Source organism: Netta rufina, assembly GCF_964035555.1.
Source record: "Netta rufina genome assembly, chromosome: 2".
Lineage (NCBI taxonomy): Eukaryota > Metazoa > Chordata > Aves > Anseriformes > Anatidae > Netta > Netta rufina.
The window spans coordinates 106,079,356-106,656,071 of record NC_140124.1 but is presented as its reverse complement, the minus strand read 5'-3'; the positions used below and the strand labels follow the sequence as shown (position 1 = coordinate 106,656,071).

Genomic DNA, 576,716 nt, shown 5'->3' with positions numbered 1-576,716 from the left:
GTTCATTAGGACACCACTACCAAGGGTGAGCAGCAGTGCATGATTCAAGAAAATGGTCTCCCGACAGGGGATTAAAAGGCAAATTTGACAGAATCAAATGCATCTGGAAAAGCAGTTATAATATGAAGTGCAATAGCAATAATTTAAAATTAAATTATTCAATTGAATAATAATAACCTTTTACTCAAGCTAATAAACCTTTGCAAGCATACGAAACACATAAAAGTCTCTGCCTTTTTAAACAGAATAACAAAATTCATTGAATAAATGGTACTTTAATGTATAATTCAGATTTTAGCACTAAAAAGATAATTTCTACTGAACTGCTTAATCTTTCTTTCATTTCTGAATTAAGGCCCTTATAAATAGGTTTCTTAGAGATAGAGAAAATGATCTCACATGAGTAAAGGTGCAGTTCTGAATTCTTACTGTAAATAGAAAAGACTGTATATCACTGTTAATGTATAGAAATATGCATAGGAGGCAAATAAACGTGTTTGCATCTGAGAGGGTGCAAGAGGCACAGGAGGGAGGCGGAAAGCCTGATGTCATACACTGGCTCTGGTTGTGAGTAGGGCATTAGCAAAGAGTTAGTGGATCTCAGCCTTCCCATCTGACACCAGTTGTACAGAGCGTGAGGAAAAAAAGGTGCTGAAATGCTGCAGGGGCTACAGTCATATCTCATATTATATGAAACCTATCATTTCTATGTGTATATTAAATGATATGATTTTGACTTAAAATCTGTCAGAGAACTGTGCGCTGAACAGTGCACTTGTTTCCAGCACTTACTGAAGTTTCCTCACCATAGGTCTGACAGCAGTATAACTTTTGATGCATTTATTTTTCTCGTTGTTATTGGCAGTGTTGGTTTTCAAAGGAATGGAAAAAGCAGGATCCACTCATGGAAAAGGATGCTCTCATGGCAGCCTGACTTTTCGACAGCTGCTGCTCAGAGAAGCTCTCAAAGAGCTAAAGGTTAGAAAAATCCTTGGTATGGATGAAATGAAGGGCAAAGCACAAGAACCGAGTAGAAAGAGCATAATCAGGAACCAAATATTTGTAAAAAGTATAATATGCAATGGGGCTATATAGTTTGGTCCCCAGCTATCATCAAATATATTGATGGTTCATTTGGTGAGGTGAACAGCTTCTGTTTTTATTTTATTTTAAATTATTATTTTATCATTTTATTTTTAATATTTTATTTTATTTTAAGTATGTTTTTATTTAAAATAAATTTAAAAAAAAAAAAAAGCTGCATTCTGTGAAAAGTTTAAGCCTAGTAAACATGCAAGATCTTTGAAAACTGGAAGGTTTCAGAATCTTGGTCTAACACAAAAGTTTTGGCTTCAAAATTTGACTGAAATGAAAGAGAATTAATTTGAAATGTTGCTATAGTATCCCTCTGCAAGTTAAAGCCGAAATGTGTTGTACCTACTGCTCTACAGTTACTGGCCAAACCTGCCACATGGACAAACTCGTTCATGCTGCTTGTGTCTAGTGACCTCCCAAAACACATTGCAAGGTCTCAGCAGCCCCATGAGGCACCACCAGGCATGTAAACTAGCCAGCAACACCAGCCTGTTATGCCAGCAAAGCAACAAGAGCCTACGGAGACCGATTTCCAAGATGCACTGGAGTGGCATTTCAAAACAGAATCTTTCAGATTCCAGCTGAAAGCTCAAGAAATTCAGTTTAAAGATTCTGTGACTATTGTTTTGGATGAAAAATAAGTATTTTTTTTCTGAATATATTTTTATTTGTTTTTATCAAAATTCCTCATTTCTTGTAAAACAAAAACAAAAACAAAAACAACAAAAAAAACACTAGAGCTGTTTCTCAGCATTTTTATTATAAGAACATATGTTTTGGAGTTTAGACATTTTAGGATACGAATGAATTGCTTTCTTGTTATTGCACTGTAACTTCACTAAACCATATTTTTTAGTTATTTTTGGTTAATATTTTAAAAACTTTGCAATCATTGTTTTACTGGATAAGGATGCATCTAAAAATATTACATTGATCCTGGAGAGTTGAACACATTCTTTACTTTGCTAGTCCAGCACATAACTTGAAAAAACATATCAACATAATAATTTTCACAAGTAGAAAAATCATTCACAGTCCAGCTTATTCCCTTAACCAAATAAAAACGAAAAGGAGCCTCATAGGTCATCAGGCTTTCCAGTATAACCACATGAAAGAGAAACAAAGAAATCAAAGGAAATAAACTGATCATCTAATCAGTACAAATTCACTGAATTCCAAGGGTAAATTTCCTGCAGAGCCTTCAGACAGCAGATCTTCAGTAATTCAGGGAGATTTTCACACCACCTTGCAGGATTACATTAAATATAGTTAACATAAATAAAAATAAATATAGGAAATTATATTTATACAATAATATGTAAAATATTAAGGAAATATGCACATTATTATGTAATGTATGCCTCTGCAATCGATATGTGTGAGAGCTGAAGTCCTGAAACAGTTACAGCCAAAGGAAAACTTGCATTGACTGTAAAAGTGCCTGCACTTATATAAGAATACATACATTTACCATTCTATATGCAGCAGAAACAAGATTTGAAAACTCAATAGATGTTTAAATGCCTATGCGGCTTTAGATATATTGGGACAGGGATACACTTTAATACTCACACGTGGAGTAAGCCTGAAAATCCTTTTATAAAATTGCATAATCCTTCCTCTGTACAAGTAAAAGGCAGAATAATAATTATAAAAGATGAAAAAAAGAGACACTGAAACGTCTCTGCTTTAGAAATGTATTAGGTTATCTGAACACCCTGAATATCCCAAGAGGAAATCAAATTCATATAAAGATTTTTTTAAAGTGGAAATTATATAAGAAATGTTTTTTCTCCCTCGCAGCTATCCAGAGGAAAGTAGAGTACTGACGTTATTAGTTTTAAATTCTTCTTTTATTTTCCCCCCACCACTGATTTCATACATTTATCTCTCTTGCAGCCAACCAGCCTTCAAAAGCCATCCCTTAACACCATCTCCTGCAGCACTCAGCCCAGCAGTACCAGCAGGGTCCCACACTGCTAAGGCCACTGACCACACCAGATGACTGCAGGGTCTGGTGACAAAGCCTGAAATTTATACTCCAATGTATGTGGAGTCATGTCATGCATGGCTAAAAAGGTAGTTTCCAGTGAAGCAGGAAGTGTAGCAACAGATTTAGAAAAGGTCACTGCAAATTATACTGCTGCATAAGGGGAGCTTACCCAGGCAGACTGAAAAGAAGACCAAAGGGCAGAGCTCTACATTCTCCTATGGCTCAGAGGAGTTTCAGATACCATAAATTTATTGATGAATACCCTGTTTTTAATTTTGTCTACCCAGGCTTAAAAAAGAAAAATAAAATTATTTTTGCCATTTTGATACAACTCTTCAAAGGAAATATATGTTGCTCCTGTTTCTTTCTTACCTCCAACCTTTGCATCCTGGGTGCGTTCACAGAAGTAGCAAATTTCTTCTCGCCCCCTACAAAGTCAGTCCTGCTGGGTGTGGGTGGGTGTGAAAATGTATCCAGGGCCTGATCTGTTACCCTCCATGCAAGGAGGAGAGCATGGGGGAGGCATGCAGGCACCACAATCAGTGGTCATGAGACACGTAACTTATCCAAAATAAGCATCCTGATCAACACAACGTCTTTATGCACCTCCTTAGCAGTTTAGGACAGTGGTTAGTCCCTGGGCACGGTTTCCATGGTCAAGAGAGAGAGATTAAGTTTCTCTTGGGACAGCACTAAGAAAGGAACCTGTCTTAAGAGCCCCATGTTGTCCCAGGGTCTTTCCCTGCTGGCTGCAGAGAGCCCCAGGATATCTGCAGCCTAATTTAGCCATCTGAAGTAAGATCAGTGACATTGTACAGTACAACTTGCCCTCCCCTTGCCTCTGTAGCAAGTGCACACAAGACCAGAAGTGGCATCCTTCAACATAACATTCAGACTTGCTGAGAAGGGGTGGAAGATAGGGCAGAGAAACACCAACAAGCCAAAAATGCCCTATGCCAAGTGCTTTGAATGACAGAAAATCTTTTATCTCCCTCGCTGTTAAAATGCTCTGCCTTGAAATGAGTTTTAAAAAGACACATGCAAAAGAAGCCTCTGTACTTTTTAGAAATGGCATTGCAAAATCTGCTGAAAGAAATGACCAAGTGCACCATGGCAAACTGTCAGAGAAATAATCCCTTCCACCTAGGAAACAAACCTATTTTCTCTATACTTTCTTCACTTATATTTTGTCCTTTTTGTTTTTAGAAATATAATGGAAGAAGTGTGTGTGTATAAATTTTTGTTTTGGCAAGTCTGTGCATGCATACATATTTCCCCTACAGGGACAGCAGAGGTCCTAAATTGTTTGCTTGTGTGAGCAGGAAAGCCTCTCTGGCACAGACCAATGTGATGCCCTGTGAACAGCACCAGCCCTGGTGGGAGAGCTGAAGAATCCAGAACAATACCCACACTTTCGAGAATTCATTCAGTCAGCTGTGATTTGCTTAAGATAACACCTTTCCATAAGCATTTCTGTGCCCAGTGGTCCCCTGTATCTTTCAGTACACCAAACTTCTCTTTCCAATTGGGGAATAACACTGTAAAAAATGGATTGCAATGTGGTGTTTGTGTGTTCTGTCCACACACAAAAGAAGTTACAAAGATACTAAGGAACCTTGAAATTAATTCAGTAAAAACATCCCTCTGAGCCTGTGGGTGTGCGTGTTTGTGCGTGTTTGGAAGTATTTGGGAGGTTTTTACAATGCTTTGTGATGCAGTATCTGAGGAATAAGTGTGAGCTGACTGAAAAATTGCATATTCCACTGCAAATAATATGCTGGTGATTTAGTATCAAAGCAGGACTTTAAATAAATGTTGGTAAACTATGTTGGTTTTGAATTTGTTTTGCATTAATTTTTCTGGGTGTTTTTTAGTGTCAGATATCACAATGTTCATGGGGACTTTTTATTAATCAATGTCGAGATTTAAAATACAGAAGAATTCCAGTTTGGTTGTGCTATTTGTTTTTTTTTTTAATTGATGAATGATCAGGGAAGAAGATACAATCATTTTCTGCTCCTTAGTCAGTAAATGTTTAGTAGCTCTTGCTGTGAACTATTTGTAATGCATTTTTTAGCACATCAAAAAGAGTTTCAATTCTACACAGCCTAATCTTTCTTAGAAAATTTATAGAATTGATTCTAAGCTGAATACATTAAAGTTCAATTTAGCCTGGATGATTGTAGAAGGCTCAAATGGAAAAGTTTAGAGAATTTGTACATCTAATTGTCTAGGCTGCTCCTGGAGGCAAGGGTTGAAATGTAGTTGGTTCAAAATTTGGTTCAAGTTCAGAAGAACATAGATGGTTGTTGATCAAAAGCTGAAGATTTTACCTCTCCCATTCAATCTCCATAGTTTATTTGGAAAAAAAAAAAAAAAAAAAAAAAAAGAAAAAAAGAAAAAAAGAAAAAAAGTCATACAAAGTCATACTAAAAAAAGTCATACTAAACACATAACAGTGTTTAGTATGAGCTTTTTAGCAGCCTCTTCTTACACTGGAAGAATATATTAGTCAGCGTTTCAGACTTCTAGTCCAGCTTAGAAGGCAAACCTAAAGATGTTTATTTAGGTTGCTCTTCTCTAGATGGTTTCCTGGGGCTGGTAGGACTGAAAGCAAATGAATGTTTGTAGTAAGACATCTTTGGTTTTACAAACCCCATATAAGGAATAGTTTTGATTTATTTCTCGTTTTGCTCAAAATTATGAGTAGTTAAGATGTCTTACCTTCCTTGGACTGGCATGCAGATGTTAGAGTGTATAGGTGAGAAAATTTATTCAGCGTGTCCAAATCCTCCTGAGGACTACTAGCCTTAGGGGAAGATGTGGAAATTCACTAGGGACTCAGGGCTTCCTCTGGTGTTTCAGGTGTCCATTAGAGAGGCTGCTTAATGTCCTTTAGATAGGCTAATATGTTGCAAAGCACTGACATTTCAAGACTTAGCCCTGAAGCTAATAGCTCTTCTGGGTAAGTCATTTTCACATTTACATCAATTTAGTGTAGTCTAGATTTGGATAAAGATAAGCATGGCTTTTCACTTGCCAGTGTTGCCAGGGTGATGAGCCACCAAACTGGGCTTTCTGCAACAATTCTCCTCTCTCTTCTACCCTCCAAACTAGTGGTTGGCTGTTCTGAGTATGACCTTGTGTGTACATTCAACAACAAATACACAGCAGAAATGCCCTACATTTGCCTTGCCACAGTTCGTACTAACAGTAGTTTATTTTAAAATGTAAGATAAATGATGAATATAAGGGGAGGAGTGAAGAATTGCCAGTTTAGAGGTTAGTGCTATATGTGGAGTCACGTTCATGGAAAGCCAGGACAGTTTACATATAGTTTATTTCATACTAGCTATCTGTATTTTCACATTATTTCTACTGCCTTTTTCTTTTCATTTGTCCTTCCTCTTTGTTTTATTATGCTGTCTTTTTTCCATTGCTACCCACTCTTCTTCCGTTTTTGTTTTGCCTTTTGTTTTGCCTTTTTGTTTCTTGTTAACAAGTTTCAACATTTTTAATTAATGTTGTCTGCTTAACTAATGCCAGTTCAACCCTCCTTCTCTGAAATTGTCCTGCAAAACAAGTTAATCATTAGCAGAGGCCTGTCTTGATCAACTGCTTGGAGGTTCACTGAGCATAACAAAAACAAAAACAAAAACAAAAACAAAACAAAACAAACAAACAAACAAACAAAAAAAAAAACAACAACAAAAAAAATACAAGTAGACTAAGTGAAAAATGGTTAACAAGCCTCAGGAAATAATAAAGAGCCTGAAGACTGGAATATACTTTCCACTTGGTGGCATTTTTCTGTGCCCCTGTAACTCATAAAGCCCCAGTCTCCAGTATGAATCTAGATGGACATTTATTTTAGCCAAATACTGAAGTGCTATTGCAAATACAAAAAATGTGGTAAAGTGTCTAGACACCACCATGGGTGATCAAGAATTCCTGCCCTCACCTGGCTTATTCTCCAGAGGTCCCCTCCTGTTTCCAGTGAAGCTCTACATTAATTCACTACCTCTGTTACCTGTGTTTTGGACATGAGGGATTTCAGTCCCCCAGTGTCCTGTTGCTACAGAATGATTTAGAAACATATAAAAGCAGGAATAGATTCTCTTGGCCAGCCCCAGATTTTGCCATGTGCTGTAGACACTGAGATTTATGTCTAGTTCTCTATTTCTGCTCTAAAAATATTCCCGCCTCCCTCCCTTTCACCTGTGTATAATACACTTCTAATCTCTGGTGTCAGTCCTTTACAAAGCAGGCTGCAGTCCTGAGGCTGGAGCAACGATGCGTAGACACAATTACACAGGGCAGGGACAATTACGCTGCTCACAGAGAGATACTCACTTTAACTTCAGGACAGAAAGAAGAAAGGTAGGAAAAAGAAAGGGAAGGCAACAGGATCCAGCACAGAAGCACTGAATCTCTTGCCTGATTGGGACTGAGCTAGTTGATGTGAAGCTCAGCACTGCCCTGCTGTGACTGTCAGGAGATTTGGGGGCTCTGCTCTTGTGGGATGCTAGCCCCAGTGAAGCAGGGCTGAGGGAACTGCTCCTCCAAGCTTCACCTCCCCCTGAGTTCAGTGGGAACTGCAGGCATACAGACGTGAAAGAGGGCTGAATTTGATGTACACAGGGCATTATGGTACAAGATAAGATAACAGCATAACAGTGTAATTTATCCACTAGTTCTGGGATGAATCACGGTTGACCATAAGGTTGTTGCTTACTGCTGGGTGTCTGAAGGTACAGCCTGTTCCACGGCAGGCAGTGCTGCATCAGTTTTGCACTTAAGGGGAATATACGAAAACTCTTCTGCCTCCAAGGAAAACCTCCTGGTTCAGGATCCATAAAAACTCAGAGACAGATCTGAACTGACTGCTCACAATCCATTTTAAAGTCCCTTCTCAGTCCATCACTGTAAAACATAAATCAAACCACTGTACAATATGACTGAACAAATGTAGTTGGAGTCTTATTACATAAAAGCAAGCAAACAGGATGACTAGAAGGGTATTTTAATACATTATAGTGGTTAGTTGGTAGTTTGATGTCAGATATATGAAATATTAAGCAAGATATAATAATCCCTCTAGTAATGTTAAAATGTTCACATTTTTAATCTAGAGATCTCACTGATGAGGCATGATTGTTCAACATCCTAGAAGGCAGCTTTCTAAATTATGCTATTCCCCATGGCAAGTGAAGGACAGATCACAGACTTAATGGAAGGAGCATTTTCGTTTTCCCTGGTGCACAGTAGGATTTACATTTCAGCCCTCCAGCAAACTGAGTTACTCATGATACCTTCTAAATTAGTGCCACCTCATGAGTTTCACCCAGGATACTTCCTAAATGAACAAGTAATACATTTAGGAATCCCTGAAAGGCTTATTATCTCCTGTCTAATATATCATTTGCACTGTATATAATTTCTGACACACTGTGCCCACCCTTTCTTCTAGTGAAAGATTCCCATAGGTTAAATATGGCACCATCAATGCCCAATTCCGGCTTCCTATTATACTTCTGTACCATCAGAGGAATTAAGGCTAACTGCAAAAGAATCGTTCCCCTGGCCTTTCAGTTTATGTGCTTTCATAGCTGCAGAATCACAGCAGAATTGCTGGTCCATTATGTTATCATTTCTATTTGATGGTATAAAAGTAAATGCTGCATTCATAACCCCATCTGCAGATGAAAGAGAGCTGTCATTCCGAGGTTAGGGTATTTGGTTCTGCATCCCAAGCCCTCCTGGCTGTTTCAGAAACCTACAGGGCTACAGTCATCTCTGAGCTGCTTGTCCACCTCTGTCACCACTTGGGACTGCAGCAGGAAGCAGCAGAGGGATCAGAAATGCTGATGTAACCGTTCCTGTTGGGAAGTAGCTGCTCATTAATATGCTCTCAGGCTGTCATACTCTGAGATGATGGGCAAAGGTGTTTGCAAAGCTGGAAATCAAGAAATGCCCACCTCTTCAGCTTTGTCTGCGGTAGGTATTTAACTCGTCACTGACAAAACACATTAGCAGCTGGAACAGCTGGAACAGTGCTCACACAGGTCTAGCCAAAGCATAGAGATATTGCTGGCATCTTACTTCATCCCCCCCAATCCATCTGAGCTACCCCACCGTCTGCTTCTGTTGCAGAGCATGCCTATGGCACTGGGGTCCAATTACCTGGAAACTCTCCGTTCATTTAACATGAGAGTCAGATGCCTTCACCCCAAGTAGAGGGCTTCTGGCAGCAGAAAGCTGTTTCTAGGCAGACTGGATCCCCACAGGCATTTGCTGTGACAAGGGTGCCTGAGACTGAGCATGGTCACCATTGGAAGGGGATGCAGTGGTTCCTCACTCCCCTTAGGCAGGTCCCACAGCTGCACCTCTAGCAGAGACCTCACCGAAATTCATCTGCTTTTCCTCAGCAGGTATAAAGCAGAAAAAATGTTGAACCCTGTGGCTTCAGAAGAAATGTCCATAACTTTATTTATTTATTTATTCTTATTATTTTTTAAATTTATTGCACTAGTTAGAACAACTTGCATCTATGAGCTCTTAATATTTTCAGCTATAGCTAATAACCATGGCACAAAGGTTCTGATCAGCTTCTTGGAAATGGGCAGCCATGCGTCTACAAAATAGGATGTGGTTTTTTTGTTGTTACTGTTATTGTTTTTTGTTTGCTTACTTGTTTGTTCATACACACAAGAATAAATATAATTCTTTCTGGAGACACCTTTCAGCTGCTGAGTGAGGTGACAAACAAACAAATCCATCTACAGACTCTCTGTTACTTCCTTTGTGAATAGCTACCATTTGCATTGTAAACATTTTAACAAAGACACATTTAGCTAAATTTAACCCTATGACTTTGATGAGTTTAGTCCATTGACTTTGTGGAGGAAAATACAGAACTGAGTCTTGTTTTTGATTAAGCTCATGAGTACAAAGAACTCTCTCAAAAATTCCCACTGTGGGACCTCAGCCAGCAGAGGCCCATAGCCAAACAATGGAAACTTGTTATCACTCTTTGATTATAAGTATCTGTTGTCTAAATATGCACAAAATGCATATCTCTTATTTTTAACAGTTAATCTCGTATCTATTTTTAAAGAACAAAGACTCCACTCTCCATTTTTGAAGGTCTCACTAACTAATTTAAATGCTTTAGATCAAATTACAGAATGACTAAATTTGATTTGCAATGAGAATCAGATCAACAAAATTATCCCAAAGGAATCTGGGAGGGTTCCTCTAAAAAGGTGATGCAGATGATAGCCCAGACGAAGTTTCTCTGCTCAATGTATGCAACATGGGGAAACAAGCACAGTGCAATTAGAAAACTATGACCCAATTATCATCAAGGAAATGTGTTTTGATGAATCACACAACTGGAACACTGCAATTGAGGGCTACAGGCTTTTCAGGAGAGAGAGACAGGGGAGCAGAGTCAGGGATATTTCTTTCTGTGTTAAGAAATGGATAGACAGTGAAGAGCTGCCTGTGAGAAACAGCCATAAGCAGGTTGAGAGCTTGTGGATAAAAATTAAGGAGCAGACCAATAAAGGACACATTGTGGCTGGGGTTTGTTACAGGCCACCTGATCAAGGGGAACCTGCTGACAAGGCCTTCCTGCTTCAGCTGCAAGAAGCATCACACTCACAGGCTCTCATCCCAATGGGGGACTTGAACCACCCAAATGTCTGCTGGGGCAGACATGCTACACAGCAGGCTGTAAGCAACCCAGGAGACTCCTGGAGTACATCAAGGAAAACTTCGTGATCCAGGTATTGGACAAACCAATGAGAGGAGAAGCGTTAATGGCCTGGTGCTCACCAAAGTGGATGAGTTCATTAAAGAGGTTAAGATTGGAGACAGTCTGGGCTGCAGTGACCATGCCTTGGTTGAGGCTGTGATCTTGAGGAATATAGGCCTGGCAAAGAGCAAAGTCAGGACCCTGAACTTTAGGAGAGCAAGATTCCAGCTGCTTAAAGAACTAGTGGATGAGATCTCCCAGGAAACTGTCCTTCGGGACAGAGGAACTGATCAGATCTAGCAACACTTTTCTTAGAGAACAAGAGCTCTCCATCCCCATATGTAAGAAATCAAGCAGGAAAAGCAGGAAACTGAGGCAGATGAGCAAGGATCTGCTGGTCACACTGAGGTGTAAGAAGGAAATGCACAGGCAGTGAAAGTAGGGACATGTGGCCTGGGAATTGTTCAGGGATGCTGTCTGGATATGCAGGGATAGGGTCAGGAAATCCAAGGCATGGATGGAACTGAGCTTGGCAAGGGATGCAAAGAGTACCAAGAAGGGATGCTATAGGTACATTGCTCAGAAAAGAAAGGCCAGGGAGAGTGTACTCCCTCTGATACAGGAGAAGGGTGAACTGGTAACGACAGACATGGAAAAGTCTAAGATACTCAACAACTTCTTTGCCTCAGTCTTCACTGTCAGCCAGGTTTCCCAAGTCTTTCCTTTCCCTGAAACCCTAGATAGAGGCTGGAGGAGCAAAGTCCCTCCCACTGTAAGTGAAGAGCAGGTTTGAGACCACCTGATGAAACTAAACAGCTACAAGTCTGTGAGGCCCAATGACATGCATCGCAGGATTCTGAGGGAACTGCCTGATGGAGTTGCCAAATCCCTCTCTATCATATTTGAAAAGTCCTAGCAGTCAGATGAAGTCCTTCGTGACTGGAAGAAGGGAAACATCACTCCCATTTTTATAAAGAGTAGAAAAGAGGACCTGGGGAACTACAGAACGGTGAGCCTCACCTCTGTGCCTGGGAAGATCATGGAACAGATCCTCCTGGAAGCAATGTCAAGGCACATGCAGAACAAAGAGGTGATCTGAGACACCCAGCATGGCTTCACCAAGGGCAAACTCTTCCTGTCCAATCTGGTGGTCTTCTATAAAGGAGTTGACAAGGGAAAGCAGACCAATTCCATTTACCTGGACTTCTGTAAGGTCTTCGACACGGTCCCACATGACATCCTTATCTCTAAATTAGAGAGATTTGGATTTGAAGGGTGAACCATCTGGTGGATAAGGAATTGGTTTGATGGACACAGCCAGAGAGTTGTGGTCAATGGTTCTATGTTCAGACGGAGGACAGTGACAAGTGGTGTCACTTGTCACTCAGGGGTCTACCTTGGGACCGGTGCCATTTAATGTCTCTATCAATGACACAGAGAGTGGGCTCAAGTGCACCCTCAGCAAGTTTGCAGATGACACCAAGCTGAGTGGTGCAGTCAGTAATACAGTAGGAAGGGATGCCATCCAAAGGGACCTGGACAGGCTTCAGAAATGGGCCCACATAAACCTAATGAGGTTCAACAAGGCCAAGAGCAAGGTGCTGCACCTGGGCTGGGGCAATAATAGGCATGAGCACAGACTTTTAATGAGAGGAGCTCATTAAAAATAGTTCTACAGAGAAGGGTTTGAGGATTTTGGTGGACAAAAGCTCAACAAGAGCCAGCAGTGTGTGCTTGCAGCCCAGAAGGCCAACTGCGTCCTGGGCTGCATCACCAGAGGAGCAGCCAGAAGGGCAAGGGAGGTAACTGTGCCCTTCTGCTCTGTTCTTGTGAGGTCCCACTTGGAGTCCTGCATCCAGGTCTGGGGCCCCCAGCATAAGAAGGATGTGGGGCTGTTAGAGCAGGTCCAGAGGAGGACCACAAAGATGCTCAGAGGGCTGGAGCACCTCTCCTATGAAGATATGCTGGCTAAGAGAGCTAGGGATGTTCATTCTGCAGAAGAGAAGGTTCTGGGGAGACCTCTTATAAAAAAAGATGGAGAAAAATTTTCACATGGGCAGATAGGACAAGGGAGAACAATTCTAAACTAAAATAAGAGAGATTTAGAGTAGAGGTTAGGAAGAAATTCTTCACTCAGAGGGTGGTGAGGCGCTGGCACAGGTTGCCCAGAGAAGCTGTGGATGCCCCACCCCTGGAGGTGCTCAGGGCCAGGCTGGATGGGGCTTTGAGCAACCTGGTCTACTGGGAGATGTCCCTGCCCATGACAGGGACATCTGTCATTAAATTTACTGTTCCTTTCCAACCCAAGCCATTCTGTGATTCTACAATTCTATGATTCTGTAGTGCTTATCTCCAAGCACATGTCTCTCTTCTATGTAAATTTGGAGTCTCGTTCAACTCTGAGTTGACTCTCACAAACTCCCACAGACCAATATCTTGAGCAGTAGATGGAATATTTTATTTTGATATATAATATATCTCAAATCTCCTAAGGTAGCTGCTACCAACAGTATCTCCTTTGTCAGAGCTGTATATCTTAAAATATAGGAGTTAGATACTGAAATTAATTATTAACATGAAGCCTCCAGATCTTATAGCTATTCCAATCTAAAATCATAATATAAAGTTCAAAGAAGCCAAAAGAAAGAAGACAGAGAAATTACTATTCAAAAGAAAGTCACAGGAAATACATTGTTGATACAGCCTATAGGGCCCTGTGTGCTAAGGCACCTGTGATTCAGGTATTTTAGTGACGGCGTGTGAATTCATTCATTACCTAGAGAGAGCAGGATTCAGGTTGTGAACCCATGCATGAACTGAGTTCAGTTTTTGGAGTTTAGCTCTATACATCACTAAAACTTCACCAGAAGTTTTATCCCTTTCTGAAATTCAAATTTAGACCCTTGATTGCAAAGATCAGGTCTACAGCATGAAGCATCTCTGAGTTATCTCGGAGCATCTGTTGCCTCAGAATCCCACACTGCCTAGTTCCAAAAGCCTCGCCTCCATGTGTCGTTAATGAGTCTGGGAACAGTAGCCAGGGACATACAGGACAGCTTGGAAGTCTGTAAATTAAGAGAAAACTGAAGTTTGACACCCACAGCAGACAAATCCTAGGGATTCTGCAGCACATGTGCAAAAAGAATAGGTGCCTGAGTAATGGCCTAATGAGGAAAATGAGTCAGTGCTGGACTGTGTCAGGAATAGCACTTCCCCATTTTCAAAGACCTTTGTCCTGGTATAGGGATTTTTATTATTATTATTTTTATTTTTAATGGGACCTATTTAATATAACACTGCCTGAACTGATTATGTTAGACTACCCATCCTGCAAATTGTTCTTAAGGACTAATTTGAACATCTGGAGGGAGGTCATAGGACAGGGAGTCACCTTATCAAAACTCTATTCCTGTTCTGTCTTGGATATGTTCCGGGGAACTCTTTAAAGAAGTGAGGCTGTTCAGTGTAGAGGCTAAAAGTAGTAGAAGTATAAACTTGGATTTATGAATGACAGACTTAAACGACAAGAGTTTTGCATAGACTGGTGGCACCTGTATTTCATGGGTTTTGTCAGGTTCAATCCTGACAAAAATAAATGAGTTTTTAGAGCTAATGATTAAAGTAATTATAAAAATTCATAATATTGATTAGACTTTTCTTTTGTAATTGCTTTAGATAATATAATGTATAAAAGCATTCAGGGATGTAATGAACATTGTGAGAAGGATTGAGCAAAAAAGTATGGATTGAAACCAACACCAGACTTGCACAAGAAACAGAGAGCCCTTTTACAAGGTGACAGGAATCCAGCACAAAAAAAAAAAAAGAGATTGGGTGGCAGCTGTTTTCCTGTTTACACATTCATTCTGTATGTCTTGCTGACAGACTGCTTTACAGCAGACTGATCCTTCGCCGAGTGTCTGAGCATGGGGTCCTGTTATACCATGAGAAAGAAAACCTTTATTTCAACAGGCAACAACTTAGTAAGGAAACTCCAGGAATGTTTTTTCGATTTTATTTATTTATTTATTTATTTTCCCTAGCAGACCTATAAACACATTTGGGTAGAAGGGCTGGGCCACAGCAAAGGCTGGGTTCCTGCCCTCCTCATCTCAGCTGTCCATGGGGACTTGTCAGATTTGTTGCCATCGCTGCAGCAGGGCAGGAGGCAGCTAAAATCAGCTTCCTGCCATAAGGGAATATGCGGCAGATGGCACTGTTTCTTTAGCAGTCTGCACCAGCCTCCCTTTCCCTTTGTGGGAAGTTCCAGGTACATTTTTCCTCCCTAGCTTCCCTCCTTCCAAGGGATTTTATCCCATTTTCTGTGATGGGATTCATCCCCAGCCGGCCGTATTGCTGTGGTGCTGGGGTGCCTGCCCCCCCCTCCGCCCCGTGCTCCTTGCTTAACACCACGCTGACTCCCAGCAGCAGCTTTCTGTAGTGAAAACCTTGTATTTGCATAATAATTTATTCCCATTGGTTCCCTCGTATGCTCAATTTAATTAGTTTGTAACATTTCAGTAGTGTTTTGCTCAGATGTTAATAGCATGTTGGGGAGGCTGAGCACGTTTTTGCCATGTTTTTTCACTTTCAGGGCACACAGACTTCTATCTCTTTCCATAACTTTGTCTTAGCATATTGTTTTATTGTTTTATTTTCTTTTTAATGCTAGATGCTTTGATGCTTATCTCCTTCCATCTTGTAGTTCTTATGCCAAAGAATTTTGAAAAACGCTAATATTTCTGGGTTTCCCTCACCCCTTTATAATCAGTCATTTAGATGTTAAATTAGTTTAGACTTCTCTAGATGTGCTTTAATTAGAGAGACACTTGTTTATTTACTACTAGCTGCATATGCATGAGCTGGCTTTCTAAATGCAGTCCTAACCTGAGAGCTGCTGAAAACTTCCTCTAAAATCAACCACTATCAGAAACTTATTGTAGATTTAGTCATTAAAAAATAAGTGAGGAATTTTATTTATCTTTACAAATGCTTACCCAAACAGGATGATTTTCTTAAAGAACATATGTGGTTTGATCTCGAGGTACCTGGCCACCTGCCTGGAAACCAAAGCTCACCATTTGGCACCATTTGTGCAAAAAGAGAGTTCAGTGCTTCAGATGGGGAAGGTGAGTGTCCTGCAAGGGGAGTGGGGGCTGCCTCACTCCATTGATAGTAAGCTCCAGGTAAAGGCAAACCTGGATATCACCCACAATGCAGGTCCAGATGCCTGAACCAAGGTTGCAGGCAAGATCCTGGATCCAACAGGTAGGACTCTTGTCTGAGTAAAGCAAGCCACATATCTTCTGTGCTTGATCAGGACATGAAGCACTGCTTTCCCTCTGGAACATGGGAAAAACATGAGGTGTGGGTGCTGGAACCCACAGAGTATTTGTCCATGAAGTAGGAAACCTTCGCCTGAGGCTGAGACTGCTGACACTGATTTTTACCTCTTCCTGTGGAAATGGTGAAATAGTACAGAAAGAAAAGTGGCTTTCATGGAGGATGCAATATCAAAGCAAGCCTGACATGAGACCCTAGAAGTTAGGTCCTCATAGGTGATTGAGGCATTGCTCTCCTTTGTACCACATCTTCCTAGCTCTTTGGGTCAGAAAGTAGTTAATTGGTTAAAGTGCCACTAGGATTAGGTGACTGTGGAGTGCTGAGTTTACAGTCACAGTTTTGAAGTATTAAATCCTGTTTTGGAAACTAAAGATAGATCTTTGCTATGGAAGTCAGGATTTCTTCACAACTGTTGTAGAAGAAATCCATGGTCATGTACTGCTGCCATTTTGAGACAAACCTTGCTGTCCATCATCCTGTCACAGAGCCATTTTGCATCTTGATTTTAAAGCAGGCTGATGAAATTCAACACATCCTACTGTGGATCTGGAGAGGACCAGGATTACTGAAAGTGCTACCTTCCTCATCACTATGGTTTGTAGCTTTGAGCTAGAAGAACATCTGGTTCCCAGCAATATAACACTGAGCTTTTTTTGTGTTCTTCTGAAATCCTCCCATCTTTCAGAGTTGTAAATATAAATGAGCCTTAATGCAACAATGAGAAAATGTAATCCTTGGAGATGCAAATGGGGGCAGTGGACTGGTTGAATTAGTAACACCCATGACTGTGAGTACAGGGGCTTCCAGGCTACTTGGACAATGGAAATAATAGAAACTATTAATTTGGCATGAAATCTCAAAAGTCTGTGGTGCCCTTTTGTCACCCTGAAAATATTCAGTCTTTTTGTTAGTTAGAAGAGTTAATTGACATTAAAGGATTTGGAATGAAAGACCTATCATTAGATCCTCCTTTCGATTCTCCTAGAAGTACAGGAGTGTTCCTGATAGCATAGACATGTTAACTGACCTTAGACAAGAAGTGTTGTCCTTTTTGTTTGTTTCTGATTACAGTTAACAACAAAATGAAAGAAAATTTCTCAAAAAAAAAATCAAGAAAAAAAAAGTGTATGTATTTGTGTTCCGGGAGAATGAATACAAAATGAGAAAAATCTTGCAAGACAAAGAAAAATAAACACACACGCACAAAAAAAAGTGTAGATTAAATTATGTAATCCACATGAACAATATTATTAACAGGAACTATTCAGATGAGTAGAAGTTCAAAAATAAGCCAGTATCTCATAGGTTTGTTTTTGTTTTAAGACAGCTGGAAAACAATGTATTCTTTAATGATATATGCATGTTAATATAAATTGTGTACTCCACTAATCTAATACTCATGAAATGAGCACATCCATCAGGGAAATTATGCAATAACTTCTTACTTGAACAAATCCTGCAATGAATATGTTATAAAAATAATTAAGAGATAATGTCAATTGGCTAGAACTTTATCAGAAGAGAATGGTCTCCATTTGTAAAATTAAAAAAGCCCAAGAAAAACTGTGGAGAGTTGTAAAATAAAGTCACAGTTTTTTCAAACTATGAGACTTATTCTCTGACAACATTTTATTCTATTGACATTGTTTCTATTAAACTAATTGATTGATGGATGCTTTAGACAGCTGACTGACAATTGTTCTTAATATAATTTTGGAAAAACTGGGACCTGATTAGCTTCAATAATGTTTTATTTCCTCCTAGCCAATAAAAAGTCAGCTCTATCAATAAAATAATAATTTCTTATTAATGTGCTATATATTTTTGAAGAAGAGGGCTATTTGATTTCTTTATATAGTCAATTAGACATGACAAGATATGCTTTGAATACATCACCACCCACTCATTTCTTCAGCAATGTCCATAAGAAAGAAATAAAAGAGGTATTTTCAAGCATCAAAAAAACCCTTGCTAATGTTTGGTTTCAGAGACAGGAAAAGGTTGGTTTGGTTCTTATTTAATCTCAAGCTTTTCCTTGGGGCAGAAAACATTGATATTTTCATTCCTCCTAGGTATACTGAATTTTGCCAGATTTTCTTTATATTGGCTGAATAGACTGCCTCATCTCCTGCACTGCAAAGACAGGCAATGTTCTGCAAAAATACAAAATGCCTAACAGCCTCTGGGAATCTGCACAGAGCTGGAAGTCAGCATTTAACTCCCAGTTCTGCCAAGTCTTGTTTATGTTTCCTGATAGTTCTCAGCCTTTGTTTTAGACCTACAGCTACCACTCGATGAAGCTAACAGGTTTTAGTCCCTGGTTACAAATAATTTAAGAGAGAAGTTGCATGGGTTTACTTCACATAGAGATGAAGCCAGAAATCCATATTCAAATTGTCAAAAGCCCTGATGTGATCAGAAAGTATAACACTGTACAGAAGTCAGAGTGCTAGCTAGGAGAAACACAAGTTCATTTCTCTGCCATAGCCTGTGAAAATCAAACTCCAATTTTTCATCTCTCAGAAAATCCCACTACATGCTCAATTTAAGCTGATTGCATGGAATAACTATGGCAAAACAGAGCTGGAAATCCTTAACAAATGTTGGTGAAGCCATTTAATCTTGAACACAAGAGTTTCATGCACCTGTGAGATCCATTAGCTCTCATTTAAGACACTTAGCTTGCTTCATGTCACTTCTAGGTGACCTATGAAGGTGCTTCTGCAAATATTTGTGGGATTCTTTGTGTTCACTTTGCATCTTCTCTCTCTCTCTCTCTTTTTTTTTTTTTTTTTTTTTGTGGTGGTGTGTGTGTGTGTGATGGTATTGCTTCAACAGCAAGGGGAAAGGGATCTTCCACCCTGGATTACTTTATGTGTTGAGCCAGTCACTACAAATTTTAATTTCTAAGTTGAGACCTTTCAGCCCAAGATGTTCTACAAATGGAAAGGATGCAGTGTAATTTCTTCTGAATGAGAACTATTGAGTGATCTAGTTTATGTAGAAAGGCAGCTCTAGATAATGCCAGCTGGTATTTTCAGAGCCCATCCACCACATCAAGGTCATTGCACATGGGGAGCTCATAGACGGTCCCCAGCACCTAGGCAGAGTTCTGGTGTCTCTGAGATCTGATGGAATCCCTGCTAATCAGTATGTGGTCTTAAATCCAAGTTGAAATTTAAATCCAATCTGAAGCAATTATTACCTGGTCCAGATGTTCTGAATATTCTGACTGATTGTATAAATGCCTTTAATTTTAATGCTTTTTTGTTTTGTTTTCTTTTAAATACCAGTGTTAATTGTACACAATGAATGATTTGATACATTTTATTTATTTTTGACATTGTCTTTAACTGTAGCTATAAAAATGCATTTTACCTTTTTCAGAATACAGGCCTAATCTTGCTTTCATTTAAGTTAATGGCTAAATTGCTATTGACTGTGGTAGGAACAGCTCTATGCCCATATATATTTAACTGCTGTAATGTAATTACTTTCACAGTATGGATCAGTGTTTGTAATATAGGATTTAAGTTAATAATCCTTTTTATATTGCTATATATGTGAAAGGCAAACTCATAATATAGAAATAATATGCTCAGTGCTGGCAATATAAAAGATTAAATCATACAACTTACATTTTTCCATAATAAACTTGCAGATTCTAATTAGAACTAAAGTGAGCTCTGTCTATGGATTTATCTTAACTCACAAGGATTATCTTCTGCTTTATAATGTGAGTGCAGCTTTTATAAATTGAAAAAGAAATAATGAACTTCCAGGTTGATTGAAGCTGCCACAGTAACAGGGACAAGAAAGAGCTTGAAGCCCATTGGCAAAGTGTGTTTTAAAAATATATATCTTTGCTTATCTTAATTCACATTCTGTCTCATTTGATAGGCTCAGGATTTCACCTCTGTGAAGGAAAAGATGTGGTACATCATGTTTTGAAGAACATAAGCAGATTTGACAGAAGTCTGGAACTAAGGATGTGCTTTCATGGAAATGGAAATTTAAGGCTGCATGGATTTCACTCCCATCTCTTAAGCAACCATCTTGGACCATCTTCTTTTGGAAGAGACACCCACCATATGTACATTCATTGTCAACAGTTTGGATTCTGAGTTTTCTTGGATTAATAAATACTCCTGATTTTCTAGCAAGCATGCAGAATATTTGGTAACATTGCAGAGAGCCATTGCAAAGGGACAAATCAGTTTACACAGAATTATTTGTGTAGTCAAAGGAAGTGTATATTTGACATCACAAGCCTGAAATAATTTATTATTGAGGTCCCAGGGCATTAGCAGATGAAATGTCCTGTAACAGAGACAATATTTCTCTGTACGGTTTGCTACACAAGTAAATATGCTGTCCAGTAGATAAAGTGGAATCAGAATACAGTTTAGTCAACACACACAAAAAAAATAATAATAATAAAAATACACTGGAGCTAGTTATCTAGAGACTTCCACAGCTAAACCTCCCATTTCAAGAGACAGAGGTAACTCTGGTGTATGCTGCCACTGCGAACAAAGAGGACAACCACACAACACTGAACTGCTGAGTAACAAAGGCAGTGGCTTACCAGCACAAAAACACTCAAGCACTTATTTAGTAAGGAGTATCAGGAGCTATTATTCCCAACCTATTTTCTGTAGCACAGTCACTGCTGATATGGTCAATCAGAGATGCAGCTGCCCTCATGCCTTGCACGGGGAATCCACCTGATGAAGCGTTCCTAAAGAAAAAGTTTGGCAGTACCTGTGAAATGAAGGATCTCCTCTTGCCCCATGTGAAAGTACAGAAGGCGAGGGTGCATTGGATCTTAGCACACATAGACATAGAGACTTTATTTTATAAAGATTTCTGTTTATTACAGGTGTCCAGCAATCACCACCATCATACTGTGATCAATAAGGTGAATATACGTATGTAGATAAGAAGCTATACTGCCAGGGAGCAAGTATATATTTATGTAGTAAATATTGAGGGAATAGAACTAATTAATAGTAGCAGCAATTAAAGATAGTAGGAAAGCTATTAGATATAGTAAAAATCAGTAATATAGCAGCAATAATAGATTAGCGTTACAGATTCAACAAATTTATCAATAGTATAGCAGTGAATATACTTGTTATGGATTACAAATTTATCAATACTATAAGAATGACTATACTTATGATAGTTTAAACTTTTCAAGACTATACTTAGGACATGCTATGTACATATTAAAATTATATATGTTTCATAAAATTACTGATACAAGGTTCACGAAATCAGAACTGGGGGCCAAACAACCAAAAAAAGGTCTAAATTAAGAAAACTAGCCTCAGAAATGGGTTAATAACAAAAAATGGTCTCAGAAGAGATGAACCCCCAGAAGTGGGCCCAGTAAAATAGCAAACACAATCTCACTTGGAAGTTCATCCACATCACAGAGCTCAGAGTCAGCCAGGCATCCTCAGTGAAGATTCAGTTTGTTTAGGAGATGCTGAAGGAAAGAAAACTTGATGCATGAAAAGTTCTCAGAGAGAGAGAGAGAGAGAAAGAGAGAGAGACACAGAGAGAGAGAGGCAACCAACAGATGATGATATTTCTTATTCTCCTGGACAAAATTTTACTTTTACAGACTACATTTTTTCTTTCAGGAGATAATTTGCTGCTACGATTCCTTGTTTTTGCCCTCAGTGTTGGCATCTTCAGAATGTCTCTGGTTCTTAGGTACTCAGCTGCACTTCAAAAAAGCCTGCTGTGCCTTTCAAGGATGTTCCTGGTTCCCAGGCCTAGTTCCCAGGCTGGAAGGCATTTTCCTCTATCAGTGTTTTAATAGACATTTTCTGTCAACATTTTTCTCATTATAGCCAGGTCACTTTTATTGCTGCTCCCATCACTTCACTCTCTGGCGTGTGTGTGTGTGTATTTGCATTAGTAATTACCCAGTCAGAAACTGGTGAGAACCACAGAGCCAGACTTTACTAGAAGCGTGATATGTCTGTTTGCAGAGCATAAGCCTTTTAAGACCAAACCAAAATTTCCTCCCTCTCTCTTTCCCTCCGTCTTTCCCTTCCTCTCTCCTTCCCTCCATCCATTCTTCTCCCTTTCAAAACAAACAAACCAAACCAAAACAAACAAACAGAAACAAAACAAAACAAAACAAAAAAACACAAACAAACAAACAAAAAAACAACACTTTGTTTTCTCAGCAGTAGAAGAGCTTTCAGAGCAGAGTTGGGAATTTTTCCTTTTCCCTCCCCCAAAAGATGTAGGCTGGCTGTCAGAGCATGTCCTAAGACATGAGATGCTATTCAGACTTTGGGGTGGGAGAGAGTGTGCTGCTTTTGAGGCAGCATATTCTACTTCCACAAAGATCTGTCTAACCTCTATGCTAGTGAATCAAGAAACAACAAGATAAGGATCCTCCGCCTTGCCTAAACATTTCTGAAAGAAAGGCTGTCCTTGTTCACTTTCAGGTGGTGGCAGGCTGCAGACCCTGGGAAAAGAGAAGGGTACGAGTGCTCTCTATCCACTTCTCTGCTCTCAAGGACTGCAGACTTAAGGCACAGCTCTGCTCACAAGTGGCTGCATCTTCTGCCAAAGGTGCCTCTCTTCTCAGAGCTCAGATCCCCACACTGCAGCCCACAGAGCCTACAGGCAGCTCCTCTCTGTATTTCAAAGACTAGGTGGGAATTGGGGCTCAAATTTTCCATGCTCCAAGACGAACCACCAGGATGCAAACCTGCATTTGCAGATTGCATTTAATCAATTTCCAGAGACTGGCAGGGAAGAGAAGGTAGATATATTCTGCCTTCCAGTATCTTCTCTTAGCCACACTCCATGCCATTGCATTAAACTTCCTTTCTGGACCTTGATCTTTTTTTACCAGTCCTTTGGAGTGCTTACCTTAGCAGAATTAGCTATAGGGATGTAAATCAGGAGTTTGGAGTGGTGGTATAGAAACTGTTTTCTAATTAGTTCTGCTCAGTTTTATAGGATTTTGTAAACTTTGGCTTTTCTTTCATCCCAGACAGTTAAATTTCCCATGTGAATAAATCATTTCAAAGAAGCATAGTAACATAGAAAGGTTATATCAGATGGGACTTTTGGAGGTCAACTAGTCCATCCTTGTGCTATAAAGCAGAAGTGATTTCAAAGTCAGATCAGGGTTGCTCAGGGCACTTACCTGTCAAGCTTTTAAAATCTCCAATGATGGAGTTTCCACAAGCTTTCTTGGTATGTGCTGCAAGACTTCAGAACTTTTGCTGTAAAGAAAAATGTTTTTATATCCAGCCCAAATTTCTCTGGATGTAAGTTGTTTCCGTCTTTTCACTCCTGGCCTCTGAGGAGGGTTTGGTTTCCTTTCTCTATAACCCCTGTTTCAGCAGTGGAGGGCAGTTAGACCTCCCCTTGGCTTTCTCTGAGAACAAAGCAACTTCTGCTCCCTTTCTTCATGTGCTGTTTGCTCTAGCTGCCAGACACCTCGATGGCCCTCCACTGAACTCAGTCCAGCTCATCTTCGTCTCTCTTGGACGGGGTGGCCTTAAACTGAGCACAATACTCCAGGTGCAGCCTCTCTAGTGCTGTGTAGAGGGGAATAATCACATTCCTCAGCCTGCTGGCTACACTTGTGCTAAAGCCACCCTACATGAGATCAGCTTCCATTGCTGAAGGCATACACTGCTGGTTTGTGAGCTGTTTGCTATTAACCAAAGCCTCAAGGCCTTTTATGCAGAGCTGTCTCTCTGCCTGGCCCTAACCTGTGCTACATCATTGGACTACCCAATCTCTGGAGGAGGACTTTGGATTTGCTTTTGAGCTTTGTTTATCAGCTCAGTTCTCCTGCTAGTGGAGCTTCATGTGAGTGGCAACCATACCTTTCAGCACTCTGAAGCCTTACCTTAACTTGACTGTAGGAATGAGCTTGCTGATATTGCCCATCATTTGGGACAGCGATGGACATCGTTCAGGACACGTTAAATGGTATCCACCTCAGTACTGCCAGTTTACTTCAATTCGACTTTAATACATGCCAACACAGTGCAGCAAAATCTGAATTTCTGTGGGCTCTTCTTCCTTAAGTTCTTATTTTTGTTTTTGCCTTGTTGTTGTTGTTTCACCTCTACAGCCATAGCAAGAAAATCATGAAATTGTTTCTGCCATCTTTATGATTTTAAAAAAGCACACTTAGATCTGCATCACGTTTGACCAAAACATGTTTAACAGAAACATGGTAGTTACGGTAGTAGTGGTAATGCTACTGAATGAGATAGTAATTATTTCTTCAAGTTCTAAGTCTTAAATAAACAGTGCGTGCCTAAGTACATTTCAGTGCTTTCCAAGAAAATAAGCAAAAAAATTCCGTCTCACTGAAATGGAAAATGAGGTATTTGTGGATGGAAAGGCATTCAGTAAGACAGCTGAAATGTTTCCAGAGGAAATATTTTCACATAACATCTCAAAACTCCTGTCCAGCTACCTTATCTATCAAGATGACAGCAGCAGGGTCAACTGGGTATTGCATTTTTTATATATTTCTAATCCATTCTGCAAACATACACACACGTGTACATACATGTACATGTACGTGTGCTTACACTTGCACACTCTCCTTCGTTGTCTTTCCCCATATTTTTTGCTTCTTGCAATTGCTGTCATACACAGAAATGTAAAATGATTCACTTTTCTGCTTAGTGTAAACCTGCTTTCCACTTAGTCTTACTAATGAATTCAAATCTTCAGATTTTGGTTGCAGAAGGGCTCTAAGTTTTGTTGTTGTTGTTGTTGTTGTTGTTGTTGCTTTTTTTTTCTTTTTTTCCAGGTTATTCTTATTCTATAGGGGAAAAAGGCTTCTTGCAAGCTATTATTTTCAGCTCTTAACTACATAATAATAATAAGGTTTACTTTTTTTAAATCAAAAGCCTAAAGCTTTCTTCTGATTTTGTGTAACATAAACTTTCTCTCTGCCTTCTTCTCCCCCACAAAGCATAAGAATTGTAAAACTTCAGAAGTATCTGCATCTGATACTGTTTTTGTTCTCAGTTTCCTTTATTCAAAACCATTTACATCTGCAGACTTCAGCATCTTTATCACCTGCATTTCAAAAACTCTTGCTGCTGTCTCTAGAGGTTGTCCCTAGATTCACCATGGGAGAGTTAAAAGGTATGAGAAATCACATACCATTAGATACAATGAAAACTCTTGTTTGCTGAACATTTAAGAGGGAGATTGCTGAGGAAGAGAATGCTCTCAGCCATTCAGGTACCCAGAAGAACAATAGAATTGCTCAGTGCAGGCTGCATGCTTTGTGCTGTGATCATACTGAGTGTGCTAGGACAGTATACAAGGCTTTATTTTCCCTCTTTTTTCTCTCTTCCCACCTCCCCCCAGAAGTTGGTGAGCATAAATAATTTAAATTTTTGTGTTGTTTTGTTTTCAGGAGCAGGTTTGAGATTCTTGCTGATTTGGTAAAGTCAACAAGATATCTTGGTTGGAGGTAACGACTTCCAGTAATGTCTCTTGAGTGCTGGTTGCAGACTTAGCACCCTCAGCAGCTGCCTCATCCTAGCAGACATCTCTGGAGCAGGATCATCCTGTAGCCATGGCTTTTCGCAACATAAAATAGAGAAAACTTCCGTCTCCTGTCCTCCCCTCATTTATGGGGATTTTGCAATGTGATATTTCAAAGCTGAGGGATGCTTACTTAACCCTAGCAAAGTGTGTTTTTTGAAGGTTTTAGTCTTCCAGATGGCTTTCACAGTGGAAAAAGATGGATACTATTTTAGACCAAGTGACGAGATTTTCCACTGTACCTTTCAACTGAGTGTGGGTAGTGCAGCCAGAGGGCCTGGGGCATCAGGAATGCTAGCAATAAAAAGCTGGCATGCAGCAACAAGTTTTTATGACCTCCTGAATCCTACTGTCTTTTTTTTGACTTGCCCTCAGTTTACAAAGAACCCTGCCTGCCATGAGGCACAGGGAAACGGTATTGTTCTTCCAGTAAATGCAGATCTGTTGGACTGCAAGAGCAGCATATCATCAGGTCAAAATATGCCCTATTAAAAATGAAGTCAATGATGCTACTATCCTGAAGTCATAACAAAAGTAGCACATTTAAAACAGAAACCAAAAAAAACAATAGCAAAACAAAACAAGAAAAAAAAAAAAAAAAAAACACAACACACCACACTACCAGCAACGATGACAAAACCCAACCCAGCAGCATCCCAGCAAGTTTACTGTTACAGCTGCTGCAGATACATGTGTTACTGCTCTCTTTGATTTACATCTGGGACTGTGGCAAATTGAAAGGAAAATCGCATCAGGTTATGCCAAGTCAACCAGAGAAATGTATTGTGCCTCCGTAAATGCATCCTTTTCCCGGTTTCAGCTGAATAGTACCGCAGCAGTTCCGAGGCTATTGGCAGCCCCGTGTATGTGTTATGCATTGACTTCTGTGAAGCAAGTTACCTTATAGGAGCTGCCCTTAGAAATGCTGATCTGCTGCTGAACACTGAGCCCCTCCAGGGTACTTCTAAGTGCTTGCCCTGGAGGTGGGAGACCAAAATGCAATAAATCCTTCTGGAAATTCAGGGCACTGTCAAACAAGAGAGATTCAGCCAATTTAAAAGTATTAACCTGCTTGCCATATGTTTTGTGAGCGTATAAAGTAGTATCATTAGCACTAATAAAACTGCCATGGTTACAACATTTGTGATTATCTACTATATGTGGTATTCATTTATGTACATTATGGAGAGGTGTGGGAGTGTTTACAAAGGATTAACTTATTACCAGCAGTGACATCTACACTGAAAATCGTCTATTATCAGATCCAGGTTTTCAGTAGCTTTTAACTTTTCAATCTTTTCATGTTTTTTTATGCCTGAAGCTTGATTTTGGGGACAGGAGTGAGCAAATGCTTCCATTACCAAGCTCAGCCATTGACAAAGAGATTGAAGGGAAAACATATCTCTTTGCCCTAGTTTTTTTTTTTTTTTTTTTTTTTCCAAACAATTTAATCTATTTAGAAAGTAGTAGCTCTGTGTAGTATTCAAGGTTCAGATGAGCCAACACATAGGACTGTCTGCTGAAGGGTTGGATGCACCAAATATAAATCTACCAGATGAGCACCTTCCTATAAATGCCTTGACTAAGGAAGCAACCTAAGGAAAATTTTTTCTGATGCATATCCAAAGTGTGTTGCAATACATATGTAGAAAGACGGGAGAAAAGTAAGACTAGAAAGGCAACACAAGGACATCTCTATTTCTTAGGCAGCTCTGGTTAGCAATTTTCTAACAAAAAGTTTATTGACTCAGAGCACCTTGTAGAGACCCTTCTGAAAAGTCAAGCTTTGTCAAAGCTGTCATAAAAAAAGTCATCTCAAGTTGAGGCTAATTTTTTCCATTACTAACCATCTGGAGTTGAAAAGCTCCAGGAATGTATTTGCTAATAACCCACGGTAAGAAAACAAGAGTTTTGCTAAGCAGTGATTTGGTCAGAGGCAATCAGGTAAAGGGCCAGGGTGAGCTTTGTCTCCAGTATACCATCGATGTGCAGTAAACAACCATCGACATCACTACAATAATGAATGAGAGGCAGAATCTGGATCTGAGTGGTTAGGACAAAGCAAAATCCTCCAGTGCTTCAGGTACATGCTGAGCAGGTTGCTGGGTCCCTGAAATACCAGTCTATGACAAGCCAAACACTTATTTCTTTCTTATACTCTCCAGCTCCAAGAGGGGGAAATTGAAAAAATGTGTATTCTCTAAAATATGAGGTCCTTTGTTATCAGTTTCTTGAGTTTCTCAGTGCTTTCTCTTATTACCTTCCTTTCAGTCTTCTGCTTGTCTAATAGTGTTGCAGACTTCAGAACTCTGCTGAAGTATGACCAGCTTAATGCCAGTGTTTTCTATATTAACCTCAATGCCGTGTGTCCTTCTGTTGTCTTCTGACTGCAAGAGGTTAAGTTGTAACCAAACAACTGTGCCTTGGTAGCACCTCCAGCAGGCTCCTTTTGTTTCCTCTGAGCCTACACTGCAGTCAGGAACATCTTCAGAAATCTTTTCTTAGCCCCATTAACTGGCGAGTGATAAAGAGCTATGCTCTGAAATATAATTTGTTACTTTATGAATGCCGAGCTTTTTCAGAAACAGATGGAGGTTAGCTCTCTGGGAAAAAAAAAAAAAAAAAACACAGCTATTTTGTGATGCTCAATATAATAATTCTTGGAAGAAGCCTCCTTTCATATTTAAAACCTTTTGCTATTTAAACAGTCTGGTACATTTAGAACCACCCAGCCAATGACAAACCACTTCTCTGGAGGTACTGACTGCTTCTCAGGCTACCTGATCCATAAGTACTTGTAGCAGAGTCCTTGGCAAAATTTGTTAATATAATTTTACCTCTTTGCCAGAAAAAAATGCTAATCTAGTCCTAGGAGTTCTACTTAACTTTTGCTTCAGCTATAATATTGTCAATTTAAACGGTGGTGTATTTTGGATCTCCTAAGAAATCACCTTGGATGTAGCATGAAATCTGGAAATCCAAAGACTTAAAAGATATCAGTAATATAAAATTCGCTTTTTACTCTGTTAGATGTTAGCCTTCTGAGCAGCTGACATGAGCAAAAATGCAGCCCAATAATGTTGTGAAAGGTAAAACTGAGTTCAAGTGGTAAGGCTGCATTTTCTACAGTTGGTACCCACTATTGTCTCCATAATACATACAAGTTTGCAATGTTTTCTGATTTTATTTGCCACAGCGTAAACTCCAGAGCAGATCTGTTACAAATATGATTATTTTGGATTTGTCCCAATGTCACTGAACAAAGGATTTATCTTGCTGTCTGTTTTGTCCCTCTAACAACAACAAGGATTATTCTAACGAAATGATGGAATGCAATGTTTCTGATTATGCTAATAATAAAACCAAAAGAAATCCTTCAATCTCGCATGTACATAAGCAGCAGAACAAATTTTCTTGCATGCACGTCAAACAGCAGTTTATTCCCTTTCTCTTCCAGTCAGGTTTAGAAGGTAAGCTGATACAACAAAATGACAGCTGAATCTGTAATGGCTCTGTCTGTTATCCATATCTGCCATGGTGCTCTACTACTGGGGCGATAGGTATATTGTTATGTCCTTTATATTGTTGTTTTTCACCATTTATTCCATATCAAAAACATGCTTAATACTCTCACACAAACAAACCAGGATGTGATTCCACCCAAAATACAAATAATTTGTAACTACATGCTCCAGCTGAGCAAAATGCCTCTTTTGTGTTCACTTTCACCGGTGTTCAAACAGAGCAGCTGCTCTTGCACGAGCAGCAATGAATGGGCTTTAAGCATGCCTGCTCAAATACATTACCTAGCAATAGTTTAGTTTATCCTGGATTGTAACACAGTTTACCACTGCTGGGACATCACACTCCCCATCACACTCACCCATCTCTGCATAAGCAATTACAAACATGTTAGACACGGCTCTGATCACACCTTTTGCTGGAAGGACTAGTTCTTCATATACATTTCCTGTGTACAAATGTGATAAAACAAAATTAGATTCAACCCTGCAGTTAAATCTTAATGCATCTTGGTTTTTTGTTTGTTTGGGTTTTGTTTTTGTTTTATTTTATTTTTTTCCCTAGGAATGATGCCTCCAGCAAGTGTGTTTCAATAAGTGAAAGGATTAGCGTTTTCTAAAAATTCCAGCCTTTTTATCTACTACCTTTTCCTAAATTGCTAATGCTTCTTCAACTATTAAAGCTGCAATGGCTTCTGTAAATCCACTTTCTGATTATATGAGTTAAGCTATGCATTTGGGACCAAAAAAAAAAAAAAAAAAAAAGCTGAGTGAGTTATGTCAAAAATTACCTTTAGTGCTTCAATTGTAGACTATCAAATATACGAGCACATTGTTCAGGATTCTTACAACGTTAAAAAACAGAATTATGAGGCCTTTACAAAGGTAAATGAATTACAATCTTTTCACAGGCAAGATAAGGTTTGTATGTGGGAGTAGCACGTTTTATTAGACCAACCAGTATAGCTGGAAAGAGTAGACAGGAAGGTCTTGTGTGCCAGGAAGATTATCTCCTTTTCCCTACTATATTAGTTTTTCCAGTAAAGACCTGCAAATTTTAGCTTGCCTACATCCTTTGACCAACACCATTATAACCATAGTAACACAAGGCTTTTAAAAAGCATGCTGCAAACTAAAAATAAATAAAATGAAGAAAAAAAAAATAAAAAGAACAACAAGCGATCTTCAGCCTGCAATATTTTTGAGCTTTCTCAGCTTCAGACTCCACTGAGGCTATGGTAGGACTATTTGGAATGATTCTTTGTAAGTGCAGGCCTGTGTGCTGTGATGTTGAGAACAAAGAAGCCACATTTTTTTGAGGTCTTCTGGTTATACTAGAGGATATGACAGGAGACAACCGGCCTCTGCAGAACATGATCTCATGATGCTGCCTCTATAACCTTGCCCTGGCTGGCTGGATTTTTCAGGAAAGGATACACTGGCAGACGTTTCTATACCCTTCATGTTTCTGCACAGGATTTAGCAAACACTAACTGTTTGTACGTGTTATTATGCCCAGTATTTGACAATAATCTTTTTTTCTTTACATGGTGGGAAGATGCATGGTGTCGTTCATTTCTTCTACATCTTCTTCCTTTCACTACATTTCTTCTCTTTTTTCCAGTCTCCATTTCCTTGTTGTAGTCATTTAGAATGCTTTCCCATGCTAGTATATTGGTTAATACGTCTTTAAAAAAATGTCAGGGTTTTTTTCTTTTCAGGACCGTCTTCTCATTTATCCTGAATATATTTTGCTTCTTGTCCCAGAAGCACAGAAAGTAAAACAAAATTCAAGTGAGGTGGCATAATTAGGCCACAATTTTATTAATAAAAAAACACCTGGGAACAGCTGTTAATAACTTGCAAAGGAGAGGGCACGGTTTCTTCCTTAATTGCTTCCACCTGCAGGAAGGCTGATTCCTCCTTCCCTGTCACTGCCTCCCTCCCCTACATGGATCTCCTCCCTTGCTCCTTTCCACAGCTTCTCCCCAGCATAATCCCAGGGCTCTCCTACTAACCGAGGACTAAAGACCCAGGACAAGGAGAGATCTAAGGCCCGTGTCCTTACAGGGACACAGTCGAGGCTCGGCTTCTCACTGCACTCTCAGCTGATTTGGCTTTATCAAGCAGGGTGTCAGATTCCTCATCAGATAAGTGTCTGAAGTGGCTTTTTGTCACCTGCTGAAATGGGCCGGCCTGAACTTACCCTTTCTAGTGACCCTTTCTGGGAAAGGCAGAAGAAATCATCCCGCTTCAATCAATCCAGTGATGGAGGAAAATTACTCAAGTCCTCAAAATGTGGTAATGACTGCAGCAGGATAAAAAATTATCTGGATACACATCCCAGTGTAATCTAGGCATGAGGGAGCCTTTGCATCTCTGCTGTTTTCTTACCTCCCTTGCAGTCCTTCCACCAAATCCATGTCTGAATACATCTGAGCCACATCCATAGCCTTTTTTGAAGCCAGGGGAAGTACCTGCCCTCTTGGTGTGGGACAGGAGGGGCACCAGCTATTTCCAGCTGCCTGTGCTGGGGCTGTGAGCATCCCTTCCACAGGCACCTTGCTGTGCTCACAGTTAGTGACGGGAAGGAGAGAGTGGGCTCAAAACCCAGAAAATTACTTTCTCCTGAAACAAAAAGGTACAGTTTCAGCAGCTGATGTGCTGGATCCTCATCCCTAAAAAAGGAAAAAACAAAACAAGCCCTGTGAAACCCCATGACAACATGAGACTGCTGAAGTTAATGAGAGAGAGAAAGACTGCCTGATTTTGTAAATGTGCCCATTCCTAGGTGGAATTGCACTGTGCCACTGCCTGTGAAAACAAAACTGGAAAGCTTGCAAATGAAGCCGAGAGAGCAGGGGAAGGAAAATGTGTGAGAGGAAGCAGTTTGGCCAAGGTCATGCAGGCAGCCAGTAGCAAAGCAAGAACTAATACCCTCAGCCTCCTAATTCCCAGTCCTTTCCTCCTGTCATCTGAAAACGCTTTATTTCAGACACTTGCTATTTGCTGGTCTCTGTGGGTCAAATTGGACCAGAACATTTCAATGAAAAACAATCATTTTTATGTCCCAAGAATCACACGGAACAATCCTGCAGCTGAGGTTTCTTAGGTAATACACAGCTGTTAGATGGAATGAAAGTTTGCTGTAAGTGCTTGCTGCTGAAATGTAAGAGTGAAGGATGACTTTGGAGAGCCTCAGGAGTAGCTCAGGCAATGTGTGTCCTCCCACAGATAGAACAAGGAAATTACATAGTCAGGGACAAGGCAAAAATCATAACTGTTTTTTATTAGGCTCTGTCCTCAATTTGTTAGGATTATTGCCTTCACTCTCCTCAAACCATAAATCTGGTTTTCGCCTTTACTCTATAATTACAATCTTGTTTGGGGGAAGTAACATAACGGGGGTGAAATAATACCCCCAAGTACTGCCAGTACCCCTGGTTTAAAGGGAAGAGATGCCTTCTTTAAATAACCTTAATAATATATTTTGCTCCTAATAGTATAGTAGAGCAGAGCAATCTAAAACGCATGGTGGTAGTCTTTCAGGAATGAAAACAAGAGATTTAATTGAACATCTATCCTGGAGCATTCATTCATTCCCTGATATCACATTACACATAAAAATGTCAGGATGCTATTTCAACAACAAGATGTTTCACTCAGGCTGTGGGCTTTTCCCCTCACACTGTGTATTCCAAGGTCTGCAAAAGCTGGCATAATCATAAAACTATCACAATGATGAATGGAGGGTGTTAATTGGTATTAGAGAATATTTATGCTGGACTGACTAAGTTAAAAACTTTAATTGGCGAGACACTTGGGCGATGACATCCATGGAGTCCTATTAGCACTGAATTGATGTAGGAGCTTATCCTTGCAGTTGATGGCAATACCTCACAGTGAAGAAAGTTGCAATGTAGACATACTGAGAGTGAAATTCTCACCTTAGATTTGTGCTACCAAGAGGTGCAAACCGCGCTACATTCTGCATGGTTTGAATTGCAGATCTCTATTTAGCTGGACAACACAGACCTGCTGTTACAATTATGTCTACAATTACAACGCTCCAGAGTGTGCATTGCATTGTAATGCAGCTATTTACTTTGCTTTATGCTGTACCTTTTTGCTTAAGGCAATAATAGATCAGCACACATATGAGAGTCTGAGGAAGTTGCTGTGCCTCATTACTTGAGAGCTCTGTTCTGAAGAGAAATGCAAGAGAAACTCAGAGAAATTTAATTTTCTTCCTACTGTCATTCAGTGGTAACTTTTGTGCTAATCTTCAGTGGGTTGGAGGATTTGTTTGTTTGTTGTTTTTGTTTTGTTTTGTTTTTCCCCAGCAGAACTTGTTATTCCTGCAGTAAATATATTATAAATATATATTATAAATAAATATATAGTGTCCCTTCTGTTCATTATCTCCAGAATCTTCATCCAAATTTTGGAGCAGGTAACTCCAATCCACACTTGGGACACTGCTGGTAGGCTTGCAATCTGGGTTTCTGCAGATGTGGTCTATAAATAAAACCTCACCTATCCTGAAACACCACACGGTCCATTAAGAGCCTGTCTTTTGCCTCTGTCTTTCCCTCAAATCTGCCCAGCAGCAATAAGCATTTGTGGCCATGGAAGAGCCAAGAGTGACAAAATTTCCAATGCATTTCTGCAGCCTTTCCAGGGGAGACTTTTTAAAAGCAGAGACTATACCCTACATTTACTGAAAATACATAGATAAAAGGCCTCCAAATCCTCTGGTTACCTTAGAAAATTTCACATAAAAGTCCACTTACCCTTCTGCAGCACTGAAGAGCTTTCTTTATAGATGACCTCTGGAGCTGCAAGCCAGCAGACCCTGAAAAGTACAGGACTCTGAGGACAGACACTCAGTCACCATTTCCTACACTGTTTCTCCTAACACCTCAGCACTTGAAAGCCACAAGTCTGATGTGGACATTGGCTAGAGTTATTTGTCCACCTGTGGCTGCACTGAGTGGTCTTTCACTGACTACTCGTGTTGGGAGGGAGGCCAGGCTTCCTGGGAATGCTGCACCAACATCCAGCATTGACAGTGATGGCAAAGTCTGCAAAGATCACCAGGCTGCACCAACCGAGGCCGGATGGAAATCTGCTTGGCATGAGCTAGCCCCATTAGTGACACCTTGAATGGGGAAGCAACACATACATTATCCTGCCTTGTCAAATTCCTTCGTAGCATCACGCCAGCTCTGTCACTACAGGAAAAACGTTTAGCAATATTTTGCTTAAATATAATAAGGAAGTTTTGTTTTAAAGTCTTTTTGTTCACTGTTAATGTCTCATTAACTCTGATCAAAAGCAGTCATATACTTGTTTCCTTAATATTACTTATATTTGACAGAAAGCAGCTGCAGGATACCTCCTCAAGTCTACTGATGCTTATCATCACTGTTAGGACTATTAATTCACTGCAGTATACTTTAATGTACTATAACATTTAGAAATGGCATTTGGATGTGCAGTAATATTATTTTGCACAATTAACCTCTGGTTGCCTTCCATATAAGCCTGTTCTAAAGAAATATCAGTTATGCTGTGTTATTTTCAAATTACATTGGGTTTTGTGCCTTTTTCCTAATAGGTTGCCCTTTCCTTAGAGAGAAGTAACACACATTGAATTGTAATAACACTTTATTGTCCTTGCAACAGAACACTATAAATCACAGAGATAAAAGGAGATGAACCCATTCCCCAGCCTGAGATCAGACAGCTCCTGACCATAGTTCTAGATCCATATGCTAGTTTTCAAAACAACTGAGGTAAAATAAAGGAAACCTTTTTCCTCGAAGATGAAAATAAATAAATAAAAGTAAACAATTCCACCTTAAAATCTGTATCAAAGATGAAATTGTTCAGGTCAGGGCCATCTTGAACTAGAACTACATGATTTGTTTTATTCTTTTATTCATCATGAAAATGAGAACAAGAGGGCTCTGTCACAGTGTAGTTCAGAGGAAAATTGTGCAAGATGGCTTGATTGATAAATTTCATCTTGAAGTCTTCTACTCTTTTTCTGAAACTGGTGTTTTTCCAGAGACGTAGAGAATTACAATAGTATGGGATGGTTCTAGAATCATAGAGAAATATTTTCTTGTTGATTTCATGAGAATAGAAATGTGTCACTAGAAGGGCAAGTTCCATAGCAGAGTTGGGGAGGACAGAACTGAAATTTTAAAACATTTCAGATGAGGAATATACCATTTTAACTTATTCATATGATAGCCAATAAATAAATAAATAAATATAATTTATTAATCTCACTAGTGAAATGTAACACCGCTGTTTGCGGTAATACTAGATTACACTAGTGTAATCTCACTAGTGAAATGTAATACTGATGTTTCACATCAATATAGCTGATCTCACAGGCTTATCCTTCTGAAGGAGTGAATGGGAAAAAATTGCATGTGAGATCTGTAGTGACTTACTGCTTTGCTGCACTAGTCTGTTAAAATGCATGGAATTCTTATGTAGGTAGGAATTCAGTTTTTTAACATCAGTTTTAGTATTTTCTTTGAAGAACCAGTACTTCCTCAAGAGGGAAACTCTCTAAGGCTTAACAACAAACAGCTATAATTCTGCTTGGTTTTGCTACAGTCTTTTTAAATGACTAACTTAGCTGACTGTGTTATTATCTCAATTATTATAATGCATCTGAGATCAAAATTTAGGCCAATTTATTTTTTCTGGTGTTTTATGTTAATAAAAGGAATGGATTTGGCTCTGCCAATTATGATTTCTGTTGTTTTATGTGTAACTTCAGCTGAAGACTGTCAGAGCTGTATCTGTGCATCTTTCTGCAGACTTTTGGCCCAAGGGTTTAGAGCTCCTAATATTTACAAAACAGATTACGTACAATTTGCTGACACAAATATACAGCTTTAATACTGCAAGGTTTAAAAATTTTATATTCGTGCCTAGATAGAGGATAACAGTGGAAGTGAAATGAGTAAAATTTTCCTTTCATACTGCCGGTTTTGTGATAGGGTGATACAATTCAGCATACTTACTCTCACCTGGGTACCTCATTGCATTGAATTTCATCCAGAGTTATGAAGGTTTTCACCAGAGTGTGCTCTTAATCCCCCTGCTTCTTGCTGGATTTTCTAATCTTGGACTATTATGTTCAATCATATGTGAACACATTTCTATGGCATTTGAGCTGCACAAAATCTTTTGTGTGTGGTTTCAAACAAGCTTTAATGTGCCGCCAAGTTTGTTCAGTTTATTCAGTATTTCCAAATGGGGAAAAATAAGTTCACAAGGCAGAGAGGAATTGTTCCAAGGCCAGAGTTTATATAAAAGGAAGAGGTTCAAAACATCATCAGCCTAATTCTCCCCTCAGCTATACCTGGGAGAACATTTGGATTTACCTCGCATAACCAAGAGAAGAATCTGGGCTAATGAATTCAACCACGATTAAGAAAGCTATCTAAGGATTAGATTTTATACATCACAGATGTGAAATGCTGTACAAAGGCAAGGTTAAAAGAGATGAGTAGGATGGGCAATGCAGGAGGACACAATCCAGCAGGCGGAGATGGCTGCTGGATGGCTGCCAAGGCTCTTGCGCTTAGCCGGAAAACTCAGGGAAGATCAAATACCTTGACCAGTGGGCTGGGACTCATATGGCATGATAAATGCCCATTCCTTGCCCATTCATATGTTTTCAACCCTCAGCATTTGTGAATAACAGCAACCACAAAAGATTTGAGTCTCCATGTGGGACTTTGCATGGCAGCTCGCTCTGGTCCTGCACACCAGCCACTTGCATGGGGACATGATGGCTTGGTGCACAACAGGGCTCTGGGAGAAGAGGGTTGTTTTTGAGGTTCAGACATGCAGGTGGGGTTCTGGAAATTGGGGAAGTCTGTACCATGGACATGATGGATGGCCTGGGACGAGATACTGAGGGCATTGGCTTCCGATGCTTTGTGCAGGCACCTACTCCAGCACAAAGCAGATGTTACCTGCTGATGAATTCCACAGGCAGTTTTTCACACTGATGCACATGAAGAGTGAGATGCTATGCAAGATGGCAACAAGGGGAAACCCCAATTCCTTTGGGGCTTCAATGCCTGCTCTAGAAAAAGCATCATAAACCACACAGACAGGGGCATAAGGAGGAAAAACCTCCTAACAACTGGATAATGTGAAGTCCATGGATGTGAATACCATCCATGCAACATACTTACATTGTTTTACATTGTTCTTTTTTTGTTTGTTTGTTTGTTTGTTTTGTTTTGTTTTGTTTTGTTTTGTTTCTGGGCTCACCAACAGGAAAAAAACAAACAAACAAACAAAAAAAAACAAACAACAACAACAAAAAACTGTCATCTTTCTTATTTCCTAAAACTCTCTTTGTGTGAGTTTTTTTTTCAAGGTTCATTAGAGCTACTTTTCTCTCCTATTTCCCTCTCCCCTGCTATCCCTTTTATCACCCACTTTACCCACCTATCTCTCGCTTTTCACATTGCTCTTCCATTTTCATGCTTCTCCTCTTCCCATGGCTTTGGCTATCACTTCTGAAGAGCCTGGAGTGTGTCCCATGGGGTCGGCATCTGAAGAGTGAGTTCCAGTGCTTCAGAAAGGTGACTGATCAGTAGTTTTAGGCTCAACTGAAAAATCAGTAAATAACATAAACGTAGTGAGATTTGTGCTTTGCACCCCTACATGCACGGCTTGGGATTCAAATCCTTAGTGGTAATGCAGCACAGAGGTCTGTGCTTGTGCAGGGGGAAAGAGAGAAATTATTTTCAGATGCATTGAGCTACCCTGAAAGAATAAACACAGCATTTTTGCAGTGTTTGTTGGAAGGAAAAATAAAAACAAATAAACAAACAAAAAAACACAGCACCAAAACCAAAAGAGATGTGTTAGGTATAGAGAATAAAATCTGTGGACAGCAACCATAGAGCTGAGCTCTGTGGGCTTGTTGGAAAGAGAGGAGGAGGAAAAACAGGACTTGTTCTGATGTAGAAGAGTCTCTCATGCTGCTAATCAATTCCGTGGCCAAATTTTCTATTGTGATCTGATGGTTTAGCTCTGCCAACTCCTGTAATTATCTCTATTCCCATTCTCCATTAGTGGCCTTTTCAAAGAATATGAGTTTTCAGTGTCAGATTATGCCATGCCGTGAATACCACACCATCAGTGTGTTACAAACATAATACAGCATAAATGCTTTACAAATATAGCCTCTCGTGGCAGTCGGAATAACACAATGCTTATGTGTTTCCAGGCCTCAGGGTTACAGCTTCCTAACGGGTGACCTTTCCTCCCCTCACATCCCTTTCCTCACAGATTATGGTGTGGCAGTTCTCTGCTAGCTCGTTAGCTGGGGGGAAATTAGAGCATATGAAACGATAAGAAGGCATTCAGATATCTGCAGCTGACAGGTAGCACAAAAGTGCTGGAATAGCCAGCGGACATTGGCCAGTCATTCACTCTGCTTATCTTTCCCCCAACCACCATTTCACAAGGCGCCGTTTCAAAGAATGGTTCAACACCAGCCCAGCCTTCAGCACTGGTCTTGGAAACACTGCCACGAAGGAGCAATATTTTGAGATGTAAACAAAACTCACAGAAGCCGCATGACACAGCTACTGAAAGACCTGCTGTAGCTGAGAGTGAGCAGGTGGTATTATGATTGAAAGCACAATGAAATATCTGCTTTAACCAAAGGGATATGTTCTTGTTTCCCAGGAACTAAAATATGCCTCAGGGACCTTTTAAGTGCATGCACACACGCCAAGCACTGTATTTAAGAAACACAACATCACAAACAATATTTAGGAAATGAAACATAACATTTCAGAAAATGAGAAACACCACACTAAAAATTCAAAGCAACTTTTTTTTTGTTAAAAAAAAAAAGGCAGCACTGAACGACCAGATGATTCCCAAGAGAATCTGATGATTAACTGGCTAAATCAGGACATCTGCAGGATGTAAGAATAATAGAAGGAAGCGGGAGTTTTGGCTACCACTTTTATAATTAGCAATTGTAATGATCTTAGCGGTGTCCTCCTGAAAGAACTTGAATATTCATGTTGAGGCACAGCATTATGTTTCAGCGCTTTTGGTAACTGTAGCCACTTGCGCAGAGTCAAGCACACACTCAAATCAGGAAGTCAAAATGAGTGTTCCAAATACTTTCTGCTGGAAACTGTAAGGAAAGCTGTTATTTGCATGCAGTAAGAGGGGGAAGAGAAGCATGGTGTCCAAGAGTTGCATTTTGAGTTTCCTGAATAGTTGTCTTGCTTCCACATCTTTATTTGATTGCAGATGAAATTCAGACTTGACCCAAACAAATGCAAAATACAACTGAATCTGTGAAGCTGGACTTCATAATTTCAGCCTAGACTAAAGCCAAAGGCACCCAAAGTAGTAGTTGCTATCTATAACGAGCCAAGCTTCCATCCTTTCTTCTTGACTGTATGCTAAGGTTTCCTAACTCAACTCAGGCTGAGCCTCTAGGTCATACAGTGTTATATGAAGTCATATATAATTAGTAGTTTACTGGATAATCTGTCTGTTTCTCAATTTTACCACCTTTATGAACAAGTAGGATACATGTCTGGCCAATGTTCTTTCTCTGTGTTTGTGCCAGAAAGGAAAAAAGATGGATGAGTTGTGTTGCCTCTGCTGAGAAACGTTTAGACAACCATTCCTCTGAGAAGCAGCAGAAAGAGTGGCCCCTGCCTGCCAGCTGATAGATCTGGCATCCTCAGCAGCTTGCATATGGCCAGGCAAGTAGAGGTGATGTGAGGAGAAATTATTTCCTTTGCTCTCTTTGATTGCTGGAAGAGAGCTCAAATGGACCTCTATCAACTTGAGGCTGCATGCATGGGATTTGACTGCAGACACTAGGCAAAATGTACAACGGCCTGGTTAACTAAAAGACATCACTACACCTGTGATCTGCTTTGGGGCAACTAAACTATTCAATTCTGTTGAAGGCAAGATGGAAGTCATCAGCTTAGCACCAAAACCAGGGATCTGTCTATATCCCCTGCCCAGAGGGGCAGGCTGACAGCTGCAGTGTGGCACCCACAGAGGAACCAGCTTGGTAGGGTTACGCCTGGAGAGTGTTAGAGGCATCCAACAGGCCAGACAAGGTCAGATCCACACTTCTTATGGATCAGGGATTGGACTGATTTCCTTCTATTGCTCAAGCAATGAAGGGGCTACCCACAGAAGGACTGTTATTATAATCAAAACCCTACTTGGTCAATAAGAATTTGCTCTTATTACTGCCTTCTGTTCCCCTGCTTAATACAAAACCAAGTAGGTGTACAGCTCCTTCTGGGACTGCATTTAACAGCTTATCTGTGCAGTTCCTCACACACTAACTTCTGTGTGCTTCAGACAGCACTGTGCCCTGTGAAGTGCATTTTGGGTCAGTTTTGAAACACAAAATGTATTTCCAGGGATGCATGTTTCTTCCCCAAGCATCTATCTGCAAGAGTGGAAGTGGCACTGATGGCGTTTTTCCCTCCAGAGGCTGGTGTTCTCTTCACTAGCAATCTGAGTAGTGATGGCAGTGACTCCAGCAATGCTCTGTTCTTTGGGTAGCTGTTGCATTAGCTCAACTGTTCCTCTCCACTTCAGTTTTTGGCCTAGCGTTCATTTCCATCACTGTCAATATGCAACTCAAGCTCCATCAGTGTGAAGTTCAAGTGCCTAGAGGTCCCACTCTTACCCTGGGCTGGCCTCCAAATCTGCCAGGTGGTGAGATATTTTTAATGCTAACACACAACATCTCTTTTCAAAATTTCTCTATCCAGCTCGAGGGAGTGCTTCAATAGCACAAACAAGTATCACTGACGGCCTTTCTCTGTCATTTGTACACCAGCATATTACACTGGGTTCACTCAGAAGAGCATTTAAAATCATCCTGAGATAAGCCAAAAACACTTGAAGCAAGGAATGCTTACCATATGTAAAAAAGGTAATATAACTCTGAGAGACTATATTACCCAACAAGTCCAAAAAAATAATGCTTCATTGAAGGACTTCACGTCACAAGTTTTTGCAGAGCATTCTGCACGTCAGTATCATAAGTATCTTTTTGGGCACTGGTGTGTATCCTCCCTGTATGCACAAAGGCTGGCACGTAGTAAGGGCCCTTGCCAGTAAGGTGGAAGTCTCTGAGCTTCAGTTGCATAATCTTCTGCATCAACGTTGTTGAATTTTGGCCACAACATTTATAGACAGTGGCTTAAGTGAGCAACAGTCAATACTGCAACTTTTGAGACCTAGCTTCCAAAATCTACTTTTGTAAGTCCAGACGCATCCATGCAGAGGGAATATATGTGAAAGCAGGGCAATGTCAGAGAAAAAGTAGGAAGATCATTTTTCCCAGCATATTTAAATCAGAAGTTTATATTTGCTCAAATTTGTAGAATCATATTTTTCACTCTTTGTTTGTTCAAGACTTACCTCTAATTCTACAGTAAACAGAGTTTAATATTTAGGTCCAACTTGTACGTTTTGGACTGCATTCATCTACACAGATTTGCAAACAGCAGCCGTTGGACTCCTGAATACTGATGTGCTGATACTGGAAGAGCTAGCTCAGGGACTGCTTTGCCAGTTCCTGTATTAAATGAAAGTCAATGAGTAAACAAATTAGCAAGAAGGAGGTTTGTTTTTCTTTCTTTCTTTTTTTTTTTTTCCTTTTTGTTGTTGTTGTTTTTAACCTTATATTTTTTTTTTTAGCTGCAATACAATTTGTATGGAGTAGAAAATAACCCAGTATTTGCATGGGTGAAAAAAAGCCTATGAAATATCCTACTTGCCCTTAGATGGACTACTCAGGGCCTGTAAAGCCCAGCTGAGCTGCAATCACAATATTCAGGGAGGTCACTCATCCTCAGACAGCTGCTGGATTGGAGGTCACTGGGAAGGAAAAGGAGGAGCATCCTGTCTGCACATATTTCCCCAGAAGAAAAGCTTTTCTGGCAAAGCCAGGAAAGATGCTTTTCAGTGATAGCTCCAGTGTTTATTGTTTTGTACAATATGGCCAGGGTTTTGGAAGGCAGTATCTGCGTAGAAAGATATTGTCTTATAGAAAAGTGTAATGAATGGATCTGCACTGATAAATGGCTTTGCCATTGTGTAGGAAGATGAAATAATTCCCAGAATACACTGCCCAATAACATTTTTCTGCATTGCATACTTGCAAGCAGATTGTGTTAAAAAGCCGCAGTGAACTGCAACCAGTCTCTTGGATCACTTCATTAGGGAATAACGGGGGTGTTCACAATTCTGTGCATGCAAAGGCACGGCAAGCAAAGACTGTTGTTTGAAAGGTCTCTCTCCAAATAATAGGGTACTACATGTTTTCAGTGTAGGATTTTGTTGCTGGTTTGGTTTTTATTGTGATTTGTCTGCTCTCCTCCTAGCTCAGATATTAGAAAACAGAGGAAGCAAGAGAAGTGACATAAAAGCAGGAGAAGTGACATCAAAGCCAGATTTTTGTTAAGTATGCTGACACTGATTCATGAAGGATTCTGGTATCATACAGCTCATGAGTAGACACAAAGGCAAGGCAGACAAGCACTGGGTCTGAATTTAAATAGAAAGCTACTACTACATTTAAGGTGCGGATAAGATAACTAAAGCTAATGAAAATAATGGAATTCCTGCACTTATGCACCACATATAGCTCTTAAAAGGACATAGGGTGAGCCAAAGGATAGCAAAATTCCCTAATCCATTTAGGGCTCATGTTGAGAAAAAAAAAACATAGGAAAGCTAATCCAGCAGACCCAGGTTTTACCCTCTTTTGATGCTCAAGGCCTATGGGACCTTATCTCCTACAGCAGGATGGATCCTGGCTTGTGCTTGTGCTGCATCTGGCTATACCAGGTGATGGACCACAATCCTCCAATTATTCCTTTCCTACAACATGCAATTTTGTGTTGTTTAGCCTTTTTTCCCCTTCTTAAAATGTGATTAAAACAGGTCTCTAAACCCCTTGCTGTCAGATGGATGCATTTCCCCTTGCTCTGAACGGTTCCTTGCACACAAAGTATCCTTCACTGTGAGTCATCTTATCTCTTCCCATGCCTGCTGGCATTTTGACCTCCTTCAGCTTCAGCTTTCCTGCTGCCCTCACTATGCTTCCTGTCCTCTCCCCCCGTTTTGGCAGCGCTGCTGACCAGGTGAAGCACATGGCCTGCCAGATCGGTTGGAGCAGCCTGGCATCCCTTCCCTTATCTTGCTAGCAGGATGCATCGCCGCTCCCATTGCCTCCTTTTCTCCAGGAGGACTTTTTGGCTTCTGCCTGCCCCGAGGTGACCGAGCACAAGCTCGTATTGCTTTGATAAAGGGTATCATAGCCCTGGGAAGGCTCATTTACTGTAGTGGAAATAGTATTAAAGCATCACCTTGGGTAATGGTTGTGGTAATATAGGTCAGTGGGTGAGGCAAGAATACTTGTGGATAATTTAACTCCCTATATGGGCACACTTTGGCCAGGGAGTGAAAGAATACATTACATAAGGAGAGCCCATTGACTCCAAGGTAGTCTTCTGCACGTATAAGCAGAAGATTGACATGTCAGGGTCAAAGCACAATCTTTTGCTCCTTGAATTGGCATGATTTAAGTGAGAGAGAATGCAAAGGGAGAGCACCACTCTGGATTGCCTGACAGTAACTTATCTCACAGCTCAGCTCAGAGAGTATTTCAGGGTAAATACTTTTTAAAATGCATTTGCTTCATTTTCCATTTGAAAATTGTTTATAAACATGTTTTTTTGCAAGTCTTTTTGTCATTCAGAATGATTTACAGTTAGTGAAACTCAAGTTTAGGCCCATTCACAGGCAGCTTATTGCAGGTTTTCAAAAAAGAAATTCAGTCTGATCCAATTTTACACAGATATCACATGGCTTGCTTTCTTTCCTCAATTGGATAATTCTTTGATTCAGGTTTTTGATGTGAATATCAATTATTCACTTGAATTTTAACATTCTAGTACTACTTGATGATATTATAGTAGTATATGCTGCTTTGGCAAATATTTCTGTACAGATATTACTTGTCAGAAAATTTATAGCGTGAAAATTAGAAATGCAGAATTCCTTTCAAAACACAGATGAATATTCATGAAAGCATTACAGTGTTTGCCTCTCTCTGATGTTCAGCGTTACTCATTCATCTACTGTGGGAAGGATATAAGCTGAGACATGATACTTCAAGAGACCAGTTAAATGAGAAACAGGGGAAATTAAGTTGTAAGTTATAAGATGACTGTAAAACTCCTGGACATTTTGGGGCTGCAAAGCCTTTATCTAAAATAAAAGAAAATTCTACTGGGTTGAATGTAGGCATTATGTAGACAACTAGCTCAGAAAAACAAACCAACAAAATCAAAAAAACAAACAAACAAAACATGATATTGAAATCTAAATTACTGTGAGAGCACTGGTCCACCGATACCTTGCAAATGTGAGTATATGTAGAATGCAGAGATTTGCCTGGGTCTCTGCAGGAACTGAAGCCATCATAGCCACGTTTCCCAATCTGGTCAAAATTTACCCAACAGGTAATTAACTTGTTGGGTAAATTTTGGGTAACATGTTGGGTAAATAAGAGATTGCAACACTAAAACAAATTAAAGCGAGCTGAATTTTTCATCAACTTTGAGGAAAGTTCTGAGTTGATGACATGGAGAAGTCTACATTAGAGTTTGATACAACAATAGATAGGCCAAATGATTTATAGGAAAAAAATCAGGGAAGAAATGGTGTGTCCAAATCTCTCAGTAGGTTGCTTTAATAAGAAGAGACCAAGTTGACCAACCAGGAGCATACCACTAACAACAAAGCTGCTAAAAAAAATATTGACTTTGTCTTGAATTATTATTTGTTTGTTTGTTTTGTTTTCTTCTAAGGTAAGTTGCATGGGAGAGTCTCCTGAATACTATGGGATCAAGTACATCCTGAAGAAATCTCACAGGTTTGCCAAGTCGAGAGTAAATAAGGCTTTACCAGTGGTTGCACTATGGGATTGTTGGCATTTTGAACCCCGAGTGGTAAAGGTGAAATAGCTGTGCAATTCTATACTTGGTTCAATCTCTTTGAAACCAGTATCTGGGGGAGTGTGTGATCACAGTTCCCCACTTCAATACAGCTGGAGAGAAAAAAAAAAAAAAAAAGAAAAAAAAATAATAAAAAAAAGTAATTAGCTGTGATTTCTTTCACATGTGGGGGAGTTGATATGATAGCAACTTCACCTCCACATCCTAAAGAGGGAGCTCGGGCACACAGGTGCAGAACTGTCTCACCCCTTCTAGTTCTGCTGGACATTTCCTGTATCTGCAGGAGAAACAATGGCAAGGACAGAGACACTGGAAAAAAAAAATAATAAAAAATAATAATAAAGGAAGTGAACAAAAAAACCTACAAAGAAAAAAACATCAGGTAGAGAAGGTCGGGTAGAACAGCTTCAGAGAAAAAGCCTGGAGAGCTTTTGGGCTGGCTGCTAGTTCAAAGAGATTCTTTGCTCATGGCTCTGTTCAATTTTTATTTTTTTTAGTTGCTGCTGTTTGATTCCTGATGTAATCAGTGAGAGTAAATCAGAATGCATGACAGATACCTAGTTTCAGTATGAATTTCGTTTCCTCCTGGACGGCACTTCAGCTAACTCTTCAGATCAGCATATGAGTTAACTTCTTTGGAAACTGAAGGAAATGCAACTACTGTCCTGTACAGAAGAGAGCAATAAGAAGCCATTAATCTCTCTCATGTAACCAAGCAGGTGATATGGAAATTTCCAGATGGTGTGTTTGGAACTCATACTGCCCTAAATCTAGGATGTCATTTAGGAAAGTCCCCAGGCCTCTGCTTCACTCAGTGTTTCATCAGCTGGCAGTTTGAAAGCTGCTTTTTCACTGCTCTGAGTTAAATTTGCAGTACACTGGTTGTTCTTCAGGATATTGAACACTTTAAAAATAAAAATAAAGGTCTCTGGGATCCAAAGATGTAATCATTAATTTGAGCCTATAGATTTGGACCCGTGTCTCTTTTCTATCCTTTTTCTAAAAGATTAAAGGATTTGAATCTTAGGTTCTAGCTTGGGCTCATCTCTATTTAAGACAGGGGTGCAGGGAAGGCTGCCCCTTCATCTTGTCTCTTTACACAATAAACACTGGATGAAGTTCATACTGCAAGCGCTGGCAGTAGAATCTCTCTCTCACCAGCAAAAAGAGATTAAAAGTGTCTCCTGGCACATCCCATCAGGGGACTTCTTTTATCCCTTGAATCAACAGAAGCTTTGGATCAACAAAAAGAACTGAAGCAGGTGTCTCTTTTACCTCATGCCAATCTAGCCTTCTCTCCATCTTCAGAAAATTGTTCTTTAGCTCTCTCAAGGATACTCAGCACTTGGATAGCCATTTGTTTCTGCTTTATCTTGACAGTACAAACCAGAATAGCAATAGCCCCAGAATGCAAAAGGACTCAAAATCATCTACACTTTTATTATTATTATCATCATCGACATGATATACTGTATTAAAAAATCCACATGCTGTGTCATGTTGTCAGATAGCGGTTGTACTCCTCTTCAAGGTTATGTTTAGTGTCTCTTAAATGCAGCTTTTAATCAGAAACTTCTGGCTGTCCAGAAAGAAGTACCTGTTTGGCTGAGATTCTTTTCTCTTTACAAAAGACCTTTCTTGAATCATAGTTTCAGATGCACTCTAAAACTTTGAAAGACTCTTTTAGCCTTCTGTTCCTTCCTCATTTACACTTGTTACACTTTCAAGCCTATGTTGGCTTGGCTATTTAGGGGCTTTGCACTGGACTAGGTAGGAGAACTAGGGAGCACATGACAAGAAACTGCTTTTTCCAGTGGCAGTGCTAACTTCTCAGTGTACTTGGAATCATGGCTAGAGGTCATGTTTGTCAAGTCTGATATAAAGACAAAATTATAGCTTGCTCCTGCCACCATGCTCCAGTTTTATCTGGTAAGAATAAATGCTGCTGCAAAGCCATACTGTGCTTCTGCATTAACAGAATAACCCTATTGAAAGAGAGGCTTTGGGATCTGTCCTGCTACAGAGCAAGAGTATTCTTAAGTTCTTTTTTGTTTGTTTGTGTTTTGTTCTGTTTTTTAATTTTCTGGAGTAGAACAGTGATTTCCTGCCTACTCTCCCAACGGAGATGCTTCAGGAGAAGCAAAGAGCAGGTCATTCTCTCCGTTTTTTGCTCTCCCCCTTTTTATATTTGCCTTTTTCCTATGTATTTTTCTTCCCATTCCCTAGCCTACCATAACCTACTTCCACACTTCTGCAATCGCTTAAGAAAAAGTGTTCTCCCTCCCACTCTTTTCCCATGACTATCTCACCAACTTGTTGCTAGAGTCTCAAAACCTCAAGCACTAAAAGAGGCTTCTTTTCTCAGCTAAATTAACACCAATCTGCTCTTGTTAGCTTGCCATTCTCCTGAGAGCAGCCTTACAACCTCTTCATTTCATTTCCCTGTCTCTTGCTGCTTAAGAAGTAGCACATCCTCACACCAGAGACACTTGAGTGAATCAATTTGCAGTGACCAGCTTAAATCTCTCCTGGGCCACTCTGGTTCCTTTCATTTGGAGCCTTTCAGTGAAGAAATAGCTGCCCTGTGATGGCTGTAAAGGAAACCTGACAAGGGACAGAGGTGAAGTGCTCATGTTGGCATAACATGCTTGCTCCTCAAGTCAGCTCCCACAGCCTCGGTGGGAGCATCACCAGGCCTGCTAAGCACGTCTAAAAGATTAGCCTTTTTTATGATCCTTCCAGTTTTCTACGTACACATTGAACATTTGGGCATTTGTGTAGAAAAGCAGTCTGATTTCTTCCCTCAGGATCAGTTTCATGCCAGTAATCCCTGCCAAACTTGACACAGGCAAGGACTGAAAACCTGGCCCAGTTGAAGTCAATAACAAAGCTTCCACAAGAGCCAGAGCCTAGATGATAGCTTTTTTTTTTTTTTTTCTGTAGGAACCAGCTTTCTCATTCAGGCTTGTTGAGGAGCTTTCTGTCAAAAGAGATATTCCTTTCCCATGGAGGAAAAAAGGCCAGAAGGCAAGCAAAACAAGCCTGGTGAGGGTCTTAAATATGATGTTAGGGCTCTTAAAGATGGTCTTTCTTTCTCTTTGAAAGGTGGGGTCTGCTACTTCTAAATGCAGCTGCCAGGTGTAAAGTTCCCCCAAGGTATCTTCATCACCCCTAGAATGAGATGTTGAGAAAAAACCCTGTAAGAAGCATTACATATTTTTTCTCCCTCTGTCTTTTCTCTAGTGAGTATTTCTCTGAGAGGAAATAACCTTAAAGAAACTTGGAAACGTGTGTTGTGAAAATCATGCCTGGAGGGGAGGAGCTATCTTACCTCCTGGGGAATTATTCTTAAAAAAAAAATAAATGTTTTTTTTTTTTTTACTGTAGCCTGCTTGGATAAAACAGCTCCTGACTGACCTCACAGTCAAGCTGCTGCACCAGCAGCTATCCAATTACTCACTAAATGAGTGCGAATCATTTGGTGTGCTAGAGATGATTTGCAGTAGGTTGTGGACTCCAAGTTTGTACATCTTGCTTGAGAAATTAAAGTCCTTGTTGCCATAGTCTTGCTGCTTCTTTTTCATCATTGTGTTTTGTCATTTCCCTATACCCCAAAGATGCAAGTAAAATAAAAAACAACATCCTCCAAGATCATAGTATCATCCTGGCTCTAAAATTTCTTGAGGGCAGGGGGAGGAGTCTTTCAATATAATCTCAGTAGCATTTGCACTAGAGAACCAATGGAGGTTTTAAAAACAACAAAAAAAGGTCAATGCCATTAATAACACTGATCTCCTTTAGACACAGTTTTAGGTGAACTGAAGACACCATTTGTCTTATGGCTGGAAAATCCTCTAAATTCCCAGGGAAGTTAATTGGAAGCATGAGATTTTCATGCCCAATCCTCACTCTCTGGTAAGAATAGCAGTAGCTATTTCCTTGCCCTTTGTCTAGGCTATGCAATCACATACAAATAGCTTCCACATCCCATATTTGCAGTAATTGAAACTTTAGGGGATGCTGGTTCTGTCTGAAGCCGCATATTCCCACCAACTGTAGTCAGAAATATACCTGCTATCAAAGGCAGAATATTCCCATCCCTGTCCAGTAGATTGGTTTACTGCAGGAAAACTACATACACAAGCAAATCTCCCAGACATGTCAGACTTCAAACAGAGCTATGAATCCTCCTAACAGTCAGAGATACAACATTAATAACCACAACCATAAAACAAATCTAAAAACTGCAGAATAATAATAAAAAAGATATTTATAGAGGCAACGCATGAGATGTAATAGTAAAAGAGCCTCCCTTTGGATCATCAATTCATGAGTTCTGTGATCCTGAATAACGGGCAGGCTTCCAAACTATAAAATAAAACACATCATCTATTCAAAATCACTAACTTTCCTCTTGCGTTCCTTAAAGGTGAATCGCAGCAAATGTATAAATTTTAGTGTGTTGTAACTTGTGTGTCTTTTACTACCATAGGAAGTGAATTTCACAGTATTTATTGGAAATCATTATCTTCCTGCGCTTTTAAAAATTTAATTTAAAATTTGTCACAGCAGCAAAGCTGCTGTAGTCTAATATGGGTGATAGACTGATATTCTCTGAAAGAACTGCATAGGAAGATGTGCCATGATTTGCCAATGACAGCATCTGTAATGATATTTGCTTATCAAAAGCCAGTAGAGGTTCCAAAATAAAATCACATGTTGGTGTCTTAAAAGGACTCATGGACAAGCATTGCAACCAATAGCAGAAGAACATTAAATGATCTAAGCAGCAGCGTCAAAAAAAACAAGCCTCCATGGAAGAGAAATACTCTGCCCTATCTCCAGTCTTCACTGGTTCTTTCATTCTTTACTCTTTTTTAATAATTTCATTTGGGACTTTGAGCAGATGTAACCACTTGATCAATTACAGGGTGTTTCACACCTGCTCTACCCAGGCTGAATAGGCAAGTTGGTGAAAATTGGAAATTTTCAAGTTGGTGAAAACTGGGAAAATCCTGCCTATTCTAATCAAGGTATTTTTTCAGAAGAACTTTTTTTTTTTTTTTTTTTTTTTTTTTATGTTAATAAATACTTCTACATGCAAAACTTACTTGAAGTTTGCCACCTTATTCAGTGACACATATGTTGCTTAACATGGGGACATCCACTCTTTATAGTACAAACTGTGTTGAACACCTAAGGGTTATAATTCTAAAGTATTTGTAAGCTCAGAATGTGATTGATAAATGAAAACCAGCAAGCAAAGGGGGATGTAGTCAAATGCACATGAAATAGGCTAGTCTGCATTTGTGGGTACACACACATATTTATCAGTTTTGTTTTAAGTGGACAAGCAAGTGTCAAGTGCTTCTACCTGATCATCATCGACCAACGGATTTTTCATAGGTGTGGTGGTAGAGATGATTATTATAGGTTGAAAATTGCTTTCATTCCAGTCTGAGGAGTGGTGAGTTTTTTCTTTTAACATCTTTCATGTGATTCCATTCTAATTCAAGTAGATGGAGGTTCACTATGAGCTTCATGAAGTTCCTAATAGTTTTTCATGGGCCTTCTGACAAGTGGTGTTCTATGATTTTCTTCTTTTGGTGACATCAATTTGTTGTTCTGTAAAATGCTTCTGTTTGGGGGTTAAGTTCAACCTGTAATTTATTATTACCTCATACAGGCTTAACGAAAAATGTTGGAACCAAATACCATTGTATTTTGCAATGCCTTCACAACGTGGTTTAGGACCCCAGACCTCTTACCTAAGTAAATAATGTTTAGGGAAAAAAAAAAAAAAAAAGTGATACTATTAAACACATGGAAACTTCGGAAACTTCAAAAACAGTAACATATTGTACATATGTAACTGCTAAGTACCCACCAAGAAATCCTTGGGCTATCTACATAAATCCTTAATCCAGAGATACCCCCATAAGCAAGCCCCTAAATAACCTTTTAATAACAACCACACACTAAAGAACAGGCTCCATCATCTCTAATCCATCTGAAGGCTTCTTCAGTGTTTGCTTCTGAACCAACAGGAGCGACAAGCAGCAGTATCAAAATGCAAGTGCTACTGTTTAGTTTCCTAAAATCTTTAAACATTAATGACATCACAACTAAAAAATTCTTGCATTCTTTCTCAGATCCAAGCAGGCAAGATTTAACGTGATCGACATGTAAAGGTCCCAGTCTATGGTCTTCTTTAAGAATGTACAAAAGACAAGTTAGATCTACCAAGATTTTGTAGTTTTAGTTTTATGGAGGTAGACAAGGATTAGGCAGCTAGCAGAGGAAATCAAAGATTATTTGTCATTTGACATTTTATAAAGTATTCTCTAACAAACTGTAAAAATGTCAAATACAGAAAAACATTTGACACTTCCTTGCTGTTCTCCTTTGAGAAATCCACCGCAGCAGGGTTTAGACCTGACACCTTCAGATCCCCCCAGTATCAGTTCCTTCTACTCTGATAAAAAAGGAGCTTGGCCAGCTAATGGGGCTAGAAAGCATTGTCATTTTTCAAGCATCAGGCCACAAGGAGGAACAGATCATAACAACCTCCCCCAGCTCTTAACAAGAAGAGCAATGGCGTGAAGCCCGGTGTGCTTCATGCAGTTTATTTCTACAGGGCTCCATCAGGTATTTCCTTCATTTGGTTTATGTTAACATTACAACTTTTTGAGCAAGTGCTCAGGTGTAAAGATAAAAGGGTAGCACAGGCCCTTGTTTTTGACACTGAAAACAGTAAGAAACCTCAATAAGAGCTGCAGACTTGTATACAAGTGCCACATGTATTTCACTACGGTAAGATATTGGCTTTCCTTTAATTGTGAGTGATGGTACAGCCCTCTTATAACTGTCCTAAGACTTTCAGTAAACACCTCAAGTGCCTAAAGCTCCAAAAAAGGTGTAGGGTTTTTGTTCATTGAGGTTATAAAGGAAGCACACAAAGGCTGTTCGGAGGTGAATCCAATGTAGCAAATTGATTTAATGGCTTGAATATTTCTTTCTGTGTATGTATCTTAATTGTACCTCAGCTTTTAAAAACAATAACAAAAACAAAACAGGCAAAAACTGGAACTTCTGCAAGAAGAATAAAAGATAAAGCAATAAATTTCTAAAAATTACTCTCGATTTCAGAAATTACATAGTCTAAATCTGTCTGTCTGCTGTTTAGTGTGCGGGCACCTGTCCCATCCTCTAAGGATAGGATGTAAACTGGCTTCCAGTCAGACTTTTACAGAGAGGCATCCAGGGAGAGCACGGAGACATTTTCAGAAGCAAGGCTGATCGCAGGATTTTCAGCCTGCTAAATCAGGTAGGAAAAGATGTTTGCACCATGGCTGCCAGCTTTGCCTCATTCCTCTCCTGACAGCAAACCCTGAAAGTGATGTGACGGATGTCTATGGCTTGTGAAAACGCGGGTGCTTTCGGTATGCGTCACCTGAATCGATGGCCCGAGCGCTCCCAGCTGCTCGGCAGCTCAGCATGCCATTAGGCAGCTTATTACCCCAGCAGGCCCACCTGGAGAGCCTGCCCGAAGGCATTTCTGCAGGCAGTCTGCAGGCTGCTCCTGGCATCCCCTGCTGGATGGGGCAGGATGGGGACACATCACTCTCCCGGCCTCTCTGGAGACCCCCCTTCTGAGGGGGTGCCCTCAGCCAATAATTTATATTCAGGGAAATGGAGTGGATGCAGGATGCTAGCAAAAATGTTCATTGTTTTGCTTTAATGTGAGAAATTTGAAAAATCTGAAAATATGTCAGTTGTAGCCTAAAAGCACCGCTGTCTACTTTTCTGCCTCTGTTGGCTAACTGAACACCATGCTCCAAATGGCAAATTAGAGATGACAAACCAGTTCTCTACCTAGGGTTACCTCAAAAATACCTAGGGTTACCTCAAAAATCTACAAGAGCATGGCTGTGGCTCTTAGTGCCTGTTTGCATTATGTTTATTTCAAAGAAAGGGGCTTAGTTTGTTGTCTGGGTCTAGGGATCTGCCAGTTGCTGAACAAGAGAATCAGACTCCTGAAATAAGTGCTGGGAAAAAAAAAAAAATAAAATAAAAAGAAAGGCAGGTACTTACTAGAAAGGAAAAAAAAAAAAAAAAAAAAAAAAAGGAATAGAGTAAACCAAACAAGAAAACAAAACACACACACACAAAACCAAGCAGCCAAACGTTATTGTATTTTGTCCCACCCCCCAAAAAAAATGAAGAATCAATTTGAAAGGTCATCTGCCATGGCAATTAGACAGTAGTCCCAAGGGTTGGTTTAGGAGGTTACTGGGACTATGGGGATCATTAATTATCTACATTTGAAGCTTTTCAGGGTAAGACTGCACTGCCATAAGCGTGACACACACAGCAGCTAACATTTTTTAGCGCTCGGATCTTGAGTCATTTTCTCCTTGCTTTCCAGCATTTTGCTTCCATATTGGCTTTAGTCTTAGTCACTGTGATGTATCCATAAATAGGGCTACGAAGATGGTGAAAGGCCTTGAGGGGAAGACGTACGAGGAACGGCTGAGGTCACTGGGCCTGTTCAGCCTGGAGAAGAGGAGGCTGAGGGGAGACCTCATCACAGTCTACAACTTCCTCGTAAGGGGGTGTCGAGAGGCAGGAGACCTTTTCTCCATTAACACTAGTGACAGGACCCGCGGGAACGGGGTTAAGCTGAGGCAGGGGAAATTTAGGCTGGACGTCAGGAGGGGGTTCTTCACAGAGAGGGTGGTTGCACACTGGAACAGGCTCCCCAGGGAAGTGGTCACTGCACCGAGCCTGGCTGAATTTAAGAAGAGATTGGACTGTGCACTTAGGCACATGGTCTGAACTTTTGGGTAGACCTGTGCGGTGTCAAGAGTTGGACTTGATGATCCTTAAGGGTCCCTTCCAACTCAGGATATTCTATGATTCTATGATTCTATAAATATTGCAGCTAAGCTGTGACTCTAAGGAGTTTCACTGAATTATGCAATATTTTTAACCAAATTATCAAATTCCTTCCCAAAAGTTTATGTGCTTAACCCCGTCTTTGGAGGGTTATTCTGTAGAAAGTTTGCTCAGAGTTTTAAAATAAATTTCTAGTACAACATGGACTACAGTGGTGTCTATACTTTTTGTAGCTATACATTAATACCTTTTTAATGTGAAAAACCCTGCAATGGTTTTAGTCTAGATTAGAATTACCAGGAGAAATACAATGATACAATGAAACAGGATAACATGGAAGTTGTTTACTTAAGAGCTGTTTCATAAATAAGCAAAAAATAAGTAATACAACTATATTAAAGCAATGCCATGAATTAGCTTTTATGGCAGTCAGTTGTAAATACCATAATAGATTTTTTTTTTTTTTGTGAGCTTAGCAGTCTAAATATCCTAGAAATAAAAGCAGAAGGAATTGCATTTTTTTTCCACATAATTATGTTTAACTCATTTGTAGTCTTGTATCTCATTAAATAACCCCAAACAGGTATCCCAATAAATAACATTCTTCCTTGCTCTGCTGGAAAAGGACCAACAAATATATTTATATCTATAAAGAGATAGATATGGAGGACTGATTTGTTTAGAAACTCTTTTATTATATAGACCGCAACAGAACCTGAGTAGCCCTATATAAAATGAGGAATGTGATGATACTTACTTGTCCTTCAGAGCATTGGATAAACGTATTAAACTGGACTTCAGCATCCCCCTTAATAGTATTCCTGTTGCTAGGAAACAGTTATCAGAACCCCATAAGCCCTGTCTTTGGGACTGCTTTCATACTCTACCCAGATCCCCTGCTCTGACATCCTTGAAATTGTGTTTCCATTTTTCAATGTCTTTTCTGCTGTTTTTCTCCATTTCTTTTTGCTTACAAAATCCAATTTTGCAAATGAGTAGATACATATCATGTAACTAACCAGCTGTGTAAAATGGAGCTCTCTTTCAAAATATATCCTCTTGGTATAGAACAAAGGTATTTCTGGAATAGCTTTTCCTCCTCACCATTAGTCCTGGGATAAGTGTTATTGTGGATGGGACTACCCATGGAAGGTTGCCACATTCTAAGTGTTTACAGAAATATCTGTATTTCTATGTAAAACAAAATGGTTTCTTTCCTGGCACTGGTCAGGTATTTATTTCACCCCACTTACTGCAATATTATGTTTGATTGGAAGCCTCGTTGTTTTATTTGATGCTCTTTTAGATGATTCACTCTGCATATGAGACTTCCCAGGGATTTACTAGAAGGAAAGGGCACTAGGTTCTCCTGCTTATCAAGCTTATAAATAGATTGCACGGTTTATCTTTCAAAAATCCTACCAAAGCCAAAATGATAATTATAGCTATATAATTATTAAAATGTGTTTCTAGCTGAGCTTGTTATCACCTCTCAAGAATCAATGAAGGAATAGATGCAGTGGATTTGATGACAGGGTTGTTTTAGTGCTTCTTGTTTTACAAAGCACAAGAAAGGAGGTGGTAAAAAGGTCACAGAAAGTGGCAAAAAGGGTGAATTCAGCATTCTGCTGCAGAAGGTGCTCTTTAGTATCCTCCAAGGATGTTTCTAAAAAGCAAGTTTGAGATACAAAACAGCCCAAAGCTTCTAGACTTACCCTATTTAACCTTTTACACATCCCTGATTCAACACAATCTACAGATACACATTGCCAGGACACTTTTCCCTCAGTGTATCAAACTTCTGACCTTGCAGTTGTTGTAAGTCAATCACAATGACACATCCTGCTGTACCATGTTATAAATAAAGGTAACTTGCTCATCAAATGCCAAAGAGCTTCCAGGACTATACAGTCTGATCCTGCAGTTCTCACACAGGCAAGACTGCCACTGAGCTAAGACTTTATTTATACTACTGATGGTCTCAGCTCCCTTTTATTCATAGTGGTATAAATCAGGATTCACTTAAATTAAATCATGGGTTTAGACAGAAAATCGAGCGTGAATGGAGAGCCAAAGGACAAATTCCTGTATGCAGTAATCTTTCTGACTTCAGTGCAATCCCTGAAAACTTCCTCAGTGGAGACTTTGTCCCCCAGCTACCCAAAACTCCTGGGAACCTTGTGTCTGTGGGAAGTAGAACTTCAGTGCCACTGAAACTATTTTCTGCATAATTTTTGGTCCTCATTTCTTACACTGCTCTCCCGTGTAGTAGTGTTGCTGCAGCCAGGCTGTACGATCTTCCTTCTGCTTCTTGCAGTTCTGCAGGGTATCACAGAGGCTCTCACTTAGGTCTGCTACTTTGCCAACAAAGTTGGAGGCAGAGACAGCTTGCTAAGAGCAGTTGCTACAGACTCGTCCTTGTCCTGAAAGGAAGATCCTGATTTTCTCATTCCTGGTTATGGGCCTCTGATCAACCGTTACTCAGGAGCTGAAATACTTGATTTATATCACTAATAAGTGATACAAAATTTGTTTTGCTACCAAAGCAAGCCGCACAGAATGCACAATGTGAACCAATATGCATGTACTGTACATCACAACATGCCCAGAAAAGAGACAATGTTGTAAAACAAATCTATCCTACATAGCACAGTCTTGCCAAGCAAATCCCAGTACTGGGGAAAACTACCCCCCAGTGAATTCCGAAATTGCCCAATGAATCTCTAGCATCAAGAAACAGGTATTTCCTTGGATTTTACATCCAAATCAAACTACCTACTGAAAGCCCTGATTTCAGGAAAACAAATTGTTCCAGTATTTTGGCTGCCTCTGGGTGAGGTCATTAATACAACACATATATATAAGCCAAATCAAATACAGATTTAGTCCAATTCCTGTTTTACTGTGGCAGAGCTGATCACAACTTCATCACTTGAATTTGTTTGGCTGTCATTCATTAAAATATGAGTACCAGCTATTTCACTTTGGGCCCAGTGACAAGGCTAAATAGTGCCACAGTAAAGAAGTATATGAGATATGCTCCAGCTGTCCCCTACAGCTCCTCCATCCTAAATATATCTCTTTGGTGGCTTGGCTGACTTAGTTTCCAGGAAGAACTAGCAAAGGTTTAGTTTTACATATGGTTAGCAAACTGTATGGGCAATAAATACAACAGGGTTTCTGGGGAAAGGTTTGTTCTCACAACACAGAATATAGGACTTAAGAAATGGCTTTGCTGTGCCTGTGTGCTGTGTTAAAAAGATATTTTGGGGAAAAAAAAAACAACAACACCACACTTCATAATCCAGAATACGGCTCTTTTCTTGTTTGTATTATCCTCTTTCAAAACCTCATTAAAACTCTCTTTTTTCAACATACCTTCAAAAACTTGGCAACAGCCAGGCTTTTGCTATGCTAAGAACGCTGTCTATCAGGCTGGCAAGGGCTGTTTTACTGCCTCCTTGCACTCCCGTTTCCATCTGTTGCCTAACACGTAACATTTAAAGTTTGTGTGGCAGGGAGAGGTCTCACTGTTGTGGGCTTTCGCAATAGGCAGTAGTCCAAGGATAAAGCTCTTCATTCTAAGTTCTATAAATAATCATAGTTTTCAAGGTTTCTCATCTGTGTCAGCAAAGTGGTATTTCTGGCAGTGACAGACACCTTCATCACCTTCATACAAAGGGTCACAGCACAACTCCCCTGGCTGGCTCTTGCCTTTCTCTTTGCTCGTGATTGCTCTGTGCCAGTGCCTGACCCCACTGGCAGCAAGGAGGGGAGAGGGGGGAAAAGAAAGGGAAGGGAAGCGCAGGCAGCCTCAGACCCCAATCCATTGCCTGGGGTTGCTGGGCACCTCCCAAGCATCAGGAGGACAGGGGATATGGCAGAGCCAGGCTTACCACTATGGTCTTGCCTGTCTTCTGCCTTGAAGAAGCACCCTGAACAAGAGCCAGAGATTCAGGGAGATCTCTTTCTCGTGAATTCATGAGAAACTTCATGAATTTTGCTGCCCTTCAGTGTATCTCCCTTGTATCTCTAATAAATATTTTTATCTGTATCCCAGACTGGCAGTTTCAGTGGAAGCTGTGGTTAAACAAGAAAGGCAGGAAATAATATCTGAAAGTCAAAACTGTACCTTTTTCTGCTCTAGAAGAATGGGAGTATGCCACTGAGAGAGAAAGCAAGCTGGACAAAGGATGCTAGTCTCTGGACTACATATCTATTCTTCCCTGGCCACATGAGAGATCTGGAGTTGGTTTGATTCTCTGGGGTGTACCATCTCTTTCACAGCAACTCCTCCACATTAAAACCCTTCGCAGAGCAAAGACACTTGAGCTGTAGTGCTGGTGAGGGTACTTACACTGGATGGGAAGTTTGAGACAGCTTTGGGATCCCATCACCGTGAAGGTGATGGGAGACTTAGGGCTAATGCCCTGAGACCTCAGGCTTTATGCAGCCTTCTAGACAGGAAAATTCAGAGAACACATGTCACAGGAGACATTCCTAGGCCATTTTCCTAGTCTTTGTGGACTAAAATGACTGTTTTCACAGTGCTTGTGGGGATCTTGGCCTGACTCACCTGGATTGCAGCCCCACCTCTCGCTAAGATTTGCTGTTTTAAAGTTCCCCGCCCCTGCATTTTCTTCTCACTTTCCCAAGTGCCTAGAGAAGAGCTGATGCTGTTCCTTGGCCAAGCCCAAAGGCATTTTTGTCACTACAAGGATGCCAGGGCCAAGGAAGTCCTGCCTTTGGATTTGCACACACAGCTTCCATCACTTTTGCATGCTGTTATCTTGGATCCACTGTCCCGAGTAGCACAGCGGCTGCCGGCACTTGGCCACAAATCCTCTCTCAAGAAAATACAGGTGGAAAGCAGCAACTAATTCTGCTCAGCAGAGCACTCATTTAGGCAGCATGGCTTCTGGGATGATCACTGGAAACCAGGGTGCTTTTTTATGTTGTCCCTCAAGGCCAGAAAAGCCCCAAGTGATCTGTGACAGTGCTGAAGAAAGTATGTTGGAATAGTTAGCTGGGAAAGATGTTTTTTTCTTTCTGATGCCTTTCCCCTAAAGACCGTTCAGGTTAACAAGGAGAAATTCATCCAATTGTAGAAGCAGAGGTGGCCTCTGGACTCCTGTGAGCTTCTTCTGCTCAAATGAACTTGTTTAGTGAGGCAGCTTCCCAAGCCTGAAACTCATTTCTTTGAACTTTCACACTTTGTGGGCTTCTAATTAAAGATATTAAGGGAAGAGGTTGAAGGAGGGCACAACTGCTCCGTTTTGCTTGCTTGTTTGTTTCTTTGGAGTTCAGCCATCGGAAGCATGATGCCTCTGATGTTTAAAAGAAAGCAGACGATAAAATATCCTATTGCTTTTGTGTCTTGGCTTTCTCAGTTGCAGAGCATATTACTCAGCAGGAGAAAAGGAAGCCATGGCTTTCATCTTGGCATCTTACTACTGGCACTTATGCTTATGTAATCAGCTCTTCACAGAGACTATTGCATTTTAACCATTTTGCCGATTGCTCAATTATCAATCTGTCATTTCATCCAAATTTCAAGGGGGCCTGACCAGTCCTGTTTTCACAGCAGATTCAAAGCCAATGACCTCTTCGGGATCCTTGTAAACTTCATCTCTGAACCCACTGTTTTCCTACTGCAGGATGGTCTTGTTTTGTTTCTTGGAGGCCCTTTGTCTGTGGTTATTGCTTTGGCTGTCTTAATAAGTAAGAACCATCTGGAGGCATGGTTGACCGAGTTTGCACCTGCGTCTACATCTGCACTGTCTGGCCACGTCAGGTGGATGTTCACTTAAAAGATCCGTCTCAGTGTGAGAAAAACGAAAAGAAAAGGGAGGGAGGGTGTAAGACTGTTAATTCCTGCCTCACTGCAACAGCAGGTGCACCAGATGGCTCACAAAGTAATTAGGGTGAAGAAACAGTGTCAAGACTTCGTGTGGTGTGGTCTGTAAATGATCATCAAATCAAATTCTTTATCAAAGAAAGAGTTTTTTCTCTCTCCCCACTGGCAAATCGATACACATTTTAAACAGCGCATGTGATCTGCCTCCTTACGTGCAGGCACCTGGAATGCAGACAGAGAAACCTGGTCAAGAGACTGTTCTTGTTAAGCAGCCATCTGTCCTAACTGGCTGTCCCAAAGCATTCCCAGCCTGTTGAGCAGTTCTGCTTCACTTTATTTGAAGACCATCTTTCCTAAAAAATATTTTTCCAGCTCCTGAAGTGGTCACGTAGAAGAAATTTTGCTGTGCAGTACGCAAGGTAAACAGCACAGAGCTTCCTGGCAGAGACACACTTTGGCAACAGAACAGGACCTTTGGCTGATTTCATCTGCAGACCTGATTATTTCTAAAGCTTCTCTTAGTTTTCCCCCTTTTCGTAGCTCCCTTTGACACGGGGAGACGCTGTCTCCTGCTCGAATCTGCTGGATAGATCTACTAGGACAGGATTAGCATGTTGGATATCTATTAGCATGCAGCGTCCACGTCCTAGCCCCGTGCCTCAGCCCAGGGCGCCTCAGTGGGGCAGCATGGCAGCCCTGCGCTGCCATCCTCCATTTTGGAAAGGGCTGCAGCTGCACCCTGCCTGCTGTCCTCCTCTTTCCCTAACACTCCTCTGAAATGACGACCGCCGTCTTCTCCCCCATGTTTTGCAGCTTCGTCCCCCACTTCAAATCCTGCATGGTGCCCACAGAGCTCTGTGCCATTCTGGTGTGACACCCACAGAGATCACAGCCACCGGTGAGCAGTTTAATGATGGGATTGAGGCTTTAAACACTTTTATAAGGGTTATCTCTGTTTATGTTCTGAAACCTGTCTCTGTCACACAGTATTTCATCAAACTATAGTAAAGTAATGCTGCATGAAAAAGGAGAAGCCTAAGACCAAGCTTTCAGCTGGCTTCTCAGCTAATCACATTGGGGGAGGCAGCTGTACAAGGCTTTGGTACTCCAGGATAAACTCTATAGAAAAACGTACATGCAAAATGGAGTTTTAACACTGTGTATAACAATAGCCTAGGACTTGAATCTTAGAAAGACAGTCTGTTGTCCTGCTGGTATTTACTACAAAACTGAATCATTTTTGATTTGATTGTCAGCATGATTTTTTTTTTTCTTCAAATGATATCCTGCTACAGTGAATTTACAGCTTAAAATTGATATATTTACCTTTCCAAGTCTGTGGGGTTTCGATTTGTTTTGTTTTGTTTTGTTTTGTTTTTTGTTTGGAAAGCCAGTCCGTAGCTGATTGTTCTTTGCTAAAGGAAGTTATGGCCAAGTTAGAGTGATATAAAGTCCCCATGGCACACAATGTGCAGCGCAGGGGAGAAGAAACCTCACATGGGTTGCAGCAGAAGGGACTGTGCTGGGCTGCTGTAGTGTAGGATCTTGTAGTCTGAAGGTATGACATAGGGCCTGTGAACCCAAGAACCACCACCAGAACCTACAGTTGCATTTGTAGAGCTTTGATATATAAATCTGAAATACTTTTTTTTTTTTTTCTTTTTTTTTTCTTTTTTAATTATATTTTTATAAAGTCACTCTGAAGCTAGCCAGCAGTATCTAAACCTGCTGGTCTTCTTCAGTCAGAAAGTTTGTCCCAGCTCTTACTCATTTTCTACTGAGATCCAAAAGGTAATCAAAGAATCAGGGGACAGTCTAACCCTCTGAGAGACCAGTAGGTCTCTCGGATTGGACTGGTGACTGGTGCTTTCCTTCTTCCCTCCCTGGCTTTCTTCCCTCTGAGCCCAATTCTTGAGAGTACGCTACTGCAAAAGGTGCAGTACAAAAGGTGGGAACACCTCCTTCTCAGGAAGACAACCCAGTTTCTCACCTGAGGTACCAGGTTCTCAAGCCTCACCCCATGGAGGGGTCTATGTCCCTTTGAATGGTTTCGAACACAGGCTGAAGTTTAGTCTTCCTTGCTAGCTAGCTGAAAGCAAGGGGCATGCTTGGGGTTTTCTAGACCAGCTGGATTTAGTTTGTGCTTGGTGAACTAGATATTTTCTGTATTTGGGCAGCACAGTGCCTAATTTGTGGACATGTATGTCCTTTATTGACTATAGCCCCCAGTTCAATATAGAGTCGGCAGTTCAACTTTTAATTTCTGCACTCTTTTCAAGCCTAGGTAATTATATATTCTTGTAATTACAGTGATGAGCAGTGTGAGTACCTTACAAGTACATTCCTGGTTACTCAGCAATATCTTTCTCCTCCACTCTAGTAAAAATGAGCCAAATTTCACTGTTGGTATTACTAAAATGAACTTTGGAAATATAACCTAAACAAATGAATGGCCTTGTATAACTCCTCTGATCTTAACTATTTCCAAAGTAGATAATGTATTCTGGATCACTTTGTCATATATCTAATGGTATAATATATCTTTGTCATATATCTGGTGGTATCATATACGAAGTATGTCTTTACTGAAACGTTAAAAAATAATCTAACTGTTCCTAAAATATTTAAACCTTCATTTTCCTGTAAGGGGCAGTCTAGGAGCTTTCCTCAGATGCAGCAAGCCTTTTTTCCTTTGTTTTTGTAATATCTTCATAGGTACCTGAAAATACAGTTTATTTCCCTACTGCTTTTGATTACTCCTGGTTGGCAAACAATGAAGATTAATTGTTTTCTGAAGTAGCAGAAGCAAACGTGATTCTTATTCACAAATAACCTTGGCAGTGTCAGGAGGGGAACTCACAGCCCTGGGAACAATGTTCTTAGCCAGTTGCACTTAGAGAGCTCCCATTGTCGCTACTTGTTAGGTAGATAAAACAATAGCAAAGAACTAAGATACAGTCCAAGTTTTATATTCAAATTAATAGGTAATTAAATTGAAATGCATCTTTGAACTTATTTTCCTGTTTTTATAAAGCTCTGAATTTTTAATGGAGCTTTTGAGGATCTTCTTGTTTTCCCATTCTGGCTCTTGCAGGCTTATATAACTCTAGCTTCTATATCTTATTGGAAGACCTGTGGCAAGAACATACAAACAGTAATGGGACAGTACTTGGGGTAGGTCTGCATAGAAGAGAACAGGAAGCAACCCAGCCCCCTTCACAGCCCAGGTCCCTGTCCAGTAGCTGAGACAGGTGAGCCTTTTCTGGTGCAGGTGCAGTGCTGTGTTTCAGGATTTCTGGTGCTTCCATTTTAAGTTAGTATCAGGGCTCTCTACAGTAATGTGTAGCCATATGACCTGCGATGAAACCCACCTCAGGCACCATGCTGTGTCCCTTTTGTAGTGGGTTTACGTGGCAAGGTTTTGGTAGCAGGGAGCCATAGGGGTGGCTTCTGTGAGAAAGATCTAGAAGCTGCCCCATGTTTGGGAAGGGCCCATTGTTTTCCAGATCCGAGCCAATAAGCGATGTTGTTTTGCGCCTCTGTGAGAGCATATTTAAGACAGGGAAAAAACGCTGCACCACGCAGCAGCCGGGAGAGTCAAGGGAGTGAGCAATAGCACCAAGGTCAGTGTAGAGGGAGGGGGAGAGGTGCTCCAGGCGCCGGAGCAGAAGTCCCCTGCGGCCTGTGGTGAGGACCATGGTGAAGCAGGATGTCCCCCTGCAGCCCATGGAGTACCACGGTGGAGCAGGGTTCCACGCTGCAGCCCGTGGAGGAGACCACGGTGGAGCAGGTGGCCCTGCACCGACGGAGGCTGCCGCCTGTGGAAGACCCCTGCCGGAGCAGATTCCGGGCCGGACCTGTAGCCCGTGGAGAGGAGCCCACGCAGGAGCAGGTGATCTGGCAGGAGCTGCTGCCCGTAGGGGAGCCAGGTTGGAGCAGTTTTCTCCTGAGGGATGGACCCCGTGGTACGGACCCATATCTGGAGCAGTTCTGGAAGAGCTGCTGCCTGTGGGAAGCCCACGCCGGATCAGTTCATCAAGGACTGCATCCCGTGGGTGGGACCCCACAGCACAGGGGACTAGAGTGACCGAGAAGGAGCGGCAGAGAAGAAGTGCTGTAGACTGACCATAACCCCCATTCCCCCGTTCCCCTGCGCCGCTCAGGGGGAGGAGGTGGAAGAGGGTGGATGGGGGGAAGGTGCTTTTGGTTTTTTTCTTTTTTCCTTTGTTTTCTCACTTCTCTCGCTTGGTAGTTGTAGGCAATAAATCTTACTATCTCCTTATGCCGAGTCTGTTTTGCCCGTTACAATAATTATTGCGTGATTTTCTCGTCCTTATCTCAATCCTTGAGCCCTTTTCACATATTTTCTCCCCATTCCTCTTTGAGGAGGGGGAGTGAGAGAGCGGCTGTGGTGGAGCTCGGCTGCCCACTCGAGCGGAACCACGACACCTTTGCACAACACAAATGTGCACTTGGTTTTGAATGGAAGAGGGCACATGTAAATCTTTTTTTTCATGTAAGTATATAGGGAGGCAGAATAATTTAACTGCTCATAAAATGAAGTAAATGGATATATTTGCACTGGTAGATGCTAGAAAACAACAAAAATGTTATTTGTTTACAAATGTTATCTGTTATATGTTAGCAAACAGCAGAAGAAAATAAATAGGGAAATTATACCATTAATCTCTTCACTTTGCTCAGTGGTAATGTTTCTTCAAATCAAATTATTCTATAATGACCTAAAGTGTTTTGCATTATCTTTGAAATAGATTGACTATTATTTTAGAACTTCTCTGACCCCTAAAAATATGTCCCAACTCTTGAAATGCTGATGTAGAAAAGTATCATTTATTTGTATTTCACAAATAGGAAACTGAGATACTGTGATCCTGGTCAAGTGGTCCCAATGAATTTCTGTGCATAATTTTTACAATGGCAAAGGCTAACATAGGGCCAAGATCAAACAAAACTTAGAACAGGACAATGACTGAAGCTAGAACACTTCACACTGAGCTTGGACTATCCTTCCCCGCTTGTAGCAGGAGTTTTGCCTCAGTAAGAACTACAAAATTAGGTCTTTATGCATGTTAACATTTTTTATATAATCCTTTAATCATATCTCATAGAAGTCGTATGTGCAGTATTTAATAATGGAGTACTTATTCTCGGTCTGCTTGGGTTCAAATGCCTGTTCAGTAAACTAGCTCTGCATTGTGGGGATGTCGTGCCAAAATATTGAGCTGGTTTTGAGCAAAAAAACCCAACTGTGCTCAGTATAACTCAGTGCTGAAATTATTGTAGGACTAAGCCCTATGTGCCAGATACACTATTTGAATTAAGAGACTCAGTAGAATATTTTTGCAGCTTTTCTAATTAAAATAATAATTATGTAGTGTCTATTAGCATGGAATTCCAAATGTAAGCCTCAGGGTCAAATGGCTTAGAAAAATGAAATTCTCTGCTCCCTTTGTAGGAAAAATAGGAGACGAGCCAGTTCTGGGCAGCTTCATTTGCATAAGCTACAAATATTGCTTACCAATAATTCCATCTACTGAATTCTCTTTAGTTGGAGTCTTTCTGCATAAAGGACAAGAAATTACTGCTCATGCACCCCAGCAACATGCAGCCCAGAGCTGGTCAATCCCTCTCAACAGGTAATGACTTTGTGCCCAATAGTAAAATATTTTTATATTTTACATATTTATATTTTATATTAGGTCAGTTAGAAGGTGCTTAACCTTTTTATGAACATGGATAGTGTTCATAGGTCTGGTGTTCTGAGGTACTGTGGGTAAAGCTCATATAACCTGGTTAGCTTTGGGACTGAAGAGACTCAGAGATAGGAGGCCTGTTTGGGAAGACCATGCCAAACCAGCAGAGGTAGATTAGAAACCACAGAATTGAGCCCAATTAGCTGCACGTCGGGGCAGATGCTGTTGAAGTGATTTTCTTTGAACTGGAGCTGTATGGTGGAGGATCAATCAATCAATTTATAAGCACCTCGAGGGTAATAATAGTCTAGTGAATGAGAATTTGTCAAGGACAAATTGTATCAAACCAATCTAATTTCTTTCTTTGACAGGATAAGTGAATAAGAGGAAAGCAGTAGATATGATATATCTTGACTTCAGTAAGGCTCTTGAGTCTCCTACACAGCATTCTCATAAGCAAATTAAGGCATATGATTAAATCACTGCAGAGAAGGCTCACAGCTGGTTGAGAAAACAAAATCAAACAGAAACTATCAACAGTTTGTTGTCAAACTGGGAGGGCATTTAAAATCGGACATTTCTGATCCCAGGTCTATTCAGTCTTCTGCTGATCAATGATCTGTATGATGAAACGATGAGGATACTTTTAAATTTGGAAGGAGTTCCAGAAACTGGAAAGATGCTCCAAAAACAACCAGTGGAAATTTGATAAGAGCAAATGCAACTGCTACAGAAGTACTTTGCACATGTGAAGTGGGGAAAAAATAGTTTAAAAGCAGTATAAAGCAGGAAAGGAGTTATAAGTTAGGCAAAAGCGTGACACTCATACACACACACACACACAAAAAAATTTTTACACTGGGATGTATATATTTTCATTTGTAAAGGCTAAGAGGCTCTAGGTGGCTCCCAGTAGTCCTGTGTGAGCAGAAGGGTTGGATACCTAATCACCAGTGATAGGACACACTGGAACAGTGTCAAGCTGAGGCAGGGCAAGTTTAGTCTGGGCATCAGGAAGAGGTTCTTCACTGAGAGGGTGGTCGCACACCGGAACAGGCTCCCCAGGGAAGTAGTCGCTGCACCAAGCCTGTCTGAATTTAAAAAGCAATTGGACTGTGCACTTAGTCACATGGTCTAAACTTTTGGGCAGACCTGTGTGGTGCCAGAAGTTGGACTTGATGATCCTTATGGGTCCCTTCCAACTTGTGACGATTCTGATTCCATGATTCTATCAGATGATCTCCAGAGGTCCCTTCCAACCTCAGCCATTCTGTGATTCTGTATAAAACTGGGTATTCTTGAGGCCAGTGATAACTCAGTTAGAATGCTATTTCCAATTTCAGGCTTCAGACTCTGGGAAAGATGTAAACAAATAATAGAAGGGCAAAAGGAAGATATGATAACAGGCTTTAAAAAATTGACATCAGAAGTAAGATGAAAGTGGTGCAGTCCATCTCTGTATCATTTGTTGCTCTTGGCCGAAAATGCCCTACAACTTCTTAATGCCATTAAAGCAAATAACTAACATTTGAAGACTTGGAGTTCAACAGATTTCTGATGCATGTTTGATTTTGAGTCATTTTGTTGTGTATTTAGAAGCATAGCTGTTCTTTATTTCTTTTTCTCCAACTGAAGCTCCTCATGTTTATCCAGTTTTCTTGTCTGCCTTTTTGGTGGTTTGGTTTTTGCATTTGGAAATATCCCTAGACAGCTGAAACTGCCCTGGATGCTGGCAACTTAGGTTTTTTACTTGTTTGTTTGTTTTTAAATCAGCTCAGTCTCTATTTAGGGCTTTGAAATGTTTATAATATTATACAACTTTCTTTTGCATCTCAGTTCTATTGATTAGAGTAACACAGGTGAACTAAATGAGTAATGTTAGTCAAGAAAACACTGTAGCTTTATAGAGTAACTAGTCATGAAGAAAAAGCCTTGAAACATTTCCAGAACTGGAGGCAGAGAATTTATTGTTCCTGCTGGAACCCGGAATAACTACTGCTTTGTGTCATCATTTTATAATCCTTGTCTGTCAATAAACATAACTGTAGCTAGCAATAAAAATGATACAGGCTCAGTCAGGCAACGCTGCCCTGGTAAAACAAATTTATGAGCCAGTTAATATTTTTAATCCTGTTACAGAGATGACCTCAAAACCCAGACCATTTATCTAATCCTCCATCCCCTAAAGCAACACATGTGGGTGTTAGATAAGTGAAACCTGCTTTTGAATCATGTTGATCTTGGGCTAAGGTTGGGTAACAAGAGGGAGAAAGGGTGGAACTTTAGACATCTGTCTGCAAAAACAAACCAGCCCCATTAGCGTCTGTCTCCTACCTAGTACAGAGTTGGTCAGTCTTGCAGACTCAGATGAGGCCAGTCATCTGATAACACAAAATTCAGTGTGTTGTATTTTTCCCTTCTCCGCATCGGTTACATGCCAGTGATTATTCCAGTTCCACCATTGATCCAAGATGACTTATCTCAACAGGGAGTCGTTCTGTTTACACTACTTCAGAAATTTCTGAGATGTTATTTGATCTACAGCATCCATTAGACACACAGAATACATTTCCTTCTCTACTGTTTCATCTTATTAGCAAGATATGGCAATGACACTGTCTGCTAATTGCTATCCAACTAGTGCTTTGTGTCTTGTTAATTTTGACTAAGACATTTTTCCTGCATAACACAGTGTAGATATTATTAATAGGGGAAAGAAAGGTAGTTAATTGGTGTCATGAGTGTTACACAAATATAAATTTGACTGATAATCAGGGTTTTTTTGATGGAAGGGTTGGCTCTTGTTACTGGCTTCTACTGTCCTTTCCTTCTACACTGTAATGCATTATGTCTCATCCTTGTAAAAGGTGCTGAGATTCATAATTCAGCTACAAGAAGAATACATGCCACTGCCTGTAACTTATAACAAATTAATACAAAGGGATGCACACTTTTTAAACCTCAGTCAGGTATTCTTATGGAAGTGAAAACTAGGGGTGTCCTACATCAGAGTGCATTCTTGCACTGATTGAGTCTCCTGGAAAGTCTGCAAGATACCAGGGCAAGACACATTGTCTTCACAACCCAGTTACAGGATCCACCAAATATAAAGGGACAGATACATATTGTTCTTATTTGTGGAAGTCAAGGAAGAGATTAGTGGAGAGATAAGGAAGTCTGTCAACAGAGGTTCTGCTTCTAGTCCTACTCTGTCATATAAGGGAGGAAATTTTGATGGTTCCAGAAAGTGATCCTTTGAGTCCTGAAAGAAAATAATTTAAACTGCAAGGAACAGACTTTTTTTTTTTTTTCCACCCAAACTACTTAAAAATTCCATTTGTTCTTGGACTTAGACCCAAACCCAAACCTCCTACACTACCTCATCAAAAATACAGGTTGATGTTTCAGTTCTTATGTCTTATGTATGCCAATGTCCTCTGCTGCACACAGAGAGATGCATCTGAGGTCAAACAAACAATGCCTTTTGCAGAGCATCACATAATTGTTGAGATAGATGCATAGGAATGGCATTCAAATACCCTAAAATAGGAGATAATGGAACCTTTCTGGCCTTGAGGAAATGCATTTATATACTTGGTCATGTAGAAGAGATGGACTGAATGTAAGTTTTCTGTAGATATCTTTGGAATGTTGTAGTTTCATGGGGCATTAGGGTTCTGCAGTCCCCACTAAAGCCAGAAGTGTTAGTATGCATCATCTCTGAAGTAAGGACAAGGCTCTAGTTACTTTATCTGTGTGCATCAAAGGAAAATTTGGTAAATGTGTGGAACACTACACATTGTATTCAATCTCTGTCTTGCAAATGTTTACTTTCTAAAAAACGTTCTGGTTTTGACGTTCACTTTACTAAAGTTTTTGTATCTGAAGAACTACCCTCAGACAAATAATCAGTTAAGTGCAGCAGCAGAAAACCAACCCTAACAAAACCATAGTATTAATTAATTTCTTAGACATTGGGATATCTCTGGATAACAATCAGAAGAAGCTATACAAGAAAACTGAAGAGATAAAATGAATGCAACAAGTCCCACTAGGTTCAGTACAGTCTAGTGACAGACTCTGGATCTCTCTTCCTTCAGAGCTACAAGAAGGCTGTCTGTGATCTTAATCATGTGTGATATGGGTGAGCACAGCTCACAGCAGTATTTCAAAGCATGCACTTTTCATTCTGCCTAATGTGCTAGTGCTCCAGCTCACAGAAGCTGATGAGTTCCAACTTCTCAACCACTGTCTGAACTTACAGACATTATCAATTTAAAAATCACACCTCTGTCTGAAAATATTTTAACTATTTTGTTATAATAACACCTACAATTAAAGAGGAGGAAAAGAAATCTAACAATTATTCTCTCTCTCTCTCTTTTTTTTTTTTTTTTTCTCCAGTTTTTTGTTTCTGTTGTTGTTTTGGTGCATTTGAACGCAATCTGTATATTGTCTGTTTCAGTGTTTGCTCAGTCTGGTCACTCTGTTATACTGGGGGGAGTGGAATAAGGAAGGGACTGGGGAAGGAGACAGAGAAAAACATCACATAGCAGCAAAGGAAACAGGGTGATATGATTTTAATACCTGGGAAAAAATAGCATTTTTTTTTTTTTTGTTTGTTTGTTTTTTTGGATACATCTAGAAAAGGAAACGGAAAGTATTTTAATTGACTGGATATTGAGCTAACAGTTCCTCTTGGAGAGAGGGAGAGTTGTGTCAATTTTCTCCCTGCAGGGAAGGCAGAACAAGCAGGGGAGAACAGGTGAGAGCCTTCCTTCCTCCTGTTGCTGCCAGTCTGCGCCTGTGTTGAGATGGGCATGTGTTACACACAGCCTGGGCAAGATAACTGATGTACTTTTCTTGCAAGTCTGTGAAGGAGCGAGCACTCTCTCAATCAGATCACTTCCCCTCTGTGTCTCAGTGCAGTTGTCAGGTTTAAAAATCGCAGGTGTTGCACAAGTTCAAGGAATTTCTAACTCACCCTTCTGATTTCCTCCTTCCCTTCTTTTCAGCAGGTGGTCCATCTTCATTTTCCTCATGCAACATCGCTCCTTGTTTTCTCCCTTCAAATGTAACAGTGACGCAGGAAGAAAAAAAATGGATGTCAATAGTATAAAGAATACCTCATTAGTTTTGATTTATTATTTTTTCCCCTTTCCTCTCCCTTAAAGAGAAAACCATAGATTCAATTTGTGAAGGACCCAACTGGTAAACTGCTACTGAGCAGGAATTCAGCTGCAGCAAAATACAATGCAACAAGAGCAGTCCTGATAAGCTTCCTCAAATCCCTTATCCATGAGCTCTCCCCTCTCCTACACAATGCATGACACAATGGTTCTTGTAATACTGACTACCCTAAAAAGCCACCTTGAAGTTCACTTCACAAAATACTATTTCCAAAACATGTTTTCCAAACTTTATTTATGATTAGAGAGAGAAGCTGAAAAGTTAACCTCTGATCTAGGCTGAATAACTTTTTGCTGGTTCATCCTGAGCCGTCATTTCCACTGAATTGATTGAAAGAGACAGAAAATGTGAGAGGGAAAAACCTGTTTTCTGCAAATCCTGTGATTTTTCCAGTGTCTCACAGACAAGTTGGAACTAGACTATACCAAGCTGCTTTTTAAAATAGCATTCATATTATTGCAATATTTCTTCTTTTAAAACATAAATTTTAATGATGGATTTGTAAGTGATGAAGGCTGCCATTTCCCTAACCCCCTTGAGAAAGTGTGCAACAGTCTTTACCTGAAGAGGCTGTTGCAAGACCCTGAAAGAGCTGGTTCCAGAAAGGTGTTTGGTCCTTGATATGGCTGAAGTGGTTTTGTACTCACCAGAGGTGACCAACCCCACAGGATGCTACTAATCCCCATTCCTTTTGCAAAACTGCCTGTGTTTGGGGAAGTACTTTCACGACTCAGATGCTGAGGGGAATTGTAGTGCCCTCAAGCTCTTGGTGCTGGATGGGTATTCTGGTTCTCCAAGAGCCCAGAGGGGCAATGCAGCCCATGGAAATGGGTCCTGGAGGGAAGGGGGGAGAGGGAGGAGGTTCAGATTTGTTTTTCCTCTCTCAAGTTGACACTGAAATATCAGCTTTGTAGGACTGAGGCCTGGCTTGCCCTACATCTCTGTAAAGTGCTTAGCACATTTTGGACCCCGCGAGCTGTTGCATTAATAATGCCCTTGGCTCTCAAATGGTAAGCAGCTTTAAGCTCAGCTCAGTCAATATTTAACCTGGGTTGGGAGGGAAATAAGGTGAAGCTCCAAGCCCTGTCCATTTGAGCTCCCACACTACAAGGAAAAGCTCTCAGCCTTGGGCAGATGTTCACATTATGCTCCTGACCACTGCCTTTTTCATTAGCACTGAAATAGTTAACAGAGATAATTATTTACAGTGCTGTCTTTGGTCTCCTGATCTTTTCTTCAGCACTCTCTGTGGACATTCTGTTATCTGTCCCCAGGTTTTTCCTTGCAACAGCTGAGACTAGCAGAGATAGTTTAGGAAAACATACTTGAATCTAAGCGTGGCAAAAAATCCAAACGCTGTACCTCTGTACCAGGGCAACCCAAGCTGGGCTGGGCTGTATCTGTAAAGACTATTTGCTATTTAATAATCAGTCGTTCATCCGACATGTCTTTCATGTAGTGGAAATAATTATTGAGGAAGCAAAAAGAAGAAAATGAAGTCCAAAATAGTAAGCTATACTCTCAGCTTTTACAGTGATAATGAGACAAAAGTGATAGGAACAGGATATGATGATACACAGAATTTATGAGGCACTGGAAACAACATGAGATGGTGCAATAACGCTAGCAATAACAATTTGTGTCTTCAAAGTGCTCAGTGCAAGAAGATGATAGAAAAAGAATGCAATATGGTTTAACAATCAATGATCTTCAGAATGTAATATTCCTGATTTTTTTTCTTTTCTTCCTGGGACTATTGTGCCCATGATGGTGGAGAATCAGGGAGAGAGAAATTCTGTGTACTAGTTTTAGCTTTGTAAAGCAACCTCCATGCGAGAAAAATGCTACTGAAAGAAAGAAAGATGAATAGTTTTTTTAACATTTTGTAACTCTTAAATACAGATGCATTAGAATAATATAAATTATTTTGTTTCTAATTATAAAATGTGCGAGTGGTATAAATATGTCAAGCTAAACACACTGCAGTCAATATTTGTTTTTGTACTTCCAAAAATTTTAGCCAATGATTACATATTTGTGAATGTGTATTTCATAATTTTCTAATTTATTTCTGCTAGCAAACATTGTTTCTACAAATAAAGACTATTTAGTTCTTCTTTATGGAGATGAGATAAATGGAGCCATGTAACGTGGGGGGAGCATCTGTTGTGAGTGAGTGTGTGTGTAGGGGTGTGTGGCAGATGCAAGCACCAGTTGAAAGTAAAACGCCTCTACAGAGACGTCAATTATGTATTTTCTCTTTGTGGGGAAATTTTCTAATGAAGGAAATGTCCTTTAAATTCAATGCTAAGTGCTGCTAGACTGAAGTGTGCGTTATAACTTCGATCTTAAAACTAACAGATGCTTTAGAAGAAAAGAAAAAGCCTTTTTTTTTTTTTTTTTTTTTTTTTAAGGCTATCAGTGTTAGTGGGTGCTTGTTTACAGCCGGTATCCTCAGTATCCTTAAGGAAAACAAACTTTAACCTTGACACAATGATGGAAACTGAAAAAAGAAAAGTGACTGGCTGAACTACTCCATTTCCTTTCAAGGGCCTGGTGCAACAGCACAAGACGTCTTCCTGTGTGACATGCAAAAAGTTTAACAATAGCACATGTGGAAAACTGTTTAAATTATTATTATTTTTTTTAGTTAGTGATGAATTTCTGAAACAATGAATGTTCAGCTCTGACTTCCTTCAACCCCCCTGTTCTTTGTCCCCCTGGTGAGTTTATATAAGATGTTTATATCATAGCAGGAGACTCAGCATTTATGAAATAAATCATGTGTATGATGCATTGGGTGTCAATAGGAACATGAAGGACTGGGGGGAGGTTAGACACTTTTTTATTTTAAAGCATTTTACTTAATGGTAGGGGCTAGTTGATGAAGTTAAATCTCCAATGTGTACCTCTTGTTGATACCTAAGTTCTGCAAATCAAAGAGAAGTGAAACACCTGGAGGACCAGGTCCTCATGTATAGTCAGTGGAGGAAGGTATTTCTACCTCAGTGACTACATGAGAAGTCCACATGAGTTGTTTACAACATTTCAGACTTCATTTTGTATGTGGTTATAGTTAGGTGATACAAAGTCCTCTTTTTTAAAAAACAAACAAACAAAAACCTCAGAGTAGTTTTTAGGTACTGCAGTTAAAGCTGAACGTAGAGGTGATTTTCCTGGGTCATGTCCATCGCATGGTGTTTTTGAGGAGCACAAAAGTGATGGTGGGGCTCAGATCTGCTTTTCATGGTCATACAAATTGCCATGGAAAACAGTACTAAGCAAGGAAAGCAAAACTGTGCCCTAGAGCATGAAGAGGATATCCTACTTCCACTGACTACACACGGATAACAAAGCAAACAGGATTTGACTGAAATGGCACAGCCAGTAAAATCAGTAATAGAGATATTTACAGCAATACAGTTAACAAACAATGCCATGTTTAGGTACAAATACGAGTGAAGGATTCTCCAGGCAGGACCATCAGCTAATCCACTTGAGAACCAGTGCAATGTTCGACATGTCTCATGATCACTTGTGTTTTTAGTTGTAAAAGAAAAGTAAAACATTTCTTGTAATTATTTTTTACTCACTTAGACCATTCTAATCAAGCTGCTCAGAAGTGTTTTTCTGCATAATTTCAAAGCACAAAAACTGTAGTTTGGGTTTTGTGTCTTTCCAGATACTCTTCCAGCATTTCATTGTTCCTTGCAAATGTTTCCTGTACTGGTTGGCTGCACCTCTTAAAGATTTTGCAGTGAAAATAAAATGTTCCTTTGCGATTTGTGACCTCCACGACTTTCCTAAACATGAGCATGGGGAGCTTCAGAACTCAAGTTTGGACTTGCTGTATGTTAACTGAGTTATAAGCTTCCAGGAAAACCATGACCTCCACTGGCATCTTCTCTAACAGGGCCCTCCTCAAATTCTTCCTCTTTGATGGGTTACTTCATCCAGTATATGACAATCTGCTCCTCCCTCAAATGCTTCTTTAATTCCCACTTTGTGCTGAACAAAGACTGGATTTCTATACAACTCTTTAGTTACATGTCTGTTCTTGTCTAGTTTTCCAGGTCTTGTTTGTTCTGAGCCATCACTTGCTTCCTGCACCTCTGTGACTTCTATTCATTATAGAAATATCACTGGAGTGACAGTAGTTAATGTGAACACTTCACAGAATTTCTTGACACCAGAATTATGAAAATCTCCTCTTGCTGGTATTTTTCCATTATTCACTATACAAAGTGCTGAAGCAATACCTCAAGGAATTTTTTTTTCTTTCTTTTCTTTTTCTTTTTCCTTGCATCATCCGCAATTTCAGCTGATCATTGATTTCTTCTGAGCCAGGATTCAAATATGTTGGACTCTGTTCCTTCTGGCTCCTGCAGATCTTTTGACTGCCATCTGACCAGGGCCCCCATAGCTTTCATCTGTTTTCACTCCAAATCCCTCTTCTAAAATGTAAAATGATGGCCTCTAGCCAGCATGTTGCCTTTTACTTATGCTGTGGCCCAGACCTCAGTTAAAGATTTAACAAAAGAAAAAAAAAAAAAAAAAGACAAAAAAAAAAAAAAAGATGGTTTCAAGCCAAATAAAGGAATAAAATCTAAAAGTTTTTCCAGATGAGAATGTTGGACCTGTCACAGACAGCTCATATACTCTTCATCAATTGAAATCTAGCACAAGCTTTGCTCACATAATAGGAAAGAGCTTTTTTAATATAAACTATTTCTGTAGCTTCCAATTGCTGCATTTTTTCCTTCAGTTTGTCTTATTCTATAAAATCTACATGAAAGATGAAAGCAAACGAGACTTTGCACCAGTGGAGGCAGACTTCCTGAGCTGCCATCTCTAGTTCTCTGCCTGAAGTGCAGGACAGTGTCAGCTGCTTGTACTTCATTGGAAACCACTCCACATCCCTTCCACTTGTGAGCAGGTAATCAGTCCCCACGTGGGACTCAGGGCTGTCCTGAGTTTTCCCCTAGCTGTGCAAGACCCCTTCTTTCCAAGGACTGCCATGCCCAGTGGAATATCTGCACCTTATAAACCACGTCCGTACCTGCACAGCAGTGTTTGCTTTTGAGCATCACAAAAGCAGAGCCCACATTTTAACAAACCACTCTGATCAAACTGCGTGATGCTCTGGGGAATCTCCTGTTTAAAATCTGGTGGAGGGTGGGGGCACTGAGAGCTGACTATTATACTGTGAGCTTTTGTTTGCTATTGACATGAATTTACAAGGAGAAACTCAAATGAGAGGATAAACTCTTTCCTTCCCACTTAGCAAATGACAGGCCTGCTGCAACATAGTTATATACCATATTCATGCTGAGCTTTTTCACAGTACAAACTATTACTCAAACACAATGAGTGATTATTACAATTTCCTCTCTCTGGCTCGCAGATACTGTATCTGTAAGCATCTCTTAATTTGCTGTTTGTGATGCTCCGTGCTGGACAGGATTTTCTGCTGAGGTTTCTGTTGCAGGCAGAATTTCCCCTGGCTGTACAGTTGTCATCAGTCAGCTGGGGCAACGCAAACCCAGGCTGGGCTGCTCTCAGCCTGCCGGGGCGTGGAAGGCAGTCCTGGATCCACTGCTGGGAGAGATGATTCAGGAGGACTCAAGACATGAAAGCACTTCTCTCCAAATACATGACACACGTTTGGAATGTGTGACACTTAGAACTGATCCAGCTGGAGAGTTGTTTTGAAGAGAAAATGGTGGATCTTTTATTTCTCGGATGCCTCCGAGAGAGAATGGATTTGCCTCTCCTCCCAAACCACAGACTTCTTTCCTTCCTCCTTAATTCTCAGAACATCTTACTTGGCAGAGAGGTTTGTGAGCCACTGGTGCAAAACTAAGTTTAGCTCAAGAAAACAGAATCACAGCAATTACTTGTTCTTTAAAATTTATTTTCAAATAGCAAAAAATATACATTTAGTTATTTTTTTCCTGTTCCACATGCTTTATCTTAAGCTTGTTATATCTAATGAAAAGCAATATTTTTTTTTTTTCTGGAGAGGAAAGGGGGATGTTTTCTACTGATTCTGGCAGACAGTTTGTAAGTCTTAACACGAGCAGAATTAATGCACCGAATCGTTTCAAAAAATCCTCTCAGTGTTCCAAGCACAGCTAGTGTCCCGGGGTCCCAAATACAGATATTTCCTGTGAAGTTCAAGGGTGACCTTTAATTAAGCTGAGGAACAAGCCGCCTGATGTTGCTTGAAGACTAATATTGTGATAGCAGGTGGGGAAGAAAGTGAATGTGCAGATAGCTATTGAAAGTGTTGGTGTGACAGAAGAGGAAACAGGTAAGGGAGGTAGGGATTTGTTGAAGGGGGATGACAGGCAGGAATGTAGAGGTATCAACGAAGAATGAAAGAGAGGTGGATTAAGAGGCTCTAGGAAGTCAGTAAAATTTGAAAATGCCCTGTGAAAGGAGATCTCTTCTTATGAAGGAAGAGTAGAAGGTGGGGCATGCATCAGTTAGCCAACAACTGCGTGGATCTTGTTGCTGTCTGTAACTTCATTGTAAGTTGATGTACCAGGGTGAGAAGAGAATTTCTTAAACTGTAGCACTGAACTTGCCTAAGAGCAAGAAATCTAACCCTGGATAAAATCAGAGTGTAAACTGGATTTCTAATTCTAAGGAAGTTTTCTAACAACTAGGTTCTGTGGGAACTCAGGTAAAACCTCTACCTCATTTTAAGATGGTGCTTGATCACTCTGAAAGCAATTATACGACATGAATCTTCCCAAGTCTGTATTTCTACACCATATCAAATTTACGTGCACATACTTATAGAGCTAGATGAAACATGAAATGGGTAATATGAAAGTTTACATGACCTTCTTGGGTGTTATGGAACTGTGATAATACTGCCACAGCAGTAAATGCTCATTTCATTTGTATTTGGGGAAATTGTTTCTTGAAGACATTTATTGTCATGGAGTATTTCATGAGACATTCTCAATAAGAAACTAAATGTTCTATAAGCAGAATGGCTTTAATATAGCATTGCTTTCTGAAACTGAAATACCTTAGGAAAGATTGTTTCTATAGTAATGGTTTGCACAGGAAAAAATGCCCTGAGAATGCTGGGGGAGGAGGAAATGGGAGATGCTGTTGGGTTTCCTAGTTAAATTCAATGAATTACTGAGTGATGTTGACAAGGAAATTAATGGAGTGAATTTTGTTTTTTAGAAGATGCATTCGTAAATATGAGAAATTCACTTCAAGTGGAAGCCTCCAGTCTTTGTGTGTGCCAGTGACTGGCTCTTTTATGTTTCAGTGCACAAATTAGAGATGATTATCAGGGTCTTGGAGACAACTCCAGATTTTTGGCAAATTTATCATTAGAACAGTACAGCATGTAGGGACAAACAAAAATTAATTCATAACATTAAGATCTCATTTGTACTGTGGTCTCTTCGCCTTCCTGCTCCTTGTTTTTGTTCTCCTGATTCTCTGATTCATTCTTCTGACATTACTTCTTTCTTTCATAAGCCATTAATTTTCATTGTCTTGGAGACTAGCATATGTTGGCTCACTTTCCACTCTAGCTTTGTCTTCTTATTCTTGTACAGCTTACATAAATTTGCCTGCACTAAATAGGAGTCCTTAACTTATTAAATACAAAAGGGGAAGAAGCAAATAAAAAGGCCTAAACAACAACTGTGATAAGTCTTGCACTGATTCCACAAGCATTACTAACCTTTCACTAACCGGGAAAAGACATATGAAAAGTGTGTGACAAGCAAAATAATAATAACAAATAATACAAAGGAACAGCAGATTTAAAAAAGAGGACTGCTTAGGATAGTAATGCAGTTTTAAAAGCAGGTGCATTTTCTACTCATCAAGAGAGATGGTAAAATAAATACTCTTCAAAGTGTTTCAAATAGTTTATTACAGCTAGTCTTCCCTGGGCTTTAAAGCTGCTCTCTCGCTTCCATAGTTAAGTAGAAAAGTATCTCTAATGCCTTTTCTTTGTGAACGAAAAAATAATACGTCTCAGATATCTAGACCTTTAAAATACCATGAATAAGCACTTGAAAACGTCTTACTAGCTGAAAAGAAGGAAAAGTTACCGAGATCATAAATAGTTCATTTTCAGACGTTGTAGTGATTAACACCATATTTAAATCTTAAGAAAAATAGCCATTAGACAGTTTCTGCCACCTTTAGGCAAGCTTAATAATAGCTTATTCTGAAAAAGAAATCCCATCTGGAAATTAGTGAAAGCAGATACTTTGCAGACTGTTTAAGTGTGTCAAAGCCTGAGCCAATATCAGCAGAACTTTTGAGATGCTATTTTTGGCTATCTTAAATATTCGTTCAGTTTGGAAGAGAACAGTTTAATAAGCATGAGTCATCGTGGTTTTGTGAAAGGTAAATCGTCTCAGACAAATCATAGTACTTAATGAAATAACTGTTGGTATAGATAGAAAAGGGAGCCAGAAGATTTAACATATTTGGATTTTCACAAACCGGTAGGCAAATTTAGACATGATAGATTATTGTGTCATGATCTTTTCAAATATAGGAGAGAAAATAAAATAAAATAAAATAAAATAAAATAAAATAAAATAAAATAAAATAAAATAAAATAAAATAAAATAAAATAAAATAAAATAAAATAAAATAAAATAAAATAAAATAAAATAAAATAAAATAAAAAAAGGAACATTGAGGATGCGAAAGGTAAATGGTTGAGATTTCAAAGGCCTTGGAATTTTCTAAGGAGCAAGATCCAAGAAAGTTCTCTACTGGGATCAACGTCTTTTAATACCAGCTTACATAATCTTTAAAGAGTGATGTTCTCTTACATATATTCATTAGAATTTTGCCATTAACTTTAGGTTGATATCTGATTTAATCATTACGTTATAGATTATCTGGTTTTGGATGATCTTGCAAGTATGGCCAAACCAGAAACACAACAGAAAAAGATAAAATGTGTCTTAATATTAGGTATTTTGATAGAAATTAAGCATTTGAAGTAGTCTTCACGTCATTCAAATGACTTTTGATTTCCTTATATGATTGAGATGAAGGTTTCATGTTTGATAACACAGCAAGAATTTTTGATCTCACATGAGCCAAGGGGATTGGCTTTAACCATTCATACATCTGCTGCTGCTTTTCAGTGTTGCTACCTGTACTTGTATGTAAAGGCAATTCTTTTCTGAACTGTGAACTGGTGATGGAAAAGGCCCTTTGGAAAAAAACTAATTTACAGCTTAAGACTGAATATTTTTAAGACCTCCAGCAAGAGATTCATGCTGTGTATTTTTAGCTGCAGATGACCTGAATCACTGTCTGGCAATATGTCTAATATACACAGGCTTGACTGCTCTCCTCAATGTGCTCTGTACTGGTGTGAATGCCTCTTTAGACCATTTAACACTTATTAGTAGGAAAATTAAGATTCCTACAGTGATATGAAAAGTATAACATATATCGAATAAACAAAATTAAAATCCATAATTTTAGAGGTTTTTGGACAGATATAATATAGAAATGGACAGTTTTTGTAAATTCAGAATAAAAAAAAAAAACGTACAAAATGTCTCTGTGAGTTATGTTATCTTACCATTGGTGAGGTAACAAAATAAGGAATTTTTAGCATTTTACAAAAGGCATCATGTGATTATTAAATGTGTAAAAGTATTAGCTTATAATGGCAAAAGGTCTTGCTTCCCACAGAGACAAAGAGAGGTAGTTATCTTATTAAACTACTTCTTTATATAAATATGCAGTTGAGGGTTAGCAGCACTCGTAGTCTTCTAAATTGAATACAAATCATTAAAAAAATAACATTTTGCTTATGTTTATCTAATGTTCCCATTCAAAATTAAATTGTAAAAAAAAAAAACACAACACAACAATTTAAAGATATACTGAAAATAAATGTTGCATAATATATCTCATGCAACATAAACATTTGTATTGATTTACATACCATTGGTACCAACTTACCACCATATCAGCTTACATACCATTTTCATTACAAAATTTTTTATAAAGATTAAATACTGTTCCACATGTTCCACACAAGTCCCGTGGACTTCAGAGAGAGCACAACATGTCCCACTGAAGGTTTTGCTATAACAATAAGTGAGTAGAGAACAACTCGGCTCTTAGCACCCCGTCTGCACAGGTGGTTGAATACCAGTTAACGTGGCAGGACTTTGACAGAACATTGGGCCCATAACTCCAAATCCAAATGCATGTAATTAATACACATGACTCTGCTTAGTAGGATAGGATAACAAATATCATACTGTGTTTTTAAGTGTGAGATTTTGTTTTAATTCAAGATCTATAAAAATGTGTCTGTCAAACCTTGTTTGTGTGGTATTTCACAGAAAATGTCAATAAGCGTCAGCTCTAAGAAATTTTCCTCAAAATTTGCCTCCAGCAAAATTTTGGCACAGCCACTATAGGGTGAAAGTCAAAATAAGTGGACAAGTTCTGTGTATGCCTGAAGGTCAGCAAACTAGATCTTGGATCAATTAACAACGGGGTCATCGACCATAAATGCTCCCTCCTTTGCTGCAGATGCTGATTACTGACTCCACCATCAGAAGGAGCTATCTGAACTGCAGTCCTGGTATGCTGGGAGAGAGGGCACCCTTGAAGTAATGGTTGTATTTTACCTACAGCTTTACTTTGGGCACCAAAGTTCAACAGAGCAATGTGCAATTCAAGCTGTCCAATAAATAGTCAAGGTTGCTAGACACCGGCTCCTTGTACAGTCAATGGACAACAGCTGCAATGCCAATGTTAGGCACCTGTATGGTATAAATACCTTTATTTTGCAGACAGGAGACAAAAAAGCTCTGTCCGTAGTCCAAGAAGTTGCAAGTTTCAAGTAGTGCTCCAAAAAACATTCTACGTGACTGTTGTAGCCTGATACAATGCTCAGACTACACGACTGCCTACAATGCCTCTTGGATTTTCAGAGTCTCTGAAGAATGAATAATGGGAAAGAAAAAACCGGAATCTATAAATGCTAGAAGGGTATAAATTCTTCTACTTAAGGAAGTAGAGGAAGTAGCTATAAAAATAAGCAGTAAACAAAGGTGGGCAATGTTGAGTACCAATTCTCTGCTAATTTCTGTCAGTTTTTGAAAATCAGACAGTAAGTCATTCAAGAAATCTGAGACAACCTCCTACCACCACACTACATCCTTCTGCATTCTGTGTTTATTTTTTCATACTCACATTTGGAAAGAGCTAATCATAATTTTTCACAGTTTTTTCTCTCTAAGGAAAACTTTCACTGTTCATAGCAGTTAGCATTGAATTCTACCAGTCCTCCAGAGGTTTACTTTCATTTTCCCAGTAAAACCTTATGATGTCGACATTGCCCCCTGGTTCTATAGAAAAATGTGCATAGAATGTTCCTATTTGTTTATAGTGGAGATTTGATTATCTTGTAATTTCCTAACATAGTCTTCTGCTAGGAATAAATCTAGGTTATATTGGCTCTATTTCTTCTATTTCTTATGATTTTGTGGATAATGTCTTCCCTACAGTCTAAGAAAACAAAACAAATCAAAACACAATTCATACTTTTCTTGCAGTTTTGTTTTTTATTTTAATAAACTTTTTAACAAGTTTTTAATCTTTTATTTGGGAACATAGTGATTTATTTTCTGAAATTAATGTCTGCAGTATGTGAATTCTGATAACGAAAAGACAGATACTGGACTTACTTCAATTCTTTGTGAGCACAGCCAGTAAATGTATTTAATCATTATAGTTGCAGAAACCTATAGTTGTTATAGGATTTGTTGGTGAGAACAGATGAGGAAATATGGAGAACAGATGAGGAAATATGGAATAACTGCTTCTGATACATCCTCAAGCTACTTAAGGAAAGGTAGAGCAAGAGAAACAAATGAAAATTAATTCATACATCCGTAGGTACTAAAACATGCTACTGCTTCAATTCTAATATATTCCTTTGCACTGCCTTTTTCTATATTTGTATGAAAAACAAACAAACAAAACAAACAAACAAAAAAGTATTGTCAAAACAGTTTTGCTTAAAAAGTAACAAAACTACTGGTTTATTTTTCTGGAGAAGCAATCCATTAGCCTAACTTCAGTGCTCATTGAAATGCAGCACTACTCTTCCTGCTTTGAACATAAAGCATGTTCATTATGGCGTAGCTAGTTTTCAAATCGCTTCCTCTTATAATATACTTTGAGTGAAATACACTAGTCTTGATTTACAAAAACATTTCATTATCTGATTATAGATCTTGCTGCTTCAGAGGAAAATCCAAGAGGTGTGTTCCTCCTCTAAAACTCTATGATAGAGACCAGGCAACATTTCAAACCTCCCAATTCCTGGTGCAAGCCACTGAGAACATGGGCTACGTTGCCATCTCTACATGAAAGAGAAGCCTTCTGCCTAGTCCTTTTAAAAAATGAATGTAGTGGGATCTTGGAAGTTGAGTCCTTGCACTTACAAAAATGTGAACCTACATATGGACTGCAAAATAGGTGAAAAACACCCGCACAGGTATACTGCTCGGGGAATTGTGGAGCCCAGATCTGTATCAAGTAGCACATGGGTAATCAATAGTCCTTTTGTGATCGTAAACAGAACAAACTTGCAATTACACAAGCTAGACTGCACGTTTAGATCACTGAACCAGCTGTAGCAGAACAGAAGCCCCAGGAGACTTCGAAGCTTAGAGGTGTCTCTTGATGCTGCAGTTCTTGTTCTGCATTTGTGTACTTGTGGGCAGTAGCTGAGGTCAATCACTGTCTCTCTGAACACCGTGCTGTCTCACTTACATCAAGTCAAGATACAAAAAGCCTAGGGAAAAGCAGAATGGTCTTTCCTATTACTTCTCAGCTGGATGAGCTGGCAGTCAGAGTCTTCCCAGATCCTATATATAGCTCTGACCCTGGGTCCTGTATCAAACTTCAGCCATGTATATTGCTCAGATCATTATAAAGTCCAGCTCTCAGCATCTTAGCCGTTAACACTAGCTAAACCCATCAGTGCAATGAAAATACTCAGAACCATGCTTGTTCATTTTATATTCCCTGACTCTAAAAGGGTGTTTGACTTTAAGAGAGTAAACCTCAAGTAAAGGAGAAAATCTCATAGTTCGTGTAATCAAAGCTGATTTAAAATAAATTTCCAAACTATCAGCTCTATTTAAAACTTCCTTCCTAATAAACAGCAAAAGCTGGAAGGCACTCACTGATGCAAGTCCACTCTATCAGATGAGTTGCATCTGTTTGATCAGAACAAAATTCAGTAACCTTAGTGAAATAAACTAGATTCCCATTAACACGGTGACAATGCATTGTTCTTTTCCTCCCCCTTTTTTAGAGCCAAATCATTTGAAAAGTGGAATGAATTCTTGGTAACTTGTTTCTTACAGTCAGTCATGCCCTAGTAAATTGTTATGACCTTGAAAAAAAAGTTCAATGAAACCACAAAGAGACAGACTATTCATTCTAACTGTTTCAGTTCCCGGAAAAATAGCATCCAGATCTTGCTGCATTAAATAAATTAAAGAAATAAACAAGATCGTGCAGTAAATATTGAACAGCAGGCAAAACCCAAACTACACAGAAGTTAAGCATAGAGCTTACCCTATGCAAACAACTTCCAACTATTGTTTATTGAACCTGAATCAAACAAGGACTTCTTTTACATGATTCATGCCAAGAATTAAATAGGATTCTCTCTGCTACAGGGTCCCATAGGCAAAGTCCCACAGAAATGCTTTTCTTCACACAAAAAAAGGAACAGCCTGGTTCAAACTCTGAATACATGATGAAAAGAAGCTCTTGAAAAAATACCTATACAAAGAATAGGCATTAGGTTTAACTTCTGTTAAACAAGCAGCAGAATGAAATGCTAGTAATTAAGGATGGAGACCAGTGGTTACATATGATAAATTATTTGTCAGTGTTTATTTGCTTTAAAGCATATCCCCTTAAGGAGGTATTTATTATTCTTGAAAGTTTATCTGGGAAGGAGAGACTTGGGTAGGAGACTGGATGCAGTAAATGAAAGAACTTGCTAAATGATTTACCATATAAAAGTTGTGTACAATTTTAAATGTGTCTAGTTACATCAATTTTACAAAGCAATTGCTCCATGTAATTATTTATTGTTCTTTTCCAGTTATAACCAAAAAACTTCTATCTAAATTCATTGCTTCCACTCTTCAAGCAGATTGTCAGTATATAGACAGGAGGATTTTTTTTCTAAATATGAAAAGAATGGAAAAGTCAGATAAATTATTTGGCTGCCTGTTACTGAAATTTGGCATGCTCCAGAACTGAGTCAGCAAAGAAATATGAAGCAGTTGAGTTAAAGTCACGTCCAGGAGCCAAAAAGGTCTACCAATTGAGCAGATAACTGGCATTCATAACTCACCAGAAGCATTTCTTTCTCTCTACTTACAAATAATACCCCATTAAAAAGTATATGAGAAGTTTCCTTTTTTTATTGATATTGCAAACAGAATTTGCAGAACTTGGGAATTCAAAACATCCTTCTCATGTTCAGAGTAGTTTCTGAATGGACATAGTTCTACATTTTTTCTCACCCCTCACCTTAATCCCTCCTCATCATTTCTGAGAAAAATGGGTCACAGTGAGGGCTGAATCAGTCTTAATAATTTGAAGGGCAATAACTTCCTAGTTATTACTTAACACACAGAAGCTGAGGCTAACCTTTGTGCATGCCTTCTTGACTGATAGCAGCCTTGCTTGCACTCCATGCATGATGGCTGGTGTAGAAGCCAACTAAGCAAGTGATCCTAAGCAGTTAGGAGGAGAACAAGGAATGAAACATCTCCATCTCCTATACTAAATGTAACTTATTTAAAAAAATAAATTTCTATGATGTTTTATTCCATTGAAGACCCAAGCATCATTTTAAAAGTAACAGAGTAAAACCCAAACAGCTTTTTAATTATTTAATATATCTGGGAATGGCAGATATTATCTTAATTCTTCTCCGAAACACATGAGTGAGATCAACTTCCAGGCAAGCTTTTGTAGGCTCTGAATAGCCCTTGATTTCTTCTTCTGTGTTTGCTTACCACAGAATGGTAACACAGATCACTGCTTGTCTCAGTATATGCCTTTGCAATCAGAGTAAGCATTAGCTGTAGCTGTAGATTTGGGGCAATAAGGCACCCTACATTTTATTTCTACAGTAGTGATTTCTTTCTTCCCCATATAACACTTTTACCATTTTCTCTCACCATACAATATGATTCAGTGACAGGTCTTTACTCCTTTGTCACATTGAGATTCTGCGTGTCTATTAGGGCTTGCTTTCAAATTCCTATAAAACAAATACAAAAACCCAGAAATCTGAATTTGAAATGTGTGAATCACTTTGAACATTATTTTAATGACTGAAGTAGAAAGAACAATTTTCTCCTTTCCTGCCTGAAGAAGAACAATATGTATTTATGATCTTAAAAATACAATATTGTAGCCATGCCAATTTTACAAGTATGAAAGCTGTTGGAAGGAACTGAACACCAAAACAGTTTTTAGTTAAACATAGTCTGTTTATGAAGCAGATTGTTTTCTTAGGAAAATTAATGAATTGTTGAAATGTCTGCTTTCAACATTTTCTAGAATAAAAGCAAACTCCCTAAATCTCTGGTAGCTTTTTTTTTTATCATTCTGCCTGGAATACTGAAATGTTATTTAGGAGAGAGAGGAAGGGGAAAAGGAAGGGGAAGGGAGGAAAGGAGGAAGGAAGGAGAGGAGAGGAGAGGAGAGGAGAGGAGAGGAGAGGAGAGGACACATTTTGTCCTTTTTTTTTTTTTTTTTTTTTTTTTTCATGTTATTTTAAAATAAAGTGAAAGTTATTTGGCCAGTACACAGAACCAATTGGTGGATACCCTGTGATCATTGTTCCACTGCTAGTTTTGTTCTTGACTGTGAGAAAAGAAGACCAAATTCAGATGCTAATTATTTTTGCAATAGCTGGAGGAACTCAAACGATCTCTTTGGTGGTTAAAATGGATTTTTTTCCTCATTTATTTGTCCAAAATATACATCAAAAGAGGTGAGGTACATGCCAAATCTTATATATACCTATGCAGGGGAATATTAATGAAGCAAAAACTTGGGTAAATTAAAATACTACCTCAAATGTACAGAAAAATAAAATATTATATATCTCTTGATGTTCACAACAATAGGCAAGTTCCTTATTTGTGGTTCCTTATTTTTTCTCTTAGTCCTAAAACATAAGCAACTCACTGTCTAACGGGTAGTAATGTACAAATTGTGAACTAACAGAATGTGAATATCCCATTAAGGTCACCCCTTAAACTCTAACCTTGCAAGTGTGTTGAACAGAGGTTCAGAGGAGATGAATCTGAAATTGTGTTAAAAATGTCAGCAGTGGGCTGATGGCACTTGAGTTCTATGCCAAATGAAGTTGAGCTCATTTAGAAAATATTAGGAAGTTTTCAGAAACCTTTTCTTAGAGGACACAGAATAACAGCTACAAGAAATGAAGAAAAGAGAGAGAAAAGAGAGAGAAAAATGAGATGAAAGGGCAAAGGGGAAAGAAAGCTAATGAAAAAGCAGAGTTAATATAGCTATGGCTTTACAGCCTTGAATAAAGTTAATATAGCCTTATGTAAGGTGGCATTTTGGAGAAAAAGATGGAGATCAGTCTTACTGTTATGACTAAATTTCTGGTGTCATGAGCACGTGCATCCTCTTGGATTGTCCTGTGAGTCCTGGCCATTGTCATCCACCCGCATCTTCTGTGTGCTTTTCCTTTCAAAATAAAGCAAGTTTGGGTAGGCAGAAATGGTATTACATTGCACCTTCTTTTGAGGCAGAAGGGTCCAGGGGCTAGGGTGTGCCATGACTTCACTATTTAGCAGATGGCTTAGTCTTGTTATAATTTATACATACCTGGAAAAACGAAATGCTTTGCACATTTCTGTGCATGTTATTTACACGGTAACACTAGACACCAAGATCCCTCACAAAATATCAAAAAAATAATGGTCTGTAACAGTACCAAAGATATTGAGAAAAACAGGTACAAAGACTGTTGATGCTGATTGAACTGGAAAACAGGCCTCAAAATGTAAAATCTTATTATCCCTATCATGAAGAGTAGTTCAACGCTGTGAGTCATCTTGACTCTAGAGTACTCCTTTCAACATTTCTGACAATGGTGTTTTGTCTCTGAGAGAGCAGAACAGGAGAAAATAAAATATTTTTAGTCTCTGACCTGAGAATATTTAGGACAAAAAGAAGGTGCATCTCATGGAGGCTCTTTTGAGGTTTGCTCCCAGAAAGGGCCTCAGATGGAGAGGTCAGTCCTCTCTTAACATGGCAGTGGTTGCCTCCCTGATCAGTTATTCCTTCAGGAGTGCATGGAGCTCCTTTTAAGTGCCAGCATACCACTCCAACAGGAGAAAGGCAGATCTCTTCATCTAAGAACGTGTGATGTTCAGGGCTTATCAAATTCAGCATGCAAGGTTTTAAAAACAGAACTGTTAAAAAGTCTTCATACTTGGGTTAAGTAACAGCCAGACCCTAATCCTAAAAATTCCAAACAGCAAAGGCCTCATTCCTAACTCTCGCCCCACTCCTCTGATTATGTAAATATGCTGCACAGTCATAACAAAGTCCTAAAGAAAACAGACTGGTTCTGACTGGAGAATGTTTCCTCGGTTCCCCTCTTCATGCCTCCTGTAGAGAGAGGGGGAGGAATGATGCTGCCACAAGCACAGCAGATAGCAAAGGATGCTGCTGGAGGCAGAGGCATAGTAGGAAGGGCTGCAGCTGTAGTTTGGCAAAGCACTGCCATCAGACATATACCCCGAGCTTCACCAAATATTCAAGTCCTCCGACCACCTTGGTCCTATGAGGCTGCAGATCATGTGCTGAACCCCTGACAAGGGGGCCATTGATGAGCAAAATAGCCAAGGGTATGGCTCCACTCCCTGGGGAGGGGAAAGAAGCCCTCTGCTCCTTCTGCAGCCTGGTCCCCAACATCAATCCTGCCCAGTCCATCTCTGAAAACCATGGATGCTTTTCAGTATACCACAGTTGCTAAATATTTCAGCTGTGACACGCAACTTGCTTGTTCTACCAATCGAACTGAAACAGGCGCTTGGCACATGGGGCTCGAGGCTAGATGGCCATTTAAAGAAAAGTATGCATAATTAAATTCAGTCTCATTTTATGCTTTATCCTCCCTCTCCTCTTTTATCTCCAGCTACCATTAACAGGCTCCTTTTCATTCTCCCCCTTCTTATCCTTTTTCCTTCTTTCGCTTTCATCCTTGTTGTGTCTTTTTCATTTTCCCTTCCTTTAATTTTTTTCCAAGTCCTTTTGATCATCTGTCTCCTCACCCCCAGTTCTTTACCCAGCTGTGTTCATGGGCTTTTCCATTTTATATCAGCTGCTCCCTCTCTTCTTTCCTACTTCGTCAGATGAATTAAACCTTATTCCAACAATTCCAGGACCCTGTTCTTCAGCATTGTCTATAGCAAATGTTAGCCACTGTTTCTTAATAAGTATATCTGGAATGAAACAAAGTATGTGGCTAGAAGGAATAGTGTGGAAAATGGGGTGATAAAATCAGTGGTAGGAAAATGAATTTAATTACATTATTCTTATCATTGTATCATCCACATGCTCGTTTGCTTTGACAACAATTTTCCTTCAATACGTGTGACATTTTAGCCACGTACTTCATGTATAGCATTGTCTCACATACAGATAATCTGTCATTTGTTATTAAAAAGCAGTGAAAAGTTTGTCGAATTGAAATCAGAGCTGCATTCTACTAGCAGGAACACGATCCTAGGAGCAGGTAATCTTGCCAAGAATGTCTGTATGGGTCACATACACATGGATCTGTTTTAATTATTCCCGTACAAATGTGCTTGCTCTCTGGAGCTGCACACCAGCACATATACAACAGGAAGGTACACAGGAATATGGTGTAAGTTACAAATTAACCTCATTATCCATTAAGCATGTGCAAATTGCCATTTGCTCACTTCCACATGCTTCCAGGCAAATTGCCTTTGCTTTGAGTCCTTTTATAATTTCTACAATTTCTAGTTCTGAAACTAACACACTTCAACTTCTTACCTAGATGCTTAGCATCCTTAACTAACTAACTAACTAACTAACTAAAAGAATTAGTCTCCCAGCCTCCCTTACTGCAGCATCTGCATGTTCCCAAGCCCTCCAGCTACACACTGTGACAGAGTGGTGTGCAGATCTGTTTATACTCTTCTATATGCCTGAAACACATGGAATTCAGGTTCAGCAAAGAAATGCCTTTGAGTTTAATTTGCAGGACTCAATATCCACAGGTGCTTTTCCACACTTTCTCCTAATCTAAACTGATTTCTTCTCTAAATCTCTCTCTCTCTCTCTTTTTTTTTTTTTTTTTTTTTTTTTTTTTGTCAGCAAGAGAGGCTGATCAGCCTCTTCTTCCATCCCTGAGCTTTCTTTACGCAACAATGATGTCCTACTCTTGCCTGCACAGCAGACCTTAGTTCAATAATGATGAAAACATCACCACTCACACTAATCCATCATTCTCCTGCTTAAATCTGACCAGGAAAATCGCTGGTCCTTGGGGGTAAACCAGGAGTCCTGTAGAAATAATGTCACTAGTTGGAATTGGTGGCCCTGAGTTCTGCCATCCATCTATTTATTTATTTATTTATCTATTTTTCCCCAGAAAAGTATTAAATGTCTTTTACAAGCAAGCCAGCTCCCGAGGATGACGCAGTTTCTAGACACAATGTGAACTCAGAAGACCTTCTCAGTGTATAGTACAAAGCAGACCTCCTAATTTGATAAAGCTACAATTCACTTCATTGCAACATCCGAAAGAAGCACTCTTTTCCCACATCTTGCAGCATTCAAAACCCATTTATGCATGAAAACTTCTCTTTTAATATTGGATCAGTCTTCTGCAAACTCTTTTATTGGTGTATGAGTAATACCCATAACATTCATTTCTTAGTCTTTAAAATAGTTTGCATTTTATAGACTGTAACTCATCATAAAACCAATACTAAGCATATATTACACATGAAAATTCATCTTTATGATGACACTGACATTTCGTTTCACTCTGAGCAGAGCCAAGAGAATGCCACAGATGTTTTCTGATTTCTCTCACCTAAAGAACTCAGCAAATTCATAAAGATAAATGTCATAATTTATCATTTTACATGATCAATGTAATTTATTAACATTACATAAGCAATCATGTAACATATATATGTATAATCAGAATGTTCTCGGTATTTCATTTAGCGCTCTCATCAGGTTATTTTTTTCTTCCAAATGGGCTGGACAGAAAGGACAACGAAACACAAGCAGATCACTGCTGTTTCAAATATTCATGTTAGCCACTGATAAGTTCCACTTTTATGTGTCAGTCACGATTGTTTCTTCATTTTTTTGGTCCCTTTATTCCAAGTTTCTCATTCCTCTCCCCCCTCATACCTTCCCATTCTGTCAGTGGTTCTGTTTTGGTTTCTAACTGTGCCTTTCCTTGCTTTGTTTCTTTGCTATCCTTCCCCTACTTTTTTTTTTTTTTCTTTTTTTTCCCCTGACTTTTGTATTTTTCCCAGTGTCTCTTCCTAGAAACTGTATCACAGAGAAGAATTAAGAAAGATGAGAAAAATTGTTCTCAAGGGCATCAGGAGCAGCCCAGAAATGTTCGCTTCACAGTAAAACCTAAAATGTTCAGTGAATGTGAGGGACATTTTCTCTTATATTTATCTAAGATGGATAGACCTAATACAGCTGGAGTTCTGCTATTAGGTGATGGAAGTCTTGTGGCCATGTGATTAAAGAAGCTGCAGCACATCTATGGCAAAGTGGTATTTATAAAGGTCAGAACACAACTTTGGGTGACTGAAGATTTAAGCATTTAAGCATTGGTTTTGGACAAGGTAACCTTAAGTGGGCAAAAATACTGTCAAGTTATGACAGGAGGCATTATATGTAATTTTTTTTTTTTCTTTTCTTTTTTTTTTTTTTACAATGTGAAGATTGACAGCTTTGCAATTTAAACATACATGAAGCATAATGATCATTACAAAACTGTAACATTTTTTACATTATCTTCTTGTGCAACCAATATTCTTAATATTGATGAACCAAAATATTGACTTAAATCTATGGAAGTTTGATTTAAGAAGCCACTCGTTTTACAATTTCAGTCCTTCTCAACTCCTTTTAGATTTCATTTTAGACATATTAAATCAAAAATATTCTTTTATCAGTGCACTTAGTGACTGTTAACAGAACCAAACACACAAAGTTCAAAACTGGACCTAGAAAAAGAACAAATGCAGCTATTTCCTTTTTGTATCTTCAACAGCTAACACTGTGCTATCTTGCAAGAGCACCCTCAAGTGATAGCCTTAAGGCCAAACGCGCTGCGTAGGTCACTCGTGCTGAATAGCTTCACAACCATTTTCAGACTATTATTCTCACAGTTAGTGAGAGAGCAATGCAAAAAGCATCGAGATCATCCCCACTAACAGAAAGCATAATCCATGGTTCCACAAATCCACTCTGCTGTAGCTGCAGGAAAGCTATTCCACTCGGCATTGACCCAAGGCTCACCAGAGCTCCCCCTTAGCACAAGGCTCACACAAACTGTCCTTGTATCATTACCCAGAGCCACCAGCAGCCTCAGTCCTGCCAGGCAGAGGACCTTCTCTTTGACAGCCTAGCTAGGGACAAGCCTTCAGCTCTACCTTCTATTCCCTCAGATACAAGTGAGAAGTGTTTTGGTGAACCTCTTCTTCAAAGCCTCATGGATGTTGCTGAGAGATGGAAAACCAGACCCCATGAATTTCTTTCCTGGACTCCTAAATCCAAAACAGACAAAATAGACAAGAGTGTGGTATCATCAGAGGTTCAGCTGCACACCTCTGAGGTGGGAGCAAAACAAGGGGAGGCAGAGATAAGATGGCAGGGGGGCTGCTGACAAGTGAATCCAACAGTTAGTTCTGACTTGCACCATCAAGCTAGATAGCATTCACACACCTTCACTTTGGCCTAGACTGTTGCTGGAAATCATTTTTTACAGATATGCTTTCTGCTCAAAGTAACATAGAATAATGGAGCCTGGGGTCAGCAGGCAGTTGTGACCTCTTGCATGTAGGCCCAGGATGCTCCCAGCCAGCCTTTTCAGCAGGCCAGTAGTGCAAGGCAGTCTCCACTGCTGCCCTCCTGCCTAGCCCTTCTTCTCAATTCTCATTCTACCAAGGGAGAGACTAGTGCAAGCCCTGGTGTCATTTCCTAACATTTTCAAGTCCATTTTCAAAAATACAATGGTAAGCCTGAATAAAAACGCCTCGTGTTCTCCTTTCTGGATACAAAGCCTTTCTGTCAGACAGGAGCACTGTTGACTACCTTTTCTCAATCTCCCTCCCACCACGCTGGGTAACCTCAAGGAGACCTTCCAGGCATGTTGCAGCATCTGCCATAGCCCAGGCATTTCTAGATTCATGCCCAGTGTTTGCTTTCTTTCTGCAGTTTTCATTGTCACTCTGCACAAGATCAGCTTCTTGTTGATAGAAAGTCTGAGTTTCCAGATGTTCCGGGCAGGCTGGCTGAGACAGAGTGTCAATACTTGCTCCATGCTAATGATGTTTTCCTGCTCCATATCAGCAGTGATCTACTGCACACCAAAGACTGTCCGGACAGACCAGAGGCTCTCAATGAGACTTTCAGTAGTTGCATATTAATTACACAGATGTTCACTCAGGATATTGTGAACGTAATTACCCAGCACCCACTTGATATCCCGGTCCTCAGATTGTACTTTTCCTTGTGATCTGCACAATTCCCCTTGGCTTGGTGAAGTTTATGAGCAAGGAAACCATCTGTCACTGCAGCTCCTCATCAAATCATTGACAGGTTTAGGTTGGAAGAGACCTCTGAAGGTTATCTAGTCCAACCTCTTGCTGAAAAGTAGTGCAACATCAAAGTCAGATTGAATTACTCAGGGCCTCGTCCAGCTGAGCTTTGAAAATATCCAAAGACAGAGGTTCCATGTTCTCTCTGGTCTGTTCCAGTCTGATTTTAGGGGAAAAACTGAAGCAGAGGCCTTGACTGTGGAAGTCTTTCTGTCCATGACCTATTCTTGCACGCTACACAGACACTCCTTTCTGTTACTATTATTATGGACAATGTATGCAACCTTGTATGTTGCTTTTACATCCTTCAATGTTCCATTCAGAGCATTACTAGACAAGACTTCATTAAATGTACAATCAGAAGATCGCTTATTTACAGTTTTCAGCCTGAGTCCCAAGTATCCACAGCACAGGGAACCCTCGTACTCCTGTCTGAGTCCACTTAGCAAGGCTCTATTCCTCATTAAGAGAACATTTTATGTTAAGACAGTAGAGATTTTGTGGCTTTCTCTGCAACTTCAAAATATCTTTCAATGCAGTGGGTCATGAGAAAGGTTCAAGTGTCACTTGTTTGAATCTTGTTCCTGTGTGTTGTGGACTTCTGCTCTCTCCACAGAAGCCGCTGTTCCAGAGAAACAAGGACTAGCTGACCTCTTTGTTCCTAGCACAGGACATGACAGAAGCATTAAAATAAAAAACACAAGACGATGTAACCAAAACCCAAGATAGCCAGTGGGACCAAGTCTGTGGACAGCATTGTCTGAGCTTGCATTCAGTGAAACTGTGGAGAAGTTGCCCATTTTCCTGTTACAGACATTTGTCACATCTGTAGCAAGTTCAGAGTGAGCACCACTGGGAAGAATTTGTGTGAGGTGGAGTTGTAGGGAGAGGACTGGTGTCATTCATGCTATCAGACACTGTCCTCAGGACATTTACCTTACTATACGTTCAAGAGGGATCAAAGGAGAAGCAGCTATTCTAAAAGAAGTCTTCCTGTAAATAAAAGGCACACATGAAAAGCCACATGCTGTGACTTTCTCCAAGGTGACATGCTAGAAAGTGTTTTTTTTTCTGTGGATGAGAGAAAACAGGTACTAGTCAGTAGGGATGGTTCCTCCCCTCTGTTCAGGTCTGGAATAAGAATCCAGGACTAGTAAATGTTTATCAAAATGGGAAATAGGAGAACAACTTTTCAGGAGACTAATCAGGGACCTACAGTGTTAACTAACATATTTCCTAGAACTGTGGCAACAGAGGCTTGGTCTACTGCTTTTGTGGTATAGGGAGGACAACCTAATGTAGAAGGAATCAAAAAGAAAAAAGGTGATGTAAGGAAGGCATCTCCAAAAATCATGGCCTTCTGACAGTGAACTACAACACAAAGATGCTTTAAATTAATATTGCCACCGTCACACACTGGTCCGTGGATGCCTATGGTTTGGGGAATGGATTAGGACAGAACCATGTCTTTCCATGTACACAACTGGGCAGCCTATTGCTCCTTATTTTCGTCTTGACATCATTCATCCAGACTGTGCTGGTCATCTGCTTCAATTAGCTTCTGAGTCACCAAAATGTGGTAGCTCCCATAAGTCACGATGGTGAACTCATGGCGTTCAGGAGCCCTGTGTGCTTTCCTCTTCATGAAGAGACCAAGCACACCTCAGCCTGGCCTTCTACTTCTTGCCTCATGTCTGCATAGCTGCTTAGTGAAATCAGTACGGACAACGAGGAGCTGCCACAAGGTTAGGATGGTGCTTAATATCCTGAAATGCAGCGCAAGTGCTGAGGGAGCTGAACTGTTGTTACTATTGATTTCACTGGGAACAGGATTTGATCATACAGGAACAGTGTTACTGGGGAAAGAGTTAAGGCAGACAAATCATGCACAGGCTTGTTCTTCTTCTAGCATGATCATTAAAAAGCAAAAATATTCTTATTTCTCCCTTCGAGTTTTTCCACAGCTACTCTATTACAAAAATTGTGTATCCTTTTGTTTCTTTTTTTTTTTTTTCCTTCCAAGCATTTCAGATTTTATAGACAAGAGGTAGACAGAAGCAGTTACTTCCAAATATGAATATAGGTTATAACAAAGCATCGGTGCTCAGAAGGGAGCAATTCTAATCTAAGAAACTCTTAACTCATATCTGCAATGCTTGTGGCCACAAAGGTTACTTCAGTACTGTTCCTTCAGTCATATATTTGAAGAGCTCTGTCAATTCATTGTTTGCACCTGAACCTTTGAATTTGGCAGAGGCAAATCTCTGCAGTTATATAAGTGCTTTAGTCTAGGTGTTTTATAGCTTACTGGCGTTTGAGTTTTAGTAGTATTATTTTAATATATTTTTTTTGTACTGTAATAAAATAAGGGTTTGTGATGAAAACTTATTGCCCCCTTTGTTTAGCATCTATCTCTTTCTGGAACAATATACCCTTAGTTTATAGCTTCAGACAACGAATGGTCAGTTCCTCACAATGAGAAAATTCTTTTCAGCAACCCTTGCACCTGATCCATGCATAAGAGAAGGGAGAAAACAGCACTGTCTCGTTTGCCAGAGATTCATCTTTCTGAGAACCGTAACTAATACTGCTATGTAGCCCTTTCAATTTGGCTACTCAAGACTTTTTATTATTATTATTATTATTATTATTATTATTATTATTATTATTATTATTATTATTGGTTTTGCTCCAAAACACATCTGTAATTTTCATTAGTACTGGTGTAAGGGGAAAAAAACAACCCACACATGTCTAATACACTGCAGCCTTCCTGTGCCTAGAATTCCCGTTAACTTTAATCAAAATTCTGCACAATAAGCAACAGCAGGATCAGCACTCGTTCTGAAAAGCAAAGTAATATATAATGATTCACCACATCTGCAAAGCCTTCCTGCCTTTTATTTATCATGCTTTTTATTTTGGTAATCATTCTTGTCTCATCAGAATGGTTATTTAAACTTGCGAGAGAAATCTATCTCAGCATTAAATTTTATCACATACATTTGTATTCATCATAATTCTTAATTTAGACTTAATAAAATAATTTAACAGTTAGTATAAAATCAATTATTAAATAATTGATTTTTTTTTTAGCACTAATGTGCACAGAACAGGAGAATCAATAGCATTCATGGTCACAACAAATTTCAAGTTATCTTTCCCGATGCCTTTGATAAATCAATGGCTAGTTGGATTCCTACTATTTTTTTTTTATCTGTACCTTGCTAAAAAATTAAACTGCATGCAAATACAGTCGTTCTTTGATTGAGTACATTTCTGCTCTTATTCACTCCTGTGCTTGCTCACCCTTTTGTCTCCTCAGGGCCACACTATTTAAATAAGCTCCCATTATTTTCAGTGGAATGACTTGCTAAAGGGAAATATTTGTGTCCCTTCGCTGGACATCTGCTGTTGGTATGAAAGCAATCAAGAGGAAAAAATGATGGTATGAAGCACATTTAACTTTCACGCCTCTTCATCATTCTGCACAAACGAACACCAACAAGAATTCAATCATAAATTTATCAAAATACATTCCTCCCCACTTTGAAAAAGCAGAAAAATAATAAAAAAAAAGATAGAACAAAGAATCAGAAAAAGTATCGAATAAGTAGATTTTACATGTGACCCCTTCAACTTGATTGTGGCTCCCCTGAGCCAGTATTACTATTTATTTCCAAAAGATCTCCAAACACTTCCAAATATAAAATACATTCTACAAATGATTGCCACTAACTGAGCAATTTAGAGTTGTCATCATTATGCCATAAATTTTGTATCCGCAGCTTTATAACGTATTAAGATAAAAACCTGATGTCAGCACGGGCGGTGGTGTGAGAGATTGTACTTACACCCCTGCTCATATGCAGCCTCTTTGATGCATTCTGCATCACTGGCTACTGCGTCTGCCTGCTCAGAACTGCCTCAGATGAGATGGTATCACAGCGTTCTGCAACAGCATAAATTGTTGTTAAAGTAGACTTCACAGTGGAAAAAAATATATATCTTTTTGTTGTTGTTGTTGTTGTTGTTGTTGAAAGACAAGTACAAGATGAAAAGTGCACTTCCTTCTATTCAACTACAGCTGTAGGAAAAAAAAATAATCTTATCTTGAAGTTCCAATAGGATCCAGTTTAATAACATCTCATGCATCTCATATGACGATCACATCAAACTAATAGTAGAGAGTTGTCTTGAGGTGCTGTTGACAACATGAATGCTACATTGCTAAATTAGAATTAGTAATGAAGAGGCAGAAGGAACTCTAATCCCATCTATCAATGACTGTTTTTAAGACCCAAGAAGAGAAACAAAGAGGCTGTGTACTTCGCTTCTGTTTCACAAACTCCTAATCAGCTGTGAATGAGCTTTTGGAAAAACTCGATCTTATGCTAAGGCACAGATACTATTATCTGATGCTAATTCAAAGCTATTGATGAAAAAATGTATGGGACTGAATGAACTCAAGGTAAGTCCACACGCAGAAAGAAAACTAATCTTACATATGGCCTTGAATATGGCTTTTCAGTTGGCTTTTGCACCTGTGAATATCTGGTGGAATGAACCTAAGATGTCAGGAATATTTTCTCTGAATTGAACACACCATCTGAAGGGTTCTTACAGATGTGATCAGTCAATGTTAGCACTGACGGCATCAGACATTACTATACCAGTTGTCTGCTTCACCCCTCTGCCTCATACATGAAGACATTTGGAAAACAAACTTCTGTCTAGTACTTCTAGGGATTACTGCTAAAGGGAATGCACCATCTGATGGGAGCCTGCAAAGAAATCCACTCTGGAAATGGGTCCATTTACACAGAAAGATGGATTAGGATATTTTTAGCAGAAAAAATATGCTATAGCTCTGCCAGTGTAACTCAGCGTGTGCTTTTTCTATTATGTACCAAGTGTTAATTTATTTTGGAACAATTGCTCTGTCTTGGAAGACTGAGAAATTAGCTTATTTCACAGTGCTTATCTCCTAAATTTTGATTCTTTTGGTCTTATTCCTTGACGCAGTTGATTATAGAAGCACAGAACTGAAAGAACAGCAACTTGAAGCTCAAATAAGTAGGGAGAGGTAGATCAGTACAGAACTTTGAAGACAATGAAATTAAGCCTAAATTTGTAATAGAAGAGGATGTTAACCCAGATGAATGACAAGATCAAAGCAGCGAGTGACAAAGATGATATTACAGTCTGTATTTGTACAGACTTTGAAGACTGAATATATGAATATTTGCAAGTATTTGCATTTGATCAATGCCGTGTTTCTGTCTCTTTCTGCTCCTGACCAATCCTATCCAGTCATACAAAAACCTGAAGGTTATAAACTCTCAGTTGGCATAAGCAGGTGTTTGTTTAACAGTATTAGGCATTTGAACTATGTTGCTCTCTTGTCTCCTGTACGTACCACCTGATACTGTTGACAGAGACGTAGCTAAGGACACACATGTTTTGGGAGAAGCTATGAACCGTAGTGCAAGAACAGTCAAGGTACTTTTCTTTACAGCAAGTGGGAAGCTGGAAGAGAATAAAAGCCATGAAATGTATTTTGCTTTCAAACCCTTTGCTTTCAAGCAGAAGGGACAGCACTGCATGTACTATTACTATTTTTTTTAAGCCTTACGTGCTTCTACCTGCCTAGGTTACACTCTGTCTTATCCATCTCATTATAGCAAAATGTGAGATTATGAAATTGATATTATTCCACAAACCAATGATGTGTTTTAGGGTTTGAAATAGCAGTAACCATCTCTGTACAGTGCTGTCTGTTGCTCTTAGCTCCCCTCCTGACATTCATATCTTGAAAGTCTCCCCCGTTTTCCTTGGATACTTGAGATCTTTTCCTCAGTTCTATTTCAACATTTTATAATTAAAAAAATGTTTCCCTCCAGTCTTTTAAATATTTTTTTTTCAAAGATCTGGATGTGTTTTCTGTTTCAGTTCCCACCTATGGTTTAACATCAAGGCCATGAGTGACCAGTAGAATTTCCTCAGCTATCATAAATTACTTTTTATCAACTGGAAGCAAAGAGGATTTTATTTATTTATTTACCTATTATCTAGTAATCTATATATCTATTTATCTATTCATCTATTTATTTATTTATTTATTTATGTTGCCACTGAACTCCACAGTGATCAAGTGAATTAGGCAAGGTGTCCTTGGTACAAAACCAATCATTATCAATGCTTGCGTGAATCATTAGCAGTACCAAAAAATAAAAATAAAAAAATGATAAAAAAAAAAATGCAGTCATATTACAGATTACAGTATCTAGTAAGGAAGCAGCCATGGTTGTGATTAGTATATCACAGTGCCAAATGAATGACCAGGGATCAATTCCAGTGCCAGCAAGCCCCAGCAGTAAGCAAGAAATATGATGAGCCTCTGCTGAAGATGAAACATTTTGTAGCAACTTTTGCAGCTGGTTTAGATTGACCTTAGATTCCAAGGAGTTTTCTGATGCTCCTCTGAGGCAGGGAAAGACAGGGTGCAGGGTGGACGTGGTCTTTTAAGGACACTACTATGTCCTCACTCTACCCCTCTAATAAAGAGGCAGATATGACTTTTTGAATGAACACTCGAATATTTATTCAGAACACTACATTTATCACTGAAATAACTTATTAATATAAATTAAACCTTCACAGCATCTATGGATATAGATGTCCTTAACACTATGAAATATGAGTATAATGCAATCAGTAGGTCCTGTCACACAGATACACACACTTTCTTTTTGAAGTTTTTGATACAAAAATCAACAGTGAAAAGGGGAAGAGTCAAAAGGTGAAGTCAAAATCTGGGTGAGAAGATAAAGCTACCTAAGGATAAGTGAACATTGGTTAAGATGACTAAATCGTTCTGTATTTAAGAAGAAAGTGTAACAAATGGTAAAACCTTTGAAATTTGGCATGTTCTTCCTTGACTTAGAGAGATGGTATGATATTTCTTGAACAGTCTTCTTGGATTTACCAAGGATTGGCTTTGTAATTTGACTGCAGCTGCTAAGTAGGTTTAGTGAAAACAGAATTGTTTGAATCATTGTCTTCTTTCTAGCAAAGCACATCTTATTTTCACAAATGATCTGGGACTGATGTACTTACTTAAGAAAATGTGCCCCGGTCCCTTGGCGAAAATTACTTATTCCAACAGTAGGGTCATTGAAAGACTCATGAACTTTTATGTATGTGAGCTTTAGAACGAGATCAAGTGGGCTAGCAAAAAATCATTCCTGCCTGACCAGTGCAAAAAATAGCTTTGAGCTGTGAGAGTGATATTATCTGCTGCTTATCCAGAAGATCAGGTTACAGCCTTGTAGCCCACATTCTTGGCCACTTAATCAGCATTGTCATGGGTCAAAAAAGGAAGGATGTTTGGGCTTTCCTCCAACACTTGAAAGTAAGTCTTCACCTTTCTATTTGTGCTGTAACATGAGCAAGAGAGTGTCCCTGCTTCATATCATTATAGAAAGGGTGACTTCATTCTATGGATTATGCAGGATGGCTATGTTGTCTTATGGAATTTGAGACATGTTTATTTGTTCTTGTGCCAGTAATATAGAACGAACAGCACTGTGAATATCATTAATGCCTTAAAGGAAAGTTAACAGCTAAACAGACAAATGCGGTATGTATAACTGTTAAGGCTATACATATGCCTCCCATAAAAACTTTTCCTTGACATTGGTGAAGCTTTTGTTTCCCTGTCCACATAACGATAAGCTTCTGGATCTTGGACCTCTCACCAACAACACTTACAGTTCTCTATCAGTTTAGAAATTTCAAAAATCATTTGTCAAAAGTAGCTCAGAGATTTGGAATACTGGAAATGGATCTGCAAGATAGTGATTAGGCATGCTGGGCAACTGAACCATTCCAGTTTCTGTAATAAACAGTGCAATTATTCATCATTTATCATCAACTTGTTTAATCTCCCCCCAGTGAATACAAAAGAATCCGTATTTAAAAATAAAGCAAAAAACTTGCAATAAAGGTTTTGTGCATTTCCTACATCAAAATCTAGAAAACAGACTGTTATGCCAACTTCCATATTCATTTTTCTTCTTATCCTATGTCTTACTACTCAACTGCCTCATTCTTTGACCCCTTTCAGCAGGAATAATCAATGATCTTCTACATTCTTGAGCTGAAATGTGTGTATGTGGGGAACTGTCATCAGGTATTTGAGATGATCCAGCTCAAGAACAGATGCAAATTATCTGTTTGCCAATAAGAAACAATCAGTAAAATTATTTTATTTTATTTTCTGCAGATGCTTCCAATCCTCTTCCAAGTCACAGCTTAGCTCTTAATGAATTCTCCTGAAGGTTTTCCTGGAGCCAAACCACTAGCGAGTATGTTTTATGCCTAAAGTTTTCTTGATGTTCTAATTCTTTTTTTTGGTACTGATTCTGGACTGTTTTCATACACACTCTGGTATCAAAACTCAGTGAAACACAGCTAATGATTGCTGATCAGCCATGTGTGACCAGTGTTTTATGTTGTTGTCTTAGCTATTCCCCAGAGCTTAACTGTTTCGTTGATTTATTTTATTTAAAACAGAATGATTATGTCTTTGAAGGTCAATGACTTCATTCCTACTGCTTCTATAACTGTGACCATTCTTACCTACTCTTTCACAGAACTTGCTGACTTTCTGTATCATCCTCTGTAAACATTAGAGAGCAGTGAATGTTGGCATGAAGTTTTCATTTCCCTGTCAAAAAGACAGATCAGAGTTAAGGCTGTACGTCTGAACGTGATACTTTATCACTCTGTGTTAAGACTGACGTTAGCTGATTAGAGCTAGATTTTTTTTGTGTTTCTGGTCATTACAACTAGAGAGAAGTCATCACTAGCATAAGAAATAGTTTAACCGTAGATTTTTTAGTGTCAAATCTATTAGTAGATACGTTTGAAAATTAAGTTTAGTGTAAGTTAAATTACTTAGGAGACTTATTAAGTTTTTAAAAACAGTTCTGTAGCTGCACAAGGAACATTTCCAAGACTAGCTACAGGTTCTAATGTAGAGATGCTGTAACTGCAGCTTTTAGAGAGCATACAATTTGCATAAATTATGCACGGGAGAAAAAAAAAAAAAAGTAGAATTATTATTTAAAAAAAAAAAAAAGAAAGAAAAAAGAAAATAGCATAGGTTATCAAGGTCTGGGGGAATTAAGAACTTTTCTGGGAGGAGGTGGGAGGCGCAGACAACTAGGAAATTCCAGGCAATTAATAGACGAAGAAAATGCTCACAGTTCAAGGGAAAAGTCTGACGTCAGGAAAGACAACAATTAATGCTATTCTGCCCCCTTGTGTTAACTCAGGAGGTAGCTGCTGCCTTTACACCCCACACATCTGAAAAAGTTCACGTCCCTTCGTGGAGATGGCATCAGGTTAACACGGGCATTGCTAAAACAGTGCCCTGACAGCAGAGAGGCTGGGGGGCTCGCAGGAGGGGACGGAGCTGAAGGGCCTAACTTTGAAGAGGATGTATTCTGTGTAAATATAATACAGGATATGGATACATCTTTGATATGCGCTGTGAGTTGCAGAACTGCATGGGGGATGGGTTAAGGCTTCAGTGGCAACGGGATTGAAGCTAAGCACACATGAGGGTATCGTAAAAAAAACAAAGGACCCGCTCTGGAGAAAACAGGCAACGCAGAACCCGAGCTTTTGTGGTTTTTATTTGCCAGCTCCAACCCTTAATTGCGGCACTACTTTGATTCTTGTTTCCACCGTTTTGTTTGTGACCCCCGGGAATAAACAGGAGTTAAGTTTGGCCAGCCACCTGCACCTGAAATAAAACAAGCAAAGAAACAAATAAATAAATAAGCTTTAGCTGAAAGTGATGATAGCCAACGAAAATACTTCCACCCCTGGATGCCAAGTTCAGAAAGAAGAGGCTTAAAACCAATAAACACATTATTGAGGTGTCTGAAGGTTAGGGACTCCAGGAGCCGCATCCCCCAAACGGAGAGGGCTGCGGAGCAAAAACCCGGGACCCTCAGCATGCAAGGGACGAAAGGCAGCTCCGTTTTTAAAGGATTTTCCTCTCAGTTTGAAGTGTGGCCCCTCCGAGACCATTTCCCACCCCCGGCAGGGCAGTGGGGCGGGCGGGCTGCCAGGGGCGCCCTCCGCAGCCGGGGCGAGGCGCTCAACTTTCAGGGCACGCGTTTGGGGGCTCGGTCCCCCGCCACCATCCCAATGCCGGCATTCATCGACGACGACGACGGGGGGGGGGTGGTCGCGGCCACAGGAACCAAACCCAAAAGCAACGCTGACGGGAAAACCCCGCGTTGAATAGTGACCCGTCCCTGCCCCGCTGCCACAGAGCAGGGGGCAAGGGGAGAGCGCGGTCGCTGTCCCCATCCGGGACAGGGGCTGCGGGGCGGGGGGGGGACGCCGCGACCCCCGGAGCCGCCCGCGGCGCCCGGCCCGCACCGCCTCGCCCTCTAGCGGGGCCGAGCGGCGCCGCCGCCGGCTGGGCGTGACTTTCCCCGCTCCCTTCAGCCCGCCCGCCTGCCGGGGGGGACCGCGAGTCAGTCAGGGAGCCGAGCTCAACCGGGACCGGCGGCGGCGCCGGGCGGGGAGACGCCGGCATTACGGCTGCCCCCCCCCTCCAACACACCCGCCCCGGCCACCGGGCTCCGGGCAGCGGGAGCCGGCGGGGAGGCAGCCCCCGGGGTGAGGGCAGCGGCCGGAGGAAGGCACCGCGGGGTCCCCGAGCCCCTCTCCGGGCACCCCGAGGAGCCGAAGGGGACGAGGAGCGCACAGAGCGGCTGCGGGGAGCCCCGAGGGGGAGTCCCGGCCGCCCCCTCCCCGCCTGCCCCAGCGGCTGGAGGGGGGCGAAAGGGGGAGCCTCCGACTTTTTGGCAGACACTTTGGCACTTTGCTGGATCCGCGGCAGGAAGGGGTGGAAATATGGGGAAAGTTGGGACTTGCCTGCTTACTTTGGCCGGACTTTTGCTGGCAGCGGGAGCGCAGACGTTCACAGGTAAGGGTCGGGGTGGGGGGTGGGGGGACACATACCCTGGCGGGGCTGACACTTCGTACACTTCGTAGCCGCTTTGTAAACGGGGGAAAAACAAAAAAAACACAACAACAACAACACAAAAAAGTGTCTGAAGGAGGAGGAGAGGAGGCGGCGGGCGGGATGCCGCTGGCGTGCGCCTGGACGGGAAGGGCGCCGAGGGGAGGGCAGGGCGAGCGGCCGGCGGGGTCGGGCCGGGCCGTGCCCCGCTCGGGCTGCGGCTCTTCCCCGCATCCCCCCTGCCAAAAGTTTCCCCCTGACCCCTGCCGGGGAGGCTGAGGGGCGAGGGGAGCCCCCCACGGGCAGCCCCCGCCGTCGGGCGGCCGCGACACGGCGGGGCGCAGCTTTGGGGGACCCCCCCCGTGTGTGGGGCTGTCGGGGCTGGCAGCCGGCGGAGCGGCGAGCCCCTCTTCCCTCGGGTCCTCGGGTGGGTTTTCGCAGCCCCCCGCTGCTCCCCCGTCCTTTTTCCGTGCCGAAGAAACCCGTAATTTCAGACGGGAATCCGGGTTGTGAAATCCCCTTCGCAGCGGAGCGCGCCGAGCTCGCTTCGGGGAGGGGGGGGGGGGGGGAGAGAGGGAGGGATGTGTGTGTCGTGGGCTGTTTCCAGCACGAAGTTGCTGCAAAGTACGGTGAAGAAATTGGAGACATCTGGTCCTCAGCTCATGAGAAGTCAGCTTCGGTGGGGAGCGAGGCTTTGAGGCTTCGCTGGGTGCGCAGGCTGCTTGCTGGGTGTTTTGGACGCACGCCTTGCTCCCGTGCGGCTCCGTGGCTAGAGCAAGTTTTATGGGGTGGGGGGGGGGGGGAGAGTTCGTGGTCTGCTTTTAAACTCGTTTAAAACTAGAAAAATCTGGGTTTATGTCAGGTCCCAGCGACCTTTTGTGTATGCAGCTGCATTTCCCTTAAATTCTCCTCCGCGTTTTTTACTGCGGGTGAGACAGAGGGCTCCTGAGCAGAGAGATGTTTAGCACCGAGATGAGATATACGAATGATGAAATCTTTTTCCAAACAGTCGTGGTAGGACGAAGCTGAGCTCTGTAGTGAATTATGGAACTGAACTCATGTATATTAGCCCTATAACTCATTAATATGGGAAGTCTAGTGTCCGGGCTTCAGTGAGAGCTCTTCCTTTATGAAGACAAATCCGTAACTCACTGCTGACCTGCACAAACTCCTGTACTCCTTGTTCAAAGTTGAGCTAGGGCAGCTCTTCTTCTGGATATGTAAGTGACTTGTGTGTGTGATACGCCGATGCTATGCTGGAGTCAGCATTTAAGCACCATTCATGTTGTCTTCGTTTCCATTGCCACACGCGGCCGTAGGAAACACAAACCATTCAGTGATGCCCGTAGGTGGATCCAGTTATTGCACAAGGCGATTCCAGCACCTCCAGAGCTCTGAGGGAGAGACACCACGATCTACAGGCTGAAACGGGATTGCAGAGGATGCCACGGGGTGCAGCATCTGGCCTGCTCTCTCCCCGTGCGTGCATATGTGCATGGATATTAAATATTGAATGGAAAGCTTATCCGTGAAGTGGTGTGTGCGTCGTGTTTTTTTTTCAGTATCAATTCTTGGTACTCAGACCAAAATTGATGAAATTTCCATTTTTGTACTTTACCATTTGAAGTGCATGCCTGGGAGTCATTTTTGCCTAGGGGAAAAAATTGCTGTTGCTTTTGCTAAGTGTGATACATCAGTGTCATAGAAATTAAATTACACAAAAATCCGTCCTTGAGCTGGGCAGTTAGCTTTTGTACTAGCCGTCCCTTGTTGCTGATGGGGGTTGTATGAATAACCTGCCAAAAGTTTAAAAAAGGAATTAAAAAAAAAAGAAAAGAAAGAAAACCAACTCCACACATATTTGAAGCAAAGAATAGCAGTGGGTGAGTTAAGTCATCTTTGGCATTTCTAGTTCCATTTTTATTTTTACCCTTTCCAAAAATGATTGATTTATTTGACAGAGATTAGTTCTAACATTACCTTCAGCTATTGTTTTATTTGAGTTTCTTATTTAGAGAATAATCACACTGAAAGATCAGATCTTGGCTTTTTAAGGCCTGGGAGCTTTCAAGTAATCTTTTGAAAGCAGCTTAACAGTTAATAACAATGAGATTTTCTCTGAGTCCTTAACTAAAGAATTTAAAATTCTGGACTCACTGGTTCAAGAAGCAAATGTTTTCAAGAATTTGAATTGAAGAGATGTTGCTGAAAACATTGTCTTATATGGGCAGTGCTTCTTATTTTAAAAAAGTTTTTAGAAGTAGCTGGGGTCTTTCTGCGAGAACAGATTGTTTGTTCCTGAGAAACTCTAGCAGACCTAAGTTTTTTTTTTTTTTTTTTTTTTTTAATGATTTTAGTATGAATGTTATTAAGTGGTGCCATGTGAAGACCAAAGGCTAACGTTACAAAGTGCCTGAGCTGTGGTGGTGCCATCCTCTGAAACGCCACCCGAGCCTGCCGTATTCCTCCTGCCTTCTCCCCGGGAGCTTGTGCAGGCAAGGGGAGGCGACGCACTCCTGCAAGGGATCTAGGTCAAACACGGAGATGGAAAGTTAGAAGGGACACTGTAAGCCTAAATATTAGGTCTTCTGTGAAATGAGAGGTCTGGATGTAATGAGTTCTGTCAAATACCAGCACGGGTAACTGAAATTGAAGGCAAGGAGATGTGTAATAGAATGCAGAAACTGTGTTTTTATAGAGGCGTTGCGCTCAGATTGATTTAAATTTGCACACAGCCTGAATCCCGAAATTGGTGCTTCTTGCTTATAACCTGAGTCTGACCTAGAGAGGCCTATTATTAGAGCGCTCTGTTCTCCTTTGCTATAGAAAGCAGTAAGGCTGTGTATTAACACATTCTTCTTGTGGTGCTGGTTTTAAAAGTTTTACTTCTTCTGCCGAGGGCTGGCCTGCAAGTGCTTGGAGGAGTGATTTTGTGTCAGGACTAGCAGTGGTTGTGAGGAGGAGAACAGGAAGGCTAGTGCTGTACAAAAACTGAAAACCATTTTTCTTAGGGACCAGCAAAGGTTTTCCGTGGAGAATAGTAGTCCTCAGGCTATTTCATGGCCTTAAAATATAAACCTTGCATTCTAAATAGATGCTGTGCCTCATCTTCCCCTGTTTTGGTTTTGGGTGTAGGCACTCTGGAGGCAAGAATCACACTTTCCAAAAACAAATGTAAGGAGGAAACGTGACATGCTAAAGTTGGAACTTACCATGATGGTGCTGATGTTTGGTGGCAGCAAAGAGGGAGGATGAAAAGAAAGAGGATGGGTTACGTCTTCATAGGTCCAGTCCCAGCTGAAGGGAAGCCTCTGGCAATCGGAGAAAGGTGTAGAAAGTAAAAACTTTCTGGTGTAATTTACTCATTTTACAGCAGTTTGTCATTCAGGGTCTGTATTTAGAAGCCTTTGATAGCTATTCTGATCATTTTGCCAGCAAAGAGCCGTGGGTTTATTTTATATCTTATTTTAACAAATCCTGCTTTTTCCTGCACTGCTTACTCCACCTGCGAGCCCGTATCCCAGCACTCGCCGTGCATTTAAGTGATTGCATTTAAAACAGTCCAGCAAGTTAGTGGAAGGAAGTTGAAGGATCAGCTTCGAGTAGGTCTGTATTTCTAAGCACTTCTGGCAGCTTGGAACATGAAATAAAGTTTGTGTTTCCCTGTAAACTAGGACATACTCAAGGATGCATCAGATTAAATGATAGTCCTGGCTTTGGAAGCGTCAGGGTTTGTCAAAAAAGACGCCGTGCGGTGGGGTTTTCTTTTCATACCGTTGAGCTGTTCTGGTGTCAAAAGTTAGTAATGAAACCACACCAGAAATTAAAAATAAACCTTTCAGAAGATTACAAGGATGTAATAACGCTGGAAAATTCCTGTGGTGTTTTTTCGGTCTCTCGGTTTAGTGGTCATCAGAATTCGTGAGCAAAATAGATTACAGTGTCCTGAAACAATATAGCAGTATATAATTTATGGAAAATAATCTGTTTAGTGCTCGCAGAAGGTGCTAGATTGACAGCTAGAGGGACAAATTCCTCAAGCACATCACAACACAGGTTAGGACAGAGAGGAAGCTTCTGGTCTCCATCTCACTGACCAGTGGGGTGAGCACAATAGGTGTAGGATTGATGGGACAAAGTCTGGTGGCATGGTAGGGTCACACTGATCCTGTACTTCACACGTTGAACTTTCATCCTGAAGGAAAGATCACTTCAGAGGGCTGCCACTTGCGCTTGAAGCTTATTAGTAACATTGTCAAATGCTTATTTGAGGTATCATCATTAGGTTTTAAAGGTGTTTCCACAGAAAATGACGTGCTTTTATGAGCCTTTCAGCTCCCAAGTGTATAGATAAGGGGTTTTGAAAGTTTTCCCAGGGATAAATTGTTCATTAATGTGAGTGCACCTGAATTGCCTTAATTCTCCTCAGTTTCTGCAGGAAAATTTGAGAGTCCTCTTTCTTTCATCTGAGTTTGCTGATAATTTCCAAGTGTGTATTTCTGATTTATTATGTAAAGCTCTCAATGTATCGAAAAACATTTGAGGAAAACAAAACCAATTTGGAGTGTACAGCAATATGCTTAAAAAAAAAAAAAAGAAGTTTAGTAATAAATTATACTCTGTCGCTTTCCTCACCCCCCTCTGTTCACTTCTTTCTGCTTTTGTAGTGCACGAACACTTGCGCCTTCATGAGTTTGCCTGCTGTGCTCTGCTGCTGATCACTAGGTGTAGCTGCATCTCTAAATCCACTTTTCTAAGTGGAAAGCGAGGAAGGGCTGGAAGCTGGGCTTTTACTTGCATGTCAGGATGTTTGGAACTTGGGAGGTGTGAAAATATTTGATGAATTTTGGTGACCTAGAGAATTTGAAGCCACTGGTGGCTTGTTTGCACCAGTTTGCTTATAACACAAATGAACTTTTCATTATGCATAAAAAGGCTGATTTCAGTATCAGCGTTACTGCAGCACTCATTCAGCCTTCTCTTGAATACTGCAATAAAATGCATGAAATTACAGAGAAATTGTTAGTGCTTTCCCAGTGGCTTAAATGCAAGGGTAGTAGCTACAGAGGTGTGATAAAGCTGTACCTTAACCATCTCAATTTATCTGTAGGTATGTGTTAAAGGAAAGGCTCAGTGTTGTGTGAGTATACACCTTCTTAATGCGTCGTGGGGAGACCTCTGCTCCGTTTGAAGGAATTATTTTCGGAAAGGATGTTGCTGTCAGGGGAATCCTGTACTGATTTTCGGAAGAGCCTTGTGTCCTGGCGATTAAAGGGCATGTCACTGCCTCTAATATTGCGAGGAGTTACAGAGAGTAAGCCCTCACCCATGGTTTAAAAATGAAGAAGAAAAGACATTTTTATGCCCAAGTTTCTGAGAGCAGTAACGGTACAAATGAAGGTGTATTTATGCCTGTAACACATACTCATGTCCAGAAGCTGCAGGGAATAGGGGAGCAGTGGCTCAGCCATTTCACTCAGCGTGCCCCTTTGCCACATGAGGAGCAATGGCAGCAAAGAAAGCAATAACCGCGTTTGTTCAGACAAAAGCAGGGCAGCATTAGCAGGAAGGAGCTCTGAAAGCAGGTGAGCATTACGGTGTTTGGCGAGAAGGGTGGGAAGGAAGGCACGACACTGTGTGAAAGAGTGTAAGAAATGAACCTTACTGGAAGGGAAAGTACCCTAGGAAAAAACTGAACTTGTAAAGGCAGTTAAACAGCATCTGGAAAACATAAATGGATTTATATTTACTCACATTTTTTTATTTTTGTCAGCTTTGTTTTGAACACGCTTGTCTCGTTAATTTATTCAAGGCTCGAACATGTCTTCTGACAGCTTTACACAGCAATATTTGGTTATCTTTGCACATATGATTAAGTGTAATGATGTTAATGAAACTTTATTTATTTATTTATTTTCCTTATGGAATGGTGTGAAACCAACATTTCTTGTATGAGCAAGGTGGATTTTCCTTTTTTTTTTTTTTTTTCTTCTTTTTTACTCCCTTCTACCTCTGCATGTGTGTAATCTCCCCTGATTTCAAGAGCAGCAAGTTTTGGTAGTAGTAGGGGTTTTGGGAGGGTTACGGTAGGGGTTTTGGGAGGGGAGCTTGACATTTTGAACCCTATCACCACTTTATCCCCAATTCTAAAATCCAGTACTGTTTGACTCCTTATTCTCTTCAGTTCTTTCTTTATTCTGTTACTGTCAAAAATATTTTGGCTCTTTGTTGTAATTCTGTACTGCCTAACGGTAGGCTGATTAGATGAAAATAGTGGTTTTTAGTTTTGCTGATGAGATTGTTCTGTAAGACTGAGCATCACAGGAGTTTCTATGCACTTCCAGCTAGGTGGACAGTGGGCTGTCAATGCCCCTAAGGTTTTTGTCATGGAGTTCTTACAGGTAAATGAATAGCTTTTCACATCTGTGCTTCTGGTGAGTATAGACTGGTCTGTGATCACTGAAGGGGTCACCTGCATGCACACCTTACAGCTCCAGTTAGGACGTCTGTGCATTTTCTGAGGGTACACAGAGAAAACAGCTGCAAACAAACAGCAAAGTCAGTTTCTATCTCCGTGAGCTGCGTTAGGCCCCAAATCAGACACAACTGTTCTTGCTGTAGCTGTTTGCTATGCTCATTCTCGCTTCTTATGGGATTAGTGAATTTGTTTTGTTTGAACAGACAGATTTCATTATTGTCTGTTCCCTCTTACATCCTTCTACTTCTGGTAAATAAAATCGCAACAAGAAGCCCAGTGTTTCCTAACAACTCCACAGTCTGTTGAGCGTGTGCTCACGCACTTGGTAGGAACTTGCTCGAGTGAGGAAATGCATTTGTTTCAAGGTTCAGCCCTGCTTGCCAACTGCACAGGGCTACACATAACTTACAGCAATTCCCATGATATTTCTATCACAGGGTGTAATTCAGTATCAACACTGCTCTGATCACAGTTTTTTTGCAGGCTGTTTGTATTTTGATAGTGTAAATCTCGTTTTCCTTCTCTGCTTTAAGACGTGCCGTTATGATCTTAACCAGGAAATGTTTTCCCCACTCTGCGGGACTTTCTGAGCCTGGAAGTTTTTTCTGGCTCCAGGTTGGGATGACATAGTGGAACACGAAGTGTGCTGCCGGAGCACAGCATGCAAAAGACAGGCGTGTATTGTAATTCCTGTTGCTTGGTGATCAGAGCTCCTGCGTAGGTGTGGGAGACCTGGATTTAAGTGCACGCTGTGGCGTTTGGCTGTGGCATGGGTGAGCATCATTGTAGGCTGTCTTTTCTGTTCTTTTTTGGTGGGTTTAGTTTTGACCATGGTTGAATTTTTATTTTTATTTTTAACTGACAGTTGAGAACCCCTGAATGTATTTAGAGAACACTTACAGCAGCCATCGGCTGTCACCTATAACTTCAGTCTTGCCCAGAAACTCAACAGTGTACTTAAATACTGTCACATATTTAGGAGATGAAGACAGTTGTGGACATTTGCAGGAGGTGTAGTACTCAGTGGGGTAGTTTTTATGCTAATGACTGAGAACTGCTCTAGCCTTTTTTTCCTCTAATGTTCCATTTTCTGAATTCTGCAGAGTAGATGAAGATTATTTTACAAAGCACCGCATACAACACTTTAATATAAGCACTTTACATAACACATCACTTCAGCTGTTTTTCTTTTTAACTTCTGCAGAGACAGCTATTACCAAAGTCATTTCTCAGCTAGGTAAGACAAATTGTTGTCCCAGTGATAATTTGGAGGTGCCATGCAGCTGAGGCCCTCTTCCCTGAGTCTGAGGGATGTCATCTTCAATTCGGTCCTGGCTCAGGAGGAAGCCTCCAAAAGCACTTCTCCAGCACCGTCCTCAGCTGCAAGCACCTTTCTGAACATGAAAGCAAAGCAACCTTCTTGGGCTAGGTCTGCGGGTGTCGTAGGGAACCAGCGAAACCAAAACACAATTAAAGTTAATATTTATTCACAAACCTCAAAGGCTGGCACTGAGAACTGGAAGCCGGTGCGTTGCCCAACGTTACTATGCTCTGTTTACAGTGACAGCAGAGCACGTGGATTGAGACCACACATAAAGTTCATGAGGTGTGTTTTATTTATTTTTACCTGAAGAGTTGTTAGAATTGCCTACATAAGTCTGGGCTAGTAAGGGATTTATGTGAATTACCCTGGCATTTTCATTTGGGCATTTGGAAACTACCAGGGTTTCAGTATTTACTTTTAGTGTTTGAGGAAAGCACGCGCCCTTTTGAACAAATACGCAGTGAAATTGCATAGGGCCCAGAAGCGCAAGACAAGTTGAAATACACTCCTCACAAATTAAAAACTGCCTTCCACAGCAACAGTGCGGCAACAGGAGAAATGGATTGGGTTTTTTTTTTTGAAGTCTTACAGGAACTCCAGAGCCAGATCTTTTCCACATGCTTAAGAGAAAGGCAATTTGTCCGGTGCTTCTTTGCATTTCAACTGCAAAGAGTTAGAGAGTTCAGTGTTAGCCACATTAGACACCCCACACAGGTGTGAAAAAGGTGTGAGCATTGAAAGACTCAAAATGTTCCTCAGGCTCAGCCTGGTGTCTAGATAACACATGCAGGGAAATGAAAGGAAGCTGTGGGGAGCTGGGGGTCGGCCTCTTCTCACAGGTAACTAGTGGTAGGACTAGAGGGAATAGCCTCAAGTGCCAGGGGAGGTTCAGGCTGGAAATGAGGAGACATTTCTCCTCAGAAAGAGCAGTCAGGCACTGGGACGGGTTGCCCAGGGAGGTGGTGGAGTCACCGTCCCTGGGGGTGTTCAAGGAGAGGTTGGACGTGGTGCTCAAGGACATGGTTCGGTGGGTGACATTGGCGGTAGGGGGATGGTTGGACCAGATAGTCTGGGAGGTCTTTTCCAACCATAATGAATTCTGTGATTCTGTGAATATTCCTTAGCTACTTCTGTTGTAGTTTCAGCTGCAGATAGACATGCGACTGCATGGCCTGAAGCAGCAGGTCTGCCCACGAGGAGCGCACCCGCCAGCCTCAGCCCCATGTCCCACCGTCCGTCCCCTCACAGCCTTGGGGTCTCTACTGCAGACAGGACTGGGGTGGGTGGAGGGCTGTAAGCCGTAGTTACTGTGTATAAGGATTGTCTGGGCTCTGTCTTGTTGTGTCACCTCGGTCACTTCGAGGGGAATTAGGCTACGTGAGCTGCATGCATTTGCTGCTCTTGAAATTCCTTCGCTGATTTCTTGCAGAGAAACATGCAGCCCTTAGAAATGTACATCCTCAGTTTGGAAGGTACCTGTTATGACTCGGTGGGGCACGGGAACTGAAAGCAGCAGCCTGCTTGTTCTGGTGTCAGGCAGGAGCCGCTGGGTGCTGGGTTTAGATTGGAAGCTGGTGTTTTTGGAAGTTACTGCTTTCCCTGCCAGTCCTGTTGTGGGTGTTGCAAACCCTCAGTCGGTTTCTGATGCACAGCCCAAACTTGCAGACTCTGCCATGAAAACTGTCCACCCTTGCGAAGATCTTAGTTTTAAGAATGAATACAGTAAATCTGCCTCAGTGAAGTGGTGTCTGGCAGACTTGTTTGCTCGCGGTGGGTGGATCAGAGGAGCTTCAGGAGCCACTCACCTCCTCTAAGTGAGGAATCTCACATTTCCAGAACTGGCTCTGGAAGTCTTCACAGCCTGCAGAGCGCCGGGCTAGATTTACAGCCTTTAAACATGAATTCCGGCTTGTATGGCAGAAGATGTGTGCTTCCAGGCTTTCTGAAGGGGAACTGCAGAAAAGTCAGGTCCATGTGCTAGCAGCTGCCGTTGAACAAATAACGTGATATTCACCAGTAGCCCCATTCACATGATTTCGGTGCTGTGACTCTGCGCAGTGGTCTAGCAATAAAAGAAAGAATTGCCCAATTACAGTAATCTGCCAGAGCTGTGTACTCTAGAATTTTGTGCAGAGCAAGAGGGAGGGCTCTTACCTGCTTGCAGTTCTGCCTCAAATTGCACTTTAACACCATCCATTCCCCAGCAAATAACATACATATTTAACAAAGCTGTTAACCACCAGGCCACCTTTAAGAGTATATTGCTTAGCTGCCCCCTCCTGCGCTCTCTCCACCTCCTTTTCCATGCTCAGGCCTGCCTCCATCCCCATTCTCCACCATCAGGAGTCCCCTGTGGCCTCCTCTGCCGCCTCTTCCCAGGGCAGCTGTGACCCCAAGGCTGGAGGACAATGCCTGGATGCTTTGGGGATCAATGTGCGCATCTGGTAAGGGCACACAGCCTCTGGGGGGCTGCGACAAAAGCTTGGGGACAGACATCCTGGCTGCCTGCTTATTATTCATACCAAGAAGGCTTATTAGTGTCATTATTTTTTTATTTTCTGAGGTAAATTAGATCTAAATGGTCCTGTGCATGTGTTACGACACATGCCAGCAGAGCGTGTGGTTATGAGTAAGTGGTGTAAGTGAGCAGGGTTTAAGTTTTGCTTTGCTTTGCATGGGGAGCAGTCACAGTGAACAGTTCATAGCGACAGCAGGCACTGCTAGTGGAGAATGCGATACCGTGGCCAGATTTAGATTTCAGACCAGATGGACGTTATTCATAATATTATTTGGGTGTTAATGCTTTTTACTAGAGTGCGAAATAAACTGCTTAATTTTTTTTTTTTCCCTATTTGTTCTTCAAGCTAAAAAGAACTAGCTTGGCACTATTAATACTGGCACTATTTATATAAACATGAGCTCAAAAATTAAAGATGAATATGGTTGGGTTGGAGCATGCGATATAATTAATTGCCAAGAGCTTCTGATGGCATAATAATTGCAGGCAATCAGGTGTTGCACAAGTCAGCATGAACATCCCAATACTAGCATTTTCGAGAAATGGGGCTTCTGAAAAACTCGTCTGGCATCCTTTTCTTCGTGGACATTGTGCCATCAGGTAGTATGCTACAGGTATCAGCTCTTGGCTGGATCTTTTCAGTAGTGTTTAGGCTGAGAGGGTGATGCCGAATGGGCTAAAGTTGCACCAGGGGAGGTTTAGGTTGGATATTAGGAAGAGCTTCTTTACAGAAAGGGTTATGAGGCATTGGAACAGGCTGCCCAGGGAAGTGGTGGAGTCACCATCCCTGGAAGTCTTCAAAAGACGTTTAGATGTAGAGCTCAGTGATATGGTTTGGTGGAGGACTTGTTAGTGTTAGGTCAGAGGTTGGACTTGGTGATCTTGGAGGTCTCTTCCAACCTGGATGATTCTGTATGATTCGCTATAAATCTGGTTCATTTCTTAATAAACACAGGAAAAGCATTCTATGCAAACCTTTAGGAAGAAGTGTTGCCTCTTTATTCGAGTCCTGGAATTAAATACTGTATTTAAGCCAAGGTAGTGATGTATGTGTGTGTTCTCCATGTTGATGGGTTAGTTTTGGTAATAATTTTTACGTGTGGTTAAAACGCATATAAATACATCTGCAGTAAAGGCATATGCTGTGTATTCTATGCTGTTTTGAGGGACAATTCTGCAAGTTCGTATTTCTACCAGCTTGAATTGGTCATTGGGATGAGCTCGAGAGTTCCCAGCCAGTCCAGACGATGTGCAGATGATCAGGATGCTGCCCGCAGTGCCCCGTGTGTTGTCCCACGCAGAGGCTGAAGGGCCCAGTTGGAAAAGCCAAGGTCTCGCCCCATACTGAGAGCATAAGGTTTTAATCCTCATACAGCTGATGTCTCTGCTGGAGTGTTAATAGATAGTCTAATTTGTGAGCTAAATTACTAATTGTATTATGAGTCTAAACCTTATTAAGCCTTTTGTGTAGAATTAGATCACAGAGCTTTGGGAAGCCGAATCCTGCTTGGGTTCAGTCTCCTCCCTTTGAAGAGGGGAGGAAGCCTTCCTGGCGTCTGCAGAGCTGCTCAGCCCTGAACTCGTTTGCTGCCGTCTGCATCGGTGACAGGATCCTAAGTCTGAAAAGCAGGGTGGCTTTGAGAATAGGCCCTCAAGTGGGGTCTCAGTTGCATTGCTGCAACGTGCTGCATTTAGCTGAGCTGAGGCCACGGCTGGCATGTAAAGGAGTTGGCTCTGAGCTCGTGTACGCGTGCTGCGTGGAGGTTCAGCTGTACGGGAAGTTCAGCCGGGTCAGCTGAGGCTGTTTTCAGAGGCGGTTCGTGCTCTCCTCTCTGCTTTTGCACGGGAGTGAGTGTGCTAATGCAGCCCAGCTGGAGACAGAGCGGATTGCCTCCAGCGGTGGATCAGTAATAAATAAACAAAGGGGGACTTGATGGATTTTTGACACCCCTTGCAATACATTTTTATGTTCATCTGGGAATGGGAAAGATGGCTGGGAACTGTTGTGCCTTTGATGCAGGAATGTTGCACCCGTGGCAGTTCATGGTCTTTAAGAAACGTTCCCATTTACTCTCCATATTTTCCTGTATGTACACAAAATGCATTTCCAGTGGTATCAAGTTTTACTCTGTAATTCCTCACAACAAGCTGCTGTGAGGAACTGTTCTTCTTTTACACCTGAAGTTATCAGAGACTTGTATGTACTTAATGTTTCTGCCTTTTACATTTTTTGGCGTTTGAAATGCATAGACAATGTATGAAAGTAATAGGATATGGAGGTTGTCATGCCATCTTTATATTTTAAGATATTTATATTTTTTAGCATATATCATAAACTTCAGCATCTGTCCCAAGAGAGCGAGTTGTCAGAGAGTTCCCTGCTCGTTTTCTCTGTATGCACTTGTTCTCTACACCTACACCCTGTGTATTTATTGTCTTCGTGATGAGAGCAGCCGAAAGCCAAGGCTGATCATCTTCAGGTGTGTCTGTAACAGCCAGCTTGTGTTTGTTAGGGAGGTTGTGTGTACCTCCCAATTTGTATCTCACACTTGTTGAAGTATTCAGAGAGGTGACTTTTTTGAGAGAGTTTTTGTATGCTTTACAAGAATTTTCTGGCATTTCCTTATTCAGATGCAGCGTACCTTGGTACCAAAGCAGAAGCTGTTTCACAATGACTTAGGTGAGTACGAGCAGGACAGAAAGGAAAAGAAAATCCACAGCTCTGCTCACTTGGCCATCTTTTTCTCTCTTGACTCTGTGTCTTAAAAATAAAGTGTTATGAAGCATGTCTGTGTACTGTGACTTTTGTCTTGGTCATCTTAGTCTGGTCTTGGTTGCCTTTATGTGTTTTTTTGTTTGTTTTGTGTTTTCTTCCCCTCAGGCTGCTGAGGGTAACTGCACATCACAGCATTCCTATGGTTGTTTTCTTTGTGTTGGCTTTGTGCAAGAGGCCAGGTTTTCAAAGCAAACAGCAAAGGGGAAGAACAAATTAGAAGGGTGAGCATTTTTTCATGTCATGAATAAGTACAAGTGTCTGTTACTGGAGGTATTACAGGAGAAAATGGAGCACTGAGTCGTGCTTGTACCTGGTGGCAGTGGTGGCACTGTGTCACAGCTTCCTTTTCAGCTGCAGCTACTGATTGAAACAACTAATTGACCTGTTAATTAATTTTGGAGAGTTTGTATGCTTGAATGTATTACTGCACCATTCCTGGATGTGGAGGATAGACTTTGGGTTTTGTGCCTTTGGATGGTAGCATTTTGAATTTTTCTCTTCTCCTGGGTGCTCTTTGGAGCACTTCCCATATGGTGCCTTTTCTGCAAGGCACATCTTTGTCTTGTGGAGACGTAGGTTTTGAGATCTCTACATGGGAAAAGTTGCTTCATCCACAAGCTGCTGTCTTCAGAGAGAGCATCTGCTCCAGCAAAGCTTATTTCTTCCTACCACCCCACTGTAGCCAGAGCTCCCTTTACGCTCCTTCTCTCCCTCATTCAGCAGCAGCCCCCTTACTGGTTCAACTCTGGAAGGAACAGTTTGGGCTTTGAGGTTTTTTTCTCTTTTTTTTCCCCCCTGTAAATAAAGTCATCATGAGGGAGAGAATGGGAGGACAGTTATGACATAACTCCCCATGTTACAGTGCTAATTATGGTATATATTAATAGGGAACTTGTTGTTGCCACGGGCAGAATCTCCCAGAGGGAGGTGCAGAAAAAACCTGGTTCAGAGTAGAAAGCGACGGGAAAAACTTGGTTCTGATCTTGTACATGGCAGCATGAGAGTTGGTATGGCTGCTTGAAAGCCTTGTTACAAGCCTCGAAGTGTTTTGGGTGGCCCTGTGTGGTGCCAGGAGCTGGACTTGGTGACCCTCGTGGGTCCCTTCCAGCTCCCAAGGACCGGGGCTGGCTGTGCTGGCTCGGAGCAGAGCTGGAGCAGGGAATTTGCCGTAGAAGTTTTTCAGGGATTACAACTGCTGTGGCTGTGCGAATTGCAGGCACAGTTCGTGCGTGGACACGAGGCATTATGAAAGTGTGGCGAGCTAAGAGCGTTTCAAGGTATATTTAGTCACAGTGCTTTTCTGCTTAGGCTGGCGCATGGTCTCTCTACTGCATTCGTGCTGGTGGAGTTTGAGAGTTGTGGCCTTGGTGTTTATTCCTAAAGGAGGCAACACTTGTATGCTTAGGAGAAGAAGAAGAAAAAAAAAAAAAAGGAAAGGAAAAAGCATGACTGCGTGGTTGTTATGTTAAATGAATTTTAAAGTTGGTGAGAAGAGGCATTCGGCGATGAGAATGCTTGGGGGGAGGAATGAAAGCGCACTGGAGCTGTTTCCCCTGGAGGGCTTTAGGCAGGATTGAGGAGAAGTGGTGCATACTGAAGCCTTGTTTATAGCCTTTCACTTACTGTTAATAAAACAGGGATGTTCTAAAAGGTTTCCATAATTAAAATGCAGTCCTTGAGTATGGTGCCTTTTCAGGATGGTCTGAAGGCCTGCTGCCTCTCCGGCTGCTTAAATCATTATTTATAAAAAAACGCTGCAGTGGACTCGGTGTTCTGAAGTTGTTTTCAATCGGAATGATGTTAGAAATAAATGTTGGGTATTGAATAAATGAAAACAGAACTTATAGGGAAGCTGATAAGTGTACAAATTGACTGGTTACTAACTAATTACCAGTACAGAGATTGTTTTTTGCTTTCTTTCTCGCTATTTTTTTTTTTTTAAATTGCCTGAATATTAATAAATCTGGCTTATTTCTGGGAAACAGCAAGTTTTAATGGTCTCGCAGAAATTCATAATAAAGCTAAGGAATTAGCATAATAAATAATTATTGCTTCCAGGGTTTTTATTGTTAAGATAATAAAATGTTAAAAAGCAAGCCACTTGAGTAGAAAGTAATTGCACTGACAAGCACCACACAGCTAGCATTCACAATAAAGTAAACCTTCCCTCAATGTCAACCTGATTTGCTATCCACATAAATGCTTCCTCACATTATGGAAATGTGCTTTTTCTATCAACAGAGAAGAATAAAACTCCAGGCATCTAATTAATCTTGTCTGACGTTTGATTTCATACTCAGGTTAAAACATGAGGCAGGTGGGTCTATTTTTTCCCCCCTCTATGTGCATGACCACAGGCAAATCTCTCCATTAATGTCAAGCTGCATCTGCGTGTCTGCGTCTCTGCCACATGTCAGTCATTAATGCATTAGCGTTGCTTGTGTTTGATTCATATGCACCAGTTTTCCTGTCTGGAGGGCTTGGTAAATGGGAAACTGCAAGGCTTCAGCTGTGCATCGCAGGCGTTTCACCTTGACCCTCCCTGCAGAGGAAGAGGGACTCTGTAGGAAAAGGATTAGGCGCGGTAATTTGTAGCACAGGGAATCTGGAAGTTAGTGTGACCCAGCGAGGGAAGGAAACAAAACCAGGTTTTGACACTTGAATTGATAAGGAATGCTCTTGTTAAGGAACTTTTCATAATACCTAGCCCTGTTACCTGCAGTGTTGTAGGCTTGCTGGCGGTGGGACTGTTTTTATAAAAAGCACGGAAACTCCTACAAAACAAGTTGGCTGCGTTATGGTTATTTTATCTAAGGAAATTCGAGTTAATGGCTTCTGCCAGAGGCAGCGTGCAACACTAGAAAACGTGGTGGCTTGACCTTGAATGCTAAAAACCTGTGCAACTCTGTTGTGTTTTTACATACTTAGGTAGTGCAAACATTTAAAAGGGCACTGGTAAGAACCCAAGTCCAAAAAACAAGCCCTGCATGTTCTTGAAAATGAAAGTGATAACCTTAAAAGATTGCATAATTAAAAGGAAGCCAGCAAACTGAAAAATATGTTCATGAATGTAGTGTAGGTATTAAGATATTTTTTCTGCAAAATTTCCTGCATGCAAAATCCTGTGGCACTGGGAAATAAATACCTGCTTATGAAGTCCAAAAGTAAGAGGAAGAATGGGTTCTGTTTTGCTGACCGAATGCAAAGTAGAAGCAGAAGCATCATGGGTGAAGGAGAACTATTTGTATTTTTCTCTTTTTTTCCCATAAACTTTTATTTCCAGTGTTAGTCTCCTACTTCATAGTAAGTGTGTGAGTGAAATTATTTTCCTCTGTATTCCAAATATAGGGGCTGCATCCTCTTTGGAACATATATTTGTAAAACACCATTGCATAGCAGCCCCATCTGTAAATAAGTTGTTAATGATGCTAAAGATCCTTAGAAAGGCATACTACATCAACCAAAAAATGCTTATGTATAGCTTTCATGTTTATTCCAGATGGGTTATATACAAATTGTAAGTCACCAGAATTAGGCAAAAGCTGTAACTTTGGTTTGAGTAGATGGCAACTTCCCACATCACCAGCTTTTGGACAGCAGCAGGTTGGAGCCGATGCCAGGTGAGTTAGCACTTAGACCTAAAAAGAAAGATTTATTTGTGGTTGACCTCTTGGTGGCTGTGGCTTTCTCCCGTCACCGTGGTGCTGCGTGGTTGGTGCGTGGTCTTTGGTTGTTTTGGCTGTCTTAAAAGGTGGCTGATCTTAAAAGTTGGCCTCACCAGAAGGAGGTAGGAGATGGAGCCAGGAAATCCAGCGGTGTCCTCGCTGCGAGGTTCTTGCTGTCAGCTTTTCCCTGGATGTTTCTTGACAGATTTTGCCTTCCAGACGCAGAACTCAGTCTCAAGAAGTGCAGTAACACAGCTTTAGTCCACATCTGCTAACGTTTTCTACCTCAAAAGAAGGGCTATTACTGCTCTTGCAGCTTTTAAGGGCATCTGAAATGTGGATGTGGAGTTGGAGAATGCCTTTCTGTTCGATAACCCGGGCAGGTAAAAGCCACAGATTTTGTTAAGAGATCAGTTGTAACGCTCAGCATTTCTGTGCTGTAGTTTCTTTTTGGCTGCTGGTAGAAGGGATGAGAGTCACAGAGCAACTCGTGCAGGTAGGAGCTTCAGCAGATCAGCTTGTCCAGCCCCTTGCTCAAAGCAGAGGTAACTTCAATGCTAGATCATGCTGCTCAGTGCCTCGTTCACCTGAGCTCTCAGCATCTTTAAGGATGGAGACTCCACAACCTCTTTGGGTTATGTTAACTTCTAAAATAGGAGCTTTAAAAATGTTCAGTGTGTTAGCTTAATACTTTTGTAGAAGAGAAAAAATTATCAAGAAAAGATAGTCCACAGTATATTAAAACTATGGGTGAAAGCTAAAAGATTTTTTTTTTTATTTATTTTTATTTTTTACATCTGAATGCATTTTGTTTGAATTATGTCTGTACCTTCTAATTCGGTTTTCAAATACTTTTAAGGCTGCTGATAATGTAAACTTTTGTTTCTTTCTGTCTAGCTTTGTTCAGAACGAATGTGGCCATACAAGGGGCTACATCAGATTTTGTTATTAGAAGAATAACACAATGGTGACCTATATCAATTAAGAGATGATTGTTCCAGAAAACATTTAAACTTCATTTGAAAAGTCCCATGGTTTAAAGGCACACACTTAACTACTTGCGTAGCAGAAGTTTTCATTGCATGGTGCCGGCATTCTTGTCTTAATACCAGAGAATACTGTAGCTCTCTCTAGAGATGATGCTTTTTGTAATTAAAAACTTCAGCAAAGAGAAAATATACACTGATACTAAAAAGAAAACAAATTGCAGAACCTCTGAAAGGAGAAAAAATTATAAAATAAATAAATAAATCACCACAGAGGGAAATTAGTTGAGGGATAAGAGATTTTTAACAGAGTTCTGTCCCAGATAACACTGGCATGAAGAGAAGTGATGTTACTCTTCACTTTGAGACTCCATTGGGAGTTTTAAAACACAGGAAGGAAGGAGAAGTGGTGCCACTGGAGAGGTCTGTGGGAAGGAACAATGGGCACAAACATGTTTTTCTGTTGCAGGGGAATGAGAGGTTGTTATGCTGTGTCCAAACAATTTTTCTGTATTTTTTTTTTTTTTTTGTCCCAGTTTAACTATTGGTGGCTTTCACCCCAGGTCCTGTTCTTTCCAAGTCCTGTAGAAATCTAAACTTTCCTGTTCTCTGTGTGTGTGTGTGTGTGACCAAATTAATACAAAGTCTCATTGAATTGGGGCCTGACTAGACATGCTTTGGATCCTGGGCATGCTGGTATTCACGGAGGTGTTGATTCATCTGAGACTTAGGCAACTTAAGTCCCCATTGCTGTCCTGTTTCCTTATTTATCTTTTTAACAATAAATTTTGTTCTTGCCAGCAATGTGCTAAGTAATGAGACGGCACATGCTGGTCATTTCCAGGGATTAAAGTTCATGTTTTGAGAGAATTCTAGAGTTTACAGTCACAATAAAAACATCTTTCTGGTAATCACTGAACAGTGAAAAGGTTATGGGTTATTCCATGTTTAAATTAATTACCGTGTCAGGCTTCTAATTAGGAGCTGGTGTATTATAGCTGGGATTTCATGAATGCCCAAAATAGATTTGTTATCTTCTTTCTTTCTGTGTTCTGGAAATCTCAGCATGCTCTGTAGAATCAACACCTTAAAATCTATGTTCCAGTTGCAATTTTTACGCTCTTCAAAATGCATGCTTTTTCTTTTTTTCTTTTTTTCTTTTTTTCTTTTTTTCTTTTTTTTTCTTTTTTTCTTTTTTCTTTTTTTCTTTTTTTCTTTTTTTCTTTTTTGCTTTTTTTCTTTTTTTCTTTTTTTTTTTTCTTTTTTTCTTTTTCTTTTTCTTTTTCCCTACTCCTTTCAGAGTTCTTTAAAACATTGCAGGGAAGATCTTTGTTCTTTTTATTAAGCTACTGCTGTTTTAGCTAATAATTTACCAATTTTGTCTTTTGGGGATGAAATGCAGAGTAACACACTTCTTCATTTAGTCACATAGCTGCTATTATCATTTGAAGCTGTGTGTACACGCGTATGGGCACTTAAGTGCCAATTTTAAGAACCGTCTGTTCAAAACAAGACAAAAAGAAGTAGTTAAAAAAAGCACTTTACACTTGCAGATCAATAGAACTCGAATAATGGAGGTGATGTACATAAAATGCATCTGGGAACATTTCCACAGAGCTAGTGGATTTGACTCAATCCAGCAATGAAATAAAAAGAGAAACCTCCTAAATATAAGTCCTTTTTTTTATTCGCAAGCTTATTATTTGACACTATCAGAACTCAACATACTCTCAACATACTGCATTTAGCCGTTTTTTTTGTTTTTTTTTTTTTTTTTTTTCCCCAGCATTAACCAATATGCTCTTTATCATCCTGCTCTCAAGGAGCAATTGTGGCTCTTCTGTGGAGTTTTGTTTCCTGGTGGGAGGAGGGAGATCTAAACAGTGGCTAATGCTGCTACAACTCCAAGCTTCAAATGCTGGCAGATTTTACAGTGGGTTTGTGCCACAGCCTATTAGTTGCTGTAAAAGGAAATTCATCCCTGCATGGGAGAAACAGAGCAGGCAATGTATGACAATTTGCATTTCCATTTTACAATTCCTGCAGCTTCGTGGCACTGGTTGCCAAGCTGAACATCTTCACTGAAGAAGTGCTTGGTCATTTGAGACTTCTGGGACACAAGTCTCCACGGCTGCCCTTTTTCCTTACTTATCTGTTTAGCAGTAAGTTTTGCTTGGGTGTTGTGTGAACGTTACCGGGTTGTTGGTGCTGGGGAGAGGAAAGAGCTTTGGGCTGGGGAAAACACATCTGTTGATGAAGGCTGTATTGGCAGAGATGCATGAATTTCTGAGCACTGCCAACAGCAGTTCCACACATTTTGGCTATAATTGCCTTATCCTAGAATATTTTAACTGCATTTGTCTGATATAATGTTGTGTTACATCAGGGGCACCATATTTGAAAATGATAAACTACTGAAAGTAAAGTGCTGTTAAGGGAGAAACAAGACTGCAGCCCTGGTCTTGATGCTGTCAGATGCCCAATCAAGACTTGACAAGGAAGATGTGTCTCCACGCTTGCAGCAGACATCTCTCCCAAGTGCTGGAGAGTTGTAGGAACAATGCAGTGAAGGCAAGGCCTTTTTTTTGTGTGTTTCTTGTCCCTGAATTCCAGTAATTTCCTATTGCCTTTCCATTTGTGGTTAGAACCTACAAATTTGTTTCCCAGCACATCGTTATCTAGGTCCCGTGTGCTGTATTTGTTTTTCCTCTTAGCTTTAGTTCTTAAAACTTGTCCTACTTGTGAAAAGACAAATGGAAGGGAGAGGCTGCACGGATAACTGAGGATATGAACAGGCCTGGGAAAAGAAAGGGAATAGGAAGCACAGAAAACCTTGCAAAGCAGAGGAGCAAGAAATTGTTGAGAACAAAGCCAGAGACAAGAGAGAGCAAACAAAACGCACGGCAGATGTGAAACATAGGGATGTATTTCTCATTTACTTTATGTAGGAAAGGGAAAAACGAAATGAAAGAGAACAAACAATAGACTCCATGTTCTCCGTTAATTTAGTAAAAAGTATTTACAATATATTGCAACTGAACAACTTGCATGATGTGTGAAGAGCTTTTCTATTTTGGGAGCAGCTGATGTTGCATGCATTTTTGCCTCCAACAGGTAGATTTGCTTATCTAACAAACATCAAGTTAATTTTCTCAAGTTCTTGTATGCATACCAGTCATAAGCAGGTTTTTGCATTTTTTTCTTTGCAGTGGGGATATATAATAATTTACACAGATTGTTTGCCCTTAAATTCTTTAAAATTAGGAAACATCTTTTTGTTTCCTCTACCCTTCTCGCAGTCTAGCCCACCCACTGTGTTTTTAATTGAGCATGAAATGAACATAGATTTGTTTCCTGCCTTAGTTGGTGTTATCCAGGCTGTCGATACTGACAAAAGCACATTGGGGCAGAGTTTGGGGCTAATCTGTTACTCTTCTTTCCTTAAATTATAATAGAGATTATAACTTAAACAAACAAACAAAAATCTAAAACCAAACACACATACAAAAAATACAGTGAGCTTAAAAAAAAACAACAACACAAAACCGAACACATAATTATTGATGCTTGATCCACTTCTCAAGCAGTCTGTAGAAAGCAAATATTTGATATTTCAGAATAGGCTGGTAGATATGCAGATAAGATTTTTTTTTGTGTTGTTACTGTCATTATAGAAGGCTGAGATATAACTTAAGCTAATACATTCCTGTAATTGTACCTATTTTAAGAAATATAACAGGTATTTACAGTATTAAACTGAATTGCCACAGCTATGAAAGATCTATATATTTACTGTAGGTGTTCGAATTCTTTAGGCAAAGTGGGGAAATGCTTTAACCTTGTGGACTGTAATTTCAATGGTGAAAAATACTTGTTTATATGTGTGTAGTGATTGAAACACAATTTTGGATGTTATCCGGGTGAACATACAATGTATATTTACAATATATCCAATATATATATGGTATAACTTGTTTAATTGATCTTTAGTTTCTTTGCAGTTCTGCAGATGTGTGGTTGAGCTGGTGCTTTTAATATGAGTAGGTGCTGCTTATAGCCTTTTATGGGTACATTCATATGGGATGAATTATTTAAAATAGAATTCCGCCTTTTGCAGAAAATGCTCTATATATTATGACTAAATTACCTTTTGACTTTAAATATTTATTAAGTGCAAGCGGAATTCCAGTGGCTCATCAGTTTTGCTGCAAATGCATAACGTGATGCAGTTTAAGGCGAGAAGAAGCCCTTAGATCATGATCTGCTCTGATCTATGGGGCATAGGCAAGAAATACTGCTGCACAGAGAGGGAGGAGCACCGCACCTCTCAGCATCAGGAAGTCAGCGTGTGAATTCAGGTGGCACTAATTCCCTTTCAGTGCACTCTGATAATGTTGATAACTGTTTTAAAAACACAGTAAACTACCTTGCTTTTAGGATTTGCTTACAAATAGATTTACAGCAGGTGGTGTTACAGTAGGGGTTTCCTTAGGAATGGCAATTGTGTGCTGGCTGCCAAGAGGAGGTTCTCAAAGGGCTTTTGTAGTCATGCAGGTGGGTCACTCTGCTCGCACAGCAAAGCAACCTGCACCACTCAAAGGTGTTCGAACTGCACTGTGAAAAGTGTCTACACGGTATTTGTGGTGCTTCGTACTACTAGTTCCTTTGCCTGGGATTTCTTGGCGTATCTTGTGATTTTCTTAAACGGGTTCAAAGTTCTGATTTCATTTGACCACGTGTTCAGTATTCTTTATTTCACTCTTATTTTATTCTGCAGTAGGTGAAGGGAATCTTCTGAGCTGTTAGATGGTGTTATAGATCTAGCCCCTCTTCCCTGCATCTGCTACTGGCAGGCTTCCAGTGGCTGTTCCTGATGATGGCATCATACTGACCTGAAGTAGCAATAACCAAAAAAACAACAGATAGTTTGAAAGATGTATACGCAAAAACAAGAGTTCGATGCTGTTGGTGTGAATTTCATTGCCACAGCTGTTCAAAGTTAGGTGGGCATGCATAACTATTGGAGTTATTGCAACTGTTTATTTTTTTCATGTTTAACATTAAATGATTTTTTTCGCCCTCTTTGAGATATTATGCAGTCCGGTTCTCATCTCTTGAATTCAAGTGCTGTAGCTTAGGACTTGAATAAGCACTCTTACCCTGCATTATTCTTACACTTGTGCCAATACATTTCTGAAGAGCGAATTAATGCGTAAAACAGAAGCTCGGCAATGTCCTTCATTTACTTCTTCAGACGATCTTCAGTCAGGAATATTAACTATGCCACATCATCTACCTCCCTTTGAATTTTGTGCCTAAAGTGTAAATAGAAGCCAGACTTTCTGTCCCTTAGTACTAGCCTAGTAAAAATCCTTATGGTTTTCATTGTGTGTATATATATATACATATATACATATATATATATTTAATAGACTATTTTTAATTAGCTTTCTCTCGTGTAACTGCTGCTTTATGGGCATGCGTAGTGCTTGTTGTAGGATTCATTGCTGGTAAAGGAAGCATACTTTATTTGGATAGTTGAAATGTCTCTTTGTTCTGTTCCTTTTAAAGTTTTTCTGGATGCAGAGGGAAAGCCAGGTTCTCTACCAGGATGATGATGTGAGTGAAGCAGAGTCCCTTTAGGGGTCCCTGCAAATACCAGTTTCCAGCGTCTACAGAAACAGCTTTTTATTATCTTGGCTGAGCTAATATTAGCGACTGAACTTCCGTATTCTGAATATTTCGTAAATATTGACGATAATCAAAGAAAAGAACGGTGATGTCTTGGTGCTTTCCAGTTTTCAGATGTTTCAGTCATACTGTTCTAGTTAAGACAGAGTTCTTCCTTAATGCATGGGCAAAGCGTTTACAGCTGCTTTAAGAGTGGGATAGCCTTGGAATAAGCAAAAAATTCTGTTGCTGTTTGTGTCAGTGTGTTCACTGTGAGCTCTTAATTCACTCTAATGAGAAGGTTATGAGGGTTAGTTTTTAAATACTTTGTTTTTTAAATAAATGTATTACGTGAAAATGTTCCTATTGTAAAAGTGTATGTTTCTTTAAATATTGTTAGAAAGGTACATAAATTGATACATTTAAGACAAGAAAAACAAACCTATTGCATGAATTTAAGATTAAAAAATATTAAACAGGCCAAGCTAAACAGATCTTGGACAACAAGTCAACTAATTTCCCTTGCTTATTTATTCCCTCTGCTCCCATCATTTCTGTGGCCTCTTTCATCAGTAGATCTCAAAGCACTTTACCAAGGAAGATGTTGCCTTATTTTATGGAGGGATCTTGATCTTCTTATAGATTAATGGAGTGTTTTTTCCTTTCCTTTTTCCCCTGAATTTCCTCCTCAATCTGTCAAAAATGATGAATGTCTCCTGAGCTTTTGAAGGCTGCCATTAATGGTAAAGCCAGGTTTTCTTGTCTTCTGCAAGCCTTCTGGTACAATGCCTGTTTGCATGATCAGATACGGCTTTTCTGTAGGGTTTCCCTTCTCCTTGCCCCATGTAGAGATTTAGTGGACAAAAGGAAAGATTCGAGTCTTTGTGACCATGGTGTTTCCAAAAGTTCAGGTCCTTGACGTGAAGAAATCTCTGTGGACATTATACTCAGTTTCTAATGTAGCATCTCCCTATACAGATAGGAAGACAACCTAAAAGACTTATTTCAGCTTTCTTACAGGTATCTGCCATAGCGTAATAACACTGTGCTGGAGGAACTGTTTGAGGATGTGTATCCTGCAGCTCTATGAAGTCAGTGTCGACCTAACAGACTGGTTTTAACACTCAAAATTCTAGGTCAGACATATTTTAATTCTTTTGCTAGGTGTAGCTGATGTCCCCAGATTCTCTTTCAGATTGGTTTTGTGTACATTTTCTTTTTTTTCTTCTGTCTTCATTTTTGGTTTAACCCCTTGGCTGTGATCGTAGGTTGGGCATTGGGTTCTGTAGGGTCGTGAGAGTGCTCCTGGGAGGCCACACAATCCCATGCAGTGAGGGCTGATAGTGTAGGACTAACATCTCTAGTATTGCTGCTGTGGTGTGAGTGATAGGCACTGGTAATCCAGAACTGTTGCTAGTTTGGGTCATAGTTGGTAGTAAGTAAAGGACCGATTGCGAGCACAGGGCACAGGCTGTTATTAATGGTGGTGCATCTGTGGAGCTCTGCTTCAACTGGGGAGGGGTAGGTGAGGTTGGAAGCAGGTTGTGGTACCCTTATGGCACCCTTGGTAGTCATAGGGTGGGACGTGAAGGGCAGTTTGTGGATGTGATGAGATGGGGAGCTGGGGGTCGGCCTCATCTCACAGGTAACCAGTGATAGGACCAGAGGGAATGGACTCAAGTTGCACCAGGGGAGGTTCAGGTTGGAAATGAGGCGACATTTCTCCTCAGAAAGAGCAGTCAGGCACTGGGACGGGTTGCCCAGGGAGGTGGTGGAGTCACCGTCCCTGGGGGTGTTCAAGGCAAGGTTGGACTTGGTGCTTGGGGACATGGTTTGGTGGGCAACAGTGGTAGTAGGGTGGTGGTTGGACCAGATGATCTTGAAGGTCTCTTCCAACCTTACTGATTCTGTGAATTAAGAGTTAATGGCAAGGCATTTTAAAAACATTTCATGTAGCCTTATCTCCACTTCACCACCAGTATACACTTCTCTTAGCTTCTGTATTACTTTCTATATTCAAATATTCCAGCTTCATGTATTCCACAGCAAAACAGGTTGAGGTTTGCAGGCAACTACCATGCTGTAAAAGAGAACTGGGCTTCTGGTCTTCCCTGTGTTAAAGGAATTTGAAAGGAAATTATAGCCCTGCCATGTAATTCTGTGGGATGTTTGGCAGTGAGAATAACTTATTTCCTTTGGTGGGAACTGTGGAATACTTTGCTTTACTTCTGATGCTGAGTGTGTGGCCTTCTGGTTGATAGCCCTGTAATGTTCTGTTGGTCTTTATGGAGTCCATGTGCCCAGTCAGTTCCATCTGACTTCTTGGAAATGGCTAGGAAACAAGCCAAATAAGAATGAGAACAAATCAGTGTGTGTCTGTGTGCGTGTGTAGTTAGGCTTATATCTCTAAAATGAAAGGAAGGCATTTATAAATGGGTCTATCTTCCACCTTTTACCTCATTCAGCAGGCATCTTCTGTGTAGCGGAAGGTGACGTGATGTAATCTTTCTCAAAGCAAATTTAATTTTTAAACTTTTTCAAATCCTCTCAACAAGTGCTACACAACATAGATTAGAAGGCTTATCTGATGCGTCTGGAGTGGAGCGATCTGGGGAAAAAGCAGAAAAAATTAACTTAAATTTTGTTTTAATTAAACAAGCTTTATATCAGCTATGAGGCTCTTTTTGCAAATAATCTTCTGTTTAAGTGTGTTTTACCAGTCTCAATTAAACTATCACGCTAAATATCACTGCCTTGTAATGCAGCTAGTGTGAGCTCCTAATTTGCCATTAATTCTTTATTAACATAATGACAGGAACTTCTAATAAAATCAGTCAGGCTGATATTAATAATTTGCTATGGCTTTGGTACTCTGTGTTGGTGTCTATAAAATTAGTTGTGCTCGCTTTCTGATACGCAGCTTGTTGAGAGGATATTTTCCATTTTCCAAAAATTGTAAACCGACAAAACCAGCCACCTCGTTGGAAGGAAGTTCTGGAGAAGTATAGGTAAGCCACTCAAGGTTTGTCTTATTTTTAAGGGGATTATACAGAGGGACGCGTACGCTAGAACAGCAATGTGTTTAGGAAGTTTTTCTCCCTGAACTGCTTCAGAATAAAATTTTTGTTTTTGCTCTTTGCCTCAAGTTTTTTAAGCTAGGAAAAAAGCAATAAGTAAACCCTTAGCTCTGCTGCATGTTTCTGTTCTTGCAGAAAAGTAAAAAAAAAAAAAAAAAAAAAAAAAAAAAGCTTTTGTGAGTACTTGTATTGACTTAAAAAGGGACAGTAACAGGAATTTATTGAAATTGCCCAACGATGGGAATGCCTGCAGTGCTAAATAAAGTGTTATGGCTAGCAGGGAAACTGGTTATGAAACAGTTTCAGCACAACTGGTAGTTTTTTTTTTTTCTCCTTTTTTTTTTTTTTTTTTTTTTTTTCTCCCTTGAAATAGTTGGTGTGTCTGGGCACATGGCCTGCAAGTTGTTGCTGCACTTTCCAAGAACATTTGTCATAAATGTTCTTAGCGCTGGAAAATATTTGCTGTCTCAGCTGTATGAACCTTTACATTTTATTTTATGTGAAGTTTTCCTAAAAAATAAAGAATTTTAGTTGTGACAGCCTTAATGGAGAAACGACTTAATTATTGATAATTTACATGGGTGGTACACTGGCTGTATTTCACCCATGTAAATCTGCTGCTGCCGTAGCAACAGCTACAGTATATCATTTAGTGCTTAGGCTGTTTGTGGACTATACAACATCATAATTATAGAAAGAAATGTACAGATGTAGGGGCTTGAATATAAATGAGTTGTGCCTCATGTGGTCGTGAAGTTTTTAGGAGGGATATATGTAATGTGTAGGCATCTAGCCCTCAAGTTTCTCGTCCCCCAGTGCTGTGTGTGATGTAACAGAGCAGTGGATTACTGATCACTGTAGTGATGCTACACTTAAACACTAGGAAGAAGGGCCATGGAGGCATATATAAAGCAAGCTATCTGTTATCATCCATCACGAGAAGCAGGACAGTGCTTCACAGCCAAACAGGTGCTGTGGCTGCCTTGTGCAGATCGAGGAGCGGATGCTTCTGGCCTGGGAGAAGCTGGATGAGCTGAAGGTAAGGGGTGAGGTTAAAATGGCAGGATACAAAACACTGATCACAGCAGCTTTGTTAGAACAACTTCTGAAAAATCACACATAGGAGGTTCTGGTTACCTGTATCTCGAGTTTGTAACAGCAGAAATCTAGATTTAGCAGTACCCTTCACCAAATTTCAAGCGTATTAAGAAAAATACAGCTAAGTAACTGGTTTTTATATATGTTTACAAATTTATTTATTTATTTATTTATTTGTTCTGTACTTGGCTACCGGGGGGTGGGAAAATATTTTTATCATACATTGCAATGATTTTAGCTGCTGTTAATACAGATACTACAGTATGGGATTTTGAATATTTAAAAATATCCTGCAAAACCTTGCAAATGCATCTAACGACGAATGTTCACTCTCCATCGGTACCTTCCCCTTCCATCTCCTTTCCATGGAGGACTTTGCTGTACACATTTATTTGATTTATTGTTCATGTCAACTCAAGTTTACAGCTCTTTTCTGTAAAACTGCTAACGAGCAAGCTCCTCAGCAGAGCAACATTTCACAGGAAGAATGAAACATGAAAAACTTGGAAGTAAAGGAAATATATGGAAGAATTCTCAAAATACTTACCTAAGCACCTGTTCACACAAGTCTTCGTTTGGGCTTTTCTGTGTATATGAACGGAATGACAGATTATTAGCTGTATTTTTGTTCTCTTCAAAAGGGGGCTATTTTTTTGCACCGCTCTACTGTGTGTCATATTAAGTGCCGTTGTGGAAGAAGCATAGGTTAAAACAGATTATATGAATTAGGAAGGAAAATGAATGAGCTTCTTAATGCCAGATTGTTTTTAGAACATCCTGGAGAGTGGATGTAAGAGAAGAGTAGCGACTGTTAGGGTACTAGCTTTTAATCTGCTGTTCCAGTCATAATGTATTCAGCATTAGCACTGAGTACTTGCTTTAGTCCTGCTTTAAGCACAACCAAGACGTCTGTAGAGGCTTGACAAGGCAAAAAAACTTTAGAAGTAATATAAAGCCTGGACTGTGCCCATTTCTGTAAGCAGTACAGAACAGAAAAAGGAATTTATTATTTAAATGTTTATGAAAAGAACAAGAATTTTTAATGAGTGAATGTGTAAGGAAAAAGCACAGAGAGCCTAACTGAATGGTGGAGAAAGCTTCAGCTTTCAAAGTTAGTGGTGGCTTTTACCTGCTTCTTACATTAAATTATGAAGGCAGCTTTCTTTTCCATTAAATAACACAATTAGCCCCACAATAACTGTCTAAGCGTCTTCACATCTCACGTTTGTTTTCATAATCCACTTGTTTACACGTGTGAAGTATCAGTAAAGTGACTGACAGGCTTTGGTTCCTAAGGGGAAGGCGGGAACACCTGAGAAGATGGGTACTATAAATGACAGACAGTATGATAAATCGTATGGGAATTATGTTCCTAAATGCCATCACAGGCATTGGTTTTCAAGGTTCTGATTTTTGGATTTAACTTTCCCAGTGATTACGTGTCCCACATCAGTTAGATAATCCACAGCATGTTTCTTCTCTTTCTCTTCTCTGTAAAACAGGTAATTTCCAAACAAGTCCTCTGATATGATATGAATGTCACTAGCTGTATGGGTTGTTCTAGATGTACTCCTTGTGCTGTATACCCATAATGTTTTTGCTGTACTGTTTATTGAGTCCAAATCCATGAAATTTAATGAGTGACCGGGATTTAGCCCCTCATTTCTAGTGCTTAGTGAGTTGCTCACAACATTTGGGAATTTGTTTTGTTGGCTTAAGTAACCCCGTAAAACTAATATTAGCCCTGTTTTTTCTCTAGCACTGCACAGGACTATGACAGCTTTTGCTATGAATTGCTGCTTAGTGATGTCCCAGCTCCTTTTGTCGGGTAGCGACGGCTGCTGCAGAACAGAACTTCGTGTTTATTTTAATTCCATCGTTATTCTGTGTTTGTATTGGTTCACATCCTTTCATAAAGAGAAGGATGAGGCAGTGGATGCTCAGGCTACGTGGGTGAGAGTATTTCAGGTCAGTAAGAGAGTCCAAAGTGCCAGGCTCCTTGAAAAACTCTGAAGTTCTTCCACTTTTGAATTAACCTGAGGGAAGGCGTGAGATTTTCATTTCAATACATTCTAGAGTGTACCTAGGAAGCTTTCCTCAATATTACAGTGTTTGATTAACATACATATTGCTAACCCAAAAGAAAGCTTATGTAAATCTACATATGTCATAAAAGCAGAGTTTCAGTATTCTGTAATAGATCAATTGTGTTTCCCATAATTAAAAAGAAAAAATACTTGCCGGCAGAATGAATGCATTAATGACTATTTTGGTTTACCATAAAATCTCAATTGGGGGAAAAAAAAATAACCCCCCCCCAAATCCTTGCCTTATTAAAGTTACCACTGCAAAATCTCTAGTGTGGGTTATAGAAAATAGAGTTGTTTGCTAACCAACTCTATAGCCCTTATTAAGTTTTTTCCATTCTGTAAAGGCAATAGCTCTGAAATACAGAAGTGATTGCATTAAATCCTTGGCTGGCAATTTTGTGTGGGATTGAGTATTGAAATGCAGCAAAGCAAATAATGAAGGCATATGTTTACCTATAATTCTTTTTACCTTGGGAGAAGGATTAAATAGGAACAGTTTGGTTGTTGTCAAATTCTTAACAGTTGCTTTCAAGCATGAAACAGTCCCCGGGCTCTCCGAGGATTTACTTAGTAGTTTGAATAGAGAGGTCTTTACTGCTAATGGAACTGAGATGGCAGGCTTAAGCAATGGGGTGCTTTATAGCCTCTTTAGCCACTTGAGAAGATGTAACATCAAATAGCTGAAATCGTCTGGGTCTCCACTGGTGTTTGGGAAGTTGCACAAAGATGGGTGAATAAATAATTCAGAGTTGCAAGAATGTCTTGATGCCAGAGTGTTGCAAGGAGCTATCTAAAAGCTCGGCTCACACAAGGTTTAGTGCCGGGAGACATTCTGTAGTTTTTATGTGAGCCTTGCCCCAGGGAACGGTTACTGATGAGTCCAAAAAACAAAAAAATAAAAAAAATCTGTCGGGATTGACCGGGGTTTGTACGGAAGTATTTCAGATTCAAAAATGTTCTTCATAAAAATGAATATTTTATTTTTGTGCAGATGGCCTGCAATTATTATATTGTTCCATAGCTTTTAATATGGAAAAGTTGTGATTTCTTAGCATCTGAGACACATTTGCTTTTAAATTCCTTTACTGTGTGATGATTTTGATAAATAGTATTTAATAAGGTCTTTACTAAAACATGCAGAAAACCTGTAGACAGTCTGTGATTGTGGATTCATCCCCAGTCCTGCCTATAGATTAGACTTTCAGTTCTGCTTTCGCTGAGGGATTTTTTTTTTTTTCATTCAAGATTTACTTAGTAAATGGAGTGGATCCTTTTCTTTTAAAGGAGGAGGCAGCAGAAAGGCAAATAGCACTGGAAGAATATTAGGTTTACATATTTTAGGATTTCTTTTATTTTCCACCAAGTGGAACAATGTTATTTACAATTTGACAAAACACTTCTACCCCAATACTTCTCTTCCCTCCTCCTTAAACTTCCCATTGAAACTGCTAATGGGATATTTGATATTTAGAAGCTTTACTACAGCAATTGTAGTGTAAAATGAGAGGTTGTTCTGGTTCAGTAGCCACAAATCTATAAATGAATCTGCTCGGTTGACCACAAACGGTTTTCCATTATATTTTGCCCTTTTTGGACCTGTATCTGGAAAGGTACTGATACAGAGAGCCCATTTGATGGCTAATAAACCAGACCCTGAGGTAAGTTGTTTCAGCAGCACTTAGAGAATTTAAATGAATGCCTATTCCTAGTCTGAATTTGTCGAAGCTTCAAGGTTTGGCCCTGTTGTACCTCGTACTGCATTTTTTGATTGTTTAATTATTGGTTCATTTTCATTTAAATTCTTCAGACTGTGAGCAAGCAGCTCTTAAAAGTTTTCTGCAATAAATAATTATTTGGACTTCACTGGTATTTTGTCAAAGATGGATTTTCCAGACCTTCACTAATGCTTGCAATTCTTCTAGTGATTCTTTGTTTTCTTCTGCCAAAAGCGTCTGTTCTACACCAAAATCCACTAACTTATCTGACCAAAATAAGTTACACTGGAATCTTATTGGCGAACATTTTAGTTGTAATAACAACAGCTTTTTTATTTTTTATTTTTTTACCTTCTTGTTTTTAACCCTATGGACTGTTATTTTCCTCGGGTTATTTTCCTTTGTTTCTGAGAGAAAGCCATACTAATGAGGCTGAAGAAAAGGCAAAAAGTTTTCCTTGAAAGACTTTCAGGTAATGACTCAAACATCTGGCTGTATATGCACTCTCTGCTGTAAGAGTTCTGTCAAAATGGTAGATGAATTCACACTTTCCATGAGAGAATGGGAAAATCAAGTCCGTCTCCCACAGTCTTTGAAAAGCTTATGACCCGTTGCTAGCTTTTAGTCACTCTCCTGCTTTTTTTTTTTTTCCTTTGGCCCAGAGCTTCCTTCGATTAACAACCCATTTAGTGGCCTCTTGCTGAGGAAGTAGGGCACTTTTGTTCAGGTTGGCAGACCTGGTCCTGAGCTACTGCTTCATTTAGTTGCTTTTTAAAACCAAGTATCTCTTCAGGGACTTTCTTAACTAAACTTTGAAATGCTCTTTGGAACCGAGAGCCTGGTCACCTCCTGTTATCCAAAAAATGGCATACTCACAATTCTGTTCGTGTTTTCAGGCACGGCTAACTTCTCTTTAAAAGCAGGGCCATTTTCCAGGTCAAGCATTCTTTTTCCAAAGCTGCGAAGCGAGGCACAAGACTTCGTAAAATTGAGAATATGAAATGGGGCAGGTTTGTTCTGTTTAAATCTTTTGGGAACCAGAGCAGGAAGGCATCTTGTAACTGTTTGCCAGTATCGCTGCCAAGTGTTTGGGATGAATTACTTGTGGATCAGAGGTTTGGTGAGACTTGGAGTCAGCGGGAAGGCAGAGTGCTTCCTCGGGTGGCTTTTCTTCACCTGTAGGCTCACAGGCAAGGTATGATTTTAGGGATTATCACACAAGTTTGCAGTGGGTTAAAAGATCAAATTGTCACTGATGAAGTAACCAGACTAACATTAAGAAGACAAAAAGCAGCAAAAAGAAAATGTTCCACCTGCCGTGAAAGTATATGTACAATAGGGAATTTATTTATTTAAAGAAATTTGGACTTCTGAAATCTTAATCTTACAAGAACAACAGTCTATGTCCTCATATTAGGTTGGGCAAATAGTGGTCTGATTGTTGCAGGACTCTAACACTTAGAACCTATCAATCCGCAGCATACTTGTAAAAGAAGAGAGCGGGAGGGGGGATCTGAAATCCTTTGGCGAGACTCCAGCCAGCTCTTGCTCTCACTGTAGTGGATGTTGAAGTCTGTCACAAAAATAAATCAGGGTAACTAATGCTGCTGAAAGGAACTCAGTTAATTCAAATAAAACTGTTGTTTAGAGAAGTCAGTACGTGGATGTTCCACAGCATTATCAAATTTACAAAAGGATGAGTATTAAATGAATTAAAACAAGTGAATTGTTTGTTACTTTGGAAATGTGAATTGCCAGTATTTGCAGGTTAGTATACACACTCTTGCTAATACTGGACTCAGTGACTCCCTGTTTCTCAGTAGTAGAAGCTAGAAGATGCAATAGAGCTTCTCTGTCTGCCAGTAACTAGCAGTGGATTTGAGAAATAAAAGTTTGTCTTCCATAAAACCAGCTTTCCTTGCATTACTCTATTTAAGTTAACTTATGTGCACAGTATGTGCAGAATATTATTATAAGCGTAAGAAAGGACTGCTTCAGGTATGTGTAGAAACTTCAGATAGAAGACATCAGTGTTGTCTGGCTCATTTGTTTTCTGGCATTTTAATGCTAGTGGAATAAGGTTGATAGCTAAAGCTAGGACTTTTTTCCGTCTATGCTCCAACATTTCTGAAAGGTCCATGGTGGGACTGCTGAAGGCTCATTACAGCTATAACCAGTTCTCAAAATACTCAGGAGCTTGTGTTGCCATCTCACTCCTGTCCTCTAACAGCCATTATTCCTTCACTACCTCCAGACCAAATGGTGATTCCTGTATCTGTTTGTCTCTGAAACTTCTGGTGATTAGACAGATTTTACATATAACTCTTTTTGGTAAAGCAGAAACTTGTGCATGTATAATAATGCGTACTTAGTGCTTAGTTTGCATACATCACGGTGGCATATCTCTTGTTGGAAGCTGCTAGAGCTCATGAAAAAATCCAGCAGATACCAATTATATTTCTGCCTGTTGAATATGTATGACCTGCAGGGTTGCCCTCTTTTATAGCTTTTCATTTTTTCTGTATTTCCTTGCTTTAATGGTATCCACACATTTGACCCCTGCATCCTGTGTCATGGCTTTACCAAAATTCTTCTGTATTCTTTGCTATGATGAAAACCTGTAGAGATATTTTTTAAAAAAATATTATTTAGAAAACCAGCATAATTTGCTGTTGTCAAAAGTTGGTTTTACTGGACAAGGGCCTTAATTCTGTTTGGAGTTTAACAGTAAGATGAAACTGAAAAGTATATACCTGAACAAGCAAAATTGAAGGCTAAGAGATTATAAATGCCTGCTGAAGGCCCATTTCCTCCTTTTGTTTCTCTTTCCTTTCAAAGGAAGCTGGTCTGGTTTCTGGGTTATGGAAATTTTTATGCAGATTTGTAGATGATATTACCAGAAGGGCTTTGTGTAGTGGGGATGGGGTGGGGGGGTTGATCTGATCATGTAGGCCCTCTCACCCGTAGCGGTTTCCACAGCTCGGGTCTACCTGAGCCCCAGCCCTGAATGCCCCCATAATTAACTCGCAGCTTCTTTGTGTGTGTGTTTCTTCCACCCTGCTGTCCTACAAAGAACCCCCATTTGAGCTGACTGCCTGATGTTGGGGTTTTATTTTCTTTTTAATTTTGTTTCTGTAGGTCCTTCCTTCCTTCTTGTTACAGTGGCCCTGATTTTCCACGCTCATCTTTTGCTCCTAAATGCTAGGTTTTGTACGTCTTCTTTAAAGCGATCATTTACTAGCCTCTGACTTACTGATTTTTACCAAAGCTGCTGTGTGACACTTCATTATTTAAATGTCTCTTTCTCAGTTGTTCTTCAGAATCAATCTGGGGATGATGCAAGCTGCTGACACTGTCCTGTGCAGCATTTAGGTTGAGAGCATCCACTACAAGCATACCTAGGTGGTGCTTTTCTTTGAAATTACAATTTCAGATGTCTCACTGGATAGATCATAGTTGATTTAACACAGGCCGTGTAGATTTCTTTGTTTATCGCCCTGATTTTCTTGATGCAATATTTGAAAGCCCTCATGAAATGAATGCATTGCATCAGAACTGTTACATTCTGATTGCATTTATGTTTAAAATTACACTCCATTTTTTTCAAGGTATTCTCTATAAACTGGTGCTGGTTTATGGTAGCTTGATTCAATCAAACTTTGAAGCAGCTGTTCCCTCCCTGGGTATTATTGCAGGACCCAGGAATAGATTGAGAGGTTTGTTGTCTGCCTTTTTGAGTATCATTGTGGCTTTATCTTCTGCAATTCACTGGTATTCTGAGGCTTCAATTCTTGCATAGTCATACAGGAAATAACTTGACAGACTCAGAAATCATTTGAGTCATCTCTGTTGGAAACTGAACTGTATGATCTTAGGAGAGCTGTTGGATATTAGTCATCGCTTAACATTATCCTTCATTGAAAACATATTTTTGTATTGTATGAGCAGAATCCCTCTTCTACCTATGACATAGGTAACCTGTCTTCAGGCTCAGCTGCTTTTCCTAGCACTAATTATTTATAGACACTAAAACAAGTCTGTAAAACTGAACCTTAGTTACATCTTCATTTAATGAACTGGGTAGCTTGACATCATTTTCTGGTTTTGAGTTCCTCAGTGCTAGTAAGTGTTCAAAAGCAGTCAGTAGCTTCTTCAGGTTTGTCAGGTACCGCTTGTAGTTTAGTAATACAGTTGAGTAATTTTAGCCAAGTTCCTCTGGAATTTGACCAGGGAAATGCAGAGGAAGCAAATAAAGGTGCGTGGGACTTGTACCTGTGTGATTGAAACTGATATAATTGTAATGAAAGCTGCTGTGAAATCTTGCACTCCACTGTCACAAAGTGTGTTATTTGAACACAAAGGTCGGGAAATCTCAGTCATAATTAAGGGTGGATTATCTTGGCTGCACATCCTTTTTCTATAAATTTTGAGTCAGAAACAGAAGATCTGGCTTTGCCAGATGCCATGCATCTTCCCCTTATTGTCCCAAGTGATGAGGGCTGAGTGCTCTGCATGTTCCTCTCTGTCCCTCATAGCAGCTCTTGGAACTCACTTCTCTGTACTCAGCAGTTGAAAAAACCTCAAAGGTAGCCAGGTTCCTATTAGTTGCATGAAAATTTGTGACTGAGTAAAGGAGGGAGATTCAAGTTAGTCTGTGTGTCTGGGGAAGCGGCTGCTGAAGAAGCTCAGCCTTTGCCTGCTTGCACGCCAGGGTCCAATCACTGCCTGATCCCCTTGCTCGGCTGACAGGAGAGAGGAGACAGCATCGGGGTGATGAGCTCAAAGTTGCAGCTCCAGGGAAGTTGTGATGGGCTGTAAAAATTCAGGGCAGGAAATCCAAGAGTGTTGCACCCGGATTCCTTGAATTTGCACATGTTCCATTGTGGAAGAAACCAAAGTGCCAATTTTCTTCCTTTAACTTTAATCAAAGTTAAACTCAGATACACAAAACAATATCTGTTTTAAAGTAGCATGTAGCAGAGGACATAGTATAGAAAGGTATGTTCTTCGTTGTTCTGTTTTCTTTCACAGCTGTTTTTTAGTGTGTTTAACATTTTGTGAGGCCTGAGGACAGTTCTTAAGCTTTCTGTGTGTTAACATTATTGGATTAATTATTATTTTTGTTTGGACTTAAGCACTGCAAAACATAATAATCATTAAGTTCATTCACCCAAGGTTGTACATTGACAAATACGATTAGCTGGTCAGCCTGTCACTGCCTTTTCAGCCTTGGTCTAAAAAAAATACTAAATTGGAGGGCAGAGTACTAAACCATGGATTCCATATTTTATATTTGTGGTGGTTTGAAATATAAATACAAAATACAGAGATGGTTTGCATTCCTATCAAATTCAATTCATTTTTGAGGAAGTGATGCTGCTTTCCTCCCCATCCTGCCTATTGAGAAAACTGCTCAGGGGTCTTTTTATGAGCAAAACTGATTTTGCATTAGTCAGGAGAAGTAAAGGTCAGCTAGAGATGCAGTCAGAACACAGTTTTTTTGTCTGAAGCTAGCTAATTTGGACAAAAGTTGAAGTGAAGTTTTCATTCAAGACTCAATATGATACCTGTGCAACTGAAACACAGTAAAATGATAAAAATCCAAAGCATTGCTCAAACTCCAGTGAAGAAAATTTACTCTATTTCAGCCAAAACTAGGACCCAAGGCTTCATATAAAAGTAAGCTTCATGTGGTTAAATGTAAATATTAGCTGATTGATCTGGCTACGAGGTTGCAGATGGAACAGTGTTCGCTTCCTGTTGTGAGTGACTTAATATGGAGAAGGTGAATTCAGTCATGAGGGGGAAGATAATGCCTAAGCCCCTTGCCTCAGTGGAGCTTGCTGCCAAGATGCTGCCTCCTTGCTTTGCCTTGCAGACTGCATGGCAGCTAAGGGGGGGGTCTTTATGGAAGCTGAATTATGGTGTAGGAATTTCTGGCTTACTTCAGTTAGATCATCCCTGAACTGAAAAATTGCTAGCAAATACAGACATCTGAAGCCCATTTTTTACAAAAGAAGAAAGGCAACTTAAAATACTTGGAAAAAAATGTTATCCTAAAACGTTTATCTGTCCATTAGTTGAAATGTACTATTAATGGTATGCAAGAAATAAAAAAATACATATATACAAAACAGCTGTCATCAGGAAAGAATGAAAGCTACAGGCCCTTCTGATCTGCTTGTTCACTGTTCTCTCCTTGAAAAGTCCTGAGAGAACCGGAATGTTTTGCATCTTTTCATGAAGGTCAGTGTTGTGCAGTTTTGCAGAATCAACCAATTTCCGAGTTAGGCATCCCCTGCTGAAAAGCCCCGCCAGTGTATAATACAAAAAGGAAAATGTTTTCCTAAGAAGCTGACTTCAAAAATTAATTTCAGTGCTACCAATCCCCACGCCTCTACTCCTCTGCACCCCCAACAAATAACTCAGTGAAGCCTTGGAAATCAGCTGCCGTATAGCAAAGATCAGAGACTGTATGAGCAAATGGGTGAGTCCTTTTGTGGCCAGTACAGCACCACGACTTTTACAAGAGCTGCATTAGAATGTGGAGAAGAGACATGAAAATAAAATACGTAAATGAGGTTTTGGCCATGAGAGCATCAGCCACAAGGATGGCAAAGAGCAAGGGAACAAAGAACAATATTCAATGTAATGACCTTGGTAAGAGTGCCCGTTGTGAAAGTGTGGCTTAATGTTTACTGCTGTTATGAATATACTTTTGTTCTTGTTACACAAGCAAATGCGGGATCTTCAAGGAAAGCAGAACAAGAATCTGAAAAAAAAAAAAAAAAAAAAAGAGAAAACAACAATAGAAGGCTGCCTACAAACAACAAAAGGAAGAGAAATCCATCGAGGAACTAATAATTAAAGGCACTAATTGGGGGCAGCAAGCCCATCCATTAATAAGCCTACATCAACAAAGTAATCAGCAGATTAAAGTCCAAATACTGAAAACATTAAGACTGCAATACTAGTTTAAAGATTTAAATGAAGCAGAGGAGACGCTATGTTTGTCTCTGAAGATTCATCCTATGTATGTGTCCTCAAAAGTCAAATTGAATTTTTAAATAATTAAATAGCTTTTACTTGCCTAAACGAAAAAAAGGTTCATCTACATATTTTATGGTTAAGTTTTGCTGAATAATAGTAGGTTGGTGATATTCCGCCCACAAAGCTTTAACATCAAAGCATAACCATTCTAGTCAGGAGGAGATATAATACCACAAGTAATTACTCTAAATATTAGTAGGTGATGTGGTTGCTCTGCCAGAACGGTAGTAAAATAAGAAGGAATAATATCTTTTTGGTGGTTCACAGTCAGATTTTCACTAATAAGTGTTTCCCAGTAGAAAAGGTATTTCCATCATAGTGTGCTCTGAAAAAGCCTGAAAGAGAATTACGGCAAATAATGAATATTATTAGTCTTTAAAAGAACTTGAAAATCTGATCTTTGTGAAAAGACAGATTTGCCATATTTGGTTGCTAATTTCAGTTAAAATTACTGCTTTATTACATGGAAACTAGGAGAAATGCAATGGCACATTTATGGGTGTTCTACTAATTTATCTGTTGATTTAAAAAATATATATATATTTTTTTTGAAGCAGCAAAACAGGTTGTCTTTCTCAAGTATTAAAAATTACAAATTTTCTGATTTAAGGTATTTTTTTTCTAGTTTAACTGATAGTGCAGTGTCAGTTTTCTGCCTTTTTTTTAATCTTTTTCTTTGTCCTGAACATTTTTATTTGACCATAAATTTTCTTTCCATTTACCAACTTGTACCAGCTTAGTCATTTACTGTTCTAATTGCTTATGCCACTATTCCCACAGCAACAGGCTTAGAAAATAATTACTACAAAAATCAACTCCAAATGTAGTCTGGGAAAGAAGTCCCAGTTCATTTTAAGTATTAAGTCATAATATTTGGATATAGGCTAGAATGTGAATTAGAAAATTGCTAAAATATCTGTGTTTTTTTAAAGGCTAGATGCATGAGGTCATCTATTGCTCTCTCTTTAAAAAATAAATAATATGTTTAAAATATCTCGGGGAGCTTTCTGTTCCTAGCTTTTCGGTTATTGAAGTTGCACATCTATCAAAGGTTCAGTATGGTACAAAGATGAAGATCCTGTGATTTCAGGATCCTAACAGTCACAGATCTGGTAAAGAAGGAAGCAACATGATGAAACCACTCCCATAGCTTGTACAGCTCCCGATTTCCAACCTTTCAGCATTCTGGGGAGTGTAGAAAGTGTCCAGTGTGAACCTGGGGATGCTTGTGGTCCCTTTTACCTGTGCTACTGGAGTCCCATCCCACAGTAGTGAGGATGCTTCTGAGCCACTCAGTGACTTCTCCCCTCGGCTGCCTTCCTCCAGCTCTATGCTGTGACAGCATGCTCCATGTGGTGACAGCCAGCCCCAGTCGGATGCTCCAGCGCTTGCTGGGCCTCACACCTACAGTACAGCAGCTCAACAGAGCAGTCATTAAAGCAAAGGCTTGTTGTCAAATTGCCATAGCCAAAGGGTAATTGGCAACCAAAAAGACTGGTACGTATTTATAAGGAGTACCCGAGTTAGCTTAAGCTTTGAAAGCACACTTCGCTTGTACTTAACAAAATATGTTATCTCCCCGATTTCTGCTCCTAGCCAAATGAGCTGCTGTAGTGCAGCAAGTCCTGTGACACAATTTAAGTCAGAGCTGCAGCATATCCTCAGCTCTGCTGGCTGTTTTCTTGGTACTGTGTTAGTACCAGAACACCAGGGGAATAATTTCAGGTGAGTTAAAAAATAAGTAAAATCACTGGAGTTCAAATCATTTTTCTCAAGAAGTTCAATGTTTGATGTCATCCAATGATCTTATTTTCAGTAATCTTCTGTTTTCCAAAATTCCTTTTTCACATCATAACCTGCTTGTGTTTGGAAGTGACATCCAGAAGTTATGGGACATTATACACCTCTGGCAAAAGACTGCATGCTGTAATACTGATGGGAATCTCGTACACAGAGGTTGCCTCTACTGCATCATTTTTAAGTGTTAAAATTTTCATGACTATGTAGTTTTAAAAAAGCAGTATAATATATTCAATTATTTGAAGTTCAGCTGTCATTATAAACATACTAATGTAAATTCAGGCCTTTGGAAACTTTTTTTCAGCCTATTATAGAGTGTTTTCAAAAATGTTGTGGTACAGCAAGTATTTGTACTTCAGTCTTTTTTTTTTTTTTTTCCAAAGCAAAGCATCTTAATCCTTTTTTAATCTTGAGATAGTGTTTGATTTTGCAATAGTTGATTTCAGTTACAATTAATTGATTTCTAAGATGATATTTCATCATTGAAGCATCAAAAAATAGAGAAAAATACATGTGTAAGGACATTTGAATGGTATTTTAGTAGAAAGGTGTGCGAAGAAATAACTTAGAATTTTAACATCTGTGTTTGCATTATTCACTTTCTTGGTTTTGATCTGTGGACCAATTACGTTGGCAAATATTTCTTCCACCCATTCCATTCTAGTTCTTCAAAACACTGACAAGACATCTAACCTTTACTGTGTAAAATCATTACAAATTAGCAGATTTTTTAATACTTTTTCTAGAGCTTTGACACTTGTACTTTTGTTTAATTCCATTAATTGTTCTTTGAGATGAAGCAGAAGTGCTGTTTCAGATCTGTTGCTAAATTCAAGTTCTTAAGTTCACAGGAGAGAGTTTTCCTGGGCAGTAATCTATTGGCGATGGAGTCTAATTTCAACCACTTCTGGTCATGAAGTGCCTCTAGAGTTTCTACAGCAGACCACAGTAAAGGCACTGATAAAGGCTGAGAGATACACAGGTTTTAAATGCTGTAGCTTTTGTGGCTACTTCACTTTGCTGAATATGTGGACCTGGTTTTGCAGTGACCTAAAAAACCTGGCCAGTTTGAAACCCTTGCAGATGGAGACAGAGGTGCTGCAGTGCAACTTGCAGGCACAGGCTCCTTTCTATTTCTTCCCTTCTTCAGAAGCATTGCCTTGCGCTGCTTCAGCATCTCTTGACTGGCAGACATTGGCAGTTTGACAGATCTCTGAAATCTGGAAATCCTGAACTACCCGTGGTGCTGGAAAAGCACTGTTATGTCAGCTTTTCATCAGTTGAGAGTTAGGAGTGGATGTTTGCATGTTAAGGTCATAGCAGAAAGATGTGAGGAATTCCACATACATGTTGATTTTTTTTCTCTTCAGAATAAATGCTTTTAGGTCTCTTTATATTCAGTGTATGTATTACTCTGTTTTTAAGCCTATTTTCTCCTAATTACTGAATAGCCATTAGATGAGTGGTTGACCGGGTCCTAGAGTGGTACTCCATCCTTTCTATTCACCTGTGTGGTTTCTGGTTGTTGTTTGTTTATTTGTTTTTTGCTTTTATTGGTTGTGATATCCCAAGCGAACACACTTACCAGTGTTTGTTGCATCACAGAAAATTAATGGTATATGGTATTTCTTTTCTTTAAGTATGAGGAAAATCTCTTGTGTACATCTCTGTAATGTGCATAATTCCATCAAGTATGTAATTTCTCTTTTTTTTTTTTTTTTTTTTTTTTTGGGGGGGGGGGGAGGAGCATTTTTTAAGGGGCTTCAGTGCAAGTTTGATCCAAATGTACAGCACTTATTAAACTTGCAGGTTGGTAAATCAGTGAGAACATGGAAGTGCTTACTACTCTGATTATCAGCCACTGAGGTGTCTGTAGTTAAGAGACTTTTTCTGGGCATTGACTCAAAACAAAACAAAGCATCTCTACATCCTTCACAGGTCTTGACAATGAATCAGTGCTTTTTGACAATGTAAGCTGTGATTTCTACTGAGTGAAATTGTCTGTCTCCCTGCCTTTTTGTCTGTTACCCAACTCAGCTTTTTATGTCAGCAAAAGTAAGGCTGGTTGGTGCATCCATGCAGTTTCTCCTGCCCTTTTCCCTCGGGATCATGCCCCAGTGTTTCATGTGGTTTAAGAGTTATTAGCCTCTTCCTGTGTTTATGCACAATTCTGTAGGAAGTAAATATGAAAGCTTTTCTTCATTCATCTTCTGCTTTGTTTCAGTGTTTAGCTTCTTGAGTTGCTAGTAACACAGCTGTTTAAACCAAAGAACACTTAATATGGAAAAGACCCACTTTGTTTGGGACTAAGTGATAAAGCATATGTTTGGTCTTTCACAACAGGACATAGCATTCCTGATTAATGTAGTGTAGAAGGAAGCTAGGAAGTGCGCGCTCTCTCTCTCCCTGCTAGTTTTATATTCCTGTGATTGCCTCAGTGCCCTAAATACTCCTGTGTCAGCAATTAGCAGTAGCAGCGTTTCATTAATCCGTCCGATTTCTGATGCGGCACATTTTAAGAGCAAGAGATAATAGAGACTCATTGGTTTAAACCTTGGGATTAGCCTCCGATGCATCGGGCTGCGGTGTGTCGTTAGCAGGAGTGGCGGTGCAGTTGTCAGCTAAAGCAGCTACATGGCACGTGGCTGATGCTCTACAGTTGAAGGATGATTTTGCTGTCCCCTACCTTAAGCAACAACACCTATACAGGTAAATAGGTGTGGCAGTTTGCATAAATTCTAGCAATAGCTGTGTATTTTTGATGGTATTTAAATTTCTGTGGTTTGTGAACCACTTGATTACCTGTATTCCCTCTTCCACCAAGTTAACATAAACCCAACTCCACACAGTAGCTTTACAAAACGTCCATGTATACCAACAGACTGAACTTACACAGAGCTTGCCAGCACTCACATTTGAAGTCCCTATAGGACTTATTTCTGCACAGCTTTATATACATACAAAATCAAGAAATGTCATAAGTGGTTATATTAAATGCAACCATAACACATTTGATACTAAAATTTATACTGAAATCAGCTTAATTTTATTTTTCATGGTTATGAATGCATTGTGAATGCAATAGATTATTGTTAATGCAAAATGCTTTTTAAATGCCTGGTCCTTATAAAACACAGCAGCAACACTAAAACAGACCAGATTTTATGTTCCTTGCAAGCTTTTGGAAGGATCTGTTTCATTTCTGTGTAGAAGTACTAGCTTGTAAGAATGAGAGCTCTTCAAAATTCTAGCAGTTGATTTAATTTGTAACTTATACAGTATATTAAACTGAAAGATTATCGTGCCCTTATACAGATGAATGAGGATTTATAGGTGCATTCTCCTTTTGATTGACTGACATTTGCCAAAGAGCAGTGGAAGTGCAGTAGAAATGAAGGTGATCAGCCCTTCTCTCCCATCTGGCTCACATGTGGGGATAGGAAAGGTAGAGGTAGATCACGTAGGACTAAAGGGCAGACAGCAACAGTGGAACTACAAGCTGGCATAAATTAGCTCCAGCTGATGTCAATTGGGAGCATTAGGCCCCCTCTGAAGAAACCTGAGCCCCAGGTCAGGGCTGTATTGCAGGGAGTTTAGGAGAGGTTGCTTGCTGAGGTCAGAGATGTGGGGCAGCCAATTTTGCAATTTTGTCATGAAAATGTTTCAGGTCTTCTGTGCTCCTGGTCTTGCAGTATGCCCAGAAAATACCTTGTGAAGTGTTTATCCGCTCTGTACCTGCAGCTTTGGCTGCAGCAGCATATTTACTGCACTTGCAGTAGCATGACGTAAATCTTCCTAGAGGAAAGGAGAGCTTTCAGGTAAGTAAATGCCAGTTTGCTTTGGGATTATGGAAGTGCTGTTGGTCACCAGTGTAGGTAGAAAAGGGCTGGTGTGAGATGCACCTGTTGGCACGGGGGTGCAGAGCTCTGCACAGAGTTCAGTCATTTCTCACTGTGGGCTGCATTTCAGCATCACCTGCCTAATACTGGGAGAGAGAGGACAGGATATTTGTTTCAGTGTTCACATTTGGAAGAAAAATGAATACAGTGTCTTGAACATATGAACCGCAAAGCTGTAGTTTTTAGGTCCCCTTTATAGCATTGGTCTGAAATGTTTCATGACGTTTCACAACTTCATTTTGTTTTTTCTTTGTCCTCTCTGAGTAGAAGTGCATAGGAAGAAATACAGTCAGTGTAAGGCTGTGTGCAAATGTGCAAGTTGTGATGCACAGCTTTATGGGTTCCCTGTTTTTGAGTACTCTGTTACTGCTGTTATGTATAAAGATGTATGTATGGTAGTTTGTTTTTTCTCATTCTGCAGAAATACTGATTTAAAACTTTAAATCTTTAAACTTGCCGACGCTACCTTCTGATTCTTTTTTCCTGTTGTAATTTGCTTCTGTAATACTGACTCTTAACAGGCTAATTGCATTGTTTAGCAGCGACCTCCTGTCAACAGGTAGACAGCAGGAGAGGCAGATTAAGAAAGAATAAAGGAGTCAGACCTTCTGGGCAAGGAAAGCTAGCTTACTCTTGTCTCTACTGAATTGGCCTTGGGGAATAACAATAATGTGAAAAATAGATAAAATTTAGACTTTTTTAAAGAAAAAATAATAGAATGGAAAGCAGAATAAAAAATAGATTAAATTTTTAAAAAGGTAAAAATTCCTTATTTTGCCATTTATCTACTTAATGCATAGTTTTCTCTTCTTTCAAGATAATTGATCTTAGATAATAAAAGTGCTTAGTACAGCTGAAGTTGATAATGATGGCAACCTTAATTTGAGTGGCTACAATCTCATTCTAACCCTTGACTGGTTGATGAAGAATATCTGTGCATTTCTTAAATAGCCAAATGGCATCCTGAAAGTGAGGTCTTGCAGGAGCTTAGGGAAATGGTTTAGTGGGGACTGTTAGCGTTAGGTCAGAGGTTGGACTCGATGATCTTGAGGTCTCTTCCAACCTAGAAAATTCTGTGATTCTGTGAGCTAGGTAAGTCTGAGTTTAAAACCATGCCTTATAATGTGAAGTTATCAGTGAATAATGAAAGAATGCTTGCTGAAATACAGACTATCAAATGAACAAAACCTTAAAGCTCGGGATTTTATGATATAACTCGTTCCTTCTGCCATCTAAATTATTTTTTGGCAGAAATTGCCAAATGAACTGGGCAGGCTGTTTTAAGAAAAACTTTTGCTTTGCTTTTTGCTTTTAAAAGTTTTTCTTTCCTTTAATTGTATGCCATTTCTCCTGGTTCATGTTTAATCTGATTTTTAAGTGCTAGAAATTGGAACTCTTTTCTGTTGCATGTTTCCCTCACCTTCTGATTTGAATATGTTTAGATGTAGAGCTTAGGGATATGGTTTAGTGGGGACTGTTAGCGTTAGGTCAGAGGTTAGACTCGATGATCTTGAGGTCTCTCCCAACCTAGAAATTCTGTGATTGTGTGAATAGCCATAAAGTACGAAGTAAATTAAAGAAATTAAAAAAATAGGTTTGAAGGTAATTATTTTGATTGGGTCATGAATTCTTAAAGAAGAAATAGGGAAGCAAACTTGTATAAACAAGTACTGTGCTTATGTTATACTCAGGTTATAGTTTAAATGAAAGCTGTACTTTCAAGAAGTAAATAATTTTAAATGTTTTGTGGAGTCAGTGGGACCTTGATATGGCAAGAAGTCCTTGATGTGCAGTGTTTTCATACAGCATTAAGGTTGTTTTAATCAGTGAGGCTTTTCCATCTGGAAATGACTAGTGAACTGTACTCAGCTGCTTGTCTTCTAAGTGACTCGATTCTGGTGGAATTGTGTGTGTGCTTTCAGGTATTAGAGGCAGATTTTTTGGAGCTCATTTTAGAGGCTGTTTTTACTTGCACTTTAGTAGCATTAATACCTATATCACTACTTGAGAATATTAGAAACCTTCATCAAATACAATTATTTATGCATTAGAATATGTTTTGATTACAGTTTACAGTTGCAACATGTGATATTTGGTTTGCTTTTGCAATATTTCCATATGACAAGAGATGTTTTAAACAATTAACTCTGCGGTTTTAGTTGTGTGTAAATAACACAGAAAAGTAATTACTTTCAGGAAGCAGAAAATGCAAAATACACTAGATCTTAAAATATTTACATGTCCATCTGTTTTCATGAACTTGGTCATTACTTCCAACTGATAAAAGAACCAAAAACAAAGCGATGTTTAAAGTCTTCTATCTACTGCCAATGCAAGAAATGAAAAAAACTATCTTCAATTATTTACTTCCCTATCTGATAATTGTCCATAACTTTTGTTCACCCCTTGTGTTCCTCTCTACTCCAGGCTATCCTTTACTTATTTTTTTTCCCAATGTAGTTTATTCTTTGTATTATATCTGCTTCTTCTCCTCAAGTACTTCTTACATTTATTATGTGCTTTAAAAAATCTTTCTTAGCTAAATGATCTTTATTATTGCGTTCAAAGCATCTGTAATGTGGTGGTTGCTGTTTTCTTTTGAATTTTGTCCTTTAGATCTCTAAATTAGCTCTTTGCTGGGTAAAAAACTGTCTGGACGGCTGGGTCCAGAGAATGGTGGTGAATAGAGTGAAATCAGTTTAGTGACCGGTCACCAGTGGTGTTCCCCAGGGGTTGGTGTTGGGGCCCATCCTCTTTAATATCTTTATTGATGATTTGGATGAGGGAATTGACTGCACCCTCAGTAAGTCTGCAGATGACACCACATTGTGGGGAACTGCCCATTTGCCAGAGGGTAAGAAGGCCCTGCAGAGGGACCTGGACAGTGGACAGAGGGATGGGTCAGTGGGCAGAGGCCAGTAGGATGAGGTTCAACATGGTTAAGTGCCGGGTCCTGCACTCTGGTCACAACAACCCCATGCAGCACTGCAGGCTTTGGGCAGAGTGCCTGGAAAGCTGTACCAAGTAAAAGGATCTGGGGGTGCTGATTGATGCTTGCCTGGACATGAGCTAGCCGTGTGCCCAGATGGCCAAGAAGGCCAATGGCATCCTGGCTTGTGTCAGGAACAGTGTGGCCAGCAGGAGCAGGGACGTGATCGCCCCCCTATACTCTGCTCTGGTGAGGCTGCACCTCGAGTGCTGTGTTCAGCTTTGGGCCCCTCACTGCAAGAAGGACATCGAGGCCCTGGAGCGTGTCCAGAGAAGGGCTACGAAGCTGGTGAGCGATCTGGAGCACAAATTCCTGTGAGGAGCAGCTGAGGGAACTGGGGTTGTTTAGTCTGGAGAAGAAGAGGCTCAGGGGAGACTTCATTGCTCCCTACAGCTACCTGAAAGGAAGGTGTGGGGAGCTGGGGGTCAGCCTCTTCTCTCAGGTAACTACTGATAGGACTAGAGGGAATGGCCCCAAGTTTTACCGGGGAGGTTCAGGTTGGACATGAGGAGACATTCTCATAAAGAGCAGTCAGGCACTGGGACAGGTTGCCCAGGAAGGTGGTGGAGTCACCATCCCTGGGGGTGTTCAAGGAAAGGTTGGGCGTGGTGCCTGGGGACATGGTTTAGTGGGTGACATTGGTGGTAGGGGATTGGTTGGACCAGGTGATCTTGTAGGGCTTCTCCAACCTTTATGATTCTGTGATTCAGTGTAATCTGTGTGCTTCAGTACTGCGGTTACAATTGCTGCAACACCTTGGTTTGGATGATGAGGTTTAATGGGTTGCCAATTTGAACCTGAAAGATCCCATCTTGCTAATAATGACTTTTTTTCTTTTTAAATTATTTTTCTTGGAAAAGTAAGTATGGAAGCACCTGATCTGGTAAAACAGCTAACGATGAGACACTATACCAGCAGGTAGAAGTCTGTGGGAAGCTGGTGGTCACCTTGCAGCCCCTCAGGGGACACTGTCCTCTCTTGGGGAGCAGCAAGGTGTGTGTGCTCACAAGTGGGCTCCAGTCGGGCTCCTACCCACAGCCCCAAAGCTGTTCTCATCCCTTTCGGAGTCTGGCATTTACAGAGCTCTTGGAGATGGCCCCGGGGGTTTCTGTGACATTAAAAAATAAAGGAAAAAGTCGCTACCGAGTGACCTTTTCATTAGCTAGGACTGTAAGCAACTTATGCGAGCTGCTGGGTAAAAGCAACACCATAGCTTATTGAAATTGAAAATTGGTATGGTTGGATTTCCAGTTCTGTACCTATTAAGGCGTTGCTTTGTGCACTAGCTGGCTATAATTCTCCTGGCTTAACTCGGAGCTGAAGCTTGGGAGAGGGTATCCAGTCTTGGAGGACAGGTGACTAGTTAGAATGCCAAAAATAAATGAATAAAAAATTACAAAACACTCAATAAAAAGGCTGCAGAATATTTTTATGATCACAGTCTGCGTACGGTGGAACAGCTATCAGGATTGTTTTCCACCAGGCCAAATAAAAAAGCTGTATTTCCTGATTTTCGCTTATTTGTGAACCTTTCTCAGCTTCACTTAAGGCAGCTGGGGAGGGGTCTGCGGGGTCTGCTTCTCACTTATCACTCTCTTGCTGCCTGGGAAATGAGCCCTTCTTTATGCCGCTGTTGCATTTAGGAGGAACAACTGAGCAATTTGCTGTTTACTTGTATCTTCTGGGGCTTTCTTTTTCTTCCAGATTAAATTATATTAGTATCGTAAGATCCTTGCAAATTCATCTTACCTGAGCTGAGCTGGTCAGTGATGATCGTATTATGAAGATAGATATATAGTTATGATGGGATGAGGGTGAAGCTGAATTACTTTCAAATTTGGGATGCTATTTCTCCACCTAGGAATAATCCGCTAAATAAGAAACAATTTTATTACATGTGTTCAGTAGAACTCTATCTACAAAGCTATCAGGCTTAAAAAGAAACAAAAAACAACCTCTCTGATGGATGGTGAATCAATAATCTCCTGCTGTATATGAAGTGTTCCATAAAGAAGCTCCACCGTATTAGAGAAAATGGAGATCAGTCCTGCTGCAAGAGATACATTGTGTCATAAGTCATCCAGTCTGCTTATTTCCTTTTTTTTTTTTTTTCCCCTGTGTTTGCTCCCCCTCTCCCCTCCTCAATTTTCCTCCCTTCTTCCCCATGTTTTGCTGGCAGAGGGCTAAAGACAAACCTAGCCGTGTTACTGCGTTCAGTCTTTCTGTGGAAATAATTAATAAGAGAGCGTTGGGGAATTCCTGAAAAGTCATCTGCTCTGTGGAAAACACACCCCTCCCCAAGGATGTTATCAGTGGGGCTTATCCAGCTCATGTTGCCCCAGCTGCTCGTGCAAAAACAGAGTGCTCGGATGAGCTAGAAAGAGGTGGTGAGGGGCAGAGGAACAGCTGAGAGGTAAAAACAAACAAAACAAAAACACCCTGTGATGGGTCAGCAGAGAGAGAAGGCAGGAGCTGGGTCTTTGTAAACTTCCCTTTTCTATAGTAAAACCAACTCTCAGAGGCATGAGTTGGTTTGCCTGGATTTTTTGGGGATAGCTCCACTCCCCAGGGCAGTGATTGAAAATGCACCTTATGAAATTGCTTCAGGAGCAAGGCATTTTATAATGTGAATGAAGATGTTAAAATTGAGTGCAGAGCTGTGCTAGATGCACATCAGATGATCCAGCAAACTTTTATTTCCACTTTTTTTAGCAAATATTTTTTTTATCACAAAACCCCATTTTGGTTAATCAGAAGATCCTTCTGAATTTAGGTGTAAACTGTAAAACCAGTGTGTAAATAGCTCCTTCTTTGAATTACCCTCCATTTGAGCATTTTGCATGTATCTAATACCTGTAAATAGGTTACAAATTCTTTAGTAATGCATATGTTGACAAATTAAACTGTACAGTCTTTCCATGTTTGTACCAAACAGCAGCAGCAGGGGAATCCAGAACAGATCCTCATGCTGTGTGATGGTCTTTCACCAACAGTTTTATCTCCTCTTTATATGCAGGCACTACATTGGAAGCAGTGCTCACCAGGTAGGGGAGGAGGTGAAAACATGGCCTGCCTTGGGGCAAAAACTCATAAGAAAGACAAAGTTAGCTTCCAATGACTGTATCAGATTCAAAGCATGTGTCTTTGCCAAGGTATAACCTATGCCAGCAACCATTTAAGATTCTGGAGGTCATTCAAAAAATCCTTTTGATTCTGATGCACCTGCCCTATTGACTGCAACTGCTCTGGGTGCAACTAGCCTGGATTCCTGCTTAAAGCACCTGCTTAATCGGAGGTGCTTTAATATGAATCCACAGAGCTAGGGTGTTCATGTCTGTGTTTTCAGCATCTCTTTCACCGATTCTTTCTGTTCTGTTCTTGTGTTTTTGTGTGTGGTTTGCCTGGGCTTTGGCGACTTGTGACACAATGGGGAAACCTCTCGTTTTGCACAAGTAGCAGTAGGCTGTGCTGCAGCATCATCTCCAGTCCTAACGGTGTTGCATGCAAACCCCAAAAGATTCCTGTGAAGGCCAGAGCTCATCCTTGTCACGTAGATGTACAGTTCAGGTCTCAGATGCTTTAAACAGTGGTCTACCAGTGGTGCCACTGGGCTTGATGGTTGTGTTACTGTGGAGTTCAGTAAAAGCAAAGGTAGGTTCTGAACTGCATCGAAGTCAGTTTAAAACCTCCAAAACAGAACTACTATTTCCCTTTCCCCTATTCTTGTTTCCCTCCCACTCTCAAAATTGTCCATCCCCCTATCTTTCCAAGTTTTATTTTCTGGTCTGTTTCTAAAACCAAGCTTTGCAGGTCTGAGTCTGATCAATTATGCATTTTAAGTGGATTGAAACCAGGAGGGGAAAAAAAGAAAGAAAAGAAGCCAAATGGCAAAATGCAGTTGTTTCAGCTGGTTACATGCTAAATTAATAACTCTCTCTATTGAATATATTCAGTGCACGACCCCAGTGTGGTCCATACTTCTGTAAAGGGTTGTGAATTTTAGGGTTTCTGGGTAAAGCACACTCAGAGCTAAACTTTGGCTTTGTGTCTGCAGATGGCTGAGAGATGACTTCTTCCCTGATTTGTGCTGCTGTTGTAAACATCCCAGGATATTTAATATGAATAATGTGCTGTCATTTAATAAAAAAATCTTAGCAAATGTAAACATAACTCTTTAAAATCCCCATGTATAAGAAAGATTTAATGAAATAAAGTCTAAATCGCTGTTTTCTGATGGAATAGGATATAATCCTCTCAGCGAGTTTTCATGCTGTAAAAAGCAGAGTGGCCATTCTGAACTGAACACTTGTGCAGACCCCTTCTGTTTTACCTTTACCTCAGACAGCCAGCATCACATATAAAAGTAAAAATACATTTTTTTTTTTTTTTTTTAAAAAAAGCAGAACTAAGGTAAATCCCAGTTTATTCAACATGTTCACGTTGGCATCATCTGTAGAAGTAAATGTCCTGTGGGCTTTTAATCAGCATTGTTCTCTTGCTCATCCCAGAGAGCAATGGCAAGCATACAGCTGGCTAGTTTGCCTCCTGCTTACCATCTCTTTCCCTGTTATGAACCACCACGGAGGAGCTGCAGCACATTTCTGTCTCTCTCTATTCTCATTTTTTAACTATTTTGATTGACTTCTTTCTGTTATTCAAGTTCTTTCTTAGTGACAGTAATGACAGTGCTGCTTCTCTCCATTTTACTTTTCCATTAGGACTTCCTTTCATGTTCTAGCCCATATTTCTACTTCATGGTCATTTGGGCCAACTGCTCCCAGTCATTCTCTTATCTCTCATCACTGCTTTGAGTGAAAAATGGGGGCAGACCCATACACGGAAATGTATGTCCCTGCCCATGCTGTGATCCCCCCTGAAAATGCCTATAATCATTGTTCCATCATTTGAAAGAAAAACATGCATGGTCTTTCTTTTTGAAGGCTGCAAGTCACATTGGATTTCAATTCCTGAATTTTACTTTGACAGGAGGCAGATTGCAGTGAAGACCATAAACTGACAGTTTAGGGCAAGCATGCTATTGCCTGAGGCAGTCAAGGATGCAGACCACTCCATCCTTCTGACTTAGGACATTCATCCCTCCTGAGGTTTCTTGTCCTTTGTGGTGATAGATTGAGAAAGACAAGCAGCACATGGGTAGACAAACACCTCACCCAGGCACTTGGTGCCATTTAACAGTTTCTTCCCACATTTGACATTTTCATTTCTTTTCTTCACCTCACTCATCACTAACTGTTTGGATCTTGTTTTCTGTACACAACACTAATACAGAACGACAGAATACAAATACAAGCTCCATTACTCATTTTATATGTTGTATATTCCAGCAGAATTATATAGGAAGCCTCACTAGCTGAACCACGAAAGGGACACTTAAAATTTAATTGACATTGACCTTATGCAAGTATCACTCAGCATTAAGGGTTTTTTTGTTGGTTTGATTTTTTTCACGAAATGTAGATATCCAAGAAAGTGCAGGTATTCAGTTTATTGCTTGGTAATTCTTTCCTGCTTTTACTACAGTAAAAAAAAAAAAAAAAGCATGAGGAGGAGCGTCTCAGGTGTAGAAGACAGAAAGTTGGCCAGCTCTCACATTAAGTGGACAAGAGGAGAAGTTTTCCTTCAAACAGGAAATACCAAACTCATCAGAAACCCGCAGCCAAGTGCTCTACCCTTTGCTGTGAGAGGGGGTGTGGAGCTTTGAGTCTTCCTCTGGAAAGGGGAGGTAGCTTTTTGGAATAGGAAGTAGTCTCTCTCTGCTCAAACCCACTGGACATAAAATACAAATGGCACTGATAAAGGTGAATTAAAAGAAAAGGAGTCTTCAAGTGGTAATGCACTTTTTCTATGCAGTTCAGACAAATTCAAATCGAGTTCCCCTGGATCCTTTAGGCAGAGGCTGCCCACCTGCAGGCTGCGGATGAGATGTAGCCGGCTGGGTATTAGTGTGTGTTGTAGGGTTTTTTGTATTGCTTTACCATGTTGAAAATAAGGGGCCTGCCCCAGTTGAAAGCTCATCAGCTGTGGATTTTGGTTGTTGAAGGACTTAGCTATACATGTTCATTTACTCAGGGATTGGGAAGAGCTATGATGGCCTTGCTCTTCAGCAGCAGGACAGAGATGTATCTGTTGCCTTCTGTCATAACCTCCTGGCTGTAACATGGGCATGTCTTGAGAAAATGGGATACTAAGTTCAGCTCATTAAAGGTGCTAAAGGTGTTTTACTTACTGGAAAAGATGATTCTTCATCCTTTGTATACAACACAAAGTCAGTTTTTTTGGGGGGCAGGGGGAGTTGTTATATGACTGACTACAGCACTGTCTCCAAATCTTAATTTTTCAGGGGTCTGTATTTATGCCATTCAATCCTCTTGTGCACTGAGCTGCTATGAGAGAGAGATCAGGAAGGCAGAGAAAAGTTCAGGCATTGTATAGATATTGCAAGTGTGTGCATCTTTCATTTATCTCTAATCCACCATTCTTGAAAATATGAAATTTCTCATATTGTCTGTTATTGCATTGAGAAATTCATTATACTGGGTTATGAAGCTCTGCTGATCAGTGTAATTGCTTTGGTTCTCCAACTTTACTTTATGGATATAAGCTTTGTGAAACATTGCATGTTCCCAGAAAGAATACTGCTATCGCATGTTTAGTATTAATACAGAAAAACTGTTCAGTGAAAAATATAAAAGGAGGACTACCATCATGAGCATTTGCAGATAACTTTACCGTGAGTTTAAAAAAGGATAGGATGTTGGATTTTTTCAAGGGGGGGGGGAAAAGGTTATTTCTTATACTGATCTATAATGTTACTAATAATTTTTCCGATTTCTCTGCTACTTAACTTCAATACATTATTTAGAACATAAAAGATATTAATTTCAGGGACTGATCTCTCGAGATAAGCCAGCTTTCCTTTTTAATAAGCCATTTAAAATACAGGGTACATAGCAAGAGTTTTTTGCAGATAATATTTCTGATTGCATTAAGATAATTACTTAGTTCAGGTTGTATTTTTCCAGACAGTTGTACTCTGAGGAGGTGTACATGACAGAGTATAGATTTCATATCTGATGATATAGGACCAGATTCCCATACTGAAAATCCAGATTTCTTCTGGTAAATTATAAGGTTTAGTTTCTAGTATTTATGCAGTAAAATGCTGCATGCCAGAAATGTATGAGACCTTCTCTGTGTTCTCTCCTTTATTTTTGGTTAATGTACCCTCCCCAAGCTTTTCTTCTTCATTTCATTACAAACATCAGTTAAAAATAGACATTTTTTTTTGTCTTCTAGGTGGCTTTGCTCTGCTTTGCAGCACATTTCCTTTTAAATGCATGTGAGAACGGTGGCAATATATTTGCTTCATCATAGGTGCTCCAATCAGACATGCATACTTCTCAGTATGTGATGCACATATGCCTTACTTTTGGCTTAACTTTCAGAGTTCAGCAATCTACAAAAGTTACTGCTTTAGATGATTAATATCTGGGTAAGAAAGCAAAACTAGTCTGCATACAAAGAACAAAGAGTGAGGAAGCACGGGCTGGCGTAAGCAAAGGAGACCAGTCTTGCCTGGGAAGAGGAAGGAGTTACCTGTTTGCTGGTTCTGTGGCCCTGACTGCCACAATGCTTTTTTATAGAAACAGCACAGCAACTGTGGATGGTCAGCAAGTGGCAGCCCAGCCGCCTCCCAGGTCTGCCACTTCTTCACTGTGGTATTTTTAAAGTCTTTTTCATCCTGTGCCAGATCATAAGGCTGCTCTGCTAGAGTACACTTGCTAACTGATTTTTAACCAACATGAGATTGCTTTAAATTTCTTGAATGGCTACTTAATCACTAGTGATAAAATCGGTATTTCTGTAAAAAGTTAAGTTTGCTGCCATGTCTTTTGTAACACAGAACATGTTAGGCATCATGTGCTGTATTTCCCATTTAAATTGCAATTGCAAAGTGGTACCAGAGAAACAAAGCTTTTTTTTTTCTTTTGTTTTTTAAGAGAACTGTCATTCACAAAAAATTAAGCCAAACTCCTCTGAATTGTCTTTGTATTTAGTGCTCTTTTTGTACTGGCATTTGCTAGGATATGGCAGAAGCTGGTGGGTTTTGGTCCTGCCATCTCTCCTCATGACACCCATGCCTGTTCTGCTTGAGGGTTAGGAAGTCGGTATATCATCAAGGGAATCGTTACTCAGAACAGCATCTCTCTTTCTTATGCATTGAAGATAATACACAGGGATACCCTGCCCGTATTTTTTCCCCCAGTTATTATATGTGTATTATTAATTTTGAGGTTTTATTGTGGTGTGCCACAGGCAATAGATACCTGGGGAGGATGGGTTAATGAAGATGCTTGTGCTGCCAATTCAGAATTCAAGTAGCATCTCTCTTGTTGCTTCTCCACCTGTCCAAAATTAAGTCATTAAGAATTTTTCCTACTTTCTATCACAGGTGGTATGTAGTATCTGTGTTGTTTCTCCCCTTCCCTTCCCTGAATAGGTCTCTAAATTAAGAATCCTAAATATTTGTTTCATTCATAACGAAGAGGATGCTACAGCTTTGGTCATGAAATCAACCAGTGTACTTTAACATTGTAAACAACTTAAGCATATGCTTGGGTATGATGTAACATATGTTTGTGGAAGGAGATTTTTGTATGAGTAATCAGTCTCGGAGCAAAATGGCAAACAGTAAAGGCAAGAAAGGACATCTGGAGTCGTGTCCTCTGGCCAGTGACCTTTACTTTTTTGTAAGGGAAGTGGATGTACTTCTCAGATGCATCAACAGCTTCCAAGTTGGGTAGGTATTGCTCACCGCCTCTTCCTGGCAGGAGTAACGCTTACTAAGTTCTGTCATAGGTCCAGAGCTAACTTTGTTTATAAACATCAATATTTTTAGTACATGCTCAGTAATTTAAAGCAGTACTAGGATGGGAGCGGGTCTGGATGACGGTAGGCAAGATGCTCAGCGTTACTGGAAGATCCTGAAAGGGAGGTTAATACAGCTCTCTCCAGTGCGTCAGAGTAGTCCAACCTCTAAAGGCCTCTTTTATTTATTTATTTATTTTAAAGGATTAAAAATGAATGGTAGCAGGAGATGGAGGATGTTAGGGCAAAGGAGGTTATTTTAAGGGGAGAACTTTGATTTTTTTTTTTTTTTTTTGGTATTTTAACTAGAGACATCATGTTTTTTCCTCCTTGCAGTGTTCACCATCATGTCAAATTTTGTGTCCCTTTTTCTGTGCAGGAAGAATACACATCATTGTTCTAGGCATGCCAGGGCTTCAGTGCGGGTTTGAAGCACATGTAATCTTTACATCTAATTGAGCTGAGTTTTGGTAATTGCAGGCTCTGGATTCTCCTCTCTCCAGGGGTTCCCTTGCTTACTTGTCTCGCTCTTTCTCCTAGCATACTGACGGCGTCATCTGCTGCCTTCTCCCTCTTCAGAGAGCTGAGCTATTGAGATATAATTAGCAAAATGTGGTGGGTGGAAGATAGAGCTATGTCAGTGCTTTGGAGGGTTGTCAGGAACCCTTCCTTGCTTTTTAATTTTTTTAAATTTATTTTTAATTTTCCTCTTTTTCCTTAATTTCTGAAGAACACTGTAGTGTACTGTGAAGATATCAATTGAAATATGAGGAAAAAGGTAAAATCCAGACTGGAATTGAAGTGCAGAGGAAAGCAGCAGACATATTTTTGAGATTATAGTTTAAGCAGAAAAGGATTCGTGCATAAATTTACAGATTTTGAATATATAATTTTTGGTGGTAGTTATTTCTGTTGCATCTGGAGTAAAAACAAAGAAGTACTACGAAGACAGTAAACATGCTAGAAACAAACCAAACCAAAGAGCTTTTACTTTAAAGCCCAACGTTTATTAAAAGATGGCAGTGTTGTGAATGAATAATTTATGCGTAAAGACCAAAATGTGTTTTGCAGAAAATATTTTGTTCTTGTTTATCTCTTTATACAGTACTTCTCTGGTCATGAAGTGTGGTTTTCTTTGCTGTGAGACAAAGCGCTGCATGTTTACAAATGTGCCCAATGATCTTGAGAGGAAAGATCGTTTAGTCCTATTGTGACCCTCCTAGTGGCTTTTTTGTTCTAGATAGACTAAAGTTCATTGTAGGCCAAAAAAGAAAAACCAGGGGTCTTTTTTCTTCCCTTTTTCTTTTTTTTTTTTTATTTTTAGTATGTGAACCGAAGACTATTTCTTGGCAAACAGGGCTTTCAATAGAGAAATGGTATGTAATTGTTTCCCATATTTTGGTCAGAAAATGAAACATTGGAGTTATGAGTCAAGTTTTTGTTTCTGAAACAATGTTGTATTTTTAAAACTAGTGTGGTACACACACAGTGCTTTGGGTTTGGGCTGCATGGGGTAATTTCCATGCTGCTGGGGAAAAAGAAGATACTGCCTTGACCAGAATGTAGTCTTGAGTGCCTTAAAAATTTAACTGCTGTTAAGATCAATATATAAAGTAGTTAGTCAATATTTCGCAAAGCTTAAAGGAAGTTGGGAGTTACAAGACTTTAATGAATTATTGAATGTTACTTGAGGGAGAGAGATTTAAATAAACCAAAATTTCTTCTTTTTATTGGGGGGGTGGGGGGGGAAGAGTGCCGTGCTCTGTTAATAGAAACTTAAAGTATCCTAAGGCTGAAAGGCTGTTTGTGCAGAAGTGACTTACCAGGCATGGTTTGCCCCAGAATTATTTGGAATGATCATATTATAAATGCGTAGGCTTTCAGGGCTACATGGAAACTGCATGCTATCTCATGAATTATTCATCATAGCCCCCAGGTATAATTATTCAGAGAAGTGAAAATGAAGAAAATTATTTCCTATTAATGTTTGCTTACTCAGATAATTATTTTACTTTATTTTTATTCCGTTTTTGATCCTAAGTTATCTGAGTCTGGCTTGCACAACGTGTGCGTACTTTGCATGCGTTTCCTTTGTGACCTAAAAGCCATGAAATGCACGAATCTTTTGTGTTAAAAATTCTTCACCAAAATAAATACAGATATATTATTTCAGTCTTCTGTGTTGTGGTTTCAAACAGCAACTTCTTAAGTGGAGGGTACAGACTTGGCATATTCTGATGTGAATGATAATGCATTGGAGGATTTCAAAGAGGTGCCAAGGTTGAAGAAAGTGAGGCTCTCCAAGCTGCCATGTCTATATAAAATGAGTGTAGTACGTGGAAAATAAAAGCCCTCTGAATGCAATGGAATGTCAAGTAGAACAAAATGGCATTGAGTCTCATTCTGCAAACAGCCTTCATAGATGATTTTTATTTTTTTTTTTTACTAATGTGAGTAGTCCCATCGAATAAAATTAATTGCATTTGGTGTTTAAGACAAGGACTCAGCCCTCCAACCTCTCCAGAACAAGAGTGAAATTAATGAGAGCTCTTCTTGTGCTCTGCAATGGCCAGTGCAGGCGATGTCCTGGAGTCAAGACACTTAGGACAAGGGGTAATGGCTTTAAACTAAAAAGGGGTAAGTTTAGGTTAGATAATAAGAAATTCTTCACTCAGAGGGCAGTGAGGCACTGGAACAGGCTGCCCAGAGAAGCTGTGGATGCCCCATCCTTGGAAGTACTCAAGGCCAGGCTGGATGGGCCTTGGGCAACCTGGGTCTGGTGGGAGGTGTCCCTGCCCATGGCAGGGGGGTTGGAAAGAGGTGCTCTTTAGTCTCCTTTCCAACCCAAACCAATCTGTGATTCTGTGAAACCCAGAATGGCTGAGGCTGGCAGGACACCCTGGAGGCCACCTGCTCCAAGCCCCTGCTTCAGCAGGGCCACCCAGAGCAGGGTGCCCAGCACCATGGCTGTGTTGCTTCTCTGCTCTTGTAAAATTGCTTCAGAGAAACAAGTTTATCTTTTAATAGATTTCGGCCACTCTATTCCTATTCCATGATTTTTATAGCATTTCTGTGAATGGCAAGAGCCTTGAGTTGTCAGTATATTTTTTTTTTCCAGTATGAGAAAGAGCTAGAACTGATTTTTTAAGTCAATTTTAGAGTCTGGTTTTTGCTTCTTTTGAACCTGTTTCTTCTGTTTGTAGTCAGAGCTGATGAAAAGTTCTCTGGTGCTGCAGTTAATAGAAAAAAACAAGCCCTGCTGTTCAGCCTTGTGAATAGGGGGCTGATTCATTCCTTCTGACTTCACGTGTCTTAAGGTCAGACATCTTGTGTAGCCCAGGTATTTAGGCTTATCCAGTTGTCGGTGGCAAGAGACTCCTTGCAAGACATCTTTCACTTCATCTCACTTGCCTTGGCTCTGATAGCATGGGATGAATTACCTTGAGGAGTGGCCGTCCCCTTTTTGTTTTAGAGGGAGTGCAAACTTACTATGAATGCTGACTTTCAGAGAGCTGAAGATCAGTGAGTAGTCGCATTGGTATTTTGGCAGTGTATAAATACATTAGTATTTATCGGGCCCCTGGAATCCCTCTTCAGATATAGCACTGCAGGTGCCCAGTGTCCCTGTCAGTGCCATCGTTGGTTTCATTCATGTGTTGGGTGCCTGTAAAGCAGAAAAAAAATGGTCACTCTTCCCCCTTCTTGGTCTATCCCTGACCCTGCTGGCACTGGAATTGGAAGGAAATTGTCTTTTAGGAACTTGGGAAGGCACAAAAATAAATCAGGAGGGCTGCCACTGCAAGTTGTGTCACCTGAACTGGCAGCTCCCTGTGCTGCCCTGATGATAACATCAGTGGGGATCTACGACTGCGTCTGGCTCTTACATCTTCATCTCATCAATTATCAGCTGCTGTGCTGGCTTTCAGGGGCCTCGGCAGCCCCTTACGGTGCATCTCGCCCTGTCCTGTCAGCTCTCATTCACGTGGGCAGGTTGGTGCCAGCTTCCATTCTCTGACGAGTCAAACGGCGTTGTGTCAGGTTGCCTGACAGTTTATCCATCTCCGTTCACTCCACAAACCTAATTGTCAGTAGATGACTGTCATCATATTGGTCTATAAAAATGTAAAGTAATAGAAGACGAGCAGAATTTCTTGTTGGTGGTGAGATTCAGAGACTTCCTGTAGAGCCTTCAAAATGTTGGATCCCGTGTTGGACCCCCTGCATCCTGAGACGCTCAGGGGGCAGATGGGCTGCTCCAGTCCCGAGTACCCTGGAAAACTTTCCATGGCATCTTGAAATGCCACTTATGTGAAACCACAAGCTTCTCTTCTTATTTCACAACCTTTAGCTGTTTTTACATCCTTTCATGGCTCCACACCCTGCCCTGTCTCCTCCTTCCACTCACTGCTTTATCATTTTCCATACATTTAGATTTTTGGGAAAGGCTTGATTTTAGTTGAGTTTTGCTAACGGTGACCCTGCTCGAACTCCTTGAAGTTGCAGCATGTGCAAGAAGGCAGCTCCTCGGTTCACTTCTCTCCTGTCAGTGTAGATGGAAGTGGGCAACCTGGCATATGTAGTCAGGTACTTTATATAGTATATCAATATAGTATTATTTTATATATATATATTATAATATTTGTTGTCAAACATTAAGGTTTTTGCAGACAACATGGTTTGTCACATTGTCTCTTTTCGTATGTTTTTTGAAGAATTCTCAGTATTAAACAGGCTTGGTCTGCTGTTGAGGATAGTGTTCTGTGAGCAGTGACTTCATGACTTGCCCTATTCTTTCGCTTAAGCTCTGAAGGACATCAGTAAATCCATTACTCTTAAAAGAATGGTATCTATTTTCCTAGTACTGTTTTCTAAAGTTCATTTTAATCAAAGGTTTTGTGTCCGTTGTTGAGTTGGTCAGGTTTCCCAGCAGAATTTTATAAGGAGAAAAAATTTCTCTGTAAGACTTCAGAAGCTGAAGATACACAAGTGTGTTAGGGGAGGAAAAAAAAAAAAAAGAACTTAAATGTGCAGCTTTAAAAAAAAAAACAACTTTGGAACGTACACACAGATTTTGGAAAAGAAAGAAAATAATTCAGAAAAATTTTCTTTCTTTTCCAAATTATTTTCTTCCTAAAAGTTTTTTCTTTTTTTTAGGGAAAAACAAGAGTTATTTTAAAAATGCAAGGTATGAGAAGTGATTTTTAAATTGTTTCTAAACTTTAATGAAATGTGAAGGTTCCTCCTTAGGCATTAAAATCTTATTGTGCCTTGGTCTGGTATCTCTCATTTGTCTACTTCTTTTGCTTTCCTCTTCACTTTAACGAGTGATCACATGTGCACCAGCTAAATGTCTGATAAATCTCCAGGCGAAGCTGGGCTGACTTGTGTGGAACTGACTTTAAAAATATTTGATGGAACATTGCTTCAGTCTCTGAATACTTGTCAACTTAGATTTATTACAGCTGCTCCCATTACAGAGATGTGCACTTTGGTCCTTAGGGATCTTCCTCTCTCTTCAGCTGCACGGTCCAAGCTAACGCAGTGTCACAGCTGATCAATTATTCACTTCGACACTTTTAGTCCAGCCCAGTGTTGTTAGAGTAACTTACCACCCACCATAACTTCCTGATTACTTCTCTTTTGCACGTAGGAATACATAGGAATATGTTCTTGAGTGAAAACACTTTTTAATTTTTTTTTTTAGGTGGATGAGTGCATATTTACATTTTTTTTGATTTGGAGAAAAAATCCTCCAGTGTCTCTTGAAGAATCACCTGCTGTGTTCCTGTGAAATAAATGTCTCAGATGTCAATAATTCTCCTTAATATACGTTATGTTTACATTTGATTGTATTTTTTGTAGTCCGACCCTAAGTTTCTGTTCATAGGTTGATAACTATACATAGGCTTTGTGTAAATAGGAATGATGGGAGATTATTTTGTATGTTTTGTAATAAATATGTCAACTTCATGAACTTATTTTCTTAGGGATGACCGGTCCTTTATTTTCATAACTTCTACAGGAAGTTTAGAACTTCTGTGAAATTGTAGCTGGCACTCCTTACTGCTATAACTCATTTGTTAAAGAAAACAATATTTGAATATATATATATATGAATAAAATATATATATTTATAGTATAAGTATATAAATACATCCTTTATCCTTAGCTTTCTAACGTTCTGAAGCTAGTATAATCTCAGTGGACTCAGATCAGTAGGAGACATTCATTTTTCACAAACAGGAGTGGGTCCTTACAAGGGTATAAGCATAAATGATGACCTAGTTGTGCATCTTCTGTGATGATAATGGTGTGAATGAATTGCTGCAAAAAGAGGAAAAAAAAAAAGTTCTTAAAAAGTGCTGATGACTTCTGGAGTGGAGTCAATAGGAACTGACAAAAAATTAACAACAACTTTAATTAAATTGAAAAACTCTGAGCAGTCGTATACCAGGAAAAAATATAGCTAATCTATTTCCATACGTGTTCCTCACATGGTTTGAGGAAAACTTCTGGACAGTAGTCAAGCTTAAATACGCAATAACTATGTTTATTGCTTGCAGTAACATGAAAAAGTGGATTTCCTAATGTCTTGACTGAAAGTCTCATTTCAATCCACAACTCTTCTTTGCCATCAGGACAAAATTCCCCACACACCCCTGCCTTTTCATGGATCTTTACAGTAACAGCGTAGGTCAAAACAGCAAAAGCTTTTAGTGTTACTGGTCAGCTGTGCTATTTAGAGTTTTTTTTTTTTTTTTTTTTTTTTTACAGTAGAGCTCCATAGAACAGGTCATTTATCACTTTAAAGTGGACTGAGTTAGTATAAGGTCAGTTAAATGCTCTTTCAATAATTTTCTTCTGTTCTCAGCCTTGGGGTAAAAGAGTAATAGCTGACTTCTTACCAGCCCTTGTCAGAGAAACTGTGGTTGACAAACTTGAAACCAGTTATGATCCTGACATATAGTGCTAAGCCATCCTTTGCTTCATGAGCAGCTGAGATTCAGATTGACCCACTTTGCCTTTATCTAACAAATTCATGATTTACTTCTGTCCAAACTGAGCTAATTGAAAATTCAGTTTCAGTAGGAAACTTTTTTTCCTGGAACCGAATTTGATTGATTGCAAATGTATTCTCACATTATTTTTCTAAAGGTGTTTATTCAGTGCTCTGGGCTTCTTCTATCCTGTGAATGAGGAAATACATAATAGTTTCTTTGTTTGTGTTTAGTTTTAATGAAAGAAAGTTGTCTGCAAATACGATACATTTAAGGATTTCAGCCTATAGACTGAAGCTGAGGTGAGATGGAGCAGGAATTTGGGATTGGACCTTATGTAAGATCTGAGAGGCTGTAAGAAGAAACTCTAATACTAGGAATGGAAATGGAGGGGGGAAAGTACCAATATTAATAGGCTTTTACAGTAAATTTTCTCGTGAATTCTCTCCTGTCTAAGGGTAGGGTAATTGCCCCTAGAATGCATCTGTTATCTGAGAGGATCCTGGACTGAGGAGAACATGTGATCTCTCAGGTAACTAGACCATCTGAGGATTTTTTTTTTTTTTTTTTTTTTTTTTTTTTTTACAAAATAATATTACTAATTTGAATTTCAGCTGCAAATGTAGTGCTTATCTGACATTCTGAATTTTATGGTGTGGAAATCCTCTTGTTGAGCAACGGCAGCGTCCTGTTCAAGCTTCAGTTTCCGTGTTGTCTCAGAGTGAGGAGCGTGAAGTGGACCAGTCAATGTGGCACGAGCCACTTCTGTACCCCTTGCAAGGTGGGCCAGTTACTGCTTGCGTGCTCTTGGCAATGAGCATTTATGGAGCAGCCACGGCATCTTCTCCTGCTTCCTTCAACCCACAGTTACTATTTTAGATGGGCATTGAATGAAACCTGATGCGTTCAGTGTGAAACCACTTCAGGTTCAGTCAGTGCCCGGTCTTCATTGCTGACATTTTTCTGCGCTGTGTAAGCTGGTTCATTGTCCTTTACAGGTACCTTTGCCTTTCTGTTGTATGAAAGGCACTTCTATTGCGTATTTCATACCAGGGCTAAGAGCAGGTTTATCTGGCCTGCTATATCATGTTTGTTTTCCTGCTGCCTTATTTTTCCACGAAGACTTCAACTGGAACATCTATACTCACAAGATTATTTTGATCTATTTAATTTTAGTAGATGTCCAATATTGATAACATAAAGCTGTGTTGTGAAGTGGATTTGTCTCATTCTCTCAGATGACTTCAGTTTGCTACTTAGTGAAATTCTTTCAGCCACTGGATAGGATCTGCAGAGGGTGGGATTTTTCCTTTTGGGAGAATGTGCTTCCTATGGTCACGGTATTGGACTGCAAGTTCAGAGTTAATTCTTTCCTCTGTTTTTAAAGGCTTCCACTATCCTGCACTGTTTTCCCTCATCTTGGCTGTTTGTTGTTGTTTTTTCCATTATGCTTAAGCCACCTTTGAGAGAGAAACGTCAAGCTTTCCATTGTTTTTCTCCTAATTAGGAGAACAGAATATTCATGTACAAAAAGGTGATTCCTGATGACAAACACTTTCTAAGATTTGAAGAGTACAACCTGGACTTGATGGTGTCCAAAAATTTACAGGGTGAGGTGATGCGAGTTTGCAGTTACTTAGAACGCATTTATTTTCTTTAGGATGTGGAACTAATGCATTATTTTTAAACTACTATTTCAAGCCATTGAGGGCTTTTACCTGTCTCTATAGTGCCATTAACTGTTCTGGCTTATTTCAGTCTTGCAGGTGTAGTTAGTTGTCAACTGGTAGGAATTGTGACAGAAATATTTTAGACAGCCACAAGATGCAACAGCAGCTAGTCAATGTTATGAAGGCAGATTTTGGTATACACTCAATTTAAATTATTTGTAATTTTTTCATCTCTTTATTGTGAGGAGCAGATGCTTAGAGCTTCTTTTGACATGCTTACAAGGCAAACTTAATTAGATAATCATTCACCTGCTACTTGTGTGAAACTCCATAGATTATACTGCAGACTCCCATGCTTTTGACGCTTTCTGTAAAGGGTTTGCTTACTCTCCAATTCTATACCTGTATTGTAAGTTTCAATTGCTTCATACTGAGCTTAAAATCATAGTTAAGTAAATCAATTTTGGATTTTGCATACAAGCTGAGCCAATGTTTGGATATTGCTCAAAGAGCCCAGTGCTGTCCGAATACGGCATGGTTAATGGAAGTGACCAGGGATGTGTCATTAGATTTGGCGTTGAACCTTGTGTCCAATCTGCCCATTTCTCTTCTGTTAGTGCCCTCCTCCCCCAGTAAATAACCATGTACATCTCTTACTCAATTCTGTGCTGTGGTCAATGCTGCCAACCTTATTCTATCCTTTTAGCTATTTGACATCCTGTGACCTGCCAGGATGTTCAAATCTTACAGCTTAGCTAAATTCTTAAACTTGGTGTAATTCAGAGATGAAAATGCATGCTGTGAGACTGGACCAGTCCCCTTCAGATGGAAGCTGCGGGGCACTCTGCAGGGTAGAAAAGAAACTGATAAGAAGTGCTTGTCCTAAGAGAAATGAGATGTGAAGCAGTGTTGTATCTGATGTTTCAAGGGATTGAAAGGTGCAATGTTGTGCGTAGCTTTATGTTTCTGATGAGAATGAATCTGGCTGTGGTGCATTTCTCCATCTTTACAAGACTTTTTGTGTTTGTTCTGTCATTAATCACTTCGTATCCTTGGCTTCTTGTAAGTTCATTCAGGGAACAGCAGGATTTACAGTAAATGGGGCTGAAATCCCAAGGGTTCTAGAAAGGATGGCTGAGTTGCTCAGAGATGGATACCTGACCACGTTCCTCCCATGGTGGTGTGGGTTAATCCTGGTAATAGCTAAACACCAGACAGCTGCTTGCCCTCATAGAAAGCAAGAACACTTGTGAGTCAAGATAAAAATAGTTTATTAACTGAAAGGGAGGTGGAGGAAGAGAGAAACAAAACAAGTGATGAAAAGGCAATCACTCATCACTTTCCCCGATGCCCAGCCAGCTCCTGAGCAAAAGATGGCTAACTTCCCTAAACCCTTTTTCCCTTTTTGCTGCTGAGCACAATGTCACACAGCTGGAAATACCTTTGGTCAGTTTGGATTATCTCTCTGCTTGTGTCCCCTCGCAGCCTCCTGTGTACCCCCCAGCCTGCTCACTGAGGGGACGAAGTGAGAAGCAGAGAAGGCCTCCACACTGTGCAAACCTAAAACATCGGTGTGTTATCAGCATAATTTCAGTCACAAAGCTAAAACACTCACAGCACCACAGGAGCTGCTATGAAGAAAATTAACTTAATCCCAGCCAGACCCCAGTGCACGCATTAAGTTTGAAGTTAAGAACCATATATTGCAGAAACACCCACGTTTGCTGTGTATCAAGGTGTCTCAAGGCCAGGTGCCATATAACTTTCAAGCATACTGCTGCATGATTACTGCTTCTGGTAGGATGACCTTTCAGATAGGAGCTTGAAATTCTGTTTGTTAGGGGCTTACTTGTACCACTTTTTATTACATGATGTTCACTGATGATATATTTCCATACTATCAGTGAAGAAGTTGCTAGTGCATAAAATGAAACCTTGAGAATACCACAGCTCTGTCTCAGTGGTAACATTAATTCCTCCAGACCAATAAGGGAATTGTAGGTTTCTAAGAGATATATGAAAATTAAACTCTTCATGCTTAAGTTCATTTTATGCTTGGTCCATCTTGGCAAGGTGTTAACTATGGAAGCATTTTAAAGAAAGCTTTCAGAAATTTAATAGCAGCCAGAAAGAGGTAGGTGGTAGAGCTGGAATGCAGGCCCCTTCGTAATCCTTCTGACACCTGTTACCTCAAAATACTTGGGACTTTTCTCAGCTTGGAAGAGCTGTGCTTAAAATATGTGTTCCTCCCTTCTAGGAGATGGTTAGGAAAAACACGGGGGAGGAGAATTTCCATAGGGTGCGTAGAAGAGTTCAGTTTTGAGAGCTTCTTTGAGAGAGGCAAGGGAAGGTGCAAGATCTAATAGGTTACAGATTAATGTCAGCCTTCAATCACTAGCAAAATTAACCTCTAAAGTTGAACTTAGGGAACTGGGGTGGTTCTGAAGAGCTTTGAATGCTTGCTTTTAGGTCTGACTGTGCAGGAAACTTCATCTGTTCTCAAACCGCAACAAAATGCTTTGCCTTACCAGGTGTTGCATCTACCTGAAATGGTTCTGTTTAGTTTTAGAACTGAAATTCTGGAAATATGGGCACAGTGTTAAGAAGGAGGCATTCCATGTTGACGAGTTAGGATATGTTAATCAAGGCAAGTGTATGTAAAATTAGTGCCAAACTTAATAGACCATAGTATTCCATAAAACACCCTCCTTTCCTTCCATGTCTGCTTCACCCAGTCGTACCAAAGACCCAAACTCTCAATGTCCAGAAGTGTTTTGTTGGCCTCTCTTCAACCTTACACTAAGTCACGACTATCTTTTATTCATCTATCAGTTCAAAGCTAAACTTAATAAAGCAAAAGTTATTCATTTCCCCAAAGATTCCTTCTATGAACAAGTTGAAAGACCTCACATAGCTAGCACCTCGTTAGTTATTACTACACTGATTAGTAAACTGGTTAGTTTGTTACACTGATACAGCGGTGTCTAGTGCCTGAGTGGCAGCTATATCTGTGGTGAGTCCCACTGATTGTATGCTGTCACAGTCTCTTGCATATGTGATACAGGGACTGTTCTCGTGTTGAACCAGTCTGCAGGAAGAAGTTTTATGGAACTTGCATGTTAAAAAGACACGTTTAGAAGTAATTGCCTGAAGTCTTTAGGGAAAAGGAGGAATGTAAAAGTAATGGACCTCTTACCATCTTCCCCTTGGCCCTGTACATACTGAGTAGGTGAAAAATGCTTTCAGCCAATAAATTCTCTTGTGGTTGAGTGTATCATTAATTTTGTGGTGTTATAGTCAGCATATTTAGAAATGGAAGGTGAGCATGAGCTATTTGGAAAGTTCTTGTCATTGTCAGTGATTAGGGGAAAGGGAGTTTTTGTATTGAACAGGAAGGGGTTGATACTTCATGTCTTGCCAGAAGGCCACCGACTGTTCATTCTGTCTGATCTTGGGATCTTTCACAGCTCTTAATGTACCAGTTCTCCTGAGCACTTTCTGGAGAGCTCCTTGTACTGTTGTTTTTTTCAGATCTGAAGCCACTGACTAAAGGACTAAACTCAAAGTTCCCAAGGATACTGGTGTCATCTAGAAAAGTGAGATATGGGTATTCACCTGTTTTAAAGTGTGACTACCTGATACTGCATACACATTGTATAGTCTGTGCATTATTTTTCACTGCCCAAGTGCTAAAATCCAGTGTATGTACACTGGAACTAAAATGCTTTTGCGAACAGTTTATTTCCCTTGCTGAATGAGTGTGAGTCATCAGGGCTGGCAGAGCTATACCAGCAAAGTTTTCATCTCTGGTTTTCCCTGGGGACATGGAGGAAGCATCGTGCAATGGGCTGTACAGAGCAGCTGGTTCCCGAGTCCCCAGTCAGCACATGCTCTTGTGTGCGCGTTCTCCATGCTGTCTGGAAAATCAGGAATAAGTGAGAAATTATGTTGATTGCACTGAAATAAAAATGTGCTTTATCCCTGCCAATAAGTTGCAGAAGCTTGCTTATGTGTTTAGTCAACTAAGGAGTCCCTGTATGCTTAAGATCTTGTATGTCTTTCACTTCTCTCTGAGACCCGACTTTAAATCCAGCACTCAAGGATATCATGCGGATTTGTACACTTGCTGGTGGATTGCAGTTCCATAAAACAATGAAAAGATTATGCTTATCCGTGCTTATTCCATCTGTTACAGCTGTAATATTAATAATATTTTTTAACTTAAGTCACCCAGCTATAATCCAGTGCAAATTAACTGAAGTTAGAAATATTCTCCGTGTTAGCGGTTCAGTGCATGTCAGGCAAGAGAATGATTGGAAGGAGCATCAGTTGTGGAAGGTACTGAGATAGGTACATTGCTTTTTGCATAGATTTTGCCTGATTTTCAGTGAAATGAAATCACATTGCAATGTGTTCTTTCTACTGAGACAGGCTTTCTGGCACATTGACCAAGCTGTGCCTTTTGCAGTTTTCTTATTTTTTGCGTGGTGCAGAATCTGGGGCTTTAAACACATAAAATCCAGGAGTGATAGGATGTTGTTCAGGCTCACACATAAAATCCAGGAGTGATAGGATGTTGTTCAGGCTCTCGCTTAATGCTATAGAAAATTCCCTCAACCGTGCAGACTTTTTCTGTAGCTGAATTGTTAGCATAGTTGTCTCTTGCAGCCTCCTACACCATTCTCCACTCAAAGGGATAAAAAGCTCATTGGGAAAGGAAGTAAAAGTGATACTGCTGTTATTTCTTGCAGGCCGATGACATGGTCAAGGTTAAGTCTGGCTAGTATCCCACATGTACTTTAAATTTCATATGTGTTTCCACTTGTTTGTAATTGAAAAGCCTGAGATACTCTACTGTTTGCTTAGATAGATCAGCAGGGCCATCTGAATTTGCTCTTTTTTTTTTTTTTTAAAATAAAATTATTAATATGTATTTTTACCACTAAGGAATTAGCTGTGAGTTTCTGTTATGAAAGACATCTGGTCCACAAACACACAGCATTTCTCCTCTGTTATTGCACCTGTTGGTCAGCCAGATCTTAGACATCAGTGCAGGCATTTTATATTATCGTTAGCATAAACCATTTAATTACTGTCCTAAATTTCTAAATTGGTCTATAGATGAATGCCTTACTTCATCAGCAGCTGAAGCAAGATAAAATGAAAGGCTAGTACACTAGCTACATAGATTGCTAACTCTAACACTTTTGTTGCTTTATCATTCTCTAAAGAGGATTTACTTCAGAAGTAAAAATTCAGGTGGTATTTGGGATATATTTTAGAAGAATAGTTTTAAATTATATATAAATAACAAACAGCATTTCCCAATGTACATCTGTGTGCTGTGCTGGGAATATGGCTATGTTACTGTCCGCTTCTTGTAACAGGATTGCATATATATTTACTGAATGCTTTACAATAATCTTTTTTTTATTATTTTGCAATATGATATTTCTTTGTAAATGAACAACATGTGTGTCTAACATGGATTTCTCAAAAGTCAACAATTTCCATGAAAGCTATCATGGTGTAATAGCATTGTATGAAAAGCTGCTTTTCTTCATAAACCCTTATATTTAATCCCTCAAAGCAGCAAGCAACATGCTGGCCAGGGAATTAACTTCAGATTGAAGATAAAGAGGAGGCCAAAGTTAATGACAGCTACAGAAAGCTGAAAGATACAATATAATTCAAGCAGGAGTGTAACAGCTTGCAAAACAGGTTGCAATATTTACTTTAGGAAGAATAACTAGTGCAAAAATTAAGTGCATTTTTTTACCAGAAAATATAGTTTTCTGTAGAACACATTGTTAAATTAGTACTCTTGTGAACAAACAGGAAATAAGTTGGGCTGATTATGCTTGGGATGACCCAGGCCAGCTATTAGATGTTAGAATATAAAAGATAATGCTGTGTAGCATAAAATTAATTACAGTGGTCAGACTTAAAGTTTCTATTCCACATTAGGAGATATTCAAATAGAAAGGAAACCTGTTTACTGGGAAAAATAAATAGATCTTACTTGCAGTTGAAACTTCTAATAAGAGGTACCATATTATTAAAAGACAAAAATACTGTGATTTCCTTGACTTTTCCCACGTTGCCACAGAAGTATACAATAAATATGCTGTAAGGTCATCAGATCGTACTCATCAGTTGTTTGCAGTCTTGTTTCATCAGGTGCTTCATTTATGCATGAATCTCTGTTAGGTCCTAAAATTGATGTGATGCCTCAAAACATGCCAGAAGTTAAAGATGATAAATGACACAGGAATTCACAGTAGTCTTGACTGCTTCAGAAAATGTTCGAAAAGTTGAATTTCTTCCTACAGTAGCTGAATTTCATCTGACCGGGGTAATATACAATACTACATGCATTTCTTAGCAGTCAGGGTAGAACAACTGATCAGGTCTACAATGGGTTATCCAGAGCAGGGTGCCCAGCACCACGGCCAGGTGGCTTCTGAAGGTCTCCATGAGGAGACCCCACAGCCTCTCTGGGCAGCCTGTGCCAGTGCTCGGCCCCCTGCACAGCACACAAGGGTGGCCTGGGGCTCAGAGCCTGTGCCTGCTGCCTCCTGTCCTGGAGTGGTGAGACCTCTTCTCTGCCCCAGCTCGATGCTTTTCTTTGGTTGTAGGCTTCCAGCCTGAGACTGGGGGCAATTGAAGAGCTTTCTTTGGTTGTTCATGGCTGGATATTTGTATCTGACTCTCGCTTGCAGTCAGTGCTGCAGGAGACTGCGTTGTTACAGGATATGAGCACCTTTGTCCGTAGGTGTAGGTGTGGTCTCAGTGGGGTGCTGATGCCATGTGCCCATTCCTCTTCAGGTCTGCGAGGGTTGGTATTGATCACGTTCTGCATGCTGACTGGCAGGGGAAATAACGTGAGGCTCCCTGCAGTAAACCAGAGTTGTTCCTTAAAACGCAGTGCAAGTACATTGTAGCAGGGTTGATTTTCCATGGGCACAGCGTTGTCAGGGTAAAAATAAGATCAAAGTCTCCTTTGGAAAATGTGCACAAAACCACATGATGATGCGAGCACAGAACCATGTTCAAGCAGTGACTCTGTCAAGATATTTTCACAGGCCGAAATAAAGACACTTTCATCAATTCTCCTAATAATTCTTTATATCACACATCACCAAGAGTAAGTACAGGACCTTTATCCAAAGTACTGTTTTTTCTACTTAGAATTTAAACAGAGTTTTCATTGTTTACAGAGGGTATCTGTGTACCACAGTTTGCTAGAAAGTGCATCATAAATTAATGCTGCATTTTAAAATGTGTTAAAACTTAATCTAGAAATTGTACAATTTAATCAGCATCATCTGAATCTCTTGGACAATGAAGCCAATACAGTCTTGGAAGTTAAATAGGGGTGCTTATGAAAACAAATGGAAGTTATCTATTCCAATCTTCCCCAGTCTTAGCCAGCATGCTACAGCAGGAATAAGCACCACATAAGGGAACACTTTAATGACAGAATCCTCTTATGTCAGAAACCAAGTAATAAAAATAGTTATTATTGTCTGGAGGCAGCTAGCTTAGCCTTGGCATTAAGTACCACAAATAGGAATCTGCCTTGTTAAAGAATGTCTGACTTGTGCTCTATAGGCTGGGAGGGAGAAAGCTGCAGCTTTGTTTTGTGCATAACTTCCTACACAGTTCAAAAGGTAAAAGGCCAGTAATGAGTTTTTTGAAGAATTCATGAATATTTCTTTCATAAACTTTTAATACCAGCTTACTCAAGGCTCTTACCAAACTAGTTACTATTGTTATACCTGGCAATAGAAGATTGGTATGGCTTATATCTTAGAAAATTCAAAATATTTTTACCAAAGAGCAGGTGGAAGCATAGTCTTACTGAATATTGTATGAGAACAAACAAAACTCGTCTGTCTCTGAGTTCGTAATGTTCTGCCTCGCTCCTGTGAAAAATCTGTTTTCTGAAATGTTTCCATGTATGGCTTCAGCTACCTGTTTCATTCTGATGGATTTCGGGATGATGAGTATTGGCTTCTCTCTGGAGAGATGTTTAAGCTCTAGTGTTAAGCAATTTGAAAGGAATTGCAGATTAAAAGTTTTTTAATAAAAACTTCTGGCCATAGAAATTGGTGACTCACCCCATTCAATTTATTTTCAGGGAATATGGTGTGTTTTTTTTCCCTCTCTCATTACTTCAGCCTTTAGATCCCAATTAAGCAAAGTACTCTAGCACAAGCATATTGCTATGTGGGCAACCCTGTTAAAGTAATGAGGCTCTTCAGATCCTAAGTAAGCATGTTTTGAACTTGGGCCTGTGTTAGTAATGTGGAGGGCTCTACCTGAAGGACAGACAGGCCTAGTTCTTCAACTGGAAGTGGTTCTCTCAGTGAAGACAAAAAAAAAAAAAAAAAAAAAAAAAACACAACTGTGGAGCTATTTAAAATGGCCTTATCCACCCTACATTATAAAATTTACATAACATATTCTATTTTTTTCCACAGAATGTAGTCTTTACCCATCTCTCTTCCTCTGGCTCTTTTCTATTACTTCCTGAGCAGGTGAAGGGAAGAGGAAGGTGCCAGTCTCTTCTCCCTGGTCACCAATGGTAGGACACATGAGAACAGCATAAAGCTGCACTGGACATAAAGAAAAATTTCTTTACTGTGATGGTAGTGAAACACTGAAACTGGCTTCCTAGTGAAGTGGTTGATCACATAGGTGATCTTTAGGGTCATTTCCAACCCATTCTATTTCCAACTAGGTGCCACCCACTACCAGGTTGCTCAGGGCCTCATCCAGCCTGGTTTTGAACACCTCCAGGGATGGGGCGTCCACAAGATTTGTGCCCCATGCCCGTCAGTGTTTAAGAAGCACTTGGACACTGCCCTCAGTGAAGTGCTTTAACTTTTGGTTAGCGCTGAAGAGGTCAGGAAGTTGGACTGGATGATCTTTGAAGATGGGTTTTGAGGATTAGCACTGACAAAAGGAAAAAGGTTGACTTCAAATTTCATTTACCAACATGTCAGCTTTGATTCAGGTGTTGGAATCATTCATCTGAGACTTTGAAATGCCTTACCAGTGCTGGACTTCAGTTTTTGCCTTGTGTGTACAGGGCTGACTCCCTTTGTACATTCAGACAGGCTGTAGTCCCCTGTGTCAGGCTGGTTCTAGGCTTCAGCCACACTTACCTATAAGAAAACAAAGGAAACTTAATGAATCTGTGCAATTAAAATTCTGACTTAAATATGCAGCATTATTTTGTATCTCTGAGCTTGACAACTCTGTTTAGAGTCAGATATAGCAATGGTAATTTAAAATCTACACTGCCTACAGTTGTGTAACACCTACCTACTTTATCTTGCTGAATCATCAGAAGCATTTGATACATGTCTTTTAACTTCTCCCCTTCCAAATGCACTTCATATTTTGTTGAAACGATTCTCTTCCAAGTTTCTTGATCTTTTCTTGATCCTTTTCTTTTACATCCTTTCATCTTAGGAGGAAGAAAAATAACCTGCCAAGTTATTAGCACAATCTAGGTTAAATAAAAATCACCTTATCTTCAGGACATTTCACATACCTTGTTATGAATTACAGCATTGGCACTGAATCGCTTCTTTCACTTAAGTGCTGTGGCTCTTGTTAACGGAAGCCATGTGATTAGCAAACCGAGATGTTCAGAATTACAGATAATCATCCTCCAACTTTTCTTCGCCTTTCTCTTATTTGGTGCCCTTGTTCATTCTTCTGAGATATTACAGCTATTTTTGTATTAAGTGAATCCCTTTTTAAATTTACACATCCTTATTTCTTAGAAAGCATTACTATAGCTTCATTAGTAAACTATAGTCTTAAAATTTTGCCATGGGTTGCCAGTTAGCACTGATTTTCTTATTTGATCATTAACTGAGTTTTGTAGATAGACAAACTTTTGCTGACTTAGATACCTTCAGCTACTGAGAGAAGTTGAAAGCCATTAACTGTTTTGGATGACCTTGAGTTCACAAAAGCATATCCCATGCTTCACAAGATTCTCTGGTTTATTTTTTTTGCCATGGGGATGGGCAGCTGTGTGTGTCCAAATACTTCAGTTCAAAGCATTTGCTCATGTTTACATAGATAAAATATTCAGAGGTGGAATATCTTTTTCTATCAATCATTGTTGAAAATGCATGTTTTTTTATAAATGATTCTTATTTACAGCATTAAGTTGCAGAGTAAGTCTTTTGTGAGCAGCCATAACACTATCTTGGAAACTGCCTATTTCACATACTTTAAGTAGCCTGTGGGGAGGTTCTCTCATTTTTGCATGTGCTGAAGCATTTGTTTTGTGCTGAAAATGGAGTAGCATATTACACTAAATAGGAGGGGCTTCCTGGCTTTCAGTTAAAAAGATTTGCAGTCACTCAAGTTCCTGCTGGTCTAAGTGACTCTGGTTTCATTGTAGTCCCTCAGAAGTAAGTAGTTAAAATGACTTACACTTTTTTTTCCAAGTGGATTGTGCTGATGGGTAGCTTCTGAAAGTTACTTCTTAGTGATGGGCGTTAATGTTGTTAGGTAGTCACAATTAATCTAACTAATATTTTTGTGTAATTAATGGGAAAGCTATTATCACTAAGAAATCAACTTTATTTGGAGAACTTATCTGAAGTAAATAAATGTTGACAGGAATAATCACACCTGTCAATGCTTAAAACTATAAGAAATGTGATACAAAGTCATCTGCTGCTTGAATTCCTTTCTATGTGTCCCATATATCATTGACAGAACTACTAACATCTGAATTTTCATCTGGCAGGAGTAGCTGTGTACTGATTTAATTATTTGTATGGTTAGTGTTGACATTTATTGTGATAATTGAAATATCCCAAGAGAGCAGTATGATACGATCATTTCTTTGTTGTACTTATTGCAAGGTGCTGCACCTGGGCTGGGGCAATCCCAGGCATGAGCACAGACTGGGAGACCTCACTGGGAGCAGCCCTGCAGGGACGGATTTGAGGATTTTGGCGGGCAAAAAGCTCGACGTGAGCCAGCAGTGTGTGCTTGCAGCCCCAAAGGCCAACTGCGTCCTGGGCTGCATCACCAGAAGGGTGGCCAGCAGGGGAGGGAGGGGATTGTGCCCCTCTGCTCTGCCCTTGTGAGGCCCCACCTGGAGTGCTGTGTCCAGGGCTGGGACCCCCAGCAAAAGAGGGATGTGGGGCTGTAAGAGCGGGTCCAGAGGAGGGCCACAAGGATGATCAAGGGGCTGGAGCATCTCTCCTATGAAGCAAGGCTGAGAGACCTGGGGATTTTCAGACTGAAGAGAGAAGGTTCTGGGGAGACCTCATTGTGGCCTTCCCTTACTTAAAGGGGACTTACAAAAACGACGGAGACTAACTTTTTGCTTGGGCAGGAAATCATACGACAAGGGGGGATGTTCTTAAAGTAAAAGAAGTGAAATTTAGATTAGAGGTTAGGAGGAAATTCTTCACCCAGTGGGTGGTGAGGCACTGGAACAGGTTGCCCAGAGAAGCTGTGGATGCCCCATCCCTGGAGGTGCTCGAGGCCAGGCTGGGTGGGGCTTTGGGAAGGCTGGTGTGGTGGGAGGTGTCCCTGCCCATGACAGGAGTGTTGGAACCAGGTGATCTTTAAAATCCTTGCCAACCAGAGTTGTATGATTCTTGAATAGGCTTATACATGTATATCAGTGTAAAAACACTTCCCAGAATTTGCATCCTCAAAGATCACTTCTGCAAAATGCAAAGTTTCTGGATGCAAATTATTTAACCACAGTTTTTGCCTAAACACTTTGAATATGCTGGTTAGATGACATGATGATATAATGGATAAAGTAAGTATTGAATCCTGACTTCTCAGTTTAGAAATTGGAGGGTGCATCTTTCTTTTCCTACCTTGTTGTTAAGTCCCACTGTGTTAACTACAGTTTTGATTCTTTGAAACAAGAAAGAGGTTATATCCTGTACAGTATTCCATGATATTGATAACACTAGTAATTTTGTCTTTCATGTAGTTGTACATATGTATACAGTATTGAAAGTGCATCTTTGTTAAATGGAAGAGTGAAATATACTGTATAACAGTTTTCTCATAGAACATTGTATTTCTAAATTTATCCTGTTTATGCTAATCATACTACTGCTGTATATTCATTTTAGCAGATTTTCATTCCATGCCTGTTGACGTGGCTGTTTCAACTTGGTAGGTTTTATGTCTGAAGAAGATGATCCATAGAAACACAAACAAGGAATTGTAGCAGCAGTATTTCATTACCAAAGCTGAGGGATGTCAGACATAATTACCGAGACTAACATCTGGAATGGTATATTGAGGGGAAACCTGCCAGGATTGTTAGCATATACAAAGCAGCATTATCCATATGTATGAGGCTTTATAACTAGAGCAAGTTGGGTGAATAGTGCAAGTAAGAGGTATGAAACGCAACAAAGGTAATTTATGAGTGTGCCTGCTGCAATGATGTGTTGGATTAAACTAGTCCAAGAAGCTGCATCTCAGAACTTCCCGAAGGACTGAGTACTGTCCATCTAAAGAAGACACTGGAAAAGTCTTCAGGATACAGATTAAATTTGCATCAAATAGCAGCTTTTCAGGCTTTTAAGGTACAGGTTTCAAGCTTTCCCATTGGACTCTCTTTGTATATTCACATAGTGGGGGGAAAAAATAATCATACGGTCTAGGGGTAAATGAAATTTGGAACTCTTCAGCACAGAAAAGGTCCAAGGGAGCATGTGCTTGTAGAATGGGCAGTTGGATTTTGCAGACTTTTGTCAGGCCACTCATAGGACCCATTAATGTTTACTGTAGTTCTTGTGTGTGTGTGTATATATATGTGTATATATATATTTATTTCCAGTTTTTGTAAGCTCCAGCCATTGTCTTTTCACATGTGCTTTTTCATAGTCTCTCCGTACCAGCTGAATGGGGGCTAATGACCTACAAGTATTTGGTAATTTTAATTGGCATAAAACCTGTAATTTATTTTTGACAATTGATGCATAGGAAATACCAAAGAGGAAACTGAGAAGTTCTGTTCCATGAACTTGGAAGTTTCCTATCACCTTTTTAATGTTTTCTGTATGAGGGTTTCAGTAATGGATGGGACTCCGTGCAACTTCTGTTCAATACAAGGCTTTTGTAGCAGACTCATGTGTATGCTTTTGCTTGCATTTGTAATACATGTATTGCACCTCAGTGTGGAGTTTTGTGTATTTTCTTCTGGTGATGATTTATACAAGTAGCAGCCATTAATATTCATTGGAAGATAACCATGAATCCCCTCTACCCCATGTGTATACTAAGAGGTGTAGAAGAAATATTTTACGGTAAAATGTTTGCTCATGGGAACTTGCAAAATAATCTGCTTTAGAAAAGGGATCAAAACTATCTGAATTTATCTTTCAATGAGCTGCATAACATATTCATATCATAATTTGGTATACGTAAAATGAAATTCATTTACTGAGCTCAGACCAAATGCTCAGACATAAATGCATGTGTTGCTGTGAAGTTTCTAGCAGTTGCTGTTTGCAGAAAAGGCAGTACCTTGTTTTCTAGGTAACTACAGTAAATATGTGCTTGCAGATCAGCCCTTACCAAGAGTTTCATTCATATTCAATTATTAAGAGCAATTAAGTCCCAAGGAGATGTCATGTATTTTGTTATATGTGAAAAGAAATAGAGCAGTATTCTAATTACTTTACTCATTGATTCCTGTATAAGGAACATCAGTATTTTGTTGAGAAACTTCATCAAGGAGTCTAAAAATGTTTGATTTTCCCCCCCCCCCATTTTTGGCAGTTTTAAGAAATCAGATAATTCTCAAGGAAGTTTTAGTTGTAAAATACCCAGGTGCATTAGAAGAAAGTAATAACCATTAATCTAATGTCTGAGGTTAGTATTTTATATTTAATAAAGTCAGTTTAACTATAGTGCCAGTCAGTAATACGATAGTGGGTATGGTACAACCAGTGTTTGTAAATAATCATAGTAAAGCCAAATAATACTGAGGATTTCACCCTTGGGATGGCAGTTGTAGATTCTTAATTTCGGAGTTGAATGTGCTGAAACCTGATTATTTGCAATGCATGAGAAAATCCCATTTCTTTAAAGGGAGTTTGCTTAAACAAAGACACGTATTTGTTTCCAACAATAAGTGAAGGTAAGAGGCCACAGTGGATTTAATCTTGGTCAATGCTAAACTTTGAAACTTACTCATAATGTATATGGGTGACGTGTATATAATAGCCACTTATTTATTTTATAAGCAATAAATAGCATTATTCATTATACTGTTATGTCTTTTTTATAGGAAGAAATACGGGAAATACGGTGCTTGACAGTCTTATGGATAAAAAACGCAATATATAATGTGCCAGTTTGGAACTGAAATGTCTATTTAATGAAGCTATGCCAGTGCAACAGATTTATGTTGCAAACAAATCTTCCGTGTGCATTTGAAGATGAAGTTAAGCACTTGTTTTATTTCCTTGTACATTACTGGTTTATTTTTGCTCAAAATAAAGTAAGTAGAGCATTTATTACAGAAGCTAGAACACAATCTAAATACAAACTTATCAGTAACATTTCCAAACAGAATGATGATGATCATCATTATTTAAAAGTGTGTTTCCCCCCCACTACCCAAGCCCCTTTAATAACCTTCATGTAATCCCTTAATCCTGTAAGCTTTTATCTGGGACTTTGTATATATTGCCAGACCAACTTCCTTTCATTACATCATCATCAAAGAGTTGGTATCTGATGTGCTGTAACGTACAGGGAGCATTAAGGGCATTAAGTGTGTTTTTTCTTTTTTTTTTAAACAGTTTCTTTCTGTCACTGCTTTGACTTCTGTACATAGCAAGTTATTTTCCTCTGGCTTTTCATAATGTATTTGAAAGGCTAAGTGTTAACAGTTTGGAGGTGTACTTATAAAACTCTTGCAACTTAATATTTCACCAAAACTTTCATGGTGAGGGATAACTTCACAGTTGATCAGGAATGTCACGTAACTCACTTCATTAATTTATGGTCTAAATTCTTTCCTTAGTGTATAATGAGCTGACCTTTTTGCAAGTTGCCGAGACGGAACGAGTAAATGATGTTGCTACAATAAAAAAAGATGTGCAAAGCGAGTGTGGTGGTTTCAGTTTTGAAGGCTGAATGTCTGGTCATGTTATTTCCAAGCTTTCTTGGTGTTTGATAGAAAAATAATTTTCTAATGATTGATAAATTTCTTAATTTCCTAAATAACTTGATTGTTAGTTTGACAAAAAACTCCGTTGTAAAAATGTACTGTTTATGTAAGTACTTTGATCTTTATTCAAGACAAATCCTTAAGCTGTTCAGGCAGTTATTTGAAATAAAATGTGTGGATTATATTTTTATTAATGAGATTGAAGTTAGCAGTAATGCCCTGCTGTTGCAAATTCTTGTGTTTGTTTTATGCTTTATGAACAGAAAGAGCGTATGCCTTGTATGAGATTCCTCAGGAGAGTCTTAGGATAGGTAAAATCCAGCATTTTAATCAATAAATGTTAGATGGTAGATGCCTCTTACAGGGGGACAGGTATGTTTTGCAGCTGTCTCCAGTGAAAAGAGTTACTGGGAGGGGTGGGAATGTAGGAAGACCTAGATGTCAGTGCTTCTTTCTCGATTGCTCTTGGGGTCCTCCACTGATGCCAGGCATAAGCATGGATGAGCAGTGGAGCATCTCCAGTTCTCACCTTGTGGATATTAGCCCTCTGAAGGACCGATTCTGACTCTTTCACTGCCTCCTCTGTGAACAGGTATACAAGTTCCACACCTATCACATATCAGTAATTTCTCCATGACCTTTTAAGAAGAAAAAATAAATAAGTTATCCTAGTAGCTGAACTTACAGGAAGCATAGATTTCCAGGCTAAATTTGGTACTTATTTTATGACCGTGACTTATGTGCAACAAAACTGGCAGTAAGTAAAGTGTTTGAAACAAATTGGCTGCAACTTCTTTATGTTAAATTAACCTGTTCTGAAGGTCTGCCAATTATAATCAAGCTACTTTTGAACAATTTACTGGAGATTACATTTTCAAGAGAACAGCTTATTTGATGATAATGTTTTTATGTTATTGATTTATAGTGCTCCTTCCATCATTATACTGAAAAACTCTGGCCTACTGTTTGTCACTGCAACTGTTTAACCTATAAATTACTGCAGTGCAATGTAATAAGAGTTGAAATGGGCCTAGACTATTCACAATGAGATTAAATTTTTACCTCTCTCCCTTTTGGGAGGAAGGAAAAATGTCATGTGGAAAGCACCTAGAAAGGAGGAAAAAATTTTATTAAACCTTAATAAGATTCCCGTAATACGCTTTATTATTGGTGGTATGTTAATTTTAGTTTTAGTTCAAGTTTCAAGGAACTGAATGCAGAGTTGGTATTGGTGCATTTCAGTGATTAGTCACTGCAGATGGAAAAGGTACTTGCTGCTTTTATTCCACCCATACCCTGAAGTAAGCCAATCTGCAGCTGTATGATTGAAAGTGGGAAAGAAACAAAATTATTTAATATAAATCTTTTTATTCATTCCAACATTAATTATGCTTTAACACTTTGATCCAAGTGGTAGGTTTTTTATAAATTACTGTATTTTACAGTTTCTGAGAAACTGTTTCAACTATTGTTTTAACAATTGCTGAATAATCGGTTTGCATACTTGCCTCTTTTGATCTCCCCTTGCATTCTTAAGTTTCTTGCTAAGAAAGGAAAGATCTGAGGACTTTACTTGTATTTTTAAAGCCTATATTGGTTTTTCAGTATGGATGTCTGAGCTCTGGCAAGAGTTCTGTTACCTGGCAGTCTTGAAATGAATTTGCTTACCAAGATCACTGCATCTCCCTTCCTGCATTTCCAGCTATGAAAGGATTTCACTTTATTTATTATTAAAAGAGGCCTTCCTGTTTCTCTCACTCCTGTTCAGAAGAGAGAGGCTAATTCCTTGAAATTTGGGGATCTCGGTTATAGGAATTAAGTCTGTTATGGTTAGAGACGAGGAAGAAATACTGTCAATTCCAGGTGAGGAGAAGAAAATCACTGAAATAAAAACACTAAATTCATTTGGAAAGTTCAGCATATTCACTGTAATATGCAGTCCAAGGACTGATCTCAGTAGCTAAGTCTGGTCTACATAGTCAAGGACTGGGATATGTTATATGAGAACCTGCTGCAGATGGTTTTCCTGTCCCTCTGCTCTTCAGTCAACCTAGACAACTAAAAGGGTGGTCTTAGTAGAGAAATATGGACCTCATATCCTGGGAAGAGTTTTAATATGCCTAAGTGGATGTTATTTGCTTATTGACTGGTAATAACTGAAGGTGGCTGTTATATGAAAAAAGCTATCCTTCATGTAGAAACTGACAATTTCCTGCACCGGGAAATTTTGTAAATTAATAAATATCTGAGAAAGCCCAGAAGAAGGTTACAGAGCTGTGAGAAGTTGCTGAATAATAAGATGCGATGAAAAGGTCAGGAGAAAGAAAAGGAGAAAACTGTGCTCTGTATTCCTCTACTGTAGGCTACTGCAAAAAGGGGAAGATATAAAGGCTGCTCATTCTTTTTCTTGACTGCTACCACAAATCGACTGGAGCCTGACAGAACAAGCAGTGAATACGACTTACGGACAGGCTGTGGTCTTCCTGGTTTTCAGGGCCTGGCATGAGAAGCGTGTTGGATTGAAATCCAGCAAAAATAATTAAAAGATGTTAGGTGTCACCCAGCTGAGCTTTCTGGGTATTGCAGTGAAATGCTGGACTCTTACTGGGTGTGCAGGGCTTTCATAATACATGTGAGGCATGCTGCATGGGATGTGGAGAAAGCCAGGTGTTTGGGGAGGGCAGGCAGCTTCCCTAGCTCACCTTGCCAGACCTGCTTAGATCTAACCAGCAGGGAAATGCTAAAGATAAATGAATATCCCAAAACTTTCAGCCGGTCTTTTGGCACATGCTTCTCCTTGACAGTCTAGAACTTGCTCTTCAATGCAATTGTCTGCTTCTTTTTCTGGCTGTTTTTTCCCCTTTTTTTCCTCTCTTCCTTCTCTCTTACTATATAAGAGCTTAATGGTTTTCATCTTTAAAGATAAGCTCTTTCATCATGAGGCTGTAGTATTGTCAGCAATCCTTACATCACCTGTTCTTTGAATCAGTGAGTGTTGCATCCTTTTCTGCAGTACATTTTCTGCACAGTGGTATATTTTAACAAGATCATCAGAGAGCGTCTTCCCTCAAGAGAATTTAGGGCTTGCATTGGCCAGTAAACTGCAATCTAATCTGTCAGCTTAAAAACAGGGAAGTGGCAAGCCTCTGCTGCTCCTTCTTGAAAGGTGTCTACTGCCAGGTTGTGGGTGTTACACTCCCCCGTGGTCTGTGCCAGGCATGGTCTGTCTTACAGACAGAGCCTCAGAAATCTGCAGTTAAAAAAAATCTCACTTTGGGATCTTGGTAGGACTGATAGCATCTGGCACAGGTTAGACTTGGAGAGGAAGAGTGGCAGGGCTGAGCTTGTACCTGAAAGAAATAGTCAGAAATAGACTGGTGCGAGGAGCCAAATGCAAACATTTCATGTTCATACATCACTCATCAAGTTTAGGCAGTCTGGGACTGGGGGGCAGCTAAGTAGGGACAGCCAGTAACAATTGTTCTTTATGGATGCAATTCTCCAAATTTTCTCTAAACCTGATTCAGTTTTTCCTGCGAGTTGACAATGTCCCCACTGCTATCAGAGCGTGCTTTCAACTGCACGCCTGGCTTTTGCCATCAAAGTGGGACATAGTGGGACAAGAAGATATCATTTTGTTTACTTCTCCATCTGTAAGGTTTCCTTCCATGAATTCTTGTGTTTGCTCATTGGATATTAACCGCTGTAAGGAGCAGGAATTGGTTTAGTCAGGAAAAATTAGAATGGTGATGGAGGCACATGTCCAAAAAGAAAAAAGTGTGCTTCTGCCTGCTCCATATGCCCTAATGGGAGGATGCTGAGAAATTCACAAGAAACTGGAAATGGGGCTTTAAAATCTATAGGAATAGCTCTTCCTACGTTAAGTATAGCATCACTACGGCTGCACTCTGTAATTACGATGTCACTTGAGAATTGCTTAACAATTTTGATGCTTTAAACCGTGACAGACGTAATTCTGAGCCACGTTATTTGAGTTCTGTGGCACTGACAGTGGTGCACGGTGGCTTGAGATTCCTGAATGTGCATGGCTTTCTTAGCAATCAGAGGCAAAGAGGAGCCACTGAAATGAACTGTCAAGCTTCCGCTAAGGCAGATGATTCAGATCTAACCTTCCACAGGAGGTGGTATCACTAGGGATGAATGAAGAATTCAGCACGACGTATTGCCAATTTCACAAGCCGGAAAACACATTATATTTAAGATAAAAATGCTCTTTGAAAGCTCCTGGCAGACTCAAAGTGACAATGTAGATTCTAGGCTTTAGGGTCTGCATCAAGATAGAAGACATCAGAATAAGAATCTGGGACAATATATTTCAGGGGAAACAAGATAAAATGAAAGGTAATACAGAATGAATTCGTCCCGGAGAGGTTTTTTTGCTCAGAGATCTTGTAAATGTCACATTTCAGGTTTTTGCAAACTTTGCTTAAAAAAAAAAAGATTCCTTGTGCTGCAGTGCGTGTAACTGTCAGGATGCATTTGTGAAGCTGTACACCTGTCAGTCAGACCGGCTCTCTGAGATTTGACAGAGCTACTGCCTCATGTCTGCACTCACATAAACTTTTCATAAATCTCTTTTTCAGAGATGGAGAAACTTGCTAGTGAAGGTAATAGTCTTGTTTTTTCCTTTTTTCTTTTTTTTTTTTTTTTTTTTCTCCTTATTCTCTAAACTATCCATTCTAGGCTAAGTCGTCCTTCCAACGATGTTTGATGAAAACCTGCTGTGGAAGATACCTCAGGTTGGCTGAATTGTGTACATAATGCTGTTCTTCAGCTGTGTTAAATTATACCTCGCCAACAGTTAAAGTAAATACCCTGTAATTTTTGAAATGCATGGCACTTAGTCAAATCAAATCACTTTTCTTTCTTGGTTTTGTTTTCTTTTACATAAGCCTGAAGGGTACATTTAAAGCCTGACAAGATTTTTTTTTTTTTTTTCTTTTGACTTGTCGTTCACTGCTGTACCTCCATGGGTTTTATAGACTTTCTCCTGGCATCTGAAGTGCATCTGAAGTCAGAAGCTGATTCTGTTAATCTTCCAGTACATCACTGTCAGACATTTTAGGAGGAAATGGCTTCAAGTTGCACCAGGGGACTTTTAGGTTGGATGTTAGGAAAAACTTCTTCACTGAAAGGGTTGTGAGGCACTGGAACAGGCTGCCTTGGGAAGTAGTTGAGTCACCATCCCTGGAGGTATTCAAAAGATGTGGTGCTTAGGGATGTGGTCTAGTGGTAGGTTTGGCAGAGCTAGTTTAAAGGTTGAACTTTATGTTCTTGGAGGTCTTTTTCAACTTCAAGCGTTCTGTGATTCCATGATTTTGAGTTGCAGTAGTTTACTAATACGCACGAAGGCATAGACTGTCTTTTTCTAAAGAAAAATCTCTGTATTGGCCACTTTCACTTCATAAATTCTTCCAAATTAAGGAGTTTAAGGCACATCAGTGATTAAATTAAAAGTGCAGTCCGGTTGAAGAACATCACTCAAGGTATGCAGACACTTCCAAAATGCCACCCTGGGAGAGCAAGAATACTGAAGGGGCTAGAAATCAGATACATTCACATGCAACAATTATTGCAAGATAAAAATCCTTTGAAAAAGTAGATAGTATGGATTTTCTTTTTTTGCAGTTTAGTGTTCTGAGATTTTGTGTTATGCATTAAAATGACAAATTGTACATCCTAGGAGGCTCAGTGCAGGTGTTGCCAAAGAGCAGATAATTACCGAATGGCTGCTCAAGTGAAGTTTTCTTAGAAACTATTACAGTATACTTAGAAATATTTTTTCTTGTTTTTCTTATATTAAAAAAAGTTCTTTCATAAAATAATTTTTAAAATGTGACTTTGATGCCAAGGTAGGTAATAGCTCGAAAAAAAAAAAAACAGTTCTTTCTCCCCCAACCTATGACTTTTCCAGTTTTGAATCATTATAGTTTTCCTTCCCCCAGAGTTGTTCTCATATAGTGCTAATAACAAAGAAACTTTTTTTTTTAAAAAACAGAGGCTCAGTTAGTTTATTTAAAACAGAGATAGTAGCAAATATGTTAGTAGCTACATTACCGCCATACATTTGTTGTTGCTGTGAGTGCCAGGGGACTTCAAAACATTTTTGGCCTTCATCATCTTTACCATAATTGTAGACTGTAGTATTGTTCTGATGGAGATACATTTAAACTATTTGTTCTTCGGATGTTTTTCATGCAACATGAGTGGTGAACAGAAAGCATGCATTGAAATTCAGTAATGTGCATAATTCATCTATCATCATTTAACAAATGGAAAAGACTAAGACACACTGCCATCTATCACAATTATTTAACTACACTCTAGGGTGTGTTAAATTGTATTAAACAATTTTTGGCTTTAAAAGATTTGGAGAATTGTATTGAGCAAGTTGCATCTTTTCCATCAACGTACTGCTACTGTACAGTGATTTACAGTTTTGACATTTGTTACAAAACATTTAATTTGAACTAGGGATTTTTCAAAGCTGTTTAAAAAATGAACTTGCACAGATAAAGCATTATGAGAATCTAGCACATAAACAGCAGCAACCAAATCTGAATTGGAAGCAACAGTATTGTATGTCTAAATCATCCTTCTGAGGTACCTGCGTGTTCCCTGGATTAGGTAGTGGTGAAGGGCTGTAAGGGGATGAAGTTTCCAATTTAGTCAGTTGTGTCCAAAGTCCAGGAGAGGTCAGTCCTCTTGCAGTCTTGAGAATATTCAACTCCTAGGTTCTGCGTGTGCCTCAGTTTCTTTCTTGCCTTGTTGAGATGAGTAAACTATTGCATGTTGCTGGTATGGTAGTATAGCCAAACTAGATTTTTCTCCTTCTAATAAGAAACAAGTTAAATCAAGATGAAAATCCAGTTAACCAAGTGCTTGCTAAGTAGTCTTCTAAATACTTATCAATTAGCCACGTAATGAGATATTTCATTCATTTGGTGAAAAACGGGTAATGTGTTTTTCTGAGTTCTGATACTGCACAAGAAACTGTCACAGGAAAGAAATGAGCACTGAAATCCAGGCCATGGCATGCAGCATTTTAGAGCCAGTATCTGCTTCTGGACCACGTCCCTAATTGTGAAAGTGGCTAGCAAAAATCAGTACCCAGTATTGAGAGGGATACAGGAACAGCAGTGCTGATGGCTGACTCCACCAGGCAGGCTGCACCAGCTGTTGGATGCAGCCCAAATCTTCAGCTTATGGATTGACGTGTTGCAGCAGCGTTGCCAACTGCAGAGTTAAATCTTCGTCCTCAGCCCATCTTAACAGGATGTGAAATATGACAGCTCTCAGGATCTCTGCTTTCAACTGTTGGAATGTGGCTGCCGTCGCACCCAGGGTGTCAGCCTGGAGATCCTCCTGCCTGTTGTGTCCTTGGCTGCCAGTCGGTGTAACTGTGCTGGCGTGATTCAGCAGTGCTGCTCTGCGCAGTCTGGCTTGACTTGGACAAGGTCAGGACCTGCCCCTAGACGTGCTGGAGGGAGCAAACTGCTAGGCAAAATGCTCCCCTGGGGATTCTGCTGGGAAGCCGTGCTCAACACAAATCGTGTTTCTGAAATGCTGCTGTTATGTTTTCAGATGAGCTCCTAATTTTGAGTGTAGGGCTGAGGTTCATCTTGCACTTCAGCACAATATAGGAGTATCTCTACAGGGAATTTTATTTTTAAAAGGTGCAGAACTACAACTTGTGGTTATTGAACTCAGAGTTGTCTTTGATATATTAACTCCATAAACTCAAATTAAGATGTTTTTTTTCATTTTAATTGTAAAATGTCATCCCCATAGATTTACTTTAGTGTTGGTTTAGGGTTTTGCTGTACTTATTCTGTTGTTAACTACCTACTGAATTAGCAACACCATAAATGTCTGTGAAACGCTCTTGTGCATTTTGCAGGAGACATTTATAAAGTTCTGTACTGCTTTCAAAATAGCCGTATAAATTCTTAAGCCACTTCCACATGGTGCAATTCTTAAGTCACTAGAAATATTTTAGAAAACTGTATTGTATTTCTTCAATCCTTGTAATAACATGATATAAAGCTAGTAGTTTTAAAGCATTGGTTTTACTTTTTTATTTATAAAGAAAAACAACAATTTTAAAATCTAATTGTTCATTTCCTTATTTCCTGTTGCGAAGCCTGCTCTTTGCAGAAGATTCCAAAGAGGCTTCCATTCCTAACCCGGTCCTTTACTTCTGTCCTGTATTATCTTCTCTACTTTATAACACACCATCATTATGCATTATGCTGAGGAAGCACCATTGATGCTGTCTGAGATAGGAGGGTCAGTTACCTGCTCTTAATTGTTGTTTTCTCCACAGCTCTATGCTATTGCCCATTTTCCTTGATTCTTTAATCTTGTTATTATTTTTTTTGGTAATTCTTTAGTGCTTTCTAATACATGCACACCATCTCTAAATATTTGTGTGTTTCTTTTTAACATTCCTTTTTTTTTTTTTTCTGTGATCTTTTCTTGCTTTTGCAGTAGACCCTTTTGAATGCCATCCTCACCACCTGTATTAGTTATGGTAACACCTGCTGATGTTCCTTGGTCTAGCCCACTTGGAATCCAAAGTCACATTGCCTGTTATCGCACAGCAATACGTGTTCTTCATACTGCAGCCTTTCCCGTGACTTGTCTTCTTCACTAAAAGCTTCCTGATGTCAGCTTTTGCAGATTATCACATTTTTGTAAGTTTGCTGTTGGCTGTGACTGCATCTTTCTTCCCCCATTCATTTTTCCCCCTTCTGCAATACCAGTTAACTTTACCTACCCACTACTCCAGGTCTTGTAGCTGACTGCAGGCTATCTTCCATGCCTCCTAGGCAAGAGACTTCTTCCTCATGCTTATCTTCAGTCAAAAAAAAAAACAACCACCAAACAGCCAACATCATCTAACCTGACACTGAGATTATGTGCAAGTAATTAGTCAACTGATTAGGATGAGGGGCAGTGAAAGGCAGCCTAAGATGATACTAATTAGGGGCTTTTGGCAATGTAGTGAAGGATGAACAAAGATGATTAAGGAGAGATGGGCCTTAAAGGCAAGGAATTAGAGTGTGTAGTAAAGGATTTGTAGTACAGAAGCTGTGGTTGATTTGCAGTCTGTGAGAACTGCTACAACAGTGTTAATTTGAAATGTTATCTTGGGCCTCTTTTCATATATGAGTAGGTGTGATAGTGGTGGGCCAGGCAGGGGGGTCAGCCCCCTGAGTTGACCAGGGGAATGCAGTCAATGTAATCTTTCTGGATTCCAGCAAAGCTTTCAATGCTGTTTCTCACAGTATCTTTCAGGACAACATACAGCTAGACACAAACATAACGTGGTGGGTGAACAGCTGGTTGACAGCTCCAGCTCGAAGGGTTACAGTAAATGGGGTTACATCAGGCTGGCTGCCAGTCTCCAGTTTGTAAGAAGAGTCTGAACTCTCAGACACAGGGTCTGGTTTTTGTGTGGTCCTGTGTGGAGCCAGGAGCTGGACTCAATGGTCCTTGCGGGTCTCTTCTAGCACAGGGTATTTGATGGTTCTATGACTTAAATACAGACCTACAGCTAAAAATCATCAGGGGAAGAAAATTATTTTAGTGTTAAGTACTTGCTTTCCCTTAAGCAAGTGTCCAATATGCATGATTTTGAAACTGAACTAAAATACATTCCTGCAAAATTGGAAGGTTACTACACAGACCAACAATAACAGAAATAAGGAATATGAACTTAGTATCATGTGCATGTTTTTGATTACTTTGTGGTTGTTTTCAGGCTTAGTTGAAGGTTCTGGGGGGATTTAAAAAAAAAAAAAAAAAAAAAAAAAAAACCTACCTAAGAAAACTCTAGAAAATATATCTGAATGTAAATTCTGTGCAAAATGTGGGTTGGTTGCCATGTAAATGAGACAATTTTCAGCAGAAAGGAAATTGCAGAGCTGATAAAAGTGGGCCTGGCCCTGTCAAGTTACACAAATCCCACAAAGGTCTGTGATACTCCCTTACTTTTATCTTCTCGGAAGTATTCTCAGGACCAGGGGAGTCTGAGCTCATGTAAGAGCTAAGGAGAGCAAAGTGAAAAGGAAACGCTTTTCCAAAGTGAGGGTGATGGAGCACAGAGAGTTTATGGAGTTTTAATTCTCAAGAGACCTTCAAAAGCTACCTGGACGTGCTCCTGGGCACCCTGCTCTGGGTGGCTCTGCTGGAGGAGGGTTGGACCAGGTGACCTCCAAAGGGCCCAGCCAGCCTTAAGCAGTCTGTGATGATGCTTTTTGTAGTACTGTTAACAACTGTGGAAAAGCAGAGGTGCATTTTGTTGACTATGGTTTATATTTTTCATCTATAAAGCAACCTTCTAATTAAAGCAAAACAAAACCATAAAATGCACAGTGTAAATGGCCGTTCATTTTGTTATTATTCATCTCAATTTTAAAGACCAAAAACCTATTATCAAATTTTCTCCAGAATGTTCCTATTGACGTTTCCTGTCTGTTTGTTTAATCAGTTACTTATGTCTTTTGAGCTCTGTTTTTGCAGCCTCATTGTTTGTAAGTCCATGCCTTTCTAAACGAAACACTATATTTTTTTAGAACACAGCTAATCATTTCATTTATCGATACAGAATCAACAACACACATCAAGTGTGTGTAAAAAACCTGGCTAATAGGTCTCAATAACATAATTGTAGTCAGTAATCAGTGTGGATTATGTGACGGTCCTCTGAGGATTAATTTTAGATCTGACAGTGTTTAACCTTTTTTATTAGTGATGAGGGAGAAATGTAGAATCATTAATGATAAAAGGATGCAGATGACAACAGGACTAGTGCCGTGGTAAGCAGTGATCAGAGAAGAGCTAAGTGATCTTGAAAGCTGGAGTGCAAGAAAGCACTGTACGTACTGACACAGAAACAAAGACATGCATCCAGCCTAAAGAAACACTATTAAGGAAACAGTGATTGAAAAAGACTTGGATGCCATGCTTTTTGATGTTAGATTAGAAGTATCAGAAACGGGAGGCATAACTGGCATTATTACAATGTCATTGGAATACCTTACTCAGCTCATGTAGCATCACACAATGTCCTCATGAAGGACAACAGACTTGAGGGATTTCAGAAGAGGAACTGTGTTGAACCATTAACTGTTTGGAAAGACACCTTTAAAGCTCCTTGTATCTGCCACGAGAAACTAATAGATCAAATTTACAGGTCTGGGCCTGAAAGCATGTTACTGCTTATTACAGAGAGCAGCTGTTTAATAATTGAGGGGATCCACTGAATAGCAGACTGCTAGAAAACCAAGCTTGAATGACTAAGCAAATTTAGGTTGAGAATTAGGTAGAGCCAAATTAGGTACAGACACCCCGCTCCTCCAGAAAGAAGTGATGCATTTTGGTTTTGGGAAAACCTTAAGGGTTGAAATTGGATGTTCTTTTGATACAGATGGTCTTGATGTGCTACGGGAGCTGATGTCATTGTGAGGCCATTCTTAATATCCAGTGAGTGATTTGAGTGACTGGGAGAGATGCTTGAGTAATAGAAAGCAAATTTATTCCTGTCTTAGAGAAGGGCAAGAAAGAAGACCCTTGGAGCTAGAGGCCAGTCAGCCTCACCTTGGTACGTAGAAAGGCGATACAACTGAATCCTGGAAACCATTACCAGACACATGAAGGATAAAAGCATCATCTGGAGCAGTCAGCATGAATTCACCAAGGGAAGTTATGCTTGATCAACTTTATGTTCTGTTCAACGTTTTCATCAATGATCTGGGTGATGGGGCAGGATGCACACTTAGCGAGTTTGCAGATGACACAGAACTGAGAGGGGTGGCTGATACACCGAGTGTGAAACTGAGTGGGTTGTGCTGCCATCCACGGGGACCTTGTAAGGGTGAAGAATGGTCTGACAGGGACCTCTTGCAGTTCAGCAAGGAGAAGTGCAATGTTCTGCACCTGGGGAGGAACGATCCCAGGTGCCAGTACATGCTAGGAGCCTACTGGCTAGGAGGCAGCTTTGTAGAAGAGGAGCTGGGGGTCCTGGCGGGCCTCAAGTTGAACTTGAGCTAGCAATGTGCCCTTGCCACAAAGAAGGCTAGTAGTACCTCAGACCATTACCAGCAGTTGGAGGGAGGTGATCTAATGCACACTGGTGAGACCATACCTGGAGTATTGAGTCCATTTCTGGTCATTCCAGTGCAGGAGAGACATAGACATGTCTCTCCTGAGAGGCTGTGAAGTCTGCTCCTTGGACCTTCTCAGGAGCCATCTGGTCATGGTCCTGAGGAGCCTGCACTGGGTCAGTGGTCTCCAAAGTCTTTTGATTACACGTTGTAGCAGTAAAACGTTTTTAGGCATGCAACTCTAATATGTTTATATTTAGTTATGATTTGTATACATACGCTACTGTGTTTGAAGGTCTGGTTCTAAGTGGAGCTTATTTTGATACGGGTAATTTCAAAATAGTTTGTCCATGTTCTTGTCAGATGGGATTAGGTTATCATTGTTTTTGCCTGGTAACGTGGCTGACAAAGAGCTTGTACTAAGATGTCAGCTGTGCCATTTTCTTGTTGTTTGGTTGTGAGTGCTTTATTGTTACTATCTTCAGGCTTCAGTTTCTTTATAGAAATGTTTTGAAGTCACTTGCCCATTTTGTGAAGATTAGTTAATTTAAAACTAGATAATAAAATCCATAAATGCACTTAGCCAGTGCATTGCAACGTGTTGAAAGTGAATGAGCAAATGCAGGTGACACGGTTGCCCCCTCTACATGTGGAGCACTCTCTCTTCCTTCAGGACACCTTGATGCAGATAGGTGACCATCTGACCTATGGACCAAGTGAGGGTGCCAGTGTCAATCTGTATGTTAAATAGTAGTAAACCTTCATTTCTTTCTTATTTTTGAGATAAAACACAAATATTTGAAGAAGTTCCATTATTTTCTTTCCATACCCTGATGGTGCATCACCCCCTGGGGTGCACCCCACTTTGCAGACCACTGCTGTAGGTGATGCTGTTTGGGGTGAGGGACACAAGATGACCTCCAGAAGTCCCTTCCAATTTTATCCCTTCTGCATTTCTGTGATTCCAGAGTCTAAAAGTGCTGAGAAGTATTTTACAGATACCTTTCAGTCAGTACCCGGTTTGGGATGATGATGTGGTAACAATTGGACTATGCTATCTAAAATTAAAAAAATAATAATAAAATAAATGCCAGAAATGGTAAACAGATAAACATTATAAGGAAAAATCCACACATGACTTACTTTGTTGAACTCTTTTTTTCTGGTTAGTCTTACCAAGACTTACTTCACTTTTCCAAGCTGTTTTGGTTGTAGGCTATCATTCTTGGCTCCAAACAGAGCAGAGGAGCTGCAGGGTATGCATAGGTTAGGCTGGCTGAGAACAGGATAGGGGATGGATGGCTGCAGTCCATGATATGATGTGAAGGTAGGAGAAATACCAAATTCTACCCATGAACTAAATTGGGAGCTAAAACCTGAAACGATTCTCGAGTAGATTATGAAAGAGGAGACTGCAGTTAGCTCACTAACTCTGACATCTCTATGATTTAAAACATCTAAAATCTGTGATTGCATATGTTGCTGAAAGATGTACTCTGGTTCAGGTAGGAATTAATTATTTTAAGTCCTGAGGTCTGTGCTGTACGTTGGGTTAGACAGGGTGATGACAGATTCATGTATGAGTGTCTCGCATCCAGCTGAATTATCCTCGTACTTGGACGGCGTTGGCACTTGACACAGTTCTTAGCATACTTCAGACCTATCAGCTAGCTCAAAAAATAAAGGCCAAACAACTTTCGTTAAGATTCTTGAACACTTACATAATATACAGTTAAATAAGGAGAAAATTGTTCTAAAAGCTCAGCTGTTCATTGTTTTCTCTGCAATTAATTAGAAGCTAAACTAAAAAGGATTCCTGGGAAATGCTTATAAAACTATATGTGTACACACTGTATGTTACAGGTTACCTAATATTACCAAGATACTGTAATAGTAAGTGGGCACTCTCAACCAATTAAGCAGAAAACTCTGAGCTAATATAACCTGTCACAAATCAGAGATACTGTCCTAATATGTACTGTTTGGAGACACAAGCATAACAACCTTTGGCTTTATCAGATTATCCTATCCTGAAGTGGACTTTGGCAACCTTCCCAACTGACTAATGTACTGAGGTCCCATGAATATCAGATCTTTTTCCCAAAGGAGCAGAGATGCTTATCCCAGCGTTAAGACCTGGGCAAAACATCCTTTTCATCAGGCCTGGAGCAGGAATTAGTAGAAAGCAAAATAATTTGAATCAATGTGACTACCTTTGGATTTGCTGTTTGCTGCAGTCACTTGTGCAGAACACAACAAAATAGTCTGGTTTGAAGGGACCTTCAAAGATCATCCAGTCCAACTCCATCCTCATCACTTCAGGGCTAACCAAAGGTTAAAGCATGTTAATGAGTGCATTGTCCAAACATATCTTGAACACCGAGAGGTGTGGGGCATCAACCACCTCACTAGGAAGCCTGTTCCAGTGCTTGTCCACCCTTGTGGTAAAGAAACTTTTCCTAATGTCCAGTCTGACCCTTCCCAGACACAGTTTTTCCGTATGTCCTATCACTGGCAACCAGGGAGAAGAGACCAGCACCTCCCTCTCCATTTCCTGTCCTTGGGAAGTTGCGGACAGCAGTGAGGTTGCCTCTTAGACTCCTTTTCTTCAGCCTAGACAACCCAAGTGTCCTCTGCCTCTCCTTCTAGGATCTGCCTTTCAACCGAGGTGCAGAACCCAGCTTTTTCCTTTGCTGATTTGCTTGCCATTGCTGTTTGTCTAATGCTCCAGCCTCTCTCGATCCCTCCTGGAGGCCTCTCATCTCTGCAGAGAGTTAGCAGCACCTCCCAGTTTAGTGTCATCAAACTTGCTGAGGATGCATTCCACTCCTGCATCCTGACCACAGATAAAACATGAAGATCGTTGCAGATGTGAAATGGTTTCCACAAGGTTAGAAAGCATCGAGCTTTGTGTGGCCTTGATTCGTCTTTTTGTTGCGGTACAATGTTTAAGTGAATTTAGTACCGACGTAATCCACTTATGAGCAAGAATTGGAAGTAATTATTTCATCCAGACAGCGTAGTGGTAGTGCTCTGTAGTGTGTGGGAGATTCAAGAGTTCATTCCTTGGGTCACGTAAGCTTGGGCAGGTCAGTGTTACAGCAGTAGTGCTGCTTTAATACTCTCAAATGTGGGCCTCTTTTATAGTTGATCAGGCCTTGTGAAAATGTCAGAGGTTTCTAAAATTAATTATTTCATCTTCTTCTGGCAGGAGGTTATAGACGTGATGAATGAAATAAAGTATAATTTATTGCAAGAGATAATGACTAAAAATGAGAGGGAAAAAGCAGTAGCTAACTAACTACATTTAAAAATAGAAGGTTATTTATACTTGTAGCACAGGGAAAGCCTGTTGTGCTGCCTGAATTTAACAAGCAGACCTGGGATTCAGCCTTGGCGCTGCTAACGACTGGAGGCGTTATTGATGTAGTGAACTAATTACCCGTGTGATGAAGTTGCCTGCTGGAGGTTTTTGACTGCTTCATCACTGTGGCACCTCCTACAGGTTAATTCATTGAGCAGCACAGGTAAAGCCTCCAGATGGAGGTCCTGCTCTCTTTTCATCCAGACACAAAGAGGTGTACTGACAGCAGTAACTAAACAGAGATGAATATTTTCCTGAATTATTGATCAAGTAGCTAGAGATATATCATAGAACTAAATGGTTTGGGATGCAGCTGAAGCCATTCATAGGCACTGCAAGGTAAAAAAGCAAACACAGTGGCTTTGAAAAGAAAAACAAAATGAGCAATAGCCTTTCTCACCTGAAGGGAAGCCCCCAGATAAAATGAGGAAAAGCACAGCAGAAAACCTTTAGATGAAAAAATCAGAGAAAAAGAAGAGGGCAATGCTTTGATTGGCAGGCAGGGCAGGGGCTGTGTGGGCTTCATGGTTTTAGTTCTTTCTATGTATAAAACTATTCTGTGGCATTTGTTCTCAAATGTCTCAGTACACACATTAAAAATGAGAACACAAACAGCTCATTTAATTAGGTGATAAACTATTTCACTATATTTTTTAAGGAAAAGTACCATTTGTAATATAATAACAAATGGAATGCATACCAAGGTATCCTGTTTGCATCTGACCTGTCTATTTATGAGGTAGAATATAAACTTCAGTATATTCTGTATATATATCTCAAGCAGAGGAAATATAAAATATGCATTATTAGTTTTATGAAAGTATTTTAAGGTTGTAGAACCCCTCATGCAGAAATGTGTCATGTTTGGGGTCTTTTTGACTGCATTATAAATCAGGAGCCTCAGAGACCAGCAGGGCTAATGCTGCCTTTGTTCTTTACTTAAAACTGGAAGTGTGTTGTAAATAGTCTGGATTTCTCATCCAAGCTTAATACGCTGTTATCTAACAGGATGCATTAAGTGTTCTGTTACAACTGCAGAACTCATCAAGCAAATGGAAAGATTACCCGTGAAATCAAGCTTCAAACTTTTATTTTCTCACAATCAATGGGAAAGTAATGCACGTTGGATTTATAATGATATTGAGATTGACTGCTTAAATCCTTTTTAAAGTTCAAAGCTTGAAACAGATTGTGTGTACAAGCAATCCACAGTAGAGTTTTTAAGCAGGGGCTTGTGATAAAGAAGCGAAATTGGGTTTGACTGAAATGGCCCATCAGTCCCATATGGGTTTAGTGGGAAGATTTCAGGCTCAAAAAGACAGTGCTTTGGAGAAGCATCAAGCATTGGTTTCACATCACCTGAGATTGCTCTGTGGAGGCTGTCTTCTGGGAGACATAAAGACAAGAGGCTCATTAAAAATGAGCAGCACCAGGGAGGGTGATTGAGCTTCAAGTACACTTGTGGTTTTTTAGCTTGAAGAGTTTAAAGGTGAAGATACATTTTAAAAGCTCAACTGGCAGATGAGGAGAATGCTGTCTGTCAGCTTTCTCAATGAAATGCCTTTATATAGAGATAAATACCATAGTATAGTGTGTCTTTTTGACAACAGGAAAAAAAATACAACCAAAAAACTTGCTCAGCTCAGAATGTCCTGATGGTTGGATGAAATGATAGTTAATCTCTCAGCTATCAAAACTGAATTTGATAAAACAGATTGTCTTCAGCCCTACTGGCTGGTAACCTCAGAGCCAATATTAACCTTCTGAAAAGTTGGGGAAGCTGAAGAAGAAATCTTGGGGCTCACTTCAAGGATAATCTGTGGTGCGCGAGCAATCTGGCTGTGGTACCTTAAAGTTTGCTTTAGACCCCTCAATTTAGAGCTGAAGTTTTACTTATTCCAAGACACTGAACCACTTTGCACATCTGTATTGATCTTAGAAAAACATAATATAATACTGAGCTTTAAAATGAGAGTTTAGCGTACTTGCTGGTTGCACTGATGTGAGCTGGCACACTGTGCTGTTAATGGGTACAGTTACAGTAGTTAGCAACTTTCTTTTTTCTTGTAGTTTCATGGCATGAAAATTAGCTGAAAGCTGGTTTGTGTGTGAAAACAACCATGCCTTTTGACAAATCGACAGACAAAAGAACAGGGGCTGCTTACCATGTTGCTTGTTCTTGCCTTCCTCTAAGCACATCCAGTACAACGTATCACTTGGTGGCTGGGGAAAAACTTTTTGGGGAATAACTAAATTGGAGGCTGTAGCGAAGTGGGGGTTGGTCTGTTCTCCCACGTGCCTGGTGACAGGACGAGGGGGAATGGGCTTAAGTTGCACCAGGGGAGTTTTAGGTTGGATCTTAGGAAGAACTTCTTTACCAAAAGGGTTGTGAGGCATTGGAACAGGCTGCCCAGGGAAGTGGTGGAGTCACCATCCCTGGAAGTCTTTAAAAGACGTTTAGATGTAGAGCTTAGGGATATGGTTTAGTGAGGACTGTTAGCGTTAGGTCAGAGGTTGGACTCGATGATCCTGAGGTCTCTTCCAACCTAGAAATTCTGTGATTCTGTGATTCTGTATATTAATGTCTTATTAAGAACCAAGATGTTGGATTTTAGTAATTCCATTTAGTAATTCCATTAATTCCACAGCCACATGGCTGTGTGTGTGGAATGGCTGACGGTGGTGGTGCTGGCCTTGTCCGGGCTCATTGCCCACAGCTCTCGGGTGGAAGAGGCCTGGAAAGACCTGTCTGCTTCACAGGCTGAAAATTCAGCACAGCGTTTCCTGAACGGATATTAGGGAATGGTCTGGTGTGGTCTCATAATCAGTCTTGGTGATTGTACATTACTTAGGTTATGCCGTCTTTCCATTAAGGCGAAGCATAGGGGTGAGGAGACCCTTAATGATGATGGGTTTTGGATGTGAGGCCTGCATTTCAATGCCTTCCTCCCAGCTCCCAGCTGGGAACAAGAAAAGAAAAAAAAAAAAACATAAACCAGAAAGACTGAATATCCCCACCCTGTTCCTTCCTTCCTTTAAAGTTGCATTTTATTTCATCTCAGATTTTCCAGTATGCATGTTCCTTTCTTGATTCTCACCTGTGCAGTTTTGTCTCGTTTCCTGCTTGTACAGTTCGGTTTTGTTTCCCAAGTGCCTTCCCCCTCCCTTCCTCTTCCCCTCTCGTGGGGAAAGCTTTCATGGGCAGCTCTACCGAGCTGCACTGTAATGGTGTACGAAGCCGTGCCCAGGTGAGGTAAGCAGTTCTTCAGATACGCACTTACCAAAGCACAATCACTGTGGAGCTACTGCAAGCTGAAAACTTTATTTCCTGTTGTTGAAGTTTGCCCATCTTCAACAGATCGGTACAACAGCTTATGTTGCGTCATGTGTTTTACTGTAGTTTTTCAAAACAGAGATGTAATTTCCCATCCATTAAGAGGTGCAGCATGTTAACGTGTCAGAAGACAGTGTTACCTTCTGCATACATTACTGCAGTTTGTACGTCTGTTCCCCACCTTCCCAGTATGGCCTTGCTCTTCTCCATTCTGAGTAAATGGGGAAAAAATAGCACTGCCAGACCTCTCTCCTGCAGAGCATCTCCTTGCTTTGACAACCCAGATGACTGAGTGCTTTCACACATTTCATAAATGTGAGGCCTTGTGCAATCCTAGGAGGTAGCGGTAAAATAAATCAAATGAATACGATGGTATAAACTATTTGGAAGTTCAGTTGCATTTTTGTTTTTCTCAGGAAGCTTATTCCAGCACCACAGTACCTTTTGAATTTTTAATTCTATTTTAAGTATGGGAAAAGGTTTCTTTTTTTCCCACTTATTTGTAAGTCAAAGGTTTAAGCTGAAACATTTCAGGCAGATATACAAGTGAATTCTATGTTTGAAGCATAATTTAGTCATGTATTTGTAATAAACAGCATGCAAAACATACGAGGAGTCTGTCTTTTATTTACTCTAGTTGGTAGTGGTTTTGACCACAGGCCGGAATTTCTGCAGGTTTCCAAAGCACATGTACATGACCCATCTCCCTCTTGAAACCAGTATGCCCAGTTTGCTCATTTTAATAAGCTACATGTGTTTGTGGCTTAAGTATATATGTTACAAATTGAACTTCTAATTGTTCTTGAAAAGCTATTTCAAAGTACTTATTTAATATTCTGTGGAATCTTTTTTTTATGAGGTATCTTTCTTAGAATTTGTCATAGTGATATTTCTTACATGTATAAAGTGAATTTTCTGATCAGGAGCTTGATTTAAACATTAGATTAATAATCAAAAAGCTATAAAATGGTCTATATAAAAGGGAATTAAAACATAAAAATTAAAATTAGTAAATGATTTATCCACAGCTGCCGCTGTTCCTTTGTACAAGGAATATCTCTTTTAGTATTAACATGGCTTGGACTAGAAGATCAGCTGGTAGTTCTAATGCTCAGAATAACATCCGTCCCTACCAATAAAGCATAAAATCCAAATGACTTTTGCAAACATACTTGTTTTAATAATACCTTTTGAACAAAGGTTTTCTAAATATATTTCTAAACAATACTATTCTTTCTTTATCAGATTGATTGTTTGATAATTTATTTTGGTAGACATTTTCTAATTCTTGACAGCTGCAGCAGGGATATAGTTCATGTATGGGAGCATACACGTGCACTTTTACCAACATAAGCCGTAGCATACATTAAGAAAAACTATCGATAATATTGGAAAATTAAGTATCCTGATATTAAAAAAAAAAATGCTAGAAATAAGTTTGTTCACTAAATGCTAATTTGCACCCATTTTCCCATGGGCCTCATAAATATTCATTGACATTAAAACAGCACAATCATATCGATATTCCTTGCTTGCACGAGATAGGTGGTAATTATTTTAGGAGCATTATATTCAATATTTTGTCTTTTATCCTTAGTGAGTGGTGTCTGTTCCTATGTCATGGTACGTAAAATGAGCTTAAATGTGCGTTTTGAGAGGAAATTGTTCCAAATTTCAGGGCTTTTCCATAAAGGAGCCCATGTTTTGAATTATTCTCAGTATCTATTAGGCAAGTGTACTTATGTAGAAAATGTTTAATTTGGCTAAACTTGGGCAGGTTTCCAGGGGAAGTTGGAACTGACGGATGTCTTCCTTAAAATGCAACTTTGCTGCAGTTCCCCGTGTCACCAAAACTGAAATGTTTTTGGAGACATTTGTGTTGATTCAATTGCTGTCAGGTAAGTGGAGGGAGACGAGAGAACAATTGTAAATGTTTTATGAAGATGCGTCAAGTTCTTGAAGTCTCATAAATAGCAACTTTAAGTGTTTATCTGAAACTTTTTTCTTTTTCTTTTCTTTTTTTTTTTCTTTTTTTTTTCTGTATCCTGTCATTACCTGCAATACTGTGGAAATTGGGTCCATGAATTCAGGAGTCTCAAAAATTCTTCATCTGCCTTTTGCACGTATCTTAGCACAATTTAGAATCATTTTCCATCTGTTATTCTCCCTTATGCCCAGAGTTAATATCTGGTCTTTCTTAGTTGCAAAATACATCCTTTTACCTCATCATCTTTGCTTTAGCTCATGAGATTTTTTTTCCTCTGCCTTTTCCAAAACCCTTTCTGAGTGCAGCCACAATTAGAAAAGCTCTTTAATTGTAAAATCTGCTTCTTCTGGTTCTCCACACTCAGCCCTGCACATACGCAGACTTGACAAAACGAACGTAGACGCTATTTTAAATCAGTCCAACTTTATGCAACACATTTTTTCCAACTTCCTGGCCAGTATTTAGATGACAGCATTGTTTTACAGCTCCAAACGCTTGCCTCTAGTATCAGGCCAGAGCTTGGTGTGCTTCGAGAGGGCGTAAATGTTCCGTTTTATAAGGGGTTGTTTCCACAGTGGAAAGATGCCTGGCCAGGATGCTCCAGTGGCTGTGCAACACTGTGGATATGTGGCAGCCCTGTGTGCATGCTAGGGCCATGCAGAGACCGGTTGGTGCTGCTAGATATCTCTGAGCTAGCCTGTCTGGAAAGTCCTTTTAATGTGTAATGCTATAACTATTGAGAGGACAGGTAGAGCCTTTTTTATTATTATTATTTTTTTTTTTTTTTTGGAAGGATCTGCCCACAAAGCAGATCACGGACAGGTCATTTTATCCAGTTTTTTTAATAAGTTCTTAAAACCTTCTGTTTGCATAGCCATAGTTATTTCATTTGGAGCTTCACGGGCTCAAGCATTTATTGATTTCACAAAGGTGAACAGTTTTGTGTTGGACAATTTTTTGTCTTCACCCTATCTTTAGCAAAACTAATACATCAGATGAGGCCTGTTGTGCAGGTTTATAGATAGCACTTTCAGTTTCTTATGTGAAAAATTGTCCCGATTCCTACCCTTGTTTTCTGTGTTAGCCAGTCTATAATTTAGACTGGCTCTTTATTTTCCACTTCAGGATTTCTTGTCCACCTCCAAAGGAGCTGTTGTTTTCCCTCTGGTTTGATGGTTCGACATTTAGGGGCTCAGGTCCTTCTGCTCCTACTCATGCACTTCTCCCAGCAGCTTTGACTGTTAGGATGCGATAACATGTGTGGATGCTGTGGTTGCCCCAAAATCTGCAGCTCCAAAAATGCAAAAAGAAACATGAGGCAGCATCACCATCATTTTCTTGTGCAGCGTTCGCTAGGCGTCCCTGCTTGGCAGGGGCGTTGGACCAGATGATCTCCAGAGGTCCCTTCCAACCTCAACCATCCTGTAATTCTGGGATTCCTAAGCGGGGAGTCCCAAACCAGATCTCTTGGAGCTGAAAGCTGTCTCATCCACAGTTTAGTCATGCTTATCAGCTGTGTTTTGTCACGTTTTTCAGTTCCTTGGCTGTTGGTCTGCCTTGGTGTGCTACCCAGGTAGTTCTTGGTCCCTTGCTGTTGGGTGCGTGGGTGTGTACCAGGACAGGAGGCTGAAGGACAGCATATTCACCGGTGTGGCACCGACTCTGTTCGTCATGCACAGGAAGAGAAGATCCATTGCCGTGTAGGAGATTAATCGCCTAACAGGAGATTAATCTTTCACTTCTCAGTCAAAGCCCCTGGATACTGCATGTGTTTGAGACACCCAGCTCTCTAATCAGATTTCAAAACCTTTAATTCAGCTTCAGAGAATAGCGGTGTTGTACTTGGAGTATATCGACCTAAACACATTGCCAGTATTAAAACACAGAAGCAACAGAATTTGTAATGCTTATAAAATGAGATAAAGTAGAATGCAAGTAAAATGATTCAGTAAACTCAACTTCTGAGGTCACCTGTTACGCAACAGAATTCATGGTACTCCGGCAGACCAGAAGCCATAATTTTCTTGCCCTCTTTTTTTATGGCAATCTAAAAACCATCGTATCTGGTTTAATAGACATATGCTAGTAGCACTTTTAATAAGCATTACAAATTTCAGCACTTCTACATTTGGCAGCAAATTTTTGATAGAAACTTCAAATTGATCTGACATCTTTGCAGTATGTAAGATCAACAGAAATAAAGAGGTGTCCAGCATAACTTGAACTTTTTTTCTATATTAGTTTTTGTCACTTAGTCCAAATTCTTTAAGAATGCTTCATAACACATATCTTAGTTATACTTTGTAATACACAGAGTACTTTGAATTAAACTTGATTCACATTAGGAAAAATATTGTATGTTCTTTATAGCATTTAATTAGCGGTTTTCATCTTAAATTATTTTCCCGGTTGAAACTCATCAAGTTTTCAAGATAGAGAGTAATTTAACCCTGTAAAAATAAAAACATACAAAAATGACTACATTTGGATTTTGGTGCAGTTATACTGAACTGGATTCAGAGGTAGTTAAAGGATGATTGCATTTGAAAGAACAGTAGGTTGTAATAGGCTGTGTTGCATCATGTACATTCATGAGTTCAGTTTCTCCTAGGAATCAAAAACTATCTATAAAACTCTGAATAAGCCAGAAGGATCTTCACAGGCTACATATCTCCTGGGTTAGTTGTAAATATTTCAGTCAGTCTAAAAATCATCCTTTAAAATGCAGTTTTGTTATCCAAAGTGTAATAACAGCCTAACATGCAGGGAAATTGCTTAGCTTGATTAAACTATATAGCAGACAATATGTATTTTGATTGGTAAAATAATTCTAATAATTAGGAAAAAAATTAGAAGAATTTCTGAATTATTCTAACTGATTAACAACCACCACCTCTTTTGGCAGTAGCTTGTGTTTCACAGCAGTGCAAACCATGGGGGACATTAAAAACCTTTGATAATTTTTCAGATTTTACTGTCCCTATGTGGTTAATGTTTTATGAAGTTGAAGCCTTGTGCAGTAAGAGCATGGTGACTAGCAAATAGGCAAAGCACTACAGAAGAAAGCAGGAGGGCACAAGCAGATGCAAATGTATGGTTGTGCAAATGCTGTGGCCAATTTGGAAACAAATTGGTTTCATTTGTAAGGGAGTAAAAACGAGTGTCAGCACCTTCAGGAGGAGACATCAGCTGTTTGGACTTAGTGATTACTCTGTTGTTACCTGGCTAAACTGGCTAAGCTTTTTTCATGTTGTTCAAGGTAGGTTTTCTGTGTTGCTTTTAGTTTAGTCTATAAACATATCTATAGGTACTTCCAACACATACATAACCATGTGTACTAACTTAATCTACAGAACACTTCCCAAAAAGTCACAACTGTGCAAAGCCTTCATTTGTATTCATCTTCTCCTTGGCTTGGCACCTGTGCCATTGCAGATTGTATATACGTTGGTCAATCCAGTTCTTGTTTGGTTGGTAGCCGTGGGTGGAAGTGGCCTAGGAACAGAAGGAGGAGTTCAAAAGTTCCTCCAAAACTCTTCCTGGAGCAGATGTGAAGATTAGATAACTGTTTTGAGGGAGCTATAAGGTGGTAAATTCACAAATGTTTGAAGGATGTAAATGGCAAAGACAAAAAAAAATAAAAATAAAAATCCTGACAGAGTGATTGAGCTATAAACTTGCAGGAGAAAGGAAGAAAAACAAGCGGTGAGAAACACTTCGTATTGACAGACAAATATCCAGACAAGTAGCACTTTCCCATCATCCATCGTTCTATTTGTCTGTGGTTTTGACGTCTTCCTAACTAGCAAGGGGAGAGAAGCCTTTAATAACTGTGTGGGATCACAAACCCTTCCCTTTATTCCACTACGGGATATTTTGCAGCACTTGGCTCAGATTTCGGGTTTGACCAAGAAAATATATTACACTTTTTTATGGCTTCCTAGTGTGATGTAATGAAATAAGGGAGCTTTTATGCAAATTCACCAGCCCTGTGTATGAACTGTTAACCCAAATCTATGCTTGATTAAATTAAGGTATATGTTTTATTGCAAAGCTTGACTATGTTGTGCTCTGTATAACTCGGTATTTATTTATGGCATAGTATCATTTGCAAAACCTTTGCAAGGAACTACCTTTTTCTTCACCCGTGGTTTGTTTTTGTTTTATGAAAAACACAAGTCTGTCTGTGAAAACTTTTATTTTGCCTTTGTGTCTGAAACTTACCCTGTGGCACATTTTAACTGTATCAAGTACAATTTATGCAGGCATGAGAACAACGGTGCGAATGGCTGCCCCAAAGTCTAGCCCTTCCCCCTGGAAATGTTCCAGATGTCACTCGATGTACTATTAACATACCAATTTTATTTCTGAATTGGTTTCATATCAGGAGAGAGACAATTTCTGTCTGTTCCTACCACGGAGGTGAAGTGTCAGAGTGTGGAGCTGCAAGTTCCTTCCCGGGTTTTCCATTCCCAGTGGGCTCACTAATTGAAACCCATGCACCTGCACAAGTACGGAAAGGCAGTAGCCAGAGGTGCTAATTTCCCTGACATACCTCGAGCTAATGAAGACTTGCTATAGAAAGGCATTTTAGAACAGAGCACGGTATAGGATGACCTGTATCCAGGCTGACAGGGCAAATGGGATGTGTTTATAAAATTAATTTCCATTAAAGATTATATGCCTGCCGAGCGCTTGTCATAAATGTCAAATGTAGTCGAGGAGTGCCTGTTGGGAAGGCTGGGCTTCAGTTAGGTGAAGCTTGTCAGGTAAAATGGTATTTTGTTTTACATTATTGTGCTTTCCTGATAAGTATTGTCCAACGCCGTTTATGTTCTAGGAAACTTTTGGTTTGCAAAGTCTTTTTTTAAAGTTAGATTTTCTCTGTTTTCTATTTTAATAAAGCTTGGCAAGACTAAGCCCTGATGTTTGTATGGACAGATAGCAAGATGATGAATAACCCTGAAGTTTAGTTTTGTTTGAACAGCTGCAGTATTTACTTTAATATGGGCTGAAAGATCCATGACTAGGGTTATATTTGTTTTCCTGGATAGGAAAGATGTCATTCTTCACTGGAGTGAAACATCAAAGAAAATACAGAAAGCAGGGTATTGTAACCCTGTGTTAGTCTGCAGCTAGGGGAGAAAAATTTGGGAAGGCTGGGCAAGTTTCCATGTGTACCAAAGGAAAAAAAGCAAAGTTTCTCTGTGTTCTGATGGGTAACGTTAGATTCCAGTGCTCTAAATTCTTGAGATTAGATTCATCCTTGCCCTAGTCTGGGATACTGTGAGCTCTTACAATGTGTTATTCTTTTCTAAATTACTTAGAAGAGAATGGGGAAATGAGAGGAAATAATGCTGTTTTGTTTCAGCATTTGAGGCTGTGCATAGATTGTTTTTCTGAGATGGATGTGCTGTGTTGTCCCCAAGGTGCTGCTAATCCCACAAGAGCCCAGAGTGGCTCCTGTTTGCAACACAACGCGATACACCTGGGAGCCTTCCCTTCCTTGAAAACCAACATAAAGGAATGGGAGCTGATGTCTCTCTACTTGGGTTTTTCTTCTAAAATGTAGATTTTGAGATGTGTGATAGTTTGTTTTTCCTGAAGAATGCTAATCATTCCGTCTTTTGATGTTTTGAGTTTGATTGCTTTCTATTTTGTTGGTTTGGTTTTGATACCTGATGTTTGTATCTTGGGGGAAAAAATTTCTTTGCAGTTCTAAGTTTGGTCTTTCACCCTTGAGATTTTTTTTCATGGGAAAAGGTTTTATACCTTCTCAGAAAGTAAGGGTTAATAAATATATGATTGTTCTTATTAAAGGATATTAAAAAAAAATTACACAACCTGTGTTGAATTGTGTTAAATTTGTTAGGATGAGATTCATAATCCATTGCCTGCATGCCTTGTTAAATTTTTATCTATGTGTTTGTTTCACAGGCTGCTGTACTTTTGATGAGCCGTTTAGTTCCTGTGGCTATAGTCAGTCGGATGATGATGATCTTAACTGGGATCAGGTGAACACGCTGATAAAGCCTTCCTCAGATCAATGGATGCCATCTGGTTGGTCTTTTATTTTACTTTTTCTTTTTCTCTTTGATATTAGCTTATGCATTTACTCAGCATTTCTTGACAGTATTATTATTAGAATGTTACTTTGCCAAAATCTGTTTAATTGCAATACCTAGGTCTTCTGAGTGAATTTTATGAGGGATATTCTGCAATGCAAAGGTTTTCTTTTGGTGTGCGGTTTCTAGCATAAAGGTTAGAAAGTAGAAAGAGAAACCTGGCGTCATCAGGGAAGGCAGAAAGAATACAAAATGATGCAGTGAAAATGAAGATGAAGCAGTGCTACAACCAGGCAGACAGGACTATATAACAAGAAGACTCGAAGTGAGAGAGAAGACAAAGGTGATCTAAGGCATTTTTATTGGAAGAGATACTCAGCAAACTCTGCTCTGAAAAGAAATGGAGAGTAAAAAAGGAGTGGGAGAAAAAAGAGAGGACAGAGATCCCAAAACGAAGTGTCTCGGAATGTTGTACATGTTGTATTTTAAAGATAGTAGTGATGCTATTACTTGATGCACTTTGTGTACTGCATATAGGTGAACCTAATTCCATGGCAACAGCCCTTGCATGCTGCTGAACTATAAACTTCTGGTAATGCTCTTCTGGTATTCTGGTAATAACACTTTCCTCTATCACCTCAATCACATAAATACACAAAAATCTGAACACTGCTTTAAAAATATTTAGCCTAAAATTTATCAATTACTTCTTCTTCTCAGATTTTAGCTGGATATGTTAAGAGCTCCCCCTGTGTACTGGGGCTGATCTCCAGGATATGTCCTGGGCGCTGATTGCATCTAGCCCAGCTCAGTATCTTCCTTTGCTTTCAAAGACTGATCCTTCAGTGACTACTGTCACCCCCAAAATGGCCAAAACAAAAAGATCAATTCATAAAATCTGATCATAGCATTACGGGACTTCTCCATTAACCTTATATTTTTGTATAAATATACCCAGAATGCTTAAAAACCTTGTAAATGGGTGTGATATATGTGCTAGTGTTTCAGTAATATGTTTCAATTAGTTCTTTAAAGCACCTGTAATGTAGTTTGGGGTTTACATAAAATCTGTTTAATAGATGTATTTCCCAAGAAAATGTTCCTCCCATAATTTTGTGGAAGTGAATTAGGAGAAAAACAATGAAAAATGTAAGGAGTGACTGTATAAATAAAACCTGAACACGTGCACTTGTCCCTAGTATACTAATGTATACACTAATCTATGATACACGCTAATGAGCCTTAGATAGAATTCACTTCTAAAAATCCTCTTAGCAGTCTTCATTGTAGATTTTTCACCATTGCCCTGTGTTGTGGACAGCATCATGTCCAAGTTCCCTCAAGCAAAGGTGAGACTCCGCTTAAAGAGAAACGTTTGGTTTGCCTGCACTCAGTCATCATTGTAGACTGAGTTCATCATCACAGATAAAGAAGGATTTTGCAGATTTCTTCTGAAGTGGGCTCTTGTCCAGTTGGCTTGGCGCAGAATGCTAAATTTTTTCTGGACTATTTCAGTGCTTATTACTGTCTCTCAAGCTGGAGTTCATACACATGGCTTATCAGTCATCTTGGCCTGCAGTACAAGCTATACATTCTTTTTCTCAATCACACCACTGGAAATTCTCTTTCTGTTCCAATTTTCATTCACTCGTTACTTTCCCCACTTGAATTTTGCGGAAGAGGTTGTCAGTATATGTTGCTTAGTCTTCTTGGCAGATGGAAGAGCTTCAACTCTATGTTTTTTCCTGAGATGATCAAAGACTTTAAGATTTTCTTTTTTTCCTCCAGGGCAAGAGTCCAGATGTAGTAGGGACTGGTATTTTCATGGAAGGAAAATGGTATCTATGTAATTTTATTTATCAGATGTCACATGGCTTGTTTCTTGTTTGTCTTCCTCCCTTTTTATCAGAAAACTAAAATAATGTTCTGCTGATCAAGTAGAAAGATATTAAATTTGGAAGTAAACTATATTTAGAGTTTAGGGAGTTTTATTTCTGCCCATAAAGGAACTGAAATATGCTTTGGGAGTCTTGGGTCAGAAGATGAACATGTTAGTCTGTGGATGGTTGTTGATACTGGTGCCTTAAAAGGTCAAAAATGTCTTAGAGAAGGAGAGAAATGTTCTTTTTTTTTTTTTTTTTTTTTTTTCAAACGAGTGGGTCTAAGGGCACAATTCAGCCAAGTGGTATCTAATTTTTCTCTTCATTTCATTCAGGGAGTTTTTTCCTGTTCTTGTTCAAATCATCGTCTTAATGATTTTAATTAGTTTTCAGTTAACCTTAGCCAGAGAGTTACGTGATACACTTAAAAAATGATTTCAAGTAGCTAGTCAGCATTTTATGAGCTACATATTTTAGAAAAAATAACTTCAGATAATAATGAATAGAACATGTTAGATTACTGTTTTCTGGAGAATTCTTGGCTTGAAAACAAAATACTTTATGCAACAGTGTTGTAATACTAGACTGAAACAAGTACTCTCAGTTCAGCAGTCCCTTGTCAGTTGAAAAAATTAATGCACATAACATTCCTAATTTCAGGGAATATGCATCAGTGAGTTGATATCAATATAAAATATTTTGTATAATTTGGTGGCAGTGAGGGGGGAAGTACGCTAGTTATGACATTAGATTTATTTTAATCCACATGAGACTGTTCAGAGAGTAGCTGTAGTTCAGTTGGGTAAATATTTTGGCTTTATTTGTTATTTCAGTGGGACAAAAGTGTCATACAGTATACGTGCACCTATGTGCACTTATTAATGGACACATATATTTATATTTTATTGAACGTTAATAGTTATTAACTATTTTTCAATAGTTATTTGTTTTAGATGAAAATTGGTGAGTTATATAAAAAATAATGTATCATTAAATAGAAGTGTTCAGTACATTGAGCTTTAATCCTTGCTAGACTGTTACTATAGTAGAAAAATACGAGGTTATTCTTACTAGAGTAAGTAGGGCACTAGCACTCTAATTTTCTTGATAAATATAAGCGTGACCTTTAGTGAGCAGTACTAATCTGAAAATGCGTTAAACAGAGTCAAAAAAGGAATGACATACATATATATTTGTATGGATTGAATGAGACTGGTTAATCCGCTGCTACTCAGTTTAAAGGGTCTTGTGAGTCAGCTGGAGTAACTACTGTAGCAATTGTGGCTGTTGACTTTTCTCCACCTCTTTCTCCTTTTCTGTCTGTTCCAAGAATATGTGTTCATAATATTGTTCAAAAATACAATACAGAAACACTTATTATTAATGCCATCTCACCTTGTCCTGTTGAGCAGTTAAAGCAGGTACTTTGATGTTAATGCATGTATGTAACGCACATTTACAATTATGCATATAAACCCTCTGGCTGTACCACAGTAAAGGTATCTTCAGAAAAATTATGCCAAACCAGTAGTTCACTGTGTCTACATGGCGAGGTTTTGGTAGCAGGGGATGTCTTCAGGGATAGCCTCTGTGAGAAGAAACCAGGGACAGCCACAAGTGGGGTGCCTCTGGGAAAATATATCAAAGAAAGGGTGAAAAATACTGCACAGCAGCTGTGAGAAACAGATGTGAGAGGAGCAACTCTGCAGGTACCAAAGTCACAGGAGAAGAAGGCAGGGTGTGAGGTGCTCCAGGTGACAGAGAAGCAGTTCCTCTGTGGCCTGTGGAGAGGCCCCTGGTGGAGCAGGCTGTCCCCCTGCAGCCCATGGGTCCCACATGGAGCAGATCTCCATGCTACAGCCCCTCCGTGGAGGAGCCCTCGGTGGAGCAGGTGGATGTGGCCTGGAGGAGGCTGTGGCCCATGGAGAGGAGCCCATCCTGGAGCAGGTTGTCTGGCAAGAACTCTGGCCTGTGGGGGACCCGTGCTGGTTCAGTCTGTTCCTGAAGGACTGTACCCCATGGAGATGACCCATGCTTGAGCAGTTACTGAAGAGCTGCAGCCTGTGGGAAATACCCGTGTTGGATCAGCTCACAAAGGAGTGTATCCTGTGGGAGGGATCCATGCCGGAGTAGGGGAAATGTGTGATGAGGAAGGAGCAACAGAGTGGAGCTGTGATGGACTGACCTCAATCCCCACTCCCCATCATCCCTGCGCTGCTTGGTGTTGGGTAAGGAGGGAGGTAGAAGAGTTGGGAATGAAGGAGTGAGAGCAGCTGCATGTGTGCCTATCGGCCAGCCAAGGTCAACCCACCGCTGTTACTTAGGAACTGTTACGAGGGTGTGACTTCTTACTAAAGATACTCCCTATCCAGTTTATCTCTTGGGTGAGATTTTCTTCCATGATATTCTTGATCACTGTGGATGTGCTTACATCACAGCAGTGGCAAATTCAGATTTGGCGTTTACAATGCGATAAATCTAGAACATAATGATCTATGCCAGATTCTTGCAGATTCATGCCCAGAGAGATCTACAAACCACATCTTTGCATTTGGAATGTAGTTGTGAAGATTCTTTTTCCAAACCAGATGCTTTTACTTTTTTTTTTATTTCTACTTGGGTTTCTCTTTCTCCGTTGCATCAAATACAAGCTGCTTATCTCAGTTCTCTCTGCCACCTCCTTGCTTGCCTCATGTTGATGTAGCTATCAATACACCAGTTTTACTTTCTGCTACACCATGTTGTCAGTCTTCATCATATTGCTGTTTGCTAAGTTGCTAAGTTTTCAGGGAGAGATCTTTATGCTCTTCTTCATGTTGCCTCACTGTTGGGAAGATGCTCCCTCTTGAGCAGACGTGACTGTCTCACTGTTCTTAATGCTTTATTTTGCCACTGTGTTTATTTAAGAAAAAAAAAAAAAAGTGCCTAAATCCCTTCCTGTTGTTCTAATCAGTGCTGTTGCATTACTTCATTCTATTACTCCATCTTTTATTTTCTTTTTATAGAGCAGTTCTTGTTTAGTGCTCTGAGAGCCTGTGATGCAAAAAAATGAAAAAAAAAAAAAAAAAAGTGTCTTTAGGACCTTTTCTTCCTGTATTTCTATTATGATTTTTGGTTGATTTTTCCAGATCTTAACTCATTTCTCTCAACGTATGCTGGCTCTGCTCTCACTCTGCAACTGCAATCCCATTTATACTCAAATCTGGTCAAATTCATTATGGCCTATCAGCATTTTGGAGTTCTGGTGTTCCCATGGAGTGCTCTGGTGCTTTACCTGATAACTCAAACTCCTGCTTATCCTGAGTTGTTTTTAGTAAGGAATGCATGCTGAGTAGGGGAGACTGCAGTAGTGAAGCCTTTTCTCTGATACCTGGCAGTCAGTCAGAAGAGTACGGGTACATAATTTGTGCCCTAGAAGGCAAGAACAGAAGAATCAAGTGCAACAGAGTTGTTGGTTGGATAAAGAACAGAGGGGGGGAAAAAGAGGATGTAAGCTTTGGAATGAATGTGGATGTACAAATACATGTACACATACACACATATATACGTATGCCAGATTGCTGATTGCACTCTGTGTGGCAGTTGCTCTCACTGAAGAGGAGAGAATGAGAATATGGGATCAGAGCTGTGAAACAGGTACTTGAGAATGAATCAGGTCAGATCTGAAGTCTTCTGAGGAATGATTATGGTAAGAGCTGAGAAAGGTCAAATGAGTTAAAAAACAGACAAACAAACAAAACCCAACCAACCAAATATCTCCCCCTACCCAAACCAAAACACAGCAACAAGAAAAAAAATACACAGAGAAGAAGGCAAACTTAAAAATGAAAATTTATTTTTTGAGGTGAATGTGTTGGTTGCTTATATACTGCTACAGCAAGCCTTGTCACTGACAGTGATGCAATTAGAATTTTGCAGATTACTGTAAGAAATGCAAATATTGTCAAGAGTCTGCTCTGTTCACCATGTACTGGTTATACTTTCTGTTGTCCGCATATTTTGTTACAAAGCACTGTGTTCAGTTGTGTAAAATCCTTCTGCGGTGTCTCACAGTTCCAGTTAATTTCCAAGGAACAGTAGCGTCATTTTTCTTCTGTCAGCAGTTGGTTTGATACCACTGAAGGGATGTCACTGCATTTACAGTGAGTCACTGGCATCAGCCTTTCATTAGTTTAGAATTGTTCAAAATCAGTTATAAATCAAATCTTTACAGACTGCCACCATTCACTGGATTGAAAGGATGCTTGGAGCAATGAAGACTTTTATGTTTGATATAGTGCTGGTCAAAGCCAGGATGAAGATTCTGTTTGTGCTTTATGAGGTGATAATATATAATTGTAATGACTATATGTACATTTTGAATGGCCTAGTATGGTTATATGCATCCTGAATATGTAGGGCTGGTAAATGTTTAACAGTCTGTGTAGTGCCTGTAGAAGATGCATATAATGTTTACAGAAATGATTGTTTGAAATAGCCTTTTGATGTATAGTTAGCAGATATGCATAGCTAGTGATGTTTGCTATTATAGAACGTGATACAGTTGTGAGAAAAATGTATGATATTGTTTAATTGTGTGTGGAAAGGCTGAGATCCCTTACAAAAAAATAAATCTTACAGCAATCAGTTGGGTAGTCTATATTAACCCAGCTGCAGTGTCTTACCATGTAAAGTTTTTGTGCTTTGACTTTCCAGCGTGATGTGTTTTTTATCATTAAATACATTTTAGTACTGTATCATTTTCTTCTCTTATCAGGGATGCTTTTGTTCTGTTTGCTTTTGTGTAATAGAGAGTTCAATATGTTTCTTATTGAACGCTGTTCCTCCCAGATTACTTTATATAGCTGCTTTTTCTTAAATTCATTTGAACGCTCTCCAGCTATAAATTACTATCAAGTCGTGGGAGGTGCACCTTGTTCACTGTGTTCAGGTTATGTTTTTTACAGAATTTTCTAGGCCTGAAGCACTGGCATGTTTGGCATTTTATTGCATGCTGAGGTAATAGTTACAGGCATTGAGAATGTGCACACCTCTTCCGTAAGCAGCTCCAGCTCGTGTTGACGCATCCAAGCCAGTTTCCAATTAGCTGTGTAAGCTAATACCAGTTGCTGCTAATGTGGAGCAACATGGAGGTCAGCCCAAGCAAACCACATGAGTACAGACCCAGCTAGCTCTGTGCTGCCATGGCTACAGTGCAAGCACCAAATGAGTCAGCTACTTTAAAAACATACGTAAAAACTTAGTAGTGCACTTAATAGGTTTGTTCAATGACCAGGGCAATGCCACCAGCTATGGTGAACGCATTGCTTGTCGTGATGTCTTACAGGAACCTTATAGTCATTTTTAACCTCTGACCTGACTTACAGATTTCAGCACCTGACCCAAAGCCTGGAGTTATCATAAATACCGTGCATACAGTAAAGGAAAATTCTTTCTCAGGAGAAGTTCCATTTTCTTGCAAAGGGAAATAAAAGATGAATAAGCATCAGAATTGCTGGTTCTGAATCATTGAAGAGAATGTTCATATCTTCCTTAGTAGGCAACTAGACAAGTTACTTGAATGTATTTTGCCTACATGCTTAGTAGATTTTTTTTTGGTAAACTGGTGGAGTTAATATGCTAAAGATTTATTTAATCTTTTGTAGTAAATATTCTCTGCGTGTGACTTCCATTTTACACTTTTTTCTTCTTTTGCGGAATTAAGTATTTTGAATATAAGCAGCATGACTCCTGAGGTAATGCCTAAGGCAGAAGACTTTCTGGTTTTCATTTCAAGCAACGAGCCTGCTGTAGTATTTTGGTAACTGTACCATACCAGGAGGAATACAACACTTGCCCTGTTTTCTCATGTATCACAGCAGCCGTCTGATATTTATGTAGAGAATCAGAGAATGTGCTGCAACTGGTGGAAGTGAGTGGGAGATGCAATGGTAGGATCCACCAATAGTTGTTTAAGACTTTGTAACAATGTTCGGTAAAAGATGATACGGTAAGTTATGATTTATTTTTGTTAACCTTTTAGAAACTCTCCTCTTCCACAGGAGTTGGAGAGTCTGTATGACAGGTCTGTGGAATTCACTTCTCATTAAGCCAGAGTCTTCTGGCTTAGGTATTTCTACTGAGGGTATTTCTGTGTAAGACCGCGCGGTGCCACACACTGCTAAGCAAACCCACCAGCCTAACTCATTTACCTTGATATGATTACGGTTTTCCTGCTGGGGTTATATATAACACCTGCAATAATATATGCTGAGCAGCAGCTAACATAATAAGCCAGGCACCAGAGCTGGGTTTGAAATGGATTTCCTGACAACGAAAATGTTTAGGATTGCAGAGTTTTAATGTTGTGCATTGGACACCCAGATTAGTCTTCCTCCCGTCTTCCACCCGTATTTCCAGCCGCTATCCTGCTGGTTAAGTGCGTCAGAGTCTTGTTCCTGAATCCCTTGCTAAATTAGAAGTACCCTGGCTAACCGAGCTTTTTTTTGTGTGATTGTTTCCCCTCTGCGGAGTGTTTATGAGGTGTTCCTTCAGACGAGGTAAGAGAATCATGACGGGAGAGAGGGAAAGTGCTCCTTGTCGAAATAACCAGGAATAATGATGGAGATATTTTATCTGGGACTCAGGACAGTTGCCTTCCTGTTACCGTCTGATAAACTGACATTTTCCAGCTCGAGTTGCCTGGAAAAGAAAAATTCAGTCAGTTCTGGTGGGGGCTCTTGGTTCAGAGGCCACACAGAATGTAAATCTTCTTTCCCGGGGCTATGCCTGAGACATGCAAATGTACCTCAGGTAGCTTTAGTCTAGGTAGTTTGGGACCTCATAGCAATAGAAATGAAGTAGCACAGGCTTTAGTGTAGGGGTCCCTAGGCACTCACTCAGTGCTGAAGGCTGTTACCGTACCTTCAGTGCCAGGGGTACCTTGCTGAAACTAGTGCAGTTTGTGCTCCACTTTCAGCAGAGCTGCATTAAGGAGCGATACAATTTTTTTTGTGCTTGTTTCCCTGGCTGTTTTCCCCTATTAGAGAGTGAAAATACTTAGCCAGTTTGAGAAAAGCTGTGACCAATAAAAAGCCTATGAGGACCATGGATAAACAGTGAGTCAGAAAATGCTCCTCTAGGAGCTGCACTCACTGCGTTGCAGGAACAGGAGGAAGGGGAATAATCAGAGTATCCCTAAGTAAGCTTTTTCTTGTTTAGTAATTAATCTACTGGAAAAAAAAGCCTCTTAATTTCTTGCAGTCTTCAGGGCTTTTCTTTCAGTCTCATGCTTATCCCATTAGATTTCTTTTCATCCATCCTGCCCTTTAGAAACTAATAAAGAGTGGATCAAAACCTTTTCCTTGCATCTACAGGCTTTAAAGTGTGTAACGTGACTGCCTCCATTTGAAGGCCTAAGCCAGTTATATCCTAAGTTAGTAGTTTATCTTCTAAGACAGTTCTTCTCTGTGATGAGAACGTAGTCATAGCCACAGTTAAAATGACAGTGAGCTGGAAATGGACTCCATCACTCTTCTTCAGGAGTGCAAACGTGATTCTTCAGGGAATTATTTTCTTGGCACATTATTTTAAGGCTTTTTGCTGAAATTAAAGAGAGAATTGTTGTTTCAATTATATTTATGGGAGATTTTTTTTCATCCCCTATTACAGCACTTAATTTGTTGGCAGGCATTGATGACTGATAGCATTTTGTTAGCAGCTTGAGCAGTGACTGTAGTACAAGTGGCCAAAAAGTCATTGATTTGAGTGATTTGAGGCAGAGGTCATTAAATGCTGCATTGGAAAGCTATTTGGCAAACTTGTCATTCATGGAGTACTTGTTCTTTGGGTTGAATTTGAAACGACTCTGAAGTACAAGACAGTGATAAAGAAAGCTCCTTCCTCATTGCTGTCAAAACCAGGCCTCTCTTCCAACCGAAAAAAAAAAAAGTCACAGTTTAAGAACAATTTGTTTTTAGCATCTGCCATTGTGCTCCTCCATTGTGTGGTTTAAATTGCTTCATTAACCTTCATCAAACCTCATAGGAAATACTCTATGTAATTTAAAAAAATCTGAAATACGGTAGAAGTGCACTGAAAAATGTCAAAAAATGGCACAAAGTGAAGTTTCTTCACTTACTGTGTAGGCATAAAAATTATTTTTCAGTGGAAGTAATTGATACAGCCAAAAGCATTTAGGGGGATTACATATTGCCACCGAGAATTTCTGCCTGCAGCTTGTCTTCAGGTGTCTCTGGATGTCTGTACCTGTTGGACTTCTGCTTCCCTGCTGAGGACAGTCATGTGGCAGTACATCAAGTGGAAAATGTGCCTGTGGAGCAAGGCTAACACACAGGCAAAATGGATGGATTCTTTTTCTGTGTGTTGAATTTAAGTCCTCTTGTATTAGATGCAATCAGATTTTCCAAAATACCAGACACAGTCTTAATTCCCTTGTATATGTTTGCAGAATTTGGAGTCACAGAAGAAGCAATTAAAAGGCTTTCATGAATTCCATGATCTGAATTAAAGAGCTCGGTACTTTTGTTCTCAGTGTTAAAGCAATATAGTTATTTCCCTCACCAGCTGAAATGCATTCTTCATCTAGAAGTCACAACATTTCTAATCAACTGCATTTCAGTAACACAAAGGAAAAAAAAAATACTGTCTGGACCTCATTGAAAATTTAATGATGTACACAACCATTTAATTATGAGAAAACAGGTGCAGGTAATTATCCAAGTCATAATGTTTCAGCAGCTAATAACATCAAATATTTGTGATAATTGCAAGCACCGATTGATCACACTTCTTTGCTTCTCACATTTAAAAGCACGTTTCAATACATACATATTCATATTGGAACATGGATGCTACAGATGCACTTTTATTAGCAGTAACCGTGTATATTGGGATTTTGCATAAAGTTCAAATATGATTACACTGTTGCTTAAAACTCCAGTGTTTTACCTCAGTGAGGAGGAACCACCCTTCTGCCAGTTTTGAGTTCCTGATTTCCCCCATACTTGTGTGTTCTTGACCTCTCCTCGATTTCTCAGTAAACTCCTGGGTCTGGTCCTGGTTCTGCTGTGGTGTGGCTCAGAAGGCTGTCCTTCACAGTTCATTAGTGTTCAGCTCTTCCCAGCATCACAAACTCTTTCAGATCAGCAAAGGATGAGAAGAAGACCTAGTGCTAAGAAACCCACAGTGGTATAAGAGTGAGGTTAGGTGCACAAGTTCAAAACAATGACTGTGGAAAATCCTTGACAGAATTACGCACTTGCAGCATCGTCACCCGTCCCTGGAAGCACCCAAACGTCATGTAAGTGGCTTGGTAAAGAAGGGGATTTCTCCAAGTGCCTAGTACATATGCAGCTGAGCTGTATCACTCCAGCCTGAGCTCAGGAATTAGATGTTCTTTCCCAGAACGTGCTTCTCATGCAGTTGCACAAGGAATGTATCAAACACATAGTGACAACGGGATGATCCTTAATGTATTCTCTTGGCTTGTCCTGTTGAGGGATACAAAAGAAAGAAAGAAAAACAAGGAATTTGAGAAAGAGGCTCTTTTATGCAAGACCTTTGTCATTAGAGCGCTGCTGATAGGAGTTACTTCCTCAGCTTTTCCTTATTAGGCTGCCATCAGATGAAATACTGCCTTATATCACATGAAATACAGCCTTTGAAAGCCCTCACTTGGGCTGATGGAGGTCCTGTTAAAATGTTAAAATTAAGCCAGTCTGTGAGCCTAAATTTTTGCAGTGGAATAAACTGTTGTTGCGTGTGTAAAGAGATGAGTTATCTTTCAGCAATGCAATTTAACGTCTTACGTATGCTGTGGTGTTTTGCTTGCCATGTTTAATTTTAGCATGAAGCATGTTTGTGGAAGCAGGAAATTGTTTGCAGAAATTACTTTTTGTGGAAAAACATCAATTCAGGCATTTAACTCACATGGCTTGCAAAATATAAGCAGCTTTACTGCGTGCGGGGCACTTTTTCCCCCCTGTGTCTTAGTGTAGCAGTAACAACAATTCTATAATTAGTAAGAAGTTTATTATTATTTTAGTTACAGCAAGGGTAAACTGTATTTTGCAAGGGCATATTACAGGGCCTATTGAATTTAAATTACCTATGCTAATTGTTTTAGTTTGTCTATATCTAGCTGTACTTTTACCTTAACGCGAAATATTAGAGACCATTTTTACCTTCTGTGAAAATCTTTAAAGAAGAAGAAAAAAAAAGAGCCAGTGGAAGTGGATACAGTATTTATTCACCGGTGCAGTCAATCATAAGGACTTCTCAATGTATAAATTAGATTTATATTAGGTGTAGTCTTCACAGGTGCACAGCACCAGCAGGATGGCTATTTCTGTTGTGGTATACGTCCGTGTCCAGTAACCTTGTACAGCAGGATTTACTCAGCTTTCTATATAGTCTTAAGATTCAGATTAGATACATCTTTTTCTATCAAGTTACTCATCCTGACACCTGGTAGAGATAATTTTTACTAAACAGAAGTGATGTTCTGACTCAGCAGCAAATGGCCATAAAAGAAAATCTTCTCTGAGTGGATTACTTTTGAAATCTGAAATCTATCATTATTATAGTCTCCTGAAAGGTATCCAGCAATGCATGTGTGGAATTACCCAGGCACAAATAAAAAGTTTTGTGTTTTCCTTTCCCATTAATGAATTTGCAGTTAAAGTTCTGGGAAGGAGCTCCCCTGAGATCTCTATTTACCACTGTCATTCAAGTGAAAATACTCTTTTGGAAAAGCTAGTTCTCCACCAGCAGTATGGAAATAAAAACTGATACCTCAATGATGCTTCAGCCGCTAGAGCGATGCTATTTATCTTTTGTGTTTGGCAAATAGAGCCCCTCCTGTGTAAGGGAATATAGAAAATCCTCCTGTATAATCTTAGGTTATTTAGTTTCTTTCACTAGTGAGTTTTGTTCACATTGAGAAGAAAAGTGTTTGAACTTAGGTAATTTTAGGTCACTATTTTGCATGCAAATGTATAGTCTTCAAATGACCTCTTTTATCATGAAGTTGTACATTTCCTTTTTTTTGGCAGTTTGACAGTCTTTCCATACTATTGCAAGAGTAAAGCCCAACAGAAGTCCCATTTTTTTTTGTATTACAAATGTTACATAAAAGATATTTGTAAGGAAAGCAAGTTAATTGCCAAAAGACTTGTTCATTTTTGTTACTTTGAGATTCTGGGGTTTTGTTACTTCAACAGTCTGTTCTCATTCCTATTCCGTACAGTTCATGTGCCATCGTGCTTCTTGGGAGAATATATTTATTTGCAAGACTGTCATTCTCTTTTCTTCTGCTTTAAGCTCAGTATGCGCATGAGATTTCTGCGGTCAGTAAGTCTTCTTAGTGATTCTGTAAATTCTGCTGAATACACTAGCCATGAACTAGTCTTTGCCTCAGCTGTCATGTTTGTTACTGTATGCCAGATTTCTCTTTGCTACCTCCAACTCTAGATGCTTTTTCTGAGCATTATTACTATTCACGGATTTATTTCCTAACGAAGGCTTTGTTGGTGTGCTGCATTTTAGCATATCAATGATTCAGAGTCTAGGGAAGCACAGACTGTCAAATTCCCTGAAGAATTCTGGGATATCCTTTTTTACTTAATAGTTGCCTGAGCTTTGCTTTGCCTATTAAAATGTGTTCCTTTATGTTTTTCCTCATTTACAGAAAATTTGATGGAACATTTGAAGATAGGTCTAAAAAAGCACACGCATTAATATTTATGGCTGCATGTATTCCAGCTCCAGAAGGCCTGACTAACAATTGGATATAACCACATTGATTATTTTCAATACATCTGCTGAGCCACAGGATATTCTGAGCAAGGTAGTTGCCTCAGCTTTGAAATGAACACATGAAGAGATGCCGTTTCACTTGGCTTCCAAACACACAGATGCGTTACTTATATTCAGGATAAATGATGTTAGCCTGTGTTTTTTTTTTTTCAAGGCGTTCTTCAATACTTGATAGAAAGCTTCACAACACATGCTTCTTCCCATGTCAAGGTTAAATTGTGAAAAAGCATGTTTTTAGAAACTGGTGGAATCTTTCTGCAATTTTTTGTTGCTAATTAAGTGCAAACAGCAGCAGATGACACCAAGTTTTGCCCTCATCCGGTATTCTTTGTCTACAATTCTGAAGTTTGTTATACAAGATATGTTAATTATAGCACAATAATTAAAAGTATAATTACTGTTTTTCTTTATTCAGTACATTCTTTGTTATGGTATCAAAAAGCATTATGCCTCAAACATTCTCGTGGTCTTTTAAAAGAGCCAAATCCCATTGTTAGAAATGATGTTTCTAAGGAAATTATAAAGTGTCTTTTGGAAGAGAAATGCTGTATTGAAATAAAACAAAACTTCCTGATGGAAGCTATTAGGACAGCATACTTAGGAGTTCAGTGACACGTGTTGATTATAGTAATGCATTGTATCCGACGAGGGGCTGAAGTTAAATTACACTTGGCCTGTCCATCACTGCCATTGACTTCATCTTCACCTCATTTTCTTATGCTAGGCTAGATCCATGCAAATTCTCACAACTAAAGTTGTGAAGGACTGCATTGTGTATGCATTGCTTGTAATTCAGAGAAATGCTATGCTTTTAGGAAGGAGATAGGGTAAAATGAATTTTATGTATCATTCTTTCCTCTTCTGCTTTACTACTCCCCCCTCTGTAAATCAAATGATTTACAACATTTACTCATTGAATGGTATACATCTTTTTTTTTTTTTTTTTTTTTTTTTAATAACAAAGAAAGAGTAGACTATTCTGTTGCAATTATTTTACGTTAGTTTGAGGGATTGCATTTATACCTCTGTCTTACACCATGGAAATGTAAGTGTAGCTTTACTTTGCAGTTGCAAAGGTTTATAGAGATCTCTGAAATGTTTTTACTTTGCGACTTGAGCAGGAATGTAGTTCTTAATTTTATTAAAATTTCTTTGGGAGAAGAGAAGGGTTTGTGTGTGTGTTTCTTTACAGGGAATACACTATGTTTTAATAATCTGTGCACTCAGACAATGGCACTTTCCCAGTATATAGAAAAAGTATGTGCTCGTGGTCTCATTGTACGTACCAGATTGGGTTTGTTGTTGTCAGGCTTTTTCATGGGACCTTTTTCATGGGAATCTGCCTTGAAGTCTAGTTCAAGACACCTTCCAGTTAATAAATGTTGTCCCTTTTTATCCTGTGATAGGAGCCAGAAGAATCTGTGCTAGATAAGCAGGTGAGGATCGCAGTTTGGTCTGAGGGGGGCAAGTCAGTAAACTATGCTTTGTGGTCAGTAGGATTGATAGCTGTTGGAAGAAAATTTGTAGGGCAATAGACATTTCAGAAATAATCAAAATATCTACTAAAATGTTGGGAGACTGTGCTAACATTCATTCAAGTCCAATGCATATTAAAATTTCCAAAACAGTTCTTTCTGGTATTTTCCAGTAGTGTCATTTTTTACTAAAGCAATTTAAAGTTGCAGTGAGGCCTTCCTGGGTTCTGTCAAATGAATCCACCTTGCTAATCCTGAAACACCTTTCTTTCGCCTTTGGAAGCGAAGTGAAATAGCTCCTGCTTTTAGAAGCCTTTCAAGATCAGGTTATGTTTTCAGCTACTATTTTCCTGTACTGTCACATCATCCTTTGTAAGAAATGTAATGGGCCACACAACTATTCTTTTCTGTTTTGGAGGTAGACCACATCAGATGATCACAATCGATTTTCTTGATCTATCGGTAGCATGAGATCTAGGAGGGCCATAAAGGTTTTGCTTACAATAGATGAAGGATCAGCAGTTACTGAGGCAGGGATAGACACCTTGTGTCAGCTCTGTGAGCTTAAATTCATGAAGAAGTGGCTCTGTTTCAATGGCAACATTCAAAATGTGATGCAAGTATTTGATTTTGCTATACATGCTTTTGCAGAAGATCTGAAACACTAGCTCTTTGTTTCACTATGTGCTATCTCTCATAACAAATGTAATATTTTAAACATCAGTGTTGCTTAGGATTTCACTTCTTACTGAGACTGAATAACGTACATTATTATTTCCTGTGGATGAACTGAGATGATGCCTGCTTTTTGGGCAGTAGTTTCACACATGCTTACATGAACTTGACCAACACCTTTCCTACTCCACTAGGGAGCAGCGAGAAATGCGTGGACCATTTTCCGTCGCAGTACTGGTCTACAGTGGCTTAAAGAGTAATTTAAACTGTGGTCTGATTTGCCTGATTCTTCATCAGTACACTCATTTGAATCAATTTGAATCAAATTTGAATCATTGTTCTAATGAGGAAACCTGCAAAATAATTAATTCAAATACTTCCAAGCCTAGTGTCTGCATATCTACCTGATAGGTTGCCTAACAGATTGTTTATCAGTAATAGTTGAAAAAATTCATGATCTGTTTCAAAAAACAATAGCATTTGTAACAAAACTTCATTGCACACCAGTAGGAACTAAAGGTTATTAAAGGTTACACATTAAAGAACGCATTTCCTGAGAAAAGACCTTTTGGTCCTTCTGTCAGCACGATCTCTTTTCTGTTTGTTAAACACTGGAAAATTAAAACCTGGAAAATAAACATAAACACTAGGTTTATTCCTATTTTGATTCAAATAAGGAGAAAAATGAAAAACCTGGAAAAAAAATGTTACTAATAAGTTGTATTCTATGAGTCAACAAATAAAAGTGCATTCCCTCAGCACAAGTTGGTTACCTTGATATCTCTTATGCCCACTAATGCTAGATACTGCTTTTGCATGTGTAGTAAACAGTCTTTCCACTTTTGGCTTCAAGTAATAATAATAAATTGTCCAGTGTAGCATATGAACAGCTTCACCGAGCTTGTTTTTAACATTACCTGCCAAATAAATGAAAGCATGCTGTAAACTGTAAGATGAAGAGGCCTCTCCTACATAAACTGGCTAAAGTGGCATAGAAGTTTTTGGTGTCTCTCCAAGATTTCTAATTAATTTATATTTTAACTCAGCTCTTGTTTCGTAGCTACACCTATCTCAGGGTCAATTACACAGATGTCTTTTTTTAGGGATGTTCTAGCTACTACTTCTGTTGTTCCCATCATCATCAAAGTTTTTCTTTCCAACATGCAAAACAGTATTACAAATCCCTCAGGAAGAAACATTAGGGAGATAGATACCCTTTGTGTTCTGGGTGAGGAAGGGAGAGCTGAGCCAAGAAGGTGCATTAGGAAGGTGGCATTTTGAGTCATGTAAGTGGAAAGCATTGCATGAACAGTAAGTAGGAGGTGGGAGAGTGTAGGATATTTACCTCCAAGTGGCTGAATTACTCTTGGCTTGGGAGATTATATTTTGGAAAATGTTAATTGAATAGCTAGTTTATTTCTTAATATTTTCAGCAATATTTAAACATATTTGATGATTTCAGATCCACAGAATTCCAATCAATATTATTGAAACAAAGTTAAGAGGGAAAAGTTGACAAGTGAAACTAGTTGCAGCTCTTCTGTGTCCTTCCTGAAACTGAAGTTACATCCTTGTCTTGTAAGGATGAGTGTTGGTCCTGCTTGGTACATATTTTTTCAAGATAACATTGGAAATTATGACTAATAGCTGTCCATCACCCAGTGCTTGTTGAATGATTTATGGTGACAGGGACTTCAGGAGGTCATCTGACCCAACATCCAAAAGCAAAGTCAGCTTCACTGTTGGATGCTATCTGCAGCGTTTTGATTTCCTTCAAGAAGGTCAAGACAGTGGCTCCAAGCAGTGACATCTGTCACCAGAGCAGCATCTTTTAACTCCAGTCATTGATTCAGCAATGCCAGCTGTTGCTATGCCAATCCTCCACAGAGTCATTGTGGACTGATCACACTTGTCTTCACCATGCCATCTCATCCAGCTTCTGTGCACTGTAGAAGAAACACAAAAGCTTGTGTAGGACATGAGTTTCTGTGGATGTTTATGTTACAAAGAAAAACTGACTAAGAAATACGAGTTTTCTTTAATCTCTGTGTTCTTAACAAGTAAATAGTCAGAATAACTGGAGTAGACTAATCTTGACCTCTAGTACAGAAGCTATTTCCAAATGGCACAGGGTTCATCATACATGCTTAATATTTGCCATGGAGAACTTTTCTATTAATGCATTTGAATTTAATTTAACAACAACCTTATTCTAATCAAAGTCATGAGCACCTGTGAGTTGATGCATCAAATAATATCCATATTCCATTTCAGGAAAATATTTGATGCCCCAAAGCAGTTTTGACAATGCTCTGAAGCAGACTGCATCCCCCCCCCCCAATTCTCCCTACCCCCCCTCCCCAGCTAAAATTGGACACTCAGGAGGAGAAATGTTAGTTGTTATCATCATCAAAATTGTAAGGGTACATAGTCATCTTGATGTGTCATGATTAAAGCTTCAGCTTTACTAGAAGATTCACAAGTAGGTTACTAATGAAATACAATCCCTTGTGTATATTTATTTTTGCTAGAGCTATGCATATTCAGTAGAAGCATAGCAAGCAAGTATAATGATCCTGTGAACACGTTTGTTACCCAACAAGTGTGAGAAGTACCACTGAACCCAGTGGTTATTAATACCAACAAATTTTAAAATTTTAAAACATTACCTTCTTTTGTTCCCTTCTGTTGATCAGTATATATTTTCTTCTCCCACTCTGTTTAATATCCCTGTTTTGAGCAGTCATCCAAAGTCACGTTCCTTTGATAAATACTCATGTAAGCTTTAATCTTTTTAATATTTTAGTACGGATAGTGTTGCATTTCAAGACTTAAACATAAAGAGCACATATTTTGATCTAGTTCCATCTATGCAATTGACAAAATAGCTTATAGTGTAGTGCTTCCTTTTAAATATATAAATAAGGGAATTTCAGAAAATAACACTTGAAAGTGTTTTACACATTATTCTAGTTTATGTTGAACTATGTCTAGCTGGAACAGTCAGTATAGTCTGTTTCCTATTTCAGACTGTTTTAAAGATCCTCCCTTTCTTTCTTTCTTTCTTTCTTTCTTTCTTAGCATTTGGACTCAGTGTTAGGGAGTATGGTTCTCCTTTGTAGGAAACAAAAAATGTAATAGAGAACAGTGATAACGTATAAAATGTTACTTTTTTGTTGTTGTTGTTTTTTTAGCTTTCCAGAACAGGATGTGCATTGTATCTCATTTTTGTAGATCCCATGTTTTTGTTTCAGTTCTTCTGTGTGAATTGACAATTACTGTCCTTGTTTCATGCCTCTTTGCAGAACTACTAAAAGCTTGTAAATATGATAAACATCAAAAGGATTGTGAAAAGCATCTTTCACCGCTGAGGACTATTTGGGAGAATCATTTGTCATGCAAAATAACCACAAATGGCACATGGTATGCAGATTGCCCTCCTATAAACTAATCTCTCATTAGCTGATAGTAATACGATTTACACTCATAGTTTTCCAAGAATGTCAAATGTTCTTACAGAATTGAACAATGCCTTGTAACTACCATGAGACTGTGGTATCCTGCATAATTTACAGACAATCTAATTGACCTGGATAGGTTAAGTGACTCACTTGAGATAATGAGTCAGTGGCAGAGTGTGTGATAAAGCTGAGAGGTGCTCACACTGGTTGCTGATTCCTAGCAGTGTCCACTGCGCTAAAATGCTAGGGCTGACCACTAATCCACCTTTAACTCAAACTTGCATTGAAATAAAAAATGACCTGAATGAAAGAGCTATTGGTAAAATCCAAACATTTGGTAATAGACATTTGCACTCATCACTGGGCAGTTACACTAAAAAAATGTACTAGGAGCAATTCAGATAAGATGGTAACTGTTGATTTTTCTTCTGATGTTAGATGTCTTTCTCACTGGATCTATCGGTTGATTCAGGCAAAGCAAAGCTTCTCTTTATGTTAATGCAGGGTCAGCAAAAGTCCTAATTCTGTTTCAAAAGGCCTGAGTACACCTCTTCAGCCTTTAGCAAGAGATCGAGCATGGTATCAAGTGCTCCATGTTTGAGGGTTTCTCTCGATTCATTTTACTTTGCGGTTATGCATGAAAGTTAGTAATCTTACATTACTTGCCTATAGCACCTTTTTACAAATTTCTATTATCGGGTCAACTTGTAAGCATTTACATTTTTCTACGTGAATAATTGGAGTAGCAAGAATGCCTTGCTTCTCTTTGTTATGCAGATTACTTTTGAAGGGCTAGGGATTTGCTTTGGCAATTGAAATCTCTGAATCTCCATTTCTAAGTCTTCAGTTTTAGAGACTGAATCACCGTGCAGGTGTATATGGGTATTAGTTTTAAGTTTCAGCAGCTTTGGTGGTGATACGCAAGCCGTGGGAATCTCTTCTTACCTAGGATCAATTTGACTATTTTGAGGCTAAAAGCTGCAAATTTTTTGCATGAAGATCTGTGGCAAGACAAAGCAGGAGGATCAGGAAAAAATTGCAGAGCTTTTAGTAGACTGTTCGGTAGAATTATTTCCTCTGGATTTTCTATTAAAATACCAAGTAATTTTTAAAAATAGTGAATATTTGCTTTACCCTATTATCATATTTTCTGAACTTTCATGACACATCCAAACCTAAAATACTACTTACCTGTGCTATTTAAGTATCGGAGCCATTACCTAGTAATTACAGTGCTAAGTATCTATTCTTCCTTATTCTCAGACATAATAAAAAAAAGTGGGGGGAGTGGGATTTGCAGGTTTCTGTCTACATTTCAGTAACTTTACTAACAGAAGTTGAGTAGTGTAAAAGGGAAAATAGGACACCTCTACATCCTTTCATATCTGAGACAGATGGAAAGTAATAAATAATAGCAGAATGACTAAATGTTTTGTGGTAGACATTTGTAAGGAAAGATAAGATACAGGAAAATACGGGTTTTGATCTCCCTGCAGATATAAGCTAAGTATTAGAAAATGTTAGTTATTTCTATATCATCTCTCTTAAAGTGCAAACAATGTTTTCTGTCTGTTTAATAATGTACCATATCGTTGAAGGGAATAAAACACTGTCTGCTTTCTTCCTTATGCTTGATTAAAAAGTAATTTCCTGCTAGTGATGATTTTCTTGGGCTTTTGAGAACCCTTAGGCAACATTTTCACTAGCATCTCAGAAAATCCTCAGTGTTTTGAGAGTTTTTTATTTCTTTTTTTTTTTAATTATTATTATTTTTTTAATTGGGCTGAACTAATGTATTACTTTTTGAAAGGAAAAGAAAAGAAAAATCTTTTTAGTTTAAACTAAAATAATGAAGTAAAAACAACAGTACAGAGAATAACTGAAGTGCTGTAATTTTGGCTCAACATTTTTTTTTTTAGTTAGAAAAAAAAATAATATTTTAAAGGTATGAAATATTGTTGTTGTTGTTTAATCCAAGATTAAAATTAGTTCATCTAAAGGATACTTTTCACATGTAGTTTAGTACATGTAATTGGTAGGTAGATAACTGATGGATGTAAGGACGCTTTCCATAGCAGTCAAGCTTTAAGATCCTGATAACGTGTCTAGGTCAGGCATATGATGTTACTATTTGTTTAAATTATTTTACATCCCCCATTAAGTTCAAAGGCTCCATGTATCTCGTAGTAATATGCCTAGTACCCACAAGATCAGGACAAACCAGACGGTAAGACCCAGGTACAGTTTTAGCAAGTCTGATAGCCAGGGCTGTGATTACTTGAAATTAAGGAACTGGGAGTCAAGGTGGAGGAAACAACAAAATTCAACAATTTACTTAGCCTGATAATATATTGACCGTCTTCTCAAACTGATATAACTGGGTAAAGAAAGGGGTGGATTGTTGCATGTTGTATCAAAGTGAAAGCAGGCAAGGAGATGCAGAGGAGGAAACTGAAGAAATTGATGAGGTTGCATCCTTGGTGGACGATCAGGCAGAGTGTGGCAGGACAAAGAACTCCAGAAATTTGAAGAAAGAATTAGGCATGCAAATTCAGAGAACTTAGATGTTGTAGGTCAGAAATAAATACTAGTACACATTAGTAATAATAACACGCTGAACTTGACTGTACTCAAAAAGCAAGCTTCCTCATGAGTCCAAGTTGTTCATGGAATTATATACTTCTTACATATTCGAGTTTTTAAAGGAATTAGGTTTTATAGGATTTGATTTTTTTTCCTAGGCCTTTGTTTATCCCTTTGCTTTTTGTTCTGAAGGATTGGAAAACAGTAATTATGGACAAAAGATGAAATGTTTACTCAGGGTGTTTCCAGACAGCAATTTTTCTAATCAAGTTTAAAGATTTTTAAATCAGTGAAACTAGGCTTATAAATTGTAATCATTTTAAGTTAATTTTTGGTGCTGATCTTGTTTTGTTTTAAAATGCATGACTGAGAAAAAAGAAAAAAGAGACAATTATAAAGAGAGTTCGATTATTCCTTGAGCTAGAGCTAGGGCTTGAGCTAGAGTTACAAAGCCGTAGGTGGATCCTGAAGTAGATCCTGTTGTCAGAGGATATTCCATAATTTTTGTCCATGTATTATGAGAAAACAGGAAGACTCATAACACATTCTTCTCATCTGCCAAACAAGGCTGGAAGTTAAATTACTTCATATTAAGCAATATTGTCAGCCTCTATGGCTAGAAGTAGTTCTGGATGAAACCTTTTTTTAAACAGGCAGTGAGAGCTTGTCTGCCGTTGACGTTTTTCAGTCATTGCTTTTTCACTTTCCCAGTATGACCTCTCTGAATTTTATTACTGAAATACAAGAAAAGGTGACAGAGTATTATAAAAAGATGAGAGGAAGCAGTATATTTGTAAGAGTAGACTAGTTCATTTTCACTGACCTCCATTACAATAATGATATCAGCCAGTCCCCCTACTGAAGTGATAATGAAGTAGAAGTAATTAGGATTTAATAAAAGTCTCCCTTATGTTATTCTTTCAGGAAATTAACTTACACTCTGTTAAAGCCTAGTGAGTTCTACTTCCTATACCGTGACAAGCTTTATCAGAATGATGAGCAAAGAGTAGCCTACACACATTTAACTATTCGTTGTTCATCTTATGGTGATGTCTGTCAAGTTACAGCCTGCACAAAAAGTCGAGTCTGAGGATGATGAAATGGGTGATGTTGCTGCCTAACTAGAAACTTTTCTTTCTCTTAAAATAAGTGCATTTCAAGTAATAACAAACCCTCCCTAGATTTATGAGAGAATAAAAAGAGGATTAAATTTCATCTGACTTTTTTTAAGAAACAAGTTAGTGCAAACTTTAAATGAAGTGAGAAGAAGTGCACAGCTTTTTAGCGTGACAAATAATTAATTCTGTGCACAATTGGCATTCTGTACATAGCTGCTTGTTGTGCTTCACGTGGCAACTTCTGTGTCTCAGCAGGCCATTTCAAAACATTTGTTTAAAATGTCCACACACTTCAAGAAATACGCTTACAGGGATTTTATTTCAAATGTTCTCAGTGTGCTCATAAATCCCAATCTCTGATCTTGTCAATGCATACTCGTACAACACGTGAAAAAGATTTCTGACATCTGCCAACGTAAGTGCGCGTTTGCTTTTTGGTAGACTGTTCTCAACTTTCCTCAGGAGGTGATAAGAAGGAACACAAGGCAGAGGACTTGGAAAAGTATGACAAGTGTAATGAAGAGAGAGAACTGCACTTTGTGTTCAGATTAGTCCAACAGAGTTTGCAAAGAATCCAGTTTGCCGAAGCATCTGGGCTTTTCCCTGTGTTTCAGAGAATAGGTGTTTTCGAAAGGGTAGCTTTGTTTGTAGTTTATTTTCCAGCTTTTTTGAAGTACACACTTAGGAGTTAGGACTATTAAGGAGGCTGGGCATCTATGTCAAAAGCAGACAATATCCAAAGTAACTTTAAAAAGTTTATTTATGGGAAAACATCTAGTACTGTTTTTGTTTGTTTGTTTTTCTTTTTATTATTCCTTTTTCAATTCCATCCACATTTTGGTTTGAATATATAGCGTGGAGTCTGGGTTTACTATATATACAAGGTACTGTCTAATACACATGAAGTACACTGGAAAATGGGGGCTATATTATTTTTACCTTTGCTAAGTATTATAGTTGTAGGTAGTACTTGCTATAGTTACCAATATCTGAAAAATATCTGGGCTGTAAATGAAGCTTTTTAGTTTGAGTGTGTTCTGCCACTGATATGATTTCGTTGGCAAAAGATCTGATTGAAAGATGTAGGCTTAGTTTTTTTTATTATTATTATTTATTTTATTTTTTTATTTAATGTAGATGTCTAAATAGGAAACCTATCATTTCCATTCTCTGACAAACCTTCACTGAAGTCAGTGGTAAACTCCAAAAATCAATCTACATAAAAGGTGGTTAAAATAGCTTATTGGTAACCAAACTGTAAACTCCCCTAGGTACAATAACTATATCAGGCAAAAGAAGGAGGCAACAACTGGGATGGGAGAGGAAAGGATAAGGGATCCTACAGTCTCCTGGTAAAGCCAAGTGATTCTGTTTGCTTGCCTACAAATCAATTTATGTCAGTATGTTTTGTGTTCCTGCTTTTGACACCAAGCTGTAGTCTAAATGAAACACTAAGTATTTGTTATATTGTAAAGGATAATTGAGTCTAGCAATTATTCATTTTAGCACTTTCAATTTTCCTTTAATGTTTTAATGTAATCTGGTTCATTATGATAATGTTTCATAATATTTCTGAAGATTTTTGTCTCATAAAATGCTGTTGAAGTATAGCTTATTTGGTTATGTGAAGCAGGCTTTGAAAATAACAAAAAAGGTCTGTAGTAGTTCAGAAGTTATATTAAAATGATTCATGTTTGCAGACAATGAAAAGGAATTTAATGGAATTGAGACTTAAAATCATATTTTAGCCAGACAAACTAGGCTACAGTCAGGCACAATAACTGTAAGTTTGTTTAGAAGCTAATTTTGTAATTAAATGTTAAAAATACAGCCCCATTAGTCAGTGGCATGGCATACCTGCCACGAGACTATTTCCTAGGCTGCTTGTTTTCCTGGTTACCTGGATACACCGCTCAGCTTACGGCCGCCTGCCTGAACACGGCAATTTGCTTTTAGTATTAGGGGGGCAGAAAGAAAAAGCTACTGAAGTGAAACACATTAATGATGAGTGACAGGCAGAAACGTTAAAGCGTATTTGTATTAAAACCCTGCTGTAGCTATCATTGCTGCGGTCAGCCTCAAGCTGATGGGCTGGTGGTGGTGTGCCAGTAAGGGATGCTTTGTGCTGCTCAGCGACATTTCAACAACCATTAAACCAAAGGAGCAATTCAAAGAGGTGTTTAAAAACATAAACAAATTGGGCAGACGTGCATAGCATCCTAGGAGTGGGGAAGGAAGGGTTAGGGGCCAGCAGTGAGGGTGTCGCATGCAGTGCTGCCTTCTTTCCTGCTCTGAGGTGTAGGCTGAGGGCCCTGCGGACACGATGCTGGCTGGCATCCCACAGCTTTCATTGCCCCCCTGCCTGGGAGCCAGGACCTGTCCTCCCACAGGACGAAAAGCAAACTCTGGGCTCCTACCCTTTGGCAGGAGTTCACCTCTATCATCTTCCTCCTGGCTGCTTCCCCTTCTCCTGTGGCCCTCCTTCATCCTCACGACCGCCAGGCCCAGCTTGGTGGGTGGGAGCCATGAGAGGAAGAACAGAGTAGGACTTGTATCTGATGGCACAGGGCTCCCAAAAGCTGCCAGGGGGGTTGAGATTTGGCCTCAGAGCAGGGGACAGGCAGGGATCTGCTCTCTTGGGCTGGGGCTGGAGTTAGGAGGTGCAGGCGGTGCAAGAGGGGAGCCTCGTAAAGGTAAGGAAAAGCAAAAGCGGGGACAGCGGTTCTCAAAGGGAGAGACACGTCTCCATGGGCAGCACAGAGAAGCAGCTTGTATCGTGAGGGTGCTAGGCTAAAAGTACTGCAGAAAGGGACAAGGTGATCTAAAAATGGCACTTTGGTTCCCTAGCTTTCTTCTGAGTAACATATAATTAAATCTGGGGGCTACTGCTTTTCTGTCCAAGTTTCAGCCTAGGAACTTTAAGAGAATATCATGGAAGAAGAAGAGGGCAGAGAATGTTACCTTTTTGTTTGGTTTCTGTTTTGTTCTGCTTTGTCCTGCAGCAGATTTAAAATAGGTGTAAATCCAAATTCCCCTTTCACAGCACTGAAAACAATGATTTATCCCTCTTCCCGCTTGAAAATCACTCAGATGTCCAAGTATCGATTATAGTCTTAGTATTTGGCACTTGGATTAAAATCTGACTAAAATTTTCAAGTGTTTAATCCAGTGTTGTCTGGACCGTTTGGGTTTAAGCACTGCTACCAAGTCGCAATATTTTTATGGGCCACTAGCCGTACTTAATATGAAAGTTATCTGAAAGCACCATACAATTCACTTACTGAATACGGTTCTGCAGGGTTCATTTACTCCAGCTCATTGGGGAACTACAAGTCTGCTGAGAACTGCCTAAATACTGTTGAAAAAGTAGTTTCAGGACTTAGGAGTCTGAGTTTTGCTGAATTAATTAGCACTTGCTTCTGGGAGCAAGAGTTAGTTCAGATGCTCTGCTAATATGTGCAGTATATATTTGAGCCAATATAATTTTACAGCTTGCAGCTCCTAAATTGCTGTCTGTAGCTGCTGTGTTTTGTTGACAAATGAGTTCTCATGAAATCAGCTCCAGGATTTCTGAACCACTTAGGTATTTCTGAAAACTGTATCCTTGAAGACAATGATATTTCAATTAACATTTTTTAAGGAAGATGTGAAATGTCAGGTTCCTGCAATAGCTGTAACTTAAAACTCCAGAAGGCATCATACAGAAATATTATGTATGTACCTTCTCAATTTTTAATCCCGATGAAGTCAAATTAAGTATCTAAGTGCTTTCCTGAATAGTATCTAAGCACATCGTTAAGCCCTTCAGTTAATTAGAGTCTTATGCTTTCCTTCTTTGAAAAAGAACATCGACCCTGTTGTTCTCTTGAGTGACAATTGAGTTCCTGGGATCATGAGTTGTGAGAACTGTAAGGCTTATTTCAGTGATGAATCAGGTTAATATCTTTACTGAGTCTCTAAGCAAAGATCTTTAATGAATCTCCAGCAGACCAGAATTTGAAAAAGGGATATCAAACAATATTCTCACTGGGACTATACAGAAAAAATAAAATAAAAACCAATATATGGTTCCCCGAGATAAATGTGTTAATTTCATCATGTATACTGGTTAAATGATTTAGGGGTGTTTACTGCTATATTTAAGATGGATTCAAGTTAATGCTAACTAGGACATAGAAATTAGCTGCAGTAGTACAAAATTTAAAAGCAATTCCTCCTGGGGCTTGGGAAAAGTCTCTTTAAAAGAACAACAAGTGAAATTCCCACTTTATCAGTATTCAGATGGCTTTGGAAAGTCTGTCTGTTGCCACAGTGAAGGAAAGTATTGTATGAATAAGGACAGATAAATTGGCAACCTGCACAATATTCATTGTTTGTGACATAGCCTGTGACGTAACCTCTTCTAGATAAGAGCCTTCAAAAATAGATTCTACTGTAATGGTTAACATGTCTGGAATAAAATAGCCAAGATAAAGCTTTTTTTTCTTCCTGGAATGTCAAGAAGTTGTGGGTTTTTTTGTTTGCTTTTCTGTTGGTTTGTTTGTTTCTCATGAAAAGAGTTTTATTTTAGAGATGAAATTTCCAATTTTGTAGAAATAATAGTAAAATTTATTCTTTAACCAAATAAAATTCTCATGCCTTAATTATTACTATTTTTTTAATTTCTGTCTTGTACTGAAACTCCTTCATGTAACCCGTCCATGTAATGTACACCCTTGGTAACAAATATTCCTGTAATTTTTACTTGCTTTGGAATTCGGATATCACTGGGGAAAAAAGAAATCTGAACACTTAAGTTATGTCACTTTGGTCTTTATCGTTGTTAAGTTTAACAGGATCACTAGGAGGAGAAAACCTGAAAGAAATGAAGCTTTTTCTACCAATTTGTAGAAAATACTGTCAGCTGCTTCTGTGACAGAGCATTAAGAAAAGAAAGACATCCAGGAATGGAGAAGTAATGCATCTCTAATTCCTCCACAGAGAAAGTCCAACTAATGTTCTATTTCAAGCTAATACATACCCCCACAAATACGTAGATCTTGGTGTTGACCAGAGTTAAATTCCATTTTAAAAGGAGATTTTGAATTGGTGATTTTTTTTTATTTTTATTTTTTAAGATTTAAAAGCCCCAATTGCATATCCTATTATAGCAGTTTTAAAGCTTTTACGTTGTTATTATATAGGATTGACTGTGCAGACTGATTGCTATGAGACAATAAAAGGTAAATAGCTAAAACGTATCGCTCAGAAAGTGCAGTACATTATCCATCAAGGCATAAACTTTCTTGTAGCCACCATAGGGCAGGGGATCGCCTGTGTGCTGGTGTAACTTTGTGCTTCCCTGCGGGAACCAGGTCTCAAGAGTCAAGCACCTGAGCTGTGTCATTCATCACCTAAACACAGGCACTGCTGTGCTGAAAATTTTCCACACCAAGCCCTAGCTAAGTTTTCTGCACTGTTTCACTGGGGAAAAATATACGGTAAATGCTCATATAAAATCATTTGTAGTTTAACTGGGGAAAAAGCCCACTACCCGTGTTTTGTAGTTTCAATGAGTGTTTTAGTTCAGAAAAAAAGAGATTTAACAGTGTCTTCAAGGGAAGCATCTGTGATTGTACTTAGATCTGCGAGCTTCGGATTGCTGGACAGTATTTTTTACACGGAAGTAAAATAATTTAGGCTATATATGGTTTGCACTAAGCGAGCTTTCAAAATGAGTGTATTGAACAAATGAGAAAAAGATGGTTACTTTGATTCAATAGAATAGGTTAAACACTACATTGTAAGCCTACTGTATATCTGTGGAATTCCTTTATTTTTTTCTTTTTCCTACCCTAGTCTTTGATAGATAAGGTAGATTTCTTGTGAGTTATCTCAGTTGAAACTCATAAAACCAGGAGTAAATTACTCCAGTAAGAGAATGGCTCTTGAGGCTAACATGCTCCTAAAATTACTGATACATCAAACAAGATTTCAGAGGGCTCTGTATAGTTGGGAGATTTAGTGTTGTAGGCGATCGTAGTGTTTTGTTTTCTGTATTGCAGGTCTGTGACACACTATCAGACATTGGGTGTCTCTGGAAGTGGAAAGGAAAGAGATGGATGGCATTTGCCTGCACTGTTACTGCAGATACTAACATAGGCGACACCTTGGCAGTAGTTCACACACCTGACAGTATTATGATGACAATTTGCCTTTGTCAGTGGTTGGGAAATTGGCAATCAGGCAGGTGGCAGTACTTTTTCCAGGGAATATTATGCAGGGAAAGTGTAATGATAGTTTTTAACTGAAAAGTAACTTATTGCTGAGGTAGTCCAAAGTTTTGGGGAGTATACGTAGGTATGATCATTAGCCAAACATTAACCCAGCAACCTCAAGCTGAAACAAAATTGAATTTCTATTAAAGTTATAAAGCTCGTGGTCTTCAGGCCCTGAGAAGCTTTTTGTATTAACCTCTGTGTTTAACAAACCTTTCAGCCCGTCACTGGCGAGGGAGAAGCGTACCACCAGCACTTAACCCTGTTCTTGGAGATGGCCCTTTTCAATAAGGTCAACATGCATCGTCAACCCATGTTTCCCCCCACACACACATACACACACATAGTTCTGTTATTTTTACTTCCCCAAAGCTTTTACCTGACAAGTAAGTAGTTTACCCTGGGAGCTCACCTGAAACATGTTAAAACTGATGTCAGTTTATCTCCTGGGTATTGTTTCTTGAATGCTGAATTGCATGGCTGAGTGGTTTACAAAAATAAAGACTAATATTGTTGTGCTGTAACAGAAAGAGCGTGCTTATAAAAGAGAGGCTTTCTGGGCTACAGCATTAATTGTTGGTGTGTGATGTTTAGTTTAACAGATATTTACCTCCACTAACAAAATAAACTGTCTCATGCTTTGAATGCCAAATTATAATAAAATAAAAGTTGATAGGTAAGGGGGATCGTTGGAAAGCATGGTTTGGTATTTTACTTGCTGCCCTTGCTGCATGTGTTACCTGTCTGTAATGGGCTGGGGAGGAACAGACATGGGAAAACGGGGGGATGAAGGGATAGGAGTCTCACCAGAGTAAACAGAGGAATATTTGGTGTACTTGTATGACTGTGCTTGGTGCTGGTAAAAGCACTGTACTTCTGTCTCTTGGTCTCAGCAGCCTGCTTTGCAAGTGTGTGTGTGTGTGTAGGAAACACCATCCTATTTTCTTGCTAACAGGAGGAACACGCGAAAACCTTCACACACACATTGACATTCTGCGTGTGCCAAAAGAGGTAGTGGTCCCAGGTTATTGTCTGAAGCTATTTTTTGTATGCACATTGCATGCTGTGGTAAGTCCGTGGTTGGTAGCTGCGTGCTTTTTGGCCAGGTGCAGTTCTTTGAAGGGGAGGGGAGGATTTCTTGGAGAGCACCTGGCCATGGGTGAAGCTGTTGAGGGAAGAACAGGGCAGACAGTAATAGATGTGCTGACTGGAGAGCTTGCACTTGTGGAGGATTCTTAGAATAATGGGGAACAGACATAAAGACAGGCCAGAGATGAAGACGGGAGATTTTTCTATTGACCCAAGGGAGAACAAGTAGAGCTATTGAAAGTTGCCAGTGTGAAAAGCGGGCCTGGAGGAAAGGGTCCTTACTGCAGAGACACAGTTGGGCAGAAAAGATATTTGTTTTCAAATGCCTGTGTTTTATCCCTTTCACCTGAAGAATGTAGGTTTTCAAACAGAAGAGAGCTTGTTCGAGTTTATCTTCTAATAAAACATAGCTGCTTCAAAGCCTGTTTGGTATTTTTTGGTGTGTTCACTTTAAAGACAAGGTGCAGACAGGTCTGACTCAAAGCTCTGGCATGTCTGAGATCCAGTCATAGCATAAAAGTTTTTTAAAAAAATGTTATAGCTGGTAGGAAGCATTAGGCCAGCTTTAAAGAAATCCAGTGTGTGGATTTTATAAATCAGTTTACGGCTTTTGCAGTTTCTAGCACAGTTCTCACTGCCTGTGGAAGCTGTTGCTGGAGCCACCAGAGCGTATCGCATCAGGCCAAACGTAGGACGAGCAACGTAACAGAAAGTAAAACAAACAAAAATGTTGTCCTGTGCCAAATTTCTCTCTTTGAAGCCCAGTTGGAGCACAGTTCCTTAAAAACAAACAAACAAGCAGCACTCCTGCACAGTTTCATACCATGGCTAGTTGGCTGCCAGAGTATTTTCTGAGTGACTGTGGCTGGCATGGAAAGCGGTGCGGCTGCTTGGAGACTTCGTTCCCCTCTGCCACTTCTAAACAAAAGGAGAGTTACCTTGTCAGTGGGTTTGCCTTATATTCAGGCAAGTTGGATTGCTTCCTGTTAAAAAAAAATAATAAATAAAAATAAAATCAAATTGCTTTCATGAGTGGGATTGGAGTTCAGATGTCCCTTTTTCCTGCCCTTCAGAAGGTTTTACACAAACCCTGTATTAACTTGCCTTCAGTGATCATAAATCAGTGATCATAGATCATAGAATGGTTTGGGCTGGAAGGGACCTCAAAGATCACCTGGTTCCAACCCCCCTGCCATGGGCAGGGACATTTCCCACCAGACCAGGTTGCCCAAAGCCCCATCCAGCCTGGCCTTGAGCACCTCCAGGGATGGGGCATCTGCAGCTTCTCTGGGCAGCCTGTGCCAGTGCCTCACCAACCTCTGAGTGAAGAATTTCTACTAATCTCTAATCTAAATCTCCTCTCTTTTAATTTAAAACCATTGCCCCTTCTCCTGCCATCGTCTGATTGAGCAAAGAGTCCCTCTCCATCTTTTTTGTAAGCCCCCTTTAGGTTCTGAAAGGCCGCAACAAGGTCACCCCAGAGCCTTCGCTTCTCCAGGCTGAACATCCCCAGCTTTCTCAGCCTTTCTTCACAGGAGAGGTGCTCCAGCCCTTTGACCATCTTTGTGGCCCTCCTCTGGAATAAAACCCTCAAGGCTGAAGCTAGAGAAGCCTGTGATGTGCCATAGTTACAGGATCTTTAACTGCAAGTCACATTCATTCAAACCTCTGAGTTTTTCTTGTTTTTTTCTGCATACGAGCCATCCAGCTGTAGGATAAAAATGTTGGCATCTTTTTTTTTTTTCTTTTTTTTTTTTCTTTTTTTTTTTTTCATAAACTATCACCAGTCTTCTGTCAACCATGGAGGGTGGAGGAAATGCTTTACAATGCATGCTTTCCCCTAGTTCAGATGTGTACGTTCAACGTCTTTGTTCTTATTCTGTTTGTGTACTTACTTGAAAGTGGGCTGGGGGGCATCTACTGTGACAGCCCCTTCCTTTGGAAGGATCACCATTGTTGTCTAATTTTGGCTAATTGTAATAGAAAGTTTCATATGTCTACCTGCTCCGTCTGAAGAGTGCTCAGCCTGCATTGGCCTTTTTCAGTCCCAGGGAGATGCTGCTGGATAACTTTGCATTTTAAAAGTCTCCCTGGGTCTTGGTCTGTCTATCCTGGAGTTGTGAATTTTTTCTTGATACATTTTCCCTGATAAATCACATCCCCTTTTCCCTCACTTCATTTTGTGTTCTTCACCTCTAACCTTCATGATTTTATTTGCAGGTAAACTCTGCTCCGGGGGATATTTTTGATGGTGTCAGTTAGCATGCAGTGTACTCCAACATATCGATGCTTTGCCTCTTCTTACTTTGCTTTCTCTTTTTTTCTAAAATGCAATGATTAGTTCAGAAGTTGAATCTGAAACTTCTGACAGAATTCTGTCAGAATTCGTCCATACACAGTTATTTCCTGGAATGGCTCCTGAAGTTTGTGTGTGTGGACTTTGTATACATTGCTTGCTTGTTGCAAAGAGGTAATATTAGTCCTATAAGAAAAAAGCCTCCAAAATATCAATATAGTGTTTGAAAATGTAGAAGAGTCATGAAGGAAACGGAACAAAGACTATAGAACAAATAGCAAAATTCATTAAATATTGAAAAGGGTTGGAAAAACAAACAGTGTTCTTCAGTAAGCAGCTCTTTCAGACATTACTGGTTATTGGAAAAGTGACTGTAGAAATACATGACTCAGAAATATGTGATTTCATGTTTGTATTTGATCAAAAGAATTTCGAACAAAATAATGGAAGATGTGTCTATGCATATTGGATGAGGAAGAATTGGAAGAAATTGAATTTGGTGAAAGAATTATAAGGCTTATTAGTTGTTCAGCTAAAATGAAGATGGCATTATGGGTAGAAGCAGATTGATCCACTTTTCAGATAGTGTGCAGGATTTATGATGGAATGGTTTAACAGAGTTTTTCAAGTGTGAGTAGTTGAAAACGTGGAAGAAACATCTAAAAAGTGGAGATGATTTTTTTTTTTATGATTGATAATTAATAGTGGTTAAAATTATAACTTAAAATTTAATGTGGGTAAGTGATGCTCAAGAGAAGGCTTTACAATTCAGCTGATAAATGAATGTTTTGTAAGTTAATTAACAGAATTGATAGATATTAGTTGAGACACTGAAAGGAAGACTTTCAACTGGTGCATTTTGGCACGTGTTGCCCATTGAGGGTGCAGGCTGCACTGATACTTATATGCAGTTATCTATGGCGTGGCATCTGGTAGTGATACAACCGAGCAGAAGTCCCTGGTTCTTCAGGTACTGTTGTTAGCCATGTTTTGAGAAGTTTCCCAAATTGCATCAACTCCAGAATTTCAAGTGTTACCTGAAAAGATATTTTTCTTTATCTGTAAACATAGTAAGTTGTAGGAAAAAAATACTGAAGAGCAAAACTCTTCTGTTTACTGGCTTTGGGAATTAAGAGTGCAAGGTTGTCTGTCATCAAATTCAGGTTTTCTCCTTCCTGCAGTACTTCCAAGATGATCCATACATATATATCTAAAGCATAATGAATAAAAGAACAGTTATGTTGACCGCTCTATCTGAAAGTCGTATACTCGATACTTGCAATTTGTCTGCAAATGCACAGCAGTTCCAGCATCTTGGGCAGTCATATCTAGCATAGGGCACTCACAGCAGCTGTGGTAGAAATGATACCATTGTGGTAGCCACCTGCAGTGAGTGACAGCTCTAGGGTTGGCTGGCCTTTAGGGAATGCTGTTTAGTCAATAAAAAGTACCCTTTGTAACTACCTAATCAGAGCATTTTTGATAACGGGGCATTTCGATACCTTTCAGCCTTACAGAGAAGCATTTCTGCACCTGAAGGTTGTTTTGTTAATAAGGTAATACACAGAATATCTGTGATTAAAATCAGAATTTCTGCTCTGCTTCATTTAGCACATTTTTCAAATACTGAGAGCCAAAATCATCAAACATTGATGCTTACATAAGTCAAACTCCAGTACTATTTTTCTTCTATTTATTATCGTATCAATGAAATCACAGTTCCTGGGTAGGTTCTGTATGTTACGGTCTGGAAGGAAAACTAATCATTTGTGCTCAACCATGTATAGGATTTGTGAAAAAATCAACAAAGTAACTTTCTTTGCTCAGTAGTCACTTTTTCTTCGTGCATGAAAAATGATACTGCATTCAATTTCATTGGATTTGACATTCCAGGTATAAAAAGTGTCTCTTAACAAGGTGATGTGACACAGTAAAAACTTGCAGAAGTGACTGGGAAATCTCTCTTGTGCCATTTCCATCATTTTTGTAGAAGTGTATATTGCTTTTCCAGTTGTCAGATTTTTTTTTTTTTTTTTTTAAACACATACTGGGATCTTTTTTTTGCTGTTCTTGTGTCACTCTATCTTTTGGGCATCTTCTTGTGTACAAGACCCTAATAAGATCTGTCATGATACTGTTTAATGCTGGGTAACTGCTGGAATAAACATTGTAGGATTTTCATTTTCCTCCGTGCTTTTCTCACAGAAAATTTCCACTGATGTTAATGAGAATTACTGGGACATTCAATCGCCCGTTTACTCTGGACCAACTCTAGTTTGCATTGTCTTTCTCAGGTGTTGTATCTTCGAATTAATATTTCAGTGTACCAAATATTTGCTGAATTACTGCTGGAACATTGTGCAGTGGGGAACTGTAAACAACGACAGTAACTGTAGCAAATCCACCAGTTTGTAGATTTAAACCCTCTAGGTAAAATGATGAAATATGGATGACTTAGCAACTCTGTGACTTTTAATACGTGTGGATTAAAGAAGCCTGAATTTAATGGATGCTGAGGACCATTGGCTGCCTTAGGTTTTATTTCAGTGTATCGTTTTGAACTATTAATTTAAATTTAGTGCCTAAACATGGAGCTAAGCACTACACCCAGGTAAATCCCTATTAAACTTTCTGACTAAGGAAACTATCATCATCCATGTGTTTAAACATGAAAGTACATCTAGGGAAATAATGCAGTTTAAAAGGAATGTATTTATGGTAGCATGCGCATTTACTATCTCTTCTTAGGAGTACTGCGTTGATTATAATTTTGTGTGTTTTCTTACTGAAATCTTACTCTAGTTCCCATTCCCTTACAGGTAGCTGTTAGCTAGTTGATACACCAGTGAATACCTGAGTTTATTTTTTGTCAGGTGCCCAAATGTGCAATAAGCAATGCTGGGGAACCGATCTACTCTCTGCTAATGCTCTCTAGCAAAGAAAGCATGTCGTGAGTTTTTTTCCTTTCAAGGCTGAGAACTCCTGTTTTTATTCAGTCAAAATCAGGTGTTTAGGTATTTGCGTATGGAGTTTATCCACATGCTTTAGATTTATATAACCATCTGGCATAGTATTATTTTAGCAATCAGTTTAACAGATGACAATAGTAAAAGTTGTAAGAAAAAATTTCTACATGACTTAACATTGAAGACAAGTTGATCTGAAAAAAAAAACAAAAACCAAAAAACGCCAAAAACATTGTAAGAAAGATTTTAATGGATTCGATTCACTTTTTTCTTTCCTTTGCAGACACTGTATGGTTTCAAGTAAAATGCATGTAACAGTTTCTGTGTAATGATTATGCCTTTTCATTTTAATGAATATTAGTTTGTTTTTCTTTCTTGTGCAGAGATCCATAGTTAGAAGTAGGTGTAGCAGCTAAGGTCTAAATTCTAATGCGTTGCACATGGTGATTTTTGCCTTGATTTTACAGAATTTGCTCACACTTACACCTGATAATTTCATTGCATTTTTACCTCTGAAATTGGAACTTTATCAGAGTTCCCTTGAAGGGAAATATGAGTACTGCCGAAGAATACAGATAGAATTCCTTCGTGAGCTGGCCACCTTTTACGGGCAAGGGCTAATGAAGGGTTAAGGAGCCAACTGGGGGCTTCCATGACATTTATTACCCTTGTTTTCTTTTAGATTAGCTTTAGTCAGACCCCCAGAAAGCTGCTAGCTTTCCTCATGATTTGCCCATGAGCTGTAGGTTGGGTGTACCCGAGGCTTCTTGTGCCCATGCTGCACATCCAGCATGCTGTCTAGAGGCTATGTTTAGGCTTAGAGTAGAAGTTGCTATGTTTGAAACAGCACGATTAGTACAGGTTACTTAATCAACTCATGCTAGATGGCTGAACGACCTCGATGACTGAATCTGAGTGAACGTGCTGTTGCAGATGTGCTGGAACAAAAGAAACCTCAGCTTCTGGAAGTGTTGGTTGGTGAGACCTGTGTGACTGGGATTAAAGTGTCCCAAAAGAGCTGCCTGGTGGAGTTTAGGGGCACTTTTGCGTGTCTCATTTCCTGAGATTCAGCCCGTAGTTCGGCGAAACAATTGAAAGGATGCATTTACGTCACTGTCTCCCACTCCATGCCTCATGAGCTAGGAAGAGCTTGCCAGGTACTTCCTAGCAGAAGAACTAAAACAGCGTATCTGAAAGATACACTGCAGCTTAATTTAGTTCTCTTAAAAGATTCCGTGTTCTTACAAAGGGGAAAGTAAGATTTGTACTGTTTACGGTGATGTTCTTTCATACTTTTTCATTTTCAACAAGGGAGTTACAGATATATTCAGAACAGGCTGACCGTATTTCCTCTCTTAAGCTCCTGATAATTTGTCACATGGTTCAGTTGTGCAGTACGTACTACATAATTCAGGATGATAGAAGTTAAATAGTTCGTAACAAGATACTTCTATCAAGCAGGTATAAAATTGGCTGAGTTATCAGGTAGATATTTGTTTGAAATTTCAAGGTGGCTAAGAACAGATGCACTTTTCTCCACAGCACTCTTAGTGTTAAGATACAGAAAGCTGGCCAGTTAGTTTTTAACAAACTCATAAACATTGTTACTGCTGTCTTGATAGCAAACTGTAACTATATCAAAGGTTTTGTATTTTAAGTTTAAATGAAGTAATTGAACGGCAGAGTATGTCCTAAATGATGGAAGGAATATTGGTTTATTTCCTGCCTGCTTAAAGCAAAGATCCATGTGGTTAAATTTAAAATTTATTTGCTTTCTCTTTACACCCAAATATACTTTTGTGGCTTTTATTTTAAACCTTTTGTTGTGTTATGAAGATGGAGAAACGTGTTATTGATCATATAACAGGAGTAATTCTTATTCTAGCTGGCTGCCTATTCATTCTTCATCCTTCAGCATCCTAGTTAATTACTGAGCAACAGGATCTAAAATTCCAGCACAGGGAGATTTTATACTTTGATCATCCCAAGACCATGCACAACTTAGGAACCATCCTACTAAAGAAAGGAGTGGAAAGACAGTACTGCTAACTTGGTTAGTCTTCTCTGCACACACCAAACTGAGGACAGGAGTCTTCTTGTGTCTGTTGTTTCCAGTATGAGATTTTAATTGGAGAAGCAAGTTAGTGACTTTGGCTTACATTACTAATGCATGAGGAATTGTCCCAGTATGTTATATTGCCTTTTAGGTAATAATACATTCAGATTCCTTTGTATCACATTTCATTTAAGTTTTCGTCAACTTTAGAAACTCAATTATTTTGTCTGGATTGAAAATTAATGAGAAGTTATACTTGATAAATAATTTAGAATAGCTGCAAAACTGTATTATTGAATAATTAAACCTACTTAAGATAAAGGTGCAGTCTGGACTGAAGGTGTCGATACTTACATTCCATTTCCAGAAATTACTTAAGAGTTTGCATCCTATTCAAATTCCAGGGTATCATTGCACATCAAATTGAAAAACAAAAAAATTTGTTTTCTAGTAACTGCTTGAGAAATGTGTGTGCTTGTACTTTTATAAAAGCATGTAGTTACGGATTTTTAGCATGCATCTATAACATATCCATTTTCTTTGGACTTTTATGAAAAATGCAGGCTTTAACATACGTTTTTATTTCTGTGTTTCATTGTGTTGCATTGAGAAGTCCTTGGTTGAAAGTACAACTGTTTAATTTTATTTTCTTGTATGGTATCACAGTATATGCATTAGTGGAATTTTTTCCTTTGGCTTTGGGTTTTTTTCATCACAGTGATATGAATGTCTTGAACATCACTTTGTATTATTCTAATGAAATGACTGTATAGTCATTCAGATTTTTTAAATTGCACATCTGTTGCGTAAGTTGATTATTTTGAAGGTACACTTCAATGAAGTGCATTAATAGGCACTAAAAAGTAGCGCATAAGTTGGCTGGATGCTCTTGTGAGGGTCGTTCAAGTGTTTATACCTTTATTTATACCTTTACTGGTTTTGACGTTAGGATCCTACTGTAATATTCCCTCCATCTCCCCCTCCCCCCCCCCTTTTTTTTTCTATACAACTTAACAATTTGCTGGGTATTTTCTGTTCTTCCTTCTTTTCTCACCTCTTGAGACCAAGAGATAATTAAGCGTCCACACTTCATTTGTAAAGGAAGTAGCTGGTGGTAAGCTGGAGAGTGGCTAAGGAATTGAGAACATTTCAGGCCATGTCTCCATTAGCTACTGCCTCCCAGCATCTATGCACGTAGATTTGTCCTTGATTTCACTGGGACCCAGCATGGAGAAATGCTCAGATAGTTTCCACCTGCAATTGATTTTCTCCTAGCATCTGTAGATTCAGTGCAGTGAAGATCACTGCAGGGGGGTTTGTTGTTTTATTTTTCTTTCTTTTTCCATATGTAAAGTGAGGATTCTAATATTTACTAGCTTTGGAAAATTATCTTGAGATTCACAAAAGTAATTTGAGATTAAATACAAATTACTATTTTATTAGCAGAAGCAAGGCAAAATGATCATTTGTTTAATGATGCTTTAATTGTGAGCTGTTGTAATAGGGAGAAGAAATTAAAATAATGAAAAAACTGAAACAGTGACTTTGTTTTGCAGGTTCTTTCATGTTGGTGAATACATCTGGGAGATTTGCAGGACAGAAAGCTCACCTCCTGCTGCCCCATCTAAAAGAAAATGACACACATTGTATTGATTTCCACTATTATGTTGCAAGCAAGAGTGGATCTAGCCCTGGCATTCTGAATGTATATGTGAAAGTTAATGATGGTCCTATTGGTAACCCAGTCTGGAACACATCTACCACTGGCACTTGGAACAGAGCAGAGCTGGCAATTAGCACTTTCTGGCCCCATTTTTATCAGGTATGCTTCACTTTTTATGAATTTTTGTTCCTCATAGTAGGCACCTGCTCTTAATTACCATTTTGACTTTAAATCAAAATATGTTTCAGTGTGTTTTGTTGATCTTTATCTCAATTATATTTTTGCAGATGATGCTAAATGTTTTTACATGAATATGGCTGTGTTTATATGTTTACATATATTTATAGAAGTGTATGAGATGTATGCACACACACACTTTGAATGCAGATGAAATAATCAGATTGAAACAATTCAGAAAATTTGCCATTGATTCCAGTCAATCATGTTGGTTTCTCTATAATAAATTCACTCATTCTTTCAGTTCATTAGGGATGCTGGAATTGAATGTCGATAGATTTTACTGCAGTAGAGTCTTCAAGTTTGATTTAGGTGAGCAATACTTGTTGCTTTAGAACCGGCAGAGTCCTCTGAATCCTCAGCTTGAGTCGTCAGTTTGAATGCAATATCCATTTGTTCTGTCCAATACTAATCGTAAATAGAACAGTTACTATCATAGGAATGTGCTTGTGATTACATCCTAAAGATTTAGTGAGGGTTTCACTTGCCACTTCCTTAGAGTGCTGCTTCTCTGTAGTAAAGTTTAAAGATTATAGAGTTATTTACTGTTGTACAGTACTTCAACAGCTTTTCTCCTTCCCATGAAAATAGTGTCTACGTGAGCAAGTGATTTGCTGTAATAGGAACAGACCAAAGTTGTTGTTCAGGCTCCTGTCATCTTCACTTGCAGTGTGGAAAGCTTGGTTTGGATTTAGTTTGGTCCCATGGGCTAAAATTTGTCACTATACTTAAGCTTTGAAGCTTTCTGGAGGAAAGCTATCCCAAAGACAGGGGTTCTTTCGCTGCAGACCTCCCTAGGAAGTGCAATGTAGTCCTTCCATGGTGCTTTCTGTGTGTGTGTTATGCGGAGGGTGCCAGCATCTTAATTCCTACATCGATGCCCTGACCACCAGCATCGCATGTGGTAGAGTCCCACTTCTGATCCCATGTGCTGTGAGTGATCAGGTGTTTGCTGCCCCATCCATATTTTTCAGAATTAGTTTGGCAGCATCCAAGCATCCACTGGGAGATACTCTGTGGGGTGATAGTGAACTTTCTTCTCTGTCTGCAGCAGCTGATCTGTGAAGATGTCTCAAGGGAACTGAAGCTCTTCCTTTTGAACCCTTTTTTTTTTTTCTCAAAGGAATAAAACAACACACAAGCTGAATTACTTTCTGGAGTCCTTTCCCCTGTGATTACTTCACTCACAATTGACTGTCTTGTCCTTGGAACATGGGATACCTGGCAGTGGGTGCAAAAAAGACCCAAAAGAGCATGCCGTTGAGTTGATCTCCTGTAGGATTGCACCACAACTTTGTCATTCTTGTGTAAAAATTCAGGATCCCTGAACAAAGTCACACATCCCTTTGTTTAAGAGTGTGATAGCTCTCTGTCCTTACAGCCCATGATTCATACTGGTTGCTGGCTAACCAGCTTCAAGCTGGGCAGGTGCACTGCAGCGGTGACAGAGATCTATGAGTCTTCATTTCTTCTTGCTTCTGTCAATGTGTTCCTGGGTTGTGCAGGGAGAATTGACAGGGTACACATTCACACCCAATGTGGCTTTCTGCCCAAGACTGGATGGAGGGATACTGGCACCTTTTCCAGAAAAGCAAAGCTCAGGTTCTCCTTAGCGTTGTGGGAGAAACTGTGTACTACTTGCCTCTCTGGAGCATGAGGCCATATCCTGACCACAGAGTCCAAGCTTGGTTTAGTCACAGCTTCACTTCTCACAAGCTGAAAGGGCACCTTTCTGCAAGGTTGTGGGCCCCATATTACAAATCTGATGCCAGTGTTGAGAAAGTCCTCCAGTGTGTCAAAGAGCCTTTCTGTCTTGAATGAAATGGGGAGTGGTCTGTGTTGTTTGCCTCGGTGGACAATAGGAGAGGAGCAGAGCATCCCACAGACAATTTCGTGGCTGACATGGGATATAACTGGGTGCTTGGTAACATGGCATCTTCTGGGGGGATTTGTGAGCTTTCTGGGTGGTTCAGGAGAGTTAGACAGTGCGTATATGTTTTGCAGATGCTGAGTGAACGCGTGACTGTGTCACTTATGCCTTCATCTGGATCATAAGTACTGGGTACTTCACTTGAGTCACAACAACCCCATGCAATACTACAGGCTAGGGGAGGAGTGACCGGAAAGTTGCCTGGGGGTATTGGTCGACAGCCAGTTGAATAAGCCATCGGTGTGCCCAGGTGGCCAAGAAGGCCAACGGCACCCTGGCTTGTATCAGAAGCAGAGTGGCCACCAGGGTCAGGGAAGTGATTATCCCTCTGTACTCTGCTCTGGTGAGGCTGCACCTCAAGTACTGTGTTTGGTTTTGGGTCCCTCACTACAAGAAGGACATTAAGGTGCTGGAGCATGTCCAGAAAAGGACACAAAGCTGAAGTGTCTAGAGAACAAGCCTTATGAAGAGCAGCTAAGGGAGCGGGGGTTGTTTAGTCTGGAGAAAAGGAGGCTCAGGGGAGACCTTATTGTTCCTTATTGTTCCTATAGTTACCTTGAAGGAGGCTATAGCAACGTGGGGATTGGGCTCTTCTCATAAGCATCAAGTGATAAGACAAGAGGAAATGGAGTTAAGTTACGCCAGGGGAGGTTTAAGTTGGATATTAGGAATTTTTCACTGAAAGGGTTGTGAAGGATTGGAACAGCCTGCCCAGGGAAGTAGTTGAGTCACCATTCCTGGAGGTCTTCAAAAAACATGTTAGACATAGAGCTTAGTGACATGGTTTAATGGTTAACCTAGCAGTGCTAGGTTAAAGGTTGGACTAAATGGTCTTAGAGATCTTTTCCAACCTAAATGGTGATTCCAACCTATGATTCTGTTATTCTATAATGTCCCCACCAGGGTTTGGACTGAGCTAGTAGAGGAAATTCCAATGTAATTTCTTCTGAAAAGAATCTGGTTTGGGTGCAGCCAAAGTGCTCTGTGAACAGTCAGTGAAAATAAAGAACGTGCTTCAAAGCCTCACTGAAGCTCTGAACCAAAATGATAATGTGGACAGGGGATTTTTAAGAGAAGAAGCCCATACTTTGATTAGTAAATTTTAAGCTAAATTAAAATTCTGACAAAAAATATAGGAAGACCAAAGAGTTTTAAATCTGTTGTTGGTAACAATAATAATAATCTGTGTCAGATTTCTAACAACATGATACATCTAACTGATATCTGAGGAATATGGATATTTGGACATTGAAATAGGAAGGTAACCTCACTAACCTACTTCTCCCTTGAGACCTGAACTCTGTATTGTTCACCTTTATTCATAGGTGAACCCTTACATGCTTGGATCAGGTACTGCAGTTTGATAAATTACCATGCATTAGCTGATATGTAATAGACACCTGAGTCTGTCAGTAATGGACTCCATGTACTTTCTTAACCTCTGAAAATATAGATATTTTGGCACAATCTGTACTTTGTTCACTGAGGAATATAATAAGTCATTTTCTTTGCATTTGCTGCATATGGTCTGAAATTAGACCTGCTAAGGTATTGCAATTTAGCTGATGTGCCAAAATGTCTTATGTTATAGCAATATCTGTGGAGGCCCAAGGAATTAGTATAAAATAGTATAGCTTCACTGGTTTTGATGTAGATAAGATAATTTATTCTTGAGGAAGCTCTCAATTTCATAGCTTATGGTCAGTCACCTCTATTTTGGTTGCTTCTGTTCTCTCAGAAATCTCTAATGCAATTTTCTCACTCGCCCGGTGACACCTGCAATTTCTCATTGTTTCTCATAGAATCATATAATATCAGAATATCCCAAGCTGGAAGGGACCCACTAGGACCATTGAGTCCAACTCCTGGCTCCACACAGGGCCACCCAAAAACCAGACCTGATGTCTGAGAGCTTCTTGAACTCTGGCAGCTCAGTGCCATGACCACATCCCTGGGGAGCCTGTTCCAGTGCCCAACTACCCTCTGGGTGCAGAACCTTTCCTTGACCCCCAGCCTGACCCTCCCCTGCCCCAGCTCCATGCCGTTCCCTCGGGTCCTGTCGCTGTCCCCAGAGAGCAGAGCTCAGCGCCTGCCCCTCCGCTCCCCTCGTGAGGGAGCTGCAGGCCGCCATGAGGCCTCCCCTCAGCCTGCTCTGCTCGGGGCTGAGCAAACCAAGGGGCCTCAGCTGCTCCTCATACATCTTCCTCTCCAGACTCTGCACCATCTTTGTAGCCCTCCTTTGGACACTCTCTAGTAATTTTATGTCCTTACTTTGTGTCACCCAAAACTGCACACAGCACTCGAGGTGAGGCCACACCAGCACAGTGCAGAGCAGGACAATCCCTTCCCTCAACTGGCTAGCAATGCTGTGCCTGATGCACCACAGGATGTGTCTGGCCTTCCTGGCTGCCAGGGCACACTGCTGGCTTGTGTTCAGCTTGCTGTCGATCAGAACTCCAGATCCCTTTTTGTGGGGCCACTCTCCAACATCTTGTGCCCCAGTCTGTACATCTGTCCAGGGTTGCCCCATCCCAGGTGCAGAATCCAGCACTTGCTCTTCTGAACTCCTTTTATCTTTTTCCATGCTCTTTCTTCATCATGAAGTCTGTTTTGGGGGGAGGTGAGGAGTTATCTGCATCACCTGGGAGAAGAGCAGGAGGAGGAGAAAGGATATATGTGAGCCTTGTGAGAACATGTACAAGTTAGGTGGGAGCTCAGATTGCTTAATGTGTGGTGGGAGGAAGCAAAGGGCCCATCTGATATGTGTCTAGCACTGGTTCTGTTTCCTAAGCTTTTATTCTTTTGATTCCAAAATTCGGAGCTCTTTTGTCACAAAACCATGTGTTTTTCACATAAAATCCAAAAACTACAAAAGTTTCTCCCAAGGATTATCTGTGTCTGGCTGACCTTACTGCACAAAACTAAGAACAGTCTGCTGAGAAGATTATTTAAGAAAAGATAACATCCTTTTTAACTTTTCATATATGAAGGCTGGTAGTTTCCTAGAAGTAGTGTTCAGGAAAAGGCTCTGCTTTAGTAGATGAAGAGAGAAAACAATGTAGTTGTCTGTTTTGTTTTGTTGTGTTTTAAATTGCATATTCACATAGGCATCTGCATATTTGTGAATACTCTATAGTTCCAGTCCATTAATAGGACACCTACAAGGTGTCTAGCTGCAAATGAAACCAAAATGTACTAGAGACAAATGGCACGATAACATTCCAGAGTTGTAATATTTATGCAAGCTGGGATGCTTAAAAACACAATGGTGTTAGTCTGTTTTGCTGTTGATTCATGAAGAACATAGGCAAAATAACTCCCACTAATGGTAGCTGAATAGAAATTAGATTGTGTAGTGTGGAGTGAATTTTAATCCAACTTCTAAAGATTTATTTGTTTAAACCACATATTATTAACACATATATGCAAAGCATTCAAAAGATTTAATAATTAGTAGTGTTTTATTATTGTAACACCAGTTATCCAAGTTTGCTAATACCTTTCACATTGGGTTTCCATTTAGAATTGACTCTTTAGAAGTACAGTCTCTGAACAAAGACATTAATTTCTCTTAGTGTACACTTTTCTTTTTACTATGTAATTATTTGTGTAGGTTTCACCCCATATGAAAGCTGTACTATGTATATAAATCACAATGATAACCTGCATGTAGCAACACTAATTGTAGTCTAATTACTGCATATTTAAACTTAAATTGTGAAGTATTCTGCTGATGAAGATACATTAATTCCTTAATTAATAGTCTTCTAAGTGTTACTGCTTAACATCTATCTGCCTTTAACTTTAGGGTATGTCTACACTGCAGTCCAGCTCCCGATTACAGTATAGTTGCAGTAACACAGGTTCAAGCTGCTAAGCACCTTTTAAGGGTCAAAGATAATCAGCACAGCTTGTTCTTTTCTGCTGTGGCTCTTGGTCTCTGATCTGTTTGTTTCAAAGTAGCTTAGATTTTTCTAGAGGAGCTAGTCTTATTTTTGTCTTAGGGAAAGAGTTTATCATGCCATTTTAGATGGCCTGCAAACAAAGTAAGGCTTCTCTGTCAACCTCCTCCATACTGGAACAGAATTAAGATGTACACAGAAAAAGGGGATTAAATGCTATGTAGATGTCCATAACTGGTGAGATGGTTTTTAGGTTCTTGGGGTCCAGTCTCAGTAGTTTAAGAGGCCCTAAAAATGATGGGTTTTGATAAAGTTAGTGCTGAAAAAGTTACTCCTCTAATGAGGAGAGGGTGGGAGATTTTTGGTTTTGTTCACTTTAATGTTCTGATTTTTTTCCTTGTTTGAATCCTATAGTGGGAGAAGAAAAATGTTGATTTCAGAGTTGTTTTTTTTTTCCCCTCTCTCTCTCTCTTTTTTTTTTTCTTTCTTTCTGGTTACTTAATGATTCTCAGACCAATTTGTAGTGTTTGAAATATATTTTACATTTTTGAAGCATATCCAGTCTAAGAACCTTATAATATGTGAAATGCCACTGCAGAGTTGAGTTTGGTGGGAGACTTGTGTTTCCCGCTCCTAACCCTGCAAGCAGGCAATTTGGCACAGCACCATAGCAAGTTACACACTACCCCCCTATCACTTTTTATATTTTGAAGTACTTCTTTTGTAATTTGCTGGGAGTCAGTCATGGCAACACCAAGCTGAAACAAATCTTGAGAAAACAACAGATAAAACAAAAGACTGCAGTTTTAAAATCCAGAATTGGAACTGAAATGATTAAAAATAACTTCCAGTGGAGTACGCTACTGTATATGCTAGTACACCTTCTTTAAACATAATTTTCTCTGAAGCTGAAATTAGAAAATGGAGTAAGGAGTAATTCCTGTATTCTTTTTCAGTAAGGACACAAGTTACAGTATACCACTTCACACTAAGATGAGATTTACCCTTTACCAGTTTGACACTTTCCCCTGTAAATTGGGAGTTTAGGGAATAAGCAGTAGATCCGACCTGCCTTTCAAATCTGGACTTAAACTTTCATTTCTTTCAGAACCTGCTTTATACAGGCTGTACTTGGAGTTCTGTTCATGCAATGTACTTCAGTCACCAGCTAGGACAAAGAATGAAGCTTCTTGAGCAGTGAAGGTCATGCTCATGTTCTCATGTGTTGCATGCGCTGCATTAAACTGCACGCCTACGGTTCTTGAACTGTGCTTTGAACTCAAAAGAAACTTTGAAATGCATATTGCCTTTTGAACCACTACTGGTCACAAATCTTAAATAGCTCTTCTTCACTGAGTTGTGTGATTGAGTAGGTATTTTGAGAAAGATGAGTCAGGGCAGACCATATATCTACATTTAAAAAAAACCACAGCAATAAAAAAAGGTCCAAGAGTAAGCAGACGTGCTTTTTTGTCATATAAACAAGGACCTGGTAGTTTTTTTCCCATCCCTGGTTCCTAAACCAAGAAAACTTCTGTGCCTTCAGTAGAGAAATGTTCAGCCACAACTGATTTAAAAACAAGAAGAGCGAGATGTAATAAGCCAGCTTATTAATATTACGAGCTCAGTTTTTAGTGCTGTTCACCCTTAAGAAGTTTCTGTGGAGTCTCAGGTTGGCAGCAGCCACCTAAATGTTGTTTAATATGCTGAAGTGCTCTTTTGAGTGCTGAATGGTGGTTGTGTAGGAGTGATAGATGGGGGCACAAATGGCATACAATAAATTCCTAACCAGTGAGGCCTAACCACGTTGTAGGTGTGGCAACGCTGCTGAGAGCCCAACTAAATAAGCTCTGAGAGCTTTGTGCATGGTCTGTGAAGGACCAGGTCAGAAATCTCCGTTGAGGTGGCTTTGAAGAAGCAGCTGTAGCTCCAGTAACAAAGGGGGCAGTCCTAGGACAGGTCCAAAAGGGGAGAGAGAAGTTGCTCAACCCTCAGGGCCACAAGACAATATAACCAGTATGTCCAATATAACCAAGCACAGGCACACTGGGGGTAAAGCAGAGAAGGCAGCATGTCTCAGCCCGGTTCCCAGGGAGCAGAAAAGGAGCCTGACGTTGTGGAGCTTTCCCAACAGTCCTTCTTCGTCCTTGTTTTCGCAAAGCACTATTTTAAGTCCTGTGAAGTAGAGAGTGTTTACGTTAGGTACAACCCACCTTTCGGCTAAAAGCATTGTGATTTTGCCACAGCAAAGGCAGGAATTTACGGAGCGATGTTTGTGTGCTAACAAAAGCTATTTATTCCTATTGTTCTGGGGAGCGGGCGAGTTATCGCGAGTCGCACATTTTCAGGAGTAAGCGTGCACGTTGGTGAGCAGCCCCTTTCCTTTGTTCCTGCGTAGAAGGGGGAAGCGGCAGGAACCGAGGAGCTAATTTTGCCCTTCGGTGGGGCAGGGACGCGCCATGTTAGGCCGCGTCCCTGCTTCCTGTTTGGCAGGCCTGGGTGTAAAATAGCTCCCAGGCCAGCACCCGGCCCCAGTTTTTCCTGAACAGACGGATTCAGTGCTTTAACCAGTTGTTTCCTGCCTGATAAGATGACGGAATAAAAAGGCTGAAGAATCAAAGGGGCTGCCCAGCCTGTTGGGGTGTCGCCTTTATTTTGGCCAGTCTGTATTGTCCCCAGATGTTGCGGCAGCTGGGAGGAAATGCAGAGTTTGGTGTCTGAGGTATAAAGGCAAAACTCTGCTAAACAAGTGACTTTTTAAATGTGGTATGTCAGAGAAATCTGGACGTGAAATAAGTCGCTGGGTTTTATTTCGAGGGAAATTATTAACAAAACTGATCTGGATCCATGAATAGTCCAGACAGCCATGACAGCTTTTCAGTGGAAAAATGAGTTACCAGGAGTGCCTCTAGGTCCGGTCCTGAGCACCCCCCTACAGCATGCAGTACCCTCGCTGGGGTCTCCAGAACCATGCCATCTGTAGCATCATATTACTTTTTTCACTGTAAAAGGGGAGCATGCTCATGTAAGCAGATTTTTTTTTAGTCCATAATCTTAATTTATTAATTTACATAAAACAGAATAGTGGATTCGGATACAGAAGGTGATAGTATTTTACAGCCTGTGAACAGATGGGAAATTATATTACTTGCAGTATGAGTCGCATTCTTGAATACATGAAGAAAAAGGCATGTCCGTGATGTCTTTTTGGCTATGGTATGTCACTGCTGGCTGTAGTGTCTATTTCCATATGCTAAAAAAAAGCATATTTTCTGTCAGAAAAGACCCAAACTTATGATCAGGTAGGTTGGTATCAGCTTGGGTATTGCCTGTAATGGAAGCCTGATTAAACTGACAATATTTCAACCTATATTACTTTTCTTTGGAACTTGCCCTCTTTTGCGACAATAATTGTAATTTAATATCATGTCCAGTTGGCAGTTCCTTCCTACATTGCCTGGCTTATTTGTGGTAATGACATTTTTGGTATGTCGTCTAGAGATAAAGCAGAATATTTTAGATCACTCATTGAGTCATTCAATGTTGTCATAAGTATTAAGTCATAAGACTTAGTTATTTTGAGGTTGTTGTTTCTGCCAGTGAACCAAAGGACCTGGTTTGTGTTCAGGATCTACAAGCTTTTTCCATGATTATATTGCAATAATGAAGTACTTAAAACTTATCAGAGAACCTGTAGCTAAGCTCCCCAGTTATGAATTGCAGAAATTATTTTGAGATCTTCTACTTAGGTATTTGGTTTTGTTGGAAGCCAGACAATTCTTTGTAAAAGACCTTTATAATTAGCTTTGTAAAAAAATTATTAAATCCCCCTTATCTGACTAATATTTTTAGCAGAACACTTATGATTTAGCTGACTGCTTCAAAGGTGTGTATGTGCAAATACCTCCTTTACTTTTGTACAATTTAGCATATCTGAAAATGAAGAGCCTGAAAAAAATCTGCAGTGATAGTAGACCTTTCAGGTGGCTTTGTGAAGATCTCCTTGTAGTGAGTTTCCCAAAACAAAAACCAAACAAAACAAAAACAAACAAGCAAATGTTCTGTTTCAGTAAAAATTAGGCAGTTAGCTTAGTTAGTTTTTTCTTCTGGTTCTTCTTCTACTTCTACTTTTTCTTCTCCTCTTTCTCCTCCTCCTCCTTCTTCTTCTCCTTCTTCCTTTTTTTTTCTTTTTTTTTTTTTTTTTTTTTTTTTTCACAGAGGAAACTCAAAGCAACCAGGGAATGTCAGAGAGAAACAAAAAGATTTTTACACAGCTGTCCCGAGCCCTCTGGGTTTTTGTAGGCTGGTCTTTGCCTCCCCCCTTGGATTGAGCTTGCTCAGTGACATTCTTAATGGCAGCACATTTCCCCTGGAATTTTTCCACTATTTCCAAGACCTGGCTGTCTACTCCCTGTTCTCCACTGCTGTGTTGTAACACCATTGAATTAACTGCAGGTCCACAGCACTGTCCAGTAATTTTCATGCCCTAGAGTCTTTCAGACCTATGCTGTTGTGAGTAGTCTTGGTAGCTCCTCAATTAATGGAGTATTCTCTTCCTTCCTGCAAAGGCACCAGCATAACCATTTTCTTCAGTCTTGTGCTGTCATTGAAACTCAAGGTTACTTTGTGCAAGTCACCAATCTTTCTGTATTTTTATTTCAAGGCTGCTAAGATGAGGGTAATAATGACTTTCATTTGATAGGCTCTTACAGGTCTTTAAATTTAAGTTATTCTTCAAGAAGTATGTTCTCTTACTTCTGCTTTCTTAGGTAGCTCCTCATACTGGTTCCACCAAAAGAGTGTTCTCTGTAGGGAAGAGATACTATGAAATTTTGAATGGTCTTGCTATGGGTACTCTGCTGCATGCAAGGAGTCAAATACCTAGCCTTGTCCACTCGGTTCCTCTGGGTTGGCAGTTACCAACTTCTGAGTGCCATCAGAGTGCCTTCAAGCATTTAGAAGGCCACAAGCAAGGGTTTGTGACTGAACAATCTGTCGTGCAGAACTTGTTTGTGCAAAAACTGTGTGGTGGATGACTTTAAGAAAGAGAAACAGAGTTTAGGAAGAATCTTGTGATATTTAGGAGAAAAGAGGAGGAGGACTGATGTCCACTGATGAGGCAACAAGAAAGACTGGAGAAAGCAGAGGCAAGAGTTGATAAAAGAATCAGCTCACCTCAAGGTTTGTTTTAAAATCAGGATCAGGGTTCTATCAGTGTTTACTTAGCAGCAGGAAACGATGATATAATATTGTGAGGCTATATGTTGTCCTTGTTAGCATTATGTATAACCTTCTGCTGAAATAAGTGCAGTAAAGATTCTGGTTCACAGTGTCCTTCTGCATTTATTCCAAGGTCAAATGTAATATATACGTGAAAAGTGGTTTCGAAACTTTACAGTCCTCAGTGTCATAAGACTAGTTACAAGAGGAAATTAGGGTTAACTTCCCAAGCAAAAGGAAAGTATTTTTAAAAAAGGATTATAAATCACAACCTGGATTTGAGCATGAACTTCGTGTCCATTGCTTTGGAAATGTACCTGCGAATGTTACTGGCGCGTTTCCTTCTATTCCACATAAACATTCTCGGGCTGTTAAAGCTAAGGCTGCCAAAGTTTGGAGAGGTTTACTTTTGAGTGTGCTTAATTCAAATGACAAGAACAGTCCATTTATTTTGTGACCTATTTATAGCCATTAAACAAACCGTGGCATATGGATCTGCTTAACTTAATTCACTGCATTTGGTGGAAGATTAAGAGTGTGGAAAATACATTCATGAAAATAGGTATGCTTATGTCTGATACTGTATAAAGCTCTGTATACTGCAGAATTGTCATTTATTAAATAAAAATAGGACTGTGTTCCATAAGTGAAAGAATTAAAAATAAAATATGAATTTTAATACTTAAGATGATTTTAGGTAACTATTTTAGCAGACCAAATATAAGGGGAAAGAGAGCGTAGTTATTTCTCATTATGAGCTATGTATGACCACACTGGTAAATCTCCAAAAACAGAATAAACACAAAAATGTGATTTATGTTCTGGCCCTTTTTAGTAACAACAACACATTTTGAAGCTTTTCTGATTGTGCTTCTTTTTCAAGGAGTTCTCAGCATGTTGAAAGAGTTGGTGTATTTTTCCATAACAAAGTATTTTTATATTTCCTGTTTTACAAAACTGCTAACTGAAATGCTCTTTTCACTTCTCAGGTTGTTTTTGAAGTGGTAACTTCAGGTCACCCTGGATATGTGGCCATTGATGAAGTGAAAGTTTTAGGACATCCTTGTAGTAAGTACCTACGTACTATTTTAAAGTCATCCCTCTAAACCAAATGTGCTACTGTGCTTCAGTAAATGTTCAGCAAATGATACTGAAATAGTCAGAAAACAATGTAAATCCTATAAAAATAAGCTGAGTATGTATGTAATGTTGCTAGCATTTGAACATTTCACTGGCTTAGAAAACATATCCTATGTATAATTTGTGTAGAGCACTAGGCATGAACCCCAGACCCTACCTGGGTCATCTAACGACTCCTTCAGAATAAGAATCATGAAGATTTGTTAAACAGCTTTCAGTCAGCATCAAAAATTCAATAGCCATAAGCTGAGGCATTAATGAGGGGGAACGGGCAATGCAAGAGCTGAATTGAATTCATGTGACAACTTTTCCAAAGTGTAGAAGGAAAAAAACTAAGATGGCTCATGGCTGTGGCTTTACTAAACAAGATTTAGGATACTATTCCAGGTATACTTCAGGATAATAGCTAAATTTCTGCATTTTTTTTGCATTCCTTATTTTTCAAATACGTTTCATTGTCCCCTTATTAAAGATGTGTAGCACATAACTATCCTAAGTTCTTTTAAAACTGGTATAAAAATAAAACCTTGTGAATTAAAGCTTTAATATAATAATACAGTTATCTTTTAACAGACTACTTACAGAAACAATTATTTCATGTAATTGCTATTGGTTAAATAAGACTTACTAAGGTCATACGTTAAGTTGTAGGTTGTAGTCTTACTGCCAAACAACCAAGTGGCGAAAAAGGCACCAAATTCTGTGTAATTGTCCACCCTCCTTTTACGATATATTTTACTTGTATGCATTCTTTGTGGTTTATAAGTAAGGGCTGCAGTTTAAAATAAAAAGTGATTTATCAGTTAATATTAGAGCACCTTATAAAAATTGTTTTAGTGTTAGTGGCAAGAAGACACAGACATTTCTTGAAACATGGAGATAGTTATGCAGACTCAGCAGCTGTTATTTCTGAATCGCTTAGTTCTAATAAACACAGCAGGCTCTCATGTTGTTAGGCAGTATTTGTGCTTTTGCAGTTTGAATTTATATCTTTGGTTTGGCTAGGGTAAGTCTAAATCATCACTTTATCACCATAATTCTTTTTCTTATGCAGATTTTGAGAAGTTTGATCTGTGCATTTGTTCTGTAAACCTGCAAGTAGCTCTTACTGATGGGGAGACCGAGTTACACCCCATAGTTTGTAGAGTTCTAACTTGACAATGATGCAATACAGAAGCTTTAAGAAACAGTTCTTTCCTAGAATCGTAGAATCACTTAGGTTGGAAAAGACCTCCAAGATCTTTTCCAACCACTAAGACATCAAACTAGTTGCATTTTCTACTAAAAAAAAAAAAAAAAAAAAAAAAAAAAAGCATAAGAATTAGAATTGAGCTATCTTGCTATCTTGCAGATAAAACTTTGCAAGACTTATAATGACTATTCTTTGTATATATTGACAGAAAAAAAACACTTTTTGGAATGATTAACTTTTTAAATAAAAATTGCAATGGGAAAATACATACTAGGGAGTTGTTAGGGTAGTATGGGCAAAGGCCAAGTAGTAAGCAAGCCTGCATGTAGACACAAAAAGCATGTGTTGTGGTGATTGGTTGGTTGGAGGTTTTACATCAATGTGTGTGTTTGCTTTTTTTAAAAAAAAAAAACACTAAAGACCCTTTCTACTTAGACCATACCTTGTAATTCGGAAAGACATACTTCCAGAGTTCAGGAGGACTGAATTAAAAATGAGTAGGGTAAAAGGAGATGGGAAAGAAAAAGAAATAGAAGAAGTGCCTGAAAAACGTGGAACTTGATGGAGAATTTTACTGGATAGTCAGACTGTAATAGTCTGGTAGGCAAAGAAGGGGACGACTTTGGCCTAAAGTCTGTCTGTCCTAATTCCATTGGGAAGTGCTTAAAAAAAAGAAAAGCACCGTGTCTAATAAATTTGCTAACAGAGCACTTATTATGAAAACATTTCCTCCTTTAGTTAAATATTAACTTGGGTGATTTTATTCCATCTCCTGTTTCTTATACTGCCTTATGCCGGATATTAAATAATTTGTTTTCTGGAATTCTGGTAGCTGGTTGTTTATATGCTCCTAAAAAACTGTAATTTGTCCCAGTGATAAGCTCTTCTAAGAAAATGTCATCAACACTTTAAACAGTTGCAATGCTCTGCTAGAAAGCGTATGTTCAGTTTCTTAGTTTATTGCTAGTACTAACATTTCCATGACTGAAAGCAATGTTCCGTGCCTAGCTTATCTGCTAGCATAGACAGTGCAAAAATTCTCCTTGTCTGCAGTAGGATTTGAATGGCTGGTCAATAATGCCTTTTCAAGGGTGATTTTCTGTTTCAAATTTCTATCTTTTCTGTGTCATGTTGTTGACTCTTTCCAGTAAAACAAAAATACACACGCTGCCTTTCCTCTTTCAGTAGACATTGTTTTTGTATGAGTATCTGTTTCATTTGTTAGGTTATTTGCAGCTGTATTGCTTTCATTTTTAATGGGAGTGTTTTCTCTTTCTATATGAAAAGTAAGCATTGGGATGGAGAATGCATTGTATTTTGGCTTTGAAAAGAAAAAGAATTGTATTTAAAGAATATCATTGTGGTTGGTGAGAAGTGTTATGATGGCATTTTAGTTGTTTGGTATGCTACAGTTTAAAGCATCTCCTCTATAGATACTACCTGGTTAAAAAGAAATACCTGTTTCCCTGACAACATCACTCAACTTCTTACTGTTTTGTCTAGTCAGTAATGTAAGTATCTAATAGATTTTGGTTCAAAACATCAATTAGTTTTCAATATCATCCGTATTAATACAGTTTGTTATTGCAAAAGGGATGCTGAGCTGAGGTAATTCACACAGCAGGAACAATTAAATAGCACCCTTCTATTCTGCTCTTTCTCAGGTATAGAACAATAAAAGAATAAAATTAAAATAATCTAAAATACAATGTCTAGTCAGTGATTTGAATCTTTTAAAGTGGGGCCATTAAATACGTTCTGTGTCTTAATCATAGCCAGTATTTCCATGTTGCGTAAATTCAATACCTTTTCTTCTTCCAACAGCAAAAACTCCCCATTTCTTGCGTCTTCAGAGTGTGGAAGTCAATGCAGGACAATTTGCTACTTTTCAGTGTACTGCCAATGGGAAACTCAGTCCAAGTGACAGACTTTGGTTACAGGTAATTTATTTCTTTCCTAATACACTGAGGTCTGGGGGGGAAGGGAGTTCTCCACTCTGAAAGGACTGTAAAACATATGAAAAATGGTAGAGCTGTCTGTTTGATCAATACTATATTTTAGAGTGCCTTTGAACTGCTGTGAACTGCTGTAGGTGTTCTGTGGTAGAAAATGATATTGGTTTTGTCTTCATGATTGGTTTTTATTCATGATCTATGGAGAAAACGAATAAATGCTAACTCCACAAGGAAGACCACATCGCTTTCTCCTAATGTTCTCTGCCTAACTGCAATGTCACACATAATCATCTAATATCACATAATATCCTTAGCTCTCCTCTGCCTCTTTTTAAGCTAGTATTTTCGGCTAAAATTGTATTCTTTCTTTTCAAGTTTGGAGAAGACCAGTATGGCAGTCAAATCAGACTTTCTGCTTTACAGAGCCAAAGAATGTCGTTGAGCCTGTAACTTTTACTTATTCATTAATGTAGCTTCTAGATAGGTGTCAGATCTTCATTTAGAGGTTGTCTCACAACTCCTTGTCTGCATGTGTAACCTTGCATCAAAAAGATGCATCTTCCTTGATCTCTTTTAGTAACGGGATGCAAATCCTACTGCTGTCTTGCTGCTATCATGCCAGAGTTATCTGCTCTCCATTGCAAGCAGTAGCATGTATTTAGATTTAGCGTCAGGGATATACCACCCTCCAGATCTGTCTATCTTCCGGATGTGAAAAACATGCTAGAACTGAGGAGGAGGAAATAAAGATGCCTGCCTATGGAGATCAGTTAGATGAAGCTGTGATACTTGGAGGGGGAGGGACAGGAGAAATGGAAGCAACAGTAACAGGTGGGACTGTGAGACGAAATTCTCTGTTTTTGTTTTTGTCATTTAAACAATTTCAGGCTTTTAGTGTAGCTTGCCTTTCACCTCGCACTTGGTACACAATTTCATCAAGCATTTTGGAAATGATTCAAATATGTGGGACAGGTTAAAAAGCTGGGTAGTTATATTTATATATACATATATATATATAAAACTACATGTGGGTAGTTACAGGAAAACTAGCACGCAAATAAGAAAAAACACCTGAAAAGCAAAAACATGTATTGATCTGTATATGAACGATGAACTGTTTTAAGTCTACACAGAAAGAGCCTGATCAAAATGCAATGGAAGTCTTCTTTGTTTTTATTTGGCTTTGTATGGGCATTTTCATCCTGTGCTGATAGAAGGCTGACATTTCTCGAACTCTCCTGCCATTTAAAGACAGTATTATACTGTTGAAATGGGAGAATTAGACTCCTGTCTTCCCTAAGCCACTGAGATTTTGTGAAAGCATGATTTTCCAGTCATGAAAAGAATTTAGCACGTATGGGGAAAATAATAGGTTGTTACATTGTCAGTGATAACCTTTCTAGAGCCTTTGAACTTTTGCATAATGCTCTTTTGTCAAATTGAAATTAGAATTCATAACAGGGAAATCCTGCTTCAGTTCTATAGTTTTTTCTGTAGGTTTCATGGCAGTGTAATTTCAGCAATACTGATTCCAGAATAACTTTGCTGAAATTAGTTAAGTGATTCTTTGCTTATACATGATTACAAGAAGATTTTTTTTTTTTCTCCATGTGAAGGATAAGAAAGTAGTGACAGACTGCTGCCAACTATTTGTTGAGGAATTTCATCTTCCTATGTGTCCAATGTTTTTTTAGCCTGCCCATACAACTGCAATTCCCTCTGGTAATCAGTCCAACAGCGTGCAGCTTCCAGGTGTGCTCTTGTATAAGAACACTTTAAAAGTTGGATCTCCTGGATTGCTTGGATTTGTTTTTGTACTTGTTTGCCAGTTTCCACAGATGTCTGCTTTAAGAGCAGTCAGACAGCTCCATGTGTGGGATATTGCAAATCAGGGCTAAGAGATACGCTTCCCAATAGCTGTGTGCTAGCATACCAGGTCACTGCAGGGTAAAAGATCCCCAGAGCTGGACTCTTCCCTCAGTCAGTGAGAGCATCTGGTTTCATGGTGTGATACTAACGAATTCTATGTATGTCTGCTTGTAACATCTCATGCCACTGCCACAGGACCACGAGTACAATGCAGCTATCTGTAACAGCTGTCAGAAAACGTGGTATCTTCTGTGTCGTATAACAGGTTAAATAGACATTAAAGGTCCTTCGGTTGCTGATAACGGTAGAAGCAATATTCAGTTAAAGAACATCTTAATGAAAGAGGTTCTTGTGTACACTAGAGCCAGAATAAAACGAGCACTGTTCTGTAGAAACATTTATGCTAGCACTCAGGTAATTCAAGGTTTTAGTGGTACTACAAACAGCTTGTGCAATCTCTCTGATATGCTGACTTCGTCCGCTAGTAATATAAAGCCTTTTCTTTGTTGAGTGGTTTCCTTGTATTTTTAAACCCTTAAGGGAAAACCGTAATAAATAAATTAATAAATAATTAAATACAAATGTGTGACGACAAAAGGAACCCCCATTTCTGTCAGGGGCCTTTCAGCATTTCGGCCACATAAATCATGTCCATAATTCCTAATGTGTTTGGACATGGCATTTCCAAAATATCGTGAGATAATTTGCTCCCAAATTATTTTCAATACCTGTCATTTTTTTTCCAGATTCACATTGTTAGTCTGAAGTACAGGTAAATTGCCTGTGAAATCACAGAACCACTGCATTCAATAACATTTCTGATTGCTTCCAGTGCTGGCAGGATTTCCCTCTTGTACTTCTATTTCTTTTATATAGTAGCCCCCAGCTTGTATGCAGCAGTAGACATCAAGTGTAGTACTACAGCTTTTTCTGGCAAGCAAATATGTTACTTTTTACACTCTGATGGACTGTTAGGGATATAAATTCCTTAAAAGAAATAAAAAATTGTAACTTGGTAGGTTATCTTAGTCTCCTTGTATTTGCTGAGTAATTGTTGCAAATGGCACAGAGTTTCTTAGCTTAATAATGCCAAGGCCATGAAACAGTCCTAAGTGAAGTCCATAGGTCCCCTCGCACCTCTATTTTTTAATTTTTTAATTTTAAATTTTTATTTATTTATTTATTCTTTATTTATTTTCAAGCCTATCCCACTTTTATTCCTTGTGGAACATTGAAGTCTGGAGTATTACAGAATCTTTTGCAATTGAGGTGGTGATGGGGTACCACAACTCACAGGTTATTGTCAGTATGGGATGACTCTTTCTATTCTATTGAATGATTGAGAAAAAATGTCATCTCCATGCTGTTTTGCTCTCATTGTAAAGACTGTAGCAATTGCTGTAACTTTTTATTTTACTTGAACTAATTCCTCTTTGAAACTACAAATTCCAGAAGTTGACACTAACAATAAGGAAAAGGACTAGGCACTAAACAAGTTGGGAGTCCCAAGAAAAGTAAATACAATTCAGAAAAGAAAAAGGATGTGTTCATAGGTGGGAGCCAAAGTTAGAATTTGGAAAGAAGTGAACATGTGGAACACAGACCAGTTAATGGTCAAGTGAAAACAGCTGAGGCATTGTCTTCTGAAAAACTTGTATTAGAGCCAGTATTTAGTAAAATGGCAGAAGAAAAAAAAAAAAGTATTATGGGAGAAAAAAAGGTAGAATTCTTTTTTTGAAAGTAACCTTCTTATGGTTCAGCCTTGCATATTGAAAGAACAAACATTTTGCTTTCCAGCACCAGCTTTCAGCCAAGAATTTAAACAGCAGTTTACAAAGAAAAATAAAGTTTAGAAAATTGGGGGTTTACTTAAAAATAGATAGGTATGTACAAAATATTTTGTGTGCTTGTGTGTGCCTGCTCTTGATTATGTGCATTGCATAAAATATCCCAGGAGATGAACCCATTTCCTAGAGTTTCATAAGAATTCTTTGTTATGGTGTAAACTTTCTGAGGCTTTCATTTAATTCCATTTTCATGGATAACACTTAAGGAAAAAAAATATTTCTTCAAATATTTTTCTAGTGCTAAGATCATGAAGCAGCATTTTACCTGTTAAAATGAAATCATACACACTTGTAACAACTTAGCAACACAGAAAGGTGGAACTAGTAATGTAAATTGAGCAAAGAAATAGGCCTCAAGATGTTCTTTGGAATATTAAAAAAAAAAAAAAAAATGTTGGATCTTTTGGTGTTTGTGTGTACTGTGGGAATGCAAGAGGTCCCTCTTCCTCCTGCTCACAAACAACTCAGTCTTCCAAGACTGATCAAAATACCTTGTGCATGGCAAATTGCCCTGAACCCATTGATTTGAGAGGAGCTTTAACAACATGTAGCAACTGCAGATTTCGCCATGTATCCTGATGTACATGCATCCTGGTGTGTTTCCTTTGTAGAGAACCTGAGGTGGTTTTACTCTTAGAATGATAATTAATGCCCTGCAGGAAGGGGAGAAGAGGGTGTTAATGAATAAATATTTTTATTATTATTTTTTGAATTCTGGTGATGTTTAATATTGTTTCTATTTTGTGGTACGTTGATTTCTTTGTGTTCCTCTCTCTCCTACGGTGTATATTTAGTGCCTTTCTTGCATCCTGTGTTTTATCAGCCAGTTCACAGATAGTACACAGCTGGGCTGATAACACCAGAGGGTTGTGCTGCCATTCAGATGGACCTTGACAGGCTGGAGAAATGAGCAGAGAAGAACCCTATGAAATTAATTAAAAGGAAATGCAAAGTCATGCCCCAGTGAAGGAATAACCCCATGTGACAGTACATACCTGGGGTCTGACAGGGTGGAAAGCAGCTTTGCAAAGAACCCGGCAGTCCTGATGGAGAAGTTGACCGTGAGCCAGCTGTGTGCCCTTGCTGCAAAAACCAACAGCCTCCAGAGCTGCGTAAGGTATTACCAGAAAGTCAAAGGTGATTCTTCCGTCTGCTCAGCCATAGGGAGACACATCTGGAATGCTGGGTACTGTTCTGGGCTCCCCGGTACAAAAGCAGACATGGCTACGCTGATTGATGGTTAAGGGACTGGAAGATCTGACATAAAAGGAGAGAGCTGGGACTTGTCCAGTGTGGAGAAGGAAAATCTCAAGGGAAATCTTGGAGGGAGTAGGAACGACATAGCCAGATTCTTCTCCAAGGTGCTTAGTGCCAGGACAAGAAGCAATGGGCACAACCTGAAATATAGGAAATTGCACTTAAACATAAGAAAAAAAACACATTTTTTATTGTTAGCCTGTTCAAACACTGGAACAGGTTGCTTAGAGAGACCACGGAGTCTCCATCCCTGCAGGTGCTCAAAATCTGACTGGACGCAGTCATGAGCTCTAGTTGGCCTGCTTAGAGTGGGCGGGTAGGACCACCTCTCTCTAGAGCTCGCTCCTAACCATAATTATTTTGTGAATTTGTGATAGTGTTCCAAAATCACTACTCCTGTCTGTAGCATTTAGCAACTTGACTGATAAGGAAATTCTGAAATGGAATTTCTTGGGCGAGATGAGATGCATGTCGACGTAGACTCACTGTCTTTAAGTAGTTGACTAGATTCCCCCTGTTCTCCCACTTTAACGTCTTGGACTGTCTTTTCTCTTAATTCCTATTTATGTCAGTTTCTACTTATTTAAATATTTACTTTGTCTGTCGTAAAGAAAGAGTCAGGAAATGCTCAGCAATAAGAAGAACAGCAAAGCAGTTAGGATGGGGATTTGGCTATCAATGAACACTGATCTGCTGAACCTCTGATCCCACTCAAGTTCCAGCAATTTAGGTGGAGGGTGTAGTATATTGCTAGGAGATTGTCAGAAATAGAAAATCATCTGCTGATGCGGAGGCTGCGGTCTAGCCCTGTGTATAAAATGGCAGTGGTAAGTGTAAGTGGCAAAAAGAAACTCTTTTTCCTAGAGAAGAACATTCAAATAGGTATTTTGAAGCATCGATGGAACAATGCACTATTACCAGTATATCCCTGTTTCTCCTAACTTAAGTATTTTTTACAGCCCAATTTTATAAACAGCTACATGCAAAACTGTATTGTTTATTTGGATTTGTGTTTATTTTAATTCCCCTTGAGCTTAAATTTGCACAGTCGCAATAAAATTTTAGGAGACAAACTTCAATTTTTCTGATTTTCTACATTTTAAGAACTTTTATAAAATATGATAGAAAGAACTAGTTTAATTTACATGTTCTTTTTCCCTAAAGAGAAGCATAAAAAAGAAATGTGACAAATCTCAGCCTTCTAAATAGCAATTCGAACTTGATAAAATTTTAGTATGTTCATATGTATTAGAGATCCCACACCAAATACTTGCAATAAGATATCTATATTTAATTGTTCCACTCTAACTGTGAGCAAATGCATGTACCGCGTGCTTTATGCCTTTAGACAGTATATATTTAGATTGTATGAGAAATCAAATCTATTTTTCCATACAGATACCATAATTTCCAAAATGGTTCCTCTAATAAAGGAGTTGTTAGATCAGTTAGATCAGTTGTTAGATTATTCACAAATGCTTTGCTTATGTGAAAAGCTTTGTTGCAAACAGTTACATCACTTTTGTCTGGTCTATAGGGCTGAAGGCTTCATCACACTTACAGAAATCCTTTTCTCTATTCTTCTTCTATCTATTGGGATGCATTCTGCCATCAGTGATAACAGCAGCCAGGCTTCTTTTCCTGGGCTTGCTCTTTTTATTCTGACATATATGTAGATTTGATGAATCTTTCTTTGATGCTTGGATTTTTCAGAGATTATTCAGTTATTAGTGGTACCAGAGCCAAGGAGAAGTTACACAGTCGTGAAGAGTTAATGATAAATCCGAGATAAGATATGTAAGAAACAGAAAAACATTTTGATATCGATGTACCTGTGAAGTGTTTAGACTTCAGTGACATTTCAGAGCTGACCAGCAGAAACAGTTGAGCCTAGTGTTTTTATTAGTAAACCGTGTGTAGCTGAATTTATAAAATGTCTTTGGAGTGTGGTAAGAAAGTATAGTAAAGGTGACTTTCCTCCTTGTATCCCACCTTTCCTTTTTAGGTTAGTGTCAGCGAGGCTGAGTGGCCCATGAAGTGTTTTGTACTCTTACCATTGGCATTATTCTCTGAGTGCTGAGATGGCTTTGAAACTAAATTTTCAAAATCAGGGAAGTGGTGTGCTGTCAGGAGTCCTGGAAACGAGTATTGCCAACTTGCCACCCTCTTGTTTTTACATCCAAGTGTAGTGAAATCTTTTCCACCACAGCAGTGTGCTGCCCAGGCTGGTTATTGCAAGGGATTTCTGAATGTTCCTGAGAAAAATAAGCCATTGAATAAACAGAAGAGTAGAGGCCAACTTGCTAAGTCAGTGCCCTGCTACAAATACCAATGAATGTTAGACTGACATCTTATTTCTACCCACTTCCCATTTAGCAGAATGGTGGTTCGCAGAGCTACTGTGACCAGTGACGTACACAGCTGGAAAACTAAGAAGCTTGATGGTGCAGAAGCTACTGTGAATCTACATGCTAGCCTTACACTACTTGTATGAGACTGTAATAGTGGAGATAAAAATAAATCTTACATTTCTTCTGCTCCAAAGCATTCCAGAAGTCTGGGTAGCAAAGTTGTTGTACAGGGTAAGCCTTAGTCTACCCAGAATACCCTACCAGGCAGAAGAGCCAAGTGCTGGTAACAATGAAGAAATGTCAGCATGTTTGTTATTAATATTAAATAAATGCATAGGTAAATGGAAGAATAAAGTTCACTCCTAAACCTCAGAAACCAGTTCCACTATTCCTAAGTGATAAGGATGCAGATCGCATTTTGGAAGCTTAAAATGTTACCTAAAATATTTGATTTTCAGTGAAAATACCTGACAGAAGCCACTATAAAGTTTTACATTGTGGCATCAGTCAAAACATTGATAATTCAGAGAGGTTTTAGACCACGGAACAACACAGAGCTCACTGACACTGATACAAAACAGAAGCTAAAAACTTTTGGTCTGTGCACATGATCCACTTATATTTATTATATATTTATTCGAGAAAACTAACTAATATTTGATCCAGTACAACAAAGAGTACTGTAAATTGAGGGAAGAGAGCTGCTTAGCTCTGTAGTGCCAGTCATCCATTGGATTGCAAGGAGTGACGTTGGGTGGTGTTCTTCAGCGATTTCCTTCATCACCTATTTTGGAAGAGGTAGATGTTGCTCTGCCAAGATGATGCTTCTGACACTAAAATACGTATTTTGGTTTTGACTAGGTTAGCAACTGTTGCTGCTTATGTAGAGAACGTAGAGACTGAAAACTTGTAATACAGGTATTAATTTTTTTGTCTTGAAGAAAAACATTTTATCACAACAATATTCTTCATACGCTTAATCCTCTGCTTGGTAATCTCCTGTGACGAAAATATATCTTTGTAGAAAGGTAAATTGGAAAGAATTATGGCTGTAGAAGTTTTGCTTTTGGAGATAAACTGGAAACCGTATGGAATCCACCAGGGTCTTGGTGATGGACAACAGAGCAAAACCTTAAGGGAGTTGAAAAGAGATTGGCAAAGTTTGTTTTCAAGTAATCTGCAAAATTATCAGATTTTGCTCTTCCTCACTTGCTGAAGATGTTCCGTTGAACCTTATATCTATAAAGAGAGTCAGAAGTGCCACCTAAGGGAGCCATAATTATTTTAAGTTAATAAGGATCATATGAAACTTGGACTTCAGACAGAAAGCTTCTGTTAACAGGTAGTTGTTCCTTCTTCTTCTTCCTTTTTCCCTGTTTTAGAACTGTCCAAGTACTCAAAACCTGGCAGTTATTAATAAATAAACTACTTAAATTAATAAATATATACATTAACATGCAGAAGATTTGCATACCTGGAGACCTGTATGGACATATGCAAGTTGTAGGGGATGCACAAGCAGTGAATTAAATCTGTCCCTCTTCTCCATCCCAATCCACCCCCTGACACGTTTTCATTCAATGAAGTGACCCGTAAGGAAAGTTGTTCTGGGATCACCTTCAGCAGCCTGCCCTTGTTGCTGTTCTCGTCTGAATTTGAAAATGAAGTGACCGAAGTATTGTTCTTTTATTTTTTTTTTTCAAGAGCCTGGGTGTGATGTGTTAATCTCCCAGTTATTCTGGAGTGTTAAATAATATAGCAAATGGTGATTGGCAGGCTTGAGATAATGAAGCAGTTGACCTGTGCCACCAGGGGGTGGTTGAATTCAGCTTGCGTTTCAGCAGCACGTTAGGTATGCCTGTTTCTGGGCCCTGAAGGCTGCCTTGATATGGAGCACAGCTCAGCAGCAGCAGCAGAATCACTTCGGGACACGTACAAGTTAGGCAATTGATGAAGTAAATTCAATAAGCTTTCCGTGCTCTGCTCTCGGACCTTTGGGAGAAAGAAACAGTGACCTTTACAATGAGTACTGTAGTTAAAATGTACAAACTTGCTGCTGGGAGGCATAGTGTTCAAATTGGAGTTGAATGGAGGCTTCTTTTTTAAGACCAAGGGCTGTTTAAGCTGTTAGAGGCAAAGAGAACTGAAGTAAAGGCTAAATTAAATTAAACCCAAAGGGAAGATGATAGGAAGGATACAGAGCACTGGGGGAGGCCTGGGCTGGGGGTGGGAGTTGCCCAACTATGTGACCGACTCAGTAACTAGGGCTGAAACACCTCCAGCTGGACCCCTCCACTTAGCTTCCCTGCTACATGAACCGACATGTATGTTGCTTATTACTGATTATTACTGCTACAACGGCCTTTTTTTGCAAATTACATTGTGGAGTGGTTTACTTCAGCTTTTTTTAACCATTGGTGTGTGTTTCTTCTTGCCATTCGTTCCTCCCACTCCGACCAGTCAGTTCAGGAGGCAGCTGTCCCAGCCTGAATGGGGCAGTTCCTCATCATGATATTTGTGTGTGTGTTTATTTCTTGGCTACTACTCTGTAGGACTCATTATTTGGTTTTGTCTGCTACTCTGCTCATTTAAAACTTCAAGTTTTTAAGATTAAGACCACAGGTTGTCCCCAGAACTTGCACATCGGACTTTTTTTTCATGTACCTGGCAATTGGCATGAGCACAACGTTTTTCACCTGTCCTGTTATGCGCTTGGATAGAAAAGGCAAACAAATGCCCGCATCACTTTCCATTGTACATTTGAAGGAAAACTATTCTAATGATCTTTTCTTTATCATTTTCTCCTAATTACTCTGCACCTTCCATATGCCTGGCATCTGCAGAACTCAAAGCCAGAGTATTTAAAATCGTTTACATATCCTCTTTATTCTTCAGCAAGGTGCTCATCCTAACTCTTGGAAAATTTAATACAAATAAAACTATGATGAGAAGTGCTTAGTGTTCTGTGTTTCAAAGAATTAAGGTATGGAGTGAGATTAAATGACGTTATAAATAGGTCTGTGGGTTCAGCAAAATGCTTAGCAGATACATGGATTATTGCCATAATTTCTCTATGAAATATAAACCTTTCCTTTAGAGAGAGATTTCCTCGTGCTCTGTTTTCTCCAGATGTTTCTGAGAACATAATTCCATACAAGTGGTTTTGTATTCTGTTGTGTGCTATTAAAGAAAGTTTGGGATTTTTACATATTTGTGAACACTGAAAGACTGTTAGAGAAGGTTAACACTTCTCAATCTGGAACTTCATATAAAAAAATAAATGATTTTGTGTCTTTTTTCTTTGAAAATCCCTATGTAGTTTTGCTCCTGTCACAAAGATACAAAACAATTTCAGTATGTAAGTACTGAGTAACTGCTTTTGTTAAATTACACTCAGTTTAGTGGCTCCAGAAAATGCAATAATGTCTTTTTTTTTTTTTTTTTTTTTTTTTTTTACTTTCTGCATGTTTAATTGTATCTTCAAATAGATATCATTGCTTAATATTTGATACCGTGACTACTTGGTCTGCAACTTGTGTATTTTACAATATTACCTGGCAGCTCCAACAAGCATTTAGATTTAGACATAAGAAATTGAGATTTATGGAGAGCTATATCATTTGAAGCAAAGGATCAGTCAGCAAACATTAAAATATTGAAACAGGAAATCTTTCCTGAACAGTAAAATAATAACATTTTGCCTGAATGCCCATTAGTTACATGCAGAGTGCAATTCTAGCTCATAGTAGAGTAATTCCAAACAGGACAATAATAATCTTTTTTTTCCAGCATGGCCTCATTACTTGAATGAAGTACACTTGTTAACTTACACAGATGGAATAAATGCAGGATAATCACAGGATCTGTGGTGGTTCTAATCTACAGTGACAAGCAGTTGTCTTGGTTATGAAAGCAATTCTGGAAATTCAGAGGTAGAGCCAGCTATCTAAATTATTAGAATGAAAAATATCAACTCTGTGAAGCAATTTTGTTGAGGTATTAATTGCTATTTGATTTAGATTTCATACATATTTTAAACAAAATTACTTCTGGCACTGCTGATGTTATGTGAGATCCCACCGGTGCGACTCTAATCAGGATTTTATAAATGTGCATCACTGAAAGTGAGATAATGCAAACCCTTTCTTTTAATAAATGTATGAAAAGCTGCTTAATCTACCTGTATGGATAGGGGGTGACTGACCGGTGTTTCCTTTTAAGTCTCTTCTGGCAAAATTGCTGAAACATGCCTAGAGAATGAGTAATTCAGAGGTAGTGCGGGATATAACATCCCAGAACTTCAGCCCCTTTGAATTACTGCTGCATTTCTGTTAAAACTATTTCTGAAAGGTTTAATATATATCTTGTTGCTTCTAAATTGCTGTTCATTTAGGAGACTTAGAGTTAATTCATTGCCTAAAAGGGACTGTGAGTCTAATTTAAATAACCATCAACCTATTTCTTTTCATTCTAGCTTGGCTAAGATGGAAAAAATAATGTGAATATTTAAGGTGCTTTAAGCTGTCTCTGCTTTAAGCTGCATGCATTTAATATGGTGGTACTAGGGGTATGGATTTTCAAGCTGTGTATATCCTGAGGTGTTAAATTAAGATATATATTTTTTATACCCATATATATTAAATAACATGTTGCTTTATAGAAAATGTATTCTTGCCGGTGACTTACCAGTTAAATATATTCATTATTTTGCTTAAATAGCTTTCCTGAATGTTTTTTTGTTGTTTTGTTGTTGGTGGTGTTTGTTTGTTTGTTTGTTTGTTTTTTGAAAGTGTTCTCTGAGCATTTGAAAACATGGGGGTTTCTCAGCAGCCAGCAGAATATGTTGTTTTCACTCAGCACCTTGCAATCTTTTTGTGGTCAAAATTCTTCGGCACTAAGAAAGCTGCATAGCTCCACGCCTTGGGGACGTAGCCTTTGTACTGCAGGCAGGTCTAGCATTAAACGATTAAGGCAGATTCCTCTTTCCAAAGAATGAAGTGTCCTGTTCACACAGTTCTCCAAGTCCCAGTGGCAGAAAGAGCTAGCAGGCTTAATCTGTAGTAAAGCCTCAATCTTTCACATGGCAAAGCAGAGCTACCAAGCGAGGTAAAAAGAAATGTATTTATCTTGCCGAACTAGATTTAAAAACAACAATAACAAACTGGGAGGATCCTGTAAAGATGCTCTGACAACCTTTTTTTAATGGGTTTTAGTATATAATGCCATAATGTTTCATTGTAAATCATGAATTTTATACCATTTTCTGCAGCAGGATTAGAAAATTACAGACCTGTCACTTTTTGTTTAATTTTCAATAAGACATGATGTATTTGTGAAGACTTCCACGTAAAGACTGTTAGTTTGCAAGACCTATTGGTAAATTTCAGCATCTATCTTAAAAGAGCTGAGATAAAGTTTTTAATTACTGTAATTAGTAAAGCAATAGGTTGTAAGTGATCTCTTTCATTTATGGGACTTCAGAATTTCGTGTTAGTGAGCTTTAAGAATCTTATTTGTGTTGATGCTGCTAAAAATAATACTTTGTAAAAAAGTTGTAGAGGGATCTGCTGATAGATTCAATAAAGGAATGCTCATTCGATATAAATATGTTATTTCTATCTCTTCTAAGTAAAATAGCTACTCACAGTTCTGCCGTGGAGAGCTTGTTGTTTATCATAGAATACATGTATGCTTAAATGGACCCATAAATTGTGGAAAGGGGAATCTTGTTGATGTACTCATGTACACAAGCACTGATGTACTCTCAAAATGGAGAGAGATGGATTTGAAGGGTGGAGCATTCAGTGGATAAGGAATTGGCTGCAGGCTGCACCCAGAGAGTGGTGGTCAATGGTAACATGTCCTAGCAGAGGCTGGTGACAAGTGGTGTCCATCAGGGGTCTGTCCTGGGACTGGCGCTGTTTAATGTCTTTATCCATGACACAGGCAGTCGGATCGAGCGCACCCTCAGTAAGTTTGCAATGACACCAAGCTGAGTGGTGCAGTTCATGCAAGAGAAGGAAGGGATGCCATCCACAGGGACCTGGACAGGCTGGAGAATTGGGCCCATGTGAACCTAATGAGATTCAACGAGGCCAAGAGCAAGGTGCTGCACCTGGGCTGGGACAATCCCAGACATGAGCACAGACTGGGAGAAGAACTCACTGTGGGCAGCCCTGCAGAGAAGGATTTGAGGATTTTGGCGGGCAAAAAGCTCAACAAGAGCCAGCAGTGTGTGCTTGCAGCCTAGAAGGCCAATTGCGTCCTGGGCTACATCCACAGAGGGGTGGCCAGCAGGGGAGGGAGGTGATTGTGCCCCTCTGCTCTGCCTTGTGAGGCCCCACCTGGAGTGCTGCATCCAGGGCTGGGACCCCCAGCACAAGAAGGATGTGGGGCTGTAAGAGCAGGTCCAGAGAAGGGCCATGATGCTCAGAGGGCTGGAGCACCTCTCCTATGAAGAAAGGCTGAGAGACCAGGGAGACCTCATTGAGGCCTTTCAATACACTTAAAGAGGGCTTATAAAAAAGATGGAGAACTTGCTCAGTCATATAGTGACGGGACAAGGGGGAAGGATTTTAAACTAAAAGAAGGGAGATTTAGATAAGAGGTTGGGAAGAGATTTTTCATTCAGATGGTGGTGAGGCACTGGCACAGGTTGCCCAGAGAAGCTGTGGATCCCTGGAGGTGTTGGATGGGGCTTTGAGCAACCTGGTCTATTGAGTGGTATCCCTGCCCATGGCAGGGAGGTTGGAACAAGGTGGTCATTTGTGTCCCTTCCAACCTGAGCTGTTCTGTGATACTCCTGTAAATTCCACCAAGTGGTCCCATTTAAGTGACCACTGCCATACCTCTGCAGCTTCCTAAAGACAGTATGCAGTGAGTGAAAGAGAGAAGAAATGTGAATCCCAAACAAAAGAGAGAAGCTGGCCATGTGGGTACAGTTAAAAACAAACACCTCTCTGTACTCATATATGAAATGGTAAATAGCATTTTTTCAGACTAAACATCATCTTTAGCTATTTGGCAATTGATGAAATAAGTGTTGAGGTGGGCTTTGTAGGTTTGGATGGGTTCTTCGCCTTGTTCTGTTTTTTAACCCTCTCTTATTTTTATTTTTTTTAAGCTCTCCTCCAGTGACTGTGAATTGAACTCTTCTTCATCACTTTTATTATCATTCTTCTATGCTTGGGCTTAAATCAATTAGGTGGATCTTCTACTTGTTTGCTGTCATCCCTGAAGAGAGGGAAGCCTTGCTTTCTTGAGCAGTACATTTCCTTGTGAAAAGTAAATGAATGATGTTTCTTAGTCTCTGCCTAATCCAAACACATTTTCGTTGAAAATATTTTTTTTTTCCAAAGAGACTAGAGAAAAAAAAAATTCCCTTTGAGTTCCACTAGGAAATGTCATGCTAGTGATTTCTTCAGGACTGTTTGAGTTCTAAGGTATAATTAGAGACACTGCACTTTGCCTCTGTGAGTTTGTAATGTTTAAGAGAAGTCAGTCAAGATAATCTGTGTTAATAATAATATCTCACATATACTTTACAGGTGTGCTATAATAATAGTAATAAAGGCTTTTTATTCTGGAGCTCCTTCGTGATTCTTGAAGGCACCAACAATGATTTGTTTCACATCTGGATTTCAGTGGGGGGTGAAGAAACACTGAATCCTCTGTAGAGCTAAGTCGAGTTCTCTTTAAGGCTCATGGCACTTGTTATTTGAGTAAAAGGATGTGTCTCTATGAAACGTGATAAGGCTTCCCTCTTCTTCAGTCAAAGTTATTGACGTGTGAACAGGTAGTGTGTGTTGCATAGCCGTATAGTTGATTATTTGATCAAACTAAGTTTTCCTGTTTCAGAACAGCAGGCCAGAAGGGAGTGTGAATGCATTGCACTTTTCCTTGGTCTCCTCTCTTCACGTGCTTGGCTTTTGCAGATTAAGGCAGAAACTATACTGCCTCATGGTGTTGCCTAGTCCTTTCCTTTTGCCTCCCCTTCCTCCCTTTAACAGCATCCTGTAGCTTTGTCAGATCGATAGAAGGACAGCAAGGAAGAACTCCTAGAATATTGACATGGTTCTTCGGTTGTGTTGTAACTCATGAGAACCGTAGCACAGTTTGGGTTGTAAGGGACCTTAAAGGCCACCTGGTTCCAACCTCCCTGCCATGGGCAGGGACACCTCCCACCAGACCGTATTTCTCAAAGCCCCATCCAGCCTGGCCTTAAACACCTCCAGGGATGGGGCATCCACAGCTTCTCTGGGCAGCCTTTGCCAGAGCCTCAAGCCCTGCAGTGAATGGCAGGCGTACAGCACAGCTGGAGAGCAGAGAGCTTCTTGTGCATGCTTGGAACACACTGAGCTGGTTACGGTGCTCGAATTAGCCAGGGTGTGGTGGTATGTTGTTCCTTGGAGAAAAACCTAACGATTTCTTGGCAAGATGAAATAGCCCACGTAGAGCTTCCTGATGTTGTAACTAGAAAAAAGGAAGGAGCTGGCGTGGGTGGATGTAACGTAAGCACAGGACTTGGCTGTGCACAGAGTCCTTAAAGCCTGAAAACTGCAGAAACGCACTTTAAAGGCATGCAAACTGTGACTGCTCAGCAGCTCTTATAGTTAGGACTAATTGATCGTTCTTATTTGGGGAAAAAAAAGTTGCCCTTAAATAATGTTCATTCTCCCAAATCACAATTAACCTGCTCTGCTTGCTTCCTGCTATCTCCTTTCATCCTTGCTGGAATGATAATGCAGTAGCGAGACCAGTAAAAATAGTAGTTTTGCAATAGTAGTTGGGAAGGCTTCTTTGCAAGTCTTGTTTTCAGTCAGTTTGAGAAGTCAGTGGAGCTGCAGCCCGAAGTTCTGCGAATTCTGAGGAGCTGGCAATTATCTGGAGTAATTCCCAAGTAATAATTTCAGACAGTAATTTTTAAGATGTGATAGTGCATTCTTTGGGCATCCTGCAAACTTTTTCCTCTTTTAAATAAGCTATGCATCAACCACATTTATTTTTAAGAGGAAATAGCACTACCGTACTGTGTTATTAAGAGAGAGAAAATCAGTATTTACTGTTACTTATGCTGCTTCTTTGGCATTAATAGCATGATTAACTTTGACTTGGTTTTGTGATTATGGACAAGTTTAATTTGATGCGGCTGTTATTTGTAGCTCTCTGGTTAGAACTGGTACTTTAAGGTTACTTTCAGTACGGTGACAAGTGAAGGCCACAACGAACTGAAGTCAACATTTTCTGTATAGATCTTAAATTCTGCGTAATACCCTATAAATTCCAGGGGGAGGAGAAACCAAAACAACCAAAAAAAAACAACAAACAACACAACAACAGACATCACCAGCTGTGTTGATGGTTTATGGAAGCTAGATAGCACGGGACCCTTGCAAACATCTTCTGAGAGGTGCTTGTTGGGGTTCTTCGCAGTTTCTCCTCATGCTTTGGTAGTCTGTAGTCTTCAGTTTGTTGAAATGCACAAGTTTGTGTGGAAAGTGCACCTTTCTTGTTTGAATGAATGTTGCAAGTAGATCTTGTAAAAAATTCCAATCAGATGTAGTAATTGGGTCATTAGATTTTCTGAAGGTTCTTCAGCCATTCGTTATAGACATGCCCTGTTTCACGGGCAGATGGAGCATGAGTTATGGTGCGGATCTGAAATCTGGTGAGGATCTGGTGGTGGTTTGAAAGCCAAGTCTCTCAGCCCTCATCTTTGCGTCAGAGGACATGGCAAGGTGTCATCTCTGTACCTTTCTGTCTGCTCTCCTCCCCTTTTCCTGCTCCAGACACACACTGGATCACACGAGGGAGCAGGCTGGGGGCATGGGACTTAGGAGCCTTGTGCTCCTCGGATCTTATGTTGTTCGCTTTCTTATGCTATACGTGCAGTATGTTGAACTGAGGGCAAGACTTTGCACCAGGGTAGAAATTTCACAGTTCCTGGTACGGTGTTGAAATGAGAAATGGAGAAAACTTCAACCTTGCCGGTCATTCACTTGGTAAATCTGTGCCTGGCCTCTTCCACCTGAGTTGCTGATAATCCCATGTGTAGGTGCTGCTGTATGAGAACCATACACTTAAATTTCCATGCAAGCTGTGCAAGATGCACATGCTGAATAGTGGATGTGGAGGGGAAGAGGAGACAGAAATGGCGTATGCTGGGTTTCATGCTTCTTTTTTTAAAACAAAACAACCTTTAAATATTTGTGTAAAGTAAGCCAAGCAAGTAAATGTTACATTGCTCTTCAATCTTTCTATTAGTTAATCTATAAAGAGTTGAAAGCAGCTGTTCCAGCTGAGTGGCTGCCCACCGATGATGAATGTTTTAACTCACATGGGAAGGCAGTAGAGTCTCACACAGCGTAAACATCTGTAAAAGTAATGCTACAGACTTGTGCCTTTACCTGGCCGCCCCTCTTGGGGACCTTATGAGACCTGGATTTGTTTTTAAGTATATTTGAAAACATGACTAACAATGTTCTTTATTTTTGTTTCTTTGCCCAGGGTATTTACGTAAGGGATGCGCCTTTGAAGAACATAAAAGTGTTCAATGTTCGCCGATTTGTAGCTCTTTTCAACGTGGTAAATGCCACGAAGCGGGATGCTGGCAACTATCGCTGCATGATTCGGACGGAAGGAGGGGTCGGTGTATCAAACTACGCGGAACTGATAGTCAAAGGTATTTCACGGAAAAAACAGTATTTGCATGCTAAGTGTATGAAATAAGGACCTGCAATCGCTAGTTCACTAAAGATGTCACCCATCATTTGTTGAAGTTGATGAGATGTTTAATAAATAGACTCTGTTTATGTAAATTGTGAAAGTCTATCCAGCTGTAGCAAGGGAATGACAGAAGAAGCCAGGGCTAATTAACTAGTTACTTGTTGATTGTTTATTTAGATATTTCCCCCAGATACACTGTTTGGAAGGTATTTCTATATTGAAGAGTGTATTTATCTTTTTAGAGGATATGAATATAATATTAGCTATTTACCTCCATGGTGGAGATTGCGTTCTAAAGATGTATTTACTTCAAAATTTGAAAACTTTACAGTAAGAGATAACACACACATTTCAACATCTGAAGGGATATTTTTAAAAATGGCAGGGAACACCTTTGAATTGAATGCATATAAAAATGTCCATCTTTATAGAAAACTATGGTAAAACGTTTTCTTAACACTAATCGTATTTAAAATGCATTTTGGAGGAACATAATCTTATTTTTGTTCTTTCAAAGAAAAACATTTTCTAGCAGTGAAAGAAGTTGCAAAGCCATGTTGTTGTGTTACACATCTTCCCTTTCCGGTCAGTTCTGTGCCTAAGAAACAAAAATTGAGATGAAGACCTCAAGGCTCTTTTTCTCTTTCCCAAAACAATTTGATCCAAGTCAGCAAGGAGAGAGCAAGTGCCCTAGAACTAAATCCACTGCAGGTGTGGATTTTTCCTTTGGGAATTAGGAGGGACACAGTTGCGTCTGTTATGAATTCTCTGATTTTAGAAACACTGTCCTATTGTTAGCTAGGACTTTTTTCTTTCCATTGAGATGCAATATTAAAGAAACATACAGGTTAAGGAATAACACAAGGAATAAATTAATTTTTATGTAGTACTTTTGCCACTATGCTTTCCAAATTCTGCTCTAGGTTTTATCTTTTGGTTTAAGATACAAATTAACATTTCTTATGACTTATACTGCAGTATGTTTAGTTATAAGAGCTTGCATGACTCTGTTTGCATACAGTAGATAAGGAGCTTTATTATTACTTGACCTTGGAATCACTCTTTTCTTTCTCCTTACTGTTTAATAATTTTGCATACTTATAAACCGATGTAGGATCTTTCAGGACTTCTTAAAGATGTGCTCCTCTTTCCAAATTTATTAGGATTTTTTCAGGTAACTCACATAATCAATAAGCAAGGTGTGGGATAACTGTTCTATCTGAAAATGTAGCATAGGTCTTGTTTCTGAAAGCAACACAGAAAGTATGTGTACAAGAAACTACCAGTAAAGGAGGAGTTTGAAGGACAGCAGGCACAGTTGCATAAATGAATAATGAAACCAAAAAGTTAAAGAAGCTAAAACAATTTTTTTTGGGGGGGGAAGGGGAGGCAGGGAATGAGGCAAAGTGAGGAGGACAATAGAATGCAGGTTGAGAAGAGATACAGGAACATTAACAGTTAGGCTGTAGCAAATTTTGAATTAAATAATAATTGAGAGGGGAATAATGGAAAGGTGACATGGTTAGAACAGTGTTTATGAGATGTGCATGGGTTTAGGATTTTTTTTTTTTGTAAGTTAATTGGAGAGGAAGAAGCTTGGGGTATGTGTTAGACTGGGCAATAATTGGTCACCAGCTGGAGATGCAAGAGACCCTTAAAGAACAAGGAACCATTTTCCAAAAACAAGAACATGTTTTTAGTTGATGTGCTTTAGAAGCATCAGGACAAGACAAGGAGGAGGAGATTGCAAATAAGCAGTGCATGGAGATAATATGACAAAACAAATTTTAGTACAAAAACTCAGATGAGCTACTTAAATGGACAGATGGAGAGAGAAACAAATAGAGAGGATGGGCCGAATATGTAATTATAAGGCATAGTGGAAAAAATGGGGGTTTTCGTTTGTTTTGTTTTAGTTCAATGAAAGATAACATGAAAAAGAAAGAAAAGGGGCAGCCAAAAATGAAAGCGTTCATAATTTAGGAAAGAGAGAAAGAAAGGACGAAGTACAACCCCAACAGGAATGATAAAGCATCTTTCAGACCTTACAGCAATGGAAACCAGGGGAAGAAGGGAGCTGTCTGAGTGAGGCAGGTGGAAGATTGGCTGCATCAATGACAGGAGGTACAGAAAGCTAAAGCAGTTAGGTTCTGTCAATTTGTTTGATTTAGGGTGTTCTAATTTATTAGCGCTCCTTTTGTGGTGTAGTGGATGAAATTATGAAGCATATCATTAAAGCATTTGTGCTTATCCAGATTCTTTCAGAAAATTTGCACTGGGCACTGTGAACAATTGGATAGCCTTAGGGTGTAATCCCATTAACTACTTGTACAGTAGCAAAGTAATTATGGTAATCCCTGTTGCCTGTATTGGAGCTTTTATGAGACCACCTGCAGGTCATTCCTTCTGAACTAGAAAGACCCATTTTAAACATTATGCTGTAAAACCTTAGGTGACTGTACTGAAATAGCAGCATTAGGGGATAATTAGTAAATATGCTTTCTTACAATTTCTTAATTATACACCATCAGTATTTCCTATTTTTTCAGCAGCTATTCTGCAATGCTAGTCAGCAGAATTCAAATGCAATGGATTAATCGATTTATCTATCAACAATATCTGTTTTTCATCCATTACCACCAGTAAATCATGAGCAATGTATGTATATCCCCATTGCATGCAATGCTTAGTCTGCTCAGGAAGTACTGATGGCTTAATGATAGTATGCGTAGAAAGAGCGGTGTAATTACTCCCCTCTCTTTGTTGGAAACAATGAATCTAATTCTCTTCTCATTTACACTGGTGTAACTAAGCTGACTTAAGTGGAATTTCACTGGAACTACATTGCTAGGAAGACAGGAGTTGAAGAGTCAATTTGGCACACTTTATTGTCCTTTGTTTCATTCTGGTTACTGAACTTGTAAATCAAATTGCAAGTAAGTAAATCCCATGCTGGAGTTCGGATTTTTTTTTTCTTTCCAAAATATCTTTGATCTTAAGATCTTAACTTGAAGACATCTTCCCAGTAGAGTGAGTTACAACTTTGTACCACATTCATGCTACTTCGTACTTCAGGCACAGACTCACTAAATAGAAGTTCCCTGTAAGTAATTCCCATTTTCTTTCTTATGTAAACCTCTTTAAGGTTTGCAGTGCTACTGTGGCATGATGTGCAAACTGAAGACTGGATACAAGAACTTTCTAAATCAGCAGAAAGACCATTAGCATCAGGCATTGCAAACCGAACCTGAAATCACAAAGGGATAGGAACTAAATCTTGATTTCTGAGGATGAGACATACGTAAGAAATGGCCAAATGTTCCTTTTTGGTTGTTTTTACCTGAACAGATATGATTCTAACAAGGTTTAATCTCTGTGGGGGTGAAAAAAAGCAATTAAAAAGCTGGCAGTTAATCCCATGTTATCTTATTAAAGAACTGTAAACATGAATATTGTCTAGTTAATGAGCAAAAAGCCTGTCAATGAACAATTAGCCTGGCCCTAAACATGAAGGAAAAAAGGACTTTTTTAAAAAATGTGGTTTTGTTATCTTACATGCCTTTTAGAGGATGGTGAAATGAAGTATTGATTGCTCTATTTAAATAAATCCTGAAGGGGAGGTTTTCAATTTTACCCGAGTGTTTGTTCTGATAGGAAAGGCTGAAAAGACAAGTGCCTTGTCATTGTGCGTGTGTTCAAACTGCACAGTATCCTCATCTAAGTTTGTCAGAGAATTGGATTGAAATGTCACTTTATCTAATAGGAGACGTGAAAGTGGCCTTGTCAGATCACCCACTTAATGTAAAAAAACAACAACAAAACCCACAAAACAACCAAACAAAAGACAAAACAGCGGTTTCTTTGTAATAGATGACATGAAGGTAATCAAACATTGCGCAAAAGGGAAATAGTAGGGTGGAATTGATTAAATGTATTTGGTGAAGTAAATTAGACTTCTACATACAGTCCCTCGGTTGAATTTCTCTAGTAGTGGGCAGATCCAACACAGATTAGATTCAGGAGAACAGAATGAGCCTGTCTGAGCAGACACCAGATTATTACAGAGTTCAGACTGCTTATTGAGTTCAAACAAGGTAAACCAAGGTGTCAATTTGGTTAAATGGAGTTTTGTTAGGTTTTTAAGCAAGGGCACAGAGAGGTAGCCATCTGTAACGTTGGCAGCTTAAATGTCTGCATCTTTTCAAAGGGAAGATTTAAGACCAGGAACAGAACTAAAGCTCTTCTGGACCTCCAGAACAAAGAAAATATTGTGGAGGGCAAAACTATTTTGAGATGAAGACACGGGAAGAAAATATTACAAAGTGCTTTTCTGAGGTATCAGTTGTTCTCCTACAGTAAATATACATGGATGTTTTTATCTATTTTCTTTGTCTCTGCCAATTCATCCTTCATGCTGGATCCATCAATCTGCCTGTGCCTTTTTACAAACAGTGCTGCTATTACAACTTACTTTTACAGTTGCCTGTCACAAAGTTCTGCTTTTGGATGCTTATAATTTTGATAAACTGACTTGAGGCTGATATTTTCCATAATGTGTCTCAGCCTGAAAGTTTAGAGGGAACCTCAAAAAGCAGTCAAAGCAGCTGAGGTGGTTCAGCCGTCTTAGCAGATGTTCCGTGGGACAGTGCTGAAGACACCAGGCTTTGAAGCAGGAACTTGGGATTTTTAGGAGGGTAATGGATGTGTCAAGAAACCTGCTTGCAAGTATAGTCAATTTACAGGCTGCAGAAAAACAAACAAACGCCCATCTAATGTGTACAATGGAGACTTCTCTGAGTTTAACTGAGAAATTGTGATTTCAGTTTAAATGTCAGTACTGATCTGAGCTCCCCTGCGTTGGGCTGGAGCCAGGCACATGAATCCAAAATTGGGAGCTTAGCCGTCCCGTGCTTTTAAGTATGCAGCCCTCCACCTCTCTGAGCTATTGTACTGTGAAGCTATAATGGTGTGAGATGCATGATGTGGAGAGTGAGTGGAGCAAGCAGATGAGTACTTGGATGGGGTTTTTGGTATTGGGACTGAAAGGCATGGCAAACTGGGAGGCATTTCAAAGTTAGAGGGGAGTTAGATGAAAATTGGGGCTACATGAGTGCTAAAATCTAGGAAGAGAGAAAGAAAACCAAGGGCAGAACAGAAACATCTGTCCATCCATATGTACATATGCACAAAGATTTATATATGTGCATGCAGGCGCATATATATATATATATGTGTGTGTGTGTGTGTAGGGGTGAGAGTCAAGGCAGGGGCCAGTAAAAGGAATTGGCTGGAAGGGCTGTGGACCTGCATGAGGGGACAGCAGGTGTTAAGGAGAAGCTTGGTTAGAAGAACAGGAGCAGACCGAGCTTTTAGATACAGCCCAGGTCAACAAATAACAAACCTGGATGGGAATTCGGAGATATTTGGAATGTGGGGATGGTGACTGGGGTGTGGAGAGAGAACAAAAAATGAGCAAAGGTGAAAATAGGAAGGGTGGACGGGTTCAGACTGCTTGGGCAGGCAGATGAGCTTGGAGTGAGAGCTGCACGGGCGTAGATGTCACTGGCTTAAAGAAGAGAGCTGGTGACTCAGGAGTGGACAAGTCAGCGCTCAGGTTTTTGGGAGGATTCAGGTCTGGTGAAGAGGACAGTTTGTGCCTGGTTAAGGATGGATACTGCTAACAATAATCCAGGGTTTAGCAGGGTATCTGCTAATGTCCAACTGGTTAGATCGTACCTGCAAAGTACTCCTGCTCTCCAAAGGACCAGAATAATTTGCTTGGTCTGAAGATGGGCACAACTAGGTATATAGATGAGCATAGCAAGATATGTAGTTGTGGTGTGTATGTATGTATATATATATATACATATATATATATATACACATACATATATATATATATATGTGTATATATATATATGTATATGTATATATATTAGCATATACAAAGCTGTTTAACTGATTTCAAGACTAAAATACTAATGATTAGTTTAATAATTCTAATAATTAGGTAAGAAGTTCTTAATGTGGACGTAGCATCAGAGACGATTGATACCGTATTTTTACCATTTCATGTATTCGTGATGTGCTGAACAGCACTACGTGAGATCATCATGACATTCTTTAACAGTCACTGTTTAATTAAAATTAGCTTGCAGGATGAATATTTCTTGCCTTTTCCCTCCAAATGTAGCATGGTTCTACTCTCCCTTTTTCTTCAATAAAATAATAATAATAATAATAAATGTTATTGCTACTATTACAGGAGAATTTTTCATTTTTTCAGTGAGCTGTTTTGTGCTACAGACAAGAAATGTTTGTTTTTACTTGTTTATAAGTCAGTCAAATCTCAAAGATTTACATTATCTCCACTGGCGTCTCTATGTGGATATCTTTCCCCTCCCTATTAAAATTTTAAAAGAACTGCAAACACGAAGTTGTTAGGATCTTACAGGAAATGTTTGAGAAATCTCTACACTGTAAAGCACAAAGCAAAGTAAATAAAGGAGTTGCTGTTTCAACGATGTTTGCAATTAACGTGAAAGTGCCTAAGAATGAAAAGTTTATATGTGTGTATGGCTACATCTGTATTTATCTTCTGCATAAGAGAAGGGTTGCTCCTTATCATTAGGCTTTGTCTTTTTCACACATTTACTGTAACAGGTCAAGGTAACATAGGGTGACATTAAAACATCTGCCTGAAACCTTCTGTCACCTGCAGTCACTGGAGTTAGACATCTGCCTTGGCAAGGCAGCCAGTATTTTCTTTCCATGACGGATTTTGCTCATTGCCGCTAATCACAGAATTCAAGAGGAGGTCACCCGTCTGTCTAAAAAGCATTAAATGTGAATTTATGTATAAACTTCCATTTTTTTATTTTTTGAGTTAACATTCCATTTAAAGGCCTATCTAAAAGGTTGTACAGTACTAAACAGCTCTTTTTACTTCTGTTTCCAAAGAGATCTGCAAGGAAGAGCTCTTTAAACTAAACCATCATCCTAAAGTGCCACTGCTACAAGCTTGTTTCTGCAATCACTTGAAATTCCTTCCCTGAATGTACCTGGATACAGAGTCACAGATCTATTGAGCCATTTTTATAAAAGTAGTAATGGGAAAAGAATTTGCAATGGTATTTATTTGAGACTACCTCCATGTCCACATTAAAACTGCTTTCAGTGAAAGATGGTGGTGCTTCAGTGTGGTACTTACCTGAGTAAGTGATTCTAATTTCTTGGTAAAAAAGCAAAACAAACAAAGAAACCCACTAATTCTGACTAAAGGAAGAATAATTGAATAAGCCAGAAGAACAGCTTTCTTATCTGAGTCATGAAATCAGCTCATTATATTTGATAGTACACCTGTTGTATTAAAGTGTATGCTTAACTCCTGGACTCGTGTTTTTAACCAGTAACTTAATAATGAGCATCCTATTTATAATGACAGGTTCATTCTGCGTAACCTTGATCACAAATAAGAACATTACTATTAAACTGCACTTCCAGTATTAAACTGCAGCATACGCCGGCTTTGCTGAAATCATGCAGCTTGAATTAACCTTTTGCACTTTGGCCACGAAGGAATGAAAAATATGCCCCGAGGGATAAAAAGACAATAAAATACTGTCTGTTCCGAGCACTTGTAATACTTGGAATGAATTGGTGTAACCACTAACCTTAGTGACCTAACTCCTGAGTTCGCATTTTGAATGGCACTTCAGCAGCCTTTAGTAGCATTTGAAACTTGAAGGTAATTAACTGTTCTTTCAGCATGGCTAAGTAAATGCCTTAGGATGCTCTATAAAAGTTCCATTTCATGTCTTGGTTCACAAAACAGCCTAATGATTTAAATTGATGCTAAATCATTTTGAGTCAAGTCAGAACTGTTTCCAGGCATACTAACGCTGTATGAAGCCGTAGTTTATACAGTTCAGGAACACTAGTTTCAATCAAACTGCTCCATGTGCCTGACCAAGAGATGACATCAGTTTGCCGTATGTTTCCACTGACGTGAAACACTATTTTCACTACTGATTTGAAAACGCAAACAATATTCCTCTCTCCTGTATGCACTTCTATGCCAATCAGTAACAACCAGTAGGCATCTTTGGAGACACATCTGATTGTTGCCAACTGTCCTGTGTTCTTCGCAATGTCCATCAGTTAGTTTCACAAAGATGAAAATACAGTATGGAGGCCTGCATTTGCAATTTTGTGATCTCAGGTTGCAGCAATTGCTATCAGATTGCATAGTTTAAAGTTTATATAAAAAGGAACGGTGTTAATTATAAACACCGCTGGTCTGTGAGGATCATAGGTGATCTTCAATATCCTTAGTGCCCTGTGAGTCGAGTGCTCCTTCTGTAAGTGAGGAAAAAAGAAAAAGAAGGTAGCATATGTAGGATAATTACATGTTTGCTAAAATAGTGATTCTGCTATTTCTCAGGAAATGTTAATACTTATTCCAGAGTGCCTTTCTCCCCCTGTGCCTCATTCTCTTTCCTTTAAATCTGACTTTGAAGTCCTTGGGAAAATGATGAAATATATGAATTCAGCTTCTTTTCTGTTTGACTACCTATATCTCAGCACTTGGGGGAATGGTTAGCAGGAGAGGATAAATCTGAATCTACAGCTTAGGGAAGACAGATGTTCTATTTTCATTAAGTATTCTGTGCAGCCTTAAGAAGGTGGCAGTGTTTGCTGATAGATATGTTAAGAATATTGGATCAAACACTGCCTTATTACAACAGCATGGTTTCATTCTGCTTGAATATATTTAACCAATGGGAAGGCAAATTTTATGCAGATATGATGCTTGAAACAGCAGAGTAATTCTGCGGTTAATCAGTAGGAAAAAAATGAACGTGTTATTTAGCTTTAAAAAGAGATGATGTCTGCAAATTATTTTTGCGGTCCAACTCAAAATTACATGTACATGTCCATCGCTTAATAAATAAAAAAGTAGTTTTAAAATCTTACTTTTAATGTCTTTAGACTGCAAACTCAGGATCACATAAGGAACATATTCTGTTGCTCTTTTAATGCAACAGAATACTTCTGGATGTTAGTGAAAATATGCTATTACAAGAAAGAGACAGGCTCATAATAAAGACTCAAGAATTCCCCCAGCTTTCTTTCTTTTTCTGTTTAACCAGGATATAGGGCTTCGAAAAACACTATTTTTATTTGGTTCACACGGAAATCTGAAGGCTGAATATTGCAGTCTGAGAGGAAAAATTATAATTTTTGTTTTTATGCAGAAGTCCCTGTTCTGGCTATGTCTAAGAATAGACTCAAGTATCAAATTTAATTTAAAAAATGTTAATTTTGAGTAGGCTATATATTTACATCCAGGAAGAACTATATTTTAATAAGAAAACCTGAGATCAGCTTTCATTTGGAATTGGAAGTTAAAAGATGCCATTTAACATCAAGTGAATAGGAAAACTCTAGTCACAGACAGTTTGAAGTTACTCTGCACAGAACGTAAGCTTCAGGTTAAAATCACTAATGCTTAAACAGAAGACTTTGCATATTGCATTTTGGGGGAAATAATCTGTAGTGATAATTTTTTTTTCATATCTGTAATTTTATGCAGACTCTGATATGGCATGAAATTCATTGTTTGAATATTTTAGAAGCAGAAAAATACCTGTATAATCATTGCCTCTTTTTGTAACTGTGCCCCAGAGCCACCAGTTCCCATTGCTCCACCTCAGCTGTCCTCGGTTGGCGCAACGTACTTGTGGATACAGCTGAACGCCAACTCCATCAATGGAGACGGACCCATTATCCAAAGGGAGGTCGAGTATCGAACTTCAAGTGGAAGCTGGTATGACATACAACCGGTGGACTCCACAAGCTACAAGATTGGGCACCTGGATCCTGACACAGAATATGAGATCAGTGTGTTACTTACAAGACCAGGTGAAGGAGGAACGGGATCTCCTGGCCCAGCTCTAAAAACAAGAACAAAATGTGCTGGTGAGTACTCAAAAGCGATCGGAAATGTTGCAAGCATATTTCTAGGGTCGAAAATGTAAGTTATCTTACTAGTGGTCTTTACTATCTACCTTAAAGCAGCAAGCTTCAGGAATTAAGACTGAATGCTTTTAAGTGTAACATCTCAGCATTTGCCAGTATGATTTAAATCATACCTGTTCATGCCTTAAAGTGGTCAGCGTAGCATGCTGCATAGATGAGTGACTTTTGGTTTCAGGTACGCTGTGTTCCACTGAACGCTCTCCATTCCATTACAGCCTGCTCTTGTTAGTGTATGTTTGGGATGTCAGATCAGTTACCAGTTCATCTCTTTTATTTTTTCTTTTTTTCCCCTTCTTTTTTGGCTACTGTTCCAAGATTGGGAATAATTATTTTTTTTGTTTGAATAAAGTTTCTTTTTTCCTTTTTTTCAGTGTCAGGTATATCATACTTGTAGATAAAGTGGAAAAAGATCTTGTGTAACAGCAAATGTAGTCATGGTTATGTCTCAATTAGCAGATAAGGTTTAGCCGAGGACTGCTTTCTTGAGTGACTGACAGCATGTCTTTTCATTAAACGAGATAGTTTGATTTGGCATGTTGTATAGCAGTCTTGGCTCCTATTTTGGATGCTATAATTAATGGTGCTGACCTCTGACTGTAAAAAGATACAAAGAAGACCTATTATACAAAAAACAATTGCACAGTAATCTTCAGGAAGAGTGGCAGTGATATTAATTTGGGATTCAGCTGCTCAAAAAATAATAGAGTATATTGTGACCTGGATTTATTATTTTTTTTTTGTCATTAGTGTTTCCCCCCAGTATTTTGTATTTTCTTTCTGCTGCTGCAGAGCTGGTAGAAGAGAGTCAGAAGTGTACCTAGAAGAAATGTGACTAAGCAAATGGTATTTGCTTATTGATCCTAATATTTAAAAGAACTGATTGGTGTTGTCTTTTTAATAGTACCAGGAAAAATCATATATTTCAGCAGAAATAATGATGTATTTCCATTGAATATGCCAGTAAAGTTACTTTTCATAAAGTCACTTGGCCATCTACGAGTGGCTGAGTGGCATTCAGTTGAACGAATTGGTGCGATGCCAAATAGAGTAAAAAAAAATGTTTGCTGTCAGAATCACAGTGTTGTGTTTTGAAGATGCAAACTTATATAGCTAGTAACAATATGGTTTTTTTACTTATTCACATTGTTGGAAACAAGTATTTTAATGAAAAATACTAAGTGGCAGTACACAATAGTGAACTATTTAATATTTGTAAGGTTTTTTTTATTTGACTAAGATAACAAGAGTTTAGTCAAAACTGGGGCATAAAAATTAATTAGAGTTCCCTTCAGGAGTGTTTCTAGGTCACTGTGCCTTTCATAATAATGTAAAATTATCTGTCTAGACAAGGTATGTATATATTTAGTACAGAAGTACTTCAAGCATTTTAAAATTAAACCAGTTTTTCTCAGTTTGGTTATGTGCTTATCCAATGAGGTAATGTAACATCAGGTTCTGTGTAAGTGAGCCTGTTTGCACTGAATTTATTCACTATTTCACATCAGCACGCAGATTTTTAGCTACGTGGTGGAAAGCAGGGCCTCAGCACACTAAATGGTTACTTGGGAAATGTCATAATAATGAACATCCCCCCTTCCTCTTCCTTTCCTTGAGCTTTTATTGCTGACCATGGCATCACAAGGTATGAGATACCCCTTTCCAATTTGGGTCAGCTGTCCTGACTGTGTCCCCTCCCAAACTCTTGCCTACTCGCTGCTGGAGAGGGGTAGGAAAAGTAGGAAGCCTGGACAAGGAAATTAACTCTGTCCCAGCGAGACCCACTACAGAGAAAGAAATCCAGAATTTTAGTTGTATTTAAGAACATCGTATGCTTCCTAGTTGTTTCAGTGGTACGTACTGTTGAGTATTAAAACATGCATTTGATCTCATAAAACACAACATACTGGAAGTATTTTATTACCTGGTAAAGTCTTGTAATACATCAACGTTATTTGTGTTTTCATTAAGCTAAACAGTAACCTTCTCAAATTAAAAGCAGAAAGTGATGCCTGACTGAAAAAATTTAAATGGAATGATGACATTAAATCTGTCTCTACAAATTGGCTTTTTTATAGCAGAAGATCCTGCTTTGAAGGTGTAGTGGTTATTGGTTAACTGTTAGCAAGTGACATGCTAATAACTGGCCCGAGGGGTTAAAGAGAGATTCTGATAAACTAATGACGGTATAATTAAGCTGGGTAGGAGTAAAATAATGCCAGTCTCCAAAGCATACCATAGAATTAATAAAACAGGAGTCTTTAAGAGAAGAGTCATTGCACCTTTTTAATTACTGTGATAATTGTATGCTGCTTGACTGTTCCCTAGGGGTCTAGTGAACCACTCTGAGACTCAGAGCAGTGTGCTAGACATTCAATAATCTTAACAGTTCTCCAAAGCATTTGAAATATGTTTTCATTTTAGCAGAATGAGATTTCGCAGGCTTGTAATAGACAAGCCCTATTTGTAACTTTAGTAAATAAAAGCATCTATAATTAGAATGCAAAGAAAATGAAGAAAAATCATCTCTCTAGACTTGGCTGCATCATCCTCAGTGGAGCAGTTACATACTTTCTGAAGTGCTTTCCTTCCTTCTGATGAAATGTAATATAAATGTAAGTGCTCTTTCAGGGTAATGTTGAGGAAGGCTGAGGAATTGCGTTCAAATCTGGTTTAGATTTAACCTAGAAAGTAGAGTGCAGGTTTGAAAAAGAGGAGGCTAATGGATTTTTGGCAATTGTAAACCACATTTGAATCAGACTTACAAAAAAGTTGTTGTTTTTTTTCTTCCCTATATTCAAGGTCTGAAACCAAGACCTCTCCCTTGTTTGTCTGGAATTTGAATCACCAGTTGCTGTGTTCAAAGCTCCCTCTTCCCACAGTTGTGTCATATGGTGCTACGAACTTAGGGGAGTGATGCTATTATAAAAGCACTTTAAAAAAGGGTGGGGGTGTGTGGGGAGAGATGGGATGAGGGGAAGGAAAAAAAACAACCAGGAGAGATATGACAGAACATTTCTGTTACACAGTGTATCTCACATTACTCTCATATACATTTTCACTCTAGTATATTTGTAAAATGATAATTTCAAAATAGTAGCCTCCAATTAGAGTTCCTCACAGTTCAGACAGCATTATCTGAGGCATAAGAGTGCTAGCTTGGTGTCAGGCTTACAGTGCCCACCACTGCTACAGAGACCATGCTCACCCACACTCTATCCAGCCATTGCTTGCAGCTAAATAGCTGCGCAAATATTTGAACCAAAGAAATCACTTTATATCTAAGCACAGAACCAACAGCTGCTCTGCCACGTGGGGGATATAAGTTTGTGTATCTGAAAGTCGATGGTCAGCAAACAAACCAACCAGCCACCCACCTAACTGTTAGCCCTTACTATTGAAGACTGTGAATCCTGTGGTGCCTGAAAAAATCCAGAACCAAATCTTCTCTAAATCTGACCCCAAACTGGTGGAACCAGCCATAAAAAAACCTGAGTAGGCTAGTTTAAAGATTAATAGGCTAGAACGTGTTTTATAGTTTTCTTTTCCATATCAGCATTTCTGTGGATAGAATTATTTATTTCTGTGATTTGCAACAAGTTTTGTCCTCAACACACGCTATATGAGAAAAATCTTGATCCTTGATGTGTCCCTGCACCTTGAAGGTGACACATAGTCCAGTGAACACATAGTCCAGTGAAAACTGAACTAGAAAACTCTAGTGAAATTTAAGAAAATGATTTAAAAAAAGAAAAAAACTGCCACACAAAAAAAAATAATAAATACAATGGACTATCCCAAAGTTATTTGTAACAGTTTGAATTCCACTTCTCTGTGTTACGGTACAATTATTGCCCTGTATTTGCAGAAACAATTGCTGCCAATGTAACCAATGATTTTCCTGGCAGAGAATTCAGACATGCTCAATATGTACAAGGAAGTTAACAGGAATATATTAATTAAAGTTGCTGTTCTTGCTGTCTCTTTTGCACCCTCACCTGCGCTTGTCGGGAGGAAAGCTGTTACTCCCAGGTCTATTGAGCTCTTGCATCACTGCTGCAGGTTAGTTGTAAACTGTCTGTTACTCCGAGGCTTGTTACATCTGGAAGAAGAGAGCAGAGGAACTCTTTAAATCCCCACTTCTAAAGATTACTATTTTTCATCTTTTTTCTTTTCCTTGCTGCTTTGGATCTAGGGGGTGGTTTTTCAAGGTGCCAGAATTACTCCCCTACGTCTTCTCTGCCCACTGATACCACTGGCACAGTGAAACCATCTACATCTGCCAAAATGTTCGCTGATGGAACAAGCCTTATCTTTCCTGTGATCAAATAAGAGCTCATCTCCTGGTACCAGGCCCTGAAAATGATCAGACGTGGACCACACCCTGTTTTTCCTTGGGAATGTTAACTAAGTTCCCCGTTTGTCCTTTTAATTGCTAAAAGGGATGCATGACTTAAAAGTATATAGTGTCTATAGCCAGTTAGTAAAATGTATGGCAATATAGTATTTGCACAGAAAACTTAGGTTCACTCTGTTGAAAGCTGTAGCTAGACCCACAGCCAGAGTGTAAAACTCTGATCTCCCTCCAGCCCTTTATTTCAGGGAGCCTGTAGAATTTATACATTACTTTACATCAGGTTGAAGCAGACAAAAAGGCTGAAATGTACAGGCTGGCGACTGTCTTGACCCAGGTCAGCATGCTCTTGCATGCACGGGTCCAGCAGCAAGTACTCCATGTCACCACATTTCTCCTTATGCATGGCAGGAAGCACTTGTTATCCATCTACAAGATGGACAGTCCTCAGGCCCTAATGGATCAGATCCTTTGTACTCAATCATTTTAACAGTTGGTCTTCCCCATCCTCCACCCTCATATCTCATCCCCGTCTTCTTTTGTCATTAGTTCTGTAGTTAGTCTCTCCCTTTGACAGTGTTCATGCCCTGAATCTCGGTGGTACTTGCTGCTTATTTCCATGCCCTTCCCTGTTGAACATCAGCTAGGAAAGAAGAGTTCCTTCCTAAAAACAGTCTCACAAGGTTGAAATGGGGGCTGCCTTTCACAGTTTCTGCTGGCTTCTTTGAATCTTTGACCTTTTTGTCTCAAGAAAAGGATCCTAGTGTCATTGGGAATTAAATTCTTCCTTCTTATTCCTATACCTTGGGGGACTGCCTGTGAACAGGTTAATTTTTTTTTCCTTTTTTTTTTTTTTTTTCCTGGCATATAACAAAGTCTTAACATTGTTTAGTTTTGTGATCATGAGAGAATTCAACTGGAGGTCATGCTGCAAGTACTTTTCAACAGCACTTAGCACTTTCCTTTTAAGTATGAACCAAGGTTGTACAGCTGTGTTGTATCAGAGTAAGACCTGAAATCACAGGCACCTGAATCCCGAAGAAAAGGGTAGCAGATATTGCACCATTTTATTTTCCATAGAAAATATGTCACTATCCCAAACCTAATGCTGTGATAAGCTTTGGTAGGAAGTTGCACTGACTTACCACAACAAGTTCTACATTACACTTCTACTGCATCTATTGTTTTCATTGCAAAAGTAAATTACAATTTCGTTTTTAATCAGAAATCTGAAGTAAAAAATAGCCACTGTATCATCCTTTCTCCTAATGCGTTCCTGATATAAAAATGATTCCCATTTAAGGTCCATTTGCTTACAAGGGTGAAAACCAGTATTGAATTTTCTGTGGTATAAGGGGGTGAATCAGTTTTGGGGATTTGCAGAAGATAAGCTGATAAATTTTAACAGAATTCCAAGAAAATAATAACTAGTGGGATGCATATCCGTGTCCCCGTGTCATTTGTCCCTTTCTCTGATTAGAAATCCAAAGGAATGCATCTCCTGTGAAAGGGCCTGATTGAAAGGACAAATAATGCTCAGCTGTGACTGTTCTGTGGAAATTCTTCCTCGACAGCCCCGTGCCTGGGAACAAACACACAGGCTGTTCCTTACTGAGCTGATCGCCCTGTTCCTGTCTTACAGAGTAGCTTTCCTCTTGTGTCATTGAAATCTTGGGTCAAGAAAAAAAGCAAAGTAATCCAAATTCCTCCCTTAAAAAATCTACTTAAATCCAGTTCTCCTCTTTGTCGCACAGTCTGAATTTGCCCTGTGGGGTTCCTTTAAATACAAAAAGCAAGAAAGCTGCAGTAAATGACAGCAAATGCAGCTGCAACAAATGCCACGTGTATCTTCAGAAGGGACAAGAAGACCTAGGGAACTGCAGTCCAGTCAGCTTCCCCTTGGTTCCTGGGAAGATGATGGACCAGCTACTCCTGGAAACTGAGCGCATAAAGACAAAAAAGTGATTGGCAGAAATCATTATGGATTCACAAAGGGGAGTTCATGCATGATGAACCCGATAACCTCCTGTGATGAAATGCCTGGCTTGGTAGATGAGGAGCGAGCAGTGGATATTGTCTGCCTGGTCTTCAAGAAGGCTTTCAACACAGTCTCCTGTAAGCTGATGGGCAGACAGTGAGGTGGTGGATTAAAAACTGGCCTAATGGCCCAGTCCGGGGGGTGGTGATGAGTGAGTGACATGAGGTCTGCTTGGAGGCCAGTGAGGGGCCACAAAGGTGGTGAAGGGCCTGGAGCATCTGTGCTACAAGGAAGAGGCTGGGAGGCTGAGAGAGCTGGGGCTGTTCAGCCTGGAGGAGAGCGTGCTGAGGAGGGATCTCAGCAGTGTCTAGAAATATCTGAGGGGAAGGTGTAATGAAGACGGAGTCAAGCTCTTTGCAGTGCTGCCCAGTGCCAGGACAAGAGGCAGCGGGCACCGGCTGGAGCACAGGAGGCTCACTCTGAACACCACAAAACGATGTGAGAGTGACCGAGCACTGGCACAGGTTGCCCAGAGAGGTTGTGGAGTCTCCTCTGTGGAGGTCTTCAAAAGGCAATTGAGCATGTACCTGTGCAGCTTGCTCGGGCCCTGCTTCAGTGTTTGGAGTGGGGTTGTTTGGACTGGGCCACCTCCAGAGGCCCCTTCCACCCTCAGCCATTTGACGATTCTGCTTCTCTCAAACTCCAGGAGAAGAAGCTCCCACCACAGTGCCTATTAAATTCTCCTAGGCCTTGCTTTCACAAACAGGGATGTATCATGAGGGCTGTGCTGTGTTCCCGTCCTGCCCCAGGTTTGTGTGAGCAGCGAGGTAGAGCACGATGGAAATCTTTTTATTCAGAGACTTTGGTTCTGCCACCTCATATCTGATGCTTGCTCAGTTCTGTGGTTACCAGCAACAGGGAGCAATACACATTTCCTTTTAGAAAATAAAATGTTATCGGGGTCTGCCCTTCCATCCCAAGAGCGTCTTTCCTTTGCAGCGCTGATCCTGGGTCAGTTTCTCTGCTCAGTGAGCCTTCGGCCTCTGCACACAAACACGTTTTGTAACATCAGCAACCAAGCGAGCTGGTGTTACACAGAAATTACTAATCCCTGCACTTTTGTGTCTTCACCAGTCCCTAAATAGATATTTTTATGTTCAGTTGCAACATCCAGAGGTCTCGGTGGAGGAACAGAACATTTTCCCTCCCCACCACCTGAAGGGGGGAGTACTGGCAGGAGGAGGACAGGCAGATTCCTGCCTAGGTCTGGGTCTGTTGGCCTCTGTCTGACACACGGTGCTGAGTGTAACAGGAACACAGGCAACTTCTGGTGATGATAAAAGACACAGGGTACGAAACCTGAGTGTCAGATCAGCTTGTTTTGAGGAGCTGCACGTTACGCTGTGGAGAAGAATTTAGGTTGATTGTTCAGTTTCTTTGGGGGGGGGGAGGAAAGGGGGATATTTTTTTTAATGGCAATTACATCAGAATGGAAACTGAATGTTTGTAAAAAGAAGTGTCAAGGAGGACTGTCTTCAGTCATGTGAAAAGCAGTCATATAAACGGAGACTTAGTTCTCCACTTTATTAGATTCCCATTTCAAAACATTTGCAGAGGAAGAAATTAACCTGCTCTTTGAGACAAATGAACCTTCACCGTTTTATAGCAAACCTGAGGGGCAAAATTATTAATTTCACATCTGCCAAGTAGAGGGAATGTGAAGAAAACATAATGACCCTTGAGAGAAAGTAGATAATGTGATTTCTCCTATGACACTGCTCCATCTCCAGATTTGTTGCAGTCTCTTATTAATTATAAAGATAAGTTAAAAGATAAAAATCAAAAAGAAGATTTTATCCAGCTTTGATTTAGGAAGGATTCCAGAGTACAGACTGCAAAGAAACCCAGCACGTTGGTAGTGTACTGGCTAAAACAGAAGACTGATACGTGGGCATCTTTAATAGAATTGGTTAACTAGGTACAATTGTCCAAAATGTTAATAGGGCATTCCTTAGGATTATTTGGTTCTGAACAAAATGAACATGAACTGTTCCATGGATGCTTTGGTTTTCAGAAGTATTATTACTATATGCAGATTTAAATAAATATGTTGGTAATCTATTTTTTAAAGCAGTTTTGAAACACGGAATAGGGAATGTTTTGGGGATAGGTGCTTTCCCTGTGAAGTCCCATAGGTGCCTCTTTTGAGGACAGTTTTCATAACAGTTACTCCTAGAGTAGGAAGCGATGCCATACTGCATTCCAGTTAGAGGCAAACTTCATTATTAGTAACGCTGGACCTTTGGCAAAAACATAAGCAAATGTGAAAATGTGACAGGAGGTCACATTTTTCCTTTTGCTTTCCAAAGCTTTTTCCTTTTTTTACTTTCCAAAGCTTTTTTCTTTGAGTTAGCCAATGTAGAAAGTCTAATGCAAAACCAAAATAAAATCTTTTACATGGTTGAAGTGGCCTAGGTATATTCTCTTCAACTTTTATCTAAAAACCAAAAAAACAGAACTAATCATGCATGATGTGAAGCTTTAGAAATGCTATTTTAACTCCCCAAGCTCATGTCTATTATGTATGCTCTGCTAATGAAGAAAATCTCCATCAATCTGGAGTTTTCAGAAATACAGGAAGCAGAGTTATCGTAGCTTTTAAAGGAATCCCAATGGCGCATTATGCAATGTTGCGATTGCTTTTGTGCATCTCAGTCACTGTCTGATAGGAGAAGGTGTTTCATGCAAGAGAGATAGCAAAAGGTAACAATGTCATACTGTAATGTTTTTTGGGACTATAGTGAAGAAAAAGGGACTGCTATTTGAGCACTACCTAGCAATCAAATATCTAAAGACATAAACATAATATTTATTTAGACAGAAGTCTAAATGGCTAAGCCCTACTGAATGTCTTCTGATACTTTCTACCAAGCTGGGTTGACTTTCACCACAAAGATTTTGCTTTTCTTTACTGCATTTATCATCAAGAACAGCTTTCATAATTAAAAACATAATAATAATAAAAAGGTCTGAAAGAACTTCTGAGTCACCTGTTCTGGGAGCCAGGAAAATAAATGATCTCATAGAAAACGAAAGTCTTAATTTCTGAAGGATTTGTCCGCTAAGTATTGCCGGGTTTTGATGGTAATCTAATTTTTCCCTGGTTTCCACGTCCTTGTGAGATACCTGCAAGGCAAGAAGCAGGACCCAATTAACCAGGAATTTGCTGTCAAATGGAGTATTTAATGTTAGACTTCTGCTTGCTTTACACTGACCACGTGCTGTCTGGCCCAGCAGCTTTGGCCAGTTGCAAAAACACCTAACTGCACACTTCTGTTGGAGCATCTGGGAAACATGAAACATCCAGGGTGTCACGTGGGAGAACTGAGTATTTATGTTTTAAACCTTCTAGTTTTCTTTGCAGAAAAATCGCTTACAAAAAAGGAAGCACAGAAGTTTGCAGAATGAAAGGTGTGTTAATTCTGCCCTGCTTTAAAGAAAAACAAGCAATGATGCTACTTGAGTGCTTCTGTTCTTGTTATTTATTTATTTTTTTCAGTGATTAGAAGGCATTTTACTTCTTTGTTCCACAAATGTAGAATTGTTGGGCACAGAATTTGGTCACATTTCCTGAATGTCTCCAGGAAGAATAGCTGGTGCTGTCAGTTCTGCTTTTTCTATTACTACATTTTGCTACAGAGAAAAATTATAACTTTATAGACTAGGCATCTGGTTTGAGACCTGAAATCAGGGAAGATCCTGATTAGGAAATATCCTGACATTGAAGGAAAAATAAAGTTTCTCTTTCTTGTTGCACTGCTGGGCCGCTACAGTGTTGCAAACAGGTAATTCTGTCCTACAGTCCAGTGATCTCTTCTGGTCAGCAAATCTGCACTGTGTTTCTGTTTAAAATTTTACAAAAAATGAAACTGAGAAAGTTCGAAGAGTGCTAGACTTACATTTCTGTAGCTTTAGAAGAGAAGTTGTTTTTTGGTGTCTCATCTAATTACTGCTATGTGCTGGTTGTGCAGGGAGCAGCATTCGTGAGGAACTGAGATTTTTCCAGACTCATCTATAGGCAACATAAGTTTGGGGGAGGAAATCTGCTATATGTAATTTTCTACTTCTTTGGACCTCAATGACTAGATGGATTCTCACCCAAATAAATTAACACATTTGACTGCAAAGACGATGATCAAGCAAATGCTTGCTCAAATATCTGAAAGGAAATAGGAAATAAAATTGGGAAATGCAGTGCATGACATTAATGTGAAGTACTGTATTAATAAAATGGAGATTAAAATAGGACTGCCAATAAAATTATGATTTAGGGCTCTTGCATTTTGGTGCTCATGTTCTTTCATCCATGGGATGATATTTTTTAGAACAACAAGTATGACCAATCATCTAAAATATTTTTAACACTTTGTTTTCAAAGTTATAGTCCTTACATCTCTGTTTAGCTGTCTTTCAATATTCACCATCCTTGGAGATCCTTTTTATTATCTTAAATATATTAAAAAAATATATCTGTGCCTTTAGTTCATGCTTATTGATTCTGTTAAGCTCAATTCAGTGCCTTGTAAAGAAAAAAAAAGTGTGTGTGGGGGGGTTCTTTTAGGAAAGGGAAAGGTCAGTTTCATCCATTAATTCATGATTCATAACTGCCCAAAAGCTCTCTGAACGTGTTTTGGTCCAGAAATAGTGCTGTAGAAAATGATGTTTAGAGTGGACTGTTATCTTTTAGTATTATCCATATGGGAAAATGCACGTGGAGCAAAAAGGCTATAATAAGTGTTTACTCCTGACACGCAGAAGTGCCTTTTCATTTCTAGAAATTTATGTACTTTGGAAAAAAAAAAAAAATCAAGCTGCCTGTCAGTTGCTCTTTGTTTTGACTGTTGCTGCAGATGTTTTGTTTGCAATTAGCTTTAAAAAAATAATTTAAAAAAAAATTCAATAATTTACTTAATTACTGTTGTACACTGTTGAATTTGAGAGGATGACCTGATGTGTAACTGGCATGTTTGGCCAAGTAAATGAAAAAAATAACTTTTAATGACCTGAGCATAATTATAGATGACTTAGGAATGACAACTGGCAAAAATTGTACTATAATTAAATTTCCATTATAAAAGTTTCATCTTTTTTGTCTGACATGTAAGGCTGGATTGTGAAGAGTATTCATTTATAACGGGAAGAATTAGAGAGCTATAATTTATAATTCAGGATAATCAATGAAAGCATTTCTTTTGTCAAGGAACCTTTCACTGGCAAATAACATTGCATTGTTAGTTGCTTTAAAAAGAAACTAAAAATTCTTTGCTTATTTATTTAATTTACTGCAAAAGGAGATGAAAAATTCAGGTGGTTGAATCAAGTCTTGCAGTAATTCAGAGTAATGTTATGCAGATAGGTCTCCTCAGTTTTTTTTTTTTCCTTCAGTAACATTAACCTTGTCTCAGTCTAAATCTAAGACTCCTTGAAGGCCATCTTATCAAGGTTCTTTTTAATCTTGAACAGAGTTTCTAATAGAAGAAGTGAATAATTTATTTTGTTTTACAAACTTTCTGATTATTGACTGAGATGGACGCTTTGCTGTCTTGTAATGGTGTCTCAGTTCCTTCTTCATACCTCCGTAATCTTTCAAAGGGAGCTCCAGCAGATTAATATTTTTCAAATTTTGTCACCATTTTTTTCAAAGACCAATGCCAAGCTCAGAATCGCTCTGATTTAAGTAAAAGATGCTTGATCCTTCCTTGCACTCTTTTAAACTCTACATTTACTAGCGTATTTTGTGTGCTTTTCTGTTACTTACTTAATTAGACTTGAGGCTACTCATTGTACAGTAATTCTTCTTACTCTACTATCCGTTTACTATTTAAACAAAATGTATATGTCATTATTCACAAAATGTGATTCTTACATACCCAGAAAGAAGGACTCTTGACTAAGCAGAAATGTCTTGGTTTCATGTCTGAATCGGTTCAAACAATGAGTTTCTTTCTGCTTTATTAACATCATGGAATAGTCTGGTATAAATCTTCCAAAGCTAATTTATTTTATTCTCTATTGCAGCAACACAAGCTCTGCTAAACAGTTTATGTACAATATTGTACTGGGAACCTAGAGCAGCTGCCTTGAAGATAAGCTATTTTCACAATGATAATTTTCAAAGGCTGTCTACTAAAATTCAAAGTGGTTGTTTACTTCTGTGTGTTACCACCACCTTACTGTTCGGCATTTGACTTACAGACCACTGCCTATGAAAACAGTCAGTATTCATATCTTTAAGTGCCAGAAAAGTACTGTTCTACATTAGTTTCCATGCCCTGCAGTAGCTGCTTCCTGGACATCGCTGCAAATTTCTGGGACCATTTTGTGTATTTATTTGTTTTGGTTCAGACCACAGGCTCTAGTCTCTATTGTTACAACTTCTTATTTTCATTTGCAATTAGTTAACACTTTAAGGTTTTCTTTCTGTGAACCTGAGTACATCACAGGTCAGTAAAAACTGCAAGTCTTCCTTCACAGGGAATAGGACAGTATTGATGTGGTGCATCTAGTACAGGTGTGGAACTGCTTGGAACAAATCTTTATGAAGTTCTTGGACCACACATAAAAGGTGACTTACTTATTTCTCAGACTGACAACTCATAAATCTAGGTTTATTTTTATGAACACGAGTAAAGGATTTCTTTTTTCTCCCGCCCCCTGCTCCAAGATTTGGTTCTGGTGCCAAACGGATGGTGGAGCTATTAATTGATGGTGGAGAAACATGTAACATTGGATAAGCTAAGTTTAATCTCATTGTCAGAAAAAAATGGATTACATTAGCTAATTTTTTCCAGCCTGATGAAAGAGGAAAAGTCGTCATCCCAGTCTAAATTGTTAGTATTTGGCAGTCACACAAACAGTTGATAACAAAATCTACATGACAATTTAACTATGTGCATTGCTGTCTGCAGGAGTGTACTTGCTCATGCAGTTTCTCACGCAAAAAGGCCAGTTCTAAGATTACGAGATGAATTCAGAAAGTAATTAGTTGCTTTAACAGGAAATGGCTAATACCTACCTAAAATAAAATGCATTTGATTTAATTTAAAGTAGTAGTGAATGCCCTTGTTTCTATTCAGTGTTCAGCATTACAGAATATATGCTACTCAGATACTCTAAAAGAATTTTAAGCAGTGTCATTTGCCTTGGATAGTACTAGATATTCCGTGAACTCAAAGTGGCTCTGTTTGAGCAATTTTGTCATGCTATAGTAAAAGCATAGGGCACACGTGATGTAGAAGAGAAATAATTTTTGCCTATTTTCAGCTTTAAATTTCCATGGATTGCAGACATCATACTTTTTGCTGTTTGGGAGGGGAGAAAAGATTAAAAAAAAAAAAAAAACAACAAAAAACAGGCTTCAGCAGTGTTACAGTGCTATTAGATGTCAAGATTATGACTAGAATCACTTTTACTGGTGAAAAACAGTAGCTGAAATGCACTGCAACTTGGGATTGCTCTAGAATGAGACAGCCTGCAAAAAGATAGAGAAGCTGTCATGGGTCAGTAAGCCTTCACCTGCTCAGAGCTGAAGACTCATGAGAGCTGACACTCTTTGCAGCCTTATCCGAACTTCATGCAGAGAACAAAAGTGAAAAGCTGAATCCTTCTGATGGGTGGGTGGGCAGAACTGAATATGGTATCAGTCTGCTGTTGAAAGCTCACTCAGATAAAAATTTCCAGGTGGGAATCGGGAAGCCCTTGAGTCTTTCACTTTGGCAAAAGTTGCAATTTTGCTTTGGCTGAAGCTCATTAATCCAGTCCAGCTTGGGCCCACATTTTTGCTGATTTCCAGAACTCTTTCTTGCTTATATCCATGGAGAAAACCTCTTCCCTCCTTCTCATTAACTTCCCATTTTATTCATCATGTTTGATGCTAGTTCGGGGCGATATTTCATGTATAAACCATATTACACAGCAGGTTATGTAGGCGTAGTCCTGAGAAGCACAGTTGATTAAGCAATAATTCAAAAAACATTTGATTTTTTTTTACCTAATAATGATCTATTGCTGAAAAATAAATTCTAAGGTATTTATTAGGAGTAATCAGAGAAGTAAAGTAGAAATGTTTGTTTTCAAGGTACTAATAAGTAATCTGATTATGCTGTATAATTGTACTGCCATCATGCTGTTATTTCAAGTAATTTTATTTTGGGGAAAATAAATACAAGCCAGTAAGACTAGACTAATTTTGCTTTCTGTGATCAAACTTAGATGGAAAGTTTTTGTCAATATTTTTGTAATAAACTTTATGCTGACTTTGCCCTAGAATTACCGTGAGTAATTTGACGAAATACTGTGGTTCCTTAGAGAGCTTAGTGCCTATGGAGGTCATAAATTTTACTACCATAATGTTATTTTCTAAGATATGTAGAAATACAGGTTGCTAACTGAGAATTACCTTCAGCTTTTACATGCACTATCAAGAAGTGTGCTTGTGCTGCTCAGTGTTTATCTTCAGCAACTTCTGTAGGCAACGTGGAAAGATGGGCTTTGCAGGATGCTGACGCAGAGCAAGATCCAAAGTGTTCTTATTCATCTCTTGAACGAGCTCTTCTGTCTGTCCAGTGATGAAAAATGGTCCTAGGGAGACCAACCTCCTGCGTCTTTGTCAATACCCAGGAGTCTCTTTGGTGCTGACGGTAACACATTCGAGGATGAAGATAAGATCTGCTGCTGCTGTAAAATACGTGTGTGCCAACTGGTACTGTACATTGACACGGTACTAGTGTCAGTCCTAATAGCCATTGAACAAGGACTAAAATCAGTTATTTTCCTAAAATCAAAATTTTCCTAAAACCTTGTTCAAAGCTTCACTTTTAGGCCATTGTTGATTAAGTTCTGGGTTCCGAGATGGTGCTTTGACTTTCTGAATCCGAACAGACTGCACTCGACATATATAAGATAAATGTTTCCTTAATCTTCCTGATTGTGTCCATTCATTTTTAGATGAGCCATTGCCAAGGTTAAAGTCTAACACTTTGACTTTCTGTCTCAACAACTGTTCCAAGGGTAGTGCTAGTTATTATGTCAGCGGAGTTAGCAGTTGTCCAAACATCTAATATAAACAAGGAAATTTCCACACAAGAAAAAAAAGACCAAATTCTGAGCAGTTAGTTGCTAGGGATTTGGTGGAACTGATTTGAAATACTGAGAGAGATGCCAGGCAACTGTGCTGCTAAAGGATAAGCTGACAACAGTAATCAGCAGAGTTATGTGTTCTGGAAGAAAGGAAAATATATTTCTGCACTTTTTTTGAGAAAGATTGGATTTTTCTGTTTATTTGCTGGTTTTTGTTTTTTGGTTCTGTTTTTGTTTTTTTGTTTTTGTTTTCTTTTTATAATTTTAATGGAGGTTGGAAGTTGGATAGTCATTGTGTTCAAATTTAGTGAAAAAGACTTAATGATGCTCCTAAAAATACATGTTGCTCTAGCTAAGTCTGCTGCCAGATTGCACTATGTCAGTAGTTTACCTATATGCCCACATAATTAAAAAAAAAACACACAAACAAACAAACAAAACAAACAAAAAAAAAAAAAACACCACAAAACAACAGCAAAGTATGTTTTTAGTATAGGGTTTCAGTAGGCAGTAGAGCTAAATGGTGAAAATGCATTTCAGGTACTTAACACTGCTAGCCAAAAATAGACAAAAAATTATTGTAGTTTTACTGAGGTAACTTTTTTTATATATTTTTTTTTTGATGTTTTGAACATTCAAAGCAAGGTCTACTTTATACTTCGACTGTGACATGAAGAAAAAATCTGTGATTTTAGCCACACCCCCTCCAAACCTGATGGGAGAGACGAGGAAGGCAATTAAATAGACTGTAGGGGTCTGAAAAGAATGTGACACAATGGAAGAAAAAAAAAATGATAGGGGTGCCAAATCTCTCCCTTCCATACCAAAATACATACTAAGTTCAATAGGTTCAAATCTGAGGTGCTTAATTTTTTAGAACATGTTGCTAATGTTTAGCAAGTTGTTTTTAGAATGCCGTGCTGCCTACGTCTTTGCTTCATTTCTTCTTGTGGCTGCTTATTTTGCCTACAATCTTTGCTTCCTCCTTCTCCTTCCTCTGCTGCACATTTGGCTTCTGATTGTGACAGTAACTTTTCACCCGTCCCCCTTTAGCAAGGCACTTAGGATCACATCACACGTACGTCCTGCTGAAGTACATATGCGTACCCGAAAGGATGTGATAAAATTTATGCTGTTCCATTTTATTCTCTTTGGTAGGTAAGACTGAATGGAGTATAAATGTTAAAATGTATCTTACTTTAACACACAGGCAGTTTATTTGCCTTACTCTTAGTACCCCATCCACCAGAAATGGAAATTCTAGAAATAAAGCAGATACTTGATGATATGTGATGAAGGGTATTTTTATTTTACATCTTTGTATAGGTAATGGTTTAACATAAAATGTCCCCGAATACATACGAGATTTTTACAAAAAAGTACCATAAATGTTCAAACAATTTTTTGAAAAATGTAGGTTCTTTTTAAAGATATTTTAATGCTTTGCTTATAGAGTTACAAAACTTTTTTGTAATGTTTGAAGGAAGCAGTTTGAGTTATTACGGGATAGCAGAGATTTGGCCATAACGATGCCATAAAAATGCTCCCAGCCTTGGACACCTAACAATTCAACTGGGATGTTATGGATCCTGCTGTGAGCACCTCCATTTCTCCTTAGTTTCACTTTTTGGGGCTAGAAACTTCTCTGAAGCTTTAGCTAAGTGAGTCACTTGTGATCCATTGTTCCTGCCCAGCCAAAGGCTGCTTGCCTCGAAAGGGAAAGCCCAGCAAATAGGGGAGAAGAAGCTCTTTTGTCTCCTGTGTGGAAATTACAGTTCTCACAGGCTCTCCTCGGGTGGTGCAGGCAGAATTGTCCTATAACACAGATCAGAGGAGCCCCAAAGGGAGTACAGTCAAAGGTATGAAAGAAATGCGGATGTCCTGCATCATCTGGTTAATCTTCCTTGTGAAATAAAGAGCTACTTCAGAGTTGAATTTGATCCAAGAAACTCTTCTTTGATGTTTTTTTTCAAATCAGGGAAGATTTTTTTTTAACCAATAGTTTTAGCATAGAAAGGGTATCTATCATTGATACATACATACCACTTCCCTTCTCTGTGATACGATCCCAAGAATTTGTAAAGCATATCTGAAACTTCTGGTGGTGAACTTTTTTCTTCAGTGGGATTACACTTTTCGTCAAGCCATCATCCAAGAGCAAAGTAATTTAGAATATGACCAGGGTAAATTGTGAACTCAGCACACATTGATTTGCAATAAATCCAGACAAAAGCAATCTCATCTACAATAGAGCACATTCCTCCAGGGATTCAGATAAACACCGAAGGAGACAGAGCTGCTCTTTCAGGAGTTAGATTTAGAAAAATGGAAGCTGTATTTCCGTACAGGTTTCCAGAGATGCGTTGTGTTTGGGATTATTCAGAGTTAACATTTTTTTTCTCTACAGAACTACTGTGCCTGCTCAGACAGAGCTGACTTCAGTATCGGAGCATTCCCAAATGCAATGGGGTAGCTGAGATGCAGTTCAGCACAGTTTTCTGGTTGACCGTCCCCTGTATGACACTGGCAGACACCAGTCTTTTGGATTTTGGACCACATTAAGAGAAAGAGTAAATGTAGGAAGGAATTTGGACATGAGCCAGAACAAGGCACAGTCTCAGCATCTCGTAACGTTAAGAGTGCAAAATCAGTGAGGAAAGTCCCTGGTACTTAGAAGTCTTTTAGGAAATAGTTCCTGGACTGAGTTTCCACTAGCATTTTTTGCAGTAAAACAAGAGGGCTGTTGGCTTCTCAAAAGGCTGGATTCTCGCCCCAAAGCGTTTGCTTTCCAATATTTTTTTCCCAGTTCAGTAACTTCTCTAGAAATGTGGAGCTGAAGGCTGTCACATAGATAACCAAATGTCCAAAGTAGATTTAGCCACAGATTCTTGTCACTGGATAGACACAAGCCAAGATACTTGCTTGGAGATTTTTTCCTTTTTCACAGACCAATTTCCTTCAGTCTTAGTGCCTCACTTTTAAAAGTCAGATTTTGAGAGAACTGAGATATTCAGAGAAAGCTGGTTTTGGCACCCAGTCTTTTAAGAAAAAATCATGAAATCAGTATTTATGAAAGGGGATGATAACAGTTTTGCAGCCTATATAAATCCTATTAACATGCCGATATATAGTGAAATTTCTCTTACATCATGGATTGAAAGATCTTTTGAAAGTACAGAAGTGATCTTTGCATGGAAAAAGTTAGCAAATTTATTCAAATGCTTTTTATAGAACCAGATTGTGCTATAAAAAGTTACAGGATCACCACCAAGTAGGAACAGCACCTGCAAATCATATATGTAACAGATTGTAGCATAAATAGTGACCTGTCTAGAGATGTGCTGTCAAGACACATTTACACAAAATGTAGCTATCGTTTGGGAAATTATTAATAGCAAAAAGAAAAACAAAAGTGGAAATACGTAACAATCCTTTTAATGATCTGCAAGACGTAGTATTTCATGTTGCAAAATCAACTTTCTGTTACATTCAGACAAGCAGTAAAGAAATTACGGGCAGAGAGATGTAGCTAGAAAAAATGATTTTGTTTTCTTTATGCTCTTTAATCTTGGAGAGGCTCGGCATATGAAAATGGCAATTCCAAAGAGCAAAAACATCTAAAATATTTCATATATTTTAACCACATGAATATTTTCCACATCTTGGACTGATACTAGTGCATTGGCACTGAACTTTTCTGAAGTTCATTTGTTGCGACAGAAGGAACATATGATTAAATTCAGATGCTAGTGCGTTTCCCCTAATGGCTAGTCTGTGGTTTGTAGAGCTGCAAATGTTTCTCTCCTCATAAAAGAAACAATTCCTTAACTTTAATTACACCTGTAGTTAAGCGTGGTTCCGAAACACGTAGCGCTAATGATGTAGAAACTAATTACACCATGTGAATTTCACCCTAATAACTTGTATAAAATCAATCTGTGACTTAGTTGGGGATCTTATTTTTTGCGTAGTTCTCGTGGTTCTGTTCTGCTGTGCTTGATACTGTTATCAATTAGTGATTTCCTCTTAACCATTAGGTATCTGAAAAATTCATCCTGTGTGGTCCTTTCCTGGCTTTTCCATGACTATACCGGGCTAGTGCTGAACTGGCTGTACTTGACTGTAGCCAAAAATTGCAGGTCCCGAGGCTCTCCCTGTGAAGGAGCTGTTCTGTGCTGTTATCAGTGCAATTAACATAACCATGACCATGAGAAGACTCAGGCCCTGATTGCTAATGGCTATCAGAACCGCCCAGTCTCAGGTGTAGATAGTGGCTAGAAGCATCTCTTGTGCAGGGCTGTTGCCGGAGGGATAATTTCACTACTGCCTCATTTTTAATTGATCTTAGCCCCCAACAATGGCCTGCCACCTCATGCACGGCTTAATTTCAGAATCAGTCTTTGAGATAAGGTGGAGGTCAGAGCTCTTAATTTGTACTTACATTGCTGGTAAATCAGATAACCTCCGAATGATTAAAGTCCTGGGAGAAGGCAGAAAGTTTAGTGATTCACTCTTCTGTCTGGGCAAAGCTCAGCTGAGGGATTTTTTTTTCCTCCATAAACCTTTTAACAGCTGTACAGCTGTGCCATCACTGCATACAGCACTCTGTACTGAACACAGGCCCGCCAACTGGAGGACCACGCACAAGTAGTTGACCCGGGAACAGGAACCCCTCAGAGGTGCAAAACGAGACCAGGGCTTTCTATCTAAGGGCATGAATTTTGAGACACTGTGATAAGGTCAAACATTTGTAGTAAACACAATATAAACATCAGACTTTATTTACTCTATGTGCTCTAAAACATTTACAGTAGTATCCATTGTACCTAGAATAGCTCAACATAACAGGTTCCTCATGTGAATGTAAGGGTTTTCCAGACTTCAGACAAACATTTTATGCCAGGATTTTAGGCCATAACTGATATTTAATGCTCACACAAAGAAAAACATGTTCTGCATGGTAATGCTTGATTAGCAAGAAGCATTTAGATATTTGTGTTCTCAAGTTTTTTGGTCATTCTTCCTGCGTTGTGATCCATACCCAAACAGATGTTACACTGTGCATAGAAACTAGCTGTGAAAAACAGGTGAAAATTTGGGAAATGCACTTTTGCTGTTTGTACTTTGTAAAGTATGCTATGAGTAGCATTTCTGTAGTAGAAGGACTGGCTCCTGACAATGCTCAGAGCTTGTACAATTGCCTTAGACATCAGGCAGTAATTTTTGAAGAGTAAAGTTCTTCCGATACAGTCTTCCTGCAAACTGGTATTGCTGACTCCTTCTGAAGTAAGGTATGTACCTTAATAATGAATACAGGTAAAGTTTTATTTATGCTGGCGTACACCAATGTCTTACCTTGGTAATTTGTTCTTTCTTGTGAGATCATTTGTAGTTTAAAAGAACTTTTCTATTTAGGGATGTGGTAGTTTTCCAATGAACATTCAGTCTGTGCAGGAAGGATTCAGATTCTTTTTCTGTGAGCAGAACCCTCTGAGTTCTTTCACTCTTTACGGATAGAGTACAACCTCAGAAGTTCAGGTAGAGAAAATGATAGGGGATGATTTCATCATCTGTTTTTTTCCCCCCCTCTGTCCTTCAAAACCAAAATCCCATACATACCTCTGTTAACTATTAAATCACTTAAAAGGCTAAGGAAGAAAATGAGTTTCTAAAGGTAGGCTTATGCCTAAGCAGTAATTATATGGGTTATTAAATCAGTAGCTATGTTATATAAAATAGGTTTTTGGCTATAATATTATAGTTTAGCTATATTATTAGCTAATATTATAGCTATAGTATATAGCTAAAAGTAGCTATGTTATATCATTAGTAGCTTATTATATACATTGAAGGAAATGTGTGATGCTATGTGACATACAGAACTCCAGGTGAAGCCCACAACAGTAAATATTTATTTGACGTGTATGGCCTTGGTGTTTTTCTAGCAATTTTTCTAGCAATCCATAGCGAGATTATTTGACTTCACAGTAGGCTGTGCCACGAATGCAGAGACTTAAGCTGGCTGCCCATGAGCTGGGGTCTGGAAACAGTTTAGCTGTGTTTGCGTAATTTGTGCAGTGCAACCTCCAGGCTGGATTGTCACTGCCTCCTGAGCCTGTCCTCCACCGTCTGGCTCTTCTCCATTACACCCATCTTGCACGTTCACATTGGAACTCTCCAGCGGCCTGATTTATACAAATATTTTGTAGCACTTAGACAGTTTTCATTCTATCTCAGTTAATCTCATCTTGCCACTGGTGTGAACAATAGAGACTTGATTGCATCTTCATTTCAGCTGCTCAGAGCTGCACAAACTCGACTGGCACTGTAACTTACGATCGCCCTGTAAGGCTGTACTGGTTCAATTGGAGTTTTGGCCTCAGACTGGTTTTTGAAGCAGGAGCTACAAGTTGGCCAAATGCTAATCAGACAGTATGTCAAGATAGCGCACAGCACTGTTAACCTTGTATAATATTTAACATAAGTGTCGCACAAAATGCTCTTATACAGTTTTGTATATGATCCTGCTGTGGCTTGAGTCAAGTGTCTGTGCACTCTCTTAATTTTCAGATAATGTTAAGGTAATTAAGAACATTTTTAGGCTAAATAAGCCATTCTCAAGCAAATATTAATAGAGGCCTGGCCTGTTCTGTTGGAACTGGTGAAGCCTTACATCTATATACTACAGCTATATACTACAGCTATAGTAAACTACAGTCCTGTGTTTATTGTGAGGATTTTTCTTTCTCACTAGTCATGAAAACTGCTTTGGTCTTTTCTGGTTGCTGGTGGGACACACTTTGCCTTTTCAGCCAGCCAGATGGAGACAAGGTCTAACCTGGGTCAGTTTCCACAACCCCAGTCAGGTGATTTGGTGGAACACTATGTCGATGGACACTTGAGAATGTCCCATCTAACCTGAATTACGTTTCCTTTAAACCTGTTATAAAGTGGAACAGCATCCAGGTTTTTATGTTTTCGTATGAGCTGTGAAATCCTGCTCATCAGTTTGGACTTAGTCCTGCAAAAAAAGAACATGTCCCTGGGGATGTTTAAAGCTTTAAAAGCTTGTTGTCCTTAGGAAGAAGCATGTTCGCATATTCTCTGTTCTCAAAAATGGCTTCTTTGGTTAAAGAAGAGCTTTGGCAAATCTTCTTCCTGAGCAGTAGTCTCTAAATGGTGTATGTAGGTGTGATGTATCAGACTTACAGCTTCTGCTCTAGAGGTCTGAGCAGAAGCTTTTGGATTGCTAAAGCTTGGTGACATGCCATGGAATCAGACACATACTACGTAACTGTGTCTTTTCAGTACCTTTTCCATCTGCTTTAATTAAGAAACCAAGAAATGTACAAAATGAAAACAAAACTGATTTCCATATAATCATTGCATCTTGCATGCACAACCTACAGTAGTTATGTTAAATAACATAGTCAGATAATGCCCAGAAGAATTTTAATTTTTATGGTTTCTGAACTAACAGGGGCATGTTGTGACTCTAGGGCATATGAACAAACCAAAATCCTGACTTGAAGGAACCTCTGTAATAGTAACTTAAACATGATAATGCAAATTTTCTCAGAAAATAACAGATTTTAATTTTTAATGCTGTCGAACATCATTGCAACGTTCAGAAAACAGAATTTCAGTGTGCTTCTGGAATGTTTTTGCAAAATTATCTAGCATACAAGCCTGGTTACTCAGACTGCAAATTCTTTAGATAGCATTTGCCCTGACAGGTGCCTTCAAAGGATTAGGAAACATTTTAATATGGAGCTGATCGATAAAATGTAGGTGGATAGTTTTCAGCCTGTTGTGATGTGAGTATTTGGTAAATTAGCAGAGCAATACTGCAATAGAAGTCTTTGCCGACTTAGTGAGATGCTAATATTGCTGCTGTGTTAACTACCAATATCAGATCGTCCTCCTACATACCATGGAAATTGCAGACTCTCAGATGTGTACAGTAGGAGGTTGACAATGAAGTCCTGTGCAATGCAAAAATGATGTCGAAAAAATCAATAAACAGCTGCTGACACACTGTGGGAAAATTAAGGGGTGGAGAAGAAAGGTGGTGAAATGTTTCACTGTTAAGCTTAGAATTTTTTTTTTGAGAAAAGAAAAACTCTTCACTTTGTATGTATTGTTTTTAGAACAGATCAGTAAATTAAAAGAAAATCCTCTTCATTCATCATTGTGAATGTGTTAAGAAACAAATATGTTTAACTATATTTTTATGAAGTATTTAAGAACATATGGTTTGTTTTTCCAAAGTGGATGGTTTTCTTTTCCATGGAGTAAAAGTAACAGAAATGTTTTCTGGTTCTTTTCATAGCTTCATTCCTTTGGAAAAGGGCGTTACACTAAGACAAACAGTAAAAACTTTCTCTACTTGTTCTGCTGCACAAAACTGCCCATGCACACCTATCTATATGGCTTTATGTTGCACAAAATCTTGAAAAACTTGATTGCAAACATTTGTTTAACCTACTTAGTTTGTGTATGGGTCTTTGTTGCATATGCTGCTCTCAGATTCGGTTTGTGGAGCTTGACTCACAGCGGGGGTTTCCCAGACCCATGGCACAAAGGGAGGAAGATCTGTGAGAGTCCTGCACATTTGAAAAGATCAGCATTTCTCACCTTCACCACAGGCAGCTGAGAGCAGGCTTCTATCCTATGGCTTCAGAATATTTTATCAGAATCAGCATCCAAAAAGCAAAATGAGGAGGTGATTTGTTCTTTGTAAGTGCTTTTGGACATGGCTATGGGGATGATGAAAGCAACACAGCTGAAGCAGCAAGGTATGTTTTGATAATTCATTCCAGCAACCACATATCAAGCAGGCAAACACAATAACCTGCAAAGGGCAATGCACGTATAACCCAGTGCGTTTCCTCCAGCAGTGTGCAATTGCGTGTTATGTTTGGAATCAACATTTTTCTCTTACAAAAATTAATATTGATGGTATGTATATAGAATGCAGTTTTGAATAGCAGGAGACTGAGGAAGAGCTGCATAATTTATTTACTTCTTAGTCTTTCACTTGGCTTCACTCGCCGCCACATTCAAAATGCAAAGCTAACTTTTGTTAGTGTGTGCCTTTTGTTCAGGTGCATTCATTTCACTTTCACACCTGGAATTTTTTCTAGCCAAACACTTGTAGCATTGTACTTTGTTGAAACAAAACTAGCACTTAGAGGAATTCTTCCCATCATTGTGTAGGTTGTTTTGTTAATTTACCGTCGTGACTTCATGAAGAATGGAAGAAAGAAACAAAGCAGTAGTGGATAGGGAAGGAAATCATGAGCCAAGGAATGTACACAGAGAAGCTGGGATTCTCTTGTCACTTTATCTGAGTTCCTTCCCTGATTCTCTTGCTTCATTTGTCTGCTCCGTGCTGTCCACTTGGACAAGATAGACCACAAATATATTTGCTCAAGTAGAGCTGATGTTGTTCAAATCACAATGTTAGGTTGGTTTGTACAAGTGTTACAATAATTTCCTATTTAATTTTTTGTTCTCATTATACATGTAATATTGAAAAGAAAATAATATATTGGTTAGTAATAAAAATAGCAGTGTGGTGCAGTCAAACATAAAATTAATTGAATGTTTTTCTTGTTGCTCTTAGTTCCTTTTGTGTATGACTCTCATAGCGTGGGCTCTGTGCATGATAACGCTTTATAAAAACAGCATTAACTAACCAGTTTTGCTTTGTTTACCTTTAGTAGCAAAAGCTCAGGTCAGTTCCCTAAACATAAGCATCTGGTGAGTGCCTTGGAGATTCCTCATAGTGTCACTCCTGGCCTCCCACTGCTAGCCCAGAAGGGCAGGGGTCTCCCATGGAGTCTGTTTTGTCTGACAGCTGGGTACAGGTAACTCCAAGATGCTGGAGTAGACACCTGTGTTTAGACAACAGAGCCCAACCCAAAAGCATTGTATTGAGTCATGCACAACTAAGTTGTTTGGATGAATTTGTTGTTCGTGCACTTAAATTTTCAGATTTTGCTGTTTACTTGCGTGGGTGAAATCTTGATAGATCAGTGCAGTAGCATCTTCATCCTCATATCGCTTCTGCAGAAGGCAAACATTTCTATTCTATTACTTTTAAGTGCAGAAGTATTACATAGCAATTAGAACTGGGAGGATAATTGCCTCTTACGGATACATTAAGCTGCAGTTGTTTACTGCTAAGTGAGATGTGAAAAGTTGGTGTCGAAGTAGGCAATAATGAAGCGGAGAACTTGGCAGAAGGGGGCCCGTTCCTTGCAGCTTCTGGGTTCTGAGTGAGGAAGTCATTTTAAGTAAAAGGAGTGTGAGTCTAGAGTCATGCAAGTCTGCAGATCTTGTCAAAAAAAAATCCCTTCTGCTGTGGCAAATACTCCGCCTGACTCTTCAGCATGTATGTGGCATCCCGGTAATGCATTGCCGTGAATGCAGAGAAAATTTGTCAATTACAAATATCCACTTGCATGCTCTGGTAACCAGCCAAAGCCTTGAAGAAAAGGGCTTTGCTCATCTCCGTCTTCCACATTTCATTTTGAAGAATGCCGTGCAGTTTCATCTGCAAAACTTATTCCAATAAGCTCTCTGAACTGCTGAAATTGTCTCCTTTCAATAAATCTACAATTACACATGTTATTTAGAGTATTCGCTGCTGACTAAATCACAGCATGAAAGGGCACAAAATATGTGTGCAATAACAGATACAATGTGTACAGTTCCTTCTACACTGACCCCAATCACTGCTTTAAAAGAATGCCTTACTCAACATTTACCACATACCAGACAAGATAATCTACTGTTATTCACAAATCCTGTTATTATTTTCCTTATTTCATTCTGAACAGTAAAAAGAGTGTAAACAGATTTCTCAGAACTGTTTCTGGATCATCCTTAATGAAGAACTTCCCTTTTTCCAGCTTGCTCTCCAAAGGAGTTTAGAGTAGGAGTTTTTGGGAAACATAAAATTGTGCCAAGATTTGTGCAGTGGAAAACATCTTTTTTTTTCTGTGTTGGTGGCTTTTGCTGAAATAAACACATGTAAGTTTGTAGGTTTATATTGTACCATGTGGAAAGACAAAGGTAAGCACGTAGCCCAAACACTCCTGTGGAGAACAGGGTTTGGTGCTGAGGGTTCTCATTTCCAGTCCTGTGCTGCTGTCCTCTTCCCTGGTACTGCGCCAAGATCACGGTGTATGCAAGAGCCCTGCATAAGTACTGTAGCAAATATCTTGAGTCAAAGTCAATTAGAGAATCAAGTCAGGCACACTGGAGAATTTTTTATGAAAAAAAAAAAAAAAAAAGTATGCGAGAAATATTTTCTTAACTGTATTCTGTATAATACTAAGTATTTTAATAGACAATCCAGAATAAAAAACAAGCTCATCAGAATCTCTTCACATCTAAATCCATAACATGCTTTATCTACTATGTAAAAAGAAATGAGCTCCAAATCAGATATAGTTATGTAGGAGAATTGTCAGAGACATGTATAAATAGGTAATTGCTTGTGAGTTTTAAAATACAGACTATGGGGAATTTTCCTTTTGGACATAGAGTATACATTGTATGTGTAACTAATATCTCATTTTTCACTTGTACTCTGCCATCCCTGTGTCTGAATCTGTTCTGTGGTTTTTGGTTTTATCTTCCATTTGACTGAGATTGTAAAATAGGGGACAGGTGCTCTCTTTTAATTTTGTACATATTTAGCTCCTAGGTCAACAGACTATTGAATAATTATATATGCAAGGCCCACTGGTAATATAAGTGATTATTATTATTATTATTATTATTATTATTATCAATGTTAGATTAGGCACTACTGAAAGAATGTTGTCTGTTTAGTTGCTCATTTAATGATATTATTTTTAATTATTTAAAGTGTCATGTTTTTGTTAGGATGTTGCTGAAAACTACTTTAATATAGTACGTAAAGTGTTTGTTCCCTTTGAAAATATATTTTTTTTCCTGAAAGGTTTTATCACTTGAGTTGCCTTGTTGCTATTTTTTAAAAAATATAATTTATTTCTGTTTATACACTAGTCCCTTATCCTCTCTGGGAAACCAGTGTTGCATTTTAAACCAGTCAAGTGAGTCGACTGGGTTTGGCGGTGTACGTGTGTGGAGGGCTTGAAAGGAATGATACAATTGATTCCTTGTATTTATCTCTATTATCCCCCTTCACTTTTGATAGATGCTTGTTCAGGATCTGAGTAGCGGGTCAAGACTTTAATAAAATGAAGAAGTAACTGTTAAGTATATTAAAGGTCGCAGTGGCGATTTTTAATATCCAATCTTGAATGACAAATTATTACTGACATTCTAATGCAATATAAGTGGGGGTCTACAACTTAAATAGCAAAGCAACATTTTAAGCAGGTAGCATTGAAGAAATATTACTTGTTTTTTATTCCTTCTTATTTGTCACACACCATTAAACGTCTTTTCCTCTAGGCTAAACCAGACATCTGCTACTTTGGCCTACTTAACAAAAAGAAATGAAACTTTTATTGGCATGACATCATTACATTTAGGCTTCTGTAGAAGACAGAAAATACCAACTTGAGGGATCTAGGATGCCAATTAATATCTAGGTAGACCACCTCCTTTTAGCTAGCAGAGAGAAGTGCTAATTTGATCATTAAGGTTCATGCACCCCTGCGTGCATTCACCTGCACACACCCGTATGCCCCCAAAAGTTTCGATCCTGAGTTTTGGCATCAGAGTGGCCAGTGACCTTGGGAAGAAGGGAGAATAGCCAGTGAGCAAGAACAAGGAGTTAGTGATGTTGATATGTAGACACGTTTTAGAAATAAGAATTTATTGACATCAGAGTAGGACTTTAAGTCTCCTGAAGCTATTGTTTTAAAACACTGGCAGATTAAAAAACAATGTGCAGTTTACAGGCTATTGCCCTCAGTGTGATTGTCTCAAAACTTTGAATGCAAGACAGCTTGATTGTTTTCTAAAACTAAAATTAAAACTTGGTTTTTAGTACACAGTCATATTGATAAGTAGAACTCTGAAGCTGCAGTCACAAAACACACAACGCACTGCTGCGTTCCACCTGCCAGCCTGGAGCTCCCAGTTTTCCCTGTTCATTACATACTGCAGTCTCAAAGGAGTCCCTAACATTTCCTTTTTAATGCTGGTGTCAGGTATTGCCAATGGGCAAGCTACGCTTCCCTTTGTCTGGTGTTTTGGAAGCGCTAGATGCTTAGTCCATACATAGCACTGCATTTCAAAAGGTAAGCATGGGAGAACTAATGACAAATTAATGACAATTAATGACAAATTTCTGCTAAGAAAGAAAGCAATTATCTGTTTCCTTTGTAAACTTTTTTTACCGAGAACATTTTTTCAAGGGTACAATGTTGGATCACGTTTGTTACTAGCTCGCCCAGAGCAAAACACATCAGTAACTGAGAGCAGCGTTTCAAAATATTGGTGCAATACTAATATTTGAATATTCATTAGGAACAGATACGACAAAAAGAATAAATTTTACTAATTTTTTCCAATTCCATGTGTCATCATGGGTTACTTTTCATATAGTCCTAAACTGGGAAGACTGTCCAGAGGCCTTCTGTTCCTTCCCTCTCCTGAGTATGCCATATAGCATGGCAGCTCTGTTTCCATTGTTTGTGACACCTTTTTGTCTAGCTTTCTGGAGGATCTCAAGTGAATGAAATTTTGTAATTTTTGCAGCCCACCTATTCCAGCAATAAATGTTTTCTTAGTTTCTAAGGTTTGTCTTCTTTGCTGCAGTATAAACCTGTTATTTCTCAGCTGTTGACAGAGAGAAAAGGTTATTCTCTTCCTCCTTGTAACAGAATTTTACATATTTGAAGACTGTTACTGTGTTCATTCTCATTTTTTTTTTTTGATCATCTTTTTCATGTAGAAAGTCTTCTGTGATTTTTCTCGTTGCTCCTTCTACGCCTTCCTCCTGCCTAAAATTCAATCCACTGCAGTGCCTTAGACAGACCATTGCATTCTAGTGGAGTCCTAAGTAGTCGCTGCAGTGCTGCTCTTTTCACATGTGATATTGCTGCTAAGTCATGAAATCAAAGAATCATCGCAAGGTTTTGTCTGGAAGGGATTTTTGGCAGTCATCCAGTAATATTACCATCTCCAAGCAGACCTTAAAAGTCTGACACAGGTTGCTTGGGGCTTTTTTTCAATCATGTTTCAAATATTTCTAAAGCTGTAGATTACACAGCTTCTCTGGGCAACCTTGAGAAGCTTACAGCACTTGACCGTTGTGAAGAGGTTGTTGTTTTTTTTTGTTTTGTTTTGTTTTTGTTTTTATAGCAAGCTGGAATTTCCAAGATGAGCATCACCTCTCCTCCTCTTTGTTTTTTCTACTCTCATATGGCAAAGTTTTCTGCTCTCAGATAGCAAGGGCACACGTCCTGTCTCCCGTTCATCTCTCCGTCCAGCAGGATCTCTCGATTTGAAGAGCTGCTACAAAGCCAGCTGGTCCCTGACCAGTCCTGGTATGCGTGGTTGTTTCAGTCTCAGTGCAAGACTTTGCGTCGTGCTTTGTTGGACTTGAGGTTGAGCAATTCCATATGTAATTTTCCATGCGACATGTTCTTGACAATTCTCGTGTCGACTTCCACTAAGTTGGTGGAACTGAGAGGGAGTTCTGTGTTATGCCTCGTCTGATTATTCATCTTATATGTTGATAATTCTTCATATATCTTCCTTTAAAAGTCTTAGAAATATCCTTTAAAAAACATTATTTTTGCATTTTTGAGATCTTATGTATGATTCCCAGAATAAATGCTAATAGATTGGATATACCACCAGTCAATTTTCAAGGAAACAGGATGAGCAACAGGCCTAGAGCATTTGAAACTATCTAACTTATCTGAGTACCCTTCAGCATGCCTGTTCTTTGCCTACTGTAGGCTAAAAGCTTTACACTCTGGATTTGTATTTTTAATAACCACTAGGTTAGAGTTGATTTTTTTAGTGGAGGCTAATACAAAAACAGGGCATTACATACTTCAGTTGCCTTGATGTCCATACTGACTGCTTTTTGTTTCATAGCAATTCTGCTTTCTCTTTGGTATTCTTTTTGCTCCACTTTGCTTAGTTACACAGTTCTGCTGTGCCCTATTGATTGTATCTCTGTGTGTTTCTGGCAGGCATCTGTGCTTAGTGATTTGACCAGCTTTCTCATACGCTTCCTTCTTGTGTGCAAGGTTTGAAGGTACAAGGAATTTTCCAGTTGTTTCTCACTTTTTTTTTTTTTTTTGATGGAGAAAATTAAGGTTCTGGAAAGAACTCAGATAACTCCTTAACCATCATTTGCTCCAAAGAAGGTGAAATCTCCTTTTCAAGATTTACAGACCTATGAGAATTGTATGGGTTATTAAAAGAAATAACAGTCCAGTCTCTGTAAACAGACTCCTGTTGCAGATTAGGACCTTGCTGCGCATGTATCCGTATTACTCTTTGGACTCTTGGGACATGTTTCGTACGCACAGTCCAAGTGCAGTTTTTCTGCGAGTCCCCCACTGCATCCCCCTACTTCTGTATTACAGTATTGATCCTCTGCAGCATTCAAAAGAAAAATGTCAGTCTGCCCAAGCATAAGCTACTGCACCGGCACAGCAGAATAGGACGGAGCATAATGTTTTTACAGGTTGCAAAATATGTATTACGGGCTGTAAATTGAAGGAGTAATGACCTGTTTCTCTGGTTTTATGGACAGCTCTGTCAGTCATAACGAACACTGTGCATTTTTCTTGGGCTGAAATGCATATCAACATTAGCAGTGTAAATGGCTTGCATATAATCTGAAAAATATATGCATTTTTGTTTCCTTAGGAACCTGTATAGTACTGTCTGAATTTTATGCAGTTTGCACACAGTCTACATGTTTCATGACGGAGATCTCATCTAACTATTATCTGTTGTTGATTTCCAAAGAGTTTTTAGTCTGTCCTTATTAAGGGCTTCAGGATATTGTAGAGTTAGACAAAAACAAATAGCCAAGCTTTAGCTTTTTTTTCTTACGGTTATTTGTCTCTTACATTTGTGGGTCATAATATGTGAGTAATGAATGAAATGTGGTTTATTCTATATATACAAGTGCAGTGTGAATGTATAGGATTTGCATTCCTAGCTGCAACATTGTAAGTGCATTATAAGTTCAACTGTAAGTTGAACAAGTTTGTTCAAGTTAAAGAAATTGCATAAATTAATTTTAGATGTACATTTTAAATACAAAATATGTTTTTTTCTTTTAAGTGAAATAACTTCTTTGTTTAAGTAATAAGACGAAATAGAGGAATTACATGGTATAGGGAGGAGACAGAGAAAGCTTTCTGGGATGACATAATGAGAAATGTGTTCTTATAAGTAAATAGAGCCCTTGTAATGTTGGCATATGCAAGGTATTGAGACTTCAGATGCTTCTGGGATGTATGTTTCATGAAAATAACCTCACAAGTCATTATAAATTGCCAGTTATAATTCTACTTGTTCATGTGTACAGATGACATTGTTCACACATCTAATATGTGCATTCCCATGCATTTCTTTGTTGAGCTATAATTAGCAAAAGGAGAGGCTGTGCCAAAGAAGTTAAGCTTCTGATCCTTAGTTTAGGCACTTAAATGGCTTTTTTAGTCAATTAAACCAGGACAGTTAAATTTATAGAAGTAAGACTATTTGTTACTACTGAAAATCTCCCACTTTGTTCTTCAGGTGTAAAATTGGCTGATGGTGATGATCCATAACTGAAAGGAGAAGCCATTATTTATTTAAGCAGAGTAGAAAAACAAGAGTACTCTTGATCTCTTAGAGGTCTTGTTCATCCCAGAGATGCACGGTGTGGTGGAAAGTGTCCTTGTGTGTCTAAAACTCAGAAGAGCTTTCAGTCATAAACTGCCTGGCAAAGTGCTCTGCACTTTAACAAGCTAATTCTGATCCTGATCTTCAATAATCGTAAGGTTATAGGCACAAGTTTTCAACCTGCACGTATAAAATAAGGCACCCGCTGAAAAGATAAAACATAAAAATGGTTGTAGTACCATTCAAGAGTGTTGTGAAACCTTTCTACAGTAGCTAACTAGCATCATGAACCTAAAGAGCAACAGCAAAAAGGGCTGGGGATAGAACATGAAAATGGTGGCAAAAAAAAAAGCACAACACAACACACTTTCCAAGGAGAGAGAAAATATTGATCCATGCCAAGAACAGTAAAGGAATTGAGATGAAGAAGATAATTAGTACAAGTTTAGTGAATGGGGAGGGAATTAGGAGGTCTTGATTGTAGAGATACTGGTGTAGGGCAGATTAATATCATGGGGAGGTTAAATATAATAAAATAATGCATGGGAGCCTGAAAACAGCATATATCAGGGTAAGGAGAAAAATATCAGAAGGTGTTCTTGCTATTTCATGGGAAATATAAGAAAAACAGAGGCCAGAGAGGTAGGATTCTGTTTATCCAGAATGACTTGGGCATGTAGGCTTTCAGAAGCTCAGGGACTGAAGTTGGGTTTGGGTAGTACCACACAGACAGAGAGAACTGGCCTCGGTGGTCAGCTGAATGTACAGTGCCTTGAAAGGGGACGATGTGGGAGAGCTTTGGCCTCTTTTATGCTCGGCAATTTCAAGAGTTACAGCCTTTCCTTGTCGACTTCTGCCCACGTTATTACTTAGCTCTGAAGTCTGTGTCTTACTGTTGTCTGATGGGATGATGAGTATCTGTCCTTTGACCTTAAACAGGTGCTTGTTCATTTTCGTTTCTCCCCAATTATGTAGCAGTAATTATTTATTCATTGTTTTCTTTAAACTTTAATACATACATGAGAGTCTAGCTAATATTTTGCTTGACATATGTTAATGACTGCTTTACATCTTCATCTGCTTGAAGATAACTAATGAAACCTACTGGAAATTAAGGCAATAAATTTTCAGTTAGGGATTTCAGTGTTGCTCTAATCAATATTTCGCTGGTAATGGTAACAGTTTATTCTTATGAAATACATTGGCTATAAGGCGGAGAATCAATGTCTGGAAATGAAAAACAGGTGTCAGGTTTGACAGGGACTTTACTGTCATGATGTCTGGAGGGCAGTGGATTGTGTCAGCAAACGTAGCAGTAATTCTGTCAAATATGGTGTGTGAGGAACTAATGAAAAAGTTAGAAATGCTGTTTCTCACTTGTCGTCTTGAGTCCTTCAATAATATATTAATCTATTCTTGTTTTTATCTCACATCTCTTATCCCTCTCTATTCTTTCAAGCTGTAATTCATAATACAAAATAAATGTTCTCTACCTCAGCCTCTTCTGTGTCAGCTCCTGAGAGCTGATTTTGTTTCATTGTGGCTTGAGGAGAGTGGTAGGCTTCGTGCAACCAGCAGTTCAGAACCAGAGCTACGTGCCATGCAGACTCAAAGCAGTGTTTATTTGTTGTTTGTTTTTGTAAAAGAGGGACAGAGAAAGAGAACATACAGAGGATAAATGTAAACACATTTCTTCAGCAGATCTATAGGCACTACTGGAAAAAGAAGAATCTTGTTTTAAAATACGATTTGCAATTAAAAAAAAAAAAAAAAAGAGTGTTATTAAACTAAGAAATAGGAAGCTTTTCTCCAATGTATGAGAAGGCATTTTAACACAAGAGAAGCGGCTGAATAGAATACATCTTTCCTATCAGTTGAACTTCCTAAGTTTGGGAAATACTTGAGATAATGCAATGAAAGCACACTGGCTCATGAAAAATACTCCTTTATATAGTAATGCTAACACAGAAGTAATGGCATCATTTTGGAGAAGGGGGATCCTGAATGCCAAAGGGCTTTGCAGCTCTTCTGGAGAGTGCAGAGAGTTGAGGCCTGGCAGCAGATGACAGTGGCTGTTCCAGATCAAGTGCTCATACATGTATGATGCTGGGGGTTGCTCATCATCAGAGCTATCCTGCTATCACCTGTCGAGTCTCCCTTCTCTCTCCTCTGGTGATAATGGGAGGTACCCCCGCCGCTCCATCACTGCCAGCTCCCCGTGCCACCACATGCATCAGCAGCTGCTGCAGCTCTCACCTGCAAATTGTGAGGAATATCAGCCTTGTGATAGCGTGCTGCTTCTCAATGAGCAGTGTTAGCAGATGTCAGTCACATGCTCCCAGCTGACAAACGGCATGTCTGTACGTGTGCACTGCTTTGCAGCAGGCATCCTTGACCTTTACTTCTAATTACATGTTTATAGTGACTGAGCCACAAAGTCTGGGTATTTTAGCACGATGCTACTTGCGAAAGCAAAGCAAGACGGGGCATATGTGCAGATCTGCTCTCTCCCTGAAACTCCATGTTTCACTTGAGAAATAGAACTGGCTTGGATATGCCTGTCTTTTAAATGAACCTGAAACTATTTGCATGCTTTCCTCATCAAAACTGCTAATAAATGAGGAGTTTTTGCTGAAGATGTCTTTGATATAGACCTCCAGTTAGGTATGCAGTTCACCTTATTCCAAAATAAGGTGAACTTAGACATCTGAAAACAAAGCCATGGGGCTTTCAAGCAATTCTCACTTTATATATCTAGGTATCATTACCTACTCATTAGGCTGCTGAAGAAAACTTTACAGTGAAAAACGGAAAAAGGAGGAAATACACTCATATTTCCATGCCTTCTAGAAAAAGAAATCAATGTGTTCCAGAAAGTGTTATCTTCCTGGTGCATCTGTATGCTTGCAAAGCAAAGGTTGCACATATGGAATGAATTCTGCACTCAATTAGCGTGTCTTTATGGCATTAACTTCAAGTGGAGTGGAATGGGAATGCCTTTTCAGTGCTACATTTACAGCCTTAGACTCCCTGGGGAACCTTGACATCCATCATGAAATCTCAGTCTTCAGCATTCTTTGTTCATTACTCTTTTGTTTTCCAATAAGATGATCTGTAAACTTAACGCCTTGTCTTCTATCAGATGTGGAGGCCATGTGATTCCCATAGATTGCATCTGTTGCCCAGTGGATAAATGTGGATAATGTTTTGTCTCGGAGCTGACCCAGTGTGCTCCCCTTTGGTAAAGGATGCTGCCAGCCCTCTGTTTGCAGGAACACAACCGGCTAAAACTGGCTTGTTCAGAGGAATGGAAAATGTTATGACAGATTGCAAGACTAAATATGTCATCAGTCTGGTGGCACAGCCTCATTGCTTGACTATCACAACTATCTACTCATCTTGTTGTCTTTGCTGTGCGGTTTCCTGAAGAACCGCATGGGAGCACATGCAAGACAGGAATAATGTTAGCACCAAACCTACTACGAGTCAGTCTGCAGGAAGTCACAAACTTTCAGGGCTATGTTGCCAAAAAGGCAAAGAGAGCACAGCTTGGGAGGACTGGAGATGTTTTCCCAGGCAGAGATGCCTTTGGATTGAGTTTACAGACTAAATCAACTGCCAACATTATTTCTTAAAGATGGAGAAGGTAGATACATATAATTTGATAGGGAACACATTTATAACTTTTGCTAATAAAATAAATGTTGCGTTGTAGCATAGACAATTCGATGCCAAAGGCATTAAAATAATGGATAAAAACAAAGCTCTGTGCTCTGGTCTTTGTTTGTGACATATTAAATGTTCATGCATTAGTTTGAAGGAATGCATTTCTCAGATATAATTCAGAGCAGCTATTCTGTATCACAAAACATACCTAGCTAAGTTTTAAGGCAGAAACAATCTTCAGTGTACTTTGAAGATTTAACAAAACATACAAAGCCTACAGGACAAGTCACAGAAACTTTTCACCTTGTGAGAGCTAAGTGATCATCAAATATTCAATGGAAGTGGATGCTGACGGTGTTTTATCATGCTGGAAATTGGTATGAAAGATTAAAGAACCATTATGTGGAGTAACGGAAATCCATTAGGTGAAAATATGAGCCTAACGAAAAAGAGAACTGAACTGAAAAATATTCCAAATGTGCTGCTTTTTTTGACAGATACCGGGGCCTTGGGGCTGCTGTAGGTACAGGGGCCTCGAGTCCTTCGTCTCCTTATGTTAGGACTTGTGGGTGAACAGGTTGCAAGCAGCTTGCAGGAACCCAAGGCAATATGCTTGGCTTAGCTTTGTGGCGTTGTAATTTGTCTTCTGTTGAAAGGGTAGATTTATTCTTTCACGCTCACATGGCTGAAGTCTGCCCCTGGATGTGTGCATTAGGTATCCGGTTGCCTGAATCAAAAGGACAGAGTGTGTTTTACTATAGGCAACATTTTAGTATACAAGATTGGGATGTCAGCCTGTAGTCGCAAGGTGAGCCATTTGCCATCTGATGAAGATGTTTGTTTTTTGGATGCAAGTGAAAGAAACACATTTTAGAAAGTAATTGACTTGCAAAAGGAGTGAAAACCTTATGAGGTACCGGTTTTATTTTGCCATATGCCTCAGACCATAAGTATCTGATTTATATGAAGGTCTTCTGCTCTTCTTCAACCTCAGATATCGTATTATAAAAGTTAAGTTTTCTATTTCCACAATAGTGCTGAAAATTATTTTATTTGCAGAAACAAACTCACACTGAAAAGCCACGACTTTTCTCAGCCAAACAAACATATGGATTGTGCTTTCTGTATACTTTTCAGATTAGAACAATAACTAAGTAAAGTTGCCAGATATTTTTTTTTTTACAAGTCTTTCTGTAAAGAAAATATATATATTTTTTTTTCTCCCTTGGAATCTGTCTTACAGTGTCTGTTCTTTAAACTTCAGCCTTTTCTTTGCTACTGTTTAAACTCTGCTCAACAGCAAGGATGCTCACCTGTTAGCTCTCACTCGGTGTGCCATAAGGTGGCCTCTCCTCCGCAGAGGCTGGGAATGTCTTCCTGCCATTACAGGTACTCTAAGTAAGCGTGCCTAGACCACCAAGCTGGCTTTGATTTTCAGTCTGCAGTGACTTAGGACAGTTCTGTAAATCAGCTGTCATATGAATAGCACTTTTTTTTTTTTCCATCATTGCTTATCAATAAAGAAAACTTGATAGAAGTCAAGATCCTGAATCCTGTAGTTTGTGAAACTGTGTTTTCAATAAAAGCAGAGTTTTGCTGTGCTAATCTTCATCCTGATTGCATTCCTTCTTTGCTTTTCTTCAGTTTGCATTTTCATACAGCCTGTGTTTTTTTCTTTACGTTCTTCCCAGAGCTCATACATGGACCCAGTTCTCTTTCAACCAAACAGCAAATTGGCTTTTTAGCTGTTTTGACTGTTTTCAAGAAATTAGAAAAACATATGTATTTTCTTTAATATATTGCTTTTCTATATTTCTTAACAATAGAGTTCAAGATAAAAAATGAATATACTGACATTGCCTCATTCAATTTTTGGATGTGTAGATATATTTTAAATTGAAATGCAATCATTAATGTTGCCATGTAGACTGCCAGACTTAAATGCATATAAAAACATATTTACACAAGAGAGAAATCTGCAGATCTCTGATACATTTCTGTACTAGTAAGACAAAAAGCTATGCCTACCTCTAAATTCAATACCGATTTCATACAGGCGAGATAACAATGAGAGCACTAAGACCCACATTCTTTGTACACTGCTATAGCTTTATTGAGAAACAAAAATCCTGAAATCCTTTAATTTTTGCAACTAAAAAAAAAAAAAGGACTTCGAAAGGACTTCATGTGTTTTAGTGATGTCTGTGATACTGTCTGGCGTTTTTCTGACTGATAATTAAGTTTTAGTAATGGCATTTTCATTTGTATGGTTATCTTAATAGTTATTACTTTGTCATATGGAGGGAGCTCTATATTAATCTGTTTTGGTTGATTGCCTTCAGAATATTTCAGATGCTTTTCTTCATTCCTCTTCACTAAAGGAAATGGAGAAAGCTCAAAACAGGTTTTAGGAATTTTTTTTCCAGGACGTTTCTGACAGAGACGCAGGCAAGAATAAAGTAATTTTGTGTTTATGCAAGACAGCCTTCATGCACCTTATCCCCTTGCCTCCCTGCTATTGGTGTAATCATTTAGGTGGCCATGTGCCTTCCTCTTGACTTAAGAAATAGCTTTACATTAAGATCAAGATAACTATTTCTACTTCTAAAATTAGGTGCAAATTCTGCTGAAGCAACTGGGTGCACTTACTGTAGTTTCAAAGAGCATTCTTGTTGTATTTAGAGTAATATTGTGGTAATTTCTACAACACACAGTCAAGTATGTAATCCTGTCCTTTGCTGAACATACTTTAAGGAATAACATGTCCATATTAGTAATTAGGTTTTATTTTTATGCAGCGATTCTAGCAACACCATAAACAACAGGTTTGAATCTAGGGCAATTTTTTCATGACATTGGAAATAGTAGATGGAATTACTGCCTTATTTTATGTGAATTCCTGGGGAATACTTTTATATGTGGATCACGATTAATGCTTGTGAAGCTGCCAGAAGCCTCCCAAGGATTTGTTCTGCCATTTGTAATTAACTTCTTGTATGTATTTTTACACTTACTATTGAAAATTTATCTACAAAAAATTTGGGTAGGTGGTTTGGCATAAACTGGGAAAATAGATGCCGTAATTATGCTTTAGACTACCCTCTGTAGAAGACAGAAACTCTGTAATCATAGTTTCAGCTTTTAAGTTTTTTGGTTGTCTTTTTAAAGCCCTCTTACAAATCCACGATGTGACATTGCACGGCACACATAAACACTACCTGTTTTGGTCTTTCACCTACAGCATTGACATGCAGTGCTTCCCTCTAGTGACAGGTGACATTTTGAGCCAAATCCTAATTCAAATAAACAGCCTTTATCTTTATTCAGCTGTTTCTTCATATGTCTTGAGTCTGCTGAATTAAACTATCAGCCACTACTGAGAATTGGCTTTCTGATGAGACGTGGCACGTCTGGTTCTTATCACAGACTCCAGTTCACTTGAAGCTTTCACTAAGCATGAGTGATGAGAAGTTTCTAACTAAGAAGTTTCACTAAGGATGAGAAGTTCCCTGGATATGACAGGAGGTTAACCTTATATGCTTCAACCTCCTGTTTTTAGCAACAATATCACATTTTGACTTTTCTTGGTGACATTTTCATATCTGATGGGAAATTTGGGAGTTCTTGAGACTTGTCTGTCTTACCTCCTTCACCTACAGTGCGGTTTCTCCCAGATTCTTGTTTTGTTAAGACAGAACTTGCCTTTCACTGCCTCCTTTTGCTAATGGGCTTCAGAATGGGCTGGGAACTGTTAAAGACCCTCTGCTGTACGCAGAAAGACACTACAGCCATCCTTTAGCATCTTGGGAGTCTGTGGGGAAATGCTGTGCTACACCATGCTGGAGAGGGTAAGGGATATTTGTCTTCTTAACCAGATTTTCTCCATTGATAGTTTTCTGGCTAGCTTGTTATGTTATTGAAGAATGGTATCTTTTCTGTTATCCTCACAAGCTGGTGTTAGAAAAAGCCTCAGATCAGTAGAGTTAAATCAAGACTGCATTTATACCATGATAAACATCATTATATAAATTACCACTTGAGCAGTTCCATACTGTAACCTATAAAGTTTTTTCTCCACTCCGAAGCAATGACTGTTTGCATCATGAGGGACCAGTCCCTCCAACTCCTATCGCCTGTATTCTTAACTGTGGTATCAGATGCAGTGCTCATTGAAAGGGCTTTGGTGGACCTAAATGCTTCAAAGGAATCTGAGCACCTTCTGCTTTGACTCTTAAAATACCTGATTTTTTATGGTGTTTCTGTTGTTTGTTTGTTTGTTTTCCCCTGTTCCAAACTGTTCCTCTAGTAGAACACTTGCAAATATGAATTAAGGTAATGAAATCAATACCAGGAGTAGCAGAATCCTGGTCAAAATATTCTGCCAGCGATCTAACAGTGATGTGCTTTAACGCTCCTTGAAGTTCTGCTCATGCAACCTCCCTGTTTAATTCTTAATTGAAATCATAATTCTGTAGCATATTCAACTAGCTCTTTAGCAGGAATAAAAAATGTGTGTCTTTAATAATTTTGCAGGCTTACAGAAATGTAGTTATCAGAAGAAAGATGTTCTTTCTTGGATACTTCCTCTTTATACTTCTTGAGTAGTCTTTTCTAATTTTTTTAAAATAACATTGTTTTAATTACCATGGTTACATGCTGCTCTTGCTGATACAACAATTTAAAATGATTGCTTTCTGCTTCAATACTTAATACACTGTGAATTCATCAAAAATTAAACAAAAAATCTTGTATAGTGTGAAATTTCTTGTCTATTTCAGTCTGCTGTTTACAGAGGCCTTGATTCTTTATTCTTCATTCAAGGAACACTCACTTTTAGCTGGATCAGACCTAAATATTCAAAATATGAAACCCATCTGTGGTGGGTTAACCTTGGCCAGCTGGCAGATGCCTATCTAGTCACTCTTTTGTTCCCCCTCCTCAACAGGGTAGGGGGAGAAAACAAGATGGGCAAGCTTGTGAGTCAAAGTAAAGACAGGGAGATAATTTACCAATTGCCATCATGGGCGAAACAGACTCGGCTTGGGGAAAAATGGTTTAATTTATTGCCAACTGAAATAGACTTGGGTAGTGCAAAACAAAGGCAAATTAAAACAACACCTTCCCTTGTGCTCCTTCCCTCAGGCTCACGGTCAGTTCACTCCAGCTCCTTTGCCCACCTGTCCCCCTGACGTGGGGTTGTGGTCAGTCCAGAACAGTTCCTTTATGCTGCTTCTTCCTCCTCACACTTTTCCTCTGCTTTGGTATGGTGTCGTGCATGGGCTGAAGTCCTTCAAGGAATATCCACCTGCTTCAGCAAGGGCTCCTTCACTGACTGCACTGTACTTACCTGTTCTGCCGTGGTCCTCTCCATGGGCTGAAGTGCAGATATCTGCTCTGCCATGGGTCTTTCCATGGGATCATGGAATGGCTGGGGTTGGAAGGGACCTTAAACATCATCTAGGTGCAACCCCCTGCCATGGGCACAGACCACGGGGAGCTACCTGCTCCACCATGAGGTCCTCCAGGGGCTGCAGGGCGATCCCTGCTCTGGTGCCTGGAGCACTTCTCCCCCTTCTCTCCCCTTGGTGTGTGCAGGGCTGTTTCTCTCCCCTTGGTGTTTAGAAGGCTGTTTCTCACACGTTTCTCCCTTACTCCTCATGGCTGTGCAGCATCTGAGGTGCCACCATCTTGGCTTTTGGGCCCAGCTGGGGCTGACATGAAGCAGCCCCGGCCTTGCCTCATGCAGGAGCCCTGCATCCCCCTGTCAGCGCCTGGGCTCCTACAGCCGAAACAGCATCATATCTCCCCCGATTATCTTGAATTAAGCATCCTCAGCAGTGGAATGGCTAGAGGCGCCCTGATTTTCACGTTCCTTTCAACTTTCAGATCATACTGAAATAATAGTAATACCTTTTTCTGATGTACCGCCTCTAAGCTATAAATAGCCAAGCGCTTTACAAACAGGATTTAGTTATTCTAATTTGAGGTGTTGAGTGGGATTTTTACAATCTTCCAGTGGCAAGTGCCCGAGCCAGAAACTGAGCCACGGTTTCAAAATCCCCAGAGTGTTGTTCTCCCCACTAAGCTGTATCACCTGTGTGAATAATGCCTATTCACATAGACTTCAGCTAATGGGCTGGATGGGGCAGGTGAGCAAATGAGCTTCTTTTGATTTCATGTCTCTGCTATATTGTCTTCCTGTCATTTTTTTTCCCCAATTTCTCTCTATGTTTGACCTTTGAGATCCAGCCAGGATAACCTTAGAGGAATGTGTGCACCATCTAGTACAGCAACAGCAATTAATGTTTATAACATCATACTAATAGCTGTGTTCTGGTTTTTCAGGTCACCTACTAGAAATGGAATTCTGAGTATCCTGGTCTCATTTACAAGTCAATGAAATTATTTGTTCCTACAAATACAACTTATTTTAAAATGCAGTTCTGCTACTGGCAGGCTTACACAACCATAAAGCAGCAGCTTGGTTGTCGAGAAACTTCTAGCTTAAGTTGCTTATACATCATATGAATATTTCTAGATTTTGTGTGCATATGAATACTAAATCCAGCAAACCATTTTATGTGCATGTAAATTACTGACAAAAAATATGCATCATCATAATTCAAGATTCTCAACTACTAAACTGTTTTGCAAATGCAAAAGCAGTAGCTTTTCTATTGTCATCTCTTATGGTTGAATTCTGAGTTACAAATTTGCTATCATGCAGATGCTAATTTCGATACTTAAAATATCTGTAGAGTTTCTGTCTTTCTGAATATTTCCTATATGCTAAAATTAAACTATTTTAAAACTTTAATTTGTAAATGAGGACAACCCTGTGGATATTCTGTGACAGAAAACTCTGGCAGCTGTTGATTTTGAGATCTTGCAAGCTCTTGGTGTGTTTTACGATTTGGAGTTTTCTTGCTTCATTTTTAATGCCTAAATTTGTTGAGTGAAAAGCACCCTTAAAGATGAATACCTGAGCACCTCACAAATTCCATGTTGATTATTTTCCTGATTTGTTTTTTTTTTTTTTTACTTTCATAATCATGATAGTGACAGGGGAAAACCTGTAATCAGAAATTTCTGTGCTTGGAAGGAAAATGTACCATTTATAACAGATGTCAGCAATTTATAAATTCAAATTAGAGTAAAGTATAAATAGTGACTGTATAACACTTACTTTTTTATTACCTCATGTATGACCTTTTTCAGAGTAGCAATTATTTTCCATTAGTTCAGTTCAATTGGAAAAAACAATGCTTAATGGACTTTGAATCCTGGGTCACTGGTGATAGTATTAGACAGTTTTCAGATTTATGTAATTGCTGTCATATGCAGCTCCGTAATTTGCCACTCCAGCTTATATCTGGCAGACTTTTGCCAATCACCTCTTCTGTATTTTCCTTGAGCTGTATGTTAAAATTGTGATCTGGGGCTCTTGAGTGGCCTGTGGAGCTGGTGTATGTCTTGACAGTAAAGCAAGCACCCATCTTTGACCCATGAAATGGGCCCAGTCCTGGCCCCTCTCTGTCATTTAAGATCACAGGTACTTCAACAACCTCTCATGACCTCCACTTTCCTGAATATTTGATAGCTGCTTTGTGGTCTTCCATGTCAGTTACGGTTCTGGCATAAATGCAGTCACTCTTTAATCCATTTGACAGGACCGAATTTAGAAGAGGGAAAGGAAGCAGAAGGACATAGCCAAATGCAAAGTGACCTGTAGCGATTAAAGCGGGGAAGGCTGCAGGCAATGCAGGGAAATGTAGTCCTGATAAATGTTTAATCTTTATGACTAGAAAAAGCAAATCAACAACACGGTCACAAGACTGTGTGGAAATAAAGCATGGCTTAACTAACCTATAATACATACTGTGCAAAAGCAAGTTTATCTTTTCTCCTTAATACTGTGCTTGTAGTCCTGTATCTCTGTATCTAAGGCTGATATCTAAGTCCCCAGTATATGCATTTCTGTAAGAATCTTAGGACTCTGTTATACCTTACAAGGAAAATGAGGATTAACTTGAAGCAGTTTACAATTCATTCTTCCCCCTTTTACCAGCTTTTCTCCTTGATCCTCCAGTGGAAGTCTCTTTCCTTGTTGCAAATGTGTCAGAAGCAAATATGGGCTCATTTCCTCCTTACATTTCATAGTAAACAGCATAAATACACTTCATCAGCAAACATGTTTGCTTGTTTGCTTTTTATGGGGGTTGGTATAACAGAGAAATAGGACTTTCACTGACGGTGAATAACATCTTCAACCATCTCAGGAAGATTCAAAGAAATCTGCCAGGAGGGCATTAGAGAGAGAGCAATTTGGGGGAGTCCTTCAAATATTTTTCTAGATAGTGTGATATAGCAGGTAAAAAATAAAAATAAAAAAATGAATGTTTGACCCAACAAAGTCAAAAATAGTCAATAGCAGTCAACTCTTACCGTAGGTACTCTTCAAATACTTTAATATATAAAGGCACTATGCGTAGTTATTGAACAAAAAAGATAATGAATTAGAAATTCTTTTCATACTAGGTGGCCTGATACATAAGAAAAACAAAAATAATCATACCTATATAACTGATGTCAGTGCTTACACCGTTCTTAATTAAAACATCCCAAACTTGATGAGTTATCCTCATAACACAGAAATTTGTACTTTGCTTCTTTTGAGAAAGTCTGAATAAGGTACTATTCTCAGATCTGAGCTATCTTGAGACATGAAGAAGAGTTCAAGTTACTAATTATTGGCAGTGTACAAAGACAAAGATGGCATTTTAGATCAGTGAGGGAAAAACCACCTTCCTTTACTTAGTAACTACTGACTCCTCAGGCTTGTGGGAAGCTCCTGGAAAAGTCCTGAGAATTGGCTTAACCTGAGGAACATTAAATGTTGTATCCAGACTGACTCAAAATTACACGTGAGGTTCTTTTGAGAAAAGGGTCTTGTCACAAATTTAATTGCTGATCTTCATGCGTTTACAGTACTTACCTCTCACTTGATACTGTACCCATGTGTTAATAGTAACCAGCACCTAATTACGCAGTAGGAAGACAGAATATCCTGTTCCATTTTGACATGTATGTAAGTTCAAACTTTATTTTGCCAGTTGATACAAAGAATCTCATTCATTTATCAGGTTTATGCATTTGAGAGTTATTTGTCAGAACTGATCTTGCTCTGCATCACTTGGTTAAGGTTGATTGCACATGTCAGATTAGAAAGAATGGTAAATATTCTTTATAGACGAGTAACATTGATTGGTGGCATTTTCTCTTCTACATAGATTTATATGACTGTGGAATCCTGTCATCTGGGTTCAATAGAGGCTTGTCCTAAATCCTCAATTTAGCTACCACCACTGTACGTAATGGCTCTGAATTAACGTGATTTGTCAGTAGCAATAGGCCACAGTGATAACCAGAACACACTGCTACATCTTATTCTGACTGATCTATGAAACAGCATTGCCCATTTATTCTTTTGCACAACATAATCGAGCAGTCTCCAGGATTCTACTTTCATGGCAGGTATTGAGCAGCTAAAACCTTCACTAATTTACACAAAGGTTTATCTTTTCTCCATCCGACTTCTGGGGCAACTCAGGAAGCTGTACCATAAAATGCAATGAGTTCAAACATTGCAATGTGTGGCACAACTGAGCAATCAGGGCATGCATTACCATTACTATTAGTCACAATCACTAGCTGATTAGGGCACTCACTGTGCAAAAATACATGTGTTACTGTATAAAGAGAACAGATTGCCCTACTACAATGATACAGATCTACTCCAGGCGTATCCAGGAAAACAGGCTAGAAGAAAGATTTTTCCCCCACACCGGAACTTCCAAATGTTCATGCTATTCTCCTAGGTTCCCTTTTTTGACCAGAGTGGAGGAATGCATGTTGTGTTAATGCCATTTCCCTTTTCTACGGCGTGTTTGTTCATCGTGCGTGGTCAAATTATGTCTGTTGTTCTCATGAATGTGCTTAATGATGCATAAATGTCTTCCTTAATGATGAGCCAGCCACCTGCACCGTCTCTTAGTGTATCTGAAAGTTTCTTTATTGACCCTTCATCACCAGATGGTTTCACATTCAAAGAAGACAACGCTGTTGCTTGGTAACTCTGTGAAGGAGGTATGTCAGGTGGCCACAGGAGCAGTTCCTCAGGCCTTCATCTTCCTCTGTGTTGCCTGTGGCTTCTCAAATGTGAGCAGCATCTGGGCTGTAGGCTGTATAAACTGGTCTAGAAGTCTTCTACCTGTGCCCTATTCTGAAGGGTGCCACAGATGTAGAGGTATGTACCTGGCCAAATGGTGAGGGTATGGACCTGCATCTCAGATCAGGTAATAATGACGTCTTCTTCGTCAGCGTAAGATGGACTTGAGATAGTTGGGGACAATAATGACAATGTAAAACAGCCACGTGATCAACTCAGAAAAAAAAGACTGTGATGGATTCAATCAGGAGGGACAATTTACACAACACGGGTCATTTGCCTTTATTACTTCTCAAAGATTATTTTGATCTAGGTACCTACCAAAGGTGTATCTACCACAGGTAGTATCTACCAGAGAGGTCAGTATCTACTATCTACTCTTCCTTTGCCATTTTACTGTAGTCATTCTTCTTAATTTGTTCAGAGAGGTATTTATCAGCTTTTTGTTTCTTGTTGATTCACATACTCATGGTGGTTCCTGGGGTGAGGTTGGGATACATTGTCATTGCCATACGTGTGAAGTGAAAAGTATATGTCTGCACTCCTTTATTTTTCATTTCTCAGTTAGATGTATGCTTTCTTCATGCAAAAGAAAGAAAACCTTAAGAACACATGCTTGTCTGTCTTTCGAACTCTCTAGAATTAGCTTGTCATGAAATGTAAAACTAATGTGTAGTTGTAAGAACTGCTGCCAGCTTTTTCCTCACTACCGGCTGATGGCTAAGTAGATTTAGAAATGAAAGGGGTTATTATAAAGTGATTACTGAATAGCTAGGTATGTCATTTTAAACAAGCAACTAAAATCTCTGTTGCAGATTCAGAATGTAATCTTGTTTGTATCATTCATAGTTAAAATCTGATTTTGATTGTGAAGGAGTAATCATATAATGTAGGTAATTTGACAAAAATGTATCGAATGATGTTTTTCTTTTATTCCTTATTTAAATATATTAGAATTTAAATGAGTCACTACCTAGAGTGTACCTATAAAATGACAACAACATAAAGAAATATAAGGTTCAATTTGCTTTGGTTCAGATTTAAAATTTACTGTGCAGTGAAAAGTTTGTGTCAGCTCTCTCATGTATAGAAACTGATACTTAAAAAAATACTAATCACTTTAAACGTGCGTTATTGATGATTAGACAGGTATTTTGCAACTGTGAATTTCAATCTCAAGACTTATGCCTCAAGGGATATATATAGTCATGAACTGGAGAATAAGAGCTGAAAATGTTAAGGAAACATTCTCACGCAGAATTATAGCACTCATCTGTGTTTCTGTATCCAGCTCTTGTGATAATACATTACTAAAAGCTTAAATCCAATGCCTCATCTGGTTTTAAGCAACAGCTATATTGATTTTTGTAAATGGTGAGCTGATGTCTTGGGTGCTTATCAGAATGTGCTTTCAATGAATCTTCCGAAATTAGCTAAACATCTTGGTTCTGTGCCAAGTATTTGTATATTTTTAGCTTGTTTCAGCTAGAAATATCACAAAAAGTATTCTTCTGGTGATGAGCTGATATTAGTACTTCTGATCCTTCCTGAAAAATGGAGACCTCTACTGTATCTCACATTTTAATTTGAGGAGAAATGGGTGAGAATTCAAGTTGGCTCATTTTAAGAAGCCTGCCTGCTCATTTTACTGCTGTCAGCTATGAGTATGTATTTTAGCATTTTCTGAGCTCCCACATTTTGGAACTAACGAGTTCTGGCCACAAAGCACAGAAGAATTGAGTAGTACTATGTTTTAGTGGGTTAGAAATGGGACTGAGAATTAGGATTCCACTGCTTTTGTTGGCACCTCGTAACCTGCAGCAGACAATTCATTTACTTTGAGCTTCAGTTTATTTGCATATAAAATAGGGGAAGTAACATTTCCATATCATACAAATGTGTAGGGTTTAACTACACAATAGTTCTAAAGGATATTTTTATATGGAAAATAAAAAGCACAAGTGGAAGCAGGTTCTCACATCTTGCTCCATCCACACTGAAGATCTGTGTTTAGTGTCCAGCTCCTGCGTTCTCCCAGATCCTAGGAACTGGTTTACACCTGAGACAGAAAGCTATCTGGGACGGGGTTGTCCTGAGATGTGTTTTTTATTAAAGTCTTGTCCTGTTGACACTTCCTCACCATTGGGACACTGTGGATGCTGATCAAGATCATAAAGGTGCTGGGGAAAAGGTATGCAGGAAGCTTATTCTGTCTCTCAGGGATATTGTCTGGAATAGCTTGGAAGGGTGCAGAAGGGATCCCCACAGGCCACTGCTCAAGGTGAATGCCTTCCTGGTAACTATATGGGACATCTGCTGTTGGGCTTGTCTTCCTTCAGTGGCATTTAGACTGTGGAAGAAATTCACCATAGGATGATATTAAAAAGAAGACATTGCTTCCAGAAGTGGCTCAGAGAAAAACAGGGATAGTTCAGTATGCAACCATTACTCTCATATATGTGTGTAAGTGTTTATTCCCTGCTTTGGATTGCAGGTGACTATCAGTTCGGTTTTGCAGTCTCATAGCTCTTTCGCTCATTAGCTCTGAAGCTCTGCAGGGCTTGCATCCCAACAGTTTTTAAAATGTCAGGGAGTACTTTAAGAAGACCGATGGAAGAGCTGCTTTTCCGTGGGAGTCATGTATTTTTGCAGAAGGAGGGGCATGCTCCTTTGGAAATGCTATTAGCAAGTAACAGTGAAAGATTGGTAGGAATCTTAAATACTGTAACTTGAAATCTTTCCAGGAGACTCTGGGTATCTTGTGCAGTCATTTCCTTTACCTGAGTAATCTTAGTAACTGCTGCCATTAATTTCCATGACTGCTCCATGAAAGGAAGTAGAGATTGTCAGATGAAACTCACATTTCAATATTTTTACAAATTTGCATTTATTCTTTGCTTCTTTTAATATTTGTTGCTTGCTGGCACAAATGTCATGTTCTTGGATAAGTAAAATGATCAACCACAAACGTGCCCTTCTTGGAGGTTTGTTTCTGGATCCTCAGTAGCTTTGTGCATACTGGTAGCACAGTCTTTGGTTGCACTTCAAAATAACTGGACTCAGCAGGACGGTAACATCAGCAACATCATATTAGGATTTTGATTTTGCTCATGTTTTTGTATAAACATATGTCTATACATATATTAAAATCTGTGAAATTACACCACCTGAAATCTTGCCCACTGATTCTTTCCTCTCTGCACTCTGCAGTTTTTGGTATATTGGAAGTTTAAAAAAAAAAAAGATCTATTACCAGACTTCATCAATCATGGTATTTTGAGCAAGACGAGGCTTTTTGAATTTCAGTCTGTTGTTGAAGAACTTGTAGAAAAAATAATCGTGACAATAAAAATCAGTCCATCACAGCTGAATGTGATCTTTCACAAAACTGTCCAACCAAGTTTGTAAACAACCCCACACACTTTGCAGCCTTACACAGATTGGATATAATCAAATAATCCAAGCAATTAAAACATTTTACCTAATTCCTTGTTTGCTGTTGACTATAGATACACAAATCTCAAGATTTTTTTTTTTCAAATAGGCAAGTGTTGTTACTTTGATAGCATCTGAGTCATAACACAGTTCTCAATAGATGAAAAGATATTTCATTACCTTGTGGTCTATGCCCCTGAGACATAACATAGCACTGAAACTACTAAGGAGCAGCATCATATCTACTTAGCTGGAATGCATAAACAAAGAAGTCAAACTTTATAAGCTCTGCGGGTGGAGTTACACCAAGTAAGGAGAAACATGGATGAAATACATTGTGCATAAATATATATAAAGCAAGAGTTGTGATCTCCATTGTTAAAAAATGTTCAAGTGCTTAAAGTCTTAGTTTCTCTGCAGGGAGAAGTGAACTTTCTGTCTCCTCCTCAGCTTTCCTCTTGTTTTTCTCTGGAAGGTACTTCTGATTCAGTAAAGTGCTCTGACAGCTTGATCACTTTTACCAGTGCTGGTGAACTCTTAGAGCATGTGTTTGAATTAAAGCATAAGTATTCTTGTTTGGAACAAAGCAATTGTCTCAAATTGTCTGCTGAATCAGAGGTAGTCCTGAGTCAGCAGGCAGAATCAAGTCTAAAGCGTGCTTATGGCCTCCATCACTGCAGTATGCAAGCTCTTTGCTTCACATTAAAGAAATTATATGCGACATTGATACTAGTCTACTGTGAACTCCCATTTATCTCAGAAGGAATTGATGTGAAAAGATGTTAAGGAAATCTGTGACAAAGCCCGGAGATCCTGGATGTCATATCTGTACATTCAATTACCACAATTTAAATCTTGCTTGAAAGCGCTATGATAGATAATGTCTTACATCTCAGATGATTCTGTTTTCATCGTAAATGTTTGTATTTTCTGATTTTGTTCATTCTTTACTTCTGTGAAGGATAATAGAGACCAGTCTGGAATTTAAATTGTGAGAGTTATTACAGAGCTAAGCCGCATTAATAATTTGCCTGGACAAGAAGTAAAGTTTTCATTCCTGTTGTTCAGGTGGTCATCTGAACGTGGTTCAGATGGAGCCATCTGAACACAGTGGTTCATCTTCTGAATGGTACCCAACACATGTCAGATCTCTGCTGCTGCTGGGGTACCATGGAGCGGCAGAAACCCCCCACCCACCCCACTCCTGCTTCGACTCCTTTCACCGGGTCTGCGGTGAAAGTCTGTGGTGAGAAGACAAAACTCCCACTCTGCGTTTTTATTCTAACCCCAACTTTTGATGATCAATGACAGGATGCTAAAAATACACCTAAATGTCTCTCTGTGATTCCGAAATTGAGTTTCTGAAAAAGCATCGTACTTGTAGTAAGAGGTAAAGTGTGAAGTTCCAGAGAAATGAGCTGTGAATTGAAGCTGCAATGGAAATTGATCCTATCTGTCAGTCTCTGCTCCATATTCTGAGGAAAACAGAGCGGAGCAGAGAAGGAGCCAAGATCACCGATTAAATGGGATGCTAAAGTGCCAGGGGCTAGAACTGGGCTTGCAGGTCCCTCAGGTCAGAGCTGCAACTGTCAGACTTCACTGCCTGCTACCTGCTGAAGCTGGCAGAAGGAGAGTAGCACGAAAAAGGCTGCAGGCACCGTCAGGGGATTTAGTAAGAAGTACCTGGCGAGGCTTCAGGCATGACAGGCAGTGCTCTCCTCTGGGAGGACAGCCTCATCTTTTATGAACTGGTAGGCCTTATTTCCCCAATTTGCCTCATGATTTGCAGCAGTGAGGCAGAAGAAAATAGCTGGGATGCTGAAGAAAAACAGAGCATCTGCTCATCTAGAGATAGGCAAAGTGAGGGGAGAGGTCTGGCTGTATAACCCCTCTGCAGGTGGGCTCCCTCGTCCCATCTTCTGTTACAGTGATTGGTATTTTTCATGGCTGTCTTTAGCCATGTTTTTAATCCAAAAAATCTGTTATTAACTTAGCCTCTTTTTCTGGTTGAAAGTAAACATTTTTCCCTTCATCTTGTTCCTCCTTACGGTACGACTGAGCTGATTGTAACCAAAAAGCATTGTGTACTTGGAGAATACAGATCTGAGAACTCAACTACATAGTCAGGTCAGGGCTGATATCCTCAGGTCTGTAATGCAGGCAGGTCTGATAAGTCAAGTAAGCGCAGCACTGGAAACAAAAATAAAATGACACAAATGAAGTAGTGGTAATTCAGAAATGTGGGCTTATTTGATTAAAAGAAATAATAAAGCATAGTCTATTGGACTAACCAGGTCCTTTCTGAGACTTTAAAAATGGGGTCAAAGAAACCAAGTGGGTGAATACTTGGGATTGCAGCCCGGTATCTTCAGGGGCTGCTTCAGGGGCAGACCTCTTTGGAATATTCACCCTCACTTTCTCAGTGGGAATCTGATGTAATCCAGCAGTTATCCCACCTGGTGCATATGAGATCTTGCTTTATTTTTCCTTAAATATTTTCTGTGCTCTGTCCCAGTCCTTTTTATCCTACCTCTCCCTTTCTCCTTTCCATCTAAGTGCTGGCATTGACAGGTTCACACCATGCTTGTCCCACAGAGGGATGCCCTCTCAGTTGCATCACCTCTGAATGAATGGTGAGAGGAACAGACACAAACCATGAAGCTATCTGATATTCCAGATTACAGAATGAAGTCAGGAACCAAAGCACGCGGAGTATTTGGCGTGTCTGATAAGCTTTATCCTGTGAATATCAACGAAAACTGTACAGTTTCCAGCTTTTCCAGTCCAATCTCTTATTCCCTTGTCTCTTTTATTGAAGGAAGAAAGTATATGTCATTCTCATAGCAATGGCTTCAAGATTTAACTAGAGGGCTAACTTGTACTTTTTACTGAGATAACGGGACATAAGAATATCTTCCTCCTGGGCAGAAATCTTGGATAGGTTTTGATCTTTTTTTTTCTTTTTTTTGGAAAAGCCACTTGATTTCAACTTTAAAATGCTATGAATTAATTTTATCTCTCTAATAAAAAAGATTTCTCAGCTCTCCTGTGAATTTTCTGATGTGCCTACTGTGAAACTAAACAGGCTGGCTGATCCACATTCTTGCAGCTATGATCTTTGTTCAACTGCTTAATGTTGTGTGTCAGGGTCACCTTAATTTTGTTGATTTTCTGGTCCTATTTAGCCCATCCAGCTAGCAAGACAGTTCCACAATACCAATCAGATGCCCTTTGCTATTCATAGTCTCACCTGAATAAAGCAAAGCTGATATGAATCCAGAAAAGTAACATTCCTTTTTCATGAGATTTATGTCTCAATTACACAGAACTAAATGCTTAAGAAATATAGGAAACTCTCAGGGTTTGCCAGTCTTCAAGTCTTCCTTAGTCTTAACTGTTGTAGCAATAGAAAATATCCTGAACATCAGGTTTCTTTGCTGGGGTATCTGAGTTTGGAAGCAGATAAATGGCTCTGTACCAATTCATCCTTTTTGAGGAAATTTTTACCAGTCTTGTCACCAGAAAGGAGACTAGGATTAGATCTATTACTGAATTTGTTTTACTTTGCCATTTTGTCACCAACTGGGAAATATTCTACACTGGTGATCAACACATTTGGGTAGTGGCAATTAATTTAAAAAAAAAAAAAAACACAGAGGATTTGAAAGGGAAAAATACCCTGCTTTGTAGATATATAGAGAACAAGCAATTTCTTAACACCTTTTCTTCAAGGAGCTAAGATGAATAACATCTTTGAACAAATATTTTAAGCATGCAGGGATTTTATTAAAAGGAAAAAGATGAAATCCTGTATAAATTGTTTAGAACATTCCAAGTGAAGACATGTTGATTAATAAACATAAAAGAGGGAAGATGCATATTAATTTGTTTACGTATAAGAGGCTTCTAGCTCATTAAAAGTCTTCTAAGCGTTTAACTAGTGAAGCAGTGGATAAAACGAGACGTTGTCTTTAATCTTGTTGAGGGCTCCAATATTTAAAAAAAAAAAAAAAAAGCATTATTGCTAAATATGTATAATAGCTCCACTAATAACAGTGTTTTGAAAATCTGAGGTGTATGCCAACTCAGTGGTTGTGCTGTAATATGGTGGAAATTTGGGGTCAATTTTGTAACTCAGTTGCTGAAACCAGTAGGAATGGAGAAACTTTAACAACTTCCTCAGCAATCTTTGGATAATTAAATTATTGAAAAAAAATCTTGCTTATAGATAGCCGTAAGTTCCTGGATATGGTTTTGTTAGATGTGATTTGTGGCTGTCTGCCTGCTAGGAGATCTCCAGGAAAGTTCAGGTGCAGTAAGGTATCAGCTGACATGTCTTCTGCCAGTTCATTTCGATTCTCTATTAAACCACTACAATGAACTGGGGTATTTACACCGCTTTAAATGTTGTTAAAACTAAAATAAAGAAGCTAGTAACGACTAATATTTATGGGAGAAGAACCCTGTGGACTATTTTAAAGGAATTGGAATATTAACTTAATGTCCTGGCCAAATTGAGATTGAGTAATTGCATTCAGTCTAGCTTAAAAACAAATGAGTAAGAAATAGCTGGAGAACCAGCTAACACTTTTCTTTGTATAAGCAGTCCTGGGAGAAAATCAGCATATATTTGCAAGTTTTCCCTAAAATACCTTTTTATTTTTAGACACTTCTTTTGCTCTGAGCAAAATGAAGGGTTTTGTTCTAAAAGTTTTTACACATTAATTTGTAAACAAAATTGCACTTTTTTTTTGCAAGCAACAGATAGGTAAAAAAAATAAAAAATAAAAAAAAAAAGTAAGCATCATTTAAACTACAGTATGAATTTAAAAAGCATAAAAAGTTTCTGGTTCTTTGTTTGCTCTTAATTTTTCACCACAGACACTTTCTCTCCTTTCCTCAGTGTTTTTTTTTCTGATTTTTCATTAGACTTATACTTTTATTGTCATTTTCACTGTGAGAGATAAAGTGTTGAATTTCTGTTTCTACTCACACGTCATATTTATAGAACCATATAACTTCTTATTGCTCTTACTGTTATAATATGCATCAATAATCATACCAGAGTTATGTTGGTAATTTTTCAGATCCGATGCGTGGGCCACGGAAACTAGAAGTTGTGGAGATCAAATCTAGGCAAATCACCATTTGCTGGGAACCCTTTGGATATAACGTCACACGTTGCCATCGATACAACCTCACAGTCCACTACCGTTACCAGGCTGGAGGACAAGAGCAAGTGAGAGAAGAAGTAAGCTGGGATACAGAAAGCTCACATCCGCAGCACACAATTACTAATCTATCACCGTACACAAATGTCAGCATCAAATTAGTACTAATGAATCCCGAAGGACGAAAAGAAAGCCAAGAACTTGTAGTACAAACTGATGAAGATGGTGAGTTTCTGTATTTACATATACATTGTACATGTATCCTAAGTGATATTCAACATGTTTTTCTGTGTGTTCTGCTTTCACCATCTGTAAAAAAAAATTCACCAACTTCAGCAATTTTAAGGCAGTAAAGGGACCGTTAAGTATCAAGTATTATAATCATCTTTTATATAAACTATAATATATATAATTTAATCATTTCTTCAGCAAACTTATAACCTCTGCTGAACTGTGGTCTGCCTCTTAAAAGTTCCAGTTTCAGTTTGAAAAAACTTCAGGTGATGGTCACAGTATCCTCGTGTAAGATTTTCTCCTGAGTGATATGCTCAACATTAAATACTTGTTCCTGAGTTGCAGTTTCAATTTCTCTAGCTTTGTGTGTCCATCCACTGGATGCTGTTAGTTGCTTATCCAGACAATGTCTTCTGTATGCATACATTCAAGTATGTAGATACTCTGTCTCCTCTTGTAATTTGAAGCTAAAATGAGGTTTTCAGGTCTCTTTTTCTTTTCAGAAATAACATAAATTGTCAGTCTCTCTTTTTTTTTCTGAAATGCACACGGCAGAATTGACTAGTGTATCTCAGTAATGCTGCATGAAAGATGATAGTATCCTTCTGAATCCTATGTGATATTATTGTGTCTATCCACACAGGCAATTTACTGCAGCATTGTTAGCTGCAACACCAAAATTCCTTGTTGAATTGGTCATGTGTCAGGAATCAGTACCACCTTTTCAGAACACTTGGCCACTTGGCACTAATGTATAGCCCCTTGGTGCCCGTTAGAAATGTGCCTTAGGCTTTTTGACCATGCTTTTATGCACCTTCAATTCTCTACTGTTTGAAAAAACCTTATCAAATGTCTGGGACTGCTTTATATAGCAGATCCTTTTATGGATCCTTTCTCCTCCCATTTTTATCATCTACAGTCTGAACAGGGGTGGCTTTGTATTTTCTTCCAGATCAATGATAGACTTACTGAAAACATTCTGGAAAGATTTCTAGAAAAAAAAAACTTAAGCAGTGATGAGTTCCCCTTCTAATAAATACTTGAAGACTGTCATTTAAACCTATTAAATCATTTAATATATGCTGTAATGTTTTGTGTATTACTAATTTCTAATCAAAATATATGAGGGAATAAATTATACAATTTATGAATGTATAGTTGCTAATGCAACAGATTTGACCAAGCATAGCTAACATAAAAATTGTTTAATTGGAATTAATTTTGCTGTCATCCTCTAGTTTTGACTCAGTTCATTTGTAGAATGACAAAGTTAAAGATCTTACTGATATCTGTACCATTTATGTATTTTCTTTAAAATTTTATGTAGCATTTACTGATTCCTGGCCCTCTGGAACTTTACAGTATTCCAAGTTCCATATATGTATATGGAACATATTCATATATATGAATACCTGGGACAGTATTTTAATATTCTTTCCATAATATAAAACAGTTTTGAAATACTAAGCCTGAAAACCTATGATTCCGTTACTGTGATATTTTTGCAAGTACTGAAAAACTACCAGCTTTGTTGCATACTGTACATTTTTAGTATGGCACATAAATCTGAGTGTAGCACAACAACAGGATGTGACCATAAGATCATTATAATTTTTCAAATCACATGATCATGTAGGTTGCAAGGGCCGTATCCAGTTGTGTTTTGAGTATCTCCAGGGATGAATATCCTGCATCTAGGCAACCTCTTCCACTATTTGACCTCCTTCATGGCACTACTGCTTAGAGTTTATGGCATTCAGATAATTTTAGGAAGTTATGACAGTGTTATGCTATTCTTCTAACTTATTCACACTATATTAAATTCCTTTAATTTGCACTTAACCCTATGCTTCCAAATGAGTTTGCTGGTTCTCTCCTACATGGAAGCAAGGCTTACTGCGTAGACCTAAGGTTGCTCTAAAGGCATGGTTCTACTGACCCAGTTAGAACTGGTAAGCAAATTCAGAAGCTATCGCTGTGTCCTTGGAACTTTTCCTAGGCAGAGGATTTCCTATAAGGGACTCTGCAGAGCGATACAGAGATGTGCTTTTGAAGTCTCAAACCATTTCAACTCCCAGACAAGCAGCATAGAGGAATAGGAGGAGAACTGTGCTCTACCAGGCCTAGTAACAGGAAGGAGTCGCCATGTGTCTTGCTTATAGGTCTTCCTATTCTTTAGCTATATGGGTAAATCTCATAAAGGGGTCTGAGAAATTATAACAGCTGTTGCAGCAACTAGTTTCCAACTAGATTTTCACATGCACTTGATGTAAGTGCTAACCCATTAATGCCTTATGCTTTGTAACAGTCCTATGTGCATTCTTCAAGATTTTCTTTTTACTTCTAATGTCCCTAACTGTTCAGAGTTCATTCTCATAAATTAAGAATCTTTAAGAAAGATAAATAATGTCAGGTTTTCAGTTTGGCTGCATCACCATTACTGTATGTTCACCCTGTTGTAGGGCATCAGGCCTACAGTCAATGAGCATCACCATTGCAAAATGTGACTTGCCTTCCTAATCTAGCCATTCTAGTTCAGTAAGAAAATAATACCTTGTTACTTCAATGTTTGTCCATTTTCAGACATGACTGTTTAATATCTTCCGGTATAGAACAGTAACACTATTGGTAAGTGGGTATTACAAGTAGATTTTACTTACAAGAATTTATCCTTGAGACATTACCTAATTCCTTATAAAAAGTTGATCGTCCTTTTCTTTCATCAGTATTGTTTTACTGGAAAAACACAAGCCTTACTATTCCTTTTTATACTGAAGGTGACAAAGTTTCCTTAATGGCACTATCTTGTAAAAGAAATCATCCTCATTGCTAAGCTACCCTGGTCTTTGCTTCAGTCTTGGGGGAATAATAATAATAGTGAGTTCAGTTGTATGCAGTTGAGATGTTTAATTTAGAGAGATGGAGAAGAGGAGGTTTTATATATATATAAAACCTCTTATATATATATATATGTTTATATATATATATAAAACCTTTATATATATATAAAACATATACATAAGTATGTATATGTATATATGTGTATGTGTGTATATATAAATATATATATGAGATCTGTTTAACAAATTCCATGGAATATGAACTGTACCTCAACAGTGGATTGAGACATGATAGATGTACTGCTTTTATGCCTTGACATCACAAATACTACATTGTGTCTTCCTCTGAAACGTTTCTCAAAATAGCAATTTTTCCTTTTTTTTATACATTAGTCCCAAGTGCTGTACCACTTGAATCCATTCAAGGGAGTACCTTCGAGGAGAAGATTTTTCTTCAGTGGAGAGAGCCAGCACAAACATATGGTGTGATTACTTTGTATGAGGTATCAAGCATTTTGTCATATTTTCACTTTCATGTATTGTATTGGTTTTTAGAAGTGCATAATTAATAATAAATTTTAAAAGATATATTTTTCCTAATTTCTGTAAATAGTCTTTTTGAATGTAGTAGCACTTACAAAGTAATAAAATCAGATGTGTAATCTAGGTGTGAATTACTGAAAGTCCCAAAAAGGTTCTGGGTTATCAGCTTTAAGAAAACTGCTAAATTTAGAATGATATGATACAGCATTCTGTCTAATAGTGTGGAACAAATATTTAAAACACTGAAAGGCAGATCTTACTGGTTGTTTTAAAAAAAGAGGAGACATAACAGTGGTGACAGTCAACATCACATTTAGGTGAGACTCATCACAGGAAGCCTATTGTAATAGAAACAAGCAGGCATAAATATTTTTTTTTTTTTTAAATACAGCATTTTTTAATGCAAATTCAACAAAATTACATGTTGTTAGATGTCTAAAAATCGTTGCTTTTCCTTGTATGGAACCTCTGCCTGAATACCTTTTAGAAAAATTGACAAAAGACTGCACAGATTAAGCTGTCAGACAGTAATAACTGTTAAGCCTCTTACCTGACCTTACTACAAAATTGGTATTGGAATGCTTTGTTTAAAACAAAAACAAAAACAAAAACAGAACAACACCTAAATAAGGTATGGTGTAAGAGAAAAGTTAAATTGAATGCTAACCTATTGATACTGTTTTGAAAACTGTTTTATTGTAAGAATATAAAATGTTATAAAAAAGTATGGATTGATTTTTGATAAGGCTAACTACTTTCCAGCTAGTTCAACAGTTGCCTGTTTTGAAGGATCAGGGTGTTTTAGTTAATATATTAATGTTTTTATTGATGTTAGCCTTAATGTACATAGAAACACAGTGTCAAATCATCTTTCTGCTTATAAACGTGTGCATGTCGTTGCAGTGCTGAAAAGTATATGCAGGGTATACATGCAGCTCGTTCTTAAATATGTGTGTATAACTTCATCAGCCGTAATGGGAGTTGCACAGGGATATTAAAGTGGGAAAAAATACCTTGGCCACACTTTCTAAGGTATTCAGGACAGCAAGTCCTTGAATATCAAAAGAATGTAGCATTCCAACGGTGAAGAGAATATTGAAAAATATAAAATAAAATAAAACAAAATAAAATAAAATAATAATAAAATATGATACTGATATCTCCTTTTGATATTTATCTAGCACTTCTCAATGAAGAGGTGAAGGAAGCAAAGCAATCATTTAAAGCATAAACCTGGCTTCATTAATTTTTAAGTGACAGATACTAACAGTCTGATGCAACCAAGCTGTTTCATGTTCTGAAGATGCCAGCTCAGTCCAGTCAGGTGGCTGAACATGAGCAGATCCCTAGTCACTGAAGACTTGTTCGTCAATACTTTTTCTCCCTCATCTTTTGCTTAAAAGCTTAGAGTGTACCACAAAGTTTTCATAAATATGGCTGGCAAGCTGCCTCAAAGCCAACAAATATACACAATGAATCACAAGGGCATTTTACCTATTGGAAATGTATACTCCAGGTGAAATATGAAAGTATACTTCAGGTATATTTTAGGTAACTGAACTGGCTCACAAGGCGAGATCCAGACAAGTTGGATGAGGTTTAGGTAGCTGTGTTTTATCGGTTAGTGTAGATTATCCATTTAAATCTCAGTAGGCCCCTCTTTGGCTGATCTTGGAGCTGTCAAGGTAATGCATCCAGCACAGCTCCATATCGCCCTGGCTTGACAAGGAGGGTGTCTAGGTCCTGCCTATGCCTTACAGCAAGCCAGAGCTTAGGCAAAGAGTCATCTGAGCCCTGGTTGTGAGCACATCAGCAGTTTTGATGTAAAAAGTGTAGCTCACTGGGTGTGACAGAACTGCAAGTATGTAAGCCTGAGTCCAACCTAGGAGCAAGGCTGCCCTTTCCCAGGCAACCTCTTCAGCTGGTGGACATTTTTTAAAGGGTCAGCCCTAGGACTGCAGCAGCAGACACTTTAGTTCAAAAGAGGTGTCTTATTTCCCACAGAGGAGGCTCAATCACATCTTTCTGTCTAGCATTTCTTAAGAACCTAACTTTCTGTGGTATTAAAAATCTCATTACTTAATCTGTTTTCTGTGCCCAGGCATATGTTTTTAGTGCCTGAAGTATATCTGGTGGAGAAAAACTTTTAAAGTATCAAGCATTAAAGTACTTATTGCTATTGTAAAATCAAGAGCAATTCCAATTACCAATTTTACCAATATTTATATGGAAAAAAAAAAAAGGTTTTAGATGGAGAAATAACATAAAGCCTTTATCACCAATAAAAGTACACAGTTGTAGGAATAAAGGGATTTTTGTGCAAGATTGAATCCAAATTTGATAAAAATAGTCAACATTATATACTCAACAATAGTGAGAAAATTATTCTTCTTCCCATTTTTCATCACTGCAGTGCTGAACTGGCATTAGCAATGGTAGCATTAAGAAATTACGTTTTTGTTACTTTTTTCAAAAAATAAAATAAAATAAAGGTAGGAATAGTCTTATAAGTAGGAGTAAAATAAAGAAACAGTGCAAGTTCATTTTAACCAGGCAAAACACTTCTTTTGTTCTGCATAGCCCCTGGGAGAACATATTTCTCTAGGGGACACCAGCCACTTAGCTATCTAGTAATTAAGCACTGTACAAAAATGTATAAGAATCTAAGGTAAGAATCTAAAAGACGTTTAGATGTAGAGCTCAGTGATATGATTTAGTGGAGGACTTGCTAGCGTTAGGTCAGAGGTTGGACTCGGTGATCTTGGAGGTCTCTTCCAACCTAGATGATTCTGTGATTCTGTAAGCTAAGTCTCTGACATCCAGGTTTCACTTTAAATAAATCTCACATGAGATAATAAAAAATCCAGTTAAGAATTATCAAAACATAGATCACAGAGTTAAATGGAGCTGCAAGAGTTCATTTAGTTCACATATCTGCTCCAAAACAGGATCAAGTTTATACAAAACGTGGCTGCCATGTAGTTGTCTAACCAGCCTTTTAAAATCTTCAAAAGCTATATGGCCCACTCTCCCTCAAGCAGACAGAACAACTTTTACCATCAGAAAAGGGGATTCTATTAGGAAATGTGTATTTGGGGGGTGGGCAGGAGGGAAGAGGCAAATTGGGCAAATTAATTTAATTTTGATAAAAATTAATTTATTTGGTAGTTTCATCTATTTTTTCTTAGAATTGGGAGGGTTGGTTGAGTGTTTTTCAACATAATTTCAGTTCAGTTTATGGATGAAGAATTGCAGAAGATCTGCCTATGTCAAGCAAAAAAATGTCAGAGTTTATCCAGATGGCATCAAAGGGCTTTATTACTTATTTTCAGTACTTCATTGTTGTTATATTTAGTGTCTCGTTTAGGAACCAATTTTCATTGTCAGAGTTTTTAGGAAACTGCAGCTGTTAAAGGTGTATAATACCAACACTTGCATGCTTCTAAGTTTTGTTTTGTGTATCTTCTTAATTAGAAAGATATGGTATATAGCAAAAAGAATGTCAATTATCACTTTAAATAATAACGATGTTGAATTTATACATATTCACATGCAAATGAAACTTTATAAGTAAAAAGGAGGGATGAATCATTTTTAATTTTTTAATGGATTTTTTATTTCTAAGTTCTCATTACAGTGCATGGAAATTAGTAATTAATATAAAAATCTGGATCAAGTTTTGCTGTGAACTTATATTAACATTTCTAATGAAAACTAAAAATACTGTTTGAATCAAAGAAGGAACCGAGGATACAGTATACATTTTGCATATATTAACATTTTATCTCCCATTTCCTCCAAAGGAGAATCTGACCTAGGTACAAGATAATGACCTGAAAATTTCCAAATTAGCAATTACAATATCTAAGCTTTAGACTAAAATATAAGCTCTACCCACTTCCTGAAAATTTTGCCTTAAGCTACCCTTATCATCTTCTAAGGATAATCTTATTTAGAGCAAAGTGCAGTTACAGTCAAGTCAGCTAGAACCGGAGGCCACCCCTTTTGTTATTTGTTTATGCGTTTCTACTGGTTTTTGGTTTTTGGTTTTGTTGTTGTTGCTGATCAAAACCAACAGTAAGATGAATTCAAAAAATGACATTGTTAAAGCCAGCATCTTGAAGGAATTAATGTAAGCCTGAATCCATCCTTTAGAGTTGTAATCTAGCTGCCTCTAAGTCTCTGTATCTATAAAAGTAATAACTCGTACCAGTTACGGCTGAGTTTCCGTGTTCCTTCATGGGATTCAGGATTTGAAGAGTATAAGAGAGTAAGATAGCTTATCATAAAATGTCTGACAGCGCATACATCAGAAGGGTTTACTGGATAAAGATGCAATCTTTGTCCATCTGCTCAAGACAGTTTATAACTTTCTTATTCTTTTGCAGATCACCTACAAAGCAGTCAGTTCCTTTGACCCAGAAATAGATCTATCCAATCAAAGTGGACGAGTCTCAAAGCTAGGAAATGAAACACACTACCTCTTTTTTGGACTGTATCCTGGCACTACCTACTCTTTTACCATCAGAGCCAGCACAGCTAAAGGTTTTGGACCTCCAATCACAAATCAATTCACCACAAAAATATCAGGTATTTGTTTAAAGAGTATTATTGTTTGCTTACAATATAATGACACGGGTAATTCTTTCATTGCTTATTTCTTCTTCAGGATTTTACAAGCAGCAAATTGAAAAAACAGTAAAATAAGTGTTTATCCTTGAAGATGCAAAAGTAACACACCTGAAAAACTTCCAAGTGCTTAAATATCTGCTAGTACTTTGAAATTCCTATTCACAGCTGTAACTTACCACCCAAGATACCCTATGAATTATGTGCCTACAGTCAGTGCCAGTTCCTATTGCAACGTTTAGCGTAGGGTTTTTGGGGACATGAGGATGAGGGTTCCATTCAGAGCTTATTCAGCCTTGACACGATTCTAAATTAGCACAGTAACAGTGCTGGAAAATCTCTTTAATGAGCCATGAACAATTGAGAGTAGAACAGAAATACTGTATGTCTAACGCTCTCTTAGAAAGTGCAGCTGACTGCCAGCCAGCATACGTCCTAGCAGGCGTGTGGACTGAAGTGGATATGAAACTGTATTAGACAAGAACATCAGGAGTAGTGGTTTTCAGACACGAGCAGCATGACTCTGTCACTTCTGCAGATCCATGAACAATATTTTAAAGCCCTCCCAGAGGCAGAGGAACACTTTATTTCTCTAGCTGATGGGTTGCAATACCATTACATACTCTAAAATGCTTATGTAATTGATGACAAAATGTTTTGCAAAGTTACAGTTGAAATCCCTTTCCTCTTAACTTCTCTACAGTCTTCTTGGGAATTAAACTGACAGTTGAACTATGGCTCTTTGGTAATGTTTAAAGAAAATTGCCTGATCTATTTGTGGTCAAATTTGCTTTTCAGAAAGGATAAGGGAAAGCATTTGGATACAAAATCTTCTTTCTTTTTACTCTCTTTCTGTATACTTTTCCCAATCAGTCGTTTTCTGTCCTCATTGGAATTAAAAATAACTGTTAATCGGGGCAATTACTTTTTATTATAGGAAAGGACAGTTAATGTCAGGTGGGAATTATTGACTGTAGACTGTAGAGAAAAAAAGAAAAGATAGCAGGTGATAGTTTTCAAATTAGAAAATTATTCTTAGAAGAGTGCATAAACACTGGTTAGTAAAGATGGGGCTCATTCTCCATCACTTTTCTCACACTGAGCAAAACCATTTTCTGTCAGAAAGTAAATTCTGACATAAGAAGACTTGATATGAGTTAGGATGGCAGAATCAGGCCTTATTAGAATGAGGACAGGAGGAGTGTGATGAGAATAGAGGAGAGTCTGGGCATTTGGGAGCAGTGCTGTGGTTTAAATTGTCGTTCTTTTCTAAATTTGGTTTGTCCCCAACTGAAACTCATTAGTGTGAATGGACATGCTTGAAATGAGACAAACCTCCAAGCAACCATCTGGTGAGGTTCTGCAAGCTGTCTTGCCTGCACCCCACTCTCTCATTACTTCATGTTAGTTACTGTGCTAACAGGGATGCTTAAGACTTGTCCTTGGGTAGTTAAGGCCAGTCTCTTGATGAATTTTAAATAGAAGCAGAATACATGCATTTCTTAGTATCCTTGAAAAATCACAACTGAAATTTTAGCTGTTGAGTATGGTGTCCTTTTTGCAGTGCTATAGGCCTGTATTGTCATTGTCTCACCTATGAGGCTTTGAGGCTCTGGATGTGGCCTCTGTTCTCCGTTTTGAAGAGATGTGAAATGAAAATGCTGAACATTTATGGATAAAAAGTTTCACAGAACCTTTTTAGAACATATGAGGTGGCAACAGCACATTCTGACCAATTTCTAAATTGAGTCATTGCAACTTGAGTCATTTTAATTTGTCTGGCTCTAGACTGCATTTTCCTAGTCTTAATTTCCTGTCTTAAGTTGATGAGTAGTACTATTCTGTACTGTAAATAGTTGCCATGTTTCATTCTACAGTTGTGTGATTGGCATTGATGGATGAAATGATCTCTATGTAAATAAGCATTACTAAAAGCAGAGCTAGTAGCCATGCCTTCTATCAAAATTGATGGGCACTGTATTGGAAGACACTGTTTTCTGTTGCATATAACTTCATGAAAAGACAGGCTGAATTTTTTTTATGCTGCTTTTCTCACCCAGAAGAATTTCATCCATTTCAGGAACATGGCTGACATACTGAAAAGTTATTGTGACCAACACATTACTGAAGTGTTTTCAAACAGGGGTTTGAATATTTAGCGAGAAGACAGACATTAATCTGAGCCATCACTCTGAAAATCTTTCCAGATTTGAGCAAACTATAAATGTTACAATTTGCACACAAACTGTGGAAACTTGACAGAACTGAGCAGCTTGAGATGCCATCCTCACTAAATAGATTCAGGCTCTCTGAGCTTAAAGAGTCTTGCCTGTGTGTGCATCAACTCAGTGTGGCCCACCACAGATACATAGCCTCTAAAATCTTTACCTTTTACTGGGTCTGACCTTTCTGCTGCTGAAGACCAGGGTGAGCAATTGCAAAAAATGCAAACAGGAAGAATATCTCCTTCTTTCTCTATTAATAAGCCCCTTCATTTGTGCACAATGTGGAAGAGGAAGAAAACTAACCTAGACAGAAGAAAAGGAAAGAATAGATGTTGCCCAAGTATCTGTGGAGAGAAGAAGTAGCCAAGAGTCAAAGGTGGGACTCATAGAACCACAGCTCATAGCCTAGGCTGATGAATATCAATGAAAAACGATGAAGATGTTAGTGGTTTCACATCAGACTGAAGAGCTGTGGACAAAAACATTAATGCAATCCTTATGTAGATGTATAGGGAAATAAGGATAAAGGCGAGAGAAGTTTGTATACATCTTTCAAGTAGGTGCAGATAATAGTGGGAAGGTGCAAAGGATGGGAATATACACTTTAAAGAGAGAGACTCATGTCGATGGAACTATTTAATCTGCTAGAAGAGCTTAAGAATTGATACAACTAGCTAACAAGTCAAGGGAGATGCTTCTCCTCCTCTACTCTGCTCTTCTGAGACCCCACCTGGAGTGCTGCATGCAGCTCTGGGGCCCCCAGCACAAGAAGGACATGGACCTGTTGGAGAAAGTCCAGAGGAGAGCCACAAGGATGATCAGAGGGCTGGAGCACCTCTCCCATGAAGAGAGGCTGAGGGAATTGTTCAGTCTGGAGAAGAGAAGGCTCCGGGGTGACGTTATTGCGGCCTTGCAGCACCTAAACGGGACCTCCAAGAAAGCTGGAGAGGGAATCATTATCAGGGACTGTAGCGACTGGACACAGGGTAAAGGTTTTAAACTAAAAGAGGGTATGTTTAGATTAGATATAAGGAAGAAATTCTTCACTCAAAGGTGGTGAGGCACTGGCAGAGGTTGCCCAGAGAAGCTGTGGATGCCCCATCCCTGTAGGTGCTCAAGGCCAGGCTGGATGGGGCTTTGGGCAACCTGGTCTGGTGGGAGGTGTCCCTGCTCATGGCAGGGGGGGTTGGAACTGGGTGGTCTTTAGGATCCCTTCCAACCCAAACTTTTCTATGATTCTATGATACTGTCTGTATGCAGAGTACAACGTACTCTGAGTAACTAAATCACTGTGGTACACAAAGTGTCCAGCATCTGGAAGATGAAGCTAAATGAATTCAAATGCCAAATAAATTTTCATGTTCAACAATGAGTATAATTAGCCATTGGGAGAACCCAGAACTAAAGAAAAGATCTTCTCTCATCAAAAATATATTTTCTGCTCAAGCAGGAATTAATTTAGGGAAGTTCATTGTCCTGCATTATTCCTGTGGTCAAAAAAAGGTTATTGCAATGATCACTTTGTGCTTCAGTAGCCTTTAAATCTATTAATTGTGTATCATCATTAATAAGGGGACAATAAGGATACAACAAACTGCTAAACAAGCAATTAACTGAGCAGCCTTCCATTCAATATAATGATAAAAATGCAAGTAGGTGATAGCATTGAAAAAAGTAACAACAGTAAAAGACAGTAACTGAGGCATCATTTATTTTAATCACAGCTGTAATTCCTTAATGAAGATACAGTTTGCAAAAGTGCCATTAAGTGTGGCTTCAAACTATGATAAGTTCTCATGGTGATAATCCTTTTTGATTATTGTAAATGATTCCTGTGGTGGACAATAGGCCTGTGACAGCTACAGCACTACTTAAAATTGCAGAAATGACAAGTTCTGAGAGCGTAGCCTAATACCACAAACACACTGAGGAAGCTGGGCTCACAGTTTCAAAAGCTATAGCCACTCTGGCATGCACATTTGCAGATGCTCTTCTTGAAATAATTTAAATTTTCATTTCCAAGTCAGGGACTTTCAGTACTTTGTGAAAACTTATCCTTATTAGGAACTGTTGGCTGTCTTGGAATTGACAGTGAGCTAGGATTTCTTTAATTTCTTCACTGAAGTTGTTTAAAAGTTATCTCATATTTGTAACTGAAAGCACGTTAGACCTATAATATTGTCTTTATATTTGCAGGAGTCTTTAGAATTAAATATTCAAATGAAGATACAGCTCCTGAAAGAAGAAATACAGGACTAATGATTATTTTTGCCTCTTTTCTTTTCTTATTCTAGCACCCTCTATGCCACCATATGAACTCGAAACACCTTTGAATCAAACTGACAGCACTGTGACAGTCTTGCTGAAACCTGCACAGAGCAGAGGCGCTCCTGTCAGGTACTGGGGGAAAAATCTTTATAAAATTAAAACCAAATTGATTAATTTCTTGAACATGTATTCTGGGGATTTTCTACACAGCAATCAGTGTCTAAATTCATGTCTGTATTAGCTCTAATTAAATTAAATAACTGAAGAAAATGAAAGTGCTTTGATGTTGAGTGTTCATGTATTGTTTAAAGGATTTGATCCAGATGCAAGTGGCTTGTTCTTTGAAGATAAGGAACAAAGCCATAGTTCTGTTGTGTGGGTGGCTTCTTTAAGGTAATTGCTTACTGCAGTGTTATAAGTTCAAGGGCATATCACATTTTCTATGCTGAGCTACTGTCTGTAATATTCTCTCTTCTTGTTTACTTCACAGATTTAAGATAATCAGCTCTTAGTAAGTTAGCCAATTTAAAAAATATGTACTGTAACATTCATGAAGTATTTACTTTTAATTGACCATGAAAGCAGAAGTAGGGGACAAAAAAAGAGAAAACCAGTAACGTAGGTTCTTCAGTGTTATATAGTGTCTGCTAATGAATTTCCAATTTGCAGTGGTTTATATCACAGTTTCACACCTATTGTAGTAAAAGATGCCTGCTTTTCAGTGAAGAAAACAGAGGATTAGATTATTTTGAATGATAACAAATAATGAGCTTAATACTCTGAAGAGAAGAAAATACAGATGAGTGACATACATTTTTTTCAGAGGTTTAAGATGCTTTTCCTTTTGACTAACCATGGAGCCTCAGTAATGGTCAATCCTGTTGTTACTATTGGGAAATGTTTCCAGCTGTAGTGAATGATTATCAGTTATTTCCATCCTGCTGCTGAGGTTTTGGTAATTTCTGTTAGCGTGGGAAATACAGATCTGTTATATATACATAAAATAACATTTTTGAAGCATTTCATCAGAATATTCCATTTTAAATTTTTTTTGTATTATGCAATATTCATCATTGCACTATATATTACATGTTTGCATAGGTGAATGTATGTATGTCTGAATTTAGGAAATGTCATACTGTTGGTCATTCAGACAACTTTTTAAAAGGAAAATATAACACTTTCAGGAAGTCTGAACACGCTGAGAAAAAGAACAGAAAGCAATTAAAACAGATACAGTGAAACTGTTTGATTTAGCAAATTAGATTATAAACAGAACGATTTGATATTTGTCTTCCTTTACCTCCTAAAACGTGGTATAGTCTTTCTGCATTCAGGCATCTGGATCAAAATAATACTGTTTAGACTCGTTTTGCTTTAAACACAAACATATAGGACCATAAATAAAAAACAGTTTAATTCCTTCAAACTGCATCGTGAACTAAAGATGATTGACTCCTATAGCAGTAGTGACACATCAGAAGCTTCACTGACAACAGAAAGAAGCTATTAGGAGATTAAAGTACACCAAATAAGGGGATGAGTGGTTAAGAAAATAAGAAGAGGGATTTAAAGTAACACGAAGATTTAGAATTGACAGAAACAGATGAACACAGCAGCAAATTTGCTGAGGTCCTTTGCAACAGGTCTTAAATGAAAGCTGACTGCAAACTCTTAATGTAAATAATTCGTGAAGCAGAGAATGAAAACTAAAGTAGGAATTTCTCAATACTTTTAACATTTTATTGTGCATTAGACTCTCAAGTATATTGTCATTGCATAGCTTGCAGAACACATTCTGCATATGGATGTTATCATCTTAATCTATATTCATCGGGTGTTAAAAGTTTAGTCATACTTCATTTATGCACATCACTAAGAATGATGCCTTGTGTATTGATTCTGCTACAAGCACCAGCTTGGTTAATGCAGGTTTTTGAAACTGCACTAAACTTGCAGTGTAAATGATTGTTGTTGTTTTATTGATCAGCACGTCAGCCATGTCACATAAAATTCTTTAATTCCTGAGATGGATAAGGAGTGCACAAATTCTGCCATTCAAGGCAATGAAGCTAATACCTGAGGTCACTTGGTATTGCAGCTTTTTTTTTTTTTTTTTTCTATTTTTCTTTCCTGTGATTAAATTCTTTAATGAAATATGAAAAATCCTGATATCTCCTTACTTATTTAGAATCCTCTCACAACCACCACAACATAAAAGGAGAGAAAGGGCAATGCTGCTTGTTTAAATGTTGCTTCAAAAAACAGACTTTATAGAAATGTTCAGGAAGCTCTGTTTACAATGATAAAGTACACATTAATCATGAAGGCCAAATGGCATTCCAGGTTGTTTTAGACTTTGTAAGACTGGACATGATTAAAATCTATTTTGTCAGAGTTTTAATACAACAAATACTGCTTGCTTTGTCTTCAATTTCAGGTCTTATGGCAGTTGCTGTGTTTATTTCAAGGAGATTATTTTGGAATTATGTATGTTTAAAGCAGTAGTGCATTCAGTAATGATGAATATATGTATTTACTTAACAGTTGGCCAAGCTATTCTGATTTCTAGAATGATTTTAATTTGCAAGGCTTTTTTTTTTTTAATTTAATATGATGTCTCTTTGGAAATTGCATAATATATGTGTAATCGTGGATTTTTTTTCCCAAAGGTACGTGCATATGAGTCAGTAAAGTTCTAAATAATTTGCATAAAAATCATAAAACTGTGAATATTTTTATATAAGGGCTATTGAACATATGTTGAGGTACTCACACTTTCATGGCAATATCATTTCTACCTTTTACTTCTCCAGTGCAAATTAGCTTAAAGTTTGAAAGATCCTGTGGCCAGATCTTATGCAGGTCCATAGATTGGTCAGTTCCAGTTGCTTCAACTAAGGAATGTTAATGTATTGCAAAGATCTGGCTCATACACGGGAATGAAAAATGTAATGCTCAATGACTGCATGCATTTAGTGTTATTTATGTATTCATCTATGTTAGGAAGAGCTTTAGACTGTTTACTGCATTCCATTATAAAAGGTTCTTGTGACCTTCTCTGGAAAAGTTTTCCTGCAAGCTTTTAGCATCAGCGGCAGAAGCAAGTTTTCTTTGTCACATAAATTTCCATTCGGTCTTGCCTCGATAAAGGTTGAGTGTTTCCACTTCTTTTATCTGACTAGCATAATCAGCAAAATGCTGTCACCATACCACCCTCCTCCTGCTATTCAGAGCCACATCCTTAAAATGCTGTAAGTGTAAGTATCCCAAAGATTTCGTCCCAGATAATACCAGAAACACCTGGTGATAGCAAGTCCTCTGGGAACAGCACACTGGGGGAAGGAGCAAGAAGGATAAAAGACAAGGCAAGGCCATCCAGGCTCTGCTCTGCCTTCTGGTCATTGGTGAGTTTGTGGATAGCACTTGACCTTTCTCACCTTACAGTGCAGAGCTTCTGTGAGCAGGATTTGCCCTGTAAAACTCTTCCAATCAATGTCCCATTTAGGCACTCCTTCTGGTCTTATAGACAACACAAAAACCTGGGACCTTCCTCTTCCAGCCAGGAGTAAAAGAAGTAACCAAACAGAGCTAATCAAATCAGCTAACCACATCCTCGATGCCATACATGGCATTTTGCATGCCAGAGTATTTTTTGCACAGGCTGAGGTCAGTCAAAGGAACCCATACGCAGATAAACTGAATCATGTGAGTTGAGATTGTGCTAAAGTGAAGGCAGTCTTTTTATTTTTAATTCCTCCCCTTTATCATTGGTGTGCCCAACTTCTTCAGCACATAGATGGGGTGACCTAAAAAAGGAACAGCTCTTACTGGGAAAATGAGTCAAACATCTCTTTATTTGAAGTGCTTGATTTTGAAACTTAACTTACCTTTAATCTCTCTTCCCTGAAGAAGTGATTTATATTATATTTCAGCTCAAAAGGCTATATTAAGTTATTAGGTATTTTGAAGTGCAGCTGAAAACGACCTTAGAAATTTCAAACTACGCGTTATCTAAAGCGATAAGCACTCCTTTCTACTACTTAGTTGGGTAAACATTTCATGGCGTGCTCAAATTGTCTAAATTCCACAGAGATTAGAGCAATTAGAACAATTTCATATTGGCCTAAGCGAGACCTTTAAAGGCACCCTGTAAATACTAGGTTCATTGTCATAGCTGGAATTAAGGCCTTCTGCATATAGTCCCAGGGATGGGAACAGCACGATTCATCTTAAGATTCATAGTGTAAAGAAACCTCTGTCAACTCGAGCCCAGGTAGCAAATCATTCTTCACGTGGTTTAGCCATTTCAGCACCACTCGTAGTATAATGGCTCTTCAGTGAAAGACCTAATTCCTACCCACTGGCTGGCAGGAAGAAGAAGTAAATTAAACTGAGATTGTCACCTTTGAAATGCAAAGACCCCTTTGTAACACAGCAGTTCCCCACTAGAGCCACTGCGCGCTGCACATGAAGCAGAGGTCGTGGTTGCTCTCCTCCCTGCCACACACATTGCAGGGAAGAAAGGCATATCGAAGGGCCTCATCTCTTTCTTTCAGCATCACCAGTGCTATGAATATCAGCCAGATAGGTGTTTGGCCACCCCCTCTGCTTGGTCACTGTGTCTACTCACTTTCTAATAGGATGACAGCAGGAGTTTGCAGTCCTTCTGCCACGTCAGCTAGGACACGCGATACAGCTGAGACACTTCCATCTGAAGAAATGGGATCATCTGAAGTCTGAGAGACAGCCTGTTAGAAGCCTTCTTTGGGGAAACAAATCTGACAGCCAGCCTTCTAGAGAAGCCACTAACTTCCTTAATCCTTGAAACCTATGGTCTTCACAAGAGCACCTGCCTGGTCAGCAGATCAGCAGATCAAATGGTTTCGCTGGCCATCGAGAAAGCCAGCAAGCTTTGCATGCTTGCTCGTGTACAAAAGCTAGCAAGCCAGCCAGGCTGTTTGGAGACCAGCGACAGCTATCATTAGAACTCAATAAGAAGCAGGGTTTCCAGCAGCCTGAATGCAAATGTTTTGGGGTATTTTCCATAGCCTTGAAGAGGCCATGGGGCACTCATGTTATTGTGAGTACATGGCAACCACAGAGCTGGGCCTCAAAGGTGCAGGATCCTAAAAGATCCTAAAAGATGGGATCCTAAAAGAGCAGGATACCGTGCATATATTACGGAGGCAGACATCAGTATTATTATAAATTCAGGATAAGTGAACAAATGAGCTTTGAAACAGGAGAATGCTGATTTACACAATGAGAGACGTGTTAGCACTCTGTGTGGACAAAAACACGGCAACCGCAAATGCAAGTAAAAGCATTACAAAACCTGTATTTTTAGCTCTGATCACTCACAATTCCTACTTACCGTGTTATGTAATGCTAGCATGTTATTGTAATTTCCTTCTATTCCCAGTGACATGACAAGGGTTGTAATGCAGTAATGAGAAAAAAAGAAAACCTCATGGAGACACAGCTGAGGAGAGAAATATCAAAAGTATACAGTAATGGGAAAGATTTGGAAAGCTTCTCAATAAACTGAAAAGTGAACTTTGGCCTTTCGAGAGCTCACTGATAAAACAGTCTAGATGATGTTTGGTGGATTTATGATAAATATAAATAGTTATGTTGAAATAACGTTACTATACATGTTCAAAAAGCATTAGTAACTCACTAGTGTTCTGAAATGTCATGTCCAAAATACAGCCTCTTGAAATACTGCGAGACCACAAGGCTTAAAGAGCATGAAGGGAACTTACTGTCTGCTTCTTTATTTGCTTGTCACAAGCATCCTTTCTATAGTTTAAGGGTCTCTAAACATAAAGAGTTGAGTTGTGTGCTGTAGGGTCAGCACCTGCCTGCAAACTGTATTTCCAAATCATAGTTTTACAACCTGTAAGGCAGCCAGTAAACTTTTTTGAGGATGTCTGTGATGCAGCAGGGATGGGGTTTTATTGATGCCCATAATTGTCACTTCTTTATAGCAACAAGTATAATTATTTACAGCAGAAGGGTCAATTTCAGTTTCATTGAGGGAACAGTACAATAATTGCTTATGCTGTAAAAACGCTGTAATTCTTTTTTGTTATGCAGTAGAACTTGTCCTTGGCTTTTTACTGTGACTTGAGTTAGAATTTATGGTACATGTTGCCTGGGCATGAGCAGTGCAGTTTCACATGTCCTGCTGACTTATTCAGAAATTTCCATGGCCCTTTTACTGTGATGTCTCACAGTCCCAGGGTAAATGGAGCATTGATTCCTGTGTCAATGAGAACCCAGCACAACACTATCTGTCATTTAGCAATGCGATTAATAGAAATTTATCTATTATAAATAAAGCAAGCTAGCTGGAGCAATTCCAGAACAAAAGAGAAAATAGATTATTCTGTTTCTCCAAAGAGATTATTTTTCAGTTTCATAACTCACCAATACTTTCTCAAGGGCTTGGGTATAAATTGACATCTGAAAAATTTGCAGCACTGTTATGATGCTCTGGTTTTTGTTGTTTTTTTTTGTTTGTTTGTTTGTTTTGTTTTTTTTAATTTGTATTATGATTTCTTCCTTCTACATGCTGGCCTTAAGTAGGATGCAGTGCAGTGGAGAGGATACATTTGCCTAATTCCTAATGATAGTCTTCTCTGTGTTGCTCACCTCTCGCTCTGACAGCATGCCAATCTAGTTCAGTGAGGCTCTTCCTCACTAGCAGCCTGTGGACCATTGGGTTTTTCCAGTCTCCCTGGTTAAGGCTGAAGTCCCATAGCAATTCAGCTTGTGAATAATAAACTCTTGGAACCGATACCATTTTCGCTAGCTCCGGAATGCCAACTTCAGTCAGAATTGTTAAAACATGTTTTTATTGAATCTACTTTTTACAATGAATGGCTCGGTCTCTGAGTGCACACAGACCGCTGTCATTTTTTCCACAGCCACTTTCCAAGGAACATCTATTCAGACCTCCAAGGGCCATATTTAGCCTACTGAAGTTCAGACTTTAGGTCAGCATATTTACTTGTGAATTTTGGATGCCCCATACCGTTTTCTGGTACTGAGTCCAGCTGGCTAAGAACAGTTCATGTTCGGCTCCCAGGCAGAAGGACCATCTACAGACTGCCAGTTGGGAAGGGGCCCTGATCCATATCCAGAAATTTTGGTGAGAGTGAGTGATAACTGGCTGATGCCAAAGCCGTTCTGGAAGTCATTCAAACCGTTTAACAGGGAGGGTGGTGTACCATTGGTCTACTTAATATCCTGTTATGCATATAGCCTAAGTGGATTGTAGGCAGCTCAGTCCTAGCAAGTCAGCGAGCCTGTTCTCAGCCATTCCTGTGTTATCAGAAAACCAGCAGAGACCTCTAAGTGGGAGCACAAAGCTCCTCCTGTGCAAGCAGAAGACATGAAATCCTGTTCCTTTCTCACAGGACTTTTAATATGTTTTATTTTAGATGGTCATTGAATAAAAACAGAAATAATTGACAAAATAAGGAGAGTCTCCATTTGATCAGACAGATTCCTTCATGAATGCTCTCTTTCTTCTTCTCTGATTCTTACGGTTCTGTCTGCATGCTGGCCAACCTTAGTAGGAGGAGACAGTAACACAGCCTGGGAGGTTGGATGTTGGGAGTGGTATGGTGAAAGCCTCTCAGTTTGAACACGGTATTGAACCCTGGTCAGTAGTTTTTGAGAACCCTGCTCAGACCATTGGGTCACTGTGGAAAGAGCAGGCATGACTGCCACACATCTCTGCAGAGAGACCTTAGAGATTTGTATCTTAAGCAGACGTAGACCTATGCTATAAAGCCCTGAAAAGAGTGCCTTTAAGGTGTTTAAACATAAGCATCTACTTCTGGCTGAGTTTAGGCAGTTCCTTTCTTATGGTCACACTGATCACTTGGAAGAGACTACATGAGAGGTAGAATCCTACATTCATCTCTCTCAGTAACACTCTTGAGTATTTAAGAGACGTGTTTCTCTTTCTCAATGAGGATGTAGGAGACTCAGGTGTATTTCCTGGGCACTTTCCTTGAAAGATAAAAGTGTTTAGTTTTAAAAAAAGTCTGAAGAATTTAGGGACCATAATGAAAGAGTGATGAGTATCACTGGAAGTTACTGCATTGCATGGTTTAAAAAGTGCGCTCAGGTTATATGTGCCTGAGTTCCAACACAGAACAACCAGAACACTCTTTGAAAACACAGGAAAGAGATACTGTTGTCCTGTATTTACTGAAGTATGCCAGGGATTTGTTTTCGTTTTACTGTGTGCTGTGGAAGGATTGAAGAGGGAGTACATGAAATGTGTACATTTCCATGAGCAATCATTGAACAGGATTATGTGGGGATGTACTTTCTGGAGGCTCTCCAAAATCATTTTTTGAAGGGAGGTATCACGGTAGCCCAGTGCTGGGTGACCCATTCAGAATTCCTGTAACGCTGTGGTTAGGAATAGTCAGACACATATAACCCATTGATGTTCTGGAAGCTTTCACTGTTGACACTCTGTGCATTATGCATTTGCCATCTTCCTGTATCCATAATGTCAACGTGGAATAACGTTTTACAACTGAACATTTTATCACTTAGCTACAGGTGTATTTTCATGGGCATTTGAATCTCATCAGCGTTTTTGTTCTTGAGTGCCAGACTCCGTAGTGAGAGATCCCAGGTACAAAGTGTAAAATCACTTTTAGTGATTGTTCACCCATTTTGACTAAATAAGCACTCAGGTCAGTCTTGAAAGTCATGTTGGAAGTTGCTTGGTCCCTCTAGATACCGAAGCCTTGTCAGTGTTGCACATCGATCTTTCTATCCTTTAGCCATGTCATATGCTTTGAATTTTTCATAGTTCTTTGTATTCAGTTGCTTTTCTTTCATAGAATTTAAATTAACTATATATTTTTAAGTGGCTCACAAGAGCTCTAAACCAGCGGCCATGATGTAAGTACATATTCATTGTGCTGTACTGTGAAGTGTTGAGTTAACGATGGAGAGGTGACCAATAACATTCTGCATGTTCTATTTATAAGTATCAAATATCAATGTAACATGCTGAAAACCACTTGCCAGTAAAAGCAGATCCTACAGCATTGGATGGGAATGATGTACAGGAAGTACTGAATATTCTTCAGGATTAACCTACCACAAATAAGATGAAATGCAAGGTTTTGCATTTACGAGCTAATAACAAGGATACTTGCTGTAAGATGGAGGATTATTTTTGGAAATAACAGCAGCGAAGAAAGTGTGTATTGATGGCTTGTGGTATGACTGTGAGTCATCAAAACATGGCTTGGCTGTGGAATAGTCAAATAGACTGCACACAGCAGGTAGGGTTTCCAGCAAAGGTGACAATCTGTAAATGACATTATAGAAGACACTGGCAGGACTTTGTGTGAACTGCTGTGCACAGCTCGGATATACCGAGAAATACTAATCTATATACTAGCACCACAGCAGCAGAGTTTTATGGCATGAACGATCACGGAGCTGGTAAACATGTATGTGGAGGGACTCTGAGAGCTAGATTTGTTTCAGCCAGCCAGATAAGATGAAAAGAAGATACGGTTGTTTTCCAAAAATAACTTCAGAGCAATAAACTTCAGAGAGGAAAAAGAACAATTTCAGTTAAGAGAGCACCTAAACAAACATGTAAATGAATCAAATTTAAAGCTTCTACTCAGTGGTGAACTGAAGCTCTGGAACAGATACAGATACAAACATGAGGAAGGTGGTGGTAAATAATTTTAAAGAAATTATTATATGATGCAGTGTTTTGTGACGGATGGTCACATGGCACTATAGTTCCCAAAGTCCCTTTTGAGTTTTCTGTATATGTCATCCCTCAGTAGGGCACAAGCTTTGTCAAGAGGGTCACACATACCAGAGCTGTCTTTGTCAGGGAGCCAGAAGTCTTTTTTTTTTTTTTTTTTTTTAAATATAATTTAGGTTACAACACAGAATTAACCTGTACTATATAAATGCTTTTTCTATAGATTCTCTTACAGGGGTGCATCTTCATACTTCAGTTGACCTTAGGTTTTTTCCTTCTGGTACTATTTTTTATGAGGAAATTTATATGAGCCTTTTATTCACTAGCAAACACTAAATGACCGCATTAAAAAAGATTCTATTACTAATACATAAATGCACGGAAGGAGTACTGTGGTTTACAGGACAAAGTGCTCTGGGGGACTTCCTAACAGTTAGTATAAATAAAATTTGATTGAACCATTCTGTGTGCACTAAAGCATTTAGATCATGCATTCCGTACAAACAAGTGAATGCTTTTATATAATGTTAAGTAATATTAAAGGAGACAAAAGAATAATGAGGAATGCTACCTGGAAAGAAGAAGAAAAACTATAGATGTTCTCAGAGTGAAACACTGCCATTTCCCATACTGGATGCTGAAAGATTATTCATTTTCCTGAACATTAACATGAGGACTTTCTTTCTGTTACACTGTTCATTTAAGCAGGGAAGAAAACCACTGGCATTTGCAGCAAGCATCATGACTCTAAAGCATTGCTAAGTAAAAGCTAATCTGTTCAACTGGATTACATTAAATGACATAAAGAAACATTAGAGTCACTTACTCAGCTGTACAACTGAAAGCAGCAACTGTTTAGTCAGGAGCAGTATAAATGCCTCAGCCTAAAACAGCCTCAGAGAGTGGTAGGCTAGATGTCTAAGGCATTATAAAAATGTTGAATTTGGGGAGAAATTGCCGTGGGGAAATAAGATGAGGGTGAATGATTTAACTGTGTTCTCACATCTAGAGCTGAAACTGTTTTCAGGATTGGTCTCACGGGGTAGTAGAAGCACAAGACCTGAGTCTGATCTGTATTTAACATCTGTTCTAATCCTAAACTGTGCAGAATCTTTTATCTACAGCCAAATTTCCTGTGGGAAGAGCCATACAGTATCATGCTGCCAGGGTTTCTATGCCACCTAATCTTTCCAGAATCATTCCCAGTGCAGGGAGGAGGACGAGTTACACCTTCACTCACAGAAGAGAAGGTCAGACATATTTATCCACACAAGTCCTGAGAAACTGGGGACAATGCTACAAAAATGGCTGGTTTTCTATATCTGCCTGCATCATTCTGCACTGCTGATTAGAGTGCCCTGCCGAGACTTTTTGTGAAGAAGAAAGGACAAAAATGAACACAGAAAGTAATCTCCATTTCCAAATTGCTGGACTAGGACCCACTGCATTAAAGTTGTGGAAAGAGGTGATAACATTGAGAGATGAGAATTTTGTTGTGGTTATTTTTGCTATGGTCCTGCTCTCCCACAGCAGAATTGGCAGGAGTAAATTTATCTGCTATGCCTTGGGTTGCCTAAGTGATAACACTGGTCTTTTCAGTTGCAACTGAAGCACAAGCATGTGCTGCTTACCACTGAGTCTCCCATGAAAGCATAGCATCTGGTAGAAGGAGAGAATGGACAAATGAGACAACATCTTAAAACAGCGCAGCAGAGCTGTTTGAACTAGTCTCTCAGTGCTCCATGTTGTATCCCCTGGTTGAATAGATGAAAAACTTTATATCCTCTGTGAGTGCTTTAATGAGCAGTAAACAGTTTTCAAGCTTTGAATAAAAAACCTGTTGAAATTGGCTTGTGTATTCGTTTAGCTGTCTCAGCAAATATTTTTTTTCTGTGCTGCACATAAGCCAGCAGGTTGCAGAGCATCCTTGAAGCATGCTCCCTCTACTTTAAATCCGCTCTTTTTAATACATTTATTTGCTTTATTCCCCAGCCCAGTTCAGTAGTAGGTTTCCAGTGCACAATGCTTTGTGGAATGTAGAATGATTTACTGTTTTAGCTTTAACTTTGTATCATAAATCCATTAGCTGATCTGCTCTTCTAAATACAAATTCTTCGATCCTGTGTAATATCCAAGCTTCTTCATCAATTTGCATGTGTGTATTATTTTGCATTTTTAAGTAAGAGCTATGCAACTCCATACAGTTAGACATGTGAACGTTGTTACATTTCAATGTTTGCAGGAGTTCATGGTTTACTGGAAAATATTGAAGTAGATTATTGCTTACTTGTAATACATTTTTCGTAGCAGAAATTATTTTTTTAAATTGTAAACCCGTAAATATATTGCAGTAGATACATAGATCTTTATACTGTGGTTTTACATCTATAAGCCATATTTTTGTTTTTCTTATATTTTGCAAACTGCGTATCCCTAGAAATTTGCAGAGAACAGAGTGAAAACCACTGCTCTGGATGCAGCATCTTATATAATAAGCATAAATTGTGAGATGGATACTGGAGATTGAGCAGAATGGTATATATTACCATTTCTGCATTGATTTAGAAGTGAGGAAATCTTCCTATTCTTTAAAACTGAATCACTTAATTTCTCTCTCTCTCTTTTTTTTTTTTTTAATTATTCTTTTGCTTTATCTTTGTGCAACTATTGATTACCCAGGATGTGTGTGGCCTTCCTGGCTGCCAGGGCACACTGCTAGCTTGTGTTCAACTTGCTGTCGACCAGAACCCCCAGATCCCTTTCTGTGGGGCCGCTCTCCAGCCTCTTGTCCCCCAGTCTGCACATACAGCCAGGGTTGCCCTGTCCTAGGTGCAGAACCTGGCACTTGCTCTTTGTTGAACTTCATGCAGCTGGTGATTGCCCAGCTCCTCCCAACTTAGTGTCATTTAGACCTTGCTAGATCTATTCTCTGTCTATTTTGTGAAGTCTGGGGCATAGCACTGTATCAAATTCTGCAATAACAGTAACTAGATTGTTTCTTCTTTTCATCCTGTCTTATGTAGCAGGAAGTAACCAGGTAGAGTCTGATGGTTCACAAATCATCAGGGACTTTGCTGGAGCTGAAGGTGTGTTGTAATGAATTTTTCTATACTAGTCAGAAGCAGACCTACGATTTGCAAGCTGTAGAGCTTTGCTTGACCATTAGAGAGTCAGGCATACGCTTTCAGAAATGCTACCAGTGAGTGTGTTAAGATGGGCTGTATGATGTCTCAGGTAGCTGCATATTGGTTTGCCTTTGTTCAGACTCCTAGAATTTCATTTGTTTCTTCCTGGTTGATCTATACTTTAATGGCATTGTGCATCAATATTTTATTTCTCCATGACAGATTGAAAAGAAAGGATCAGTCAGCTCTGCCATGGGTTTTGGTTTTAAATATTTCTTTTAGATCCCTTCCAACTTCATTCTTTTTTAAACTAAATAATTTTAGACAGTTTCGCTTTTTAAATTTCTTTTAATCTGTGACAAGACTTTACTTTTTTTTCCATGCTTTCCAGTTGTTTTATAAATTGGCCTTGGCAACCTGAAAACTGGTTAAATGGTGTAATATTGGTTTATAAAAGCTTCTCGCTTGCTGTATACCAAGATATTATTCTCTCCTTGTATTTATGAACTTACCATTTTCCTTTGTTCTTCAAAAAAAAATAAGCAAAGAACATAAAGCTGATTAAGAAGCTTTGAAATGGTTGTTGGATTGTTGCAAGTATCATAAATGTAAATTCATTGAAAATATGTTTTCTGGCTTGGTACCAAAATATATTGTCAGAGTTTCAGAATTCATTGAAACAGAGAACACTGTTAAAAAGTTAAGCCTTCAAGGATTCAATTCTTTAGACAGTGAAAATCTTATTTTATGATATAATGGCACATCCTAGCCTGCAATAATAAATAAGATTGTTCAGTTCTTATGAATCACTACTAAACACATGATCTCAAGGTCATATGATTTGATTTGGACTAACTTTGGCTCACAGTTGTGCTTCTTTACAATCTGGTCACATTCTGTTAGATCTTTGGTAATTCATCTGAAGTCATCCAGGTAAATTGAACGGATGAACAGAAACATATTTATTAATAAGTCTTAAAATAACTTATATTCCACTGCTGGAGGTTTTTGTAAAAAAAATCCATAGCTTTCTAAGAGGGTAGGACCACATCTGCAACAGCTTGGTGCTGAAAAGCAGCCAATCTGACTGAATCGAAGACATTTAGAATCGACTGCTAGTTATTATCTATTTTTGTACCGTATAAGGTGATACGTTTGTACCATGTGTATGATATCTAACCTTTAATTATAATTGCTGTGTCCTTCTGCTTGTTACAAATTTCTAATTACTAAATTGCAGTGACATCAAAGAAAAAAATGCTCAGATAAAGAAATCCTTAAATTAGTTAAGACTGAAAAAAAAAATCAGCAGAAAAAAATCTTTAATCCTGACCTAATTTACCTGAAATTCTGTCCCTGATGTGAAGATTAATAACAGGTGGCCTTTTAGGGAGCACTCAGCTTGAGTCTAATGTTCTAGTTGTTCTTTTATTATCCCGACCCTCTATAACGAACGGATTTTTTTCACCCTGCCCTTTGTTCACAATATGGGACTGTAATTGAGTTCATATTTCTCACCCAACCTTTCAGCTGTAATTAATATTTTATTATATCAGATTTTATCACTAAATAGCCTAGCAGCAGGGTATTGAGCCACACACGCTCTCACACACGCGTACACACACAAAAGCGATAGTGACTTATTGATGCCAAGCAAGTTCCTTGTAATGAGTTACGGTTGAGAGAATATAAAATACATTCATCGTACCCAGCTAATATTCCAAAGCAATTTAGGACTGATCTTATCTTGATCAAACCAGGACAATGAGAATTAAAGTTACAAGAATGAAATATTCAACAGTGTGCATCTATTTATTATATCAAACATGGCATCTAACAAAAATTGCCTGTGCAAGACCAGCTATTATCTTTTTTCATTATTGTTTTTTATGAACAAGAGCAGTTTAGGTTATATGCTTTTTGCACTAAGAGTTACACGCTGTTCTCAGAGGTTTGCTAAGCAGGAACACCTCCACAGCACAACAGATGTAAAACTGAGCATTTAAGTCGCTATGCTACTTGTTCTTTAAAGTGGAATAAGCCAAAATGCATTCTACGTACTGAGATTTTTTTGTTCATTTGTTACCTTAAACTATTCTGATGGAAGGAAGTTGTTTTTAATACAAGTTTTGAAAGGTGGCGGCAGTCTTATCATATAAACAGCTATAAACCAGTTTGGAGAAAAATGTTTCCTGAAACTAAGTAACTTTGATGATGGGGCATTTTCATTATAAAAGCCTTCCACATAATTTGGGACTAATGGTTGTTTTCATTCCTGATGGGATTTCACAGCAACTTTAATGCCCTTTGCCTCTCCCTCTCTGTCTCTCCCTCTTTCCCTCTGTATCTCTCCCTTTTCCCCATCTCCCTCTTCACTCACTCCCTGCTTCAAATAGGTGATTGCTGGAATAAAAATATTCAAATTAAGACAGAGTTCACTAGCAGGCCACTGTAGAAGAAATTCTCTACTTTAAATGTTTTATTAATTCTTTGATATCAGCAAAAGTAACATCTTGAAATGTATCTCTGCAACATCTTTAAAAAATAAAATGTTTGTACACAGTGAAGTAACCCAGATCCTGACTCCCTGAGGGAGAGCTCTGTGGTAGCGAAGAAAAGCAGCTAAGCTTCTTCAGACAGTAGGAGAGTGATGACTGTGGCTCTGGTTACTGAAAATAATAGTCTTATTCCTGTAGGAAGGGTGGCCTAGACGATACTGCACTGGGGCATGATGCAGATGAGACCAAGGTTTGATTTCTGGTTCAGGTACGGACATTCTGTGTAGCTTTCTGCAAATCAATATATCATGCTCTCTCCATTCCTATCTGTAGAATGAAAATAAATTGAAGTAATATTTTCTGCTTTAAAGGAACTGTGAGGAAAAAATATCTATGTACCGTTGTGAATAGCTCTGCAACTGTGGGGAGTGTCATACATAGTAAGCAGCTGTATGAACAGGTCATTGTCTGGAGAAAGTTCTTCCTTTTTTTGGGCATCTCTTTCATGATGTCCACCACAAGATCTCAGAATAGTGGCTTTGTGGAATTTTTCGTGGTATTCTTATCCTCACAATTCCTCTCTGGTTTTCATTCTTTTTATAGCCATGTTGTGAGCAGACTGCAAAGGCAGAAGGAGGCATCCCCATTTTATTCTGCTCTGCAGTGAAGTCAGTCTCAAAGCCCTGGAGAATCCAAAGCCTTAGGTTAGTTCAGTTTAGACCAGCATCATTTAAGTTAGTGCTGCTGCTGCTTAGGCTTTAAATTAAGAGCATAAAGCCTTGTGGAGTGAGATCAATAGTATCTAGTGTCTAAAGGGACTGAGAACTTATGCTGAGTAGGAATAAAACCTGTTCACTGGTCGGATGAATGAAGGAAGCACTTCTTTGCTTGTGTGTCCTATATATTCTCACCCAAGATAAGAATTGAATTGAGTTAAGTTTACACCAAAGAAAACAAGGCATATGTGTTGTACTGTTCACACATCTGGGCACCTTCCCTTCCTCATTCATGTTGGACCTCTTGGAAATTTTCAAGCACATTTGATACCTTTTAAATGTTGTATAGATTTGAAGTTTCATTTTTTTTCACATTTTGGGATCTCTCCATACAGAGGAAAGATCCAGATTAGTATCCATGCTGGAAGTTAGGCTGTGTTATGGCATGAACTTACTAGTTCATTTCATTTTGTCCATCAGTAGAGAGCTGCAAATACCAGCAAGCCCATATGTAGCCCAGAAACAGCCACAGCATGTGTTGCCTCTTTTCCAGACAATATTTGGGACATACTAAAAGGAGCTGAGCATATTGAGGGTGGGATCTGGGTATCACAGACGATGTGAGGAACACAGGCAGGATTACGGCATGTTCTTGGGTAAACGTTCTGAACTTCTCACTGTACAACTCACAGTGTCTTAGTCTATTTATAAGACTCCTAAGACTCTTCTGTTTTCAAGTGGCATTTAAAGAATGCAGTACTGGATCAATGTAAATGGAATGCCGTTGTCCCATATACATAAAAGAGACCTCAGCAGAGACATTTTATATAGCCAAAAATAAAATGGTGACATACCTATTAGAAGGCTTGTCGCCTTGTGTATATCAGAGCTATTTATGGGAGACGCCAAATATCAGTAGGCAGAACAGTTCAAAAAATAGTCACTAGATCATCATGAACACAAAGAGATCTAGTAGCAGCCATTCTTGGTTAAACAATTCCTCCCCTTCCCCCCTAATCTTACAGAAGTATATGATATGATTTCATAACATAATTACGGAATCAAGCACTTTTTACAAACATATTGCATGTGACTTATAAAGAGTAGCTGAATGTAACTTGTTACAAAATGCTTTGCTTAAAGCATACCTGGTTTAGATTGGCTTAATTTTTATTTTAACTTTCCTCCTTCTGCTTTCTCTTTCACTTCTTTTTTGTCAAAGGTGATGGTTCATCTCAACCTATTTTCAGTATATTCCCTGTTCTTTTTATTTTCTTCTTTCTCTATGTTCCTGTGCAGAGCCATAAGTAGTCTTTTGTATTCTTACATCTCAGTCTTTTCCTGGTTTTGTTTCCTCAGTTTTCTTTCTCTTTTCACATGCACAGTTACCTACCTGCAAGCTAAAACTATTTCAACGTGTCCTCACAGCCTCTTCATTCTAAACATTTCTTTCCCTAAAAATAGCAATAAATACACCTCCTGTTGCCTTCCTTAGCTTGTCACTTGCAGTCTGTATTTAGTAGCTAGATCTCATTGATACAGTATGGAGCACATTAGGGGAGATCTATGATCAGAGATGTCTCTTGCTCAACCAGCAAATACACCATTAAAGCCTGAGAGAATGTATGAATACAGAGCCAAATGTTCTCCTCTCTTGTGTTAGTTACACCTGTAGAAAATTACTTTGAAGTCATGTGAAATAGTCCCTTTATAAGTGGGTTTAATTTTATTGTCATTTTGCACTCACTTCATCCTGTTTAGGACTACATAATATGTACAAAATCTGTATATTTTCCTGACATTTGGGAGTTTGAAGAATAAGAAGCCTTACATGAATCCATATTAAATATGGAGAGTGCAAGTCACAGAGAGGATGTAAGTGGTTCAGAAAAAGTGAGTTGTTTCTGATCATTATTTTTCTTGAGGCCTGCAGTGGTTTAAAATGTATTTTTTTTTCAGCAGAAGAAATAAGAAGAAAAAAATTACCTTCTCGGTGACAAAGGGAGGTATACGCTTCTTTACAGGAAAAAATATGTGTAGAATTATGTGGTTGTTTCTAAGTATGGAGAATTACTAATACTTTGTCCCTCATCAAATTGACTGTATCAATATATAGTAGTAGTCTGCCACTTGGAGAGTAGGGGTAGGGATACTATTTTGGTATTAAGGAATTCCAGGTGCAGAAATGTTGCGGAGACATAGTTGGATCCATGTCATCCTGTTCTTCCTAATTCTAACATAATCTCTTAAACTTGTGTAGCAGTGTGGTAGTTTCACTTCCAAGTCAGTCCTAATTGAGCACTAGCATTTAAATAATTAAACACAATTAACCACAAGGCTCTATACCCAGGGGGAAAAGACAGGAAGGAAGGAAAATGGAAAGAGAAAAGGAAGAGGAAGGGCAAGTTTCATCAATATTTATCCAGGATTTGGGTGGGCCAGGAAGGCTAGGAGGAAGTTTTGATTCCCTTGCCAATCAATGAACCTGTGTTAAAGTAGAGCAGGCTCTTGTGTCACAGTTATTTTTGGCGTTATGTATTGCCACCATTTATATAAGTGGTGACCAAATGATTCTTATCAATTTTAGTACACTGTTCTAGTAGTGAGCTAACACTTGCTTTGAATAAGAGTAGGTTACCATGTGTGTTGAATTTACTGATTTTGCAAAGGATGAACTGGAGAAAGTGAAAACTGCAGGCTATCATGAGCACACTGTATGTTGTGAGATGGAATACAGACTACTACCACTTACAAGTTTGAAATCTTTTACTATCCTTAAAATATATATATATATTGCAAACTGAATTCCTTAGAAGTGTTTTTTTCTCTCTCTCCTTCTCTCTTTGATTTATTTGCCAACAATACAAAATTGTATGTTGAGTCATCATTTACGTTAACTAAATCTAAATGTAAAAAATCATAAACTCACAGCACCTCACAAACGTTTTATGAATGGTTCGTGATTGCCTAAGATTAAAAGGCCAAAGATCTGCTGAATGTTCTCTGCCCCTGACTTAGTGTTCTTAGGTTCTCTAAGACAGAGAATCTGTATCAGGAACTAAGGGAAATAATGAATTACACTATGTCATCAAGATTAGGTGGCACCCATCTGGCCACGAGAAGGTAGAAGGTGTCATTGTCTCATGTTTCTTTCATTCAGATTTTCTTCTAAGAATTTTTGGAGCCCAGGCGTGCGTGTCTCCCTGAAATCCTAGAAAGTCCACATTCACAAAAGAGTTTTTTTTTTTTTTTCTGTGTTTGGAAGAAACATTTAAATCCATGATGAACTTACAATGACTAATGCTTTACCGCTTTCAGAGCACATCTCACTTTGCTGCAATTAAGATATCATATAGCAAGTGTTTTCGTTCTCCAGGGAACTGAATGCATTGTCATATACTCCCCTGGAGACTATCCTTGGAGGAAAGAACAAGCAAAATATCTTTACCTTTCAGTGACATAATAGTCCCTACATGAGACCTGTCTGGATTTCCTGTATATATACACAGGAATGCTAAAAAGAGATTTGCTTGGATGTATTTTTTCCCAGAAAATCCCTTTTGTAAATATTGACTTTAAAGTCTTTGAGACTGTCCATATGAAAGAGTTGGACAGTGACAAAGAAGCTTAGGAGTTTTACATTAAAAACCAGATACCATTCCCCAATGGACTTAGGTCTGTGAAGATAAAGCTTTATTACAACACCTGAGAGTTTACATTTGGCAGTATCTTTAGGGGCTGAACCTAAGCTGTCTTATCTCCTCCTTTACAGCTGTTTAGGTATTTTTGCTTTGATTGATCTGAGAAATAGGGCTCCCTGCATGACAATAGAGGTGCTGTACTGTATTAGTCACTGCTGTGTTCACTCTAGGTCTGATTCAGAAAGTTTTGTGGCTCTCTGCAATTTGAATATGGAACTTTTGCCACGGGCTGGAAACTTTAGTTGCTAGTCATAGTGTTTCCTGAGAATGAAGACAAATCCTGCCTTGGAGAAGTAGACCAGACTTATCTCTAGGTTTGCAAAATTAGAAAATAAAGCCAGGTGTGAAAGTAGAATCATTCCATTTAACTTTCAACAAGTAACAAAACATTTTTGTTTCCTGCACTGAAGTTTGAGCATTTGCAAGAATTTTGATTGCTTCTGTATGGCCAGTATTATTTGCAACATTGCCTGGTTTTCCTTCTTACTCCTTACTCCTATTCCCTAAACTTGAAGTTTATACAGTCATTCATTTTCTCTCTATCCCACTGGTTACCTATTCACTTTCAAAAATAATAATAATAAAAAAATTGAGTCTCATAGACATTGTTTCACATATGCATGGACAAGCAAAGTCACCTCTCCTAAATAAACTGCACGCTCTATGTTCTTTCAGACTACCCTTATCCCAAGAACGTATCCTCCCTGGGAACAATTATTCCTGCTCCCACTCCCACCAGCCTAAAAAAGCTGATCTTGAATATAGCAGTGGCCTCTGTTTGACACACACAAAAAAAAAAACAAACATAGTTTTAGCAACATCCACCTCGCTCTTCGACAACATGTGCAAAATTCAACTGTGGTCAGAGGGACAGGACGATTGCTCAGTTGGTTCACTCACTTCATGTCTGTACTGAAAATGACAGCAGTTGGAGTATATTCTGGTCAGTATATATTATGTGCTGCCAGACCTTCCAACCCCTTGGTAAAGCCTAAGTCATGATAACACTGAGGCACCTGGTAAATCAGGGATATTCATTATCACCTTTATTTAATACCGCCTGTAATAAATACACAGAGCCTTGCTCAGAAGGAAGAGAATTTGTGGAAATCTTTAGTAACCTTCTTCTACTTACCTGCTAACTATAAATTATAAATTCTGTCCTTTAAAGAGTAATTTACCTCTTTTCTATTTCAAGACATAGTTTACATATAATATCTGGTATATTTAATTTAATATTTAAGGTATCACATGGACTATAGTAATATAAAACAGTGTATGGGCAGGTGTCAAAAAAGGAATAGATCAAAATTTCCAGTGTTCCTCCCTATGGATATGACTTATGAACATCAGAAACAACTGATGTCAGAGATCAAGAACATGTTGAAGGTTATATCTAAAAATTGTCCAAAGATTGCCTTTTTCTTAAAAGAAGCAGTGTTGAATAATAAACTTGTGGCTTAACACATGATATATGAAGATACAGATAAAAAGATACATGAAGCTTTAGGTACAAGGCATGGATAAAGCAACTGATTTAAAAGTGCTTAAGGCTTACATGGCAGGACTGTGTCTCTGGCAAGCATGCTAGAAGAACTTTCGTAACACAGTTTCACTTCACGTAAGTGGTGAAATTCTTGTTGGTGAAAGTATGGGGACCCTGTGGACTTTCATGTTTCGAGTGATTGAATTTTTCCTGGACATAAGAATGAGATAACAAGGCAGTTTTGGGGTTTCTTAACTTTGCTATCTATTGTAACTTTGGTATCATAGCAGAAGAATGCAGTGAAGTGATTCTAGCTTACAGATAAAGTAGGGTTATAGGAATAAATAAGTGAAATCATGGTCAGTATGTACATTAAAAGTAATTCTGTTGTTTCAGCCTGATGTCATTATAAGAAAGCATGCATGCAAGTTGAAAGATAGAGATCTATAAAATGTACCAGTTAAATATATTTACAAAAAAGCATGAAACTACAAAGAGCCCTATCATAAAGAGCAGAAAAAATCAAATTAGACTCCACAGTGTCACTCTTAACAAAGTCTACAAAAGTAGCCCAACAGTTTACACAGCTTATCAGGACAGTGTTAGTGGAACTTAACAGCTTTGCAGGCTTTGTACATTACCTAGAAATGTATATATATATTCAAGGATAATATAAAAGAAGGTCTTGAACAGTCCAGAGAGAGTAAGAAACTTTTCCCAGTTCCATTTTACAGCTGAAAAACTGAGAAAGCAGAAAACAGATTTACAGCAGAAAACTGAGGCACAAAACTGTTTACTTGCCTAGGATCACAAACAAAGGTAGTATTAATACCAGTAAATAAATCCAGATAACCTTAGTCCAGATTTATATATATATATATATATATCATTTCTCATGGCTTCAACAAATTGCATCCAATTAGGTGAAGCATCAAGACCATTTAAGAGAGAAAAAAAGGTGCAGATATTTCAAGCATGAAGTAATCAAGCTTCTTTTCCCTTTGTTTTCAATTTGGAATTAGTTTTGGTGGAGTTGTAATTACAAATCTATCAGTTTCAATTGATAGGAAATAGGAAATACACAGCTAGTACATCTTAAAGACTTATGGATTAAGAATCCTGAAATCCATTCTTGTATCCAGTAGGCCTTTCTGGAAAATGGCTTCATCTCTTTGAATGAGACTTTGATTAAATACTGTTTGATTTATTGCGTTCCAGTAATGTAGAATAATTCCTGATTCAGTAAGTGACTAACACCTAGCATTTCATGTACTTAAGAACAGGTGTATATATACACTTAAGTCTTCTTTTGAGTTGTTTCAGTGCCATATGTTTGGTTTATTTTTCCAATATCTAAATGTTCTTAGCATCTTTGATTAATGTACTAAAATATCTTCTTTCGTCTTTCATGTCTTTTTTTTCAGCTTTGTCTGAAGAAAAATAAATGTATATTTAGGAGGCATTGAGAAATCATTTTAATTTAAGCAAGCCAGTTTCAGTAAATATCTGAGAAGCCTGGTATGTCTAATTGCTAACCAAAATTACAGTCCTCATTATGTTTAGATCTGTATCTCTGTATAATCATTTAAATTTGGAAACGTTTTGTAATTGTTAAAAAACAGTTCAAAAATTGCATTATTTTTTTCTTTTTTTTCCAGATACCTTTTTTAATCCCCAAATTTGAAATGCTTAGTCTTTAAGTTAACAATAGTTGCCATGTGTTCCTTTTTTGATGCAACACTAAGTTTCAGCTTATATGAAAGTAGGTTTTGTGTTCAATTTCCAAGGCATTGGAATTCTACAGTAGAACTGCATAATGTGAATTAAACTCAAATGACATTTCTTTCCTTCAGAAAGTTCAATTTAAGTCCTACCAATAGCTGATACACTTTCAGCACCTTTCACTATAGTGTAGATTTTATTTTTTGGATTACAGGTGGGAAGACTTTATCCTCTGAAATGTAGAGGTGTGGAAAAGGAATAATGCAACTTCAAATAAGCAGGAAATATGACTAATACCTCCAAGGAATAATAGAGTTCTGATGCAGTGCTAGCTCAATTTATTAGACTTGAACCCTTTTCAGCATAGGCAATTGAGCTGTTACGTATTAAAGAAAGCAATTTTAACAATAAGAATTAGAGAAAGCTTTTGGATTATAATTGTAATTGGGGTAATTTTTTTAAATTCGTTAGAAAGATGATCTCACTTAATACAAATGTAAAACATATCACTCAAGAAGTTCTGTCAGGTTTCCATTGACCCAGGTGCTTATAATGTGTTAATTTACATCAGAGAAACAGCAGTATGTGGCAAATGGGCAGCAGATAGGATTTAGTTATTTTTCATTAGCACTTGGACTTTGATAAAGGGGAACAGAAAAGAGCTGCTTGACCTTTTAGTTCTTAAATTATTAAAGAGCAAATAGATTTGAGGTCTAGATGCTTGCAAATCTAATTTGTCTTGTGGAGTAAGGATGAAAAGGCATCTTGAGTTTGAAATAGCTCCAGTCAACGTAGCTCTTTCTTTAATGTATCTGAAGATGAATAGATGGCAGGCATTTAAAATGTAATATACAAGGAGAGTGCATGCAATATAACTAATATGAATTGCAGGAGGAAAAGGAGCATTTTAATGACAGGTTTGTCCCTAAAATATCTGCAGTCTTTAGTTGTAATCACTGAGTGAAAAATGAAAAGGATACACATCTCAACCAATACTGAAACAAGTCACATTACTTAGTCTGGTGTGAGGTCCTTCTTTCATTCAGTCCTGATACTATAAAAAAGGTAACAATATTCTGCTGAAAGTTGATGGCCAAATCCAAAACTTAGTGTAATATCTGTCCTGCCTCAGTGAGAACGAGGGATTCTTGTCTTTGCTGTGGTATTAGGCAGGTGTGTTTGGTTTCATGCCTTGCAAGAGCAGAAGTTTACATTACTCTACTTTTTTTTTTTTTTTTTTTTTTTCTTCCCAATACTCCAATTCTCAAACAGTATTTACTGTAGATTGACTGTAAATTAGTAGCTAGAGAAGTCAACACTCTCTCTTCAGAGTAGCTTGAAATCCTACTTCTAAGCAACTGTGTTTTGTTCTAGAAAATTAAATGCTAAAATCATGTCAGACGTTGATTTGGAAGAGAAAAAACATGACTGTAGCAACTGATTAGTTTTTAAGCTTAGATATTCTGCGGTTAGTTTTAACAGATAGTTCTCATAAGATCACGGAAAGGTTGCCATGTATTGACCTTCATTTACTACTCAGCATGAAATTAATCAGCTAATGAAAATCTTTCTGTTAGATACGTAGGCTTCATTTTACAGAGCTGCAGAATGTACAGACGTTGGTCTCCAAGTGGGCCCTGAAGGCAACTGTTTGTCTCCATGGCTGTACCTAATTTTACTTATACACAGATAGATTTCTGCATGGGGTTCAGTTTCAGATTAAAACATCTAAAATTAGGTGTCCACTTGCAGATTTCTGCATGTGAGATGAATATTACTACAGTCAGTGGAGAGCTAGTCTGTAATGGCAGCAGACCTTAAAGACTCGACCAGCCAGAAGGTACCTTTTTGGGGGTCAACTGAACAGCTTTCTAGGCTCTACTGACTTTAATGGGAGTTTACAGATGTGTAGACATCTTCATGAAGACACTTAAGGTTACTATTAAACCCAATGTCCACCCCAACGAAGGTCTAATTTAAGCACAATAAGAGGTAGTAAGAATTCTGTTCACTGGGCATTTTTTGTGAGCGTAGGAAGTGCAGTGTCTCCTGCTGGAGATATTAAGTCTTAAAAACATAGTGAATAGGGCTTGTTCTGTTTAACAAACAAACACAACCACACAAACAAAAAAGTAGTAAAAGGGCCAAGAGAATTGGTGATAATCAGGTACCTTTTCCTTCAGAAGGGGAATAGGCACGGTTGTGCTTATATATGACTAGGCTTAATGAGTCCTGTTTGGTCAAGACTGACCCACGGAGGCCCAGCGCGAGCATCCTGGTACTTTGGGCATAATGATGCGTCTACCTGCAGATGGTGGAGTGGGGACAACAGGTCAGCAGCCTGTGTGGCTGTTTCCTCATAAAGGAGCATACCCTACCCAGAGATTGCTGGGTTTTATGAATTAGGGACTTGAAATATCATAAATGGTATAAATAAAGTAAACGTAGCTGACATGCAAAAATGTGGACGCATTGTCGCTTTAACATCGGTTACTTGTACTGACTTGCTTATTCAGATTCGAGACTCCAGGAGACAAGTAATGATTAAGAATCACTGGTCCCCAGTGAAGCAATAAACTCGCAAGCAAGTCCTCTTTAGAGACATGGACTTCCCAATTCACAAATCTGAAAGCACTGACTCAGACTTTTATAGCAACTGCAAGGGTATAATGATTTCACTGTTTGCATATACAGCAGAAATCACTATTTCTTTGTTCCTGCTTGAATGTCCACCGCACCTTTACAGTGGAGAAGAATGGACTGTTCCCTCTAGGTCCCAGTACAGTGAAGCATACAAGTACAGACTGAATTGCTTTGCCGAATGCAGAAACGCTTAAAAACATGGTTATCACTAAGATGTGTTAAAAGTGCTTTGCTGAGTGAAAATAACATCCATCAAAAAGTGCTTCATTCTTGCTCAGGAACAGTCAATATGCCACCAAAATTTTCAAAGACTGTAATTTACTCTGTGTGCTTTTATAAATAGTTATAATGTCAACAGTTAAGAAAATACTGTTCCCTGTCTCTTTGTAATTTATTTATTCATTTTTATCTTATTATTTCATTTTATTTAGAGAAGATAAACAGGTTAGAAGATGGATTCTATAGCTTAACAGTTATTTCTGTGAACAAAATAATACTTAATTCTATGCTATAGCACTAATCAAGAAAGCTTTTTCTGTACAAGAGAGTTTTTCAAGTTCAAGAGAGAAAGTGTTCTGTGCATTTGCTGTATGAAGAGCTGTGGCGTGTATGGATAACTTTTTGCAAAGCAAAATGCACATATCTGAAAGCATGAATCTATTCCATAAATTCATATACGTGAATACCAAAATGACATTTTCTTCCAGTGTCCTTTGCTTTTTAGAGGTACATATCCTTTTTCATAAGTACTGGTATTCTATATTATGGTCTTAGAATGAATCGACTCCCCAAGTCTTAAAATAACCCAGATGTTTGTTTGTTTGTTTTCTTTCCTTTCTGCACTCTTAGTGTTTATCAAATAGTTGTTGAAGAGGAACGCCCACGGAGGACCAAAAAGACAACTGAGATCCTGAAGTGCTATCCAGTGCCCATTCATTTCCAGAATGCCTCACTTTTGAATTCCCAGTACTACTTTGCTGCAGAGTTTCCAGCCAATGGTTTACAAGCAGCTCAGCCTTTTACTATTGGTGATAACAAAACCTACAGTGGTTTCTGGAACACTCCTCTTCTTCCTCATAAGAGCTACAGCATCTATTTTCAAGCTGCTAGCAGAGCCAATGGGGTAAGCCTTATTGCAGGTGTGGTTTTATACACTGCGTAAGTGAAAATAGATGATTGGTGCCAACTAGCAAGGTGCCCAGTGTAATTGCTAATGAGAAAATAAAGTAACTGTGAAATTTAGCACACCAAATTTTAAAACTGACAGTTTTCCTGACACGGTATTGCTTAATGATTAAAGGTTACAGGAAGGAGGAGGGGAAAACAGCACATTTTTGTCAATAGTGAGCAGGCAAAGCAGTGTGTTATCATTCTGTCATTATCTAAAAGCTGTCCAATGAACCTGGTTGATCAGCTTTTTTTTCTTTCCATTTTCTTTTTGTTTTCTTGCTTTAAAGAGAAGAGTATTGTGATTCCTTTCGTTAAGTTTAAGCCAAACTTGATTGTGGGTTTTAGCACATCTGTCTTGGCCTGTCCAACCCCATTACATTAGCTTATAACGTGTTCAGCTCCCATTTTCTCATTTGGTTGCCCTGACTGAATTAGATTTTTATTTTTTTTTTTACCCTTTCTGCAAACAGTAAAAGAAAAAATAAGTAGATGGAACTGAAATGAAAAGTTTTTAAAAAGGCCTTCACAGATCATGTTTCATCAGGCTAATTCTTCCTGGAATTGTTTTTCATTTCCTGCACAGACCTACCCAGAGCCCTTCAGTTCTTGATAAGTTTTGGCTGTCTGTGCTGACAGCCTGGAAATGTTTTCTGCCAGAAACCATAATGGTCCCTCTTTCACAGTGCACTGACAGTGCAGAAATGTGAAACACCATTGATTATTTTTTCTTTCTAAAATTGTCTAGCACGATGCTTAGAACTGTACTTATCTGTAAGAAAAAGAAAAATCTCCCAAGGTCATTAAGTTGCCAAAGGAAAAAGCTGAACGCTTGTCTGTGCTTTTGAGAATCTTTCGTGTATTTTCTACTTTCAGAGGAACGTTAACTGAAATGTTTATGTAACATCCTCAAGCAGTATTTGTCCATACTATGAAAGCACATTGAAGTTGCTTAATAACCAGTTAAATACGTAATGAGGAACATAAAATAAACACTTCCCTCACATTTTATCAATACTTTCAAGAACAGAATCATGGATGAATTTCTGTGCTTAGAAACACAAGATGTGACCTTTTTCCTCTTTATTTGACACAGGAAACCAAAATCGACTGCGTCAGGGTAGCCACAAAAGGTATGTTCATATTATGTCATGTATTCTGTATTCTGGTCTGTTGACCTTTCCTTCACATGGTCTTTGCAAGCTTCCAGAAATGTTTCTATTGCTAAAAGGCATCACTAAACCTATCCCAGAATTTTAAAGGATTCATTTGCATCTCTAGCGGAGATCTAGGAAGTTTGTTTGTTTGTTTGTTCTTAATAATAAATGTGTTGCTAGTTTTTAGTTGTTTACTTGAACATGTATTTTTTAAATATATTCTGTGGGTTTTTATATGATCTCACAATAAACAGTTTGGAAATTTTTATATATAACAGATTTGTAAAATTGCCAATTACGGCGTGCATACTAGCTGCATATTCATTAGTAGTGAAAATGTTTTTTCACCCCTTACTCATAAGCAATTATCTTATCTTTATTGCTTGATAAAAGAAAAATGGAGAAATCATGTTCTTCATTTTCATGGTACAGAACAGCTCTGTTTATTGGAATGTCAGCACATCATGCTACCATTTATGAGACAAGTTGGTATAATTGAGGCAGTGCCAGCTAGAAGGTTGATCCCCAAACAGGAAAGATAAACATATTGCTGATACATTCAACTCTGAAGACTAGGAACTTGTCTGTGATTATCTTTGTAGTCTCATCTTTTTAGCACCTCTAGCTGGTGCCAGCATCAAGGCATGAAAAAGAAGTGCTGGAATAATATGGTTGTGTGGAGATTGTAGCAGAGGAACAGGAAAGGAATTACTGCTGAGTAGGAACAGATAATGCTGCCATGCAGTTTGGGCACCTGCTAAGAGTATGACACCAAAAAAAAATCATTCCTGTGCCAGTATTGCTTTTGGGAAATCATGTGTGTCCCCTAGTGACTGTCCTTAATATAACTGGTTCCTCCATGATTCCCTTGACATGCAGACATAACGATTCTCCCACCTACACTGTATCTAAATATGATGGATGAGGATTTCTTTACTTAAAGTAACGGAAATGTTAGCATGAAGTTGCCCCTGTTGAATGGCTGGATCTTCCCCAATGTGACAATGCACTTTTTGTGTCTCTTGCTATTTTTTTCAAAAACAAAAGGAGTAGTTTCATTTCTAATTTACTAACTGACTGCTTATTAAAACATAGCCAGCTTTCAAATATCTTCACTAACCTAATAAAACATAAAAGCGATTAATTTCAGGTTAAAATGGAATCCTGTGTTGTTTTCTGGGAGTTTCAGTGTTACCAGGAATGGATTACATTACCTCACAAACTGTGATAAGTGATTAGGGAATGGGTTTTAGATTATTTGAAGATTTGTATTCCTAATCACTAATGGATGTTCAGCTATTTCAATTACTTGACTGGCTGAAAAGTCTTACTCTCTCATTTAAGAAGTGAGGGTAACTTCATGAATTGGAATAGCTTCCACAGCAACAAGGTAACACGTTTGGCAATGGAGATGTGAGAAACGCAGCTTTTATTTCAAACAAATCCCCGTACTTTTTTTCTCTGAAAGCCTGTTTCAGAATTTTTCATAATACCTTTTTGAAACCTGTAAAATAATGCAAGTGGTTGTTGTGAGAACGTTGAAGTCAGAAGTGTCCTCAAAGGCATTTATAGCTCCTGGTGCTAAACTTTCCGGGTGGGCTCCTGTAAAGCACTTATCATCATGCTTATAAACCAAATGTCTCTTATATTTTTAAAATATATATATATATATGTTTAAATAAAATGTAGGCTGTGACATATTGTAATACAATATTAATCATACCTATTTGCACAGGTTTTTTTTCCCTGTGGATCCCACAGAGAAAAGCAGACTTCTGTCCCCTCTGTGGACTTACCACTCATGGAATAGAAAAAGTAGCAAAAATGCTTACTGGTCAGAAGTCACCACAGCTGTAGTGTCCAGTTCTCAGCCCCCTTCTGTCCACATTCACTCACCACCACCTTTTTAGAGATCATATAAAAATTCTGATTCCAATAATTGTGATTGTAATTTAGGATCAGAATATTGGGTTTTGTTTTCCTCCTGCTTCTGCTAAAGTCAGAGGGAACCTTTGCCACTGACTTTGTTTGGAGAAGCATCTGACAGCATATTCTGATGATGCAGAGCCTTGTGTTCTTAGTTTTCTATAGAGAAAGCCTTCTAGGACCTCTGTGAGTATTTGGTGTATATACAAATGTGGAGACTGCAGGGTTTCCACTCCCATTATTTTTGACAAGATAATTAAACAAACAAACAAACAAAAATCAGGAAGAGATTTTCATACCAGTGGTAATAAAGGTTGTCGTATTTTGCTTGAAATATGGCTTTCATATACCTACTCTTTCTTCAAGCTAAATGATTGTAAAATCTCAGCAGACAAAGTTGAAAACATTCCAAAACCCCTTCAAGTTTATTGCTATCAACTTTGTGGTGTTTTGTGATTTATATTAAGACTATATTTCCTGATATGACTTACAACACTGTCTGGATAGAGACATCTTGGTTATCTCCTAGGATTTCAGTTCTCAAGAGGGAGACATTATTGTTCTAATTTTGCAATATTGGAAGGCTTTCATTAATTATGAGAGAGAAAAGGATATTATAATATTTTAAATCCAATAGCAACAGTACTCTAGCAGCTACTATCAACACTGCATTTCAGTGTTGCAGAGGGATATTTCAAAATATTATGCAGCAGCAGTTTTGAGTTTAATTGTCTGCAGATGGTAGATGATCTATTTTCCTCACTCGTTGCCACATTTCTAATAGCACCCAGGCTGTTCTATGTAAATTAGTGATCTTTCATATAATTTTCTCCTTAATTTTCCAATATTTTTTCTTTGCATCATTCTCCAGCTGCATCATGTTGGATCTGACCTTTTAATTTTTTTTTATATTTCTTAATATATATGTATCATAGTGTGCTTAACCATTTAGAGACAACCATAGAACTGCTGGCAAACAAAGAAATCTAGTACTTTATCACTGTGAGCCGTGCTAATAGTTATATGTACCAGTCAGGGATTGTTAGAGAAAATTCAGAATACTCGAGGCACACAGGCAATTCGTGTTTTTCAGCTTTTTCTTGTCTTAGTGGTAAAACATGAACACGTGTAAAACTTGGACCTCAAACAGTTGCATGCACACCTAACTCAAAGCATGATGACTGTCAGTGGTTCTTCTGTGTAAGATGAATGTTAAGTACATGGTTAGTGTGTGCATTTTCAGAATAAAGACCTAAACAGGTAGAACAGAAATGAATGAATCTAAGCTAGCTCAAGAACATCTTACATGAAAATTACCTTAACAAGAAATATAGGAAAAATATATGAGAAAATAAGGAAAAAAAAAAAAAAAGAGAGAGAAATTATTAAAAATTACACAGAGAAGTTAAGATTAGAAAAATCTGAATAGGCAGTTAATTTTCACTTAGAAAGCCCAGTGCTGCAACTAGCAAAGCCAGACAGTTTCCAGTTTCCTCAAACACGTTATATGTAAATAATATGCTTTGAGTCCCCTTCCTGTAAGTCACATACAAAAGCTCATTAATTTGCAAAATAACCAAACTAACAGCAACTGAGGATGAAAAGGAACTTGTGGGTGGTTTTTTTTTTTCTTTTCCTTTTTTGTTTATAAGAAGTTCAGACAATAAACTATTGACCAAGATTCTTCTTGCTGGCCTAGCTTCAGTCTGGCTTTTTTTTCCCTCATGCATGCTGACCTGGAAATCTTCCTTTGCCTTAGCTGCGATAATCGTGACTCAGCTTACAACACCATACATTCGCATCGCCCCTGCTGCAGGCGACGACCAACTAACAGGTCAGATGTTCGAGTATAGACAAGTTATCATGCCCATTTTTGTCTCATTTTCCTTGGCTCCTTTTTCCTGATGATTTCTTCATTCTCTGCTCATAAATAGTTCTCTGTGTTAAAAAGTTTCTTTTTGTTTGGAATTTTTTTCTTCGGCTCAATTAAATAAAATTGTGTGCTTGGCACCAAGACATACACACACATCCCTGTATGTACAACTCCGCTGCATGTTTCCATTGTGTGTGTGATCTGTGGAATGTTCCTTCAAGCCTGATTTTGTGAAGAGATCTAGCCTTGCTCCATCCATAAATTCAATCACAGTTTGAATATAGACATATATCTGTGTGCCTGTTTATTTTTTTTCTATGTTATCAGATCAAGACACAAGAATATCTAAAGCATTTATTTTAGGTTCATGAGTTGCATGTGTAAGCTAGGATAAAGATATTGTATTAATTACTTTTTCTGCAGTGTGTTGGGAAGGCCATATTTTCTGGCAGCATTTCAATATGCATAAAATTAAAAAAAAAAAAAAAGTAAAACAGACTCCCTCATAATTATGTCATACATGCATTCTAAGCTTAAAGCAAAATAACCTGCAATGTAAGACATAAAAACGAACAAATCTGTAAGGTTTTTAAGTCTAATTGTCTAAGTAAACTTAGTACACAAGTGAGACAATTACTGTGGGCTCAGTGTGGCTTGAAGGCCAGTTCTGAATATATAAAAATCTTTATGAACCTGGGGAAATAATTCATTTTGTTGGCGAATAAACACACATGCAAAGCTTTTCTGGGATTTGCAAGCCTTTTTATTTTCAAACAGAAGCAAAGAGCACTAAAATAATCTCTAAGGTCTAAGGTGAGTTTAATGGAATATGTAGGAGGGGAAGTTAGACCTAGTCCATCAGCATTTAGCATATGATAAAATCATTGCCCTTTTCAAGAATACTGGCATAGTTACTTGGGGAGCATGTAAATATTGCTACTGGGGCATCTGAGGGACGAGACGAGTTCAGATCCTTAGTTATTTGAATACTGCAATAGTCAACAAGAGACAGGTAAATGATTCGGCCCAAGAAGAGAGGATTAGTGGCATGCTTACTGTAACTTAATGCTGTGATATGGGTTATAATAACTAAGCTGAGTGATACATAACGCCCAAGTTGCTATGTCAATCAGGACAAAATTGTTGCATGTTTAATAGTATTATGTAATAACACGTGAACTACCAGAATGAGATATGTTGATTATGGTAGGAGGTACTAGCCTGTTCTTGTTGGTGCTCTGTCAGAAGCTCTGTCCACGTACATATTTATAGCTCATTTTTTTCACTTGCAAAGACAAGTAGAGCTTTGAAGAGGCAAATAGCATCCCTTATGTATCCTTGAACTTCAGCAAGTTTTGTTCATCACAGGATTAAAATAAGTTTATAGGTTTTTACATATGGAGGATTAAATATTTTTCTTCTCTATCTTCTTCCCTTTTTTCTTTTTTTCTTCTTCTTTTTTTTTTTTTTAATGCAAAATTGAGTATCAACGGAGACCCCCAGGAATAGACCCGTTCCACAAGAGGAGATTGTCTATGGTAGTCAAAAAATGAGAGAACAGACATAACAGCTAGCATAGGACATCTAGCAAAGTATTTGCTTTGTCACTGGTGGTTCATAGCATTGGCAGTTTGGTTGTCTGTCAGGTCTGTGACTTCTTTATTTTTAAATAAATGTATTTTTAAATAAATGTATCTATTATACCAGAGACTAATTTTGTATAGTGAAAGATAAAGTATCAAACAATAGCAGCAAAGAGCATTCAGAGCTGTCTGTTAAATGTATTTAAAAGACCATGTGATGAAAAGGGAAGCTTCATCCTCCTCGGTTTCTGTAACTTTAATAGGGAGTGAAGAAACCTTTCACCCAGCACATGTGGTTGTTCCCATGACAATTCAAGCTTTTCTACAGAGACATACCAGGCATGGACCCCTCATTCAGGCTTTCCGAGTTGAGGATAGTAATGGTATCTGCAATGTGCTGGAGGAACCCAAAGATTTTCTTAAAGGAGTGCTGGAGTGGGCACATGCTGGAGTGGGCACGAGGGAACAGGGAATGATGCACATACTCCCAACATGTTTCTCCTACAGACTCACAGACTGTGGAAAGGATCTACGTGTAAAATGACTTCTTTATGTGGAAATCATAGGACTATTGCCAACTGCAGTTACTACAAGGCTTACAGCTGTAACTGTTAAATAACATTACAGAGCATTTTCTGTTTAATGCCTTTTCCTCGCCTCTTCACCCAGCACCAAAGTTTGGGATCAAGAAATTGCTTTTGTCTTTTAGCATTTGAGGAGATATGTAATTAGTGGTGGAGAGGGCAGGAGAGGGATTTTCTTTCTTTTTTTTTCTCTTTTTTCTGGTGGGAAGTTGATGTTTCTTGCATAATGAAAATTTAAAATCTTGGCTGCATTCCTGAATATTGTTACTGTTTTTGAAAGATCTCCCTTTTCAGAAAATCATGGTAATACAGCTTAGCTTTCAAGCCAACTCACATGCACTTCCTCCGTCATCTACTTACCCTGGCCCTTACTGATGCAATTTATAAACAATGCATTATTAGTTCCAATTTGTCCTTCCTTTCTCCCTCCTTTACATATAAAAGTAAGATGACTTCCAGCTACAGGATCACCTGCTATTTGTCCTAAATATCTTGACAGCATCTCCTTGATTCAGTACTCCGTTGGAGGCTGTAGCAAGGGGAAGCTTTTAGCATCTGTTGGCCAAAAGAAAAGACTATGTATACAGGAAGCATAACAGGCCTTGCAATACAGTCTCCAAGTTTAAATAAACAAACACAATTTTACTCTCTGGTTAAAAGTATTTAGAGGATGAACAAAGAAGTTATCACTTATAAGAGACCGTATGATCTTGACTTTAAAATTGAATCATAAATCTATGGTTCTGAGAAAGCTGAAAGCATCTTCATTTTGCTTCACTATTTTCTAAGAGACATTTCATGTAATAGTTTTAAATTGTCCATATTTGGTATTCACTTGGCCCTCATCTATTTTGTTCTGTCTGCATTCTGATAAAATAGCATGCTTGGAATTGTGATTAGGATGTTCATTCTTTCAGGCATTTTCTTAATTGTTGAAATATGTCTGAACTACTTATATTTAAATTAAAGTATTTCCATTTGTGATTTACTGGAGCAGCCACCACTTTGCTAGATATTATTAAGACTGATTTCCATAGAACGCCCTTTTTACTACCCATTGTTAATTACACATGCAGCTGGAAGCGGGAGTTCTGTGCTATAGAGTCTTCATAGATAAAATTCTTGGTACAAATCAGATACAAAATATGTCAGAAATTTTGTAGAATGACCAATACTTAATAATTTTAAAGATTTTTTTTAAATGATACTGACAATCTTAAAGCTTATATGAATTTTACCCTGCATACCTTAAAGTCTAAATGAGCAGCATTTTTTATAACCATGTTAAAAGCAGTCATAAAATAATTCTAATTGGTTTCTCATCCTTTACAAAGTTATCTGCATAATAAAATACACAGATTTCTTCAGATATGAATTCAGTATGTGAGATGTATTACTATAGTCTGGGTCAGATTTTGTTATCAGCCATTCCAGTGTAAAATTGAAAAACATCAACTGAAATCATTGATTGATTAAATTTCAGCCTCATTTTTTTTCCCTCCAGATTTATTACTCTGTGTCTCATCATAAGTGAAAACAGTTTGTTTATTAACACAAAACAACAGCATGTATTTGAGAAGGACCATTTTTCCATTTATCTAGTTTGTTGGATAGAACTGGGTTAATTACTTGATCGGTATTTGTGGCTTCTCCTTTACGATGTAATTTGAGGTATAGCAGCATGGGCATGGGCTGGACAGACATTCACATTCATTTTTCTCCATCCTGAACCACGTAGCCCTGACTTAGATGTATTTGGACATATGGAAACTGGAAGTGCTGCTTTGGGTAATTGAGAATCCAAGATTTCCTAGCTGACACTGCAGTGCTGTTTGTAATAACAAAGCTACGTGTAGACATTTCTTCAGACTGAATACACAGTTTTAGGACCTTATTCTTCTCTTGATACTTCTGATCATAATTTATATCAGTGGGAGTTGTGCATTGTTATTGAAGGGAGAGCAAACACCTGTATGGTGTAATGCCAAAGCCATATTACAATGCCATTGCATGGCTGAGTGACAAGGAAAGCAAGGAGATATGGATCCGACTCTTCAAAGTGAAACTCCAGGCCTGTTATTACCTTGTAGCCCCAGCATTTTTTGTACCAGTTGTTCAAGGATCCTGATCCTCCTGCTCAGCTGGGCAGAATGTAAAGCAAGAGGAAATCTTCCCACTTTCTGCAGCAATGGCTGAATGCATTTCAATGTGCCAGAGTGTCACTTGTGATTTATTGCCCATTTTTGTTCTTTTATGTGTTATATTTGTCATTTTTGCAATGACAGTTTCATCTATAAAACAGTATAGTTACAAGAAAATGTTAAGAGGATACAGCAGTGGCATGGGAGCTAGTGTTTCCTTCTCTCCCTTTTTTTCTTTTTTCCCTAGTACATTACAGAGTCAAATGTCAGGTTTTCTGTTTTTAAGACAGTGCAGCCAAAGCAGCTCAGATTCTAAATGTAAGTACATTTTGCATAGAGCAGATGAGGAAGAGCTGAAGTTAAACAGTTACACAGAGGGTCTAAAAATAATTCTGATAACTATTCACAAATGCTGAAACAACATATAATACAGTCCCTTTCCAGCTGCAGACAGTAGAGAGCCTGAGCTGATTAGAAGTCAGTTACTGATGTGATTCTATTAGTGGTATTAAGTACTCCTGTTCATATTTTGCAGTAATAAGGATTCCTACAAGGTTTTCTGAAAATTAGCTGACAGCCTTAGTTTTGAATGTGTTCGAATCATTACAGAAAAAAACAAAGGCTCTAATTGAGGATTCAGGTCCTCCTCCCAATCAGCTCTGGTTGCTCCGAACAGGTTGGACTGGGGATGGTGGGATCTTTGCAGCTCTCCTGTGTTAATAGGAGAGCAGAGAAGATAAATTGCAGAGGGCCAGGGCAGCAGCTCTGCTCAGGCCACTGATGCTAATGGTTGGCAAAGGAGGTATGAATTAATCAGCTTCCCTGGCACCGCATGGTCAGAGCCAATGGTGTTACAAAGATGGGATGGGAACAGCTGGAGAGGATTCCTTGACCTAGAAGGAAGTATTAATCACTTGTTATCCTTTAGGAAGGACTAAATAGCATAAATAGTTACTTTCTGCACTGTAAAGACTGGAGTTTGTCTTTTATTCAGAAGAATTAAAAAGTTGAGTGCCACTGAGTTAATAGTCATTGTAGTACCTGTGTTACATCCCTCAGGTACACAACTAACTGATTAGGAAATGTGAGTGTCCCAATCCACAGCTGAAAGAACACGATGCCACGTGTCCGTATCAAGCATCTCTTTAGTGAAGAGATTGATGCAAAATTTAATTTCAGACACTGAAGACAAGTCAGCTCAATTCATCCTAACTCAAAAAATAATCTATTTGCTCAGCAATGTGTGATCTTCATATGAGAATATCTTTGAGGCTGTCTGAAGTTGGATGGGGTAAAACCCAATCATAGAAGTAACAATATGAATAAACTGACAATGATAAACTCTTAAGAAATGTAAGAAATTTCTGCCATCTCTGCAGTACCAGTCAGTATCGTATCTAATCCAAAATAGTTCAACGTCAGCAATCGGCAGAGAAGAAGGAAATACAAAACAAAACAAAAATATTAGTAATTTAGAACATGCTTGTATGCAGTGTGGTGTGCTATTACATTTCTGTATAAAGAAATGATGCCTCTGATTTTTGCATTCAAAGCAGAACATGTTTTGCATGTACCACAATGAAAAATTAAGGAGAGACAAGGGAAGAGAGAGAAACTCAGAGATATAATTAGTAACTGAAAAAACCTGTGAATTTCAATGTTTCCCATCTGTAGTTATTGACTGTATTCATAAAATGCTAGGCAATTAGAATTTTAATTTGAAAGAAAATGTGGGACCTGTTTGGGGTAAAATAACCTGTAGTTCTCGGGTACTGCAAATCTGGTGTTGGTATCTCTGGAGAGTTATCAAACATGTAATGCGGTATTACATGGATTATATCCGTGTTAATGTATAGACTAACATTACAGTATATTATGATCAGAGTAGTGTTCAAGGTGGAGAGTAATACTGAAAGCTTTAATCAAAAGACAGAATATACTACGTTGGGCAAAATAACATTTCAGCAATTCACTCACTTTTAAGATTCCTTGAAATAACTGAAATTTCAGTAAATGCCTAAGCTGCATTTGTCTGCTTAGAGTAATATCTCAACACTGCAAGCCATGACTATAGTTACTGTTGGGATTTCAAGTTACTTTTCCAGACTTTATATTGAAAATGTCCTTTTCTGCAGTAATGGGAATTTGACTGCAAGAGCAAATGATTTTAGAGATGTGTGAGAGGCATTCTAATATATTTATGCACTTTCAAGCCTTTATTTTTCAAAAACTTTGAAATTTAATGTCCTTCTGCTCATCTGATTTTCTGTTATTGCTGACCACTGGGAAGTTTTTGTATAAATAGAAAACACCTGTACAAATTAAAGCTGAGTCATAGTTTTGCAGAAAAATGGATGGGAGTTGCTGTCTCACGTGGTTTTAAGGTGAGATCAGGAGAAATACAGTAGTTTTAGGTTCTGTTTCATCTTTTGAGTTCACATCAGAAACACAAACAGAGGGGAAACAGAGGAAAAAATGTAAATCGTTATTGGTCAGAACCAAACATTAAACCTTTTTGAAGCAAAACACGTTTTCCAGTGTGCTGCTATTGAATTAGGCAGCTTATGTGTATAACTGTGTTGATAATTAAAAGTGATATGGGAAGGACTGAAGAGAAAAAATGACTATTTAAGGCATTCTTAATCAAATATGACAGTTGGACATTTTTCTGTAACTCCTAAATCCTACAGGAAATACATGAAAAATGAAATGTAAATCAGTGACAAGCATTCATACAAGGCCTAGTCTATTCTTGTCCATGAACTAGGATCTTGTTTTGTCTAACACTGCTTCAGTTTGGACAGCTTTTTATTGGCAATACTGTAAATGCTTTTCAAATCTGAACAGAAATTATACTGTATTGGTACAAAGACAGGTTTAGAACTCCATGGAATTATTTCTCCTTTCTTATTCTGATTCTCCTTTCACATTCCTCTAACCTACCTTCCTGTCCCCCAGAAAAGTGTTGAATCTGGAATTTTTTTTTTTAATTTTTTTTCTTTTGTCCTGCTTCTTATAAATGTATAGCAAATATATTTTTACATTGCATGTATGTATTTTTGCCACACATGCATCATCACATATATAATTTCATATATCTTTAAGTAGAATGAGCAATGTTATGATTTCCTCCAAGAAAACAGGTAGGTTGTGAATAACAATAAGTAAATTCTGTTACTGAAGGATTTCTGAAGAGCACGTCATTAAAGAGTAAGCAGATAGTAAAGACGTCTAGTTTCTTCTTTACATAGTAGTCAGATAGATCTTTTCAGGTCAGGAGGATTTACCTTTTTTATTATTTTTTTTTCCAGTGACGGACAGGGTCTGTCTTTGAAATGTTTCCGTGACCCCTCCCTTTGTTGACATACAGATAGATCTGTGATGTACACCATTGTGGCTGCTTCTTTGGCCACGGAATATGAGTACTTACAAAAATGTAACCAGATTATTTTCCAAGTGAAATACGGGCAGGGGAGTAGGGCTGGGGAGTGCTCTTTAGGGATATTTTTAAGTTTAAGGTTGCAAAGAACACTTCTAGTTTTTCCTTAGAAAATTACTTTGTTCCAAGAACAAGATACACCATGTCTGTATCTTCTGTATTGATTATTAATTTCTGGGTGTGGTGTTGCTGTTGAGTGTGCCTTAAACAGCTCTTAATGATCTCAGTGCTATTCAGGTGCGAGGAGTTTGAACTTCTTTCTTCCATTTTGAGTGAGAGCTTCCAACAGTTAGGATGACCAGCAGAGAGGAAGTTTTTTATGAATTTTAATTACTTACATTTTCTGTGATTAAGAAAAAAGGGGAAAAAGAGCTAGTAGCGAGTTTTGTTTTGTCTGGTTTCCTGAAGAAAATAAGCTGTTTATAAAGGCTTGCTTACTTGTTTTCTTGCAAGTCCTTTTTTTAAAAACACAGACTCGGGAAAAATCCACCATAAGAAACCTAGGTTAAAATCCCATTAAAAAAAATACTGTGGTGAGACCAAAAGACGTGTATCAAGCTAGGAGCTTTACTTGTTTTAGGCATGTTTTGTAAAGAATGTTATTATTCCTGACAACCAGAAACACAGATGTTTTTTTTAAAAAAAAAAAAAAGTCTTTTTGCTCACATGCACCAACATGAATCATCCACCAGTGAGAAATACTGTTCATTCGATAGTCAGTTAAATGAGTCATATTCATCAGTGAAGTAGTTCTTTGCATTTCTTTTCATGCAATTCTTTGTTGCTCATATTTACATTTCTGTAAAGAATATCACAAACAAAATTAATAATTCATAATTATTGTTACATAGTGGAGCCTTATTTTGATAGTCCCTTCTGTGCATAGATCTTTTAACAAGACAGATTTTTCCCTCATTTAAAAAACACCAAATAAACAATACACCAAATCAGCATGGTTGTCTCATGGAAGTACAGAAATCTTTTTAAGGAAAGAAGATCTCTGCACAGCAATATGTATTGTACTGATGATCATAAATTACAGATAAGATACTCTCCTGCTAAATTATGAGTGCTGTTTTCCCTGTTTCTCAGACATTCAGGAAAATAGATATAGTGAGAGCTAACACATCATAGCAAGGAGAACCAGGATACATCAATTTCAACGCTTAAATGGCTTCAGCGTTCAGCAAGACAGAAAGAAACCATAATCCCTGCCCCATGGAAAAAGCAGTTTATATATAAGCATTTCCAAAAGAAGCCAGGAAAATAAAGGGAAAATACTGTAAAAAGAGAAGTAAAGCAGACCTTACTTGAGGCATTTACGAAACTAATATGTTTGAGGCATAGAGTAGAAAGAGAATACTGAAAAAAAATATATGATCAAAACCACCTTCTGTCACAAATTATACCCTGCCCAACAACACCTCATAACTTCCACCATATGGACAAAGAAGCAATACGGTTTCAAAGGAGAAGTAGGGCCACTGATTGGAAAGCTAACAATGACGAAGGGGAGGGAGAACTTCCCCCTTAGCTGGAGTTCTACCAGGAGCAATAAAACAAAGACTTTCGTTAGCAGAATACATGCTGGCTAGCAGATGAGGACTGAATGCCAGTCACTTACAGTATAACTACTCTAGCCAGGGTGGTAATTCATTTCATCTAGAAATGTGTATGTGTTTTGGGTCTTCTCCAAGACAGTCACAAATGCTGGCATCCGGAATGAACTTGAAGCTCAAATCAAAAGCATGTTATGCTGGCTTATCTTTCCATAGCACTGGTAATGCTGCTGTAGACTTAAAAATCAGGACACAGTTGTCTGCAGTCATGGACGTGGGAGGGTAGAAACGCTGAGGAAATTCTTCTGGAGAACACTGGACATTTCCCACAACTGTACCATGTCAGGTGTATTTTGCAGCCTGTGATAGAGAATAGGAACTAATGTTGATCATTTCACATTTATAAATGTTTATAAGAAGGACCTGTGTCTCTGGAGCACCCTTTTTCATACCAGTAGCACAGACATATTTGTGTACTTTATTGTTTTGTCATATATCATTGTATCCCAGCCCTTTACTCTTGGCGTCTCCTTGTCTGCTTTCTCTGCCTTTATGTTTATGAACCGTTATGTTCCTTCATTTCTTAGAAACCCCTAACCAATATAATCCTAAAAAATGTTATTCTGTCTCTCCGATCATCTTAAAGATCTATTTCTAGTGTTACATTTACTGGAAATGATGAGTGATGCTAGCTAAGTAGCAGAAAGGATCAAGGGGTTTATTTATTACATTTTCTTATGACTATTTGCCTCCCTCTCCCACCTGTAATCGCTACAGCTGCATATTACAGCCTCTGTCAGCTAGATAGTATGTTTTTGGTGGCAAAGATTGCTTAGCTGTGTGCTTGCACTGTTCTTAATACAGTCAGGCTCCCGGTTTGATACAGAGCTTCTAGGCCCTACTGTCATCCAAATAATAGAGAGCAATAAGGATATTAATCGTTGCAATCACTCCTGTAATTTTTGTCAACCATGGATAGTGTGGGCAGAGTCTTTAAAGCCAAGTTCTCTGATCTTTTCAGTTTCTCACTTTGTGCAAAGGACCACGGGACACTTGTGATGGTTGTTCCAAGGAAGCATCGCGCTTCTGTGACTACATTCTACCTTGGAGCATTTTGCATGACTTCAGCCACCTAATCACAGTGTATCTGGGTATACACAGGGGTATAATGTTTCATTTCCTGACCCACTCTGTGAAATAATTTAGAAGTAGGTGCTGAGATGTGATAAGAGTTGAATTGCACTGCCTGCATAATAATTTGATTGCATGCCTCAAAAGAATCTGAAGTCCTGTAGGTGTGATCATTTACTTTGGTCTAGAGAGAAGCAGTTGGGCACATAACAGTTTCTGTGTAGTAGAGATCGATAGATACCAAAACGAATAGGCTGCTTACTAAGAAAACAAGCTAGCCTTCAATTTCAGTGGAGACTGGGACAATCTGGCCTAACTCTATGCTTACTTTAAAGCCTTTTAAAGTTACCCATTACATCAGTCACTGGGAAACCTATAAATGAAATTCGGATGGAAAGGCTCGCAAGAGACTTATCAAGCAACTACCTTCTGAGAGCTTAAAGCTCCAGAAAGGAAATAAAAAGGGCAGTGACTGTGGTCAGCCTTGAGTGGGAGAAATGAAACGAGACCAATCTAGTTAATTAAAGGAAGGGGTTATTTGTTGCTCAAATAGGAGGGTATATGTCTGGATTTTTTAAGAATCACTTTAGACAAAACAATCTGTATCTCGTTTTGGTAGTGACTACTTTTATCTTATTCCTTTGTTTGTAAACATAGCTAGCAGCTCCTAGACTATTGAGCCAGGGTTATTTTAATGGTAATTCTTTTCTATACAATGGCCAGTCAGTTGGTCATCTCTAAATACAGTTTTTGGAAGGAACTAATAAACATTGAAAAACAAGTCCAAACTTTGTTAATATACAAAGAGAGAAAGAGAGGTTTTGTTCAGTTTGGTAGAGCTCTGTTTCTGTTACAGAAGAAAATTTTCATTGATTTTGAAAAATAAAGCTTACATGTAAGTTAAAAGAATTGTATTTTGCTTTGCTGTTTCAGTCAGTGAGTAGTTTTAGCTTCCATTCTAATGAATAATGGTTTTGCTCAAAGTTTTCTATCCCTGAAATACCTACAGAGACTATTGTTTGTGAAGTTTTGGATTTGATTAATAACATGGCACTCATGCCTTCCGAGCAAAAAACTAAATAGAAGTTTTCCACCGAAGGAAGTGGCAGAGCCATTTCCCCAAAAGCACAAATTATTCCTATAATACTAATACCAGACCTGTGTACCATAAGTAAGAACTCGAAATTTTTAAAAGAGAAAGATTTATTTTTTTTTTACCAAGTATTTTAGCACATGGTACAGAAGTAGAAATTTCACTGCATGTAGAAATTCACAATTCACTATACAGCAGATACTAAATATTAATAGCTAGAACATAATTCACTTCTCAGTCCAAAGAGGAGGTAGGATGCCAAAATGTGGCTTAGCAGTCACTAAACTTCAGAAAAGGAGAGTTCAATATGAAGAAAAAAGCTAGTAGAATAGGTCTGAATATCAAAAATAAGTGAAATAAAATATTTAGGTGTTTTGTGATACTACTTAAAAATGTAATCATTGCAAGGTACTGAACAAAAGGGGACCCATGAGAGAAAGTCATAAATCAGGGCAGTTGAAGAAATTTTTTTTCCAAGTTAAGGAAAAATTCACGTTTTAAATGCTACTGTAGGGTAGACCACAAAGAATGAGGAATAAATAAGGAAAAAGAAAATTGGAAAGTCTGAGATTAACTAAGGGTAAATATCTAAGGGTATGGAACCAAGCAGTGTTACTGTCTTTCGGTTAATTCACTGCAGGAAGCCTGAGGAAATACTTCACTGGGTTTTGTAGCATCTTGGGGTTTGTCTATAAGTGTATCTCTGTTTTTCACTTCTGGCAGGAAGCACTCTAGTTTGTTCTCATCAAGTAAGGACTTTCCGAAGTCAGCACCTTAATCCTTTTTAAACTGTCAAGAAACATTTCCTCGTCCTTTCATTTCCTAAGCAGCTCCCTTGAGCTGTCCTGCACTCACTGCTTTTTACTGACCTATTGCCTCTCCAGAGGGGGACCACAGTATATGTGTCACTTTGTCCTGATTCTTCTGACTCTGTTAGCCCAGACAGGCCCAGTGAGGAAACAAGTGAGGTGACTGTGCAAGGTTTAAAGTCAGGCTGCTGTGGACCCGGGTAGAACCAGAAGGTTAAAAGTCAAGCAAACAAAAACCAGTAAGTCGTTAGGTCCAGTGTTGTGAGGAAAATGCAGTGGGCTCAACTCAGCTGTTGGCAACAATATGCATTCTGTCATTAAAAACATACACTCTGCAGGAGATACAGGAGTCCAGTGGTCTTGCAGGTATATATATTAAATGCTGTAGTGTGATCAAGGAATTTAAAAATGGCTTTATCAGACAAATTGGTTGAAACAACAGTAATAAATAGAATAAAATGCCAAGACTATAATATCACGGTACAACAGAGTACAGTTAATGCTAATGCTGTAAAGAAAGATTACGTTTCACTAAGCTTTTTTTAGACTGTCAGTACAGTAAAGAAAAAACACGACAATTTTTTAAACTTGCAACAGTCATTTTCCAAATCTCTCTTGAAACCTTACAAACAAAACTAAAAGCATGAATTGCCATTGCAGTTTATCAAGTGGCAAAAGGAATTTCAGAACTCCTGGCTGCTTGGATCCCCTTACACAGTTTGCCTTTCTCTCCATAGTGCCAATGCAATTGCTTGTGTGGATACAAGTTTAAAGCCAATTAAGTAATTCTGAGGTGAGAGACGAGGTTTTACTTTGGATCAAAAACTACCTATCAGACAGGAACCAAATAAAAGTAAATTGCCAGCTTTTATCATAGCTAATGTACTTAAGGGTTTAACATCACATGGTCTACAATACGTCTATTAAATACCAGGAGGAGTCAGTGTTGAGGCAGCAGCTCTTGAGTATAATGTTAGGTGATGTGGTTTAGTTGAATTTCATCAGGGCAAAACCAAACCAAATAACGAGGCAGTACCAATCTGGTTCTTTCACCCAAGTGGATTGTGGAACCCACTGGCCCTAAGAAAGGAGCAACATTATTTTAGGGAACGATTGAGATGCTGAATGAGACCAGATGAGAATTCAGTTAATGCCAATATTTAATTTTCTTGTAATATTTAATGATAGGAGTTTTTAAAAGGTGGGTCGTACGTCATACTTTCAGTTTAAGACGATCTCTTGTATGAGTCAGGCTAAGTCCATCAGGGTGGGAAACTGTTCAATTTTTTCCTCAGGGTGGCATTATGTGCACTTTTCTTAGATAATTTATGGTGATCCCTCAACTGGGTAATCACTATATAATGCAATATGGGAATTCCAGACTCCTGATGTTAGGCTTATATTTCTGTTTGTGTAGGTTTTGTTTTGAGAGATTGCAGTAGGGGTGGATTCCCTAGCTTGTAATGCATTAACCAGAGGGTAATGGCATTTCATGAAAGTTGTGCTCCGTGATATTCAGAAGACGTATGTGTTCTGAATATGACTTTGATACTGTCTCCTCTTTGTGACTCTAGCAAATTCTGATGAAGTGAGGACCTTGTGCTGTCAAAGAGAGACAGGACATTGAGATAAAATGCAGAGGATACTTGAGAGAGAGTTGTAGGTTAAAATGGAGCAAGGCTGCCTTCACTTCTTTTTAATGTTGAGCATGCCAAAACTCACACTGAAAGCCATAATGGAAGGAAGGAAACCATAAAGATTTTAAGAAGGTATTAACATTTAAGTGTTCCAGTAGGGTGAGGTAGCCTGAAGGAGGTAATGATGAAGAGATGGTTGGAAGGAACCAGTCCTAGAAGTTATATCTGAAAAGATACTGCTTCTTGTTGTCTTTGCATTCTTCTTTGCTTGGGTCTTCAATTTAAAAGAGGACTGCAAAGTCCATCTAATTTCTTACTGTTTGCATCATACTGTTTGATTCACTGCTTCCTGTTTGCCAAGTCCAATTCGACAGCTGCCTTTTGCACGAAGAGGCATTAGATGTCTTCTAAATATCTGACCCACTTCTGAATGCTGTGCAATTACAGCAATACAGTTTAACTAAATCGTTTATGGACGACACAAGGAAAATAAAAATAGAACTGTTTATAACAGAATTGCATACATATGCACTGAAGAAGATATAGACCCAGGTTCTTTTACTCCATTATTCATATGAAGTAAGAATTGTACTAATGCAGCACTGCAGTGCATTGCTATGGAAGTAATGCTCTGGTGGCACTGGGCACCAAGACGGATAGCAGATCACCTGCTCTGGTGATCACACCAAGTGCCATGGCCAGAGTTTTCCAAAGAACCTGGAATATGCAGTTAGCTCTAAATATATTTTAAGTAAGGGTTTGCATATTTCCTGGCACCAATGCAAACTGCCAGATTTTCCTGTCATTGCTAGTGGTAAGGAGTTTTGAAGATGTAGGCTGAAAGAGTAACTGGGGGCAATCAGAATCTTAGAATATCCTGCTTGTGACTGAGAAGAAACATCAGAAAATTTTTCATTGTACTTTTCAGAAAATGCATCTGCATGTAGATTGATCACCAATTTGCATTCTTCCCCTCAAAAAAAAAGAAATGAAGAAGCAAGTAAAATACACTTGGTGCTTTCCAAACCTCTGTGGAACCCAGACAGTGAGATAAGAATGTGGTCTTAAAATAATAGACTTGAGCTAGTCTTTACTCCTCTTTCCCTTTTCCCAAAAAAGCTATAGCAGGAGAGTGATACATAAATCCCTGTGTCCATTTTATGGCATGGTGCCTCAAATGATGAATACTGTCACATTTTGATTAAAAAAAAATGGAAGTCCATAAAAAAATAAATTCAGTTTAGTGAATTGAATGTTGCTTCCTTAACATTTTTCATCCTGAACTCATTTAGTAGAGGGAATGGATATTTCATCAGACATGGATTTGACGTTCCATCACATTATACAGTAAACAGTACAAACGATGTTATTTTTTTTAAATGGAGGAGCTGGAAGAGCTAAGACAGTAGCTGCTGTAAGGCACTGGTTATCTCATTTAAACAGATATTAAATGTGGGTGCCAGTGGTGTGATCATCAGCTGCTTCCCACTTTGTGAATAAATTGCTTAGAAGGAGTCTTTTTGCCTACCAGATGTGACCTAGATTTAGATTTCCAAAGGCAAAAAAAAAAAAGTCTATTGTGTAAAAAACAATTGCGGGTAAAATGCATGGTAAATGAGCTTATCTCACTTTTCCAGGTGTTTAAGCTAATATGTTATGGAATTACAGCTTCATTTATGAAAAATAATTGAGGAAAGTGTTCCAACAAATCAAATTTGGTTAAAGGCTTAGGATAGTTATTGTGTTGTGCGTAAGTTTCTAAATGACAGAAAGAAAAGGGAGGCAGAAGAGATAATAAAAATACAGAAATTTGTGGATCTGTGAAGAGGCTCTTATAAACAGGTCAGGCCTGGCTGTGGTATCCCACCTGTGTTGTGGTCTAGGAAAATGTCATGAAATAATATGAAGAATTATATTCCTGTCAATGCATATGAAAACAAGATTTTTTTTCTGGAAAGATCACGCATACATTGGTATCCGTTGGCCCTGGGTAAGATTAATGACATTGGTAGGTTAAATGTATGAGAACTGAAAGAATAACATCCTTATTCTTTTTCTCTCTCCTCCTTCACTGTTACCGATTCCACAGGGGCTGCCACTCGAAAACCAGACCCAGAGCCTGAGAAGCAGACCGACCACACTGTTAAAATTGCTGGAGTCATTGCAGGCATCTTGCTGTTCGTCATTATATTTCTGGGGGTTGTGCTGGTAATGAAGAAAAGGTGAGCAATGAGTAGATGTTTTCTATGTACATGTTCGTATCACAGCATCTCCTACACCGGTTCTCAGTTTGATGTTGGCAAAAGTACCCAGCCACCTTAGTGCCCTTTGTCACAGTTCAGGAAGTACTGCTTCCTCCCACCCCTCCAAGCTTTGTTGAGATTTTATAAAACCACCATATCTGTTTCATCCCACGGCATTCTCTATGAATTAATGTTTGTGGCTTTGTTGTAAAAGAAAAATAACTCAAGGTTAATGATTCTCTCACTTTGTGCATTAGTACTGCATGATGGACTCGAATAATAGAAGAGCATCTCTATCCCAAAAGGGTGTGTCTCCAGTCTATCCAACAGATCAGCTGAAAGTCAGATAGAGTTTCTTTCTTGACTGTAAAAGAAAGCCTTAGTCAGGAGCTAGAGCTAAGGTAATTTGTGCTAAGAATAGGGTCTGTGTTGTTCTGCATAAACTTCATTCCCTGAAAACAAATGAAAATGTTATGATGGTGCTGAATGTTTCCAAATGCTGGTTCAACGCACACACACGTTGAGATTGTTTTGCTTTGAAAATCATTTGAAAACTGCTACAGCATTAGAAATGTAAGGCTTTTAAACCTGGTTGCCTTTTGCAACATTGTAAAAGGAAAAAAAAAAAAAAAGGATAAAAAAAGGATAAAATATCTTGTTGCTAGGGAGGAGGTACAGGTAAGAAAAAACAATCTTTGTGATGATAGAAGCTAAGTCAAGATTGGGGGAAATTTATTAATTTTAGGTTTTATCTGGAGGTACCTGAGATCTGTAGCTGCAGAGGTGGGACTGAGGATGTGTGTGAGCTGTGCAGAGGGCCTGAGTCACTAATTCTCCCTCCATATCTGTCAGTCATCTTACTGTCCCATATCCCCTCTCCTCCTTGCTATTCGCCCTGTATTATTCCCTTCTCTTCCTTTGTGAGCAGTCTTGGCCTGGTTCTGCTCATCCCAGCACTCGGTGATTTAATTGTATGTTAACTAGTTTGGCAGGTCTGAGATAGACCAAACCCCTTAGCTGCCTGAAATTCTTCCAGAATTTGAACGCAGGAGGTGCACAGTGAAGGAGGCAGCTGCCTGGCAGTGCCTCAGGGCAAGCAACAGAAGTAGCTGCTTTTCACTTCCCTTGAAGACTGAAGCAGGGCCACGAGGTTAGAAGGGTGCTACGCAGAGAAAGGTGATCTGTGGTCAGGGCAGAAGGCGAGGTCACAACAAGAGGTAGGAAAAGCAGTCAGAAGTTGCCATATGGAAGAGACTGAGACTTAAGCCCCAGGGTAAGCCTGGCTCGGGCAATGAAATAGAGCCAGTAACCAAATCTCAATAAAGTACGGTGTAACAGAGTTAAAAGCGGTTCTTATTTTTCCATACTTTTTTTTTTCTTCCCACTTCTGATTTCTTGCATCATTCATTTTAACAGTTGAACTCCCAAAGTCCTCCCTGGGGCCAGAGACAGCACTTGGCATGCAGTGAGGGAGGCTTCTCACATTGTCTGGTCAGTCCTTCTTCACAAAATTCCAGACCAGCATTCATCACTCTCTCTCTTCCCCTTCTGAGCCTCTCCTTAAGCATCGGCACCAAAGGTATTCACCCACAAGACACAAATTCCTTTTAATCTTGAAAGGAGAGCGTTGCAAAATGATCCAAACAGTTTCATTCTGAATAGGATGTCAGGCTCTCTGGCTGAATGGATGCTATACTGGCTCTTGCTTTATTCACTAGGGAAAAGCTCTTTGATAATCAAATTGTTAGAGGCAGGAATGCTCAAATCCTGAGTGTTTGGATGTTAATGCAGAAGGATACTTGATTTCTTCTGTCTACCACAGTGCAATAATTATTATTCATAGTAGTTCTGTTGTTAGGAAAAAAAAAAAAAAAGTTCATTATGTGAAGTTCTTTGGGGTTTGGAATAAATCTGCATGTGACAGAGATGAAACTATTGAAAGTCCAAATCTAAGAGCTCTGTTACCAAATATGCACAATTTCATTGTGCACTGCAGAAAGAATGATACCAATAACTTAAATATGTCCCACAATCATGCTGCAGCCTTGAACAAAAACTGTAAAATGAGTTGAGGTGAATATTAAGAAGTAAGAATGGTTCATCTGTGTAACAGGATGTGACTAGGCTTTAATGAGAGTATCAGGAGATAGGAATATTGTGTTCCAGGCCTCTAAAGCAGATGCTGTAGCATAGAAGGTCTTGAATGCAATTACACTCACGACTTAAGCAAAAGATGAACCGATTATTCAATAGATTGTTATTGGTGCATTAATTCACTATGCTGCTGAGAGCCCCTATGGTTTCACCTTGGTTCAGTTACAGTGTATACATTATGCATTTGAAGAAAATGTGTAAATCATCCTGCAAGCTTAGTGTAACTGTAGTGTTTTCACAGTTTTATGATGCTTTAGGTGCTACTTTGTGAAACAATCTTATCAAGGTAGCATATCATTTGACTACTGCACTTCATCATTTTATTTCATTTACTTTATAAGGAATTTTACTGGAGTGAGGAACTGATCAAAAAGTAAAATAGCACCTTGTAACTCAGTGTAACTTTTCCCTAAGAACCACTTTCCTCACTGTGTTGTTACATACAGACTCTTTGGGCTACAATGCTAGGTTTTACCATGTTGAATCTATGTGCTCTGAAACTTGCCATGGTTGCAGTTGACTACAGTAATTTCACATTTGACTTACCCAAGGCATGTCCCAAGGCGTATTCTGTCTGTTACTTCATTCTTTCACTGCACTGAGTCTTTGTAGACTTGATCTCTAGATCTCACCAGTAGATTAAATTTGCTCTGTCTCTGGGGCTCCAAGTGCTTAATAAACTTAATCGCAAAACATTCTTTCCATTGTCAAGAGATTTGGAAAGCAGTGTCCTTGTAATTGATGACCATGTCTTTGTCCAATGTACTCCTTCAACAGCTACCTAAATTGAGCTGGCAACCATTCCTTGCTTGGTCAGTGCCAGGCACCACAGGTTTTCATGGATCAACCTCTTGGGCATTAATTCAAAAGACCAGACCAACACTTGAAGTAGTTTTCAGTGCCACATATATATGCTTTAGATATAGTCACTGTCAAAGCTGTAGGTACAGAAGCTCTACAAACAGCACTAGTCATTAGGCACCATTATTAATTTCACTATATAATGGTCTTCTGGGGTAGTTATATTGTAAATGGGGACACAGAGAGTTTAGGGAGCCTATCTGCTCAGAGTACAGTGTAGAGTCAGTGGCAAGGGTAGAAATAGCACGGTCACTAACACGTTTCCTGTGTGGACAATCACACTTTTGACTAAAATAAACCAGATTTGTGTGCCTGTCACTTGGGTCAGGTTAAGAATGTTAGTGCTTTACTGTTTTTCTCCCTGCTTAGTTGTTCAGTGCTCTTATTCTGTTTTGTTCTATCCTTCCTTTATTCATTCAACCACATTCCTGCATAAAGATCTCATGTAATGTAAACTAACAACCTGCAAGCTATTCCTGATACCCTTATGGTCATGTGAATGAGATTATTCTTCTCTGTGAAGTCAGAGTAAAGCCAGGAGGCTTTGCTCTCCTCAGCTGTGCTCTGAATCTCTCATATAAGAGTTAACACAAAGTCAGTGGAAACCAATACACATGTTTCCAGAATGTTACTTCACAACAACAGGGATTTTGTATCTGATCCTGAATATAAAATCTCAGGCAAGGCCCTTGATCTCCATCAGTCTTTGATATACCTGCATGGGACTTTATAAAAAAATAAAAAATAAAAAAATGCAGCAAGTTCACCTTTTGGTCAACAGAAAGTAGAGCAGTGAAAATGAGAGAACTGTTCCTACAGCCTTTGGAAAACTAATAGCAATTAAATCAGGAGTTCAAAAAATCAAGAGTCTTAGGTTTTTATTCTATTCTCTTTTTTATAGTTTTTCTTTTATATTCAATTTCAGCTAAGGTTAAAAGAAAAATATTCAGAAGTTGAGAAAACAGATGGATTGGTCTGATGTTTGCTTAAAAGAATATGTCTTTGGGGTAGCAGGTTCTTTCTGGGCTACCTGCTTGCTGCTGCAGTGGGAGTGCAGTAAGGAAGTGATTATTAAAATTTGATTACATTGGTTTCTGCTTCAGCTGTAGAATGAAGTTGGTCAGATCATTGCATTTCTCCATATTTTTTTTGTGTGTGTGTGCCTATCTTTAGTTTTTGCTTTCAGCTGTCTCTATGCCTGAACCTTCCAGTAGTTTCTAATGTATGTAATTGTGGCATCTGTTTAATGCAGAGCCCCTGGTTCTTGGCAGTGGATAAGGAATGCTTTTGTACTCAGTGGAGCTGGGCTGGGAATGCATTGGTCCAATTCCCTGGTAGTAAATCAGGCTGTTCAGTTATACACCTTTGCCAACAATTTCAAGTAGTTAGGATGGAAATTGGAGATAATAGGACTGGAGGAAAATTCCAGTTTTCTCCCAGTGCCCTCCTGCTTTCCCCTCTAGGCCAGCTACAAAAGAGAGACAATGAAAGAAATCGCTGTGGTAATTACACAGTTCCAGAAGTTTTCCCATGTAGTGGGACAATCCTCCTGTGGCCAGCTGCATTGCTTTTGATAACATTTTATAGAGGGGCCTTATTCTACAAGAAATATTTATGAAATTTATTTATGTCTTTGGTCCCAAAGGATATAAAAGTGCTTTATATTTTCACTATACACAGAAACAGTTTATTGACATAAAATAACCTCTCTAATGGAAAGTGACTGAAAAGCTATGCATGATTCCTTGTACAGAAGAAAATTTGGCCATGGTTAGCCAAATTATTTGGGTCATACTCTTCTACAGAAAGAGACTTTTCTACACTTTTCATACATATATATATATATATATAGAAGGTCTGTATACTTTATGTAGGAAATAAAATGGAACTTGTCCTTATTTCTTTTTAGTGCTACATTTGTTCAGTTAGGAATGGTGTTTTTTTCATGTGGCCTGAGAACTTGCGAGTCTAAAACTTCCTTACATGTAGCTTTCAAACATAAGTTCTTTTAGCTGTTTAGTTGGGCTTTCTGTTGTTTTTGTTTTTTTCAGTGTCTGGTATTCTTGAGACTCAAAACCCACGACTTTCAATGACTTTCATATAGAAAATCTCACAACTGTAGTGTTCTAAAAATAACTGGAGCTTGAGACTTTTAATTTTCTTCATCTTACACAAATTGTTAATGGGACATTTTCACGCAAATTAAAGCTCCTGGATTTTTAGTAGTTTTCTCACACAGAATTCATCTCTATAATGTATTTGGCAGAATTCTGCATTTAAGTACCAGCAGTGCTTCTCTGATTAATTGTATTTATTGTTGTTTCTCAAATTATTATACGTCTTTTAGAAGTATGAGAACATTTGTACTAATTACATTAAATCTCCGCAATGGCAACATATGGCAAGAAATAGGGTTGGCAGTGTCATGAGATTCTAAATGAGCGAGAGAATGAGTAATTTTGAAAAGAAGGGCAGGGGGGATATAATTATGTCTGAACAAGATATGAAAACAACCCTTTGCTAATAGAGCAGATAGGTTGAACTGCTTTGGTAGGAGCTGATTCTGTACTCCTTACTGAAGACAAGGGAATATGTGCTGGTGGAAGAAGTGTACAACTGTTTCTGCAGCTTTCCCCTTACTCTGTTGTTAGACATCTTTCAAAACTCAGTTCTAACAGGTGTATGTTCTTGCAGATTGCCACGTGATTAAATATTCAATATCTAGCCTCTCGTGTTTGAACAATACTGTTTCATCAGAAAAATGGGGATGAAAACTGGGAAACATCTCTAACGGCATCTTCACACACAGAAGATGAGAGAGAAAGTTTGATGAAAGCCTGGTTTTCAAAGGGTTGCCTGAAGCATGTAGCTAGAGGCAAGTTAACATTAGTTATAGTCCTTTGCAAGGCCTGTTTACATGTTTCCTCTGTAGTCAAAGGGCTGTATGTATATGCTTAAAAATTACAAATGCCTACATGGTTCCTTTCAGTCTTTTATCTTACCAACATGTGAATGCTACTTGACATTATGCGCTGAAATGTTTTAAGATCTCAGGCCTCTTTTTAATTACAGTCAATATATGGAATTCATTTAGGTTGGAACTTAGCCCTTTTGGAGAGTTGCATTCCTACTTGCAGGAGACTCAAAACAGAGGGAGAGATGTAAAGCAGAAACACATAGCTGGAGCGCTGATACTCTGTGTGCTCCTGCAGTCTGAGTCTGGGTCGAGGGTCTGGCTGTGTAAGAGGTGATGCAGGAAAGCCAGGCTGGGTCCAAATTTTCTCAGGATGGTGGTGCTAGGTCTCTAGCTTCTTCTTTGTGACATTCACATAGGCAGAAATAACAGGGATACACGATCAGTTCTTATTTTTAACTCTGCCGCATAAGGAAATACCACCAGAATCATTTTAACCATTAAGGATAGCCGTTCTGCTTGTGTTGTAACATGGGAAGTTTTCACTCAATGTGAAGCAATTGAAAGGCAGTTGTAATAACAATTACGGATAAAGCTGTAGATGGGGAGCACCAGGAAATAATTTTTTCTTCAGAATTTAAATAGTTATTTAAAAAGCTGAAATTTATTTCCTTGTTGTCATTGATTTTTCCCGTGGAAACAAGTTCTAGTGTCAATGTCAACTGATTTCTTTAAGTAAAGGGATATCAACAAATTCTATAGTATTATGACAGGAAAAGAAGCTAAATAACATACACTCTGTAATTCTTTATGGTTAAATTTCTAACATATAGAAATAAATTCCTCGTATTTATTCCTAATCCAGTTAAAATATAAACTGAGCATGTTTTATCTCTTCACTTGGGAGTGCTTGTATATGTATTATATGCAGACATAAATATACATAAAATATCTAACATTACTTAAATAGTGGATGAGCTTTAAAGTGATTTGATTCAACAGTTGGAGACGCATTATGTATTGTATTTAAAGTTTTATAGAGATGGATATGTCATCTGTCTGTTCCAGACATGTTGCATGATATGCCCAGATATGCATTCTTGCTACCTTCCATTTGTGTCATCAGTTCTGGTCTCAGTTTCATCTTGATTTTTCATACATTAATATTTGGCTTTTCTTTCCTTCCATTTCATCTTTTCCACCACTGCCTAATCCTTCCACCATCATGGCAGAAGAAGCTATCACTCCTACACTTATTACCTGTAAGTAACTTCTTTGACATCAGAGACACGCTTTCTGCCATGTTGTTCCATGCACAGTTGGTGAATGCTAATATTGCAAGTTCCTTTATGAAAACCAAACCTTTAAAAATTTTACCAAGATAAAAAGCTAAAAACAGCATGGTCGATAATGTAACGAAATACTTGGTTTTACAGAAGTTTCTATGCCTCATACGGTGCATTAGAGTCCTTTGAATATAGTTACGTAATGAATTTTCTTAATTAAAAAGTAGTAGGTATAAATATCACTACTGCGTCTATGAGAAATTTTCATGCCTAAGTAAAAATTTTTAGAATTTATGTAGTGGTTTCTTTCTTATTTGGCCTGATGAAAATATACCATTGGTTAGAGATGTACAAGCATTTCCATTTATTGCTATGCACTTAATACTACTTTTTCATGAATAATGATCATGCATAAACATCTTGCATTGCCATTAGTGGGGCGGATTTAAAAGGAAAGAGAGCTAAAAAATGAGGGCAAGATGAATAATAACTTACAGTAAGTAAACCATCATTTTGATACAGTCCTGAGTAATACCATTGTATGATTCTTTATTTACCCAAAGTTCTTGCTTCATTCTCGGCTGTCAGCGGGTGATGAATGAGAAGGGTTCTTCTGTGAATTTAGCAAACACCTTTCAGAGGCTATTCACCTTTTCTCACTTTCCAGGTTCATGGAATATATGGTAGTTTTTGGTTTAGCAAAATATTGGAGATCTTGCTTAAATACAAAGAGAGATGCATTTAAGATTGTTTAATCTTGTTGGCTGGCCACCAGTGAAAATCAACTATCTAACAGATATGTGTCTTCTTTAAAGCTCAACTTTAAAATTCGTAGGAAAATTGAGGGTATTTTCATATGGTTACAGAAGATGGGGTGTTACTTGCATGAGACATACTATAGTACTAGTTTTCAGGTACATTTGGTGATTGAATGCTCTTCAAAGGAAAAAATCTCAGTAATGTTTTTATTTAAACATAATACTAAGTTTCCCTTGTTCCTTTTTTAGTAGCTCTTCATACTTTTTAAATAAACATTTTTTCAATAAATATGTTGAAAATCTTCAAACATTCATTTATGGAATTTATGGAAAAATTAGTATATGTTTTCTAAGTTGAAAACTTAGTAAGCAGAACCATACTTCAAATGAACTAAAGCAACTAAAATTTAAACCTCTTAGCTCAAATTTCCTGAGACATGAATATATTGAAACTGCTCATTTGCTTTGTAATTCATATTTCATACTACATTATTAGACACTCTATATATAGTGCATTTTTTTAAGCTGTTCTTTAAAGCACTGTATTAATGTGAAGGTCAGAAAAAATTCTCTCTTCCATAGATGCAGTATCTCAGAATTTGTTTCTGCTCCTGAGATGAAAAGACCATATTTTCCATGAAATAGGCCTTCAAGAAAACATTCAGTTGGGACCATTTAACCATTGTTTTGAAAATGTAAAACTAGTATAATATAGTAAGTCATAGAGAATGTTGTTGCCATAACAAGTAAACATATTTAAATTAATATTTTAATATGATTCATGTCTCAAGGCTAAGTCAAAAACAAAAATTGAAACAAACGAAACGTTAAATGAAGCACTGTTTCATTATTCAAAGAAATTGGAGTATACTTTTTTTTTTCTTTTTTCACTGACAGTGGAAAATGTGTGAATTGAAATGTTTCTATAAGCTTTGGAAACAGGTTTTGTCCACAGTTTGCAATCATAGAGGCTGCTAATAGTGGTTGGAATAGTTGGTTGTTTTTTTTTAATTCAGTATAATCTTAGTGTCTTCAAAAGAAGACTTGTGTTTTTGTTAGTGTGATCCAAATGTATTAACTTTGTGACTTGGGTACATTGACTCTTCTAAAAGAAATCGTGTGATATTGACTGTATATCGTTTTACTGGTTATCTGGAGAAAGAAGGAAAGTAAGAGCCCAAAAAGGAGCAGACAAGATCAGCCCACCATATGAGGAAACATTCTGGACCAAATTCTACACCTGTTTACTCAGCATGCAATTTCACTGAAATTGGTGGAGATCTTATATGAATGCAGAATTCATTCCAATTTTATTTTTAGCTGAGGAAGTTGGTATGGGTTATAAAATGATCTATATTTTGAGAAACATCATTTGAAGTGCTCTGCTATTGCTAATTTACCACTTCTATACTGAGTATCATATTCAAATTTACTGATTAGTCATTGTAAATGCAAGCTGTGACATCCATCCAAGCATCTATGCACTGAAATAGTTACTATTGTCTTGTGTGCTGCTTTCCTTATGTGCTGTGGGCTCCTTTTCCCTACTAGACTGCAATCTCTGCCACTTCAAGATCCATCCTAAATTAAAATTAAAAAAGAAAAACTTGGCAGATGCCTAGTGCTGCTGATGAATCATCAGAGGTGGACCTACAGCTGTGCATATTTGGCAGAGAATTATTTCCATTTTATCTTGTGTTTACTAGTTAGCCAGTCAAGAGACATTACAAAAAAAGAAGCTGAGTACTGCTATTAAGAATTATACTTCTTGTTAATGGGTTTAAGTGCCTCTGCCTGCGCCTTTCCTCCCACTTTTGCTTTCCTGGTGCATTTTTTACCTTTCACCTCAGTCAGGAAGCAGATTTGGTTTTTTTGTCTGGCCATAGTTAGTTCTTTATGAATTCTTTTGTTCTCAAGATTAGAGCAGATTTCACAGCACTCATTAACTCTGCAGCAGGTCTTTTGACTTCCTCGTAAATTCCAGGTGGGGAAAAAGAAGAATGGGGTCAATGTCATTAGTGACACTTGTAAGGACTGGTGTTCACAGTGGGGCAGCCAGCATTGCCATGACTCTACTTTCTCCCAGCACCTCTTTGGATGGTCAAAACCCAAGTGACATTGGCCAGAGAAGGAAGAATACATTGGTAGTTTGTTGTGTAATCGTGGTAAATGAACTAGACAAGCCTGTTGGTGAAGTGAAAATAAAGCAGCGCCATGCTGATCAGTGATCATTATCTTTTATATTCAAGATTTTCATTTAGGCAAAGATTTAGATAGAGGCTCTGTCTGCTTTGGAGATCATTAATCATTATTAGTCAGGAGCTAATATAACTAAATTCTTGCAAATTCAAGCATGAAGGCAAACAGAGTGTTTCTTCTCTCTGAATTAACTCAAGACACTGGCCTCTGATGGGCAGTTTGGGGAATTCAACTTGCCCCAAATTCCAGGTCAGATATTACAGATTGCAACTGTTCATGTTGCTTTTGAGAAAAGGCTTCATTACCTTGCTATGAGTAGGATGTGTGCCCAATTAAAATGCAAACTTTTGAAGGTAGTTTTTGATGGTGTCCCTCAGTTTGAATCTGATATCAAAATGGTACGGTATGGTTATTACTGAAATTAGCTACTTATGCAACAATGGTGCTGCACAGCAGTTAGGTGCATGATGTTATTCTATTTTTGTGCCTTATTACAAGTCATTTCAACCTGTGCTAAAGCAGGGAAATAGAAGACAATTATTACCAAGTATTCCTAGAAAATATTAATCATGTTGGGATCTTAATAGCATCAAATCTAGCTGATGTTGTCCCACCCAGCACTAATCATCTAGTTGGGTGACTTAGTACAGAGATGCATCACAGGTACATCTTCTACATGTATATAGAGATCTCAATCCAGAAGCTTAATACAACATGGAAATATTATTAAAATGGACTGTATACAACAACAGATCCTATTGCCTAATACTTTTAATATGACTCGGAGAGGACAGAATAGCTCCTGCAAGAAAATTAATTCTACAAACATTGTGCTTTTTTGTATAAACAAAAATAAAAATATACTCTACTTTTCATGAGAATTTGATTGTTTGGGGTGCAGTTGAAACATACTTTTCTCCTGTATCTCACTTGAGCTCATGAGTCTGGGAAAATGTTCTCAGTTACCTCTGTGTCTCTTGCTTTGCCAGCAGATTTCCAGTGCTGGCTTCTGGATCTCTGTACAGAGATATAATCTGTGATTCATTTCTCCAGTCTGACTGGGGACGATGCAGTTGTCCTAGCACCTATGGCAGAAGGTTAGCAGATTTGCAAAATGACCCTAATAATCAGAGTCATAAGTTTTTCAGAAAATCAATGTTGTTTAAACACTGAGCAGTGATTTCTGGATAATTCCAGGAAAGATGTGGTCATAGCATTTAAAATTTACATATGAGTTTGAAAATACTGAGAGATGTTACAAACATTTCAGTATTCCCAACTGTAGCTGCCTCTGGAACTAGAATAAGTTCATCCATTTGCATCTTCCAGGTAGAGGAGAGCTCTGAACAGAAAAATGTGAATGCTTTTGAACTGCCTGATGTGTTTGATCTGTTAGACGAAGCCTGTGATCTCTTCTGGATCTTTAAATATGCATAGTTACATAGACTTGTATCACAGAATCATGTAACCCAAAATAAATGTGGATTTCTGTAATTGTCCTGTAGGCTAGACTTAAATCATTTGGGGATGTCCCATGAGTTTTGTTGCATCTGGTAAAGTCTATAATGCCAATATGCAGTGCCCAAAATAGCAAGGAGAGAGTTTTACTAAATCGGCATAGCTGAAAAATACGTTAGTGGGCCCTGTGCCATGTGCTTTGACTATAGGGGTACAATATCTAGCTTTCATGCAGAGATACTCAGCAATCTCAGAATTAAAATAGTATTTTTAATTAAAATACATCACATTATTTTTAAAAATAGATGTCTGAACTCATTATTTCTTACACTGATTCCTTGTTCCTTCTGATCCTTTTGGATGTGATTGTATTGCTGTATAGCCAAGGCTTATGTTCACATTTCTCCATAGCAAAATGTATAAATAATCCTTAACACTCAGACCACCAGTAAGTAAATCCTTTTTTTTTATTATCTCTTTCTGAAGTTTTGTGAGCCCCTCAGGACAATGATCTGACTACATGAAATAGCTTTCTTGAGCTGTGCCAGAGATCAGATTAGCAAAGGTACTCACACAGAGGAGTAGCTCTGCTTCAGTTGCCCTTTTGTGGGCATATTTAGATGCTCACTCCAAGTTACTGTTCCAGCACCTACAAGTAGGAAACCCATAGTCACTTCTGAAGTTACCCAGACTTCTCAAAACCGCATTAGCCCAGAGGTGTTGAGTGAGAAACCATAGCCTGTAATGTGCTGCAAATGTGGATTTTTCAAAATAAATGAGTACTAAAGAGAGAGTGAGGTGAAGTATCAGAAGTGATTAATTGCTATGCTGGTCACACAATCACATTCAGTTACTGTCCTTGTTCCCTCAGTGTCAAGCAGTAAATTTGCAGATGAGCTAAGGGTTTGGAGACTGTTCTGTCCTTAAAGGGGCAGTGTAATTTTCAGTTTACACCGCTATTTTTTTGGAAGTTATAAGACATTTAGCATGGAGACCAATATGGCTGTAGGAAAAATAAACGCTTATGTAGTCTAGAGATGTCTTGGTTTAATAAAAGGTTTGTCTTGCTTTTCTAAACTAATACATAGGGATTTGAATTGAATGCTGAGAATTTTTTAAGAAATTGCGGATTCCATATACTCTGTGTAGGATAAGCCGGAAAGCCTGTCTTTATTATACAGAAAGCTGAGATATAATACGTACATTCTGGAGGGGAGGAGAGGGTAGGGACAGGTATGTGTATTAAAGAAGCTACCCTCTGTATTTGTGCATTTGTATTGCTGTTCCATATTGAGTCGTGTTCAGTTACTGCAACCTGTTTACCAGGGTGGATCATTCTCTCTGTAAAATCTTGGGTTGAATTAATCCTCAATTAGCCTGTTGGCATTGTTTATAGTTTGCTAAAAATTTGGTTCCCAAGTCTGTCATGCTTTCTGTCAACAGCAATCATTCTAGTTACTGAGATTTTACTGTTATCTACCATCATTGTTGAAATAGACTTTAAAAGAGGGTATAAGATGAATCATTTTCATTCACTTTGTTTAAGGCTAAAATAGAATCTTCTCTCAGGAAAAAGGTTTGATTCATGCCTTTTTAGCTCTGAAATTGCATTTCTATATACATTGATAGCTAGACACTGACTTCAGATTCTTTCATTTTATCCAAATGGAAAGTAGAGTTTTTCACTGTTTTAGTGTTAGTATTTATTGTACAAGATGGGTAATGACATTGAAAACTTACTCTCTCTAAACCTAAACCTACCATTACACTTTGTATGAATGTAAAAGCATTAACAGTAAAGAAGATAAACTGCATATTAAAACCAAAACTCACATCGTAATTTATGTTGCTAAAGGCCTTTATTTTTTCTTCAGGTTAGGTAAATTGAGGTGTTAGTTTTCAAAGTGGTTTAATGAAATACTGAAATGAGCAGCAGCAGATGACTGCAAAAGGTAGGACTACAAGGAACAAGGTTAATGTTGCTTTGCATCTATCCTGGACTTGAGGAGGACCAACAGCAGAGAAATGCTTAAAGAAAAAGGGATAGAAGAAATCATTTGGTGAATCTAGCCTAAGACTTCTTTGCTCCAGTATAGCACAGACTTAATCACTTCTGCAATAGAGATAAGAACAACTATAACAAGGTGTTTGTGTCTGTTGAATGATGTCAGCACAGGGCACTGAGGTGTTATAGTCATTAGTGTTGCAATAACTTCTACCGAGTTATTGTATTTTTGTTTGAGCTTCTAATCTGTAGTCTTTTATCTAACCCCTGAATCCCATGGGAGATTCTTCAGCTGAACTACCTTTTTTGACCCTCCTTGCAAGGAATGTGGCCAGATTAATGATAATCCATCTCCAGGTCGCATGTGTCAATGTTCTCAATTTCGCAATGAAACTGTTCTCATCTTGGCTCCCGTTACTTCTTTTCCTCTCCGTTTGCTTCCTTACCTACAATATTCCATGAGCTCCTTTAAAGTCTACATTTCCAGTTCCCTGATGTAGAGAACATAGGCTATGTTCTTTCCACAGTGTCTAGCAGACCAAAAACATCTTTAATTTCCAAATTGTCTTTATGTCATTTTTCCTGGTCATTGTTTTTTTGCAATGATGTGCCTAACTCTGACATGAGAGAATAAGAAACCATGCCTCAAGTAGTTTCTTGTGTCGCTTCTGGTCACTCTGGCCTTTTGCCTCTGCCTCCGTTTGTGAGAGCCTCTGCAGGGATTCTGTCTGATTAGGGTCCTTCCTAACTTCAAAACAATAGCCCACATGCGAAGTGTAGATAACGAGATTGCATCATCTGTGAATTTGGGACTCACAGAAACAAAGCAGAAAAGGAAACAGAGGGAGCAGGCTGTGCTGTGTGCTTGCAAATCCAGCAAAGCCTGGCATTTCATCAGTTCCAGACACCCTGTTACAAAACAAAATATTTTTTAAAGACTTATCATAGGTATTAGAATCAAAGCTCTATTTCATTTACAAGTGTGCTAGAAAGGTTTTATTATTATTACTACTATTATTATTAGACTGTAGCTTTTAGTGTGTGCTCTAGAGAGAAAATTGTAGGACTGTCAGAAAAGTCTTGCATAATTGTGGTTAGTTCCTGTGCCAACCTAACAGCAGCAGTGATCCAAGTAAAACAAGGTGGTAGATGGAGCAGAGCAGGACTTGGTAGGGCTTGTGCCAGCAACTACCTGCTCCTTTAGAGTACCGAGCTGACGAAACATAAAGAAGCACATTTATTTTTCGTTTTAGCAGCAGAAGCTCAGAAACACTTCTGCTGAGGTTTCTCACACAAATGATGAATCTCAGATCCGTTGGTGAGACACTGAACCACATGGCTGGGGGATATCTAGATTATACTCAGTGCACCTGCAGAGTGAGTTTGCTTCTCTCCTTGCTCATTCTCTAATTCCTCTGATCATAAGACACGAATTTGAGACGCAAATTTGCCAGAGACATGAGCCAGCAGTGTGCCCAGGTGGCAAAGAAGAATAGAGTATTTGTGCTACTCGGCATCTCCCCATGCAAAGTAGCAGTGTGCTTTCCTTCTGTGTGTTGATGTCAGTAGCCAGAAGTACATCTTCCAGAATGGATTTGTCCAACATGTTTGTTCAGTTATAATAATGGATGCATATTGGCTGCAGCAAGCTACAGTTAGGGTAGGCTAGACAGGCTTTTACGTAGCTTAAAAATGTGCATTGGGTTATGTTTTAGGTGTAAAGGAATTTATGTTGCAGTTTATGGTCATATTTGTCAATTGCCCATGGAAGGGTCACTTCAAAGCAACTAAAGTTCATGATTTATAGTATATTTTCAAAAGCTGATGAAATACCGAATGCTTGGTATTTATTTTAATAGCTACATAATATACTGAATGCTTTGTACATATTTTAAGGTGAGATTGTCACGTTTATGATACCTCACAGAATAGGATCCTGATCCTGGCAGTAGAACTTTAAGTATTGAGAACAAGTTACTGACTCTGTATGTCCAGACCTACTGCAGGTTCCCAGCAGGAACGTGATGTGCTTTTTGCTGAATAGGGTACTACATTTTCAACCGTCTTTTGCTGGAACTCAAAGCACTGTAAACCTCTTTGAGGCTGGAATACTGGACATTCATAGGCTTTTCTTCTCCGGTTCTCTGTCCACAATGGATTTCATTTCACATGCTCTTTAGATCCTACTTCCATTGTCTTCCTTCCAGCTTATTCTCATTTTTCTTTAATTATTCTACTGACCATTTTCTTTTCCATCTCTCTTTTTTTTTTTTTTTTGTGTGTGTGATTGCATTTATTTCTGATACTTACTAAAGGGCTATTGCTTAGATAGAATTGCAGAATCACAGAATGGTTTGGGTTGGAACATAGTTGACCTTAAATATCACACTATTCCAATCCCCCTTTGTGACAGAGACACTTTCCAGTATACCAGATTTCTCAAAACCCCATCCAACCTGGCCTTAAACATTTCCAGGGGAGCAGTATCCACAAGTTCTCTGGGCAACCTTTGCCAGTGCCTCACCTCCCTCACAGTAAAGAATTTCTTCCAAATATCTAATCTGAATCTCCTTATCTCCTTAACGGCTTAGTTTAAAACCATTATCTCTTTGTCCTATCACTACACCCCCTGACAAAGAGTCCCTCTCCATCATTCCTGTAGGCCCCCTTCAGGTACTGGAAAGCTGCTGTAAGGTCTGCCTGGAGCCTTCTCTTCTCCAGGCTGAACAACCCCAACTCCTTCAGCCTGTCTTCATAGAAGAGATGCTCCAGCCCTTTGATCATTCTCGTGGCCCTCCTCTTGACAATAGGTCTATGTCCCTCTTGTGCTGGAGGGCCCAGAGTTGAACACAGCACTCCAGGTGGGGTCTCGTGACACAATCTCCTCCATTGACATGCTGGCCATGCTGCTTTTGATGCAGCCCAGGATATGGTTGGCTTTCTGGGTTGCAAGCACACACTGTTGGCTCATGATGAGCTTTTCGTCAAACAGCACCCACAGGTCCTTCTCCTCAGGGTTGCTTTCAATCTATACTCTACCCAGCCTGTATTTGTGCTTGGGATTGCCCCATCCCAGTTGCAGGATGTTGCACTTGATCTTGTTGAACTTCACAAGATTCAGACAGGACCACCCCTTGAGCCTGCCCAGGTCCCTCTGGATGGCATTCCTCCTCTCCTGTGTGTTGACCACACCACACAGCTTGATGTCAGCAAACTTGCTGAGGGTGCACTCAATTTCACTGTCCATGTAACCAGCAAAGATGTTAAACAGTTGCATGCCCCTGACCCCTGAGGAGCGCCACTTGTTATTGATCGCCACTTGGACATTGAGTCATTGATGGCAACTCCTTGAGTGCCACCATACTGCCAATTCCTTACCCACTGAGTGGTCCATCCATCAAACTGATCTCTCTCCAATTTAGAGACAAGGATATCATGAGGGACAACGTCAAATGCTTTGCATAAGTCCAGGTAGATGATGGCAGTTGCTCTTCCCCTATCCACCAATACTGTAACCCCACCATAAAAGGCCACCAGATTTGTCAGGCACGATGCGGCCTTAGCAAAGCCATGTTGGTTGTCACCAATCACCTAAGGAGGTGATAATAAGGATTAATAAATAAGGATTTTCCATGTCCCTTAGCATAGTTTTCTGGAGGTGTTCAACACCATGTTGGAAGAAGTCCTGGGCAACCTGATCTAGTGGGTAGCACCCCTGCCCATGGCAGGGGAATTGGAACTGGATGATCTTTAAGGTCCCTTGCAAACCAAGCCATGTTATGATTTTATGATTCTATGATGTATCTCATCAGGTTCCATGGACTAGTGCTCCTATATGTTTCTTAAGTAAACCTGAACCTGATTTTCTCCTACAGTGGGTTCATCATTCTTTCAGTCCCTGCCTTCTGGGGCCCAGATTATGTGGCTAGATCTCTTGCTGGTGCAGACTGAGGCACAAAAGTCATTGAGTACCTCAGCCTTCTCCATCTCCCAGGTGACCAGGTCTCCTATTTTCATTGGGAGAGGACCCAGTTGCCCTTATCTTCCTTTTATCACAATTGTACCAATAGACTTAGATAGACCTAGTCTGTGGAAACATGGAACACGATAAAATTAAAGAAAGACTTAAGTTCATTGTCTAAATGAGTACTTTCTGTGTTGAATATCATTTTTTTATTTTCGTGGGAAAATAGCTGTTTTTATTTTATCATTTTTATTTCTTATATAAAATGTATTTTGCTAGGGCTTTAAAAAATATTCACATCCAGGTTGAAATTTAGCGTGCAATATTTTACATTCAAAAAGAAAAATTGTATCTTAAGTGATTGAAAATGATGTCACCGTAGAAATTCCAATATAATATTAATTATAGGAAGTATACTTGAACACCCACAGTACTGTGTATTTACTTATGTCAAAACAAGATAATGCTTACTGTATTAAGAATAGCTTTTCATTTTATGATTGCCTGTTGTTTTTTGAATCATAACCTTCACTTGTTTCTTTAATTTAGGAGAAAAAGCTATTAAACATAGAGACTTCCTGAAAGCGTGTGCTGCATGAAAGCTTTAATTAAATCTACAAGTAAAGCTTTAAAAGAACAAGATTCAAATTAATTGCAACAAGGACCATGCATTTATTTCTGTGACAGGCCTTCGCGCGTTAGAGAAAAGGCAATCTGTGTACCCTTATCTGAATTAGTAAACTCAATATCACTTTTCATTACCATGGTAGGTCATTGCCATGCGTCTTCAGTGTGACACTGTTTACATGTTAATGACCTCACAAATAGAGCCTGTTCCAAACAGTTTGCAGTAGTAGAAAGTTGTAAATCCGTGAAGTGGAATAAACTGTCCTCAGCTTTCTGCATCATTGCATCTTGCGAGTTCCCCTCTAGACTGAGTTTCATAATTAGGCAGCAGTATAATTAAGGCAAATTCAGTAAATGCAAATAGGGCAAAAGGATTTATAGCTGATTATGGCTGTTATAGCATACCTGAAATAAATTAATTTCTAAGCTTTGTTATTAGCTGACTTCAATGACATGGAATTTAGAAGTAGAAAGTATTGTTCACAAAAAGTGTTTATAGCTAAACTCAGCGAGTGGTAGTCCAGGCAGATATATTTAGATTTACTAAGTGCTCAAATATACCCATGGAAAGATTCAGTAGAACATACTGCTTTAGTTGTTGGTGTATGATTGCTTTTGAATTAGATGAGATTTTTAAGATCATAAATATATTTTTCTCCCACTGTATAATGTAATGAAATCAGCATGCTCCCTCAAATCATATCCTTAAAGAAAATGTCATATTTACATCTGGTAATTTGACTAGATATTGGAAAGCTTCACTGCTTCAAAATCTTGGAATGCTAAAACAGACATCAAATGGGTAAAACAAACTGAGCATAACCACTTAAATTTGACAGCCTAAAATATCTAAAACAAGTACCATTCTGTGGTATCTTGCTATGTGAATTCAAATGCTGAGTGCCCTCAATTTCTATGGACTTCAGCAGAATCTTGCAGAATCTTGTCCAACATTTGGATGTCTCAGCCTTGCCTTAACAAAAAGCCTATTTCTCACTAGTCATATGCAGCATGTACGGGGTATTGCAAGACTGGTTCTGCCTGCAACAACCTTGGAAGTTGCTTTGCAGACAGAGAGTAATGGTTTCTACTTTAGTTGCTCACCTAATATGCAAAGCAAGTTTAATTATATGCTGTCCAACCCTCTCTGCTACATATTTTTCCACTTGCTGGTTCTGGATGAAATATATACTTTCTACGTGCAAAGGTTACTAGTAAGTGTACACTGCCCCTGGAAGCATTTATGGCTAATTTTGCCCTAAGCATGCATAATGCAGCTAACTACTAATTAAAGGTTAAAGAATGGGGATCCATCTTTTTGCTGCCTGATGAATAGAGGAATGTGTTCTGCATGTGGTCAGGTGCGTATTCTGTTCTCAATTGGACAGAATTACTAGGATGCTGCAAAATCAAACTATATCAGACTACAATTTGAGAGACTCCACATTTTTTTCACAGCACAACAAAGGACTAATAAATCATTGTCTTGTATTGTGTAATGAATTAGCTGTTTTATTGCATTTCATATAAATATATAATGCTGCAAGGCATGCGTGGGTAGAATGTAGTCCTGATTTCCTAAGGGACTTCTTTTTTTCACCCTACATACTGACCTTAAAAAGTTATCTGTGGACAGGTTGTATGTTTTGCTACTAAAGACAAAGGGGCAAGGCAATAAAGCCACCATCAGTATTATAGCCCTTTCTCAGGTCCTACTAATAGCCGATTAAAGCAGGTTTTGATCCCTTCTAAATATTGCCGTGACTGCTGCCATGCAGTATAAGAGAAAGAATAGTGATAGAACTACAGTGGCAGATAAAAAATGTCTGTATTCATAGTGCTACAGTTAACACAGAATTTCCAGAGAGTTTGTGATCTTAATACTTTGGCAAAACCTTCCTTCCAGAATGAACTAAAACTTAGTGGTCCTTTGAAATCATTTGTTCAGAAATCCTGGTGTTTACTTCTTTTCTGTAGGCTGCTTCCTACCATAAAAATCTGATAACAATTGCTTTTTAAATAAGTTTCCAAATAGATTATGAAAAAAGCATTAGGCTAGGAAGCAAGAAGTCTGTTTTTTGCCAGTAGCCTGGTGATGAGAGCTCTTAAATCTTTGTGTGCCATGTTCTGCACATTTATTCATTTTTGATTGCTATTAACAGCTGCAAAGGAGGGATATGAGGACTACTGGAGGTCTAATATCAGAGGGGTAGAGTTCATGCTTCCTTTGCCACCACTTGGATTTGAGAGAAAAAATACCTTTGTTTCTAAATAGAAAGCCAGCGCTGCCTGAAAATGTATGTCGTTGGAACATTAGTACCTGAAAATCGGTGATGTAATTTTTATCACCTAAGACAGGATTAGTCGCATATACTTGTAGAACAAAGATTCTCATATGAGTAGCCTTAGCAAAAGCACCAGGAGAGGTGTAAAGTCTTTCCTCTGATACTATCTGCTTTGATACTTCAGTGGCTGCAGAGCTGCCCCCTTTCCCACCCTAAGAGTAATCAGCATGTGAGCTTTACTGTTTCAACCCTTGTCCATGTGGATTACACTTTGGACAATAAATTATCATTATTTAAAGCGCAGGAACTACAGTGGTAGATTCTTCGGATAAAGCTTTGACAACACTACAACAGAATAATACAATAATTAAGCATCTCATGATTTTCAGAAAAGCATAAATAAAATAAGATAGCACACTGTACCACTTAGAGTATAATCATTTGCTTTCTGATTAGAAATCAGATAGCCAGAGGGTGACAATAAGATGGAAAAGGTCGTATGATTAAATTAGCTGCGTTCACGCAGGCATTACTTACAAAGGTTTTTTTGCTATGATTAAAGAAGACCAAAAGTAAGTCAAGCAAATAAGATCAAGTTAGTGACCCTCGGAAAGGGAAATTAACCTCAACAATAAATAAAAGGTTACTGCCCACTACAAGTACTCCAAGATACGCTACTCTTGGTTAATCACATCTTTCACATTCACCTATGGACTCTGTGTGTGACTGCCATTCTGACTATTTACAGAGGGTTGCACATCTTTAATACAGACTCCAAATATTAAAACTTATTTTCTCTTTCCTTTTAACTCATGCTACTTTTTAGTTAACACAAGAAATGACTACTGCAGTCCTAGTGCTCATCCCATTAATATCCTATCAAATTTGTCACGGTTTTTGTATTTTGTTGTAAACATTCATCTGAGTAATTCTGCAATTCTGCATCACTTAATCTCCTGTAGGTGTTTCCAATCTCTACATTATTGTCTCATGGGTTAAAAATATTAACAGTTTATTTTTTTTTGTCACGTGATTCTCCCTTTTTAATGTTTATTTTTCCTTTTGTGCAGATTCTTGGGAGCCTAGTCATCTTTGTGTGTCTTGACAGAGTCAGAGTCCAATGAAAATCTGCACTAAGCTCATAGTGCAGGATTTTCATAATATATCTCTTGCATTTGAAGAATGGAGAATCTAGACTATCTTAGTCAAATCACTTTGTTTTCTCGGAGGCTTTTCTTAGAGGAAGTGCAGTGGTCCAGAAAGTTGTAAAACATTGTAAAAAATCACTCAATGTTATTATGAGACCTGTGCATTTGCTGTGAATGAAAAACTGCTCTGTTTTTCATTCTCTGGGATCCAAGAAATGCATATAACTTCGATTAACTAACCAGGAAGGAAAACACAGCAGGCAAGATTACTGTCCTGGTTCAGGATTGCTGATTAGTCTCTAAAAATTCGACATTAAATTGGCCTGTCTTCATCTTCCCTGTATCTCATTAGCTTCCACTGTGCCTGTGATCTAGGATTTTCGTGTTGTGGTCTCCTCTGTAAATATTCATGCAGATCTGTCAGGGACAAAAAGGATCTCCATGCATAGTAGCCATTGGCTGTCATTTTAGTAACTTTTATGTGCTTGCTTTCAATTTGGCGTTGAGAAATGTCTGCTTTGCAAATGTTAAGTGGGCCATGGCAGAAGTGCTTTGCCTTTCTGAGGAAAGCTAGCGATATGGTGTTTCATTTTTTGTTGCATATTTTGCTGCCGGATACTTACCAGATAGTAGATCAGACAGACTAGGCTGCATATTTAAGAGAGATGCATAGTTACAAGGAAATAAGAAGTAGAAGATTATTCAGGATTTGTACATTTTGGAGGGGCATCATCCACTCAAGATTGAATAATCCCTGAGAAATTGGATTCAGATAAATAAACCTGTATCACTTGCTACTTTGTCATTTTCAACCAACAAAATGTTAATGCCATGGTTCCTCCTGCTCTCTGCAAGCTGTTGCTTTATTGCGTTACATCCTACAGTGATAGTCACCTTTAAAGAAAAAATCTTATCTTTTCACGTGGGTCCAAGGTCAGTAAGAAGGAGAATACTAGTTGTATCATGTGCATGCAAGTCATTGCTCAGGAATGAAACATTATAGGAGAGACGGAATAGATCAGCAAGTGTCCTGAAAGTTCAGATACGGTTAGTTTGCCCTTGCTTTAGCTAGTGAGCGTGATTTGACAGGTGTACTTTGTAGTTTCTTCCTTCTGGAGCATGTGATCATGCTTTGATAGCAACCCTTAATCTATTATTAATGCAGTTGTATGTAGATCAAAACTAAAGATCCTTAGTCACATCAGAAAGTAATGTAAGTCTATTTTTATACCATTTGAGGATGTATCTGAAGTGAAGGAAATCAAATGCTGGAGTACTAGTGTCAGGTATTTCTGTTCCTCTGTGCAAGCTGTAATATTAATCTCTGAAAGTGTGCATATACATGTGCACTGCACAGTAAACCTCATTTTTTTTTTCCACCAAGAACTAGTAAATAAATGCTTCCTTTGAGTCTTTCCCATTTGTTGATTTTGAGCTGTGGCTTTTTTACAAGCTTTGAAGAGTAAAATTTGAGACTTATTTGGGTGCAGTCTCACTAAGTATCTAAGTGCCAGCATTTTGTTAATAACACTTCGACACCAGCTTTCAAAATTAAAGGGGTTAGTTTAGTTCTGCAACTTTCTCTAATAGCATCATTATTGCAGGTTAATCTAGAAGTAATGCGGTTTGGGTTATGTTCACTTCCCCATTCTGAAAGGAGATTTTTGTGGGTTTAAGCCAATGTGACATGCTATAAGATTTTACTGCAGAAGGGCACTTGGCCTGCTATTGAGCTCATGTTGGAAAAGGCTTTCCCTTTTCTTTTATTCATACTCCTTTTAGTTCAGGTAATATCTGCAGGTATGATCATTCAAAAATGAGCTGTTCAGCTCTTCACATTGCTGAAAATTTGGAAGCCCATGCTGGGGTACTCCAGGGATTTTAATTCTGCGTGTTACAAGTCTCAAGACATAAGGTATTTACAGTTTACCAGCTTTGTTGCAAAGACACCTGAAGCAGCATGTAGGCATCGACAGTAAAACACGAGACAAATGGCTGTGAACAGGTAAGAGCCAATGGACCATATCATGGCAGTGACATTTTGCTGTCTTCCTGGAAGGCCAGTGTGTCCTCAGCCACCAGATCCCTCCTACAAGAACTCCATTGACCAAAGTGGACATTGCCATACATCCTGGTTTTTTGAGTTTAACTTGTATCTGCAGCCTACACCAGGTTGTCAAGGCCCCTTTTTTTTTTGCCCAGGTTGTCAAGGCCCCTGGGCTCTAGGATGACCTCTTTCAGTTTCACCTGAGAGTCAGGATGAAGTCAGGTCATGCACCTGGTTGCTGGAGCTAATGAGCACTGCTGGGTTTCTTAGTTTAGACAAGTGCTGAGAGACTGCTCTATGCTTTATCAAGGGCTGAATGTGCCCCAGAAGGGAACAGCTTAGGGAAATAACTGTCCCAGGAGGCAAAGCAGAGAAAAAAAAAAAAGCAAGTATATACATGTATATATATATCTGTGGTAGTTCTTTCAGTAGAAGGAGAAGCATTGAAAATCCACAGCTGACTGTGCCTCAGATGCTGGCAGATTTCCCTCACAGCACAACACCCACAAGTATCCATTTTACAGGGGATATAATTAGCTAGTAGCACGTGGACTGTAATTTTTGGTGATACAGTAGTAAAGGTATGCTGTGTAAGGAAAAGTAACCGGGATCCTTATCCTCTCTGGCATGATAACCCACCCACCTTCTCACAAATCCTCACAAAGGCACTAACTCTTCTAATACATCTGAAGTGGAGAGGGGTACAGCAAGAACCTGCAACATGTTGTGGCTTGCCATAAGTTCCTCTTTTTTCCTATGACAGAAAGCTTTGAAGAGGTCCCCAGAAGCTTCAGGAGGGTGCAGATTTGAAGTTGCAGCTCTTGGTGTTTTAGTCTATAACAAAATGCAACAAGACATTTTGTTATTACATTCTGCTTTTGCAAATCTAAGGGTGTGGGACAGGCTGTTGTGGTCCCTTCACCGTCTAGTCAGCCACACTACAAGACAGGGTCATATCTTTTATTTTATTTCAAAAACTGGAAAGTTTCCTGCAGTAGCTAATTTACCAGTGAAATATAGATATTTAAACATGTCAGCTGCATTTTTTTTTCTTCCTATATGCATCTTGGAGTTTTACAGATGGCAGTTTTACACTTATATCTAATAGCGATTAAAATTTTCCTGTGCCTTATTTCTTTTGAATGTCTCTTTACCAAGCCTGTCAGCTTTTCATTTCTGAAGCTAAAAATAAATGTTTATACAGAAATCAGAAGAGATTGAAATTATGGGTTGATTCACAAATAGAAAAAAGAAATTACACAGCTTTCATTAATTATTCCATGGATACTTTTGCTTGTGGGAGTGGTATATTGAGCATCTATTTTTTTTCAATCCTGAAGAAAGTTAAGTAGCTGAGAACATGGGATTAAAGAGAAAGAAGCCAAAGTTGCACGTTGCATTTAATCATAAGAAATATCACTCTCTGTATTACACTGAAAGAGGGATCGCATATCCACAGCTGGAATTTTTGCTACCCTTCATTGTAGCAGCAGCAGCTGCCATTTTTCTATTCCATACCATTAAACCAACCCATAATTTTGCAGCAAGTTCTGCCAGAAATGTGCATGTGAATACTGATATTCTATAGTCAACCAGGCCTCTAAATTTTTGTGTATTTCTGGACGGCATGCAGAATGTAAAAGGAAATGGCATTTTCATGTCGATGTGGAACAGTAACAATACAAAGTCATGTTCTGGTGACATTTTCAGGTGGTAAATGAGTTAATGAGGAGTAAGAAAGATGAGTAGTTCCCAAGTAAATAACAGCACAGCCATAAGGAAAGCAAAAAGCACTGTATTTTAGTCCTTTCAGTGATTCTACTGTTGAAGATGTTCGTTTTCAGAAAACTCCTTTTTCATATCATTATTTAGTTACACATGACAATAAGGTTAAAAGTGTGATAGATGAATCAGCTTCTGGAAGTTAAGTTGATGTAGCTGCATCAACTTAATCAACTTAGATAAAAGGCTGCATTTCAGCAACAAATTCCACTGAGGATTTTAAAAAGAATGAAGTTTCGCAAAGAACATCAGAGGCAAAGCTAGAAGCGGAGTTCTGCATCTCAGTCTGTTATTCATATAAAAAAAATATTTGAGCCAACCATGTCACTCAGCCTTCAGCAGTTGAATGCTTGCCTTACTGTTTATTTTTAATGTATGCTTGGCTTGCAGATGATGCAGTTCCTGTGTTCAGTGCTCAATTTTCATCCAAATATAAGAGCATTGACTCCAGAGACAGAAAATTCTTGACTGTTAATGCTGTACCTAACTATTATTTATGAAGGTTCTTCCTTATCACTCCATTCAAATAGGCACAGCACTATTTCAGGCATCTAATGATTATTCTCACGTATGTAATTATGCCAAACAGATCTAAGATAAACAAATCAGAACTGCAAACGAACCTAGCATTCTGCCATCTCTTCATCAGGTTACTCTCAGCAAAGATACGGACCATCTTTCTAAAGAGACATGTTAAATTGCAGAAAAGCTGAATCCAGCTAGAACAAGTTATTAAGAGAAGCAACCTACCGTGGCGATTTTGTAGTACTGGTTTGTTTTGACACCAACTGTTTTTCTCTTGATAACTGTCAGTGAATTCATGTTCACCTGATATTTACTCTCACTATACAGCTGGCACTTAAAAGGCTATACAGTCAGGTGGCTGCATCTCGTCCTCTGACTATACTTAGTCTTCATTGCTTACCCTTTTTGTTTGCTAAACACCTCACTTTACTTTGCAGACATACACAGTACTTGGTGGTGTTGTAAGGCTGAAGTATGTTTTCACAGATTATTTTTTCTATTGCTTGGAAAACAGTTAATTGTTTGAAGACCAGTTGTGTAAATGGCATTTTCACACCAACTACATTTGTTTTTTCATGTCAGCCAAGTGGAAACTGAATTTTTAATACAGTATTTTATTGTGGAGTTGAATGTCAGCAGATGTATAACAAAAAGAAGAGGACACTAAAATAAATCATTGTACGATGTTTCATAAAGTTACATAATTCTGCAGCCAACACCTGCCCTTTTAACAAGTAGCATAGCAAAGAGCAGGATACTTTCAATCCACTCTGCCATGAACTACAAGGGCATAATATGATGGAAAAAAAAATACACGAACTACTTTATGAATAGGAACTCCTTGACTTGTCTCAAGGAGCAATGGTTATTTGTTAGGTGTTATTTATTTGCTGTTATTTTAGCAGAGGAGTGATTTCTTGCCTATGCATTCTGAAAATAACATAGGAAAGGACTTCCCTAACTGATAGGTCTCCACATTTCCCATCTGATGAGAGTCAATGTGGAACACCAGTCCATGACTGAACCTTTGCAGCACTTCATTTAAAATATTTTGTGGAAATAGGACTCTCCTACACCATACAGTGCTAATGGCATGTCCTTAAAGTGAAGTGGTGCAGAAAGCCACCATAATCAAATTGTTTTCTCTCATTGGTGCTAAAAGGAAGGGTAAAATTGCACAATCTGTCTTTGTCTTTCTACTGTACTTGAGTGCATTATCAACCCAAGTAGATGAAGATTCTGTTTCTGGAAAAAAAAATCTTACAATTTCGTACAATTCTTATTTTTGCCTATATTAAAAATACCTGGTTTGAGTTCAGTCAGAACAAAGCAGAATGTCTTAGTAGGATATTTGTAGTAAATAGAATGGCAAGTGGATTTTTTCTGAGCATTTTTCTCCCCGGCTCTGAGAAACCAGCTTTGTACAAATTCCAGCCAAACATCCAGACCTCCAGAGAGGAACAGTGAAACTCCTGATCAGCCTTTTTAGAAATCTTCATTTATGTGTAGCCATTTCTCTGAAGTCTTTGGACTTTCCCAAAGAATATTCTGAATACCAGTGTTTCAGTGAACCATCCCCAAAGCAGGTGTTTTGCACAGAGTCAGTCTCTTTGAATCAGAAAATAATGAAAGTCATTTTGTCATAATTAACAGAGTAAGATCTATTGTACTGAACATTGCATTAGGAGTTGGTATGATAGTTACCCATATTCTCAATATTTCTGTTACACCCACAATAAATCTGAAAGCAATATTCGGCAATAACAATCACAAAGGCAACATTAGAAATCATATGATTCAACTGTAGCACGCAAGATGATCTTACTGTTTTGTTGTTTTTTTTATTATTATTTTAGAACATAACCATTTAAGTAGCATATGTATGTACTAATTTCTTCAGTCCTTCATTCTTTCAATCCTTCAATTCTTTTCATTAATCCTTCCATGTTTAAATACATATCACCAGCACAGAGAAATAAATTCAAGGTCTTCCACTCTCGCCTTCTGGCTGACTTACTTCACGTTAAAAAGGCAACGTGTGTGAATAAGTGTTGAATCCAATACATCTTGAGAGGGCATTTTAAAGAAAATAAATCCTAGTATGTACGTTGACTTTTTTAAACTTCATAATGAGAGACTTAATGTGGAACTGGAGATAGCCAGAGCTTCGAAGCAGCCACTTGTGACAACTGCTAATAATACAACAACATATTTCTTGTGGAGCCTGAAGGTGCTACTGGTCATTGCTCTGAAACCTTTGTTTTTATTTGTAGAAGAAAATTATGCTCAGAAGGTGCTCCAGGGCATATTTTACTCTGTGTTGGATGTTGATATGCTCATAAAAGTGCAATTTACATTGTGATATAGTAATATGTTAATGCCGAGTTCATAAGATTAATCGGGCCACATGCTGTCTTGTGATTCTGCTAATACAGTTTTGAGTAACATCAGCATTTTCATGCTTTTAATTTGCAAATGACCCTTGTACAGCAATACATTATGTAAGAGACATCTCACATGAAGGAATTCTCAGGGTCCATCTTCCAGACAGTGCTGCAGATTCACTGCATCTTTACCTGCCTCTGCAGTTTACCCCCAAGCTGCTATAAATTTATTAAAGAGGAACATGCTAAGACTTTTAAAAAATGAAGAATTTTGAATAAAATAAAAAAAAACATGTTCAATTAACTTTCTTTTACATAAATCATGAATTAAGGCATGCTTTTGACCATCTCTTTAGTTACAAGAGCCCATTTTCCATTTTATATCTGAGTCCACAGACTTTGTAAACCAGCACTTGATATTTTGTTAAATATTAAATCTCAGAATGCTGAAAAAATAGTTGCTTACTACTGCAGTTGGTGTAAATGGGTGAAAATATGAAAATAATAAATTGAAAAAATAAAATAGCTTCTGTACATGTTATCTATTTAAAATAGGCAATGTAACTTCACTAGTGAAAAAAATAGCTTCGTGGGAGACATTTTATTTTATTTTGGGTTTTCTGTTATTTACAGATCACAAAGTCCATTTCAGCATCCTAAAACTCCCTCCCAAATACTTTCAGGCAAACATGAGGTTAAAAATAAATATACTTTAAACAAAGGGGAACGTCATTATGATGTTGCTATTAAAAACAAAATAAAACTGCAAAGGCCATGTTCACTAGTACACTCCAACTGCTTTGGGATACTTTGCAGATTCAATTCAGCCATTAACTGGACTTAACTATCCAGTTAAGTCAATTTTATGGCTGTTTTCCACTGCTAGAGCAGAAAAATGCAGTGAAAATGTATTGATCCAGCAGATATAAGTAAGATATCTTAGAGGTAAAGCCTTTATGAGCAGCCTTAGCTGTGATTCTCTTTGTGACTCTTTTTCCATTGCTCAGAGGAGGTGTTTTGTTTCTAGGATCGTTCCAGTCTACTCCTGAGGAATAAGAGGGGAACTGTCTCCTTTATCCCAGAAGAAAAATAACTGGTTTAGTCAAGAAAGGCGTAAATTATACTCATCTTTGTATATATCACAAATACACTTTAGCTCCTCAGCATAGGCACAACACTCTGAAAGCAGAACCAAACTGCAAAGACTGAGCCTTTGTAAGCACATTTTTGAGCTTTTCTCTGTTCTCTTGTGGCTGAATTCAGTCTTGAGTGTACATTTTACAGTATTACTAAATCACCAACACCTTTCACTCATTCTCAGCCAAAAGTACTGAAAGAGACCTGAGGGTGTACAGCTCTTGCTGTAAGTCAGGGATGACTGGAAATTGGTGATTTTCAGCCACATGCACTCATGATGGGGAAATATATATATTTTTTTTAATATTTTATTTTTTAATTGATGTTAAGGATATACTAGATTATATCTTAATGTGATACAATATGATCTATTCTAAGAACACAGCTTCTCATCCTTAGGCTGGGTATGGGTTAGATGCAGGGGTACAGAACATATATGGTATCTGGACACCAGACACAGTGATTTACCACATTATGCAACCTCCTTGTGCAAGAAATTGAACTAAATTCAGACCTTGTTCGTGATCAGCATTGCTCAAATTATACCTTGTTTATTTCTGCTGCTGTCATTAGAAATGCATGTGTGCCATGTTTCTGCTGAAAACTGTCACAGAGGCTGTACTCGCTAAGTTCTTAGTGCAAGTCTTGTGTTTGGGATAAATCGGACAAGAACTGTAGGTAGCATCTGCCCTTGCTCATTGAAGAGGACACTCTATTTAATCAAAATGGACAGCCCCATTTAACCCAAATTCTCTTCACTCAGTTTCTAGTTTTAATTGAATTCAGCTGTAAGATTCAGTGACAATGAGTGAAATCTCAGTAGCAAGCTAAAGGTTTTGCATTTTATATGTATTCTACCTTTGTTGTACTTAAATTAAGTACTATCTTTTTCTTAGTTGTGTGGTAGTGAGGTTTGGCCCATTTGGGTGTTTTTTCCTGGTTGAACTGCAAAAAAAAAAAAAAAATCTTTTAAGTGTAAAAACTTGGTTAAAATACATCAGATTTACATAGTCAAATACTGATCCTCAATCTAGTTCCAGCAGATAAATATATAATTAATCTATCCACAAAGATTTTGTATACAGAAAACTGTATCTTTCATCCTGATATGGTGTACTGGGTCTGGCTGGAATGTTAACTTTCCCGGCAGCAGCCCATACAGTGCTGTACTCTGTACTTGTAGCTGGAACAGCAGTGTTATCACACCAGTGTTGTGTCTACTGCTGAGCAGCAGTGGCACAGCATTGGGCCTTTCTCTAACCCTCCTAGGGGGTGGGCAAAAAAGTGAGGAGAGAAACATCACTAGGGCAGCTGACCTAAACCAATCAAAGGGATATTCCATACCATGTGGTGTCACACTCAGCAATAAAAGGTGGAAACAGGAAGAAGAGGGGAGGGGTGGGCTCTCGTTGAGAAGACGTCGGTCCTCCTCTCGAACACCGGCTGCGTGCGTTGAGGCCTTGCTTCAAGGACGTGGTCAATCATCGCTCATTTGTGGGAAGTAGAGAGTAATTTCTTTCCTCTGCACTTCCATTTAGCTTTCATTTATTTTGTTCGTTTGTTTTCCTCCCTTTTTTCCCCTTTCCCTTTTATTTCCCCTTAGTTAAATTGTTTAGTTCATGGTAGTCTTTATTTAATTATTATAATTATTTCCCTTTAATTAAATTATCCTTATCTCAACCCGTGAGTTGTTCTTTGCTTTACTTCTCCCCCTCCTCATCTAAAGGAGGGGGAGTGAGAGAGCGGTTGTGGGGTTTAGCTGCCCAGCACGGTAAAACCACCACATATGGATATCTGGCTTTGCCAAGTTGTATAAGTCAATACAAAACCATATGCACAATGTCACGCATGAATATTTTCTCCTGCTTTTTTTATTATCACAGCACATGAATTTCTAAGAATGTAGGATCCTTGGTCTGGAAGGCTCATCAAATCTAATCACTTTCTTAATAATAAAGTCATAAAATTACTTTCATAAATTTATACTTAAGGCTTCCTCCATTTTAAGGTTGCTCCATACATTAGTTCCTTTTGTGCTGGAAATACTTCCAATGCACAGAGTTCATGGACAATTATTCTTGTGCCAGCTTTGGCCTCCAATTTATGTGTTTGGTTTTTTTGTTTGTTTGTTTGTTTGTTTGTTTGAAAATGTTAGTTATATAAGGCAGATATACAGTCCTGCCTGCCTGTAGATGGACTTAAAGTGTCTATCCACATATCTACATGCGTCACATGTGGAACTTTTGTCTTCATTTCTCCGTGTTTGTCCTCTTCTAAAATTCTCCACTGTTACATTAGGTCTCCATTCTAGATAACCCAGAAGCCTTTTTTTGTACCTGATCCAATTTAATTTTGGATCGGTTAATTTTTTTCTTAATGGAAAAGGAGTAGTCCACATAAGGTCTTGTCTGTGCCTCATACCCTGACATTAGTGCTTCTGTATCTTTGCATATGTCTGTGCTGTTACAACCTAGAATTGAATTTCCTTTTAAGACTGCATCATATTCATGGCTCATAATAATATTGTTATAAATAATACATCCAGGTCTTATACTTCCTCTGTCATTTCCATGTTACGTGCTCTTAGCTTTTACCAGAAATTCTTGATACTGACATTAAGTGCGTAACTTTGTAACAAATCATAGAATAAAAAGGAAAAGGTATTTTCCATTTGAGGTCCAGGGCTTGCACAGCTTCTGCTAAAACAACTGGCTCTGCCAAAATCTTTCTGTGTGTCGTGAGGCAGGTCAGGCTTTCTGTGCCTCAGTGGAAAAAGAGAATATGATCATACAGAATCGTATAATCCTAGAATGGCTTGGGTTGGAAGAGACCTTAAAGATCACACAGTTCCAACCCCCTGTCATGGGCAGGGACACCTCCCACCAGACCAGGTTTGCCCAAAGCCCCATCCAGCCTGGCTTTGAACACCTCCAGGGATGGGGCAGCCACAGCGCCTCTAGGCAACCTGTGCCTATGCCTCACCACCCTCATAATAAGGAATTTCTTCCTAACTTCTAATCTCCCCTAACTTCTAATCTCCCCTAAAAATCTCCCCTTTTTTAGTTTAAAACCATTCCTGCTTGTCCTATCATTGTCTGCCCTAGTAAACAGTTGCTCTCCATCTTTTTTATAAAGCTCCCTTACATATTGAAAGGCCACAATGAGGTCTCCCCAGAGTCTTCTCTTCCCCAAGTTGAACAGCCCCAGCTCTCTCAGCATTTCTCCCACAGGAGAGGTGCTCCAGCCCTCTGATCATCCTCATGGCCCACCTCTGGACCTGCTCTAACAGCCCCACATCCTTCTTGTGCTGGGGACCCCAGACCGGGATGCAGCACTCCAGGTGGGGCCTCACAAGGGCAGAGCAGAGGGGCACAGTCACCTCCCTCCCCTGCTGGCCACCCTTCTGGTGATGCAGCCCAGGACACAGTCGGCCTTTGGGGCTGCAAGCTCGCATTGCTGGGTCATGTCAAGCTTTTCATCCTCCGAAACCTCCAGGTCCTTCTCTGCAGGGCTGCTCTCAGTGAGTTCTTCTCCCAGTCTCTGCTCAAGTTTGGGATTGTCCCGACCCAGATGCAGCACCTTGCACTTGGCCTTGTTGAACCTCATTAGGTTCATATGGGCCCACTTCCCCAGCCTGTCCAGGTCCCTTTGGATGGCATCCCTTCCTTCTGCTATATATTCTGTTGTGATATTCCACGTCAAAGCACAGTGGAAAGGCGTGTATATTTTATATTCTTAGCATTATTCAGATGGAGGGATGGTTGAAACAACAGAATCAACACAATTAGTGTTCTTCTACAAAACAATTGTGATAGCTCTGAGTTAAGGTTATTACCATGAGCTAAAGTTACTACATAACTCACCAAGCAAATCTTCACAGATACAAGTATAATCATTTGAGCCATTCAATATAATATTTGTTCTTTGTTCATGATTTACTCTTCTTATGCTGTTTCTTCCTGGTCTTCATGTTGAAGGGAGTTTCTTGAACTAAGATTATGTTTGTATCTTGTAATCATGGATACATGAGTATAAGTGCCTGTCAAAAAGAATGACTGACATGAATGAAGGTATGGAAATGGAAATTACCTCTGTATGTTGGAAGCAAAATTCAAAACTCTTGATGCAGCCAAGCTGGAGGAAGCAAATAATCCATCTTCTCAAATTCTGAAAGAACTGTCACATGAAATGGCAGGTCCATGAGCAAAAGTCTTTAATAGAGCTATTGAGTCAGAGTGGTTTTGTATGACTGGAGAATATTGAATGTAGTTGCACATCTTCAAAAAAAATAAAAAATAAAAATAAAAATTGCATGAGCAACTGCTGACTCGGATAATCTTACTTTTGTTCAAGGCTTTGTTACATATTTTGAAGAAAATAATTTGGTCATGTGGTTAAATAAGATATAAATAGGATCACAGAAAAAAAAAATACCAAGGTAGCTCATGTCAAATTAATGGGATATTTTTATGTAATAATATAAATGATCTATTCGGTGGGAATTTAGTTGGTTAGTCTCTCTAGAATTCAGTAAGACAAAGGGGTGGTGTCATTTGGAAGTGTATTAGTTGAACTAGATGAAATTGAAGTTACTACAGGAATTGTAAGACATGTAAAGGAGAGAGTGCAATGGTTGGTTATGTTAGTGACAGAACCTCCTTTTTGACAGAGGGGCTTCTCAAGTGTCTGTCTAAAGACTGATCATTTCCGATTTGCCACTACTAATTGGGTCACAAAAAACAGAAGTGTGCTAATGAAGCTTACTGATGAGTTAGCAAGCATTATAAATATATTGGAGGACTGAGAAATGAGGGTGAACTGGGGACTTTGGGGACAAAAGCACTGGAAAGAGTATGTTGGAGTTCAGTAGTAGAAAGTACAAGATCTTATTATATTCAGTGCCATTCAGCATAGTAATTGCTAGCTAAGAGACAAAGAGGTGGCCTGGTATGAAGGTTGGCAATATTGTGCATTGATCCCTGGGTTCCTGGGAGCTATAATCAGTGTTTATGCAGCCCTAGGTCTTTACTTGGACAACGGGATTTCACAGTGAGGAGAAGAATAAGTCGTAACTGCTTCAGTGAAGCAGGTCGCTCTGATTCCATCTTTAATTTAGCCGACATGCCATTTTCTTCCAGATAGTCTCATTTATTTCTCCTGTCTGTACATACAATCCTGTGTTAATCTAATGCTAAGTAAAAGGTAGATATTTTGACAGCAGAAAATAATCGTTTATCTCTGTGTGTGCTTTGCAGTATTTAGATTACTCCTTTGAACTGCCTGAAGTCATTACAACACAATGCAAGCAAGAATAGAATAGATCCCTGAATGGTATAGTGCGTGTACTGAAAGCATCTTGTGTGATCAAAATACCTTTGCATTAAAGCAACTGAGGTTTCTGCTAGTGTTGTTGATGTGAAAAATAGGCAACTAATTAAATGTTCTAAATTACGTGGAACATACTTTTAATGACTGAAATGCAGTCTTGCCATATTTAGTTCCTTGCAGATTGTTAAAAATTGTGTTTTCAAGCTCAACCTTCATTATATACATATAGGAGTGATTTTTCTTTTCTTTCTTGGCTTAACTCTCTATGAATTTGTTATTAGTAAACACACTGTCATGAAAATAGGTGAAGAAAGACACTGAGAAAATCTAGTGGCTTGTATTGAAGTTGAAAGTATCCTTCTCAGATTATTTTGCAATCATCTCTTTAGAATAGAGACACTCCATTTGAAGACATAAGAAAAGAGGGTGAAGAAGAAAAAAAAAAAAAAAAAAAAAACACCTTCAAAATCTTCAAACAGTCTCTCTACTTATTTAAACTGCCATTGCTATTTTGGAATGAGCAGACAAATGCTATCACTGTGTTGTGGATGCCTAACAGACAATAGTGAACTCATTTCTGTTGTTTTAACATCAGCTAATATTTATCCTAGATGCACAGTTTGCAATCTTAATTGTCACATTTTTTTCTCCTTCTCTCGGGGGGTGAATGTGCATAATTGTTGTTGTTAGTGCCCACTTCTTCCTGTCCTTCCCAGAGGTTTATCAATAGCTGTCTACCTAAATGTGACATTTTTTGATTGGTAGTCACTCACTACACTTTGGGATATATTATATCCCTTCTTTGTGTGTGCTGAATAGCATGGTAGGGTGAATTGAATCTTGACATTTTGAAGTGAAATAGGCTTGTTTTCTTTTTCAAATCCCTGAAGTTGTTTAGTGAAATGCTACAGTCTAGGCTTTTTCTATTGATATATAAATAGAAAGAAGATTAGTTTTGAAAGCACAATGGCTGCTTACAGACTACAAAACAGTGGAAAAAAGGGAAGAGCATACCTTGATGTCAGCAGCGGTTTTCTGGGGGTGGGGGCTGGAGGAGAGGAGGGGAGAAAGGAGGGAGAGGAAGACTAGAGATGAAAGGAGATGGCTCTCAGCCTAGTGTCTGCATCAGTGAAGTGTGCCGAATGGAAGGTATTGTGGAAAGAAAGGTCATTCTTCTGTAGTTCACTTAAAACTTATCTAAAGCTGTATTTGCACCAAATTCAGAGCAGTGATTGGATTGGGAGTTCTGTATCTATACATCATCGTCACCCTATTATTCCATGTATGCTGATTTATTCCTTTCAACATTGTTTCATCCTAAGTTACTTTTATTTCTTCAAATTCCCTCAGTTCTGTGTGATCTATAGTGCTCAGGTATAGTAATGGAGATAGCCACGGTTTTCAAAAAGATGGTATGAAAATTTTTAAAAGATTCCTAATTTATGAGGTTGCTTGAACCTGTACTGCTCGTAGCTGTACTGCTGCTTTATGGAGTGCTTTCTCTGTCATTGTTGACCCAAATATTGCCCACTTAAATGTGTACTGTTTATTTGCTTTTTAATTACATAAGCGTAATAGCCAAAAGAGCAAAACACAGTGAGTGTTCTCCAATGCTGAGAGTGTGTTGTAACATTCAGAGAACTGAAATACAGCTACCATTAAATGGTGAGATGTGGTAAGAGCCCAGTATACCAAACCATCACAGGACTAGTTGTTTGTCACAGAAACAGATTTTGGTGATATCTGAAACAAGCAAAATTACAATTTTCAGCACCACAGTTTGATACTGTTCAGTTAGCTCAATCTACTTCATCATTCATCCATTGCAAATATACAAACATTCATGCAGTGTACACACAACCTAAACAAGGTATTCATGGATAAGACTTTACTAGCAAGAGCTTTTTGCAAATTTTCCAGCTTTCAACTAGCTGCTAGGTACACTTGAAAACTTCAAAAGCCCAGGAAGTTTAAAAACACCTGGAGATAAAAGAACAATTTGTTTGCACTGGAAGTGGCCTGGAAGTGATGAAAAACCTCATCTGTGTCAATTTCTACAGGGAGTTTACATCCAATCCAATCAGCACAGCTTCAGTCGACACCCTTCTCAGGACAAAACAGTGAATGAGTGTACAATGCAAATAAACGTTCAGAGCAAAACAAGAGGAATTTTTTTTAGACTTCTGCTTCTGCAAGTCAGCCTTGAAAGTATTAAAATAATACCGTGGCTCTAATTCTGCTGCTCTCTTGAGGTACAACCAACTAAAATCATAGGGCTTCCCAAATTTTTGAATCATAAATTAAGTACTTGTGACTTATCTATAGCAATGATAAATGTCTAAATTGATATTACTAGAATATATACACTCCATCCAGATCTTTCTGCACATTTCAGACCAAGACTTTAGATTTTTAAATCACTTGTGCTAAAAGGAATACAAGAGAATGTGTGGAGAGTTTTATTCAATTCGTAAAAACTCTAAATGAGTTGGTAAGTGGGCTGAATGAATAATGCAGTATGGTAAGGAAAGTTCAATAAGCTATAGCTATTATAAAAGCAAATTTTCTCATAAAGGAATTGAGGTACACACTCCCAAAATGTGTTGAGCATTTGCACACATAGCTCCCACTCAGGTAGTTAGTAACCAATGCAAGATTTTCACTCATTCTCTGTAAATGTCAGTGGAAGAGCAGATTCACAAGTTTACATTTAATAGACTTTTGAGAGGCAAAATACAATTTACAATGCAATAATGGCCTAGAGAACATTTAAGTTTATGGAATTATGAATTTGTTCACATGGAAAAAAATTAAAAGGAAGCCCTAAGCATCATCAAATTAAATATATAACGGTAAAGTCAGTTAACTGTGGTATGGCCAATTTGCATATAATGTGAGTTTATAAATAGAAAAGCTTGGTTAAGATGATATATAACAGGAATATAGAAAGTCATATCACATTATACTGCCTTGCACTATTAACCTGCCAATGTAGAAAGATGCACACACACTGACATATATATACTATACATATATACAAAAATAATTTGACACATCTAAAAAAAGACAGTTTAAGCTGTGATGTAGACTGCCAAAACTGAATTCTTCTGTTTATTCAGTTACCTTTCATATTTAATTGCCTACCTAGTCATCTGTGGACATAATGTTGGCATACTCTGTGTAATATGATACAGTCTCATTTTAGGTGTATAATGAACTTCAGTTTCCTAAGTGGAATTTATATTAGGTGACATTTTCCTTGTGGAGAAAATTGCATTTCTTTGAGGAGAAGCTTTACGGCAAAAGATTAGAAATCTAAGTTAGTTTTGTCAGTTTTAGCAAAACATTTGCAATGGCTCACAGTTAGAAGGCATGCTAAATGCTCTTTGGTGGTGGATTCCCATAGACTAGGCTAAAAAGATACTATCAGAATTTTATAACTTCTTGAACTTCTATGATTTCTGTTGATGGTACCTCAAAAGAGTGGCACAGTGAGAGTCAAGAATTTCTTGAATGGCATAGGAAATGAGATTCTGTTTAAATGAGGCAGAAAAAAAAAAATAAAAAAATAAAAGCACTTTGTTTTATGTAGAATCTACCAGGCTCTTCATAAATTTCATTTCCGCATTTGGAGTGCAAATGTCGAAACAAACCTTTGGCATCGTGCAAAAATAGGAGCATTTTAAGTGGAACCTTCAAACTGGATGTTTTATTTCACAGTTGCCTTTGTCTCTTCTGAAGACCATTCTCACAGAAGTTAAAGGTCTCTTGATTAGAGCGTGTCACTTAGCATGAAAATGCCAAGGATTTAATTATTGCTGTTCTGTTGCCACAGCAATTGTTGTAAATTAATTTCTCTCTTAAAAGTAGGGCAGAGGGGGGAAAAGCAACAGGTAAGTGCATCCAGTGTAATTTTTCTCCTCGTCTTCTCAGAAGCTACCTCACGCTCACGATTGAATAAAGTAACCTGTGTTCATTTCTCCAGCTTGTGACATAATCAGAGGGAGGAGGTTTATGGAGAGGGAGGGCAATCCAAGTACCAGACAGAACAATTGCAGGTGATTTTTGTGATACACAGAGCAAATCTTTTAACAGATTTCCCAAAGAACATTTGTAGTCTTCATATTAGAAGTCTGCTAGACTGACCCTTGGGGCAAACTTCAGATGGCAGTCAAAAAAAGCAACTGTCTAGTTTACAGAAAACCTTGCAATCTGCATGCCCACCATGCCCACCACAGGTACAAAACAGATTTTTACAAGCCCCTAACACTTGGGGAAAGCAAATACTAGCTTGTTTTGACACACGTAAGAAAACCGAGCAGTTCCTGTATATATATTAGCTTTTCAAATGAGTGTCTGGCTTTCTCATCTTCCTGGGAAAATTTGGTTCCCCGAGGATAGAATGGATTTTATATCCTTCTAGTTCACTCAGGGGAAGAAGTCCTTTCCATGGTGATGCTGAGCCAACAGAGCACACTAATTACATATGCGGGCCTACCAACATATGCTTCTGACCTTCAGTTTTGCTTGGAGTCCATCTTACCTTTCTATTTATGTGGAAGAGGAAAAGTTAACAAAGTCAAGCATTACTGCTTAGGATTTGGAAAGAAATATATTCTCCTGCTGTACAAGTTTCTCTCTTAATTTGCTCCTACAAAATCCAGCTGTTGTTGTTAGACCATTTCAGAAATACAAAATACTGTCAGGCAGCTTCTCAAGAGTCTGTACTGCGATCAATCTCATAACAAAGTGTAAGAATTCGAGCTGGAATAAAGTAGTGAAAGAATTCAAGCTAGAAGTTGTGCAACTCTAAAACTGCTCTTAATTTGGTCAGACTTCATGTCTAAAAAAGAGTATTGAAGAGGAAGAGAAGTTTCAGAGTCAGGCACTGAAACTAATTACAGTCAGAAAAAGTACATGAGCAGAGAGTAAAAGATTGGGCATTTAATGAAAAAGATGAAAGTAGGCACAGTAAAAGTAAACAAATTAATGAACTGTTCAACCTACCAGGAATTTTTGGTAAGCGTAAGTCAATGAACAGAAGCATGATGAGAATAGGTTCTTAAGTTGACTTACATTTAAAATAGTGGGGAATCCTTTAACATAATTCATAAAACTGTGAAACTCACTGGCACCATTATGCTGCCTGGGCTAAGATTATAGTAAGATTCAAAGGTTAACTGATCATCTCGGTGGATTTGAAGAATATGCAGAGTTCACATTGTTAAAATTTGATATAAGTGCTGCTAAAAAGCATTTTGGAAAGGAAGTACAATTTCATATTTTAAAATTAATGTCAATCTCTTGCCATTAAGTTATCAGAAACAGTTTTCTTTCACATCTGCATTTTGTGGTATAAACATTTCCCCATAAAGCATCCAGAACTTCACAGAAACAGGATATTAGACCAACTGGACTCAGTTCTAATCCAATATGGCAATTCTTACCTTATGATTAATGACATTCTCTTTATCAACAGCTGTGATTCTGACCTTTGTGGCTCTGCTGGTTATCTCCTGATTTATACATTTTCATAAACTGCTTCCCTTTTAGAATGAAATAAAAATCTAAAAAACTTTCATTCAATTGCTATAACCTTTTCAAATATTTGCTCTTAACAGAGACATTCAAATAATTTGTTCACAGAAACTCAGATTGTACATCAATAGCTCTCTTTTAAAGTATAATACTCTATTAAGCCATTTTTGTATGCATTCATTATGAAAGCGAAAATATGCTCTGACATTTAGGAGAGGGATAATATAATTTTACTAACCTCCTTGCATCTAAAACTGGAATCTTTGTTTTGGACACCCACTTTTAGAAATGTCCATCTCTTTCCTTTAGTATAGTGGCAGGGTTAATAGTATTCAGAGATCCCTTTCTTGGTTTGCGATGCTAGCGTGATTCAGGACATGTTAGCTTGATGAGTTATAAAATGAGCCAGTTTATCTTTAGTTTAGCCTGTGATCAGTGGGGAGAGCGCTTTTCCTTTGGGAACTGAATGTAAAATAACTGAAGCAGATTGAAGTTGGCAGTGACTAATGAAGTCTTGTGAAGGAGTCAGGAATCAGTGGGTTACTACATAGGATGGATTGAGAAGAGAGTTACAGCAGCCTCTTTGTTGTGTCTATGCTCTTTGTTTTTGGCATTCTAAGTGCTTCTGTGAAGGAAATCTCTTCTAAAAAAAAAATAAAATAAAACCCTGATGTATGTCTCTGAAGCACGCACATTTGCACACACATTTGTTACAGAGGAGATAATTCTAGACTTCCATGTTTAATGAGCCAGTGTGGTTGCCTAAAGGTGTTCTACATGTTAATAATTTTAATCAGTCACGCAGAATTTATGGAGCTGGAATTCCAGTTGAAATTAGCAGGAGTTACAACTGCAGTCATTTATTTCTCTGAGAGCTCCCCCTACTCTCCCCGTTTGATAATATGCCCTATTGTCACAGAGTCTGGCACAATAAATCAGCTGTAATGCAAACGCCACCAAGCAGCCCGCTATGGGACTTGTGCACAGAGCGAACGGCTGTGAGTAGAAAATACTGCAGTTGTCTTTGAATTTGCTCTACGTGTAAATTCTGTGGGCATGGAGGGAAGGCTGGAGGAGGGTGAGGAGGAGCAGCACACCAGCCTGGCCTTGAAGGGAATGGAAAAGGGGCAGAGATGGCACAGACCAGTCAAGCCCCCTGCCCTCAGCCTGACAGCTGACCCAGGTCAGGAATTGCTCCAAAATGTTTCTGCTTTAAGCCCATGATTAATTGATTTGAATGACTGCCTAGCCTCGACTCAGTGTACAGCAGGATGAAAGAGGTCAAATGCTGAAAAGTGGAACATGCCCTCTGTACGCAGTCTTTGGAGCTGGGCTTTCTTCTGTGGGCAGCATTGTGGCAATGCTACAGCCCGGACCGTGGTTATTGGAGTTTTTCAGCAACGCTACAACAATTCAGAAAACCGCTGTGGTGCTACTGTATTTTTGTTTCTGAAGTGTTTGGTTAGTGGAGCCTTTTGTTGAACGACGTCTTTAAGATTTTGTGGTTTTTAGACGCCAATATCTCACATAACCTGGGGATTCTGACTGAAGCATTGTGAATCAAACTGATTCAAGCTCCCTACAGTCTGACTGTCCCAGCCTGTGCACACAGAGAGCAACAAGATTTGTGTTTTCCACCTCATTAAACTGACAGCAGAAATTAGTTTGTGGTATTAAAAACTAAAAAGTTAAATTACAGCTACACGTGTCCTTTTTGCAATGGGGCGTGTGAAAGATGTTTGGTTTTAATGTTTGCTATAATGGAGAATTTAAATTGCAATGTTTGTCAAATCTCTAATCTTTGTTTCAGAGTGGAATATTAATTACGCTTTTAACTATGAGAGGTAAATAAAATGAGCATCCACTGCCTGCCTAAGGGTAAATTGCAGATTACTGACAACGTGACATGGCGTACTAAATGTCAGTTTTGTCAAACAAATTTAGAGGAACAGTTAAACTATTAGCTTCCTGTTGTTAGAGGGGTTTTTTTGCAATGAATGACTGTTCCTAGCAGCAGGGGCACTGTACCATATGGAACACTAACAGAGCTAAATTGAATAAGCGAGATGAATGAGGAGATAGCATTACAGACGCACTCAATTAGTTTATAACTGTCTATTAACTTCTGTTGGTGGTTTTGAATAAACAATAGATTAACTATTACACTCTTTTTTTTTCTTTCTGAAACCGGTAGAAAGACAGTATGATCATGGCACAGAGTGAAGAAGAAACTAAGCAGTTTCTTTTTTTTATTATTATTATTATTTTTACCTCCTGCCTCTTAATGACTCAACCTGTGTGTTGTTGGCAGGACAATCAAGAAATAAAATGCATTATTTCCAAGAAAGAGATCAAAATAATTCAGATGTGGTTACGCATGCAAAACAGTTCTTTGAATACAACTACCAGGAGTTACTGTGCCTGCTTCTTAGGACCTAGTTCAGCAGCAGTGAAGCACTAATACAGCATGCACTCCTCGCACTGTCATAGTGATTTATTTGTTGGTTAAACGGAAAAGTGCTGAAATAAAAATATAATTAATGTCTGCCTATCTTTCTGTGCATAATCAGGCATAAAAACCCCAAACCACCTTCAGCCCCTAGCCCCTTTAGCAATCCAGTGGTGATGCGTTAGTGTGACACTGACAAGGGAAACTTGAAACGTGTTTGATTTTGTGTACAGGATTATGTCCTGCTAAAGTCATTAGGGTCAGATTATTTCCACCTAATTTAAATTATAAGGAAATAAGTACAATACAAGATATCCCTTTCTTCCATTTCAAGTCATTGGAGATAGGGATTTTAGAAGGCACTGAGCTTACCCCATATTCTATTGTGGTATTTTTGTCCATTGTTGTTTAATTTAAAATTTCTGGCAAATAAATGTCTGAGGACCTCAATCAAGCTATTCCACATTGCACTTTCACATTAGGTGTTCAAGCACCTAATCAATTAAGGTCTCACCACTTATGAACCTGAAATCCAGAACACCAGACATAGAAGGCAGGCAAAGTATGTGAAGAGATGAGCGTTAGGCTGAGGGGATAATATAAAAAATACAGCAAGACATGAGTAGCTTCCAGTCTGTCAGTGAGAGTGGTCTCTAATTGCCATAAGCCTTGTCACTTTGTGATTGCATGAAGCTCAGCACTTTTAGATGCAATCCTGTGTCAATGGGAAATGTTGGAGAGGAGGTGTTACGGGTCCAAAGGAGTGCTGGAAATAACAAGCAAGCAGTTAGGGAATGCAGGACATTAAGCCAAAGGAAGCTCAGCTCCAGTAGTTGTACTGCTCATCAATAAATTTGTTTGAAAATGCAGTTTCTATTTTCTGGACCAGCCCTCTATTTAGGTAATAACATTCATCCTGCTGAAATCCTTTCATCTGCCAGCTCAGTGCAGTCTCATTCTCCATTTTCTGAATAAAGAGTAACACTGGTGTCAAACTACTCCTAACTTCCTTCCAAGATCCATTTTACTGACAAGTGAAGTGATTTCTGGCTGTACCCTTACCATATGTATTTCACAGGCAGTGATGTAAGTTTTAATTAGTAAAACCCCATGAAATATTTAAAACTCCTCAGGTTATGTTAATGAAATGGAAAAATGGCTTGGGACTCTTACATCCTGTGGGAATGCGAACATTGTGGATCAGAACAAATGAAGAGGTGGAGACAAATTCAGGGGCTGGTGTTGAACAGGGGAGATAAGATGTCAGTTTCATATGCAGGCCACAATATTAATACATTCCCTATCCATATACAATCTTGATATGTAAAAAAATATGCCAAATTATGAAAATATTTCTGCCTGTGTCTGGCAGTGTAATCTTTTTTTTTTTTTCAGTTTTACCTGCAAACCACAGTAATTGAGTGTTGTGGTTGAAACCCAGGAGGCACCTCAGTACCACACAACCACTTGCTCACTCTTCCCAGGTGTGCTGGGGGAGAGAATGCAGAACAGTGTTTTGGGAAGGCAAACACCATCACCCCAAACATCCCCACTTCCTCCTCCTTTACTCCAGCTATTGTTGCTCAGCATGACCCCACACGGTGTGGGACATCCCTTGGCCAGCCCAGGCCAGCTGTCCTGGCTGTGTCCCCCCCCAGCCCCTGGTGCACCCCCAGCCTCCTCACTGGCAGGGCAGCACGAGGAGCAGAAAGATCCTTGGCTCTGTGTGAGTGTTGCTCTGCAGCAACTGAAACATGCCTGTGTTATCACCATTAGTTTCATCAAAAATCCAAAACACAGCATCGTACAAGCCTCTGTGAAGAAAATTAACCCTGTTCCAGCCAAACTCATGACACTGAGAAACTTTACCTCGTATCTGGAAGTATCTGGTACAGTGCTGCTGCTTACAATTCTACCAAGTCTGCATCTAAGTGCCCGAACCAGGTGCCCACATATCTACTTCAGCTTGCATTTCTGAAGTTGTTTCTTCAGAAAATTCATGTTTATCTAGCTTTTTGTTGCCATAACTTTTCATCTAAAGAGAAGTGGAGCCTCCTCACCTGTAGTTCACCTGTCTGTCTCAAAATACTCTTACAAAGTCATTGACAGTGCTGGTGTTACAGTGTGTTGAATGAAGACACTCCTTTAAATAGTGAATGTGTGTCCCTAATGAATTGCACAGATGTCCATTTATATCCTCTCAAATTATTTATCTTCTTGCTGTTGGAGAAACCATCACTATACTATTTTTATCCAGTGTTTGTAAACTTAAATGTTACTGTGCAACTGTTAAGAAGCAACTGTTAAAAATTACCACCCAGTCAGGGCCAGTGTCATTCCATGCAATGATTTGAGGTTTGATAAAAAGCTCTTCTAGTTGCCCACGATGCAGCAGTTAGGTCATCTTTTCATTACTGAATTTACAATCTTACTAAGGCTGATGTACACAGTAAGAGCCCGTTTTGACAACTTGTTTTGACCAAGTAAAAGTTAACGGAGGGAAGTCTGTTAGCTTCTTTAAAGAGGCAGCTCTCCTTTCTTTCAGGGAAGAAATGGAAATCACCATTCTGAAGCCCTCATTCTCTTAATTCTCCACTGAAGTCAATTGTAAGGAGCCTTTCTTCTGTAATTTCCTACATACAGCTTTTTAGCAATTTGCCTAGATAAGCTAGGAAATGTCAATCTAGTCAAAACATTTGTTCGGTGTGTGATCTTAAATTTGTTATCCTTTGAATCAAATAGTGCATTAAGGAGAAATTGTCATGTTCTAGTTTATGAAAGAGAGAGACCTGAAGTTGTGTGATCACATTTCTATAGCTTTAGAAAACAATCACAATTCCATAGGTATCTTCAGGTGATTTTGTATAATTAAATACCCACAATGTATGTGTTATAGATTACTCATCCTAATTCAGTAGAAAATACACCAACTCTTGTGCCAAAACACTAAGAAATATATAAAAGCTCTTTCACAGCAACTACTGTACTATTTTAGGAGCATTCCTGCTCACTGCTTTTTTTGTTTCAGTGAAGAAAAAGACTTCAGTGGTTTCTCTAGACAGATAAGATAGCCACATACTCCCATATGTTAACGAGTAGTAATGATGTCTTGCAAGTTAATATCCTTTTAACCTCTGTTTCTGATTTTTATTATTGGGACTTCCTATTCAGACCTGTCTCCTGACCTAGATTGTGGTATGTTACATGCAGAAAAACCCTCCCTCTCAAGTACAATCTCCCAGATCTTGCAGAACTAGCACAGAAAATTCTGTGCTAGCTATATTATTCAACAAACTCATAGAAAGGCTGTTATTAACCATTAAATTCTTCAGGAGTGCAAAATCGTTTTTATGGAACTCATGTTAAATTTTGCAGTGGAGGGTACTCCTTTCTTCATTATCAAATTCTCTTGTTATTTATTTTTTTTTAATAAAGGAAGAGCAGTTTTCCATGCAGCTGTCACAGTTTGCATCCTTTCTCTGTAAATAATGAGTTGGAGAGTTAATTTTAGCACCACCGCATTTTATCTTAGAAATATCATTATTGTTTGTTATTAAAGGAGTGTGAAAGAGTAGCTTATGGTCTTTTCAATGAGAAAATACCATGCCAGAAAGCCTGTTAGCTCTGTCTGTTTCTGGCTTCACTGCTGCCTCTGTGCGACACTTAAGACAGGTCTGTGTATCTCCATAAAACTCAGTGTGCTTACTGTCTGACATCAATAAAGTAAACTGTAATATCTCAATATATTTGAAGTACTGTGTATTATGGGAGCAGCAGCTATCATTGCTGTTATAATTGCAAATTCCAACTGACTGATATTTTTAGTGCTGTAGTAGTATTTCAGGGTTGTTACCTTCTGAAGAACATCACAGCACCTAGCAACTCATGTTAATACCCGTAGTGTTCTTGGAATGGATGACTTCAGCATGGGATGGACTGTGATATTATTTATAGCTTTAACTCCGTTTGCTCAAAAGGAATTTTACCATGCAAGCTGTATTCAGAAGAAGAAGACATTATTCTTTTCTGAGGGTAAAAGATGCTAGCGTGTCTTTAAAAATATATTTTTACATAGTTCGTGATTTGATTTGAGAAAGAGTATAAGTCATTCATTTTGTCTTCAAGTGTGTTTCTGTGCAGCTTCAGGTAGTGTGGTTGTGTGTAAAAAAATTGATTCCTTAGTCTTTGGATTATGCTGCTTTTGGGTGGGAAAACTAAGTAAAAATCCCGTATTACATGCAAACATTATTTTTTTTTTCAAATGTTATTGTTATTAAAGATATAACAGTAGCATTCCTTGACTCTTTTCCTACATCTTTTAATTAGGAAAGCTTTTGCTGTTAATAGTTTCAACTTTGACAGATTTGGAAATGAAGGGATCTAAATACACGTATTTGAAATACTCTTACCTAAAGCCACCATGGTATGCTGCTTTATCAGCATAGTATAAAGGTAGTATAAAGGGCCCTGAAGTGGATTAATCAACCTTCCTTGCCATGCAAGTCTCACATTAAAGTCTTTGTTAAGAATCGTTGAATATAAGACATAAAGCCTCAACACATGTACCTGCTGAGAGAGAAACAGGGGCTGGACAGCATCATTTGCTGTTTATAAAGGGGGAGGCTGACAGTTTCTCCCAGAAGCCCCATTACTGTGAGTGGGATAAGGTTGGATTGAGGGTGCAGCTGCATCGTAGAGTGACCAAATAGTGTCAGCCTCACAAGGGCTCAGCTGGACCACTTACTCTATAGTCACAGCTTTGGATTACCAAGCAGTCCATCTGGCACTGCAGTCCCACTGCCAATTAGATGCAATAGCTGTGATTTGGGAGAGCACTTGAATCATTTACAAGCCCTGTGCTGCTTAAGAACCCCTGCTTAGTGCCCTTCCTTCCCTTAGTTGGGCACAGAGCAGTATTAAATTTGAGCACGCTAAGAACGTGATGCTCAGGGTATATCTTCATGCATCCCACTAGTTGTTCTACCTGGCTTAAGGGCATATTTCAACATGGACCAGTTTCAACATTCCCTTAGGAAAAAGTGAGTTTCTTTCTTACATGGCTGAATATTGCCTATTCTGTGTTTTTAGTCAGTAACTTTTGGGGAGACAGATTTCTTTTTGTGGAAAGGAAGGGAAATATATTCCTATAAAAGGCTGATTAAAACTCTGTGAAGTTGGATATTGAGTTGCTTGGTGTACTGAATATTACAAAAGCCTTGAAGGAGGGAAAATGGATTTGGGGAAATAATTGCTTAGAAAAGTGAAAGGCGCGTGATGGAGGTGGAGTGTGGGTAGCACATCAAAAATCATGTGTGATTTTGTGAATGTTCAGTACCAACACTAGCAAATACGTTGTAGAGGATTTTGTCTGTATTGGAATATAAAGAGGGAAGAAATATTGAATCAAGTGAGGAAGTATGGGCCTCTGGTTTGGAAGTCAGAGTGAGCAAGGAATGCTGTCTTGCACAGAAGACAATATACCCAGGGACTGCAGAAGTACCACCCACAGCAGGATTTACATCAGAGCTAGGACAGTGTGCTTATCTGTTTGCCAGAACATCTGTGCTAATACAATGGAATTTTGCATCAGCAAAAAGCCTTTGGCTGTTTTGTATTCTGTTATTGGTGAGCAGGAGCAATGAATGAGTCAGATTAGATTAAGCCTATCAAAACCCATGCTTTGGGCTTTGCTTTTACACCATTACATGTATTTGCGTATACATTTACATATATGCATGTATGTATACAATATGTACAATATATTTACATATATTTATAATATCAAACATGCTAAAGGGAATGTTAAGAGAATGTTTTGGAGAACTTCAAACAATTTCTTTTGACTGTATTTTATATCCTTATGATAAAGCGAAATGCCTTAGTTTCTGCCCAGTGAGAGAGAGATCAATGCAAAGATCTAAATGCCTCGGGAGAAAAATGCTTTCTGTATTTAAAACTGTCACAGCTACTACTGCTTTCTATTAACTTGAGCCTATGCAAGCATAGAAGCAACTAGTTAGATGCCATATAAATCTGTGAATCTGCTTCCTCCACTGGGACTTGGAAGACTAACCCTGTAGTGAAAGTACCAAGTTATTTCACGTAGAAAATGCCTGTCCTATACGCATGTCAACCTCAGGTGCACTGTAGGGTTGGTGATTTTCTGGTTGTGGAAGGAACCACTTACATGGCATGTTTACTTATAAAGGCAGGTACTGACCATGCTTAAGGAGCTTGGAATGTAGCAGATCTCAACAAGAGAGTCAGGTGTGCAGACAGGATGATGAAACTACCATGTAACAGTCACATCTATCATACAGCTCTGTAATTCCCGCACTGAAAGTACCTCTGCAAATCTGGTGAAAATTCAGTGTGGGGAAAGTCATCCTGGAACAAATTTTCATCAGTTTAACACCACCGCCTGCTTCAGTCTGGGAAAGCAAAGGGAACGTGGACACCTCTGGTGCGCACCACCCCTAGGAGTTTGAGGCTTTGCTTAAAACTGACAGCTATGGGATAAGAAGGTGTTTTCTTTCATCATTAGCCAGCCTTTTATAAATGGTAATTAGTCTCAGGAAGAGAATTTCAAAATCTGTCATGGATTTATTCCTGTGAAAAGCTTTCATGTTTGTGTTGTCTGGCACTATGCATCACACAGCTACCTCCTCCTGAGTAGGCCTCAGTGTTGTCTGTTTATTTCTTTATTCATACCATATGATAATACTATGGAGAAAATAAAAGAAAAAAGAAAGGCTGTTGAGACAAAAGGGAAGATTCTTGAGGTGTCAAATGCAAAATATTTTTTTTCAGCAGTATGTTAAAATGCAGTATTCTTGTACCCTGTGCAGTCTTTAATACCCATTTACACAATACCGTGAAGGAGATAATCTGAAAGCCTGATATGACATACACATCTTTCATTCATCTGAACCGTTTACTCTCTTAAAATGAAAGTATGTGTGCATATATTTATTTGCATATGAAACAATCTAGGTATTCTTGTTAACTGTAGATCATTAAGATGGCATATATGCTAACAAAAGAGAAAGTCCAGATTCTGTGTAAATTTCATTTACTGTTTTTAATGGAGTTAGCTAAGAAAATGAATTTTCTTTCTGTGGGGAAAAAAAGTATCCTCAATCAAAAGGAAAGGTCAGGTGCTGAATTTTCCTGTGAACATACCTTTCAGAACAGAATGTCTTCAGAAACTTCAAATACTTCATTTCAATAAAGTTGAAATAGTGCAGTAGAAAGAATGTAAAATAATGTAATGTCTTTTTACGGATATATACAATTATTATAGCTAAAATTAATACAAGTCAAATACAATGGAAAATGGAACACTTCAATCTTCATTAAAATGAGAACGTGTATATTATTAATACTACATTTGAAAATCAAAATATAATTTACCTTTTCGCATGGAAAAGGGTCACATTCTCATGATGCAGTTGAATGTGAATAAAAGTAGCTCTTTTATGCAAAAAACTGTATCGATAAATATTTTTCCACAAGCTTTGTTCCTTAAATTAAGAAGGTGGTTTAGTTCACACATAAAAAAATCATAATAAATAACTAAATATATACATAAATAAATATCTGAATAAACAGTTAAATAAGTAAATTAAATATTCAAAAAGAATCTTTATCTTTAATTATTTGACTGTATGTAGTTTTGTTACAATTTTCATGTATTGATTATGGCTGTACAACTCATATGTAGAACATTTCCGAAGGGGCACAGTCTAGGATAGTGTTCAGATCTGTAATCCCTTACATCCCCATGGTTTCCTTTTATGAAAAAAAAAAAACCAAAAACCTACTACTAGAACATTTAATGGGAATAATAGGATAATTTGCATCAGAAGGGACCTTTAAAGATAGTCTTTTCTACCTCCGTGCTCAAAGCAGATTTAAATTAAATCAAATTGCTCACAACGTTGTCTAGTGGGGTTTCAAGTATCTCCAAAGATAGGGATCCCACATCCTGTCTGAGTACCTGCTCTAATGCTCGACGACCTCAATGGTAACAAAATTTTACTGATATCTAGTGGGAATTTCCCAAGTTGCGATGTGTGTCTAGTGTATCTTGTCTTTTCATGACATGTGTAGTGTCGAGCTCTGTCTTCTCTATACTCTCCAATTAGGTAGTTTAAAACAGCAGTAAGATCTCCTGTAAGCTCTCTCTTCTCCAGGCAGAAAGAGAATGGATTCAATTCCCTGCTCAGCCAGGTAGTGTTTAAAAGCTTATCTCCTTTTCTGTCACAGAGTCCTAATCCCCATGGTTCTTAAGAAGAGAGGGAGAACTCTCTAAAACCTTCAAAAATATGCTGCTTTGAAGAGAGTAGTATGAGATTGACTGGACCAGAGAGTATGACTGGTTTCATGAACAGGACAGTCAGCTGAAAGAGAGACCTGGGTGCTGGTTTTCCTACAACAAAACCTATGGTGATATTTTTAGTACAGTGCACTTGTTTCACCCCTCATCTGCTTACCATGATTTGGCTGCTCCCAGATGCTCTAGGTCTCTGCCTTCCTCACCATCTGTGTATTTTTCTTACACATTTTTACAGTTCTGGAGGACCTATCAGTCCATTAAGCATTGTATTCACTAGCTTCTTGATTAATTAGGGGATAGTAGGAATCAAAACACAAATCTAAAATTCATATTTCAAAATAGTCACATTTTGAAACAAACAAGAGAATTTGTGGCTTTTCATTTTTCCTCTTAGTTCAGTTAAGTAGAGTAAGATTTTGTTGCCTGATTTATTATTTATAATAATCAAAGTCATGTTCAGAATTAGATAATGATCAATTCTGAAAAATGTCACTCCTCTCATCTCATTGCTCTTCTGTTTTCCTGTTTGGGTAGTTGGTAGTTGGGTTTTATTGTTTGTTTGTTTGTTTGTTTGTTAAAATCTGTGAGTAGATTTCTCTGAAGACCAAGACCAGTGACTAACCTGAGCCAGAACCAGTGCAGCCAGGAGTTTTCTAAACACAGTTCTCCCAAAGCTTCTCAAATTCTTTATACTGCTGTAGCCCAGAGCCTTTCCTGAATAACCTGACAATCATACTAAAATTAATTGAGGTCTTCTTAGGTGGACAAACAAGAACTAAGCTGTAACCATAAAATTAATTTTTACTGGGAGTTAGGACAAGAATCATCCAATTTCAAATAGAAGTTGTTGCATCAATCTAATATACCATATAGCTACTTTTTTATTTATTTATTTATTTTCACTGAGTCTTGGTCAGTCACCAGTGTTCCCACTGAGCCACTGCATCAGCAAAGAAAATCTGTCAGTGTGACGCCTCTGTGACCTGAAGTGTTACTGGGTTTAATTCTATAACCTTCACCTGCAGAAACCCTGATAACCTGATGCAGAAGTTCGTGCAAAGCAGAAGAATCAAATAAGCACAGTTTTTAATGATGTCACTACAAGTGAACCTCAAAGCATGTGCTGAATACCAGGACTAAGGGAAGAATATTTAGCAGAAAGAGTAGATGATCTCGCTGTGTACCTGTGGCTGAAGCTGCCCTGTATTTTTCCATCAGCTTTTCCTTCTCTTTTCACATTCCCCTCCATGTTTTCTTTTTCTCTTTTCTGATCCACACTGTCTTTAAGTCATGGCACATTTACCTGTGACATACCACTGTTATTTTGCAATGAGATGTAGCTAAATATTTTTTCTTCAAGCTTTGTCATCACTTAATGCTAATGAACCAGTCTACTTGCAACAAGAATGTGCAGAATGACCATTAAAGCTCTGATACGCTATGAGAAAAAAAAAAAAAATAAAACTTTTTGTTTATGCTCATATAAAACAAAACCATTTTTCCTAACTTCCAACTTCACTAAAAAGTTCGTACTCTTTTTGCACTCAAGTCTTTTAACTCTGTAAGATAAATGACTCCCCCCACCTTTTATTCATTGTCCTTTCTCCTCCCTCTCTAGCCAGTTCTGTCAGTACTGGGAGGCTTTTTTGTCTCCCAATACTAATTTTGATGTTATTTAAAGTACTTTTATGTCACTGCGGCAAAATGAAAGCCACAGTGAATGAAAGGGGGAAAAATGAAACACTATGGTATCAGGTACACTGTTTTCCAAATTCTAGAAATATCACAGCATTTTTTTAAAAAATCATTCATTTTTCTTTATCAGGGAAGGCAAGAGCGAGTAGAAGTGAAATGAATAATGTTACCACTTGATCTTACACAGGAAATTGATAACAAAAACAAAGAGAAAGCACCTAAAAGACATTGTAATAAGCCACCTGTTTGTTAAGTCAGGCAAAAGGACATGTGCACCCTGGGCTATTGTCAAATATTCACAATCTGTGCTACAATCTTCCATACTGTTGCATCTTTGCTTTCTTGTGATGCCAATGCAAAATATATGTTGGATTTCTTAGGGTAAAGGATAATTTTATAACCTAATACTAGGAGAACCTCAGCAAGGAACAACACCATGCAGCAGGGTCCTGCCTATCTTTTTTTCAGTTTAATTTTCTTGAGAAATACTTTCCCTGTGGTTGTTCCCTAGAAATGCTAGTTCCCTGAAGTGGGGACATCTTGTAAAGCATTTTATTAACTGTTCGCTAGTTCTTGCTGCAAAATTTAGTGCCTTTATAAATACTTCCCCTAACTTTATTTCCTGTCTGATAGAGTGTACACAGTGTAATGGCACTGTGAAATTGCCTTTCTGAGCATTCTACATTTCAGTATAAAGCATGTAAATGTGAAATTTAACAACAGAAGTTTGCTATGAGCAGAACTTCACTATCACTGATGCCATGCTATTTCTATTTTGCATCCTCACTTGACTTCAATAGCTTGATATTTATGTCTCCACCTATACAAGGGAGATGGAAGGGGGTCCATTCAGACTGTTGGTGTTTTGATAAGAACTGTAAAGCAGAATAGAAGTACTTATTACTTCCAGTGAAAGTGGTTGAATATGGCCTAAAAAAATTTTACCATTTTGGTTGAATTGGATTAGATACTTAGGTTTCTAAAACTTGTTTTCTGAGAGGATCTGATAACAATAAGAAGTAACATGAAGAATACAGATGAGGAGTTGGAGACTTGGGGTATGTCCTAAAAGGATATCTTAAATGTAGAAAGCAGCATTTTTAATTTCCTAATATAGATTAGAACTATACACAGTGTTACAAAATGTGTCTTGTTGAAAAACAGAAGCAATAGGCTGAATATGAACTCCATTTTACAGACGTAATTCGCATAAATTTTTGTGATGTATGTTTTTGTGTCTGCCTTAGAGAACCTCTTTCCTGACGACGGGAAGCAATCACAGTTACTGAAAAGGGTTGTTTTATTGTTGAAGGAAAAAAAAAAAGTGAAAAACATAAAAAGAAGTGAAAAGATTTTTAATATATAAAAATCTATTAAAATACAATAAACAAGAATTAAGTCAGTTACTTTCCCTGAATTCTTATATGCTATTTGTGGAGAGCTTTTATTAGAAGATATTTTCAGACTGGGTGTCCCTGAATCAGTGATGCTCTTTAGATGATTTCAAATTAAAACATTTTTTTCCCAAAATAATTGTGAGCCTTCTTTCAGCGTATCACAAACAGCCAAAATAGATGGGCAAATTTCAGTTCTGCTTAGGATAACATAAGTAGCCTAAACAGTGTAAAAAGGTGAGGAATTCTAAGTGTTAGGAAAGCAAATAAAGCATTTACATTGTTTTTTGCATAGTCTCCTCAAGGAGTTGCCTTGAGATTGGCAAAACAAGGAGTTTTTTGCCAATCAAAAACAAATTCAAAGCAATATTGCATTGAATTTTGGATTAAAAGTCCACCAGACTTAACATCACATCTGTGTCAGTGGCCAGCAAAAAATCATTAGAAACATGTATGAATAGAGCAATTATAAAGTAATGCATTCTCTGTCCTCAGGCCTTAATAAATTTTTTTTTTTTTTTTTAAATAGTTTTGCTATCTCCAGAGCACTGTGGTGATGTGTTTCGTAATTACTTTTTTTTTTTTTGTGCGTGGAAGTATTTACTTTTGTATTTAAAAAAAAAATAAATCTGTATACCTTCCTTTTATGGTTCTTACATCGTCAAGAAATAGTGTTTAGGTTTTCATTGCATACTTTCTCCATGCTTCTCATGTTTTTTTAGACTTTTATTGTATTCCCAGTTGAACTACCTCTATTTTAAAATGAAGACTCCTTATCTATACAAGGACTACCATTCTTCTGGTAGGATCTGTTCCTTTGATCTTCCTATCAGCTCTGTCTATATTTTCTAGTTCAAGAAGATCTTTTTTTTTGGATAGGCACATGCAGAACTGCTGGTAGTTCTGTTTCTTTATTCCTTTGCTTGAACGAAAGAAGACATACTGATCTAAAAATGGGGGCACCACTCAGTCTGAAATTGGAAAGAAGGAAGTGTGTGTTTTGCTTGATTCAAATAAATATGTTTTCCTCACTTTTCCTAAATTAAGATGGAAGGCTCATTTCTCTCAGAGCTTGAGCTGGTTCTGGTTATCAGCCCCAGTCACACATGCACACACTTTTTTTTTCCATTTCTTCTTTTTACTGTTCTTATGTTTATCTAACTATGACAGTGGCCAATTGTGTTGCATGCTTTGTGCCTAGTGCTTTATAAACACAGACAAAAGGCAATCTACGTACCAAAGAGATTTTTATTTAAGTCAAGGCAAAAGAGAGAAAATGGATACAGGTAAATAGATGGAAAATGAACCCAACAGAGTTCTGATAATGTAGCAGCAGTTATTTTAGGGGAGGCATTACAGAGAAGGAGGACTTTGAGAGAGGTGTAGAGTCAGACTTGTAGAGGTTTAACAGGGAGACCTCAACAGGAAGGGACGGTACAGGGGAAGATGGAGCATATGAGAATTTCACAGTGGCTGTTAAAATAGGGACAGATTGTGACAAAGCCTTTAGCTTATTATTCTCCCAGGCTGATTTTATTTTTACAGAACAGAACAAATGATACCTAAAATCTCACACAAGGTATTCCTGGGAGCCTGCATGGTTGTTTGCTCTGCATTTTACACTGTTGTTACCACCATACCAGTTTAAAAAGGGTCACTTATTTCTTACGCCTTAAAAATACCACCAGTTCCTAGCTAATCTTCAAATTGTTCTGAGTATCAGGTTCCTCTTTTATCGAGACTGCTATAGGATATTCTTTTTCTTCATATAGTGATTATAACACTATTTGTGTGAAAACCTAATCATTTTTCATTTCCTTCTATAGAGAATTTTGTACTAGGTAATCATCATGGGAGATTCCATCTGTTTTGCTTTTCCCTTTGGTTGTAACACTCTCTTCCTTTAAGAAGGAGGGAACATTAGAGAGTAGCTATGAAGTATCTTTTCCATGAGCCAAGGTGATCAAATATTTAAGTCTTTTTTTTTCCCTCGCTCCACCCCCCCCAAAAAAAAAAATATATATATATATATATATATTTCAGATCTAAGAGTGAGAATGGAGATGATAATATGAAGTACCATGGTTTTATGTACTTCTGGCATTTTATATAGCTATATAGCTAGAGCTTCCCAGGGATCAAGAGATCCAAGGAATGGATGAGTTGCAGATTGTAGCACTAAGTGATACTGGAAAATTGCAGATGTAAAAAAATGTTACGTTCAGCTAAAGTTTACTTGAGTAAGTCCAGTGGGTATTTCTGTTCACAGTGCAAAAGTCTGGCTGGTGTCTCTCTCTTCCTGTAGCAGTTGTTTCAGATCTGAACTTTTCCCACAAGACCTATTTCCAGAATTAGATTCAGATTCAGAAGTACTATACAGTTGTTACTGCCATAAAAACAACCTGCTATAGCTTGATTATGGGACCAAAACCAAAAATGAAGGAAATGAGAAAATGTCTGTAATTTCTTAACAAAAATTATCCAATATTGTAAAATCTGAGCTTCATGTTGTTGGTGTAATAAGCAAGAACTCTGGGTTTCCTTGGGAAAGATACAATTGTCACTGTAAAACAAAGGATGATGCCTGGTAACAGCAGGTTCTTGAGATGTGTACCCTACAGAACATGTAATTTTTTGGAATCACACTGAGTGGCTGGTGTAATGTATTTCACCATATTGTGAATTTTCAGATAGGGATCGGTATCACTATAATGATACCCAGGACAATTGTCCTAGTAACTTTTCTTTAAAAAAATCTTAAGGAAGAGTTGTTGCCTGTTCAGTAGTACATTGTTCACATGCAAGAAATTTTGGAGGAAATGCTGGGCTTGATAACAAGTATGATTTGTGAATAGAGATATCACTCACAGGTTCACTGATGGACAAAGAAAGGTCATTATACACTGCATTTTGGCTTCTAGATACTACGTAGTATCTAGATAGCAAATCAGGTTGGTAACTGGTTAAAGAGAACCTGATGACTTTGGTTCTGGTGCTGAATTATCCTAAGTGTTTTCCTATGATCTTCACAGCCATGAAATACAGTTAAGTACAGTATGTGGCTTACGTGTGAAGTTTCAGTGACCATACTATGTATGTCAGCCACAGCTGGCCACTGTTCAGGTTTTGGATTCACAACCCAGCTGATGGACTTCCATTAAGTTGTTCATGCATTAGGAGATACGTCTCAAAATAGACTCACCTCAGATTCTACTGTATTGCTTATTCATTATGATTAGAAATGAAGGAGGGGCAGATGGAGGACACAAAACCACAAGACAGTACTTGAGTGACATTTTACTGTCTCTGATAAGGAAGAGTTCAGACTACGTTATCTAGTGGTCCTTCAGAGCTTATGAATTGTGAAGTAATAAGGAACTAGTTTTGCTGTCAATGTAAACTAGTATAGATCAGAAAGGTACTTTTAATTTTCTTCCATTTAAACTCATTAAATTAAATTAAAATTCATAAATGAAACCCTTGTTTAGCACAAGTCATTTTTTTCTGTCTACCACTGATATTCCAAATGAGACAATCATGAGTTGAACTTCACCTACAGGAAGGATGTGAATTGTTATCATTTATTATCTCGACAACAGCCGTACACTCTTCCTTAGCTGGACTTTAGGATTATCATTAGTGAATTTTGAAATCCCTAATAATGAGCATTGAGGTTTTGTCGCACATCTAAATGTTTAGTGTAGGATTGAGTCTCACAAGTGGCTGCCATTCGACTGACCATAAGAGCACTCCAGCTCTCCTTTTCAACATCAGTCACAGTCTAAAGTGTGTTCATGGTGGCTCAAGCTAATGCAGGTGACTTCTAGGCTGGGATTAGCAAAACCACTACTTATTATTGTAGTTACTATAATAGTTTTTTAAGGTAGAATACTTTAATCACTTTCAGTCATGGATGCTTGCCCTGATGAATGGAGTTGTAATCCAGCAGCATATTGAGGACCAGATGTGACCCTTAATACTTTCGTGTGCAATTACCTAATACTTTCGTATGCAATGATCCTGCGCTCGTAATTACTACTATTAACAGGGAGACTTTAGTTTCAAAGTCTTTTAGCTATGGACTAAGATACTGTTGAGCTTGGTACTTTATAGGTACAGAACGCAACTGTGGCCCCTGCCCCAAAAGCTTATTATCCAGGTGTGAGGTAGGAGATAGCAGCTAGACAGATGGAGAGCACAGGAAGGCTGTGATGCAATATTGGTCTGCATTGCAGGCGGTATTATATCAGTACTTTGGCAAGTATGGCAAGTACTTAAGCAGGTTTGAAGCAGAATAGTGAGCTTTCTGTAGGGATGTTTATAGAAAGCTCTTCCCATGTAGTACTACTGTCAACGTGAGAGGAAACACACGTGCTTGTTGTATACTAGTGGAGGCTAGTATATTTTTTTTGTGTGGTGGAAATAGTTTTTTCATATTGAATAAGAGCTAACAAAGAGAAGGGCTTTGAGAGTACAGTTGGTTATGCTTGGTGCAGTAGGCCTCAAAAACTGGAAGGAAACATAGACAAGATAATGAGTGTCTGGTAGCTTTGGTTGAAGATATTTAAAAGACTTTTCCAGCAGATGGATATGAGCTAGTTGATTATGTTTTTCACAGAGAAAAAGTTACTGAACTAAGATATAAGAAAATCAAAGTCTCTGGAGCAGTTGTTTCTGTGAAAAATCCATACTTTGAAGATGCTATACAGAAGGAATTTGGAAAATTGTACTGAAATCTGTAGGCAAGGACTTGGAGAAAAGCTTGGTCTGAAACAGAGTCACAAGCCAGGGAAACAAGCCAAATGGATATAAGATCCATCACCAGGATCACAGATGTCCCACAGGATTTGATGGAAGAATCAGGAGTGCTGTCTCAGACCTGTTATTGTGTGATGGTATTTAAGCACAATTAGATCTGGGGGAGGCTGGGTGAGATTTTAGTTTAGATAGGTCTTTAACAGACAGATCTGGAAAAGAGAAGTATATGTTTCCAAAGCACTTTTGTAGTTTAATGACTCCCTATGATTTTATCAGAACCAAGATCTTGTCTCTGACAGATCATTCCTGCTCAGAAGCAACTAACTCTTGTTCCTAATCCCACTGAAATCAAGACAAGAGTGACAGAAAATCGTCTTTAGAAATGCAAGTCGGTTTGAAATGTCACTTGCTTGCGCGAAGTATGTAAGGGATCAAACACAGAGTATGATGTACAGCAGTTAGCTGTATTACGTGTTGTCTCAGTGAAACAGCTCCAGGTGTTTCCACGCATGTGAAGTGGAAATTGTTACTGAATTGTCAGTCCCAGTGAGATCTTGTCTCCTATCATTTTTATTTATGTATTTAAACAGATGTAGTCACTGATACAGTAGCTCACAGCACCTTTGTATCTGAGTATTACACTTTAATTCAGTGGTGCTCACCAAGGATTAAGGTGCTGTTCACCGTAAGTCAGGGCATTGGCAACTAGCCCTAGACTGTCAGATGCTGTTTAAAGATGCAAGTGTGAAATCAGTTATGTTTTCAGAAAACTAGGAATAATTGCAAATATGTTAATAATATGCTTACAAACTGTAATACTGGTCTAAACAACATGAAGACTGTGTTTGCTGACTGGATTTTGTTGTGTGTTTGTTTTTTTTTTTCTTTTTCTCAACATTCATTTCTTAAGAAAATTGGCTAAAAAGCGGAAAGAGACATTGAGTAGTACACGGCAGGAAATGACAGTGATGGTGAATTCAATGGATAAAAGCTACACTGAGCAAGGCACCAACTGTGATGAAGCTTTCTCTTTCATGGACACGCACAATCTAAATGGGAGATGTAAGTCTTTTCTTTTCTTTTTCTCTTCTTTTTTTTTTTTTTTTTTGAAGGTGGAAGAAAGGTGCAAATGGTTTTTAAAATATTCCTCATTACTCAGTCATGGAAAATCCATGGAACCCAGACTCTCCCACTGTGCAACACATTACAGTGTGTATTCGAATGAGCAAGACAGTCAGATATCAAGAATAGACTTCTTTAAAAATAATAAGGATAATTGAGCTTTTTTTTTTGTCCATCCTTTTCTTCTGCAGAAGAGCAAAGACATTACTGAAACAGCTGTAGTTTTACCTTTCTTCAATTTCTATTATGTTAAAAATGTTATATCCCTCATGCTATCCCATGTCCTTCAAATGCTTTCCCTGCTCACTTTTTTTTTTTTTTTTAGGCAAAATTTATTTTTGAGTGTCATAACTTAATAATGGTGATCCAATTGTCTTATTATTTCCAATTCTAGATGATGCTTTTTCTGTTGCTTGTGCAAAGGAAGAACTCAGCTGAATTATCTGCAATTTCGTAAGAGATTGTTGAAAATTCTGAGTCTTCTTGGATCTACCCTGAAAATAAATAGAATTTGGGATTTTTTTTTTTCTGTATTAGAATTTTAGTCAAGGACTTACACCTGTCTGGAGGTTAGCAGTGACCAAAGACAAGGACTGCAGTAGTTTTTAGAGCTGTTAAAAAGAGTAGAAAAAGAATGACTACATTTGCAAAACATTTTATTTTTTGTAGCACAAAACATTCTATTTTTTCTTGTATACTGATGGTTTTTAACATCTTCAGAATTTATCAAAGATTGAATTTTGTTTCAAGTACTGACAGTATGTGAGGCCCAACTCCCACTCCTTAATAATAAGCTTAAGAACTTATCTTTGGCGAGTTCAGTTGTACAAACACTCTGTGAGGTTTATACAGTGAGACTTCTCTCAGCAGCATTAGGCTCAGAATTTGCAATGTTAATCTGCATTTGTGTTACTTTTGAAATTGCTCAGAAAATATCTTTCAAAATCTGACTTGCCATTCTGGTGAGAATATTCCATTGCAGTTAATGGGATCTCTTGTGAAGAGATCAAGAGGTTTGACTTCATTTTCTGTCCTCACGGTGTAGTCTTCCAATGGTGTTATTGAATGGTCACAATAACCAAAGAAGCTTCAATGAGTTCTTGTGACTACATGCTCTCTTCATGTAAACAAACTTAAATCAATTTGACATTCTTGGCTTGTCAAATATTTTACACCAATTGAGGGCTAGAACCTCTAATTCAGACTTTCCATAATAAATGTGATCAACAGAAGAATCGGTTTGACAGTCTTTAGGAAAAATTTGTGCATAAGACCTTGTTATCAAGAGACTTAAGGCATCCCTACTTTCTATAAAAGTTTATTAACCTGGCTGCATTCTGTATCTAGACAGTTTTATTAGCTGCAGCAACCCTGACATCAGCTAGTCTCTACATCCGCACCCAAAAGGAATAGCATGCTGTCCTTTCCATCCAGTGACTCAGGAGACATAATAAAAGGAAAGCAGTCTCAGATATATTCACTTTTGGAATAAATGATACCATCTGGCATCATTTAAACCAGTTTCCATATAACTCCATCTTAATAAGGGGTGGCCCTAGAAGATAAACAGCAAAAAAAAGCAGATTAAAGCTAGCAGGAGTAATCTCGCTGCTTCTCATCCAGCAGATTCTGTCTTCCTTAATTCTGCTTGTTTCCCAAATTCCTGTTAGTCTGCTTATAGGTATCCAGAATAAACTTGAATTTATTGATCTGTGTAAATATCATCAAGCAAACTAACCACAACTAAGGTTGAGTTTGAAAAAACTTTGCTTAAAAGCCTTTAATGAGTTTTTGGGTGAACATCTCACCCAAAGATAAGGTTAATTCTCTCCTGTTAAATGTATCTGTGCTTACAATAGTAATTCATGTGATCTATGTATACCAGGGAATTAACTGAATTTAATTTGTTTCATTGTGTTTTGCTTTTATAAATGATTAAATCATTAAATACCAAGCCAGCATTGGTGTATGTATCACAGCCTGAAAACCATTGTTAAACAAAGAGTGATATTCAGGGCATAATAGTATCTGTGTACACATTATCCACCTGTCTGAACAAATTGAAAAACAATAGAGGAAAAAAGAACTACAGTAGAATATTTACATACAGTATTTATTGTATTATTAGGTAAACTTAGTAATGATCAAAGCTTCTGTCAAAAGCACCTGTTGTCACCATGATGTCTTTATTAAAGCACCAGTGTTCAGTCTAATCTTGTGATTCGAGAAGTGTATTTGTCATCCCTGATCAAAATGCTTTATCTGACAACATATCTTTTTAGGGAATTGATCAAATTCAATGAGCCATTTTATTCACTAGACATACCTGCTTTTCCCTAGGTCCTGATTCCAGTGCAACAAACATAACAGTATAGACCCTAAACCAAGTCGATCACACATGCCGTGTCACTCAGCTTAAATAGCCACATATCACTTTGCTGTCTCTAACTCGCTCTGTTTCTTTTTTCAGCTGTATCTTCACCATCTTCATTTACAATGAAAACTAACACATTGAGCACAACGGTGCCTAACTCTTATTACCCAGGTAACCAATTTTTTTTCTTGGTTTCAACTCTATGGAGACTTTTTCATAACAAAAGCATATGTAATTACGTTATTATACTCCTTTCCATGGAAATTTAATAAATATTACATGTAACCAGTTGCTTACAGTAGCTTTCTAAAAGAAAACTCAGGAACATTTATCAATCATTTACTGTTCTCTCTCTTTTTACCTTTTCTGCATTGACCTGCTTATGATGTATGACAGATCCATTTGTGCCAACTGCAATTTTAGGTGAGAACATTTCCCTTTATCAAAGTTTATTGCTGAAGTAATTTAGAAAGTCACAGTTCTCGGGATACAGACAATAGTACTCAAAAAGCTGTAGTTTTATGCTCAAGGGAGGGATGGTAGGCTTGTCTACACTGAGAGTACTAAAGACGGTTATCAGGCTTGATTTCTACTGTCATAGTGCAAGTCAGAGGAGAAAAAAGAGAAATAATTTTAACAAGTGGATTTGCGAGGAAATGTTTATGCATGTATTTGGAGTGACACAAAAGAATTTGATTATCGCAGCAATTGAAATACTTTCCCTCTTTTTTTTTTCCATTTTTTTTCTCAGAACTGAAGATGTAACTTCTTAAAAATAACATTTTGTTTCATAATTAGACTATTCATGATATAGAAAATGAGACAAAATACAGTTTTGGCCATCCTACCAGCTATCATTTCTTCTCACAATGCCACAGTTTGTGACATGATTGTCAAAGAGAAGTTTCAGAGGAGAAATGGTATTTTGAACAGCAAAATGATAGCATGACACTTACAGTAACGCAGTTTATTATGTATTAGGTGTCACAGGAATGAAATGAAATAGTAGAACTATAGGTTAAAAACATACACTTAAAGTATACAGCATTTCCACTGGGAATTTAGAAAAACCTGGTGTTGCCCAATATCAGAAAGAAAGGGGTTGCTGCATAGTAATAAAACTGTAAACATGAAGCACTATTGCATTTTCAGTGCTTAAGTAATCAACTTGTATTTATTTACGCTTCCCATACTAACTTTAAACAGATTAGCGAGATATTTTAAAGTAATAAAGCAAAATACAACGATGTGTTGTAGCAAGAATTCAAACTCCAGCGTTAAACCTCTCTATTTACTCTGTTTAATATGATAGATGTTTTTACAACAAGTATTTTTCCCTCTTCTCTTCCTTAAAATTACTGAAAAATATAAAACTAATAACTAACTCTAAACTAATTCTTTTCTTTAAACCACAATTAAAACAGGCTTAAGTAAAAGTAGAGTGAAGCATATAAGAGGTAGAAGTTTAGGAAGATGATTTTTGAAAACTTGTTATTGTAAAAGAAGATTTAGCAAAGTGCATTTCAGTGTTTTAACTTTGAGAAGGAACCTGTGCATTTTTATACATTATGTAAATCTGGGAGAAGGTAATGGTAGTGACTGTAACAATGTAATAATCTGCATGCAAATGAAATTTGCAGTGCCTTTTAACTGCCTGAGATGTTAGATATTTTTGTGTGCTTTAGCATTCATTCAACGCTTCATCCAGTAGATGTTCTGACCTTGTGGGTGGGCAGGGGAAAAAGTACTATTATCAGGAGAAAAACTTCGAGATTTCTTATCTGGATTATTACATTTTTCTCTGATAGGTTTTTTGTTTTGTTTGTTTTGGTTTTTTTTGGTTTGGTTTGGCTTTGGTTTTCAATTCTTTGCCCTGTAGTAATTATAGTAAAAATATTTGTTAGCTTTTTTTTCACAAGAAATAATCTCTAAGCGAGCAGTTCAGATAGCAGACAAACACACACTGAAAAAATGCTTATATATGTTTTTACATATACTAAATTTGTAAAATATTGATTTAGCTTGATATATATTTTATGGTCTAATACAGAAGCCTGCACTCAGAAAACCTTCCAGTTACTTCATTGTAGAAAATTAATATTTTTGTTACCTTACATGTTAAAAGCTTAGTACCCTTTTATGAGTGATGTCCTACTCAGGCAGGGTTTATCACCCCAAAGGTGTTTATAACTGCATTGGGATACTGTTTTATCTCAGGTAAATCAAATTAGGTATTGTTGAGTCAGTTGAGGAATATGGCTATTAACAAAAGTGCTCAGTTTCTACTGTAGTTAATACCTGCTCTTGGCTGGTTTTTTAGGCTGCAGGGTCAAGCATGTGGATAGAATTAAATAAACCTTTCAATGTGACCTCCTTGGAAGGGTACAGGTCTGGTGAATGGCTGAATTCAGTTTTCAAAGCTAGAAACTGCTAGAAAGTCCACAACACACTTACCATTTCCAAGTTTCTGTATAGCAAGATCTTTGGACTATTCGTGCACATTATAAACTTCACCAATTAAAAAAAAATTAAAAATATATATTAATAATTAATGGTAAACTCTTTAACTGGTGCAGAGTGCAACAATCTTACTTCTCAGTTTCAGATATGAGGAAAATTTCATATGCTTGAGGAAAAACTTTCATGCTTTTACTAATAACCTAAGTGAAAGTTTGAGAGCTCAAAAAAAGCATTACATAACAACCATTAAATTTATAGTTGGTGTAGGTCATAAGCATAGGTCATGTTTGTCAAGTACCAGTCATATGTATTTCTAAAAATGGAGAAATAAGAGTGGCGTCTCAGAGAACAGGGCTGAGTTTGCCTTCAATGCCCTAAGTTCATACAATTGATAAAAATATATAAGTTGTTTTGAAAGTCGTACAAGTGTTGTACAACTGTATGGGAATCAGTAAGTAGAAAGTAGAAGAACTGCAATTGTAGGAGTATTTAAGATGGAGACTCTTCCCATTCCATACGAGCACTGCATCTGGAAGAGCTCACCATTTGAAAAAGAGTGGAAATGCTGAAAAGCTGATGCTACAGTGCTCAAAAGCAATCCAAAAAAACTATGGATTCATAATGTACCATAAAAAAAAAAAAAAAGAAAAGGCATAAAAGCACTCAAAACAACTTAAAAGATCACTCCCAAAGAAAATAAATAGAATTAATGCAGCTATAAGAGATAAAGAAATGGAGAGAGGAACATAAACAAAACTAAACAAAGGAGCTCATGGGAAAGAAATTTGTAAGGATTAAACTGCTGCTTTCATAGGACAAGATGAGGCTGTCTGGTAATTTTGTGTTCATCATAGTTACTAACAGTTTGTGTTAGAGCTTCTCTAGTTTGGGAGAAAAAAAAAAAAAAAAGAAAAAAAGAAAAGTAAAAAGGCAAACTAACTTTCTAACCTGCTTCTAAAATAGAAATAAGCCACTCAAAAATCATGATCAGCTTATCAACTTTCTACACTCTTTTTGTCTTTTGTGTCTTAGCCACCTTGTAGTTTTCAGGTGCCATTTCAACAGCAACATACTGTACCTACACTTGTATACCACGTTCCATGCCATGCATCCCAAGGTGCTTTGCAGTACGATTTTATCACACATTAGACAAAAGTTGTCAAATTTTATGACTAAATGATGAATCTGTTTTCCTCCGGATTGAATCAGGTTAGCAAACAAGCAGGAAAAGTAGTGAAATATGCATACTCATGCCCATAAATTGTTCTCTATTATTTTTGGTTTAGATTTAAATGCACGGTTCACACTTACTGCATGCTTACTGAGGACCAGATTTCATACATCTTGGTATCAGTATCAATTGACAGACCCTGAAATCATTCTTGAAATACGAGCTTTGTGGCATTAACATCTATTTTCAGTTCAGTTGTATAACTAAAACCAGAATCTCACCTTGAATGAGATGTGGTAGTATTTTTGTTATGCATAAGAGAATCTGGGATCTTTTCATACAGAAAATCTGAGGAACTTTCTGTTATAATTTATTTAACTTACAAATGTGAACATATTTTTCGTGCTTCCTTTTCATATGTTATTTTTTACTTTTTTTTTTTTTAAATAAATATATTCTTTTTGTAAACCCCTTGTTACAGTTAGAATGCTACCATTGAGGAGTAGTTCGGCAAAGTCAAAGCACTACATTTACAATTTCAGTTAAAAATTAAAAACTCTTTGAGATATGCAAAACTATTATTTGGGTAAAAAGAAAAAGTATTTTTGATGATAATTTGACCTCAGAATTTGGGTTGTTTTTTTTCTCTTGTCAAGTCTGAACTAATCTTAAGAACTCCATCTAAATAGGAAGAAATTGATACTGCTTCCTTAGGTAGAGTGCACTTTCACATCTGTCCATTTATTGCTAAATATAAGTTTTGATCTCAGTTACATCTGTGTGAATTGACTCATGGTAAGATACCTTGGTATCAGTACTGTTGATTTATACAGTGAAACGGAGATCAAAATCTGATTCATTTAGGAAATCACACTGTAAAGACTAAATTACAAACATAAAATTACCTGTAATTATTAATGTAGTACTGTTGCTTATGCCCTGTTTCCTTTTTCTCCTCCTCTTTTTTTCTCCTGATATGTATCTTCTTAAAAGTGCCAATCAATGGTAAGTTGCCCACTTGCCCCACGGAAGAGATGTGGAGGGTTGGGAGAGTACGTGTCTCATAAAAATTTTAACCAACCCACTGGGTTCTCTTGTTTGTTGGCCTGCATGTCAGTTGGCATATAACATCTCATGCCTAATGTGATGGCTCATGTTATACCGTGGTCCTAAAGCATGTTCAACAGCCAGTCAAGACATTTTCCCTGATACGATGATCCTTTGCATTTGTCCTCTTGTAGTTTGTCTCCAAATGTTGTATCAGATCTACATTTCCATTGCAGTCCTAGCTTGATGAAACCATAAGCCATTTTGTGCATCTTTTTATTTTGCTCACTCCAAACATTTGCTCTAAATTTGCAGTGTAAAATATTGCAGTTAACTAATCTAAGACTACAAGTCCTCTTTTGTTCTGTAGGACTTGTTGAAGTTTCAGAGTGAAACTTCTACGCAGCTTAGAACCAAATGCCTAATCTAAAACTCATTTATGATCAGCTAGCATTATTTAAAGCAATATTATAGTTCGGACTGCTCTGCAATGCTTCCATTGTAGAACCATGGAATTTGCCTCATTCCAATCAGTCTTGCAATTTCCCTGTGTAAACTGCTCCATGGATTTACTGTTCTTCTGGCATTTAGCCTTCACAGACAGAAGCAATGTTGATGGTGTCAGATTTCTGCCATTCCTCTAGAAATCTGTGTAATTTGTATTTTTGTTAATAAGTGAAAATGAGCCAGTACATTATGAGATACTCTTTTCCTAGATGAAACCCATACGATGGTCAGTGACACAAGCAGCCTGGTTCAGTCCCATACGTACAAGAAGCGAGATCCTGTGGATGTTCCCTACCAGACCGGACAGCTTCATCCAGCCATCCGTGTAGCTGACTTGCTACAGCACATCACCCAAATGAAGTGTGCAGAAGGCTATGGATTTAAAGAGGAGTATGAAGTAAGTGTCAGGTCTAATGATCTGATTATTATGTCTTCTGCACTGTCGGCTTTATCTGTCTGGTACCTGTACCACTGAACAGGTGAGAAATAATTACTCAACCCAGAACAGGAGAACAGGAGAAATAATTACTCAATCCAGTAAGCCAGCTGCTGTGAGAGGGAAGATACTGAATGGAAAGAATCACGTCTATAGTGAGCAACGTTTCTGATAGAAACAAGGCAGGGTGATGAGTGAGAAGTAAAACCTTTCTTGGAAATCTCTGCCTAATTCTAATTGCCTAAAGGTGTATATTGAAAAAGCAGGCCTACTAGTTTTCTCCTGGAACTTGCCATACGTTTTCTTCTGCTACTGTCTAATCAGAGTTGCTCTGTGATAGTTCAGATATCGAGTTTCACAAGCAGTATTTCTCACAGTATGTAGGAATGTACATGATATAATGTACATAATGTACACGATGAATGGTATTCATCATGATAAGGAAGTACACAAATATTCAGAGAATATTCACAGGTGCTATAATGTGTATTCTGTGCTTCTGTGCTGCCTGAACCTTTTTCTCACTGTCTGGAGAGCCAAACAGTGAGATCTGGTTCTCCACATCTCTTTTTCTATTTTTTTTGTTTGTTTTGTTTTGTGTTTTTTTTTTTCTTTTGTTTTGCTTTGTTGATTCAGCTCCTGTTTCTTCATTTCATGCTACAGAATCTGTTCCTCCCTGTTACTATGTATGTTTTAAATGTCATGACCACTATATCCTGGCAAAGACTGCAGGAATACAACGTCATTGCATTGCAGATCCAGTCTTACTTGTGAGATGAGTCAGTTTGTATAGAAAAAAGGCAAAACACAAGCAGACCTTGCTGTAATGCCCAAAATTTTTGGTAATATACCTGCCTTCAAAAGTTTAGTTATGTTGAAGAGTTTCAAGAGCATACCACTCCTCATCCAAATCACATTTCTGATTGGGTAGATAATGACAGGACAAGGGGGAATGGTCTTAAAGAGAACAGATTTAGATTAGGCATTACGAAGAAATTCTTCACTCAGAGGCTGGCAAGGCACTGGCACAGGTTGCCCAGAGAAGCTGTGCATGCCCCATCCCTGGAGGTGTTCAAGGCCGGGTTGGATGGGGCCTTGGTCTGCCTGATCTAGTGGGTGGCATCCCTGCCCATGGCAGGGTGTTGGAACTAGGTGATCTTTAAGGTTCTTTCCAACCCAAGCCATTCTGTGATTCTGTGATCTCAGCCTGGGTTCCTTGTGTAGTGTGAGTGTGGTTTTGAGACCCTTTGAAATCTGACAGGTCTGTTATTTTAATTGCTAGGGCATAAAAATGAATGTAATTTGTCCACTCTTCTCTGTATTTTAGCTCAGAGCTTAAGGAAGTTATTCATATAAATGGTTCCCATATGCACAAATAGGATATAATGGTTATAACGAGTAGAGTTTCCCCCAAGATTAGAGTTCAGTAGATTTGAACCCAAAAAACAAGTAACATAAAAATATTATTTCACAGAGGAAAAATACATAAGATTGATCCACAGGGTTGGACTACATATCATGAAAATTGTCATAGGAGTGTGTGAGAATTTGTGAAATAATTTTTGATTGCTCAGGTACGAAGTTGCAATGCATAACAACTTAGAGAGTCTGATCTGTAGGCATATTTGAAGCTGTCACCTCAAAACAGTCTGATAACTTTTAATAGTTTATATGGACTGTGATCCAAAATGATACCACCAGTCTGGAAAATGATTATAATTGTTCCCTGTGCTGTCGTTCAGGAAATGAATAGTGACCACCAGCAGCCCACCCCACTGTTCCCAGGGGCAGGTTACACCTGACAGAGGCTGCATCTATCTCTATGTAGTAATGTCCATTTGTCTATAGAGAGACCTGTCCAAACTGCACTGCATCTCCAACCCACTACCCAGTCCTAAATTTTCTTTCCTTGGAAACGAGGATGTGAGAAATCAGAGGAACAGGTGTAAATGGCTCTTGCTGTGATGTGACTATGGCATAGCCAGCAAGAAGCAGAGTGATACAGATGCGATTTTAACTCTGTCTTCTCAAAGGAGAAGCCAGGAAAAAAGATGCCTTCTCATTCTTTCATCTGATAGAAAGAGAAGGGAGGAGGACAACCAGCAGAAGTCATTTAAATTACTTTCACCCTGCAAGCAACGTTTCCTCTTTTGGGCAGGCACAGATATGCACTGCCCTAGAGACTCAAGATACCATGCTGAAGTTTTGAAGGCAGGAGCTCATGTATTCACTTCATGACTCCTTCAAGATGAAGTCATTATTAATACATTGCTGAGTTTTTACAAGCATGCCTATTGCTTCCTCTTTGCAAGAAATGTTTTTTGGGGGGAGTTTGTTGTGCTTTTTCATGGCAACTTCATGTTATAAAAACTGCTTAAATATGTAATCGTTTAAATTGATGTTTATATAGTATTATACTTTCTAAGCCCATGCTTCAGGCCCTTTCCAAAGTCACTTATGACATTTTTTTTTCCTCTCAAATGTAGAAAACAATTAATTCCCAGAAGGAGCTAATCACTTGTCAACTTTCATTTGTGCTGCTGACTTAAACAAGTTTGTTCCTTTGAGTTTTTTATGACACTGTTATTTAAAAATGATGGAATTGAAAACTCTTGTATTTGGAAGAGATTTGCTCATCAGCCAAAGCCTTTTATATCAGCATTAAGCCTAGAGGAAAGCTACAATTAATTTCTTTAAAAAAGAAGAGTGTAAAATGGAATTTATAATGCAACCAATGACATGGCTTTTTAAACGAGTGGATCAAATGATGCTGCAGAGAAACAGTTTCCAGGAAAATCACTTAATTTTGAGCTTATCAAGCTGAGGAATGGCATCCCATTACAGACAGTAGGTATAGTCATGACTAATGACAGTAGCTTCAATACATTAGGGTGCAGTGTGTTAGTAAAGGAAGGGGGTCTTAAAATATTGTAGCTGCATTTGAAAAAGTCCACTTTGTATAGGGAAATCATTTATAATCAATGTGAACCGTAACAAGCTGTATATTTGAGGTTTTTCTCTGCTGCACTACTGCAGTACTGCTTTTTTTTCTCCATATGCAGTAGAAAACTGCCCAGTATGTTCTTGCACTGCTACATTTGAGAATCTCTGTTTTTGCTGCTGTCAGACTGATACTGTCCTCCTTACAAGGTTGAACTAGTCAACAGAAGGACTTTTTCCATATAAATTATCAGAAGGATAACTGTCCAGGTGAAAAGGAAGGAACAGTTTGGCAGGGGATTTGTTTTGAATGAAGTCTCATAGATGATTTTTGCTCTAACAAGACGGCAGGATTATATGGTCTCAGCAGGGAAAGGGTTTGAATCGGGAGAAATTCACACAGGATTCACTCTGAAAATAAATCTGTTGAACTGATCAGAAAGTGAAGTAGCACACTACCCACTAGCAGCACTTCAGAGGAGTGAAAGGATACGGTGAACTCAGTGTCATGCATAGTTATAAGTGCTTTAAAATAAAACTTCATAATTAGGACCACGGTTCACAATAATTAGGGCAACAGTTCACCATCTAAGCACATCTATGTAGTTTTAAGTCCTGTTAGCTTCATACGTGAGTTTTCAGAGTAACATAACAGACACAAAGGAAAAGGGTTGGAAATTCATCTTTAGGCAATGGCAGGCTGGTACTTAATCAGTCGCTGCTCGACTCTGCACTGTGATTGCCCACTTGAGATGCAGAGTGCCCTCAGGTCCCAGTGTACAGAGAGGCTCGAGAGAACACAGCGCTTGGCAGAACGATGCCCTTTTGTTCTCCTTCTGGAAGGAGCTGAGACACTTTGGCTCTCAGCAGTGAAGAGGTTGTGCCTGAATATTAGCAGGGAAGCATCCCACAGCCCAGTCCTGCTCCTGCTGTGGCGTTGTGGAGATTCCTGTTCCCTAGAGCAGGATCAGGCCCCGAACCTTGGCCGCAGTGGTGCAGCTTTGGATTTTGTGTCCAGCTGTTTCTGTAGAGCAAGAGCAAATACAGGCATGTCCTCACCAGCACACTGCTAACAAGTACACCACCCATTTTCCCATGTGTTTCTCAGGTGTGGAAGTAGCATGAACACTTTTCTGTCAGCTGTGGACTCAAATGCAGGCCTTCATTTATGGCCTGGTGGAGTGTGAATGATTGAAGGGGATTGCACAGAAATCCTTAAACTCTGGGAAATTTCCACACAGCTAGTCTACAGTAGATCTTTAAAATCCTTTCTATCCCCTGCCAGACCCTTTAGAAAGGAAAGGTTTTGGCTTAGCTCCAGAAGTGTTAGATTGACAGAGTATCGTTGTCCTGATTTCAACGCCTCCCCCCACTAATTGTGCATTATTTTAGCTGCTCCCTACTTCTAGAGCATGAAGGCTTTTACTCATCATGGAGAAGACACTTTCCTTATCTCCTTTCTGCATTACAGAAACAAAACAAATAGGAAAGGAGGATGAAAGTGGTCTCTACAGTTGATTGCTTTTTCTTCTTCACACCTGCCGCCTTTTTAGACTTTGTATTTTCACAGGGCTTTACACTGTATCCTTTCAGAAAGATAGCTATCTGTCAGAAGGCCTTAAACACACTGCTGCAGGAAGTGAATTCAACTCCTTCCTAAGCAGTTGGAGTAGGCTACTGGAGACCAGAAGGGCTTAGCACACGGCTAGGGTAGAAATAGAGACATTCATCAAACCTATTGTTTTAAATAAGATTTATTTTAAAACCTATTTCTGGATCTTTCAATCAGCAAAAAAATATTGTGCCTATTCAGTGTAAATTGGTTCTTTGCCAAATTAAGCTCTGTTGACATAAGACAGTCTCAAATCGATTTCGGAGTGTCCACACAAGAGCCTGGACTGGTTTAGCTGAATTGATTTAAAAACACACCTTTAATTAAACCAGTGCAACTTTGTGTAGATAAAGCCTCGCAAAATCAATTCCACATTATGTTCCATGACAGGGACTTCTGAGCTCCCATTACTTCAAAAACAGAGGTTCCTTTGAAAAGCCAGGATTTGCAAAGGGTATCCTTCTCAGATCAGCCTTGCTTACTGTCACTAACAGCAGTGTGTCGATAACAGAGTTTAAAGAAGGCTCCTTCGTGTAGCTTTAACCTTAAAGCCTTTCCCCCCACTGTCTCTTCTCCTTCCTTCTCTTCCCTTCCTGTCGCACATCTTCTTTCTCAAAGTTTTGTGGCAGTTCAGCTGTTTCAGTCAAGAAACAATTTGATACTGGTATCATTAAACGCGTACTGTTCTGAATTTTGTGGCGTTATGTGCTGTCAAAATTCACTGTGCAGATTGTGCCCCTTTTATGCTGCATGGTCTCCACTCTGAGGGGTTGCACCAATGTAACTGTATTAATCTCTAAACCACTGCAGTTAAACAGACGGATACCTGTGTGGATACAGGCTCAGAGGGCATATCAAGGTCAGGAACATGAAATATATAATCTAATATATGTTAAACAATTCATTTTCTTTTAGCGCTTCTTAACACCTATTATAGATGGGTAGCAGTATTTTAAAACAGGTTACCTGGTCATAGTCACTGATCAGTTTTACCTTGGGGGACTGTGGTCAAAGGTGATCACAAAAAATGGATAATTGAAGAGGATTTGGAGGTGAGTTTTGAGAATAATGGATGATATGAAAGAAATCCTGTCTTCATAGCAACATATTCATTGAAATGGAACTTCAAAAGACGCACAGGTAGATGTGATGACTGTCAATAAAAGCAAAGAGTTTTTCACTCAGTGTGCTGCTGGTCAGTGAAATATCTGGAATAATAAGAAAATAGCCTTAGAAACAGGAAACAAAACAAGAAAAAAAAAAAAAAAAGCTCTCTAAAAACAGCATAAATCTTGAGGTTTGGGAACAGAAAATATTGCAGGCAAATTTTTCATGAAGGAAGTTTTCCCCATAGTTACCCACTTAAGATTTTGCTTTCTCTAGACCACTGTTAGATAAATGTCTGACATAAGACAGAAACCTGATAGTTTCCTTTTTTTTTTTTTTTCCTGTCATTCAAATGTACAACAGACTTGAATACTGTCACTCCCATCTATTCTTCTGCAGCTTTTCTTTCTTTTTGGTTCTAGCTAAAAGACAAACGCCATGCCACATGGAACTTCCAAGTCCTTTGCTTCTGGGGCCCTGTTCTGAAATCTTGGGAACAGTAGGAGAAATTAGTGTTTTGCTGATGTTAAGTTGATATCGCTACTGAGAGAACCCAGTTGGTGCTGTTTGTTCCACGTGCGTTCATTAAGCCTGCATTCGGCCTGTTTCTCCTCCAACCTGTACATTTTTATCATGCCTTTTCCCTGATTTTATTTGATATTCTGCAACACCAGCTGAGGCAGTCAATACCAAAATCAGTGCAGGTTATTTTCTATCCTGCAAGACACAAAGTACAAAGAAAGCAAAAAGGCTCTGGAACATTGGGTGGGAATGGGGGCATTAGTACACAGTTGAAATACATGAAGGACATCATCTGTGTCCTTCAGAGCTGGGAGAAAGGTAACTGTTAGTTTCTCTTTCCTTTGTCTTTCTGTTTTTGTAATAATGAGAAAAGTCATCAGAAACTGGAAACCTAATAGAAATCAAAACATAAGTAAAATAGTGGGAATTTGTCCTGTGAAAATGGTGCGGAAAATTGTTGGAAATATTCATCTGTAGTGATAATTACTATTATTTTTTGTGAAGTCTCATCTGTTTAGATGGGGCTGAGAACAATCACCTGAACGCCCAGTGACATCTTTAATACCAGGAAGTTGCAGTGGTGTGATTATAGGCCACACAAGTATTCTCTCCCATGCACAATGAAGGATAACCACAGCTTATGGTGATACAAAGGTTTTTATGTGAGATGGGTATTCTCTTATCATATATTCTCTTATATATTTGCTAATAAATAATTTGCATAGTTAGTGACTCAGCTTCCCAGTGCATGCAATATTCCTTTAACTCATTAACAAAGGTCACAACAGTTCAGTTGTTGATCTGCAGGAATCAACTGATAACAATTTTAGCTGGATGGCAGCTGATAAGAGTTTGTTTCAGTTCAGAGGCACCTTCATTTTGCATAAATATGTCGGTTTCTAAGCCATTTTTATGTGATTTTTAATCTATCCTTAATAGCTGTGAATTTCTGCTTTTTAACAAATTCTGAATGTATGAAAAGTGCTCTCATAGTACTTAGTATCACTCACATGGCACTGCCTTCCTGTGCTGCAGTATGGCTCACTGCACAGTGATCAAGGTGTCCCAGGAGTTTCTAAATCTCGCTGTTCCCCCACTCTTCCTAAATGCCTTCTCCTCCAGTTCAAATAGATGTGCACGTATATGCAGAAGCAGCTTTCTGGTTTGTTTTTGTTTAAGCAGGCTTAATTAGAATTTATTCTTACCACAGATTATAGATTTAGGCAGGTCGTGGCTTCATTACAAAGGCTTTAGGGTTTTATCTGTTTGAATAATAAAATTGCGGAGGAGTATGTACTAGAATGCTTCCATATCCTTAGGATTACTTTCAGTGCGGTGTAGGCGGCTGTTTGCTCATGCTGTGACATGGCTGGTTTTTGGTACCAATTACTCTGTGAGTTACTTGGGTGTGGACCTCTGTTTTTCCTCTCCTTAGTAGCCCAAGCACTGAACTGTGTTATATGATCTCAGGCAGCCAAGCTGCCTAACAAGAGCAAGGATACCTAATTCATCCCAGTGTTTTAATCTGTGTGGTTCTACCAGAGTCTTGTACGTAACGTATAGTTTAGGATGTGTCCAAATGAAAGTTTAGTAGCTTTTAAGTGCATCTTTCGTAATGATTGCACCCCTTTAGGCAATGACAGTTAAAACAAGGCACTAATAACTGAATGCAACTTGGTTTTATGTAGGAGCTCTGGCAGCTATTTTAATAGCAGTCTCTGCCCTTGCTGAGTCTGGTGGTCCTGGTGCATGCCATGGTAATCACATAATGAACAAATACAAACACTATCAATAAAAAACAGGGTGTATCTGGTCAACGTCATGGTCGTGAAGATACCCTGGGACTCTCGTCCATGTTTGGGTGTTTAGCAAACTTTCATGTGTCAACATAAATGGCCTCAACATCAAAAAGTGATTCAAAGCATGATAAACACCTCTGATGCTATTCCTGATCCTTAATGGGTGAGTCTACTTAAGTATTTAAAATGCAACCATTTTAGCTGTTGCATGCAGTTTTGTGGATGTGCCTCTTGTCCTTCATTATCACATGGCAATAAACTTTAAATCTAATTTAAAAGGATTTTTCAGTTGTTGTTTGCTTTTTAGTAGTTTTTTCCCCATCTTCAGTCCAGTTGCCACAGCAGTCTTTCAAAACTTACTTTACTTCTGCACCCCTTTTTCCTGACCTTTGACTCCCTCATTAGGATCCTATATTCTCTGCAGGCATTGCAAGATCTTGCTCAATTTCTTCTGGCAAGATTTGTAGGCATGTGTAGTGCCAAATTGGAGCAATAAAAGAAATAGCTTCCAAGTTTTGCTGACTGTTGTCAACTTGGCAGCAAGCAGAACTTTTGAAATCCAGTATCCACATCTGATAACTCCAAGTAATTAACACAGGGGTTATGCTTTTTTTTTTAATGGAAAGAATCAACATTTTCCGTTGTGCTGCTTCCTCGTGTGTTTTGGATGTATGCAGATGCATATGTTTATTCTTCTAATAACCCCAGCGCTTGCACATCACTCCACTAATTTAGCATGTAAAATCTGTCACATCGTTATTCTCCAGCCTGCCTCATCTTCTTCCCCTTTGGCAGCCACAGATTGAGAAACTGTCCAGCTGTACTAAGCAGACTTCTCAGAATATATTTTGCTTTGGTTGTCTGTTAGGCAAGTCATTTTTACTGCATGATCTTGATACTATGCTTTTGCTAGTATCAAATCTATGCTGTGTACCTTTTCAAATTAGGGTTTAGTTTCAGATTTAGCCAATCTATGCACCATTATGGATTATTGAACACCATGGTAGGAAACTAAATGAGGGCATTGAACTTAATTTCACTCACAAGATGAGATTCCAGAGGGAAATCTGTAAGAGCAGCTGTAACACTCACAGCTCTAAGGTGATAGGTTAAACTTTCTAAATGCTTGTGACAAGTAGGATTCGAAGGAAATAAAAGTTTTTGAAACTATGCTGCATATTTGCACCAGACTGACTTATTAATTATTCAGATAAGACATTGAATATTTGATCAGAATCTGTAATCCCTTCCTCGGTTAACATATTATTTACTTTTGAAAACTGCTGATGTACCATACTTTTCCCATTGCACCTGCAAAAATGAATTGGTCCAATTTATGTGCACAGAATAATATATTGTGCTTTAATGTTCCAGATATTATTCATTATTTCCTACTCATAGAAGCCTCCTTACCTCCTTCATATTTTATTAGTGCCCTTTAAAAAGACATAAAAAATGAGTCATGTAGTTATTCCATTTTAAATTATGCAAATGATGTTAAATGCAATTATAATCTATTCTTTATTAATTATAAATACACCCTATGTGTTTTCTGTGTCTTGTATTTATTCACTACAAATAATTACGCATTTTAGTCCATTGCTGGTTTCATGACCAGATCATTAGTATTGGCTGTTTGTAGTGAGAGGAACACTTTTCAAATCAAGTTAGCATAATTTAGCTATTAAGAGTTTTAATTTAGCATCAGTTTATCCACAACATACCTAAAATATGCATAATTTTCTATAAGGCATTTGTTTTAAGTAAGTTGAAATAGCCATTATGAATTTTTCAAGAAATGAAAAATGGTATTCTTCTGTAGCCTCTGGCTTGGTGCATCTTTTAAAGAAGTTTACTAGCTAGAACACAAGACTTTTCCTTATACTTTTCCTGTAGTGCTTTAGTAATTGTCCTGTTAATGGAACAGGTGATTCTGCATTTCTCAGCAGGAATGATTTCTTTGTTACAACATACTTGATGGGCCCAGAAAACTGTAGGATTCATTAAGTGCACTGAAATTGTGGCAGGCCATACATAGGTGGGCATGGCACGGTGGGTTGGCAAGCCTCCTTTTTTCTCTCTGTTTTCTTGCCATCACCTCTGTCCAGCTCCCACATGTCTCCTGAGATAAAGATGAAGAAGGCAACTGTGGAACAAAACTGGCTCCTGGGCCAAAACTAGTGGGGATACCAGAGCGTCTGTGGAAATAAAGCAGCTCAGGAGGTGGGCAGAAGAAAAAGCAGGCTGGCTTTGGGGACTTGCTTAATGCTGTCAGTAAGAGAACTCAGTATTTCTGAAATGATACGGTGGCAGCATCAACCATGGAGAATTGTCGGAGTTAGTGGGTTTGCAGCTTCATTCAGGACTGATGAAAATTCCTAATATTGACACTTCTTCACAAGACAGAAGCAGCAGGTTTAGGCTTAGAGCGTGATTTGCAGTCCAAGGCAAGGGAGTACCTTAAGCATGTTCAGTTAGTTTCAAACAGATACAAAGGACTGTTTAAAAGTTGCTTTTATTTTATTTATTTATTTATTTATTATTTCCTTATATTTTACCGTTCACTTAAATGTAAGCAACGCCAGGGGTGTCTTTTGTTTCCACAGGCATTGGGCACAGAATCACTTGGACATGTTCTTGCAATAGTGACAAAGCTTGAATATCTGTCTACCAAGACAGTGCAGTTTCTCCCCCTTAAGATCTTAAAAAGATCCACAATTGACAGCACTGTGCTTTGGTCTACGGAAAAAATAAACAGCATGTGTTTATGTAGGGTTACAATGCATCTGCCAGCTGAGCTCAGTTGTTGCCCATCTAGCTTCCTAGTGCTTGCCTGTGCAATAATAACTGCTCTTCTGTAACAGAAAAGAAGGACTTTTATTTATGAGGGAGATATCTGAGTCTCCACAAGACAGGCAATCTCCACTCCCAAAAGGACACCACGTGCCAAAGGGAGGCAAAGGAGTAAGGACCTTCCTTGATGCACAGGGTGGGACTGATCAGAGGCAGGCACAGCCGTGGATGTCTTTGCTAACAGAGGTAGCCTGCAATGAAAGAGTTATAAACTGTCCTCTTTTTAGTGAAATTATAGATTTTTTGTCTTTACCTTAGCCAAACACAAGGTTTCCTATCTGAATGCCTCCTAGCGCTTGCTCTGGGCTGGTAGAAGCTCAGTGGAGTGCTGGCTCCTGGAATAAGCATAAAGTTTAAGCTTGTGATTAGTCTGGGTGACAGCAACAGGAATATTTTGCCTTTGATGCTTAAATACCTGGCTGTTATCACAGAGCTTAGAGTTTTGACATGAGAAAATATTACCATTCTGATTGTTTACGGTAAATAGCTACACATGAGCGATCTTTGTGGTTTTGCTTACCAAGAATGGTGACGAAGCAACAAAATTCTGGTATAGCATAACAAATGTTGAAAAGGTAAGGTCAGATCCTACATCTTCTAATCATGAAAGAATATTAAAAGCAGCCATCTCCAATCCCTTATGAATAATTAGGAAAGAAACAAGGCAATATAAATGGATGGGGAAGAGCTTGTAGCACAAGGCTCTTTTTAGATCTGTAAGTCCTTCCAAGATCCTCTGAGTCTAGGCAACGCTGTCGAGTTGAGACGTATGCTTTGTAATCTTGAGAAAGACTGCACACAACTGTTAACTCAGCCTATTGTGGACTTCCAAGTGCTGTCTGCCATTTTTCATTGCTAGAAGGGTTTGGTGTGGTGTTTGCATGAAAAGTATTTCAGCACATTGTCCCCTGCATTAGGCTATGATATCAGCTGAGCTTTCATTCACGTAGCCTTGGTTTTTATCTGTGCCTCTTTCTGTTTGTCATTGGTGTCTCTGGTCAATTTGGACAAACGACTGGAGTAAAACTAAGTATTTCTGATTAGTAGTTTTTCTCATTCACCCCCTATTCATACTTCAACTCCAGCTTTTATGCTCCATGTAGCACTGCCAGTAAGCAGCTTCCGTATGGTTGGCATAATAAACCAAGTAAGGAGTCTGCGAGTAAGGAAATCCTCAAAGTGGCACAGAGCCACTTTATCAGCTCCAATACCAAGTATCTACCTTGTTTCCAGGATAGTGAAATATCACTCATTCCTGGCTGCTCTAATACCCCCTCGGGATATTCTGAGCTGTGCCAGAGATCAGTGTTACTTCTGCAATGCCAACAACTATTATTCATTATTTCTTATAATACATGAAATCAGGAGCACCCAACAAAGCTATTAAGCAGCAGGTTTGAAGTGAACAAAAGGAAATATTTTTCACACAGCACATAATTACATCGTGGAGCTCATTGCCTCAAGATGCTGTGAAGCCAGAATTATAAATGGGTTCAAAAATGGGCTAGACAAATTCATTATTAAACACAATGGCTGTGTGCAGTCTCTGGCTGAGGAAGAGATTGCTCAGGAAAGCCATTGATTGCTAGAAGCTAAGAGGGTATGGTGGAGAAAGACTGACTCTCTATTTGCTCTATTCTTCATACTTTTTTGTAAACATCTGCTACTATTCACAGAAAAAATAATTGCGTGTCTGGACCTCTGGTTTGACCTAGTATGGCTGTTAACACACATAAAGGAGAAGACATACACACAGAAGAAAGCTTCTGTATAAACAAAGCAAACAATATGTTGTGAAATGGTTATTTATTTATTTTTTAACATACTGGTAGTCAATTTCATATCCCTAACATCACTGTAATTTATAAAGAACATAACAACTTCTCTAAGTTACCTTGCAACCCCTTGTGTTTTTTAGTTCTTCACTTCAGCAGCTGTTCTGACCCACTGTCTTGCTAGTGGGCTGTGAAATGCAGGATGATGATGCTGTTAAGGAAAAGAGGGGGGAAAAGAAATTCAACTGTAAAATCATTTTTATTTAAAATGCATGTAATTGCTATGCTAAAACCTAATCCTTGAGCCTTTATTCTGAGGAGTGCCTTATTTCACAAAGAACTTCGTTTACATTAATTCGGCCCTTTCAAGAAAGTGGCGTGACTTACAGTGCACAGAGGTTGGGGAATTAAACTCCTAGTCTAGGCAATAAACCACTTGTTGCCTTTTGGAGAACAAATGGGGGACACTTGCATGATTTTTGAAATTTAACAGATTGAGCTTCCAAACCACACAAAAGCAGTTGCTTTCATTTTGCACTGGGACAAACATTTCAAATTCAAGCAAGTTTGGTATCTTGCTGCTTTCCTAGTCGTTTCATACACATTTCAGTTTTACCTCTGAGTTTTTCATTGTCTCTTCTTTTACAACATCACCAGCTTGAATTTTACGTTTTGATGGTTACATTGTGAATCAAGTCTATAGAACCGACAGTAGGTAGAACATACAAAAAGGTTTGAATCAAGGAAAAGTCATATAAATTGCTCATGCTTTTTATATGTTTAATTGTAGATCTTGTTAAAGATTGACATATTTTCCCCCTATTTGTCAGTTCTTCGCACAGCATTGGTGTTTATTTTGCTGATATTTACTACGCACATGTATCTCTGCCACACAAAGAAAGCTAAGAAAGGCCAAGTTACCTGCAGCATTTAGGGCTGCTATAAGGTTTAACTGTTTTGTGGATTGCTTTGTGTTTTCTGTAACTGGGGCTATTTATTTGGAATTTTGGAGACTTTTTTAAAAACTGTCATTCTGCCATAAATCAGTCTTTTATGTTGCTGAGGTAGAAGGACAGCCTGGTTGAGGAGAAAATGCTTTTCCTCTTCATATACCTAGGAGAATGTTTTCGTTTAGCTCAACCATGCGGGACTGCCTTAAATATCTTAAAAGGGATCTGGTTGTATTGTGATGAAATAGCTGTGTTCCAGGGGGCAAGAAGTGACTGAAACAACTAAACTTTTGTCCAGCTGCACACAGACACTTGTGCTTGCTCAATATTTACCCTCATTCCCCAGAAGTGCTTCCTCCAATACTAGGAACCTTCCCCACAGACAAGACTTTACCTTCCACAACATCCCCTCCTATTTGTGGGGACTCCACCCGCTCACCTGCTGACTGCCATAAGAGGGTAAGGTGAGCATATTTGTTGTCCCATAGTTATTGCAGGAATATTTGAAAGCGCTGAGACAGTAACAGTGATCATTACACAATTACAAAGTATGCCACAATTTTTGTTTCTCCCCACTTGGTCCAGCCCAGCCCTATCCTGCTTCTCTCACCCATACTCTGCCATTTCCACCTTTTTCTCCTGAGCACAGTGGGCAGGACAGCATGGGGGGGACCTCCTCCCTGGCACTGGGAAAAGTGAGGAAGAAGAAGACAAATTTTACCAGGGCAGGAAATTCTGCATGTCTGGGATTGAGGGAGAATAAGGGCATCTGTTGATGCGTCCTATTTTCCCAGTTTTGCAGAATAGCAAGTCCCAGAGTCCCTGGAAGCCTGACTGACTAATCTGGAAGTTTAACAGTAACATGATTTTTTATGGTGTCACAAAAGATTTGAGTGGTGCTGCCCACATGACTGCTTTAGAGTGGGGGAGCCATGTGTTGGAGTCCTCAAGGCAAGTAGTGCAATTTCTTAAAAATAAGCAAAAAATGTTGCTTTCCTCTGTTATTTCCTTAGAAAAAAAGGGTGTTGGGGGGGAAATACTATAAAAAAGTATTGTTTTCAATGCCACTAATAGAACTGTATCTTGAAAAGCTGGAAATGCATGTGCATAAATCACAGAATGACAGAATTTCTAGGTTGGAAGAGACCTCAAGATCATCGAGTCCAACCTCTGACCTAACGCTAACAGTCCCCACTAAACCATATCCCTAAGCTCTACATCTAAATGTCTTTTAAAGACTTCCAGGGATGGTGACTCCACCACTTCCCTGGGCAGCCTTTTCCAATGCCTAACAACCCTTTCGGTAAAGAAGTTCTTCCTAATATCCAACCTAAACCTGCCCTGGCGCAACTTTAGCCCATTCCCCCTTGTCCTGTCACCAGGCACATGGGAGAACAGACCAACCCCCACCTTGCTACAGCCTCCTTTAAGGTACCTGTAGAGAGCGATAAGGTCACCCCTGAGCCTCCTTTTCTCCAGGCTGAACAAGCCCAGCTCCCTCAGCCGCTCCTCGTAGGACTTGTTCTCCAGATGAAGTACTCAGTTTGGTCCTACATAAACCATACAGTTCATCCCATGCATGCAAAAATTTAGGTATCTTCTAAAGGAAAACAGGAAAGTCACCTCACTTTGTGTCAAAGCTCATTTCATTTGGTGTCAGATCAAGTACTGCTATTTTAAGTAAAAGAGCAAGTTCAGATATCAGCTATCATGATTACGATAAAGTTACTAGGAATGATAATTTCCATGCCCAATATGAAAAAGGCAAATCATGTTTATTCTGGGTGTTGTCTCACATATGCTTTTAAACATATCCTTATGGAACCAAGCCTCTGGTTACAGGGGTTGACTTGAGGCTAGGTAGGGAGCCAGAATGTGACATGGAACCACCGTGCTGACAGATTTGCACTAAATCCAGGCAGCTTGCAGTTACTGAAACGTTTCCCCTGGAACCTTAAATGTTGTTAGCAGTAGGATAATGTAAGTGTGGCAGAAAAACAGTTTTGGGTTCACTGAGCCTGAATCAGTTTTCATGTTTTTAATATCTTACTAGCTTTTGCTATCTTCACTATTTTTACCATCGTGGTGTCCCAGGAGCCTATTTTGTTTTCAAAGGCAAATCCTTTATTGTAACTTATGTTAGGTAATTCTAGGACATTTCTAGGTATGATGCAATTTAGGCTGAAACCTAATTTTGAAGAAGACCTTGTCCATTGTCCAGCAAATCATTAGTATTGGGAAGGTGTCCTAATCACCAAGCTGTCAGGTAAAATTGTACTACCACAAACTGTGTTCAAATGACTTTCATAACCAGCATTAAAAAAATTGAGAAATGCAGTTCCAGAAGTGTCAATTTAAGAGAGTCCTCAGAAGCAACAGATGCTCCTTTACTTCCTAAAGTTTGATTCTGCTGGCCCTAACAAGGATTTTTTTTCAAGACACGTCATAAAATCATAGAATGGTTGAAGTGGGAAGGGACCTCTGGAGGTCATCTGTTTCAACACCCCTCCTCAAGCAGGGTCACCCAGAGCAGGTTGCCAACAACCATGTCAAAGTGGCTTTTGAAGTTCTCCAAGGACAGAGACTTCACAGCCTCATTGGGCAGCCTGTGCCAATGCTCGGTCACCCACACAGCACAGAAGTGCTTCCTTATGTTCTTCCTCCTGTGCTCCAGTTTGTGCCCACTGGGCATCACTGAAAAGAGTATGGCTCCATCCTTTTGCACCCTTCCACCAGGATTTATATACATAAGGTCCTCCCCAAGCCTTCTCTTCTCCAGGCGGAACAGTCCCAGCTCTCTCAGCCTTTTCTCATAGGGGAGGTGCTCCAGGCCCTTCATCATCTTAATGGCCCTTTGCTGGACTCTCTCCAGAGTGTCCACATCTCTTTTGTACTGGGCAGCCCAGAACTGGACCCAGCACCCCAGATGTGGTCTCACCAGTGATGAGTAGAGAGGAGGGATCACCTCCTTCCACCTTCTGGCAATGCTTTGCTTAATGGATCCCAGGATGCCATTAGCCTTCTTTGTGGCAAGGGCTCATTTCTGGATCATGTTCAGTTTGGTGTCTGTCAGGTCTTCTTCTGGCAGCCTGCTTACCAGCTGAGTGGCCCCAGCGTGTCCTGCTGCATGGGACTGAACCCCGGGTGCAGAACCTTGCACTTCCCTTTGCTGAACTTCATGAAGTTCTTTCCAGCCCATTTCTCCAGCCTGTCCAGGTCCCTCTGGATGGCAGCACCTATCGGTTTTGTGCCATCTGCAAACTTGCTGAGGGTGCCCTCTGCCCCATCATCCATATCATTAATGAAGATGCTGAACAGGTGTGGACCCAGTATTAAACTACCCTAGCACTCCAGCTGTACACTCCCTAGTATAAGACCTCATTCGTGCTCCAGCTGGCAAGTCTAGTCCCTCCTGAGCTGAAGTCTCTGAATCTCACAGCAGTAAGTCATGCCCTGTTTTCTAAGTGTTTAAATTGTTGGGGCTTCCACCAAGGGTCAGGACTAGAAAGCTTAAGTGCCAAATCACTCTTGTCAATCTAGTTCAATCCTGGTAGTTTTCTCTGGTTCTCCTAGCAGAATTTGGCTTATGGAGTCTAACAATACTTTTATTAATAAGAAATCTGGATAAATATGGACTTTATTGGACAACTAGTAATTGGCTTAATGAGAGACAGATGCGTGGAATCTTTGTATTGTCTTATAAGGGAAATATTTATATAGAGACTCAAATTTTAAAAAGTTGGGTTTTATGGAGGGATGCAGAGAATAAAGGCATCTGCTGCTATTCAACAGAGTTTTTATAATGTTGGCTTGCCTCAATTAATCTAGCTTGAGCGCAGTATTCTAATGAAAGAAAATGTAGAATAAAAATGTAGAACTGCAATGTATATAAATCTTGAAATGTCCACGAAGAGCTGATAAATTGCTGTATTTTGCTCAGTTTATGCAAAAGAGAAAATGAAGAAGCAGATTGCAAGAAACAAAATTATACATCAAGCCATTAAGCCTCAATCTTCATTACTGAAGAATTGTTTTGATATTCAGCAAGATCAGGGATTGAACAAAAGACTAGGTGACATGTTTGCAAGGGTCCTGCACATCAGGAAGAATTACACATAATAATGCCATAGATGTGATCTAAGTTCAGAACTATGGTTATTCCTTTTCTGTTCTTAGAGCTGTGAATGTAAACAGTATCTTGCACAATTTTTCTCTGTGACTAACCCTTCATTTGTTTGTTGAGTTTCTTTCTGGTTTTCGCAATCCATCTGCATTATTGCATGGACTTCATAGCTTTTCAGTTTGCTTCCTTACTCTGTAAACAACTCACCTTTTTGTCTTTGCTGTATTATGCTTTTGGAAAAAAAAAAAAAAAAAAAGGCACTTTTTCACTTTTTTTTCATAGAATCACAGAATATCCCAACCTGCAAGGGACCCACAAGGATCATTGAGTCCAACTCCTGGCTTTTATATGTTTTCAGTGAATACTATATTTGGTTTGTTATTTTTCTAAAACTGTGCTGTTACTTGCACATAGAAAGTGTGAAACACTACGAGAGTAGAGATATACATCCTTGTTGCACATCCGTCCTGTAAGTAACTAATGACACTCAAGTTGCCATCCCCTGCATTATTGTTGGCTATTGATCTTTTTCTGTTAGTGCAATACTTATTTCACTGGCAGAGGATATTGAAAGATTGTATGCTGTGTGAGTGATACAGAAGAAGAAGGAAGAAGAGAAATTTGCTCTGGGACTTACAGAGATCTCCATTGTATTGCACATGGTCAATACATGTTTGGAAGACTTCTAAAAACTCCTTAAAAATTTCTTTCTCAGGCATCAGGAATATACTAGCTGATTCCATGGAAATTTAGGTGACTGTCAGTAAGCTTCTGTGGATATGTGCCATGGTGAAACTAGTTTGTGTATCACATGTTTTTACTGATCCGGTGGCAAAATACTGGCACGGTGTATGTGATGTTAGATTAATGATGTAGAAGTGGTCCTCAAGTGGCAGTCTTTAGGAACAACCCCTTTTCCCCTCCTTCATTGTTAAGCCTGAGAACTTCCACTTCCCTTTATCCATTAGCTGAGTCTGGGTCATTTCAGTAGCCTGGGATCCTATGTATTAGATACTTGAATGAACTGTCTGTTTTCTAAGCATGGTTGATAAATTGTTTCAGGGATACATCTCTTGGAATTAGAGATGTGCTGTATATACATTTCAGATATCAAAATAGGAAATTTGAGTTTGGCAAGCTGCTGCTACTCATTAGTGCATCTAACCAGGCACTCTTCCTTCTAACAAGTAGTCTTGGGGCTGTATTGAAATGCTGCTGTCTGTCAGCATGCAGTAAGCATGCTAAAAATGATTAGGTTAACAACTGACAGCAACACGTGTCATCATTGTCAATCCCATTACTACCGTGACTATTATTATGCTGTTTATATGCTTTTAAATACTCTGCATTGTACTTGCAGTATAGTTCCTCAGTGCAGCGTGGAATTTTCCAGGACCACCAGCATTTTTTTTTTCGAAGTTTTTCCCCCCTCACTCCTTTCCAGTAAGTATGGAGCTGTGCAAATGGAAGATGACTGGCAGGAAGCAGTCACGCAGCGGCAACCTGCGGAGGGATGTTTGGGAAAAAAAGAAGCATAGCTTTAAAGCCAGAGCCAGGAGTTCCAACTAGTGAAGGAATGGGAGCTCCCACCACTGTGGAAACCCTCAGTGGCTCTGCTGTGATCAATCTATTGCTGCACTCCCCTGAGCAGAACAGCATAGCGAGCAATAGGCACAGGGGCTGGATGCCAGCCAGGCAAAGTGGGAAATAGACACATAGCTTTACACAGAAAATCTTCTTCTTTAGAACAAGGAAAATGATAGATTAAAAGTCGAACTTAGAGGAAGGAAAAAGTATCTTTGTATTTGCTAGCAAAGACTGTGTTTGCAAACAAGCAAAGCAGACACCAAGGCACCAAAGTTTCCTGTGAAGATCAAAAAATGTAATGAACCAGCACAATGGAGTGCTATCATTTTTTTCGAAAGGGCAATGCAAGTAGACCTTATTATCTATTTTAGCCTAGCCTAGTAGTCTTATTTCCCTTGAAAAGTGTTATCTTATCCACTGGGAAAAACAAAAGTTTGTGTTCCATCTGTGCACACCAGTGTACTTGGACTTTTATCTTGTAGCTTATGAGGATATAACGGTTGCCCCTTTGCAGAATTAAAACCTTATTATGTGAGCTTTGTTTCTTTCTTATCTTTTGTCCAAACTATATGAACTGGAGTGGCCTAGATACACTCATGAAAACCCTCGAGGCTCACTTAGTGAGCAGACTCTGAGGGGTGCTTTATCGCGTCTGAAAGGTTAGATCAACTGTGTGTACATTACAGCTTGGCTAAAGATAGGAGGGGGTTTGTTCACTTTTCAAATTCAACATTGATTTGCTTTTGTTTCCTTGCCCCACATGCTGCTTTTTGTTACATTAGGGAATATTATTCCATTCAAGGCCTTTCCAAATTGTGTAGTTCTAAATCAGAAACAGCGTGTCTATACAGAGGATTTTTAAATGTTGCCAGGTTTTCTTTGCTTGGGTCAGTTGATAATTTAAAGAGTCAGGCATTTCTTGTGAATTCTGAGCTTGGCTCAGACTGCCTCAATTATAGTGATTTATTCAGATAAAAACAGGAAAAAAATACTACTGGTTTTGTTATGAATGTGTCATAAGTCACCTTTCTTATCACTGTTATGTGTCCACCAGTTCAATGTCAACCACCTTTTATTAGAAATAATCTTCAACAAGTGGATGACAGAAGTACACAGGTATTAAATAAATAGTATCTACTCCGATAATACAGTTACTCAAAGAGTAGTCTCCTGGCTTATAGTGTTGATCAAGTCCTTTTGCCATAAAAAGTATTTCCCCGTAATCCAGCAACAGCTCCTTAGAATCCTTAAGCTTTATTTTATTCATTACATAGAATATGTAGGCAATGAGTAGAGTAAGTCTTATTAATCACTACCTAAAACATGAGTGAACACAAAGGTGTGATTACTACAGAAAGCTTACTACTGCAACTAAATGCATTTGTTTAATGACTAAAAATATTTTCACTTCTTTTCCTCTTCTTCCTCTTCCCACTTCCCTTCTTCTTATCTTCATCCTTTTCTTTCTCTTTATACTTTTCTTTTTCTTTTTTTCCTTTTTCTTCTTTTTCTTTTTCCTCTTCTTTTTCCTCTTCTTTTTCCTTTTCCTCTTCTTTTTCTTATTATGTTTTAAACCAATTGCAAACTCTTACTATAGGAAGGAAAAAAAGCAGTAGTTCATGCCTACTGTTTTCATTACACATTGTATCTTTATATTCTGCTTTAATAACATTTCATTAGCTCTTTGAAACTGTTCCCTGGGGCAATCTTTTATTATTTGAAAAGTAAATCAAACATCACAATGATAATTTTTAGGAGGAAAATGCCAGAATATTTAAATCTTCAATTAATTTTTGAGTTAAAACTTGAAGCACTCAGAAAGATCCAAAACAGTATTCTCAAAGCTCTATGGCACCTAGAAGCTCTTTCTAGAATCCACATGCTTGCTCACACTTCTGTTTAACAGAGAAAATCAAAGAGTGCTGTACTTCTGAGTTCCGAGTAGTGTTGTGGGAAAAACATTTTGCTTGGCATAAAGGCACTTGAAAAATAGTTTCTTGATTAAAAATTGGAAGTAAAAACCAAGCAGTGATACAAAGAACTCATCAGAAATGCACTTTTCCAAATTCTAATAGAGAAGTGATGCACAGGAATATAGATAACCTTATTTAAATGAAAGTAACTCTAAACAGAGGGAAAAGAAATTTGATTAAACTGAGTTTGGCAGCAACTCTTCAAAGCACCAGGTAATAGCAACTCCCCTATTATTAGAGATAAGATATCCTTTAATGGAGGAAAGTAAGATAACTTTTCAAAGAGGTCGAAAGAGACAAACAGTAATAGTGGTGCTGGTGGTAGTAGTAGGAGCAGTAGTTTCATTAACCTCCGTGAATTAAGTCATAGTTAGATGCCTGCATTAGCAGAGTTGATGTTTCCAGCCTTCATCCAGTATCTTAAGATACTTCTCCTTTTTGGCCCCGTTCATCATAGCGATCAGGCTGAATACTTTTCTTTTGTCCCAGTCATTTGAGGCATTCGTGTTACCCTTCCAAAAATGGTATAAAAAGTTTAGAATTTACCATAAAACCCTTATCCACACATTCAGTGCACTTTGTAACCTTGATTCCTGCCACTTTCTGTGTAAATACCTGTGTCTTGGTAAACAGGAATTCTCATTAAGAAATAAAATAACTCCATGCCATCTTTTAGTTGTGTAATGTGCAAGTGACACGTGTAATTGCATCCTTTTGAACAACATAGAGAGCAGAGAAGGAGATAGCAAAGTTAGTGAATAATGAAGCAGATAATTTTGTTCACAAAAGGATGGATAGTGCCTTTGTGGTGATCAATGTTCTCTGTATTTTCCCAGAAGAGGTTTCCTATCAAAGCACAGAAGTAGTTGGTATTCAGTGTAGCCTACACAGGTTCACTTTATTGTTTTACAGACATTACAGTCACGAATGTTGCTCAAGTTCAATCTTCTTGAAAATGTACAAGGTATGATAGTTGTGGACAAACCTTTTAATTATGTGATGTTTAAAAAAAGTGGGGTAGTAATAGGGAAATTTACTTACGATAAAGACATGTTGTACATAAAACCTATTTATTAAATCCACTAAAGCAGGAAATCCATTTTCACAAGAGGAAATAAGCACTTCTTGAGACCAACTTTAACTGTTTTACACACAAATTAATATATCCTGCACATGATATACAGTACAAGTGTGCATATTTTATCCAGAGGGTCCTTTCTATAAAAAAGGATCATAAAATCCCATCAACATAGGATATTTTTCTGCTGGAGTTAAATCGGGAAGATTAATGAGGTTAAGTTATTGATATCTGGTATGCCAGGGAATAAGTTCTAAATTAGAATTTTAATTGTATGTTCTATTGCAGTCCTTCTACTAATTCACATTTCACCATATTCCTAAAATCTTTCCTTATAGGGAAGTCTTAAAGAATTTTAAAGGAATTAAAGTAATGGAGTTTTTAAAACTTAAGTAGGTAGAATAGAAATGGTTCTGAAAGTATATAGAATCTAGGTTATCTATCAAATTTTTAGATGAATCCACAAAATCTTTAAATATTTATATTCCTGCTCTTTAATTGTGCAAGTAAACTTCAGGTGTAGCAGTGTTAGATAGGAAATTACATTGATGTATCTCATAAGTAGTTTGGTTTTAAAATTGTAAGGAAGGTAACTTGACATTTGCTTTTACACTATTGTTGTTTGAGACCAAATGACAGTGTGGAGACAAAATTGACTTAGATATCAAAATACTTCAGTCACAGATAAATCCAATTTTATAAATTACATGACTTTGCTGTTCTGCAGGAGAGAAGACGTGGTCCAGTAGAGAAGTCGGGTGGGTCTGCGTGGTTGTTGCAGCCATGCCATGCACCCTACTGCAGCATCTCACAGAAGGTGCTTCCCTTGTCCTCTGAGTCCTTGCCCTGAGATATCCTGGCCAATGCCAGATCTAAACCCAGGCAGAGAATACCCAGTTCTTAATTATCTTGTTCAAATGTACTTGGTGCCTGAAAACTAGCTGTCACCACGGCTGACACTCACGATCTGCTATTCCTGAAGGTGTTCGACAGCTTCTTGACTTCCCCAGTGATTGGGGGTCACTTGCATTTAAGTTACCTTTCTACTCTTATAACTCAGCTACTCTCTTACCCTGTAGCATTAACTAAAATTCATATACATTTGCTAATGTGATAATCAACTAGGGCTAGCTCATGCTAACAGCCACAAGTATATCAATGTTATTAAAAACAGTATGCCAAAGCAGTTTAATCATTTTAATATGTTTTCATTATGCAGCTACAGCTTAACTAGACTGGCCAGCTTTCAAGGGAGTACCAAAGCCTGTGACTTCAAAAATACAAATGTGCTAGAAAGTATACTAGTTGAAACATCTTTCCTCTGAAAAATGAGCACACCAATACAGCTTGTATCATATTTTGTCTTACCACATGGTTTTGTTCCTGTTTTTTAAAATCTGAATTGGTAAATCATTCTGCAATTGGAGGAGGAGGTGACAGTTCCCCTTCCATTTCCTCAGCATTTAAGGTAGGCAATGACTATGATGTTTAGTGCCTCAGAAGACCAAAAAGTCTTTTGCTTTTCTACTCTTTCTCTCAGGTGTTCTGTAAGCTAACCTAAATGCACCTAAGGAGGAAAAGACTGTTTCCTACTTTAGCCAACTCTTTATGCAGGCATTTATGCATCTGTTAATTCATGAATCTTTTTGTTTGGTTGGTTTGTTTTTTGTGTTTTTTTATTATTATTATTATTATTTTGTTTTGTTTGTTTTTAGATTTGTTTTTGTATGTTTGTTTGTTTCACAATAGTTTAATAAGTCCTAACCACATAAAGGAGCAGCAATCAGGAATAATATCAGAGAGTCGCTGTAGTTAGGATAATAATTGTGTATCTGCTTTAGGAGTGGTTTGCACCTTTAATCTCACACTCAGAAAATGGTATGTACACTAACAGCCTAATTTTTCCAGAAAATTTCTAGCAGAACAAGTCTAGGAGATAACACCAATATATTCTATTTGCAGCATTCTGTATTGTTTTGTTTGTTTGTTTGTTTTTATTTCTTCCATGTTCAGACCTAGGTTACAGTAACACACTGATAAATGCTTTATAAATGCTGAAGGCAGTTTACATTGATTAGATAGATTTTTACATTGGCTCCTGCAACAGACAGTTTTCAAGGGCAGGCATAGTAAAATGTTTTTTAAAATTCCATTATTTGAAAACTGGACATAATTCTCAGTGATTGAAGCTGACAGAGGAGGAGAATCTGATAGTGAATATATTCTCTGGTGACATGCTGTCATCCACAAATTCTTTCAGTGACCAAAGCAATGATTGAAGTATGAAGAGCTGCTTGCATACAGTGAGTTGCCATCAGTGAAATCATTTACCACTGCTCACAAACACTTGGGGTGATCTATTACCTGCAGGTGATGCATTTTCAATGATAAAATCTTCCCTCAAAGTGACTAGAAGATTAAAAATGTTCCATAGCTTGGACCTCTCTGCAGTTTTCTTTAATGTAATAATCCCATGACTCTTCCTTCTCAGTTCCGTAATAATCCAGATTCTCAGTTATCATCAAAATGAGTGTAATGATTTCACTTTTTTGTTTCAAAATCCATTTGACGTTTTTAAGTAACAAGAACATCCTCATGTGCCAGATAGTTTTCAGGTTCCAAATGAGAATTCAAATAATGAAAAAGCAATGAACTGACAGATGTATAGACCTTATAAATATTACACTGTTCATTAAATGAGCTTGAAGGTCTTTGTCCTCCAAACATTTATGGAACTACTTAAAATATAGGGTGTATTTATTACGGTTTGTAAATACAAAGAAGAGTCTAACGCAACAATAGGATCTTAACTCAGAGTTTAATGGTTGCATTTTCTCCATCTGCAATCTCCACATATAAACTGGGCACAGCAGCAGTAAAGGGTGATATATATTTGGGTAAAACTAGTAATGTATCTTCACTATCCAATTCAGGGCATTTTAGGGATCTAATTTAGATGCGACTCTAAGGACCTATAGTAGAAATGCGAGTTTCTTATATAGCTAATTCAGTTTAGACAAGGACCTCCATTAGGACCTCCATTAGTTGTCTGTTCTGGCCTAAATTAGCGTGCATAACTCAGCATGTAGCTTGGAAAAAAAAACACCAGAGACATTTAAAACTTAATAGGTCAAATTACTCATTTTGTTAAAGTACATCTCAATCTGATCATCTAGAAATAGAAAATGGAAAAATGGACAGTAGCAGCAGAGAAACTTAGGGTCATTCAGGACAATCAAAAACCATACTGACAGCATAAGAAGTCATACATTTAAAAACAAATCCACATATCAGACTTATGATTGTTACACAGGGATGTATACATTTATTTGTACCTGTGAATAATATGCCTGTTTATTAAGTAGGCAGAATAAGAGTTCTGATGTCCTTAATTTCTCATTTCTTTGCTGGTGATTTTGTAAATGACATTGTAGGAGACTACACCGTTGTCACCTAGCAACTATGAAGTATTTTTTTGAAAAAGTTATCTTGGCTTTGGATTAATAATAAAAATAGTAATTGCACTCAACATTTTACATTTATAGACCTTAAAATGCTTACAAAGATGCATTATTTTTATTATCCTTAATTTGAAGCATGAAAAACTAGGATGGAAAGCGTGGTACCAGAAATGACAATCATCAGAGCCACAAATTGTATTTTGAAGATCTCACCCATAATCCAGACTTTTTGAACTGTACTTTTATATAGGTCCCTTCTAATATTTTCTGGTCTTATGAATTTTAAATGAGAAAAGGGAACCATTTTAAAAAATCGGTATTTGCAATGATTATCTTCCCCTCTTATTTGAGATATTGCAGTTATTTTCTAGTCTGAGGGTCACAGTGAATTAGCCCTTGGCAAATATTTAATTTTTAATGGAAACCACTGCAGCATTGAGTTAAAGCAAGTAAAAACTTCACATTCATCCTAAGATGATCCTGCTGCTGCATCACTGACCAGTTCTCATGTTGCATGTACTGCAGTTCTGTATATTTCAGTTGTTTTCAGAAACAGTGTTTTATCTTGATTATTGAAATATTTTCTAATAACAGAATGACAGTAGTCATTGCATACTGAAATGCTTGCTACAACAGCTGGTTTGAAAAGTATTTCATCTTTCAAATACATCATGGGGGCTGGGTAGCCAAGACTTTGTGTGATTTGAGTTAAAGAAATATGTATTTTAAATCATTTGAGAAATGTCCTACACACGTTTTCAGTTGTCCATTGCCCTTGCCAGGCATTTGGTGGAATGAAGCTGTTTGGGAACGTATTTCTTCCTAATATTGCACATTTTTAAGAAACTTTAAGGGATGAATTAGAATGAATAGCCACTAAGATAACGTGTGGGCTGCTGTGCAGCAGTGTCCCCAGAGAGTGATATGTCAGGAAAGACATTAAAAAAAATTCTGCAATGAAACACATATTTCTCACAAGTAAGGAAAGATCTTGACAGATCATCTGTTACGAGGTATCTGCTGTGTTCCTTACTTCTGGGACAAATGGGATTTCTCCTTGTAATTCATTGTGGATTATCGTTCTGTTGCAGTTTGTGTAACAGTAGCACATGGGGAATTTAGGAAATGACACTCCAGCTGTCTTTTACAATAACTGTTTCTTTTTATGCTTTCCCACTGTAATACCTCTCCTTTCAAATTATCCTTTCTGTACACTTCCCACTGAAATACCTGTGTGTATCCCAAAAAGAATTTTTAAAAATGGATCTACTTAAAGTCTATTTTCCCTATGTGACAGATTTTATTTCAGCCACTAATTTATTGATATATATATATTTATATATACACACACACATACATCTGGAGTTATTTTTCTATAATATATGTTCAATAAAGAAAGTGAAGTCAATATATAGGAGCTGGAAACGTAAATCTGTCTCCTAGTTTTCATTACAGTGTAAAATGTGATACAGATGTATTCTAAAGAACAAAATTATCTACACTGCAGATACATTATCAGGAGATATTTTATCTGTAGGGCTCATTAAGCCCTACAGATTATTTTCTGAAGTTCCAAACAGGTGAGATAAATTGAACCAATACATTTGCAGATGAGAAGCAGTTGAACTGCCCAAATCAGTACATTTCCTATCATGTATCTTCCCTGAATTTAACATCATACAAAAGCTTCCTCATTGTCTCTAGAGATTTACTCTAATCGATTGGTTTAAAGCAATTTCGTGAAAGTTCATTAGTGGGACATAGAGAAGTGGGAAGTCCCTGGGAGTATATTTGGGCCCTCCATGTTTCAAGGTGTAGATTTGGAAGCTGTAGCAATAGGACTCTTCCTCTGTAACAACGCGTGTAACGCTTAGTGATTTAAACCCAAAACCACCTGCTGGCCAATATCTTACGGATCCATTCTGTGAACTAGCCTCTAGGAGAGGGACTGTAAGAATACTAGAATTTTCTGCATGTTACCTGTCTGAAAGGCAAAATCCTGAATAAGATAGTTGGCCAAGGTCTAGATAGGATGAACGATTAATTTGTACTGTCTTTGGAGCTTTGTTGGTGAACATTTCCATTTCTATTTTGCCTAAACTGTGTTAATTATTCATCTTCCAGTGTTGTCTGAGAGTATGAACTTTGCAAGAAGTTGCGACATTGGTCATTGTCTTTGCCCATGGAGAGCAATTCCTTGTTCAGTGTGCCCTGGCTTGTTGCAAAAGTATTTTCCATCTAGCTTGAGTTGAGGGTGCTCTGGGGTTGAAGGGCTTGCTTAAGACACCATTGGCCGATAAATAATCACTGACATTTTTTGGCAAACTGCAACGAAGTTGTAAATCATCTTAAGATTTACAGGGTTCCGCTTCTCTATACTGGCAGGTAACTGCGTTTCTCAGAGCTATATTCAATAGCAATGTCCCATGGTTAAGAAAAAACTTACTAATAGTAGTGGGTTTTAGTCATTTCAATTTGTAAACCTTTAAATTTGTTGTAAGGAAGTGCAAAGGGATGTAGGGCAAACCAATTGTAACCATTTGGCAAGGTTTCTGTTTTTCTCAAGTTATTCTTCACAAATATTTTAAAAGCAATCCTTGTATTCCCAGGAGTTTTCAACTCATAAGTTGGAAATCACCACTCTAGTGAACATATTAAAAGAAAACTTGCTTTAGACATCAAATGTCCCCATGTTCCATTGACTTCAGCAAGAGATCATTTTGACTTTTATTCTCTTTACTAAGTGTATCTCTGGGATTTGAGCAACAATGCATTTTAAGTATGAGGGCAAAAGACACTGGTACTCTATTCACAGGCATTATCTATTTTAAACCACTCAGAAAGTGTTGAGGACTTGTGAGAGGCACAAGCTTCTCTACATTTTCCCTGTTTAGTTGAGAGTTAGCTGTTTCTGACTTCTGATACTGAAAAAGTAAGTGATGTGCATTCATGTTCCTCTTGAATCAAACATGAAATTTTACTGATCATTCCAGTGGAAATACCAAAACATGAGTTACCTTCTGCTATTGTCCTGGTAGAATTCCACTGGTTCATTTGGCAAGTAAATATTTTTATCCTGGAACGAGTGTCTCAATATGAAATAATAAAATGCATCTGTATTAAACGACTTACAAGTGCAGTGCATAAATTAAGAAATTGTGCAAATGCTATATGTCATAGGCTTGCTTGCTGCCCCTTTGCTAGCTTCTTTGTTTTATTAATGTAAACATCTATTTTGAGCACCTTCAACTTTCTCATTTTTATTGATTGTTAACTATAGCACAAAGTTCAAAGTTTGTGTGAATATGAGATAGATTATATCTTTCACAAAATTGTATTTTTATTCTCTGAAAAAAAAAAAAAAAAAAACACAACTTTCTGGTATAAATTGTGTTTGTAGAAAAGACACATATATGGTAGTTGAATCCAACTTTTTAAAAATATGTTTAGATGCATGAAGTGTCTGCCAAGAAGTAACCAAAAATTGTGGATATGATGAAAACTAAAATATTTTTGTACAGTGTGTAATTGTGCACTCAAATACTGGAGCAACTCCAGTACTGATGATGGAGCTATTTCAGCTTCATCTATGTGTATAAGAGAACTAGGCAAAGAATCTGGATAGCACAAGTGAAGGACTGCTAGTGTTGCAAGCATGCAACTTTGGAAAGGTTCAGTAGCATTTCACATGCAAATAATTCTTGCTGTTACACAAATAATCTCATATCACATTTTAGATAACATTTGGGGCTATGCATAAATGCCATTTAAATAGGAGAACTGTATTTTTGCTCAATAAAAGAATCAGTTAAATGACAATTTAACAACAGCACCCAGCAGTACTGTTTGTTCTCCTTGGTTTATCCATAAGGCAACTGTTACTGCATGCATTTCTTAATGTTACTTTCCTTCCTTTTTTTAGAGTTTCTTTGAAGGACAGTCTGCACCGTGGGATTCAGCTAAGAAAGATGAGAACAGAATGAAAAATAGATACGGGAATATCATTGCATGTAAGTGTTGACAACATAATTGTGCACTGTGTTAACTTCCTTTCAGAACTGGATAAGAATGGCCACCAGCCTCTTGCTCACATCAGGCTTATATTGCTTTTCTCTAATTAAGAACATAAAAGTGAGGGAAGAAGTTACATTTTTTTTTAGAAAACTGTCAGATTTAATGCATTTTCTCCACTAGCCTCCTATATACCTCCCATCCTGTGATCTACATTTGGCTAATAGAGAATGACATCTTTAAGCGATACTCAGCTCTGACAGCTCCCAGACTGCTCCTGGCAGCTTAGTGGAAGGGTACCCATGGTCTCATGGGCTGATCTCTTGACATTGGATGTTTGGATGATTGGATAGTTCTGAATGTTGTAGGAATGGACAATACTGCTGCTTAAGTGTTCCTTGATGACAGAGACAGCCATCCTGACTTACCTTCCTAATCCTATATGCAATGTAAGGGGAAAAAAAAAGAAAAGAAAAAAACCAACAGAGTATGTTTGTTTTACTTGAAACTGCTAAGTTTGATGAAGATTAGGTATACTGATAATCGAATAACTTTAGGGGATGATAGTGTGCTTTGGCGAGTGATCCCTAAATCTAGCATTATGTGATTGCAAAGCACTGTGGCAAGAGATGCTGTAAGTGAACACCAAGGCGGAAAATATCATGCTACTTACTGAAAAATAAATAAATAAATAAATAAAATATTCTAGGGAAATGTGAATATTGTGATGGGCTGTAGTATATGTAAAGGTGTTTACTCTTCATGGTTTACTAGCCATGGTTTTGTCTTCTATGCAAGCAATCGTTAGTGTAACTATCTTGTTATTCTGAGAGGATATAGCAATACATTAGATGGCTATCCTCATTTAAGTCAAAATACTGAAGGCATAAAAAAGAATATGAAAGAGCGTTCTCCACCTTTATGTTTACTCTTCCTTTGAGAACTTTTATTTCCAAACCAAGCCTGTGAACAATAGGTCTTCTCTCTTAGTCAGTGTTTAGCTTTGTCAGTCCCCTCTTTAATGTCACATAATACATTGCCTTTCGCTTTGACTCCCCTTGGCTGAAGTAAACAGAAGACTGATAGTGCTATATGTCTGAGGAAAGCAAGTGATGAGTAGCAGAGGGAAAACAAGTAAAAGATATTAGATACACAAATCAATGGCAATTACAAGTAATACTGAAGGCTCTCTGAGAGGGCAAATGTTACTGTGATCATTTGGATCTCAATTTACTTTTAATGTCATCAGTATTTAGCAAAGGGAAAGAGTTAAATGGAATTATCAATAACATTTCCTATTTACGTCTATAATACAAATACAAATTAAAATTAATTAGAGTAAAGGGCAGTATCTTAAAAGAGAGGCTGAAACTGCCCACAATTTGTCATCTGTTAAATAGATGTATGCAAATGAAGTAGTTAACTGTCTAATTACTTTGTGTAGTTTTCTGCTGATAAATGATTGCTTGGCTTAGAGTCTAAGAGTACAGTTTTAGAAGTCCACTTTTGAAAATTCATCCCAGATAGTTGTTTAAAGTATTGGCTTTAGCTTTTAACGCATTTTACTAAATTGCCTTTTTATGCTGTGTTTAAAGAATTAAAAATACAGATAGTTTAGATGCCACAGATTATGGCTATATGATTACAGTTAAATATATAATTTTTTTCTGTAAAGAGTTTAATGTATTTTTTTCTGTCCATTTATCCTCTTTGTTTAAATTTTCCCCAAGATACTGTTGTTGCATTATTGCTTGTAGTCATTATTGTTCTCCAAGGGAACTAAAACAAAAGCACCAAGCTACCAGAAATGCACAAGCTTGTCAAAATGGCAACATGCTTTACATTACCCAAGTGGTGTGCATTTAATTGGCTACAAGCATGCCCTACCCACTGTATGAAAGTAGCTAAAACTTGTGAGCCTCTGTTCAGCAAGCTGAATCATGACCACAGTCCAGTCCCCTACACAAAACATGTTCCTCCTTTATTGAACACAAAAGACTTTGTGTTTTTTCATTAACAACTAAAAAAAAATGGCATGAATATGCTAAATGAATCTTTTTTTACTCAAGAAAAAAATCTGTGTCCGTCCTAATAGTGTAGTGTTATGCATGGATTTTGGTAAAATCTATTATTTTTTTCCTCAGGAGAGATCTTCAGGTAATTTCAGGAAGGGGTTATGTATTTATTTTTACCTAACTCAACATTGACTAAATGAGAAGAGGATATTGATCACAGCTTTTAAAAGCAGCTAAAGATTTTAGCTGAGACATTTCTAAAAGGCTTGATTTGCAAAGAATCAGCAAGGCACTTCCCAAGAAAGTGTCATTGGCTAGGCATGCTAATCAACTGGCTACTCAAGGGGCTTGTTAGAGTTCACAGTCTTCAGACTGGCATACACATGTTGTAGGTAACATGATGGAAGCAAGATTAAAATGTGCATATTCATTATCTATTATCACTTTCTATAAAGACAAATGAATTCTAACATAACTCATTTTGAAAGCTTAAGTGATCAGTGCAAAATTAAATTTGATAGAGTGGTAACAAAATAACAGTGGAAAGTAGAGTATTTAAAAGCTACAAAAAATGTTAAGAGCAAGCTAAATTAGAAAGGAACAAAATAACCTAAAAATCTACACAATTAACATAGAGGCTATTTAAAGTCATTGTACACGTTTGAAGAATATCTGGCTTTTTTACCCGTTAGGCTTACTAAGACATAGACTTGGCATAAGCATGAGCATAAACATAGGAAGAATTTTTTGTTGTTGACTGAATAATTTTTTCAGGTTAAAAAGTGTTGCCATGGACCAAGGAGTTAACTGGAGTTTTCAAAGCAATAAAAAAGGGAGTCACTCCAGCTCCACTGCAAGTGAATGGGTATTGAACTGTTCATTATTTGAAGAATTCCCAGAAACTTAAGTGAGAATGCAGGATGTATGTGAGGAAAAAAAGGGGCAGAAAGGTTTTATGAAGATACATTATGAAGTAACTTACTTAGTTTTGCAAAATCTGAAGCAAAAATAATAGCAAGGAAAGAATAGAGTAAATAATAGAAGTAACAAAGTAATAATAATAACAAAAAAGGATAGTGCTGAGTATTATTCATTGGTATAAATCAGCCTAAAAGAACTAACAGGAAGTTGTCATTTTTAGGAAGTTACTCAATGGGAAATTTAACCTTGGTTTGCCCAATATGGAATTCATTGATGCACAAGTCATCAAAGACAGGATTTAATTGTCTAAACATAGTAGTGTCATTTCAGGTGACCTAAGACATCTGTGCATCTGTATATCCTGGGCTATGTAAAATAGAATGAGTGCTTGTTTTTGGACAATTAAATCTGACCCTTAGTACTCCAAGCAATATAAAAGTGGAGATATTTACTAGCCTGAGTTGTTCTGCTAAGAATGCTTTTAAAGAAATGATGCATGAAATGATGAAAATATGGATGAACAATGAATCCAATCTATCTTAACTTCTGGAGTCTGTTGACTTCAATAGAAGTTGGATCAGGTCCCAAAACCATAAAAACAGCAACCATGTCAGAAGATTAGAAAGTTCCTAATGTAGTATCTTTCTTAAGTAAGATGGACTTTTAGAATTAAGGACCTGTGAGCTGAACCTCTGTTCTGAAGAAACTGATAAATAGCTTAATTAAGCAGAGACTAGCACAGCACTTGAATAAGAGTAGCTTGATAAGGTCAGGCAGCCATGGGTTATGTAATGGAGGATCACATCTCTATAAATTTTTAGTCTTTGAAAACTGAATAAGAAGGCTGAAAAGGATGACCTGATGAACTTAATTGATTTGAATATCCCAACGTCTGTGGAAAAACTCATTCTCAAAGACAGTTGGCTGAAATAATCACAACAAACTAGCAATATATTAGGTGTGCAAAATCTAGAGCTGCAAAGCTGCAAAAAGTATATTTACTATATTTGGTTTACAGCTATATATACCCTTTCTCTCTCCCAGGGGAATCCCAGGAAAACAGACTAAGCTCTGAGATCTGTAGTCAATGAGACTTAGAGCATAATAGAGGTCGAAATCAAGAATTTTCCTCTTCCTTTCCTACTCATCCATTTGAAAATCTTCTGACTTGTCATTCTCAAACAGTGTTATTCTAAGAACCACTTGCCCTCTCCTTCCTCCTCCAGAACATGGGCAAATATTATGCTACTTCTGAAAAAAAAAATGTTTTTTAAACTCCTTCATGTTCTTTCACTATTTTTTGTTATTGTTTTGGATTTTTTGAGGTTAAAAAAAATAGCTATTGAGAACATGGGTGGCAGTTTCTCTTGTGCTCTAATGCTTGTTTCATTTACAAGAAAATAATGACAATCAGTAAGGTCTGTGGTCAGTTTTAAGTCAGCTAACAAGTGCCATTCAAAAACAATAATATATAGGTATCTAATTAGCAGAAGGAACTTGTAAATAAAGCAGCAGTAAAGAGACTATTTTCTACGTCTCCGTCCTTGGGATCATTGTCATGAGGCCCTTAAATTTCTTTAAAGTATTGTTTCATCAACAACTTGTGCAGCATTCTAGAGAAGCCACTGTGCTTGGTCACTTTTGAACCAAAAGAAGCATGTTCCAAATTCTCAGAGAAGAAAAAGCCCTACCAGCATACTGAGAAGCTTTTATGAGGCGGATGTAGCCTCTAGCATTTCTTAATCACCGCTGTGGCATCATAAAGTAAATGAGGCAGCTGACAAGAAATAAATTCATGCCCTGGTGTTTTGTATTGGAATTTGGAAATTAGAGTTTGAAGTGTTTGCAAACAGGTAGGATTCCTGGATAGATACAGATGGCCACCATGGAGCAAAAGTCAGTGGCAAAGTCATTATCTGACTGTGTGTTTTCTGTCATTATTTTATTTTGCTTTCTCCCTTACTGTAAACATAATGAGTTTTTCTAGAAACTGTGAGGTAGCAGTATGTCTTGTAGAATGACTCCAGCTTATTTTGGGTACTGGCAGAAACATTTCCAACTGAGTAAAACTTAGACAATGTTAATTATTTTGCTTACGAAAGGTATGGGGGTTATCAAGGCAAAATATAATAATAATAATTGCAATGGGTTGTAAATTAGAAATATTTAAGGCATTCAAATTGAAAATCAGAGACAATTTGGAAAGCCTCATGAATGACCAAAACGAAGATTTGTTGTTGATACAATTTTTTCATGGCCAACAAAACAATCATGAAGTTGCCAATAACAAGATTGTAGTTTGACTTTATTTTTATGTCATATTCATTAATGAATGTCTTTAATTACTTTTTTTTTCTCCCATTTGTTCCTGTTTCAGATGACCATTCTCGAGTGAGATTGCAGCCCATTGAAGGCGAAACAAACTCCGATTACATCAATGGAAATTATATTGATGTGCGTATACTGATGTAGTCAACAAACTTAGCATTGTGTTCAAAGAGTCAGCTCTTATTATTCTCGCATTATTCATATTGCGAGATATCACAGCTATCATATTGCGATTGATCACAGATATCATATTGCGATTGATCACAGATATCATATTGCGATTGATATCACAGCTAATATCAGTTGCTAAACATTGTCAGAAAGTGTTCTCTTTGAAAGCTAGGTGTTCACTAAAGGAAAAAAAAAGGCCTCAAAGGTTTTGTCAATAGGCAAATGAAAGGAGCTATTTCCTCAAACTGCCAATAGACTGAAATCTTGCCAGCAACGCTGTATGGCTACTTTGCCTGCTGGTGCTTATCTGGGCTAACAAAATGTTATTTTCACTTTCTGTCAACAACTTGGCATCATTCCACATTTAAAAGAAAGCTGTTTGCATATTAATGTGACAAAACTCTGTAATGCCTAATGCAGGGATTTGCAATCTCTTGTCATCTCTGCACTTTTAAGTTGCCTTCAAAGTATATTCTGCAGCTGTTAACCAGTACTTCTAATGCAAGCAAGACATTTCATTAAATATGTAGGCTGTTTAATTATTGAAGGTGGCTTCTTTGTTCATTCTGCATCGTGTTAACTTAATGTTTTACATTAGAATAAATTCTTTAAGAGACAAGGTGTTTTCGGTTGAAAGAATGAACTCAAAAGTAGAATTGAAAATCATTAGAAAGTCAATACTTTCTAAAGTCAGAAATCTGTGAATAGCAAAGATAATTATTTTATTATTTACATGTAATGCTAGATGTTTGGCTAACTGTTGCTTCGTAAGAAACAGTGTCTGCTAACGATTTCTTGTTCAGCAGTGACATCTTTCAAAAATGGTGTCATGGTTCACAGTTAAATTTAGTCACCAATACGAAACAGAAATGTAAGTGATGTTTTTCAGAGTACTAGAGGAACTACAGCTGTACAAGAAAAGTAGGTTTACTTCAGTTTTAACAATCTGAAGTTGTCAGTCTGAGGATAACTCCTTCTACTGATGTTTGTTAGTATGCTCATGAACTATTAAGTGAAACTTAGATTTCTGCTCAGCCCCTTTTTGTATGAAGGAGTAGCATATTCACCAGAAGCTAAAGGCAGATAGGGAAATGCATTTAGTTAGACATCTCACTAAAATCTGAAGGGAGTAATCTCTGTCATAAAAAGAAAGAGAGAGTTCACATTTAAGAGCTACATTTGAATTAACTTTCAAGCTTTCTTCAACATTGAGGATTGTTCTCATTTTAGGCTACTAGCGTGTTCTTGGGTCAGATTTGTTTCTCATTCTAAAATATTAAAAAATGTGAGGAAGAAGAATTTGCACAATAGCCTATTATAGATACTGATAAAATAGCAGCATAGCAACCCTTTTTTGCTTATGGAAATAATGAGGGGAATAGAAAAGAAGGAGTATGGAAAGACTATGGCCCTAAAAGACATAATGGGTGAGGAAAAAAAAATCTCTTGCTCATCCCAGCAGATGGCTTCATTGCAAAGTTTGGAGGTTTGCAGACATCTTTCAAAAGCAACTTGAGCATAAAATGCAGCATTTTTCATTTATAATCTTGCTAGTCAGGCTTCCATTGGAAATGCTTGTTTACTACTACAGAAGCAGATGCTATTTTTCACTTGCATGAGGTTATTGTTGCTGTGTTGTCAGAATGAACGTGTTAATAAGAGAATGTCACTGTCACAGACACTATGATATTTTTGTGCATAAATGAGAGGGAGGCAATGGTTATACACTATTTTTACCAATGCTTTTTTTTTTTTTCACTGAGAAACTGAATCATTTAATCCAAGCCACTAGAGATATTAGATAACACACAGCAGAAAAAATAATAATAAAATCTGTAGCTATTCGAAGAGTTCTCAATTTATAGAATTCCAGATTTTGCTTCCATGACATGTACAGAAATCAGTTCTATAACTTTTGTTGTTTTCTGTAATATTCAAAATATTTTCAGTTGCTTTGAGTCTTTCCCACCTTGCATCACTACAGTCCCTCCTGCTTTTTTACAAAGAAATTACAGTGGCATGAAAGCTTCAGCTTTAAATTCTTGCCTTTGTTGACTGACAATGGAGCCTAACCATTACAGAAAGATTAAAAGTGGTATAACTGAATTTATCAACATACTAGTGCATGATCTGGACCTTTGGTGACACTCCCATCACAGCATAAACTCAAATACAATAAAAGTGGTATTGTTCCCTATTGAAAACCTATTCAATGTTGTGAAGATCCATGGAGTATTAGACTTTATTGCACAGCCAGCTTGTGTTTAAGTTGCTCTTGCCATCAGAGAAACAAAGAATTGCTTTGTTTTTTCTATGTAGAGGTGAACAAGTGTATGCATACCAAACCATTTAGTCAAAGAATTTGCCCTAATGTTCAGGAATAAATCATAAACAAATCACAGAGGACAGAGTGAACATCCTGCCACCCATCTCAGGGCTGAATGCAAATCAAGCATTCTTTAGCTGTTAAAACAGGGATAGACTTTGCAATAAATAGCAATAGCTTGAAGGTATGTATCAGCCTACGTGAACATCTCACACCATTAGCTGCAAGTGCTAGAGAGGATTTCATGCTGTTCATGTTCAGCAGATCCAACTGGAGACTTAAAGAACGTATTACTTCTGTCCCCTAATGTACAAGGATGCAACTTCAATATCTTGAAGAAAACACATTTGCTTCTTCTTCCCCTTCTCTCTTGCTCTTCCCCTGCTGGGAAAAAAAAAAAGAAAAAAAAAAAAAAAGAAAAAAAAATTAATATGTTACTCTAATTGTTGTGATTTTTATTCAAAACTACCCTAAATGAAGTTTCACTAATAGCAACAGACAAGGTGCTTATAATTCTTTTTCCAATTTATTTTAGGGTTATCATAGGCCGAATCACTACATTGCTACACAAGGTAAGTGTCTTACCCTTTGGTTTTTGCTATGAGAAGCTAAGAGGTCAGTATTCAAGACAAAATAGTTCAAACATTAGGTAAAAGCAAGCAAACTGAATTGTTACTATCTTATTTTCACGTATTTCAAGTAAGTAGTCCTTTATGTTTATATTCAAGTAGGTTTTGTGTAGAAAAGCAAAATACATCCTTTTTAGCAGAAACTACTCAGTATCTTGTTACTCATGAAAAAAGAAATAAGTCAAGGTAGAAACACTTAGTAAACTTCAGAGTGTCAACAGTGATAAGAAAATGTATATTCTTGTATTCAATGATATCTAGGCTTCAGGTCTTTGAACTGGGAAATACTTTATTTGGCAAGTTTTAGTAGAGGACCCAAAGACACATTGCTCTTGCAGGGGGATTCTTCAAAAGGATCTAGAGAGAGAATTTTACAGACCATCTTTTAAAAGTTTGTTTGTGAACAAGAACCAACAAGATATAATTTGCCCATTCTGATGCAGTTCTTAAGGATTTTTTGGTCAAGTTCAGAGCTGGGAAAGATGAGTCTTCGGTGACTGTTGGCCGTGTCAAATAAGAGCTCTTACTGTGAATTCATTCGCACCCTAAGAGGGGCAAAAACCCCACTGCAGCCCCCAGTCCCTACTTTTACCAGTGGAGGCAACATATCTCTGCCTTTCTGTACTTCAGCTCTGGCTAGTCCCAAATGAGGTGCTCTTGCTTCAGATGACAGTGGGGCAGGATGCAGAACTGCCTCACAACCATCTTACACTTTTAGACCAGAATTAGAATTGGAGATCTTAGACCTTGAGCCATTAAATGTGCTTCATCTTTCACTTTTGTTACCGACCCACCACATCTCTCATTCCACAGTCTTTCTACATGTAAGCAAGAGAGAAAACTGGGACAGAAATAGAGCATGTGTTTAATTCACTTTAGGCCTTTACAGTCTCCTTTTCTGAGAAGTAGTGAATTGTTCCATTTAACCTTTACTTGATGGTGCTGTTGTTTTTCACCTTCAGCTGAATCCTAAAATGAAAAGTTACATAGCTGGCATTTTACTTGCAGTGTGTAGTGCAGTTCTTTTCATCAGGACATTCCCCAGATCCTTCTGACAGCTTTCTGGTAAACGTATGTCATTCCTATCTGAAGCAGGTTTAAAGGCAGCTTTATCACTCATCACAATACTTGAATAACAAATACCAAGCTTGAGGGTTTTATACTTTAGGTTTTAAAGACAAGTATTGGATGCAATACTATACTAAAAGTCGTTGTACCAGATCCTCGAGCAAGTCCCAACAGGTTCTTAGCCACACCTTTTTCCTGTTGTGGTGGCAAGGAGAAGTGTCTAGTCAAAAAGGAGAATAAGAGAAGTAGAAACAACTCATCCTCCATGATGTAAAGAATATGTGGCTGTCTGCAATGTTGTGGTAGATGCAGTTGTGTATCCCAGCTTCTTGACAAAGCTTTTGCACAGCAGTCTCTGCATTTGGCAAAGATAATTAAGGTAACTGGGAATAATCCCTAAAACTCCTTTAAGGCTCTATATTAACTATGAAAGGAAAGATATTTGTTTCACATGCCAAAAAGACTTTGCCTCTGTGTGTCTTCCATACTAGTAAGCCTGTCGTGAGCCATAGCTCACAGATACAGCCAAAGATGTTCATGCTCTGTTTTAGAACACATTTTCACACAGATATGTATAAACACATCAATACAGCACAACAGTTAAGCTACGTGTTTAATTCCCTTGATGTCTACTTTACAACAGTCTTAAAATAGCTTTTCCCATTCTTCCTTTTCTCTTCCACCAAATCTTTCACAGGTGCACATGCCTATTGTTCTTTGAAGGAAAACATCATTACATGAGTCAGTTTTAAATCTCGGAGGAGTTAGAATGATTGATATTTAATTTTCCTATGTTCTTCTTAAGCTGCGTTCAACATATCAAGTGTTAATGAGCAAATATAATTGTTTGAAGTGAAAAAGTGGCAAATTTAATCAGTTTGTAATAGATTACCAATCTGCTTTTAACAGAGCTGGGAGTTGCATAATCACCTGTTTATTAAAGTGTTACTGTCTTCCATACTAACTAGAATTTGACACACAGACTGGTGTCTTCCACCTTGGAATTCGTAGCAATCTGCTGCTAATTTGAACAAGGGAGAGAAACATTTTTTAAAAGACATACCTAATGGAGGCTTTCTCAACTAATAATCAAAAATGTTTTGCTTCCACTGTAAAAGTAATGTACACAAAGTGTGCGATTTGGATTGGAAAAGTAACATCAGTTTTCTTTTATGCGGTAAGTATAATGTGGCTGATAGACTGAATTTACAGCTAGTAAAGACTCTTGGTGATCTGCTATAATTGGCATCAACAGATGGGATCTGCACCTCAGACATCATGATTAAAAAGAATCCCTTGTCACAAGCCAGAATATTGGGTCATGCAGAACCAGCAAGCAGGTGCAATTTAAAAATCCGTGCTTTATTTTACGTATCCCTTGTTCCCATGGATATAATTCTTTAAAATTATTTTATAGCAGAATGTCAAGCTCTTTTATGATCTGTTCAATTTACTGGTAGCTTTCTTTTTATTTTTCAGGAGTTAGGTAATCAATGAATTTTAACCAGGTCCTTTACTGGGAGCAGTATGTTGAATATATATACAGTACTTATTTCCACACACACTGCTAGATTTTATAATTAACAGATGGCAGTTGTTGATCTTGCATGTCTAACCCTGATTACCAAGCAGAAAAAAACTTTTTTTGTTTTTACATGTTCTCTGTCCTCTGAAGTTCACCTAGTTAATTCAGCTATGACTTAGCTTCTTCTAGCAAGTCTCTATCAACGGTTTTGTAATGCTTCCTCCATCACTACACCAGCAACTGTAAATTATGAGTGACAAATGAATGTTAATACAGTGCTATAGCATCGCTCATTGCCATTTCTACCAGGGCTAGTTTTCAAGCAGATCAATCATGTGTGAAACAGCAGATACTCACATGCAAGCTGCATGTCTTTATATATGAAGTACATTCATTTCAGCGTCTCTGACTTTTGAATAATCCTCATGGGTCAGGCTCACTGAATCTCTCTGCTTGCTGCAGCACACACAGGAACATGATCTAAGATGTTTTTTGCAAGTACTTCAGAGCATATCTTAACGTCTGTAAAAAGTTACTTTCGAAAATAAATCATCTTTAGATTTAATACCTCAATGAAGCCTTTCACCTTCTTGTCTGTATTTAATTGTAAAGCAGATACTGAACTGTTTCACTTTCTATATTGCTGGTTATAGAGACAGACATCAAGTCAGGTTCCAGGCAGAAGTTTTTTAAGTACAAGTTACAAACTTCTGAAAATAAATATTTACAATGGAAGTGTTTATACAGTCCTCACTGCAGCAGCATAAACTTGCCACTGTAATAACCCCTTTCATTTTCTTTCTCTTTTCTGCAAAATGCATCTTTCTTCCACACACTACTGTATATGTTGTGTGAACATTTTAATAAGGGTTTTCAGAAACAAAAATACATTTTCTTTCGAACTGAAAGTTCCCTTTCAGGCATCTGAAGCAGAAATATTGCTTTGAATAATGGTACTCAACTTCCTTGGCACATTTTTTGTTTTTATGTAGCAGAAAGTTGTCAGAACTACAGCAGTGTGGAAGCTCCGTGCTTATCTTTACAGAGAAACTTTTGCTGCCATGGTTTTAGCTTCCAGATGAAAATTAGCATTTGAAATTACTTGAGGGAGAATTGAAAAACAACAGAGCAAGATAATTCTACACAATTTTTCAGCTTTATACATGCTGTCTTTTTTCACAGTGTAGGATAGTCAGACTGATTTTCTGATATATGCACAAAGTGAGTGAATTCTGTACCCCTATATTAATCTTGAAGATTCAACTGTGTTCAATGGTGTTCTTTACTTCCTAATCATCAAAACATTAAAAGTGGTTGAAGCCATACATCTTCAGTGAAGGAGATAAACCCATTCTTGAGTGCTGCATTGAATTGGCAAGGCGTTCTGAGCCATGTCCTTCAAAGCAGTTACATTTTCTTCACACCGAAATGCATACAGAAGTAATACACCCTTTACATATGGAAGCGGTATCTACAGGTTATTCTGTGAAACCATATGGCAAATTCGCCAGAGCTGTCTTTCTACCATTTCCCAGCAAACGCTGATGAGAACTATCCCAATTTTTGAGGAGCATTTGAAGTTTGATACTTACACCAGTGTTGAGGACGAAAGGAGACAAAGTTCTCCTTTTAGACGAACCTTTTCAGGTTCATCTGTCTGGACTTGTGCAAGATGTTTGACACTGTTCCACACAACATCATTTTCTCTGAATTGGAGAGACATGGATTTGATGGATGGGCCACCCGGTAGATAACAAACTGGCTGGATGGTTGCACGCAAAGAGTTGCAGTCAATGGCTCAGTGTTCAGGTGGAGACCAGTGATGAGTGGTGTTCCTCACGGGTTGATACTGGGACAAGTATTACTTAATGTCTTTGTCAGTGACATGGATGATGAGATTGAGTGCACCATCAGGAATTTTGCAGACAACACCATCCTGTGTGATGGGGTTGACATGCTAGATGGAAGGGATGCCATCCAAATGGACTTTGACAGGTTTGGGAGGCAGTCCATGAACTTCAGCAAGGCCAAATGCAAAGTCCTATGCCTGGGCCAGGGCAGTTCCAAGCACAAATACAGGCTGGGTGATGAGCAAATTGAGAGCAAGTCTGCAGAGAAGGACTTGGGGATGTTGGTGGATGAAAAACTGAATATGAGCCAGCAATGTGTGCTTGCAGCCCAGAAAGCCAACCGTATCCTGGGATCCATCAAAAGAAGAACAACCAGCAGGTTGAGGGAGATGAATCTGCCCCTCTACTCCACTCTCATGAGACCCCACCTGGAGTACTGCATTCAGCTTTGGGTTCCCAACAGAAGGATGTGGACTTGTTGGAGTGAGTCCAGAGGAAGGTCACAAGGATGATAAAGGAGCTGGAGCACCTCTCCTATGAAAAGAAGCTGAGAGAGTTAGGATTGTTTGGCTTGAAGAAAAGAAGGCTCTGGGAAGACCTTACAGTGGCCTTTCAGTGCTTAAGAGGGGCCAACAAGAAAGCTGGAGAGGGATTCTTTATAAGAGAGTGTACTGACAGCACAAGGGGAAATAGTTTTAAATAAAAAGGTTTAGATTAGATATAAAAGAAGAAGTTATTTAATCAGAGGGTGTTGAAGGACTGAAACAGATTGCCCAGAGAAGCTGTGGATGCCCCATCCCTGGAAGTATTTAAGGCCAGGCTGGGCAGGGTTTTGAGCAACCTGGTATAGTGGAAGGTGTCCCTACCTGTGGCAGGCAAGTTGGAACTAGGTGATCTTTAAGGTCCCTTCAAATTCAAACCATTCTGTGATTCTGTGATTCTCACAATGTGTACTAAAAACTGGTAACTATCAAAGTCAGCACTTTCCAACAGTTGCCACATTGTGGTACCTGAGAATAGCTGAGTTTCTCTCTGCCTCTTTGCTTATTGTAGGAAATTTAATGATAACTGTGTTAGAACAGTTGGTCTTTCAACATTTTCAGAACTCCGTATTTTTCTGTCTTCGTATTAATCAGCTCTGTAGTAGTTTTCACAGTATAGGGAATGAGTTGCCCTTGTTGATTTCCATTCAGCATAGAAGGCTCTAAATGCAGAGCTGGCATGGTTTTCTAACAAATCCAAAGTTGGCTTAGGCTCTGTTGCAGTGTGTCATGTCTCGAAGTTTTTGTGTGGTGACAAAGTGGAACAGGATGATCTCAGGAAAAAAGCTGATCGATCCAATATTATGCAGAGCCTAGTGCTGTTGATTTTTATGTCCGTTGTCAAAGCTGGAAAATAAGAAAAAAATGATCTTTCTATCCTCTCCCACACAAAGACTGAGCAGCCAGATATCAGATATAAAGGTCTACAGAGCTTTTTTAGAACTCTATCTCAAGGACAAGATACTGGTTTAATTTTTGTGTTGTGAAGTCAGTCCAGAATACCTATGACAGACTTTTGCATATCTGAATTAAGTAGTAAAAAAATGAGAGACTACAGTAATTAAGTAGACAAATAGATGAATTGTGTAGGCAAAAAGAAACGTTCCAAGGTTGTATTACAGAAAATAGAACATTTCATGAAAAGTAATATATTTGTCTTTTTAAAAAATAGGATTATAAAATATGTTCTGAAAACAAGGAAATTATGATCTTTCTAAAACTCAAGAGCTGAGCAAACTGTTTTTGTGAGCCAAACACACTTTGGACATTCAGGAAGTTGACATTTATTGGTATAGCTGCTCTTCAAACTCTTAATTATTGAGATCATGCACTATCCATGCATCCATTTTTTGTCCAAGGAAGATTTATACAGTGTCAGCCTTACAAATGTACCTCATCTGTCCATGTTTTTAGGGGATGCAAATTATGAAAAGCTGGTGTTTGATTATGGGGTGTCCATCCTCAATAAGGAATCAACCATAAATTGGACTTGATGGGGCAGGTATCCAGCACTCTTGATGGAGTACTTTTAACATGCCTGTCAGTCACAGAGTCTAATGCTAAGGCAGAAGAAGGAGCAGAGAAATGCAGTTTGTCAGGAAAATCACACAGTCAAAGCATCTTTTTGTCTATGAAATCTATTTTCCAGCCAGTCTTCAGCAACCTAGAGGAAGCTTAGCAGCAGGTCTGAGAAGGCTTTTGGTCCTCTCATTTGCTGAAAGAAAAGGATGCAGCAAATTAGCAAACAGAATGTATTTCAGAAACAAATGCATCCAGAAACAAATAACACAGTTTATTTTTCCCTTCACTATATCAAAATCTTTGAAACCTGTCATATTTTCCTTATTCTGTATCCTTTGGTGGCAACTGAAATCTCTACATTGATAATGCCACCAATGCACGTGACAGTCAGGGTGATTTTGAAGCACTGCCATTTTGAAAAAACAAACAAACAAAAAACAACAAGCTTATTGGATTAATTTCTTTTCCTGTGCATCTGTATTCTTCTGTGCAGTTGCATATTCACATGTACATTTTGTGGCAATTCTCTCTGCTAAATCTCATTCTGTTGCAAGCACATTAATGTTATTGCTTCTGTACTAAGCATATATCCAGACCGCATGTTAGAATTGCTTTCCTTGTTTACCGTATACATCGCATATTGCATCCCCCCATAAAATATAACCAAAAACAGAATTAAAACATTATTATTGCACTTTCCTACATGAAGTGCTGAAAATAACCAATGTGCTCCTCAAAGTAGTAATAAATAACAGTGCTGAGAGAATTTGTCAAGCAGATTTAATTTTTACTATAATTATCCTGAAGTTAAAAGAAAAATGAACCAATACACATTTATTTGTTAATGACCTTCACATGCATCTTGATACATCTAGGATATGTTGGGTTTTGAGTATTTCCAGTATTTCCATGGCTTCTGAGATAAGTTAAAAAATACTAGGCTAACTGAGGAAGAAATTAAACTACCAGTGTTCTCCAGACTTAACTAGAAAAATATATAATGAGTGGTATATCTCACTCATGAGATACATATAAGGATTATAATAGAAAGAAAGAAAGAGAGAGAGAGAGAGAAAGAAAAGGTTTTGCTTGCATTTTTTACTTAAGGTTTAATGTAGATTAAATTGTCTTGTTTTTTCATCTGGGTAGACTGTTCGTGTTAATACACTTAAACTTCCAGCACAAGTTTAAAGAATACAGCATGTGAATATCTTACACAAAAGCATGAGTAACATTCCTTCACAATAAGTTCCTTGGGGAATAGTAAAAGAAACAAGTAGCCAGAATAAACTCGTATTTTTGAGCTGAAGAATAGTGATGATTTTATTACGTCCCGATGCTTATGATTGACTCAACATGAAAATAGAAAGTAGAAATGGAAAAGACTAATTAGGTTCTTTTGTCCGTTCCCTAAGGAACCGTCTAGTGAAGGGGATAAAATGATCTTAAGTTCTCATCCATCGTCAAAATTGATTCCGCATTACAAGTTGATATGAAGAGCCCAGTCCAACAAATCAATTACCTAAGACTGGCAAGCTGGAAAATGTTACAGGCTGCATATTTTTTTCATAAAATAATTCCATATTTGTTAGTCATCCCAAGCTCAGACGGACTATTTAGTGATTTATAGGTATTTCTATTTCCATGTAAGTCACCCTTACTGAGAAAAAACACAAATTAGAAACTCGAAGAAGAATACACTAGTCAGAAACTAAAGTTTTCACACTGGAAAGCATTGATTCAGCTAAACTGAAACTTTCTGTTGGACTGCTTTGACAAAGATCAGGTTTTAGGCTCAAGGCTCCTAAAATAATCCTCCAGTCAGAGGTTTGACTTCAGAGGGGGAGTCAACATCTCATGTTTTTATTTGATCTGATTCAATTTGAGCCTGTGTCTCAGTTTCCTAGGAGTCCCCTATTGTTTTCCTGACATGCTTGACTGTACTTAAGCAATTAAATGTCAAAAGGGCATAGGGAGAAAGAGAGTCCATGTGTGAGTGAGACCAACTTTTGCTGTGTAGCCAGTGTACTCCACTGGAAAGTAGATCAGGGCCTCTAGTTACAAGTACAGTTACTCGAAGTATTCCTGCTTCATAGTGGAAAAAAAAAAAATGAAAAAAACATTTTCTGCAAATCATTGCCTAGCAGTGCTCCCTTAAAAAGCTGTGCAAGGTAAAGCTTTAAGACTCTGGCCTTATTCATGTAACCCCATAGCCCTCACTAGGGAAAACCTAGCCTCCAGGGCTAGGTCTGTCCTTATTGCTGTGATGCAAAATTTGGAAGATACTGGATTTACTGTAGTCTGAAAAAATGTTAATGGAGAATGGACCATTTAACATCCCTGTTGTGTAGCAAACAAATAATATGAAAGAGGTTTTCAATTATACTGGATAAACATGAATTTATTTATTTATTTATTATTATTATTTTTTAAGAAAAGATCAGAAAAAGACTGGAAAAAGCAACTTTCTTGAACGGTATGATGACATAGACACAGCCAGTAGTACTATGTACACAGCTTTTATTGCATTCAGCTTTGCCTAATCTAAGGCTAACTGGATAAATCTGGACCATTTCTGTGGCCAGCAGTTGCTCTGTTGCTAATCTGCAGTCCTTCTGTGAGTAATCAAAAGGTGTTATGGGAACATGCTATTTATTCTTTGAAAAATCATATGACATTTTCATTTTACTTTGTTGATACAGAACAAACTGAGCTAGTATTGGAAATTCAGCCACGGAGAAATGTCAGTCAATAAGTGTGTAACACTTTATTAGATGGAAAGTTAGCTGGTAGCATTAGCTACCAGTGTTATAAAAATGTCTTAAATAGCACCTGCCAAACCTGGTCTCAGATTTAACAACACATTTAAGTGCAACAATGTCTTGTGCCATTGGTGGAAATACTAATGTGGAGAAGGAGCAGTTAGGATTATTCAGAAAGGGCAAGGCAGCTGGCATATTGTGATTGCTGGGTATTATACCAAACCTGTCCAATTCATTCTGCCCCTACCTTGCTTCCCGTTGTCTCTCCAGGCATGTTTAGACTGTGACTGTGAGAGACATGAACACCCTGTCTGTATTTAATATGCAAGGCAGTTCCCACTACAGTGGAGCTCCAGTCCCAGACTAGGATTTCAAGATGGCACTGTAACACAGACAAAATAATGCATAGAGATGTGTGCTGTTCCAGCCTGGTTGGTTCTGTATCAATAAATAAAACGCTGTGTGATATTCCAGAGAATAAATACCACATGCCCATAAAACTTTCTGACTACTCACAGAAGCACTGCAGAGTAGGATCAGAGGAGATGCCAACAAGAGAAATGATCCAGCTGTAGGCAATGGTTGGTGTGTATACACACATACACACACATATATAGAATGTCTATTTTAAAGCTGATTATCTAGATTTTGAATTGAACAATTTCAAAGAAAAAATTCTCTAGAATTATCAGCTTTGTCATTGCTCAAAGGTTGTTTTTGAAACATCTCCATATTAAACTGGGAGTTTAGTGGTTTTCTTTAATTTCAGCAATCTATGAAACATTTGTATGTATTTCATGAAACAATGGTGCTGTGGCTCATGACTACTCTACATTGTGAAGGGCTTATTATCAACCACATGTTCTTATGTTCTTTTTACATTTGGAAAGAGATGGGGAATTTACAGGTCAGTCTCCTCTGTTTCTTCATCCTGTGGATGATCTAGTGCTTACTCCTCTAAATGTAGGAGGCGGTGGTATAGAAGGCCAGTCAGAGCACTGGGCAGTCTCATGGGAGCTATAGATAAAATTTCTCCATGCACCTCAGTCACTTAGCAGTCTAAGCCTCATTGGAAGCTAATGGGACTTGAAAGCACTTCAAAAATTCCATTTTGTGAAAGCCAGTTTTCGCAGAGAGCGATCTGCAGCCAGCAGTGCTTGCTGACTGGCTGGCTGGAAGCAGGTAGCATTTAGTTTGTGCTTGAAAATCAGCCAATTACTATTCACTGTGCTGTCCCTTAGCTGATAATGAGAGAAGGCTGCATTTTTCTGAACGAAGGATACAGTAGAAAGCATCTACATTGCCAGTAGCTGTATTGGGCAGGATTTGTCCCGGTAAAGTATTTCAGCTTGCTTTATGAGCAGTGTTTTCCTGAAATGTCAAGCTAACAAGATTCAGTCAGATCTGTTTCCTATTGACAATCCATCTAAGGTGAGGAAATCATGAAAAACACATTTTAAATTCATAGCTCAGCCCTGATTAACCCACCTGAGTCTAGCTGAGGTGGCTTACTGTGGAATACTGTGGCTGCCTACTGTTCTCTTTCTTTGGATTGTAAGGTAGTATCACTGCAAAAGGCCAAAAAAAAAAAAAAAAGGACAAAAATAAAAAAAGAAGTGGAGGACTAGCTACAACTCAAATATAGGGAGTGCATGTGATTGATATACACGTTATATTCTGAAGTGGGGTTTACAGTTGGTGTTAGGAGCAACTAAACATGTTGTTGTTTATTATTAAAGTCCTGGTAAATGTGGTGCTTACAAAGTGGTGTTCTTTGCTACCTCAGTATCAGTAAATTACTGCCTTTACAAACAAATGGCTTCTTTCTGCCCCATCTCTGAATTTGCCACCGTGGAGGAGGAATCAGCTAAAATGAGGTCTAAAATGGAGAGGGAGGTTTTTTTCCATGCTTCACGTAAGAGTGACTGTTGCCTCAGGCTTCATTGCTTGGGCAGCCTGCTGGCTTAGCATACTTAATGGGTACCAACTTTGTTGAAAGCTCATCTACAGCTTTGTTTATTTGTATTTTTCCAAGGCAAGAGAGATTTCCAGGAAGGCTTTATCAGGAAGGCCAGCATAGCTGTATAATTATGATATAGCCCCTGCTGAAGATTACCTAATAATTAATATTTGTAAGGCTAAAATTAGAAAGTGCGTTTCGTATACCGTCACAGTCTGCATCAACACTATAAATCAAATAAAGTCATTAAAGCAAGATTGTGTTTCTTCAGCTCATTACAGGGTCTTGTTTAATTTCATTGAGGTTCTCCAGTGCACAGAATGTCTGGGGCTGGGATATGGAGAAGCGACAAATAAAAATTAATACTGAAATATGACAGCTAGAAACTGGCAATTAATAAATAACACTGAAACATTTATGGCTAAGTTCAGCCAGTACAAATGTCTATTGTGTTTTACTGTGCTAATTTTTACAGTGGCAGGCCTATAGGAGATTTCACTGAAGGTGAATAGATGTGTTGCATTGGGATACTTTTTACCCTCTCCCCTGCTTTGGTTCCTTGAGCAGACTGGCAAGGATATTAATTAAAGCATTAGGTTATATGACCTCATTCTTTTTTGTCATTATTTTACTGACACCTTAATCACAAAGGACTGATCTGTATGCCTTTGGTAGCTATTGGTGAGTGTTGGACCCACAGGGTTTAGTGATATCTCAACCACAGTTTTATCTCAGACCTTAAAATTATCCAGTGTATTGGTAGAAGCACATATTTGCCTATAAAAACATACTCTTGTACAAGCCTTTAAAAATAATTAAAGTCAATTGAAGTGTATCTCTTACGGCAGAGAACAAACGTCTAAACCTACTTTGAGAAAAGCTATTGCAGAAAGACTGCATGATCACTACCTGAGTTTGTAAGTTTGGGTAGTAGAGCTTTGTTCTGGCCTTCAGTGGCCTCCGTGGAGACATTAAACCCTTAGGAACTCCTGGAAGGGTGAGGAAAAGTTAAATACATGCTAGCATACATGTTTAACAAGCCTATGGTAAAAACTGCTTGACAAATCAGATTATCAGCAACTGAGTATCTTCCGTTCAGAAACTAGTTCATTTGGGGAGGGCACAAATGACCACAGCGTACAGCTGCACTGCTGCACAGCAGTGGTTCTGCAATTACAAAAAAAAAAAAAAAAAAAACTGAATGAGCTTTTTATCTCACTAGTTGGTGTCATTGTTCTGACTAAATCAGCACAACCAAAATCTATAACTTTTCTTTCTAGTATGCTGCTTTTTTAAATATATATATATAATATATATAAAAAATGAGACCTAATCTTATGTACCTTAGTCTAAACCTGGTCACATAAAAGAGTGTCCATGTTTTTAGAGCTGCTGACCACTGAAGAACGTCTTATAAAGTAACTGAGAGACTGACAGAGCTGAGTGCTCATGACTACACGATCACATAATAATGTGCCTATAAATTCCTGCTGATAAAATGTTGGGCATCATGTTGCCTCACTCAGTAGAGAAAAAAAGTATTTCAAGGAAGAGAGATGTACTCTTGACTGCAGTCAGTGATATTTATAGTGTAAAATAAGATTTAACTGCAGTATTTTACATAACTTTTTTTTTTTTTTTTTTTTTTTTTTTCTGAAAGGGAGTTCTGCTCTTAACTCCAAATTCTAGCATGGTTAAAAGAGCAAATAGCATGTACTTACAGATAATCAGATCACTGGACTGGCAGAGCATTAGTAACCCTGTAATTTTGCTTCTTGCTGTGAAATTCTCTGTAAGTTATTCTACTAACAGCTTGTTTGTCCCATGTAAATGGGTTCGCTAGGAAAAAGAGCATTCCTCAACTTTTTAATTTATTTAGCTTGTACTGTGTTTTCCTAGTAATTTGTTTTGTTTTATTTGATTTGATTTTGCTCTTTCTTAAGTACGTTGAGTGACTTCTGCTACATAATGGGCTTGCAGTTTTTTGACAGTGTATTTTCAAAATCAATCATTGATTTTGGGCTTTTTTTTTTTTTTTTTTTTTTTTTTTGCCACGCAACCGTATTTGTTAATAAGAAAAAAAAATATTGCACCCCAGGTTCATTTTGAAGGGACCATAAAGAATGAGGGCTAAAAAGCAACTCACTCTCCATGCAGGTATATTAACTAGTTGCCATATTAACTAGAGTGCCAAGGTTGTACACAGGTTGTAGGCCGTCACAGAGGCAAGGAGTAAGTTTTGCTTCAGTAAGAAGGAAAGACAGTCCTCATTGCTCCTGGAAACTGCAGTAACCACTAGAAGAGGAGACCATTTTACAACCTCATACTCACTGGAAGCAGGTTTATTGCACTCTTTATCAGGATCAGCTTTTGCTGCTGCAGTAAAAGTCTTGCACCTTGTTAGTCCATTGCCTCTGTCATCACCTGCTAGTGTCTATCACTGCCCATGGCACTGCCCTGGGAGAGCAGTAAAGGTACCTGTTCATTTTCTGCATGTTTCTAGCTCTAATAGCTATCATTGAATTTGGTATCAGGAGTAACAACCATTTTGCTGAGGATTTAACATTCTGTGCTGCAAAAGGGTTTCAGAACCTATTTGCTCATTAAGTTGCTTGCTTTTGTAGGAAATTAAAAATGCCCATAGATTTACAAGCCTCAGTCTGAGTAAGTGTTGGGGACATTTCAGGGTTCGGGTTTTACTTCTGTCTTTGAGTGTTAGCTTTTTTTCCTAAACATATACACTGTTTTTCTGAATTCTAGGTTGGTTTCTAATGTTCAAAATGATCACATATCCCAGTAGTAATGCCAGTTGTTGGAACTGGGTCTCACAACAAGCAGAAAGCAGATCCAGAAAGCTCTGCGTACAGAAGCAGCTTCTTAAGAGTTTAATCCATTCTTAGAAGCTGTGTGATTTTCCATTTCCTAATATGTTGGCATTCCCACAGCAGCAACTAACAACTACTAGTAATGCAGCTAAGGGTTGTGATATATTCCACTGATCATTTCTTTTGATTTTTTTTTTTTCGATAATGCATTTAATTAGCTGGGGGGTTGCAAGGTTTATTTCTTTTTCTTATTTTCCTTTGCTTTGCTTTTCATCTTCAGGAGGCAGTATGTTGTTGATTTCTTTTTTCACAGCAGCAATCTTTGATACCAACTACTATATTGTGTAGCTAATGGGGTATGCCACAGGCTCGCTGTTTAGCAGCGCAGTACCTTCTCCTCAGACCTTTTCCTCCCGCAAGAGGGCAACTGCTGAGAATAACCTTCCTGCCTATTGTGCACACATCTGTTAAGCTGATACTTAGAACAATTATAGGCTCTTTGTCTCCCTACCATGAGTCTCTGGAATCAAATTGTTCAGTTCTTCATGACAATAAATCCTCCAGCCCTACCTAGAGCCTCTAATGCTTTTCAATACTGGCTGGAGACAAGTAATAATTTATTCATATGTCAGAAAATAATTTGAAAAATGTCAAGAAGAAAAGAAAAATGGGGTGGAAAAGAATTACTTTCTGAGACTTTAAGGTAGGTTTTTGGGTATTTTTTTTCCTTTCAATGTCCTGAATGTCAAAGAAGTTTGGAGGCTAGATATAAGAATTGGAGAGAAAAAGCAGGAAAAACACTCGAAAATACTTGAGGAAAGTGGGAAATCCTGTCAAGCACTTTTAATTATCATTGTCTTATCAATTGGATAGTGAGGTTGAGAAGAGCATACTCAGCACTGCAGAACAGGACGTTCCAGAAGAACATTTGGAATCAAACTTGAAAGACTTGTCAGAGCCCAGCTTTTTCTCTGGCCTGAAAAGTGCTATTACTTTTTTCTTATGATGTATTTCTCTCATAATTTATTATCTTTTTCTTTCTTTCTTTCTGAAGAATGACAAACTCAAAATATTTAGGAAGGAAATAGTGTTTAGCATCTCTGCCCTGTTGTGATTTGTGACTTAAAGATCTGAAATGTAAGAATCTTTAAATCACAACACAAATTATGTTGATTGTGGAGGACAAAAATCAGGAATGAATTGTTGCCGGTTGTCCCAGAGCTGTCAGAAAGAACTGACTATTACGAAGTAGGGCCCAACCATCTCTCTCAAAAGAATCAGTAGGAAAGAAAACTGTCTGAAATAATACATAGAGAAACTTGCTACATTGTCCCTTAGTTTCTGAAGGATTCTGGCTTCTTGCATGAGGAAAATAACAGGGCTGTGTGGACAGGATTTTTTTTTCACCTTTCTTCCAGCTTTGTGAAAAACATATTCAGATGAGCAATCTTAATTCTGTGGTGACAGAATGTAGTGGAGCCATTTAGATTTTCTCCATTAAACCAGGCTGTGAATCAGGATTCTTGAAGCTGTCCTGTTGTTATTTTTTGTCCTTAATCAAGCTTAAATAATCTTAATAATGTGTCTTGAACTTGCAGACTCCTTCCAGGACATTACTCTGTGGAAAATTGCCTCTCCCTAATCCTATTTTTAGCTACATTCCTTCAAAGGTGACAGCAATAGTAATTCTGCTGAATATATTTTTTGAGATTTGAGAGGAAGGAAAAAGCTATGCAGAGACAGCATTTTTCTACAGTGAGTAAAATAGCCTCCTTTCTTCTGCCTGTAGGAGAGGTTGGTCCAAAACCTTTGTAATGCTGTTGTGACTTGAATTGCCAAGAAAACTATATTGAATCTGACATTATTGAAGCACAAGCAAGCTAAACATTCACTATGATATATATTAATTATCTTACTGTAGCATCCAAAATTGTGCTTGGACAACTTCCATATTGTACATCCAACTGATGTAGAAGTAAAATACTTATTGTAGATTTTCACATGGAGGAGACTGACTTAAAGAGTGACTTAAATCTGTCATGTTTGCAAATTAAATCTCTCAAAAATATCATCTCTTTTGTTTTGTTGTTTGTTTGATTTGTTTTTTTTTTTGTTGTTGTTGTTTTGTTTTGTGGGTTTTTTTAATAGTCTCAAGCTTTGCAGTCACAACACCAGCTTGAGTCTACCTAGTAATTTCAGAAACGGTATTTTTAGATTTTGCTATTATTTCTACTCTGTGGCTTCTGACATTTCTTGTGTTCCAACAGGCATAGCTTCCTATTGTTTTAACTGGCTTTTTCTCCTGTTATGTGAGCTACCTAAACAAACAAAAGACAAGTTGACCGACTTTAGGGAAAACAGTGAAACGAACTATATATGCAGCATTTTTAGAAACAGAAGAATTAAGTAAGGGGGAGAATGCAGAACATTTTAAAATGGTTTGTGCAAATTGTGGATGATAATATGTTTTGAAATTGCCAAAAATCAAAATATTTTATAGAAATTCACGAGTTCTAAACTATTACCATCCTTTTACTTAAACGTGAGTTCTAAGTTACATCACAATTATGTTAAATGCCTGATGAATTGGGTTTTACTTGCTTATAATATTATTACATTGTTCAGTAAGTACTTGACTTTCGGAGTAAAATCGGTTTCCATTTCCATTTGGTTTCCATTTTTAAATGGAAACCAAAGTAACAAAACTTGGGTACCAAACGACCCAGATGTGTCAATGTAAGGTTTTGTAGTGCTTTAAAAGTGTTGGTTTCTTCACTTGAGGAGCAATTATGCCAGTCTAATTGCTTACTGCAATGTGGCAGTTCAGTAATGGATTCAATGTGGATGTTAAGTTTGTAGTTCTTGATAGTATTTTGCTTTTGTTTGTTTTTATTGTCCCAATGATTTTAAACCAGTGGTTTCAAATCAGGGTGGCACAGTGGATGTCATGTAGACATGTGGAGCATCACATAGGCACGTGGGCTAGAAACACACATGATCAGGCACGTGTGAAAGCTGTGCTTGTTCTCAGCATTTTACATTTCTGCCACTGACATTTCCTATGCTCCTGTGGGCTGGTGGCCAGTCTCAGCATGATGTTGAAAGAAGCCCTGTGTCTACAAGAGAGCTCAGGTTGTTCAGAGACATTTTTCTCTGAGAGTACAGCAGAGGACATCACTGCCATGACACACAAGGGTTCTTTACCGCTTTCCCCGCTGCTTTGCAAAGTGATATACAGCAGCAAGAAACTATAACTTCTGTCTCACTTCAGGAAGTACAATTTAGGAGCTGGGGTAATTTGATGGATAGTACATACTAAGAAAAATATTAGAAACCGGGAAAGGCCACATAGTCCATTGTGGCTCATTTCATTCCAAATACACCTTCCCTAGGTTATCATCCAATTGTTAAGAGAAAGAGTAATGTTATCCATTTTTTATAATTCCACTTTGGGGTATTACGGAGATAAATACCTGGATGTTAGAGAACTAACTTTCTTTCAGAGCACTATTTCAGGAGAAAAATACTTAAATGCAGATAGGTGAGATGACAGAAAGGAAATTGACCCTAAATGAAAAATATGATGATAGTGATATGAATATATGTGGATAACCATGATTTCTCAAGCTTCCCCAGAGACAAGCTTCCAATCATGAGACTTTCAGAAAGTAACCTTTCCTTTGATTTATTGTTTCAGGACCAATGCAGGAGACAATATATGACTTTTGGAGAATGGTATGGCATGAGAACACAGCCAGCATAATCATGGTTACTAATCTCGTAGAAGTGGGAAGGGTAAGTGATTTTTGTACTTTAAAAGATGAAAGACTTCCAAGGTGTTTGCTTTTGGAAATTAAATAGCAGACCAACAAGACGCTTATATACTGAGTAAGGCACATAAAATATTTATGACTGCCTCTGCTAAGAAGTTCATTATCAATTACTTTTAAGCATGCTTTGGATGCTTGGCTTTGAAAACATTAACACAATGAAAAAGTAACTGATAAAGTTGCACTCTGTACAGCAGAGTCTGCAAAGACTGCCAAAGAGGGAAAGTGTCATATCTTTGTGTATATCTCAGATGTGTTATTTCTGTTAAAGGAAACCAGGGAATGGGTTACAGAGCAAGGTATGGAGTGACCTATTTTTTTAAGGGTGGGGCAAAGACGAGGAGTAATTCTGGGACAGATTTCTTTAAAAAGTATTTAAACTATGAAATCGCATTTCCTTCACAGTATCTTAGTCTAAATCAACCTGGTTTGTCTGGGTGTTCACTTCCAGACTAAAACCAAAGAAACTGGCATTACTCATTTGTCCACTGTTCAAGGAGCATTTAGATAATTCCCTCAGTAATATGCTTTACCTTTTGGCTAGCCCTGAAGTGATCTACATGATGGCTGAAGGTCCCTTCCAACTGAGCTATTCTACTGTTCTATTTTACTAAACCTGTTGACCAGGAGGTCTTCTTCAGGAGCTGACTAGTAAAGGAAAGCTTGATTTACCTGGTTGATAAGGTGTACTTTTCTTTCTCTGTTTGATAATGTCTAAAGAAGGTCTCCTACTCAAGTTATTAAGGCTAATTTTGTTTTCAACAAGTATTGAATGGAACCCTTTTCTTTGTTTTTTTTTTTTTTTTTTTTTTTTTTTTTTTTGTTGTTGTTTGTTTGTTTGTTTGTTTAACAACCATCAATAACTGAGTCTTTTAATTTACTACTCTGTCTATGCATGATGTCTTAGTCTTCACCTGGGATGTTGTTTGGGAACTGGGCATATTGCTTTCATTTCACATGGGAGAAAAAAAAAAAAAAAGTCATTGCTTTTATTGCAAGTACTGCATTATTGTAAATCAAAACATTGAAATAAGAAGTCAAGTACATGAAGTACATGTATCTTGGTGTGAGCCACATGATTTTGAGATGTGTTTTTAATTTCATGCTGGTTGAGTGGCTGATATCCCTCTGCCCTGTGGTGTTTGCACCAGGAGAGAGAGCACTCCTTATGTAGAGTGAGTCAAAGGGCTGTATCTTGTCTCCTTTTTAACAAGTCCAGTTTTACAAGCTCAATTTATCTTTCTTTATGTCCTTGGTTGATTGCTACTATAAATCCTAACATTTAGATATCTGTGTGACCAAGCCTGCCAACAGATCAGGTGCAATTATTATTTTTAGATATTAAAAAAAAAAAGTAGGATTTGTGACGGCAATTAACACCTGCTGCAGGAACAAGTGTACAACTAATTGCAGAGACAAAGAAGGATCATGGAGGCTGCTTTAAAAATTCAGTCCCTTGATTGAAAAGGATGGGAGAAATAGTTGGGTGATCACATACCAATTCAAAATGGATGAATCTGTACAAATAGAAAACTCTCCAACAAATTTGTTAAAGCTTTGTACACATTCATAAATAACAAAGCATGCAAAAAAATGATGCTCTCAGGGGATGGATGAACAAACCTTAGAACAAACGTAGCATAGTATGTGAAACCACATGCTGTTTTCTTGAAGTCCATATCTGAAAGCATCAATTAACATGACCTGTCAGGTGTCACCCAGGGAGGTGCCAGTCTCAGTGCCAGCACTGTGGCCTCCCCTCACAACATTTAGTTGGGTCGCACATTCCCTTAGCAGCAAGCAACAGTTTGTGCCACTGTGGAGATTTCTTCAGGGTGCAAGAGTCCTAGTGGGATACCGATCTGCAGCTTTCTTGTTTTCTTGTTTCTGACAGTGGTAGAAATGACTTTGTTCTTGCTTTCTCTGGTGGCCAACATAGGTGAGATTAGAGAACAGAAATTAAAATGAGCTTTTAATGGAAATCAGATGGTATGAGCCACAAAACAACACAGTCACTTCCCTCTTGGTGCTTCTGTCCTACTCCCAGGGTGGGAACCATCATTACTAACACACCATCTCTCCCTCAATCCCAAACACAAGCTCTGTGCCACCTTGATTAGTAATGATTTTAATGGGCTTTTTGGTAGCATTCCTGCAGGGCAAATCTTGTAACCTTCCTGACCTTGAAGTTTTCTATTTCAAGAGTTGTTGCTGGTCTAAGATTTACAGGGGCTTATTATTTTATATATTTTTAAAAACTCTTGCCCAGTGTAAGTCAAGGAGGAAAATGCCTTTATGTTTTCAGAAAAGAGGAGTATCTGTTTAACATGTTTGCCACACAATGTATGTCCTTCATGAATTAATCATTGAGGGGGCGTATGTGTATTTGTTTACCAGGACTGGCTGGGTAGTCATTAAATCAGTGCTAGGAACTTGCTTCTTGCCCTGGAGCATTATGCATCAGGACTGTTTTAATTGCGGATAGAGGAATCACCATGAGGCTGTCCCTAATGCAAGCACCTGCTGCAAATGACTCAGTCCCTGCATTACCCTCCAGCAGGGTCTGGGTACATCTGCCAATATCTGTCATTATCTGAGGCATACTTGTCAAAACCATGCATCCCTTTAAGCTCTTGTGTGTTCCAGCAAGGGACCCTTGTCAGTGTTTCTGGCACCTGCAGACTGCTGTGCACCTGGTATTTAAATGGCACAGAAATGTGTTTTGATTGTTTTCTCTCTTTAATGAACCCACCTGAGGGACATTTAGCTCTTTATCTAGTAGCCTGTTACCCAGTCACTCACATTTACACTGCTTGTGTGGAAACTCAGAACTCACTTGTGCTGTTATACCAATCCATCTGCCAGAAGTCTTATCACAAAATCTGCAGGGCTCCCTAAGGAGACTTTTGTACTGGTAATTTAAGCTAATGATTTCTAAACATATTTAGTCAGTTTTATGAAGACCTCATTAGAATGTGACTGTTTATTAAAAATCTAAATGAGGTCTCACAGTCGTTTAGAAAAATCATTGCTGAGTTGCATGAACAGTTCTTTGATAACAGCTGATGAAGGGGTTTTTAGTTAAGATTGGTCTAAGTTGACTTAAGAACTTTTACAGAAAAATGAATAAGTAGGCAACCCTTGTAAGATAGATAAAAAATCTCTGTCTTCTTCATGCTGGGGTCAACAACTTCCCTCTCTCAATGAAGTCTGCAAGAAGAGCATGATAAGTAATTAGCGGTATAATACACCTATATTTTAATGCAAGAATCAGCGTTTTCCAAACCACAGACTAACAGTTAAAAAGCAAGAACAAGACTCATAAAAATAAATCAATGTGACCATAGGCCATTTAAAAAAAAATGTATTTTAGATTACATTAATGCAAGAAACCTTCATGTTCCTGTTACTAATTGATAGAGCAACTGAAGATAGTAGTGTAATTTCAGACATCTTTTCCCAAGAGGTTTAGCATACTATGGTGGCTTATTGTAGAAGAAACAGAACTTCTTTTATCCAACCAGTGTAGGGATGTTTGGTTTCCCAACAAGAGACACATGATAACATCTGGTTTATTCCAAGAGGCTGCTCTTACAGCTGGATCCTTGTGTGGGAAGCTATGGGAACTGGATCAAAGTCTTTATGTACTGGCCAAAGTCTCAGGTTGCTTCTTGAAATGTTTCAGTGTTTGTACACATAAAAACTTTTCTTTCCTCCTTAAAGAGTTACACTGGATTTAGAATATATTCAATTGTGTCATCTTGCTGTCACTTCCATCTTTGCTCTTCTTAGGCTGGTAGTGATACTTGGTTGGCGGAATCAAACGTGGCATGTCACATCATTTATCATTTGTCAGTAGTCACTTTCTCTCCCACTCCTTGTTTTCGCTTGAGGCAGGAGGAATTTAGTAATATCTGATTAATAAATGGTGAAGTGCACTGATGAAATTGGGTGGAGGTGGTTGATATATAAATGCACTGCTAGGACTCATGATTGTCTATCATGCTTTTAATATAACGAAGTATTTACAAAAAATCACTAGAAATGATTATAAAAAATAAAACCTCACCCCAGGAGCATCATAATTACAGTAATTAGAGTTTCACAATTATTATCCAGAATTAGAAAACAGCCAGTGCTAATAGTGTTAATAAGCACACAAAAGGCCCTTTTCTTTGAAAGGAGGCAAGGTTGACAACAACAGAATGGATGTGAGGCAAACAGGGGAATGAAGGTCAGCCATGGGATGGCAAATAGCCCATACATGTGCCTTAGCGCTACCACAACAGCCTCTCACCATCATCTTATCCCTGAGGAGTGCTGTGCTTTCCGATAGTCATTTCACACTCCTCTTGGGTGACTTTCCCTACCCAGGAGCTATCAGGGCTGGATATGCACAGGGAAAAAGAAAGAACAGCAAAAGTTGGTGGCTTAGCTGGTTGTTTGCTTGTTTGACTGGACATGCATGGCACTTTCATCTGCTTTGCTGCAAAAATGTTGATGGCTCTTCATGCGTAAAACAAGTGGGGGTCTACATGACAATGAAAAAACCCATACAGGAGTCAAATGTAGCAACTAGCAGAGAGGGAGCATCTCCTTACTGCTTGCTGTTTAAAAAAAAAAAAAATGTTCTTTGTTGTAAGATAAAATCAGAAGAGTGATTCTTCCCAGGGAAGACTCTGTGTGGGCCCAGTCCTCAGCAGTCATACGTGCCTGTGCTTGGGCCTGGCGTGCTCAGCATGTGCAACCTTGGTCAGCACTCAAGAGACATTTCTAAAAGAAATACAAACACGTTTCTTCAACAAAAAAAAAATCCAGAACTCTTCATCTTGAACTGAGTCTTCCTCAGATCTTCCTGATGGTCTATTTCTCAGACATCCAAGAAAATTTGTCAAGTAAAGTCCTGTCCAGAGGCTTCTCACTGAAGCATAATGCTATAACCAAACAATAAATTCATAGTTAACTCCATCAACACAAATGCTAGCACTGTATGAAATTTCCAATGGACTTAACCTCCTCTTAGAATAAAACAGGATTATTTTGATACAAACCTATTATGAAGCTCACAGTTAGGTAATTCAGATTTTTAAGAATCTTCATGCAGAATAACCATCTAATGAACAAAGGTAAATTCAAACTGTATTTAAGATTCAGATCACCCATTAGAAGGATATCGCAGAGGTGAAACAGAGCAACTCTCTAACACGTCCCACAAACAGCATGTTTGTGTTTAGTATAAATGGAAGAACACTCCATATAATTGAAACGGCCTCTAAATGTGATAAGCCAAATTACCAACATTGGTGTTAGTTCAAGATACTGACATTAGTGTTCCTTAGGAGATGTGCCAAAGCGTTTGTTAGCATAATGGTGACTAAGATTTTATTTAAACTTTTCTCCTGAAAGAAAGAAAACACATTTTGTACATGAGAGGGAGAAAGCTTTCTGCATTAAACCCTTCCCTACCTCTAGGTAATGCTAGTGTCAGCTTCAAAAACCTATAAATACTGTCCTTCCCCATATAGAGATATTTTAATTCTTAATTGCAGGTATCCATAAAACCTGGGACCTGTTCTTTTCATACATATATGTTCAGTCATTTTGTTTTACTTTTACTTTCACTGTAACTCCAGTGTCTGTTGTTGGATACAGTAGAGGCTGTAGTATTACAGAGTATGACTGATAAGAAAGTAAACAATTGTAATTTGAAACTATTCTTAATCTTCCAAGTCAGTGAACCCTTCTAGTAGTCAAAACAGATTTTAGCTTTCTAGACCTCTAACCAGAAATAACAAGTTGGCATTATTCCTTTGTGTGCTGCAGGGGAGGAACCCTTAGGGAAAAATTAATAAATAAATAAAAATTGGCTGTTATTCTCCAGGAAAGAGAAGGAAGAACTCTTTAATCTCTTAATAAATATGTCCCCAGATTGGCAATGTTGATATTGTCAAACAGGACATCAAACTATGAGTGGTCAGCACTGTCCCGTGTCACTCACAGCAAACATAGTTTCAGGTCTCAGTATTTTGATACTTTCTCTAGTTTCCAGTAAAAGCTATACTTCAGAAAATACTCATCAATGAAGATTAGTATCATAACGCTTCTTAGTTCAATCAAGATGATTCATTTTGCAAAATACATAAAAGAGTTTTAAGGATACACAAATGCACAGACCCCTTGTTGGGCTAGCTGCTGAAGTACTGCCAGGGTATAGGATGCAAGTAAAAGTACAATTTGCAAAGAGGTCTTCGAGTTCCACTTTGAAACACCGTGGCTGACAAAATGGCTTCATCACTGCAGGTCTGCTGAACTCAGTAGTCTCATGAAATTGATCTCTCAGTCTCTCTGTGAAGGAAGGAGTATCCTAGAGACGCCAACACGGTTTTACTGTAAAGCAGCACGTAGAGCTTTCTAACCTGACATCAGATGATCAAGTTTTAGAGCCAGAAGGCAACCAGCTAACTCGGTGGTGCTCTGTAGCTCAACTTATGGCATGATTTTGTCCTTGGAAAGGAAGCATGATTCAGTGCACGGGCTGTGCTGCTCAATGCAGGCACATCGGGTCCTTGGAGCACAGGATCTGAGCATTATGCCCACGATTTCACAGTTGTGTAAGGGATTAAGACAAGCTTGAGAAGCTCCAGATAATTCTTCATCTTGACATAAGGCTACCCTTCTCACATGCTCTGTGCTCAGCCTTTTTTGCTCCAGGGCTGTACTAAAGTGCACTAATTTACAGCCTTTTTTAATAAACAGTGGGAGACAATTGCCTAAACACAAGGAATGAAATAGGGACAATCCATGTTCTTCTTTTTTACTAGCTACAAAGGCAGGAACACTACAAGCAGCTTTACCTTGGGTCACCTTTACCCTAAAGCAATTCTCCCAGACTAATTCTGTTTGATGGCCAAAGTATGGCCCCACCGTCAGCCTGTCATCTTAATTTCACCTAATCCAAGCTGCCAGGCTGATGTTATACTAACAGCACATGTGATTTTTAAGAACAAATGGATTTCATTGATCCTCCCAGGAGGAAAGCAGTAAGTGTATTGCTACAACTGGGCATGTCCTGATAGCCAACTATCCCGGGTAGCAGCTGAATGAGAACCGTAGGCAACCTAGGGTTGCACTGCTGGGGTAACACAGGGCAGCAGGAGGTGGAGAATGATATCAGCTCTGAGTCATCACTGGAAGAAATTAGACTGAGCTAGTAAAATTCATAGGGATCTCTCACCCTCTGGGAGTTGTGAACCACAGAAAGACTTTTGTCTGCCTTTATACAGACCCATTCATCTGACAGTGCAGAACGGTATCCTAAATTTTGCATTGCACAATACTCTTCCATACCTCATTTTAGAGAAGTCTGAAATGAGGTATAGATCAATTAACTGACCTGCTCAAAAGCAAACAAAGAAAATGAACAAAAGGACTGGATTTTATCTCCTGTCAAAGGTGGTTTTATAACTAATAAAATGTTCTTAATCACAATACGTTTTTGTTTGAAAAGTATTTAAATAAAAATACTTTCATTTGTTGGATGTTCTTTTATTTCCAGTCAGCCAAATAAAAGTATATGATGTTATCTTAGTTATACCTGCAAAACCTGTTAAAAGTTTTCACCAGTGAGCTTGGTTGGCTATTTCATTTTATATCCTAGAGGTTTCATTTCAAAATTTATGTCTGACTTATCATCATTACTTAGTCCAGGATTAATTTTAAATTAGAATATATAATACTGCTCTTCACTAATGACAATCCATGCAGTGCATAGCCAGTTATACCACCTTTTTGCTAAGAATATTTCAGAATCAAATGAAATTGGAAACTTTGAATAATCACTGTTATTTAAACTGTTCTGTAGGAACTACAAAGTATATTTCACAGCCAGCTCACATATTAATTCAGTAATATTCCTCCTATTCCAAACCTTTAAGTAAATGAATTACTGTCCTGGCTTTCATACTGCCTGTAGCTAGATGTGTCACATTGCCAAATGGCTAAGTATACAGCTTCGGAAGTCACAATTTGTGTTCATTATCTATCTACTGCCTGCATTGTTTGTTATATTTAGAAGTAGCGAGAACAACTTTCCACCTTCATTTTTAATTCTTATTTTCCCACATTAGACAATTTTGCTGGGAGATTTGGGAGAGAGGGGGGGCAGGTCAAAGAAGATAATCATATTCTCCAAATTTCTCAAATTATTAGTAAAATAAACATGTTTGGAACAATTGGACAGTGTACCTTGGGATGAATAGATTAAATCAAAGCATTTTCATTATGTCTCTGGCAATCACCCTTTTTATCTCATCTTGTGATGAACATCTGTATTTTTTGGCAACATGTTAGGATGTAAATGTGGGGTGTATCTGAACAAACTCTCAATTATAGTTCTGCTCAGATGAGATTTCAAAATTATGTTTTCTACTTTGTGGCCGGTATTTACAGTTATGATAGCAACTGTGTGGAAAAAAAAATCTAATGCATTTAATATTCAGTTTTGGATTCATGTATCAATTATTTAGCTAAACCTTCTGTTAGTAGTTTTCTTGTAAAATATGTACCAAATGTTTATAAAAAGGGAAAGAGATTCATCAAGACACAGTAGCTAAAGCTGTGCTAAAAAGAAAAAATGAACAAACATATGTTGCCAGCAATGTTTCTCATATTTGATGAATAAAACCATATTCTATTTTGTTGCAATTGTCTTTCCCTATACAAACAAAAGCCCTGGTCCAATAAACATTTATAAGTGTGATTTCAGTTTACACTATTTAATCTACTTTTTTCTTTAAGACCCTTTCCTCTTTATTTGAGAATCCCTGGAGGGGATAGGAAACTGGTCTTTAAGCATTTACTTAACTTTTGGCTCATCAGGAGTCCACAGAGTTCCCATGTCTAAAGCTCAGCACGTGCAGCAGCATTGCAGAACAAGAGCCAAAACCAAAAGTAGGAAAAAAGCTCAATTTTTTTTTTTTTTTAAAAAAAAGGGGGGGGAAGAAAAAAGTTGTTGTTTTTTTCCTCACAGTGAGTGAATCAGTTAGTGTTGGTCTGTGGCTACGACTGCGGCTCTGGCACCTTTCCCACAGCTGTTACAGCCCCAATTCCACTTGGGAGAGTTTTCAGGAAATTGTGTTGTCATGGATCCTTCTGCTCTGCTCCAGTCTGCTCCGTGCCCCAAATCCCCTGTGCAGTACAGTATCCCCTACGGGCACAAGCTGCAGGAGGCTATAACTTCTGTGCAACATCCCCCCAGTGCTTCCCTAATTATTCCATTGGATCATCTTAAATAAAGTTTTTAAAAGAGGGGGAAACAAATCCAGCAGTTGAGGCGTAAGAAGGTGGGGACTACTGTGCTTTTCTAAATTGGTCTTTCCAAATGTTCCCGGTTCTTAGTCATAATCCAGACTGTCTAGACTTACCAAGTTAGAAACAGGCATGTTTTCCTTCAAGGCTGAGCAATTTAATTCAGCTAGGGTGTTGTTGTTTTTTTTCCCCTGATTGTTTATTTTACTAAACTGGAATTGTTTGAGGATGGCAGGCACCCATCAGAAAGAAACAAGGCTAAAGTTAGCAACAGAAAGACTTGCTGATGAGTGGTGCTGTTACCAGGACCACCGCAGCAGCTGTTTCCTCCATACGTGCGTTGGCCGTGTTTGCGTGGTTCATGTTCCACCTATGGAAAGGATCACTGAGCAGGCAGGAAGAGGAAATTGGCTCCAGAGACGGGGTGCTCGGTGGGCTGCTCCAGGCCAGAGGCAGCATGAGTCGCTTTATTCTGCATGCAGAGTAAAAAAACTCATCTTTAGTTGTAGGTGGGAAAGCCCCATTCCAGAGAGTTCCCAGCAGTGACCGTAAAGGCTCAGTTTGCTGGCCTAAGGGATTTGAACAATGTCAATTGTCTGGATTCTTTTGACAATACAAACAAAACAATGAGCATTCAATGCGTTTCACTTAGCTTCTATCAGAGAGTTTCTGGAAATCCGTCTAAACAGGATAAGATCTGAATAAATATCAAGTAGACGCAACAATAGATAGCAGTAGCAGCTACGAAACTGCTTGCAGCAACATTTAATGCTTTTAAAATGGTTGTTCATTGCTTATCGCTGATAGATGTGCTTGGGAGGGGAACACGCATTTGCCAGCGATCCTGAGGTTTAGGGATTGTCCCTCAGTGTGCCAAGGGGCCCTTGGCTGATGGAAACCATCTTCTGCAAACTGATGCCCTGCCTGGTTTTTTGCCCTTCAAGCCTCTCCCTATGGAAGGCAATTGTATAACCCGGTGTTTGCAAATTGTCCTGCAACTGTGCTGAATAGCAGATGAAATGTGAAGAAAATAATGGTATTTATGTATTTATTTATTTATTTGTACCTGATACTAATGTGGTTACTGGATCTGAAGACAGGCATAGAGAAATAAATAAAAACCTGCTAATAGCTGCCTGAACTTCAGATTTGCTCTCAACGAGCTTTCCCTCAGCTCTGTAAGCAGGAGTGAGCTGTCAGGATGCTTGTACAGCTCTGTGGCTGAGAGCCAGGCCTCACAACCAGAGTGTTATGATGAACTCTTTTACCTGGGAAGGATCCTGATGTAGGGCTGTGTTTTCCATCCCTTCACACAGTTTTATTCAGATTTAAATTTTATCCTGCTAACAAGTCAGGAGAAGGGTCAGAGCTACTTTGCCCTGACAGACTTCTGAGGCTATCAGCTAATGTTGCCTGTTTGCTGTCCAGACACTAAAGAAGGGTTATAGGTGATGATCAGCTACATCACTAGAAACTACTGTGATAAAGCACTTTCTTCTGCCCAACAGGGCAAGGTTCAGCTGCATAATCCTTTATACACTGAACCTGGATTTGGTATAAATAAATCACTTGAATTGTGCTTTACAGTTTTCACTGTATGCTTATATGTACATACTTCAGTTTTATCTTTTATTCATGACTAGGCATGGTTATAACCTGAATATTTTGTCATGAAAAGGGATTTGAGAAATGTTCTAACAGTTGTGAAGTTTAATTTTTTGTTTTCTTTTGCCATTTTCCATTCAAAATTTGAAGTCTGTGTTTTGACCCAGCAAATTTAAGTGTATATTTAAGCAAACCTGTGTATTTACATGTATTGAAAGATCAGTTTTAAATTTCCCCTTCAGTGAGAAAGAGAGAGGAAAACGCTGCAAGCAGCAGATGTGTAACAGATGCTACTCCTAGCCCATACTGCACTACTGGACAATGGCCAGGTGCAGTGATGATAACATAGCTATTACCGTGATACAGCAGAATAAAACAGATACAAAAGCAATGTGTTAGCTTCCCCACCCACCGTCTTGCCCACCCAAGTGAGAAGGAGGAGAATATTCTTAACTGTGTCAGCTAACTACATTGAAATATTCAATCCCCACAGCTACCTGCTTTAGGCAATAACAGAGCCCATGCTTCCTTTCTGAACATGCTAAATATTGTGAAGTTCATCCCATCTAGATCCCACCGGGGCGCAGAAAATCTTAAATATATTTTGTAAAAGCCACCTTCTTTCCATCTGTGACACGGACTTGGGGGTATTGGTGGATGAAAAACTGAATATGAGCCAGCAGTGTTGTGTTTGCAGCCCAGAAAGCCAATCATATCCTAGGCTGCATCAAAAGAAGTGTGGCCAGAAGGTCAAGGGAGGTGGTTTTCCCCCTATGCTCTACTGTGCTCAGCTCTGGGGCCCCCAGCACAAGAAGGATGTGGACCTACTAGACCAAGTCCAGAGGAGGACAAGAAAGATGATCAGAGGGCAGGAGCATCTCTCCCATGAAGACAGGCTGAGGGAGCTGGGGTTTTTCAGCCTGGAGGAGAGAAGGCTCCAAGGACCTTATAGCAGCCTTCCAGTACCTGGGGGGCTACAGTCCCTCTGGGGAGGGACTCTGTCAGGGAGTTTAGGGACAGGACAAGGCTTGAAAGTAAAAGAGGGTAGGTTTAGATTAGATATTTGGAAGAAATTCTTTACTATGAGGGTGGTGAGGCACTGTCACAGGCTGCCCAGGGAAGTTGTGGATGCCCCATCCCTGGAAATGTTCAAAGCCAGGCTGGATGGGGCTTGGAGCAACCTGGTCTGTTGGGAGGTGTCCCTGCCCATGGCAAGGGGGTTGGAACGAGGTGATCTGTAAGGTCACTCCCAACCCAAGCCATTCTGTGGTTCTATGATTCTATGGTGTCCATATCCCAGGATAAGTTTGCCAAGCACACACAGCTCCAGAAGCCAACTGAGGTCAGTACGTGGGAAAGGGGGTCATCTCACTTAACACTAGCCATCAAGCCAAACACCTAGACTAAGGCAGTTGACTAGACTCTTCTCATAGTTAACAAAAATAAAGGCACCTCTAGAAGGTATTCATCCTACTTCTCCTAATTTGAGCTAAGTGAGATGAATCCCACCAACAGTGTTTGGGGTCATCTAGCAAATTGGTGTTAAAGCCGAGATGTAAAACTCATCTCTTGACTTCATGTGTTGAGTTTTGCCATTTGAACTCTCAACAGGTCCTTCAGAAATTTAATCTGAGCAAACAGATACTTCTCTGACGGTAGAGAAGATCCTTCCTTTCTTAAAAACACATTTTCATTTTAGAAGGCATGAAGTATTTTTGAAACAAATCAACAACAAGAGACAGGGGGAAAAGGCTTCTTGTGGTAGTCGTCCCTCTACATGTACACCCTTGACGCACCCTCAGTTGGAAAGCATGAAAAATTAACAGTTTCTGTAACTGAGTTATGCACAGTATAAGTATTTCTTGTGTTCAGTACAAATTCACATTACTTTTCTAAAACTGAAAAAATCTTACCTGCAACACAAAAATGCTGTCTTAAAAAATGAACTAATGTCCCTTAAACATGAATCATTTCCACATGTAGAAAGTGTGACTGTTTTGCACGTGACTGTATTTTAAAACATAAACCACTGCAAAGAATACAGAAGAGATTCAGTATGAAACTTCTAAAATAAATTATCTTTAATTTTTTTTTCTGATATTTTTTTAAAGGTTAAATGCTGCAAATACTGGCCAGATGACACAGAGATATATAAAGACATTAAAGTTACCCTAATAGAAACAGAACTCCTCGCTGAATATGTAATTCGAACATTTGCAGTAGAAAAGGTAAGTTTCGAAGTTCTTTTTTTCTTAAATATTGTGGTATCTGCCTAAGTGACTTAGATACAGATTCAACATGGGAAAGTTATATTTGTTACCTGACATTCTGGATTTCATAGCTATTTTTTGGGTAAACACCTAGCGCCCTCTTATGGTACACTGTGTTCTTCTTTAAATGCAGCCGCTTTTCTGCGTTTTTTCATCACTCTTGGCCCCTGCCTGAGTTAGAAAAGTGATGTTCCTTGTGTAGGAAAAATCGAAGCCTCCCTCCCAGCAATCAATTTTAAAACACATTCGTGCTGTTTTCCCATCTTATGTTCACCACAATCATTTTCTGTCTGTACCGGAGGCTACATGCACCATTATTCAGAAGTCCGTGGTGGTGAATGCAGTGATCTGTTGGACCAGAGTGTTCCTGGTCAACAGTGAGACATTTCTGGAACAAAGTAGTATGTCCTCGAGGCAAATTCATTTGTAATGCAGAATCCATCTTTATGTACAGTTCCAATCAGCATTTGGTATTGCTGTTTATTAGAATAATGTCATGTGTTTGTTTGATGCTTCATAGATCTTGCAGCTCTCTCAAACAGCTCATACTATATGGACAATGTACAATTAACAAATAGGGTACCTGCTGAAAGTGAAAACAAGCAGGGTTACTTCATGTGGAAGAGTATTTTGCCTTTTGTGTCAATTCAGCCTTTTTATTTACAAGTTTCATTAAAGAACAGAAGTGTTTTGATTGTATGTATCAAGACATATCTGAGCTGCAGAACAAGGAGGAAATAGCCTCTTTAGAAGACTTGATATTCCTAATGGCATACTGAAGTAATGTTGCCTAATGAGTAAACTTTCAAGTAACTATATTAGAAAACTCCCTTTGATTTCATTGCAGTACCTGGGATATACTGCTTCTCTCTGATGATGAAATAGTATTCAGTTGTGGTGCTGAAGAACTTAATCTTTAGCATCAAAGAATCCCACAGCCAGGTAGATGAAACTGCCAAAAAGATGGCCCAACAGGGTCTCTGTACACACATACATTCACAGTAACAAAGGAATTAGGTTTTTGTCCTGTTTTATTCTTCAATCTAATACTTAAATATGCATCAATACAGCAACCCGAGGGTAATGATAATAGAATTATGCAGTTTGAATGAGCTGAAATATTGTATCATGTTTACCGCTATACATATTGTACATTGAATTCACTCAAGTCTGTTGTTTCCTTGCATTTAGATATTTTTAATAAACAGATGAGAAAGGGTGGCTATACTTTGAAGTAGATGAGGCACTCGTTGATTTCTGTTCTGCAAATTTTAAGCCATGCTTTGATGTTAGCTTTTCACTTCTTAACTAGGACTGGGAAAAAAAGACCTAAAGGATTTTACAGTTGATCATAACCAAACTGTCTTGAATAAGTGCATTAAAACAGATAGAGATAAAAGACGCTAAACATTTTATTTCTTTAAAAAAAAAAATCTCTGTCTGAAAAGATTTCACTTAGACACTGCTTTTTAATAGTTGGTAGTTTTTTAGCAAGCCTCTGAAAGCAGTGTTAGTGTGGTTTGAGTAAAGTACATTTGTTTTTACCTTACTTTCCATATTTTTTCACACTTTTTTAACTTCAGGAGGAGGGTAGTGCAGTGCAAATTACCCAGAAATGTTTTGGAATCATCATTCTTGCATGTCTTCAGAGCTCAGCTAGGCAGAGGCACTGGTGGCATGTTCTAATGTTGGCCAAAGACCCATTCTGAGCAGGAAGTTGGACTGGAGACCTCCAGAAGTCCCTTCTGACCACCTTTCATATTTTTGGGTTGTCATTCTTATACCTGCTTCTAAGATACAATTTCAGTTGATTAGTTTGGAGATAAATTGTTTGGTTTTCTTATTTTTATCTTTCAAATGGCTCTTCGGTAATTATAGAGGAGTAGGGGGATAAAACTAAGAAAACCAAGCATGAGTTTGTACTCTGATTCTGGGGAACACTTCCTAGATGTGCTTTACATTGTACACATAAGCAGTTCATTTGGAGTTACAGCACAACAGTTAACTCAGATGAATTACCCAAATAGTAACATACAACAGCACCATAAGTATTTGTTGGATTAAGATCTACATTTTTTAACATCCTAGGGTTTGTTAGCAATGTACACCATTTTCTGTTTGTTTCAGCTGAAAGAAAAAGTGAAAAATATGATCTTTCCAAGCTGAGCATATGCTTTTATGATTCATGCAGTTGTGCTGCTATTTTGGGTTTTGAAACCAGCAGGGAAGCTACAGACATGAAAATCATTCTTTTGTAGGTATAATAAGCAAACTCATTATAAAAGTACCCTATATGCAAAATCTTTTCTAAGTTGCTGAACGTTACCAACAATGATAGACAAAAATGCAGTCAACATGACAGCATTCTCAAAGCTAATGCACAAGATACACAGGACATATTCTGATCTGTGCAACAGCTGTGCACATTATTTTTGGGGGGGGCATTTTATATCTTGTAAATTGCTTGAAAATGAAGACTTTCTACAGCATGAAGGTTTTTATAGGGTATTCTTTTCAGTCCTCGATTCATATAGTCACGTCATGGCTTTTTTCTTTCTTTTTTTTTTTTTTTTGGTATGGGATCTTTGTTTCTTGAGGAATTGTGAGCAGTTGTTGTGGACAATATAAAAGTGTTTGGGACATGGATAGGTCACCTATGCACAGGTATTTACAGACTTGGAGGCCATACTTACATTAGCCCAAAAAAATAATTGTTAATTAACACACTAAAATCCCCAGAATACAGAGACCAAATTGTATTTGAATGTGTTTGTTAAACAATCCTAAAATACAAATTACTTTGTTCCTGAGCTTCCGTGTATTTTAAAATTGATCTCTAGGATGTAAGGCCATTTCTGTTCCAAGGACGTGATCTCTTCATTCCACACCAGTGTTGCACATACTCTTTGTCTTCTCCCTTGCTGGCTTTTCTGTGGCACTGTTTCCATGAGACATGAGAGTGAACAGACTCCTACTCTGACCAGATGCCCAGCCTGAGCTGTCAAGGCTCCAAGATACACCACAGCTAACTCCACTCAAGTAGTGCTGGCATGGCCAAAATTTCTCAGCCATTGAAAATCCACGACTCTTTTAGTTTGCATACTAGCAATAAATTAGGGAGTTTATATTACTTTATTACACAAAGAAAATTAGACCTTTTATATGCAAACCAGATCAAGACAGGAAATACATCTTTAAGAAGAAAAAGTATAAGCCACTGGTTATTAATATCATTGACATTTAGTCCAGCCTAGAGATGATATGTCATAATTTTGCTGTTTGCTTATGAAATATGTATGATGGCCTCTGGTCTGTAGATTTCTAATGAGAATGAAATACCAGCAGCTACATTTTTAGAGGGGGAAGGGGAAATACAAGCACTAAGAAAATCATACTTAGCATACACACCTTTAATATCCAGACTGCTCCAGAAATTCACATGGGAAATCACTTATACGATCGGCTCCTCATTCATACCTGTCTCACCATATCCATATCCTTGTAGACTATGGTAAATCACTTGCAGAGTGAGCATGTGGAGGTCTACAAATGCAGCCCCTATGACTGGAGGTGCAAAAAGGTTTTCTTTACTATTCAGCTGTTTCTTTCAGAACAATGAAGGAGACAAAAGATAAGGAAAATTATGCTGAAATTCTGGTTCCCTGAAGTCAGCAGCAAAACTCCTGTGGAGAGCAGTGGGGAAAAAAATTCATCTGTGCTAAATGTTCGTGGCCTTGCTGTTGACCTGTTTGTTGATCATGGCATGCATCTTAAGGTTGCAGTTTTCAAAGCAAGCTAGTACTTAAATATAGAGATGAGCCTCAATCTTGTTGCTAGAATTTTCTAATCAACCTAGTGATAAATCACTCCATTTTCTTGTAAGTCTTTGAAATCAGTTGATATGTAACCTTTGAACTTGCTTTCCAGCTAACAGAAAGCTCTCCAACAGTCTTGTACAGATATGGGTATTGGTGGGGGGTGGATGTTTCTCAGCAAGGCTCAGGCTTTAAAAGTTACATTCTTATGATGTCTCTTGTCCAATTTATTACACATTCCAACTTGCTTTTCAACCATTATTTTTTCAACAGAGAGGTGTTCATGAGATTCGAGAAATTCGGCAATTTCATTTCACTGGCTGGCCAGACCATGGTGTACCATACCACGCAACAGGCCTGCTGGGATTTGTACGGCAGGTCAAATCCAAGAGCCCTCCAAATGCCGGACCTCTGGTTGTTCACTGCAGGTAGGCAGAGCAGAAATCCCTTCATTGTGTTGTCCAGTAAACTCAGAACATACTTCTGCTTCTCCTGTGCTGTGTGATCCCCACACAGGTTGCTGAAGCCACTCTACTCACAATAACTTAACACCTAAAGTACAGAAGAATGGGTAAAACTGATTCTGAAACCCTGCAAATGCCTGAATGCAAGGCTTGATTTCAGCAGTAATCCCACTGGTCAAATACCTTCAAGAAGAACCCTGGCACTTAACATTTTCCAATAGACTGCTGAACATTAACTGTACTCTTCTTTTATTTAGTGCTGGTGCTGGCAGAACTGGGTGCTTCATCGTTATTGACATCATGCTAGATATGGCAGAAAGAGAAGGTGTTGTAGACATATACAATTGTGTGAGAGAGCTTCGATCTCGGAGAGTCAACATGGTGCAAACAGAGGTATTGTTAATCTAGAATATTGCCTTACATTTTGCAATAAAAATTATTATTCTAGCCCATAAAACTAGAGCCTGTTTGTGGTAAGAACTATCCAGAAGGTAGTTTATTCAATGACATACAGGAAAATAGTTCACACGTAAATCTGAAGAACTTCTGTCCAAACCAGGGCACAGTTATGCTGCATTTAAGGTTGTGTTTGTTTTAGTTTGTTTGTTTTAGTTTGTTGTTTGTTTGTTTGTTTTGTTTGCTTTGTTTTTGTTTTTAAAATAAAAAAAAAGTTTTAAAATGGTTTTACAAAATGATGGTTTAAAAAAAAGTTTTAAATGTTTATAAAAAAGGGAAACTCATGAGGGTTTCCTTTCCAGAGAGAATTCATTCTGGATTCATTCATCTTGTTGAGGCTCAGTTATGTAATAGTACCTACAGAACTGTGCAAGAGAGTGAGGAAACCAGAAACAGTCCGAGTTCGTAACATTACTGCACTTCTGTTTGTAATTGTAAATAGTTTCGGTCAATCTTTCTATATTTATTTCTAAATGAATGGGATACAGTTTTGTGAATTGCTATTGTTCTTTCTGGTCTTGCTTCAGTGCTTGTAAAGTCAGTAGGAATTAATGGGCCAACCATATTAGTTGTTACTTTTTATTTACCAAATTACTAATAGCATTATCTCCCATCATCAGTAATTATTTTAATTGCTTTACCAGGAACAGTATGTATTTATCCATGATGCTATCCTGGAAGCCTGTCTTTGTGGGGACACGTCTATTCCAGCTTCTCAAGTTAGGTCTGTTTATTATGAAATGAATAAACTGGATCCTCAGACTAACTCCAGCCAGATCAAAGAGGAATTTCGGGTAAGTTGTGGCTAGCAGTGCATAGAAGCTACACTTTTCAGCTATACTAAAGACTTAAGTGCTGACTTATAACCAAGTGAATTTGAGGCCAACCCTGGGGGGAAAGGCCACAAAAAAGGAAAGATAACTTGTCACTAATTGCTATTGAATTATGCTAAATCATAAAAAATTCAATGAGGTAGTAGTAAAATCTTCATTTTACTCACAGGAATTATGTCAATTCCTTCCGCTGTCCTTTCTCCAGAAAGCAGAAAGGTTACTATGCAGTTATCTTTGAGGTTGTTTTTCAAATATGTTTGCTTCCAGGATTCTTGCTTCCAAACCCTGCTGACTGTGATGTGTTTTCATTTCTCTGCATATTGATTCCCGCTGAAACTGAATGCTGACTTGATCTATTCTTAAATACTTGGGGATGCTTTCACTGCTGTGTTAATATTTCTGTTGTATTGTTTACTCTTTTTGAAAGACTTTAAATATGGTGACTCCAACGCTGCGTGTGGAAGACTGCAGCATAGCACTTTTGCCACGAAATCATGAAAAGAATCGCTGTATGGATGTTCTGCCTCCAGACAGATGCCTGCCTTTCCTCATAACGATAGATGGGGAGAGCAGTAACTACATTAATGCTGCACTGATGGATGTAAGTCTCTACTACATCATTAATAACTAAAAGGGGATAAGGAGCCCTCCAAACTGAGCAATGCCCGAAAGTGGAGTCAGCACAAGGCTGAAATCCTTCTAGCTAATTTTCCAAAAACATGGCACAAAATCTTTAAGCTCCCAAGCACATTTAGGATCCCACATATGTTATGTCAAAGCCAAGGTTCCAAAGCCATGCTCAGAGAGCAAGTCAGGGAGTTTTGATGAATTAGATGTATCTAGATTTCTCCCTAGTGCTTGAATTTTTAACCATCTGGCCTAGGAAAAAAAGAGTTACCTATTAAAACTCTAAGGCACTTAAATGGGATAATAAGGTTTCCAGCAATATTTCAGTTCCCTTTGTTTCTAATTTAAACAGTAATTAACAAAAAAAAATTGTCTGTCAGCACAAGATAGTACACAAGCCATTACTTCAGTCTTTCTGTTTATTTCTGTTTGAATGAATGGTTCCTCTTCATGTGTGTGTGGATTTTTTTCCTAATGCATCTAGAGTAATTCGAATCCTGCTAATAGAATATCAGTAAAAAGACACTTAAACCTCCTTCAGAGTCTGTAGATATTTATAGCCTATCTTTGACAATTTAGAGCTATAGTAATTATGGTTGTCACACACACATAAACAACAAGAAAGCAGAGGTTAGAAAAGAATGAGCCCATTGTAAATGGCCTTTTTGAAAAGTGAAGCTAGAGTAATAACAGTTTATATCATTTTTTGCATTTCTTTCTTTCCAAGTTCTCAAAGCATTTTCCTAAAATAAGCCTAAGTTCAAAACACTCCTGTGAAAAGGTAAATGTATTATCTTTATGTTTATCTATTTAGAGAAACTAAGAACAAAAGTTTAAGTGACTTCTCTTGGTTCTCATCATAGGTCAGTGGTATCTTCATATTAAATGTTGCTTCCGTGATCTGAAATTTGCAATCTTGCCTTTGAAGTGTCTTCTTTCCCAGAGAGTTCAGTATGGTTTTGTTCCGCAAAGTACTGCTCAGGAAGAGCAGTGCCTCGGTATTTGCTTTGAAAACACTTGCCTTCTTCACTCTTGAAACAATGAGCTGGATCCAAGAGTGTGTCTGTGCAAAAGGCTACAAGGAAGGGTGACTTTCTACCCAACGTGCCCTGGTCAGGCTCCTGAAATACACCCACACTAAAGGAAAAGAGCAGACATTTGTCCCTCTCTCTAAACTCTCAGTTTCCATCAGTTTCCACCTCATTTATGAGCCTTTAAATATGGTCACTTCAAGTAAAAGGGGCAGAAAGCATGGTTTTCATTATCCAGGATCTGAATGTTTGAAAACATTGCGGGACTCTGAAAGATGCAAATAGCTGATCAGTTTGCACCTCTGTTGCAGTACAACTTCAGTTCAACACATGTAGAGGCTTCCCTGCCCTCTTTGAAGGCAATGACAACCCCTCCCAACAATTGCCCGAGATGGTCACGCTGGCCTTTAACACTGGCAAGGACATACCTGAAAATGCTAGTATGAGAATCACAATTTAACAGTTCCACCAACAGCTTAGTCAATGACATACTCTGGTACTAAAAAAAAAGAAAGAGCACAGAAATGCATCCCCTGGGTATCTTCACTGCTGTTGCACAGACCAGAATTTGAACAATGTTTCTGAAAAATAACTAGATATTTCCTTTCATAGGAATCATTCAAATTAACAGCTCTGTGCAGACGGCCAAGATTAATCTGTCCATTAATAGCTCAAACCAAAACTGTAGCTCAAAATGTTGTAGAGGTTGCATTGGAGGCAAAATCCTCTGATGATTTTATTCTACGCCTGTGGCATAAAATAAATTCCAGAAATATAACATCTGCACAAGTTATGTTTTGCCCAAATACAGTTCATTAATTTTCAAGTACGTAAGATCTCAGGAAAGAACCAAAAATAATGTATGAATTATATTGAAAATAGGAATAATGCTTTCAGTCCTAAAATTTGGGGGCTCTTAAGGGCATTCTGCTAAACAGTTGTTTTTTTCTCTTTCCATTCTTCTCTTACCATTTCTTGTTATTTCTTTGCAGAGCTATAAACAACCATCAGCCTTTATAGTTACACAGCATCCGTTACCAAATACTGTCAAAGATTTCTGGAGACTGGTCCTAGATTATCACTGCACTTCAATAGTTATGCTGAATGACGTGGATCCAGCACAAGTAAGTTCAAAAACTGCTCTGTTCAACAGAGAAGTTCCAGCGCCTCAGCATTGCAGCACGTGTGCGCTTCAGAACAGCTTTAGGATGTAATTAGTTTTATAAAATTACATTAAGTACTAACATACTAAAAAATTGATTTGTAGCTTACGGATACACATAGGGAAGGAGGAATAAATCAGAACATCACATCTTCTCCACCAAAATATTAATGCACACACACATAAATGCATGCACCCATAATTTATTCTGATAGCAAAACATGCTTTGGAAAGAGCTGTTAAAAAACAAAACCATGTGGTTGTAGATTTCTGGCTCAAGCCTGAAACACACTCATAATAAAAAGTCATAAACAGAAGCCAACAGCTACTCATTAGCTTGCCTGAAACAGGTCAATGACCTTGGTGTGCTTACCAGGAATCGGTGTTCCCAGCTTGAAAATCTGTGTTATGTTTGACACAAAATTACACTGTTAGCAAGAAGATAAGAACTGAACAAGATTGGAGACTACGCATCCTTCGGAAGAGGAAATGGGACAAAGAAATGCATGCTGGAATGTAATTACTTTACAACAGAGTTGTGCATGCTGTACATGTTCTTTAGAAAATTGGAAAACCGTACCTACTGGATTGGCAATTTAATCACTAACATTAATCACTAAGCATCCTAGAGCCTGAATGCAACTGTGCAATTCCAAGTTTTTATATAGATATAATTGCCTTGGTTTCAAAGAATTGCACTGGCCCTCTGCTGGATTAAGGTGGCAGTAATCTAGATCCTTAACATGTAAATGTTCGCTAATTTTTGGTTAAAATAAGAGCAATTTTTTTATATAGCAGACTCCATGTCATTTTTGTTCTTGATATTACCCAGAATCTTTTTAGTTTGGTTGAGTACTGTTCATACCTAGAAGACTGCTTCCTTTATTTCTTTTTAACATGAAGAATTTGTTTTAAAAACATACTAATCTCCAGTTTTGTCTTTCAAAGGAATGTGTAGGAATTCCACACACTATTTTAGAGACTGAATTTCTGATTTCAAGCCTTTAACTGTCTACAGGGAGAAAAATAGAAATGAAAGACAAAACTTTTATTCATGAGTCTAAGATTATTTTCTGAGTGAATAAGGAAAGACTCAAGGGAGTCAGACTGCTAGGGACTGCTGAACAGAGTTCTTTTAATTTGTGGGCTGTGTTTTGAATTTACAATAGTTCACGGCAATTTCAAGCATTTATTAGCCTCACAGGCTTTTAAAAGCTATTGGGATATGCAGTTAATACACCTGCCTCTGCAGTATGTTAAACCTTTTTCTTCTAATGTGAGTAACAATCTTTTCATTAGGAATAAATCTCAAAGCCCTCAGAGCAAACACAAGTGGAAAGAGGGCAGAGTTTATTAAAAACACACATTCAGATTTATTAATAATTACTGTTATCATTATTATTTATGTATATATGAAGTGTTTACATTTCTGTTTAGATATTACAATTTATGTGGATTGTTATGCTCTATTGGGAAATTAAATTCAACCCTTCACAGTGACTCTGACTTAAAGAGAGTCGCTAGCATCACATGCATGCAAAATGCTCAGACCTAAATGCTTTTGGATTTCTTTAGAACTTGAAAATCTTGGCTTTCTAAAACATCACTGGCAAACAGCTCTGCTTATTATCATTTAAGCATTTTTCAAAGATCTGTTTGAACAGTATTCCTATGTATCTGAAAGATGTGTACGAAATTGTGCATATGTTAAATGATGTGAGCACTGGCATTTGCATTAGCTGTATGCATGTCAGTATTGTATTCTGCTATCCTGTACACTAGTGTATTTCATAACAAAAAATTGTGTAAGGTTTAGGCAATATTTGGAAAGTAATTTGCTCAGCAGACTGAATCAAGTGGGGGGTTTAAAATAAATGAAAATAGATTTTCCTACTAGAAAATTCTGTTTTTAACTTGTTAAAGTGAACTCCTGCAAATCAGATTCTGTTCTCTTTTTAATTGATGTAGTAAATGACTATGTTTTCCTAAAATGTAGTCATTTCCAAACGGCTTTGTTGAGGAATAAGTGTTATAAGAAATGCAAAACAACATCTGGAGGAGATATGATTTGTCAGCTCAGCTCTGGATCACCAACAGCAATGCAGCAGAATGAAGACCACAGCTGTTTTACCGAATGAAATAAAGTTGAAAATATGAGATCAATGCTTCTGCAAGCAAACAAAATTTCATGAGTTCATACTTAATTTCGGTGAATGCTTGCAAAAGCTATATGCTTGAACTGCTCTGGATATCCCTGGAAATAAATCATCAGGGTTTTTATGGAAAAAATTGGAAAACAGAGTCTAGCTTCAAGTAATTCCAAGCAAAGTGTTGTTTTAATCTTTAAATTATTAAGAGAGAGGATAATTGGTTCCAGGATGGAGGCATTGTGGTTTTATTAGACACTAAAACTGTGCAAGATAATGCTAATGTTAATTTGTGATCTTTAGATAACTAGAAGTAATGTTTTCTGAGCACTAAGGAAAGCATAATTACTATTTTCAGGTGGCGTTTGTAAGATGAAATTAAGCAGTTGCTGAAAATTCAAAGCAAAGCTTATATAATATATATAAATGCCAATATCATCAGTTGCTCATGAAATAGGTGTGAAAGTTAGATCCTGAGTTCTGAGAATTGATGTACCCTTTGTAATATAAAGCCCACATTCTGATGTAGTTTGACTTATTATCAACTTTGGGGGATAGTTAGAGATACCAGGCCCTTGGTGTTGGGCTTTACGCTGTCTCCAAGATATGGTAATATTTGACAGCATTCCCCTGTCCTGTCATGCAGTATTGAAGAATTGATGTTGAGTGTCAGAAATGTGCTACTCCAAATAGCAGAGAACGGCAAGTAGAACAGCATGCAATTGCATGGTCAGTTAAGTGAAAAGACATTTGTTTAAACTTGTTCTGCACAAGTAAAATCAGAGTGCTTTAAACTAGTGGAGGATGGTGCACTGCGTATTTTATAAAGATAATGTGTAAGAATTTCTGCAATAAATGTAGCACAAAAAATACCTAGAAAAGTATATTGAGGAAGCATTACATTAAAAATAATAAACTCTGCTTTTTGTGTTTGTGGTCTTCTGTAGTTGTGTCCTCAGTACTGGCCAGAAAATGGAGTACACCGACACGGTCCTATTCAGGTGGAGTTTGTATCAGCTGATTTAGAAGAAGACATCATCAGCCGGATATTCCGAATTTATAATGCAGCCAGGGTAAGGATGTTACTTGCAAGACAATTCTGCATCAGTATTTGAGTTGACTGTACTCAAGTCACACAAAAAAAGAAAGTCAAACTCACATAAAACCATTCGCATTTTTCAGACTACTTATTTGAGAGCATCAATGGGATAATGGGTCACACCATTATCATTGGGAAAAAGGCCTTGTGTGTGTAATTACAAAATATTTTAATGAATATCTCAAGTGCGTGAAATGCAAATGGAATAAGTGCAGTATTCAGATAATGTGGTAGCCAAGAAACAGTGCAATCAGTGCTGTTTTAAGAATTTTAAATTAGTCATCTTGCATATTTGCATCCTGTGTCATGCAAAGGCCGTGCACCAATACCAGGCATGCTTTTCAACACCAGTCTCAGGCTTTTAGTGAAGATCTTATCCCACTAATCACATTTATCACATTTTATAATAGAAGTAAGCACTTCACAGGGCCAAGTAAGTTCTCATATCCAGCTTTTATGCTACTATAAAGTTGACAGAAGAATCATCTCTTTAAGCTGAGTGGGGAAAGAAGATTCAGCCACAGACCAGGCAGATCTTCCCATCCAGTTGGAGAGAGCTTTTGCAATGGACTGATATTAGTCACTGAAGAGCCATAACTAGGAGTAAGCAGCACTCTACTCAGAAACATCGGGAACTGCACTGCAATCCAGGAGCTGTCAGGACAGTGAGAGAAAGGCCCCCAGAAACACTCCCAGCGATACTAATGTCCAAACAGGGGAGCAGACTGTAAGCTTCAAGATACATCTTTTGTATTATGAAGGCCTTGCATTGCCAGTAAATGTGGCAACATAAAGCAACAGACTCCAACAGTGTTAATGGGAGCTTTAGCAGGCGCTGGGCCTGGCTGATGCCATCTGGGGAGAGGGGCATTCAGCTGAAAGAAACTGGCCAGGAAACCAGTAGAGTCCAAATTTTGACATAAAGCAGACAAAAACCATTGAAGAATACATCTAATGCTGCTTCCACTTTGGTTTATTCCTTTATTGTGTTAATATTACATTCTCTCTATTACCTCTTACTCTAGAGGAAAAACTGTACTGTCAAAATTTCTGTGCATTGCTCATTTTAAAAGTGGCACTAAAATGCACTCACGTTGCACAGAAGTGAAAGTAGCAAATCCTAGGCTACAAAAACAGTTTTCATGTGTGTGTTTATTATGCCCTTTTCAAAGGACTGTAATTTTCTGCCACCAACACTTGTTCTATGCTCCTTTTTTATTTTAAATCACCATAAAGCAACTGTTCAGTAACATCTCACCAGAGGGGTTCTGACTATTTCAGTAGCACACAATAAAGTAAAATGTAGTTAGGTTTTTATAAGCAGGAAAAATCTGAGGGTTTCATTTGCTTTTTAAAATATTTCCTACTTCAAAATAATCTTGAGAGGTTTTGACCTTTCTGTAAAAAAAGACAGAAGCACGCAAACATTCTTCAAAATGCTGAAGCATATGAAAAAAAAAGAGGTTATATAATTGTATTGCAGCGCTCTCTTTCCTGCTATGATATTAATTAATTATTTGCTTGATCCTGCAGCTGTACTGTTGCTCTCTTCTAGACTATTTGTATAGCCCTCTGTTTAAAACCTCTTGTTCTAATAGCTCAGTTGGAAATTAAAAGTCATAACTCCTCAAGGGCAGTTGAAATTGCATTAGTAGTTTGTCAGCGGTGATCTGCTGAACAACTTCCCTCGCGGATGCAAACACCTAAATTACACACCATTTGAATAGACCATAAGTAATGCTGTTCCTTCTTTTTCCTGCTCGTTCCCTGAATCCCTACAGCCCCAAGATGGCTATCGGATGGTGCAGCAGTTCCAGTTCCTGGGATGGCCCATGTACAGAGACACGCCAGTTTCCAAGCGCTCCTTCTTGAAGCTCATCCGCCAGGTGGAGAAGTGGCAGGAGGAGTACAACGGGGGAGAAGGACGCACAGTTGTACATTGTTTGTAAGTACTGGGAACAGACGAGAGGAAGTGGGGGAATGCCATTATCATAGCATTTGTGCTAGGTTTTAAAAGATGTGTGAAAAGGTGAAGAGGTATCCATCAGGAACTGAACAAATAATACAGTTGCTCATTTAAACGTTTTGAAGACACAAGGGATTGTACATTTTTTAACGTAGATTCGTGAGTTTCCCTCTCTGTCCCTTGGTAGACCCCTGTGAAAAGAGGATGGGTACAAGCTAACTCCATTTTATATAAAGATGTCCAGTGACTTTTGCAAATGAAAAAGGTGTGTGTTTGTTCCAAGTAAATCAAAACTGTACCTTCAGAACAATTAAATTTTATTTCTACAGTTGAGGAGTGTATGCCAGCTACAGTTCCTTAGTGGAAGAAATAAGTAGTATAGGAGGGAGTGATACCTCTTCCAGACATAAGTCACAGAAGTAAAAGTGTTCTAATAGACCAGTTATGATGAGCCTTACCTTTCTCTAGTAAAGGTGTATATTTTTGTCCTCCTGGTACCTGTGTGCTCTACTGGTACAGATTCTCATCCACCATCCTGCCTTGTGATATGGCTCTTTGCTCTCAGCAGTATGCAATCTTTTGAGACTGAGTCTTCAGTGCTTGAAGTTATATCCCTCTCCATAGAATCCCTTCTCATAGAATCCTTTGGGTTGGAAAAGACCTCAAAGATCATCAAATCTAACCTACCACTGCCAAGTCCAACATTAAACCATGTCCTCGACCACCACATCTACACATCTTTTGAAAACCTCCTGGGATGGTGTCTCAACTACTTCCCTGGGCAGCCTGTTTCAATGCCTCACAACCCTTTCAGTAAAGAAAATCTACTTAAAAGATGCTGCCATGGTGGAGAAGGGACATGTTAGTGGGAAAAGCACATGCCAACGTGCTTTCAAAAGTTAGAACCCAAGAGTAGGCGATAACTTCCTGAATTTTGGTTTGCACTTAGACAATGTTACAACTATGGAGGAAAGTGTATTAGTAATTCCCACTATCGCTGACCTTGAACAAGTCATTGCTCTTCAGTTTCCCCATCTGTAGAATGGGGATAATAATACTTTCATCAAAGAAGCATTGTGCAGTGTGATTAATTAATGTTTTGAGATCTTTAGCTGAAAAGACCCTTTTGAAGTGCAAATTACTGTTATCTCTGAGGTGGCTGATGATATTAAATAGTTGTACAACATCACACATGCGTCACTTCCAGGCAGTAAAGAAAGAAAAAGCTCTAATATAATCCTTTTAAATGACTTTATTTTAATTAAAATTCTCAAAGAGTCCCACAATATCGGGCAATGTTTTGGCAGCAGAGAGCATTCTTTTCATACTGCCTGGATGTGACAGATGTGCGACGTTGTAGCTTCCTTTGAAAATCAGCCATTTGCGAAGCTGGTTTGAAAGACCTGCTACCTAACCAGGCTGCGCTCTGGTAATTATTAAGGTTTATTATTTTCGGTGAAGTGCAGCCTAAAGATTCTGATTAGAATAGCTGTAGAAATAATAGGGTTTCCAGAAAGAAAGAGATTATCTCAAAGATTAAAAATAACCGGGGATAAAGTATTATTAAATGCTGTATTTGATCATGCATATGAACACTTGTGCCTGGCTTCTTTGTTAGCAAGTCACTTTGGGTTCTTATCCTCTGATACTGTGGGTGGAGACGGAACACAATCACTTTCAGAGCAGTCATTCCCATGCACCCAGTCGCTCTGCCTGCCGCTGCGGGGTGAGCGCATCAGCCACTGGGACATCGCAGCACCGCCTTGTGCCATGCTGAAAGCACAGCCACCAGAATGGCTCATAGACAGATTGGACATCGCTTTTGCTCTTCCTCTGAAACACCTGTGGATCCAGAAAGAAGGCACTAGGGTCGGAAATAAAAAAAATTAACAGATCCGCTTTCCCTATAATATTTCTAGCCCGATACTCATCACAACCCTATGCATTAACAGTGCATAGGGGCGTTGAATTGAATCTAAAAGAACCTTGTCCTTATTTTAGCAGTCTTTTCGTGCTGCTTCAGAAGTTCACTAAAAAGAGTGGCACAAAATTTGTCCATTCAATTACCTTCAGGCTTTCAGCCTCCTGGATTCTGAATGATAGGTTGGAGATCATTCAGCCCATTAATTCCAATTAAAAACAGTGCTCTGCTTAGAGTTCAGCCGCCTTTAGGGGCATTAATGTTCAGTGGCTTCTCCCTGGTGGAACTCATACCTTCTGTAGCCATTCCTGGTGTTGTAAGAACTTGTAATATGAAGTCAATTGTAACTGAGCCATTTTATCACTTTTATTGTAGGAACGGAGGTGGCCGCAGTGGGACGTTTTGTGCAATCAGTATTGTTTGTGAAATGCTTCAACATCAGAGGGCTGTTGACGTATTCCATGCTGTGAAGACACTGAGGAATAATAAGCCTAACATGGTGGACCTTCTGGTATGAGCTTTTTAACTGCACCACTAAATAGGAAATGTTCCTTTTTCTCAGAAGACTCAGTAAGATTTCCAAGATTTGCAGTGGGAGTTGTTCACAAAGCAAGCAAGTCATTTTCAAAGGGGATAATGAAGTCACTTCACTTGTAAGAGTATTTTTACACTACTTTCTTCCCAAGGAGACTTTGTCTCTGTTCATTTGAATTTTTTAAGAGTTTTAAACTTTCAGCCGAACATCCTTATTAATTTTCTTTTCTAGCAGGCTGAGCCAAGTGGAGAGCAGCCCTTGCAAGGGGTAGGAATAATAGTTATGTAAAATGAAATGCCAGATTTTCAAATTATGTATTTTATAAATAGCTTAATCGCCTAATATTTATCAAAGCCATGAATTGCAGTTTGACATCCAGAATATTGCATTTAATTATGGTTGCTCTATCTCATAGAAAGATTAAAGAAGTTCAGAAACAAGGGGCCATGTGCAATTATTTTCTTAGAGAGTATTTTATGGGCCTTTTTTTTTTTTAAATGGAGAATTGCTGAAGTGCCAGCTGCTACGCCACAAGAGCTGCGGAACAGCTTAACGCAGCAGGTTCTTACGCTCCAGTGTGTACTTCTGTACTCAGAGATGGCTGAAGCATGACAACATATGCTGATGCCTGGACCATAAAGACACTGTTTTGCGACATCTTCATATAGACTTGGCTGCTTGAGAGGCAGTTGTATCTGAGTTAGCATCATAGGCAGGAGGAAGCAACATCTGGGCAGCTTTAGGGATGCTAAACTCATCTGAACTAATGTTGCAAGTTTTGGTTAAACAAGTTTGGGTCATCAAGACTGTTATATTTCATCATCTCTTCTACAGAGTGGCTAGGAAGGATGCAGGTAGCATCTCAGAGCTGGTCCAATATCTTGCAATATTAGGAGAGATCCCTCCCTGTCAGATGGGTTGCTGAGATCTGGGTGTGAAATACGGGGCAAAAGGAATTTCTCTTGGGAAGTGTGAGACTTCCAGGCTCATGTGTAGGTGGGTAGGACCATCCTCTTCCCCATGTCTCATGGAAGTCCTGTGGAAGAATGGCTACCACCTCATCCTTCTTCGCAGTGGTCTCATCTAGGCTACCTGTGAAGTCAGCCCTTCCTTCAGGCCTTTTTCTAGCCAGACTTAGGGCAAAAAGCCAGATGCTGCCAGCTGTGCAAAGTGAGGAGCGAATTTACAACAAGCACCACAGGACCATAAATAAGCAAGGAACATGAAACTGTGAATCTTGTATCAGTGAGAAACTATCAAGCTTTCACAATGGTGGGAGGGAGAAGCTTATTTGGCTCCTTTTCCTTTGGTTTGTATTCTCAGGAGGAGAATCATCACGCTGAGAACCATACATTTTTATTTCCTAAATATTAAGAAAAATGTCCTACTTCTTCATTCAGATAGCAGAGATTTGGATAGAGACTTGGCAGGCCTGCTGTTCTCAGTTCTCCCAGAGCTTAAGTCCACAGAACTCACTGATCTCTTATACATTTATTTTATAGAAATAAAAAGAAAATTACCAGTGTGAAGATGTACAGTTCAAGAAAATGCTGTCTATAAATTCCCATTTTTGACAGTTTTCCATATATAGATTTGTCAGACAGCTGTCTCTATTCTTCAGCAAAGATTTTTTTTTAATCAAAAGCTAGATATATTATTTTAGAATATAAAAATAACCTTTAATAAATTGTGGGTGGTACCGAGAATATCTGGATGGTATTGAGAGGCCTTGTAAGGCTTTTTTACTAAGAGATTTCAAAGCTCTTGGGAAGAAGAGCAGTATCGTTTTCCTTGTTTTACCAGTAGAGGACCTGAGTCAGGGGACAATCAGGATTTTTCCCATTTCCACTTAATCCATTGACACAGCAGAGTCAGAACAACATCTCTTCAGACTTCCTATTTGTAGGAACAAGTTACTTGAATTAGCAAGGGTTCAAAGGAATTTTCACATAGATTGTTTCATGGTAAAAAGGGAACTAGGACACTTCAGTTCTTTTCCTGATCCTGTTACTGACTTTATCCTTTTTGACCTTTATTATATAAATGTTTCTTTGCCTCAGTTTCCACATCTGAAAGAAAAGAAAAAAAGAGAGAACAAGAATATTCATTTACCTTTGTAAAATGCTGTGATAAGAGATGAAATGCTCAGAGTTATAATGGTATTTGACAAGAATAGTTTCAAGACTGCTTTATGAAAACCTATTATACACTTTCTGACCAGATGAAGGGCAACCTTGGCCATCCATATTTAGAAATTCATCTCTTACTTTCATTGGTTTTCCTGCAAGTGTAAAAATTTGAATGCCACATAGACTCAGTATGGAAAATCTATGAAATTCTTCAGCCATCATACAAAAGTAACACATGGCATTACAAAATGTCCATTACAGCATGTCCAAAGCATTTTGTAGTACATGTTTTTGGATCTACCAATGATGTCCTAGAAAAAAATATAAATATTCTTCTCTAAAGCTAGCTAACATAAAGAAACTTTTCATATTCACCATCAAGTGAATAATAAAAATGTACAAAGGACACACATGAGTGAACACAGTGGGAAATAATAAGATGTCTGCTATTTAGCACAGGTATTGGACTTACTAAAAATGACAGTTCTTCTGCTGGATCAGTAAAATCAGCATAAAATGAGCATGGAAAAATGGAAATGGATGAGTGGCTGATCTCTTGTTTTGATCTCTGTTATGTGGTTATAGAATAATTGCCATTTGTTTAGAAACATACACAAGAAAAGCAAAAAAGGAATAATTTACATAATACTTATTTCTTTCCTTTCTTCTTTTCTATCTTTTCTCATCCTGAAAAAGACATAGACAGTTTATGGAACCCTCAGGATCTTAAAGCCTAACATACATCTCATTCATAACTTAGGCAATATAAGCACCTAGGATTTGTTTTCTTCTAAAGTGACAGCTCTAACAAAAGAACTCATAAATAGCCTGTGCTTGTTTCTGGCGTTTTGATTGCTGTAATATTGTTTGGTCTCTTATGTTTTAAGGTAGACTCTCTTTTCAACGAAAATATGACCCAAAATCTCAAGTACAGGCCAACACACTTACTCCTTTATAATGTCTTCACCAAAGAAAAGGAGAATATATGTAGGGTGTAATTGTATTCTACCAGCTTGGGATGCTCGGAAGGTGAAGACTGAGTGCTGTCCACTCATTAAGTTGTGGTTGTTACTGTATAATAGTGCATGTTCGACTATCATTAATTGATTAAATTTTATAAGAGAAAGAGGCATTTCAGTGACAGAAATAGTCATAAAACTTGGGTGGGGGGAAGAGGGGGAAATATTTCCAAATTGAATTGTTAGAATACAGAGCATTTTCATTCAGGCAACCCACACCTACTATTTCTTCCAGCATTTTTGTTTCATTTAAATGCTTGCAGCACTGCTAATGCAAGTAGTAGGAAAAAATAAAAGCGGGCTATGTCTGTGCACACAAAGTCGTTAAGTCCCCAGGTACCGCAACCCTTGAAGCTGCACAGTGGACAAGGGTCGGTCAGAAACATTGGCCTCTGTGTGCTGCTTAAGATGTGAAGGGCATGAAGCCACAACTCTTCATCTCAGAAGGATGCAGATGGAGCCTGAATGCTGAGGAAAGAGAATTTCCCTGGGACTGGCCCGGTCTCCAAGCCTTTGCAAATGAAAACAGCAGTTCTGTGCGTGAAGCACAGGACTGGTACCTGGAAACACAGACTGGCTAACAGAAGAGCTGTTAAGAGCCTAACATGTGCATCATCATTAATTGCTCAAAAATTAATTGGAATGAATCCAATTAATTTAGCTCTGGCCTGGTCTCCCTGCCCTACTGCACTGAGAGAGCACAGCATTTCAGTGCAGGTTTGAGCTGCACCTAGAGGAGGAACAGTAAACAGCTTTCATGCTGACATGTAGCAAGCGTATGAACATCAAAATAAGAGTTATGATCTGGAAAGCACTAGACACTGGGTCTGTTTTAAGATAAACATTTCCAGGGAGGAACTTCAATAACTCCAATTCTGGTAAAGTGCTATGTGAGCATTTTGACAGATGACTGAAGGGTTGCAAGTCAATCTGCTTATGTGTAGTCAATTTTTCTCATACAAGTGTATTAGAGCAGATAACTACACGTCTAATATGAGCAGTACTGTAAGTTACTGTGTGTGTGGTGTCTATTGTCTGGTTAATTTAAAGATTTTCTTATCTGAATATAAATTGGATTTGCAAACTGGTTCCCATTGACCGTAGCTGATAGTAACTAATTTTAACAGAAGAGAAATATTGATCCCCTTAATTAAGTTCCTTCAATAACTGACTTTGTGGTTTTCTTTTGATTTTTCAGGATCAATACAAATTCTGCTATGAAGTGGCTTTGGAATACTTGAATTCTGGCTGATGGCATAAACAGCACAGACACCGTTCCTCCTTCCACCACCACAAACAAAGCAAGTCGTTTCATGATATCTGTGTAAATGAGATGAAGACTTCTCAATGTTACGCTTCTACTGCTTTGTATAATTGGCTCTTATTAAGAGCCGAAAGAGATGTTTATAAAACTGCTTGCACTGCCCATTTTCCACTATTAATGCCGCTGCTTGACACCCATATGAGCGTACACCAAACCACATGGCAGTTGTTGAACACTGTATTCATACGTAGCCATCGATGTGGTGAAGCAGCATAGTCCTCTGGTAAATAAGAGAGCACAATTATATTCTTATGAAGGAATTTGTACTTTTCTGTTATATTTCGTTGCCTGTGATTCTCAGTTATTGTCACGGCCTAGTGTACATTTCTGTTCTGTGGAGAATGCTGTCTGGCATTTTGATAATATATGATTTTACTTATATTTGTATTCTAACACGTGCATAATAAATGAATCATATGTAGCTTATCTGAACTGATGGAAAGACATGTACCAAATCATGTTAACTTTGTTGACTTGTAATTTCTATCCACTTTGTACCATTTCAGAGAGAGAATCTTGATAGAAAAAAAACGTTAGAAAATGCAAAATACAGGATGCTCAGATTAATATATCCAAAGCTTTTTCATTTGTTTATATTGTAAATATTTTTCGATTTCATCAAATTATTTATTCATTAAAATGAATTTTTTTGTGAAGCACAGTGAGTGACAATCATTTTTATTAAGCCCTGGAAATGCTTACTGTATGATAATGTAAACATTTGTTTACCTTGTATGGATTCTCAGCTCAATAAATGATTACATACATGATAAAATCTCGTATAATTTAATAACACTTGCCATCTGAGTGCCTCCCAGTAGACCTCTTTTCAGATTAATTCCTCTAAATACTGATCTACCTCCAAAGCATGCTTATTGTGTGATCTAGAGTTGATCCAGCCAATGGCAAGATGTGCCATGCCAATATATAAAAAGAAGAGGAGAACTGTATGTTTAAAGCTACACCTGCACAAATGGAGAACCTGAAAGATGTCCTCTTCAGTGAAGAAGAGATGTTGGGCTTGCAGTACTCAGCCTGGTCACAGTATGTCAGTGCTTCGTGTTCATGGACGCAATGTGGGAAGTGCAGCAGTGGAGCGGCAAGAAAGGGGACTGAACCAACACTGTCCTGTGGATTTCAGATCTTTCTCACCCAGCAGCATCAAGGAGACACTGCAGACAGAACAAGTGCTCGATACTGAAGCTTTCCAGAGCTGTATGGAAACCCAAAGCAAGGAAGTTGCGGACTGCGCAGTAATTTCAGCTCTTAAAAAGATCATTTTAAGATGCCATCTGGGATGGGGGCAGCATCTATATAAATGTATCAAAGTCAAAATGTTTTGAGAGAATGTAAATCTAAGGGATCCAGCCTGGATAGAATGACTCACAGCTTGTCAAGTGCCAGTTCAAAACCACTGCAAAATTCAGATCTGAAGGCATGAGGATTGGCTTCCTCTGCAGCTGGAAAGCCTCTCTTTTAAAAGAAAATTGCTTTTAAAATGTAGCTGACAGCTACAGGCCACTGCTATGAATTGCACAGAGGTATTGAGGACCTTGGGAGAAACAACCCCAGCCCTGAGAAGAATTATGGTCCTTGGGTAAGCCCTGTAGCTCCTCAGCCTGTTGCAGAATATGGTGTGATTCGTGTGGAAACTTCAGTGTTAGATAAACAAACCAAGCCTTTAATATATTCTTCACAACCATCTTGACTGACCAGGTCAGCTAGCCGAGCATGTTTCTTCATAATAATTGCAGGATGTGAAAAATCTGATTTCCACCATATATTCATTGAAATGCCCAGTATTTCCTGATGGTTTCAAGACGTGTCAAGACAGTTTAGCACACTGAAGAAGTGCTGGGATAGAAGGTAACATAGGCAACATGATCCCTGATGTGATGATGATTTATTGAAATGCAGCAAGAATTACGGCAATCTCTCCCAAGGACAGAGAATACCAGACATTATTTAAGACCCAGGACTCCTCAAGACACGCTTTGCACAGGTAGGTCTTGGGGGATGAGGGGTGAAAGGAGATGAGGAGGAGAGAGTTCTGCACTGTTGCTTATTTCATTACTGTGGATATGACTAATTTTTTGTTGTTCTTCTTCTGACATAGGCATAGTCAAACCCATGTTACAGAGTCTGTAATGTCCCAAAAGGCATTCTGTGAACTGCAATGCCTTAAAATTGGAGCCAGCTCAAGAAAACACAGTAAGCTGCTTTGTGTCCTCACTCATACTACAGCTATCAATCAATACAAATGGTAAAAAAAAAAATCCAGGCTTAGGTGAAATATTTTAGCAAGAAGAAAAGAAAAAAAATGAGGACTTCAGGAGCTGGGGACAGAGAAAAAGAATCAGAAAGGAGCAGAAAGAAGAGACAAACGTGGAGGGCAGGTATTCAAAAAGCAGTGTGGAGCTTATGAAGGTTACCTGGAGGGTGCTATTGCAAAGGAGGCAACAGAAAGAAAGCTTCAGTGACAGCCATTTTAGGTGTTCATAAACCAACTTCTCTTTTTAGGAGATCTTTGTAAAATCACAAGCCCAGTGCAGCTGCAGAACTTACAGAGACATCAGTCCTCATTTGGGAGGAATGGAGGAAGGATGTTTTCTTCAATCCCCAGTATAAAAGTGATACATAAATGAATAAAGAGTCTCTTTAAATGGTTAGCCATATGTATTGCCCAATTCATCATCTCCCCAGGACTTGAGGTGGATGATTTTTGCTAAGCTCTTCCAAAAGAGCAGCAATGCTGATGATGGTGAGAGAGGTTATCACATTCTCTATCTTTTTAACAGCAGTGCTCCCAGCAATCCTTCCTGGGCTTCTTTATCAGCAAAAGGAGTCTATCACTGGCCGGGTAGCTTCACGGAGCACTAACACGAAGCTTAAGAACTACGTATAGTAAGACTTAAAAATAAAGAAAGGAAAACACAGTTCGTACTGAAGTACACTGTGGATTTCTCCTTCAGATGGTTGGGATATCTAAAGTGATCATTTCTTCTCTCACTGCCTGTGGACGCCCCCCCAGGTCTAACAGGTTACTGTATGTGTCCATCCTGAGCCAACACTGTCCCTTTGATAACGCATAGCTAGTGACAAACAGATTTTTCCTCTTTGATGTGTAGCAGTGAAGATAAGTGGAGACATAAAAGAAGCTGTTCCTGGCAGCATCCTTTCGTGGGGCCTGGAGAGGCCATACTGCTAGCAACCTGAAGCCCCTTGGCGTTAGCCACTCTAAAACACACCAGTGCCAGCTGCAGCCATTGAATTATAAGGTACAGTTGGGTGGTTGTGGTTGTTTTGTTTCCCCCCTCCCACGTGAAGGATGAGCACCAGTGACAAGAATTTAAAACCTGACAGACCATGTGAAAAATAACACAGTTTCTGTTGGAGCTCATTTTCTGCTGTTTGCTTGTTCATTTTTCATAGCCTAGACTTTGTCTGGGTTAGGGTTATATGATGAAATCCCATGCTCATGTGTGAATTTGCACTGCCTGGGTCACCCCCACACTGTTTGTGGGGGACTGAGCCGCACGCTGCCAGCAGACCACTGCTCACCTTTCATGTCCTCACCTCCAGGGCACCTCTCCAGCTCCTCACCTGCCCTCAGGACAAGGCTGTTGCATCTCCCTGGCCCAGCCTGGCCGGGCAGAGCAGGAGAGGTGCTGCAATGCCCTGCACTGCTTTCAAGTCTGTATCTTGCAGAAAAGAGTGGCACTACAATGGCCCTGCTGGAAGATGGCATTGCTCTCTGGTGCCATGGTCCAACCTCTCACCCCAGGATCATCTAAAACCTCCACCATGAGCCAAACCTCCAGCCCTCATCCTTCCCAGTCTTGTCACCACGGGACATGATGCCCTCTCTGGGTAACAGGCATTTAGACAGGCAGAAAGGAGATGTGAGGCTGGAAGAGGTTGGAGTCTATGCAGAGCCTGCCGTGATTTTTTTTTTTAGGATTGTTGATAGTACTCGATGCACAAAAGCACAGAAGAGGTATGCTTTGACAATGAAGAGTGAGAGCTGCTTGCTGTAGCTTGTCTAAGGAAGGGTGTCAGGGGAGATGAATATCTCATGTTCACTGACAGGCTTTCCAAGCAGTAACAGTTTTACTCCTGAAAATCTCCTGTTGCTGTATTTTCAGTAGCAGCTAGAAGGCTTTTAATTGTATCTCTACAGTCCTGATATTTCCAGTAATTGTTTTTGTTGTTGTTGGTATTGTTGTTTGTTTGGGGTGGTTTTTCTTTTTGCTGAAGTTATGCTCAGTGGCCACATTAATACTACTTCCAGGCCAGAGTACATGCAATCAAAACTCCCAGTCGTACAAACGCTTACATTAATATCCCCTTGTCTAATCCCACTTGTGCACGAAAATCAATCTGATAGTCACATACATTTTGCATTTGAGCTCATCCATCCTTGTACATGTCATGTCCTGATGGCGTACCAGGTCTGGCTGGTATCAAGTTAATTTTCTTCATAGCTGGGTGCATGCTGCTGAGTTTTGGATTTGTGACCAAAACAGTGTCAGTAACTCACCAAGGTTTTAGGTATGGCTGATTTGGTACACTGCTGTGTGATGAGGCTTAGCTGCTGGACAGGGTCACCCCACCACGGGTGGCACAGGAGTGTTTGTGGGACCAAGCTCCACAGCCATCAGTCAACAATATGCCTCAACAGTTCTAAACATGGCCTTACTTGCCTTAAAATGAATAGGATTGCTTACACGTATAAAATTAAGCACATGATTTAAGCATGTCATTAAAATAAACCTAAATAAACACCAAAGTCAAGAGTCTAGACTGAGAGCATCAGCAAGGCATTCATTTATAACCAGGCCTGGAGGCAGGCTGACCCGTTCACTTAAAATGAGAAAGAATTGAAGTGTGTGTGGCAGAAAATTTGGGGATGATACTTGGCCTCCTCTGTATCCACACAGCATTCAGCAGCTTTCAAGTGTTATCTATAACCAGCAGTTACTACAACAAAAGCTCTGCTTGTATTTTTGCTCTGCCATGAATGAATGGTACAGATGCACAAGAGCCCTGCCTGTGATCTCCCAGACCTGCGTGAGTGTAGATGTTGTACAAGGAGGTGGCATTTGACCCTGAAGAGCTGCTTCCCCAGAAACTATTAACTTCAGATAACTCAGAAGACAGAGCACCATGCTGAATCACGTATTTAATCCTCGCATTACTCATGGGGTTGGTAATTACAGCCTCCGAAGGGACACTGGGACGTATCCAACCTCGAGTTACTCTCTGTACTTGCAACTTTCAGAGGTTCACTTGAACTCACAGAGAACCAGCCTGCTGTTGTGCCCCCTTGAAATTCTGATTTATATGGCATATAACAATCAGCCTATAACATAAAGCCTTCTGGGGATGAGAAGTCTTGGGAGTGAAATATAGTTACTGCCTTGCCACATGCGAAGCGGGATGAAATTTGCTGCTGGTCCTTGAAGGCTTCATTATCCGCGGGTCTTTGTGCTCTTTATTCCGTGCAGCTCGGTGCGAATGCCTGTGAAACTCTCTCAGAGCCAGGCAGAAGGAGAATGACCTTTGTTGGCCATGTACAGAAATTTCGTCGGCATTACGCGCTACATAAACCGCGGTGTAGCTTGGACGTTACATTGCACGGCCCGGCGATACTGAGGGAAGGGGAGGGGAATGGCACAGAAGCAGCAACGTCGGTGGCTTGCAGCCTGGTGTTTGGGAATGGCTACAGTCTCCATCTGAAAACAATCAGTTCTTGAGCAAATCCTCAGGGACAGCACCGCTAAAAACAGCTGCCAAAGGATTGCAACTCTTTTGCTTCATTATTTTCAATTTGTGTATACATTGGCCTTCTCCTGGTGAAAGATGAGCAAAGTACAAGCCATTCCCCAAACAAGCTACTCTTCACATCCCGGTACTGCTAACGCTCCTGTAACAACCTGTGTTGTGATCTGGCAAGAGGATAGCACATGCCCAAATCCCTACCTCTTTCAGTAACAATAAATGAATGACCAATTTGCCTTCTGCCTTCTCCAGGCTGCCTCACATGGAGCTACACCTCAGTCTGAAAGCCAAAAGGGGCAGTAAGGGAGTGCTGTTGTAATTGATTCGCATAAAAGCTTCTGGTATGTTACACTGCGCTGCCTTCCTACCAGATGACAGAGCTTGCTGGTCACACTGTGCTTCCCCCCCCTTTCTGTTTGTATTCCTTCCTCCCTCGCCCTTGCCAACGTCCTCTCTTGCCAAATTGCTCTGACCCACATCCTGAATCTCTGAGTACGCTTCAAGGACCAGTTTGTGGTCATCTCGCGTCTGTTTCAGCAGACAGCTTTGCCAAATGTTTCTTCTCCAGCTAGGGCCCTTGTTCACACTGACAGCACCGCTCTTCCTCCCGCTGTCCCACCGCACTTGTCAGCAGGGCAGCGTGTCGGCTGCTGGAGATGGACGAGGTTTGGCTGGCTCTGGGGGCGTTTACCTTCCCTGCCCTTAGACACAGCATTCCCTCCCCTCCCAAAATCTCCTCTGTGAATACTCTTTTTCAACATTTATGCTTGCTGCGTGAGGTTTATGTTTAGTTGAAATGCTTGTGAAGAATTAGACACCCTCCCCCAAGTGGTACTGCAACAGCAACTGTATTTTTATTTGCTACACTTCATCTCAGCTACCCGGATATAATTTAGTCCAACCTTGCACATAAAGCTACTAAATATCTTTTGTAACCAAGCAGTCAGAACAATATTGCGATGTAATTTTCCACAATCAGCTGTGTCAATGTGCTGAGGTTATGCTGGTTACCTCTAAAGGCATCCAGACAAGAGCAACATCTTCCCATTACAACTGATAAATGGCTACATGATTTGGCACCAGATTATTCAGGCAGACAAATTAACTTCAAATATTAATACATTCAGCAGCCAGGCAGATAAATTGCTTGTTCTGCTGGTGTCAGAGTGGTCATGGGAAGGGGTTGCTTCTGCTTTCAGGAAACCTAACCTTCAGAGCAGCGCTCAGCCAGGCCAGCAAGGCCATCAATCAGATAATGAAGTTGGCAGCCATTAAATGGATCTTCGTTTCTCTCTGGAAAAAGAAGGGGAAAAAAAAAAAAAAAAAAAAAAAAAGGAAAGACAGCCAACCTGGCTGATGTGTACCAGGACTGTCAGAAAGCTGTATTTCAAATGAAACACACGTGCTGAGGCTCTGCCCAAGGAGCCTGAAAGGATCTGCCTACCCTGAGCCTGTACTTTACACCTAACTTCTCTCAGAAAGGATGAAAGGATGAATCAAGGCCCAGTGGATAGATCTAAAGCATTTCTCTGTATGATGATATGATTTATACAATTCAGAAATGGAATAATTAAGTAACTATATAGATATAGATAGATACAGATATAGATATAGATAGATATATTAGATATTAGATATAGATATAGATAGATATAGATATAGATATAGATATAGATATAGATATAGATAGATATAATTATATAGAGTTCAAATTTAAAATACTGTGCTCAGCTGATGGGAATGGAAAATCCCTGGATAACTTTAACTCTTCCCAGTTTTCAAACTTTGGCACACTTATGTATTTTTTCTCTAACAAAAATGCTCTCTTAAAACTGCCGGCAACTGAGTTGAATATAGAATTGGAAGCCAGTCTATCAGCGTAGCATATCGCTAGATCAAATAAACTAAAAGGAAGAAAGACATTAGCACACATGACATGATACTGGCTGTGTTAAGTAATTATTGTGCTCTTTGTACTCATTTAATTGTCTGGTTGTAGAGCTTCAAAAAATACTTCTAGTGAGGGAATATTTGAAGAAAGCCTTTAGGGGCGAATATAGAAGCCAAGTTGACTGTTGTAACACAACCAAGATAAGATTACAGATATAAATTCTGTGTTCAACAGGCGGAAAATGTGTTTATAATTTTATCATTGTACTCAAGGCTTCCTTACAATTTATATCTTGGTTGAGTATAAATACATTTTATATACAACATATGGCACTGAATTTAGCCAATCAGGAGGCATCATTTGTGCTGTGAGTGCTAAAGCAATTTCATAAATTATGCAATATATTTTGTCAGTAAACGTATAGATGGGAAAGTCATTAACATCACAAATCACTCCTTATTGCTGTATATGTTAGCATATTTTTTTATTACAACTCACAGGTGCAAAGCTCTAAATACATTTCGCATGGTGATGAGGTATTTCAGTCGGATTCTGGAAGACTTTTAACGGGACCAACCTATTGGCATGGGCTTGTTCCACCACCGGACCTGGAATTACTTGCATTGCTCCTCTGGATCCAGAGGTAAGCCAAAGCACACCATGCTCTGCAACACACGGGTGCATCCACATCATTGACCCACCACCACCCACCCCATGCCACCTCCTGGGGTGCCACACAGGACCCTCGGGGAAGCCCCTTGGCCAACCACTGAGTTCCAGCTGGGGT

General features: G+C 38.7%; 1 protein-coding gene across 6 annotated transcripts; it reads left to right on the top strand.

Annotated features, from left to right (window-relative positions):
* The first annotated feature begins 104,553 nt into the window (after positions 1-104,553).
* PTPRM (protein tyrosine phosphatase receptor type M) lies at positions 104,554-569,016 on the top strand. Of its 6 annotated transcripts, XM_084281575.1 has the most exons (34): positions 104,554-104,997; positions 124,827-124,942; positions 211,681-211,803; positions 251,038-251,303; positions 263,423-263,501; positions 266,590-266,705; positions 284,551-284,725; positions 294,457-294,750; positions 349,506-349,814; positions 353,057-353,166; positions 357,595-357,796; positions 362,355-362,457; positions 388,841-389,114; positions 390,255-390,291; positions 410,180-410,312; positions 417,495-417,524; positions 470,278-470,429; positions 472,960-473,034; positions 473,260-473,286; positions 478,258-478,445; positions 508,187-508,274; positions 513,589-513,665; positions 516,572-516,608; positions 534,416-534,513; positions 547,571-547,687; positions 551,818-551,972; positions 552,266-552,401; positions 553,109-553,258; positions 553,725-553,898; positions 555,948-556,079; positions 559,212-559,337; positions 561,145-561,308; positions 563,626-563,761; positions 568,132-569,016. In XM_084281575.1, exons 3-34 carry the CDS (start codon positions 211,794-211,796, stop codon positions 568,183-568,185), a joined length of 4,224 nt encoding a protein of 1,407 aa, XP_084137701.1. In that variant the 5' UTR covers positions 104,554-104,997; positions 124,827-124,942; positions 211,681-211,793; the 3' UTR covers positions 568,186-569,016. The 6 variants fall into 6 exon arrangements, with proteins under 6 accessions (XP_084137701.1, XP_084137696.1, XP_084137698.1 ...); XM_084281570.1 differs by lacking the exon at positions 124,827-124,942; XM_084281572.1 differs by lacking the exons at positions 124,827-124,942; positions 417,495-417,524.
* The last annotated feature ends 7,700 nt before the right edge of the window (positions 569,017-576,716 follow it).

Excerpts from the sequence above, each read along its gene's own strand:
- PTPRM (XM_084281570.1), top strand. The coding sequence starts at position 104,925 with ATGGGGAAAGTTGGGACTTGCCTGCTTACTTTGGCCGGACTTTTGCTG. Across the intron at positions 470,430-472,959 it reads GCACAATCTAAATGGGAGAT|CTGTATCTTCACCATCTTCA; the intron begins GTAAGTCTTTTC and ends TTCTTTTTTCAG. Across the intron at positions 551,973-552,265 it reads CCTCTGGTTGTTCACTGCAG|TGCTGGTGCTGGCAGAACTG; the intron begins GTAGGCAGAGCA and ends TCTTTTATTTAG.